Source organism: Leuciscus leuciscus (assembly GCF_965113295.1).
Source record: "Leuciscus leuciscus genome assembly, chromosome: 7".
Lineage (NCBI taxonomy): Eukaryota > Metazoa > Chordata > Actinopteri > Cypriniformes > Leuciscidae > Leuciscus > Leuciscus leuciscus.
This window is the reverse complement of record NC_138731.1, coordinates 3759127-4335842: the sequence shown is the minus strand read 5'-3', so window position 1 is coordinate 4335842 and position 576716 is coordinate 3759127. Positions and strand designations below refer to the sequence as shown.

The 576716-nt window shown below is 40.0% G+C and overlaps 11 protein-coding genes and 7 long non-coding RNA genes across 24 annotated transcripts in view; 11 read left to right on the top strand and 7 right to left on the bottom strand.

The window, feature by feature from the left end:
- LOC309503372 (uncharacterized protein) overlaps positions 1-20067 on the bottom strand; it is a 149730-nt gene extending 129663 nt beyond the window's left edge. The window contains exon 1 of the mRNA XM_082176176.1: positions 18838-20067. The gene's annotated coding sequence lies outside the window, so the exon portion shown is untranslated. The remainder of the gene's footprint in view (positions 1-18837) is intronic.
- LOC309503354 (tripartite motif-containing protein 16-like) lies at positions 12640-34195 on the top strand. The gene is made up of 8 exons (XM_082176152.1): positions 12640-12901; positions 14420-14821; positions 15103-15198; positions 15286-15510; positions 15957-16064; positions 17692-17851; positions 17991-18038; positions 32648-34195. The coding sequence occupies exons 1-8, from the start codon at positions 12731-12733 to the stop codon at positions 33166-33168; spliced, it is 1731 nt and encodes a 576-aa protein (XP_082032278.1). The 5' UTR covers positions 12640-12730; the 3' UTR covers positions 33169-34195.
- Positions 34196-39703: 5508 nt separating this feature from the next.
- LOC309503494 (piezo-type mechanosensitive ion channel component 2) lies at positions 39704-167136 on the bottom strand. Its single transcript, XM_082176334.1, is given in 53 exon segments — positions 39704-40342; positions 40790-41009; positions 41293-41416; positions 41418-41577; positions 41823-41992; positions 42117-42209; positions 42450-42638; positions 43503-43650; positions 48461-48619; positions 50787-51001; positions 51948-52095; positions 60592-60721; positions 61782-61983; positions 70971-71159; positions 73373-73631; positions 74438-74653; positions 74794-74913; positions 78603-78796; positions 84745-84911; positions 87641-87709; positions 89732-89840; positions 91945-92054; positions 92340-92437; positions 92535-92624; positions 92805-92964; positions 93190-93286; positions 94585-94828; positions 111936-112101; positions 112197-112298; positions 122748-122952; positions 124110-124310; positions 124585-124731; positions 126205-126381; positions 126504-126667; positions 130557-130654; positions 131446-131478; positions 131797-131838; positions 132183-132350; positions 132510-132658; positions 135903-136084; positions 139894-139999; positions 140645-140908; positions 141936-142093; positions 142463-142601; positions 144411-144494; positions 145208-145373; positions 146244-146457; positions 146541-146757; positions 147071-147215; positions 151976-152021; positions 152610-152711; positions 156902-156997; positions 167062-167136. Coding segments are annotated over 53 exon segments (7968 nt in total). The 5' UTR covers positions 167126-167136; the 3' UTR covers positions 39704-40089.
- LOC309503588 lies at positions 74578-90934 on the top strand. Its single transcript, XR_014207759.1, has 3 exons — positions 74578-74930; positions 90201-90800; positions 90838-90934. It is a non-coding gene; the product is annotated as an uncharacterized lncRNA (long non-coding RNA).
- Positions 167137-197239: 30103 nt separating the features above from the next.
- Positions 197240-392063, top strand: LOC309503583. The gene is made up of 2 exons (XR_014207754.1): positions 197240-197659; positions 391820-392063. It is a non-coding gene; the product is annotated as an uncharacterized lncRNA (long non-coding RNA).
- On the top strand, positions 220063-307516 carry LOC309503453 (C-type lectin domain family 4 member M-like). 2 transcript variants are annotated; one of them, XM_082176285.1, is made up of 6 exons: positions 220063-220274; positions 220368-220682; positions 220842-220969; positions 221066-221172; positions 221271-221431; positions 306116-307516. In XM_082176285.1, the coding sequence occupies exons 1-5, from the start codon at positions 220127-220129 to the stop codon at positions 221404-221406; spliced, it is 834 nt and encodes a 277-aa protein (XP_082032411.1). In that variant the 5' UTR covers positions 220063-220126; the 3' UTR covers positions 221407-221431; positions 306116-307516. The 2 variants fall into 2 exon arrangements, with proteins under 2 accessions (XP_082032411.1, XP_082032412.1); XM_082176286.1 differs by lacking the exon at positions 220368-220682.
- On the bottom strand, positions 255152-298530 carry LOC309503530. The gene is made up of 3 exons (XR_014207697.1): positions 297807-298530; positions 255835-256636; positions 255152-255587 (listed from the first exon to the last, which is right to left on the bottom strand). It is a non-coding gene; the product is annotated as an uncharacterized lncRNA (long non-coding RNA).
- Positions 303760-307027, top strand: LOC309503447 (uncharacterized protein). The gene is made up of 5 exons (XM_082176279.1): positions 303760-303960; positions 304043-304435; positions 305560-305687; positions 305784-305890; positions 305989-307027. The coding sequence occupies exons 1-5, from the start codon at positions 303813-303815 to the stop codon at positions 306113-306115; spliced, it is 903 nt and encodes a 300-aa protein (XP_082032405.1). The 5' UTR covers positions 303760-303812; the 3' UTR covers positions 306116-307027.
- On the bottom strand, positions 345468-366559 carry stac3 (SH3 and cysteine rich domain 3). Its single transcript, XM_082176271.1, has 13 exons — positions 366388-366559; positions 363302-363356; positions 363143-363221; positions 362921-363077; positions 361997-362094; positions 361859-361919; positions 360744-360841; positions 360584-360650; positions 356756-356802; positions 355122-355213; positions 354936-354987; positions 346130-346267; positions 345468-345749 (listed from the first exon to the last, which is right to left on the bottom strand). Exons 2-13 carry the CDS (start codon positions 363316-363318, stop codon positions 345651-345653), a joined length of 1005 nt encoding a protein of 334 aa, XP_082032397.1. The 5' UTR covers positions 363319-363356; positions 366388-366559; the 3' UTR covers positions 345468-345650.
- LOC309503352 (uncharacterized protein) lies at positions 378174-424373 on the bottom strand. Of its 2 annotated transcripts, XM_082176151.1 has the most exons (4): positions 424331-424373; positions 381679-381813; positions 378719-380155; positions 378174-378564 (listed from the first exon to the last, which is right to left on the bottom strand). In XM_082176151.1, the coding sequence occupies exons 2-4, from the start codon at positions 381761-381763 to the stop codon at positions 378536-378538; spliced, it is 1551 nt and encodes a 516-aa protein (XP_082032277.1). In that variant the 5' UTR covers positions 381764-381813; positions 424331-424373; the 3' UTR covers positions 378174-378535. The 2 variants fall into 2 exon arrangements, with proteins under 2 accessions (XP_082032277.1, XP_082032276.1); XM_082176150.1 differs by having other exon boundaries at positions 378174-380155.
- LOC309503526 lies at positions 397155-448738 on the top strand. The gene is made up of 3 exons (XR_014207692.1): positions 397155-398164; positions 447865-448326; positions 448367-448738. It is a non-coding gene; the product is annotated as an uncharacterized lncRNA (long non-coding RNA).
- LOC309503575 lies at positions 414298-424366 on the top strand. Its single transcript, XR_014207746.1, has 3 exons — positions 414298-414470; positions 419825-423331; positions 423396-424366. It is a non-coding gene; the product is annotated as an uncharacterized lncRNA (long non-coding RNA).
- Positions 441645-461049, bottom strand: LOC309503423 (uncharacterized protein). The gene is made up of 3 exons (XM_082176244.1): positions 460991-461049; positions 460454-460586; positions 441645-443089 (listed from the first exon to the last, which is right to left on the bottom strand). The coding sequence occupies exons 2-3, from the start codon at positions 460536-460538 to the stop codon at positions 442098-442100; spliced, it is 1077 nt and encodes a 358-aa protein (XP_082032370.1). The 5' UTR covers positions 460539-460586; positions 460991-461049; the 3' UTR covers positions 441645-442097.
- On the bottom strand, positions 443100-447967 carry LOC309503572. Its single transcript, XR_014207743.1, has 3 exons — positions 447861-447967; positions 446147-447829; positions 443100-444739 (listed from the first exon to the last, which is right to left on the bottom strand). It is a non-coding gene; the product is annotated as an uncharacterized lncRNA (long non-coding RNA).
- Positions 461050-461506: 457 nt separating the features above from the next.
- On the top strand, positions 461507-471943 carry LOC309503871 (uncharacterized protein). Of its 2 annotated transcripts, none has more exons than XM_082176725.1 (3): positions 461507-461558; positions 462144-462276; positions 467962-471943. In XM_082176725.1, the coding sequence occupies exons 2-3, from the start codon at positions 462192-462194 to the stop codon at positions 469284-469286; spliced, it is 1410 nt and encodes a 469-aa protein (XP_082032851.1). In that variant the 5' UTR covers positions 461507-461558; positions 462144-462191; the 3' UTR covers positions 469287-471943. The 2 variants fall into 2 exon arrangements, with proteins under 2 accessions (XP_082032851.1, XP_082032852.1); XM_082176726.1 differs by lacking the exon at positions 461507-461558 and adding an exon at positions 461606-461701.
- Positions 471944-496273: 24330 nt separating this feature from the next.
- LOC309503335 (uncharacterized protein) lies at positions 496274-524449 on the top strand. 2 transcript variants are annotated; one of them, XM_082176126.1, is made up of 10 exons: positions 496274-497215; positions 498053-498148; positions 498236-498469; positions 512290-512449; positions 512599-512646; positions 514023-514073; positions 516681-516796; positions 519281-519554; positions 520473-520801; positions 523598-524449. In XM_082176126.1, the coding sequence occupies exons 1-10, from the start codon at positions 496637-496639 to the stop codon at positions 523901-523903; spliced, it is 2193 nt and encodes a 730-aa protein (XP_082032252.1). In that variant the 5' UTR covers positions 496274-496636; the 3' UTR covers positions 523904-524449. The 2 variants fall into 2 exon arrangements, with proteins under 2 accessions (XP_082032252.1, XP_082032253.1); XM_082176127.1 differs by lacking the exon at positions 514023-514073 and having other exon boundaries at positions 496277-497215.
- LOC309503518 lies at positions 501238-512279 on the top strand. The gene is made up of 3 exons (XR_014207683.1): positions 501238-501375; positions 501859-511510; positions 511554-512279. It is a non-coding gene; the product is annotated as an uncharacterized lncRNA (long non-coding RNA).
- A 15551-nt stretch (positions 524450-540000) lies between the features above and the next one.
- LOC309503364 (uncharacterized protein) lies at positions 540001-557659 on the top strand. Of its 3 annotated transcripts, none has more exons than XM_082176163.1 (6): positions 540001-540053; positions 544083-544199; positions 546797-547872; positions 547980-548135; positions 556919-557011; positions 557093-557659. In XM_082176163.1, exons 2-6 carry the CDS (start codon positions 544130-544132, stop codon positions 557378-557380), a joined length of 1683 nt encoding a protein of 560 aa, XP_082032289.1. In that variant the 5' UTR covers positions 540001-540053; positions 544083-544129; the 3' UTR covers positions 557381-557659. The 3 variants fall into 3 exon arrangements, with proteins under 3 accessions (XP_082032289.1, XP_082032290.1, XP_082032291.1); XM_082176164.1 differs by lacking the exon at positions 540001-540053 and adding an exon at positions 540068-540212; XM_082176165.1 differs by lacking the exon at positions 540001-540053 and adding an exon at positions 540171-540191.
- Positions 557660-576716: the final 19057 nt, after the last annotated feature.

Below are 576716 nucleotides of genomic sequence, written 5' to 3'. Positions count from 1 at the left end.
CTCTGCAATGTTAATGTTAAAATGTCACGTTTCCTACACATTATAACAACTAACTAATTTAAACAATGAACATATCAAAAATAACACGCATACTTACAAGATCGAAGTATAAATGTTCAGATTTTCACTCAGACCGTTGCTCTCCGACAGCTGCCTCGTGTAAAATAAAATGGCGGAAATGTTTTCGCGAAATTTGGCTAAAGTGATCTAGTCGCGCAATGCCAGTAGTCCCAGTAGACATGTCTCAGTAGTGTTTCGATTGTGCCATCTAGCGGTTGGGAAATGCAATTGCATTTGATTTGATTTTTTATCGTAGATTGTGTATGAATGTTTGACATAAAACATATTAAGCTGTGTGAGCGAAAACATTTAAAAGAGTAATATTCTTATACTAGATCGCTGGTCTGAATCTGGGCTATAGCCAAGCCGTACGTAGACCAGATTGCTTTGATTTCGCCAGGTGGGCTAAAGCAGACCGCATATAGCCGTCCAATTCGGAGCTAAATCGTGACTACAGATCGACCATGTCGTGAAATTACATATTGAACCTTGTAGATATCATACCAATGCGAACATGATGGAATATCAACCATTTCATGCACTGCCTGGCAAAAAAACTGCAATCAGTTTTGACTAAAAGTGGGCTACAATAGCCGGGTCTGAATATGAGCTAAATCGTGGCTACGCACAGCCTATAACATGTAGCCTAAAATAAAGTAAGCCAAACAACTTGTAATCACGGTAGACTTTGCTTACATGATGGAATATCATACATCTCACAAGTTATTTTGGAAAAAAATACATTTATCCAGATTAAATGTTATTTGGGCTAAAAGTGGGTTACACATAGCCGGGTCTGAATACGAGCTAAATCGTGGCTACGCACAGCCTATAACATGTAGCCTAAAATAAAGTAAGCCAAACAACTTGTAATCACGGTAGACTTTGCTTACATGATGGAATATCATACATCTCACAAGTTATTTTGGAAAAAAATACATTTATCCAGATTAAATGTTATTTGGGCTAAAAGTGGGTTACACATAGCCGGACTATATCGGGTCTATATTTAACCCAGACGTTGAAAAGACGGCTATTGCTTGCTGGGATCCATTTTGTATTTTTTGCGTTTTTTTCCGCAAAGGTTTAATAAATACGCATCGGACTCAGTGTGCAAGGTTTCTGTGCGTGACGAATTTTAAGGCTGACGAACACGAAAAAACGCATACGAAAATTTCGGACTCAGTGTGCAATGGCCTTTACTGTAGAAAGAGCTACTGAACATAAATAAAATGTGCAAAAGGGTATTGAAAAAATGTTGAACAAAATGTACATAAAATAAATTATAAAACATAATAACATAATAACCATAGAAGAGTAGAACATAAACATGAGTCTTGAAGATGGTTCATTTCTTTACCCTTGAAAAATATACAAAAGCAGATTCAGCAAAATACACAGTAGCCTACACCAAATGAAAAATGAGAAATACTGTACAAATCATTTTCTTTTACTACTCAGACTCAGAGTCTGAAGCCAGGAGAGCATATTAAGTGTTCATTGTATTTGTGTTTTAACCGAGCAGCTATGGTTGCGCGTTTCACACACCCTCTCCGAACCACGTTGAGTTGTTGACACTGACAGCGGCAAAAGCGAAGTATGCGCTTTTCACTTGTAAAACTCAAGGGTGTATGGGTAATAGTCTCTGCTCTCGTGGGACGAATTAGGAAGCGTGCATTGTGAAGGGCGCTCTGAAAAGCGTCAGCGCAGCCAAAGGATTAAAACAGGTGTGCAAATGAGCGTACCGGTACGCTAAAAGCACGTTCTGGGCGCACGGAGAGGTGGCGGTACGCTCAAGAGCTATATTTGGAAGTGGCGGTACTGAGTACCGGCGCGTACCGGCCCACTTAAAGCACTGTATAGAATGAAAGTCTGTATAGAATGAAAGTCTGAATATATAGAATGAAAGTCTGAATATGTAGAATGAAAGTCTGAATATATAGAATGAAAGTCTGAATATATAGAATGAATGTCTGAATATATAAAATGAAAGTCTGAATATATATAGAATGAATGTCTGAATATATAGAATGAAAGTCTGAATATATATAGAATGAAAGTCTGAATATATATATAGAATGAAAGTCTGAATATATATATAGAATGAAAGTCTGAATATATAAAATGAAAGTCTGAATATATATAGAATGAAAGTCTAAATGTATATGAAAGTGTGAATATGTGAAAAGAAAGTGTACATTTGACAATGCTCACTGAATAATGTGTAGCTTGTTTTAGCCTTTTGAATTGTGATTCATTTAAAAATGTCATTCCCTGAAATTTCCCAATACTTTGGTGAGCTACAAGACTTTTTTGCAACAGTTGGTCATACTCCAAACAATATAAACAATTTGGAGTCTACACTAGTCATCTCGAGGATCATATTTCCATTCTTGCAACATTCTTAGCACTTATGGGCAGTCATGTTCAACAAAATGTTGCTGAAAGAACATTATGCATCATTCTCGAAGGAATTTATGAATCTTATGAATTCACCGCATTCGCTCTTCCGCGATGAAAGAGCGAATTCATTTCTTCATCAGTAGAACGATGTTGAGTACGGTTGCCAGTATTTTGGCCCGTACACGCATTCGCCAGGGTGTTAATTAGATGATCGTTACTTAAAATTGCTGCTACTAAATTTTGTGTGGACTCGCTCATTGTTCAAAATGTGTATAAAAAATAGTAGATGAATAACACAAGATGGCGCTGATAACATCAGATTTTCATTCCATATATTTAGACATTCGTTTTATATATTCAGACTTTCATTCTATATATATTCAGACTTTCATTCTATATATATATTCAGATTTTCATTCCATATATTCAGACATTCATTTTATATATTCAGACTTTCATTTTATATATTCAGACATTCATTCTATATATATATATATATATATATATATATATATATATATATATTTATATTCAGACTTTCATTCTATATATATATTCAGACTTTCATTCTATATATTCAGACATTCATTCTATATATATTCAGACTTTCATTTTATATATTCAGACATTCATTCTATATATATTCAGACTTTAATTCTATATATTCAGATTTTCATTCTATATATGTATAAATTCAGACTTTCATTCTATATATATTCAGACTTTCATTCTATATATATTCAGACTTTCATTCCATATATATTCAGACATTCGTTTTATATATTCAGACTTTCATTATATATATATATATATATAATCAGACTTTCATTTGATATATTCAGACTTCATATTATAAATATAATTATTTCCTGAACGGCTTGCCATAATATATATATATATATATATATATATATATATATATATATATATATATATATATATATATATATATATTATATTATATATATTCGTTTTTTTTTTATCTTTGAAAAAATAAATTTTGGGCGTTTTCACCTTTTATTAGGATAGGAAAGTAGCTAGACTGGAAGTGAGGTGGGAGAGAGAGGAGGGACGGGATCAGGAAAGGTCCTCGAGCCGGGACTCGAACTCTGGTCTCTCGAAGTAAATGTTGGCGCACTTGTCCATGAGGATATCGTGGTGTGATATATTTGAGTAAAAAGTATAGGCTCATTAATACCTTTGGCTTATTCCGAATACTACAAATTGCATACTTTGTCTTCTACGACAAATGTACATTATTAGACAAATAAAACTTAGCTATACTTTGTACACAATACTATTGTATACTATAATGTATTTTGAATGTATATACTTTCAATGCACTGTTACAATGATCATTTCCAATTGTTGGAAACTTTTATTCCTTCATCGAAGCAGAAACCAGGAGACTTGAGATGGATTTTATAAGCAGAAGAGATTTATTCTTCCATGTCTGTAGTTCATCAGGTCTGTAGTTCATCATCATCAAGTCTGACCATAATACAGTATTCACTGTAATTATACTTTTCAAAGAGGGGAGGGATTACATAGAAGTGGAGTCTCTGAACAAAGCATGTAAATTAAGTATGAACACACCCTACTCTGAGAGCGCTACCAATCCAATTGAATCAGCATAACTTATTCAAATGCTGATACTGGCCAGGACCTCTGGTTCCAAGAGCCAATCCCAGAGCCATTAAAGACAAAAGGTGAAAGTCCCCCCTACAGCTAATCCAATCAACCTAACGATTCATCGTCTAGGGCTGGGGCTCGAGCCATTAAAGACAAAAGGTGACTTACAATAGAGAAAAACAGGACTGGCAGAAACTGTTGTTACTATTATCCTAACCTAACCTTAAAATGCTAATTTCAATGTACTCAACTTTTACTGTTGCAACCTAAATTAAACATTTCATAAATTTGTAATACAACACATCACACAGTTAAAATATACCTAAATATATATTTTAATAAAGTGCAAGAAAATACACTTTTAAAAAATTAACAGAATTTTCACGTCAAGTATATTTTTCAAAAAATTTTTTTTGAAAATATACTAAAGTTCAATTATTTTAAAGTGTGTTAAAAGTTGTTTCACAAGTTCACATCTACATATAATTAGTACAATAAGTTTATGCGTATTTGGCGTGCTGTCCGGGGGGAGGGCTCCGAGCTCAGAGTTAGGCCCGAACCCAGAGTACTCCCCCCAGTTGGTAAGTGTAGATGGAACTGGAAGTGAGGAGATGGGGTGGAGGAGGGATGCTGCCAACTTTCAATGAACAGAGATAGGTCTGCTGTGAATTTATACTCTGTCATTGAGTTGATTACTGATTAATCTCCAGCTGTGCATAATTTGGTTAATTATCTGAATCTGCTCCTCCCAAACTTTGTTAATAAAACATCATTTCACGAGTTCACATCTACATATAATTAGTACAATAAGTTTATGCGTATTTGGCGTGCTGTCCGGGGGGAGGGCTCCGAGCTCGGAGTTAGGCCCGAACCCAGAGTACTCCCCCCATAAAAGCCAGGTGAGCACAGGACAGCAATCGTAAAATGATGTGGAATTAATCCCCCCAAAAAGTGCAGGGCGTGAGAAGGTATTTACTAAAAACGAGCTTGACTGTTCGACCGGGAGGGCTCTCGCGACATCCGACGGGAACTTGGATGCTCACGGCATCGGACGGATAAGCCCATTCGGCAGTTGAACTGTCAACTCGATGACGCAAGATTTTTACGAGCATGATTTGAGAAAGAGTTTAGCCATTCAACTGGGAGGGCCCTCGCAGCGTCAAACGGGAACTTGGATGCTCACGGCATCGGATGGGTAGGCCTCGCCAGCGGAAGGGAGGACGCCCGCTGGACTCTGTCGGGGGGCTCGACCGGCGCTTCGAAGGGGGCTGGGACACGGGAACAGAACCCTCGCGGCCCGACGAATGGGGAGCCCACACAGCGACACGAGCGCGGCCGTCCCAAGACGACTAAGACGGGCAGACTCTCACTGCGAGTCGAACGGAAGGGCTCGATCAGCGCTGCGGAAGGGGGACAGAGCCCGGCCCTTGAACGAGGAGCCGTTACGTGTGCGAACGGGGGAGCCTGCCATTGTTTGTAAAAAAAAAAATACGCTGTATTGTAGATGTTTATTGTATCGAGCTTGAACGCAGCGAACCAAATGATACTGGAAGTGGGTTGGAACTTGGTACTGGTACTGAGAGTGACAATTGATGGAGCGCAGCAGGTGATGGAAATGAATGATTTAATTATGGCTTGGTGAGCGTTTTGATGTGGAAGCGGTTGGATCTGATGTAGGTTTTGAACGCTTCTGATGTGGGCCGAGTGGGGATTTGAACATTGAACGTTTATACTGCAGTAAATAAAACGAGTGGTACAGTTGGATGGGGGTTGGCGGATTGAAAATGTAAACGGAGTGACCTTTTTGCTCGATCAGTTTACTAGTTTAATGAAGAAAATATGGTTCCGATATCTACGATCTGTAAATCTGAGATTGAAGGATGGGTTTTTGAGTCGACGTTAGATGTGATAGTCAATTCGGAGCGGTGGAGAAAACCGAAGACAGCTAGGACAGACGTGCTTCCAGTGCGCAGATGGAGTTGGTGGAATGGTATGCGAGACAGTGTTGGAATACATTTGGTGAGTATGTCAATTGCAATAGATTGACTAGTATCCGGACGAGTGGGTTAAGTTCTTGAATCCTTTAATGAGCAGGGATGTTTGAGATTTATTTATGGCAGGGGCAGGCTTACCGTAGACTAATTTATTGAAAACTGAATGCTGGTTAGATAGCTCTATTAGCTTTTTTATGCTTCTGACACCAACGTCCTGAATTTCTGGAAAGAGTAATGGGAGAGAGTCAGCGATTTGATTTTGTGCTCCTGAAACGTGTTTGACAGTTATTACCAACTGATCAAGCGGAGTTCCAGATGAGGCATCTGAGGAGTGGCAATTAACGCGGGTGAGTAAGAACGACTTTTGTTGATGCAGTGCATAGTTTAGTTTGTCGCGATGGACCAGGATTCTGTTAGTTGACCACTTTCCCCCCTGGAAAAGCCGTGACGACGATTGGAAGGAGCTGTCAACAGCTTAAATCGAGGGGGAGAGAGATGTAATCGTAGAAAAAGGTTAAGCCATTCCGCTGATTAGAGTAAGTTATCCATAAACTTAGGGGAGGAGGTGCGTGATGAAAGGGTGGCCTTGCGGAATTGTGTATAGCATGGTTTAGGTGGCCGAGCGGCGAGAAGAATTCGCGTTTAGAATTATTTGGGCAGTCTATGAGGTTGGACGGAAGGACTGCCTCCGCTGTGAGACCGATGCTTGCAGAGAAGAGAAAACAGATGCATGCAGTGTCCGCTGGGAGACCAATGCTCGCTGGACAGAAGAGAAAACTTAGATTCATGCTACAGTACATCCTCTGGGAGACCGAAGCTCGCTGGACGGAGAAAAGCTGAAGCAGAAGACGAGATTAGCCAGAGAAACAGTTCTCCTGCTGGAGCAGACACATCCCTGCTAGCAGTAGAGAAAATGAACTGGAGTAACAAATCCTGTGGGAGCAAAGGAAACCTCACTGCTGTGGCAGTAGAGAATTAGCCAGAGAAACAGAGCTTGCGGGAGCATAGGAGAAATCACTACTGCGGCAGGGGAGAAAGTAGCTAGAGTAACAAATCCTGAGGGAGCAAAAGGAACCTCATTGCTGTGGCAGTAGAGAATTAGCCGGAGAAACAGTTCCTGCAGCCTTGTTACAGCAGTATAGAAAATTAGCCAGAGAAATAGAGTTCCTGCGGGAGCAGAGGAGACATCAGTGCTGTGGCAGTGGAGAAAATAGCCGGAGTAACAGAAAACCTGCAGGAGCAGAGGAGACATCACTGCTGTGGCAGTGGAGAAAATAGCTGAAGTAACAGAAAACCTGTGGGGGCAGAGGAAACATCACTGCTGTGGCAGTGGAGAATTAGCCGGAGTAACAGAAAACCTGCGGGAGCAGAGGAAACATCATTGCTGTGGCAGTGGAGAATTAGCCGGAGTAACAGAAAACCTGTGGGAGCAGAGGAGACATCACTGCTGTGGCAGTGGAGAATTAGCCGGAGTAACAGAAAACCTGCAGGAGCAGAGGAGACGTCACTGCTGTGGCAGTGGAGAATTAGCCTGAGTAACAGAAAACCTGTGGGGGCAGAGGAAACATCACTGCTGTGGCAGTGGAGAATTAGCCGGAGTAACGGAAAACCTGCAGGAGCAGAGGAGACATCACTGCTGTGGCAGTGGAGAATTAGCTGGAGAAACAGTTCCTGCAGGAGCAGAGGAGACATCACAGCTGTGGCAGGGGAGAAAAATAGCAAGAGAAACGGAAATCCTGTGGGAGCAGGGGAGACACTGCAGTGGCAGTAAACAAGATTAGCTAAGGGAACAGAGCTCCTGCGGGAGCAGATGAGACATCACTGTTGCGGCAATGGAGAAAAAGCCGGAGTAAGTTAAAACCTGTGGTAGCAGAAGAAAACATCACTGCTGCAGCAATGGAGCAAATAGCCAGAGTTACAGAGAACCTGTGGGAGCAGAGGAAACATCACTGCTGTGGCAGAGGAGAAAATAGCCAGACCAACATGAAATCAATGAGCTCCTGCAGTGTGTGGATGAGCAAAGGGAGGAGGAGAGTGTGGCTTGGAGAGCCGATGGTCATCTTTTTTGTGCGTTAATCTAAGACGCGATGAAGAGGAGGTTAAAGATGAAATCCTTGCAGGATTATGCATTTCTGTTGTGTAAGTGGCTGAGCACAGATATCAGTTTGCTTAGAACGATATTGACTGTCTGAGAGGTGGACGAGATCAGAAAGTCCTATTTATTTATTTATTTATTTATTCTTTGCCGTGAGGACTGGAGATCAACTGTGTTCAAATTAATGGCCAGGATTTGATGAGGCTGAACCCATGGTTTTAACCTGCGTTTGGAATCCAGAGCTTAGCCAAACTGTGCAGGGCTGAAAGATCAATTATTGAACGTTTGATGATTAACAACGTCAAAGTACACTCTGATTTAGATAACGATTGTTCGTTCATCTGTTGCTGGTTTCTAAGGAGACAGCGTACGTAAAAGACGACGCTTTGCATGAATTTTGTTTAGGCACTTTGTGTTTGTTTAATTTAAGGATCACTAAACTATTGGTGTGAAGCACATTGCTTGTAACCATGTATAAAAACATTTATGCTATAACTAAGTTTCTACGCGATTTATGCAGATAAATTGCAGGACATAGTTAACGATATAAGTTAGGTTAAAGATTCTGAGCGCATGCGTTCAGCACGTAATGCGCGAGGCCGCGAGCTACTGTAGGCCTACTTGTGAGTTTTAGCCACAAGAAAGCAGCGCGTTAATGACAGAAAATAATTTGGACCGACACCATTTAAAACGTGTTCCCCTCGTTATAACTGAACATGATGATGCAGTTTCACTTTGTTTGCATTCTATTCTTCAACATCTGGAGTTAAAATCTACATATGTACGTGTCCTCTTTGTGGACTTTAGCTCTGCGTTCAACACCATCGTTCCTGTGAAGCTGATCAACACTTTACAGGAGCTAGGTGTTAGAACATCACTTTGCAAATGGATTTTCAACTTTCTATGCGATAGGAAGCAGGTGGTTAAAATGGGTGATTACGTCTCACAGTCAAAGTTTTTGAACACTGGCGCCCCTCAGGGCTGCGTCCTTTCCCCACTTCTGTACTCTTTATACACACAATTCTGTCAATCACACACCAGTTCAGTTTTGTTGTTTAAGTTTGCTGACGATACCTCTGTAGTTGGTCTTATTACTAACGGAGATGAGTCTGACTACCGCAGAGAAGTGGAGGGGCTGGTGAAATGGTGCGAAAGCTATAACTTGATTCTTAACATCTCAAAAACCAAGGAACTGGTTGTGGATTTTAGAAGGACCCCTAGTCCCCTCCCTACGCTCTCCATTAATGGGGTGGAGGTGGAGAGGGTCACTTCCTTCCAGTTCTTGGGGACCACAATCCAGGAATCCTTATCATGGGAGCTCAACACTAATTTTAAGATCAGTAAAGCTCACCAGCGACTCCACTTTCTGCGGCAGCTTAAAAAGTTTAGAGTCAGTCGAGTTGCCATGACCCACTTTTATAGGTCAACTATTGAAAGCGTGCTCACTTTTTCCATGCTTGTCTGGTTCGGTCACACAACCGCTCAGGACAAAACTAGGTTGGAAAGAGTAGTACGCAGAGCATCAAAAATTATAGGCTGTAGTCTCCCTTCACTTTCTTCACTTTTCTCCACCAGAATAATCAGAAAGGCTAAAAACATCATAGCGGACCACTCTCACCCTGCTCACCATCTCTTTAATCTCCTTCCATCAGGAAGAAGATATAGGAGCATTAAGACCTCCACATCACGTTTTAGAGACAGCACTTACCCTCTGGCTATCCGACATCTGAACTTGCACTGACTGGTAGCAGCACTCTATCAACTGTATGCACTGTGCACTTTCTCTGCCGAGGGGTATTGTCTTTTTTCTGCGGGGTTTTGGTCTAATGTCCTACTGTTTGCTGGGTATTGTTGCTGAACATTGTCTGTTTTTTTTTTTGTACTTATGATGTTTGTCTTTTAGGTTATTTATGTCTGAGAGTTGTACCAAGACAAATTCCTATCAACTTGTTGACATGGCAATAAATTTATTGAATTGAATTGAATTGAATTGAACAACTGAATGCGATGCGAAATTTAACCACGGAGCGGAGCGCTCGCGGAGTTCAGCCAACGGGGTTGAGAGCGTAGGCCGGCCGACCGGTACTGAATCTGCGGCGCTGCTCTTTGAGGGCCTGCGGCTTCGGCCTAGAGCTGCTGGAGAAGCCCGTTCTTTCGCGTGAAGAGGGCGGCATTGTCCGAAACGCAAGCGTGGTGCTTTGCAGGCCTTATGACCATTCTCCATGGCAGGAAAAAACGTTACTTGAATGATCTGGTTTAGAAAAATAAAAATAAAAAATGCGGAAGAAGATCGCTGGTATTTCGCCCGTGGTGGCAATGACCCGTTTATTTGGCTTGACGCCCGCAATATAACACCCGAGGATTCTGGCAAATATTCCAAAAGGACAGAAAATTCCTTCATCGGATGGGAGCGCTTGATTCAGACATGTTGGGAAGATAGGGCGCAACCAAATGCTGCCAACTTTCAATGAACAGAGATAGGTCTGCTGTGAATTTATACTCTGTCATTGAGTTGATTACTGATTAATCTCCAGCTGTGCATAATTTGGTTAATTTGGTTAATTAAAACATCATATTGTGAAAATAGGTAAAAGCATGATGCTAATATACTTTCAACATATCTAGAGATAGTACAATTTTTGTTAGTATATTTGCAATTTACTATTGAAAAAGGGAATATATTTCAAATACAATAAAGTATACTTTTTTTCACTAGTGTATACTCGCACAAAATTGCATTTTTGAGAGGAAAAAATTTCGCGTATAGCAATAATTGAAAATACCAGTAAATAAAGCAAAATGTTTACAAACATTACAAAAACTATAAAAGTAGGCTATTTTAGTTCCCTTCACTCCATAGCAAATAATCTGAAGTTAACAGTATTCAGCTATATAAACGTCAAGCCACAACCAATTAATACAAATTGAAACTGAAGCCTACCTCTCTCGTTTCGGCACCAATCCAAATGTTTCCATATTCGTGATGTATTTGGATGCTAAACTATTATGTATTAGCTTATGTAAACTAGGCTTTGTATACGTCACTCGCATTATCAACGCTGCACGCCACGTCGATATGGACTATTTAAATTGAGCAGTGTAACTTTCTATTTGTTTGGTAGACTGTATTTTATTTTGATAATGAACAGGCTGCGATGTCAAGTTAGCAATGCTAGAATATGTTGTGTGTGCGCGTGAGGTGCCAGCGTGATCACTTGATTTTTTTTCCTTCTGAGGAACCTGTTACTCCCTTATTTACTCCGTCACTCCTGTTACTCCGTCATTTTCACTGAAATGTAGGCCTAATTCTTGACAGTTGGTGACATATCCTCAAAAAAACTAACGCCAGCTCATTGCCATTGCGACTTACTTATGACTGAGTGACATGATGACTTGACAGCTGAGCGCTGGCATTCCACTCTCATTGGATGGGCTATGCGTCAATGTCAATATCACATTTGTATAGTCCGTACTATGTGAATTTGTGATTGGTTGACTTCCAAATTAAAATATTAAACAGAACGATAAAATAACGTCATTAACCGGTTAATAGTTAAATTTCAAATAAGGCAAGGCAAGTTTATTTGTATAGCACATTTCATACACAATGGCAATTCAAAGTGCTTTACATAGAAGAAATTAAAATAATAAAAAGAATTAAGAATAATTAAAACAGTTTAGAAAAATAAAATAAAATACAGTACTTAAAAAATAAGAGTTTCTGTTCAGAACAATCAAATTTGATTTCGTTTCCGTTTCTGGTTATGGTCCTGTCAAAACTTTGTTCGTTTGCATTTTTGTTTTCGTTCATTGAACCGGTTCGGAGCCCAGGTCAAGAGTTCAACTGATGGAAACACTAATCAGCATAATGGTGATTATAAACTTAAAATTAACCTTTCAACATACGTATAAAATTTAAATATGGTAAAACAGAAGCTCAAGGGCCAATCAACTCAATAGACCTTTATTTATGTAGTGCTTTATACAGTACAAATTGTTTCGACGCAGTTTTACAGTGATAAAACAGTAAAATTATGAATCAGTTATGCAAACAATTCCATTCTGCTGTAAAGAAAAAGAAAAGAGTATAATTCTTTAGCTGAAATCAGTTCAATGTTCATTCAGTTTGGCTCACTAGCTGTTTTAAGTTAATAAATTATGAAATTAGTTAAATTCATCTAAAAACAGTGTAAGTGCAGTCAAATCAATAATATTGCTGAATATTAAATGTCCCCAACTAAGCAAGCCAGACAGTGGCAAGGAATGAACCAATGCAGCACAAGCTTCTTCAAGAACCAATGAAGTTTGTTCAACATAGTTTAGTTCCAACTGTAACTGAACACACCTCAGTCAACTAATAAAACATTAAACATTTACTATTGTAGAATCTGAACTCAGCAGGAATGAGGCTTTATGATGCTTTATAGACCTGATAAACTTGTTTTGTACATGTCACTCAAACACAGAACCAGGAAGAGTTTGAGAAAGAGAAACTGAAGTGTAGTTGAGCTGTTGTGTGTTTGTGTCTCAGTATTCGTGCAGTAAAATGGCAGAAGCCATATTTTCTCAGGATGAGTTCCTGTGTCCAGTGTGTCTGGATCTCCTGAAGGATCCAGTGACCACTTCCTGTGGACACAGTTACTGTATGATCTGTATTACAGGCTGCTGGGATCAGGAGGATCAGATGAGAGTCTACAGCTGCCCTCAGTGCAGACTAGTGTTGTTTTTGGCGGCCTGTTTTAATTTTAGTTTTAGTCTAGTCTTTGTGTCAAGCTGTCGTTTTAGTTTTTATTAGTTTTAGTCACGTTCATACTCTTTTTAGTCTAGTCAAGTTTTAGTCGACGAAAACTGATGACATTTTAGTCTAGTTTTAGTCAACGAAAACTGATGACAGTTTAGTCTAGTTTTAGTCGCAAAAACTGATGACATTTAAGTCTAGTTTTAGTCAATGAAAATTGTATTTTAGTGTCTTTTAGTAATGCAATTCTATTTAACCCAGTCAATATAGAATTTCAAACAAGGTTATCTTATTATATTTAGTATATTTAGGGCTGTGACGGTGGCAGTTTTTTTTTTTTTTTTTTACCACCGCGGTAATGGACCAACTACCGACGGTGGTTGGGGGGTTATTTAAAAAATAAAAAATAAAAAATCGTTTTATATTTCCACACAAAGACGCGTGATATAGCCTATACTCTGCGCTCTGAGAGGGATGTGGGACACGAGCAGGAAAGAAACCATCGATCTCTTCATGATATCTTCGTGTTTTCTACTTGATGTGAATTGGTCTGAAGAGCGAATTTTATCCTCCACAAGGGCGAGATATTTAGGCTATGTTTGAGATTGCGCTGCCAGAGAAAGTGAAACTAAAAATCACCCGCGCGTGTGAAACGCGTTTTACAACTAAACTTGACGCGCCCTGTCTAATATAACAAGCACAAACTGTGTTAAAAAGAATTTGACATGCAAGTACAAATGTAGGCTATCTGTCCTACAGCGTTTTTCTACTTTACCACAGTAAATAATACGAATATAATAGGCCTAATTAAAAGCGAGCCAATGAAGAAACGTTTATAATCCCTTTAGAAAATGGGTGAGACGTGAGTGAAGATTTGGGAAAAGAAACAAGAGATTCCATGCAGGGATGAGTCACGATTTTTGGATATTCGATTAGTTTATTTAATTATAGAACATCGAATAGGTTGTGCGATTATTCTCTAAAATAAAATCTCCATGTTCTGGTGCTGATGCGGCGTTCATGTAACCAGAGACGCTGCCAATAACATACAGCTGTCACAAAGAACCGGCAAAAGTAATGATTATGAATGTGTCAAATATATCAATGAGACATTTTAATAGAATAACTAATGGAGTAATATTGTTAAATTCGCTGATAATCGGGTGACCAGGTCGCAAACCAGAATTTAAACCCGACAAAGCTATGGGTTCACGCACAACTCTCTCATTCGTCGTGACGTTATAACATTTCGTCTCGTCTCGTCTCGTTTTGGTCAACGAAAATGAAGAGACATTTTAGCATAGTTTTTATTTTGTAAACCACATTTAGTCTCGTTTTTATTCGTCAACGATATTGCATTATACATGTATTTTAGTCATCGTCACATGACCAGCATTTACGTCTCGTCTCGTCTCGTTTTCGTCAGGTGATAACGGTTCGTTGACGACAATATTTCGTCATAATTTTCGTTGACGAAAGCAACACTAGTGCAGACAGACCTTCAGTCCAAGACCTGCTTTAGCTAAAAACACCATGCTGGCTGAAGTGGTGGAGAAACTGAAGAAGACTAAACTTCCTGCTGACTGTTACGCTGGAGCTGGACATGTGCAGTGTGACGTCTGTCCTGGAAGAAAACGCAAAGCCGTCAAGTCCTGTTTGCTGTGTCTGGAGTCTTACTGTCAAACTCATTTTGTCCGTCATGAGGATTTTCACTCCCGTAAGCCACATAAAGTGACGGATGCCACTGGACGACTGCAGGAGATGATCTGCCAAACACATGATAAACTCCTTGAGGTTTTCTGTCACACTGACCAGAAGTTTATATGTTTGCTGTGTTTGATGGACGAACATAAAAACCACGACACTGTATCAGCTGCAGCACAGAGGACAGAGAAACAGGTATGAAACTACACACTGATGAAATAATGTTGACACTATTTATATTGGCACCATATGATCAGGAAACATCATTCACACTGCAGACGTCACAGAAGTGAACAGTAGCTGCAAGTGGACTTTCACTGCTGAGCGTATTTGTGCTTCACATTTAACTTCACAGAAAATATGGTGAAAATACACCGTAAACATTTATCAACAAAATTTTTATTTATTTTTTACTCTTCACGTGATGATATAGTGACAGTATAAAGTGCCATCTGTGTTATTGGTTTGTGCTGCAGAAGCAGCTGAAGGAGACGCAGAGGTCGTTCCAGCAGAGGATCCAGCAGAGAGAGAAAGATCTTCAGCAGCTGAGAGAGGCTGTAGAGTCTCATAAGGTGAGTCTGGAGAAGAAGAGAAGTTTGAGAAGTCTCAGTCAGGACTCACTGAAGCTCACTGTGTGATTGTGATGTGTGTCCTAACAGCGCTCTGCACACACAGCAGTGGAGGACAGTGAGAGGATCTTCACTGAGCTCATCCGCTCCATTGAGAGAAGCCGCTCTGAGGCGACACAGCGGATCAGAGATCAGGAAAAGACTGCAGTGAGTCGAGCTGAAGAACGACTGGAGCAGGAGATCAATGATCTGAGGAGGAGAGACGCTGAGCTGGAGCAGCTTTCACACACACAGGATCACATATATTTCCTGCAGGTAACAGAGATTGAGAAGAACAAGATCATAGTGGACTTTAGTGGCAAGAGACTCACAGAGAAACATTTCATGAGAGCAGAATGAGCCGCTGACTGAAGTGTTGATCTGTGTGTTCGGTTATTATATAAACATCAGTCAGACTCTCATCTGATCATCTTTTCAAAGAGACACTTACAAATGCAGTTCAACTTTTTTCTGGAAGATATATTTAGCTGCTAAACTCCATTAGTGCCACCAACAGTTCAAAACTTGCATAACATTTTAAACTTTTTCTTTCCTTTTCATTCTTGATTTCTTTTATCATGGTGAAATTAATGGTACCAATGTTGAGTAATGTTCACCAAAGTTGGTTCAGGGGATCTTTTAAACGTGATGAAATAAATATGCATTTTCATAATTGTTTGAGTGTTCCCTTGAGTATCACATTCATCAGTATCTCCATCTAGATCGCATGGTGCTCTACCCAGATGACTCCCTGTGCGCCTTATATCACGCCGGTCCCAAAGAGCAGACAGAGGCGTGCCTGCCTGGGGATGGCCCTCAAGGGTTATTCTGTGAGTACGTGGAGTTGGTACTCTCCAGCTGTTGTTCCCCCTTCACAGTGGGCAAAGAGGAGCAGGATCCCTAATACTCTGGCCCCGGAGCTAGCACTTATTGAGCTACATATTCTGTAATGGACTCCTACACATGCTTCCACCCTTGAGGTCTCTCCTTTTACACCAGTCCCACTAGCTCTAATGGACTCTCTAGTTCTGAATAGTTTCCTGGCCCTCCTTACTCTGCTGGTTCTGCCCAGCCTCCTGGCTCCTTCATCTCTGCTGGTTCCGGCTAGTCTTCAACCCATCGGCTCCACCATCGTTCCATGCTCCTTCGGCTTCACCGTGGTTCATCATCCCACAGATGCAACCTCCATCTCCACCTTGGTCAGGCATTACCCTGGTTTCACCATGGACTTCTGGACCTCCGGCTACACCTCTGCCCACACCTCTGCCCTCCACCCCTTTGGCTCCACAGGTCTCCTGGTTCCCACCGGTTCCTCCTTCATCCTACCCGATCTGCCTCTGTCTTTCAAGTCCCCATTTGCACCTCAGTCCTGCGAGCCTGTGACTCCGCCTTGACTTTCCAGATCAGTGGTGTTGCTCTAGGTCTTCGCACTTCAGCTCCATCTGGGTCTGCACCTTTCCCAACTCCGTCTCGGCCGTCTCCTGGTTCCACCCTCGCACCTCCCTCCGTCGGCTCAAATGTGGGCTCCTCCTCCAACGGCTCCTCCATGGTCAGCTCCTCCAATGCTGGTGACACTGTGGACTCTTCCTCCACCAGTCTCTCCATGGACTTTTTTGCCTGAGGGTTGTGGTCCCTGTCCCACTACTTTGATGTATTTTTTGCTTACAGCGCCTTCGGGTGGGAGCCGAAGGAACATGGATGGGTCAACAGACTAAGGTGGAGTCGTGGGCTTGGAGGTCAGAATGGGCTTTATGCACAGCTGCACTACTTCCTGAACTTCAGCCAGCTCTTTGTTTCCTGTCTGTCATTATTGGACAAACTGATTAATCCAGGTGTGCCTGACCTCAGTAACAATAATCAGACACACCTGGATTAATCAGTTTGTCCAATAATGACAGACAGGAAACAAAGAGCTGGCTGAAGTTCAGGAAGTAGTGCAGCTGTGCATAAAGCCCATTGGAGCCAGAGAATCTGTAAAACAAATACTAGTTTGGTTTCTGTACCTATGTTTAGTACCTGTGTCATATGCTGCATTTAAATCATCATCTCATACCTTACCTTTAAATGTTCTTAGCACATGGTGAATGTTTGCTAAAAATGCAGTGTCATTATGTTACCATGTTAACAACTCATTGGCGCCCCCTCCAGTTAGAAACGGCCCTGAATGTCAATACCATTGATGTGCTTGATCTGTTACATTTGTTATTGGCAGATGCTTTATCATCCAGATGATTTCATAAAAAGTTCACATATAGTGTAAATGGCCCTAACCCTAAATGCTAGAATTTTTTTGCTCTAATGACCTATAATGAATATGAGAAGAATGAAGCTGATGCTGTGAGAATTGTTGGATTGAGGAGAGTTACTAAAGATCAACAAGAGCCGCACAAATCTGACAGTAGAGCAGGTTATTGATGAAGTGTGGAGGTGATGAGCTTTGATTTCTGTTTTCTCTAGAGTTTCCAGACTCTCTCAGCTCCTCCTGAATCTACAGACGTAAATGACAATCTCTTCAGTTCTCTCTCCTCTTTTGATGGTGTGAGAGAATCTGTCTGTCAGCTGAGAGACAAACTGGAGGATTTCTGCAAAGAGAAGCTGAAGAAGATCTCTGACAAAGGTAAAGTCCTGGAGATTCTGCTCTCAGAAATGATCCTCCATCATCTCATATCATGTAGAATATCATATTAGGAACGGATGCAGGGATCATTTTCTCTTGGCATGATAATCACACTCTTCATGTCTGTTGATTTCCACAGTCACTTTCTCCAACATTGTTCCCAGGACCAGGAACGACTTCCTACAATGTAAGTCACTAAGAAAACAAGCAGAAAAACTCACTGAGTGTGTTCATGTTCTTCCTGGAGAAGTGAAAGAAAACATGACAGAAGAGTTTTATAGTTGATCATGTAAATGATGATTTGCACAGGATATCTTGTAAACTGTACTGAGACACTGATGATAAATTGAACATGAAGAATTCAGCTACACTGAAAAAAATGCTAACATTGATTCAACCAAAAAAATTTGAGGTTATAATTCAAACAAAATATTTTTAACTTGAGTCTCCGTTATTTAAGTAGCTTTTATAAACATGCCTTAGAAAAGAAACACTACTGGTGTGCATCATGAGACAAAACAATATAATAACTAGCAATAGCTTGCTCACATGCTAAAGACAATTATGTTCATTATTATTGTATGTAACATACGGGATGAATGAATGAATGAAGCATTTATATAGCGCTTTCATATGTACTACTGTACACCCAAAGCGCTTTACAATCATATCAGGGAATCTCTCCTCAACCACCACCAGTGTACAGCATCCACTTGGAGGATGTGACTGCAGCCACAGTACAACGGCACCAGTGCGCTCGCCACAAACCATGCTATAGGTGGAGAGGAGAGAGAGTGATAGAGCCAATTCAGTGGATGGGGATTATTAGGAGGCCATGATTGACAAGGGCCAATGGGTGGAATGTAGCCAGGACACCGGGGTTACACCCCTACTCTTTACGAGAAATGCCATGGGATTTTTAATGGCCACTGACCAGAGTCAGGACCTCGGTTTTACGTCTCATCCGAAGGACGGTGCTCTTTGACAGTATAGTGTCCCTGTCACTATACTCGGGCGTTAGGACCCACACAGACCACAGGGTGAGCGCTCCCTACTGGCCTCACTAACACCTCTTCCAGCAGCAACTGGTTTTCCCAGGAGGTCTCCCATCCAGGTACTAACCAGGCTCAGCACTGCTTAGCTTCAGTGGGCAACCAGTCTTGGGCTACAGGGTGATATGGCTGCGGGATGAGCTTGTAAGAAGAGACTAGTTTCAGTACTGGCATGAGTGCAGTTATTTCTCATTAAGTGAAGCAACACACATGATGTCTGTCATGTAGCCTATCAGGGTTGAGGTAAGGGGTGAGGTGAGGACTCAAGGATGCAGAGTTCAGGCTTTTTATTGATAAAAAATGTTTTTAAAAAATGGAGGAAAACATGACTGGAAACAGGATTAGACAGGGCTGGACATGAGAGGTACATACAATGACGCTATGACACTGGACTGCAAACAGAGAGAGAATAAATAGGGAGAAAACAAGGCAGGTAACGAGGGAGGACAGGTGGGGCAAATTAACCAATAATCAGATAATAAGATGGGCGGTGTTAGACAACAGATATGCGAGCACATGGCACAGAGGCTGCATTTACACTTGGCATTAAAATGCGGCGTCTTTAGCCTCTAGTGCATATAAAGGTGCTGCTCACTCAGAAAAGTGAGAAATTAAGCGATGGTACCAACTTGCAAGACCTACAAACCTTTGTACCTCCTTGAGATTCTTAGGTACCGGGAAATCTTGGACTGCTTTGACTTTATAGGCTTCAGTACGGACTCCTTCCTCAGAAACGACATGTCCTAGATACGTGATGGTCTTTTGCATGGAACACTTCTTGAGGTTGAGTGTTAATCCTGAGGCTTCCAGTTTTGCGAAGAGTTGTTTGAGATGTTGGAAGTGGTCTTGAATGCTTTTGGAATAGATCAGTATGTCATAAAGATAAACAAAACAGAACTTCCCTAAATAATCTCTCAGATTGTCGTTCATGAGCCTTTGAAAGGTTGCAGCAGTGTTTTTGAGGCCGAAAGGAAGACAAACAAATTAAATCTGTGACATTGGAAATCCGTCAAGAGGAGTCTTGGAGGGTGAAGAAGTTGTGAAGGTGTGGATTGCATCACATTCTTTTTGCAGTGTATACATTGAGTTTTTAAAATCAAGGAGGATTCCTGAGGTCATCAGAAACTCAAGCCCCAATACAACAGAGAAAGTCAAGTCACAGTCTCTCATACATAACAATAAGCAAGGGGAAATGGCTGTCCTCTACTTGATTGCATTACTTCATGATTTGATGTCAATTGTTGCCAGCATGACTCTTGCACTAATTAATAAGTGCTTCCAGTATCCAGTATTGCTTGATATTGGTGCCCTTTGATGGTGATGCGCAATGTTGATGTTGTTAGCATCGTTGTTAGCATGATGTATTTCCATCGTTCTCTGAAAAGACAGCAATGTGTGGATTGGACTGTTTCCCTCTTGTGAATTTATTGGCTTCAGCAGGCTTAGAGGTGGTTTCTTGCTGCCTTTGCCTCCAGAAAGCTCTCTCCTCACTAATGTTTCTCTCTATTAGCGTTCCTACACGTACCAGCTCATCCACAGTAGTTGCAGTACCTCTTAAAATTATGGCTATTCTTGGATTGCAGTTCCGGAGAGTTGCTTGGAGGATCTCACGTTCCGTCATAGCCGGCTTCAACCTCAGACATAATGCTCTGTACTGGTATGCTAACGTCCTGATGCTTTCATCAGCTCTTTGTTTTCTTTCTCTGATTCTTCTCTCCACTTCAACTTCGTGATCATCAGATAAAAAGGATTGAAGGATAGCAGACTTAAATTGTGACCACGTACTTACTTTCTTCCTCTCTGCCAGCCATCAGTCTTTAGCTGTGTGCGTTAATACAGAAGGAAGCATGGATATAATTTCAGCATCATTCAAAGGCTGCATAGCCAGATATTCATCGCATCGCTCCAGATATATAATGGGATATATAATCTTTTCTGTCTAAACTTCAGAACTTTGGAAACTCTAGTTTGATGGAGGTCTGGCAATGTACAGGTCAAAAATAATTATGAGTTGCTACAGTGTGGTTAAAATCTGGAATAGAAGTGGCTCTCCGAGAAGACTGAATAAGAGATCTCAGTTGGCTTCTCTCCATTTCAGGCAATCCGTAATCGCTTGTCCCAACTCCTGGACTTTAGTTTCCAAGGTGTTTTTTACTTGGCCGCATTCAGCCTTAAGCTTTGCGGATAGTGAGTTTTCTAAACGCTATATCTCTGTGTGATGGTCTTTATGCTGGTTTAACATGTGTTGCAGCTGACTTTCAATGGCAGTCATCTGATTACTTTGCACATTCAACTGGTGTTGCATATTTTTTAAATTAATATCAGAGGAATTTTCCAAACCATCCACTCAACATTCAGTTTTATGCATTCTTGAGGCCATTATCATAGTTAACAAACTTTCATCTTCCTCATTTGGAGGAGTAGGAGGTAACAGGGAGTCATCTAAATCACATTATTGTTCTACATTTTCCTGTTCATAAATTACTGAAAGAATGAACAATGTCTTGGACAGGCTCACGACGTGTAGTGAAAGTTTCTGAAAAATAGTCTGGGCTTAAAGGAGCATCCCTCTCGGTCCCTCTTTGCAAGGAGGACATTTTGCAACTAACCAAACACTTTAAGTAACTTTAGCTTAAAAGACCCAAGTTGATTGCAATGCAGTGACACCTCAAAATATGGTCACAATAAAAACACATATGCAGCATGACTCATTGAAAGTAGAATTTGTGTCTCTCACCAAGTTTCAATTAGGTTTTTCTTTTTCTTCTGTTCGGGTGCCATATTTTATGTAACACCTGCTTTTAAAAACACTTTTGATGCTGCATAAAGAATTAAGGGACCAGAGACTTCCACGTTTCAATGAGCCATGTGTATTACACCACAAATCACCATACAGTCAGTAAACACACATAGTCAGTTCAGTTGCGAGGGAAACATCAAGTAGTTCAGACTTTTTATAGTAGCTCAGTTTTTATAGTAGATGCAAGATGAAACAGTGCTTAAGTGCAATGTTGATGAAGCCACGTCAGCCTGCAAACGAGTTGGTGGCTGTCGATGTTCAATGTGAATGAACTGTAGCTCATGCACAGCAAAAATATGTTGGGAGATTTGTCACCATGGGTGTTAAAATTATCACTTTCCGGGTGAACATACAGGTCCATCTTTGCTAGTGTTAAAACAACACTGACAAAAGTGTTTATTATTCAAACACTGCGTTAGTGTATCATTTAACACTCAAGGTGTTTAGGTAATTTGTTTTATGTTGATTTAATGTAAATAATGTAAATACTTATTTTAAAATGGTAATGCAGATGAAATTTAAAAAATAAACCTGACTATGAATTTATTTGAACATAAACTTTTAATATATTTCAATATATCAAGCATAAAATTGAATAAAACAGCTCTGTTAGTCTCCAATGCAATAGCAAATTAACAATGGTATGAAAATACACATTCATTATGAGAAATATTTCTTAAATATAAATCTCTACTGAGTTTCAATTCAAACAAATTCACTTTTTTTGTAAAAATGTAGAAAAATGAGTCAGCACCATAGGACAGCTGTACATGTTGATATACTATGTCAAATAATCTGCACGGACATTTTCAATAGAAATTGACTCAAAGTTTTTTAACAAGTATACATACACTGCAATAACATCTTTAAATTGAAAATACAACAGCAATTTAACATGTCATCTTTAACTCATCAATGTTAACCATGTCTGGGTTAAAAATATACTATTCCTTTATAGGCTAAATAATCACATAAATCACTGAGTGTTTCAAACAAGTTCATTTTTTGCAATTATGTAGAAAAATGAGTCAGCACCATAGGAGATCTGTGCATCAAACAAAGAAATATTCCTTAAGTTGTCTTTGTTCACTATCCATACATGTTGAGATGCTTTGTCAAATAATCTGTAGGCATGGACCTGTTCAATAAACGTAGACTCATAGTCTTTTAACAACAAGAAAACTTGTTCTCTGAACAATAATATATTTAGTATTTTGCTGAAAACAGGCATTTCGTCAACAATATCAGAACATACGAAAAGGCCAACTCTGTACTCTGCTCCAGAGCATTTTACCCACTTTGTATGTCGAATTTCAGTTTGAGAATCAATGCAAAGATGTTCAGAAATCTCTTCAGAATTATCCAAACACAGAAGTTTATGTACCTTCACTGGTCCTGATTGCAGAGAATTGTAATTCATACATTCCCAGTGATAGGCTACAGCAAATTGGTGTTTTTTTGCCAAAGAAACAGTCAAATTCTTAAAGTTCTTTATGCAGTTCTTAAAGAACTTATGTTTGGCCTCGAACCTCATTGACCAAACATGCAACAATGGACCAATTCTCCGAATACAGCGAGGATAATGCAACATAAAATGATGCTTAGGAATTAAGTTTTTGGATGGGTAGAGCTCCTTAAACAGCTGATGATGGTCTTTAATGAGGTGTTTCAAAAACACAGTCATACCCTCTGTGACTGAGGGGGAGAACACAATGTTGATGACCTGCAAAAGCAACAGTAACAAATACCAATGCAGGTTTCCCTGAGGAATAACGTCACCAAAAATCAACGGTATGTTTGTTATTAAACAAAGAGTCTGTGCAGCATTTAATCCAATGCCATTACCTTCACAGTCCAAGTTTATTTTAGTTGGCCGATTTGCTCTTTCCATGTGGCCATAGTTAAAGGCATAGACTCTGTTCAGCAGGCTTTCTTTTGAAATGAATTTGTTCTTAACCATATAATCAAAGAGAAGTCTCATCTCATACTGACCCACACCCTCTAAAATATCGTGCATTATATCAAAAGCAAAGTTTTCAGATACATTGAAGTATGAGAGTGTATTGAGTATGCTGTTGCGCTTAATTCCATGTGAAGATGTAAGAGTTGGTTCCTTTGAAAGATCAGCATAGTGTTCCTCATTAAGAATCTTTGTTCTCAATATCAGCCGTGGATCATCCTCTGAAAAAACTTCTTGAGACAAAACTTTGTCAATCAAGCATAAGCGGCAGAAATAGTTTGCACTGAAAGACTCCATAAAACCGAGAATTGAGTGAATGCCCAAGTTGTCACCGGTGATTTGTGCAAGCGTACCCTTTACAGGCATCTCGCAGAAAGGGACCTTTATTCCTTCCGTCTCTAAAACTTTCATATCATCCACAAAAGGCTTCAATATTGAATCTATTCCATACTTTTTGGCATCTTGTGAATGGAACAATGACACCAGATGAATGTTCATTAGAGTTAAATTTACTTTTGGTGGAAGGTTACGGAGAATGAAGTACAGACAACCAAGTTTATGAATGCCTTTTTTTGATCCTAAGGGGTTAGCGGCTTCAAAATCGTCGTAATAGAGTTGAATTTGTAGAGCAAATCTGTGACTTGAAAACAAGGGGTGATTTTTAAAGTAAGTTCCATCACAGAAATCTTAAAAAATGTCACTGAGTGCAGTCCTGCATGAAATCACACACATCAGAGTTCTTAAAAATAAATTCTAATGTTTTTAGTATTGGTATATAAATAAATTTATCATTAACTGGGAGTTGCTCATATGCTCCTGTTTGTCTATTTCTCTTGGTGTCATACCTAATGCCTAAAGGCACCTCAACTGGCTGCACTATACCCCACTTTTTATAGAAATACCTTTTCAATTTGTTGTCTGTATTTAGAGCACTGAATGGATTATCAAAACTTTCAAAAACATTCTCTAAACTTTCTCGGCTTGGATTATTTTGTGGAACGATGTTTAGGACTTTTTCCTTGAGGTTACACTTTAAATCATCGATGAAGTCTTCTAGGCTTTCTATTGTTGAAGAAACAACAGTATTTGGTACATTACTTGCCATCAATTTTGAAATAATTGATGCACACATATCCAGACTTTGAAACGAGGTTGTAGGTTGCTGTGGGCTATCAGGTGTCTCATATATATGGTCAACATGTGTCTCTTCAATAGAAGGTAACTCTGGAGCCTGTGTTTGATGGCTGGGAGCTGCATCCGTTTCTGCATTATCCTCATCTTCACAATGGATATAATGTAAATGCTTCCGAAAACCAGAATAGGTGGTAAACTGTAAGTTGCATCCCTCTTGTGCACAAATCAGTCTCAGCTTCTTTCCTGGGTACATGCCATGAGCTAACTTCAGGTGTCGAAACAATTTAATGCTTGTACCCAGCAAAGACTTGCAAATGAAACATCTTCTCATCTTGTACTTTCCATTAAACTGTTTAACAGTTTTGCTCTCAACTCTCGAGTGCGTGATGATTGGCTGGACGTGCTAGGATGGATTTTGTAGACTGTTGTCTGGATAAAGGTGAACATGTTGCTGAGAGATGGGTCATATTGTGCACCAAAGACAAAATGAGCTTTAAAAAGCTCATCAAAAGCTCCAAGTGAAGTACTTGCTTGACAGGGTATGAGATTCTTGTCGACCACAATGTAGAACTTAAGCACATCTGCTTTGGTTTGTCCAGTGGCCAAAAGATAGGGCTGTCTGTCCTCTACCTCTGAGAGATGGTCCTCCAAACTTCTGCAGGACTGATTAATAACAATATAAAAATTACTTAAATGCCATAAATTCTAGCATACATTTAAAATCAGAACATAGTATATTTACCACAAATTTAGACTCTTAAGAGAAAATGACATCTTTGAAACAAAGAAAAACCCTACATGCTTTAGTTATAACAGTTCACTATTCTTATGGTTTGGTTTACAGTTATGATATTTGCTATGTCCAGAACATAAGCTAACCTTTTCAAAATTCAGGAGGCGACCAACAGCATCTCTCACACTAATCTTGGCTGCTCTCTTCCTTCCAGAGGGTTGGGGTGCAAGGAGGTGTAACAGCAAAAGCAGGGAGGCTATGTCACTATCCCATTCTATAATTACATGACACAGAGAGCACATTTCGTTAGCTTTCATAAATACAAATTGTAGCATTTTCTAGGGAACTGTCAAGTACTTTTACCTTCATTACTGTTGTCTCCATTGTTTTTTTCAGCAGATATCAGTAGCTGTAGCAGGAATGCAGATGGATTTAGAGTTTTTGCCTCCTTAATCATATTTAACTTGAAGGAGGTATTCCACTTCTCTAAAAATCTGGATGCTGTTTCCAGGCCAAACATCAAAGCAAAGTCTTGATGGATCTGAAGAAAAAACAGTGTGCTTACAGTACCAAATAATGACATCAGAAATTAGCACTGGTAACATTTTAGCACAAAAAAGTGTAGAGTCAGAAAAACAAAACAAAAACAAATCAGATGTTCATAAATCATGTACTGATCTACACTGATATGGCACTTAAAGAAATGCCCCATTCATAACTGAACAGTGAGTCAATGCTCACTGTAGTTGTGTTAAATATTTTAGTTTAAAGTTGCAGTGAAGTCAACAGATTAAGTCCTGATAAAGGGAAGCCAATCATCAACATGGGCTCGTATTCAGGCTATACTGAAGATTAGAGCAGTACAATACATTGACATTTTCAGAAATGTGCATATTGCACAGGTTTGCAGTGGTTTTAACATTTAAAGTTGTGGTTAGTAAATTATTTAGGTGGATGCAAATATACAAGTGCTGGGCGATTATCGAGTCTGTTTTAAGTAAATCTTTCCTCTTTACTTCCTATTAGACATAGAATTTCTCTGCTGCTGCCTTTCTCGCCAAAGGTGTTGTATTGTAAGTGAGCGGCAGTTTATAACTGCTCATTGGTGCATGCTTCGTTGATTTTTTTTAAACTCAAGGTCACTTGCAAATGTATTAATCGACAATTAATCGATCATCGATTAATTGTTAACATCCATAATTATAAGCAGTCCATATTAGGTGAAGGTTGCAGCAGAGAAGCTAAAATCTAATACTTTGGATTGTTAAGTCAGCTAGCATGAATACTCACCAGACCCTTGGTGTCCCGGAATCGAGGAAAAATGTGAAAGATGGAAGTGGACTTCTTTGGGTCCTTTACAATCTCCTGACGGTACTGAAAAGTTTCTTTCATCTTCCAGAAGATGATATCACGATCAGTGCTGTGTTTAAGCAGTGAGATTGCTTCTTGGCAATCATCACCTGTTAGCTGATCTGTAAGGCAGATATTTTCCTCCATTCTAGGGCCACAAGCTTTCTCATTTGATCGAGAGGGCATTTTACAACTAGTGTTTCTCTGAACCGTCTTTAGGTGATTCATAATAAAACCTGTGCCTCTCTGTGCGTCATAGTATTGTTCCTGTTAAAGAGACAAATTTGGGTAAAACAAACACATTAAAAAAAAGCTAAGATTTTAAGTTTCAAACATCTTGAACAACAAGCAGAGATACTTACATAGCCCGTCTTCCCTTCAGGATCTTTTAGGTTTGGAAAGAGAGTAATAATCCCAAGGGCATACATCTCTCTTGTGGCCTTAAGTGGTATCCTTCTGCAATAATAAATAATATACCATGAAACCAAAACCTAGTCTATCCTGCTCTGTTTACTTGGGGTAAAAACAATAGCATCTATAAAAACTGTTCTTGGTACACTTGGCGTAAAAGCAATATTAATGTTACAAATATTACAAAATTGATGTCTGTTTCTCAGCCCAAACGGATTGGATCACTTTAGAAAACATGGGTTAAGCAACTAGATTATGTATTTATTTAATAATAAATATTATTAAATATTTAATAGTGTTTCACAGGCAGGGTCACATTTGAATAAGTTTGTAAGTACAGTGATCTGAACACATTAAATGAACAAAGCTTACCCTTCTTGTTCAGTCATGTGTGCAACCAATATATTAATCATCTCCTTTCTTTTGGATGTTGACATATTACCAGTGTCTTTATAGTGCTGCATCACTTCTACACCACCAGGTTTGCACTTTAGGATGTCTTCAATGGTCTAAACAGACAACACCAAAATGTACACATTGTCTATAGAACAACATTTTTTGATAAACTGGCGAACATTTTCTTTAAGCTGGGTTAGATCCCTTGTCTTACCAACCTCTTTTGCAAGCTTGGAATCATCCAACCTGGGTCTTTTAGAAGAGAATTCAGACGTTTTGTTGCCTTCATTGCATTCAGTAACGGTTGAAGCCTTGCTGACAGAGTTCCCATCAGTCAGAAGAGGGGACAACTCATGTGCAGAAGTGGAATCTGTATACAGTATATACAAATATTACTAGCAAAAATGTAAACATCACCACAATTTAAAAATAAGACCAGAAAAGTATAAACATAATTACCATCATTAGTATGTAAACTAAAGCACATGCCCCTTTCAGCAACAAGTTCAGGAAATACATCCACGTCCACTTCTGTAGAGGTGTCATCCGTTACCTTAACAGGTGTCTGTTCTCGAATGGCAAATGCTTTTTTTGCTGTAAAACAATAACTTCATTACTAACCAAAAATTTTTTATTTATCATTAAGACATCAAAGTACTTTGTGCATTTACTGTATAATATAGCTTCATTTACAGACTTACCTTCAGTGACAAACTCCAAAAAGCATGGCTCTTTGAGTTTTACATATTTTCTAGTGTCCATGTACTGTGTTCTTGCCTTTACTGTCCAACCTGTAAAAGTTAAGCAAACTTGAATGACATTTTATACAAATGTAACAACATTGGCTATTTGAATCATTCGTCCGTTTGTCCTGAATTAACAAATTCAGACTCTCTGTGTTTTCTAAGCACATTCCTTCCCAAAACGTTCTTTGCTAAGCTTACTAAAGCTTGTAACCTCCTGACTCCCAAATGTATATCATACGTCGGCTCCAGCTAGTCGGCGACAAATGGACTTTTACGACACTAATTGCACCTCAGAGACATTCCAAACCCCCTTCCCCTCTCTGGACCACAGAAAGATAACGAAACTTCCTCCTGCTACGTGACATCACACCCCCACACACACACACCTTTGTATTAGAACTTAGAAATATAATTTTCATATAAGTACAATGCCATTATGCATGTGTGATTAGCTTTGCTTTATAATAGAGGTGTAGTTTTCTAATGTGTAATCTAGAATCAGCATTCAAGATTGTCTGGCAATTGCCTTCCCCCCACTTGGTTTTTATTGCCCTAACGGAATGTCAAGCAAACTGAGATTCCAGGAGAGGAGTAGGAATAAAGTGTTAATCCTACATTTATGTATAACTACTTAAGAAATGTATAAACAAGGATTTGATTTTCCCATATCAAATTTGTGTATCTGCAATGTTATCGTGTATTAATCAAAACTTTAAAATGTTTGTAAGATGCATACAAGTATGTAACTTTGTGTATTCCCATAATCTTTCATATGACATGTTTTATATCATTTTAAATCTTGAGACTTAACGGAGTTGAATCTCGATAATAGATTGCAATGATATGATTATTACTATATGAATCGTCTTACTAGAGTATAAAGGCTCAAATTCTGACAACACCATAACTCCCTCGAATGGGTGTTTCCCCCAGAGACAAAGGAACTTTCCCGCTTCAGATCTCTGGACGTTCATTGGTTGTTCGCGCGAACAGAGGCGTCAACCCATATTTTCCATAAAAGACCGACTCAGGAAATCTTCAAGGAGCACTTTTACGAACCCGCTTCATCAGCGAGAAGACCCATATGGCTCCCGTTTAGGGAGCATTCATTCACCGTTTTCGTGAATGAATTTTTATTTTATTTTCTTGAAGTCTTTTCTTTATTTTCGTCTTCGGACTCTCCCTACGTTCAGCGTAGCAAACGTAGCCGGCAACTTCAACTGTAAAGAGACTTGAACATCCCGCGGCCTGCGCTCATCGAAGCAAGCACTGCTTTCTTAAAGAAACACACGCACGCTGCCCTTGACGATGCACGCACGACTCTGCGTTCTTCAGCAACAAAGAGAACCATTTTGCAAGATAAGTTATTGAACTTTTAATGTAATCTGATTTCTTGTTGGCTCGCAAGGTTACCTTGCCTGTGATTTTGCCATGCTGAGATCATCTCGGTGATCTCTCTCATCCTGAACTTTAGTTTCACTTTCCCCCTTTCCTCCCCTTTCTCTCTCTCTCATCTGTTATCCGTTTAGTCTTGTATTTGTTTACGTGTTTTGCATGTATTTACTCTGTGTGAATCGTAGTTATGTATTCATTAGTTCAATTGTATTAAAACCTATATACTTGATTGATCCTGTCTATAATTCTCACATTACGAGTCCCTGAAATGTTTGATCTAGCTACAAGCTTTACAATTTGATTATGGTTTAGTAACCTAAATTTATAATGACAGGAGAATAGTTTTCATGGCCAGAAAACTGATCTTTCTGGAATTATAAGAAGTGGTAACTTTTATGAGAAGGTGGGTGAGTTAATCTTATGGTCGTTTGCGGGACAAACGACTGTTCGTTAACTACATTAATTTTCCATTAAGGGTTATCTCATAATCGATCTGAAATAGGATTATTGATATATGAATGATGAATTATAATTCGATGTGATTGATTATTCATATATACAAATCGATCTATTTTCAACTTCGAATAATAGAGTTATATTAGCAAAATATTAATCATATTCATGATTAATTATTAAAATTCCCTATAGATCATTTGAGCTAATATTAACATTAATATTAATGTACAACCCATTGTTGTTACACAAACAAAAATGACACAGAAAGATAAAAATACATAAGATACAAATTCAAACAGAAAACTAATAAGAATTTAATTTGTCACCAAATGCATATGACAACATCACAGTGTGGGCACAGTGGGACACTGCCAGTGGGTGCTTGTCCTCCATAGGAAAAAGCTAACTAACAGACTCAATATAATCACTATAGGTCACTTTGTTTTACTACAGATTATGTTTAATACCCACACACAAGAACTACCACTTGCCTATGCCAATTGTCAAAATAATTAAAACTTTATATTCACACATAAGCACTAAATACAACTATAAAGCTAGAACTAAGTTGTACAGAAATACTCTCTAACTTCAGGTCACTCACTAATGCACATCTGCTCAACTAATAATACAAAATAAGACAACAACAAAAAAAAAGCCTCGTCGGCGTCGGGAGAAACAAAACCTGTTTAGCCGGGCTTGAGTTGCTATCTGTCGGCTGATGCAGCGTTTCCCTCCCGTATCGAGCACGTTTTTGAGTGTCTCACGAAGAGACGTTTTGGGGCACTGTACATACGCGTATGTTATCAAAGTACGTTACCACGAGAACGATGCTAGATAGAACATACAGAGCGTTCCGCTCTTAAGATAGTCTATAGGCCTCACACATGCGCAGCGCCGCCGTTTCCTTCAGTGCTCGGCCAAATCCGTTAGTGCTCGAGCCCCGGGGCGCTAAGTTACACAAGAAAATATTATTTCAATAGCAATCAATTCGATTAACGTCTGCTTTCTCGTTTGCATGACATTTCAAAACACCAGAACTAACCCGTAGTTACTGGATGAAAGATATATTCGATCTTATAAAGGTTGGGAACCCTATTAACGATACTTTCGACACATTATAAAAAAAATATATCTAAATCCTGTCAGTTCCAAAATAACGCATAATGTCGGTATCACACAGAAAATGCTAAAGCTGCAGCATTTATTTAACAAAACGATTAAAATTAGCACAAATAAAATGAAGTCACTTACGTCTATCTCCATTGTCCTCCATTAACGAATTTAGTAGTCTCACCGCTTCACTTTCAGTCATGGTGCTGTCCTACGAATTTGGGGGGGATAAAATTACAGAGTCTAATCATTTAAGTTACTATACGTTAAAATGCCCTTTAAAATGGACCAACAATTCTTTACATCTTAGTTTAGACCTAACGTAACGTTACCGTGAAATGGTAAACTCAAGATGAACGGCGGATAAAAAGAGCGCGAAATTAAACTGAGGCAGAAAATGCTGACAGAGTAAAGTCAACCACATAGCTGCTACCTTACTAATTATCAATATTATATTTCAATACTTATTTTAATACTTAAAGACGATTATGCAGTGTCGACTTTGTGTATTTGTGATAAATTAGAAATAACGTTAGGCCTAATCATACCTTTGACTGCCAATATTTGGATAAAATGAGGCAAATAATTAAGTTATTTTTCACACAAACAGTATAAAATTAATTCAGTTTGTTTTAGTGATGATAAGTTCATAAATAAATCACACGTTGATAAGTTAATAATACTATAGGCCTACCTTGCTTGGAACCGTTGTTTGCAGGCAAATCCTTAAAGACGATGTGTAGTCATGGAGACCGAAGAGAACATGATGGGCGGGAGATTGAAAATGCTCTGCACATGCGCAGATGTTGATTATGTGTGAACACCCAAAGGAAACACTGTGCATTATCACTAAACAAGTGATAAAGCATATAATATTTGTAAATTAACACCAGATTTTATCACTAGCTGCCCAACACTAGGTTTTTTATCACTCAGAAATTTGCTGTGTGAGATGAACAATAAATTATGAAAATACAATTATTAAACACTTTATTATGCCATTATAGATATCTATATAATAAGAATAAAGCATTTATAGCTGTCTTTACAAACTGCTTATTAATGTCTATTAATGCTTTATAAATTGTGAATTAACTATTTACTAATGCTTAACTAATGATTCATAGCATGCAGTTATTATAAAGTGTTACCAGTACATTCAACCAGCAGCAAAAGTAATTTTTACAGTGTCCATTAAAAGATCAGACAGATTCATAATTCCTGATTCTGATGTGTTTTATCTCCATCAGATTCCCATCAGCTCACTCTGGATCTGAACACAGTGAATAAATACCTCCGTCTGTCTGAGAGGAACAGAGTGATTACTGACACTTTCCCAGAGCAACCGTATCCTGATCATCCAGACAGATTTGCTGGATATATTTTTCAGGTGTTGTGTAGAGAGAGTGTGTGTGGACGCTGTTACTGGGAGATTGAGTGGAGTACACGAGTGGATATATCAGTGTCATATAAGAGCATCAGCAGGAAGGGATCGGATGAAGAGTGTTTGTTTGGATATAATGATCAGTCCTGGAGTTTGTTCTGCTCTTCCTCCAGTTACTCATTCAGACACAATAACATAGAGACTAAACTCCCTGTAGAGTCCATCAGCCGTAGAATTGGAGTGTATGTGGATCACAGTGCAGGAACTCTGTCCTTCTACAGCGTCTCTCACACAATGAGCCTCATCCACACAGTCCAGACCACATTCACTCAACCGCTCTATCCTGGGTTTTTGGTTTTTATTGGATCATCAGTGAAACTGTGTTGATGAAAAAGGATAGATTGTAGAGCGATTCTACCAATAATACGTTGAGCTGCATGATACATCATAAACACTGAGATGTTATAGAGTCTTTTACTTTCTCTTTATTACATTAATACTACAGCTGAGTGTGGGGCTCATAAAAATATTCCCTGTAATGTTAATGTTAATGTTTAGAGAGAAAGTAACCCCCAGCCTTTTATTTTTATTGTTCACTTGGATAGTTCTTATGTATTCTAAATTCATGATGGGGTTAATGCATGTGTTTAAATAAATGTTGTTGCAAATGCATGAGATCCTGCTTAATTTATAGTGAGTAATGCTGAAGCAGGCATGTTGTTTTAGCCATCCTACAAGAGAGGGCGCCCACGGAAGACAGGTGCGGGCGTGGAGTATAAACAGAAGAACAGTGTTTTTGTGTACTGTGAATAAATGTAAGCAGTGAACAAGATTAAACGAACCCATCAAATTATGTACGTTTGGAAATTCATTCATTTCGACATGCAACAAATGCTTGGAGGCACCACTGGGATTTGTAAGCTGTGCGAGCTGGAGTGCGAGACGAAGTGCGAGCCGGAGTCAGAGACAAAAGGCTTGTTTGAGATGAGCAAAATCTGCGCTATCACCGGTATTCACCACGAGATGCATGCCGGTTAGAAATGTGTCCGAGAGTGGTCCGCCTTGCTCTGATGTCATGCTGACATGTGTCAAAAAACTCTTGCGGGCGGACGGACTTATCGGATTCTGCAGTTGCTCTCCACCGACTGCGCTGATCAAAAGCACGATGGGAAACGACACAGCAAGTTCAAACAACCATGATGTATTTTTCTCTTTTAAAATGTTTATTTTTAAAACTCTTATATCATGTTTTTATGTGTATAAATTATGAGTGAATATTCCCAAACTTTCTGACAGTGTGATCTCTATATGGGTTATGTGATGTCATTTAAAATATATATATATATATATATATATAAACATATGTCTGTATTAAGTAAAAATGATTGATAAACACGTATTTGGAATGGAATTAAAAAACAAGTACTTTGTGTGTCTTGTTCATCATTTATTTTCATATAAAAGCAACAGAACTTTAATTACATCTAGTTATTAGCAACACCGTGCACAAGCGTGAATCCCGCAATTTCCGCCTTTGATCTCACAGGTGTCAGATACACTACGAGAAGAGAGAACTGTCTGGCTTGCCTGCACTTTTTTCTCTCCTCCTCTCACTGCAGCTGCCTACTCTCGACTACATTTCAGGAGAGGCAAGGCGCATCTCAAACAAACCTATTGTGCGAGCCGAAGGGATCACCAGAGGGAACGGCGAGAGCTCGCGAGAGAGCGCAGAGTCTCGGCCGAGCAAGTGGGTGCATACCAGCGCGAGATGGATCTGGAAGCACTAGTCGCACATGTAACAGAGAGACTGTGGCTGTTGCAGCTCGACCAAGTGAAGGAGTAATTGTACTCCAATGTATTTTATTTGATTGTAACAAAATCCCACCGAAAATGTCTCTACTAAACTCTCATTAATCAAGAAGGTTACAGAGTCGATTGATGCCGCGATTGGGGAGGAAGAAGATGTAGCGAAGCATTAGTTGTGTTTAACGTTTTTGTTCATGGAGGCGCAGGGAGAGAGAGAGGAAGAGGAAAATGGCGGCAGCAATAAAAGTGAGACGGACAGCTCACAGATTGAACAGGATGTGATGAATAAGGCGGATTCACAGCAAAATCACTCGATATACGCAGATGAGAGATAAAATGGGGGAAAAAAAAGTGAAAGAGGGTAAAAAAAAAAGAAAAAAAAAAAGATAAAATATAGGCCACCATAACAGCAAGCATTTATTGGCATGGCAACTGAAGTCAGTGTGAGGACGCATTTCAAAGTCTGCGGTCAGATTGGAGAGAGTGGGCAAAAGGATAAACTGCCATTCACTAATTTGATGCACCAGGTGGACAAAGGGCTGAAAAGAGGCTGAAGCAGAAATGATTGAAGCAGTAATAAAAGCTATCAGCTCAGTACTGAGTCTACAATACGCTGGAAATTAAGAGAGGCCTCACTCTTTCACAGCTGAAAACAATATTGAAGGGACATTTCAAGGAGGACAGTTCTACTGACCTGTATTACAAATTGTTGAACATCACTCAAAGTGCGAGCATAAGAACGAGATGATTAGTCTCTCTGCACACCATTGTTCAAAAACTCTCCACTTATGATCATATAAAGAGTGCGTAGAGGCTGCTCTCACACTCTGAATCGTTTTGATCACATTAGGTGGTAACCCAATGGCGTTTAAATTCATCCTCTCAAGGGCCAAGCCCAGAGAGCTATCTTGTGAGGGGCAGGATTAAATATCTCTTCGTTTACCTGAGAGAGAAGGTCTCTGCGCACCGGGAGAGACCAGGGCTGGTCGTATAGAAGTGGGATATCTCCTCTATCCACAACCTCCCCAACCGAAACGGTGCAATCAGAATTAGTGTATGTCTGAATTCCCTCACCCTCTGAAGTGTTGGCCCGATGAGGCTCAGCGGGGGGAATGCGTACAACAGTGCGTTTGGCCATGGGTGGGCTAGAGCATCCACACCCAGCGGTGCATCTTCTCCCACCAGGGAAAAGAACAGAGGGCGCTGCGCGTTTTCGCGCGATGCGAAGAGATCTACGGCAGCCTGTCCATATCTCAGCCATATCTGACTCACCACCTGTGGGTGGAGTGTCCAATCTCGTACATAGGATTTCCTCTGGACAACAGATCTGCCCCTCTGTTCATTATTTCCGGTACATGCATTGCTCATAACGACAGAAACCGAGTGTTGCCCCACACAATTAGTCTCTGCGCTAGACTGTGCAGCTGTCGAGAGCGCACTCCCCCTTGTCCGTTTATGTACACTACCACTGTTGTGTTGTCTGATCTGACCAACACATGATATCCCTGAAGAAACTGAATAAAGTGGCTTAGCGCTAACAACACTGTAAATAGCTCCAAGTAATTTATGTCTTTCTGTTTTTCTGTTATGTGCACTGTTCTGCCCTCGAACACCGCCCCTTAGCCTGTAAGTGATGCATATGTCGTCACCACCTTCCTTAGAGTTATCGGACCTAATGGAGTCCCCTCAGTGAGATATGTGGGAGCTCTCCAGTGACATAACGCTCTCACACACTCTTCTGTGACAATCACTCTATGGCTAGTCGCTGTCCAGTTCTGAAAGTCTCTCATTAGAAACAGTCCCAGGGGAATTACGGCTATTGCAGAGGCCATCAACCCCAATAGCCTCAGACATATCCTGAGGGGAACCGATCTCCTTTTCTGAAAAAGAGAAATGCAATTGCAGAAGAATGCTGATAAGAAAGGTATACACACCACTGAATTCAGTCTGATACGCAGGTCGTTAATCTCTTGTGTGGGGAGAAAACAGCTTTTCTCGTAATTTACTTTGAAACCCAAGTTTTTTAAATGTGAAACCAGCGTCTCTGTGACTCTTTCTGCCTGTTGCTGTGATTGTGCGCAGAGCAGAAGATCGTCTAGATAAGCTGACACTCTTGATTCCCGTTTGACGCAGAGGTGTCAGTTCCACCTCTACATATTTGGTGAAAACTCTTGGCACAAACCAAATGGGATCCTCAAATATTCGTAGGCTTTGCCCTGAAAAGCAAACCTGCGAAATTTCCTGTGAGCAGGAAAAATATCTATATGGAAATAAGCGTCTTTGAGATCTATCGATGTAAAACAATCTCTGTGACGCAAAGTCTGGGACAAGGTTCGTAACCAGAGCATTTTAAACCTGTACCTCTTGAGGTGTTTGTTCAGGGACCGTAAATCTACAATAGGGCGGAGACCTCCCCCTTTCTTTGGAATTGCGTAGTACTGGGAGTAAAAACCCTGATGGCTTTCCTCCCACGGCACTGTTCTTATTACTCCTTTGCTCAAAAGAGAAGAGATTTTAAAATCTGAGCTGATTCACCCTGTGCTGTTGACATAACCACTCCATTGAAATTTGGATTTTGTAACCTCTCTATTGTGGATAAAACCCAAGGAGACACTGCACATGCACACCAGCTCTCTGCTTGCGCAACAAGTGTGCTCTGCTTCTCTTTGCTTACTGCTGGTGCGATGACGCCGATCAGTGGCGAAGATAGGCTTTGCAGTTTCAATGGGTAATTTTTTGGTTTAATTTTTATTGTTGTTTTGACACACTTCCCTGCCCTTGGCTCTTGGCCTGGATGCATGGGAATTTCTTTTATTTCCACACCTCTTTTGCTTGTGGAAACATTCTCTCCTGACCTTATCATTAACGCCATGGGTGGAGGTAGGAGAATAATCGCAGGGGGCACCATGGGAACTTGTGCCACCGTTCCTCTCATAATTGTGTGTGAACCTGCTGAACTGGCCACTGGAACACTTGAACTGGGGCCATTCACACTTGACAACATTCTTCATTTTCCCGGGGGAAGAAGGGAAGGAAGAAAAGTGTTGAACTCTAAGGGGGGTGGAGTAAAAAAACCCTTGGAGCTGCTCTCTGTCCCCCTGTGATAAACTAGGCTCGATCCTAGGTAGGCCGCCTCTTCTTGCCTCCCTGGGGATTGGAAGATAGTGCTTTGCCGTGGCCACGGCGTATGATGGTTCCCTGTGCCGGCTTGGGCTGTGAGTGTGAGGTCACAGCGGTCGGAAGCTGAGGTGGGGGGGTCGATGACCGCGATAGTCTGGGTAGCCCCTCTTTGACTGCGGCTGAAATTCACGCAGACAGGCTGATATGGTTGAGTTGTAGGCTTCCTAGGTAAGCAGGTCTCGAACGCTTCTCCCTCCTTCCTCCTCAAGTCACATAGCTGTTGGTGCATAGCTGTGACAGTAGAGCCAAACATAGCCTTGGGGTCTACGGGGGTGTCCAGAAACTCCACTCTTTCCTTATCAGAAAGGCCTGAGAGACTGAGCCATAACGCTCTCTCCAACTAGCCCCATTCTTCTGCCGCAGCTCTGAACCGCCCCCGTGATGAGCGGAGATTCAGATCTGCTATCACGCAGATCTCCTCCCAGACTGATTACTCAGTGGACGAGGTGAATTAGGAGGGAGGATGCCGTCATCCTTTTCCTCTTCATCGTCGTCTAGAAGATGAGGGGATATTCCTCATCTTCATCATAATCTTCCCCTGCCATACCCGCGAGGGTACTCGCGTTTGCGACGTTACCGCGTTGAGCCATACCAACGTTACAGACGTGGTGTAATTGGTGCTTCCACAGTCGGTCACGTCGGAGGCGTTCCCTTAGTGAGATACCGAACGGATGTTAGAAAGAGAACTGGGACAGCACTTGTTGTTTCTATTGTTCTCCTCATTTGTAAGTCACTTTGGATAAAAGCATCTGCTAAATGATTAAATGTAAATGTTAGAATAATGCAAACATATATAATTAATTTTAAGCAAAATTCAAGTACTATCATACATCAGTTACTATAGACACAGTAGCTACTTCTTTTGAAGATTGCAATATATTCTGCTGATCAGTATTGGCCAGTTACAATCTAATTAGTTGTGTAGTTATCTAACTAAGTAGTGTAGTAAATTACCTTTTTTATATATATTATTACTGCCTTTCAGGCACATTACTTGAATTTCACATTTTTTAAATGTTATGTCCCTTAGATGAGTTTGCTGTTTGGCTAGTGGTAAAGGGAGTATAACATTCAATAAAGATGTGTGTGTTACTCAATATAAAGGCCAGGGAAATAAAAGAAAAGTATCAAGTCAAAACTCCACTCAGAAGTGTTTATTGTACAGTGCCAAAAGTGAAAATAAAATAATATTTACCATATTTACACAGGAACAATTAACAATACAAAAACCAGGTGGGAAAGCAAACTCGAGAGATGCCAAATTAAAGAAAGAAATCAAACAAAAAAAGCTATCTAACTTCTTATACTTTTATAATGGCTAATATTGTTTATTTAAAAAATATTTTTCAATAAATATTATTTGTATATAATTAACATGTCGTATTTAGTATTGAGAAAGGGTCCGTTAGTGATTGTGATTTTGACATCAGTGAAAATTACATTATTACACCATTAGATGGCGGCAAAGACTGTCTTCATGAGTGAGTCAGTAGCAAAGACTTTTATACTGAAGGGACCGAAACAAGGTTGTAAACAAGGATGCTGTTAAGAAACTCCTTATTAGACGCAACTGAAAAAATGCATTGACTAGCGCGGCCATGGAAATATCCCCTTAACTGTTAAAAAAAAGGGCAAAGATATTGCTTTCCTCAGCGGACATTTAAACTGATATTTTATAATGGATTATGGACGTCGACCTGAAGAATGTAAATCTTATTTATTTACACACTTGTGCCGTAGAACTGTTGTATAAATGCAATATCACACTCATAGCAGCGTTGAGCCATATCGCATGCCTACTTGTTTGATATCGCTCATTTATTCCTCCAGACCAAAGATTTTTAAGATAGTCTTAATGTTCAATGAGAACTTTCCAGCTAAGCAACAAGATGCAATACAAATGTAATACAAGTTGTTTTCCACATGCCATGGTTTATTATGTGAATCACTATGCAGCATAATATTACAACATATGAAACAGTCTGAATTAAAAAATATCATTGAAATATTAAAGATGAAATAGTCATGCATTGTATGAATATTGATATAGCAATAGTGAAGTCAATTAAGCATACATTGTTTCATCCAACCTCTATCATTCATGCATATATGCTTTCTTTTACATTGATACTATTTTCAGTTTATGCAGTACATGGCTTCAAAAACACATGGATAGATATAAATGCACATCATATTCCTTAGTACTGCAGTCCGATGTATAAAAGACTTTCTGCTTGGTGCCTTATAGCAGATGCTAGTTTCATACAATATTGTCCTCCTGAGATGTTCAGAGGTTGATATTTTGACAGTCATAAATGAAAGCTACTCGTTCTTTTGGTGGGTCATTTTGATCATGGTCTCAGGTGAGCGGTACAGGAAGATGAGCTTGTCAAACAGTTGCTCTTCCATCTCCATCTCTCCAGCCTCTCGCACAACAAAGATGTCATTGCACAGTTTGAGCACGCGGTCCACACACGGCAGCTCCTCGTACATGATGGATCGAGATATGCCTGTGAAGAATTCCCGCACAAACTTACCAATGACCAGCACCACGGACATGTACATACCCACAATGCTGCAGCACAAGAGGAGAGAAAACAACAAGATGGATAGATTTCATATTTTAAATCACCAGTTCATTGAAATATTCTTTTTTTTTTTTTTTTTTTTATTATTTCTGCAATTGTCATTTCTGTGTAAATTAATTTATGCCACTGCAAAAAGTACTGCACACTGTTGCTGCTAAATACGTGAATTTTAATCTTGCCACAAACACTGTTTTGACTTAAATACTGTTTATTTTATTAAAATATTAAATTACCTTTAGATGTGCATTACATCATACATGTATTAAGCAGATGTTGTTAGATAAAGTGAATCCTCTTTCACTTCATTGCATACTGAAGATGTTCTTAGTATTTTTCCATCTTTTTGATCAGTTAATTACTTTCTTTTAAAGCTGCATGTAACTAAGTTACATACCAGACATGATACAGATATTGTAAAAATGGCTCAAACTCACCCATATCCGGCTAGGAAGCCCACACTGGATGGGCTGACTTTATCATTGAACACCACCATCTCAATACTCTGGCATGTGCTGGCTGGAGGCTCAGGAAAACACTCTTCCACCACCCACCACTGCGACCCCATCCCTGCGGAGCTCCCGTTCCCCCGCTGCAGTTTGACGGACAGAGGACGGAAGAACTGGAGATGACCATCATCCGAGCCTCTGGAACGCTCTGTGGATGATTCTGTTAAAGTCACGAAAACATCCTGCAGATCTGACGTTGTAATGCCATTCATTTACATTTTTTTAATTTAGTAGATGCTTTTATGCAAGGCAACTTGCAGAAAAACAATGTAGAGATTCCTCTTAATAAACATGAGAAGTGCTAAAAATACACAGTTTCAAAGATTGTCTATAAGACTACATGCAAGAACAAGGTAGAAAATCAGAAATAGTGCAATTGTAAGCATTTAAGTCTCTTTTAAATACATTTCAAAATACGGTTGATAACTCACCCACTTGAAGTCGATGTGCCACTTTAGCATTAGGTCCGGAAGTTCCTCTGATATACTTTGGCAGCAGATTTTCCAGCATCCTGACAGGCATCAGAAAGCAGATGGAATGAGAAGTGGCAAAAACAGATGTAGAGAGAATCTACATTTAAATGTTTGAGAAACACATACAGTGGACGGCTGTGTGTCCCTCTGAGCATAGACACCAGTTCATCTCTCAGTACGCTGTCTTCATACTTCACTGTGTGTTCACCAGCCGTCTCAGCATTCATCACCAGCGATGCATTTCTGCTCAAACGAGCAAAATACACAGTGACATATCACACGCACTGTGAAATGTTGATTATGAGATGAGACAGAAGACTACATGAGTGAGAACATACAGCACTGTTTCCCATCATGGTACACATTCACATTCTGACAGGATGTATAGGATTAACTAAAAAGATATTTTGGGCTCAAGAACTTCATTGGGATACATCAAGCCTTTGGCCTGTATAATGTGTGCAGCTGTTGTGCTTGTGAGAGTATACCGTAGTAAAGTCCAGCGCAGAGTGATGTAGAAGTGTGTTGAGTTGCTTAGTTCATTGATCATGGCGTCTCGGCTGGCAGGACTGACGCTCCACAGCAGACTGGCGTCACTTTTGATCTTTGCCAACACTATGTCCTCTGCCATATAGTTCACAATGAACTGCATCGCCGACTAATTGAGGCACAAGGAGGATAGTTTGATCAGACTGACGTCAGAAGGATGCCAGTCTAGCTGTTTAAACTCAAGTTTCAAAGTGTGATTGTAGATAACTACGAGGGACAAATGTAATGTGTACCGGGTAAGTGGCGTAGTGATTGGTCATCCTCTGTAAGGCTGATTGAGAGTATGGGATCAAATTGTTCTCCTGAGCACTCATGCTGAACAATGGCTGTAAACATAGTCTATATTATTCACGGAAAAGAACACATTGTTTTTCCCAGCTCTAATATAGATTTATTCAAATATATTCATATAATAATTATATATATATATATATATATATATATATATATATATATATATATATATATATATATATATATATTAACATATAGACATATTTCACAGATATAAACATACTTGAGCACATATAATAAAGACAACAATGTCACTGTGTTAAATTGCACACCTCGTATCCTAATATGCTCAGCTGGATGGACACATCTAAGGGTTGATTGGTAACTCCTGCTACAGATTTAACCAATGACATGAAGAGAAGAGGAAACCAGACGATGCAGATAAGTGCAAAAATGATGAAGCCGCCCATGGTGTATTTCACCAACTTCTTCTTCCTCTGTCCTCGTTGATGAGGGTATTTCTGTGGCCAGAAAACATTCCGAATACACATGTGATCACTGACACACGTTAGAATCATACAAGTTTCTCAATTTCGATGAGTTGAATCACGTGTGATCTGGGTGAACCACTGCCCTAGAGCATTATAATGTCTTTGCAACACAGCGTTGGTAATTCACCTAGCTATAGCTGTCATGTAAGTGTGACAGACACTTACATTTTAAAAACAATTGTTGATAAAGGTATCAGCTGAAGTTTTCAAATGGCTCAGAGGAAGAAAGATGCAAGTAAAGTACTGTATTTTATTTCTGCGAATTTGGTCTGAGATGGCGGTGGTAAAATCGACTGAACATAGAAACATTCTAATATTTTTTATAGAATTACAGGTACTGAACCACTGACCTACATTGACTGATTATAATCAAGGTATTAATCAATATTTTTCCTTCTAAAGATCAAATGAGTTGAATGACTTCTCTAAGCTTATGAGTTTTTACTTTGTTTTTACCAGTGTGATTACTGAAATGTTCTTTTCATGTATTCTCTAATGTATTCTGTATTTGATATCTGAGAGGTGACTAAGGGGCAGTAACAGTGCTTGCTTATTTAGCTTGGCTTCCAGAAATGAAATATGGACTCGTTTTGTTTGAGAAAGGTCTTCAGCACGTGTTAAAACATATCTATTCTTCCTACAAACTCCTTGTGAACACTGAAGCTGACTTTTGCCTGATGAAACTGCCAACTATCTTCAATTTATTATAATTCTGACTCTTGTCTTAAATTGACTGCACTTCTAACTTCTGGTCTTAATTAATCATATCTGGCCTTTGGGTATTTAACTGTAAATCCCCGAACAATAAAATGTATTTGGATGGCAAGTTTTCACCTTTTCCGCTTCCCTCCAGCACTTGAGGATAAAGATGTTGGCATAGATGTCCTCCACACAGATCCAGTTAGACAGGCTAAGAGTGGTGTCTGTCCACACCCAGTCCATCACGGCCCTCAACTCAGTCAGGAAAGGAACAAATCGGAACCTGTGGAAGAAAGAAAACGTCTCGGTTACATATGTAACCCTCGTTCCCTGAAGGAGGGAACGGAGACGTACCTAAGAGGTGATCCGAGAATTTGGGATCTCGTTTGAGAGACCAATGCAATTTGGGTGTAAACTAAACAAGCCAATGGACATAGCCGGACCTTATGACTTGGCCATACAGCGGAGGTTCAGCAACTGTGCCGCCGGGACATACATCTCCGTTCCCTCCTTCAGGGAACGAGTGTTACATATGTAACCAAGACGTTCCCTTTCGGTCGGTCACTTTCATCGTATGTCTTTCAATGGGTATTCACTTTCAATGGGTATTCTACCAACACGCCACTGTTGCTGGCCCTATCAGCGCTTGAGTCTCCTGGCCTGCCCCCAATGTTGGGGCGGAAGGTAGGTGCTCTCCGCAGAGAAGGTCAGTCACTGCTGTTCCATTAGACCCACTCAGTGTGACTTATTGGATAATGCTGGGAAAGCGTGCCCTTGAAGGAAAGGGGACGCTGCGGAAGCCATATCCTGCCCGTGCAACATATGGCAGTCTCTGGGGTGGTTCCAGCCTAGCTCTAGGGGGTACACCAGCAGAAACAAAGACACGGGATCGTCCACAGAGGAGCCCTACCATGGAAGAATACACATAAGGGGTCGTCACAGGGACCACTACATATGGATACCCAGCCTAACACAGGTTCCACAATGCTTACGAATGTAGGCCTGGCATCAGACGCTCCGCAACGTCTGACTGCCGCAGGTGTGACGGAGGACCTCAACAGGGTTAGCCATTTCTGGGGAACACTACTGGAGCAAATAGACACACATATCTGGCCCAGCATGTGGGAGTGGCGTTGCAGGCCAACATTTAAGAACCAGTACTGTCTTTACAGTCGGCTGAGTTGAAGATTCTGTCACTAAAGGTTCAAAGGGAGGCCTCTGAAGTGCAGTGAGCACCAGAGAGAAAGCTCAAGAGGGTACTGAGGTAGGACAAGGATGATTAAACCTTCTCGCACCTCTGAGGAACCTGACGACCAGGTCATGCTTCCCTATGGACTCACCTTCTTTCACATTGTGATGCGCGGCGATTGGGTAAACATACACTTTGAGGGTGAAGGGTGACAGCCTTTGCTCCCACCCATCTTGATGGAAGGAAAGCAGAACACTGACCTAGCATCTTCGAGGGTCTTCCCAGTGGGAAGAATACCATTCAACATACAGGTTCCACTTCAATGCGTAGAGACACCTCGTAGAGGGGGCTCTAGCGGAATTGATAGTGTCCACCACTGACTGGGGTAGGCCACTTAGAACCTCTGCGTCCCTTCCAGGGACCAAGACATGGAGGTTCTAGAGGTCTGGACATGGGTGCCATAGAGAACCCCATCTCTGAGAAAGCAGGCCCTTCTTCAGAGGAATGGGCCATGGAGGGGCTGTCTCGAGGAGCATGAGTTCTGGGAACCGGGTCTGGTTGGTCCAGTGCGACGCAACTAACAAGACCTGCTCCTCATCCTCCCTGACTTTGCACAGCGTCTGTGCGAGAAGGCTCACTGGGGGAAACACATACTTTCGTAGGTCCCGGGGCCAGCTGTGTGCCAGCACATCCGTGCCGAGGGTCCCCTCGGTCAGGGAATAAAACAACTGGCAATGGGACGAGTCCAGGGAGGCAAAACAAATAATCTACCTGTGCGGCTCCGAAGAAGTCCCATATCAGTTGGACAACCTGGGGATGGAGTTGCCACTCTCCCGGAAGCGCAGGCTGTCGTGAAAGCTTGTCGACTGCACAATTGAGCATGCCAGGGATGTGAATGGCACGAAGCGACCTCAGATGCTTCTGACTCTATAGGAGGAGACTCCCATAGGTGAGTTGTGAAATGCGACGGGAGCATAGACCACCTTGTTGGTTGATGTACGCAACGGTTGCAGTGCTGTTTGCCGTGTAGCGGCCCCTTGAGGCGGCCCAGCGCAAGGCATACTGCGAGCAACTCAAGGCAATTGATGTGCCAATGCAGGGGCCCGTGTACAGATCTGACACTGCATGCCCGTTGTACGTGGCCCCCCAGCCGGCGGTAGAGGCATCCGTGAATACCACAGCATGCCTAGACACTTGTTCTAGGGGAGCTCATGCCTGTAGAAACGAAGGGTCCGACCATGGGCTGTAGGTTTGGTGACAGTGCGCCCGTGAAGCCAGTGCTCGGCCGTGAAGCCAGTGCTGAAGCTGTCTCATATGTAAACGCCGAGCGGCGTTACTGCGGCTGCGGATGTCACATGCTCCAGGAGTCTCTGAAAAAATTTCAGTGGGACAACTCTCCTGCTCTTGATCGAATTCAAGCAGTTCAACACTGACTGGTTGACTGACTGGTTGACTGAGACCAACTCCATACAGAGAAAAGAGATCCTCTGCACAGGGGAGAGTTTGCTCTTTTCCCTATCCTCCCAAAATCCCAACAAGCTGAGGTGACGGAGCACCATGTCCCTGTGTTTGCACAACTGATCCTGAGACTGAGCCAGAATAAGTCAGTCATTGAGACAGTTGAGAATGCGAACGGCGCGTTCTCTGAGCAGAACAATGGCTGCCTCCACGACCTTCAGAAAGACGCGAGGTGACAGGGACAGCCCGAAGGGTAGGACTTTGTACTGATATGCTCAACCTTTGAACGCAAAGCGCAGAAACGGTCTGCGTAAAGGGAGAATCGAGACGTGAAAGTACGCGTCCTTCAGGTCGATCACTGCAAACCAATCCTGGGGATGGATGCATTTGAAAATACGTTTCTGCATTAACATCTTGAACGGGAGGTTGTGCAGGGCAGGTTTCAAGGTTCGCAAATCCAAGATTGCCCATAACCCACCGCCTTTCTTGGGTACAATGAAGTAGGGGCTGTAGAACCCTGTCTTCATATCGCCTGGAAGGAGCGGCTCGATCGCATCCTTAGCCAGTAGGACATCGATCTCTGACCCTGTCTTGCAGGCATCGCTGCTCCTGAACTTGGGTGGGTGCCGGGCAACCTGAAATCGCATAGCCGAGTCTGATGGTACGGATGAGCCAGCAAAACGGGCAGGCTGAGTTGCTGCGGCCGACGACTGGTTGGAGGCAGCAGCTGGTCTTCAGGGCAGGATGTGCCGGATTGCCTCCGTCTGCTTCTGGGTTGCAGAAAACTGCTGGGCAAAGTTTTACACAGTGTTGCTGAAGAGGCCGGCCTGGCAAACTGGGGCATTGAGGAAACGAACCTTGTCGGGCTCACGCATATCTGCCAGGTTCAGCCACAGGTAAGTCAAGTCAAGTCAAGTTTATTTGTATAGCGCTTTTCACAATACAGATTGTATCAAAGCAGCTTCACAGTATTAAATTAAAATAATACAACAAAGTTTGTTTCAAGAGGAATTTATTGATTGATAAAATTAAATTAAATATCCCCAAAATATCCCCAACTGAGCAAGCCAAAGGCAACAGTGGCAAGGAACCGAAAAACTCCATCAAGTGACCTAATGGTGTCCTAAAACTCCATCAGGTGACCTAATGGAGAAAAAAAACCTTGGGAGAACCCAGGCTCAGTCGGGGGCCAGTTCTCCTCTGGCATTTTTGAGCTGTAGGATTATATGAATGCCTGGCTGAAGAGATGCGACTTTAATCTAGTTTTAAACTGGGAGAGCGAGTCTGAGCAACGAACAGTATCAGGAAGACTATTCCAGAGTTTTGGAGCCAAATGTGAAAATGCTCTCCCTCCTTTGGTGGTTCTGGATATCCTAGGTATGACCAAAAGCCTTGAATTTAGTGATCTTAAAGAGCGCGATGGATTATAGGGTGATAGAAGATCCGTTAAATAGACTGGAGCTAAGGCGTTTAGACTGGAGCTAAGGCGTAAGCCTTGCCCGCGAGAACGGATGAGAACTTACAAGCCCGGGAGGGGAGACGCGATTACCCCGCCAAGAGGTAGGCGGAGCATCTGATGCGCGTTCGCATGCCAAGGTCCATTGGCTCGTTTATTTTACACTCAAAATGGATTGGTCTCTCAAGCGATATCCCTATTCGTCGGATCACCTCTGACGTACGTCGAGAGAGACCGGCTGAAAGGGAACTGCCCATTAGTGAGACACACACACACTAACAATGGTCTAAGTACACAAGGCAAATCATCAACGCATCATGCTTCTCTGATTATTTGAGCTGTAGAAATTATCCACACAGAACAATTTTCAGGATTCCCTGGTCAGGATACTAATGGCTAGAAGTTATGCTCCAGGATTCTAGATTTTAGACTTATTAGGCAATCAATAATTACAAAATGAGATTAGCCTCATTAAGAACTATTAACTTACTATGACAAATTGTAATGAATTAACAATCATAATAAATAAATCACAACATTAACATTTGTCCCTGATGTGAGCAACTGTCTTTTTTTACTCTTATCATAGTACTGTATTAACTCTTTCCCCTCCATTGACAAAACTTTCCGGCTATCCATGTTTTTACTGTTATACGGTAAAAGGTGCTATTTTGCAACTTCTGAAAGAGTAGAATTAAAATTAAAACAAAGTATTTTTTCACTTTAAAATAATGGTCCAGATTTAAAAACAAATGTCCTTCACTTGAATAACTTGAAGTGATCTTCAAGAACAACCAGCAATCTGGACCATTATTTTAAAGTATTTCTGAATCCTGAAAGTCCTGAATTCATATTTCATGCATATTTACCTATTAATAATTGACCATTATTCTAAACTGTTACCCTTTTCATTTAGTAGACTATATGACCCTTTGTTTTATTCATTCTGTTGATTATACAGAAACAAATCAGTCATTGTAACTGACTTACCCCTGAAAGAGGAAGAGGTTGAAGTAGTTGTGGTTCTTGGTAAGAAAATTTCCAAGAACACGGTTAGGGTAGCCACATTTGATCTGGTATGCTGAGAGACCAAAATAGATGCACTTGACAAAGTACCACAGTTGAGCAACTCGATTCCGGTTGAACCTCCTGAAATTATAAACATTTGAGAATTTTTTTAAAAAAATGAACAATTCTAACGGCTTTTTCTCTCAGAGACAAATCATTTAAACTTATACTATTCATTTTATACTTTTAAAATACCTTATGTAAAAGAGGAATGCTACTGTGCATAGTCCATCTTGGTTGTATCTCTCTATTAGTGTTACTCAATGTTAGTTCTGTATTTGATACTATCGACCACAACATTCTTTTGAATAGACTCAAAAATTATGTTGGCATTAGTGGAATTGCATTAGCATGGTTTAAATAATACTTATCTGACCGCTATCAGTTTGTAGTAGTAAACGAAGAGATGTCATCTCGATCACAAGTTAAGAATGGAGTACCGCAAGGCTAAGTACTAGTACCATTACTGTTCACTCTGTACATGCTACACTTGGGAGAAGATATCATTGGGCAGCATTAGTTTTCACTGTTGCCGATGATACCCAGCTCTTACCAATTCACAAAATTAACGGAATGCATAGCTGATGACTAGTAATTTCCTACTACTTAATTCTGAAAAAACAGAGTTTCTAATGATTGGACCAAAAACCTCTGCACATAATAACGTAGAATTCTGTCTAAAAATTGATGGCTGCTTTGTCAAGTCTCCGTTATCAGTTAGGAACCTGGGTGTGCTTTTTGATATCAATCTTTCATTTTCACGTTTCTAGCATCTGTAAAACTGCATTCTTCCATCTTAAAAATATATCTAAGTTACAACATATGCTTTCAATGAAAAATGCGGAACAGTTAGTTCATGCGTTCATGACCTCAAGGCTAGATTATTGTAATTCTCTTATGGGTGGTTGCCCTGCACGCTTAATAAACAAACTACAGCTGGTCCAAAACACAGCAGCTAGAGTTCTTACTAGAACCATGTAGTATGACCATATTAGCCCGGTTCTGTCAACACTGCATTGGCTCCCTATTAAACATTGCATACATTTTTAAATAATGCTGATTACTTACAACGCACTAAATGGTTTAGCTCCCCCAGTACTTGAGCGAGCTCTTAGCGCATTATAGTCCTTCATGTCTATTGCGATCTCAAAATTCTGGCCAGTTGATAATACCTAGAATATCAAAATTGACTGCTGGCGGTAGATCCTTTTCCCCATTTAGCACCTAAACTCTGGAACAGTGTTCCTAACATTGTCCGGGAAGCAGACACACTCTGTCAATTTAAATCTAGACTAAAAACACATCTCCTGGCATACACATAGAACATTATACATTCCTATTATTCAAATCAGTTAAATGATTATTAGGCTGCATAAATTAGGTCAGCCGTAACCGGAAACACTTCCTATAACACCCCATGTACTTGTTACATCATAAGAATGGCATCTATGCTAATGTTAGTCTTTCTGTTTATTCTGAGGTTTACTGAAAATCAGCCGGATCCGGGTAGTTCGTTTCATATTTTTTGACACAGTATGAGGTCATAGTGCAATGAAAGACCGCATTTACAGAAAAAAATGGCCTCTTTAGTCCCATCTAGCGATTCACACATGTAGTAGGAGGTAAGTAAATCCGAGAGAGACGCAAACACAGGATTACTATAGCAACAAAACGATAGAGATGCATCCGAGGATTACAAGACGTTGTGCAGTGACAGTCTTTGCATTGCCTTTCTTGTGATCCTAACAATCCCTGCCATGTGAAGCTTGACGGATTAAGAGCTTTGCGTATTGTAATGGACTGAATTAGGATGCAATTCATAGAGTAACTTTAGACTGTGATAATGTGTGTCATTGTACTGTAGAAAGCACATGCCAATGCAGAACTTCAGTGGGTGAGAGAATTTTTTTTTTTTGCATTTGATGAAGAAAAACTTTGGATGAGATGCGAGTACGACAATGATTAGTCTTTTTTTTTCAGAAGCTCATTGATCAAGAGTCCACCCCATCCAACTGCCTCAAGTGTTTTTAAAGAGATTTAAATAAATTCCCTTTTAAAAGTGATTTTTAAGACTATTTCAGCAAGGAGATGGGTCGGTGTGGCTGTTCACACTCCCAGTGTTTTTGCATCAGGTTTGGTGTGAAAGGGTCTAAACTTGTTTTGATCATTACATAATTATACTTCCATTTGTGTAATTTCATAATTCAGATCTTTTTCAGTGATTAATAGTTCTTCAGTTATTCCTCACCTCTCTGTGACACCAGGTAGTATGAAGAACATCCAGAAGTGGATCCCAAACACAAGCACTACCTGGAAAACACACTTCCCAAGGAGAGTTTTACGGAGATAGAGTGCTCTGTCCACAATCATGGTACTGAACTGGATGAGAAGCATGACAAGGAAAGCCTCAGGAACTTGGTCTTCTGACAGTGACTCTGTTATATCGGCGGCTGCGCTGTGCTTCTGTATCAATCATTCAATACATTCATTAATTACCAAATAAACATAAACACAGAAAAACAGATGAGCAAGTTAGAAATGGTGGTGGTCACATCTCAACAATGAAATTCAGTATGCTCAAATGTCCAAATAAGAGTCTTCGACACTTTAGCATGTTGATCTAACAGGCATGGGTCTTTCATGCACAAAACACTGCTAATGTTTTTTTGCATAATGCATCTAGTTAATGATGAAATGTATCTGTTTTGCTATTAATATCTTTATGAAAGTTCAAAATGTTGTTAAAAAAGGAATATAACAGATAAATATTACATATTTTTTGTCAGGTTATTGATTATTAATGATTGTTAATGATCATTAACAACTCAATCTCTATTGCTGCATTTACATCATGTCATAATTATGAGATGACAACTTTTTTTTCAACTTGTACCGGTTGTGTGTTACAAGTCGGTACAAATGTTGGTACACATTTCTACTATAAAGCAGCTCTAAAGTGTGTTTGTGTTTTTACTCGTGGACGTCTGATCTCGATGGACTGAACAGAAGAAATGAACCCATATCTAAGAAGGTGGAGTCACAGCGCCACACCTACCCATTACATAATTGCTACAAACCAATGGTAGCTTGAAGGTATTTACCAGCCTGAGCCAAATTTTCCAGAATGTTGTCTTGGCAAGCTGTTTCAAACTCCCAAAACAAAGTCCAAACCAACTTTGTTTTTGGCCTGATTTTGTTGGAAATAACATCACCTCAGTTTTGTTCTTCAATTTGGCTTTGAAAATATACCGTAAATAGTAGACCATCCAGGGACTTTTGGCAAACTCTTTTAAACATACTATGCTTTCTGCAATTCCTTAAAATTTAAATACTTCGCTAACATAATTAACTTAAATTGAAGAGTGACTAAAAATTATTGTAGGCTTGTGAGAGCACTTCTAATACTTACTCCAAAAGCCCAATATCCAAATATAATGACGATGAAGTTCACCACATCTATCAGAAACATCAGCGCATACACATCACACACAGGGCTGTACTCGGGGTGAATGATGTCATAGAAGAATTGCCTTATCGGTAAGTATATGTGTAGAGCACTGAAAAGAAAAGAAAAGTTTTAAATGAGCAGGAGTATTATTATTGCATTGTTTTAATATAGCAGTATTCCACAGAAATATCTTTATAAAATGCTGTTATTTGGAAGTACAGAATAGACATAAATCGACCCAGATCACATGCAGTGCAGTCAACAATCAATGCAGATGAAATGGCAATTGTGAAAACAAGCGATTGGTGAGCATATGTGCCGTGACTGAGCAACAGAGGGGATTCTGTTTCATTGTTCCTGACCACGAGAGACACTGCTTGGCACTAGATATTCATTAGCTGGATAGAACACATACAAAATTACTCACTGACGTAATCCGAAGTTACGATGTACATAAGTTGCAGTGACTCTTCTCAGCCTCTGTCTCTTTCTTGTTTCATAGAGGTCATGTCAGGTAGATAGTTACTCACATAGTACTATATTTAATTGTGTTGCACTGTTGTTTAACAACATACTGATTGTTAAGCTGATTGGGGACATTTAATATTCAACAATATTATTGATCTGCCTTATTATGGGTGGACGATGATGCAATTTTCTTCTAGAAACAAACTTTGTTGTATTATTTTCATGTTATCAATGTGAAGCTGCTTTGATACAATCTGTATTGTAAAAAGCGCTATATAAATAAAGGTGACTTGACTTGACTGACAAAACGTCTTTCCGGAAAACATTTCAGTAGACACAAAATCAACGCTTTTAAAAGTTGTGAAAATACAGAATGTGCCATTGTAGAGACTGTACGTCTATCCCTCACAACCTCGTTTTCATTTGCATTAAATTCAATATAGCATCTAACCTGACTAAGGTAGATGTCCCAGGCCATGGTCTCAGGCCAATCATTTTTATTTATATAGTACTTTACAAAATGCACATTGTTTCAAAATGACTTTACAGAAACTGTCTAGGTAACTCAGGGGCGTAGCCAGAATTTTATTTTTGGGGGGGCCCATCTTAAAATGAGGGGGCAACTAATATTATATATATATATATATATATATATATATATATATAGTCTAGGCTATAGCAGCCTACGACATAGCTCGGCGATTATTATCTTTTGAGTCTACGAGGGCGATTATAAAAAGTGTCAATGATGTCATCTTACTCAGCAAATATATGAAGAGTTTGGTTCCAAAACGCGATAAACGTTATATAGGCATATATATATATATATATATATATAGTTCCCACAAAAATCTGTATTGTATCTGGTCGGTGTTGAAAAGTCCATTTTTAATTTTACATAAAATGCGATATCCGCCGTGTTATTCTGTCATGTTTTCTCCCTTTCCTTTCCCTTTCTCTGCAGAATGCGATACATCCGCTCAACTAATCACAGAGCAGTGAGCGCACCATTCCACGCTTTGTAAACCGTAACGGCGGCGCTTTGAATAAACCCGGCATCCTAGTTTTCCTTCTACTTTGTGATCCACAAAAAAAATAATTAAAAAAAATAAAATAATTTTGACGGCATTGGTGACCCTGTGGTGGTTTCTGCGGTGGGGAAGAAACATAAGCCATCGAAATCTAATAATTTAGCCAACTTGAGGAGATTAAGATAGGAGGAAAAATGCCGACTGTTGCTTGTTCTCACACGACGACAGCATCAAACTTCTGTCACACTGACACTTTGACCCCAGGGGATCTTTTGAAAAACGTTCAATTGTTTTACTCAAAGTCAACGAAAACCAAGCAGGACCAAGCCATTTTACAGATGATCGCCGTCAAAAAAAGTTCAGGAGGTATTTCTTAGCGATGGTGATTTAATGTCGGCTATTTTTGGTCCAGTGCCTGTAAGTTATATAAGATTAGTATTGACTGAGTTCAGAGGCTGTCATATGTGGATCAACTTACTTTGTTGTGTATTTTCAACAGTTAAAATATGAAAAATAACTTTTATATTGATTCAATGGATTAATTGCATTTTGGGGAAAAAGTGTCATGAATTTATTGCATTTTGGGGGGAAACTAATAATTTTTTATAATAAATATTTGAAAATCAAAATCTGGATTTGAAATTGTTATGTTATTATAACCTAAATATGCTATGTGAAAGTTTGAAACAAAAAATTGTGGTTTTCATCTTTCCACTCTCTTGGTAAAGAAAACACATTATTACTCAAATTAATCATAATGATTCTATCGCGTTTTGAAACCAAACTCTTCATATACAACAGATATAGCCTATACAGGAAATGTGGTCATCACAGGTTGTGAAGGCAGTTCATCAATTGCAAACAAGTCATTGCGCATTGTGCCGATCTGAGTCGAAGTCTCACCGCTATTCCTGAGGCTGTGATGAAATATGTGCGTTTCTGTCTCCTAGCCGCTTCACTCGCTGTAGTCTTGTAGTAAGCTGAAGCAAACTCAGATGTAGATGGCTTATTTTCTCCTTCTCGCTCATCTTTTCGTGCGTAATATTGTACTTTGCACAACGCTGCCATTGTCACCGCATGAACTCTCCCGCGAAGATGACAGCGTAGGTTACGCACAACACGTCAAATCAAGTTTGAAAACAGCCGCATTTTACCACACAGTATTTTGATTGGTCAATCTATCAATTAGACTAACACATCAACAATTTCTTATTTTTGTTATTTTATTTTAAGCAATCAGAAATCTGAGGGGGCCGGACATGTTAATGAGGGGGCCTAGGCCCACCCAGGCCCCCTCGTGGCTACGCCACTGAGGTAACTTATATAACCCCTATTCCCTGAAGGAGGGAACAGTGACATTAATGCCAGTGACTGGCGAATTGGGATCTCGCCTCAGATCTCGCCTAGACCTGGCGTCAGATGCCTCCGCCACATCTGACTGCCGAGGATGTTGGAGGAACTCCTCCAGGGTTCACTGGCCAGGGAACTCACCTGTGGAGCAAAATAAGTGCTCGTATCCCATCATCACAGGGGAAATGGCGCAACAAGCGAGACACCGAGCCATCTTTCCAGCATATCACCTAATTGTAGACAAAACATGGGAAGACACAGGCTCCACTCGGAGATTGTAGAATCTTGCAAATGTGTTCGGTGTTGCCCAGCCCGCAACTCTGCAGATGTCTGCCAAAGAGGCTCCGAGCGCTAACACCCAGAAGGAAGCAACACTCATACTGAGTGAGCTCTCACTCCCAGGGGGCACGGTTCGTCTTGTGATTGGTACGCTAAGATGATGGTGTTCAATATCCAGTGGGCCAGTCTCTGTTTGAAGACAGCCTTTCTACTGGCCTCCATAGCAGACAAAGAGCTGTTGTGAGGTTCTGAAGCTTTGCGTGTGGTCCACGTACTAACGCAAAGCGTGAACAGGATATAGCAACACATGGGATGGGTCTGCCTCCATCAGGGGCAGCGCTTGCAAGTTCACCACCTGGTCCCTGAAAGGAGTGGTGGAACTTTGGGCATGTAACCAGGCCAGGGTCTCAGGATGAGAGTAAGCCAGCCCGATTCCATGCACGCTTCGTCAACCGAGAATGCTTTCAGGTCCCCCACCCTCTTAATGGATGTGAGAGCAGTCAGGAGTGCTGTCTTAAGAGACAGTCTCTACTTACTGCAAGGGCTTACTCTACTTACTGCAAGGGCTCAAAGGGTGCTCTCTGTAAGGCTGTCAGGACCAATGAGAGGTCCCAAGAGGGGATGAGGTATGACCGAGGAGGATTCAACCTCCTGGCTCCTCTCAAGAACCTGATGATCAAGTCGTGTTTCCCCAGAGACTTACCATCTACTACATTGTGGTGTGCGGAAATAGTGGCAACATACACTTTCAGGGTGAAGGGAGACAGCCTTCGCTCCTACCCTTCTTGAAGGAATGATGATGACAGGGCATCTACAGGGATGATGACAGGGCATCTACAGGGATCTTCCCTGCAGGAAGAACACCAATCAAAAAAGAGGTTTCACTTCAAAGCGTAAGCACACCTCGTAGAGGGGGCTCTAGCTGAAGTGATAGTGTCAACTACTGCTGGAGGTAGTAGAGAACACACGTGGAGGTACCAGAGGTAGAAGGTACGTGGGTGGCATGTGGTAACCCCGTCCCTGAGAAAGCAGGTCCTTCCTTAGGGGAATCCATCAGGGAGAGGGTATCGATAGGAGCATGAGTTCTGGGAACCAGGTTTGGGTGGGCCAGTAAGGCGCAACCTACAAGACCTGCTTCTCGTCCTTCCTGACCTTGCAGTGTCTGTGCGAGCAGGCTCACTGGGGGAAATGCATACACACGTAGGCCCTGGAGCCAGCTGTGTGCCAGTGTATCTGTCAAGTGTTTTTCTTCTTAGCTGTGCTTAACCCTCACTTGATAGGGAGGCACCAAACATGAACATTAAACTGGGTTTCACTCAATAACCAGGCCTCTGTTGCATCTTTGTCGTGAACCTCGAGACACCTCCCACAAGCACCAAGTTTCTTAACTGCTTCTTTCTTTTCTGCTACTCTGAGCATTTTAAATTTTTTGCAATAATACAGCTTCCTCCCGTGGGCCCTCTCTCCACAGACAACGCACGATGCTTGGGAGCTTGAGGAGTTGGTGGACCTTGTCCGGGCGTGCTTTTGAGGAATTCTTGCCTCCCTCCTGCTGGGGTCATCATCCCTTAATTGGTCTAATTGCTCGTAAATCTTCTCCTGACTTCTCAGAAACTTAAGGAGCATGTCGAACCTGTCTTCAGGTGATACGGCTTCTTCCCCTTTTGATACGTAGACCAGCAACTCCTTTTTTAAACTCTCTGGTAGCTTGCTCTCCAGGGACTTTGTGACGAGTGGATTTTTCAAGGCGCCCGTATTCCCCAACCCGCTGAGGTCGTACAAGGCTTTTTCCACAACCTGGATCAAGTCCACGATCTTCCTGGGTTGGTGGCTTCTCACCGGTGGCAGCGCCTGCAGCTCTTCAACAATTTCCAGGGCGATTGTGGTTTTATTTCCAAATCGTTTTTCAAGGATACGAAAAATTTCGTATCATTTGACAGACTTACCCTTGCTACCTTTTCCTCAAGGCTATCCAACAGCTGGTATTTCCTCACCTCCTTGGAGCCGGTAGGTTCCCCTTGCTCTTGGAGCGCCTCCCATTCCTTTTTCCAGATGTAGAAATTTCGCTTATTTCCATCAAACTGCGGGAGTGCTGTTGGCGTCAATTGGATAGCAGGTGACCGGTGTGGGGTTTCTTCTGGGGACCCCTCGTTTTCTAACTTCGCTTGTAATAGGGTGGCTTTCCCTGAAATCAAGTCAAGCAGCCAACCTTCCACACGCCTCATGCGCTGCTGAAAGTCAGGCCGCTCTTCATCTGGGACCCAGCGAGTCCATCGGCGAATGGCTTCTTTTGCTACTTTCACTTTCACTCAAGGTTACTAAGAATTAATTCATATACCTCCAATTTCAGGCCAGATTTATTTTTCTCCAGCCGCTTGCACTCCTTTTCAGCTGCCTCCAATACCAGGGACAGTTCAGGGTAGCCAAAACTTTGTCATAGAACCCTCTGGACAGCCCCCTCCACTTCCTCAAGCTTTTGCTCACACTCCTCTGCTGTCTTTTTAACGTCTTGCACTTCGCCCTCTTTGGGGGTGGATGCAAGCTCCACTTCCTCAGTCCAAGCAGTTTCCACCTCCTCATTTGCCTCCATCACCCGGTCAGCCTCCAGCGCGACCTTGCTGAAGGCTTCCACCAGTTCTTCCACCGACATTTTCTTGCAAGACTTCAATACTGAGTTTGCCTTGAGGGGCTGGTGAAAGCAGCAAAAGAAGCCATTCGCCGATGGACTCACTGGGTCCCAGATGAAGAGCATGCCGAGGGTCACTTCGGTCAGGGAATAGAACAACTGGCAGTGGGTTGATTCCAAGGTTGCAAACAGGTCTACCTGAACGACCCCCAAGCATTCCAAAATCAACTGGACTGTCTGGGGGTGGAGTCTCCACTCTTCCCTGGATGTACACTGTCGTGAGAGCTCGTCGGCTACACGACTGATGACCTGAGGCTGCATGACCTGAGTCACTTCTGACTCCATAGGAGTGACATACGACTGGAGCGTAAACCACCCTGGCAGTTGATGTACGCAACAGTCGAAGTGTTGTCTGTCCGGACCAGCACATTGTTGCCCCGCAGCAATGGCAGAAACCGGCGCAGGGCAAGGTGTACTGATAGCAACTCAGGGTGATTGATATGCCATTGCAGGTGGGGTCCTGTCCAGGAGCCCGAGGCTGCATGCCCGTCGCATACAGCACCACAGCACATGCTGGAGGCATCTGTTGAGACAACAACATGCCTGGACACTGGCGACAGACCAGAGTGATTTCCTCTCATTGTGTGCCGCGGTGCTATGCTCATCTTGGGACCTGGTCGTGAAGCCAGCGCTGAAGCGGTCTCATATGAAGCAATCAGAGTGGCGCGACTGCGGCTACGGATGCCAAATGCCCCAGGAGCCTCTGAAATAGCCGCTGTCCCACTCTTCAGCAATTTGTTTGTGAGGCGGGCCGTCATGTCGACCGAGTCCACCTCCATACCAAGAAAAGAGATTCTCTGCACAGGGGAGAGTTTGCAAAGCCCCAAACGGCTGAGGTGCACGAGCACCATGTCCCTGTGTTCATATAACTGATCTTATGACTGGGCCAGTATGAGTCAGTCGTCTAGATAGTTGAGGATCCCAATGCCTGCCTCCTTCAACGGAGTGAGGTCGGCCTCCGCTATCAACAGACGTGCCTGTGGTGGGGTCACATGATCTGATCCTTATTAGCTAATGTTTGGCACAATCACGTCAGATTTTTCTTTCTTCAGTAAAAAGTTTCTTAGCCAAGTGGAATAATTCCCCTTTTGAGTGGCGACCATGGCCTTTACGAAGAGTTTTCCTCCTTGCATGCAGGTTAACATTGGTGATGATATGCATACTATACTGTATGTGTTGCCTGTTTGGTTCACAAGTTCATCAGTGTGGCCGGCAGCTTCGAAGGTGTAGCACATGTTGGTTAACCATTAGGGGTTAACAAACGCGCCGGCGCGTTTTGCTGGTTTTTCTTCACATAGTAGCACAATAGACTTGAATTACTGCGTCATATATGGTCATGCAGAAAAAAGAAATATGAAAAAAGAATCTGTAAGATGTCTACTTTTGTATGTGTCCACTTACAATCAAAACAAAACATTGTGCTTTTGTAAAATAAAGAAAATAAACAGGGTGTGCTTTCTGCCTCTCCTTCTCCATGAACTTTTTATCTGGAGCACGTCTCTAAACTAAAAAAAAACTCAGTGAATACTTGTCACACAGACATGAGCAGTATATCTTTATAAACATTAAAGTGTGTACTTTTATATTATTTAATTCAAAATGAAAACAAATATTCTCTGTTTAAGTAATTTGTATGAAACCAACAAGATGTCTAGTTTCTCAAGCACGTGCTCATTAGCTCTAATGTGAGCACTTATGTGACCGCGCAAAATAAATTCTTGGGCAGAAGCAAGCCTTTAAAACCTTTTAAAGCCTAAAAAACTAAAAAAAAAAAAAAAAAGTTTTCTGTAATGTAAAAATTATTATTGTTATTATTTTATGCAGCCCTACAAGTATATGCCTACAAGGCACAATCAACATGGTGTTCATATATATATATATATATATATATATATATATATATATATATATACACACACACACACACACACACACTGATATCAGCATGTTCACAGTTTTAGTTTTTTTCCAGAAGCCACCGATGAGTCCTGCTGACTTAAACATTCACACGAGACTCCGTACATGAACATGGTAAAATGAAAAAGCAAACTGCTTGGAAATGAAAGGTATGTTAAATGGTAACCATTTTAGGAATGGTACAAAGGTGCATGACTGTTCGAGCCTCTCTGTTAAGATTGTGCTCAATAATGTGGCTTTTTGACCTTTGTTGTCACAGTCCCACCTGATAGGGCCATTTTGGGAGGGTCTTTGTCTTTCTCAGGTGTGAAAAAGATCAATAATCATGATGATTCACGCCTCCTCGCTTAATGCTTTCCTACAAAAAACATGTCTCACAAATTTTGTGGGCAGGATTGTGCTGCCTACGAGTGGGCAGGATGATTTTCACTTAGTTTTGAAGCACAAATTCTAGGCTACGTGATACAATTTCCAAAAGCCTTGTGAACAAATAATCAATGTGGGTTATATGGCCTTATTTCAGTGACTGACTTTTTTTTTTTTTTTTTTTTTTTTTTTACAAACCACGCATAAACATAACTTTCTCAAAACTACAAACTTTTACGTACAGTTCTTTATCACCCAGAATAAGAGAGAAAGAGAACAGAGGCTGAGTGCTGCTGTGTATATATTCATCATCAGCATGGTCTGCATCACTGAGTGACTTTGTTTGTGTATGATATTCCATAATTATATACAGATTATTTTAATTGAAGCAAACAGTAGAAGATTTTTAAATGAATGTTTTTGATTATGTAAAGCTTTCTCGAACAATGCATTTTCAAAGTCTATACAAATGTTAAATTGAACATTTGTCATGCTACTTATCTCTTACAGCTCTATGACAGCAGCTTTGGCCTCCAGCATTCGGTCATTCATATACTTTTTCATACGCTCCTTTCTGCTTAGCGGCACATTCCTCTGCTGCTTCTTCTGTGAATGCCTTTTCCTGCTATGGCTCTCATCTGATGATATAATATTTAAAAAAGGATAATAACACAGATATATAAATACTCATGTATGATGTAGACATGAACAAAACAAAGAGAACAAATTGGCCTGTGCAAAATTTGTCAGTGTATACACATGTATTTTTTAATATACTATATATGTACTGTATATGCGTTATCTCTCTCTGTGTGTGTGTGTGTGTGAGAGAGAGTGAGTGTGTATCGGTGTACGGTCCATATAAGCTGAGAATGCTCTGCATTCCCAAGCCATTTATTTATTTGCCAAACAACGATAATTTTCTTCAAATCTGCCCCTCACTGATAGTTCCAGTTATGCGGATCCACAGCAGCTTTGCCATGTACGCTCTGTTGTTATGTATCGTCATCACTGTCCCGCATTCTCATTGGTTTGCTGGCATATAGGGGATTTAATGCGCAAGGTAAGCTGTCCGTGGATCGCTCGCCCAAGAGGACAAATGTGCTGCTGCTGCCAGATCTTGATCAATGAAAATCATATTGTGTTTGATACAAGACTAACTAGACTAAATCAAGTGAAAAAAAGGTCTTTACGGAAACTATTTTCATAGTATTTTATTTTCTCCATAGGGACATTTATTTTTTACGAAAACGTACTGTTATAGACAGACCTTCTGCAACTATCCGAGGCTGTTAATCGCATTGCGCGTGACTCAACTCAGCAGCTTTTACGGGTGCTTGTGAAGGCACCAACAGGTAAATGTAGGCTACTTTCAATAAATGCTCAAATTTAGGAAACTTTTAGCTGTGTTGCCATGTGTTATGAGAGTAAACAACTGAGCAGCTAACACTGTCTAGAGCGAACGCGCATATATATATATATATATACACACAAACACACAGTAGTCAACATTTGAAGTGGATCAAAACCTTGCATCAAAGTGATACATTGATTAACTTTTTTGATCCACTTCAAATGTTGACAACTAATATATATATATATATATATATATATATATATATATATATATATATGAATTTTTTTTTTTTTTTTTTTTATTCAGAATATTCCTCATGGATTTCCATATGAAGATCTTACCCTGTCCTTCAGGACTCTCTGCTCTCTGTCTCCGGAGGAAAGAAGTGAATGAAGCCTGAAGAGGGATGAAGGGAATTCGTCTGCTTGTGTTTTCTTCTCGTCGTCTTGATCCTCCAGTCATCTTGTTTTTCTCTGTTTTCCTCTTTAGCTTCTTAAAGAAGTCTGGCATCTCCACTTCCTTGTTATCCCATAAACCATGACTCTGAAGGCACCAAAACAAAGGCACAAAAGTCTCACTGGCTCTGTTATAAAACCTCCTGAACCACAAAACGCACTCGGTTACTAACGTAACCTCGGTTCTCTCTAGAAGAGGGAACGAGTACTGCGTAAGATATCTTACGCTAGGGGAAAATCCTTTTTCCGTGAGATATTGAAGCCAAAAATTATCCTTAATTTTGTAATAATGCAAAACGCGTTGCGGCAGCATGCAGACATAGGCGAGGCAGCTTGCGCGCCTATTGGCTGCTCTGCGGCAACTGCAGCAGCCTATCGAGCGAGGCCTGGCGTGACGCCAGACCCAATCAGGGCACTTCGCGCCCGCTGCGTCACGTCCCGCCGAAATGGGCGTGGTCTAGGCCTATAAATACCGCTCGCAGGCAGCTATTATCTGGTTTTTCATCATCGAAGCAACCAGAGCGTGTGCATGCACGGCAAGATACGCAGTACTCGTTCCCTCTTCTAGAGAGAACCGAGGTTACGTTAGTAACCGAGTACGTTCTCTTACGAGAGGTCTCTCGTACTGCGTAAGATATCTTACGCTAGGGGACCCAATGCAAAACGCCGTGCATGCTGAGATCTGACACCAAAGACCCAAGGGCGAAAGCCCGGGGTACATATAGTGCACAATCACTCAGGGAACTCACAGGGAGTCCGGGAAGAGGGAGGGGCGGAGCCGCACTCTTCCACATATGGCAGCGTCGCTTAGACGCGAATTTCATCATACAGACAGGGCGGGGTACGGCCTGAACTGATGGGGAAATGTGGGTCTTACACAGTTTGCCCAGGCACATCTCGTGCTGCTGCTTTTCACTGTCGATCATCGAGCTGTGCTCAGTAGACGCAGCATTCTGAGCTGATAGCATCAGGTCAGATAATACTGGTTAACTTAGACCGACAGCAGCCTGGCCTGCAGGGCGGGAACCTCTAGGTTGTAGAACCTTATAAATGTAGACGGGAAGGCCCAGCCTGCCGCCGTACAAATATCTTGCAAGGCAATCCCACTTGACCAGGCCCACGAAGAGGCCATGCCACTCGTGGAGTGCGCTCTGACACCCAACGGGCACTGCATGCCCTTGGAAGCGTATGTCAGCGCTATAGCATCAACTATCCATCTGGATAGGCTCTGTTTCGACGCGGCTAGTCCCTTAGGACGCCCGCTAAACGAAACAAAGAGCTGCTCCGTTTGTCTGAAAACAGACGAGCGAGACACATAAGCTCGTAATGCCCTGACTGGGCAAAGGAGGCCCGCGTCTCTTTCCTCATCAGGGACCGGTAGGGCTGACAGGGAGATAACCTGCGCCCTAAACGGTGTGTTGAGGGATTTTGGAACATAACCGTGCTTAGGTTTGAGTATAACTTTTCGAGTCATTAGGCCCAAACTCCATGCACGTCGCGCTCACAGAGAGCGCGTGTAAGTCCCCTATGCGCTTCACTGAAGCGAGAGCCATCAGAAACACAGTCTTGAAAGACAGATGTTTCAAATCAATTGACTGTAAAGGCTCGAATGGCGCACCTTTCATGGCTTCCAGAACCGCAGAAAGGTCCCATACGGGGACTGCGGGAGGTCTGGGAGGATTCAGTCTCTTAGCCCCTCTAAGGAAGCGGATGACTAAATCGTTCCTTCCTATTGACTGGCCAAGCGTTGTTCCTGAGAACGCTGCTATAGCCGCCACATAAACTTTGAGCGTGGAGGGGGCCCTGCCCTTGTCCAACAGCTCTTGTAGGAAGGAAAACACCTCCGTCACTCCACAGTCTGTGGGTGACACGCCACGGGCTGTGCACCAGCCCGAAAACACTGACCATTTCGAGGAGTAGAGCCGTCTCGTAGACGGAGCTCTAGCCTGCGTGATCGTGTCTAATACTCCTTTAGGGAGTCCAACATGTACCCGTTGATGGCCCAGACATGAAGGGACCATAATTCCGGGTGAGGATGCCAGATCGAGCCGTGGGCCTGTGAGAGGAGGTCTCTCCTCACTGGTACTGGCCACGGGGCAGTACTTGCTAACTGCAACACGACTGGGAACCAAGGTTGGTTTTCCCAGAACGGTGCTACCAGCAATACTGAGCATCCTTCTTCCCTGATCCGCTCTATCACCTGAGGCAGGAGAGAGACGGGGGAAAAACATAGAGCGGGCGGCGGGGCCACACATGGGCCAGCGCGTCCCTGCTCTTGGAGAAAAATTCCGGACAGTGAGCGTTTTCTTGAGACGCAAACAGGTCTACTTCCGCTCTGCCGAATTTCTTCCACAGCAGTTGGACTGTCTGTGGGTGTAGAGACCATTCGCCTGCCGGAACATTGTTCCTGGACAGTCTGTCTGGTCCTATATTCAGGAGCCCTGGCACGTGCGCTGCTCTGAGCGAGCGCAGGTTGCGCTGAGCCCACACCAGGAGGCGTTCTGCTAGCCTGTACAGGTTCGTGGACCTGAGGCCGCCCTGGCGATTTATGTAGGACATCACAGACACGTTGTCCGAACGGACCAGGACGTGGCGTCCTTTTATTTGGGGACAAAAACGCGCCAGCGCGTTGTTTACTGCCAGCATTTCGAGGCAGTTTATGTGCAGGAGCTTCTCCCGTTCTGACCACTGGCCGAAGAACGGTCTGCCCTCGAGCAGCGCTCCCCATCCCGAGGTGGACGCGTCCGTGGACACCACTTTCACCCTCGAGGAAGTCCCCAGGCTTACACCTGACTGGTACCAGTCGTTCGCTCTCCAAGGTTTCAGAGCTGTGACGCACTTCTGATTGACCCTGAGGCGAAGCAAACCGGGTGCCCACGCTCGGCGTGGGACTCGCGCTTTCAGCCAAACTGCAGCGGGCGCATGCGGAGCAGGCCCAGCTGGAGCACTGATGATGATGCTGAGGCCATGAGACCCAGCATCTTCTGAAACTTCTTGAGCGGGACAGACGCGCCGCAGCGGAACGAGTTCGCTGTGCGTTGAATGTCTACCGCGCGCTGTGGTGATAGTCGCGCTATCATGGACAGCGAGTCCGATTCTGTGCCCAGGAAAGATATCTTCTGACTGGGTGACAGACAGCTCTTCGCCCAATTGACACTGAGACCCCAATTCTCGAGGTGATCGAGTAAAACGGTCGTCTGTTCTATGAGCACTGAGCGAGATTGCGCTAGAATCAGCCAATCGTCCAAATAGTTCAGTACTCGCATGCCTCTCATTCTGAGGGGTGCGAGTGCCGCATCCATGCACTTCGTAAACGTACGGGGTGCCAGGGACAAACCGAACGGGAGGACTGTGTACTGATATGCCTGGCCCTTGAAGGCGAATCTCAAATATCGCCTGTGACGTGACGCTATCTGTATTTGAAAATATGCGTCTTTCAGATCTATTGACACAAACCAATCTCCTTGGCGAATCTGCACGAGGATTTGTCTGGTCGTGAGCATCCTGAACTGTCGCTTCACAAGCACTCTGTTCAGTTGCCTCAGATCTGGTATGGGTCTGAGACCCCCGTCATTTTTCGGTACCAGGAAGTATCTGCTGTATAGCCCTCCTTCGCTCTGAACTTGAGAGAGAGAGAGGCTCTATGGCCCCTTAGTTCAATAGTTTCGCCACCTCGGCTCGAAGTAAATGTGCTACTTCTGCTTTTACCGTGGTCTCGACGCGCGCCGCATAGCGGCGAGGGCGTCGGCGAAACTGTAGCGAATAGCCTCTTTTTATAATGTCCAGCACCCACTTCGAAACCCCGGGCAGCTTTGCCCATGCGTCTGCATGAATAGCTAGGGGTTGAATACGAAGCGCGCTCCGCTCGCTCAGCGATGGAGAGGCTTCGGCGTGCTGTAACACAAGCGTCGCGCTCGTGACATTTGAGGCATGGGGCGCGCTGATAACAGCGGGCAGATTGCCCGCGCTCGACTCCTCTGCGGTGGTCAACCGCGAGGGGGAGGGCTGGGCGGTTCCCGTAGGAACTGTCATGTCTATGTGTGGATGTGGGCGCGGGACAGCGGGCACATTTATCACACTGAAAGCATCGTTCGCTTGAGTGAAGCGAATGCACGTTGGTTTCGTTTTTACAGAAACCGTGAGACATGCATAACGTGGTGTTAGTGGGCACATTCACCATGTTTGAAGCGCAATCGATCTGAGTCGATTCATGTGCGCGAGCCCTGTGTGACGGGCTGTGCTTGTGTGTAGAGATGGGCACTGGGCAGTGGGCATTCTTTCTACACATAAAGCACCATCGGCCGTGGCCGGGACACCAGAAAATTCACACTTATGGGATTTATCTAGGTAGCCGTAAAAACGGCGTTTGTGTGCAGGCAAGCGTGCTGCGTCGCCGACTTGTTTACTGCAGAATACACTGGAACAGTCACATTTACTGGAACTGAACGAGCGAGAAGTTGCCATAGAAACAGAGAGCGTCAACATGCTGGCGTTTATTGCAGGCCTGCGTGCATTACAACAGGCTCGTTCACTGCCATATTGACATTTCCAGTCGCCTGAATTCCAGAGGGGAATGGGAAATGTATAGGAAAAGGAGGTTGGTCCGTCCGCAGCGGGACCAGAAAAACTCCCCTTTTTCCTTACGCCAGTGACGCACGGAACACCATAGAAACGGTGTTTGGGTGCAGGCGAGCGGGTTGTACAACGCGCTCGTTGGCTGCAAAATACACATCTGCAGTCGCCTTTTCAGGGAAATGAAGCTAGCGCAAGTTCTGCTAGGAAGACTCAATCGTTCGCGTCATTAATTACCTCCTCATCTATCCAATCATATCATTTACTGTATCTTAAAAGGGCAGCGCTTACACATGTCTGATTTCGCAGATGCTGTCGCTCCAGTACCTCCATCCTCCCCGCCTCCACCAAGATGAGATCCTTCCTCCAACTCCTCTACTCCACCAAGCTGGGTCCTCCCTCTATCAACCTTTACACCATCAGTCAGGCTATCCCTTCCATCCCGAAGACTTCAGAATGTTCTTTTCCTCCATCCACCCCACCACCACCAGATGGCCCCTTTCCTTACTCCGCCGGGGGTGAGCGGCGCCCCCGCCTTCGTCTTCAGGCGGGACTCGCAGATTCCGTACCCTCCGTATGCGAGTTACGAATGGGGCCTGCGCCAAAGAACCTGATTGCTTGCTGAGCTTCTAAATAAATGTTATCGTTACAGTATTAATTCTCCCGAGTCTTTCTGGTAGAACTGACAGAGCGAGCATTGACGGCATAATTTTATCTGCCGGTAGACCCGGGGATCGAACGCGGGTCTCTCGCGTGCAAAAACCTGAGAGTCTGCCACTGGGCCACAGGGGGAGACACATTGTAACTCAGTTAGCACGAGTATTATAAGAGAGCGTCAACGTGCTGGCGTTTGTTTGCAGGCATGCGTGTATTACAACAGGCTTGCTCACTGCAATACTGACATTTCCAGTCGCCCGAACTTCAGAGGGGAATGAGAAATGTACGAGAAAGAGGAGGTCGGTCCGTCCGCGGGGGGACCAGAAACACTCTTTTCTCCTTTCGCCAGTGACGCACGGAAACCATAGAAACGGTGTTTGGGTGCAGGCGAGCGGGTTGTGCAACGCGCTCGTTGGCTGCAAAATGCACATCTGCAGTCGCTTTTCAGGGAACTGACAGAGCGAAGCATTGGCGGCATAATTTTAACTGCCGCTAGACCGGGATTCGAACATCGGTCTCTCGTGAGGAAAACCAATGATTCCGCCACTGAGCCACAGGGGGGAACACAAAGGCTTTCGGATGCACGAGCATATAAGAGCGTCAACATGTTTTCTTCGGCGTTTGCTTGCAGGCGCGCTTGTATTAAAACAGGCTCGCCTGCTGCAATATTGATATTTCCAGTCGCATGATCAGGGAACTGGGAAATGTATGAGAAATTGAAGGTCAGTCCATCCTCGGAGGGACTAAAAACACTCCTTTCTCCTTTCGCCGGTGAGTGACGCATGAATGGGGCGCAGAGGCAGGGTAGCTTTCTTATAACGTAAAGAAAAACTAACCCCGACCGTCCGCTTCCAGCCTCCCTTGTGAGCGGCACAGTTTGCGCGGCTTGAACAGAGGGAGAGAGAAAGCTAGCCCCGTGACCGCCCGCTCCTGACATCCCCTGTGAGCGGCGCGGTTTGCGCGGCTCGAACAGAGGGAGAACAGGTATCGTCCCCCAAGCAGGCAAGGCAAGCGGGCGAACCGGCAAGCTTTGCGGGTTGGGGGGGGGGCGGAGGAGCAGTCTCGGAGAAGGATGCCAGGTGAGTCCTCAGAGTCACCATAGGCAGTAACTAGCTCGCAGTGAGGGCAGTCGCCGTCAGCGAGTGCGAGAGCTGCGTGATCAGGAAAAGGGGCGTCTTCAAAAAGACGCCCAGCTCTTTTAGTGCAATGGGAGTGTGTGTCGCGGCGGCGAACACACACACATACATAAACACAGTAGCAGAGAAAGGATATAACGCCGGATAGCGCAGCAGGAAGGCAAGGAAGGCGGCGCGGCCAGCGACTTCAGTGACTCGTCCCGCTGAAGGTGCTCTCTTTCAGACGGCGCGGCTTCTTCTCCAGCTCCAGCGATGCGTGTGCTTCGCTTGAATGATGAAAAATCAGATAATAGCTGCCTGCGAGCGGTATTTATTGGCCTAGACCACGCCCATTTCGGCGGGACGGGACGCAGCGGGCGCGAAGTGCCCTGATTGGGTCTGGCGTCACGCCAGGCCTCGCTCGATAGGCTGCTGCAGTTGCCGCAGAGCAGCCAATAGGCGCGCAAGCTGCCTCGCCTATGTCTGCATGCTGCCGCAACGCGTTTTGCATTATTACAAAATTAAGGATAATTTTTGGCTTCAATATCTCGTGGAAAAAGGATTTTCCCCTAGCGTAAGATATTTTACGCAGTACGAGAGACCTCTCGTAAGAGAACCAGGCATCATAGGCACACTCCTGATGCAAAGACTGTGTTACGATTGGTGGTTGCAGCAGAGACGAAACTGGATCTAAGTGCAGCAATCTTTTATTAAACCCAAAAAAAAAAAAAATTAACAATCAATCAAAAACTATAGAAACAAACAGGCAGGAGCGGAGAAAGACAGAACTGAACTAATTAACAGATAAACTAAACACAGACCACAACAGAAATCAAAACAAACTGTGACAGACTGCCTGCAACAATGCTTTTGTTTGGAAAAATGATAAGGCAGCATCGCCTGTATTCTTCAAAGAAAATTAAATCCCAGAACACATTGTACCAAAGTTCAAAGTACAATTCCATCCAAGATGGTGTAAGAATCAAGGAGAACAATCCAGGCTCAGTGGAAAAATGTGCTTCTGGCAACATTCCAGCAAAATGATTTCGCATTTGAAAATAACGTAGCACTTACACTAAATCCAACCCTAAACTTAAGCAATAGTGTTAACAAAAGCAAAAGTGAGTTAAAAACACATACTCGTACTGCTCCACGTTGTAAGTATAATGTTGTACCAGATGAGCTAGAAAACAAATTTCCTATGCCAGAAAAGCCACTGATTGCATGATGCAAACGTCAAAATGTATTAGTTTCATGCACTATGGTAAACGTTTTTGAGGTCATAATACAGTATTGTGCAAGAAAATGTGCAAAAATTAATTTATATAATTGATAATCTGCCTCTGTAATTATAAAAGGTATTTAAAGGAGACATATCATGCTTTTAAATTGTTCCTTTTTACATATAAATCATACATTTGTAGTCTATATAAAGCGGAACTGCAATGCTTGGGTCTGAATTCCTCATTATTATAGCTCCACAGGCCCCTTTTCTACCCCTTTTCTAATGTGCTTCTGAAAGCAACTCGTTTTGGTGCGGTCTCTTTAAATAATATTGAAACACTTCATACCCCGCCCCCTCTCCAGGTTGTAGCGGTGACACTCGGTTCAACTCCACCCCGTTCGGCCATTTTTGTAGTCTGGTAGCAGAGATAGGATTATCTAGCGCACAGAAACTTTTATACACACGTTATTAACAAAATGTCAACAACGGAAGACTTGTCCAGCCAGCCTTACATGTTCGAGCCAGAGCCGGAGCAAGATGAAAATGAAGACGACGAACCTGCAGAACAACGTCTTCATATGGATGTATCGCAATGGTGTGTTACTGTATTTACACATGAAACTTTGGTCTTCCGACCTTTTACCACCGTGTCGATTTATTTTGATTAATATGTCCGAGGGAGAGAGAGCAAGACAGCGTCTAGTTTGGAGACGGTGATGTCTTGTTTACACTTTCGCCTGGCTCTGAAGAGAGAGAGTGAGCGCGCGTGCGACCGGGTCTCTCTCTCTGCTCGTTCTTTCAGTTAAACATGCTCCTGTCACAAGCGCGGCAGTTCATCTAAATTAGACGGTGTAATGAAGCGTGTGGGTTACTACATCCAACAACCGAACATTTTAACTTACCCTCTCGTAACTTCTGCATCCTTTAGCTTGGACTACAAAATTGCAGCGAGAAATAATAATGGCGGATTGCTCGAAGTGTTGGGCCGGAAGTCAATGTCCTTATTTGGCAGTTCCGCTGCAAATACTGTGACGTGATAGTTCAAAAAACGTCATAGATAACAGAAAAATCTGAACCGGTTGAAAAATATGACCAAAACAGAATATAAAGATATCAACGAAGCACCTGAAGAGAATCATTTCATCTTTTCTGTACTTCTAAACACTCCAAATATACAACAAAATGCATTTAAGGGCTAAAAAAGTGCATTTAGCATGATATGTCCCCTTTAAGGAGTCTGTGTTTTACAGCCCCTAGTATTAATTTCAGCGGGAAACTGCATTGAATTGTATGAATAGGTATGGCTTGGAAGTTTTGCAGAAATGTAGGTAGGGCCGCACAAAAAAAGGAAAAATTTTGGTTATAAACAGTTAAAATGAATTAAATATTGATAAAACATTTCTAATTAAAAATTGAATATTTTACCCAATTTAATGTATCCTTGCAATAAAACATACAGATCATAAACTGGAATGTCTTTTGTAGATTTCTGGGAAGGTGAAGTACCTTAAGGATGGAGCGATGGAAGAACAGAGCAATTAACTGGATGAGGTCTACCAGGACGTAGCCATCTTTCTTCTCAACTCCAACTATGTTGGGTAATGCGAATGGACGCTCCGCATTAATGCCACGATATGCTGATGTAGTCCATGGGAAGAAGCCAAACTGGAAAAAGTACTTCACCACAACTGTGAGCTGAGTGGAGAGAGATGAAGAAAGGGGGAAAAAGATGGGAGCTTTGAACATTTCAGGTCTATGTTCTCTGCTCCAGTGTTTCTGCTGGTGTTACCTCTAAAGCTTTTCTGTTTATCTGTTATGGTTTTGTCATTTTATTTCGAGGATCGTGTTTTGTCTTTAATTTAAAAGTGTTTTAAATTCCAGTCTGCATCTGAAATCTAAGGCAGCTGCCCTATTGCCTCACTACAAGTAACAGACTTCCAAAGCAGCATAACATGTTTAATGATCTAATTAGCTTTATTCATAACACAGCGGATATTTAAAGACTACAACACTTCGCTAGAAATGTAAATGGAAAATGATCCTTCAACCTCTGGGCACCAGTCTTCATACATGGATTACTGAGTGATCTAAATCACACCACAATCCTGGATCTCCAAGTTGTTGTCAAAACAGCAGTTCCATAAATGTATTTATTTAAAATGAACATTAGATCGCACCCTTGGAGAGTGGGGAATAGATACAGATCAGTACCATTTATGACAGCTACAGCTGCAATAAAAATAGTCTAATAGATATCTGTTAGATTTTACACTAAACTATAAAAATTCTGTCATAATACCAGTGATCAGATACAAAGTTCTGAGTCTCCGGCCCATGAGGGCAGAGACATGAACAGATACAACCAAGTTTTGAGTTCAGATTCCATGCTCTGAGTTTACAACTTGTGAGGCCGCAACAGAGATGAGCATGTTCTGAGTCTCCAGTCTGTGAGGAAAGAGACATTAACAAAAACTATGTTCAGAGTCTTCGTCCAACAAGACAATAACAGATGCAGCACGTCCTGTGTCTCCATGCCAAAAAGACAAAAGCAGATTGTCCAAGTTCTGAGTCTGTGGCCCAGAGAGGTTTCCTAACTGTGGTTTCCTAATGTCAAAATAAAAGGACAAAGTGACTGCTATCAAATGTTTCATATTATTAGGAAGAGTGGCTTCAGTTATGGGGTATGGAGGCGCCTTGTTGGAGAGCGTGCCTGTGATGACCAGGGCGTTCCTGCTGGGTTTGCGTTCGAATGTTGGTTCTGTTGATCCTGCTTGAAATATTCCTGAGGAATAATTCTGGCCTTCTGAGAGCACACGGGTTCAGAAAAGGAAAATAAGAATCGTGGAGTTTGACACGGATTAAAGAGAGCTCAAAGATTCACCCCACTGACTGAAATACTCGTAAGTATTGTTAGCTCCCTTCGCCACAAACTGGATGAGCTGCAAGCCAATGTGAGTTTCATGCACATAGAAACATTCACATGATGGTGATCATCAAAACTTGTCTGGATGACTCAATTGATGACAACAGTTTACAGATTGAGGGCTTTGGATCAGCCATCTGAATGAACAGAGAGAATCTCACAACAGGGAAAGAACGCGGAGGTGTGTGTTTATAGGACATGTTGTGCAGCACAGCAATAGTTTGGCATACAATTTGTAACTCAGTTATTGAACTCTGTATGTCCTTTTTATCTTCCTTGTGAGTTTCGTAAACTGACTTTCATACACCCTCATGTTAAACTTGACGGAAACGGTGATAGAATATTCTACATTAACTGGGCACTATGGCCTGGTCTCACAGACAGGGTTTAGATTAAGCCAGGATTAGGCCTTAGGTCATTTAAGACATTTAAGTAACTTTTAAAAAACGTGCCTTCGGAAAAAAAAAACCATTACTGGTGTGTATCTTGAGATAAAACAATGCCACTGCTTTCAGTTAAGACTGTTCAAACATTCATTTTAGTCTGGGACTAGGCTTAAGCCTTGTCTTTGAAACCATGAAGTATGCTGAAGCAGAATTACAAAAATAAAGCATATTTTCAGACAACCTTGAAAATACTCCAAATATATTGAAACAGTTCAAGGCCACATGTCCGGCAGTGTATGTGGTAAAACGCTGAATCACTGAATGTCTAAAGTGGACTACTTTGTTCAATAAAGAACAAAAATCACCTGCAATTTAATGTGAACTTATGCTCAAAGTTACTGGTGCTCCTTTCCATAATGGGAGATGGCACACATTCTTTGCACCCTTGTTTTGAGTTGATGCCCCTTGGGTGGTGTTTACAGTAGGAGCAATTAGGTGCTTCACGAATCATTATAAATCTACTAGGCTGTTGTGGCCTAATGATTATGGCTTCGTCAATGATGTTTAACATCAGCTGCAGCGGTTGGAGAGATGCTGACCTGAGTGTAGATGATAGCTGTCATCCAGAAGCGCTTGGTTGGCCGTGGCACTGACAGCATGGCCCACAGGAAGATGAGGATGGGCAGGAACAGTGTTAGCAGAGAGGCGGACACCATGTGATTAAAGATAATCACAAAGTAACAGAACATCTCTGACTGAGACTCCATCAAATTGTAGAGAGCAAAGATGAGACGCACACCAGACGGTAATGAAGAGTAGAATCTCTCAGACTCCTCGATCTCTGGAATATCAAATATTCTGTATAAAGGAAGTGAAAACAGAGAAATTAGAAAACGGCCTTCTGAAAACCACCATATTAAAATGTGTGTCTGGTGTGTGTTTGTGAACTGATGCAGTGTTTCCAAACATGGTCCTGAGTAACCGCAGCACTGCACATTATGAGGTGCACTCTTGTCATAAATGTATCTATTACTGTTCCTACATAATTTGTGACAAAAAAACAGTGCTAAAATATCTATTTAGGAGTCTTAAACCTTTCCAACAATATATAGTTTGTCATGATTATATTAGGATTTAATTTTTTAGATGCCAGGGACTATTTTACTGGCGGAAGGATGGAATTGAATGATTTTACTTGAAAGAAGTAACATATTAATACATATTTTTTTCCGCTTTACTATTTTAGCTGTCATAATAGGTCACCCAAAAATGAAGACTCTTTCATCTTTGGGTGAACTATTCATTTTAAGGAGCACACACATGAGCAGGGTATTAAACGAAGCTGCCTGGCAGTCAAACAGCACATAGATAGTCAAGTGAGTATGTTTAACTGTATAAAATGTAGTATAGTCAAGAACATTGGTGCCTTCGTTATTTTAAACATCACAAGATATAATGTTCAAAAAGGTGATATGTTGTAAAATATTAGTGGAGCCGATTCATCTGAAAGTATCTTACAGGACCAGATCCAAGAACAACCCGCTGACCCTTACTGATAAAGTCCAACTGTGTGTTGGTTTCACTTTTTTACCTATGATACTTGCAGTGATGTCTCCAATCATGTTGTGCGTGCGTGTGTGTGTGCGTGTGTGTGTGTGTCTCACTTGTTAAGCAGCAATTCGCTGGCAGTAAGTGCTCTGGTCTCTTGATTGAGCATCCTGGACTCTTGGATCTCTTCCTTTGGTCCCTCATGCAGATGATTCAGTTCGGGAAATTCTGGCTGCACAATGTTAGGTGTGTTTTCTTCATTTGTCCATTCATCTGTTATCTTTTCAAATCCTTCATCATGATCCTTCGGCTCTTCGTTGTAATCAGGATTTCTTATGAGGAATAAATGAATCAACAACAGAAATGACACACTCTTGTATAAGTGCGTGCTAACAGAGAGTTATTGTACAAGGCACAGAAAGTGGTTATTTTGTTGAGTTAGACAGTGAAAAAAGAAGAAACTGATGTTTACTGGGACAGGACATCTCCACTGTTGCAGTTCTGGACAGCATCCACTTGTGTAAGATCCAGGGCATCCAAGTCTTCTTGAGTTGGCTGGCGTGTTACTAGAAGAGTGTCATCAGTCTGGCAGCTGAAAAACATACAAAGGTAAATTCAACATTATACAGAGTTCGCAAACCGTTTAATTTTCATAATATGACATTCAGAGTGACATTTTACCTTCTAGACACTTATGCTCTACCAATTTGTCATCACGGCTGATATCTGATGGATGTGTAAAACTTGACCACATTTTAAGCATCAGGATGAAAATCTGTTCGATTTTTGAAACTGCTTACTTTGTTTTTTGACAAACTATAACTATAAGTGCTTGGAGAGCTGAATTTTGATCAACGACTTTTTTTATCAACAACTCATATCCCACAAAGGTAGCTGGCGGTCACTGTACAAATGCCCCATTGATAATCAGACTGGTGACTTACAGTGGAGGATTGTACATCCAAATGTAGGGGTGGATGGTCCATTTTGTTCTGAAAATGAAACCATTTTTCATCTTTTTATGCAATGTGTACGTTTGGGTGATTTGTTTTCTTTTTTATCTCAATGGGTGTCATCTTTAGGTGAAGATTTATCTCATCAACTGTTAATTTTTGGGCCAAAATATTATGTTAGTCGTAAAAAAATGTTGGTTTTATTAAATTTTGTGTTTGGAACTGGTAAACTCACTATTTGGAAAACAAGGAAAAATAATATGCTTGGTAAAGATACATTAGATCCTTTGTAGATGTTCAAGGGTTTGGTAGCATCAAAGCTCAGGATAGAAGATGCATATTACAAACTGATAGGGTGCTTACCAATGTTCGAGAATACTTGGGCCATATATGGAGTGTTATGTACAGTTTATCTATTATTTTAACTGTCACCGTCCCGCTAGCGGGACGCCTAAGTTTACTTCATTATATTATAATTAAATCCTAATCTAATCATGACAAACTATATATCGTTGGAAAGGTCTAAGACTCCTAAATAGATATTTTAGCACTGTTTTTAGTTACAAATTATGTAGGAACAGTAATAGCTAAATTTATGACAAGAGTGCACCTCATAAAATCTAAATCATAACAGGAGTTTTGACCTTTATCACAAAAAGTCGACGTACACACTACACATTACACATTAACACACTACACATTAACCCCTTCCTCATCACCCCCAATTTTGGCAAGTGCTGCATACATGAAATGCCCAAAATAAAAAGGTTACTGCTCATAAGTAATTCTGAATAGAAACATAACACACATACATTTAGAAAGCCAACCCTTGAGAGTTTATAGTTCAAGACTCAAAATTAACCAGACTGTTATTAATATTGAGATATATAATCTCAAACATATTTTGAACTAAAATAATCTGGGATCACCAGTGATCCCTGACTTAATAATTGAAACTTTGGTTTTTGTGATAAAAAAAATCATAATAAAACATTTAATCTAGTATTTGTCAATAAAAAATATATAAAATAATATTATCCTCTAAAAAGTATAATATATATATATATATATATATATATATATATATATATATATATATATATATATATTATCCTCTAAAATATAATATTATCGGTTTTTATCGCCTTTTTTTATTACATCACATATTTTAGTAGTTATCATAAATTAGGTATCATTTGAAAGCTTACGAACTCAGAATTCATCCTGTGAAAAAATGGATGTTGCGTTACCATAGAAACGGTACTCTAAATTATTTTATCCAGCTCCTCCCCTTTTGGGCGTAATCAGGTTTCATAATTTATGATCAAAACCTTTTCTAATCTTGACAAAACACATTGTCAGAAAGGTCTGAGTCTCAAGGTTCCATATTTTGTAACAGAAGTGATATTTGGACAGAAATGTATTATCTGTTACGGCAGAATGCATACAATAAATTCAATGGAATGTATGACACCCGGTGGCTATTTTTGGTATTACACCTAAACAAAATCTCATGGGAACTTCAATTTTTGTGATATCAAATTCAAATTTGGAACACAACTTGGTTAGATATATGGGTTTGATTTTATAGTAATTTTATAGTAAACATTTTTTTTTTTTTAGATAATATTATAGATATATATTTAATAAAAAAAAAAAGTACAGTATATTTGATTTACTGTAAATTTAAACTTCCATAACTTTTTCATACTTTCATTCTTTGAAGTGTTTTCACTTCAGTAATAATCTGCTGAGTGTTTTCTTTACCAAACTTAGGTCTATATTCCAAAGCATTCTTGAATTACAACCATTTAAGTTTCAATAGTGCATTTTAATGTCCATTCTCAAAAAGGGGTGTGACAGTTAAGGGGTTAAAAGTATGAACTATTGTAGATTTTTTAAGTTATATTGTGGTTATTATTTTTTTATTCGTAATTGAGACTGTGGAATGTAGGTTTTCAGTGGTAACAGACTGGTTTTACCTATAAAGGTGACTCTACGGTGGCCGAGAGAGCTCAACGCGCTGCAACTGAAGAAAACACATGCAAATAGAAAAACACCTGCAAATTTAGAAAACATCTTCATCAGTTTCACAACACATGTGTGCTCCAAATACTCACAACACAACCAAATACAGAAACGCGCTGCAAAAGTTCACAACACAACCAAATACAGAAACGCACTGCAAATAGGACAGAACACAACGGAAAATGTTTCCGGGGAACCCAATAAGTGACGGACCCGGCTGGGACGTTTTTTATTGCTCTTGAGCATTACCTATGCCCTAACGTTACTCCCTTAAAAGGGGAGACGGCAGAGCCCTTGAAGTGGGCACTTTGGAGGGAGCGGGGCACTTGTGTGCCATTATGTAGCCGTTTGGAACGGACTTGATGAAGGGAGCAACGAAAGCCAATGTAATTGCCTCATTATTTTCACCTGGGATGTTCCCATGACAACGCAGCGCCGTCTCATATTTGGACCTCTTATATACTGTCTATGATTTGGACCCTTCATTCTAACATTTCTAATGAAACTTATTTTAACATAACATGAATGTGTACAATGTAACTGATGTATATATTAATATCTTTCCCTCATGTTCTTTTTCTCTATCTTTTTTTCTTTAATTTATTTTAGTCTTCAGCTTGTTCTTTTCTGATTAGTATTCTTATGACATTGAACATATTATAAATACATTTTGTATATTGTAGGCTATACAAAGTTGTATGTCATAAACGTGTAATCTCTGTATGTTTTGCAACAAATATAAAATAATAAATAAAATGAAATTAAAGTAGACAGCTGTAAGCACGTCCCAGTCGGGTCCGTCACTTATTGGCTTCCCCGGAAACATTTTCCGTTGTGTTCTGTCCTATTTGCAGCGCGTTTCTGATTTGGTTGTGTTGTGAACTTTTGCAGCGCGTTTCTGTATTTGGTTGTGTTGTGAGTATTTGGAGCACACATGTGTTGTGAAACTGATGAAGATGTTTTCTTAATTTGCAGGTGTTTTTCTATTTGCATGTGTTTTCTTCAGTTGCAGCGCGTTGAGCTCTCTCGGCCACCGTATGACTCTCTCTCTCTCTCTCTCTCTCTCTCACCAGCGATTTCAAACCGCGTTTTTGAGACTGCCTTTGGTTCATATTTGTATGTAGTTGTTTTTGTTTTACCAGTTAATTACACCACAGGAGTGTACCCCCTGTTTGTTTTCTACTTCAGTATATTCATCCTGAGGTCACTAGATTCTGTAAGCACTACACAAAAACTTTCTCTGTCACCCCATTCAAGTTTGCATTCTCATACTTATACAAGTATAATGTTATTAGCATACCTGGATAGGCTGCTGCCCCATGAGTGGACACTGTTGAGTTTGACGTAGCCACGTGGGTAACTGCTCATGTCTGGAGGTGTGGAGATTATTTCCTGTATATCCTCTTTAGCCTTGTCCAATGATGCCTCTGTGTCTTGTCTGGAGAGCCAGTTTTTGTAGAACTGGTGAATACTTTCATGAGTGACATCCCTGCCCTAAACAGTAAGAAGTGTCATTTTAACTTCAAATATTTTGCAAAATAAATGATATACCATGAAGAAAAACAGCCAATAATATTTCCTTGACATCACAGCCTGACAAAGCCACATTCGACAGCTTGTCACAGTTGTAATACAATTAAATCTAATAGATTCTCCATTTAGACTTTATATGAAACCTTTACTACAGAAAATAGTCATAATATTTAGTAATGTTATGATGTGTAGGTGCAAACGCATGCGATTTATTCTTGGCACTGGCATTATTTCTTCTGCTCATCAGTGCTGTTTATAATGCAGAGGCTGTTTTTTGCAATGTTTGTCCTCCACTACAGCACTTTCAAATTCAACATTCAGTGAAGAATTCAAATGGATGTAAATCATTTTTAACTCTGTCGATTTGGACATGGGATGTTAGGGGCGTTTTCTCACCAGGTAGTTATAGGAACTCAGTTATAGGAACTATCCACCAGGGTGGTTCCCTGAGAAGGTTGTAGGGCTGAGCAAATATAGGCAGAACTCTTTACTGCCCTAGTACTTCCGAAATCCTTTTAAAGGTATACAGTACATGTGAATTAAACGTGGCACAATGGCCTTCATCATCACAGTATGCTAAAGCCTATCTAGTGCAAGGGTTTCATCAGTATGTGGATCGAGGACTGTTGGGACACTCCAGGCACAGGATGGTTCTGAGTCGTTTGCACCTCACACACACGTCTGTACCATTTGCTTCACAGGACATATGCTTTCAACTACATACTGTTTATTTACTAGTGTGTTCTAATATGTAACTATGCCATGTTTGGTCTCATCTGACAGCTTATACACTGAACTGAACGGTGGTGAACTTAATAGAGATATTAAAGTATCCTAATATACAATATAGGTACTATTGCTTAAACATGCATTGAGGAGAATATGTTAATGTTCTTCTCCCCCTCTTGATCACTACTCATCTGACTCATCTTTTGGTTTCCTGTCGGTCGGTTTCGGTGTTGGTATTCCACTCATGTTTAACACTGCTTTGCTCAGGGTATAAGAAGGAGAGGTAACTGTTGATCAAGGAGAAAGGCTTTAACTCAGGGTTCTCAAGTCTCACGCATTGGCCGTGAGACACGCAATTCAACCAGTTCACACGCTCACACGCCACACCATGTATTTCTCACGCTGAAAAGGCAATGCCAACCAAGTTGTCCTGCAAGCTTTATAACGTTGTGTACGAGGCGCACGCACACAAAGTGTGCACGCACCGTACGTTCGTTACTAGGTAACCAACAACATCGCGCGAACGCGCTGGGTTTGTGCTGGTGTAATGCATTGGTAAAAAAAAGTAGGTTTTTTTTTTCTGACAGACCAGCCCATGAAACATGTAGATCAGCGGCCCATTGGTTCTTTTCTTGATTGACACTGGGCTGGCCCAATCACAACTTTAAACGAGTGAGCGAGCGTGCAGCAGTGTCAGTGTGTATCTGTCAAAATATTCAGCGAGATGGAGAAGAAATGCAAGGAATGTGCAGAGAAATAGCGTGAAACAATAGAAACTGGCCCTTAAAGCAGACACTGTAAACTGTGTCAAAATATACAGTATGTTTTCTGCCCTTCATCAGCTCCTGTGATGATGATGATAGTGAGGAGGATCAGGAGAGAGATGAATAATCCGCGGTAAGCATAACTACTTTCAAAACACTTAGGCCATGTCATGAGTGTAGGAACCCATAACCCAGTTACAGATTATTTCCATATCTGCATATTTGACGATTACCGCAATTCACTAGAAATTTAATGAGAGGCGTTTGTAAACCATGTTTTCCGCCAAAATAAAAGCTTGATGCAGTTTGCGTCAAAATAAAAGATCATGTGCTTATCTCTTTCAAGTATAGAAATAGGTACAAATCTAATTATGAAAGTTTCCTTTATTTTTTAGTGCATTTGTTTTTACAAAATATGGCTATTACGGTCATAGGATTAATATTATAACTATTATTATGTAGTAGGTGTAATGTAAATAGACACTGTAACTAAAAGAGGTTTAAATTTTTCTTTGTTTAATTTGCACACTGAATATAGTTTGGAGCTTTTAATTTTGAACTCTCAAAGTGCACCAGATTGATGGATTTAACATTAAAATGCAAAAAAAATTCTCACGAGGGGCAATTTGTTATATTTTTGTATATTTGTAATTTGAAATATAACATTAAATAGTATATTTGATGTGATGAATTGCTCTGTCATTTATCAGATTTACCAATTGTTATAATTTCAATTTGTGCTGGTTAATTATGAACAATGGGTAAAATTGGGGGGCGGGGACAGGCGGGGGCGGGCCTCCATTAGGGCTCCTCCCCTAACCGCATGTGATCTCACTCCAAGCTTTTGATAAAACTTGAGAACCCTGGCTTTAACCCTTCCATTCCCGCACACCGGTGCGTAACCTCATACTACAAGAAAGGATTTTACGGCCTCTTCTTCTTCTTCTGACTTTTATTTTAACGACGCTGAGAACACCAGAGCCTGAGCTCACAGTGCTCGCATTCTCTGTGTTCATTAGTTTACGATCTGTCTAACAGTCCTGTATAATATACGTTATTAAATAGCAGAGGTGTCAAAAGTATTCACATTCATTACTCAAGTAGAAGTATAGATACTAGGGTTTAAAAAGACTTCTGTAGAAGTTGAAGTATCAACTCAAGCTTTTTACTCAAGTAAAAGTATAAAAGTACTGGTTTCAAAACTACTTAAAGTATAAAAGTAAAAGTAATGTAAGGAAAAAAATGCCATTAAGGACAAAAGCTTAGGCTGCGCCACAGGGGCCTATATAGTGCACTACCCCAGCTCCTCAAAAAAACACATTTTTCTAAAGGCCATATTTGACTATAATTATATTAAAATGTTGATGTTGAAAAATTTGGGATGATGCACTAGGCTACCTGTTTCAGCCATATATATGCCCATAGAAAATTAATTTTCTAAATAAATAAGCTAAATAAGCGGAGGAATCAAGAAATTAATAGGATAATGTATTAAGGTTTTTAGTCTATATTGACCTTAACAATACGTAAATTAATTAATTCTGTAATGTTACAAATAACTAATAAAGACATGGTGGCAGTTTAACAGAGACTTAACTTTACTGCGCTCATAGTGCAATGCAATAGTGCAATACTGTCTTGTTCCTTGCTTTTTGAAGAGGCCAAACACACTGCATCTTTCATTAAAGGGATATAGTTCACCCCAAAATGAAAATCATTTACTCACCCTCAAACTGTTTCAATCCTGTATGAATTTATTTATTCTGCTGAACACAAAAAATAATATATTTTGAAGAATGTCGATAACCAGACAGTGGATGGACCCCATTGACTTCCATAGTAGGAAAAAAAAATACTATGGAAGTCAATGGCTACCATCAACTGTCTGGTTATCGACATTCTTCAAAATATATTATTTTGTGTTCAGAAGAAAGAAACTGGTTTGAAACAACTCGAGAGTGATTAAATGATGACAGAATTTTCATTTTTAACTAAGTGAACTAATCATTTAACAGAAATGAACTGTTGGCATATGTTTCACATCAATACTGTCCAGTTTGTCCTGTTGGACACGACACACACAGCAATACTGTCAAGTGTCACTTGTGACCTCTGAGCCATGTTTTCAGTTTCCTAAGAGCACTGAAACTTCTTTCAGTCCAGCTGATGAGACTGGGATGATTTGATCAACAGGCCTCTCATTTCAACAAGACCAGTCTTCAACAGACCAAGCAATGTTATTTTTTTCATGTTTTATGGGGACTTTCCATAGAATGATTTTTATACTGTACAAACAAACTGTGTATTCTACCCCCCATAAGACTAACCTTACCTATCACAGAAAACTGTCTGCATTTTTACATTTTCAAAAAACAAAAGTCTGATTTATAAGCTGTTTTCTGAAGAAAAAAAAAATCCCCAAAAGGACAAGGATTTCGGATATTGACATCTTTGTGGGGATATTTTGACCCTATAATGTAGAGTTGCACACACACACACACACACACTCTCTCTCTCTCTCTCTCTCTCTCTCTCTCTCTCTGTCTCTCTCTCTCACTCACTCACTCTCACGCACACACACACACTTTCTCTCTCTATCACGCTCACACACACTCTCTCTCTCTCTCTCTCTCTCACACACACACACACACACACACACACACACACACTCTCTCTCTCTCTCTCTCTCTCTCTCTCTCTCACACACACACACACACACACACACACACACACACACACACTAACGATTATGTTAGTGTTATGTTACGATTGTCATTATATTGTAAAAAAAAAACGTTCTCCCTCGCTTACCGCATCTAGGTTTCCTTAGGACTCGGAGGAGTTTTGGCGCTTCGCACAACCGACTACAGCCTCTCACAAGTTAGAAAGAAAACACAAAGCCAATCAGTTTAGCGATGTGTGCTCAGGAGGCGGGACTCAGATCTATTAACCGTTTGTGTAATTGGCCAATTTTTTTTTAACGACGACAAGCCGGAATGAAAACAAGCCAAAATGAACTAGGAGTAACGAGGCTATTTTTAAAATGTAAGGAGTAGAAAGTACAGATAATTGCGTGAAAAGGTAAGGAGTAGAAGTAAAAAGTCGTCTGAAAAATAATTACTCCAGTAAAGTATAGATACCCAAAATTTCTACTTAAAGGGTTAGTTCACCCAAAAATGAAAATTCTGTCAGTAATTACTCACCCTCATGTTGTTCCAATCATGTAAGACTTTCGTTCATCTTCGGATCACAAATTAAGATATTTTTGATTAAATCTGAGAGCTATCTCACTCCTCCATAGGCTTCCAGAGGGACCGAAACTCGCCGGCCCAGAAAGTCAGTGAAGAAAATGTTGAAATAGTCCAAGTGACTACAGTGGCTCTACATTAAGTTTATCATGCGACGACAATACTTTTTGTGCGAAAAAACAACAAAAATAACGACTTTATTCAACTATTAGTGTTCTTCAATGTGGGCCTCTGACGAGAGTTCACGGGAGCGCCACGACGCATGCGCGAGAACTGAGATTACGGCGTTCTTCTTCTACTACTACTTGTTACTGGCTGCTCACTCCTTAGGAGTATTATCGCCATCTACTGTACAAGATGACGTCCCGACATTGCCGGGAGCGCAAAACGGTCTGTTTACAAGCAGATGAAGACGCGCGCTTTATGTAAAACTGTATTCGTAAATATGTCCGCAGATTTCGATGTAGATGAAGATTAGATTTTTTTTTTAACCAACCATACTTATTTGAACCAGAATACACAGACATTGAACTACAAGAGATGGAAGATGCTGCAACACAACCGCAGTCTGCTTCTGAAAGACAGAGAGCATTGGACAGCTGATGGTGTAAATGTAATCAGTGCCAAGCGATGCCTACTGAGGCCATCCTTAAAAATATTTTGGTTTACCGTAACAGCCAAAAAAAAAAAAAAAAAAAAAAAGGGGTCGGTTGGTCGGTCTATATATAGCCTACTATAGAACTAAGAGAAAAAAAATCCTGCTCACTGTTTTACTCTTGTGTCTATATGTTTATACATATTATTAATCAGTAATATTTCAGTAAAAAATTAATATTTTCAGGCATGTTAAACTAAATGCATTGGCCAGTGTGGTAGGTCAGCCAGGCACTCGGTTGTCCAGACGGAAGCAGCCCTTCATAGGGCTGAAGTCATGACATGAAGTCAAGTCTGTTAAGGAAACATGCTTCTGACAAATAGGTGATGAGGTGTCCTGTTGGGACATGGGTTTCATTTTCATCACCACCCCCTTTTTTCCTAGCATCTCATGTTCAGAAATACTCCATATTTTGGGAAATAAAGCCTTAACCCCCTGCTATAATCATCATCGAAACATTCTTTCATTTCAGTGCAATGGAGTAAAATATAACTGGCTGAATGTTAACATCACCTTGTTCTGCTGAATGCTCAGTAGAGTTTTCTCAAGCCGGAGCACCTTAGAGATGTCCAAGCTGTCCTTACAGAGCGACTTCAGACCTGATATTGCATCCTCAGTAAGATAGAGTAGGAAAACCCAGAGAAACTTCACTGTGTCAAGAATTCTCTTAAATATGTGCTCTACAAGAAAAAGAGAGAAAAATGGTTAAAGAAAACAATTAAAATATCAATGATTAAATGCATATGTGCATTAATGATCAAGATATGTGCTAATTTCTATAATCTGAATCTTTTTCTCCAACCTGCTAATTCAATTAAGTTGTGTTTCCAACTTGAATTAATGCAATAATGCAAACCCATCATTTCACCAACAAATGGAAGTTTTATCAAAAAAACTAATCTGAAAGAAATCACTGGAAACTAGCGAGATCGCAAACAAACATTATAAAAGCGACCGTTTGCTGCCATTTTTGTTGTTTAGTTAAAGACTTAAAACCCAAGCATCGATGTTATACCACGTTTACAATAAAAAGTGATACATTGATCATAATGAATTCATTTGTGTCAAGATTGCACATCACACAGAAATAAAGTGGTTTACCGTTATTTCACAAAAGAAAGAGGACACACGTACTAAATTCGCGTCTGTTTCTGTTTATTTGTAGTCACAGGACAGTAGCAATGGCTTAAATCTAAATCACATTTAGAAAGAATTATCATTTCTACAAATATGCCACCAAAAATACGACCTGAGGAGCTTTAGCACTCTCTCCCAATACAGTTATATTTTCAGTCAGAGAAACAGAGGAAGCTCCAGAAAAACCAGAGATGCTTTATTTTATGACACATGCGGAGCTAAATATGAATATCAGACTTTTCTGGAGCTTCCTTTGTATAAAGAGGTGGGACGTACTGACAGATAAACTGGCCCGCTTCGGGCCAAGGTATTCAGAAGCGTCAAGCCCCGGATGTGACAGTGGAAACACGACTGGCCCTGGCCCGCACTAGCAGCTCGCTTTTGGCCCGACAGTAGAAATGTGGCTCATGATGTTGATCATTACATTAACTTAATATTGTATGTAATTTAAATAAAAATTTCTGTGTTAAGTGAATTTTTACAAAACTTGTTGTAACTTAATAAAATTGTCTTGATACCTTTGGAATTTGGGTAGTAGACTGAAGTTTTTGTGGTTACCATTGTCCTGAAGAGTAGATACATGAAGCTGAACACTACATTAACTCTATGGGCCCTATTTTAACGATCTGAAACGCAAGTGTCAAGCGCAAAACGCAAGTAACTTTGTGGGCGGGTCTCGGCGCTGTTGCTATTTTCCCGGCGGGATAAATGACTCTTGCGCCCGGCGTAAATCTAAAATGGGTTGGTCTGAAGTAGCTTCATTATTCATAGGTGTTCGCTTTGGATAAAGGCGTCTGCTAAATGACTAAATGTAAATTTAAATGTAAATGTGTGGTTTGGGCGTAACGTGAAATAAACCAATCAGAGCGTCATCTCACATTCCCTTTAAGAGCAGACGCGCTTGTTCCATGGCGGATTGCTATTGTAACGGCGGATTTGCCAGGCGCACGCCAGGAGCGGTTCACAGCCGAGGAGAGCAACGCTCTCGTCACGGCCGTAAAAGAGAGAAGTTACATTGAAATGGAGAAACCCACCCAAATTAACTTCGGTTAAACAGGCGTATGATAATTTGGGTAAATGTGTAAGCTAGATGTATGCTTTTATAATAAATTGTCTATCTATCTATCTATCTATCTATCTATCTATCTATCGTAATAATGTATGATTTGCAAAAATGAAAACTGCTGCTTCTGTGTAGATGAGAGAATCAAAGTGTATGTGCGTTGTGCACACGCTACATTGATTATGGCCAAGCATGCGCCCTTAAAATAGCATATGAATGACACGCCACTGACTTTAAACTATTTTTTCCTGGTTAGTGGCGCAATTGTTTTCTAAACCTGCAAAATAGCATGAGGGAACGTTTGCGCCGGAACACGCCGCCTCTTTGCGCTGAACCGCCCCCGGGAGCGCAAGTGTATTTCCTAACTTACCGACGTGCTTCTGTGGAGGGAAAAGTCCGTTTTGCGCGGGTGCAAAATAGGAATGATACATATGTCGGTGTACAAAGTCACTTGCGCTGGGTGCAAGATAGGGCCCCATAAGTAAGCTCCATTTAGCATGTGCTATGATAGCTGTGGACTTTAACTGAAATAGATAAGATTAACTGGTTCCAGGTGTACAATGCAAGTAGTTGGAGCACTGAATTTTTTTGAGTAATCTTTTTTTTTTTTTTTTTATGTTACAAGGTATTAAGTACCTTTAACTCAATATAATTTTTTGGTTGAGGATAATTCCATTCCAAGTTCTTATAAAAAAAAAAAATTAAATATTTTTTTTTTTAAATATGCAGACTGTTGTGTCTTTTGACAAAAAGGCATGTTGTACTACAAAAGTACTGAATTCAAGTCTCAGTATTCTCAAAACATCACAGCAGAAAGAGCATCTCTTCAAGCTGCCAAAATGACACTTTTCACACTATGGTTGACATCTTTATCTATCTTTATCTTATTTCTTCCTTAGCCACCAATGTAGTGTTGAGCAGTGAGATAAGGAGGCAAGAGATGCAATGACATTTACTGCAATACCGTACTCACAATGTCAAGCCGCTGTTAATATGTTAAACAGTCTCAGTCAATTTTGTTACGAGTGATTTAGAAGTCAACCCATATTGAACAGAAATCTGGGGGAGCATTTGCAAATGGGAGATTACGTGTTGTACCTCAGGTGTGTTAACTTAGGAGCTGTGGTTACTGTTTAGTAAAAGAAAAGACAAGTTCTCCTTTATAGTCTTTAATTAATATAGAAGGATATTACATTACAGCAGCTTTACCTCTGTCTTCCTCTTCATTTAGACTGAGCTCCTCTTGCTGCTCCTCATCAGACTCCTCTTTCTCCATGGCTGTGATATAACAATAAACACTTCCTTAATATACATTTACATGCTTTCATGGATATTTCCCTTGTATATGTTGGATAAAACCCTTCTCAGCACCCTGTCACTTTGTTAAATATGAAATATATATTAAATATGCTATAAGATAGTATAACAAAGACAGTATATACATAATGCAGCAACTGTACAGGGCTGGACATTGGGGAAGCAGGATTACCAGAAATTAACAAAATATCTATAACATTGCTATAGTGGCAAAGAAGTCCTTTATGGGCAGGTATTTACCTAAACTTTTTCAAAAAACTGACGATGGCATTTATCAAATTTACAAATAATTTATATATCATTTTATATACGGTTAAACAATCCTGTTTTTTAATCCTGGCCGCTCTGGACATTTTGTATGTCTCTCTTGTCTGTCACACTTAGGGTGTGTCCCCGTTCACATGGATTCACGAAAACGACAAAAAATGCTGAATTCTGCTGCCTGGCCAGTCAATGGCAATGTCACTCTGTAAATAAATGATGTGCCTATAGACTGAACATGTAATACGCATGCACATCATCACTATTTTCACATATTCACGTTTCTGTAGTTTACACTGAGACAATAACTGTATCGCTTTCAAAAACTTGCAAATAATCCTATGAATGCATATAAAAATGCAGAATTGAATCATTAATCAAATTGCATCGAATTTTAATGTGAATCGTTCTGGATTTGCAAAATGAAAACCTATGAATCGTGAATTGAATCAATTCGCTGTCTACCCAAAGATTCACAGCCATAATGACCATGCAACCATCAGTTACAGTGTTGGATCGGACATTGCACTATATCCCTGAGGATCAATCCCTGTCATCCTTTTCTACTGAAAAGATGCTTCCAGAAGTCATAGATCCTCTTCTTAATACAAAGTTCTGTCATGAAACTCTAGATGATAGATCTATCCTTTACCCAATCATTCTCTTCATGGTGCCGCTGGTTTCTGTTGCATCAGCAGCCAACTTAAGAATTACTGTAAGATAGGAAGATTCTGTTCTATACTTTTTTCCTATATGTTTTAATTAGTGCAGTCAGTTAAAAGTGTTATTAACGGCGTTAACGCAAACCCATTTTAACGGCGTCAATTTTTTTATCGCGAGATTACGTTCTTTTTGGCCTAGCAAACTTTGTCGTTTTTTTCACATGCTGTTGCAACAACTAGTAACGTTAGAAAAACTACACCACCACACCGGATCTAGCTAGACCGGACACAGAACAACAGGCACGCCGGCCGCACACACTTGTTTGGGCTTGCGAGCCGGCCGAAGAGTAGAAGGTTAGCGTTACAATTGAGTGGATGGCGAGCGTGAGACGCCGAAATGGATGCCAATAAGATCCTGAATGGAAAGTTTACTTTTAAAAAGTTGCCAAATGATTCCATTGACAAGACCAAAGTGATCTGTGTGTTCTGTCGTTGTGAACTGAGCGATCATCGCAGCGCGTCCAGTCTGAAACACCACTGGATGGCCAAGCACAGCTGATGCGAAATTCTCTGATGTGATTATTTGCTCCGAGTGTGAATGTTAGTGTGAAATTGAACACTACAGTATAAGTCAATGTTGTTTTCAATAAAAAAAAAAAAAAGTTTGCCGATCCACTTTTCCATGTTGATAAGAGCATTAAAATGAGAAAAAAAATAATGGGACAAAAAGAAATCAAGGGACATTTAGAATAGATAAAAATGAGCGATTAATTGCGAGTTAACTATGACATTAATGTGATTAATTGCGATTAAATATTTTAATCATTTGACAGCACTAGTTTAAATATAAAATCAGAAAAGATAGACTTTCTTTTATTTAAAAAAGAATCAGAGAGATCAAGTGATATTTAGTGGAAGTGCTGTCTCAAATCATTCCTGAATGAGATCAAACGAGCAGTTGGTTACACAGAAAATTTAAGACACAGAGTAAACCTTGTAATAATTCCACAAGTCAAGCACAAGCTTGGTATTTCATGCAAGCATAGTTCAGAAACTGTACCCTCTTGTCTGTGCAACTGTCTTTTGGCTTTTCTTTGCTCTTCTTCCTCTTGAAGTTCATGGTCTCTCAGGGTCGCCTTGGCACCTGACGTCCAAGCCATGTATGCCAACTGTTGGTGAAAGAGAATATTACCAGTAGCTGTATTTGCTTCCGTATCGGCCCACTATACTGTTATGAGTTAATTATTTAGTTGTTATTATTATCAAATAATATATAATAATTATAAATAATATATTATTATCATCTGTTACATTGTTGATGACATGTAAAGACATCTGTGAGAAACTTAATGGATTCAGGATCACACCCTCACTACAAAAAAATAAAATGAAAATCAGTTTGGTTTGGGATTTGCTGATTGTAATGTTTGAAGGCTTGTTAGACATCTTACACAAATTCAAATGTTACCATACAAATGAATACATGGATGACTATTCATTTTTTTCCCCATTATGTTTGACATTAACAGATACTGAGTGTCCGTCCAGAGTGGTGGAAAGCAATAGAAGATACAAAGTTTGGAGTCTGCGGCACGTCCAGTGAAACATTAACAAATACAAAGTTCTGGTCTCCGGTCTTTCAGGAGAGACATTACAGATTCCCTGCTCTGATTCTACAGCTTGTGAGGCAGCGACAGAGACGGCCACGTTCTGAGTCTCCAGTCTGTGAGGAAAGAGACATTAACAGACACACTACATCCAGAGTCTTAATAACAGATGCCAAGACTGCATGCCAGAGAGACAAAAGCAGACTGACCAAGCTCTGAGTCTCTGGCCCAGGGAGGCAGGAGACATACAGACACATTTGCCACAAGGTTAAGCTCCACTGGCGAGAAAACCTCCACTTTAGAGTACCTTCGTCTGCAGGTTCCAGATTGTCAATGACCTTCTGCACCTTCTTCAGGGCCTCATCTGCACGTTCCAGATTTTTGGGCCCTTTTGTTGCTCCAGTGTTCGTGTTCAAGGTTTCATCGTTACCCAGCACAACCAGTGGAAGACGTCACCACTAGAATTCTTATTTGACCACGTGGAATTACTTAACCAAACCTCTTTCTAGAGACCTTGGCATTGTATATGAACAGAATATGATTTTCTAATTTACATTAGATGTTATATAGATAATACCAGTTGATAACACATAATCTTTCATTTATTTGTTGATGCTTAATAAGGATCTTCCCCTTATTAGTTTCAGAAAATCAACACTTTATCTTTCCAGAAGATACCTTAACTCTGCCATATCCACACCCTAACTTAATCACATGCATTTTCTACATCTTAAGCACTTTATTCATTTATCATGGTGTTGATTTAGTAGTTGTGTTAATTTTATCAAACGTGTTGATGTCCGTGGGAACTATAGTGCTGAATGCGCTGCAGAACCCTCTGCCACAACATGAAATAAAGTTTTGCTTCTCAACATGTTTTTAATTTTCCACCTTTATTCATAAAATTACTCTAAAGATTATTTCATTTTTATATGTTGCCAAATGTGGTTTGTGACAAAGAAATTTATATATTTCAAAAGCCGATTTCGCACGGAGCGAGTGACGTGGCAGCATGTCGCTGAACTCATGTGACACACGCAGACATCGTTGAAAAACTGAATATAGATTAGGGCATTATTCCTGAGCGCCAAACTACATTTGAGGATCATAAGGTAAGATGCAGGTTTTCGTGCTGCCACCATGTAGTGAAATATACAGTTTTTAACATTTATTGAATCATGAGTTCTGAGCATTCTCATGGAAATCCGACTAATGAGTAGTACTACATTAATACTTCAGCTACTACTATTAACTAATATGAAACAAGCTTAACTAATCAGTATGTAATATCGAATTTAGGAGATAGTTCCTTATTAGGTAATCAATAATTACCTAATCACCTATTAACTAATGAAGTAAATAGTAGTAGCTGAAGTGTTAATGTAGTACTAATCATTTGTCCTGTTTTACTTCCTGCATAGTTACTTATTAATAATGGACCATTATTCTAAAGTGTTACTCCTGTAATTAAATAATGAAAGGCTCATCTGACACTCACACTCAACTTAAGTGACATGCGACTAAAACGCAAAACATGTTTTGGTGCCACGTGTGAGAATCCCTACAATGTAGTAAGATTTATTTAATATATGAATCTATTTATCCCTATAAATTGTGTTCTTTGTGAATAGTATTGTGTGAATGCATACTTATGTTCTCTTTATACCTGAAAAGCAGTTTTCTTCTTAGGTAAAATGTTGTCCTGTGTCCTGTCCTTCACCTCCTCTTCCTCTTCCTCACTGTCAGTTTCAAACAGATCATAGCCACAGTCCCCATCTGAACATAAGCAAACACACACACACACACACACACACACACACACACACACACACACACACACACACACACACACACACACAAAGACACGTCAGGACACTCTTTACATTAAAGAGATCATATAATATTTGATCATGTTCATTAAGTTTTATTCAGATTGGTGATGTTGTGATCTGGTCTGGCAGATGAAAGAAGCACCGGTGAGAAGACGATTTATAGTTTATACCAACATGTGGATTTCATCTTAACTATATAATATTAAAATATCTGTTCAAAGTGGGCTACCATTTTGCTTGGGGAAATGTGAGGATTCGGGATGAACAGCAGAGGATGTCTCTTGCTCATGAGGAGCTTTCTTCTGTTTTGACTTGATTTTCTCCATCCTGTGGGACAAGAATGAAACCGGCTTTACACGTATTTACAATGTTAAAGTATTTCATTAATCGGTAACAAAAACATAATAATAAAATGTCTCCATACTGTTTCTTCAGTGTCTCCACAGATTTTATCTCCATCTCCAATCTTGCTGCCACCTGTTTCTTCACTTTGGCTTCAAACAACTCTGCACCTCTTAAAATAAAGAAATATTAGAATAAACCTAGATGGTATATTATGTAAGACTACTCTGTTACTGCTTTTTGACATTTTTTCTATAAATAAATTATTGTGATCATTTTCATACATGTTTTTACATTTCTATTGTTGTTAATAATGTTTACGGGTTAGATGTTGTCAGATGTCCTTGAATACCTTGAAGCAAGGATCTTTGAGGTCTGAAGGTCAGACACGACATAGAGGAAGTAGTAGCTGAGGAAGACTCTCCTCTGAGCCAACAGCACAGTGAAACAGATCGCGTCCCAGACGATACCAGCTTCACCCTCCGGCAGTTCACACTGACTGTCAGGCTTAGCTATACAAACACATATGTTAATCATATAACACATTTAATTGATGTAATGCCTCTGGTCAACTGATTTCCCATTATGCTAAGTTTTATATATTTGAAAATATAAATTAAATATGACATTTCCAGTGGTGTACTAATGATATGATATGTATATACACAGTATAATGATATAATTTGACTAATGATATGATGACTCTACAAGGAATCCTTTTCCATTAGGTTACTCACGTAAACTGTAGCCTTTGATGGTGCAGAACATGCTAAAAGCTTGAATGAGCCAACAGCCGTTCTTCTGTAGACTCTCCAGATAAGCACAAGAGCCAAGCTGATCACACACACACAAACACAAGAAGTACTTACACTTCAGAGGAATAACAAGCTATTTTCAGTATACATGCTGCCTCTTGGTAATATTATTAGAAAACATGGGATTAGATTCCATTGTATGCAGATGATACTCCTGAAAAATATTTCAAGACCAGGTGAAATTTCGAAATTATCCAATTTGACAGATTGTTAAATATTGGATGACCAGTCATTTTCTTCATTTAAATTCGGATAAGATATATAACAGTTGCACTTACAGTTACTTGTACCTACCTAAGAAAGTACTGAGTACTATAAGGTAACGGCAGGGGTTAAGGTTAGGTTTAGTGGTCGGTTCAGTGTTAGTACCTAGTTATAACCCAGTTATTGTAATAATAGTAATAAGTACATAGTGTGAACATGGGAAACAGGACTGTAAAATAAAGTGCTACTGACATTACTTTTTGGGCCAAAAACCTGTACACAGAAGTTTATATATTTACAAGTATATAGTGTATTGTATATTTAATACAATATGCATTTAGAAGGATGTACTGTAACTCCATCCTCTACAGTTAAAGACCTGGGTGTTATAGACAGCAACTTGTCTTCTGATAATCATATTTCATATCTTACAAAAACAGCCTTCTTCCAGCTCAGAAACATCGCTAAGCTCCAGAGCATGCTCTCTGATTCTGATGCAGAAAAGCTAGTTCATGCATTAGTGACCTCTAGACTAGATTAGTGTAATCATCACTAGCTGGTTGTCCTTCATCCTCAATTAACAAGCTACAAGTGATCCAAAATGCAGCTGATAAAGTTTTGTATCAATTATAAAGTATTGCCATTTACTTATAAGGTCCTAAATTGTTTAGCTTCAGTGTATTTATCGTGCTATAATCCAATATGCTTTTCAAACTCACAAAACTCTTGGTGGTACCTAGGATAGCAAACTCTACTGTCATGAACAGCAGCTGCTACACTCATTATTCTCCATTTTCCTTTCTGTTTCTTGGGTAGACTTTTTACATCCACTGTAGGGTTATATGTTTGGGATTTAATAAAACCATATCTATTTATTGATCTGATTTTATCCGTGCATGGCATTTAATCAACATATGAACTCAAAAACTACATCTCTGAACCCTTTGTGCTATCGTTGACCTTATAGAAATTGCCTTTAATTGGCAGAAATGATGTTATTCTCTGGGTGAATTTCCCAGAGTGGCATAGCATGGTTATATTAAATTTTTCGACCTCTATTGGTCACAGTCTCATGCCACAGGGCATGACGAAACACTCAAGAGATGTGCTTACTGAGAGCATGTTCTTGAGGCTGATGACCACACAGGTGTACACTATGAGACCGTCCCACAGTCTGAGCACATACTGCACCGGCTGCAGCAGCAATGTGCCTCCAAACAGCATGAAGTAGAAACAGGCCACCAGATAACCCAGACAAAAGATGTTAATTCTTGTGGTTCCAGTGATGAAGATTAGACATAACACCATCCAGAAAAAATAACTGAACACAAACAGCTTCACCATGTCCAGAAACGACCTGAAGGCACACACACACAAAAGCATAACATATCATAACAATTTACATATGACACAATGTATTTACATCAGCATTTATGCTAAAGGGATAAAATAAATGACACTCTGAACCTTATTACATTTTGCATTATCTGAAATCTTGATTCTTCTTCTTTTTTTTTTTCTTTCTTTTTTTTTTGTAACGTTACATGTTCAAATCAAATCGAAGTTTATTTATAGAGCACTTTTTAAAAACAGAAATTGTTTGCCAAAGTGCTGAACAAGCATAATCAGGATGAAAAAATGTACATCGACGTCTTCTTTGTTTTTAGCGTTTGTCCCACATAGTAGCAGGGTCTGCTTTTCTGGATCGCTGGCGCCATCTGATACGCTCATCGGCTTGATTGGGGTGCAAACCGGTAAGCTTGAGATCGCTGTGCAACGTGTCGAGCTACCGCTGCTTCGGCCGTCCCTTCGGTCGCTTTCCGCTGACTTCCAACTGGAAGCCAATTTTGGCAAGCTTTGTACTGTCAGCGCGCAGGACATGGCCGTACCAACGAAGCTGGGCTTCACGCAGGGGCGTTGCTAGGGTCTTGATACATTGGGGGCTTAGCCCAGTCTCTCTCAATGGACAACACTGCCAGATCATTGATTCTCTGCTGGTCCATGGTGCGCCTCAACCACGTATGTAGTCGGCGGAGAGCACTAAACGATATCTCACAGCTGCAGCTACTGACTGGAATGGTAATGGCCACCTGTAAGATCACCTTCAATGATGGGAACATCATGGGATCAAGGATCTTGAACACACTCAGAATGTCTGGGATGGCTTCTGGCCCTTTCCTGCTCAAAAAGCTTTTTGCCACCAAGACCTCTTCTGGGACTAGTTGGATGTTGTAATGCGAGGCCAGTTTCTCTAGAGACTGCATGCACAGGAAGGTATCAGAGGCTGGGTGACATGCTTGAATGCCAATCATGACCTCTTTCCCAACACTGGAAAAACGATTTCCCAGCTCATATGTCATCCGATCGATGCAAGGATAGAAAAGCCTCTGCTTGAGATGTTCTGAATTACTGAGCAGGTCTGAGCTGGATCCACAGGAGACTTCCACAACAAAGTCTTCCATCCTCTTCTGTTTCCTTCTTTGACCGAAAGAGGGCTCCTGGATGTTGTTCTCCTCACATGTTGTCTTTGTCATGGCATAGATGTCTTCAGCCACTTGTGTAGTTCGCTGGCTGACCAGGGTGTCATGGACAGCATTTTTGCACTGCCTGTGCCAAGTCAATGGTTTCTTTCTGAAGAACCTTGTGAAACCCTTCAGTGATGCCAAGCAACTTTTTGAACACAACCAACAGGTAGACCACAGGGAATTTAGATATTTTTGAAAGCAGACCCAGTGCTGTTGGTGTTTTGATCATCTGGAGGGATTTCATGACGGCAGGAAAATTCTTCAGGAGTGCATTAACAGAGCGCAACTGACATGACCATCGGGTGTTTGATATTTGTGCAAGCTCTCCCTGCTCAATGTGGAGCTCTTTCTGAATGGCAGCAAACTGATCATGGTTGACTATAGACACACTGTAAAAAGAGTAGAGGTTCTCAAGCAGATCAAAAAAATCACTGGCTTCAGGAATGGCCTTGCAAGTATGGCAAAGGATCAGGTTTAGGTCATGTGCATAGCAATGCACATAGACAGCCTCTGGATGCTTTTCCCGGAAACGAGCTTGCACTCCTCGAACAGATCCACTCATCACTGCTGCACCGTCATATGTTTAGGCCACCACTTTCAGTTCAGCAATGTCGTTTGAGACAAGAACTTGCTCGACAGCATTTGTGATTGCTTCTGCACCATAGCCATCCAGTTTCTGCAAGCAAAGAAATCTCTCCTTGATGTCACCTTCAAGTGAAACGTATCGCACACAAACAACAAGTTGCTCTGTGTGCCCATCCTTAGCTTCGTCTGCCATTACCGCATACATCTTTGATTCCTTTACTTCTTTAATTATTTGTGCTGTGACCTCCATGGAGCAGCATCCAATTAATTAATTTTGAGAAGAAGGTGACAGGTATGTAGTATTGGCAGGAGCTTTGTATGCCTGCAGGAAAGGGTCAAACTTTTGCAGCAGCTGCATACATTCAAGGAAGTTCCCTTTGTTAGGGCTGTCATCCGTTTCACTGTGGCCACGAAAGGGAATGCCCTGTTTGCCTAGAAAGGCGGTAACTGAAACAATGCGGCGGGGATACTCCCTTCTTTCGCAAACCTCAGCGACACTAGCAGCTTGTAACTGCTCAGCAACGTCACCATGAATCTTGCTTGCTTTGTAGCTCATCCATGCCACCATGGAGGCCTTGTGTAACACAGTCTTCTCATGGTCCCTAAACGAATCTAAAGCCCTCTTCCAGTTGGTGTAGCCATTAGAGGCCAGACCGTCTTTGTTGAGCCTACCTTCCTGCTTGCTGAACAATCTGCAGCAGAAACAGAAGGTGGAATTTTGGCTCACTGAATATTCAAGCCATTTAAAAGTGTTGTACCAGCTCTTCTGAAAGGACCTTTTCTGAAGTCCAAAATGGTTGGAAGGAAACTGGACATCTTTAACTTGCTTTGGACCTGTGTCTGGGCTTCCTAAATCTGTCTCTTTAGAGCTCTCTCCTGTCTTTCCCTCATCTCTCCTCCCTGGCTCGTCTGTAAAGCAACAGTAAACGACAAGTTCAAGCCCTCTACTTTTATCTATCCACAGCAACTCTATCAACTGTATTCTTCTTCTGTTTTATTGTCCTATATTAGTTTACAATTATTTATTTTGTACTTGTTATGCCATGTGTCTAATTAAATCCTCCTATATACATAAATGTATTTTGATTATTATTGCCACTGCTAGATACAATTTCCATTATTGACTACTAGTATAAAATCTAAATTTCAAAAGGCAATATCACCATTATAACCTAGATCCTGTAAATATTAATGCAACTGAATGTCCTTTCTTACACGGCCATGTTTACTATTTACATATTGTCTGTGTACTTTTTGTTCTGTATTTGAATTTTACCCTTAAATTATATTAGAACTGCCGGGAGCAGTTGTCGTTCTTAAAATTATTATAAGCAGCAGCCCACCTTGCTGCTAGAAATCTCACTTGACATTTCTGCTTATTATTAAAAGTAAAGTATGGTAGACTGGGGCAATCTTAACTGCTTGGTAACCATTGTAATAAGGGTTAGGAACTGATTTAGGAATAAGGCCATTACAGATATTTTCCTAACTTAAGATAGGAAAAGTGTATTACAGAATCTTCCTAACTTTGTAAAATCTTAAATAAACTCTCCTAACTTTAGGAACTGTTAAGCTGTCCTATTTTTTACTTTTCCACCAGATAGTGTTTAATAACTCGTTTACATGGCTGCTCTTTCACCCTCGCCCGCACCCACCTAATCTTGTTTTGATAATAAATGGAGCCAACCTCCAAAAGTGAAACCTGTCCTGTGATTTTTTTTTTTTGTTCTTATACATTAAGTGTTTGTTGTTTTACATTCAAATAATAATCTTTCATATAATCTAGAATATATATGGAATAAATAGCATTCAATACAAAATGAGTATCTCTCATATATTAAAATCGAGTTTTTATGTGAAAGATTTGCTTTGTTGTGCATTAGAACCACACCAGGCATTTTAGTCATATTACAGCCAGACGCTCAATTCGCGCGAACTTGACGTGCGAATGAGGACGCGTCTTTGCATTGAAATCACTCGCGCCTGATGCGCTATTCACTTACGATGCTAGCGATGTTAGGATTACCTAACCTGAAATAAGATAGGATGAAGCAAGATTGGATTCCTAAAGTTATTTAGTATTTGCTTCGGTAATACCAATTGGGGAAAATCCTATCTTAGACTCTTCCTGTAATACGGCCCGTGATATCTAGCTAGCTATCCATCTGAGGGGAATAAAGCGTGTTAATTTACACATCGTGTTTCAGTCGCCAAATCAGATGTATAGGCTACTTCATCTACATTCTTCACGAGAAACGGATTATGGCTCACAAAATGGATTAGCTATAGGCGAAATAGTAAGGTCCCACGTACTTTATATATACAGTACATGTTCTGCATTAATACCACAGTGAGTACAGGGTAAGTTAGACCAGGGTTTGCTAAAGAGCCTTTCCCGACCTGAGCTTAATGATGAGGGAACGGCGCCAGTAGATAACTCTTCTTGCCTCTCATCCGCCTCGTATTGTTCATGACTCCTTATTTTACTTTTTAAAAAGTGTCTAATGTCCATAATAGCTACCACCAGAAGCCACAAACAACAATGCTGCTCAAGCTGTAAGTTAACCGATGGCTCTTTCAGGCTCTCTCCTCTGGTGCGCACTCTAAATACAAGCATGCTGTAACCATAGTAACCATAGTAACTTTGATCTGCTTGAACACATTTTAATCGTCTTTAATACATGATTGATTCCGAAGGATAGATTAAAAGACCCGGTCAATTTTTTAAAATAAATACAAAATTATAAAAAATAAAATAATAATTATCAATAAATTAAATTTTTTGAGATCCGGGGCTATAAAAAAAACTAACTACGCGCATGGCTTCACGTAGCTTGTTAGATATTAAGGCAACACCATACCGTTGCATACCGTTCGTCATCATTACAGATGTGGTCAAAGCGCGTGATGCCGGAGATCCATCGCAGCATTTTTGTTTCCATGTGTCACGAATCTGGTCTGTGGCCTTCCGCCCGATAGCCACCAGAGGTCGCTTCTCCATCATATTGAATCTCACACCACACAGCACACTGGACTGCATTTCCCATCATCCATTGCACGGACAACACACACAGCTGATTACACTAATCACGCTCCCAGCTGAGAACTATCTCACAATCACTATCACCCAATCACACACTCTTTATAAGCCTTGGACATTCTCTCTGTGATCGTCGAGTATTGTATAGCGCATATCCTAGTGACAGCTACTCTACGAAGCCCACTCAGTTGTTTTAGATCTTGCCTTGCCTGTTTTGATATCTGCCTGTGTTTCCTGGATTAACCCTTTGCCTTGCCCTTCGGACTCTGTTTGCCCCTCGTTTGGATCATTGCTTGTGTACCTGGATTATCTCTCTGCCTTGCCCTGTTGGATATTGTTCACCGATCGTAGACCCACGCTTGCCCTAGGATCTCTCTTGTGTCTTGCCCGTACCATACCTGTTTACCGTTGTCTGACCCTTGCCTGTTTACCATGTTTACCATGTGGTGGTGGCGCAATGGATAAGACACATGCCTTTGGTGTGAGAGACCCGGGTTCGAATCCACTGTGAGACACCAATGTGTCCCTGAGCAAGACACTTAACCCCTAGTTGTTCCAGAGGTGTGCGACCTCTGACATATATAGCAATTGTAAGTCGCTTTGGATAAAAGCGTCAGCTAAATGAATAAATGTAAATGTTTATAAATAAAAGCTTGCACATGGATCCGCACGCCTCACGTCTTGTTCGCCCTGTTACAGAATACTCGACCGCACAAGGATCCAGCAACTTTTCAGATGGACATTTGTCAGGTATGGACACTACACGACTATTGTTTGCCCTCAAACAAGGCTCACAATCACTAGAGAACCATATTAGAGAGTTTTTAGCCTTCGCTCATTATTCTGATTTACCGGACATTATCTTGATTGAGATTTTTTGTGATGGCATTAATCAACCATTGCAATCTCAGCTTAGACATGAGGGTCCACGTTCATCACTGAGTGCTTTTTTTGATTTTGCTTTGACTGTTGGCTCACTATTCACTGTGTGTGTCGCGGATGAGGATCACGTCATGCCACCCATCAGGCCCATCACCGGATTGGTCTCTGGACGTCCTAGATTAATGTCCAGCGTGATGGACCCACCGCTCATGTCAGCACGGAGGGCCAAGAAGATCGGCCGAATGGGGTCTCATCCTGCCAAAACCACCGTTCCAGAGTCTCTTTCCGTCGAAGTCCCTGCCGAGCCAGAGCCAGTCGCCTGCCCGCCAGAGCCAGTCGCCTGCCCGCCAGAGCCAGTCGCCTGCCCGCCAGAGCCAGTCGCCTGCCCGCCAGAGTCTGTGAGCGTCGTTCTCCCCGAGCCAGAGTTTTCAAAGCCCTCGTCGCTGGTCCCGTCCAGCACAAAACCCTCGTCACTGGTCCCGCCCAGCTCAAAGCCCTCTTCATCGCTGGTCCCGCCCAGCTCAAAGCCCTCTTCATTGCTGGTCCCGTCCAGCTCAGAGCCCTCTTCGCCGCTGGTCCCGCCCAGCTCAGAGCCCTCTTCGCTGCTGGTTCCGCCCAACTCAGAGCCCTCTCTGCCGCTGGTTCCGCCCAGCTCAGAGCCCTCTTCACTGCTGGTTCCGCCCAGCCCAGAGCCTTCATCGCTGGTCCTGTCCAGCACAGAGCCTGTGTCTTCGGACAGGATGGCCGCCGCTGAGCCTGTTCACGTCACGCCTGCCGAGCCTGGGTCTTCGGACAAGATGGCTGCCGCCGATAGTGTTCACATCACGTCTGCCGAGCCTGTGTCTTCCGACAAGATGGCCGCCGCCGAGCCTGTTCACGTCACGCCTGCCGAGCCTGTGTCTTCGGACAAGATGGCCGCCGCCGAGACTGTTCACGTCACGTCTGCCGAGCCTGTGTCTTCGGAGAAGATGACCGCCGCCGAACCTGTGTCTTCAGACAAGATGGCCACCGCCGAGCCGGTGGTGTCTGTTCCAGTTCCTGAGCCGGTGGTGTCTGTTCCAGTTCCTGAGCCGGTGGTGTCTGTTCCAGTTCCTGAGCCGGTGGTGTCTGTTCCAGTTCCTGAGCCGGTGGTGTCTGTTCCTGTTCCTGAGCCGGTGTCTGTTCCTGTGCCATGGCCGCCCGAGGGGTCGTCTCCGCCGTGGCCGCCCGAGGGAAAGTCTCTGCCCTGGTCGCCCGAGGGAGAGTCTCCGCCCTGGCCGCCTGATGGACTGTCGTTTCAGCCCTGGCCACCTGCACGACCTCCTGGAAAGTCTGCTTCGCCCTGGTCACTCGATGAGTCGTCTGCTTCACCCTGGGCGCCCGATGGACTGTCGTCTCCTCCCTGGCCTCCTGAACCGTCTGCTCCTCCCTGGCCGCCTGAAGGGTCGTCTCCTCCCTGGTCGCCTGCACTGCCTGCTCCTCCCTGGTCGCCTGCACAGCCTGCTCCGTCCTGGCCTACCATCCTGTCGCAATCTCCAGGCCCTCTTCTGCTCCACGGGCCTGGCCCTCCAGCCCGCCCCCGGGTCCGCCTCCGCTCCACCGCCCTCCTGGATTGTATTGGAGCGTCTGGAAGCCGCTCCTTGTGGGGGGCTCTGTCACGAATCTGGTCTGTGGCCTTCCGCCCGATAGCCACCAGAGGTCGCTTCTCCATCATATTGAATCTCACACCACACAGCAGACTGGACTGCATTTCCCATCATCCATTGCACGGACAACACACACAGCTGATTACACTAATCACGCTCCCAGCTGAGAACTATCTCACAATCACTATCACCCAATCACACACTCTTTATAAGCCTTGGACATTCTCTCTGTGATCGTCGAGTATTGTATAGCGCATATCCTAGCGACAGCGACTCTACGAAGCCCACTCAGTTGTTTTAAATCTTGCCTTGCCTGTTTTGATATCTGCCTGTGTTTCCTGGATTAACCCTTTGCCTTGCCCTTCGGACTCTGTTTGCCCCTCGTTTGGATCATTGCTTGTGTACCTGGATTATCTCTCTGCCTTGCCCTGTTGGATATTGTTCACCGATCGTAGACCCACGCTTGCCCTAGGATCTCTCTTGTGTCTTGCCCGTACCATACCTGTTTACCGTTGTCTGACCCTTGCCTGTTTACCATGTTTATAAATAAAAGTTTGCACATGGATCCGCACGCCTCACGTCTTGTTCGCCCTGTTACACCATGACACAGAAACGGTGTTCTACATCTTTCGTCACAGGCCAAACACTCAGCGCCATAAAGAGCAACAGGACGAATGACAGTAAAGTAGATCTTGGACTTGAGACCGGGCGTGCCGCACAAGCTCTGAAAAGTGAAGCCAAAGCGTCTCGATCGCTCCCCCGGTGACTGGTTCTAGTATAGGTCATAAACCCCGCCTCCCCATGTTATTTAACCAACTAAACAATTAAATTACACTTCAAATATCTTTTTTTCCAAAGATGGTTTCTGTCATTTACTGTAGTTTTTATCACACTGATGTAAGTTCAAATGTTTGTTTTTAAAATAAGTTTGTATTTAGTGATGACATGATTGACAGCTGTGATTGACAGGTTCTCTGAGCAAAGTAGTCACTGAAGCACCAACAGACTTTTTTTCGGGATCTTCGGAGGACTGTGGAGATTGGAGCTTTTAATTTAATATCTACATTTCTATAATTAATTTAAAAAAGTGCAGGAGCGTGTGCTTGCGATTGATTCTGCGAGAGTGAGGGCGGGGCCTTGATTTTGCGGCTTTACTTCCTGCTCACTACTGTGCAGATCTGGTCAGGAGATCGCTACTGCGCAGACTCAAACCCCAAGATGTCAGCGCCATATCGGGACACTGGCGGCTTCACTTCTCACCAATGGAAGAGAGCGAAGGGGTGTCATCCATCTTTTTTTACAGTGCTCGTTCGGGTCTGTCTTCATGTACTTTGTCTTTTTAACATTGAGGCATAGGCCGAAAGTTGCCAGCCGATTGCTCCATGCCTGGACATTCTGCTCGAGGCTGGCTTTCTCTTCAGCAGCAAGCATAACGTCGTGTGCATAGAGAAGTGTCCATGGTGCTGGCTGCTGTAGGTCTCACGTGACGACGTCCAACACAAGAATGAATGGGAGTGGTGATAAAGCCAATCCTTGGTGGACACCCACAGTAATATGGAACTCCTTCGATGTTCCGGCATTTGCCTGCACTCGGCTTTTTGGTTCATCGTACAGAAGCTTTACACATTCAAGTGTTCTTCAGGAACTTCATGAGTTCTTAGTGCGTGCCAGATGGCTTCATGGGGAACACGGTCAAAAGTTTTTTCAAGGTTGAGTTTCTCTCGATTCTTCTCAAACAGGAGCCTGGTGGCATGGATTGTGTCAACTGTCCCACAGTTCTTCACGAATCCGGCTTGATTGACTTTGAGGAGAATTAATTCACTTATCCAGGACCCGTTCGAAGATCTTCATGGTGTGTGAGAACAATTTACATAAATGAAAAAAAAAATGAAAAAAAAACATTAAATAATAAGAAAATCTTAAACCAGCTCTCATACTGAGTTAAACGCCAGGGTGTAAAAATTAGTCTTAAGACTGGATTTAAAAATAGAAAGTTTTGGGGCCTGCCTAACATGAAGAGGCAAATTTTTTCCAACGTTTTGGGGCTGCGATTGCAAAAGCACGGCTTTTCAGCCTTGTTCGAAGGACAACCAAGAGTATGATCAGCGGACCCAAGTGCTCTAGATGGAACATGCGGCTGTATTAAATCAGACCGATAACTTGGTGCTAGTCCATTAATGACTTAAATACTAAAACTAGAACCTTAAAATTGATTCTAAAACGAACAGGAAGCCAGTGAAAGGAGGCCCGTATGGGTGTAATATGTGCTTGCCATTTCTTCTTTATTCTGCACATTGCCACCTGCCCTTTAATATCTGTCTTACATACCCATCTATATTCGTTTAATTTCACCCTGTTTACCCATCTTTGCACCAAATGGATTTTTACAATAGTGCCTTTTGATTTATTTTGATTTTATTTTGATTTTTATATTTTATTTTATTTTTATTTTATTTCATTATTTTTATTATTTGATAATTTTTTTTATTTAGTACTGTCCTGAATAAGATATTTTACATAAAATATGTTTCCATATATTCCACAAGACAAAAAAAAAGAAGCTGAATTTACAAAAATGACCCTGTTTAAAAGTTTACATACCCTTGATTCTTAATTCTGTGTGTCGTTGACTGGATAATCCATGACTGTTTTATTTTTTGTGATGTTTGTTCTTGAGTCCCTTGTTTGTCCTGAGCAGTTAAACTGCCAGTTAAATTTGCCAGCTAATTTGAAAATAGGGGTAAAATGTACTTAATTTGTCTTCCGGGAAACATGTAAGCATATGCAATCATTTTTAAGAATGTGCGATTTAAAATTTGACGTGGTAATATATAAACTTTTTGTTTTGTTTATTATGTAATACACAGACAGGTAGCCTAGCACTACCCTGTCACGATTCATGTCTGTGTTCCCCTGTCTCATTCTATGGGTACTTCTCAATATCCCTCCTCGTCTCCTCTCTCCTCCGTCCTCCATCCTCCATCCTATGACCCGGAAACCGATCGAGCACAGCCATCTTGAAGGACATCTCAATTCTCTAATTGCACCGCGAGGAGTCGAGGATCGAGGAGTTAGGAGGCTTCCTGAGGAGTCACGAGCGAGGATACACAGGTGTATCCTATGCGGAAGAGTTCCCTTTCAAGGGAACTCCCGTTGCGTCGAGAATGACGCTATGGGGAACGCTTTGCGTGATGACGTCTTGAAGCACATGTAAAATCAGTCCAATGGTGTGGCGGAACGTCAGAGGCGGGTGACGTCACGTACCAGGAAACTATAAAAGCCGGCCCGAAACAGAAAACGAAAGCTTTCTGAGTCTTCAGTTGCGCTCTGTGTTGAAATCTGTCCTTGTTATTTGGTGTTGTCTGTCTATATATATATATATATTGATTCAGTTATGGCGAGCAAGCAGCAGTATCGAGTGTGTGTCCATCCCTGCCCGCGTTATTTAACGGGAGGTGACACACACACTCTTTGTGTTGTTTGTTTGGGAGAGGAGCATGCCCAGTCAGCACTCGAGGGTGGTGACTGTGTGCATTGCGAGGCGCTTCCATTGCGTACGCTCCGATCCCGTTTGGCTCGGTTCAATCCCGACCACGTTCCCCAGGGCTCGGGTCCCGCCGCGGCTGAGGCTCGGCGGCGATCTCAGACCTGGGGTTCGCAAATGGATCTGTCAGTGGATGTTGAGACGGGCTCTGCCTTATCTCAGCCTCAATCTGACAGATCCAGTGCCTCTCATCAGGGTGTGGAAGCACGCGCTGCGGTTTCTTCCCCCCCGATAGAGGCACCAATACTGCAATTGTCCAGCTCTGAGGAGTTGGATGTTGTGAGTATTGAAGCTGAGTCTGAGGATTCGCCACCTCAGTCTCACGCGTTTGAGGAACTGCTCGATGTTATCACTAGAGCAGTTGACAGACTTTCTATTGAGTGGCCAGAGGATAGGCAGGACGTTCGCTCAAAAAGCAAGCTTGACGAACGCTTCCTGCCATCTCGTGCGCAGCCCCAGCGCAGGAGTCTTCCGTTTTTCCCCGATCTCCACACCGAGGTATCGAGATCGTGGGGGAAACCAGTGTCATATAGAGTATTTTCACCACACACATCCCACTACTATTCCATTTATAAATATAAAGAGCATGGTTATGGGGAGATGCCGAAGGTGGAAGAGACGCTGGCTAGCTATCTCTCTCCAGCAACGGCATCTTCCCTGAAGACTCCTACACTTCCATCTAAACCACTTAAAACAACATCTTCCCTGGTTCATAAATCGTATGCAGCCGCTGGTCAAGCTGCAGCGTGTCTGCATACAATGTCTATTATGCAAGCCTATCAGGCTGAACTGCTGGGTGATTTAGAGGAGGGCGGGGGTATTGGTCCTGACACTGTGGCTGAACTACGCAGAGCCACAGATCTGTCTCTCAGGGCCACCAAGGAGACCGCCAGATCAATTGGGCGGTCTATGGCAGCCCTGGTGGCCACTGAGAGGCATCTGTGGCTCAATCTGAGCGACATTAAAGACAAAGAAAAAAATTTTCTCTTAGATGCTCCGGTCTCCACGGTTGGTTTATTTGGCGATGCAGTTAATAGTGCAGTAGCAAAATCACAAGAAGCTGCCAAACAAGCAGCTGCTCTCCAAAAACTTCTCCCCCGCCGTTCTTTCTATGAGGCTGCTGAGCGGGAGCACTCCTCCTCTAAAAAGAGCGCTGAGCACCGTGCCACTCAGAAACAGAGCGTTTCCTCCCGTGCTCCCCCACAAAAACCTCGGGGACACGGAGGGCGCGCTCAAACCCAGCAGTCTTCGAGGGGTAAAACGGATCTGCGGACCGTTATTACTGCCAAGAAGGCTGCTGGGAAAAAGTCCTGACGTCCGAGGACCCAGGACAAATGAGGGTAGTTCCCCCCGAAGCAGAGCGGTTAACACCTCTTTTTACGGTGCCCGTCTCTCTTCGGTGCCCTCAGGGGACCGTTCTGCCAACCCTGCCACCTCTGGTGTTACAGGGCGCAGCGGTCTCCGGCGAGCACATATCTCAAGGTCCACCCGGAAACGTAGTGGCCTCGGGATGCCCGCCCCCTCCGAGGAGGGTGCTAGAGCAGTCTGTTCGGTCGTTCCCTGCCGGTACGCCGTTACAGGGCGTCGAACCGACTACTCAACAGCAACAAAATCCAGAAACCAGTCTCGAGAGGCTGGTACCTCTAGTAGAATCTTTGACAGCGTGGAAGCTACTGTCAAATGTTTCTCGTTGGGTCCTGCAGACCGTGGAAAAAGGGTATCAGATACAATTCAAGAAACGCCCACCTCGGTTTATGGGGGTCCTGCCCACAGTGGTGGGCCCCGAGCAGGTTCTGGTTATGGAACAGGAAGTGAACACTCTGTTAGAGAAAGGGGCCATAGAATATGTACCTCCCTCCAGCAGGGAAACCGGGTTTTACAGCCGGTACTTCATAGTTCCAAAAAAGGACGGGGGATTGCGTCCCATTTTAGATCTTCGAGTTCTGAACGAGTCAGTCATGCAGCTCAAGTTCAAAATGTTAACATTGAGGCAGATCGTGCCACAGATCAGGTCCGAGGACTGGTTTGTCACGATAGACCTCAAGGACGCATATTTCCATATATCCATCCGTCCGTGTCATTGGAAGTTCCTGAGGTTTGCTTTCGGGGGCAAAGCATACCAATATCGAGTTCTTCCATTCGGCCTAGCTTTATCACCCCGCACTTTCACCAAATGCATGGATGCAGCTCTGGCGCCACTGCGCCTCCAGGGTATTCGCATTATGAACTACATCGACGATTGGTTGATTTTAGCTCATTCGCATCACATGGCGGTTCAACATCGAGATGTTGTTCTCGCCCACATGAAAGAGTTGGGGTTACGGCTGAACGCCAAGAAGAGTGTGCTTTCTCCACTCCAGAGGACCACTTTTCTAGGCGTGGTTTGGGATTCTGTGTCGATGCAGGCGCGCCTGTCACCGCCACGTATAGAGTCCATCCTTGCAGCTGTGAAAAGTGTAAAGCTAGGCCAGCTACTCACTGTCAAACAGTTCCAGAGACTGTTGGGTCTCATGGCAGCAGCTTCCAACGTGATACCTTTTGGACTGCTACACATGAGGCCCCTGCAGTGGTGGCTCAGGACCAGGGGGTTTTCCCCGAGGGGCAACCCATTTCGCACAATCAAGGTCACGCGGCGATGCCTACGTGCCTTGGTTATGTGGAAGAAGCCTTGGTTCCTGTCCCAGGGCCCAGTGTTGGGAGCTCCTTGTCGTCGCAAATTGCTAACGACGGATGCTTCCCTCACGGGCTGGGGAGCGATCCTGGAGGGTCGCTCGGCTCAAGGTCTGTGGGAAGACCATCATCGTTCCTGGCATATCAATCGCCTAGAGATGTTAGCTGTCTTCCGGGCTCTGAGGAGCTTTATCACAGATCTCAGGGGGCACCATGTGCTAGTACATACGGACAACACATCGGTAGTCGCCTATATCAACCACCAAGGGGGTTTGCGCTCGCGCCCGTTATCCAACTTGGCACGCCATATCCTCTTGTGGTCCCAGGGGAAGTTACTGTCACTCAGGGCAGCTTACATCCCCGGGGTCCAGAATATAGGAGCAGACACTCTGTCGAGGCAGAGTGGAGGCTCCACCCCAAGGTGGTGGAGCTGATATGGAGGGAGTTTGGCCAAGCACAAGTGGATCTGTTTGCGTCTCGAGAGACGTCTCACTGTCCACTTTGGTTCTCCCTCACGCATCCAGCTCCTCTGGGACTGGATGCTATGGTACAGACGTGGCCGAGGCTACGTCTGTACGCCTTTCCCCCAGTGGCTCTGCTCCCGGGAGTTCTGGAAAGAGTTCGCAGGGACCGGGTCCATCTACTTCTTATAGCCCCGCGCTGGCCGGGCAGAGTATGGTTTCCCGATCTTGTGTCCCTCCTCGACGGGCATCCTCTGGAGTTACCCGTCAGGAGGGACCTTCTGTCCCAGGCAGAGGGCTCGATATTTCACCCTCGGCCAGAACTGTGGAACCTGTGGGCTTGGCCTCTGAGGGGGCCCAGCTCATAGAGTCAGGTCTCTCAACTGAGGTTGTTGAGACCATTCTACAGTCCAGAGCTCCCTCCACGAGGAAACTTTATGCCCTGAAGTGGAGAGTATTCACTTCTTGGTGTAGTGACCGTCGGTTGGATCCAGTCCACTGCCCAATTGGTACAGTGCTGGAGTTCCTGCAGGAACGGTTCACTGCAGGTCTGACCCCGTCCACTTTAAAGGTCTATGTGGCGGCCATAGGTGCTTACCACATTCCTTTGGGTGGAATGTCTGTGGGGAAAGACCCCTTGGTATCTCGTTTCCTTCGTGGCACTTGGAGGCTGAGGCCTGCAGTTCGCTCTAGGGTGCTACCTTGGGATTTGTCCTTTGTGCTACAAGGCTTATCCCGGGCCCCCTTTGAGCCCATTGAGGAGGTTCCTGAGAAGTTTCTTACTCTGAAAGCTCTTTTCCTTCTGGCTATTTCTTCTCTCAAGAGAATAGGGGATCTTCAAGCATTGTCGGTTGCTCCGTCATGCTTAGAGTTTGCTCCGGGTATGGTTAAAGCGTTCCTTCATCCGAGACCGGGTTATATCCCCAAGGTCCCCACTAATGTGGTCAGACCTGTTGTTCTGCAGGCCTTCTGTCCTCCTCCCTTTCAAAATGCTGACCAGGAGGCTAATAATTTGCTTTGCCCTGTGCGGGCGTTAGACGCTTACGTCCACAGAGCTGCCCTGTAGCGTAAAAGTGATCAATTATTTGTGTGCTTTGGGTCCCCTAACAAAGGGGGCCCGGTGTCTAAGCAAAGGATGAGCAAGTGGGTGGTCGAGGCTATCTCACTTGCTTATGAGGCGGCTGGGCAGCCTTCTCCTTTGGCTATCCGGTCGCACTCGACGAGGAGTATGGCGGCCTCTAAGGCCCTTATTTCAGGAGTTTCATTACAGGACGTCTGTGATGCGGCAGGCTGGTCCTCACCGCACACTTTCGTCAGGTTTTACTCTCTGGATCTAGACTCTGCTCCAGGGTCTCATGTTTTGTCTTCCTAGTGCTGCTCTACGGATTTCACACAGGACAGACATTTGTAGCTATGGAGGCGTTGGTATAGACGTTCCCCATAGCGTCATTCTCGACGCAACGGGAGTTCCCTTGAAAGGGAACGCCTCGGTTACGACTGTAACCTCGGTTCCCTGAAGAGGGAACGAGCGTTGCGTCGCCTTGCCATATCTCCTTCATGCCTGTCAGCTCGACTTCAGACTTTTACGAAGCTTTCGTTTTCTGTTTCGGGCCGGCTTTTATAGTTTCCTGGTACGTGACGTCACCCGCCTCTGACGTTCCGCCACACCATTGGACTGATTTTACATGTGCTTCAAGACGTCATCACGCAAAGCGTTCCCCATAGTGTCATTCTCGACGCAACGCTCGTTCCCTCTTCAGGGAACCGAGGTTACAGTCGTAACCGAGGCGTTTTATGGACTAAAACGTGACGCACGTATAAATTCTCCTCCCCCTTCACATTGGTCACAATAATTTTGATTTATACTTTACCTTTGCAGTTTATATAAACCACACATCTCACATATTTCAACAGGGTATCTTGCTTTATTAATATTTATTATGAATTTCTTAAATAAACAAACTTCAACAACATAAGGGCAGATCCTCTGAGCGCTGCTGATGACGCGGTGAAGTGACGCTTGAATGATCAAGTATTCCAATGTATAAAAAAAGCTTTCATTCGATCCCTCCGTCCTCGCGTCTTTTCCTTGCAGCCTTTTCTCGCATCCTACAGTGGGAGGAGCTGAGACGCGAGGAAAGGAAGCGAGGAAAGGAAACGAGGATGCACAAATAAGAATTGAGAAGCACCCTACGTTTAGCAGTTCCCCGTTATGTTGATTAGTTTTCCCAGGTGTTTTTCATTAGCCACGCCCCCTTGTTATCTTGTTTAGCTGGTCTGTCTGTGTATTTAAGCCCTGTGTCTCGTTTCAGTGTTTGTGGGTTCTTGATGTTGAATGTTGTTCTGTTCCTGAGTCCTGATCTTGAGTCTGTCTGCATCTGTGAAGTTCTGGGTTTATTTAATAAAGTGCTGCATGTGGATTTGGATCCTGCTTCCTCCTTTGATTCTTCCTCAACGTAACATACCCATATAAAACCCGAGTTTGCTGTCTTGTAAACATATCGAAGTTAACTGAAATAACAACTGACATGAGGCTCAAGCTTGTGGAACGGCCGTTACAGGGACTTATCTAATCTATCACGTATTATTTGCGCGTGCGCAGCAGAACGGCAGAACGCTGTTGCTGTTGTATCAGCAGCTGCTGCTTAGAGTCCCTATTATCAGTCACGTACTGTACAAGTGCATGGTACACCGATGATGAAACATGAAAATTAGGAATTCAGGAAATGTAGGAATTAAGTCATCTAAAAATGAAGAGGTCAATAGCTGATTACTTTAAAAAATACCATGTTCTATGTGTTTGAATTCTGAAAGAGCAAGCACTACAAATGTTTGCCATCTTATTTTTCCCGACTGTGTACTGGAATGTGGTCTACTCGGGTGGAATACAGCATAAGTGTTTGTGGTGTGTGGTGTTTTTCATGCTTTGTATGTGATCAGGGCACTTGTGTGTAGAGTTTAAAGAAAATAATCAATATTTTCAGAAATTGTGAGCAAAAATCCCTAAACTGTCAAAAACTGTAAATAATGAGTTATTAACACGTACTTTGCTAAGGACCAAATACAATATACATTGTTTAATATACATTGTTTTGTTCAGGAAATGTACACTAATGGAAAACCAACACATACCGGCAATGAAGGAAGTTGTTGACAGGAGTGTACTGGTTTAGGGTTTGAGGATCCAGGTTTCGGCTGATCTCCACATTCTCTCCTGCCAGGAGTCTCATGCAAGCCTGATTTTCATCCTCAAAGACCTGCCACTGCAGAGACGCTACCAACAACAGCAGGCAGTCATCTGATCGAAAAGAAATTCGAAAATAAGAGTGATACACGCATTTGTCTTGGAATAAATGTTAATTCAATTCAATGTGGTGTGATGGAGTAAGTTACAAAGGATGAAGGTGGCGTTGGGACTCATGGCGTAGTCTGGTAGATACAGCCACTTTATCAGATTAGAGCTCAAAGCCGGAGATGACTTCCTCCAGGGATAATCTAGCACAGAATGGAATTGTTTCATTAGGGCACATGCTTTATGGATTTTGTGCTTTATAGTCTCATTTTTTTGTTATTAAATCCAATTTTCTCTTTTTCTAAATTGTAGGGGAGCGCGGGGCACAACCTAACGCGGGGCTAGTTGTAACACGCTTGTTTTAAATACTTCCGCGCATGCTTGGATGACGAAACTTTGTGTATTTACTAGTTGCCATATCAACACTATATAGAAAAAAAAATTCCGCCAAAATTATTTCTTTTTTTGGAAGATATCCATAGACATTTATTAAACCATAGCAAAAGTAAATTTCTTACTTAAGTTAATTTTTCATCTCTATTTTTTGTGTTTATTTAAAATAAGACAAATCTGATATTATTTTAATCTCCAAGATGTTATTTAACAGTTGAGATAGTTATTTAATGCTTCGCTAACTAGCAGAAGACACTAGCAGGGTTTAAACCCCAGTTGTGCAGGCGGGGGCATGTTGTAACACTGCGTTACAATGTGCCCCTATTAGAAATATGCTATTATATTCTATACTTTTATTAATTTTATTGGGAAAACGTGAGAAAAAGGTGAATAAAGACTGAGAGTCAATGTTCAGAAATTTAGTTGTTTTGAACTATGTTGTATAGCTGTGTTTTCATGTGTTCGTAGTCAAAACTCAAAAATTTGTTTATATTTAATTATAAAAAATTGCCATTATTTTATATGAAAAAGTTTTTTAATTGTATTTTATTTAGAAAATATTTTAGTTTGTTTTGTATATTTTTTTTTATTAGATCAGATAACATTTTAAGCTGTCATATGTTATGTTACAATGTGCCCCACACATGTTACAATGTACCCCACCTATGGGGCATGTTGTCACATTTCACTTCCATTCTTTCGGTGTATGTCAAGAAAAAAGTATATACTGTATTAATAAAACAAAAACACATAATTGTACTAGACATGTGGGAAATTAATGTGGGGAAAAATAAATACTCTGAACCATAAGTAGATTTACACAAACTGAGAAAGTCAAAAAGCGTTAGGTTGTGCCCCGCTCTCCCCTACTTCTGCTCCAGCTTAACCCAACCACTTGAGTTGCACAAGCTGAGATAAAATGAGGAGGGTTGTGTCAAGAATGGCATCAGGTGTAAAACCAGACTTCCATCATAAACCAGACTTCCATACCAGACCGGTCGAGGAACGGGTCACCAATGACCGCCACCAGAACTATTGACCAGCAAGCTGACCAGCACCCACTATGCTAGAGTAGAGCAAAGCAGGAGGAGGAGGAGAGGGGGGAGGTGTGTCCAAAGACAGAGGGAAAAAATAAGGGTACGAGTGTAGAGGTGAGAGTCAAAACATTAAATGTTGGCACTGTGACTAGTAAAGAAAGAGAGCTGGCTGATATTATGGAATGGAGAAAAGACGACGTACTCTGTATACAAAAGACAAGACAGTGAAAGGGGAGTAAGGCCAGAAGATTGGATTCAAATTTTATTTGTTCTAAGATGAATGAATGGGTGGAGAGATTACCTATAAGGAAAAAGAGTGGTGATTGGAGCAGACTTCAATGGGCATGTTGGTGAAGTTAGGTATGGTGTCATGGAAAGTAATGTAAAAGAGAAGATGTTGGTAGATTTAGCAAAAAGTATGGAAATGGCAGTGGTGAATGCATCTTTTAAGGAGTAGGAGAAGCACAGGGTCATGTACTGTATAACATTCGAGGAAGGTGCACACAGGTGGACAACAGTCATGGCCAAAAGTATTGGCAGTGACAAATTTGCAAAGTTTGCTGTTCCTGTATTTGTAGATATTTCTATGGTATACTGGAAAACACTGACAAGAGCATTCAATATATGCAAAGAGTCAATATTTACAGTGTTGACCCTTCTTCATAGCCTCTGCAATTCACTCTGGCATGCTGGATATCTGCTTCATCTTTTGAGGATTGACCACAGATTCTCTATGGGATTAATATTCATGGAGTTGCCTGGCTACAGATCCAAAATTTCATTGTAATGATCCCCAAGCCACTTCATTATTACTCTTGCCTTGTGCTCCATTATGCTGTAAAATGCATTCAGGCAATTGTCCAAAGTTTTGCCACTAACATCCATCTACTGACAATACTGAGCAAGCTCTGCACTGGTGGGGATCTGATTCCATAGCTGACTCCTCAGACCCAAGCAGCAAAAGGGACCTCTGGAACAGCTGATAGAAATAGTGCAGACCACAACTGTACCTGCGAACATCACAGGCAGATAGACGGAAGAGGAACTGATTTCATCTGATCCATTATTGAGTCATGCGGATGCATGACAGGTGCACCTTAGGAGATGTCAACAGCTCGTCAACCAAGCCAAGCTTTGCTGCATTCAAGCAAAAGAGGAAGTGACTACAGTAGGTAAGTGTTTTTTTCCCCCACTTAATTTCAATTTCATTTCATTAGTGCATCACTAATGTGTGCGTTTTATATTTACAGGTGGTTCGGATAACTTTGTGCTTAGCTGTGTGCATTAGAGCTTAGATCGGGCCCAACAAATCAAGCCCGACCCTACCCGAGCCCGAGCCCGTTGTGTCCGAGCCCGGCCCGGCCCGATACGTTCACTATAATTATGAGCCCGAGCCCGATTTAAACCCGACCATTTTTAATATGTGGGCCGTTATAACCAGGGGCGGCGCCAGAATAATATATTTTTTTAATGTGCTATCATTTAGGCTACAGGGGGAGCTGCGCAGTTATATAGGCCTATATTATTATAAAAATACTATTAATAAATGAGCAAAAATTGACCAACACTCAATATTAAATATTCAATTATTTTAATTATCACAATTAAAGCTTTAATTTGATTAAATTGAACAAGCACAACATTCAGCATTCAATCAAATATTCTTAAAGATTAATTATTATTAATAATGTTACTTCAACATATTGTTATTTCAACATAATATGTGTGTGAGCAACTGCAACAGGCAAGATGTGCATTTGTAAATTCGGTGACAGCGCAAGTTTCAAATGGTGTAAGTGACCGCGGCGCGCCGGCGACTCCATGTCATGATTATTTGTCTGCTAAATTGCTTTTTATGTATTAAATCTATAGGCAATTGGTTGATGAAAAATGTATTAAAATTAAAATACAATTTATACTAAACGAAATTCACTTTAAAGAAAAGCTTTCTTCAAAACAAAACTTAACAAACTTGAAACTAAATGCGCTTATTCAATGGCTAAAACACGTAGGCTAGACTTTCTTTTTGAACAAATTGCAGCACATTCATTTAATTCTGAATTTTGCACATGTAAGTTGAAAGGCATTTGTTTGTGCATAGTAAAACATGCTATCTGTAACATTTATCACGTTCATAAGTGTGCGTGCATTTATTAATTATTATCTCAATGAATAATGCGACAAGGAAGAAGCATGTAAACTGCGTTGTTTGTTTATTCAGAAATAATTGAATGGATCGGAAAAGTAACAAAAGAGGACATCGAGGGACTACTATCATAATTTATTTCTGTCATGGCAAGACTGCTTCATGTGTCTGTTCATCGTCGAAGTCCCGTTTTTTTGCTGTCATAGGCGAGCAGCGTGCCGCATTTAATGCACGAGACAAAGCCAACACATATGTTGTCACTCCCCACAACTAGTTTAAAATGTTGCCATACCTCCGATTTTCCTCCAAACTTGCTCAAAGTTAATTCTCCTGTTTTGATTTTTTTTCTTTGCTTCTTCAAGCACTTAAGCTACAGAATAGTACAGCACGCACAGCAGGAGTGATGCGTCACGCGTGCGAGACTGCGAGTGCGAGTGGACGAGACGCTGCCTGCGCATGACACGTGACGTGCTTTATCAAGGGCCCGACCCGACCCGGCCCGAGGACAGTGGCGGGAAATATCGGCCCGGCCCGGCCCGCGGGTTGGGTCGGGTCGAGTCCGGGCTCGGGCTCGGGCAGAGAATCTAAGCTCTAGTGTGCATGCCCAAGTTCTCACTCTTGTTCATGGTGATTTTCTTGTACCAGCACCTTGCACTAATCCTAAAGTTTGTGGATAACTTTTTGTTTGAGGTGATTTTTCCCCATACATTTATATAGTAGTATACAACTGAAGCAGCAATTTCACTGCCAAAACATTTGGCCAGAGCTGAATGTCCTATGCAACATCATGTAAGAGATCAGAGACTGGCAGGGGAGTAGTGGCAGGGGATTGTGGAGTTAGACAGCATCAGATGGTGGTTTATAGAATTACTTTGGAGGTGAAAAGGAGGAAGAGAGTGAGGACTGAACCAAGGATCAAATGTGGAATCTGAAGTTGTGTACTTTTTGGTACTTTTCGAACAGGATAGCCGTATGATTCACTGCTCGACCGGTAAGGCCTCCAGGATGTAGGATCTCTTCGAGGCTGCATAGTATTGTGTGTGGGAGGTGTTCTTTTCTCCACTTTTCATTTATGAGACAGACTTGTTAACCAGTATCATTCACCATACATTTCTCTCTGATCAGAATCAATAACTGTGCATTACGTTTGGTGGACAGCTGATTAGCACTTCTGGATCTGATAAGCTGTAGGTGGCTCTCCTTCTGCTTTGCTGCTTCCCAGGCTTCCAGCTGCTTAATGCTGTCACACAGGAGTTCACATTGATGGTCCGGCCACTGTGATATTGTTGTGTGAGTTGTTACCGCCATACTACCAGCTGAGTGTCCTCTTTCTGTTCTTCCTGCAGGTGGTCCCCTACACCCTCTGGAAAGATGTCCACTTTGCCCACATTTAAAACAATGATCGTATTGGTCACCTCTACTATGCTCCTGACACCCATAGCATCCTCGCTTCCCTTCTCAGGGCTGCGTGGAAGAGTAAGTACTCATGCCTTTCCTCATTTCTCCGATCAGCTGCTTGACAACCTCTTAGAGCTCAGAGTCTTTCTTGTCCATGACCTGTGGGGTTTTCAAAGCTTTTACTTGTGTGTGCGTGGACTGTTCTTTACCTCTGACAGCATGACCCATTCTCTCTTGACTTTGCTGTAGTTTTGCTGGAACCTCCATGACTTTAGTCTTTTTGACGTGAGCATTTTTATTGAACATTTGCTGTCTTTCCCACTCTAGACTTGCAGCTTTGTTCATCGCTGTGATAAGAACTTCCTCTGTGATTGTAGGATCATCAAGGCCAGTTTTAAGCTATTATTTAATGTGATTGTTCGATAACCCCGTTCCTAGCGAGCACAAAAATCTGCACTGTATGAGATTAGGACTGTGCGATTGTTCACCATGTGGTTCTCGAGCAGCAGCTAAAAGTCTTTTTCAACTCAAAAGCTGAAGGAGGAAGACTGTTCAGAGAGGAGGTGAGGAAGTACAGGTAAGCATAAGGAAGAATACAAGGACATGCAGCTCAAGGTGAAGAGATAGGTAGCGAAGGCTAAGAAAATGCGTATACCAAAGTGTATGAAAAGTTAGACACTAAAGAAGGAGAAAATTACTTTTACCAATTGGCCAGACAGACCTAACTGGGAAAGATGTTCTGCAGATTAGGTTGATAATGGATGCAGTTGGAAATGTCCTGCAAGTGGTGAGATTGTGTTAAGAAGGTGGATGGAGTATATCGACGAACTGATGAATGTAGAAAAGGACAGAGAAAGAAGGTGGGATGATGTATACATAAAAAAGTGCAGGGGATTAGTAAGGATGAGGTGAGGGCAGTGGAAAAGCTTTGGTCCAGATGGCATACCAGTGGAGGCATGGAGATGTTTAACCCTCTGAGGTCGGAAAACGCGCCCCCGCGTTTTGCTGGATTTTCTTCACATTGTAGTACAATAAACTTAAATTACTCCGTCATTTATGGTTATACAGAAAAAAGAAATATAAAAAAAGAATCTGTGATATTTCTACTTTTGTATGTGTCCACTTACAATCAAATCAAAACATTGTGCTTTTGTAAAATAAAGAAAATAAACAGGGTGTGCGTTCTGCCTCTCCGTCGCGGTGAACTTTTTTTTCTTGAGCACGTCTATAAACTGAAACAAAACTCAGCGAATACTTGTCACACATTTATGAGCCATATCCCTTTATACACATTTAAGTGTGTACTTTTAAATGATCGGATTCAAACTGAAAACAAATATTCTCTGTTTAAGTAATTTGTATAAAACCAACAGGATGTCCAGTATCTCAAACGCTTGCTAATTACTTTTAATTCGGCCACGCCCACTCGCGCAAAAGAGATTCACATGCAAATCTCCACATGGGACGCGAACGCCCTCGTTACCTCAAACACAAAACACCAAAACACTTCACAAGTCTCTGCTTTTCGTCGAGTTTGGAAGACACGTCTGAGCTTACATTGGATTTACCTCAGAAGAAGAAGAACGCGATTTGAAGACAAGAAAGATGTAAGGTAAGAAATTCTTACTTATTAGTTTATGGTATTGTTGCATAAACTTCACATTGCAGTTGAACTGTTGCTAGATATATGGTGAATATTATACTATTTAGACCCGTGTTTCCTGATAAATACTGTTTGTGGATATCTGCTCAAACATAGATATGTATAACCATAATGTTTAATATTTTGGAGCGCGATGGCGTTTGAATGTTTAATATTTTGGAGCGCGATGGCGTTTGAATGTATCATATTTTGGAGCGCGATCGCGTTTGAATGTTTAATATTTTGGAGCGCGATGGCGTTTGAATGTATCCTATTTTGGAGCGCGATTGCGTTTGAAAGGAAAAATGCACCAAACATTAGGCTTTATGTTTTTACTATTATCCCATTTCATATCATCATAACGAATGGAAACATTTGAAGTAACATATGATAATCAATATATTTTTCTCTAGCATTGTTACTGAAATCTTTTGGAAGATTTATAGGCTGCTTTGTAAAATAAAATTATTTTATGCAGTACTGCACATAGCTTATGCCTACAAGGCACAACAAATATGGTGTTCTTTATATTATATATTGTTGGAAACATTTGTGTGTGTTTGTGTGTGTGTGTGTGTGTGTGTGTGTGTGTGTGTGTGTGTGTGTATTCTGTGAATTTTAAAAAGCAATTTTAACCAGAAAAATCTAAAATGTATTCCCAAAATCGTGCAGGCCTAGTTTCTCTTGATACCAGTATGTTCACTTTTTTCTTTTCTTTCAGGGACCAGATGCCACTGAGTCCTGCTGACTTCAACATTCACATTCTCTGTACATGAACATGGTAAAGTGAAAATCAAACACCTTGGAAATGGTATGTACAATGTTTTTAGGAATGGCACAAAGGTCTCTGTCTTTGGATCATTGTTTTCAATGTGCTCTTTTGTCATTTGTTGTGTATTTTTGGATTATGTTGTGTTGTAAATAAATCCAAACAATCTAAAAGCCATTCTTTTTTAAATCTCCTCATTCTTTGTGCAAGGTTGCTCTGAATGACAGGGCCTGATCGCTCCTAATAGGGCAGTTAGGGGAGTGTCTTTGTCTTTCTCAGGTGTTAAAGGCTTACATATTCGCAGGGGCGTCGTAAAGGGGGGGTAAAGGGTACCGAGTACCCAGGGCCCGAGGCAGGGGGGGGGGCCCTTAGAAGTCAGTTTTCTATACATACATATATATGCACTAACATTTGTATAGCATTTATGTACAAATAAAAAAGTTCCTGTGCAAAACTAAACTGGTTTGGTATAAAAAAAGTCATTTTCATGCTGTGCAAGGCCCCACCACCCCTCTCGAATCAATGTAAATGGTACGACCCGCAGTTCATGTGCTTCTGCTGTGGACCTGCGGTCGGTGAATCAGTTGATGAGACAGGAGCTGGAGTGAGCCGTGATAGGGACTAGGAAGACAGGGGAAGAGTCATGTCTTTCCTTAAGAAAGGAAAATCAGGGGCTCAAAAACGAAAAGAAAAGAAGATTAAAGAGAGAAAGGCAAATGAGGGCAAGCAGTTGCTCACTCAGTTTTTTGAAAAGAAAGGTGAGCTCCAAATGCATCATCGAGCATTGACATTGTTTTAACATAAATATCTACTCCAGGTAGAATAGCATACATTTATGTTCGTACTCTATTTGAATTATATATCAATACTTTATAGTATCACAACCTACATAGCGAGCAAACAATGTTTCTGGGTAAATAACGGAGTGAGAAGCAGACGGAGGCGGAGCTGGGAGCTCAATACACTGCCACTCCAGGCAGCTGCGCAGCTTGTCTCCTCTTCTGCTGCAGTTCTCCCCAGAGTCAGAAGTTTACATGAAAACACTATATATTTCCCTCCATTGTCAAAATCGAACACCCGCGAAAACACAGATCGTTAGCGCCTATTTTACCACAATGTTATGCAAATTAGCTCGCGCACGCTCTTACATTAAGTACAGGATTGTTCTCAGTTTAATGCACATCTTAATGATTGAAAATTACTTATTTTAAAAACGTAATTCAAAGACTGAATGTCTAGTTTGGCGGTTAGTGTACCCTGTGATTCTAGAGTCTGCATTTATTTTAAACAGACAAATAATCATCAATTATCTTGTACTTTTGACAATAAAACAAAAATATATTAATCAGAGTGTGGCTTATTTTGTTTACATTTTAAGTGTTTTTATGATAAAAATGCAATACCCCACCCATTGGTATCACTATGGTATTTGGTACGGGGGCCCAGCAAGATGGTTTGTACCCAGGGCCCAAAATTTGGTGCTACGCCCCTGCATATTCATGAGATGATCACGCCTCTTCGAATATGGCTTTGTCACACAAAACACGTCTTAGAAATTTTAAATCAATATATTGTCTTATCTGAATGAGCAGTCAGGGTGATTTTCACATAGTTTTGGAGCAAATATTCTAGGCTATGTCATACAATTTTCAAAAGTCTTGTAATGAAATAATCAGTATGGGTTTCATGGCCTTATTTCAGTGACAATTTTTTTTTGTATTTTCACAAACCACGCATAAATGTCATTATCTCAAAACTACAAACTTTTACATACATGCTGCTGATATATTATTGTAGCAGAGTTTGTGCTGAATACAGTGTAATTAGACTTTAGCCATGAAAATGTCACAAGTAACAGAAAAAAACACAAATGTCAGAGCATGTCAGAACACCTCCAGGCCCAGAAAACAGCTCAGACCTCAGAGGGTTAAGAGAGATGGCAGTAACGTTTTTAACCAGATTGTTAAATAAAATCTTGCAAAGTGAGAGGATGCCTGAGGCCAGAGCTGCTGTAACTACAGGGGCTTGAAATGTATCCTTCACATCATGAAGTTATGGGACAGAGTAGTGGAAGCTAGACTGAGAGAAGAGGTGATGATCTGTAAGCAGCAATGTGGGTTAATTCCTTGAAAGAACATGAGACATTTGCTTTGTTGATGCCAAGTGTTGGTGCCAAGAGAAGAATTTTGTCACTGAATGAAGAATTCAGGAGTGGCAGAGACGTAAGAGTGGTTCAGGATATGTATAAGGGCAGTGTGACAACAGTGAGGTATGCCGTAGGAATGACAGACTGGTTCAAGGTAAAGTTGGGATTGCATCAATGATCGGCCCTTTTCTTGTTTGCAATGGAGATGGAAAGGCTGACAGAAGAGATAAGACAGAAACCCTATGGCCTGTGATGTTCACAGAGGACATTGTGATCTGCAGTGATCACAAGTGAGAGTATAGAACAGATAGAAATGAGCTTAAAGAGGTGTAGGTACGCACTGGAGAGAAAGGGAGTACATCAGGGTGAATCAGAGATAGGGCTGATTTCTTTTAGAATGAAATAAAGGTTCAATTATTGCACTGTAAAATATCAATTGCAATTATTGCATTGAGTTCACATCTCTGTCTCCTAATATAAAAGAATATAACAAACTAAAAAAATCAAATCAAGAAAGAACCAGCAGGGTCCTTTTTATTGTGACCATTTTCTTGTGTGTGTGTGCGTGCGTGTGTGTGTGCGTGCGTGCGTGCGTGCGTGCGTGCGTGCGTGCGTGCGTGCGTGCGTGCGTGCGTGCGTGCGTGTGTGTGTGTGTGTGTGTGTGTGTGTGTGTGTTCATTGGGTATTTTTCGTGGGTGGTAATATCATCCAAGTGTTTTTTTATTCATAATACCCCTTAGCCAAAGGTTACATCTTCATCAGATTGGTAAATGGAAAGTTTCCTCTTCTCAGGTGTCATTTTGCCCATTTCTCACAGTTACACATTTAACACATCTGACACTTTTATCAGTAAGGAAAATTTAAAATAAGGTAAAACGATGCAAGCAACTAGTTAATATTGGCTGACGTTTGAGTTAAATGAGCAACCCAGCCTGCTGAGTTAAATCAATAACCCAACCTAATGGTTTTGTAGTGAAACAGCTGTTTATACTGTCACAATGTACATTTGTTTATCTGTTAATAAACTCCCTGAACATTAAAATTCTCTGAAACAGACCTGCAAATAAGTGTATCCCTTTCTCACAAGTCAACTTAGCAGTAGTAAATGTTGAGTAACTGACCGATGCAGAGCGCTGGAGGTAGGCCGATGCACAGCAGGTACTGCAGTACCATGAAACTTGCGATGAAGCAGCAGTATTTTGGCCACACTTCTCCTATGGCCTTCCTACGACGACGTGCCAGAACAGCCATTAGAGCGAAAGAGTGCAGAAGCGCACAGACATCCATCCGTTGGCCAATGACATTCACTGCTACCACAATACACACCTGATACATAAAATAATGTGGAAAATGTAGTACATTTTTTTTAGAAGCTAATGCTAGTTTGAAAACCTGCATTCTCAACAGAAGCTGGAACATAACATACTGAATAATTATTTTACTCAAAAAAAAAAAAATGCAAAATAGATATTGAATCTGTAAAGTTTTTTCAACTTTATAACCTTTCTGAATCTCTTCTAAATAAATGCTAAAGGTTTCAAAGGTTTAGGGTACGTTTACACAACAACGGTATACTAAAAACGACAACATTGTCAAAACGATCCCCATTCAAGCAGATCCACAATGGTATTGTGTTGGTACACAAAGCAGAATACACAATGCTGTATTCTGCTGCCAGGCCAGTAGTTAGCAGTATCACTTTGTAAAGAAACATGACGTGCCTATAGACTGAACACATAATAGGCAAGCGCACTTTGTCATCCTTTTCACAAATTTGCGTTTTTGTAGTTTATACGGAAACAATATCATTTTAAAAACCCATTTTCAAGACTCCAAAATGCCGTTGTCGTGTAAATGAAGTTGTAAAGGGTATCTTGTAAACACCCCCTTAGTCCCAAAGTATAAAGGAGACATCCAAAACATTTCTGATGTTCCTCTAAGCTGCTCGCTGTGCAGCCACACTGATCAGTTTAATTAGTTTAATCAGGCGCTTTCAAGTTCAATTATTTGTATATTTTACCTCAGTTAATGTTCATTTTATTTCAAGTAACACATTGTTATTGTAGTCAACTATCATAATCTAAATTTAATTTCAGCCTAAATTTGAGATTTGAGATCCAACTTAAAACACTCAAAGTATGTCAAATTTCACACTATGCTACTTGAAAGAAAAATAGCTTTTTGCTTGAAATGCAGATCATTTTGTCTAAGCAACTGTAAGCTAGTGAATATGTAACGAAGTTAGTGTCTCTATTTTTAGTTGGTTACTCTGACTTATAATTGTTTCAGTTGCAGTGCTGTTTGTAAAACACGAAACAGCAAAGAAGAGTCTGTAGTTTACTGCAAATTAACCCAAAAAACCAAATCATTAGGGGATGCATGAGATGGTAGACATCAAAAGATAAAAAAAGGTTATGTTGTACTCAAACGTAACTAGTCATGTAATATATGCTATTAAAGTATTGTATATTAACTTTACGTACCTCCAAACCAAACTTGTAGAAGAAATAGTTAGCAAAATATCTGAGGCAGGGCAGAATGCCCTGGTCCAGATTATGATGCGTCACACCCTGGAATATGATGCGGCTGTATGTTGCTTTAAGGCCGTACTGAAGTCGGTGATGCAGCTGGTGGCGATGGACAGTCACATCAAACACAAGGAGGCCTAAAATTAACAGGTGATTCTATTGGAATCACCAAAAAATAAAAATAAAAACATTATTCTTCAGTCTGCATTTATAGACAATTTACTTAAAGTCAACATGAAGCTCCATTCATAACAGATTTAAATTCTGTAATGTGACATTTCTGGGTGAAACAGGACATGCTAGGATATAATTCCCCTAGATCAGCAATATGAATCATTCAAAATGGTTATGCTTTTTCATTTGGGGTTTTTGGAAAACGTATTCCAAAAAAAATCATTAATATTATTATAAAAAATGCGTAGCAGAATACCCAGAGACAGGGCAGGATGCGATCCTCACACTTCCTCAGTCCGCCAACCCACATCGCCGGATCTACTGGAGCCACATACAGAACTGAAGTCCTCAATAGCTCTGCTCTGTTACCAGCAGTCCAACTCTCATTAGATGATGACAGGCCCTTTGGAAAGGTCGGACTATTAAAGAATTTCGACATATAAATTTGGACATTTAAAAGGACACAAAATGTGTAGATCATATATTGTTTAACTTTTTATCTTTTGGTTACGGTAATAGATCACTTTTCATGCACACATACAGTGACTGTCTATCCCAAATAATGCCAAGCAAAAAGCCAGAAATGAATACCAGTAGTCAGGGATGAATACTGGGCATTCTTTTCCAAATGAAAATATTGTACATATTAAATGCATTAATCTAATGCACTTTCAGGGCAACACTGAGCTCCAACCTCTCTTTATTGACCAATTTTTAGCAAAATAAACAAGTATTTACATTGACTTGTACCTGGACATTTAAAGGATTCTTTTTTCTTTTTTTTTTATGGTGGTATAAATTATTATATATTTTTTTATTATTATTATTATTATATTATCATACATTAGACAAGAAACACATTTATATTGTAAAACTGCATTGTAAAATAAAATTAATATTTCATTCATATTATCCACCGCTTATCCTGGACTGGGTCACGTGGCAGCAGTCTAAGAGAGTATGCCCATATGTCCTTTTCCCTGGCCACTTCATCCAGCTCATCCTGGAGGATCCCAAAGCAATCACTCCATTATGTTCTGGGTCTGCCTTGGGATCTCTTCCCAGTTGGACATGCCCGGAACACCTCCACAGAGAGATCCTGAGCAGATCCCAAACCAGATCTGGCTCCTTCCCATGCAAAAGAGCAGTGGCTCTTCTCTGAGTCTCTCAAGAAGGTCTGAGTATCGCACTGTCTCTCAGGGTCAGAGGAAACTAATTTTGTACCCACAATCTCATTCTTTCGGTCACTACCTAGAGCTTGTAACCATAGGTGAGGTTTGGAACATAGATCGATTGGTAAATCGAAAGCTTAGCCTTCAGGCCTAGCTCTTTCTTCACCGCAACAGTCCGGTACATGTCCGCATTACTGCTGCCACCACACCTATCCACCTGTCAATCTCATGCTCTGACCTAGCCTCACTCGTGAACAAGACCCTGAGGTGCTTGAACTCCTCTACTTGGGGAAGCAACGCACTCGTTGAAGTCGCCCTGCAGAACTATGGAGTCTCCAGGTGGAACCCCTTCCAGGGCCCCACCCAGGACCTCCACCCAGGACCTCCACCCAGGACCTCCACCCAGGACCTCCACCCAGGACCTCCAAGAAGGCCTGAACTCCGAACTTGTGTGTGCATCAAACAAACCTCACTGGCATGCACAAGTTTCTGTGGTAACAATGTGCATATGTATGTGTGTAAAGCCAAAATTAAACATTGCCATTTCCATGTTTCTGTTCATCATGAAACTGTGGTAAAACAGATTAGACTATGGCGGGCTGCCAGACTGTGTGTGAGTGTGTGTGTGTAAGAATTGCTGGTGCATTAGTAATATAACAGTAAAATGATGTTTCCAAGTCAGCAGTTACATAAATCATACTTACAGCAGTGCAGTTTGAAGAATATTCAGACGGTTTGATACTTTTTAGCTGGTACATCATTTTACACACAACCATCACACAGGCCCAAACAGAAGACACATTGAAGGCCAAAGGCCGCAGTCTCGGATATGGCAGAGCAAATGTCCAAAACACCAAAAACAAAAAGTTCATCAGCGATACCTGAAATACAAATAGCATTTAAGAGTGTAAGTAACAGTGTATAGGTGCTAGTTGAGCTTTACTGCATGTCCAACTAATCTAATGTAAGGTTTGTGTAGGATGTACACTGGTTTATGTCTTACCTCCTTCACGCAAACCCAGATGATGCCTGTGGAGACCAGTTTGAAGCTGTGGAGCTCCAGTATTCTCCAGAACACCTCCTGACCTCTCCAGAACAGCAGAACAGCACGCAGGATCAACTCATGCACCCTGTCCACCACCACCAGCCAGTGGTTCACTGCGTCCACTACAAAACATGCACACATTCTGCTTATTTCAATATAATGCATTGCTTAATTATTATAATGCTTTTTTTCGTATTTGTGATTCGGCGGCTCTAAATTGTCAAAACACCTCTCAAAGTGCTTGCTACAGATGTGAAAAACACAGAAAATCGAACCCAATCCGAATTTTTTTATGACGGACGAAAGTTTCGGAGGCAGTGTGCAAACGTGAGTGACACAACGTGAGGTCATATTAATTTTTTAACCTTTGACGTCTCCAGAGCACAAATACAGACACACTGGGTCGCTTGCCAAATCTGCTATTATTACGGATCGTCCAGGTGATATGTGATTATGAGAGTTTGCGGCCCTGAACATTTTCAGAAATGGAGCCAATCACAAAAACGCCTTGTGGCGGCCATTTTGCGTTCCACCATAACCAAATTATGTATTTTGTATGATATCTCCTGAACCAATGATAACATGGAAACTGTGATGTCTACCCCTATGTTTTGTTGGCCAAGGATCACAATGATACCATATAAAACATCATAAACCATTCAGGTGAATAGTTAATGGTGAATTCAGTGATAATGTGAGGATTTCAATGATATCGCAGTATCTGAGAAGACGCAGAATGAAATTTCAGGCATATTTCAGGTACTCTTAATTTGCTCTCCCTCTCTTGGGCAGAAGTTGTCTATTATGTTAGTGTACACAAGTGGGAAGCATTTATTGCAGCTGATACTTCTCAGTGCAGCCTTCCCTGGAAGATCAACCTGTAGAGCACGATCTACTGGGCAGCCATTCATGTCAATCAGCTGACACCAAAGGAGCTCACCCCTGCAATCTCAGATCTACTTCCCCTATTCCCTGATGACTCCAAATCAGTAGCCATGAATGTCATCAATCAAGCAGTACAGAGGATAAATCCAGGACAAGTACCCGTTGTCACTGCGGACCAGGCTCTGTACAGAATAGCCAAACAAATACAGTGAAGTTGGCCCATTACACATGGAGAAGATCGTTTTGTCATTGTCTTAGGAGGACTGCATATTTAGATGGCAGCTCTCAAGATACTAGGGGACTTGCCAGAAGGTAGTGGTTGGGTGGAAGCCCTTGTCCAAGCCAACATAGCTACCAAAGGAGTTGCAGAGTCCTTCCGGAACGCATCCCATATCACACGGACAAGTTGTGCATATCAAGTAACTGCCAGTAGTCTCCACATCCCGATGACAAAGGCCTACAAACAGTATACTGAATCAAGACTACCAGCTGATCCACTTGTCACCATTGACAACTGGTGTACCATGAGGCAGCAAGAAAGTCCTCAGTCCTCAGATGGAGCTCATTGTCTTGTCATTTGTAAGATCCCATTGCAATGGGGATCATGGAGGACACAAAGGTTTATTCTTGCCTATTTATTGGGAAAATCTTATTAAAACCAAAATAATATTTAACATCCCATTCCAGAGGGCGTTCATGTCCAATTTTTACCTAGGAAACTCATATTTACTAGGCGGCATAAAGCCCTGTGTCTTAGTCACTCCTGGTGGGTTTTAGTTTGCATTTAGTGTGGTTTGCAGTTTTCGTGTGCTTCTACCATTTATTCTCCTGTGATCTCCAGTAAAGTTAAGTATATATATATTTTTATATATATATATATATATATATATATATATATATATATATATATATATATATATATATATTTATTTATATATATATATATATATATATATATATATATATATATATATATATATATATATTAGGGCTGGGCAAGTTAACGCGTTATTATCGCGTTAACGCATTTATTAATTAATGCCGACAATTTTTTTATCGCACGTTAACGCAGTTTATTATTATTTTGAAAGTCCGTTGCTCACCGGCGTTTAGCGGGGATGCTCTGCCATGTGAATTCCCTCCTGTTGATGTCCTGATAACTATTTAGATTCAGGAAACTCACAAACAGCGAGAGTCTCTCTTCCAATGACTTGTGCTGCACGTCGTTTACAAAAAGATCAAGACAATTCAACTTCGGCAGCGGGCGGGCGTGTGCGCACAACCGCGACAGTTTCACGGGAACGCACTCGCTTGTCGCTGCACCTTGTGCTCGACCACTTCTCCTCACTCTACCAAACGCGAATAGAGTGTCTGGCGCGAGTGATTTCAATGTTAAAGTCAATGCAAGGTCCTACGGCGCGAATGAGGCGTTTAGCGCGGTGCGGTGGACGCGAATTCGCCTCATTCGCGCGTCCAGTTCGCGTCAAACTTTTGCTTTTTACGCAGGTCAGTTTCGCTCTGGACGCGCGAATGGATTCAAAATGTTCAAACGTCCAACTAGACGCGGTAGACGCGAATTTGACGCGCTATTCGCGTTTGGTGTGAACGCACAGTAACAGGGAAACTTGCTACTGAACATTGACTGTTTCTGCTGCTCCCTGATGAAAGATACCTGTTCAGAAGAAAAAAAGAAAAAAAAAAAGAAAACAGGACTCTGATGGTAACTTGTTTAACAAGCTAGATAAAAGGTAATGCCCTGGCAGTGGCAAATAGCTTTGGTTTAATATTTTATTTGATTACATTAATGTTTAAGTTGAGATTTACAAGAAATATTTCATTGCTACTGTGTAAAGGGAATACTGCTGGTAAAAAGCACATTAGGCTATTTGTTTAAAGTTTTTGCAAACCACATGTTATTGCACTTTTGTGTATATAGCAGTACATTTAGATCTGCTATATACACTACTTTAGAATTCATTATTACATTTTGCTCGTAACAATGCGATTAATCGCAAGAAAATCATGCGATTAATCGCGATTACAATTTTTAATCGTTGCCCAGCACTAATATATACGGAAGCCCTGAACCGCAACGTAAAAAAAAAAAAAAAATCCGTAAAAAAAAAATATAAAAAAAATCAAAAAAAAAAAAAAAATTATGTAAAAAAAAAAAAAATGCTATCATTTCGAGATTAAAGTCGAAATGTTTCGAGATTAAAATCGAAATGTTTCGAGATTAAAGTCGAAATGTTTCGAGATTAAAGTCGAAATGTTTCGAGATTAAAGTCGAAATGTTTCGAGATTAAAGTCGAAATGTTTCGAGATTAAAGTCGAAATGTTTCGAGATTAAAGTCGAAATGTTTCGAGATTAAAGTCGAAATGTTTCGAGAATAAAGTCTTCCGTAGAAGTTGTGTGTGTGCTTGCCGTTATTTCACATTGCCGCACAGGCATTCATGTGCGTGTGTGTGTGTGTGTGTGTGTGTGTGTGTGTGTGTGTGTGTGTAAACTGGATCTATACAAAATAATAGCTTTTTACTTTTATCTGGGCTTTCAACAAAGGGATATTCTACAACATGACATTAGGCTATAGGACTTTATAAAATATACTGTCAGACTGGATCAAGATATCCAGCTTTATGAATGAATGAATGAATGCATGAATGAGGCATTTATATAGCGCTTTCATATGTCTACTGTAGGCCTACACTTAAAAGCGCTTTACAATCATTTCAGGGAATCTTTCCTCAACCACCAGTGGTTATTATATTTGAGGAAATCACGGGATCCGGCCAAATGATTGGATACAGAATGATGCACTTAAAATGTATCCAGAACGTACGGTGTCTATTATAGACGGCAGTTCGACTTCACAAGCGCATGTATTTACACACACGCACACGCATGAATGCCTGTGCGGCAATGTGACATAACGGCAAGCACACACACAACTTCTACGTAAGACTTTATTCTCGAAACATTTCGACTTTAATCTCGAAACATTTCGACTTTAATCTCGAAACATTTCGACTTTATTTCCATATTTCCTTTCTCACACAGAACGTGTTGTATGGATTACTTGTGTGGTGCATTTTAAACCAAATTGTCCAGGTAGGAATTGTACCTACCATCATCTTCTAATTCTGTTTCATGATGTTTGTCCAAGGAGGAAGATGAAATATGTATTTGATCACCACCTTTTCCTCGGAGCTGCCCTTCCTTCACCCTTTAAGGGAGAAAGACAGAGTCATGCATACTGTACCTCCACGGTGAGATGTGTTGAGAGTTTGAAACAATGCAGTTGAATGAACATTCAGTTGCTTGCTTTATTGGGGAACAGCGCCATCTGGTGTTTTCTAACCCCATTTACTTTTGTAATATGGAAAAGTGCACATGGGTCAAAATGTTTAAAAACAACAAAAAAGTATGGACAGAACAGTGAAAAAAATAATTGCAGCAAGTTAAAACAAAGCATCTTATTCAACAATAAGGGTGAAGGGGGAGATACTAACAAACAGCATTTCTGTGATCTGTAGTCAGTTTACACGTCACTCAGCACGTGGACAAAAATAATACTGAAATGCAATTCAACAGAAAATCAATGTACATTCAGATTCTTTACAATTTATTCAAGTTAAAAAAAATATTTTGTCACTTCCAGCTGTACTTCTATTTCTAAAAAAATCAAAAGCATCTATCGAAAGTCTTTTTCGTAATGGTCATAATTTAAGGGCTGCAACGTTCAATTGTTCCACAGCCGAAAACCAGCTGTGTTTTTCTGGACTGCAACCACTAATAAACATATTCAGAAAGTGTAAGAAGAATCACATCTCTTCATCCAGAAATGTTCCATTCACTATAACCGTTGTGCCCTTGAGTAAGGCACTGAAGCCCAGGCTACACATTAAACCTGAATTTTGTTCTGCAAATGGCTTTAAAGGACCATCTGTTTCTGAGACTTGAATAACTCTCTAATAAACTCTCACCTGAAGCCCTGCAAACCTAAACCTCACTCACCATTTCATCAGTTTCTCAGTGTTGTTCCTTATCCTGCAGTGAATATAACAGAAAAGAAAAAGAAAGTCAGTTTATTACAGGAGTTCTTATAACGCACAAAAGATGAAGGTGCTTTAGAGGGGGAAGATGAGGAATGACTTCAGGATCAAGAAAACTCAGGTTGTATTTAATAAATGCACAAATCACCAGTCACCTCGGCTGAAAGGATGCAGTTATGATTGAGGAAAACAAATAATATATTTGAGCTGTCAATTTATTGTGTTGATTTTGTTCAATTAATTATGGAAAATGTTTTTAATGAAGTAAAAAAAGAAAACTATTTAAAGCCGCTGCAAGAGGTGAAATACTCACATATCAAAAATCCCCTTCAGTGTTTCCTTCAGATCTTCTTCTCTGAAATCATATCTCCAGATATTAATAGACATTAATGCAATGTTGCTTCTCAAGTAAATTCATCTTGTTTTAATTGGAAAATTATACAAAACAATTTATTAAGAATACATTTTGCAGTGTAAAAGGCAGGTGAGTTAGCATTAGCCATTGGAGAATGTGTGTTCAGTTCACTGCTGATGGAACTGATTATCATAGGAAAAAAAAAATCAAATTTAAAGAAAAGTTTGAAGCTATGGAGTATGCAGAGTTTTTATTCTGATGGTATTGAGTTCTCTCACAATTATTTTATTGAGTCCAAAAGACAAAGATGCATTGTGTTTGTGTGTGTGCGTATTTTGACACACCTGTTTGTTCTGTTCTTCGTTGAAACTGTCTGAAGATCGGTTACAGAGAGGAAGTCACAGTTGAAATAATGCAGCTGAAGAATGCAGGCCAGAAGGAAGAAGGCCGGCCGTAAGATTCGTGCAAATAGTTCAACGGTGTCAAACTGTTCTAACCCAAGGTCTCGTAACCTGACAGAGTGAACACACGGATTTCACGTGTATAAGCTGTCTCATAATCATATACATGCTATCAGGAAACTCAGTCATTTTTGGTGGCATTTTTGCCCCAAAGCCCTGTTAATTTCATAAATGATTCTAAGAAATGATTACCTTCATGGCAGTACTTACCTTTCCTCTGTTATGCCTAAGATCTGTTGGAACAGGTTACAGACACTTTTAAACTGGTATACGTAGATCAGCATCAAAACTAGCATAGAGTATCCAACCACAACCGCCCAGAAATTCTTCAGTTGACTCCTCCATACTTCATAATGCACCTGGACAAAACAGTTACATCAATATTCAAGTTAAACAGAATTCACAACCCATTTTATTTAAGTAATGTGACATTTCCAAATGAAATTAAAATCAATGAGAGAACAAAAAAACAAAAACAAAAAGATAGGGAGTCTAATGACTTTATTTTATGCATCTGGAAATGATTGGATGGTGAAAAGTGGGTGTTTCTTTACAGAAATTTAAAATTTCAGTCAAATTTGAAAGCGAGTTTCCTCGCTAATGGCCAGGTCAGCTCCTGCTAGTAGACAGCGTTACGACACTGTGACGAGCTCGAAAGAGCCTCAAGTCTCATTCACGAAGCATGCGTACGCACAAATTTGCACGTGAAATCTGCGTACGATCGTTTTTACAAACAAATCATGGTTAACGAAAAACTTTAGTACATAAATGTATACTAATTTACAGAAAAATGTAGGAACAACTGAAATTAAACGTACGCAAAAAGCACTTTCTCTGTGTGGACTTATAATCTTGTTAAGAAGTTATATATCATCTTAACATGATTATATTATGTTATATTACTTTTATAAAAAAAAAAATTATAAAAAAATAAATCATACAATTTAATTTCATATTGAGTATATTTCATAAGGAAACCTGTGTTATAGTTTCAGCTGCAAGGTTTCTCTGAATAAAGCTGATTTATGTGTATGAGGTCTGCAATCTGGATCTGTATAAAAGATGTGTATTGTGTTTGAACTGGTTTTGAGAATGACACACTTGGCACTGCTTGAGGATCTGACGAGAGTGGCATACGTTTGACGAGACTGACAACAGGTTGTAAAGGAAAGGTTGTGCATAAAACCCTTATATGGAGATGGTTTGGTCGTGTTTCATGCAAATGGCTAACCTCCTGCATGCGGCTGCTCATTTAGAAAACTCGAAATAATAGTGAATAAATTCACTAACATTAGAACAAGATTAAGGGTACGTTTACATGTCAACGATGTACTAAAACTGGAAACGTTCTTTGCTTTTTTCGTGTACAGAAGATAATGTTCTCAAAACGTTCTCACATGGATCAGTGAAAACGACAAAAATCGCTGTGTTCTGCTGCTAGGCCAGTAGATGGCGATGTCACTTTGTAAAGAAACACTACACTACGCGCCTATAGACTAAACACATAATACACATGATGTCACCGTTTTCACAAATGCACATTTTTGTAGTTTACACTGAGACCATGATGGTATCATTTTCAAAAACTTGCACTTTGAAACTGGTTTGCAAATGCTTGTGTTTTCAGGCCCCCAAAATGCATTTTTTAGTTGAAACAGAGTCGTGAAATAAACCAATCAGAGCGCTATCTCACATTCCCTTTAAGAGCAGGCGCGCTTGTTCCATGGCGGCTTGCTATTATAACGGCGGATTTGCCAGACGCACGCCAGGAGCGGTTCACAGCCGAGGAGACCGACGTTCTCGTCAGGGCCGTAAAACACAGAGAAGTGACATTGGGGATGGAGAAACACACCCAAATTAGCTTCGGTTAAACAGGCGTATGATAATTTGGGTAAATGTGTAAGCTAGATTTATGCCTATTTTTTCACATCTTCATGGACACCACAGTGATTTCCCTTGTGTGGAATATTTTTCTTGTAATTATGTATGGTTTGCAAAAATGGAAACTGCTGCGTCTGTGTGTAGATGAGATAAGCAAAATGTATGCGCGTTGTGCACACGCTACATTATGGCCAAGTATGTGCCGTTAAAATAGCATCTGAATAACGTGTTAACGCGCCACTGACTTTAGACTAGGTTTTTCCTGGTCTGTGCCGGAACACGCCTCCTCTTTTCGCTGAACTGCCCCCAGGAGCGCAAGTTCACTCCCTAATTTACCTAATTGGAGGGAAAAGTCTGCTGTGCGCGGGTGCAAAATAGGAATGTTCGTCGGTGTACAAAGTCAATTGCGCTGGGTGCAAGATAAGGCCCAAAATCTCTAACTCTTACATAATTTATATTATATATATATATATATATATATATATATATATATATATATATATATTAGGGGTGTAACGATACGCGTATTCGTATCGAACCGTTCGGTACGAGGCTTTCGGTTCGGTTTTCGGTACGCATTAGCCTTTTTTCTGCCGACCAAAATTTCGTTATTTCAAATGAAGGTGCGTCGCGGGTGGCAAGCGCGCTCATAGAGGCCGGCGCGACCACAACATCAACTGGCAAATGCAATGTAAGGAACGAAACTGAGCTACTCTTATTGTGTTTGTGTGGACCGTTTATCAGTTTTGACCTGTGAAGCGGGACTCGCGAGCCCTATGCGCGAGCCTGATCAAGCAACACCACACAGCGCTAAGAGATCCAGACCAGTAAAGAAAGCATTTGAATTTGCTTTTGAAAATGCTTTTTGAATTCGCCACTGAAGTAATAACATCGCTGCGAGATCTAGTGAGAAACATTCACATTTCTCTGTTATTAACGGATCAAACATCGCTGACGTGGAAACCAGGAAGAAACATCGTGCCATGAATGAACTATCCGGTGTCCACAGATCAGCAACATTCACCGTGGAATAGATTTACTGTAGTAACACTAACTGCAAGTATGGAAGTTTGTCAGGAATAGTGGGCTATAATGCTTTCAAGTAACATTACGTCTGTTTTATTTTGACATTATAAATACAATTGCTGCCCTCAAATGTTAATCTGAACTAAAATAAACCTTTGTTTATAATAGCCTACTACTACAATATTACATTTCATTTTGTCCAAGGAGCTGTTTTGTTTTATATGCTCATAAGAAGAGTCAAGTATAGCTCCATTATTGCTCAGTAAAAAAAAAAAAAAAAAAAAAAAAAAAATCATACTTTATGATGTTAGTTTCATTAAATAAAATAATAATAATAAAAAAAATGTATTCAAGGAAATTTCTCTGGCATTTATTTATTTTTGCTGTAGCCTATGGAAAACGTACCGAACCGAACCGTACCGAACCGTGACACAAGTGTATCGTATCGAACCGCACCCCTAATATATATATATATATATATATATATATATATATATATATATATATATATATATATATATATATATATATATATAGTGAAATTGGTGAGCATGACATTGAGTGTCTGAATTAAGGACAGTTATTTTGAATTGTTAGAGAAAAACAAGCAAATTTTATTAGAGGTTCCTCAGGTTGGCTAATAAATGGATCAGCAAACTCTGGTTGTGAAAAGGTTGATACATGGTCTACACTCACCTCGTACAGAACCACACCGAAAAGGAATAAGCAGATATAGAGAATTTTGTAGACTGCCACTTTGTCTGAGAAACTGACAAAGAAGAACATGAAGCAGCAGCAGAAGATCCAGTACTTCACCAAAACGCCTTTCACTAATCCTCCAAACACTGTCATCATTTGAGAGCTTTGACTGTTGTCACCTGTGATAGAAATATACACACATTTCCACAATATATTGATTATTTTGAGATGTTATATTTTCAAACATGAAAGACATATGACTTAAAGACATATTCATCTACTGTCATTTATAGAAACAGCAGCATTTTCTATCCCTTGACATCAACTGAAATTGATGTAATTGATAAAAATTTGGATTTAAAAAAAACTGTAACTAAAGTCTAAGCTCCTGTTTACACCTGGTATTAAGGAGCATTTTCTTCAATCTGATCACAAGTGGACGACACTAAATACAGGTGTAAATGGGGTCTAAAATGTTTTGAGCTTGTCCACTTCCAGGACTCTACCGGATTGCTATCATAGTTCAGTCAAGAGGTCGAATGTGCTCAAACTGCCACAAAAGAACGCCTACTCTCCGCCTACTCTCCGCCTACTAACCTAATGCGTAAACATTGTGTGTAACACATAGACCCTCCCCTCTAATAAATCAGGACAGAAGTGGTCAAAAGTGGACAAAAAAAGCAAATAACAAGTGGGTTATAACAAGTTTAAACAAAAATTTTAATAATACTCTGCCTGACGGCTCATGCTACCGCTAACACGGACGACGACGTCACTTCAGTGGTTTGGGAAAAGCTCGTAAAAGTCCTGGCAGAAAGCGATGCATAAGGATGTAGTGTAACGACGAATTATTATTTTTTCCAAAGTGTTAACAACTTAGTGTTAACTAATAATTGTTGCAAACTGGTACTACCAACAAAATATTAGTGCATTTCTGGAACTGGGCGTCGTTACACTACATCCTTATGCATCGCTTTCTGCAGGACTTTTACGTGCTTTTCCCAAACCACTGAAGTGACGTTGACATCCGGGTTAGCAGTAGCATTCAGAGTACAGAACCTATTTGTACTACTGTAGAAGTTTGGTACCATTCTGGGCATTATTAGTGGAGTAATTTACGAGATACATCATAGGATCCATTAGCGCCTGCACTAAGCCATCCGGCTGATTTCTCTAAATAAGCTGATTCGGGGCACTTTTCAGTTTGGAAAACTAGCTTGGCTAAGCTATGAGAAGACCTTGAACGAGCTAAGACCATCATAAACAACCGCGGCCACAACTCAGCCCTGAATGTCAGTGAAGACCACGACACTTTGACAGGCCCTAAGGACAGATCTCCTGTGAAGACCTAGTCCACTAGACAGCCCTTGGCACAGACCCTCAGCAAAGACAACAAGAACCAAACAAGTCCTCTGCACAGACCCCTATGGCCAGCTTCTACTGTTCCCACTAAATATAGGAAATGGCATATCAATCTTCAAGCAGAAGGAACTGGAGGAAACATTTGAATCAATCCAGAATCTGACAGCCTGGATTAAATCCCACTATGTGTGTTCCTTTGGCCAGGAGAGAGCTGGTCAACCCCACTGAGCCTTGTTTCTCACAAGGGTTTTCTTCTCCATTTCTGTCAACTACTCTTCAACTGCAATCAACTTTGTTTCATAACTGACCAATTTTGCAACATTGATACTGTTATCGAACTGAATTGAATCAACATTGAAGTCTTCTGTAGCTCTTCTTTACAGCAGTTTGCATCATTACTGTTTGTTCCTTTTTATTACTGTGAAGCTGCTTTGAAATAGTCTGTATTGTATAATTCACTCCACTTGTGCATTAAAATCATGTAATACACACCTAGCCCATATACAGTATTAATTAGGGTCCCACTTTATATTAAGTTGCTATAGGTACTATGTACTTACATTGAAATTAATAATTTGATACAATGGACTTATTGTGTATATACCAGGGTGGGAATTATACCGCGGCCACGCGGCCATAGCCGCCGTTGCCCTACACTTTGGCCTTCATGCCCCGTGAAAAAAAAATCATCGTACGGCCACAGTGGCCTGTGTGCCCTGGCCCTGTCCAAGTTCCATGTATAAAGCGCCAGTACGGCATAGTGGGCTTGCTTTGAATTACAGCGAGCCACCCAAGTAGTCTCTGAACTTCAATTAGTTCGTGGATTCACACAGGTGCAGTGTAGGGCTGGGCGATATATCGATATAAAAAATATATCGATATATTTTTAAATGCAATATGGAATTAGACCATATCGCATATCGATATAGTTCAAATTTGCGCTGATCCTTGCTCCCCGCGCCTCCTTTTCCACTCTGCGTGCGTGTTTAGAGCATGTTATGTTATGAGAGGCGAATCATGACTACTTCAGAAAACCCAGCACAATAGGAACTACCAGGCAGTGACATAAGTGTACGCTGAGATAAAGTTTTTCACCTCAGAAAAACGGACTTTCTTGTCCTGTCAGCCGTTATCCTGTACTCGTAGCGCACACTCTTCAATTGCACGCGCAAATGCGGCGGCGCGCGCGTTGTATCGCCTCACTGATCAAGTGCAAAAGAAACTACGAGCATGCAACGCCGTTATGTTGTAAATTACACGAAATAAAAGTAATGCAGGTATGATTTTCATTCTATTCACCAGGAGCAGTTTCCATGTTTCATTAACAGTTATTGTTAAAATTGTGTATTCACCATGGTAACTGTCCTTTCCATATTAACCCCAAAATGCCACTATTTTTTTCCTTTGTGTTATTTTTTATATTTTTAAATGACTGTAGTGGCTCATACCAACAACAAAAACTAGTTTGGGACTGCTATTTAATAACTTTAGCATAGGCCTAATGTTTATTTATTAGTACTAGTCTTTAGTCATATTCTTACAATTTATGTTATATATATATATATATATATATGTATATGTATATGTATGTATGTATGTATATATAGGCAAATTATAACATGTTTACACAAAATGTGTTTATAGCCTATATTGAATGTAAACTTTGATAATCATAATTAATAACTCACATTCTCACATGATATAGAGGACTGAATTAATATTTTGAATGCTTTTATTGGCATTTGTGTTGTTTCTGAATGCTTTTATTGGCATTTGTGGTGTTTCTGAATGCTTTTATTGGCATTTATGTTGTTTCTATTGTTGTGTGATGGTGTATACCTTCTGGATGTAATGGCGCTCTCTCTCTCTCTCTCTCTCTCATTAAAAAATGTTTTTTTATTAAAAAAGTCATAATCCATGTCTTATTCCAAATTAGGATGTTATGGTATCAATCTGAATGGGAAAACCATCGAATTGTACTCAATGGCCTTTGTGCCCTGTCATATGGCCTTGGTGCCCCTAAAAAAAAAGAAAAGGTGGAGGCCAAATGGCCTTGCCCCTAAAATTACATAATTCCCACCCTGGTATATACATGTTTTTACATTGTACTTATATTTTGAAAATACCTGCATGAAATTACAGCTGTAATTAATGTATGTAATTACATTGTAATTACACTGTTGACCCTTCCCTTACACCTTAACCCACCCTTAAACCACACCTGTCCCTAACCTTACCCATATCACACCTCAATAGCAGCACAAGTGTTTTATAATCCATCATGGACACAGTAAGTACATGTACTTATTTTCTGATGTAAGTACATAGTGCTTAAAGCCACTTAATATAAAGTGGGACCGTTTAGGTTTTAGCATCTGCTTCCTGTGGCCTTTGTTTTGTGGCCTTCAATCATCTTAACACATTTTACATGTATTTTGCAAAAACAGTTGCAGCCCAAATAATGTTTTTATTTTTATTTTAAATCACATATTTATGTTATACCTATAAATCTATAGTGACTTCACCCAGCCCTAATCAGACAATGCAGAACAACCACATGCTGTATATCATGCACAGATTCTGTTAAAAATAATAATTAATGAAAAGATCAAAAAGATATCCATACATGCTTGAACTTTGACTTCCATTAAATCATCTGTGCTCTGTAGCTCCTCTTTTTTTTCCTTCAGCCGTTGCCTAAGTAAAATCCAGAAACTAAACGTAAAAGAAACCTGCAAAGAAATCATTAGAATGTAAAACAGATATGGGACGTCACACATATCTATAACAAATCTTATAAAAATTTGTGCTGTCAATCGATTAAAAAAAACATTTTAAAAAAAATCTGCAATTGATCAAGATTAATAAAACCTAATATTAAAGTTTTAAATATATTGTTATAATGTAATAATTGCACATTTCCATGAGAAGTTCAAGATAAATCTTAATTAAACAATTGAATAATCAAGTAAAAAGGAATTGAAACGTGTATGATGTTATGCTGTAGCCACATTAGATCAGAGGTTTAGAAAATGGATGGATGGATTATTCAGTTGCGGGTGTAGCATGTACATTAGTTGTAAACTTGTTATTGCGGTGCATTGTGGGATTGAATGAGTTCGCTCAATAAAGTCCACTATGGTTTCAGACACCACTACAAATGGCTGTCCCCTCAAATATTGCCCTATTTAAGGGCATATGTGGTGATTTCAGACATATACATAACAACTGCTCTCACTCTTCACTGTGATCATAATAGACGTAGCTAAATTGTTGTCATTCAGGAATAACAACACAATTGAACAATTCATTTAACAATTAATCGTGCAGCTCTATACTGAGAACACTTTGTTAAGCTCTATCACAAATTGTCATACCTTTGCAGCAAGATGCACACAGGGCACTGGATAACCACAGACATCAAAGTCAATCAACACAACCTTCGGTAAAGCAGGGAAAATGTCAATGTGGTTAAGATGGAGTTGGCTGATGAACGTAACCACGAGCAGCAATGTCCCGTAGACAGCAAGAAATGGAGCGCTAAGCATAGCGAACCGCCGCCGATCCTTCAGCATCCAGATCACACATGACCACACCAGTAATATTAACGTGAGCCATGAGTTATAGCTGATGCTCCATACCTGCACACATATACAGAAAAACAAGCATGTAACTTGACAGGCCTCGGTCCAGAAGAAGAGCAAGTGCCCTCAATTTCATGGAACAAGACTTGACACGAGTGGGTGTGTCTTCCAATTTGGGAAGTGTGCAGACCGGGAGAGGGCATACGTTCTAATAATAAAAACATATTAGGACCATTCAACCGGTTACACTAGCAAAGATAATATGGCTGAAGCATGTAGGTTTATTTTTTTATGTTTAGCTGTTTTGCTTCCACAGTTTTTGTGATCTATTTATTATATAAATATATTATATAGAAAACATTCCATTGCAAAAAAATAAATAAAAAATAATTAATGAGTGTAAAAAAAGCATTGCTCAATGTTATATATAGTGTGAAATATGTCATGGTGACTGGATCTGAATGCGTCTGAAGTAAACTAACCCTGGATCATAAGCTGCTCTGTTAATGGCCAGACTCTCCAACATCATTAGTGACATGCACTTCACTTTCATTAACAACTTTGATAATTATCCTAGGTAACAAGGACAGAAATTGCTTGGAACAATGTATTTTCATGAACAGATCATAAAGCATTTTAATATTTGTATTGTGGGGTAACCATTTTATAAAAGCAATGAGGTACTCAAGGAGTGCTGGAGTGATTGCAGCCAGGCAGGGGTTTTGGCTTTATCTGAAGTGCAAGAAATTCCACACACTGTTGTTTTTCGTAAATAAATTAGTTAAATATGTTGGATATTGGTCTAAAATACAGCTTTTGTCACAGCTTCTATATGTCATGTATGCGTTTTGATCAGATGATTGAAAAAAAACCCATCCCAGTTTGAAAACGCCCACTGATTAGCCACCACCCATTCTGAGCAACCTGTAAAGGTGTTATGTTGAAAAATACGGAAAAATAAGAATATGAACAGTTTTTTCCTTCTCTATAATCATCTATAAATATCAAAAGGTCAGAAAATACTCAGATTATACTGCAAGCATGAAGCAACATAGGGCTATTCTGCCCGCAAACACTACGTTACCATCGCGATGATGAGAGCAATTATATAGCTCTGTTTCATGATGAACTGTCCCAGCTGGATCAAGGCACTGGGTCCAGGCCGATCAGTGGAAGGTACAGGGTCCTCGTCATTCAATATGTCATTGCCTCCGTCACTGCTTTCACTCTCCACAGTATATTCTGTACATGCATTTAACACACAATCACACACACAGATTCTAAAATGTGAACAAAATGTGAACAAAATAAACTTAATAAATAGATGTGAACAGAGTGTAAATCTCAAATATTTTAGGAGTTTGACGTTTGCAAGCCATTACCTGTATATGTATCTGTGACTGTTGCAATGACAAAACTATATCTAGCTTAGCAATAGTTCAGATATCAGCACATCAACCCACCTCCTTCCCAGCTCCTCTATGCACTGTTTTATCATCTAGCCTTTAGTCATAGCTGATCTTGTTCTCAAACTCTCTTCTGTCCTGTTGTTTTGTGTGTATTTGGGCAAAATGTACACATGAATAATGTAGACTTTCTATATTTAATTACTTTTTAATGAACAATAAGAGATCTTCTGTGTGTATGGAGATAAAGCCAAGCAATTTGGGTAGTCATCCTCCAGAATCAGGGAATCCACCCCAGAACCTTCGTGGTCTTGCCACGTCCTCTTCCACACCAACACCATAGCCTAAAACATGACAACAACAGCACAGAAAGCAGATGTTTCAATAATGGTACGATGTAGTACTGCAAGTAACTTCTCTAATTATGCTTGAAGATGCATCAATCCTGCTGGAAAATGAAGTCAGCATCTCCATAAAGCTTGTCTGCTGAAGGAAGCATGAAGTGCTCTGGAAATGTCCCGGTAGACGGCTGCGTTGAGTGGACAGCACAGTGGACCAACACCAGCCGATGACATGGCTCCCCAAACCAACACAGACTGTGGAAACTTCACACTGGACTTCAAGCATCTTGGATTGTGTGCCTCTCCATTCTTCCTCCAGACTCTGGGACCTTGGTTTCCAAATGAGATGCAAAATTTGCTCTCATCAGAAAAGAGGACTTTGGTCCACTGTGCTTTATTAAATCCAGAGTCAACGCAGCCGTCTACCAGGACATTTCCAGAGCACTTCATGCTTCCTTCATTTTCCAGCAGGATTTGCACCTGCCCACACTGCCAAAAGAATCAAAACCTGGTTCAATGACCATGGTATCACTGTGTAATTACTGTGTGATTTCATGTAATATTCAAATTTTTTGAAATCCTGTTTTCGTGGGTTTTATGAGCTGGAAGCCCAAATTATGTACAAATAAACAACTAAATACTTGAAATCGTTTAAGTTGTGGGCCCTGAATCTATAATCTATGGAAGTTTAACGTTTGGAATGGAATTATGGAAATAAATAAACTTTTCCATGATATTCAAATTATTTGGAAAGGGTCTATACTATGTTACCTATTAACCACTTAACACCATACATAGACCTAGAGCACAAGGTGCCTCACAAATGGCCTTACGCCACAAAAAAACCCCAGACATACAGTATATATCCTGCCCCCTCCTGTAAGCTCTATGTGATCGATAGCCGTAATCCCACGCAGAACTGCCCTGCAGCCTCATGTAGGCCCAACATGTTTATGTTGTCCTCCAGTCCTCTGCTGAACAATGTCTTCTTTCTTGCTCAACACAGTCCCCACCTGTTCAGTAAGTGGTTGTGTACCCAAAAATTCTGATTAGCTCCATAATATGTTCACAAATTCAGAATTTCGCCTTAGTCCCCTTTAAAACTTTTAAAATGGTGGCATGCTTCGGCTTCTCCACGTCTTTTAATCTGCGTTATTCAGTGCATTCTACAGTCCGCATCTGCAATTCCAGGGAGCGAATCCCTTTGTAGTTTTCTTGTTTATTATTCCCATGATTATTTAAAGCTGTTTCTTGTTTGCCAATTAGTGATTGTCTACTTACAGACCTCATGATTCCTGTCAATTTCCGAGCTTTGTTTGTGTCAGCCTTCTGTCGTTGAGTCTCAGTCTCACAGTTTAGGCAAGCCAAGTCATCATCTGTTTTCTTTTTTCTTTTCTTTTTTCTGTAATAAACTGTTCTTGGTTTCTACTGGACTAGCCTAGAGTTCACTTTTCGTGACAGATTGTTTTATAGATAAAATATGCCTACTTCACAAGCTTGGTGAGGCAGTATAGCACAGACTCCAGAAGGTTATGTCATCACTGACTGCCATGTGGCATGGGAATCACAAAGGCTTAAGAAAGTAACAGACCTTCCCTGTTTTATGAACTATGTAACTAATAAGGGTCTATTGCTCGTGATCATCACCTAATGGCAGTGTTTCCCATCGCTGCTCTTGGAGCCTGTCCTGTGAATATAGTGACGAGTGCGCATTTTGCTGTGTGTGCTCAAAATGGATAGTCTTTACAGAAACTTCATGAGAGCAATTCTATCTATAATAATTTTTATTTATATTGATAAATTATATCTTACCTCTTTTCTTTCAGGGGGGAAATGGTGCATTTTGGAGAAGCTTGATTGGATGCTGCAGTCTTCAGAATAGTTTTCAACATGTTCCTGAGGATGGTATATATTCGGGTCACAAATGCAGATACATAGACAAACATGTACACAATTGCCTTTTTCCCAGTGTTTTCAGCACTACTTTTGGAGTGCAAAATAAAACAGATTTACTCAATTGCATTAAGTAGCAGTAGTGACTGCAGTAATATAATTAAGAGATTCGATTACAGGATTGCCAGGAGTTAAAAACAAGTTAGGTAGTGGCATTTTGGATATGCTAGAGCAGTGGTTCCCAGCCCTGGTCCTGAAGTGCCCCAGCACTGAACACATTAGATGTCTCCCTAATAAAACACACCTGTGTAGCAAACAGCACATTCTAGGGCCCAGTTTAATGATAGGGCTCCCTCTCTGACTGCAACAGTGAAGAAAGGTTTGCTACATTTCGATTAGATTGTCCAACATTATCAGATAAGGATGCTAAGACAACTGACAGACACCTCAAACATTAGATAGGCAGGACTTCTCATTGATCCACAGGCAATTTCTGCCCTGCACCCATATTGAGACTAATCCCTAAGGTTAACACCCAAACAACTATAACAATTCCTTTTAGATGCAGCAGTGGTGGCTGAAAAATGCATATTTCTGATGTTAAACTCTGCAGAAGATGATGGTAGCCCTCCAGGAGCAGATTTGGACACCCGCCACATAGAAACATGTTTTTTTGTAGCCTCATGTCTGTGCGTGTGTGAAGTGCATTACAGTACCTCCTCAACAGATTGATTCCACTTTTGTAGTAGACTCATGACTGAAAAATACAGCAGTAGGAGCATTAGTGGGTTCATTATTGCAGGCCAGCTGCCATCTTCATGCAGAGCCAGGATATACGGTTCTGACATGTTGGTCTGGATGAGCGCTGTCAAACCAAACAACCTGGTAAACAGACATAGATATTAGATGCAAACAGATGCTGAATGTGTTTTAGTAAGGTGTTGGACCAACAGCTTCAATGTGCCTTGACCCTGCAAGACTCCAGGACTCTACTGGTGTCATGTTTTGAGTTCTGTTCATGTTTAGGGGTGCTTTCACACTGGGCTCGTTTGCTGCGGTCCCAGCCCGGGCGCGATTGTTCCCGGCACCCCCCACAACGTTGGTCTAGTTCCACACTCAACTTGATTCTATCGAACTCTGGTGCGTTTGCGTGCATCTTACATCATCGCAAACGTGCACGCCGCATGATAGAAAACCGAATGCGGGACAATATATTGTGTTTTTTATTAATTTGGTGCTATTATGCGTAGCTGAGTAAACAACACAGGTTTACTGTCTGTGTGTGTGAGAAGCATAAGATGGCTTTCTGCTGCTTGCAAATGGACTCTTTTGAGGAGACAGTGGATTTCCATTAATTTGTTGCCCTGATTGCACACGCTATTCCCGAATACACTGCAGACTCACTCTTGCTCGTACCCAAGGTAAAACATCAATACTATATCCCTTACATGTGTTTTATTTAACTAAATACATCATAATCGGCTAAAACACATGCGTAGGATACTTTACTTCCTGAACAAGTGAAGTGATTATGCTTCTTCATAATAAAACACACTTGTACAGCATGCTTGATGTCAATAAAATTGGCTTTTACTGAATGATATTGGTTTACTTAGTAGAGATCTGACCCAGACAGCAACATAGTGTCGGCCCAGATCTGGACCACATCTGGTATACAGTATGTGGATTCCACGCGTGCCAGATGTGGGCCAGATCTGGGCCGACACTGTGTTGCTGTCTGGGGAACTGCACCTGGCAAAGTCATCCTGTGGAGGAATGAGCTGTTGGAAGAGGGGCAGCTGGTAGAAGTAGAGGATAAGGATGTGTCCTCCACTGAAGATGGTCATCATTACACACAAAGAGCTGTAGTGCAGCAGAGAGATGGGGTAGTCCAATACCCAGCACCACACAAGGCCAAGAAACACCATGAAATATAGTGCTGACGTCAGGGAGGGAAATGTTATACCTGTCAAAATATGTAACATCATTGACTGCATCTATAGAACATTTTCCAGAATGCATGCACACGTTCATCTCTATATGCATTACCTGCCAGTCCTAATAGAACAGTAACCAAAACTTTTCCAGCAGTGTTCATTACAGAAGACATGAGGAGTCTCAGACCAGTCATAAATATGATGAGTTTCTGCAGAATGTCGGGAGAGGAGGCAGGAGCGGTGCTCTCAGCAGAGGTGTCTAAAGAGGAACCCTCAGATATTCCACTCTCCCCTTCATATTCTGAGTCTGAAATCTCTTCTTCGGAACCCTGTCAAATAAGGACACAGGACAAAAGCAGCCAACACTAAAAATGGAAATAAAATAAATACAGCAAAAAAAAAAAAAACATTATTCCTTATAATCATTTATGTTACAACACAAAGTAGCCAGTACGTTTTGGATGATTTAATCAATTAACCTTTAGGCAAAGTTAAGTTCCAGCCATGCTTTAATTTTCAAGTAAACCCAGAGTCCTTGATCAACTGGCCCAGGTGTGTTAGATTTGACTCACAGAAAGCTGGACCTGCAGCAGCAGGACTGAGCAGAACCGCTCTACAGTAACAAGACTAGCTGTTCATTACCTCAGTCTCGTAGAGCTGCCGGCTGTTTTCACTGTGATGTGGCTTCTTGGGCTTACACCGGCGAATGATGAACAGTGTAGACAGGAAGACAGCAAAATCTGGCATTAGCAGACGTATTATGTTAAGTGTGTCCACATCGCTAAACCTGGAAAGAGTTTAAAAAAAAAGTTTCACTTACAAAAAGCAAATATACTGGAATCATTGAGAAATTTTAAAGTGCCCCTATTATGCTATTTTAAAGTTCCCTAATGTCTCCTACAACAGCTTTACATGCATCAAAGGTAAAAAAAAAAAAACTGTTTAATTTGCTCATAATATACATTTGCACATCACCACATTTTCAATGATTCTCAAACGACTCGTGAGATGAATCAATCTCTCTAAGGGACTGTTCGTTTTTTACACTCTAAACAAAAATGGTGCTAAATAGCACTAAAAGTGGTTCATTGGCTTGTAATCATAGGGGAACCACTTTAAGTGCCATATAGCACCTACCTTTGTCAAATGGTGCTATGTAGAACCATAAGAGGTGCCATATAGCACCTTAACCACCCCAAAGAACCGCTAAAGAACCGCTGAAGAACCAAACTGGGCTTAACAGGTTCTTTAAATGGTAGTGGTGCTATATAGCACCTTATCCACCACAAAGAACCCCTGAAGAACCGCTGAAGAACCATTTTTTTTTAGTGTGTATTTAAGGGGCCACCGGAGGAGTTTTGAGATCTGTTGTCAAAAAAGACATGACCCTCCCTTCGCCAGCAATACATTTTTCTATGACCCTCCAAATGTTTGTGAAAAAAGGCATGACCCTCCCCGATAATTTATTGATTAGCCTACTTCTGTACTGGTTTGCGCTTGGCAAAGATGTTCAGATAGCCATTGGTTTTTTTGTTTGGTTTTTTTTAAACCATAAACTCTTGCTTTCTCATCTTACTAGGGCTGTAACGATAGACCAAACCTATGATTCGGTTCGTATCACGATTTTTGATTTTAGATTTGAAAAAAATCATGTTTTCGGTGCTGATGCGGTGTGACTCGTTCAACATGTGGGTGGGGCTGCCAATAAAGCATCTAAAAGCTGTCACAAAGAACCAGCAAAAGTAATGATTATTAATATGTCAAATATAGCAAGGAAACACTTTAATTGTTTATTAATAAACAACTGTTTTCTGTGTCGACTGCAAAGATGAAGTTGACGATGTGTCGCGATCTTCTCAGAACGCGCCAGAGAGAAATGCACATTTCATAAGCAGAAAGCAGTCTGTTTTCCTTCGTTTTGAATTGTTCTGTTTAAAAGTAGACATTTCAAGCTTTCTATATATTTCTCAGGTCTGTGAGGCAAGTAGCATAGGCTACCCTACGCTGAGTTTCGGTTCATTTATGAGACAAGAGTCCAGTTCACTCGCCCGCGCCTCCGTGATTATCTATTTTCTACTATATTTACTTCTTATTTATTAAATTCAGATGAAACATTGATTAAAATTAAGATACAATTAATACAAAACGAAATTCACTTTAAAGAAAGGCTTTGTGCTTTCTGTTTGAGGTCTCTGTGAAATTTTTAAAGTCGCTTTCAGAGCAGTCATGTCCGAAATGGAGAACTGTCACGCCCGTAACATTGTTTTTTTTGTTTTTTTACATAAATGCGAACACGAAAAATAAAATAAAAATAATATGTTATGTTCTGTGGAGGCCGATCTTTATTCATCCGGTGGGTATATATCTTTTGGTTTGCACAGTGTAATTTATAGAAGAATTACTAAAACATATTTTGCCACCTAAAAGGTAAAGATTTTTTTCTGTCACGTCACGTCACATGTGTATTTCCCTCATATTAAATATAAAATTTAATGTGTAGACTGATATTTTTCTAATGTCTTGACTCCAAAATATTGGTATTAAATGCATTTTCTGAGAATTTATATTTCAAGTTTTGACTGCAAATGTTACGTCTATAACACTGGAATCGCCCAATTTTAACGAATTTATCCTCAACTAGTTTTTGTGGTGTAGGTCTACGTATTTTATTATGTTAACTTAAATAATACTAATAGTAATTTAAAGATGTGGTAGCCCTACATCTTACACATCGTGGAAATGGGTTTCAAAGTGACTGGGATGTGACTGGCAGATGTTTTCTGATCACAACGCGCACTACCGTTTGCTTTGTCATCCGCAAAAAGAGTGGGAGATCTAAAATGAGTGGATGTCTCCTGCTTGGTGTTTGGAGCACATGAGTGTTTTTGAGCCCAGGAGGGGCTACAAAGTAAAATGTTTTTCACCCTTTTAAGGCTTAGGGGTCAGTTGTTCAAAGGTAAGCTGATCGGATTTTGGTTATCGGATGGGATCAAATCTTGAAAATGGGTTGTTCAAAAGGGAAAGAAGGAATCTGAAATCAGATTAGATCCCGGAATCCAATCCTAGTTTTAAATGTGGATCAAACCTTCAGTTTGTGTTGTTCAAAACTTGTCAGTAGGATTTGGATAACTTTGATCCAAACAACAACAACAACAACAACAACAACAGGGCATGTTCCCCAAAAGAAAAAAAACTTGTGCTTGGTCTGGGCAATCTGGACATCCTTTGGAAGTGAAACAAACTGATTGACCAGGCTAGCCAATGCAATTGACACAGCTTTCACTACATCACTCACAGTTGATTTGTCAACTCCTATATTGTCACCAACAACTTGGTAGAAAATCCCAGATGCATAGAAGCGCAGACCAATAAGGACCTGTTCTTCCACAGACAGACTGTGACTCCTTCGGGTTCTCCGTTGAAGTTTGGCCTGACAAGGTCTGCAATTTACTTAATATCAGCATTCCCAAAGTGAAAGCGAGCATACAGTTCTTCAGTGGTGTATTGCTCCAGTGGTTGTGCACGCTCAACATACACCCTTTGACGGTATCCTCTTCCACCAAAACGGTGCTAGCGATGGACAATACCTGCCATGTCAGTGCCTCTCTCTAAGTCCTCTGAGAAAGGCTGAATATAAGATGGCTGTCAAATACCCACACACCAATTGGCTGACGTGCTGTGGCTTGTGTTCAATTAAATCAATCATGCCCAAGGCCTATAAATACTATGTTCTCTACAACAGATGAGGTGGAACCATGGACTCAAATGGACCAAATTTCACTGTTGCAGAAACCCATGCACTGCTGGAGGGTGTTAAGTGCCATTATGCCTCAATAGTAGGAAGCTCTGTTGTGGGTGGAATGGTGACTAACAAAAGGAAGAAAGACTTTTGGGTTGAAATCACCCAGAATGTGAATGCAATGGGGTCTGGCCAGAAGAGGACCTTGGAGCAAGTGAAATATAGATGGAAGAATCTGAGGGCCAGAGCAACAAAGGACCTTGCTGAAGCAAAAAACACCCAAACAGGCAACAAACCCTTCAAGAAAGGTGAATACACAGATGTGGTTCTGGACACATGGAGGTGAGAACTCTAAAGCTCTGCACGGGATTCAAGGTGTTGTAGGGGATGGTGAGCCTACGACTGTAGAGGAAAGTGGGCCAGTTCCTCCTAATGCAGAGGAAACATTCATTCTGGATCTCAGCCCTATTATTGAAGAACAACCTGGATCCTCACTGGTAGAGCAGTCACAGGAGCTCAGAAAAGAGGCTTGAAGCGTCCTTTGCCAAATAATAATGATGATGCCTATGAATCACTTCTTAAACGAGAAACTGAAAGAGCAGAAGCACAGATACTCCTGGCAGAGGAACAAATCAAGCTGACCAAACTGCAGCAAACCAAAGCGAAACTTCAGATCCGCCTCCTAAAAGCAGGGCTTGGAAATGCTGGTCTCTCATCCTCAGATGAAGAAGAACCCTGAACATTCTTTATTTTGTTAACTATTGGACATTTAGCCATTTTATTTTTTAAGACGTTTTCAAAATATCCACAATGTATTTGTTAATGTATATGTGTTTTTTATTTGTTGTGGCTCAGATGAGGGGTCATAAAAGAAATTATGAATGGAAGTGGATGTTCATGTTATTTTTGTGTTTTGTCTCAAAATAAGAAACACTTACAGTGACCCCATGTTGGCTCTTCTACCTGTTCCGGTAGCCCACATTGTGATATGTTGTCCCATTTAGAGCACTGGTAATCTGGATTTGGTAATCTTGAAAACTATGTATCTGGATCAGGGTGATCCAGTCCAATGTTGCTTTGAAAAACTGGCATAAAAGACGGATTACCTGATCCTGAATAGGAAAAAATGGGATTTCCGAATTCTGATCATTTTGATCCAGATTAAATGTTTTGAACAACTGGCCCTAGAAGGTTACACTACAGGCTTCTCCCATCCACCTTTTAGCTCGGAGGAATCACTCATTTAAACACTCCGTTCTTATGTTTCTAACCTCTATTGTGAATACTTGAAGTGCACTGGATTGTTAACCTGATTCTATGGCAAGTAACTGTTTTTTTTTTGTTGTTGTTGTTGTTTTGGAAAAGCTTGTAAGGATTACAATGTCCCATTCGAATGAGACCCCATTTTACAAGAGTTATAGCTTCCTTCTGGGCAGAATCTCAGGAAATGGTGTTCACTGCCACCTTATATGGACACCACTTGTGCCAAGAAATGTGGGCTCAAACATAACTGGCCAAATGTATGACACAATTGCTGAGTTCAGAACCGCATACTATTTTACTACTCTTTCTACTAATACAATATCTTTTTATGACAGAAACAGTAGTAAAACGCTATTATGTGGTTCTAAATTCACCAATTGCCTTGTTCCCTTCATCTCATGGAACTGAGGTTTCATGCAAAATAAGAGGGGGAAAAATGTTAATATTTTTGCTGGGTTTGAACAATTATATTATACTTAGCACAGTTATTTGGCATTTTGAATAAAATTGAAATTCTCAATTGAAAGAATTCATATGTTTCATACCTGACAATGCCAAGGTGAAAGTAAATGTTGTCCCATGGACCAGTCGCTGATGAATAAAAAGCATGTATTATTATGCATGGATAAGTTAGGGTAAATAGAAAACTTGACAACTTTTCAAAAAGCTGATGAATATGGAAGCCCTTTTCCACTTCAAAGTAAGTAAAGTGATTAGGGAGTTCATGTAATCGTGACTTTACATTCATCAATTCATTCTCCTAACCACTTGTCCTGTGTAAAGGGATAATGACACCTATATGACACCTGCATCGTTTTGAATTTTCTTTTTTTTTTTACCTGAATCCTGGACATTTGATATTTAACAAAAAAAAAAAAAAAAGACTTTTAATGAAGATGATTGTGTGTTAATATCTTAGGGGCTGTTTACACCAGGCCACTGCACGCGTTTTCTGTGATCTGATAGCTATCTGATCGTGAAAAGACCAGGTGTAAATAAAAAAAAATAAAAATAAAAAATACTATATAAATAATACTAAAATAACACTTGGTTGGTCAACTTTTTCACAGTTTGACTTTATCTCCTATCTTAAACTTTCACAATTACTTTTATATGTTTAACTGTGAGATACTTTTAAGCAATAATAACAATACTTGCACAAATAAGAAAATATCTTACCGTCCTTGGGAATATATGTGAAGGTGATTTGCATCCCACACTGCAATGCCAAAAATATTACTCCAGTGGAGCAAAGAGCACGAAGAAAACTGCCAGTTCTCCCTGCATATACAAACAGAAACAATTTTGCAACAGTCAATTCATTGCATTAACATTTTCACATATGATCTTACAAATTCCAGTTGTTAGGTTCCCTTCCATAGGTTAATTCGATGCTGTGTCCATAACAGACACTGTGGGTGCACCCAAAAATTAATTGGCTGATGGCACTAGCATTACCGGAGCCTCAAAATGATGCATCATCACTCCTCAGATTTCTCTTTCAGAAAGCAATTGTATCTGGCCTGTGCTTGATAGTTATAATCAAGGACTAAAATGAAGAGCCAAATGCAAGTAAAAACCGGTGTTGGCAGGTATATGGTGTCACTCGCCGGTGGTATGAATTCTAACATTGCAATAATGTGAAAACATGAATGTGAACGATGCAACAGAGCTGCATTATCAGGAAAGTTTAAGCCTTGACAAATTAAATATTCAAGTGCAAGAAGATGCAAAAGGGAGCTCATTTCATTATTATAGCCCAGAAAATCATTAGTAGAGCCCAGAAAGCTAGGTCTCATACAGTGCATGAATACTAATGAGTAATGAAGCCAATCAGTATATGGGGATGATTAGGGGGCCATGATGGACAGAGGCCACTGGGCAAGTTTGGCCAGGATGCCAGGGTTACACACCTACTCTTTTCCGAAGGACATCATGGGATTTTTAATGACCACAGAGAGTCAGGAACTCGGTTTAACGTCTCATCCGAAGGATGGACATCTTAAAGCCCGGAACACACCAAACCGACGGTCGAACGTCGGGCAGTTTTTGTGCGTCGGCCGAATAAGTTTTCTCACTGTGTTCCGCATCGTCGGCTGAAGTTGTTCCCCATCGGCTTTTTTCGGCCGATTTGACATGTTGAATCGACGTCGGAGCTCATCGGTTAGTCGGGCCATCTGATAATTCTGATTGGCTGTTCAGCTAGTGAACCAGTGCACGAGAAAAAAAAAAACCAGAGGTGACGAAGCAAGTAAACGACGAAGTCAAGAGGGAACACACATAACGCTCTTCTCATTTGCTTTGCATTTCTCATTCCGATACGTGAATATTTTAAAAAGATATGGCTGTCTGGAACGAGGCAAGTGAAGAAGAATTGATCAGTATGATCAAGGAAAGGCCGGCTTTGTATGACAGTACAGAAAAATGTTATGTTAACCATGTGGCAAAAGCTGAACTGGGGCGTGAGATCAAAAATAAACTTGTAAGTCAGGTAAGATTTCCTTTTTTGGCAAATGAGGTCTTTAGAAAACTTTTTTGTTATTTTTCAATAGTCCATAGTAAAAAAAAAAAAAAAAAAAAATCACATTTGTTAGTGTTTTGTGTTGTGTGTATGTGTGTATTTTTAAAATCGGAGGTTTCAGCTAACTTGAGCTCTTGACACCGGTTCGGGAAAGAGTATCCATGGTTTCACCCATTTAGTGCACTTTTGCTTATTTTTCGCCTCCGCTTCTTCCTTTCCTCTTCCACAAGCAAAATACCAAGGGCTGACAACGCCAGTGCCATTTGCAACGTGTCAGATATTTCAAAAATTTCACGAATCCGTCTGTGGTGAACGAGATTCTGATCTGCCATTTAAGGCACCTTAGCTTATGTTTTGTATCCCTGTAGCTCTTCCGGTTTCCCACTTTGAGTAACTAAAACAGACTACTGCCACCTGCTGGTACGGAAAGGTCTTTCCCTTTACGCAGGCGCAGAACGGCCATCGGGTGTCGAGCGTCGGCTTGCTGACGTGAGCCGACCCTGCAGTCTGTGTTTGTCGCCCCTAGTTCGTCGGTGTCGGCTTGGTGTGTTGTGGGCTTAACACCATCTTGGATCCTCCCTCCTCCGACTCCGCCATGGGCTGTGAGCACTGGGGAGCTTTGGGGCTGTGCCATCGGCCAACCACCATCGTCGCCGCCAGGGGATCGTCGTCCTACCATCACCATCCTTTTGTGTTGTCTGCCTGTCGTCTATCTGGCCACTCTACCCGTCATCACCCCCAGAGATGCTCCCTCCATCTGTTCCTTCGTGTAGTCTCTGCCTGTTTCTGCCAGCCCTCTGCCTGCTCCTCCTTTCCAGCCCTTCTCCAGCTCCTCGCCCGCCTCCAAAACCTCCACCCTCCCTCATCTGTTTATATTGTTCTTCTTACGGCGCGAGGTCATGCCTACTCCGAGGGGGCGTTATGTCACTATTATGTTCAGTTTGTTTTCATTAGTCACATGTTTTCCTTTATTCAGTTTTCCCGCCACTCCTTTGTTACCATGGTCACCATCATTATAAGTTAATTTGGTTCAGCTGTGTTCTATTAATCATCCTCATTTGTGTTTGCTATATAAGTTGGTCCCTCACATTCATTCTCTGTCCTATCAACGTTATGTTAAGTTGTGTGTCCTGTCACTTGTCTGCCTGCTTAAGGAATTATTTAACTTTTGAGTGTTTTGATCTTGATCCGTCTTCGTCTTGCTGCCTGAACACGAGTGTGACAGTTACGCTTGGTTAAATACAGTAGGTACTAAAATAACCCGTCACTATTTAAAAAAAAGACCCAATGTTTAAAAAAAAACGAAAGAAAAAACAACGTTTTTTAGACCCACATGGATGAGTTGGGTCTTTCTCGCACAGCAGAAAATCATTTCATGCCAGGTGAGGAAATGAAACAGTTCATGGAAGCAATAGTGCATACTATATTGTCCTTTATACAGTATATGTCACTACTTCATCCTCACAAATGACAAAATCCAACTATAACACATTTAGTGATCTTTCTCTAAAAAGGAACAGAATGCCTTGTGTTCACTATAAAAGTGAAGTTTATTCTGACGTTTACTGCCCTGTATATCCTGCTTCACTACATTCACTTCAATAGTTGACAGGAACACTTACTGTATCTCAACAGTTTATGAACAGATTATGCCAGATCTAGATGGAAAATCAAACAGAGTGGGAAAATAACTCAGCGAAGGGAAGCCAGACACAATTACAAAAGAAACCCATCTTAAACATATCATAAGTAGCATCTATTGCTATTTGCACTTAGTGAAATTAATAAATTAAGACAGACATAACAATATTTGTACTGTAATTTTACTATTGTTCTGTAAAATAAAAGTAATAAATATATATTATAATAAAATCTACTCTAAAACTACATTTAACCTATCCCAGCATCTCGAAGGCAGTGTAATAAATGTAACACTATTGGCACTGTAAAAAATCAATAATAAATGTCTTATCTATATAGTCTGTCTTTTAATGAACAAAACAGCTTTTGCAATAGCTGTAAAGAAAAAAAACATTAAAAACCACAATGTTTTTTATTGTGTTTGATCAAATTTATTGGATTTGTTGGATCTTGAATTTAATGCACTTTAATACATTTTGGACCCCGCTCTGCACTCTCTTTTATTATTTTTTAACACTGCTAATTCTGGCAGTTAATCATTTTATCCTGTGCTTTCCCCCACAGGATATTTAACATCATTAGTCCTTGTAAAAGTATGGGAAATGAGAATGCTGTATCATCTTGGTTGGATAAAGTGTTAGATTTTGATTATTTAGCAATAAATCAATTATATTTGTGAAAACACTTAGCTGATGCAGCAAATGTGTTACTGATTGCCTAATTTTTTTCTAAAAGCTTTGTCATCTTTTTTTTCAGCTGAGACCTTATACAATTATACCATCCTTAACTTACATTTTACAGTAAACACTGTGTGTGTGTGTGTGTGTGTGTGTGTGTGTGTGTGTGTGTGTGTGTGTGTGTGTGTGTGTGTGTGTGTGTGTGTGTGTGTGTGTGTGTGTGTGTGTGTGTAAATTAGTTTAAAGCAAAGACAGAGGAAATATAGGGAAATATGTGAGAAAATGTCTGACAGGATTATATGGATCTATAAAGCACTCAACCAAATGTCCACTTGCAGGTAATCTCTGTAGCTTGACTCTGCTGACAGCACAACTCTCTGGAATTATTGTAATGCATCATTGATGAGATGGCTAGACCTTTAACAATGTTTGCTGAATTGAGAAGAATACCAACCAAAACTAAAAAAAATACACTGTGTGCCACCACACACACACACACACACACACACACACACACACTACTACAGATACTCTTTTTGTCGTATCTATAGGAAAAGCTGTCACAAAATATTACAGTACATTACCTTAAACATTACCTTACTATAGACAAAGCATTACTGATTCTCACTTACCCTTCATAGTAGCCAAGTCTGGACTGGGCAACAGCGGTACGGACAGAAGGAAAAAAAGATACACGACTGACAGCCCATTGTACCTCAGTGATATTGCTGTGGGGAGAAAAGTTTTACAGTATAAGTAAAGGAAAAAGTATAAGAGACATAAGAATACATTATCAGTTGGCATCATTATTCTATGTTTTTTTCTGCTACCATGATATTTAGTGGCAAAATTCCAGAAATAATTTCCCAGATTCAAGTTATTTATCGGCAAGAGCATATTTTAACCAAACAGGAAAGGAAACGGCATGCAATGTGGTATTTTAATAATAGAGTTTCTCTTTGAAAATATTTGTTCAAATTATGAACAAAAAATATATATATATTCTTTCGAAATGTTAAATTAATTCAACTTAAACACTTGAATATTAATATTCCATACATTTATTGTAACACCAAATTCCCTGGTTCAAGATTTTCGATTCAAGTCGATTCATTTGAGGAACATCTTGGCAACGCCATCACACAGCAATGCTTTATAAGGCAATAGAATGCATGTGTAGCTCCTATTTACTTGAATGGGGAAAGACCAAAACCTGATTTAAAGACCAATTATATTTCAGCATTATTGAAATATTTACAACATAAAAAAAAAAAAAAAAAATGGTCTCATAACCGGAAAAAAAATTTCAGACTGGTCCAGTTAATGTGGAATTAACTCTAGAAAAGAGGTTTGATGTCTACTACAAGATGCCTATGGAGTTATTCAGTCAGACATTTTTACTACACACACCGGTTTAGAAAATATGTGAGAAAAAGAATTTCACTAAGTGCTAGAATACACTACATGGCTCCACACTACAAGTCAAGTCACCTTTACTTAGCAAACTGGGCATCATACACTAAATGACTGAGGATTACACATTACCGGATTTTCAAATCGTTCCCAACACAACAAATTTACACAGAAACACGCACCACGTTGCCCAATGAAACAAACATACACTCATGGGCAGAAAAAAATAGGCCAAGCCAAAAATGGCAAAATATGTAATGGTCTTAACCATAATCACAAATCACTGGTCAGTAAATTAGCAAGAGTTATTACACGAATACTGTAGATAAAGTAACTTAGTCTGGAATAGTCTTCCCCAACTTGCAGACAGCTTTTTACAGGAAGAAGAATCAGTGCCGTTCCACTCAGTGCTAGTGGCTTCAAACAGTTCACAAGTAGCTGAAAAATGTCTCCCAGTTTGTTTGAGTTTAATTTAACCGTTATCATTTTGTCTTTTTAAATGGGGAAAAATGTAAGATAATGTCAGTAAATTATGGAGTGCCGCAAGGATCTGTGTTAGGCCCTCTGCTATTTTCAATATATGTGCTGCCACTTGGTAAAATTATAAGAAAACATGGAATTAGTTTCCACTGTTATACCAAAGATACTCGACCAGATTCATCAAGACCAGATGAATTATCTAAATTATACAAGTTGACAGAGTGTGTTAAAGATATAAAATATTGGATGACCAGTAATTTTCTTCTATTAAATAAATATAAGACTGGGGGCCCTATCTTGCACTCAGCGCAATTGACTTTGTACACCGACGCATGTATCATTCCTATTTTGCACCCGCGCAAAGCGGACTTTTCCCTCCTCAGACGCACGTCGGTAAGTTAAGAAATACACTTGCGCTCCCGGGGGCGGTTCAGCGCAAAGAGGCGGCGTGTTCCGGCGCAAACGTTCCTTCATGCTATTTTGCAGGTTTAGAAAACAATTGCGCCACTAACCAGGAAAAAATAGTTTAAAGTCAGTGGCGCGTTGTGCATGTTATTCATATGCTATTTTAAGGGTGAATGCTTGGCCATAATCAATGTAGCGTGTGTACAACGCGCACTTTGATTCTCTCATCTACACAGAAGCAGCAGTTTTCATTTTTGCAAATCATACATTATTACGATAGATAGATAGATAGATAGATAGATAAACAGACAATTTATTATAAAAGCATACATCTAGCTTACACATTTACCCAAATTATCATACGCCTGTTTAACCGAAGTTAATTTGGGTGGGTTTCTCCATCCCCAATGTCCCTGACGAGAACGTTGCTCTCCTCGGCTGTGAACCGCTCCTGGCGCGCGCCTGGCAAATCCGCCGTTATAATAGGAATCCGCTTTAGAACAAACGCGCCTGCTCTTAAAGGGAATGTGAGATGTCGCTCTGATTGGTTTATTTCACGTTACGCCCAAACCACACCTATGAATAATGAAGCTACTTCAGACCAACCCCTTTTAGATTTGCGCCGGGCGCAAGAGGCATTTATCCCGCCGGGAAAATAGCAACAGCGCCGAGACCCGCCCACAAAGTTACTTGCGCTTTGCCTTGACACTTGCGTTTCAGATCGTTAAAATAGGGCCCTGGGTGTTATATTAGACAGCAAAATCATATTTCATATGTTACAAAAACAGCCTTCTTCCACCTCAGAAACATTGCTAAGCTACGGAACATGCTATCTGTTTCTGAATCAGAAAAGTTATGACCTCTACACTAGATCTCCTGCATCCTCAATACACAACTACAGTTAGTCCAAAATGCAGCTGCTAGAGTTCTTACTAGGTCAAGAAAATATGATCACAGAACACCAATTTTATCTACCTGACGTTACCTTCAGTTTTAAGTTCCGAATTGATTACAAAGTATTGCTACTGACCTTTACGGCCCTAAACGGTTTAGCTCCTGTGTATTTAACTAATTTTCTATCGCCTTACAATCCATCTCGCTCTTTAAGGTCACAAAATTCTGGTCTTTTGATAGTAACTAGAATATCTAAGTCCACTAAAGGAGGGAGAGCATTTTCACATTTGGCTCCTAAACTCTGGAATAGCCTTCCTGATAATGTCCGGGGCTCAGACTCGCTCTCCAAGTTTAAATCTAGATTAAATACCCATCTCTTGCATCTCATAACCTTGTAATCCAGTTATATCAGATTAAGGGCAAATTCCAATCAGAAGTGAGCATCCCTATGCCCTACTACTCACACAAGTTCAGAGCCCTTGAAGTGGAGACTTTGGAGGGAGCAGAGCACTTGTGTGTCATAATGAAGTCATTTGGAATGTACTTGGCGAAAGAAACAATGAATACCACATCATTTCCCCATTAGCTTCACATGGAATGTTACAACGACAAAGCTAGGCAGTGACTTGTCACCCTGGATCACATGACCAGAAACAATTAAATTACTTTTTACGCTAACAGACTTATGGAGGGGCACTTCGTGAAGGATTCAGTTGTTCACTTTCGCCCCTACAAATGGCCTCCCCTTCTCGATAGTGCCCTTCAAGGGTGCAAAAACGCAGTTTGGAATTCGCCCCGAATGCAGATGATTATCTTTGCTTAAAGTTATGATCAATTTGATCCGTTTAATGTTTAATGTCTGTAAATACATGATTGACATCATTTCTCTTTTTTTTTTTTTTTTTTTTTTTGCTTCTGATTAAATTACTTTTCCTAATTTAATGGGTACAACTCGGTAAACATAAAATCAACATCATGATATTTTCTGTAGTCCTGCAAACATTTTGTAGCATCTGTGTTCTTTGGAGTCAATTTAAGCCCAAGCACTTTTAGCAGTATAAAACGTAAGAAAAGTCAAAATTTTACACACATTTGTTTTGGTTGTTTTGGATGATATCGAGGTGACTATAACATGCAATACTTTTAGAATATTGACTATACTTTTATATATGCAATATAATATTCAAAAACATTTCCCTCTGTTGTAGGGCTCTAACCTAACATAAGCATACCTGTAGTATTGCGACAACCACTGATATTTCCCATGCCATGGAGGAGGGGAAAACATAATTCTCGGGATTTACCAAACATAGGGGAGGAGCAAACATAAAAGCTTGAACAGAAGCCTTCTAAACCGTTTCTCTTTGTGCTCTGTGGGCTCTCTCTCTCAATTGAAAATGACATCTAAGCAAAGGTTTTCTGTCAATGATATTTTGTCACAGTTTTTTTTTTTTTTTACAGAGAAAGTGACAGAGAAGAATGTGTCTGAGACAGACGATCATATTGAGGAAGACCCTGATTATTAGGTATGCTCATCAGATGAGAAGTGTTGACCCTCATGTTGTCTCTCAACCACCAGCAGACATATTACCTTCCAAAACATCAGGGTAGCCTTAGTTCTGCTAATGTCATCAAAATGGTTCTATGGCCCACCAGATATGCTTTCAGCCATGTCCAAGACCTACAGGTGAGATTTTTCCCCGCAAGCGTTTTTGATCATTTTCACAAAACTTTCATGGCACCCATAATATTTTGTTGTATGAATAACTATCATGCACTATATCAAAAGAAAGAACAGACCCTCTGCTTTTAAACAAAAAATTATAATTATTCTAGCTTCATGCATTCCTTTTTTATCAACACTTGAATGTGGGTAAGTTTCATTTAAAAAAAAAGCAACATTTTGAGCAAAAAGCTGAGAAAAACATGTTTTTGTCAAAGACTACATTCATATGGGATTCGGAACGATGATCAAAACACAGATGGAGTAGATCGAGTTCATCAACACCTCCAAAGCTTCTCAGCCCTATAGCTCGTCCTGGGTCAACATTTCATTCAGTAACATTAGGCAGTTTTGATTTATATGCTGTTTAATAATGTTGATGATCGTGTTACTTTACATATGCATATTTCGTGTTTTGATCAGTCATCTTTTAGAAGATGCGTAACAGCGCCCCCTACTGTATAAAGAATGAAAACACGGAAAGCTGGAAAATTTCGAGTTACATCAGTGACTGACGAATGGGGGTCCTAATTCAATCACGCCACAGAGGCTGTCTTCCAGTGCCCTGCGCAAGTCTGAGCTCCCTGTCGTGAGACTAGCACGGACGAAGGACTCCTACTTAAAACAGGAATACCAAGGTAGGGTGGGAAGCATATCTCAGGGGAAATATGCAACACAATGCCTGCATGAAGGGAGGACTTACAGAATACACATATGACCCAGAAGGGGGCTGCATATGGAGAGCACTGGGGTGTCCAGCCCGCAGGGTGGAATCTTTCAACCCCAGGGGTGGCAAGGTGGCTTGCCAAGGGAAAGACACACGCTCAGAGAGGCTTACAGTGGATATACACATGTGGGGGTCGCCCAAGGGGGCATGGACAACCTTACTGCTGGTATGCCAAAGCAATGGTGTCCACTATCCAGTGAGACAACCTTTGCTTGGAGAAAGCCTTTCCCTTCAGCTTCCCACCGTAACAGACAAAGAGCTGGTCTGAGGTCCTGAAACACTGTGTTCTGTCTATGTAGGCACGGAGGGCGCATACTGGACAGAGCAGTGCCAAGGCTGGGTCTGCCTCCTCCAAGGGCAGTGCTTGCAGGTTCACCACCTGATCTCAAAAGGGAGTGGTGGGAGCCTTGGGCACGTATCCAGGGCACAATTCTAGGCACGCTTCGTCAACTGAAAATGCCTGCAGGTCCCCTACCCTCTTGATGGAGGCCAATGCAACCAGGAGCGCTGTCTTCATAGAGAGGAACTTAAGCTCAACTGATTGCAAAGGCTCAAAGAGAGCTCTATACAGGGCAGATAAGACCACTCCACTGCGAGGTCCCAAGAGGGTACGAGGGGAGCGTGAGGAGGATTTAATCTCCTGGCTCCCTTCAGGAACCCGATGACCAGGTCGTGCTGACCTATTGTTTTCGACTCCAGGAGGACATGGTAGGCTGAGATAGCGGCCTAGTAAACCTTGAGGGTGGAAGGAGACAGCCTTCATTCCAACCCTTCTTGGAGGAAGGAGAGCACGGACCCGATCTGGCATTTTCTGGGGTCTTCCCTTCGCCAGTAGGGTGGCGACCTCCGCATGACAGGGGCATAGCCACCGACCATGATGTAATGGACTCCCCAGAAGCTGGCAGGAGACCGTGCAAAGTGACTCGCATAGCCGAGCCTGATGGTTCTCGCAAGCCAGCGGAACAGATTGGGAAGCTCCAAAAACTGAACCAGCGGGGTCATGTGAACCACAGAAGTACCCACGATTGGGCAGCAAAGTGGAAATGACCAGCCCAGACGTGGGGGGCGGAGTGTCCTAGTGTGGGGGCACGGTCAAATGCCGCGTCCTGACAGAGGAGGCCAAGGAAGGACGAGCATTCCGTGGGGGCCTGCTCTGACGGGTCAGCGACAGAAGGGGACGTCAGTGACGAGGCGGAGTGTCGCACACTGACATCTGCGGCCTCTAGGGGCTCAGAGATGGGAATGTCAGTTCTTTGGAAGAAGAGGTTCTGGCCCTGAGAAGGAGTGGCCCTGCAACCACTCCCTTGAAAGAACTGCAACCCATCTCTGAGCTGCCCGTAACGGGAGCCCCGCATCGCCTGCCATTCGGCAGGCTGTGGGGCTGGTACATGCTGGGGCGCCTTCCTGCGACTACCTGCATGGCGCGGCCCGAGTGAAGGCTGCTGCTGGGGTCGGGCAGGAGGGGTTGAAGTCGCAGGAGGGCGCCCTCTGTGGAGAGCGGACTGAGACGTCTGAGCTGGTGGCTGGGTGGCAGCAGCTGGCAGCAGGGTCAGAACATGTTTGATCGCCTCAGTCTGCTTCTGGGAGACCAAGAACTGTTGGGCAGAGTCCTCGACCGCGCCGCCGAAGAGGCCAGCCTGGGATATGGGGGAGTTGAGGAAGCGGGTTCGCTGAGCCTCGCACATATCAACTAGGTTAACTCTCTGGGGTCAGCTGTCGCGCCGGCGCGATTGTCTCCCTTTTTTTCTTATAAGTGTAAAAGAGACTCAAATAACACATTTTTGTCACACAGGCAAGTGTTATACATCATTCAAAACTGTTAAATGTGTTCTTTTATTTGTGTACACTAATAATGAAAACAAAATGTTGAGTTTTTTGTAAAATAAAGAAAATAAACATGATGCGCGTTCTGCCGTCTCTCCAAATGTGAAGTTCATTCTGAAACGCGACAGAAACTGATCTGTAACTCAGCGAATGCTTGCCATGAAACATATGTCTTTACAAAGCTTGAAGTCTCTTTTTTGAAATGATGTAAATAATGTAATTTTTAAATTGCAATTTTAACCAGAAAAATCTAAAATGAATTCCCAAATTCGTGCAGCCCTATAGATTCTCTTGATCTCAGCATGTTCACAGTTTTGTTTTTATTTTTTTTAATACAGATGCCACTGAAGTCCTGCTGACTTCAACATTCACATGAGACTCTGTACATGACCATGGTAAAATGGACAAATCAAACACCTTGGAAATGACAGGTATGTACTATGTTTCAGGAATGGCACAAAGTATTGTGACTGTTCAAGTCTCTGTCTTCAGATCAATGTGTTCAATAATGTGCTTTTTTTGTCCTTTGTTGTGTATCTTTGGATTATGTTGTGTTGTAAATAAATCCAAACAATCAAAAAGCCATTATTTTTTAAAATCTCCTCATTCTTTGTTTATAGTTCTCTCACAGCCCCACCTGATAGGGCCATTATGGGAGGGTCTTTGTCTTTCTCAGGTGTGAAACACATTACTATTCATGATGATTCACGCCTCCAAGCAGCTCTTCCAAGAGCCCTGGATCAGCCCTACCCTAGTGCATGTCAGTGAGCACCCTGGCCTGGTAGACAATAGGCCTTGGAGGGGTGCTTAGGGTCGCCACGCTGGGTGGAGGCGCTGTGGGGACACAGTTGTGTTGCCACAGAACACTCTACGGGGGGAATCCCAGCGTACCCTTTGGCCGCGGCCTCAGCGAGGGCAGAGAAGGCGGAAGAGGCCACTGAGCAATCGTGAAAAGGAGACCTTGTGATAGTCAGTGAAGATAGACATGATTTCAGTGCTGAAGCGCCCTGGGAGAAACATACACTTGTTGGCAGATCACTGCACAGAAATGAGATCTCGCTGGAACACGGCGTCACACCAACACCCGACAGCTTGCAGTGGAGAGGAGTGAAGAGAACACTCGGCTCCAATGCAAAAACATAATGCAAGATTGCCGCGCTGCTTCCTTTATACCCACGCGGTGGGGCGGAGTTGCGCTATGCAAATTCCACAGACCCATGGCATTGTTTTGCCATTGGCTCGTTTTGTAAGAACTCGAAGATGATAGGCTTCTAAGCGAAACCCCCATTCGTCAGTCTCTGACGTAACTCGGAGAGACTGAACGAAAGGGAACTGAAGTACTTTGCAATGAAATAACTGAAGTAATTTATTTTCAGCAAAATACTCATTTTCCAATACTTTATATTTTTTCAGTACTTGTAATTAAGTGAATTATTTCTTAACTTCAAATTCAATTTTTATTTATATAGCACATTTAAAAACAACTTTTCTGCCAGAAGTGCTTCACAGTCGTTTTAGAAGAAGAGTCTATAAAAAAAGATTTTCATTTTTTAAATGAAAAAAGATAAGAATCCATATAATAAATAAATAAATGCCAACAATTGACATGCTTATACACAAATACCCTATCACATTATCATGTCTACAGTACACACACAATTACTCAAGGTCCCCTTCAAAAACTAGGTTAAAAAGATCTGTTTTCAACTGAGACCTAAAAACCTCTATAGATGGAGCCTGCCGAATACAGATTGGAAGACTGTTCCACAATTTAGGAGCAACTACTGTAAAAGCTCGGTCAACCTTTGACTTCTTCTCTGAACGAGGGACTGCCAACGACATGTCCTAGCCGATGTATAACATCCTAAAAGGTTACTGATATAAATTGGAGACATGTTGTGAAGAGCTTTAAACCCGAAAATAAAATCTTAAAATCAATCCTATACTGAACCGGCAGCCAATGAAGAGAGGATAACACAAGTAATGTGATCTCCTCCTTTTTGTACCGGTCTTTTTGTACCGGTCAGAAGCCTGGCTATGGTGTTCTGTACAAGCTGCAAACCAGATAATTGTTGCTGACTGAATGAACCCTGCACAGAGGGAGTTGCAGTAATCCAGCCTTGAGGTAATAAAAGCATGAACAACAATCTACAAATTTATAAAAGTAAGAAAGAGTTTTAACCTAGAAATCAGTCTAAGTTGATAGCTACTTTTTACAACAGATTTGATCTGTTTATCAAAGCTGAGGGATTATGACACCCAGATTCCTCACACTGTCTTCCACCGTTATTCCTAGGGAAGCAATAGTACTGGCTATATTCTCTTTAACTTTTGGTTGACCAAATATTATTATCTTGGATTTTCTTTCATTAAGCTGAAGAAAATGTTAAGTAGCAATACTTTTACAAGTACAAATTTTCAGTACTCTTTCCACCTCTGAATGTGTCCAAATACCTTTATGTTCTTTAAAATAAGTTAGTTTTATTCAGAATCTAATAAAATGTGCTAGACAAATATGTGCACTTATGCATTAAAACCATATAAAATGTATACATTTGCATACAGTACATTTATTTCCACTAAAAATATACAAGACTAAAACACTTAATATGAAAATCAATGCTTCAGTCTTTGCAACATTTTATCCTCTTAAGTGCATATCCAATATTCATTAATGTACTTACATACTCTTCCATATTTACTTTTTTAGAAATGTATGAATAAATTTGATAGTAATGTCATAAGTTCTTTCCACATCTTTCCAGCCAATGGCCTGAAGTTCATAGCTGAAGTCACACAGTCATTAGAAGAGCCTTCTTTTCTCACTTTCTGCAACCCATATTGGTATGTTTTAAATTATTCATATTCAAAGTTTAAGAAAATCCACCTACAAGTTTTTTTAATGTTTAATAAAACCATTAGAATTGGGATTGATTTTTTGTCAATAGAGCAGCCCTAATGCTTGGTATGCAAAACAAAATGTTACGCACTAATTTACAATTAGTGTAAAATATGGCGGATGCTACATTGTGTAAAAGTGGTAAATACTGTTTGTCTAGAAAATAATACTAGCTTCCAGTTATTGGTCAATACCAAAATGCAGAAGAACTACCATAAAACATTTCTGCTATGCAGAGACATTTTAATCGTTCTACCTGCACATTAACATGAACGTATTCCCTAAGATTTTGTATGGACAGCAGAATATTTGCCTCTACTCCCGTTTGACTAAAAATGGGCTACATTTTTATGAAATTATTACATACCTAAGATTGTTTTAACAAGCCAACTTTTTTCAAACTACCTACAAGTAAGCTTTAACTTACCGGTCAGAAGTAAAACAGGTAGAAGTAAATGAAATAGAGTCCCCACTATGACATCTTGTGGCATTTCACCCAGACTCTGTGCTCTCATGATGGAGTTGTGCTGTGACTGCACTGACAGCACATTAAATCACATCATCTTCAGGAAGTCAACACCCCCCCACACACACACACACGCGCGCGCGCGAGCATTTATAAAAACATGAAAATCACAGTGATAGAAAGCTGTAGATGTGTAACTTAAATGCAGATGCTCATTTACAAGTTAAGTTTTAACCTACATACAACACATATATTTATGACTTATTAATTCTGATGTCACTGTAATCCAGACTGCACAGAATTTTCATGGTCTTGGAGTTTTTCCTCAAGACATTAATATTTTTGTGGTGAAATATTAATGAATCAATAAAAACAGTATGTTCTCCTGTAAAGAGGAACATTAGTGCAAAGGTAAATTTGAAGAGCATATTGTATTCCTGCAAAGATGTAAAGAAGAGGAAAAGTCAGGCAAAGGTGGTCAGGAGGGATATGAGACACTCTTACAATATGTGGTGCCATGTTGACTGTTCAGGTGGAACAATGTATATCTGCCACAACTGTAAAAAAAAAAAAAAAAAAAAAAATCATTCATAAAATCATTATTCTACCGAATTACTTCAAACTGTGGTCTCACAATAAGAAGAACTATTTAAAAACATATGAACTTAGATATTGGATAACATTTGTGTTCTGTTTAGTTTTGTCTTCATTGGACTTGTCAGCCTGTCATCACGTCGTCTTCACTGTCTTAATCAGTTCATCCGTATCACCTGTGTTTAGTTAATCATCCTCATCTGTATCACCTGTGTTCTATTAATCTGTGTCGGTATTTATGTTCCTTCTGTTCAGTCTGACACTAGCTGCATTTCCATTACCCTTCAAATTGCGCAATTTGAAATTGCGGATTGAAAATACGGCCAATGGAAACACGTCAATTTCGCAAAAACTCCCATTTATCGCATTTAAGGTTTTACGCTCTCATGATGAGGTTTTTCAGGCAATTCGAAAAAGAAATATTTCGCAAAACTGCAATGGAAACTGTTTTTGCGCATTTACAGGTCACCTGACGTAGATGAAGCGGTATGTTTGGACATAATACGAGACAGAGTTATTTATTAAATTCATATAAGACAAAAGAATTACAGAAATAATGGATTCTAAACCTCAAATAAATGCCACAATCAAGACCTCGAAGCAGATCTGAGGGAGAAACACACAGAAACCCCTCATATGTGCCGCTCACAAGTATAATAAGGGTTGTTCCTTACCATTAAAGCTTGGAAAACACACATATATCACCTTCGATTAATAATAATGGCCAGTGCAGTGTCTGGGATATAGTACATAAACCTGCCAACGTCCGTTGCCATGTTTTTGGAATGATTTTACTTATCACAAGAGGAAAAAATGAAGTTTTAGTCGTATAACATCAGTTAATGGAAACGGTGCCATTTCGCAATAGTTTTTTGTCGACATTTAGAAAAAAATCGCAAAAGTTTTGCGCAAATCTGTAATGGAAACGTGCCTATTGTCTATTCTCAGTCCTATTTAGTGTGTGTGTTCATTTTGCCTGTCTGTACCTGTTGGAATTATATTGTAAGTAAAAGTTTGTATTGGAGCTTTTGACTCCTCTTCTTCTGCCTACACCACACCGTGACAGAAGAACAGACCGCCCAAATACAGCGTCGCGCCCCGATCCAGAACACTGCCTGACCAGCCTGATCTTCACGTCATGCCTGACTAACCTGTTCTTCTCGTCATACCCGCCATGCCAGAGCCCTCGTCTTCAGCCAAGATGGCCGCCGCCTCACCGCTTGAGCCATCCTCTGCTTGTCAGGGAAGTGTTGGGAGTGTCAGAAAGACATCACAAAATGTATAAAAGGAATGCTAGACTAATTCCAACAACTTAAAAAGGTGGACTAGTTACCCCTTCATGGACAGACGGTGAGTTCAGATCATTGTTAGGACAGCACATGGACTCAATAGTGACAGTCAGTTAAAATACATTCAACAAAGAAATTGGTAAATTGGTAAACTATATATAATAATACATATAATATGTATATATATATAATTACTCAAAGTTGAGGTGGTTTAAATATTCCCCACAAATAGTAATACCAAAAAAAAATTTTTTTTTTTAATGCTTAAAGTTTTCTGTGATGAGTAGGTTTAGAGTTATAGGGGACATAATATACCATTTGTACAATATAACAATGGTTTTGCCTAAGTTCCCATAAAAGATGAAAACACAACGTGTGTGTGTGTGTGTGTGTGTGTGTGTGTGTGTGTGTGTGTGTGTGTGTGTGTGTGTGTGTGTGTGTGTGTGTGTGTTTTGGCCAGGAGGTTCTGAATTTTGGAAGCAGTACAGCTGCAGCGATCAACTCTGGTTCCTTCATGATCTCTCCAAAGCGTTTCAGGATTCCTTCAAGGCCTCAATGAGAGTCTGACAGACTGTACAGGTTGACTTCAGCCTCTTCAGCTTGTCCTGCAGTTGGTAAAGTGATGGCAGCAGAAAACCCATATGGATGGACGATTCTCCTTGCCCTTCATTCCTGCAGTGTACTCAGTCAAAAATCCAATCCAGCCTGCACCATAAAACACAACTGGTTATTAAAGGGTAACTCTCACCAAATTGCAACCTAGGCTATTTTTGTTAATCTACCTGAGTAAAACATTAGTGTAAAAGCATAATTAGAATGGAAAGGCCACTTTTAAGATTGACCGTATTTTCGTTTTCTGTCAAAATGCCTTTTGAATGGGAGTGCTAGGGGCACTACAGTGATAGCATCAAAATGGCTATTTTTCTTCTCCAGGAACAGCTTGAAAGGCATTTCGATGCCTAAAGGAGCGCATTCCTTCTCCTAGACGCCCCAGGACAGTCCTTCACGGTGCACCATCACCTTGTTTTGATCCACATTGCTCTGATCTTGCAGAAATATCGGGTGTTGAGGGTATGTTTTCCTGTCAAACAGCAAAGATACATAAAGCACTCTCTTCTTTGATTTGATTTGCAGCTTGTCCATCATAAAGCTGAAGAAGGCCTGCTTTATTCAGTTTCTCGCCGGCCTCTACTTTTAAGGGCCGAAATGGCTCCAGGATCTTGTCCAGGTCTTCAGAGCTCCACTCAGGTGAACAAGCTGATCTCTTCTCTTTGACTTCAATTGATCAAAATGCCACTTCTTATACATGCAAAATTTGCTTACACGATTGATTGTGCAGAGAGATTCATCTTCCTTCTCATCCTCTGACGACTTCTGGTGAATAAAGAAATATATGTTAGATAGTGAAAGTCTTGTTTTTAGGTTAAATTAGAGGTGGGCGATATGGCAAAAATATCATATGACGATTTTTTCAGGCCGGATATCACGATCCACAATCTTATTTTGATAAATTTTCATATTGGTTTTTCTGAATATTTTGCAGTACAGCCAAACTAATTTGCTTATTTAAAAAAATAAATAAAATGACCTTACAAGGTAACAATAAATTAAAATGACAGACCATTTTGGGCATAGTAGGGGTGGGCAATACGACCAAAAGCTTTAAATCGCTTTATTTTTAATTTCCAGTCACAGTAGTTATATTTTACAGTAGCATTTATGTAAGAAATTGAATGAATACATAGACTTCACTGTATAAATTAAATATACATTGATTCCTATTAAAGCTACTGAAGTTATTCAGTAGAGTAGTGAGTGATCTTCTCTTTGTACTGTGTTGTTTGATTAGGGGCTTTCACACGGAATAGTTATAGGCACTAGCCACCAGGGTGGATCCCCGAGAACTAATGGTTCCCCTAGGGCCGCTTTTCTGGTTGATTTCACAGCGCTGAGCTCACTTTCTGTTTTCATTCGTTTTCGTTTTATTTAAGTTTATTTAGATAGGGACAGATACAAAAAACATAGATAAACTTAAAGAGTCATCTGATGTATGTATCATAGTGATTTTAGCTAAAGCTAATTCACAACACTTTTAGGGCTTTTAGTTAAAAAAAAAAAATACAGACTAACATTATTATAAATGAGATAGAGATAAAATTAAATGAAATGCAATGAAAAGAGGAGAAAAAAGAAATGTCCAGTTGATGTCCAGTGTTGCTAGCTGAGCAGAAATAATCATGTTTCTGTTGGTCCCCTCCAAGTTGCATTGGGTTTTCTCCTTAGCTTAAAGGTTAATAAGCCCATCTATCACTGTTTTCCATGTTCAGGTTTTTGGAAGTTTATGTCCATTTACATAAAAAAAAAAATTTGTTTTTATAAATAAGCCTATAGCCTATGTTACATGATCACATATTCTGCCATATAAACAGCATAGAAACCATAAAATAATTAGACCTCCATATATTTGCATCAAGCTACTCTTTTGGTATTTTTTATAATTAGCATTAATATAATTGTTACATTTAATTTATTTCCACACTTTAATATGTGAATTATATTATCAGAAAACTGAACATTTAGTGTTGTCAGGCTTTTATTTGTGCTTGATAGATAAAACAATGGCGCTGTACACTGGGGTTTATGACTGCTATACATTTAACCTGCCACAAGATGGCGCTGTTTTCAACGCTCATGATGATTCAAATCTTTTCCCAGAACAATCAGGGGAAAGCCTCAGTGCTTCTTGAGGCTTCATTTGCCCATCCCTAGTGTGAGCCTCGAGAGAAAGCTGGTCCTGTCCTGGTCCAGGCAAAGCAATTGCACTGCTGGATCCATCTTCAGTTTGAGTCAGTTCTTCACAGATGGTGGTGCTGAGAAAGGCGCTTGACGAGGAAGAACGTTGGAAGGAAGACTTTATGTTGTCCTTGGTGCTCGAGGTCCGAGGCTATTGGCCCCCCACCCGACAAGTTTTAGCCCTGGCCCGACAGTGGAAAAGCTACTATTGATTCAGATTCATTTACTCGCATTAGTTGTGTGTTAGGGCAAGCTAACACTACAGAACTATGAGACTACATGAATTGCCAAAGACCACTTCTTTACATTTTTAAAATATGTTTCTTGTCAGTTTATTAGTGTAAAATAATTATGATCAAATTGTCGCCTTGCATTCATGTACATGAACTATCATAAGAGCAGTTAACCATGTTGTTTCATTGCTCACACTACAAGATCATGTGGCGATAACATCAAACAGGAAAATATTGCAGCATCAGCGACCTCAACAATCACAGATTTGGCAGCGATCAGGGGGTTTTGTCAAAAAATTCCAGCCAAAAGTTGCATAGTGTCTGTGAGCCTGCCTTTAGTTAACAAATTACTAAATTATTTCACTTCAATTCTGTTATAAGGAGGCTTTTAAAACTGATGCTGGAATCTGGACTGGTCTGACTGACAGTGATGTGGAGAACACATGGAAATGGGTTGATAGCAGCACACTGAACTCTGGGTGAGAAATCAATGAATTCAACTGATTTATCGAATAAATGATTATCAACGCCAGTATCATATCACACAAAAAAACAGTACTGAACATCTAAAGCTGATCTGTAGTTTCAGATTTTGGGCATCTGGAGAGGCAACGAGGAAGACTGTGCTATGCTGTATCCATCAGAGTGAAATGATTATCTAGTTAATGATGTTTTAAATGGATCTGTGAGAGAAAGGCATCTTAAAATAAAATCTGTAATGTGATCACTAATAAGAAGCAGGTAAAAAATAGTCATAATTGCAAAAAAATATAGTTGTACTTTTTTGTAAGCTATACATTGTACTGTAATAAATCATCTTCATTAATGAATCATTAAGCAAATTAATTTGTCTCTCTGTTATATTTTATTGTTTCATGTGTGTAGCTTCTCTGCAGTTTTCTGCCGTTTTAATATGTGTAGGCAAGAAGCGCTTACTAAACATTCACAATAAAACTGTTATACTTCCGATATCTCAGTATCAGTGATGGCAAACTACCAAACGATGAGCTCCAACACACATCAGATCAAGAGCCTCACACAGGAACAACAGACTGATGCTAGCATTAGGCTAAAGGCTAAATCTGGCTAATATTTGCTTCCTAGACAACAAAATGCATTTCCTATGATGTTGAGGATGCAGTAGAAATTTAGATAATGTTCAGTCTATATTTCCACAGAGACAGTGTTTTGCTTAAGTAGCACTTAATATTAAATCTAAAAGGGTAATCTATTAGACTGTGGCTGTCATAAGCTGTTAAATGTGGCTTTGCAGAGCTGAGATGTAAACAAACTCAAACAAACTGAATTTTCAAAAAGGGGAGGGGCTGTTTGATATGCTAAATAATGTTGTGCATTTCAAGGCACTTCAGCTGGCTTTTAAAGTCAGTCATGTGTCCACAACTAAGGAATACTAGCAAAACTCTGCTTATACTCATTTACTGCAGTTCATTATGAAAAGTTACTCTTACTCCTTCACTGGTTTCATTCTTTGTATAACAAACACATTAGTTGAGACTAGTTGCATTGGGTCTCTTGAACAAGCACTTTTCATCCCACTCTTATTTGTTTCAGTTGATGTTTTTCTCTGGTGTTTTTTGCATTTGTTTTTATTTGGAGAATGAGATGATGTCACTGCAAAATGCCACCAAATGTGGAATGGCCTTAGTGCACTGCCACAAGTACACTGAAAAAAATAAGTAAAATTTACTCAATTTTTCTTTGGCAAGTTTTTGCACAAATATTTTTAAAGTAAATTTCACATATGGAATTAAGTAAACTCTACTTAACTAAGTGAAGTAACAAAGAAAACTAGATGCGAAAGTTCGTCGAGACAAACTTTAAGTTGGCTTGAGAAAGTTTGGACCAGAACGTTTTTTGCTAGGCGGTTGCTAGGATGTTATGGGTGGTTGCTATGGTGTTGCTAGGGTATTTTGGGAGGTTGCTAGGGTGTTCTGGGTGGTTGCTAGGTGGTTGCTAGGGTGTCCTGGGTGGTTGCTAGGGTCTTTTGGGTGGTTGCTAGGGTGTTCTGGGTGGTTGCTAGGGTGTTTTGGGTGGTTGCTAGGGTTTTCTGGGTGGTTGCTAGGCGGTTGCTAGGATATTTTGGGTGGTTGCTAGGGTCTTTTGGGTGGTTGCTAGGCGGTTGCTAGGGTGTTCTGGGTGGTTGCTAGGGTGTTTTGGGTGGTTGCTAGGGTATTCTGGGTGGTTGCTATGCGGTTGCTAGGATATTTAGGGTGGTTGCTAGGGTCTTTTGGGTGGTTGCTAGGCGGTTGCTAGGGTATTTTGGGTGGTTGCTAGGGTATTCAGGGTGGTTGCTAGGGTATTTTGGGTGGTTGCTAGGCTATTTTGGGTGGTTGCTAGGGTGTTTTGGGTGGTTGCTAGGGTATTCTGGGTGGTTGCTAGGCGGTTGCTAGGATATTTTGGGTGGTTGCTATGGTGTTTTGGGTGGTTGCTAGGGTGTTCTGGGTGGTTGCTAGGCGGTTGCTAGGGTGTTATGGGTGGTTACTAGGATGTTTTGTGTGGTTGCTATGGTGTTGCTAGGGTATTTTGGGTGGTTGCTAGGGTGTTCTGGGTGGTTGCTAGGGTGTTATGGGTGGTTACCAGGATGTTTTGTGTGGTTGCTAGGGTCTTTTGGGTGGTTGCTAGGCGGTTGCTAGGGTGTTTTGGGTGGTTGCTAGGTGGTTGCTAGGGTGTTCTGGGTGGTTGCTAGGATATTTTGGGTGGTTGCTAGGGTCTTTTGGGTGGTTGCTAGGGTGTTCTGGGTGGTTGCTAGGTGGTTGCTAGGGTGTTCTGGGTGGTTGCTATGGTATTCAGAGCGGTTGATATGGTGTTACTAGGTTGGTTGGTAGTTGTCACAGATGGTTACTATGGAGTTTTTATAGAGTTCTTAACTAATCGCTATTAGCATGTAGCTATTCACTGCTAGCATGTGTAGCATGTTGAAAGTGCTGTTTGCTAGCATGAGTCAAAAGAGCCAAACCTCATCTCTATACGATGTTCTGATACAGAGATATAGGTCTTGCAAAACGGTTGCTAGGGTACTCAAGTTTGGTTGCTATGGCGTTGCTTTGGAGCTGGTATATTTAAATTAAGAAGTTTAAAGTGGTTTGAAGTTTAAAGTAGTTTAAAGTAGTTTGAAGTTTATGATAGATAGATAGATAGATAGATAGATAGATAGATAGATAGATAGATAGATAGATAGATAGATAGATAGATAAGTTAGATTGATAGACAGACAGACACACACACACTAACTCGCTCATACACTCACTCAGACACACACGCACACTCAGAGTTTATGAGTTTAGAGTTTATAAGTATAAATTGATGAGTTTATAAGTTTACGAGTTTTTGAGTTTAGAGATTATAAATTTAAATGAGTTTACAGTTTATAAGTTTGAGTTTAAGAGTTCAGAGTTTATACATTTATGAGTTTAAGAGTTCATAAGTCTATGAATTCATGAGTTTATAAGTTAATTAGTTTATAAGTGTATGAGTTTAGAGTTTATAAGTTTAAATGAAGTAAATTTAGTAGTTTGAAGTTTAATTTAGTTTGAAGTTTAATTTAGTTTGAAGTTTAATTTAGTTTGAAGTAGATAGATAGATGAGTTTATTAGTTTAAATGAAGTAAATTTAGTAGTTTGAAGTTTAAATTAGTTTAAAGTTTAAATTAGTTTGAAGTTTAAAGTTTAATTTAGTTTGAAGTTTAATTTAGTTTGAAGTTTAATTTAGTTTGAAGTTTAATTTAGTTTGAAGTAGATAGATAGATGAGTTTATTAGTTTAAATGAGTCTCAATGGCTCATATAGGCCGTTTCTCAATATGCGTTCTTGTCTGTACTTGTGTTCTTGTGAACTTGTGAAACGTCATCATTCGCTGCCCAAGTACTGTCCCAATACACAAGTTTGCATTTTGGTAAGAACGGTTAAAAATTCCGGAAGTGTTCTTGACACGCCCATTTTACCGAGGATGCATAGGTTGGTAACTTGTGTGAACTTGACGGCAGAAATATCCCAGCATTCATTTCGGCATTCGAGGAAGGAGTTATGTTTGGGTTATTTAAACCCGTTTAAACCGTTATTTAAATCGCGTTGTTTCGGTACTGCAGCTAGACGGCGTCTGTGCGAGGGTATTATTGCGCAATACCAGCAAGAACACATCGTCTCAAACTGTCAGCAGTGTTCTGTGTGCTCGTCACCTTGTGAGTTCATTCTTCCAAGAACAACTAGCAAGAGCGTTCTCCCCAAGAACACAAGTCCGTTCTTTGCATTCTTGGTTTTGAGAAACAGCCATAGTATATAGAACGGCAGTTTGGTTTAGTCTTCAAGGGATTTAGATTTGAATGTTTGTCGGTTGGTCAGTTTGAAAAAGTCAATGGGAGTTTTTCCGAGTTTTGATCGTCATATTTAGGAAAACCGTAAGTCCGATCAGTTAGAAAAGATATAGCATACCGAGTCAGAATAGTCTGAAGGTCTGAGCCGAGTTTGGAGTATGTAGAGTTAAAGCTCTAGGCTGTATTAAAGTTATATTTTTTTAGTCTCAGACGAAGAAGAATAATATTAAGTTTAAGTACAATATCAGTAAGTTGGCTCTCTCAAGCCAACTTAATAAGTAATTTTAACTTACCTGGTAAAAGGTTGAGTGATATTTATTTAGTTAAAGTTTCCTTTGCAATATGTTTCACTCAAACAATATAATATTGGATTAAGTATATGCTCTACTGAAAAATACCTAAGTAATAATATAATAGATATTATGTAAAACAGCATATCTATATATCAGATGTTAAAGGGGTCATATAATGCCATTTTTGTACAAGCTAATATGATTCTTTAGGGTCTAAATTAAAAGTTTGTAATATACTTTAATTAAAAATTCTCATTAGTATTGTAAGAAAACACTAATTTTACCTGGTCAAAAACAGCTCTGTTTTCAGCACGCCGTTTCAGTGCATGTGTCTTTAAATGATAATGAGCTTTGCTCACCCCGCCCCTCTGTTCTGTGGGTACACCGTATTAGACATTCTCTGACCGTATCTAACACAATAACCACGTGTTATTCGTTATAAACGTGGGATTATGAATTATATTGAGAACGTCGTACATAGAAAACATGCCGTAATGTACCCTGAGTGTAAACCTTAGACGCATTCATCGTGAAGCCTGCAGCAAGGTTTGCAAATTTCGCAAAGATTAATATAAATACTAATATAAAGGTTAATAAAACATTACACTCACATCTTCTGGAGGTTCAGCAGGAACACGTTGGTACCGATCCGTTTTTTCTCGTTTGTGAAGCTGTCTGGTGTGAAATGATTTGCGCAAACATGAAAGCACAGACGATCGTGGGGAATCCCCGTGAGGGAATCCCCGCGTCAATCCTTTGGGCATATTGCTTCAAAAACAAAACTCAGCCACTGCTTCTTCAACGGCTCGGATTTAGGAACATCCAAATGACTGCTGTGTTCCTTATTACATCTAAGAACAGAACACCACAATCGCTTAGACGCCATTCTACTCCAGCATATCAACAATGGCGGACTACTATGACGACGGCTGTCACAGCTTGCTCAGGGCGGGTCTTGTGTTGAAACACGGCTGTCAATCACAATAGCGGGAGGGGCGTACGATCTTATGACGTCACAATATCGAATGGCTTGATTTCAGAGATGGTCAAACATATAAGGAGATTAAAACAAAACCACTGGATGGATTTTTATCATGATAGGATGGTTGTGTACAGGCACTGCCAACAGACATTTCAGTGCAATCAACTTGTAAAAGTGCATGTACCATTATATGACCCCTTTAAGCCTCATGTGAACGCAGAAACCTCAATACTTGGTAGACAATACACAACGACGGTAACACTTGATGGATCGTTTTTTTAATGTGTCATTTTGAGTAGAAAATGAACTCCAAATGTCACAAAATGGCACTTTACTAATCCTAACAACAAAAGCAATGATGAAACAGTGTAAATACAGTTTGAAAACAGTGAAAAATCAACCTCATTAATTATTCAAGGCCCAGTGCATGATGGGAATACAAGTATCAGAAAAGTTGAGTAATTTTACTTAATTTTATAACGTTGATATTTACGCTTTCATTTCTACACGCTTGAATTGAGTACTAATATAGAATTTACTTACTTTTGTTTTTAACTATTGCCTGAACTAACTTTTTCATGTAAATTACATTGTTTTTTTCTGTAGTATTTACTTTACCACAAAATCATTTTTATCAGTGTAAAAAAAGGCCATCACATTTATGTATTATGATTTTCTATTAATAATTTCTTATTTGACCCTTAAAGACTGATACAGCCGTAATAAAAATAAATAAATAATAAAAATAACTATTGTTCTTAAATGTTTAATAACTATTGAACTGCTTAGGTTGCTGGAAGGAGTTGAAGAGTTGATAAAACTGATGGAGGTTTGTGATCCAAGTTTTTCTTTTTTCTTTTTTGGACTGTTTTGATTTGTTGTTAAAGACTGGTCTCTCTTTTTAGGGGGTGTGTGTGACGGGTTATTCCTGCTACGACTGGCCACCCAGTGTGTGTGGCTGGGAGACCTCATCAAGTGAACGATGTCCACCAGGGGCCTGTTTCAGAAAGGAGGTTAAGTGAAAACTCTGAGTATGTTAACCCTGAAATGAGGGAAACTCTGGGTTTTCTGTTTCAGAATGGGAGGTATGTTAAACCTGAGAAAGCAGAGTAAGTCAAGCCCGTTTCTGAAAGAGAGGTAACTTATACTCAGAGTCAGTTACCATGGTAACTTACTCTGTGAACTGAACCTGGTCGGGAGCAGGTTTTCTTCGGTAAACCCAGAGTTTCTTTCGGTCTCCTCCCCTTTTTAAAGAGGAAGTGGTGTTTAAACACCTCATTCATTCTTTCAGTACATTTTTATTAATAAAATGAATCTTTTATTAATAAATAAAATATTGCTATTTTTACTGCTGTTTTTTTTTTTTTTTTTTTTTTTTATAAGATGAAGTCTATATAACTCCTTAACTGGCAACTGAAAATACAGTAGTAGATTAGAGTTACATAATGTAGTTCTAAACAATATCTACAGAATTAAACTGTGGCATTTACTGAGAATCACTGAACTGTGTTCATCTGTGCACCAGAAGTTGATGGACTGTCCTCCTGCTGTTCTTCCACACTCTGGGGGCGGGAGGGGGAGAGATAAGAATACCCGTTTATACATAGATTTAAACTTTGATTCTATAGGCTACTCCAGATAAAAATGTGAAATAATCAGAATGTGTAGATTGTTTGATGTGTAGACACATAATATTAACATTACCTCTATAGGCCTCTCTGTGGCAGCAGAAACTCTTTACCCCCATCATCCTGTGAAGATGAGCATTTGATTGAGTATAACTTTATAACACTATTTGTCATAATTTCTCGTGTATTGAGTAGGCGACTTACTTGGCCTGGGGTTCTGTTGGGACAGGAGGCTCCAAAAGACAGATATTACCATCAGAATCTGTTGGGACCAACAAAAATCCTAACCCAAAGTAAAATAAATGGAAATATCAAAAATAGCCTATATAAAAAATAACACATATGTAAACCTCTTACATTTTATGAAGCCCCTTGGATCTTTGGGACTGGCTCTGAAGTCCGTCCAGGAATTCCCTCAGCCAAAAATGCTGCTGCACTGCTAGACACTGGATGCTTTAGTTATTTAATATCTCAAATGTTTGTTAAGTCAGGTAGCCTACACCTATGATATGCTCAAGCCTTACTTGATTGAATTATGTTTTTATATTTCATTTTCAGCTGCTGCCATGTTCTTTTAATGCCTGCAGGATTGCACCTATACATGAAAATTAAAATTAGGTTGAATAACATACTGTTCTTCCAGTTTCACCTCTGATATTATAACAGTTGGGTAAGTTACTTGTATTACTAACTACAAATGACATCTTCAACAGTGTAATTAGATTAATGTAATAATGACTATCTTTAGAAATGATTGGTCTACTTATTACTAATTACTAAATCCCACGTCAACCTTAAACACTTGAACAATACAAGGAGGGACAAGAAACTGCACTTTTAATGCTTTCAAATAAACAAAATACAATTGCATGAATTATTCTTGAATTGACCAAAGTGTGTAGAGGGAGAAGGTTACATTAAAAATATAACTTTTAAAAATGTATGTTAAATAGCCTATACAGAATTGTTCTATAGTCTAAAACAATTACATCAGATTTAACTTTAAATTACAGAAGAATTAAGAGTAATCCCTTTAATTAAATTACAGTATTTATTACTTGGTAATTAATTACACCCATCACTGTATAACAGTAATTAAAATGTAAACTTATAACTTATAAACGAAATAATGTTCGTACTCTCCATATGCTTGCAGAAGCACATCCAGTTCTGCTGGTGAGAAATATGAAGACCTCTTTTTGTCTGCCGCTGTTGCCATGGTGACTCATAATATCTGCGCTCCATTGATAATGGCTTTTTATAGTTGTGGTGCACGCGCTTAACTCAGAGTCAGTCAACTCAGAGTTGATTGAACTAACTAATTTCAGCTGTTCTGAAACCAAAAACTCAGAGTTTCCCATCTCAGGGTAAGTCAACTCAGAGTTCAAGTTTTAACTCAGAGTTGGTTGAACCTCCTTATTGAAACAGGCCCCTGTTCTTCCCACTATTAAGCTTAGGTTTTGTTGGCGTGGTGTGAGCGTGCTCCTGTTACTTTGTTCTTGATTCTGGTATTTGTTTCTTTATTTTGATCTCTGTATTTACTTAAATTTGGTTCTGTCTGTTACTTGGATTGATCATGTGTCTAACAAAAATTGTGTTTGATTGTGTTGACTTTTTGTTCTATATATTCTTTTTATTTATGTCAATAAATCTTGTAAAAATCATACCAACCAGACTGTGTGCTCCATTCATTTGCCACGGCTTTGACCCGGTCGTGATACCAATCTGTATGCTTTAAAAGTCTGGTAGGCTAGTCTCATAAAGAGGAGATTCAAGGCTTTTCTGTGGTATCGGGGTTCCATAGTGAATGTGATTGTGTCATCAAGTTTTGATCAGCATTGATTCGTCAAAGAAACCCATGTGGTTTGTCAAACAGCAATGATTGTTAATGCTTAGTCACACCCCCATGCCCAGATTGGTTGAAACTATCATCTACTCAACCAATAAACATACTTTTTGTTTTTTTGCACCACCGATTAGCATCTTTCTTTGGAAATTTGAACAGAGGCAAAGTGAAAGTATTTGTGCGTGAGTGCATATTTGTGTGCATGAAAACAAACACAAAATAACAGATTTGCATGAGAGCATAACACAATTCAAAAACAAATATAAAACAGCAGTACACGGACCTGTTTCAGAAAGGAGGTTCAACCAACTCTGAGTTGACTTACCCTGAGATGGGAAACTCTGTTTTCGGTTACAGAACAGCTGAAATGAGTTAGTTCAATCAACTCTGAGTTGACTGACTCTGAGTTAAACGCGTGCACCACAACTATAAAAAGCCATTATCAATGGAGCACAGATATTATGAGTCACCATGGCAACAGCACCAGACAAAAAGAGGTCTTCATATTTCTCACCAGTATGAACATTATTACTGTAATTTTACAGTATTAGATCATTAATACTGTAATTTAATTAAAGGGATTACTCTTAATTCTTCTGTAATTTAAAGTAAAATCTGATGTAATTATATTAGACTATAGAACAATTCTGTATATTTAACATACATTTTTAAAAGGTATATTTTTTATGTAACATTCTCCCTCTACACACTTTGGTCAATTCAAGAATAATTCATGCAATTGTATATTGTTTATTTGAAAGCATTAAAAGTGCAGTTTCTTGTCTCTCCTTGTATTGTTCAAATGGTTGAGGTTGATATGGGATTTAGTAATAAGTAGACCAATACTTTTTTTTTGTTGCTTTTTAGATAACATAACTGTAACGCAGCAGGCTGAAACATAGAAGGAAGCAGGATCAAAATGCAGCAGTAGTACTTTTATTACATAAACTAAAGACTAGACAGACTCAAAATCTCAGACATAGGGAACGGAACAGCACAACCAACATCTACAGTAACAACATCATGAACCCACAAACACTGTAACAAGACACAGGGTTTAAATACAGAGACTAACAAGCTAAACAAGATAACAAGAGGGTGTGGTTAATCAGAAACACCTGGGGATACTAATAAACTAGAAAAACTACAAAGGACTACAAAACATGACACAGAACAGGAAATAACTAAAGTCCACACAAAACAAGGGAAACACCAGACAGGAATCATTACATAGCCCCCCACTTAAGGAGTGGATTCCAGACACTCCTCAGAAAACAACAGTCCAGGAGGGTGGTGGGTCGGAGGCGGATCTGGGGGCGGGATGGAGGGCCAGGCCCGTGAAGTGGAAGAGGACCTGGAGACTGCGGCAAGATGGGAGGCCAGGGCGGAGCAGGCAGTGCGGGCGGCCAGGGCGGAGCAGGCAGTGCGGGCGGTCAGGGCGGAGCAGGCAGTGCGCGCGGCCAGGGCGGAGCAGGCAGTGCGGGCGGCCAGGGCTGAGCAGGCAGTGCGGGCGGCCAGGGTGGAGCAGGCAGTGCGGGCGGCCAGGGAGGAGCAGGCAGTGCGGGCGGCCAGGGAGGAGCAGGCAGTGCGGGCGGCCAGGGAGGAGCAGGCAGTGCGGGCGGCCAGGGAGGAGCAGGCAGTGCGGGCGGCCAGGGCGGAGACGACCCTTCGGGCGGCCAGGGCAGAGACGACCCTTCGGGCGGCCAGGGCGGAGAGACGACCCTTCGGGCGGCCAGGGCGGAGACGACCCTTCGGGCGGCCAGGGCGGAGACGACCCTTCGGGCGGCCAGGGCGGAGACGACCCTTCGGGCGGCCAGGGCAGGGCCTTATTGGGGCATCCATGGGATCCGGCTCAGGAACAGACTCCGGCTCAGGAACAGACTCCGGCTCGGGAACAGACTCCGGCTCAGGAACAGACTCCGGCTCAGCGGCAGCCATCTTGTCCGGAGACACTGGCTTGGCGGCGGCCATCTTGTTCGGAGACACTGGCTCGACGTGCGTGACCTGAACGGTCTCTGGATCGGCAGAAGTGACGTGAACAGTCTCTGGATCGGCAGAAGTGACGTGAACAGTCTCTGGATCGGCAGACCTGACATGACAAGGCTACGGAATGAGGGCTAATGTGGGAGTACCACGTTTCTCTTCCGTGATCCCCACAGCATATCCCGAATCACTCAGTTGCAGGGCCAAGCCAATATAAAATCCTAAAGTGCCATGGGGAGGGTGCAGTGGCATAGTTGACCCAAGTGGCTCTGATAATCCCCCTCTAAAAAATATCATGAGGCACAGAGGGTCAATAGGAGTAACATTTGCCAGATCAATAAAATCCTGTACATACTCCTCAATGGGCCGGTCTCCCTGACGGAGACACATAATCCGTGCTACTGGATTCCTGGAGGTCATTGCTGCTGGATCCATATTAGTGGTGGGTTCATCTGTAACGCAGCAGGCTGAAACATAGAAGGAAGCAGGATCCAAATGCAGCAGTAGTACTTTTATTACATAAACTAAAGACAAGACAGACTCAAAATCTCAGACATAGGGAACAGAACAGCACAACCAACATCTAACAACACCATGAACCCACAAACACTGTAACAAGACACACGGTTTAACCCTCTGAGGTCGAGAAACGCGCCGAAGCGTTTTGCTGGATTTTTTTCACATAGCAGCAACATAAACTTAAATTACTCCGTCATTTATGGTTATACAGAAAAAAGAAATATAAAAAAATAATCTGTGATATTTCTACTTTTGTATGTGTCCACTTACAATCAAATCAAAACATTGTGCTTTTGTAAAATAAAGAAAATAAACAGGGTGTGCGTTCTGCCTCTCCGTCGCGGTGAACTTTTTTTTCTTGAGCATATAAACTGAAACAAAACTCAGCGAATACTTGTCACACATTTATGAGCCATATACCTTTATGTACATTTAAGTGTGTACTTTTAAATGATCGGATTCAAACTGAAAACAAATATTCTCTGTTTAAGTAATTTGTATAAAACCAACAGGATGTCCAGTATCTCAAACGCTTGCTAATTACTTTTTAATTCGACACGCCCACTCGCGCAAAAGAGATTCACATGCAAATCTCCACATGGAACGCGAACGCCCTCGTTACCTCAAACACAAAACACCAAAACACTTCACAAGTCTCTGCTTTTCATCGAGTTTGGAAGACACTCTGTGAGCTTACATGGATTTACCTCAGAAGAAGAAGAACGCGATTTGAAGACAAGAAAGATGTAAGGTAAGAAATTCTTACTTATTAGTTTATGGTATTGTTGCATAAACGTACTCGGTTACTAAACGTAACCTCGGTTCTCTCTAGAAGAGGGAACGAGTATTGCGTAAGTTGCTTACGCTACGGGAAAGTCTTCTTTCTTCGAGATCTGAAGCCAAAAATTATCCTTAATTTTGTATTCATTGTCAACGCAGTGCGGCAGCCGGCAGACCATGGCAGGCTGTATAAGCGTGCTCATTGGCTGCCAGGCGGCAACTGCTTAAGCCTATCAGTGAGCCTTGTGTGACCTCACATCCAATGAGGGCGCTTCGCGCCCTCCACACCCCTCTAACCGTCAGGATGGGTGTGGCCAGTGTGTATATAAGCAGGGCTCACAGGCTGAAAAATCTGATTTTCTTGTCTTCAGCGAAGCTCTTCGCATCGCTGGATCTTGAGAGCCGCCGCCGTTGAAACCAGCGACCAGCAAGCCTAGGACAGCGCCTGAAGAAGCCGGCCGCCTTCGCCGCCTTCAGCCATCCGTGCCTGCTACGCTATCCGGCGACATATCCTTTTATTACTGCTGTGTGTGCTCGCCCTGCGACACACACTAACTCTCACTGTTCTAAAACAGCTTCGCGCCCTCCACACCCCTCTAACCGTCAGGATGGGTGTGGCCAGTGTGTATATAAGCAGGGCTCACAGGCTGAAAAATCTGGTTTTCGTAGTCTGAAGCGCAAAAGCTCGTGGCGCGTCACGGCAGGTTACGCAATACTCGTTCCCTCTTCTAGAGAGAACCGAGGTTACGTTTAGTAACCGAGTACGTTCTCTTACGAGAGGTTCTCTCGTATTGCGTAAGTTGCTTACGCTACGGGAACCCCTTGTCAACGCCGTGCGCGCCGAGCATACAGCGCATGAATCCCAGGGAGACCGGGGAAAAACATAACGCTGAAAACATAACGCTGAAAACAGGTGGCCGGTAGGGAAACGGGCCAACACATGTACAAAGCACTTCACTTCGTGAATAGATAGAGCGGCACAGCCGGTCTATTCATATCCATGTAAATAGTGCGGCCGGCGGTGCGGGCCCACACAATACATAAGCACAAGTAAGGGAAATAAATAGAGCAGAACACAGTCTATTTATGGGGAGAATAATCCCCAGCGCGGCAGAGTGCAAGAGGGGCGGCCAGCAGTGCGGGCCAGCACCGGTACACAGCGCGCAATGGGAAATAAGGGACAGAACGGCACAGCCGGTCTGAACACCAAATACTCCTTCCCTTGGTGCCATACCAGAAATATAACCAGTATGTGAGCGTAGTCTGCGCATAAGCGACTGGGCAGAGCATACAGCCCACTTATACTGATAACAGTTTAGCCTGCAAGGCAGGAACTTCCAGGTTATAAAACCTCACGAATGTCGATGGGGAGGCCCAGCCCGCCGCCATACAAATATCGTGAATAGAAATTCCGCTGGACCAGGCCCACGAAGAGGCCATGCCTCTGGTGGAGTGGGCTCTGATACCCAAAGGACACTGCAGGTGTTTGGAGGCGTAAGCTGCTGCAATCGCGTCCACTATCCACCTGGACAGGCTCTGTTTCGAGGCGGCGAGACCCTTGGTGCGCCCGCCAAAAGAAACAAAGAGCTGCTCGGAACGCCTGAAAGCGGCGGAGCGCGTGATGTAAACTCTCAGCGCCCTAACAGGGCATAGGAGGTTATCACTGTCCCCGTTATCGGATGCTGGCAGAGCCGAAAGGGAGATGATTTGTGCCCTAAAGGGGGTTCCAATCGCTTTGGGGATGTAACCGTGTCTCGGTCTGAGGCTGACTTTCGAGTCATTCGGTCCGAACTCAAGACATTCAGGGCTAACAGATAGCGCGTGCAGATCCCCCACGCGTTTTACTGAAGACAGAGCTATCAGAAAAACGGTTTTGAGCGAAAGATACTTAGAATCCACGGATTCAAGTGGTTCAAAGGGAAAAGCCTTCAGGGCCTCCAGGACCAAGGACAGATCCCAAATAGGAACCGAGGGGGGGCCGCGGGGGATTCATCCGTCTGGCTCCTCTGAGGAAACGGATAATAAGCTCGTTCCTTCCTATTGCGCGGCCGAGCGTCGTCTGAGCGAACGCTGCAATAGCCGCCACATATACTTTGAGCGTGGAAGGGGACCTGCCCTTATCCAACAGCTCCTGTAGGAAGGAGAGCACCTGCGGGACCCCACATGTTTGTGGATCCAAGCTCTTAGTAGCGCACCATTTAGAGAACACAGACCATTTGGAGACATAGAGCCGCCTCGTAGAGGGAGCTCTAGACTGCGTGATCGTGTTCACGACCCCCTCTGGCAGGTCAACGTGTATCCGTTGATCACCCATGCATGCAGAGACCATCGCTCCGGATTGGGGATGCCAGATCGATCCCCCGGCTTGAGAGAAGAGATCCTTTCTCAGCGGGATCGGCCATGGGGGTGAGTGCGACAGCCTCACTAGCTCTGGGTACCAGATTTGGTTCTCCCAGCGCGGAGCTATAAGAAGCACTGGGTGGTGCGTTTCCCTGATCCTCGCTATGACCTGTGGTAACAGGGAGATCGGAGGGAAAGCGGGAGGCTGGACCAGGCTTGGGACAGCGCGTCCTCGCTTTTCGAGAAGAATATCGGGCAGTGAGCGTTGTCTTTCGACGCAAAGAGGTCGACTTCCGCTCTGCCGAATAGGCGCCAGAGGAACTGGACTGTCTGAGGGTGCAGGGACCATTCTCCCGGGGGAATGATGTCTCTGGACCGTCTGTCTGGGCCGACATTCAGGTGGCCCGGCACGTGCGCGGCTCTCAGCGAGCGCAACGAGCGGTGAGCCCACACGAGAAGGCGTTCTGTCAGTTTGCACAGGTTCCTGGACCTGACACCGCCTTGTCGGTTCACATAGGACACCACGGACATGTTGTCCGAGCGGACTAGCACGTGGTGATCCTGTATAAATGGGAGAAAGCGCTTGAGCGCGTTCACGACCGCTATCATCTCCAAACAATTTATGTGGAGGCATTTCTCCTGGTCTGACCACAGGCCAAAGACCGGTTTGCCCTCGAAAAGAGCGCCCCAACCTGAGGTGGAAGCGTCTGTCGAGATAACTTTGCGGTGTGAGATGGCTCCCATTGTCACTCCCCGCTGGTACCAGTCGGCCGCTAACCAGGGCTTCAGTGCTGAAACGCAGCTCTGAGTCACTCTGATTCGAATGCCGCCGGAAGCCCAGGCTCTGTGAGGCACTCGGGCATTCAGCCAGCGTTGTAGCGGGCGCATACGCAATAGACCCAGCTGAAGCACTGCTGCAGCTTAAGCCATACAACCCAGCATCCTCTGAAATGTCTTGAGAGGTGCGGTGCTGCCCGGCTGGAAGGACGCGGCCAGGCGTCGAATGCAGCGCGCGCGCTGTGGTGACAGGCGGGCCGTCATTGCCACAGTGTCCAGATTCAAACCCAGAAAGAGGTTGATTGACTGGGCACTAATGAGCTCTTGGTCCAGTTGACCGTGAGCCCCAGGCTTTCCAGGTGGCTGAGAAGCACTGTTTTGTGGGCGATGAGTTCGGCCTCTGACTGTGCTAGAATCAACCAATCGTCCAGATAGTTCAAAATTCGCATACCCTGACCTCTCAGGGGAGCGAGAGCCGCGTCCATGCACTTCGTGAATGTACGGGGTGCCAAAGACAGGCCGAACGGCAGGACGGTGTATTGATATACCTGACCGTCGAAGGCGAATCTCAAGAATGGCCTGTGACGGGGTATTATCTGGATCTGAAAGTATGCGTCCTTTAGATCGAGAGAGATAAACCAGTCCCTCGGGCGAATTTGCGTGAGAATCTGCCTGGTTGTGAGCATTTTGAACGGTCTTCTCATAAGAGCTTTGTTCAAATATCTCAGATCCAAAATCGGTCTGAGAGCTCCATCCTTCTTGGGAACGAGGAAATATCGGCTGTAAAAGCCCGACTCGCTCATAGAAGGGGGAAACCGGTTCTATAACCCCTTTGCACAGAAGTGTGGCTATTTCTGCTCGAAGTAGATGTGCTACTTCCCCATTCACTCTCGTCTCGGTACGTGCTCGAAAGCGCGGGGGGCGGCGAGCGAACTGCAGAGTATAGCCTAGTTTTACTGTGCTTAGCACCCATTCTGATGCGCCTGGAAGAGCTTCCCACGCTCTTGCGTGTGCAGCCAGGGGCAGAATGGCCTCCGGGCTCTGATCGCCGCGCATTGCGGGCTCGAGAGCTCGAAACGGAGGGGCGGGCGCAGCGCGCGCGCTCTCGGTGCTTAGACACGGCGGATCGCACACAGCGATAGCTGGCCGTTTTACACACAGTGTCCCGGTGGCTTTGGACGGGGAACATATAGTGTGAGGCGCGACGCGCAAAGGCGGCGTCGGGGGCGAAATTTTCGTTAGTATGTGTGAGCGCAAGGGAGCGGGCACAACACTTGCATTTAGAACATGACCGGTCGTGAGGGGCCGTGTAACAGAGCGGGCCGTGAGTAGGTGTGGGCACTGTGATGTGGACACGTGACCAACTTTTATCACTCGAGCGGCTCGTGCCCGCTTTATGAGAGTGGGCTCTGTGATAGACACGGGATTTATAGTGCTTGTGTGCAGGGGTGAACACAGAGACGTGGGCACATTCACTGCATTTAAAACACATGCGGCGCGAGCCGTGTAACCAGACATAACGCCCTCTCGAGATTTCTCTGGGTCGCCGTGAGAACGGTGGTTGCGCGCAGGCGAGCGGGTAGATATACCGGTTCGTTGGCTGCGAGGTAAACATCTGCAGTAGCCGTGGCAACGGGGACTGACAGAGCGTGAAGCTTTGACGGTGGTCCAGCCGCAGCGGGACTTAACCGTCTTTTCTTCCCTCGTGTATAGACGCTCATAAATAATCGAGCACCATGTGGTGCGAGAGGCGAGTTCGCTTTCTGTATGTAAGAAAAGCTGGCCGCGAGCTCGGAGAAGCGAACAGAAAAAACATTTATCTGCCGCGAGAGCTGGGCTCGAACTCGGGTTTCTGGCGTTATAGCCTATGATTCTGCCACTGGGCTACAGGGGAGAACACATGAACTTTTGGTTAGCGCGAGCACATAACAGTACGACCTCATGTTTGTTTGCAGTCGTGCGTGTATTAAAAACAGGCTCGTTTACTGCAGTAGTAATATTTCCAGCCGCCTGAACTTAGAGGGGACTGAGAAATGTTTGAGAATTGGCGGTTTTGTCCGGCCACAGCGGGACGAAAACACTCTCTCTCCTCTTTTCGCCGGTGAGTGAGGCGCGCGCGCTGAACGTTGCTCGTGACCGTCCGCTCTGTCATCCCTTGTGAACGGCGCAATCTGCGCGGCCCAACAAGGGGGAGTGCGGGTTCGCTTTCTGTATGTAAGAAAAACTGTCCGCGAGCTTGGAGAAGCGAACAGCATACATTTTTATCTGCCGCGAGAGCCGGGATCGAACCCGGGTCTTCTGGCGCAAAAGCCTAAGATTCTGCCACTGAGCCACAGGGGGAGAATACATTGGCTGTAGGTTAGAGCGAGCATATAACAGCGTCATGTCTTGTGACGGCGTTTGCTTGCAGGCGTGCGTGTATTTATAACAGGCTCGTATACTGCAATATGAACAATTCCAGTCGCCTGAGCTTAAGAGGGGACTGAGAAATGTGCGCTCCAGGACCGTCCGTTTCTGCCATCCCTTGTGAGCGGCGCAGTTTGCGCGGCTCGAACAGAGGGAGAGGAAGCTGGCTCCGAGACCGTCCACTTCTGCCATCCCTTGTGAGCGGCGCAGTAGCGCGGCTCGAACAGAGGGAGGGTGTCCATCTCATTCGCCTCATCCCCTGACGCGGCGGCGGAGAAGCTCGAGGGAGAGGTTCCGGCGAGCTCCTCAGTCATATCAGTCTCCGGTGGTCTCTACGAGCGGCGCTTCTATTGCGCGGCCCGGCAGGGACAGGCGGAGCGACAGCTTGGTCGAAAACTTCAAGTCGAGCCCGCAGGGTCGACATTGAAAGTTCTTCGCACTCGGGGCAGCCGCCCGTAGAGAGTGCGGTGGCGGCGTGCTCGCGGCCCAGGCAGAGAGCGCAGAAGAGGTGGCGGTCTCCGTTGCTGAGCGGGGCGCGGCACGAGCCGCAGGAAAAAAACGAGGCGTTTTGACAAAAACGCCTCGTGCTCTTTTAGAACAGTGAGAGTTAGTGTGTGTCGCAGGGCGAGCACACACAGCAGTAATAAAAGGATATGTCGCCGGATAGCGTAGCAGGCACGGATGGCTGAAGGCGGCGAAGGCGGCCGGCTTCTTCAGGCGCTGTCCTAGGCTTGCTGGTCGCTGGTTTCAACGGCGGCGGCTCTCAAGATCCAGCGATGCGAAGAGCTTCGCTGAAGACAAGAAAATCAGATTTTTCAGCCTGTGAGCCCTGCTTATATACACACTGGCCACACCCATCCTGACGGTTAGAGGGGTGTGGAGGGCGCGAAGCGCCCTCATTGGATGTGAGGTCACACAAGGCTCACTGATAGGCTTAAGCAGTTGCCGCCTGACAGCCAATGAGCACGCTTATACAGCCTGCCATGGTCTGCCGGCTGCCGCACTGCGTTGACAATGAATACAAAATTAAGGATAATTTTTGGCTTCAGATCTCGAAGAAAGAAGACTTTCCCGTAGCGTAAGCAACTTACGCAATACGAGAGAACCTCTCGTAAGAGAACTTCACATTGCAGTTGAACTGTTGCTAGATATATGGTGAATATTAAACTATTTAGACCCGTGTTTACTGTTAAATACTGTTTGTGGATATCTGCTCAAACATAGATATGTATAACCATAATGTTTAATATTTTGGAGCGCGATGGCGTTTGAATGTATCATATTTTGGAGCGCGCTGTGGGTTTGAATGTACAGTATCATATTTTGGAGCGCGATTGCGTTTGAAAGGAAAAATGCACCAAACATTAGGCTTTATGTTTTTACTATTATCTCATTTCATATCATCATAACGAATGGAAACATTTGAAGTAACATATGATAATCAATATATTTTTCTATAGCGTAGTTGTTCTTGAAATCTTTTGGAAGATTTAATTTATTGTTATTATTATTTTATGCAGCACTGCATAGCCTATGCCTACAAGCCACAACAAACCTGGTGTTCATTTTATATTGTTGGAAACGTGTGTGTGTGTATTCTGTGAATTTTAAAAAGAAATTTGAACCAGAAAAATCTAAAATCTATTCCCAAAATCGTGCAGCCCTATAGTTTCTCTTGATATCAGTATGTTCACAGTTTTTCCTTTCAGGGACCAGATGCAACTGAGTCCTGCTGACTTCAACATTCACATGAGTCTCTGTACATGAACATGGTAAAGTGAACAATGGTATGTACAATGTTTTTAGGAATGGCACAAAGGTCTCTGTCTTTGGATCATTGTTTTCAATGTGCTCTTTTGTCATTTGTATTTTTGGATTGTGTTGTGTTGTAAATCCAAACAATCTAAAAGCCATTCTTTTTTAAATCTCCTCATTCTTTGTGCAAGGTTGCTCTGAATGACAGGGCCTGATCGCTCCTAATAGGGCAGTTAGGGGAGTGTCTTTGTCTTTCTCAGGTGTAAAAAGCTTACATATTAATGAGATGATCACGCCTCTTCGCATATGGCTTTGTCACACAAAACACGTCTTAGAAATTTTAAATCAATATATTGTCTTATCTGAATGAGCAGTCAGGGTGATTTTCACATAGTTTTGGAGCAAATATTCTAGGCTATGTCATACAATTTTCAAAAGTCTTGTGAAGAAATAATCAGTATGGGTTTCATGGCCTTATTTCAGTGAGAATTTTTTTTTGTATTTTCACAAACCACGCATAAATGTCATTATCTCAAAACTACAAACTTTTACATACATGCTGCTGATATATTATTGTAGCAGAGTTTGTGCTGAATACAGTGTAATTAGACTTTAGCCATGAAAATGTCACTAGTAACAGAAAAAAACACAAATGTCAGAGCATGTCAGAACACCTCCAGAGCCCAGAAAACAGCTCAGACCTCAGAGGGTTAAGGACATCAAGCAGTGGCTTTCCCAGAATTTCCTTCATTTGAATGAAGGAAAGACTGAGTACATCCTGTTCAGCCCTGACTCACCCAACAGTTCTCTCAGTTTTGGTCCTCTAACACCTCAGTTTGCACCCACTGTGCGTAACTTGGGTGTTATTTTTGACATAAATGTGCAGTATGACAAACAGATTAGTGCAGTTGTTAAGGCGAGCTTTTACCAGCTAAGGCTTCTCAGTAAGGTCAAACCATTCTTGTCCCAAGCTGACCTTGAAAAAGCCATTCATGCCTTTATTAGCTCGAGGATAGACTACTGTAATGCCCTCTACACTGGACTTAATCAATCACTCCTTAATCGGCTTCAACTGGTTCAAAACGCAGCAGCACGTCTCCTCACCAACACCTCAAAACGCTCACACATCACCCCAGTCCTCCGCTCGCTCCACTGGCTCCCGGTGCGGTTTAGGGTGGAGTATAAGGTCCTGCTGTTCGTGTTCAAGGCCATCAATGGTCTGGCCCCGGTCTACCTCGCCGATTTAGTAATGGTCTACCAACCACCCAGAACTCTCCGCTCCTTTGAACACACCTCTCTGGTCATTCCCAAATTCAAATATAAAAAGTTTGGAGGCCGGTCATTTGCCGTCCAGGGCCCTAATCTGTGGAACGCTTTACCAACACTCCTACAAAGCATCACCGTGTTGAGTGTTTTTAAATCGCAGTTAAAAACACATCTGTTCAGACAAGCTTTTAACACGTAACCTCTGACTCGATTGCTATTTTTTACATGTATATTTGTGTTTTATTTTCTGTTGTCTATTGATGCTTTTACTGGAAAGCGCCTTGTGCACCTTTTGGCTGTTGTAAGGCGCTATAAAAATAAAATTAGATTTATTGATTGATGGCAGCAGCTGAAAATTAAATATAAAAACATAATTCAATCAAGTAAGGCTTGAGTGTACATGGGTGTAGGCTACCTGACTTTACAAACATTTGACATATTAAATAACTAAAGCATCCAGTGTCTAGCAGTGCAGCAGCATTTTTGGCTGAGGGACTTCAGAGCCAGTCACTCCCCAAGATTCAAGGGCCTCATAAAATGTAGAGGTTTACATATGTGTTATTTTTGATATTTCCATTTATTTTACTTTGGGTTGGGTTTTTTGTTGGTCCCAACAGATTCTGATGGTAATATCTGTCTTTTGGAGCCTCCTGTCCCAACAGAACCCCAGGCCAAGTAAGTAGCCAACTCAATACACCAGAAATTATGACAAATAGTGTTATAAAGTTATACTCAACCAAATGCTCATCTTCACAGGATGATGGGGGTAAAGAGTTTCTGCTGCCACAGAGAGGCCTATAGAGGTAATGTTAATATTATGTGTCTACACATCACACAATCTACACATTCTGATTATTTCACATTTTTATCTGGAGTAGCCTATAGAATCTAAGTTTAAATCTATGTATAAACGGGTATTCTTATCTCTCCCCCTCCCGCCCCCAGAGTGTGGAAGAACAGCAGGAGGACAGTCCATCAACTTCTGGTGCACAGATGAACACAGTTCAGTGATTTCCAGTAAATGCCACAGTTTAATTCTGTAGAATTTGTTTAGAACTACATTATGTAACTCTAATCTACTACTGTATTTTCAGTTGCCAGTTAAGGAGTTATATAGACTTCATCTTATAAAAAAAAAAAAAAAAAAAAAAAAACAGCAGTAAAAATAGCAATATTTTATTTATTAATAAAAGATTCATTTTATTAATAAAAATGTACTGAAAGAATGAATGAGGTGTTTAAACACCACTTCCTCTTTAAAAAGGGGAGGAGACCGATAGAAACTCTGGGTTTACTGAAGAAAACCTGCTCCCGACCAGGTTCGGTTCACAGAGTAAGTTACCATGGTAACTGACTCTGAGTATAAGTTACCTCTCTTTCAGAAACGGGCTTGACTTACTCTGCTTTCTCAGGTTTAACATACCTCCCATTCTGAAACAGAAAACTCAGAGTTTCCCTCATTTCAGGGTTAACATACTCAGAGTTTTCACTTAACCTCCTTTCTGAAACAGGCCCCACATCAGATGAGGCACTGAAATGTGTGTTTTCAAACCAGTCACTACACAATGTCCCAGTGGAATTGCGTCCGACGGAGATAACTGGCATAGCCAAGAGTACCGTTTCGTATATGTAAATACTATTATAGTTTGTGAAAATAATTTGCACTGTTTGTATTTTTGTTGCACAAGTGTCACACTGGTTCTTAAGACGCTGGAGACAACGGGTATACAAAAATAACAAGAAGATTTATTTCCAACAACGATTGTAATCCAGGACACGAGACAGCATGTGAGACACAAACAGTGTGTAATAACCACAAACAATTACCGACAATTAACATGGACACGAGAGGAACTTAAATACGCTGAAGAACAATGTTGAAACAGCTGAAGACAATGAATGATAACGATGATGACTAGATGACTGGCATGTGCGGGTAATGGAGAAGGACATGCAGGTGTGTGTCAAGGAGGATCATGGGAACTATAGGGCAGACAATGACGATGACAGTGAAGACTGACAGTGACGATGAACGTGATGGTGACAAGACAATTTTCACAATTGTTTACACTACTTGCTGTACTGTTTGTGTTTGTTGTTCATGATCATTTTGAATTGTATATATATATATATATATATATATATATATATATATATGTGTGTGTGTATAGGTGTGTGTGTGTGTAAAGAATAATTGACGACAGGCCGTTGAATTATTAGAAAAATAATGCACACCCGAGGTGGTAATGCGGTCATGACGCGAAGCGGAGTGGCAGTTTGTCACCACCACGTCATCACCTTGTCATGGATTGTCCGCACCTGTGCTCGTTTGTCCCTAATTAGTTTACCTTCTTCACCTGTCTAATTAGTTTCCTTCTGTGTATTTATTCTCCCTGTTCTGTTCAGTCCTTTGTCGGTTCTTGTATGTGTTAAAGGGTTAGTTCACCCAAAAATGAAAATTCTGTCAGTTATTACTCACCCTCATGTTGTTCCAACCCCGTAAGACCTTCGGAACACAAATTAAGATATTTTTGATTAAATCTGAGAGCTGTCTCACTCCTCCATAGGCTTCTAAGACATTATAACTTACTGGCCCAGAAAATGTATTAAAGACATCGTTAATATAGTCCAAGTGACTCCAGTGGCTCAATCTTAAGTTTATAAAGCGACGAGAATACTTTTTGTGCGCAAAAATAACGACTTTATTCCACTATTAATTTCCTTCTCTCTGGGCCTCGAGTGTGTTCACGTAGTATAACTGTGCAGCGCGTCTGTGTTGCACGTCACACGTAGGCTCACTATTAGGACTAATTTCTTACGCATCAATTCCCATGCCTTCGTTGCTAATTCCAAAACGTCATTTAAGAGTTAGTAACGGAGGTTTGAGCCACTGATAGCAGACTAATGCAGTTATTAGTGCAGTTATTAGATAGACAGATAGAGAGACAGAGAGAGGTTGCAATAATGAGACAGAAAAGCATGTGCATCAACATTATTTTATTTATTTATTAATTCATTTGTTTTAATTCATTCATTAATTTTATTTTTCTATGATTAACAGTAGGCTGTAACAAAAACCTGTGCAGCAGGACTATCTATTTATGTATATTCAGTTAAATGTTTTATTGATCATAGATAGGACTATATAATTGATTTATTAAAATTAAACTGCACATTTCCATTGATTGTGATACTTATTTCCTTGGCTTGATTTTCGTTCGTACTTTTGTTTCCTGAGAGGATCAAGCTCCATTTCTTTCTTTCTGTAGCGGAAGGTGCCCAGTAGCTTCTCAGGCTTGTTTCACACTTGTGCCCTGTGACAGACATGATCTGCCTGCTCTCCAGCCCTGCCTCTGACAGCATTTGAACTGCAGTGCTTCTTAATGAATGGTTGGTGTATCTTTTGGATAACCCGACTGCCGCTGATGTGCAGAAGCATGTTTCCAAGATGTTCGTTTTTTCTTGTTATGAATTGTATCCTATTTTCCGTTATTACAGTTGACTACGCGAAGTGATATGGAACTGTAATGTGGTCAAGACCTGCCTGGAACTACTTTAGCCGTGCGTTTCCCTGAAAATAATTGCACACCTTAGAACGTTCGTCAACCAATCAGATACAAGCATTCAACAGCCCTGTAGTATATATATAGAAGAGGTGTTAGTGAGGCCAGCAGGGGGTGCTCAACCTGTGGTCTGTGTGGGTCCTAATGCCCCAGTATAGTGACGGGGACACTATACTGCCAAAAAGAGCACCGTCCTTCGGATGAGACGTTAAACCGAGGTCCTGACTCTCTGTGGTCAGTAAAAATCCCAGGATGTCCTTCGAAAAAGAGTAGGGGTGTAACCCCGGCATCCTGGCCAAATTTGCCCCTTGGCCTCTGTCCATCATGGCCTCCTAATCATCCCCATATACTGATTGGCTTCATCACTGTCTCTCCACCAGTAAGCTGGTGTGTGGTGGGCGTTCTGGCGCAATATGGCTGCCGTCGCATCATCCAAGTGGATGCTGCACATTGGTGGTGGTTGAGGAGATTCCCCCATCTATGTAAAGCGCTTTGAGGTCTCAGAAAAAGCGCTATATAAATGTAACGAATTATTATTATTATTATTATTATTTATATATATATATATATATATATATATATATTAGGGGTGTAACGATACGCGTATTCGTATCGAACCGTTCGGTACGAGGCTTTCGGTTCGGTTTTCGGTACGCATTAGCCTACGTACCGAACTGTTCGTTGGACCATTTTTTTTCTGCCGACCAAAATTTCGTTATTTCAAATGAAGGTGCGTCGCGGGTGGCAAGCGCGCTCATAGAGGCTGGCGCGACCACAACATCAACTGGCAAATGTAATGTAGGGAACGAAACTGAGCTACTCTTATTGTGTTTGTGTGGACCGTTTATCAGTTTTGACCTGTGAAGCGGGACTCGCGAGCCCTATGCGCGAGCCTGATCAAGCAACACCACACAGCGCTAAGAGATCCAGACCAGTAAAAAAAGCATTTGAATTTCAAATGCTTTTTGAATTCGCCACTGAAGTAATAACATCGCTGTGAGATCTAGTGAGAAACATGCACATTTCTCTGTTATTAACGGATCAAACAGCGCTGACGTGGAAACCAGGAAGAAACATCGTGCCATGAATGAACTGGCCGGTGTCCACAGATCAGCAACATTCACCGTGGAATGGATTTACTGTAGTAACACTAACTGCAAGGTATGGAAGTTTGTCAGGAATAGTAGGCTATAATGCTTTCAAGTAACATTACGTCGGTTTTATTTTGACATTATGAATACAATTGCTGCCCTCAAATGTTAATCTGAACTAAAATAAACCTTGTCTATAACTAGCCTACTACTACAATATTACATTTCATTTTGTCCAAGGAGCTGTTTTGTTTTATATGCTCATAAGAAGAGTCAAGTATAGCTCCATTATTGCTCAGTAAAAAAAGCAACAAAAAAAAGAAATAAAAAATCATACTTTATGATGTTTCATTAAATAAAAGAATAATTTAAAAAAATAATAATTCAAGGAAATTTTTCTGGCATTTATTTATTTTTGCTGTAGCCTATGGAAAACGTACCGAACCGAACCGTACCGAACCCTGACACAAGTGTATCGTATCGAACCGAACCGTGAATTTTGTGAACCGTTACATACATATACAGTGGGGAGAACAAGTATTTGATACACTGCCGATTTTGCAGGTTTTCCCACTTACAAAGTGTAACCCAGGTTACTAATAAAACAAGATGAAAGTAAAAAATAAGGAAGAAAGAAACAGAAAGAAATCACTGATTAAATGAGGTGATGGGCTCTTTAAGAGTTAGTAGCAGCAGTGAGCCAAGCCCCGCCTATCTGCTACCGATAGAGAGAGTGAGATGACGCAGTTACACGGAGCGATCTTCAAAACCCCTCCATGTAAGTGATTAATTCAGAAAAAGTGATCAAATGCGACAGAAAAACAGGATTTCTGATCTGATGCTATAATATGAAGGAGCTGATGCCAGAGTAAGAAGCGGATGAGACGGAGGCTTGTGAAACGGATCGATGCAGATATACACGGAACATCAATGTGCCACAAATGAACTTCCTTGTTAAAACATATAAATTCATCGCCTTGGTGAGTTAAAAACTCAAACATTAACTTGACGTTTATGTAAAAAGTGCAGCAAATCTGATAAAGAGTCAATACAGTGTTTATATAGGCCGTGCGAGCCGAAGTGGATAGCACATGGGCTAAAGCTGACGCACGTGTGAGAATGCTAATGAGCTAACGAAGTATGCTATTTAAGTGTTAAAGTGTTATGTTTAATGTGTTATTTGAAGTGCATACATGTGATTTGACGATTAAATTGTTGAATTGAAGACTAATTATTGTTCTGCCTTGTGTTTTACAAGGCTGGGTTTTTTGTAAGATTCAAGTTCTTCTGTGATGAGTTCCTTGATTCGTGCTGGACGCACGAGGTGCAGATTGTATATGGCGAGCCACCCACGGAATCGTTTCTCTGTTGAACTGTGTTTTGAGCCATCAAACTGGTAGGAGAATCTTTTCTTTTATTTTTGGACAATCGGGACTCGGACTCATTGAGATCATCTTGTTTTTCTATTTTTTCCTTTTTGATTCCTCAACAAAAAGACATTGATTGTGATCTTGAATCATTCTAAAAGAATCAACGGTTCTTTGAACCCATCGATTCAATTCATGAACTCTGGTTAACTGAATGATTTGTCAAATCTTGAGTCTCTGATTTACATCGGACAGACTAATAAGTTTTGAGAAGAAAGTGATTCAATTGCAACTGAAAGTGAAAGTTCAGAATCCCATTCTGTGTATTGAATCAAATTGATTGTTCATTTGATTTTGAGGTATTTGAACCATTGATTGCAATACTGTGTGTGAAAGCAATATCTATTGTTTCTTTATTCTTGTTGTGTTACAAGGAATTTGACACAGATTTATTTTATTTATTTTATTATTTTGATCCAATAAGAGTCGAAAGTGTTCGTTACTGCTGTCCAAATCTGAGTCCACGAATCTGAAAGAAATAACAAGAAGAGTGTGAATATTATCATTTATTGTATTTTAATTGTTTACCCTTGTGATTCATACAATTTGAGCAAAAGTACATTTTCTTCCAATACAAAATCAAACTGAACCAGAAGCAAGACTTTGTATTGACTGTTCACTCACCTGTTGTGCCGTCTTCCTCTCTTCAGTAGTCGAATCTACCTTCTGATCAATCGGCCCATATTGAATGTTACGCTAGACACGTGTGACACGCTACACTTTGGCGAGCCAGCCAGGAGAGAGGACGCAGCAGCTGCTGAGGTGAATAATTAATTAAAATAGCACATACAGTGAATCAGACAAAAATGGATGTTGTGGAACGAGAAAATGTCAATGTGCAAAATGCAGTGATTGTCAGTGGCATAACACTAACTGAACTAGATGAAGCTCCTGAGGCTTATCTGCAGAAGTTTGGCTCTATTCGACAAAACTTACTAATTGATGACCCACGGTCTGAGTTTCATCATAATGCAGTAATAGAGTTCTCATGCAATTCTGCCATGTCCAACCTCAAGCCTCAGCTACCTGCAACCATCATAAGTCCCACTGATGCGGATACAGTGTTTCACGTGCGCACCTTGAGTAGCGTATACACTCCTACCGCTAGTAGCGCCACCTCAGGGTATTTGGAGAAATTACAGGCAATAGCGGATGCCAGTGGAGAATCCCTTCAGGATGTGCTCCAACGAGAGTTGAATAAGATAAGTGAGATTAGAACTTCAGTTGATGCGCCGTCCAGAACAGAGCCTGAAATAGAGCACCATCCTTGTAAATCAAGTTTTCTGACACATGCCACTAGCACTCCTCAGCATCCAGTGTGTAAATCACTACCTCTACAGAGAACGGAATTTGCTGCAGAGACATTGACTCACCCTTCGAAGAACGATGAACTCAAAAACCCAGTCAAGGAAGCCATGGGCGCTGCATCACCGCATTGCTCAAGGGACCTCGATGACAGCTCTACTGAGACAGTATCATTGAAATTGCCTATGACTGCTGTACACCCTCCAGGCATCCAGAAGGTGGTGATGGAACACATTATAAGAACAAATGACTCCTTGTCCTCACACAATACCCCGTTTCGCCTAAGAGCTTTTTCTGGAAGGACCCCCCGTCCAATCAATGAGCCTGATTTTGACACCTGGCGAGCAAGTGTTGACTACCTGTTGAATGATCCATCCCTTCCTGAGTCACACAAGACACGAAGAATTCTAGATAGCCTGTTGCCGCCTGCCTCAGATATTATTAAACATGTGAGTCCAGTCGCTCCATCGTCAGAGTGCCTTAAACTACTAGAGTCTGTCTATGGTTCAGTGGAGGATGGAGACGAATTATTGGCTAAGTTCATCAGCACCCTGCAGAATCCCGGTGAAAAATCATCTGCCTACCTCCACAGATTGCACGTGATCCTGAGTGCTACCATTAGACGTGAAGGTGTTGCGGAGGGTGAACGAGATCGTTGTCTGTTAAAGCAGTTCTGCCGTGGCTGTTGGGACAACACCTTGATAGCTGACCTGCAGCTTGAAAAGAGGAAAGTAGACCCACCTCCTTTTGCTGAATTGGCGACGCTCATTCGCACAACTGAGGATAAGCAGGCCTCTAAGGAGGAGAGAATGCGGAAGCATTTGGGTGTGAACAAGTACCCATCAGTTCCCCTCAAACTGAGGACGGCATCGCACCAACAGTCTGTTTACCCATTCAGCACAATTGAAGAGGATGTTGCAGAGACCCCAGACCCTGGAAATGCAGAGCAGAAGGCACCTAAGCAGAAAGGCAAGGTCCAGTGTCCTGACATGTCAGAAGTAGGCATTTTAAGGAAGGAAATTGCTGGCCTTCAAAGGCAAATCGCCGCCATGAAAGCAGACACCAGGAAGAAAGAAGGGGTGTGTACTGAGACAAATGAGTTTGAGGAGTTGAAAAGCCAGATAAAGGAGCTTAAAGTTCAAGTTGCTGCTTCTGGTGCACAGAGAAACCAACCTGCAAGATCCCCTCATCTCAGAAGCAATCTGAGCAGATCAAATTTCAATGAAGTCAGCAGAAAGGAGAACGAAGGACCAAAGTACACTGAGATGAGATCCAATCGTCCTCGGCCATGGTACTGCTTTCGCTGTGGAGACGATGGCCACCTGGCCGCTAATTGTGAGAATGCACCCAATCCATCTAGAGTTGAGGAAAAGAAGCGGAAGTTGAAGGAGAGACAAGCTGAGTGGGATCTTCAAAATGGAGCTACAGCGGTGCCTTTAAATTAAAAGCAGTCTCTGTCGCAGGGCGGATGGGGACTGGAAATAAGAAACAAAGCCCTAAGCAGCAACAAGTGTTTAATGAGCATGTCGGTGCTGGAACTCCTTCGAAGCTACCAGATAGATTAATAGGAATGAGATGCACGGCGCAAGTCGGAGTCAAAGGGAAGGAGGTAAGCTGCCTGTTAGATACAGGATCTCAAGTCACGACAATCCCTCTGTCCTTCTACAACAGTCACCTGTCGCACCATCCCCTGCAGCCATTGAATCGCCTGTTGGAAGTTGAAGGGGCAAATGGCCAGGCTGTTCCTTACCTGGGATATGTTGAATTGGCTCTGAGGTTTCCTCAGGAGTTTTTAGGAGCAGAAGCTGAAGTTCCAACGTTGGCCCTAGTAGTCCCAGACCTGACACATGTGCCCCAGATCCTCATTGGCACTAACACTCTGGATGTCTTGTACGCTGATTACACGCAAGGATCCACACTCAAAGCCAAGTCATGCTATCATGGATATCGGGCTGTGATAAGAGTCCTAGAGGCAAGACAGCGACGAGCTGGTGCGAGTGTCTTGGGCCAAGTAAAAGTGAAAGGAGAAATGCCTGAAGTAGTAGCGGCTGGAAGCACAGTTGTTCTGAACGGCTGTGTCAACATCATCGGGCCACTGTCAAAGACCTGGGTGACCGTAGAGCCATCAGCATCATCATCTTTGCCTGGCGGACTGTTAGTGGCTAGCTGTTTGCATTCCCTGCCTCCGAAGCGCAACATCCAGATACCGGTAGTGTTGAAGAATGAGACCCAAGTTGATTTAGCAATCCCTCCTAGAGCAGTGTTGGCTGAAGTACACACTGTCCAAAGTGTGATTGAGGGCAGAAACCCTGTGAGTGCTCCTGTGCGCAAAGTTGAGAGACCTGCACAAGCAAAGATTGTCCCTGACTTCGGTGACTCTCCCTTATCAAGTGAATGGAGGGAAAGAATAACTGATCTAGTGAGCTCCATGTCAGATGTATTCGCACTACACGATTTGGATTACGGTCGGACTGATAAGGTAAAGCACCACATCAATCTCAGTGACAACACGCCCTTTAAGCAAAGGCCTAGGCCTCTCCATCCCCAAGATGTCGATGCAGTAAGGAGGCATCTCAAAGAACTCCTCGATGCAGGTGTCATTAGAGAATCGGAATCACCCTTTGCCTCTCCGATAGTAGTGGTAAAGAAAAAGAACAATGATGTACGTCTCTGCATTGACTTTAGGAAATTGAATTCACAGACCATTAAAGACGCGTATGCTCTCCCAAATTTGGAAGAAGCCTTCTCAGTTCTATCTGGCTCTAAATGGTTTTCAGTCCTCGACTTAAAATCAGGCTTCTATCAGATTGAAATGGAAGAGGCTGATAAACAGAAAACTGCATTCGTCTGTCCTTTAGGCTTCTATGAATTCAACAGAATGCCACAAGGGGTCACAAATGCGCCGAGTTCGTTTCAAAGGCTTATGGAGCGGTGCATGGGCGATCTCAACAGGAGGGAAGTATTGGTCTTCGTTGACGACCTCATAGTCTTCTCTAAAACTTTAGAGGAGCACGAAGCCAGACTCTTGCAAGTCTTAAAGCGTTTGAGAGAGTATGGACTGAAACTTTCGCCCACGAAATGCAAGTTCTTCCAGACGTCGGTCCGATATCTAGGCCACATAGTATCTCAGAATGGAGTTGAGACGGATCCGACCAAGATTGAAGCTCTGAAGACCTGGCCAAGGCCCAGAAATCTCAAAGAACTCAAATGTTTTCTTGGATTTGCGGGATATTACAGGAGGTTCGTCAAAGACTTCTCTAAGATCACAAGACCGCTTAACGACCTTACCATTGGATATCCCCCTCTGCAGAAAAACCAAAGGCGAGACCCAAAGAAAAGTGCACAGTACCGGGATCCTAAGGAGCAGTTTGGGGACCGGTGGACCCATGAATGCCAGTGGGCGTTTGATAGCATTATAGAGAAGCTGACTTCAGCTCCAGTCCTTGGATTTGCTGATCCCAGACTTCCCTACGTGTTGACCACGGACGCAAGCATAACAGGACTTGGGGCTGCCCTTTATCAAGAGCAGGAGGGTAGAATGAGAGTTATTGCCTTCGCGAGCAGGGGTCTAACCAAAAGCGAAACAAAGTATCCCGCGCACAAATTGGAGTTCCTTGCACTCAAGTGGGCGGTCACTTCAAAATTCAGTGATTATCTGTATGGAGGAGAGTTCATTGTAATAACAGACAGCAACCCACTCACCTACATCTTAACATCTGCGAAGCTTGACGCAACCAGTTATAGGTGGCTGTCCAGCCTGTCAACCTTCAATTTCAAGATCCAATATCGCGCAGGCAAACGAAACCTAGACGCTGATGGACTCTCCAGACGTCCTCATGGCAGGCCCGTGGATGACCTTGCTTCCCAAAAAGAGCGTGAACGAATCAAACAATTCACTCTTCACCATCTGGCAGAATCAGAGCAACCAACAATTCTCCCAGCAGCAGTGAAAGCCCTCTGTGAGAGGCACCAAGTGTATCAGAGCTGTGATGATTCTGACCCGTCATGCTTCCAACCCACTGTGTTTGAGTCACTGTGCATTAATACTAGTGCAGTACCCCTGGAGTTCCAGCAGGAGGATGCCCATGGCCTTCCGATCCTTCCCCACATGTCTGAAGAAGAGCTGAGGGAACGCCAACGAGCTGATCCAGAACTCAAAGAAGTCATTAAGTATCTTGAATGTGGACAGAAACCTGAAGGAAAATTAGAGCCGGTAGAAGTAGCCTTATGGCTGAGAGAATGGAACAGACTGGAATTCAAGAATGGAGTGTTATTTAGAAGGAGACAGGATCAAGGAGGTGTGCTGTATCAGTTAGCATTACCTGTGGATCTGCGGGAGATGGTCTTGACAAGCCTGCACAACGACATGGGCCATCTTGGAATTGAGAGGACCCTGGATCTGGCTAGGTCCCGGTTTTACTGGCCAAAGTTGGCGGTGACTGTAGAGGAGAAGGTAAAGGCCTGTGAGCGTTGTTTGAGACGGAAGACCCCTCCCGAGCGTGCCGCACCCCTGGTGAACATAGTGACCAGCAGACCCCTCGAGTTAGTCTGTATGGACTACTTGTCGCTGGAGCCCGATCGGAGCAATATTAAAGATATTCTAGTGATCACCGATCACTTCACTAGGTATTCTGTGGCAATACCCACCAGGAACCAGAAGGCTCAAACTGTGGCCAAATGCTTGTGGGATAACTTCTTCATCCACTACGGATTTCCTGAGAAACTCCTGAGCGATCAGGGACCCGACTTTGAGTCAAAGTTGATAAAGGAGCTATGTGGTATAGCAGGAATTCGTAAAGTGAGGACGACACCTTATCATCCCCGGGGCAACCCTGTTGAGCGCTTTAACAGGACGCTGCTTCAGATGCTAGGGACCCTGGATGAGAAGGGAAAGACCTGCTGGAAGGACTATGTGAAACCATTAGTCCATGCGTATAATTGCACCCGCAATGACTCGACAGGATTCTCGCCTTACGAGTTAATGTTCGGGAGGCAGCCTCGGCTACCAGTCGATCTGGCCTTCAGTTTACCTGCTAAGTCGTTCCCATCTCATTCAAGTTATGTCAGAAATTTGAAAGATCGCCTGCAGGAGAGCTACAGAGTGGCGAGTGAGAACGCCTCAAAGGTGGCAAGACGTAATAAAAAGAGATTCGACGAGCGAGTGGTCGCTTCATCCCTTGAAATCGGAGATCGGGTCCTGGTAAGGAACGTCAAGCTGAGGGGAAAACATAAGTTGGCAGACAAGTGGGAGAAAGAGGTATACGTTGTGATCAAGAAAGCTGTTGACTTACCAGTCTATACCGTTCAACCAGAGGGCAAGGATGGGCCGCTTCGCACGTTGCACCGAGACTTGCTACTGCCCTGTGGATACTTGCGAGAAAACACACCTGAGGAACCAGTAAGACCAAAGACACCTCGGAAGCCTAGAACTCGAGCAAACCCTGGTACAGAAGATCCCAAAAGTGTGACTGAGGATTCTGAATCAGAAAATGATTGTATGGATTATTACACACCCAGGTACTTGCCAAGTGTTGAAAACAGAATTCTCTCCAATTCCAGACCTCAAAAGCAGTCAGGTGGCGGAGTGACAGCAGAAGTTTCTCCTGAAATGAGAACTGTGATTAATACAGACCCTGAGCAACCTACTCCAGTGAAGTTGCAAGTGAGCTTACCTAACCTACCTGACGCTGGGGAGGGAATTCCACTGGATGAGCCTGAGAGAGAGGATGAGCCTGAGAGAGAGGATGAGCCTGAGAGAGAGGATGAGTGGGTGATGGATCTCGTAAGAGCAGATGTGTTGAGTGACTTACCTGTTGGAGATGACCCAGGACTAGTGGAGCAGAGAGAGGAATCGGATGAACCGGCATCTAAGATCTCTAGTGAGGATGATAGGACTGATGTCCTGCCGCAAAACAGTGTTGTTGATCAGAGAAACCCTCAGAGTGACCAGACAGTGGTTGACCAGTTTGGAGAAGGTGTCCTGAGGCGTTCACAAAGGTGCCATGAGCCACCGAAAAGGCTACAGTACCCTCAATTAGGGAATCCTCTTTCCTTGGTCATACAGTCCTTACTGCAGGGACTCAGTACAGCGTTCACTGCATCACTGGAGGAGTCTGACTGCCTTTGGGAAGCCTCTCCGGAAATGGAAACTGGATCCCCCTCTGCTGTGATTTCACAGCCTGGAAGATGCAGTGGGACCTGCATACCTTCAAGGCGGGGAGAATGTAACCCAGGTTACTAATAAAACAAGATGAAAGTAAAAAATAAGGAAGAAAGAAACAGAAAGAAATCACTGATTAAATGAGGTGATGGGCTCTTTAAGAGTTAGTAGCAGCAGTGAGCCAAGCCCCGCCTATCTGCTACCGATAGAGAGAGTGAGATGACGCAGTTACACGGAGCGATCTTCAAAACCCCTCCATGTAAGTGATTAATTCAGAAAAAGTGATCAAATGCGACAGAAAAACAGGATTTCTGATCTGATGCTATAATATGAAGGAGCTGATGCCAGAGTAAGAAGCGGATGAGACGGAGGCTTGTGAAACGGATCGATGCAGATATACACGGAACATCAATGTGCCACAAATGAACTTCCTTGTTAAAACATATAAATTCATCGCCTTGGTGAGTTAAAAACTCAAACATTAACTTGACGTTTATGTAAAAAGTGCAGCAAATCTGATAAAGAGTCAATACAGTGTTTATATAGGCCGTGCGAGCCGAAGTGGATAGCACATGGGCTAAAGCTGACGCACGTGTGAGAATGCTAATGAGCTAACGAAGTATGCTATTTAAGTGTTAAAGTGTTATGTTTAATGTGTTATTTGAAGTGCATACATGTGATTTGACGATTAAATTGTTGAATTGAAGACTAATTATTGTTCTGCCTTGTGTTTTACAAGGCTGGGTTTTTTGTAAGATTCAAGTTCTTCTGTGATGAGTTCCTTGATTCGTGCTGGACGCACGAGGTGCAGATTGTATATGGCGAGCCACCCACGGAATCGTTTCTCTGTTGAACTGTGTTTTGAGCCATCAAACTGGTAGGAGAATCTTTTCTTTTATTTTTGGACAATCGGGACTCGGACTCATTGAGATCATCTTGTTTTTCTATTTTTTCCTTTTTGATTCCTCAACAAAAAGACATTGATTGTGATCTTGAATCATTCTAAAAGAATCAACGGTTCTTTGAACCCATCGATTCAATTCATGAACTCTGGTTAACTGAATGATTTGTCAAATCTTGAGTCTCTGATTTACATCGGACAGACTAATAAGTTTTGAGAAGAAAGTGATTCAATTGCAACTGAAAGTGAAAGTTCAGAATCCCATTCTGTGTATTGAATCAAATTGATTGTTCATTTGATTTTGAGGTATTTGAACCATTGATTGCAATACTGTGTGTGAAAGCAATATCTATTGTTTCTTTATTCTTGTTGTGTTACAAGGAATTTGACACAGATTTATTTTATTTATTTTATTATTTTGATCCAATAAGAGTCGAAAGTGTTCGTTACTGCTGTCCAAATCTGAGTCCACGAATCTGAAAGAAATAACAAGAAGAGTGTGAATATTATCATTTATTGTATTTTAATTGTTTACCCTTGTGATTCATACAATTTGAGCAAAAGTACATTTTCTTCCAATACAAAATCAAACTGAACCAGAAGCAAGACTTTGTATTGACTGTTCACTCACCTGTTGTGCCGTCTTCCTCTCTTCAGTAGTCGAATCTACCTTCTGATCAATCGGCCCATATTGAATGTTACGCTAGACACGTGTGACACGCTACACAAAGCATGTCTGTAATTTTTATCATAGGTACTCTTCAACTGTGAGTGACAGAATCTAAAACAAAAATCCAGAAAATCACATTAATTTGTATTTTATTGCATGGCATAAGTATTTGATACATCAGAAAAGCAGAACTTAATATCTGGTACAGAAACCTTTGTTTGCAATTACAGAGATCATACGTTTCCTGTAGTTCTTGACCAGGTTTGCACACACTGCAGCAGGGATTTTGGCCCACTCCATACAGACCTTCTCCAGATCCTTCAGGTTTCGGGGCTGTCGCTGGGCAATACGGACTTTCAGCTCCTTCCAAAGATTTTCTATTGGGTTCAATGTCTGGAGACTGTCTAGGCCACTCCAGGACCTTGAGATGCTTCTTACGGAGCCACTCCTTAGTTGCCCTGGCTGTGTGTTTCGGGTCGTTGTCATGCTGGAAGACCCAGCCACGACCAATCTTCAATGCTCTTACTGAAGGGAGGTTGTTGGTCAAGATCTCGCGATACATGGCCCCATCCATCCTCCCCTCAAGACGGTGCAGTCGTCCTGTCCCCTTTGCAGAAAAGCATCCCCAAAGAATGATGTTTCCACCTCCATGCTTCACGGTTGGGATGGTGTTCTTAGGGTTGCACTCGTCCTTCTTCTTCCTCCAAACACGGCGAGTTGAGTTTAGACCAAAAAGCTCTAGTTTTGTCTCATCAGACCACATGGCCTTCTCCCATTCCTCCTCTGGATCATCCAGATGGTCATTGGCAAACTTCAGACGGGCCTGGACATGCGCTGGCTTGAGCAGGGGGACCTTGCGTGCGCTGCAGGATTTTAATCCATGACGGCGTAGTGTGTTACTAATGGTTTTCTTTGAGACTGTGGTCCCAGCTCTCTTCAGGTCATTGACCAGGTGCTGTCGTGTAGTTCTGGGCTGATCCCTCACCTTGCCAGACCGAGGGAGATTGACCGTCATCTTGAACTTCTTCCATTTTCTAATAATTGCGCCGACAGTTGTTGCCTTCTCACCAAGCTGCTTGCCTATTGTCCTGTAGCCCATCCCAGCCTTGTGCAGGTCTACAATTTTATCCCTGATGTCCTTACACAGCTCTCTGGTCTTGGCCATTGTAGAGGGGTTGGAGTCTGTTTGATTGAGTGTGTGGACAGGTGTCTTTTTTCAGGTAACGAGTTCAAACAGGTGCAGTTAACCCCCTGAGGTCGGCGGTATCGCCGGCGATACCAGCTCGCTTTTTTTTTTATCAGTGTAAAAGAAACTCATAAATACTCTGTTGACTTTGATTTTCCATAGGAGTTTCATACATCAATCGATTCTGTTAAATGTGTATTATTTTTATGTATACTCACAATAAAAACAAAGTGTTGTGCTTTTTGCCAAATAAAGAAAAATAAACACGAAGCGAGTTCTGCCTTCTCTCTGCCAGTGAAGTCAATTCTGAAACGCGTCCGAAAATGAACAATAACTCAGCGAATACTCAGTCAAACAGGCATACAGACACACAGGCATGAAGCTTGAATTCTCTTCTTTTAAATGAAGTAATTTATATAAAAAACAAATATTCTCATCTTGTGAAATCTGTATTAAAAGAGAGCGATTCCAGTCGAGCTCATTACAGCTCATTCAAATGTAATGTGACTCCGCCCACGGAGAGCGCGCGCTATTCAAACGCAAATGATTGAGGCAATCCACGCAAACCTGTGAACGCCCCCATATCAGCTCGAGAAAACACAAGTTTATTCAGATCATTACCTGTTTACACCGTCTCACAGCGCTGTGAGGAATAATAATAATGGAAAATGTACCTCAGAAGTGCGGGTATATCGAGGAGCGAGCTGAGGAATACTGTAGTAAGTTTTTTTTCCCTTCTCACGTGAATCGGGTTTCTGTTTATGAATGAATGAACGGCAGAGATGCGCTGTTTACCACAACTCGCAAAAAGACGATTTAAATTTGAATTGCGTTTCTGTGTGTGAATGAATGATCTGCTTTTAGCAAACTATTTTGCTATACTGAGTAAAAATCGACTGAAATATGTTGAAATAAAATGTATTTGTATAAGCAACGTATTAAACTGCAAATTAACATTTATATTCCTTATAATAAAAACGAAAGACCTACAGTATGTTACAGACAAATGAAAGACAACATTTCGTTGATTAGTTTTGGATAGATTACACATTTTTACTGTAAAATATCTGCCACCTCAAATAAGCTTTTGTTTGCCAATTTTTGCTAATATGTTATATATAGTATGTTTTGTCAATGTAGGCTATATTCGAAGTAATGAATCCTTAACTTTGAAATATGTATGATAAAATGTATACTTTAGTTTTTACAAAGAAAGATTACACTTCAATTGTTGTTGTAATTGTAACCTTTTTAATAAAAAAATATATATTTACAAGGTAGATGTAAACAAATTTTAAAAGGGGTGGTGGTGGCGCAATGGATAAGACACATGCCTTTGGTGTGAGAGACCCGGGTTCGAATCCACTGTGAGACACCAATGTGTCCCTGAGCAAGACACTTAACCCCTAGTTGCTCCAGAGGCGTGCGACCTCTGACATATATAGCAATTGTAAGTCGCTTCGGATATAAGCGTCAGCTAAATGAATAAATGTAAATGTAAATGTAAAAGGTAAATATAAGCCTTTTCTTTAAATAATTTTTATTGTGTTTTATTATTGACAAATTTGGGGAGAGGATACATATTCCAAAACTGAAAATACAGTATGAGAATTAACTGCACAATTACTAGACATGTTTTCCTTGGATATTATACAATTTGCAAGCAAAATTTGTAAAAAAAAAAAAAAAAAAAAAATTGACATGCTTCCACCTGTGAACCAATTTGGTAGAATGAATATATATATATATATATATATATATATATATATATACATTGCTCTTGCATTCTTTCTTGTGGCTATAGGTGACACACCTGAATGGATGGCTCATTAGTATGCGGGCCCCATTGTCTCCTCAGGTGTGAACCACTACATATGCATGATGGTGTTGAATGGTTGACACCAGGGTGGGAATTATACCGCGGCCATGGCCACGGTGCCCTACACTTTCGCCTTCATGCCCCGTGAAAAAAAAATCATCGTACGGCCACAGTGGCCTGTGTGCCCTGGCCCTGTCCAAGTTCCATGTATAAAGCGCCAGTGCGGCATAGTGGGCTTGCTTTGAATTACAGCGAGCCACCCAAGTAGTCTCTGAACTTCAATTAGTTTGTGGATTCACACAGGTGCAGTGTAGGGCTGGGCGATATATCGATATAAAAAATATATAGATATATTTTTGAAATGCGATATGGAATTAGACCATATCGCATATCGATATAGTTCAAATTTGCGCTGTGATCCTTGCTCCCCGCGCCTCCTTTTCCACTCTGCGTGCGTGTTTAGAGCATGTTATGTTTTGAGAGGCGAATCATGACTACCGGTACTTCAGAAAACCCAGCACAATAGGAACTACCAGGCAGTGACATAAGTGTACGCTGAGATAAAGTTTTTCACCTCAGAAAAACTGACTTTCTTGTCCTGTCAGCCGTTATCCTGTACTCGTAGCGCACACTCTTCAATTGCACGCGCAAATGCGGCGGCGCGCGTTGTATCGCCTCACTGATCAAGTGCAAAAGAAACTACGAGCATGCAACGCCGTTACGTTGTAAATTATATTAAATAAAAGTAATGCAGGTATGATTTTCATTCTATTCTATTCACCAGGAGCAGTTTCCATGTTTCATTAACAGTTATTGTTAAAATTGTGTATTCACCATGGTAACTGTCCTTTCCATATTAACCCCAAAATGCCACTATTTTTTCTTTGTGTTATTTTTTATATTTTTAAATGACTGTAGTGGCTCATACCAACATTGTATTAACAAAAACTAGTTTGGGACTACTATTTAATAACTTTAGCATAGGCCTAATGTTTATTTATTAGTACTAGTCTTTACTATTAGTCATATTCTTACAATTTATGTTATATATATATATGTATATGTAAGTATGTATATATATATAGGCAAATTATAACATGTTTACACAAAATTTGTTTATAGCCTATATTGAATGTAAACTTTGATAATCATAATTAATAACTCACATTCTCACATGATATAGAGGACTGAATGAATATTTTGAATGCTTTTATTGGCATTTATGTTGTTTCTATTGTTGTGTGAGGGTGTATATCTTCTGGATGTAATGGCGCTCTCTCTCTCTCTCTCTCTCTCTCTCTCTCTCTCTCTCTCATTCAATTTTTTTTTTATTATTAAAAAAGTCATAATCCATGTCTTATTCCAAATTAGGATGTTATGGTATCAATCTGAATGGGAAAACCATCGAATTGTACTCAATGGCCTTTGTGCCCTGTCATATGGCCTTGGTGCCCCTAAAAAAAAAGAAAAGGTGGAGGCCAAATGGCCTTGCCCCTAAAATAACATAATTCCCACCCTGGTTGACACCCCTTGCACATATGGCCTTTACAAACAAAAAGTGTTTTACAAGATTTAAATCAATGTATTGTGTTATGTGAATGATAAGGGCAGGATGATTTTCACATCATTTTGAAGAAAAAACTCTAGGCAACGACATCCATTAGTCAAAAGTCTTATTGACACATATTTAGTATGTGTTTTGTGGCCTTATTTCAGAAACTTTAGTTTTTAGTTTTTTCAATAAACATGCAAAAACATTATTCTCTCAAAAATACAAACATGTACATGCATGTTGCTCACATATTATGGTAGCCCTGTTTGTGCTAAATAGAGTGTAATTATACCTTTGCCATTAATATGTTTGTAAGCAACTGAAAAAAGCACAAATGTCAGGGCATGTCAGAACATCTCAAGGACCCCAAAAAACCCTCAGACCCCAGAGGGTTAATACAGGTAATGAGTGGAGAACAGGAGGGCTTCTTAAAGAAAAACTAACAGGTCTGTGAGAGCCGGAATTCTTACTGGTTGGTAGGTGATCAAATACTTATGGCATGCAATAAAATGCAAATTAATTACTTAAAAATCATACAATGTGATTTTCTAGATTTTTGTTTTAGATTCCGTCTCTCACAGTTGAAGAGTACCTATGATAAAGATTACAGACCTCTACATGCTTTGTAAGTGGGAAAACCTGCAAAATCGGCAGTGTATCAAATACTTGTTCTCCCCACTGTGTGTATATATATATATACAACATAAGTCACTTTTGCTTCAGTGTTCTATTATTATATAACAATGTTTCTATCTACTTTACTTCATGAATTTTTTTTCCAAAAAACACCAGCATTTCACTGAAAATCGACTATAATATTGTAATAACTTGTTATAACTCCGTCTATTTAACGGATCTTCTATCGCCCTATAATCCATCGCGCTCTTTAAGATCACTAAATTCAAGGCTTTTGGTCATACCTAGGATATTCAGAACCACCAAAGGAGGGAGAGCATTTTCACATTTGGCTCCAAAACTCTGGAATAGTCTTCCTGATACTGTTCGTTGCTCAGACTCGCTCTCCCAGTTTAAAACTAGATTAAAGTCGCATCTCTTCAGCCAGGCATTCATATAATCCCACAGTTCAAACTACAATCCGGCCTCTAGCTCATAAATGCCAGAGGAGAACTGGCCCCCGACTGAGCCTGGGTTCTCCCAAGGTTTTTTTTTCTCCATTAGGTCACCTGATGGAGTTTTAGGACACCATTAGGTCACTTGATGGAGTTTTTCGGTTCCTTGCCACTGTTGCCTTTGGCTTGCTCAGTTGGGGATATTTTGGGGATATTTAATTTAATTTTATCAATCAATAAATTCCTCTTGAAACAAACTTTGTTGTATTATTTAAATTGAATACTGTGAAGCTGCTTTGATACAATCTGTATTGTGAAAAGCGCTATACAAATAAACTTGACTTGACTTGACTTGACTTATAACTTGCTTGGGGATAGTTACATGTAGACGAAATTTAATCTGGAAATCTAGAATATCCAAGTATACCTATCTAAAGGAAAAAAAATCCAAACTTCAGGAGGTTTTGTTTGAAAAAAAATCTAAATTCGCTGCTGTTTTTCTCAAATGAATCCATTCTAAGACAAAATAAATGTAAAACTGGGAATTTAAATGAGCTAGATTAAAACTTCAAGTTGTCCTGCTAAAAATGATATATAGCACTTGATGCTGACTGCTATTATGGGTTAGAAAAACAAAGAAAAGAATTGGCAAGTCAGGTGCCCCAAAAATGTTCTAGGGTTAATGCAGAATTTTAATGATCCTGTTTAGGCCAGTTTACGTTGGCAGCTCTGGTCTTTTTCTTATCATCATTATCTATCACATGTTAGCAGAAAACAAAAGGTGATGTGTGAAACATACCATGTGACAAACAATAATAAAAAAAATACATTTACGCTTTACTTCTTTATAGCGAGTGTGTGAATTTGCATGTATGGGTCATACTGACAAATGGGTAGATAATACCAGAGCCCTGAGCAGTTGAAGTAAATAAAAAACTCGGCTCATAACATGGACGCAGTTATTGCATGGACGGAGCAAGAACAATGTAAGTGTCTTAAAACATGGACACAGTTCAATTGAATGGTAAAGCTCGCCCTCTTTAACAATACAGTTAAACTAAATGTATGAAGCAAACTTTGTACAAAGCTGAAAAAACCTCAACAACAGTGAAATAAGATTGCATGATTTATCTGTCAATCGATGCATGTATAAGTGTAGTTTGTTACTATAGTAACAGTGGGCTCCCTCCCAGCACATTTCCGGTAGAATGAAAGAAAAATAGCATACAATTGAACATTTTAACCATACCCCACTTATTTATTTATTTATTTTTTACTGACACTTTTTTATTCATACTGTTGTACACCTCTCTTTTTTTATCAGACCTCTCACTTAACCTTCTTTGCTTTCAATTATGAAATGATTCAAATGAAAACATCCAAATGATCTTACCAGGACTTGCTTTTCCAAATTAGTAATAAAAAATTTGCTCTTGACAACAGGGAAAGCAAGTATGTTTGCTTGACATACCGTATAATACTACAATTTATGAGTTTAATATCATGTTTTGCTTCAAAATCACAATACATGTCTGTCGGGTTTGAAATTACTTCTGTGGTTTCATGTTGCTTCTTAGTGAGAATATAATTTTATTAAATTCTATGATACAGGCTATGTTGATTAGCATTGCATTAAAGGGTTAGTTCACCCAAAAATGAAAATTAGCCCATGATTTACTCACCCTCAAGTCCTCCTAGGTGTATACGACATTCTTCTTTCAGATAAATAGTTCTGTCAGGACCACGACCATCAAATACGATTGACAATTAGCATAGAGTTTGGATTGGCGGTATGGTTCCGTTCTGGGCGAGAACTCCCTATGCAGCCTAGCATGGATAATAGCAATAACCCCCCCTTAGGGTAAACAGAACAGAACCAACATGAATGTTTGCAAATATATTTATTAGGCCTTTATCTCATTTCCTGGTTTCGGAACGTTCAAAATCGCCAGGCAATGTACTCGTACTTCCGGTGGTTACTTAGTTACCTTTAGATGAAAAGTAGGTCAGTAAACTTAAATAAAATCGCGATATAGACCAGTGTCTGTCAATATTAAACCGCATACCGCAACCGCAAGACTATTTAAATAGGAATCATGCATGTTCTGCGTGTCTCTGTGAGACTGTGAATGAATGGCACATGCATCCATACAGAGCTAAGAGCAATAACCCCCCTTAGGGGAAACAGAACAGAACCAACATGGATGTATTGCAGATATCATTAATTCAAGATTTTAAAGTACAACATAATTCGAGAATTGATTCTGATTCAAGGGGAATCAGAATGCCAAATCCTGACTGGGCGACAGGAGGAGCTGGGGATGGAGGAGGGTAATTAGCGCCTGAGAAATGCGATAGCTGCTGATAATACTGAAGGAGTTTATATATTTATACAGTGATAGGTGTCGCATTCCTATAGGTAGACGTGGATCAGCTGAGAGTCACTGATGCGAGCTTGACTACCGTGACCTGCCAGAACTGACGCTACGCTTGATTTATATAAAAAAAAATGTCCTGGCTCTTCTGAGCTTTATAATGGGAGTGAATGGCTGGAAAAAATGTAAAACCCAAAAAAGTGCATCCATAAAAATACTCCACATGGCTCCAGTGGCTTAATAAAGGCCTTCGGAAGCGAAGCCATGGGTTTTTATAAGAAAAATAGCCATATTTATAACTTCATAATCTAAAATAACTAGCTTCCGCCAGACGACCGTACGCATACTATGCAAATTGACTTGTGCCACAAGAATAACCCGTGACACATCGCATCGCATCTCTTCAGCCAGGCATTCATATAATCCCACAGTTCAAACTACAATCCGGCCTCTAGCTCATAAATGCCAGAGGAGAACTGGCCCCCAACTGAGCCTGGGTTCTCCCAAGGTTTTTTTTCTCCATTAGGTCACCTGATGGAGTTTTAGGACACCATTAGGTCACTTGATGGAGTTTTTCGGTTCCTTGCCACTGTTGCCTTTGGCTTGCTCAGTTGGGGATATTTTGGGGATATTTAATTTAATTTTATCAATCAATAAATTCCTCTTGAAACAAACTTTGTTGTATTATTTAAATTTAATACTGTGAAGCTGCTTTGATACAATCTGTATTGTGAAAAGTGCTATACAAATAAACTTGACTTGACTTGACTTGACACATGTATGACGTAGGATGTAGGAGTATCGTCAGCTTAGATGCCTCTCGCGGTTTAAACAAATAGGGCTGTGCAACAAACTGAAGCTCCTCTTTTATTATATAGAAATCCTCCATCATTTTGCAAATTTTTGGCAATTGCTAATTTAAAAAATGGCTAATTCGCGACCAGGGTTTAGTTTAGCTCTTTCCTCTGAGCTTCCACGTTCGTCATTACGTGCGTCGGGTCAGGGGTTAGTATTCCACTGTAAATCGATGCGTACGGCCGTCTGGTGGAAGCTAGTGATTATAGTTAATAAAGTTTTAAATATGGGTATTTTCCTTACACAAACGCATGGATTCACTTCCGAAGGCCTTTATTAACCCCCGGAGTAAAAGTGGAGCAGTTTTATCATGGATGGATGCACTTTTTTGGGCTTCAAATTTTCTTCAGTGCCATTATAAAGCTTGGAAGAGCCAGGACATTTTTTAATATAACTCTGATTGTATTCGTCTGAAAGAAGAATGTCATATACACCTAAGATGGCTTGAGGGTGAGTAAATCAGGGGCTAATTTTACTTTTTGGGTGAACTATCCCTTTAAAGACATACATCATTCTTATGAAAATACCTGGGATAGCTTGATGAACACAGATATTTTATCGCTATCATGTGTTTATCTTCATGTTTCATCAATCAAAATGTCTCTATTTGCATGTTATTATATCCATAAAAGGCATTTCCTGAAACATCATAAGTTTAATACTTCTATGAATCTCACTTGTGGACTTTCTGCGCGAGGTGAATCAGTATGTACTGGGCTTCCAGTATGAATGAAACAGATATGACATGAGATTGTTTAGTGCTACATATCGCTATCATCTCCACAATTTGGGTAAAATTAGAAAAATAATACTAAAGTACTTTGTAACGTAGTTACTTGAGTAGATTTTAAGCAAACTACTTATTTACTCTTACTTGAGTCATATTATTTTTCAGTACTTCTACTTGTAATCAAGTAAAGTATTACTAAAGTAGCAGTACTTTTACTTAAAGGGGAACTGAAATGAACAAAATATAATTCGATAACATGTTGGTTATTAAAATTGTAAACAAATTAATTCAAAAATAATATTAAAAACAAAATATATATGAAGTTTTTCCCAATACTGAAATTTACATTTGTTGTTATCAGAGCGCGGCCGTGTTCGATGACGTCACTGGCATGGTACCACTGTAGGCTACTAATGTTATGTCAGGCTACCCGACTGCTACTCTGACTGAATTGACTGATTTTGACTGTACAATTATTTTTAACTGTACAAGTTAACACTAAAAACAGCATTTAAGTAAGAAATTGAATCATCAAATGAAATAATAAAACTGCATATTCTTCACTGTATGAATGAAATGTATACTGATTCTTACAAAGACTGCTGTCACTTTAAGAATTACAGTAATGCAGGGATCTAGAATATACTGATACACATAGAACCTTGTGTTTTTGACACTTTAAATGCAATAAGAAGATAAAGATAATTAGTTTAGTGCACGCGCTGTGACAGCTGGCTGTCTGTGCGTTGCGTTTAGGCGTTTGCGCTCGTCAAATTTAAACTGGCTAGGTGCGCCGCTGCATCTCTCATACACAGTTTGAAAGCGGCTGAAATCACACTATCAAGTATCTTGCGGGTGTCATCGATGGATATTCCTTATATTGGATAGCATCCTCGATGTTGGATTAATTTAGCAAGGTGATCTACGGTGAAGGTGAACATCACGATAACAACTAAGGGGTGAGTGGAACTTGTTTACAGGACCCGCCGTGGTCACATTTATGCCAGTCATTTTGCAAACAGGTTATTCAGTCCTTGATGGCATCGGAGGTGTTATATTCGCTTGTTGGACAGATCACAATTTTTGCAATGCAATAAGACCCCCCTCTCGATCTGTTATGCTCTTGAGATGCCATTTTGCTGGAGCTGGAGGTAGCCTATCATGCAGTGACGTCACTGACCATTGAAGCTCAAGATGGCTGCGCCCTAGTAACAAAACAACAAACTAACATCACTGTTTCCCCCCCTTGTAACTACTTCAGCAGTTTTAAGTATCCTACCACAAATCAATGATAACACATCTTTTATATCACCTTTACTTCCTATTTCGTTTCAGTTCCCCTTTAAGTAAAATTTTTTTAGTAGGCTACTCTTTCCACCACTGGTCAGTAGGGCCTTATCTGACACATTTTATGTGTTACAGCCGTTCCCACATTTAAAATTACCACACATCTTCCTCCCAAATTTAAAACTCACACCCATAAACAGAATTTTGTACATATATTTATAAGTACTTGTTGAAGTAAAGATATTATTTTTTTTATTTTTTTATTTAATGTTTATTTGACAGGGACAAATGCATAGAACATTGCTTTATAAAAAATACAAAGTAGATGCCATGCATACAGGTTTATAGCCATGACTAATTTGCAACCCCTGTCCCTGGTTAGGCTTGTAAAATTAAAACAGAAATTACAGAGTATTGAATAAAAAATATAACTATTAAAATACATACAATAAATACATCCCATACATGAAATAAGATATGGGCTTAAATCGATGTAGAAATCACTATAAAACAAAATCTAGACACATTTAACAATACAAAAACACAAAAGTATGCATATGTCTGTGCATGCTAACATATGCAACTTTATGTTTATATGCATTTTGTTGTATCCTGCACAGTCAGTGTTCACAAAGTTGTTTCAGTTTTAGCCATTGCTTTAAATGTGTATTAAAAACCTTGAGTTCTGTCAGTGTTTTCATTTCTGATGGTAAGGCGTTCCACAATTTTATGCCTCTTACTGAAAATGATGTCTGACCAAATGTTGTTCTACGTTTTGCGGCTATACAGTTTCCACTTACTGTGCCTCTAGTTCTTATTCCACTCTTTTGCTTGCATATCAAAATGAACGTAAAACAGTCAAGATCCAAATGATTTCAGTTGATCTCTAATTATATGGTGAAATGAGTTCTAGTAGCTGTGCAGGTCTATTAACTTCAGTATGACAACACGCTTTGTCCATGTTAATGAAGTATATGGACAATGTCATTTACATACATATAAACACAAGACATAAATGCACAAGTACAAATAAATAGTTTTTACTGAGAAAAAAAACAAAAAAACAAATGTTGTTAATAGCCCCCCATCTGGATATCACATGACCTTGACCACAGTGGTTGTGTCTGCTGAAAGTAAAGCTCAAAAGCAGAAGTTCAGATCAGTGCAATCCACTTGAAGAAACAACTTCTAATAATCTCACATCTACTTCAGCAGACTGAATATGTCTCACGGCAATATGAACATTCCCAGGAAAGATGGCATGGACAGAGAAGATGAAGAAGAGATGAATATCTATGCTAATGTGGATCCTATAAGCAGTTCTTATGTCAGGACAGAAACAAAGAACTCCCAAACACCTCAACACACAGGTACTGAGATTCATTTCATTATATTTGAGTCATATGAGACACATTTGAGTAATACGAGCAATTAGCGTTGATCTTCATATCTGTGGTGTTCAGGAAGTGATACTGTGAGGAACAGAAGCTCCAGAGCAGTTCTCGTGTGTTTGGCTCTGCTGTGTGTTCTTCTGCTGACTGCGGTCATAGTGCTGTGTGTCTACATCAAGACAAAGAGCACTAACTACACTGAAGAGACACACCAGCTACTAACCAAGATCTCCAACCTCACAGAAGAGAGAGATGAGCTACTTACCAGGAACACGCAATTGACAAAAGAGAGAGATGGATTATCATCAAGTAACCTTGACCTGATTAAACACAGAGACCAGTTAAATAAGGAGAAAAATGAACTGTCAGAAAGTCTTTGTGTAAAGGGTAAACAAAGTAGATTAAAAATTTAACTTGGTTGTTTAGCTTTTACAGGATGCAAAATTAATTAGCAATTAATTATTTAGGTGAAACCGGTTAAAAATAAGTTTGTAGATCAGTGTGATGGGAATAAAGTGCTTAAACCTAAACTGGTTGTGTTTACAGATGGATGGATTTACTATAAATCCAGTCTTTACTTCATTTCCTCTGAGAAGAAGAGCTGGACTGAGAGCAGAAGATACTGTACAGAGAGAGGAGCCGATCTGATCATCATAAACAACAGAGAAGAACAAGTGAGTAAACTCATTTTCTGACTGGATGACAGTTTATAGGAAGAAAATTGTTAATTCTGTTTAATAACTAAATGTGTTATTGTTTCACTTTCTCAGGGTTTTGTTAAGAACATATCTGCTAATGTTATCGTCTGGACTGGTCTGACTGACCGTGATGTGGAGGGCAGATGGAAATGGGTTGATGGCAGCACACTGAACTCTGGGTGAGAAATCACTGAATTCAACTGATTATTGTCTAATAAATGATTCTCACAGTCAGTATCATATCACACAGAAAGCAAATGCTGATCTTTAATTTCAGGCTCTGGGCGTCTGGAGAGCCAGATAGTCGCGGCGGAATTGATGAAGATTGTGCTGTAAATCATGAGCCAGGATTGGCTGATTTTCCATGTAATGATTTTTTTCGGTGGATCTGTGAGGAGGTCATTTTAAAATAAGTCAATCCATAAACTGCAGGTTTAGGTAAAAAAATACATAAAGGTGTTTCCTAGTTCAGTATGTCAGTCCATTCAACTGATGATGAAAGAAATGTGGATCATGGGTGTTTCTTCAACTTCATCCACTTTTTTAAATTGAAACTATTTTATTAAGTCTTTTTGTTATATGAAGGTCACATTAAAACATGGCAACTTTTTGAAATGCCCTTTAATGATCTTCAGCCTTTACAGTATTGATTTTTTTTAAATCTGAACAATTTGACCGGAGGGTCAATTAACAATTTTAAACTTTATTGTATGCAAATATTTTTGTATTATTTTATTTAGTTTTTTTGCATTAATTAAACCACCCCTCAGTTTCATAACTTCCCCCAGATGAACAATTTCGCCCCTAAAAAGTTCTTATTAAAAGTGAACTTGTTTACTAAAGCAAAAAAAGTTAACTGATTAAAATGATGAAATGATATGATCTCTCATGAGATGAAGACTCCAGTCATATCAGTAGCTTAATGTACAGTAGCTTCTTTAGGTCTGTTCAACATGTAAATGCTTATTGTATCAACACAGTATAAAACGTTGTTGCTGAATTGACTTCTCTAAAGCTCACAAAATTATGTAGTTAAAATATAGAGAGAAATTAAAATAATTTATATTGTTATTGCTATATCGCTTCTAGTTGCCATTTAAAGTCAGTCATGTGTCATGTGGTCTCAAATAAGGAAAGACAGCAAAAGTTGTGTTTTCATTGCAGAAATCTTTTCAGTAAAAAAATGTATTTGTACCTAAGTGCATTTTTGTGTTGTGTTGTCCATATATTTGATTAATAAAGACAAAGCATGTTTTCATAATGTAGTTGATCAACTATGAACTGGGATAATCTGGATTTGAATTCTGACTGTTGTATGTTCTGACAGAGAGTTTGAAATCTTTACTTAAAAATCTTAGTTCACAGATATATGCATAGAATTCTGTTTATGAGTGAGTGTTAAGCCTGGGTTAATTAAGAGGAACATGTGACGGTTTCCCTGTTGTTCTGTGTTTTACTGTACGGGGAGGTAACTTGGTGGGAGTTTAAAATTGATTTAGCCTGATCGGCAGTACACTGTAAAACCTAACACTGAAAGTCACTAAACGAAATGAGTTCATTTAACTTTTTTTCTTTTTTTTTTTTTTAAAGTTCATTTCACTTAATAAAAAATGTGATAACTCAAAAACTGCAATGCATTAAGCAGAACTTAAACTGAATAAGTTATGAATAACCTAGTTGTTATTTTAACTCTAAAGATTTAAAGGTCCCATGACATGCTACTTTGTAGGCTTTAATATAGGCCTTAGTGGTCCCTAGTACTGTATCTGAAATCTCTTTCCAAAAATTCAGCCTCGGTGCAGAATTATAGCCACTATAAGCCAGTCCCAGAATGAGCTTCCTTCAGACGGGCCGTTTCGGTGTCTGTAGCTTTAAATGCTAATGAGGAGGAGAAAGGCGGCACAAGGTGGAGGGTGGGTGTGGCCTTGACCATCTTGCGGCAACGTACCATGCATGTTTACATTGGATATATTGCAATGGCACGAAGACACGCAGTCGTTCATTTCTAGTTTAGAGAAGACTGTAATGTGGCTTATTTTTTAATGACAAAGTTCTCCATGTCCTCATATATTGAAGTCATGTTATAATATAATATAATATATATATATATATATATATATATATATATATATATATATATATATATATATATATATATATATATATAACGAACCGAACCGTGACAAGTGTATCGTATCTACAGTTTTAACGGGGAAATGAATCAATTTTTTTTTTCCTTTACAGTTCGACATAGAGAAACGTATGCTGTGCATTTTGCATATTTGACACAAAGGAGACTGAGTCCTTTGTAAAAACGAAAAAGAAAGATATAAATATTCCCTCCTAAGCTTGAATTCAAAATGGGCGATTAAGTTATATAAAGTCTGGAGCTCAGGAAAACACGTAATTGAGGTTAAAATGACAGATTGGTTTGCTAGTGTTAGTTAAAATGACTGACAAAGCTGTGTGCTTGTCATGTTTTCTAATTTGAATTTCTCAAAAACAGATCACTGTCATGCTCTTGAAATGCAAGCTATGCCCATTTGTCTGCTCTGTCAGACAAAGTCTGTTAAAATATTACAGACTTTACCATTTTGTACATTCAACAGTATGTCCGTCCCATACCATGTCTGTATGAAGTTTGCATGTGTACATTCAAATCATACAATTCCCTGAAGATACACTTGACAAGATTTCATCCTGAGAAGCAAAAGACACATGGCTGTGAAAAGTCTACGGAATTTCACTGTCCTTTGTGCACATTGAAGCAGCCATTTGTAGAACAGGACATGTTCTGTCACCTGCGAAGTCATTTGAAAAAATTTGAAATGGTTATAGAAATTGTACTTTCCAGACAAATAATTACTCCACATTCAATTCACACAAATGGAGGGAGCACCACAATGCTTCAGAATATAATGACTTGATGGTAATAAGTTAAGTTATTGAATTTTGTGATATATATATATATATTAGGGGTGTAACGTTCACAAAATTCACGGTTTGGTGCGATACGATACACTTGTGTCACGGTTCGGTTCGTTTTTGATACAGCAAAAAGAAAGAAATGCCAGAGAAATTTCCTTGATTTAATTTTTTTAACATTCAATTCACACAAATGGAGGGAGCACCACAATGCTTCAGAATATAATGACTTGACGGTAATAAGTGAAGTTTCTGAGCAGCAGAACAGTGGATCTGAAGATAACCAAGAGGTATCTGAGAGTCATCCCAGCAAACACAGAACGTTCCCCTAACGTTCCCATATGGTTCCCATTTGGTTATTTTTTTGGGAACCAAATAAGAACGTTCTAGGAACATTCTCTGTAGGTTATTTTTAGGTTTTATTTTTATAACCTAAAGAGAACCTTCCCAGAACGTTCCCTGCTGGTTATTTTTAGGTTTTATTTTTATAACCTAAAGAGAACGTTCTGGGAAGGTTCCCTGCAGGTTGTTATTTAATAACCTAAAGAGAACTTTCCCAGAACGTTTCCTGCAGGTTATTTTTAGGTTTTATTTTTATAACCTAAAGAGAACCTTCACAGAACGTTTCCTTGCAGGTTATTTTTAGGTTTTATTTTTATAACCTAAAGAGAACTTTCCCAGAACGTTTCCTGCAGGTTATTTTTAGGTTTTATAACCTAAAGAGAACCTTCACAGAACGTTTCCTTGCAGGTTATTTTTAGGTTTTATTTTTATAACCTAAAGAGAACGTTCTGGGAACGTTCTCTGCAGGTTATTATTTTAATATCACTTAACAGGCAGATTACCAACTGACAACGTCGTCAGTACGGTCCCCTAAGGTTATAAGATAACCAACAACGTTCAGATCTATTCGCAATAACTTAAATGATATTTTAAATTATGTTATACATTTTAATTCTATATGTTTATTTAAATGCTGCGTGACTTTGAAGTGTTTTAATGCGCCTGCGCGTAATCAAACACTGGAGCGCGCACGTGAGCTGCGCGAGAGCAGATGGAAACCAGAAACGTCATCAACAACTGACAAACAACAAAACTCCCGTCTGTCGCTGTTGGTTTCACTGCTTTCAGGTAAGTTTAGTCAGAGAATGTCTAATATGGCGAGAAGTTTCACTCTCAGTAAACTTCCGGCTTCTGAACTGGTTGCAGTTCCACTCTGATTCCATATGAGGGCGCTCACAGGACGAGTGCAGAATGAATGGAGGTCTATGGAGATATTGCTCTCAAAATCCACTTTTCTCAGGATATAATTTTTTGTCGAGTAATTTGAATGTTGTTTTCGAAAGGGGATGCAAAGAAATTACACATTGCTGGGTGTTAGATTTTTTTGAGTCACTTATTTGCTTTAAAAAGTATTTTAAAGTGTCAATGACGTCATACACATCGTACGACCAGAGATACTGCTTTACGGCGATCCTTCAGTCACTTTGGTGCTTTCGCGCTCTGCACTTTCTTTTCTCTCGAGGCATCGACAACACAGCTGACACAGGGAAATACACGTGCTAGAAGAGTTTTTGTTTTGTTTGTTTCTGGTCCCGCTTCGGATGCCACGATGCCATCAAGCTGTATCTCTGGTCGTAATCAGTCCTTCACTGACCAATCAGCGTTCATTAGCAGAATGCTAGCGTGTTATGGGCAACAACAACTCAACCTGTAAGAAATCGAAAGGACATAAGTACTCGTTCATTCAACTTTCGACCTATAACCCATGTTGAACTTGCAAAACCTACAATCAAATCTGAGATTTCTCAACGGCAATCGGGTGAAAGAGACAAATTTAGCCGTCTAGCCCCATAGGCTCCCATTCATTTTGCACTCATGGCGAGCGCCCCCCAGTGGAACTCTGGTGGAACTACAACCAAAATTCGGTACAATAGGACTTATTAGGGAGTGGGCAGGCTCTCCGTAGACGGGCTCTGGTTTAGTCAACAAAATCTCACAAATAATACACACAAACGTCCCTGACACATTTTTTACGTGTAATTGACACGCTTCTGTTGAATATTTACTTTAAAGAAATGGTTTTGTGTCTTTGAAAAAGTCCGTTAGCATCTAAGCTAACCGGTTTCAGAAGAGAACGTTAGGCCTAAGTTACGTTAAGTTAAGGTCTTATTTATGAAAGTTTGGGTTTTTAAACACATATTTAGTGTAGATAACAGTTTTTTTATAGTTTTGCTGGTAATTTGTCAATGAGTGATTGGAAGTAAGCTAATTTATTTAACCTAAAAGAATGCACTGTATTGTTAACTTAATCAGTGACGTCACTTACCAATATTGCTAAAATGTGATTTCAGAATAGCGAGAGAGAGAAAAAATCCTCTACAACAAGGGGTGAGTTATTGTTTAATCATGATAATAATTCCATATGCATTTATTTCACAATATATTATCTTAAGATTTGTATATATTTATCTTTTCTGCATTTCACCTCTGTTCTAGCTTGGTTCCTTTTATTAAACCAATCCCATGTAATATTGTTGGCTCTGTGACAAATAGCTTGTTATGTTCCTAGATCATCATGCTGTGATGGCCTGCTGCACCCCCTGTCCAAGACAATCTCCATGGCTATGAAACATATGACTAGTAAGCAAAACCACCTCAAACATACAGTGCACTACTGTTCAAAGGTTTGGGGTCTGTAAGATTTATGCTTTTGAAATAGTCTCACATTTTAAAATCATTAACCCCAGGGTTTTTCAGTGAGATTGTCCTTGAGAAGCCTGTAGGCTAAATAATCAGCTAAATAATAGGCGACTAATACAGTATTATAATGGTCATAGATATAATTATAATTCATTTAACTATTATGATAACATGATATCCTGATCATTAGTATATTTTATTTTATTTCTTTAGGTCTCTTTTGAATTATGTTGGCCAATGAGACTGACACCATACTGTCCAACTCAAAGGTATTTATGTATTTGTATGTTTTTTTTTTTATTGATCAATACTGAAATTCTTTGTACTTTTAAATGCTGAATGTGGTTCAGAGGGTCGACAACTTTAGTCAGTTATTTATCACAGATATCTTGGGCAGCTGTGGCTCATACTCTTATGCTGCGTTCACACCGGACGCGAATAGCGCGTCAAATTCGCGCCTGCCGCGTCTAGTTTGACGCTTGACCACTTTGTGTTAATTCGCGTGTCTAACGCGCGTAAAAACTAAAGTTTGAAGCGAGATTTACGCGCGTCAGAGGTGAAAGTTTTGGCGGCCATCTTTTTTAGATGTTTATCGAGCATTAGCATTAGCATTAATCGAGAGAGTCACCGCTCGTATATGCTCTGGAGAGCAGAAACAGCTGCGTAGGGGACATCGTCGCTCTACTCGGGTCCACCAGACCCTCCGGAGGGTTTCAGGAGTTTCACAATTTGCTCCAGGAGCTTGGTTTGGTGGACCTAACGGTGAGGACGCTGACGAGGACAGCGTAGGCCGTAAGGCCTCGGCCTCGAGTGGTCGCTGCCTGACGAGCCCGCGCTCTACAGCCCGGCGCGAGGTTCACCCTCGCCCGCACCCACCTAATCTGTCATTTATTTTTGTTTTGATAATAAATGAAGTCAGCCTCCAAAAGTGAAACCTGTCCTGTGATTTTTGTTTTTATACACTAAATTGTGTTTGTTGTCTTTACATTAGAATAATAATGTTTCATATAATCTAGAATAGATATGGAATAAATAGCATTCAATACAAAATGAGTAACGTTATCTCTCATATATTGAAATCGAGTTTTTATGTGAAAGATTTGCTTTGTTGTGCATTTTAGTCATATTACAAAATAATTTATTGAGGCCAAACATAAAATAACATTGTAAACTGTCACTTCACCACGTGACAGCAGCAAGCAGGCTCCTGATTGGTTAACGCGGCGTGAATTGACGCAGAAGTTCAGATTTTTCAACTCGGGCGGCAGACGCGAATTCGCGTCAAACACGAGAATGCACAAAAAGCACTACATAAAACATTCGCACGTAACACGTCTTCCGCGCCGCGCTCTACGCCTCATTCGCGCCGCAGGAATTTTTTACGCGCGTAACGCGTCTTTGCATTGACTTAACATTGAAATCACTCGCGCCTGACGCGCTATTCGCGTCCGGTGTGAACGCACCATTTAAGCCTTTAAAAATGTTTGAATTGATATCCCCAATGCAATATCAGGGGGTAAATATTCGTTTCGTTAGAGTTCTTAAAGTTATGGCTTTGCTCTTGTTACCAGATGAGATATAATCCCTATTGTTTGGCCCTGTGATTCTTCAGGACAAGACCTTGATGCCATCCACAGTCAGTAGATGAAGAAGGTGAGTTTAGCCGAATTCAGTTCTCTTTCCCTTTCTTTTGAGCTTAAATGGACACGTGCACGCAAAATGAAGTCAAAATGCCCATCTTGGCGAGTTTCCTCGTAAACAGTCTTGTGTGTTTTAAACAGAAAGAAAAGATGCGTGTCATTTATATTAGGTCTGCGCATTCGTCTTAAAGGGACAGTAGCCTAACGTACCCGCAGCTGTTTGTGTCGCCAATGGTGATCAAACATCAAAAGAGAAAATGACTTGTAGCTTTAGCAAAGATACATTTAATTAATTTATAGTTATTTTATTTTTACAGTGAAGACTTATTTTACATTTTGATCATTCAATTTCTGTACCTGATGTTTTCAGATTTAACTGAAAAACATAATGCACTGCTTATTTCAACTGTATTTTTCTTCTATTGTATTTATCTATGCTTGTTATCTATTGTAATTTTCTATGCAGGTTCACTCCTCTACAAAATCCCCCCAATAGGAGTTATGCGGAGCGCCCAGCGGTCGAACCGGAAAGAGGTCTAAGCATTTCTGCTTTTCACTTCTGTACACATCTGCAGCGGTAGGTGATCTCGGTTTACTGTTCATTTTCGCTTATTACACTAAAATTCTTATTTCTGTTTTAATTAAAATGTCACGAATGCTAAAATATCAGAAAAGGGAACATCCGAACAGCAGTTTTTGTTGTGTGCCGATCTGCTCTATGTCGGGGAAAATGAGTAGTACAGAAGTACAAATAGGTTCTGTACTCATAAAGTGACATCAACATTCGCGTCAGCAGTAGCATTCGCCGTCAGGCAAATGTTATTTAAATAAACTCCTGATGTACTTACAAACTTTCCAATGCCTGGTTTAATGAGTACAGAACCTATTTGTACTACTGTAGAAGTTTGGTACCATTCTGGGCATTATTAGTGGGGTAATTTATGAGATACAAACCTGGAGCCGCGCATGCACTAAACCATACGGCTGATATCTCTAAATAAACTCTAAATTTTTCAATATTGTGCAGCACTAATATTGAGCATATCTTAAAGTGAACTTGGAATGATAATTTGTGATACCAGATGAGATGTATGTATGATAGATTTTGAACTGTAATATTTTTTAATTTTATTTCAGGTTTTCTGGGATCCCAGCGGAAGGCATCAAGGCATCAGATGTTGGCCTGGACAGATGTTCCTGTAAACTACACCGACTTTTGCTTTTGCATGGATGGCTGATTATTACCATGTTCTGTGAGGGCATCATTATAGCAAAACTGAGCACCTGTGACAGTGGAATTTGTAGGTGTAAAGTCACAGATAAAAAAATTGATAGTAGTTTCAAACTTTTTTTCTCTTTCTCTCTCATAAACAACACAGCAGTTACAGGTTTTCAAATTCTTCATTGGAGGTGAGACTTATACGTTATATGTAGAGCGAATTCGCAGGTCAGAGTTCACTAGACTTGAATATTATTTTCTCTGTTTTTTATTTGACTTCAGAGTCGAAAGTGGGCTTAAAGGGTACATAGGCTTAATGGATATCCTTACCCTAAAACATTCCTTTTTTGATTTGTAGTCTGAAATAATAAATAGTGCAATATAAATAAATGCAATGTAGTGTTTTCAAATATATACATTTTTCTATACACATTGATGCTGAAATATCTGAATAAATACACGATACCAGCAGCGCTCGTGCTCTCATATCTCCGACAGCTTGTGACACACAATCCCACCTCACTCTTTTCATTTGCTCAGGATGAATATTAATGCCATTACAGGGCTTGAATTTTGGCATGGGATTGTGTGTCCATGTAACGCGTTGTCTTTTTATTTTCTTGTTAAATTTGCAGATGGTTTTGGGAGTTTAAATGTTTTGAGCGGAGTGAAGATTGGCACATTCATGTATATTGTATATAAATGAAGACTTTTTCAATTTTGTTCTAAGTTATAGGCTACAGTTTGCAAAAAGATAGTTTTAATTAAAATGTTTGTGCAGTTTTATTTATTGAAATATTTTCATGTTTGAAATATTAAATGTAAATTACTGTTCCTGAATACATTTTGCTAACTCTGTTTTTGATGACTTATTTTAGGTTGATAATTAAACAATGAATCAACAAAAACATAGATTGTGTGCTGATTTATTTATTTAATAAAAACTGATTGATTTACTTATTAATGATAGTTTCTGTAAATTCAATTTATTGTAATAATATATTCATAGGATTCTTAAGTGTTTGAACAATAAACAATGTAGAATATGTTGTTTGTAGACCTATAATTTGTGTACAGGCATATCAGGATGTGTAGACCTTCCGGGAACGTTCCGGGAACCTTTCGGCAACGTTCCGGGAACGTTCCCCTAACCTATAGGGAACGTTCTATTAACGTGAAGAAAACTTTCCTGGCTAACCAATAGGGAACGTTCTTGGGAACATTCCGGGAACGTTCTGGGAACCAAAAACTAATGTTCCCAGAACGTTCCCAGAACATAAAATTGTTAGCTGGGATTCTGTCTTGGAGGCTACTGTGTTAGACAATGGTCAATTATTTGACCAGCTTCAGCACAATTTGGCTACTTTTTTCCTCAAAATGCAAACAATATTACATGTCTCTGAAAAAGCTGTTCAAGAAATTGTTGAACAATTAGATCAGCTGTTTCAGTTATCAAAGCCCTTGATCAAAGCTGCTGTCAGTAAAGTACTTACTGAAAACCAGTGCTGCGTCCCTGAATTAGTTGTAGATGAAATTGTTGAGGTGGTGTCAGAGAATAATGTACTTCACAGATCCACAATTAAACATGCAGTTCTTTCAACTGCTAAAAGGAGGAAGACATATATTGAGCACAAATTTCCATTTATGAAGCCTGTTGAGTACTTGATTGAATCCAATCACACCTGTGTGTATGTGCCAATTCTCTCCAGTTTGCAGGAGTTGTTGAGAAAAACAGATGTACAAGATGGACCTTCACAAGATGGACGTTATTCAACTTTTTGGGATGGCACTTATTGTGAAGAAAATCCCCTCTTCTCAGATGACAAACTAAAGTTTGCTCTCATACTTTACATTGATGATTTTGAGGTTTCAAATCCTCTGGGTACTTCTCGTAAAATTCACAAAGTGTGTGCAGTGTATTGGGCATTAGCTAACATTCCAGCTAAATTTCGCTCAGCACTTCACACATTTCGGCTATTCTAGGATTCTTGAACCCTTACTAAATGATCTCAAGACTCTTGAAGTGGAAGGTGTTTATATTGAGTCTCTTGGTGACTCTGTAAGGGGTTCGGGTTTTGCTGTGGTGGTAGACAATCTTGCTGCGCATGGCTTGGCTGGCTTTAAAGAGAGTTTCAATTCCTCATACGTTTGCCGATTTTGCCTCAGTCCCAAAACAGACATTCAGACTTCAGAAGTGACCACTGGTAACTGTGAGTTAAGGACAAGAGTGTCACGTTAACTAAAGAAAACTAAGGGAGGACTCAAATGCAAAATTAAAATGATTTATTTAACAAAAGAAACATACCAAAGGGTCACGGGAGAACAGGAGATGTACACAAGACAAAGACTGCAAACACAAAGGAGCTTATAAAAGGGACAAATCAGGCAGATAATGAGGGAACAGGTGGGACAAATGAAACCAATAATGAGATAACAAGGAGGGTGGGGTCAAAACAGAGACAGGAACACAAACACCACATGTGCTACACGAGACAGGACAGGCATGTGACAAAGAGAAAACCATGACACCATTGTCCAAGCACTTCAAACGGATGGAGATTATATTGATTATGGGGTAAAGAGTTCTTGTGCCCTGTCAGATTGCCTTGCTTATTTCCATCTCATCACAGGATTTCCACCTGATCTATTACATGATTTGCTTGAAGGTGTTGTACCTGTTGAAATTGCACTTTGCTTAAAAGCATTGATTTCCAAGAAATATTTTTCTTTGGATGACAATTGTGGCAATTGTGCAATTGTGTCCTTCCCTTTTGAACATTCTGACAAGACCGACCGTCCACATCCAATTCCCAAAAGTTTTTCAACCCGGGGCACTATAGGTGGAAATGGTCACGAGAACCACACTTTGCTGAGATTATTGCCTGTTCTAATTGGACATTCTGTCCCAGAGGGTGAAAAATGTTGGGGAATTTTGATGGATTTAAAAGACATAGTTGATTTATCACTATGTAATTCGTTTGATGATGCGACACTACAGTACTTTGCTTGCAAAATTTCTGATCACAGACAACTATTACAGGAAGTGTTCCCTAACTTTGTGCTTCGCCCTAAACACCATTACATTGAGCACTATTCTCACCTAATTAAGTGCTTTGGTCCTTTGGTACATTTATGGACCATGAGATTTGAAGGGAAGCACAAAGTGTTCAAGAAAATTGTGCATGACGCGAACAACTTCAAAAACATTTTGAAAATGCTTGCAGAACGACACCAAAAGCAGATGGCTTACTATCTGTCCTCTCCAGCCTTTTTTAAGCCTGAAATCCAAACCACAAACATGAAATCTGTCTTAGTAGCCACATTGCCAGAAGATGCACAGGCATTTATATCCAGTATCACTGACAGCAACACCATTTACTCTGCTGATCAAGTTATCATTGACGGTACCCTTTTCAGACAGGGCATGTTTGTTTGCACAGGGCTACATGGAGGGTTGCATCAGTTTCATGAGATATGTCACACTTTACTGTTTAATGACAGTGTTTACTTTGTGCTGAAGAAATTTGAATCAAACTATGTAGAGCACTTGCGTAGTTATGAGTTAGATGCAGACTGTGGAGGAAAGGTCTTTGTGAGATCACCATATGAATTGCATGACAGTATTCCTGACTGCTTACAGGGTAAAAGGCCAAAAAATCCTTACCACAAAAAGGTTCATCTTACTCTTGGATCTACAGTAGCCTGCTGCTGCATTGCTGATCACTACACTCGAGGGTCAACTGTACTGATACAATTTACAGCTTCAAGGCATACCCAAGTGATAATGAGTTTGCTCAAGCAGCTGAAGCCCTGGTGAACAAACACCCCTGTTTGAAGGAAAATGGCTCAAGAACCGGTCATGATGGATGGAAAGTGTCCTTGAAGTTCAAAATGGGTAACTATAGAAGCAAACTTCGGAGATCAGGAATGCAAGAAGTTGCCATCAATGGGTGCAAAAGAAGCAGGAGCAATCCAGATGCAGAACATAGTCGTGCAAATATTAAACGCCCTAGACGAGCAGAAGTCAACTTTCTCCCCAACTTTCCTCATGGGTCAGATTAACTTTCTTTGGAAGATTTACGTCTAAATATGGTGGATGAACTTAAAAAGAAGGACCAAGATGTCATGATGATAAATCGACACATGCAACAAACATTTGCACTGAGACGAATAGAAATTGTGCAGTCCAGTCCATCAGTTAAGGAAATGATGTCAAGATGGCCAGCTTTGTTTCGGGAAGCCCAAGTAAGTGATGTTATAATAAATTGTTTTTCTGTCTACTTCTCAAAAAGAAACGGTTGGTATATTCCAATTAATTTTGTTTTAATGCTGTCTTTTAAAAAATTTGTTCACTCAAAATATTGACTTATTTCATTCAGGTTTGCATAAACATGAAGTTGATTAAATGATGAAATAAGTTAAATTTTTTGTGTGAACTTTATTTATGCACGTCTTTGCACCCTCTAGTGTTCAAAGATTACTTGCAGTGTAGGAAAGCATTGTGATGTTGTTTTCAAATTCATAACAGCCTTTTCATCTGACATTTTTTTCTATTTATTGTTGCAGGTACTTGCAGAGTTTCACAGAATCACAAATCAAAATCTGCAGCAGACATTCTACTCCTCCCTGCATAAACATACTCCACAGCTTCTGAATCTTTTCAGAGCTAAGGCAGCAAAGGGTGGTGTCAGTGGCAACAAGATGGCTGCCATACTAAGAGACTACGATGAACAAGTAAGTAGAATTGAACTTATTGAAGGGCTGTACAGGATGAGAACGTTGGTGTAAAAGTTATCCCTGCTACAAATGTTAAAGATGTTAAAGAGTTAGTTCACCCAGAAATGAAAATTTTGTCATCAGTTACTCAACCTCAAGTCATTCTAAACCTGTAAGACTTTTATTCATCTTCAGAACATAGTTGAAGATCTTTTAAATGAAATCGTGGAGCTTTCTGTCCCTCCATTGACAGCCTACACAACTACAGTACCACTATCAAGGTTCAGAAAGATAGTAAATCCATGTGACTCTATTTGATTATCCACAAACAAAGCATATCTGTAACTTCATAAACGGAGATTAAACCACTGGAGTCAATGGGATTACTGTAGTGAGGTCTATCCTACCTTTCTAGACCTTGAAAGTGCTAGTTGTGTAAGCTGTCAGTGGAGGGAGAGAAAGCTCTCTGATTTGATTAAAAAGATCTTCAACTGTATCCCAAAAATGAGCGAAAGACTTACGGGTTTGGAACGCCATGAGGGTGGGTAATTAAAGGGTTTGTTCACCCAGAAATGAAAATTCTGTCAGTAATTACCAGTGTTGTTTTTGGCAGCCCTTTTAGTTTTAGTCTTAGTTTTAGTCTTTTGGACGAAAATGCTTTTTAGTTTTAGTCAAGTTTTAGTCGACGAAAACGCAAAAAGGTTTTAGTCAAGTTTTAGTCAATTTTAGTAAAAAAACAAAAAAAAAACAAAAAGTAAGTCTTTAAAAAATGTATTTAGGTTAAAAAGTATTGGACATGGGCTTAGGTTTGACAGGTTGTAGCAAGTGTTGCAATTCATAACATTTTTTTTTTGTTGAAAAATAACCCCTGAAATGATGACTTCTGGTGAATATTGTGGAAACTAATTGATACATTTAGATAAATATATTTCATACCTTATAGCATATTATAATACAACTTATTAGGCCTAGCCTATATATTTATAGAATAGCAAAGTAACGTTAGGCCTAATCAATATAAGTTACAAGAGTGAACCACATAGATGTGAAATATAAAGGCTATCATGATCATTTTGCCAACAATGAACCATGGATTTGTTTAGTTTATAATACGTTTTATTTTTAACTTAAACAAATACAACATATAACATTCAAAACTCACCGGCTTAGACTGCATTTGAAGAAAAATAAACACAACAGTTTTCTGTAGCCTTGTGTGCGAACTTATTCAATAGAATCATTAGATTATCTCCTGATGTGTGCTGCTTAATATCCAAGGCATTCTCATCGCGACGGCATATGGTACAATTGGCCTTGTATTCATTGTCCCTCACGCATTCCAGCCACGGGTAGTCATTTTCCCATTCAATTTTACATTTCTGTGCTCTTTTCTTTTTCGCCGGCTGCTCGGAGGTAACGTTAGTCATTTTTACATTTCCCGCTGTTGTCACTTGTCGTCATCGTTGCTACGATACGTGACTCACAATGCGAAACGACCAATTAAAAGGGCATTCTCTGATGATGTTCCAAGATGTTAAAAACGCTATGCTGATCATAGACAAACAGGGGGAGAAATTAGCATCTACCGCACCGTCGGGTTTTTTTTCTCATAGCCTACAAATGTCTTAGTTCATAGTCTGACATATTAGAAGCTATGTGTCTGTCATGGATTTGCACTGAATTGATTCTCAAAAATACGGAACAAAGTGCGTTCCGTATCAGTTCAATATGGAACAAGACTTTATTGTGTCAAATACGGACGATTCCGTATTATACAGAACGGTTGGCAACCCTAATTTGAACGTCAGACTTATAATCATTTTCGTTCCGTCTCGTCTCGTCAACGAAAACTCGAAAACGTCTCGTCATGTTTTAGTCACCTTAGAGACATTTTTAGCTAGTCATCGTCGCGTTATCGTCATAAAAAAAAGGTGCGTCAACGAAATCATTTCGTTATCGTCATCGTTGACGAAAACAACAGTGGTAATTACACACCTTCATGTTGTTCCAACCCCGTAAGACTTTCGTTCATCTTCAAAACACAAATTAAGATATTTTTGATTAAATCTGAGAGCTGTCTCACTCCTCCATAGCCCTATCTGTAATTGAAACTTGCCAGCCCAGAAAGTTAGTAAAGACAATGTTTAAAATAGTCCAAGTGATAACAGTGGCTCAACCATAAGTTTATCAAGCGACGAGAATACTTTTTGTGCGCAAAAACAAACAAAAATAACGACTTTATTCAACTATTAATTTTCTTTTGTGTGGGCCTCAGAGTGAGATCATGTAGTGTAACTGCACAGCGCTTCTGGGTTGTACGTCAGAACGTAGGGTTTCTATTGGCCGACGCTGGTCATGTTTGTGATGTTGGCCAATAGTGAGCTTACGTTCTGACGTACAACCCAGAAGCGCTGTGCAGTTACACTACATGATCTCACTCTGAGGCCCACACAAAAGAAAATTAATAGTTGAATAAAGTCATTATTTTTGAGGGGGGTTTTTTGCGCACAAAAAGTATTCTCGTCGCTTGATAAACTTATGGTTGAGCCACTGTTGTCACTTGGACTATTTTAAACATTGTCTTTACTAACTTTCTAGGCCGGCAAGTTTCAATTACCTAGCAGCCTATGAAGGAGTGAGACAGCTCTCAGATAGATTTCATCAAAAATATATTTTATTTGTTTTCCGAAGATGAACGAAAGTCTTACGGGGTTGGAACAACATGAGGGTGAGTAATTACTGACAGAATTTTCATTTTTGGATGAACTAACCCTTTAAAGGTTGTATCAGTGATTTCAGACCCAAAAAAGGGCCAAACATAAATGATCACATTCATCTAATCTTTCCTAACGATCCGCTAGCTGCCCGCCCCATAAGCAGGCCGTCAAAAAAACGTGTCTCTGTAGGCAGCCTAGGCTCTGAGATCTGCACACAAAAACAATTAGTTTCACCAACCACTCAAAACCAAAATAAATAGTGTTCCAACCGACAGGGGTGGGTGTTGTGAGGTTTTGCGCTCGTGTTCTCCGACTTCGCATGCAGCCGTGCACGAGCGCAAAACCTCACAACACTAGTGAAACTAATTGTTTTTGTGTGCAGATCTCAGAGCCTAGGCTGCCTACAGAGACGCGTTTTTTTGACGGCCTGCTTATGGGGCGGGCAGCTAGCGGATCGTTAGGAAAGATTAGATGAATGTGATCATTTATGTTTGGCCCTTTTTTGGGCCTGAAATCGCTGATACAACCTTTAATGACAAAATTTACATTCTTTGGGCAAACTAAAGTCTTTTGAAGCAATAAAATCAATTTGTTTAATAATTTGACTGAAAATTAATATAATCAACTGTTTAAAATAGACAAAATGTAAAAAAAAATAAAAAAAATAACTCCTCCATACACAGCCTAGGGAAAAATGGTAATATGGCAGCACAAACCTCAAACTGTGATTTGGTTCTCACACATCATATTGCAAACATCATGACATACTAGAATCATTGAGGTTTTATGTAATGTTGAGTGCCACCATTTTTTTCAGGCTGATAGGCAGAGTAAATCATTTTAGTTTGTTCATCATTCAAAGTGACTCGCTTCAGAGAAATACCTGTCAAGACTTGAAAGCTCTGGTCATCATTGAGTTTCCTTAAAGGAACACTCCACCGTTTTTTGAAATAGGGCTTATTCACCTTCTTTCCTACATTTAGATAGGTGGGCAAATGCATTTTTGTCTCAGTGCATGCATTGTTTTAGTTTGACAGGGTGAAACTAAAATGAGTAGATGAATGAATGGAATCCTTTGTTGCCAGCTAGCATGTCCTGAGTAAAAGTGATATAAAAAATTTAAAAAACCTACCTAATTACTTCTTGTGGCCTGCGTATTCACAACAAGTACAAATAGCGATGCAGATTAACACTAGACGATTTCCTATGCAGATATTGACTTGGGACTATATTAGGGGGAAGCACAGGCGAAGCACTGCTACTTGGGCGCAGAGATATCACGCCCAAGTAGCAGTGCTTCATCTGTGCTTCCCCCTAATATAGTCCTTAATATATAAGTCAATATCTGCCTAGGAAATCGCCTAGTGTTAATCTGCATCACTATTTGTACTTGTTGTGAATACGCAGGCCACAAGAAGTAATTAGGTGGGTTTTAAAAAAAAATTATATCACTTTTACTCAGGACATGCTAGCTGGCAACAAAGGATTCCATTCATTGTGCTAAGCTAAGCTAGCGCAGACCCTGTCAAACTAAAACAATGCATGCACTGAGACAAAAATGCATTTGCCCACCTATCTAAATGTAGGAAAGAAAGTGAATAAGCCGGAATAATGCAGGTTTAAGGCCCGTTCACACCAAGCACGATAACTATAAAGATAACGATAAAGATATAATTCTAAAAATCGTTCTCCATATTAAAGAATAACAGAGTTCACACCACAACTATAACGATAAAGATATGAGGAACGATATCGTTGGGATCACTTTCAGAACGTTTTTTTTTTTCAGCTGTCGAACGATAAAACACTGACAGCCAATCAGAATCCATTCTAATTTAAAGGTCTCGCGCATTTAAAATGGAAGATGACATTGCAGAGAAGTTAATCGTCGAGGTACAAAAAAATCCTCCACTGTTTGACAAGACAAACCCCCTTTTCAAGGATACGTTAAAAAAGATGGATATATGGAAAGCAATCGGTCGTATCCTGGGAATAAATGGTGAGAAGTATTAACGATGAGATATTATGCAGTTTAGCATAGTGTAACAAAATTACCTCAGGTAGGCTATTCAGCGCTAGTTTTGACAACACTGCTGAAGTTGCAGTGAAAAAGGCGTTGTATACATAAACTAGGCGATGTTTTTATCCCATCATTGACTTCGTCAGCTAAATTCAATGTTAGATTAGATCGATTACACTAGACTTGCTAGATTCACTGTTTAGATGCGCTCGGAACATAGCATGCTGGCTGAGGACATCTGCTGGCAAAGACGTGTAAATGCAATAAGAACAGCAAAAACATATTCAATGACATGTTGTAAACAACAATTATAATAAAATGTAATCTATAACATCAGTCAATATCATTAAAGCTATTGTAGTACGTTTTTCTCATTTTATGTTCAAAATGTGTGTGTGTGTGTGTGTGTGTGTGTGTGTGTGTGTGTGTGTGTGTGTGTGTGTGTGTGTGTGTGTGTGTGTGTGTGTATCTTATTTATTTATAGGGGATAGTGCTAGGAAGAAGTGGATTAACATCCGAGATGCCTATCACCTAAGTAGAAAAAAAGCAGCCACCAAAAGTGGAGACCCAGCTAAATTTCAGAAGCCGTACAAATATGCAGGGATCCTGGAATTTATGATTCCACACCTTCAGTTCAGGGAGTAAGTTAATTATCAATAATCAGAACTTTACTTTTGCTTTACACTCATAATGAGTTAATTTATTATCTAACTATTTTAAAATCTCATATGAATTCTAATGCAGGCCACATTAAATTGTTTTAATAGAACATCCAGTAATCTACCAGATGAAGCAGAGGAGAGAAGTATGCAGATGAGAGACAGCTCGAGTCGAAAGGGCAGAAGAGGGCAGAACCAGGGAATAAATCCAATTCTGCACCCAAAAGAAGTGGCTTTTGTGCTCCATCTGCAGTTGATGCTGCAATAATGGAGTATTTGGGTAGCAGGAAACAGCATCAGGAGGATGAGCTAGATGCATTTTTTAAGTCAATGGCTACCTCCATGAGAAAGATGCCAGATCACACAAAAGCTAAGCTAAAATTTAAGATTCATGAGCTAGTCCATATGGCAGAAATGGAGTCAATGTATGAAGCTAGTGGATCCTCTTCAGCCAGTGAACTCGAGTACACATATTTATAGTCTTCCGCATACTGTTACAACGTAACTTTAAAATGTGCAGATAAAATGTCTTTAAATGTTGTGATTAAGGAATAAATGAGTCAATTTATGTGGTAAGCTTTTTTTAGTCATTCTAGTCAAATAATATTGTAGTGTTGAGTACATTGTGTTTTTAAATTACTTCATAAATATCATGAACAAAATAGAATGACATAGTTGTGCTACTGCTAACTGCAGTTCAATTCCCTATTGAGACACTCCAAAGCAAGCATTCTGCTGCCATGGGACTGCTCCAGTAGTGGACATAAAATAGTCCTTGTAGGCCTCCCTTATCAGAAATGCTTCCTTTGATGGATGATTTCCACACTGCTGTAGATTCTGTACAGCTCCACTGCTACTGGATTCTGCCAAACACTCTGGTGCTTGGTGTTGATTTGATGGGTCTGTGGTTTTGATTATGTAGTTATGCAGGACACAAGTGGCCTTTATAACTTTGTCCACATTTTGGGGCTGCAGCTTGATCCTCCTTTGGTACACCTCCCACTTGGATGCAAGGATTCCGAATGAGTTCTCCACCACCCTCCTGGCCCTTGATAGCCTATAATTATAAATTTGTCTAGCCTCGTCTAGGTCCTTTCCAGGGAAGGGGTGCATTACATTCTGTGACAGTGGGAAGGCTGCATCAGCCACAATCACATGGGGTATTGGTTGTGAGAATCCAGGCAGTGGTCTTGGTTGAGGGATTGCCAAGTTGTCACTTTTTATTGCTTTCCCTAAAGCACTTTGAGCAAAGATGCCCCCATCACTGTTGGAGCCATGGCCACCAACATCTATTATAGTAAAGCAATACCTGTGGTCAACCAGGGCCATCAAAACAATAGAGAAACCACCTTTGTAATTATAAAAGGTGGATACAGAGTTTGATGGTGCCTGGATGACCACATGCTTTCCATCCAGAGCTCCAATGCAGTTTGGGAACTGCCATCTCTCCTGAAATCCATCTGCAATTTTTGTCCAAGCATCTTCATTTGGTATGGGCATGTACTGAGGCTGCAGTTTTTGCCAAATTGTGTCACACACCTCCAGGATTATTGTTGCTACAGTTGATTTTCCAAGACGATAGTTTAGGTATATTGTTTTGTATGAATCTCCTGTAGCTAAGTATCTAAAAAACAAAACAAAAACAATGGCAATTTATGAACTAAAGTTGTTGGTCAAATGTTTACATACACCTTAAATAATCTGCAAAATATTAATAATTTTAGCAAAATGAGAGGATAATACATTTTGCATTTTATTTACTACTCTGGTGAAACTGTTTCACACAACATATAGTCCACAACACAAAATTATAGCTTTTTTTCAAAGCATCAGTGAACGTTTTCACCCTTTGCAATTGTATGGGTCCCATATAATATATATATAAACATCTGTTATGTAAAACAGTTTAATCAGACTGGTGCTAAAAACTTTATATTTTAATATTTCTTATTATTTTGCTAAAATTACTAACATTTTGCACATTCTGAAAGGTGTATGTAAACTATATGAACTTCATAGCCTACTACTGCTTTTAATATAAGGCTGCTATTATTATTATTATTATTAATACTATTATTATCATCCTTTAAACTACTATGTGCAAATAGCATTTCTGTAGCCAACATGTTGCTCCTTTGTCTCATCTTTCTTTCTTTTTTTTGTAGCCTAACTTATGAAATTTATCCAAAAGTTTGTTGGATAGCATTTCCTAATTACTCAGTGGCTATATACTATAGGGCAGGCTATGTATATTACCTAAGACATACTGCCAAACGGTCTCTGGCGCTGATCGGATTTCTGAAATGTGTTTGGCTCTTGCTGATGTCCTCTTTCACGATGTCCAGGATGCCTTGAAACTGTTGTTGATTCATTCGAAAATATGAATAAAATTTGTCTTCAAAAGACGACAACTCTCTAATCAGAGTGACGGATTCTCCCAACTCAAAATTATTTCCCTGTTATGCAGGTTTTTATGGAAGAGTCACATGATTACTAATACTATTGCATGGAATTAAGGTTGCAATGCTTGAAAGTTTTCTTATCACGAGTTATGAAAATAATTCATCCATAAATGTTGTTTAATTGTGAATTAAATGATGCTATGTTTTGTGTTTTGTCTTTAAGGACAAAAATGACATTCACATCAGACGAACTACTGCTCTGGCGGGTTTACCAGTTTATCTAAAAGAAGACTCTGCAGATGTTTTCAAGACACACAAGGTATGAAATGTTATATAGAAACAATTTAACCTTTTAGTTAAAATAATGTTTAAAATCTAGCTGAGCATTCAGGTTGTCTTAAAGGAGAACTCCGGTCAATTTTAACATTGAGCTAATTTTTTTGTAAATGTGGAGTGCTGTCAGTACAGAGAACAATGACAAAAATCGGTGTTGCCTACATCGTGTTATCCTCTTTTTAAAATTTGCACCCTGTTGACTTAAATGGGGCAAGTTTTAAACCTGCTTTTAGCCTCTTAACATCCTTGATGTGTCATTACAAGTGCACATGTGAGTGATTCCTTCAGAGTGAACGCGGTGAATCTGACTGCAGTAGATGTGAAAGATATGAATAAAAGTGATGTTAATTCAGCCAGCGCACATACCTGTATTTACTTCCTTTTTTCGGTAGAAGTCCACAGTAGTCGATTGTCGAGTTCTCCACTGTTGCTTAGTTACCTATGATCACGCACGTGAACTCGACAATCGACTACTGTGGACTTCGACCGAAAAAAGGAAGTAAATACAGGTATGTGTGTGATTTTGTCAATGATTTGGCCATCTGAGACAAATTTTGCAAATCCTAAAAGATTCCTCTGATCCTACACTAAAATCTGAACTCTTTGATCGTTAGTTTGACATGTTCACCGACAGCCGATTAATGACCGTTGCAATAAAATTTTACCTCAGATGAAATTCTGGCAGTGTCAGAAGATTAGACTCACAGTCCTGCAGTGTGACTTCACCTATGACGACTGTCAAATAACCAAAATTAACGTTAGAGTTTTCTTTGTAGCCACCATTTCAATCTGGTGTGTTATTCAGCTCACATCACCAAACTTGTCATTGATGAATGATGCCACTATTTTTAATGTGTCTTGACTGTCGTACAGTCTGACATTAATGACATCTGAGATCTTACAGTGTGACATGACTTGCAGCAAGGATCATGTTCGTACAGTCTGACAAGAAACAGTCGCTAAGGACTATTATAAATTGCATATTGTGCACCCCGCGTTAAAGGGATAGTTCATCCAAAAATGAAAATTGTCAATATACTCACCCAGTCCCAAGCCCATTAAGACCTGTTCATCTTTGGGACAAAAAGGTTTTTAAAATGTTCATATTCATATTTTGTCTGTCCATCTAAGGTCTTGGGTCTTTTTTTTAGCACATAAACATTTATCAGTGCACATGCATAAAGCATATCAAGTTAATTCAACTGAAGTTCAAACACACTTGTTTGACACAAACCTGCTTGAGCTTTCAAGACCTTTGATGCACTTTACACATGCGTTGATCAAGGTTTATGTTTCATTAATAAACAGATTAATTTTCTGCTTTAAAAGCTTCATCAGAAGACTGATTAAACTACTTTATTCATAAGTATTACTTGTACGATGTCTTAACATGCTTCCATACTTTTTAAGCCTGGAAATATGGATTGCCTAGACTTTCAATGGATGGACAAAAATTAAAAGAGAATGTTATTTATTCTGAAGGTGAATAATACTCTTCTGGGTTTCGCATGACATGAAGGCAAGTAATGACAATTTTCATTCTTGGCTGAAGTATCCCTTTAAACACCACCTTTTAGTAACAAAGAAACTTATTTATTCTACATTAAATTTGATTTCTAAATAAAAATGAAGGCTGTGATAGATGTTAATTTTAAAGGATTAGTTCACTTTAAAATTAAAATTAGCCCATGATTTACTCTCAAGCCATTCAAGGTATATATGGCTTTCTTTTTTCAGACGAATACAATCGGAGTTAAAATATATCCTGGCTTTTCCAAGTTTTATAATGGCAGTGGATTGCAACCAACGGATTGAAGCTCAAAAACGTGCATCCATCCACCATAAACGAATTTCAAGCGGCTCCAGGGGATTAATAAAGGCCTTCTGAAGCAAAGCAATGAGTTTGTGTAAAAAAATATTAATATTTGAAACTTTATCATTTAAAATAACTAGCTTCCGGCCATACAAACATACGGATTCCACTTAAGTGTAAAACGCAACTTACAAAAAATGCGATGTACTGCTGATATTTACGCTACGCCATGATGCACTATGCTAATTCTGACGTCATAAGTTGCGCTTTAGGGGCAAGTAGATTGCGTTTGTCCGGAAGCTAGAATTTTATTTTGTAACATGTTAAATATATTTGATTACAAACTCATCGTTTTGCTTCAGAAGACCTTTATTAACCTCCCGGAGCCTCATGAAGTTTGTTTATGACAGATGGATGCATGTTTTTGAGCTTCAAACTGATGGTTGCAATATACTACCATTATAAAGCTTAGAAGAGCCAGGATTTTTTTTTTATATAACTCCGATTTTATTTGTCTAAAAGAAGAAAGTCATATACACCTAGGATGACTTAAGGGTGAGTAAATCATGGGCTAATCTGTTCTACAGGTTGTATATCTTTTTACTTTACTCGTTATCTTTAACTTTTAACTATCTTTAATGTTTTTTTTACTTTTCCTTTTGATTTTTTTCAAGAACATTTAGCTGATACACCTAGTATTAGTACCTAGTAAAGTTCTAGTATTTGTCCAAATAAAATCTTGCTAATTAACAATTTTGTTAAATGTATTGTTACAATTAGCATTACATTTTTGTAAATATTAGTCAATTGAACTGCATAACCATTTTTCAAGGCTTTGTTGTAATTTATGAACATTTTGTTATGGTGTCTGCCCTGACTATGGCCTGTTTGTTTTGTAGATTTGTAAAGACATGCATTAACAAAGATTTATTTCAATCCATTTAGAGAGAGGATCTTGACCAGGCACAAAAGGCAGCAGTTGCCATCATTGCTGTCGAGGAAGAGGTTGAAAAGTTGCCTTTCAACCCACAGGATCTACTTATTGTCCTTTGAAGATGAGGTGGTAATGTCTGCAAAGTCCTGGGTTAGTGCACTGGTGCTGATTTTTGGGCTACTGTATGCCCTTCACATAAGCTACCCAAAGAAGCTGACCGTTTTTTTTTTTTTTTTTTGTTCATACAGAAAGTACTGCTAAATCTCGAAGATGGGAAGGCCAGGCCAAAGTTGCTTTCACTTAAAAATGAACTTCTGATTGACTAAAATGGAATCCATGCTGTTTCTGGTACCATAAGGTAATTGAGTTTGCTGTTTTTTTCATTTTAAACAGCAGTTTTTGATTGTTTTTTTTGTTTTGTTTTTTTTACAGTTCCCCATTTTTGCTGTCTGTTAAAGTTTTAATAGTTGATTGTGAATATTTCATGGGAAAAGTGTGTCTGATGAGATTGTTTTAATGTTATTTGGACACTGATTTAGTTTTTAAAATGTCCCTGTTTGGGCAGACTGTTAAAGTCTTAAATGAATAGTAGATGTAATGGTTAAAGTGTACATTTAATGAAATTGTTTTAATGTTATTTGCACACTGATATAGTTTTTAAAATATCCCTGTTTGGGCAGTCTGTTAAAGTCTTAAAGGGGAAATGAAGCAGTCAATCAAGTACAAAATGGATTTCCACTATAATCAACAATAAGAAACATGATAAATGTAAACATATAAAAGAAAAAAACGTAATATCTTTCGCGGCCAGGGCGCCGCCATTGTGCAGTATTCTAACATGTGACGTCACGGGGTTGGTTGGCTTTAAAGGCTCTGGGCTGAGTTCAGTAAAACGCAGTGAAAGACATAAAACTTAACATTAAACTACGCATAAAAAGCGTTCATCTGCTATCATATTATCATGTCAAACCTCTCATACATGTTTGCATCACACTGGCTCGTTAACAAGATGCATGTGCTGGTCGAACCAGCGAACAACTAACGTTAGGTACAGTCATTGTTAGCTAACAGCTGTAAGCATGAACTAGCTAAATAACGCTAACTTAGTACCAGACAAAAAGACGACGTCTAACGTTATGTTAACAAACTGCACATGCACACTGTAGATGTTTGTGAAATAATTTTTTATTCAATATAATGTTTTACATTTTACAGACGTTACTATTTACAGGCTATTTGCTAACGTTATAGCTTGTGTGTGTGTGTGTGTGTGTGTGTGTGTGTGGACTACTCTTCAATCCTACTCTTCAATAAAAAAAAGCCATCTTCCTGCTTCATTCTGTAACATACAGATCTGTATTATGCTATTGTTTTTGATTCTGTAACATACAGATCTGTATTATGCTATTGTTTTTGATAGTGTTATAAATTTCTTACAGATAATCACGGTGATCATTGCGTTTGTCTTACCGAATGTGGTATCTTCCTGTCAGCAATTACAGTTTTTCTATAAGCTTTTTTTTAATAATGCCGACAGTAAAATGTTGCCAGATATTGCTACGAAAAACAAGCAACAATTATAAATTTTTTTATAATAATCCGAAATAAGTTCAAAGCTTGTGTTTTGGAAATAAGATTAATATATCACGAACCCTAACATTCAACTTTCCACTTTAATAACTTCTTAAAGTGTGACATTAAATCAGAAAAACAAGTCCAGAAGACTACTGTCACCTTTCCATTAGATGGATCTGGCAACACTGGATCGCACCCGCGCCCTCACAACGCGCTCTCAAGCCCCGTTCACTGCGCTAGATTCTCGCAGCAAAATGAATTGCAAACACTCATATGAGGTTTAAACGGCTAATTAATCATTCAGAGAGCTTGACATTTTATTTTTGAATGTAAAAATATGACCGAGGTCTGGACCTCGGTGACACGGCTACGGCCATGTATCACCGGCTGTTCGACATAGCGACGTACCACTGCTCTGTTCCCACGCCGTATCGACTCAAATGCATAAGCAATGGGACACACGGGCTCAACAGGTCTTTCAAGTTCGTCTTCCTCCATTTCAAATCAATTGCGTATTCAGTCCGGTCCAGTAACGCTTCACTCTCTTCACTCACCAGCGGAACCAACCAACCCCGTTACGTAGGCTGTGACGTCACTCCAAAATGGCGACTCGCTAGCTAGAAATTACGAAAATAATTTTGTCATATCTGTGGTTTTAACAACTTTTTAAAAGAAAATTTTTTGGCAAGGTGATTTTTCTAATATATGTAGCTACTACCAGTGCCAAAACATGGACGTTTCATTTCCCCTTTAAATGACAGTACCTAATGGTGATTTATTTGTTTTTTTATCAGACTATAATGACAATACTGGATATTGGAATGTTCTGATGAGTACTGCTGGATCTCAATACAGTTAATAGAAGAAATTACATCTCCTCATCTTTATTCCTGTGTCCTGACCGATACACCATCCTGTTTACTGGCTGAAAACCTTGATGAACTAGCCCTGCTAGAATACCTCACTAACACGATCCCTTCCTGCTGATGCTCTTATATGACACTGATATATCCACTCGTTTACTCCACTCAATCTCCCAGTAACAGCGTCCACACACACTCTCTCTACACAACACCTGAAAAATATATCCAGCAAATCTGTCTGGATGATCAGGATACGGTTGCTCTGGGAAAGTGTCAGTAATCACTCTGTTCCTCTCAGACAGACGGAGGTATATATTCACTGTGTTCAGATCCAGAGTGAGCTGATGGGAATCTGATGGAGATAAAACACATCAGAATCAGGAATTATGAATCTGTCTGATCTTTTAATGGACACTGTAAAAACGACTTTTGCTGCTGGTTGAATGTACTGGTAACACTTTATAATAACTGCATGCTATGAATCATTAGTTAACCCATCCAAGTTAGTGTACACACATTAGGAGTAGTGAGCACACACACACACACACACACACACACACACACACACACACACACACACACACACACACACACACACACACACACACACACACTGCAAACTTTGAAACTGTGGACACACGCACACATTGAGAGTTAGGTGTCTTGCTCAAAGGCACCTCAGTCATTTCCTGCTGGTACTGAGAATTGAACCCACAACCTTCAAGTTACAAGTCCAACTCACTAGATAGTCGATGTATTTTATCAATTAAAATTTGGTGTGTACAGATTGTATACATTTAATGTATACAGTATTCCATCAGCTATACTTTCCAAGATGCACTTATTTGTAACAATCCTATCGCATGTTCCTTTGAAATAATTGTTATTTTGCTCTTCTTATTTTAGATGGTGTAAGAGCAATTTTCAGAGATTAATAAAAACAGCATCAAAGGTGTAAGAAACTTTCAAGAGGCAAAACTGTTTTGAAGAGAAAAGGTTTATTCTTTGAGGATTCTTTTCACAACCGCAGCCACCCAGCTGTGAAACAGAATGACCTAGTGGACTCAATAAACACAGACATTTTATACAGGTTTCTGACATTCTTGACTCCTCCTTTCCCAGTTTCTGTAAATTTCCTTAAAGACATCTTATATCTCAAGCCAGTATGGACTGGTTTCCTTCATTTACAATCTAAATGACCTCCTGCTTCCCTCAGGAGGGGGTCTGGGACCCTATTATACTAAAACTCTTTCTCGTGCCCCAGGTGTCCGTTATCTTCCTGGCCCGTCTGGCGTTATTGTGTTTGTTCTTTCATGTCCCTTCAGCTGTTAGAAATCCTCACAGAAACACATGACTAAATGAAATGAACAGTTTGGAAACGATGAATATAAGTAATACTGAATTTTCCATAACAATGGCGAATAATTGTCCATGGAGGAATTGATGGGATAGCAGGAAAATCATGTATCTTCAAGAAAATACTAACAACAAAGCCTCAACGGTGCTTCAGTGTTTTTTGGAGGCTGTACAGAGTCATGGATTGCCTGTTCGTGTCCGAAGTGACAAGGGTGGTGAAAATGTTGATGTTGCTCATTTCATGTTGGAACATCCCTTAAGGGGACCAGGTATTTTAACTTTCAATACTTATTTATTTTTCAACTTACAATCTCATCCCCTGTACTTAACAGGTGCATGCTGTAAGATATGGAATGAGATGTTGATATTCATGATGTTGTTGTTTTTCCTACATTACGAATACAACCAACATTGTACCTTTAATTCTTCCTTTTTACTTGGCAGAAAAAAGGAGCATGATCACAGGCAGAAGTGCACACAATCAACGAATTGAGCGATTATGGCGTGACTTGTGGTGCTCAGTTCTCAGCAACTATTATGCAGCCTTCCGTCATCTTGAGGACTCTGGCTTTCTAGATCCCAACAATGACCTGCACATCTTATGTCAACAATTTGTCATGATTCCCAGGATAAATGCACACCTTAATATTTTCAGAAGCACATGGGACCGACACCCTCTTTTTTCACAAATCTCCTCAGCAACTGTGGATTTCAGGACATATTTCAAGCACAGAAACATTGTGTGATCAGGTGGAGTAAGCCTTGATAGCTGGGTATTTCTGTATTTAAAAAATAAATAAATTATTAAATATTTTTTCAGAAAATCCTTATAATTTTTGATCCTGTTATTTCAGTTGGGATCTGATCAGTTGAGCATTGACTGGGATCGACCGGTCGTGACCGAGATTGTTGAAGAATCAACAGTTTCTATTCCAGAACCCCCTTCCTTACTTAGGGAGCTGGTTGTGGCCAAATTACAAGACAGTGTTGACCCTTTCATGCACAGTTACACATTTGGCATGGAGGTTTACAAGGAACCTGTTAGAGTTCCCTCTGCTTGCACATTTGATTGATTTTGTTTAATTGTTTGATGTATTATAGCAAGTAACTGTAATTACTTTGTGCTGTAAATAATGTGTATAGAAACAGATGTATGATTACTGTTTTATTCCCAGCTGCTTAAGAGCCATATAGAGAAGCAACCCCTTTACAGTGGTGATGACAGTCAGAATAACATTTTGTTTTCACTGCTTAAAAAACAAACAATCAAAAAAACACGATCATTACCTGTAACTGTTTGTAATGTCTGGCATTAGCAACGACTATATACTATATTATATACTATATACTATATTAGCAACTAAATAAAAATAAAAATTAAATCTTGAATGTGTCATAATCATTTATAAAATAAGTTTTCTATAACTTTAATTAAAATGGGTGGTTTTTTTTTTGTTTTGGTTTTTTTTACAAAGGGTAATTTACCAATTAGAAGCCTGAAAATGGTTGACGTTGTACGCGCATCTCAGGGCAGCCCGCCAAATTTGATCAGAGCTGCGCACCTCATTTCAGCGGTACAATGCAGAGAGGTCGATTTCCGTAAGTTGCAGTTATTCCGTGAAGTTGATCATGTATTTACGACTTTTTAATGTTTAAAAGCAGACAATATAATTGTTTGCTGGGTCTAGGCTACAAGCTCATTATAGTCTACCATAACTAATTTCTGCGGCAGCAACAGAAGGAGGTGGTCTTGTATAAAAACCTGTTAAGATGCCAATTTTTAAGAATAAAATTATGTAATTTTTTTAAATTATTATTATCTGTAAGTTCTGCAAGTAAATCACAAGGTTTATTAAAAGTCTTGTTCATCATCAAATGGTGATAAGGTTAAATACAGGTATAACAAAATTCTTAATGATCATTTCAATTCTGAAATTTGTGGACAAAATAAACAGTCACGATACAGCCTATTGTGATGATTAAACTTTAAGAGGCTATGACATAAACGTGAGCGCTGCAAATTTCAAAATAAAGAGAAAAAAAAACCTATTGGACCACATCTCGCGGTTTCACCCATATGAAAAAAACCTGCATGGTTCATATATGGCAACCATATATCTTCCTTACTTAAATCAGCCAGAATTACCTTCTGTGTTTCATATAAGGCCAATATATGTCATATACAAAATCAGACCGATTATGGCCCATTTCATACTAAATAGCACACATATAACTTAGGGGATTTTTGCGTCATATATGAATACTGTTAAAAGACTTATATGAGTTTTACATGAAAAAAGTATGCAAATGTGTATGGTATTAGTAGAAATATATAAAATTCATATATAAATCATTTAAAGTTCTTATATTGAATCATATGCTATTCAAATTAAAGTCATATAGAATTTATACACATTTTGTGTCATTTGTTTATGTGTTTCATACAGATTTCATGTTTTGATGACCAACATCTGATTCACTTATATGCAGTTGGCACATTTTTAAAGGGATACTCCACTTTAAAATGAGAATTTTGTCATCATATACTCACCCTCATGTTGTTTCAATCCTGTATGAATTTCTTTCTTCTGCTGAACAGAAAGGAAGATATTTAGAAGAATGTCAGTAACCAGACAGTTTCTGGTCTCATTGACTTCCATAGTATATTTTTTTCCTAATATGGAAGTCAATGGGACCAGAAACTGTCTGGTTACTGACATTCTTCTAAATATCTTCCTTTCTGTTCAGCAGAAGAAAGAAATTCATACAGGTTTGAAACAACATGAGGGTGAATATATTATGACAAACCTTTATGAAGACTGTTCATTTTCCTACAGGATTTGAAAGAGCAGTTATAAAGCAATGACATTGTAAGACCGTGTATTTACATTATTTGTGAACTGTCTGGGCCTGTTGTTTGTGAACAAATCATAACATATTATTGCAAATGAACAAAGTTGAGTCAAATATGTTTCTAGAACAGTGATTAAAATGTTGAAAATTGGCTGGAATATGTTTTTGTATATGTGACATGAACTCTGGTGGTGATGCACTCTAAAAACTTTTAATATGATTTACTCAATTTTTTGGTTAAACATTTTTACACTTAGAATTGATTAGATTTGTAAGCAGTGAAATCAATTACATACACTGTATTAACTGAGTAAATGTAAGTGAAACAAATTAAATAGATCTGAGTAACTGCATTTGGTACATTAACAAATAAAATTGAATAGAAATAATTGGGGGGGGAAACTAGGGCTGGGCGATAATTCGATCTCGATACGGGATCGCGATACATTTTTTAACGATTTCGATAATATGCTTGGGACATATTATTCGATATATCACATGAAAAAGTAAGCGCAACAACAACAGTATCAGTCTGCCGGCTGCCGTATATAATTAATGCGATATGGCTCAGGTTTCCGTTGTCAGGTAATGCCGTAATGCCAAAATGAATTTGAGAATAAGCCTAAAATGTATAAAGCAAAAATACACCGACCTTTGGCTATGTTATAAAGGAACAGGCTCTACCGTTTGAAAGTTATTAAACAACATCGCATGCTGCATTTCAAATAAAGCGCACGCCTAAAACGGCTGTAATATAGACCTAAACAACGAACGAATGAGTGAGACGTTTCAAATATGGCCAGGCCCAGGCAGACTAGCCGCCTGTAAAAGCTTTTTTCAGAGGCCAGACGCGACGGACGATGGTGAATCAGGAACGCCTGAAGCCTCAGATGTCCAGACAGCTCCACCACCACCGGAGAAAAAGCAGAATCGGATCAAGACGAAGCAGCGAAGTCGCCTTGCGGAGGACAAGGTTACGCGGCTTATGCGCATTGCAAGTTGTGGAGAGACACTAGCCGCGTTTCCATTAGGCGACCCTTCAAATTGCGCAAATTGAAATTGCGAATTAAAAATACGCACAATGGAAGCACGTCAATTTCGCAAAAACTCCCGTTTATCGCAAAAAAGTTTTTATGCTCGCATGAGGAGGTTTTTCAGGCAATTCGAAAAAGGAATATTTCGCAAAACTGATATGGAAACAGTTTTTTGCGCATTTACAGTCACCTGACTTAGAAGACGCGGTGTGTGTGAGGTCCATGTATAGCTACGCAAATAATAATAATTTTATATAATTTTATTATATTATAACATTTAATAGGCTATATTTAGAAGACGCTTTTATGCAAAAAAGGAACAAAGCTGAGTGTGGAGCGCGCACTGCATGGCACGGAGGCGCGGGCGTGACCACTTGCAATAACAGTGGAAACAACTTAAAATACTCTATCATTTCTGGTCATACAGAAAATAATAATACATTATTTTCAACTACTTTTATTTGTGTAAACTCACAATAACAAGAAAACGTTGTGCTTTTGTAAAATAAAATAAAACAATCAGACGCACTTTCATGATCTCCGTAAACTGGAGCGCGAGAACTGAAACAAAATATAGCCTATTTAGGCTAAAGCTTGAAATGTCCACTTTAAAACGAACAAATTCGAATCGAAAGTTAATACCTTCTGATTATGCAATCCATATGAAAGGTGCATTTCTCTCTAAAAGCGCATCTGCTTAACAGTGGTGGAGATGGAAATGTGATTTTAGCCGACACTTAGAAAACAATAGTTTATTAATAATATTAATGACTCTTCTCATTCAGCACTGCGGGAAAAACATCAATTTCAGGTTCTAATTTGGCCTTAGAAAACCAGTAAAATCGACATGTTTTCCATATTAATTTGTGAATATTTTAAATGTTTAATAAAGGGGCAAAAAGTCATAAACAAAAATCTGAAAATTCGTCGGTATTTACTTTTTTTGCGCAGCAGTTTGTGTAGCCAGTTCAAATAAAAATTTTGGTGTTCAACTTTGCGTTTTAAAAAGACAACAACCGTTCATTTTTCGTTTTTCAATTACGGGTTAAAAAAGGAAAAACGAATGGACACAAAAGTAGCCTACATGGATCGTTTGGACAGAATACGAGACAGAGTTCTTTATTAAATTCATAAAAGAAACAATAATTAGCCTATAGGAATACTGGATTCTAAATCTTAAATAAATGGCACAATCAAAACCTCGGAGCAGAAATGAGGGCGAAACACCCAGAAACTCCTTATATGTGTCGTTCGCAGTATAAGGGTCTTTCCCTGCCATTAATGCTCGGATAACACGCCACGTCAGAGGAAAAAAAGGACGTTTTAGTCGCCTAACAAGTAATGCATTAAGTAGCATTAATGGAAACGCCGTCATTTCGCAATAGTTTTTTTTTATCGATATTTAGATAATAGCGCAAAACATTTGCGCAAATCTGTAATGGAAACGCGGCAACAGGGACGTTTTGATTTTAAGTCGGCAGCTGCACAATTCAGCACTGCAAAACAGCGTAAAAAGTAGCCTAAAATGACGCGAGACAATGTTATAGGCCTAGTCATTTGTTTGTTTCAGTTCATTTGACAAGGAGTCATTTCACGGTGGCCAATTTAAATGTTACCAGCTAAATGAGACATAGCCTACTGAGAGAGTATAATTAAGTTCGCTTGAGTAAAAACAATAGGCTACTATTCAGATATTTTATGTGGGGAAGGGGGATTGGTTTGTTAAACTATGAATGTGAAACCATAGTAAAAACAATTGGCGTTGATTGACGCCAATCGGACGTTCATGTTTTTTTCCGTCTATTTGAAAGTTAGGCTAATAAACATGTTGCATTCTATACGGCCTGATTATGTCATTTTTTAAGTTACATAGCCTGCCTCCAGTTTTCCTCAACTTGACTAATTAAGAGGCGATATTTGACCGGCAAATCATCAAAATGTCCGGAAAACGAAACCTCTGCCGGTCAAAATCAAAAAATGTAAAATATATTGAAAAGTGACCACTGACCAGTCACTTACTAGTTTGCACTTGTTTGAAAGCATATACAACTCTGTATGGGCGAAAGAGCGCTGAATTTTCTTTTGCCAGTTGTGGGCCCTGCTGCTCTCTTGACCAATGGAAAGATTCCTACAATGTGGGAGTGTAATATGAATCCTTTGTCTGCATGAAGACCTTAACAAAAATATTTTGTGCTCATTATTGGAAGGCATATTGTTTAATTTTTCATGTTATTAAACTTTATTCTAAAGTTTCAGTGAATCTCTTGTTTCTTCAAGCTTCAGGATGTCCCTTACACTGGCAGCATCTGCAAAAACTACATATCGTGATAAGAATCGAGATCGATCAATATGGAAAAACATATCGTGATAAAAAAAAAATCCATATCGCCCAGCCCTAGGGGAAACATTTAAAAACAAATATTTATGAGTAATATTAACTGTGTTTATATGCCAGTAATATTAACTTTTTTTATTTCCTCTAAACCTTTGTAAAAATATTCCATACAACCACCGGTATAACTACATGACATAGGCATTTATTGTCGATGAGTAGCCTATAGCAATACAGCATATTTTATACTATTTTAAACACATATACAATATTGCCTACATTTAAACTCATGTAAGAAACATTTTCTAAGTAAAAATTAAACATTTAGGCCTAAACATTCAAGTGTAATCAACCGGTCTGTTATCCAGTATCCACCGGATCAGCGCTGGTTCCTATGCCGGAGATGGGCTCGCCTCTGCGGGGTATCCTCTAACTTTACACCGCCGTCCTGCGTCACTCACAGCCGAAAGATGCTGCGACGCGACTGACTCCATCACCTGCCAATAAACACACAGTGCACAGTTCTGAGGACAGTTTATCATCCAAATTAGTTATATTCATTATCTTTAGGAATATAGTCGTGTGTTTTTTATGCAAGGCGTTACAATCATGCGAAAAGGCAGACGCGAATCGACACTCGTTTAACTCGTGAGTAACATTGTGTCTCTGTATGTTCTTTCGCATTAAATAAAATGATTTGAAGCACATTAATGATTATACAGATAAAATAAAACATACACACACCTGAATTTCACAGAGGAAATGCACCAATTCTGCGCCGCTGAGAAGAGAAGAGGAGAACTGTTGCTTTGGAGACTGAAGAGAGTTCATACAGCGCGCGCTCACTCAACCGTTGAGCTGTCGTCGTCACGTCAGAGGGTGGGGGAGGGGTGCATTGTTTTAATTGAGTAAACTTAATCAATTTCTTATGCGTGTTAAATATTAATAATATTGATTTTATTTAAGTAATATTTGTGGTTCTTGAAACAGATCAGTTTAATTATCCATTCTCAAATATGGTGATGGAAATTTCACAAATATATTAGCTCAGTGTATTTTAAATAAATAATTGGTTAGTCAAATACTAAATTATTTTAGTGAAAAACTTATTTTTACTAACTGTAAATTTCAGACAAAATTAATTGTTGGAGTTTTAGTCAATTATTTCGGTATGTTCAACTCAAACTATCAAGTAAATGATATTCAGAGATTTTATTAAGTGAATAAAGTTAATTATTGCTGTGATATTTACTAAGCCACTGAATTATTTTTTTTTGATTTTTTAGAATTTATTTTTTATTTTACCCATAAGAATCACTTCGACATTTAGGAAAGTTTTATGTTTGTAGGTTAAGAATAGAACTGCCTGTTGTATACCATAGTAGTACTGTGATAAAGTTTAGAGAAATTGTCACAAATGAAAATGAAAACAGGTGATGCAGGATTTAAAATGAAAACTATTTATATGTGAAATATGCAACTGTATCTTGTAGAACACACTCTAATAAATGTGTGCTTGTGTGTGTAGTTTAAATGTTGTGTAACACTCCCCTAAGAACTAAGTGGAGTTTACACTATAAAGGGAGAACAGTCGTCCCGTTGGAATAAATCAAAAAGAATGGAGGAGTTTTAAACACAAAATAAGACAAATAGAATAGCAAAAAAGCCTAAAGTGTATTTATAAGACAACAGTATAAACCCAGTAAACAATTGCACACTCGTGAATAAAGGTTCGTGTGTGTGTGTGTGTGTACAAGTCTCTCAGTCCAGCGTGTATTATTTGCAAAGTCAGATCAGCCTCACCGGCAAGGATGGTAAATCCGTGAGCAGAATCTGTGGTGTCTCCAGCTGTTTCAAGTTCCCCGGATAAGTAATCCACACTCCAATGAAAGGTTATACTCCACAAAGGATCGGCAGTCGATGCTCCAAAAACAGCCAGGCAAAAAAAGACAGGTAATCCACTACGATCGTGTCCGTATCGTAAATGAATGAGCGCGCTCCCGATTGCCGGTATGCCGGTCCCAGAGCCATAGAGAGAGAGAGTTGCGACACTCCCATAGACCTCCGTTGTAAATAATGGCGGCGCTTTTAACCGCCTACTTCCGGGATATGAAGATCGGAATAGTTCCAAACACTGTCATTTGGGCGTTGGACACCATTCACTTACATTGCTGCGCGTCGAGTTGTTCCAGAGTTAAGTTGCCGAAATATCGACCTCTTTTGAATTGTCAACTGTCTATATTGTATCAGAGGCCCTTTGCGATGCTTATACTGGTCTTCATTTGTACATGCACAGCGTAATTATTTATATTTTATGTTGGTTGTTTCAACCAATTTCCAAGCACTGCCTGCTAGCTAACGTTAGTTAGCTAGCGCGACTTCGTCAGCTAAGATTTCGGTAATGAATCGCTACCACCTTTATAGCAACTTTTATTTAATTAAATTTTTGGGGATATACTAACTTTTCATTATGTTATTATTGTCTTGAGTGAAGCGGCTTGTGAGAACAATGCTGGACCTTTAGGATTGTTATGGCCATCACCAGTCCTGTCTGTTTCATGGATCACCTGCCCCTGGTTTTTGTTTTTCTTGTTCACACACACAAGCACACATTTTTGTTGTCTGTCATTGTTTAATAAAAAATATTTTATTTGAAAACCTTCATTTGTATCAGACATGCTTAAATTCGTTTTTAATCTGTTATAGTTTTTATAATGTGTATGGCCTTAATCTTAAAATAATATTCTTAGTCTTAACATGATGATGTTTCACGTTGTGGTCCTGGGGGTGGCCACTTTCATCAGAAGAAGTGAGCTAGCTTCTAAGCGAATTCTGAACGGACCGCCACGGCAGACCTCTTTGCGTGATCACGAAGGTAGGCTAATGGCTGAATCAAAATTTATAAGCAAAATCACGGGAATCAATAGCCTAATACAGCCCAGTTGTGCTAAAATAAATATCATGAGACGTCCATCATCAGATGAATGATATGGAAAAGTTAAGTTAGAGCCGCTAAAGCCAGTGCTACTACCCATGCGAACATGAACACTAAGCTTTTCCCTCCAAAAATATAGCTTAAAACTTATCTCAAAATGCAAAACTGACATTAACAAAATGCAATAATGCAATAACAGCTGAAAAAGTACTTGGGTGTGTGTTTTATTTTATATTTACCGTTCAATAATGCAATCGCTGCTGTCTGTCCCATAGAAGAACATGACAGCCAGCGTACGTTTTGGAACTATTGGGGCTTACATGAACCACGTGACAGCCATAGCGGCGACATCAAAGAGTGTCGCAACTCTCTCTCTCTATGGCTCTGGCCGGTCCTATATATTTAAAAACACCCTCTCAGTTCCTGTTTGGGTGACGTGTAATCACGTGACACCCCGTCTCGCCCGGAACGCATCTCGCGAGACGGGAGATGCAGCCCAACAACACAAACATAGGGACAGATACAGGAGAAAGCATATAAAACAAAATGATCAACCAAACACTCCTATTAGTCGATCTACTATAAATATACTTCCCCTTATGTGGCCACGCTACAGTTGTGTTTCATCTAAGGCTGATTATACAGTATATACAGTAACCATGATTGACTACAGGCATAGGGCTCGACTTAGGACAAGATAAGAACAAGCATGAGTGAAGTAAAGCCTTATACTGATTGGTAAACTGCACTGTGTTTTATACACGTCCATGCTGGACATTCATATTAAATTAGCATTATTTTCCTATGTTTTTACATCATGAAAATCTATATGGAATCTCTATGCTTCATTTGTATGTAGGACATATATGACATAATATGATTAAAAATATACTAATATTATACAATTTATATATGTGGTTTTTGCAGCATATATGTCCCTTACAATATTCTGTTGGAACATATAAGAATCACGGGAGTTTTTAGCAAACCTTTTCCATATGGGCAGTGCATTTTGCGATCAATGATTATAGCGTATGTTTATGCCAATGCCAAGCGATTGCATAATCTACTGTTGATGTATTTTTGTAATTATCAGTGCTCGAATTGAATCAAGTGTTATGGGGGTCCCCACCATATTTTTATTTTTTATTTTGGGGGGAGGGGTTGGGGTCCCAAAAAGTGATCTTGCTAAAGGGGGTTGAGGGCATGATGTTCCACCGTGAAAATGTAGATTTTTCTGATTTAAGTTACATGTGCATTTGTTTGAAGGCCAAAAATCTGATAATAATAGCTTTAAATCCATGTCAGTGGGCAGTGGCATACATTATTTGTCAAGCAGATAGGAGGATCAAAGATCGGTGTCAGCAACTTGTTTCTTTCCTGAATGTTTTTGGACTTATTAGTCCAATTAATGGTTCAATTTCTCACTCATAATCATCAAGATGAGCAAACACAGACAAGCGTAGGCCTATAAGATACAAACGATGATTCACTGAATTCTGAATTCCCAGTGCTGATTCTGGTGAAACATTCGAACACATTCGAGGACCATACAAATACACTATTATTATTATTATAATACTAATATATTTAATAGGTGCTTGTGTTGTTAAATTGAGCTTATATTTTCTGTAATTAGCTAAGAACGTGTTAAATAGGAACACAATACTTGTGAGGATACTCACCAAAAAAGGGGTATTTTTATATAATTGTGTGTTTTTGTCGGTTGAAAGACGATAAGATTCAAAAGAGAACGCAATACTGGCGCACAGTCTAAAATAGGGGGTGGGGTACTTTCTGTAAACACCGATTTGAGTTTTCAATAGCGTTCTATAGCACTATTTTTCTCCTATTTATTTATGCATTTATTTATTTGCATTTGTTCCCTCAAACTGTTGTGTTATATTTTCAAGCTGAATAAATCATTATGTTGTTATGTGTTTTGTCAGATTAGCATTTATTTCTAACTTGACTCTTATTTCCTATATTACAGAGCAGAACGTGAGCGATTACAAGCTTCTGAAATGCTCATCAGACTTGATCAGAAACATAACATCGTCATCCACATTCATCCCGACTCAGTCTCATCCCCACACAAATCCCCTCACCTTAAATCCCCAGCAACACCATCCATCAACTGCCGTTCTCACACGGACATCCACACTGCGTTCCAATCCAGTCATCCAATCATCTTCAATGTCTGGACTGTTGGACACAAATACACTGTCACAAAACCTTTTGCAAAACGGTCCAACATATGCCATTCTGACCCCCTCACAATCTAATTTTGTATCATACATTCCAACGCCAAAGTTTTCAACCAACTTCGATTCCAACAAAACTGCATACAAATACACCGTACATGTCACAAAACAACTTGCAAAACAATGCAACACCAGCTACTCTGACACCTCTGTCTTCAGTGACATATATGCCTAGACAATCTCACACATTTACCAGAAGGAGAACACAGACGGAGACTGTTTTAAGGGGTGTTTTCAGCCCTTACAAAAAAGCCCAGACTAGAAGTTCTTTTCAGTACACACAGACTGTTGTCTGGCTGAAGTGAACTGTAACCTGCCTCCTTCCCAGAAAGAACGCCAGATTTTGGCTTTATCTGGCCTAGGCTTGAAAAGGGTGATTCTGGTGTGCACAACAGGCACATTTGAGGAATTAAACACCCATCTAACCAATGCGGGTAACTCTACTCAAAAGTGCACACGGCTTTAAAATACTGCGATGCACTCAAAGCCAAAACTTAATTGGCATACCGATACCAAATTCTGGTTATACCATACCTTATCTGAAGGGTCAGCGTGGCTTAAATAAAGCCACAGCCTACATTGCACCACTACAAAACAACCTTCCTTTGCAATCCATAATGACAGAAACATCAACAGAAGATATGGTAAGATTAATGTTTTAAGTGAAAATTCAATACACCTATATTAAGTAGGAATACATTCTGAAATAATAGTAGTATAATTATAAATTAATAATTAATAATTGTTTTTATAATAAATGTTTAACATAATTATTCTTGTATAATATGTGTTGTTGTTGTGTGTTATTTTTGTTTGTTTGAATGAAGTCTGCCAGGAGTGCTCTGGAGTTTTTCCTCTTTTTGAGCTGGAGAAACACATTCAACAGTGCAAAAGGTAAACTTCCTTTCTTGCACACATGTTATTTTTGTCTCCTTTAGCAGACCAAACTCTTTTTTCATCATCTTTTAAGATTTTCATTCAGATAAAATAATGAAGATAATTATCAAAATGAATTTGTTTAAAACTTTGTTATATACTTTGCTTATTCGTTGGATGAAGGTGATCTGAATTAGCGTCAGTGTAATGATCCATTACAAACTACATTTCAACTTATTCTAACCGTAACCCTACCTGTCATGATTGTGTTCAGTTCATTTCAATTTTCATGGACTTTCAATTTATATTCTTAAGTGACAAGTTGCCTTTGTTCTAGTTTCCCGCCAGTCATTAGTTATCATGAACACTCACTCACTCATTACAGCTGTTCATTTAGTTCTTCACCATATTGTGTGTAGGAGGCCGTTTAATGTTGTTTTCTTGTGTTGATCAAACTTATTTAATCCAGAAACTTGTTTAGATGCAATAAAAAAATGATGTTTTGCTTTTTTCAGGTCCAAAGGGCAAGATCACCAAACAGAAATGCACCAAACAGAACCAAACCAAACATTTTTTACATTTTTATTATGTGGATTCATTTACAACACTATGCTTTGTATTATATTACCTTTGTATCAAATTACAAAAAAACTAGTTAACGCTGCTGTGAGGGTGTTTCTAATACACTGTGGGAGTAACGGTAAAATTGTCAAACGCTATTGTGGAGTTTTTCACTGGCACACAGCTGGCCGATGGATCTCCGCAAGTATGCGTTTCCCCCGGTGAGCCTAATTCCACAGTTACTGTGCAGAGTCAGGGAGGAAGAGGAGCAGGTCTTGCTAGTTGCCCCTTATTGGCCCAACCGGACCTGGTTCTCTGAACTCATACTCCTCTCTTCAGCCCCTCCCTGGCCCTTCCCCCTGAGGGAGGACCTTCTCTCTCAGGGGCAGGGCACCATTTGGCACCCACGTCCAGACCTGTGGAGACTCAAGGTCTGGTCCCTGGACGGGAAGTGGAGGTTCTGAGGGTCTACCACAAGCTGTCGTAGACACTATCACCTCTGCTAGAGCCCCTCCACGAGACTGGCTTATGCATCGAGGTGGAACCTGTTCGTCGATTGGTGTTCTTCTCACGGAGAAAACCCCCGAGTATGTTCGGTCTGATTGGTGCTTTCTTTCCTGCAAGAGGGGTTGGAGCGAGGGCTGTCTCCCTCCACCCTCAAAGTGTATGTTGCCTCTATTGCCGCACATCACGATGCAGTTGGTGAGAAATCCCTGGGGAAGCACAATCTGATCGGCAGGTTTCTTAAGGGAGCAAGGAGGTTGAACCCTCCTCGCATCTCTTCCATACCCTCTTGGGACCTATCTCTGGTGTTAACAGCACTTCAGAGACCTCCCTTTGAGCCCCTGCGGACAGTGGAGTTAAAAATTCTGTCTCTCAAGACAGTTCTCTTGCTTGCACTGGCTTCTATCAAGAGGGTAGGGGACCTGCACGCTTTCTCGGTAGACGATTCGTGCCTGGAATTCGGGCCGGCTGACTCTCAGGTGACACTGAGACCTCGGCCCCGGATATGTGCCGAAAGTTTCCACTACTCCCTTTCGAGATCAAGTGGTGAACTTGCAAGCGCTGCCCCTGGAGGAGGCAGACTCAACCCTAGCTTTTCTCTGTCCAGTCCGCGCCTTACGGACTCATCTGGACAGAACGCAAAGCTTTAGAACCTCAGATCAGCTCTTCATCTGTTTCGGAGGCCTGCAGAAAGGGAAGGCAGTCTCTAAGCAGAGGCTGGCCCACTGGATGTCATCATCTTGGCGTACGATACCCAAGGTGTACCCAGATGGTGGACAACCAGAATGCCTATTACCGCCGCGCCAGCTGCCGCGGCGAAATCACCGCGGCAAAAATAAACCAGCCGCATTTCAAAGTCGTTCCCGAAATGACCGCCAGGTGGCGCAAAGGGACATTGTGCAAAACAGCAGCAATTGCCGTATTTTAAAATTTAAGTGGGTTAAATTTAAAACTCTAAGCCTAATAGGCATATTGTTCATATATATAAATAGGCCTATTAGGCTACAACAGAATAGAACCAAAGATAGAATCAATTTTAGAACTGAAAAAATAGAATCAAAAGTTAAAAATAGAGACAATATTAGGAGCAATGACGCTGAATATTTTTACTATTCTATTGAGGAATTAGATAAATGAAGAGCTCTCGTGAGCGATACAATTGCATAGTAATTTATAGTGATTTCAAAAGCAGTCCTTAAAAAAAAATACATGGAGTAGTGTGGCATAATTTTTGAGAGATTACGCGGAACGCGTTTTAGTTAAGATCCTGGTTTCAATGCCCTTATATAGGCTAGGCTACTGCTTAAAAAAATGTCACAACGCGTTTTGAGATTGTTTTGAATTAAAAATTGAAGTTTAAAATGTAGTGTTTTGGCACACCAGGTCGAGTGGCGTTACGCATTGTTCAAAAATCAGGTTTTATTCTGGCATGTTGAATTGGCGATAGAATTTTTTTTAGATTTTAGATTTCGTTAGATTTTTTTTCTCATAACAGCTAAAATAACTTAATATATGCCTTGTCTTAATATGACCTACTTAATATAGGCAATAGGCATATAATAGCCTATATAATAAATTAGCAAAACTTGGCCACTAAATATTTAATTTTCAATTATTTTAATTATCACAATTAAAGTTTTAATTTTATTAAATTGAACAAGCAGCATTTAATCAAATATTCTAAAAGATGTATTATTAATAATAATGTTATTTCAACATAATATTTCGTTTTTTCGACATAATATGTGCGTGCAACAAGCAAGATGTGTATTTGTAAATCCGGTGATGCGTGCATAGATTTTTATCAATAAACTAGTGTTTTCTGACAGTGTCGATTGCAAAGATGAAGTTGACGATCGCCATATTTGTAGTGAACGCACCTAGAGAGAAATGCACGTAAAGACATAATCAGAGAGTAGCCTTTTTCTTTTCGTTTTGAATTATTTCGTTTGAAGGGTTTGGAGGGTTTCAGTGGAACTCTGATAGCGTGCTGGAGGACTAGATTACATCAAGCTTTGTGTATTTGATGTATTTATCATGTCTGTGTGAGGCATACGCTGAGTTTCGTTAAGTTAGGAGGATGAGATGCGCTCCAGCTGACGTGCAATGCAAGTGACCGCGCGGGCGCCTCCATGATTAGTGTCTGTTATATTTGCTTCTCTTACTTATCTCTTAAATCCAGCAATTGGTTGATGAAAAATTGATTAAAATTAAGATACAATTTATAGAAAACGAAATTCACTTTAAAGAAAGGTTTTCTACTAAACAAAACTTAATGAAGTGGTCAAAATCATGTCTGACCCACTCCATATCCATCTCTCGATATAATGCATCCTATCTTACTCGTGCTGTTCACTTTTCATATTCAACATAGATGGAAAAAAATAACATTAGAATATTTTAACAAATATGATACTAAATGAGATTATTTAATGGCTACAACAGTATAGTAGGCCTATAGACTCTATTTGTACAAATTGCTGAACATTAATTTAATTAAATGAAACCTTGTAACGAATTCACACTGTAGGGTAGACTGTACAGTTGAGACACCTTAAATAACTTGCGTTCGCAGCATCTAACTTGCGTTCTTTTGAATGAAGAGCGCTTCTCGCTCGTGTGAGCGAACACACACTGGAACGTTAGGCCATGTTGCAACGAGTGAATCGTGGCCGAGTGGTTGAACTTACGTTACGATCATTTAGATGACACGGGTTCGAAACCCGAACTAACTTAGACTACTGATATTTTTATATTAGCCTATTAATGCATTGTATAGTCTATTGTTGATGCAGAGAGATTTGTCTATAGTTCTAAAACATAGTTTTTTGCTTATAGCCTATTTACAAAATAAAATCACCATGCATTTCCATTTTACACCAAGGAACAAATATTATACAATGACTTTACTTCTGTAACCTATAATAATTCCAATCGTAATTTCAAAAGCAGTTCTGTTAAAAAAACATATATATATATATATATATGACGTTTAAACGACAAACAATAAAATCAGAACCAGTATTCTGTTGCGTTCATGGTTCCAGTGGCAGTAATGCATCCACGGCTTTTCAAAATGTCACAAAGCGTTTTGAGATTGTTTTGAATGAAATATTGAAGTTTATAATTAAGTGTTTTGGCACACCACGACGAGTGGCAAACTCTTTGTTTTGTTTTGCAAACTCAGCTAGCCTGTGGGGGGTTTGGAGAAGGCAATAGTTGCTTTATCGTGGGGGTGCAGGACAGAGGTGTTAATGTTCCGTCTTTCATATGGAGAGTGTCGGAGCCAGCCTGAGCCTGATGAGCAGGCAAAGGCAAAATTCTAAGGATTAATCTCAAAATCTCCAAAAGTCCATAGCCTATGTACAGTAGGCCCTATATCTTATTAAATTTTATATTGTAGTTTTATTGATTGTATTTAAAGGTTTTCCACAAACAATTTCAATTTAGCAGCTCTTTAATTCGCGACCCACCTCGTTTTATTGTGAGGTGAATTCAGCAAGGCATGTTGTATCTTTGAAGGAACAAAAGCTATTTGTTACAGTTTTTTCTTCGTGATTTGTGTGGATGACACACAGCGACATATACAGTATTATCAGCTGTTTGGTGTTTTTTTACGCTGAAATGCTTAATTTCGAGAAAGACCCGCCGCGCGCAGTGAGGGAGACCAAACGTACTAAAAAAATATCCAGCCCGAGAGAGGCAAAGAAAAACGCCTGTTCTTAATTTATGTTGCTTTGAACTTTTTTCGTTTTGTACCGTTTTAATTTTTTAATTTAGCTGCAATTTCTTTGACAATAGAAATTTAAAATGTTGCAAGAATAAGATTCTGTGTTTCTTATTTTGCATCACAAAGGGAATAAACTATCGATGCAACCCTGTTTAAATAAATAAACTGTCCCGACACTTTATTCATACCTTGAAATGTGCGATGGGTTTTCAAACTTAATTAATTTTCTTTTACATTTTCATTGTTTATTTTTTAATTGAAAGCAATACTGTATTGAAAGTATTTTTCTGATTTGTTCGATCTGTTTTGAAAAATGTCTTCCGTTGCTATGGCCGGGTATAACTGTCAGTCATCTCAATCTCGTGAATGATTCACACACACACAAAAAAATAATTTAGCAGATTTATATTTTTACATATTCAATCAGTCTCATTTTTGTTCAAATAATGAATATATATATATATATATATATATATATATATATATATATATATATATATATATATATATATATATATATATATATATATATATATATATTATAAACAGATAGGAAACTTACCTTTTAAAATGCTGCTGTTTTGCCCTGTCACTTGCGCCACCCGGTATAGCCTATAGTCATTTCGCGAACGACTTTGAAATTCGACTGGTTTATTTTTTCTGCGGCAGTAATAGGCATTGTGGTTGATTATTTATTAAAGAATTCAATTGATAATCATAACAACAAGTAAGCCTATTTAATTCTGAATATAACAAAGAATGCTTAAACCGACTAACATCGGTTAGTAGCCTAACTGCAAGTCCTGAAAATGTTTTAATTTTACGGTAAATTATTTTAATTTATTTCACTGTTATGTTTCAGTTAATAAATCTACAAACACATTAAAATAACACGAAGTAAATGACAAGTAACCTATTGACATAGCCTTTCTAAATTATAGAAAACTGGGCACACAATGTTAACGTGTGTCTACTTTTTTTTAATTTAATGAATTTGAATTCGTTTAACCACAAGATTTATCTTGAATTTATCTGTGACCTCAGCTCAGATTACTGCCGCGGCAGATTACGTCATTAAGAGAATAAACTGACACTTTTCAAAGTCTGTGATTACAGCGCCACTCAGCGGTAAAAGGCAGCAAATACACATCCCAATTTTGCCGCCGCGGGAACGGCGGCGGTAAAAGTCTCATTCTGGTTGTCCACCATCTGTACCTTGTCCCCCAGGGTTGCATGCCCACTCCACCCGGAGTGTTGCTGCTTCCTGGGCGCTGGCGCAGGATGCCTCACTGGCAAATGTTTGTCGAGCTGCGGTCTGGGTGACACCTAATACGTTTGCTAGGTTTTATAGCTTACGTGTTGAGCCAGTAGCTTCTCAGGTGCTCACTTCAAATAGAGAGCACCCTTGAGTCAAGCACGCTCATGTCGGCTTGCTACGTTTTTCCCTTGGCAACAGCAGTTGCCGCTCATGGTTCCCCCGTTAGCCGGAACTATTCTTGTCCATATGTTGTCCTGCCCGTATTCGCGTGGGCCGGTTGTGAGTTCCGTAGCGTCCCTCCTTCCTTCGTAGGGGACGCTTTCCCAGTGTTATACCAAAGGTTACTAGCAGGGGTGGAACAGCAGTAACTTCCCAGGTTTTAGCCCTATCTTCTTCGCCCCAGAACTGCTGCAAAAAGATTAGGAGGCTTTCTTCTGGGCACTGGATGGTGGCAGTAATAGTGGCGTGTTAGAGGATCCCATCAGTCGGTACGATCGACTAAGTCAAACGTTACCCGACTGAAAGGGAACATCTCGGTTACCAATGTAACCCTCGTTCCCTGAAGGAGGGAATGGAGACTTAGTCCCCTTGCCACTATTACTGGACCACTGCTGACCGGGTTCCGCTCGGCTCCTCAGCGAAAAAATTGAATGGTGGGTGCATCCACTTCCCTGTTATACCCGCGCTGCAGGGCGGGGCGTGTATTGTGCACCCGCCAAAGCTCATTTGGCTTGATTTGTCTACTATATCGAAGACATCTGGCTCCCTGGCGTGATCCCATCAGTCGATACGATCGACTAAGGGCCTGTCCCAATACCTCCCCTTACCCTAGATTTCTGCCCTAACCCTTGTTTTTGCACGTTCTCGTGTAGGGGTAGGGTGTCCCAATACTCTAAAGAACAAGGGGGAGTGCTATTCTCCCCTTAAAATCAACCCTCAAAACATAGTGCGGTCCGATGCAGGCTTAAAACGAAGTGGAAGATGAAATTACCCAGGATACCTTACGGACTCAGCAAGCCGGTAATTGTTTTTTAAACAAGATGGCGGATACCGCTGGAAAGGAACAATTTAATTTTAAGTATATTTTCGCAAATAAGCATGTTAAAATTTCTAAATATGTTGGAATATGTTAGTTTGATGCACATCCAATGGACTGTTAAGTTTTGAACACTAATGTTAGAAAATATTTTTGTAATATTGAAGTAAACGGTGTTTGCGCACCTCCCAAAATTCGGAAATAGCGTTTACCCACCTCCAAAGTGCGTTTATCCACCTTTAAATTGCGTTTATCCACCTCTAAATAGCCTATAATTCCTAAGCCATTTTAAATTAAGCTTATGTCGTTTTAGTTTCATATTGTTCATTATTAGTTTCATAGGTTGTTCAACCTAAGACGAAGTCTTTCATATTGCGCTGCATTACTGTCAGTGTTGACCAATCTCTTACGGTGTTGCCAGCAGGAAGCAGCAGACTGCATCAAGATTCATCAGTCACTAGCCCAAACTAGCCTACATGTCGTTTACCCACCTCTTTTTTTACCACTACACCTCTGTGTGTGTGTATATATATATATGTTAACACTAACTGAAGCATTTACTATGGTATAATTTTTTTTCAGTCATTGGTTTTCTGTGCTGTCTTGCACCCTAAGCTAAAGGAAGGTCTAATCACTTTGGAGGTCCACACAGTGTTCATTGAATCTGTTGTGCCTTTAACATCAACCGACATGGTCAATCTTTTTAAACCAATTTTCTCACCAATTGGAAGCAACAGGAAGAGGTCTGAGAACAGAACTCTTGCTTTCTGGAGAGATTGGCTACTGGAGGGGGAAGGTAAGTTAAATGTTGAGGCTGTATCTGAGTGTTTTAAAAGCAAATGTATGTCAGTGTTTCCCAAACATCTTCCTGGAGGCACTTACATGATCCATTCATTTCAGGGATTGGGCTTCATCTGAAATCGCATACTCTAAGTGGGTTCTTCTTTTGAATTAGTATTTACTTAGCAGCCATTAAAAAAATAATGTTTTATACAGTGTTGGGTAAGTTTCTCTTAAAAAGTAATTAAGTACTAGTTACTAATTTCATCGCTTAATAGTGTAATTAGATTACTGTACAAAGTACTCTCTCCAAAATGAGTTATTATTAAGTACTTTCTAAATCCTATAACAACCTCGACTAGTGATTCAAGGATAGACATGAAACTGCTCTTGTAATTAATTCAAATAAATAATATAAAACTACATAAATTATTCTTATTAACCCTAAGTGACCAAAGTATTATAAATGTGGATACATAAAAACATTTTAAAGTTAGACTTCAAATTTTAATATTAATTCCACTAATGTATTATATTAGCCTGGCTAACGTCAGACCTCTTTCTCTTTGGCTACGTTCACACTGCAGGCTGAAACGACCCAATTCCGATCTTTTCAAATGCGACCCAGGCCACTTGGGTATGTGGTCCCAAATCCGATACATATCCGATCTTTTCAAATGCGACTTCAGTCTGAACGGCCAGGTCGCATTTATCCGACCCGCACGTCATTGATACGCGAAAAACGTCATAATCCTGCGTTGAAGTAGTCGTCGGTTTGAAAACGGACTGCATATTCGTCGAGCTGAGGTAAACGGGCTCTTGTGTAACGGTCGCTGCGCGCGCTTGTGTGTGTGTGTGTGTGTGTGTGTGAGAGAATCACAGTTAAAGTTTAGCTACTTCCGCAAACAACAAGTGACGTCGTTGACCGTTGAGTCCTCTTCTGCGCACGCGGGTCACTTCTGGGTCATTTCACGTTCACACAGGAGATCACAAAAGGTCGCATTTAATTGGAAATGTGAACGGCCTTGCAAAAAAAATCTTTTTTTTTTCAAAAAATCGGAATTGAGCATTAAGCCCTGCAGTGTGAACGTAGCCTTTGAGACGTGGTCTGGGAACCACATGTTCATTTTCTCGTATTTGAGGCGTGGTTTACGAATGCCCAGAGCCGTTTATTGGGCGCTACAAATGTCTATCAAATGCGCCTGTACGTAGCTCATAGCCAATCGTTTCAATTATACCAGATGACGTATGTAGAGCAACAGATATTCAACGAAGAAGACGACGATGGGTCAGTGATTTATGTGTACACCAGAGTCCTGCACGGGTCCGATTTTGTAAATCCGCACCCGCAGTGCTTAAAACCGCACCCGACCCGTTTTCCGACAGCAGCACTAATTAAAATCTGCACCCGACCCGCACCCGAAATAAAATCAGTTTAGACTATCACATTATAGACACACTTACAAAAATGTTTATTGCCAGGTCATACAGAAGTTATTACACGACAATTAACACAAGGACAACTTCAGCCGAAGCTGTCAAAAGGCCGATTCATGAAGAACATGGCTAACGTTACCACAAAACTGAGTAGCCTTATAACATTTTACCAATCGAACAGTCGCGGCTACAACAGTATATGCCACGCAATTTCGTCTAGCCTACATCTGACCATTATGGGTTCAAACACGCCCTGCACACCACACATACTTAACAGTGTTAAATATGAAAAATACCGTTCGATAGAACTGCTTTGTTACCACAGTTTCTGCGTGCTTCCTCAGGGATGAAGTTCCACATTTGCAGCTATCCAACACAAAAATGTTTGCAGCAAAGCCTTTCACAATATTTTCTTCAGATAACTCCAAATTACTCCCACACACTGGACTTGATTTTTGATGACGTATTGTCGACAACTTTACAATCTCCACTAGCTATTCTTTTCTTCAACTCCTCAGCATCCATCTAGACGACTGCAAGCAGATCGCGCGCGCGGTTATGATGAATTTTTAAAAGTGAAAGTAGCCTAGGTAACGTTATAGATATTTGAGACTTTGTCACTGTTGCTTATTATAATTTGTAATTGTGTCTGCCTTTGAAAATTGTTAATTAATATTGTTTGTTCAATACCTATTTTGTCTGTAAATTTGAATTCAATATTTTTTTTTTACATTTAAAAAAAAAAAAGGTAACGTTATAGATCCTGGGAGGGCGTGGCGCGTCGGCACAAATAAACTGATGTGGATTTTAAATTATTTTATCAACTTGAAATACAGGCATATTTTTGTAGATGTGTTCCTAAAAATATGCATATATTTTTACGTCTGTCATGTTGGATCCATAGATATAAACAAACTGCTTCGGTGTGTCGCATAGATGTCGTCATCGTCTTGCTGCTCCCTCCCCGTTCTGTGATTGGTTCCCTAGCTGAGGCGAAAATCTGGTCCATGGAATCCATGCTGACTAGCAGCGTGAATAAAATCGCGCTGCGCTCAAGGCAGCATGGGGAAACCCAGGCTAGTATTATATATAATTGTTCTACAGTCTGTATAGTATTTACTAACATTAGATTAGAAGTAAAATAAAATTACAGGAAAAAAAAAGTAATCCCTTACTTTAATTTTTCAAGGGAAAAGTGATTCAATAATAGTAACTAATTACTTAGTAACTAGTTACACCCAACACAGGTTCTAAATATGCATGTGTGTACTATGAGCTCCTCAGCAAAGTGGATGCACACTTCAAAATCTTGCCAGAAGTAGTTAGTCATTCTGGTGCTTCATTCCGACTGTTTTATGAATACTATGAATTCAGACATACTGTTTTATTAGTATAATGTTTTCCACATACTACATAGTAGGGAAGTACGTGATTATGAATGCAGCCTTGGAGTGTCTACTAATGAGCTAATGAGTTGAATCAGATGTGTCTGAAAATGTGCACTGTTGCCTCCAGGAACAGATTTGAAAACACTGATGTTATCTGAGAAGTGAGTGTCTGGCACATGTCAGTGAGTGTTTACTTATTTAGCCTGGCTTCAAGAGTCAAGTCAAGTCAAGTATATTTGTATAGCGCTTTTCACAATACAGATTGTATCAAAGCAGCTTCACAGTATTAAATTAAAATAATACAACAAAGTTTGTTTCAAGAGGAATTTATTGATTGATAAAATTAAATTAAATATCCCCAAAATATCCCCAAGAGCAGACATGTGCATGGCCTTATATGTTCATTTCTTTTTAAATCATATTTTTATCACATTTTCTAAGGTTGTTAAGCAATTAAAATATTTAATCTAATTAAATCACATGATGTGCTGATTAATTACTGTAATTAATCCCACACCAAATTTGTCATTAAAGTCATTGGGCCCTATTTTAACGATCTGAAACGCAAGTGTCAAGCGCAAAGCAAAAGTAACTTTGTGGGCGGGTCTCGGCGCTGTTGCTATTTTCCCGGCGGGATAAATGACTCTTGCGCCCGGCGCAAATCTAAAATGGGTTGGTCTGAAGTAGCTTCATTATTCATAGGTGTAGTTTGGGCGTAACGTGAAATAAACCAATCAGAGCGTCATCTCACATTCCCTTTAAGAGCAGACGCGCTTTTTCCATAGCGGATTGCTATTGTAACGGCGGATTTGCCAGGCGCACGCCAGGAGCGGTTCACAGTCGAGGAGAGCAACGCTCTCGTCACGGCCGTAAAAGAGAGAAGTTACATTGAAATGGAGAAACCCACCCAAATTAACTTCGGTTAAACAGGCGTATGATAATTTGGGTAAATGTGTAAGCTAGATGTATGCTTTTATAATAAATTGTGTAGATGAGAGAATCAAAGTGTATGCGCGTTGTGCACTATACATTGATTATGGCCAAGCAAAATAGCATGAAGGAACGTTTGCGCCGGAACACGCCTCCTCTTTGCGCTGAACCGACCCCGGGAGCGCAAGTTCATTTCCTATCTTACCGACGTGCGTCTGTGGAGGGAAAAGTCCGCTGTGCGCGGGTGCAAAATAGGAGTGATACATGCGTCGGTGTACAAAGTCACTTGCGCTGGGTGCAAGATAGGGCCCATTGTGTTAAATGAGAACAGCCTCAAATAGACATTACAAAAGAAGCTTTAGAAATACATTTGATTTGATTCAATATAAAATGTATCGCATATAAACTTTTATGCTACAACGGCCATGATTGTTTTCTCAGTAGCTACATCTGAATTTAGATTTAGAACTGATTAGAACTGACCAAAACAGTTTGTTTACCAACATTCTTCAAAATATATTTGTTCATCAAGAAAAATAAAATAATAAATTGTTATTTAATTAAAGCAGGCGATTGTTTTACTTACTCAGATCTATTTAAGGATCGGTGTAATAAAATCTAACCAGAAAAGGGTTAGATTTATCATTTTTATCCTTAACACAAATATCAATTATTTTATTATTTTGTTTCAAACAATCTCATTATCTTAAAATTAACTCATTATCTTAAAATTATCTTAAAATTAGCTCTTGCCATGAGAATAGCCTTAGCTGCTGACATGACATTTAATCTTTACTTACTTATCTTCCCACCATCTTATTTTCCCAGAATTAACTGATGGACATCACATGTCCTGCCTCTATTTTTTGGCAATGCGGAATAGTTCATAGATCCATTGATCCAGATCATTAAATCTGTAACTTCATTGTGAATTAAGAACGTTTTTCAGAATTTTTCTTTATAGTTTAAATTTAACATGTTTGGGTCACATTATTCTTGGTCTTCATTAAAACATTAAAATCTTTAGTAATAAGTTGGAAATTTGGTTATGCTATAACGCTCTTCAACTTAATTATAATTCAGAAATTAAATGTTTAATTTCAATCAATCTCCTAAAATCAATCCTAAAATCAATCTCCTTTTAAAGTTTTTCTTTTGCTATTTTAGCAAATGGAAACACCTAAAATATATTCACTGTAGTCATTCATTCATCACTATAGAAGTTTACCCAATTATCTATTCGGACCTAGTCCGGCAAAGTAACTTATCACCCATTATCTCTTATTAGAGAACAACTATTGCCACTATTCATTTTTTTAGCATCTATGATCATTAGGGTTTTAAAACCCTCAAGTTTCTTCAAAAATAGTTTATTTATTATTTTTACAGTAATGTACCTAGTTAGAGTCCCTATACTCTACATAATTAAGAGATTTTCCTCTTCTCAATTTACGAGTAACTGAAATATTTTCAAATTAATCAGTAATTGTTCAGATCATGAGATCTAAATACTCAGTCCTACAGTATAGTTTGAACCAAATAAAACATCAATAAACATCACACAAAATTAATTATTATGCTAAGCTTAAACCATTAGTTGGTCCACATCTTCCTCCAGATGTGTGGATCATCTCGTTGCCTCATGGACGTTCCATCTTCACCAGGGTGACTCTTTGCGAACCGTTGCAATGGGCTTTCCCTCGTTGGCAAGGGAGGTATGTTACTAGCACGTCCTTGATCCCAGGTGAAAAAAAAGTTCACTAAAATACATTTTATTTAAGTGCACTTAGTACACTTCCATAATGTACTTCCATAATGCACTTAAAGTGCTCTATTTTCGCGCACTTATTTTGTACTTAATATACTAAAAGCTTATCTTTAGTACTTCTTAAGATAAACTTAAGATCATCTTAGTGTACTCAACTGTGCTATTTTGAGACACACTGAAGATGAACTAAAGTGTATTTTTAATATACTATTTCAGCTTTAAAAAATTTTATTTTGTTACCACTTTTAGTAAAACTGAAACCATCTTTAATGCATTTTAAATACAATAATAGATTATTTAAAATATAATAATAATATATAATAAATATATACAAATTATACTTATAATGTATTCCTAGGTTAGAAAAAAAGTGCACTAAAATACATTTTATTAAAGTACACTTTCATAATGTACTTAAAGTGCTCCATTTTCGCACACTAATTTTGTACTTAATATATGTAGCCAGTGGGACTTTAGGACCCAGGAGCGAGTAGCAAGGGCTTAAATGCAGAGGTGTCCATAAGGGCGGGTTCTTGCGTTTTGTCGGCCGCTTGGACAGGAAACGGAGGGGAGTGGAACCACGATTATAGGTGAGCGTAGGCAGCCAGGTGTTGGCGTCCCGCATGTTGAAGTGTGTGTGCATGTGCAGTCACCAGTAACTGAATCGCGGAAGCGTTTCGGAGTTTAACGCCGGTAAGTATGCTTCCCTTAAAGAGTGTGGTTTTGATGTGAGCCGTGAGATGCTGTGGTGTGATTTTATTGTGGTCTATTTTGTAGAATGGGCGGGTAAACAGAACGAAGTTTGATATTCGCGGGGAACTCTCTCTCTCTCGTGGCCAGGTGCGTATAGTCAACAAGGCATTGAGACGGTCCCCTGCTCTACGTGCCGAGTATATTTATATCCCATGCTTTTTAACAGACTGTGCTGGTGTTACAGGGTGTTTGCGTAATTGCTGCCGTGTGTTGGTGTGGGTGGCCTAGCTCAAAGTAGGTATCTGTTAGCCTGATATCCAATTAATTGTTAGACTTTGGCCTTGCAAAGACTCACGTTTGTTTTATGTGTAGCTCGTCATTATACCAGGTCCTGTGCGTTCCTTCATCCGTGCGCACTGGCTTGTGCGCCCTCCGGCGTTTGTGTGCTTCAATGCACACAGGGTCATTAGGAGCCTTTTGTGAATGAACATCGTCTCTTGTGAGTGTTCGAAGGTTTACAAGTGCTTTCAATGTATATCATCAGTAGGGTGCATGGGTTATGGGGATAAATAAATAAGTGTGTTTCTGTTTTTTTTAGGTCTTTGCAGTTTGTGTACTCTGTTTGGACATCCAGCCACTGTTTTCTCATGTATGACATTTTTGTATGTTTTTATCACTCAGTTATATCATGCCCGTGAACTTCTATGATTAAGGTCACGTTCTTCTGATTATTGATATTTTACCATTGAGACGAATTGTTGTATTTGGGCAGTGTGCAATACTAAAGATTGGGACGGGGAAGTGTCAGTGGTATGTGCAATTTGGGTAGCTTCCTATACAGCTGATCATAGTAGTACTTTCTGCACTTTACTTGTTCTTAGACTGAAGCGAGCATTGCGTTCTCGCAGTTAGTGGGCAGGGCTCAATACTCAATGTATTAAGGTGACCACCCGTGTGGTGTGATTAGAATTGGTGTGTACTAACAAAGCACTTTATGGTTGATGCAGTGTAACCTCGGTTGCTGTTTTTGGTGTGCTGAACCCTTTTGGAGCCTTGTGCTCATGGTGAATTAAACGTGGATCCCTGTCAACATTGAGCACTGTGGTCCGGCCCAACATTATTTAGTGTAGTTTTTCGTATAGTTATATATTTGTCTGCGAGAATTCATGTAAGTGCCTCTGATGTATTACTGTCATTAATGGTTGTTTTCATGTAAAGCAAGTATTTTAACCACTTTGATTGAAGATCACAAATAAATAATGTCTATATTGCTTTTGTTACATCAGCCTTCAATTGTTTCATTCACTTGAATATTATTAGCGTGGGGTACATCTTTATTTTGGAGTACTAGTTGGGTCTCCCATCCCAATCCAATAAATGGGAGTGGCGTAGTTAGACTATATTTGGGGTATACTATTTTGGGTTTTTACTCCCAAAGGCCACATATACTAAAAGTTTTTCTTTAGTACTTCTTAAGATAAACTTAAGAACTTAGTGTACTCAACTGTGCTATTTTTAGACACACTGAAGATGAACTAAAATATGCTTTTAACATACTATTTCAGCTTTATTTTTAATTTTTTTTGTTACCCCTTTTAGTACAATTGAACCCATCTTTAATGCATTTTTAAATACACTTATAAATTATTTAAAATATAAGAATATATAATATATACAAATCATATTTATGTATTGCTCACATATTTTTTATATAGTAAATTTATTTCAAATATATTTGAACTATGTTAACAGTACCTTTATAAAACAATTAAATATGTAAATGGTGTATTTGTGTTATCAGTAGCATTTTCTGCCTCATTTATGCAAAAATTATGAAAATAATTAGTGCTGTGCAACGATTAATTTTTAATCGCGATTAATCGCATGATTTTCTTGCGATTAATCGTGATTAATCGCATTGTTAGCAAAATTTAAGAATGAATTCTAAAGTAGTGTATATAGCAGATCTAAATGTACTGCTATATACACAAAAGTGCAATAACATGTGGTTTGCAAAAACTTTAAACAAATAGCCTAATGTGCTTTTTACCAGCAGTATTCCCTTTACACAGTAGCAATAAAATATTTCTTGTAAATCTCAACTTAAACATTAATGTAATCAAATCAAATATTAAACCAAAGCTATTTGCCACTGCCAGGGCATTACCTTTTATCTAGCTTGTTAAACAAGTTACCATCAGAGTCCTGTTTTCTTGGTTTTTATTTTATTTTTCTGGATAGAGAGAATATTCTGAATTTTCTGAATATTTTTCTGAGAGACCGGTGTTTGGCTCTTGAAACATCACGCGCCTTTGCACACAAATCAGTGTTTAACGTTACTAACCCGCTGACTCCGACCACGTCTACTCCGTGCGTTCCTCAGCATCGGTCGCAATCAGCCATGGTCTCGTTCACTCCGGCTCCAACACGCCACCACGAAGCCTGGGTGGTTCCGCAGCGGAAGACGCGAGTCAGGTTTAGACCAAGACTTTCTCCGACCCTCCCGGTTTTCGAGTTATCCACACAAAACCGCTTCTCCCCTCTACGCGAAACAGAACGCGATGCTGTGATCATCGGCGATTCCATCGTTCGGCACGTACACGCTACGTTAGGTAAAAGTAAGGTGCACAGTCACTGCTTTCCTGGTGCTCGTGTTTCTGAAATCGCTGCTCGCGTTCCCGAGATCCTGAACGGTGACGAGCGCGTCGGAACTGTGGTCCTGCACGCGGGAGTGAACGACATCAGGCTGCGCCAGACGGAGATTCTGAAGAAAGACTTCAGGAATCTAATCGATACGGTACGCAGCACATCGCCTGAAACAACGATCATTGTGTCAGGACCGCTTCCCACGTACCGATTAGGGCATGAAAAGTTCAGCAGATCATTTGCTCTAAATGAATGGTTAATGTCATGGTGCAATGAGCAGAAACTGCTCTTTGTAAATAATTGGAATCTGTTTTGGGAGCGTCCTAGGCTTTTCCGTGCTGATGGCTTACACCCAAGCAGATTCGGAGCGGATCTTCTGTCAGATAACATCTCCAAAATGTTAAATACCCTTTGACTAGTAACCAAAAGTCCAAATCATAGTCTCTGCTGCACCAATTTAACAAATACTAGTGTAGAACATTGCATAGAAACCGTGTCTATTCCTCGTTTAGTGAGATCAAATAATAAATCTACTGCAGGATCTAGGAAAAATCTAATTGTTATTAAAACAGAAAATGTTGCTATTAGTAAACAAAAACTATTTCTAAAGCTAGGTCTTCTAAACATTAGATCACTCACACCTAAGGCAGTTATTGTAAATGAAATAGTCACAGATAATAGCTTCGATGTACTTTGCCTTACTGAAACCTGGCTTAACCCTCTGAGGTCTGAGGGGTTTTTGGGGTCCTTGAGATGTTCTGACATGCCCTGACATTTGTGCTTTTTTCAGTTGCTTATAAACATATTAATGGCAAAGGTATAATTACACTCTATTTAGCACAAACAGGGCTACCATAATATGTGAGCAACATGCATGTACATGTTTGTATTTTTGAGAGAATAATGTTTATGCATGGTTATTGAAAAAACAAAAAACTAAAGTTTCTGAAATAAGGCCACAAAACTAAATACGTGTCAATAAGACTTTTGACTAATTGATGTCTTTGCCTAGAGTTTTTTCTTCAAAATGATGTGAAAATCATCCTGCCCTTATCATTCACATAACACAATACATTGATTTAAATCTTGTAAAACACTTTTTGTTTGTAAAGGCAATATGCGCAAGGGGCGTCAACGATTCAACAGCATCATGCATATGTAGTGGTTCACACCTCAGGAGACAATGGGGCCCGCATACTTAATGAGCCATTCATTCAGGTGTGTCACCTATAGCCACAAGAAAGAATGCAACAGCAATATATATACAGTATATATATATATATATATATATATATATATATATATATTCTACCAAATTGGTTCACAGTTGGAAGCATGTCAATTATTTTTTTTTTTCATACATTTTGCTTGCAAATTGTATAATATCCAAGGAAAACATGTCTATTAATTGTGCAGTTAATTCTCATACTGTATTTTCAGTTTTGGAATATGTATCCTCTCCCCAAATTTGTCAATAATAAAACACAATAAAAATTATTTAAAGAAAATGCTTATATTTACCTTTTAAAATTTGTTTACATCTACCTTGTAAATATATATTTTTTTATTAAAAAGGTTACAATTACAACAACAATTGAAGTGTAATCTTTCTTTGTAAAAACTAAAGTATACATTTTATCATACATATTTCAAACTTCGAATATAGCCTACATTGACAAAACATACTATATTTAACATATTAGCAAAAATTGGCAAACAAAAGCTTATTTGAGGTGGCAGATATTTTACAGTAAAAATGTGTAATCTATCCAAAACTAATCAACGAAATGTTGTCTTTCATATGTCTGTAACATAGGTCTTTCGTTTTTATTATAAGGAATATAAATGTTAATTTGCAGTTTAATACGTTGCTTATACAAATACATTTTATTTCAACATATTTCAATCGATTTTACTCAGTATAGCAAAATAGTTTGCTAAAAGCAGATCATTTATTCACACACAGAAACGCAATTCAAATTTAAAACGTCTTTTTGCGAGTTGTGGTAAACAGCGCATCTCTGCGTTCATTCATTCACACAGAAACGCGATTTACTTGAGAATGAAAAAAAAAAACTTACTACATTATTCCATCCGTTGCTCCTCGAAATACCAGCACTTCTGAGGTAAGTTTTCCATTATTATTATTCCTCACAGCGCTGCGAGACAGTGTAGACAACTACACTTATCTGAATAAACTTGATGTGTTTTCTCGAGCTGATATGTGGGCGTTCACAGTTTGTATGGGATCGTCTCAGTCATTTGCGTTTGAATAGCGCGCGCTCTCCGTGGGCGGGGCCGATTATAACGTAATGAGATGAGATGAGCTCGACTGGAATCGCTCTCTTTTAATACAGATTTCACAAGATGAAAATATTTGTTTTTTATATAAATTACTTCATTTAAAAGAAGAGAATTCAAGCTTCATGCCTGTGTCTCTGTATGCCTGTTTGACTGAGTATTCGCTCAGTTATTGTTCATTTTCGGACGCGTTTCAGAATGGACTTCACTGACAGAGAGGAGGCAGAACTCGCTTCGTGTTTATTTTTCTTTATTTGGCAAAAAGCACAACACTTTGTTTTTATTGTGAGTATACACAAAAATAATACACATTTAACAGAATCGATTGATGTATGAAACTCCTATGGAAAATCAAAGTCAACAGAGTATTTATGAGTTTCTTTTACATTGATAAAAAAAAAGCGAGCTGGTATCGCCGGCGATACCGTAGACCTCAGGGGGTTAAACCAAATTATTATTTCGGTATTAATGAGTCTACTCCTCCTGGATACTGTTATAAGCATGAGCCCCGTCTGATTGGTCATGGCGGAGGTGTTGCAACCATTTATAGAGATATTCTAAATGTTACTCAGAAAACGGGTTATAAGTTTATTTCATTTGAAGTACTTATACTAAATGTTACGCTCTTAGATGTTAGAAAAACATCCCTATTATCTCTAGCCTTGGCTACCGTATATAGACCGCCAGGGCCTTACGCTGATTTCCTAAAAGAGTTTGCAGATTTTCTCTCAGACCTATTAGTCAATGTCGATAAAGCATTAATTGTTGGAGATTTTAACATGCACGTAGATAATCCAAATGATGCGTTAGGAGCTGCGTTTACAGATTTATTAATTTCATTTGGGGTCAAGCAAAACGTCACCGGACCAACACATCGTCTTAATCATACACTCAATTTAATTATATCACATGGAACCGATCCAACCGATATAGATATCATTCCACAAAGTGATGAAGTCACTGATCACTACATGGTAACTTGCATATTACGTACTGCTGTAATATGTCATGCGGCGTCGCGTTATCAACCAGGCAGAACAATCCTCCCATCCACCATAGATAATTTCTCAAATTGCTTATCTAATCTGTCTCAGCTGCTGCCTGAACCCAAACAAACAGATGAACTAGAAGAACTAACTAGCACTATGAGCACCATTCTCTCTAGAACATTGGATGTGGTTGCACCTATTAAATTAAAAAAGGTCAGAGAGAAAAATAAAGCACCATGGTATAACAATACTACGCATGTTTTAAAGAGAGAAACCCGTATTTTAGAGCGTAAATGGAAACAAACTAATTTAGAGGTCTTTAGAATCGCGTGGAAAGACAGTATGTCACGTTATAAAAAGGCCCTAAAAGCGGCCAGGGCTGAGCACCTCCGCAAACTAATAGAAAACAACCAAAACAATCCAAGGTTTTTATTTTACACCGTGGCTAGACTAACAAATAAACAGACGTCACCCGAACAAAATATCCCGTTACAGTTCAGTAGTAATGATTTCATGAACTTCTTCACTGAGAAAATAGAAAGCATCAGAACCACAATTGTAAACGTTCAATCTTCAATCGCGCCTTATAATTCAGCTTCAATTATCACCCCGCAAGAACAATTACAGTGCTTTACAACTATAGAACAAAAAGAGTTAAATAAACTTATCACTTCATCTAAAACAACAACATGTTTATTAGATCCTATACCAACTAAACTACTGAAAGAAGTGTTACCTGTAGTGGAAGAGCCTCTCCTCAATATTATTAACTCGTCTTTATCTTTAGGTCATGTTCCAAGAACATTTAAACTAGCAGTTATAAAACCTCTCATTAAGAAACCACAATTAGATCATAATAATCTAGCAAATTATAGACCCATTTCAAATCTTCCATTTATGTCTAAAATATTAGAAAAAGTGGTGTCCGCTCAACTGGGCTCTTTCTTGCAACAAAATGATATCTATGAAAAGTTTCAGTCTGGATTCAGACCGCATCATAGCACTGAAACTGCGCTCGTTAAAATCACAAATGATTTACTTTTAGCTTCTGACCAAGGCTGTATCTCAATACTAGTTTTACTTGATCTTAGTGCTGCGTTCGATACTATAGATCACACATTACTCTTAGATCGACTACAAAATTATACTGGTGTTCAAGGACAAGCACTAAGCTGGTTCAAATCATACCTATCTGACCGCTACCATTTTGTCTATTTAAATGGAGAAAAATCGATCATAACTGCAGTAAACTATGGAGTGCCGCAGGGATCTGTATTAGGCCCTCTGTTATTTTCCATATATATGATGCCACTTGGAAATATTATAAGGAAACATGGAATTAGTTTCCATTGTTATGCTGATGACACTCAAATATATATTTCATCACGGCCGGATGAAAACGCTAAATTTTCCAAATTGACAGAGTGTGTTAAAGATATAAAAGATTGGATGACGCGTAATTTTCTTTTATTAAATACAGACAAGACAGAGGTAATACTTATCGGTTCAAAAAACCGCCCACAAAACCTCGCACAATACAACTTTAACATCATAGGATGTCCTGTTACTTTATCATCTACAGTAAAAGACCTGGGTGTTATACTCAATTGCAACCTGTCTTTTGAAAATCATATTTCATATGTTACAAAAACAGCCTTTTTCCACCTTAGAAACATTGCTAAGCTACGTAATATGCTATCAGTTTCTGATGCAGAAAAGTTAGTTCATGCATTCATGACCTCGAGACTGGATTACTGTAATGCTTTATTAGCTGGTTGTCCTGCATCCTCAATAAACAAGCTACAGTTAGTCCAAAATGCCGCCGCTAGAGTTCTTACGAGATCAAGAAAATATGATCATATAACACCGATTTTATCATCACTGCATTGGTTACCTATAAAGTTCCGTATTAATTACAAGGTATTGCTACTGACTTATAAAGCCCTAAACGGCTTAGCTCCAGTCTATTTAACGGATCTTCTATCGCCCTATAATCAATTTCAACTTCAACTTTATTTGTCCCCGAGGGGCAATTAGTTTGCTGCAGTAGCAAAAGTAGTACACAAACAATACATCACAACAAACATCAACATCATTAAAAATTAAAAATACAAATCTGTCAAATAGATATTAATACCACTACCATGTAAATTTAAAGTTTAGTGCAAAAGTTACCTCTTTTTCCAGAATTTATCAAAGAGATAGCAGAGGGTACAAAGGAGAATTTATATCTATTTGTTTTGGCGTATGGCTGACTAAGGCGGGAACCAGAAGGCAGCATCTTAAATTCCGCATGCAGGGGGTGAGAACTACAAGACATAATGGATTCCGCCTTTTTCAGTACATGTCTATTGTACAGTTAATTTAATTTTACCAGTTGAGTCCCAATAATTTTGCTGCTAACTTTATTTACCCTTACTAATGTGTTCTTTTGTTTTAAACTAAGAGAAGCATACCAGCAAATGCATGAAAAAGTGAAAACAGACTCAATAAAAGATTTATAAAACAATGACATCAGGGATCTGTCTACTTGAAACTTATCTAATTTTCTCAGACAGAAGAGACGTTGCTGACATTTCTTATTCAGCATGTCCGTATTCAGGTCAAAGGTCAACTTGTTATCAATAATGATTCCCAAGTACTTGTACGACTCAACGATTTCAACCTCTTTACCATCTATAATTGTCTTTTCAAGAGTAGGATGGTGACGTCTAAAATCAATGCACATTTCCTTTGTCTTAGTAATATTTAAGTCTAAAAAAAGCTTCTTTACACCAGGTTAAAAAATAAGGTAATACCGGGCCGTAAGTTGTTTCATTGTTGTCCATTAGACCTACTATGACTGTATCATCTGCAAACTTTAAAATATAGTTATTAATTAGTTCACTCCGACAATCATTTGTGTACATAATGTACAGAAGAGGAGAGAGAACACAGCCTTGAGGGGAGCCGGTTGATATCACTGAAATTTCAGACAGATGCCCATTTACTCTCACTCTCTGTGTCCTGTTTGTAAGAAAGTCCAGAATCCAGCCCACCAAGTTGTCATTTAGCCCAAAGTTTTTTATGAGCTTCTGCACCAATAAGTGGGGCTGGATAGTGTTAAAAGCAGATGAGAAATCCGCAAAAAGCAGTCTAACATGGTTTTTATTTCCCTCCAAGTGCTTGTATATGAGGTTAAGCAGAGTTATAGTCGCATCCTGTACCCCCCTATTGGCTCTATAAGCAAACTGCAAGGGGTCGAGTAGGTGTTCAATTTTTTCCAGCAGTTCTTTCTTTATAATTTTTTCAAAAGACTTCATAACTAATGAAGTTAGAGCCACCGGTCTATAGTCATTTAGAATTTTTGGATGTAAGCTTTTTGCAATTGGAATAATTATTGATTGTTTCCATAAATTAGGGACTCTGTGTTGACACAAAGATAAATTAAAAATATAATAAAAAATAAAACCTAGTTGATCTGCACAGAGAGTCAACATGCGGCTACTAATATTGTCGGGGCCAGCGCTTTTGCTAGCCTTACTATATTTTAAAGTATTCACAACCTTTCGTTCCGAAAAAAATAGAGTAGGAAGGGCCGAGTTGATTAGACTGTCCTTTAAATCACCCATTTCTTTACTAAAATAGTGAACCTAGAATAAAACTTGTTAAACTCCTGTGCCAGGGTAGAGTCTGCCGTAAAACCTTCTAAAAAAATATTTTTCCTTGATTTGTCATTTAGTCCAACAATATTCTTGACACTGTCCCAAGCTGAGCCCAAATTATTTTTACTTAGTTGTCTTTCTAATTTATCTTTATAGCCTAATTTGCACCATTTTATTTCACTTTTTATCTCTTTTTGTATAAGGTTAAGTTCAATAATACTGCCCTGTTTGAAAGCATATTTTTTCTTATTTAACAGTGTTTTAAGATGTTTGCTCACCCAAGGTTTACTGTTTGGGTAGATTTTTACCTCTCTCTCTGGAATAACAATATCTTCACAATATGAGATCCAGGAACTGACAACATCTGTGAGCTCATCCAGGTCCCTAGATGATGTTATGAACTCTTCCCACACTGTACAGTCCAGGCAACCTTGAAGTTCTAGTACAGCCTCCTCAGACCAGAGTTTCACCTTTTTGGTGAGAACTTTTCCCCTCTGTAGGCATGTACGATACGCAGGAATAAGATGTACACAATTATGGTCTGCTGTACCTAGTGGAGGGAGCGGTATCGATTTATAGGCCCCTTTAATCGATCCATAACATTGGTCAAGTGTCTTTCCATATCTGGTAGGGCACATTATATATTTATAAAAACCTTTTAAGATTTTGTTTAGTGAACAATGATTAAAATCTCCCAAGATTATATTAGGGGCATCAGGAGACAGACACTGTAACCTCTGTACAGTCTGCAGAATCAATTCTAAGGCGGAGCTCTCATTTGCCTTTGGATGAATATACAGCACCGTAACAAAAATCTGTGGGAATTCCCGTGGTAAATAGGGTGGGCGCAAAGATACAGAGAGCAATTCTATGTCCTTGGTGCATACGGACGCTCTCACTATAATGTTTTTGCACCAGCGTTCATTGACGTACAAACACACACCCCCACCTCGCGACTTGCCGGTGATTGCAGCCTCTCGGTCCGTACGCAGCGGCGCGCCAAACCCGTCTATTGCCATCTCGCTGTCCAGGTCCTTCTCCCCAAACCATGTCTCCGTCAGCGCCAGGATGCAAGCTTCCTTAAACTCGTGCTGATAACGGACATGGGCCTGGAGTTCGTCGATCTTGTTGCGGAGGGAACGGGCATTGGCCAGAATGATGGAAGGCAGGGCGATGCGAGCCAGGGGTTGCTGTCTCGCTCGAACCCGAATTCCTCCCCTCCGGCCCCGCTTCCTCGCTGTGTGTAGAGATGCGCCAGCGTGATCTCTCTTCCCCGAACCTCGATCAAACTCCTCCAGATTAAGGAACACCAAGTCAGGAGGTGGCTCGATGTTTGTAGGGTTGTTAAATACAAGCAGAAAGTCTCTGGTATACTGGATCTTACTTATTGGAGATTCGCCGTCCCAACCTTGAACCAGGTAGGACACCGACAGTAACAACACGAGTGCCAACCACTCCATGCCAATCGTAAGTAGCATGATTTCGGTGGTTTGTGGAAACCAGTCCACCAAATGTGACAAAAAGTGCCGGTCTGCTTAAACATAAACTGTAGAACTAAGGCTACTGAAGCAAACAGAAAAACAAACAATCAACAAATATCGCGCTACTGCTGCCGGTCGCTGCGTGCGCATGCGCCCAAGTCCATCCAAGTCCATCGCGCTCTTTAAGATCACTAAATTCAAGGCTTTTGGTCATACCTAGGATATCCAGAACCACCAAAGGAGGGAGAGCATTTTCACATTTGGCTCCAAAACTCTGGAATAGTCTTCCTGATACTGTTCGTTGCTCAGACTCGCTCTCCCAGTTTAAAACTAGATTAAAGTCGCATCTCTTCAGCCAGGCATTCATATAATCCTACAGTTCAAACTACAATCCGGCCTCTAGCTCATAAATGCCAGAGGAGAACTGGCCCCCGACTGAGCCTGGGTTCTCCCAAGGTTTTTTTTCTCCATTAGGTCACCTGATGGAGTTTTAGGACACCATTAGGTCACTTGATGGAGTTTTTCGGTTCCTTGCCACTGTTGCCTTTGGCTTGCTCAGTTGGGGATATTTTGGGGATATTTAACTTAATTTTATCAATCAATAAATTCCTCTTGAAACAAACTTTGTTGTATTATTTTAATTTAATACTGTGAAGCTGCTTTGATACAATCTGTATTGTGAAAAGCGCTATACAAATAAACTTGACTTGACTTGAATAGGTATCAACAGGTATCTTTCATCAGGGAGCAGCAGTAACAGTCAGTGTTCAGTAGCAAGTTTCCCTGTGCGTTCACACCAAACGCGAATAGCGCGTCAAATTCGCGTCTACCGCGTCTAGTTGGACGTTTGAACATTTTGAATCCATTCGCGCGTCCAGAGCGAAATTGACCCGCGTAAAAAGCAAAGTTTTGACGCGAACTGGACGCGCGTCCACCGCGCCGCGCTAAACGCCTCATTCGCGCCGCAGGACCTTGCATTGACTTTAACATTGAAATCACTCGCGCCAGACACTCTATTCGCGTTTGGTAGAGTGAGGAGAAGTGGTCGAGCACAAGGTGCAGCGACAAGCGAGTGCGTTCCCGTGAAACTGTCGCGGTTGTGCGCACACGCCCGCCCGCTGCCGAAGTTGAATTGTCTTGATCTTTTTGTAAACGACGTGCAGCACAAATCATTGGAAGAGAGTACTGATCCTCGCTGTTTGTGAGTTTCCTGAATCTAAATAGTTATCAGGACATCAACAGGGGGGAATTCACATGGCAGAGCATCCCCGCTAAACGCCGGTGAGCAACGGACTTTCAAAATAATAATAAACTGCGTTAACGTGCGTTAAAAAAAATTGTCGGCGTTAATTAATAAATGCGTTAACGCGATAATAACTTGCCCAGCCCTAAAAATAATATATTTTAATGTATTACAAATACACTGGAAAAATTATCATTCAATAAAACACAGTACAAAATATTTGTATAAAACACACACACACACACACACACTTTGAAAGCTAGTAAACTTTAATGTACTACACCCAGTGTATATCAGTACAGCAGCATATGTAAACTGTAAAAAAAAAAAACATTAACATACATATAAATAAACCTAACTACAGTCAATAAAGTGCAGTCATTAATAGCTGCAAACAGTTACAGTACTGTTACAACTCAAACCATCTTCATCCTTCAAGTGAATTGGAGTGATTGGTCTTTGAGTTTGCCTCATTGTTGCATTTCCTTCGAATCAGTGCTCACACCTCAGACATGTTGGAAATTGTTTGATCACAGTGTCTGTGAAAGGGGAAAAAGAGGAGTTTATTTTTATATTAAAGCAAAATTAACCTCTGTTAAAAAAGTTACTGTTCCCTTTCAAAAGGGAACTGGCACTGCTTGGAGTCGCACTAGTCGTGTCACAGGCTGTCGCCAGTCAAATTCTATTGCTGTGATTGTACAGCTTTTCAAACACCGGTTCACATGGAGGGTGTTCCCCATGGCGTCATCAATGCAGTGTCTCATTCCCTGTTCTCAGGGAACAGAGGTCGTAACCTAGACGTTTTTTATTACAACACAGTATGATGTTTTGACATTTCCCTATGTTGTACAAGGTGAAAAAGACGTACTGTTAAATGTATTAGGGTGTAAATATTAATCGATTCGTATCGATGCATCGATTATACAGCCGACGATTCGATGCATCGATGCGTCCGCAAGAGTATCGATTCATGTGTTTATTTTGCCGCCTGTCTATTTTCAGCGATCTGCTCCGAAAAATGCGTACAACCTATAAGCTGCGGGTGGCGCTAACCTCATTATTGTCTTCTACTTCACACGCTTCACACGCGTTACTTACGTTTCACAGTCTATCTATGTTCACACACATTGTTGAGTCTGACTTTCAAGAGCGATGGATCCTTCAGAGCGAGCTGGCAATGACAGTGAAATGTTACACACTCCAGTCGGCGTCAAGTCATGGGTGTGGATGTATTTTGGCTTCAGGAAAACAGATGGAGCAGTGGTAAGAGATGTTGCCGTTTGTCTGATTGCGCCCGTTTCACACATACTCCGTTTGCAGTGCGTATGCGGTGCGTATTGTTTTCAGTACCCATGTTAACAGGTCAGAGCTTTCACACTGCACGCGGTTGCGGTCCGTTTATCCGTTCCAGTTGCGGTGCGTATACAGCAGTGCAGAGATCGTTTCCACACCGAGTCTATTTATGCTGTGCTGCACGCGCTGATTTAAAGTGACAGCGCATGTTTTGTGGTCAAAATGAACACAGATTGACATGAAAATGTAGTAATTTCACCATAAATGAGTTTAATTAAATAAATTGTAGTAATCTCACCATAAATGTATTTAATTTAATTCTACTATTTTTCACAGTCATCTTTTTTACTTTAAGACCGGGGTAAAGCAAGGAAAACTACAATATACCTCAACAAGGCGACATAATGAACAACATTCATTTGTGGAGGTGGAAAAACAATTTCTTTGTGACATGCAATTGTATTCTGTATACTCAATAAAAGGCAAATTATATATTATTTTTGTTGATTTATTTGAAACTTAATAGATATCATGTAAAAATCGAGTATTGAATCGTATCGCGGGGAATTCTGAAGTATCGAAAATAATCGAATCGTTGGCTTAAGAAATCGGTATCGTATCGAATCGTCATGTAGGCTCCGATTTACACCCCTAAAATGTATTATAAATGCATTAAAGTACATTTGTTTTGTACTAAAAACATACTTAAGTACATATTTAATACACTTAATAGTAAGTCTTTTTCACCTGGTAAAAATGGAATTCTTTAACATGGCATGTAATGCTTAGTTCATATATTTTAACAGTAGACATTCAATATAAAATGTCAATGTAATTCAGAAAAGGAGTTAATAAAATATCTCTTGAACAACTGTGAAGTCTACATGGTATGTCACTGTATCACAGCAAAAAAGGGCAATTTAACGGTTTAACTGAAAAAGTATACCCAGCCAACAAGAATAATAATTATAATGTACAACAAATGCTAATTTTTATTTTTAGCATTAATGTTTTAGTCAGCTTCCTTTGACTTTGAGAGCAAAAAAAAAAAGAAAAAAAGTGATGTACAGAAACACATACACTCTCCACCTCTGTTAAAAAAGATTTAAGGAAATTAGAAGTAGTGCAAAATATTGTAAGCCAGGACAAGTGACTTGCAGCTGTCCCAAAAACCAATTAAATAGATTTTTACATGAATGAACACAAATTAGACTAGGAAACTAGAAAAAAATGTTGGGAACAAAAATGTTGCAAAAAACTAAACAGTGAGCTATTTATTTATGCAAACAGCAACTAAAACTTTCTGATAGCAGTATCTTCATCTCTTCGAGTCTGATTCGACTTCGACTTGAAAAGCTTGGCTCTGATTGGTCAAATTGAATGTAGCTGAACTGAAAAAGACGTGCTGTTACACTGAGTCAAAAATACGACTGGCAAAGTAAACGTAAATGTAAAACAAATCTTACCTAGAAACATAATGAGGTTCCAAATGTCACACGTCATGCAAACTTGAAGATGGGGAAAAAATAAAAACAACACTTAACTAACGTTTTCTATTTAACTTATATCCCTCTGATGAACGATTCACCAAAACTGTTCACGTTTGAAAAAGTTAATCGCAAAAAAACATTATGATGGATCCATATGAATCGCGTGGTTTCCTCCAAGTCCTCTAAAGAAACACGATCGCTCCAGTTTAAATTTAGATTTCTAATCTAAATTATTAGAAATCTAATCACATTCAAGGAACCCACAGCAAGTTCTGAGTGAGGTGTGAGCTCATTATTATCACAAGACCCAATCACAGCCGTTCAACGGCTCTGGAACCAATCAGGATTAGTCACGTGTGTTATTCATATTTTTCAAATTTAAACAAGTACAACATATTTTTGGACAACATTTAAACGTCTTTGGAAAATGTATCTATGATGCATTTAAAATAATATGATGTTGATATCCTTGTGGGAATTTCAGTAGTAAAAACATGTAATGGACAACAGCCTAGCCCTTTACAATAGCCTACAAATAAGTAAAAGTGAACAACTTTAATTTTAAGTGCTTATTGAAATGCTTAATAATAGTTGACAAATGTTTATAATACATTAGAAGTTGGTACATTATACAAAAATCTAAAATATTAAAATCATAAATATTACAAATATATTTGCACTAGGCCTAAGTGTTTAAAGTACTTTAAACACACTAAAAGCTTAATAATTTTGCTATGTTCTTACACAAGTTACACAAATGTACTTTAAGTAAGAGCAACATAAGTATGTTTTCTTTTAATACACTAAAACTTCACACAAATTGTATGATTGTGTTTGGCATATTTCTTAAAAATTTAACTAAGCATATATTTATTACCAATGTACTTATTGTGCACTTTTTAGAAATATATTAAAAGTATGCTTGTGTTTAGCATATTTCTTAAAAGTGTAATTAAGCATATATTTATTACCAAAGTACTTCTAGTGCATTTGTTAGAAATATATAAAAATTATGCTTGTGTTTAGCATATTTATTTAAAGTATAATTAAGCATTTATTTATTACCAATGTACTTCTAGTATACTTTTAAATATATTAAAATGCAATTCGATGTATTTTTAATGCACTTCAAATAAGCATGTTGGTAATACAAATGTATTATAAACATACTATTTGTATTTCAAGTATATTTTTAATACATTTAATACTACGTCTTTTTCACCTGGGATCCCCCACTTTATGCTTCGCGTTGCCGTTGGCGTGTGGGGTTTGCTCAGGCTGGTTGGTGTAGTTTAAGGTGAGAGGTTTGGACGGAGGTGTCACACTCTTGCTGATAGTTGCAAGATTTTTCCTCAGATCACAACCGCACTCCACTGGACCTTGTTTGTGGAGTGAACCACAAGAACAACCTGTGAATGGAGACCTTAAGTATTTTTTGTTAGTGACACATGTATTAACTCATCTGCTTGTCTGGCCTTTTTTGATGAGACCTGTGAAATTTCATGTTAAACAGTAACAAGACAATATTTTATACATTTGGAATCCATTACATTATTTTGGAATACATTCTGTTCATTGGGATCCATCATGACATCCTGCAAAAGGAAAAAGTTAATGTGGGGTGGACAGGGCAAGCTTGCTTGCTCTCTGCCTTCCCAAAGTTAAACGCTGTGCAGGTGTGGCACTGTTTCTTTCTGTCACAATAATAACCCAGCTCAGGATAGTTAGCCAAATTCATCCATGGTTGTTATTTTATGGGGTATATTTTACCCCAATTTAGATACAGCTGTTTTGATTAACATAATTAACATAAAGTGTCTTAGAACACCATATTTCACACACTCGCTTTCACACACTTTCACACACCCCTCTCTGGTCAGAGATTCATACCTTTTGTGTGCCTTAGCAGTTTATGAACTGAATGGGGAACATATATATTTATTATGTGTGGAATACCACCAAATCTGAACGGTAACAACTTCGCCAACGACAGAAACTACTGAACGTAGACACACTGTGGCATTCCCCTTGCGACAGTGTCTAAACATTAGGATATCAATTTTCAATTTTCCGATGCAGTCGCCATGTGTTTGAGTTTACACAGTGGACGTAAACCTAACTTTTCAAAATCAAACAGATTTAAACACTTTAAAATAATAATCGTATACACCTTCAGTTGCAGTTGAGAGAGTCCGTTTTAATTTCTCAAAAGTAATTTGTCATTCTTTGCACAATTTCAATTTTCTAACTTTTTGTTGCTGCTCATAAGCAATTGAAAAGAAGACTTGAAGATCTTCACACAATCTTGGATCCATGGACAAAAAGAAAAAATAACATTTCCATCTCGTACCCCTGGTGATGACAGCATGTGATTTCAAAAGTTTATAATTAGAAACATTGTTTTTATTGAATCTAGAAAATTACCTTTAAATGAAATGGAGTGACCAATATTGTTGCATTTCTATTCATAATCATTCTCTCACTTCCGCTATTGAACGTCCTGCAGTAGGGCTGTTACAGGTATCTACTGAAAGCAGGTTCAAAGTGTTAGTTGAAGAAATATGAAGAATTGCTGAAACCAGTGGATAATCAAAAACAATCAAGTTAAATAATAACTAAATTTGAAACGGTCTCTGTAGTGATCATTGAAAACGCAGCACCTAGCCCACAAGGCTTATTGTCTTTCTGTGTGGATTGTCATTCAGTTGAACTTCAGGCTGATGCATTGGATCATCAGGCTGTGATGGCTCTCTCCTCGGTCTGGCTTTTGATCCACCCTGCCACAAAATGTCATAATGCATGGTAAAATTGTCTTTAGAAAAAGTCTCAAGTGAAATGTCACTTTTACACTCTCTCAGTCTCCCCATGTTGACCCCTCTCAGAATTTCTCTCTCTGCAGTCATTCCACTTATCAAGGCAGCTGTCTGAAATCTTGAACACTCAGAGAACCGCAAAAATCAGAAGTCTATTCTGGTTGTCAACACACAGCAGTTCTTCATTTTATTAAAAAGCTTAGTACTTCATTGCAGAAAAAAGCAAGCATTCTTCATTGCAAAACGCAGGAAAAAGCAAGAAAACTGTGTATAATGTAAACAAAAATAATTCTTTGTCTTTTCTCTTTTTGACAAGAAACCAAAATAAAATGACTCTAAGATGTCTGTTATGTGCCCGTTCAAATCACAATTTATATTTAAATTTGGTCACCCAATCTCATTGTGAAGTTAAACACATTTAGTTTAAGCATTATTGGGGACGACTGAAGAAAAGAGATTTGTATGCCGAACTGATTATCATAGGTGTTACGGAAAGCCACGAAGAGCGTCGTCATCTAGATCAGGGGTTCCCAAACTTTTCCATGACAAGGCCCCCCAAATACTACTAGGTTCTGGCCAAGGCCCCCCTTTTGCAGGATGTGTTATCGAACCCATCGACAATACTGCGGCAAATGTAGAAATAAATAAATAAAACATCTAGGTGAACATCAGATTATGTGATGGTGTTTGATACCAGCCAATCAGAAAGATTATAGAGATGAACCGATTACAATTTTCAAGACCGATTCCGATTTGTCATTGAGTTTGCAGATACAGATTTTAGCCGATTCTGATTTCATTTTTTCTAACCACTTTACAGCACACACAAATATTTATTTTCTATAAATATATTTTTTATAAAACACCACTTTTACCCAAACTGATTAATAAAAACAAGTTTAAATGGGTACATTTTCTATAAATATTTTTGAGTCTTCATTTTCTTTTCTGACATAGCCTACTCCAGTTCTTGTTAAAACACACTATACATGCAAATTATGTGCATTTTTGGTACTTTTTGTGTGAAATCATATTTATTTTGTCCATCAAAAGTGTGCTTTCGCTTTAATTGAGCGTGAGCAGCGCAGCAAAAATAGACGGCGCCGAAACCCTCCGCTGCTCACGGCACGCGACGCTCCTGCTTGACGCTCACGCGCTGCTCCTGCTCGCAGTGTGAACGCACTCACGGAACATGCACGCCGAAAAAAAATTTGCGCTACTCACGCGCCGCTCGCGGTCTGAAACGGCCGTAATTCACAAGGTTTCCTACATGTGCGTTCTGTGTGCACGTGTGATGCTGATGTTAAGCGATGTTAATCATGCGGCGCCCGAGTGCATTTGAATCGGCATATGTCAGACTGAAAATCGCCCGAAAATCGGCAAATTCTGGTCACCAGCCGATCAATCAGTTCATCTCTAAAAGATTAGCATTAAAAGTATAATGTTCAGATAGGCTATGCAACAAATTATTATAATGTTATTTCATAACAATACTCATATTAACACTTTTTTTTTTTGCCGTTTTTTTACTTTTTTTCCGCTTTTTTTTTTCAACTTGCTGCGGCCCCCCTGGCGCCCCCTGGCGGCCCCCAGTTTGAAAACCCCTGATCTAGATGACGTCATCCGTTATCCGTCGGAAAAAGCCGAACTCAACTCATGATCTCTATCAGGTGCGCTTGTAATTAGAGCACATAAAACGCCAAACACGGGCAGAAACAATCGTCAATATTTTGTCTAAGGCTAGACAACTCATTGATAGAATATTTAAAAAAATATTTTTTTTTTTTTATTTTTTTTTTTTTTGGTAGCTTGCAGGTTACATTATTTCCAAAGATGTAAGCCATAGTGATGATCAGGCACAATTTATCTGGAGGGTGGTGGTAGAGCGCTAAGTTAGTCCGCATCCGCCGTTAAGCAACCAAAGAAGAAGAAGAAGAAACAATCGTCAGTGAGAGCGCTTGTCCTGCAGTTTTATCCAGTTTGTCTCCTTTTGAGGAAAAAACTTTGTGACTGGAAGAAGTTATGAGGTAGCCTATGAGTGAAAGAGTACAACAGAAATTGGATGCGCATCAGTGATTAATCAACCCGAGACGCTGCTGGTAGGATGACTGTTTGATGCTCAATTAATTTATATTCAGATAAATGCCATCTTGTGCATGCATAGATTGTCAAGTGTCTGATTGTAATTAGGAATTGTATTATTTTTTCTTTCTTCTTTAAAGGTTATCAACCTAATTTGAGCTTGAGCTTTTCTACAAAAGGAATGAATGTTTCAAGACTAATCTAACTGCAAACAAAGTTCATCTGTTCCAATCTATTGTGATATGAATTAAATCAACAGACTGCAAATCAAGATTGGAACAACTTTATTGAAGAGAAAGTAAAAGCCATTTTTTTAGATGATTCCTGTGTCCGTGGTTGACTAAGCCCTTTTTCAAGTTAGAGGCAGAATTGATGTGTGAAATCCAAAGAGTAACTTGACAGTTGATAACACAGCTGACAGCCACAGCTTGTAAACACAGTTTGACGATCAGCATAACAGCAGTGGACTTCTCATTTGGGGCAGTGCAGAATGGCCAAGCTCAGACGGTGCGTCATTGGAGCAAGAAGGTGAAGGACAGGAAGGGTGTTGTTGCTGTCGGAGTGTTAAGTGGATAAATTGAAAATGGCTGAAGAAGCAGTGGGGAAACCAATTGAGCAGCTTAAAAAAGAAAGGACTGCTGCAAAAATAAGTTTCACGAGACAAGTCAACTTCCTTAGCAGAGAAGCTCACAGGCTAATGGAAGAGGAGCTCAAGGAAGAGTTCAAGAAGCTCTCACTCGTCACACGGAGGGTTTTCGAGACGAACGATGATTGCTGATATGGAGGGCTGATGAGAGCAAAGATGAAGAGCCAGTGGCGGTTCTGGGGGGGGGCCAGTGCCCCCGTGTCACCAAGCTTGGCCCCCCCTCTGGCCCCCCTAAATTTGGAATCGTAAAATCACACCAAACAACTGCGCATTTTATCAGTTGCGGCGCCTTCATCTATAGGCTACACTGCAGCAATTAATTAAAATCTGCTTATCATATGCGTGTATATTAGACGCGTCGCGTGCAGTTCTTACAGAGACAGTAGCCCTAATAATAAACATGCTGCTGCTTGTCCTTAAAGAGATAGTTCACCCAAAACCAAACAGTTGCTGGTCCCCATTGACTTCCATACATAGTAGGAAAAAAATATACTATGGAAGTCACAGGGGTACATCAACTGTTGTGGTTACTCACATTCTTTCAAATAACGTTTATTTTCAACAGAAGAAAGAAACTTATTCAGGTTTAAAACAACTTAAAAGAGTAAATTATGACTTTTTTGGGGGAGAACTATCCCTTTAATGTTAATAAAACAACAAAACACAGAGGAAATCATTCACTGCTCTTGACTGAGAACTTTAAGTCTGTTGTGTTTTATTTTCATATTTGTTCATTTAATTACTTTCTTCAATTCTACTGTTAAATACACCTATAGCTGAAAAAATAAAGCACTGTTTATTTCATTTGTATATTAAGTTGTGTATGTGTAATATGTATCTCTGTTCTTAATTTTTAATAACAAAGAAAATAGTGACAAAGATTTTTATCTTCGCCACTTTGGCCAAAATGTCTGCCATTCTTTTTTATTTTATATTTTGTTACCTATATTTTGTTACCTATAAGGCTTTGCTTTTAGAATAGGGACATTAGTTTGGCTGTAATGCTCAGTCTCATGCAAAATAGTAAAACCAACGTGAAAAAAGAATCGTGATAAAATCGTGATTTTCCTGAAAAAATAAATAAAATCGTGATATGATATTATTGCCATATCGCCCACCCCAGGTGTAAAAAAGTGCCTAGATGTGCTTAGATGCTAAAAATGTGTTATTATTGATCATTATATCACACTACAATTAAACATAATGAAACATTCATTTGAATTGAAATTGTTTTATTAGCTTAGCTAATATAATTTATTAGCTTTTTCTAGAGATTGCAGTCATGCATGACATGGTGAAAAATGACTTGAAATAATACTGAAAATAGGTTAAGATGAATGTTAAAGGTGTGCCCCCTAAAAGCACAAGTGGCCCCTGCCTGGCCCCCCCATTTACTGTGGTCTAGAACCGCCACTGAGTGCAGCAGGAAGCTGACATTAAGAAGACTGCAAGTGAGTGCGATTTGAAGTTTAATGAAGTTGAGAGAATTGTTCGAAATAATCTCTGGTCAAGATATGGATTGCACGAACTGACTGGTGCAATATCTGCACCGGAGAAAACCTGTGATCGAGTAGCAAGCATGGCTATTGACAGCAGTGAGTATGAAAACTATGAAGTGCAACTTGACTTTCTTGGAAAACTTGTTAAAGAGGCACTAAGAGCTTTGTCAAGCTGGGAGACAAAGTTCATCTGTTCCAATCTATTGTGATATGAATGAAATCAACAGACTGCAAATCAAGATTGTAACAACTTTATTGAAGATAAAGTAAAAGCCATTTTTTTAGATGATTCCTGTGTCCGTGGTTGACTAAGCCCTTTTTCAAGTTAGAGGCAGAACTGATGTGTGAAATCCAAAGAGTAACTTGACACTCATTCTCAAGCAATACACAATGCACAAAAATTATCTTAGTTAACTTAAAACCATTGACTCTTAAGGCCCGTACACACCGGGACGAATTTCGCACGCGATATTCGCCGACGTTTAACGCCTCGTGACTAAACAAAGGGCGCCAATGTGAGTGTGCACACCGACGCGAAAAACGCCACGCGTAAAAGCGTAATTTTTTTTTAAACGCCTCGGGTTCGTTTTTTTGGTTTGACGCGCCGCGTCAAAAACTATCCGACCAATGAGATTGGCGCTTTTGCTCACGTGTCTGGAGCTTCTGAAGTTACAGTAAAACACAACTTGGGGGCGCTCAAACACAAAACGGTCTTGCCGAGCACACATACGTAACAGCGAAGAAGATAGACGCCAAGTAGCGTCTACACTGCCCATAGACAGACACTGCCGGGAAGAAATGACAAGGAAGATGCAAGGCAAGATGAATGTAGAGCTGGTCTCGTTGGTGTCGGAATAAAGAACTCTATGACAAACGCGACAGCGACTACAAAAATCTTGTTAAAAGAGAACTGTTATGGAGTGGTATTGCAGAGTATAGACTGTTATGGAGTGGTATTGCAGAGTATAGACTGTTATGGAGTGGTATTGTATTTCTGTTTTACATTAAGCGCCATCTAATGTCAGGGAATGAATTTGCATGTTCACTCGGCTCATCGTCAGCGAAAAACGCTTGGGTGTGAACACAAAAAACGCGTTGAAAAACGCTGGCGAATAACGCGCGCCGATATTCGTCCCGGTGTGTACGGGCATTTAGAATCTCTGCAATGGATCAGTTTTTTTTTCTTCACACTGTCTCCCACAAGGGATAACGGGATACAAATTCTAGACACCTTCAGAAAGAAAGTATAATATTTAAACACGTGCAGTATATGTAATATAATATACCATTTATTCATCTTTAAGAGCACCTATTGCTCGGTTTTATATCTCTCATATACATAAATAAATCAAAGTCTAGTTTCTTCCTGACTCAAAATGTCCTAATTATCTCAGAATGCATATTCCTATTATTATGATTTATCATTTTTAAATTTCAGATTTTGTTTTATTATCTATTGATCTTGTTTCAACATTTCAACATTTCTCTCTTTATCTTTTTTTATATTCAATCAGAATTAAAGTCTTATTCAAACAAAAAGCAAGTTTCATTACTACAGCATCTCTGGGTATTTTCCCTCCCGAATCTGGTTTCCAGCATGACTAGTTGCTATTTATTGCAAGAACAAATAGTTTAATTAACAGCTTTCTGTGCGCACTCTCAAACACAACAAATAAAATACTCAACATATACTAATTTGATTGAATTTAACCATAATCATTGCCCTTATTAGCAAAGGTAAAAAAAAAAAAAAAAAAAAAAAAATTTAATCCTTAAATCTTCAATTTAAGATTTAAGATTCCTCAAATCTGATTACCAGTTAAACCTTTTAATTAATTTAGAAGCATTTTAAAGGAAAAATGTGAAGTCTGTCATCCTACCTACCTTAATACTTTAAGTCTGAGTCTAACCCTACTCTACAGTCGACGGCGGCTGAGTCTAACCCTATACTCTAGCGCGTCTACAGTCGACGGCGGCTGAGTCTAACCCTATACTCTAGCGCGTCTACAGTCGACGGCGGCTGAGTCTAACCCTATACTCTAGCGCGTCTACACATCGACGACGGCTGAGTCTAACCCTACTCTACAGTCGACGACGGCTGAGTCTAACCCTATACTCTAGTGCGTCTACACGTCGACGACGGCTGAGTCTAACCCTATACTCTAGCGCGTCTACACATCGACGGCGGCTGAGTCTAACCGCTATACTCTAGCGCGTCTACAGTCGACGGCGGCTGAGTCTAACCCTATACTCTAGCGCGTCTACACATCGACGGCGGCTGAGTCTAACCCTATACTCTAGCGCGTCTACACATCGACGGCGGCTGAGTCTAATCGCTATACTCTAGCGCGTCTACACATCGACGGCGGCTGAGTCTAACCCTATACTCTAGCGCGTCTACACATCGACGGCGGCTGAGTCTAACCCTATACTCTAGCACGTCTACAGTCGACGGCGGCTGAGTCTAACCCTATACTCTAGCGCGTCTACACATCGACGGCGGCTGAGTCTAATCGCTATACTCTAGCGCGTCTACACATCGACGGCGGCTGAGTCTAACCCTATACTCTAGCGCGTCTACACATCGACGGCGGCTGAGTCTAACCCTATACTCTAGCACGTCTACAGTCGACGGCGGCTGAGTCTAACCCTATACTCTAGCGCGTCTACACATCGACGGCGGCTGAGTCTAACCCTATACTCTAGCGCGTCTACACATCGACGGCGGCTGAGTCTAACCGCTATACTCTAGCGCGTCTACAGTCGACGGCGGCTGAGTCTAACCCTATACTCTAGCGCGTCTACAGTCGACGGCGGCGGATATTAACATGCCTAAGACTTTTGCACAGTACTGTATATATAGTCACTTTTGCTTCAATGTTCTTGTGGCCGTGTAAATGTGCACACTATATAAAACTCAAACACAACCAAACATCTAAAAAAAAGGGGTTCTTTATTTTCGACTGCGTATGAGAAAGACGCAGCGTTAATGTCTGGAGTTTCCGCTTGGGGTCAGGAATATAACCAAAAATGTATACAACGAGTTACAATAGGAAAATAACAAACATAAAAACTTTCAAACAGAGCTCGCCACGTACAGTGTGAATTACAATGTTCCACAAATGTACAAAGATACAACCCAAAATAAAGGATAATAGTTACACTTCCATATTTTTCCTCAGTAAGTTCTCTTTCACAATACTCAATTTGTGTTAATTTTCCCTTTTTAGCTTTTTGCAAATAATTGTATATTCCCAAAAATAAAACAGAATACACAAAACGGTTTGTGAGCACTTATACCCTAAATAAACAACGGTAGTGGCTTTTTATGTTTTCTGAATAAAGAACAAAACATAAACATGATTAGAGACACATTATCATACAGTAAGCCACTGACACACTTGTAAGACAGAAATAAACATACTTAACACTCTACAATTAACATTACTATACTCATTCTCATCTCTTACAGATTATCAATAAACTTTGACATTACAAACGGTGCAGAGCTAGCCAGATACTTTCTTTGAGTGAATATAAGCATTTACAATAAAATAATGAAATAAAATGACACTCACTCTGTGACGCGATGCACCGCACTAGAAAGCCCGCGCAACGGTCACCTCACGTGCACTAACGTCTCTTCGTTCTCCCCTCTGACATTATTTTATCACAGAAACAGAAGTATTGTTTATATTTCTCCTCAATAATAACATGAGCTGTAATAATGAGTTCAAATAACATGTTACATTTCTATTAAACAAACACTCACGCTCAATCGCCGTCACTGTGGAATGTATATGCTCGTTTCACACAGAAATCTCTGGCACTCAGGAGAAACAAAGATTCCGTGCGATGAATCACTGCTCCAACCGTTCAACAAACAGAACACCAAATTGGGGGTTTCCCCTTTTCGCTTTCGTATAAGCAAATGGTATAAGTTGGTGTTGTTAATTTCTAACGCGCCTCAGCTCACGCGTTCTCTGAAGGTCAAGGTCTATAAAAAGGCAAAACCGAAACTTCTTGTTCTTTCCGTTACTGCACTACTCATGTGCACCAGAGTGCCCTCTAGAGGCGGGAAGCAAGACTACAGGCTATTTTTGCCCTGGTTACATTCTATTATTATATAACAATGTTTCTATTTACTTTACTTCTTGAACTTTTTCAAAAAACACCAGCTTTTCACTGAAAATCGCAGATACTATTGTAATAAATTGCTATAACTTGCTTGGGGATTGTTACATGTAGACACAATTTAATCTGGAAATCTAGAATATCCAAGTATAACTTTCTAATGGAACAAATCCAAACTTCAGGAGTTTTTTTTGAGTTGAGTAAAAAAGTACAAAAAAAACATTTGCTGCTGTTTTTCTTAAATCTGGTAAATTAATCCATTCTAAGACAAAATTTAAATTAGCTAGATTGAAACTTCAAGTTCTCCTGGTTAAAATGATATATAGCACTTGATGCTGACTGCTATAATGGGTTAGAAAAACAAAGAAAAGAATTGGCGAGTCATGTGCCCCAAAAATGTTCTAGGTCTTTAAGGGTTAATGCAGAATTTTAATGTTCCTGTTTAGGCCAGTTTAAGTTGGCAGCTCTGTTTTTTTTCTTATCTTATCATCATCTATCACATGTTAGAAGAAAACACAATTTAAAAAAACATTCACACTTTACTTCTTTGGCGAGTGTGTGAATTTGCATGTATGTGGCAGTAGGGCCTCATCTGACACGTTTTATGTGTTGCAGCTATTCCCTCATTTAAAAATACCACAAATCTTCCTCCCAAACTTAAAGGAACACGCCGACTTTTAGGGACTTTAGCTTATTCACCGTATCCCCCAGAGTTAGATAAGTCCACATACCCTTCTCATCTCCATGCGTGCCGTAACTCTGTCTGACGCACCCACCGCTAGCCTAGCTTAGCACAAAGACTGGAGGTAAACGGCTCCAGCTAGCATACTGCTCCCAATAAGTGACAAAATAACACCAACATTTTCCGATAGTTCCGATAGATAGTTAATAACGCGTTAACGCAAAATCATATTAACGGCACTAATTTTTTTAACGCGCGATTAACGCAGCGCGTATTTTCTGTTTGACCCGTGGCCCAACCTCTAGTTGGAGAAATGGCGATACACAGTGTTGCCAACTTAGCGACATTGCAGACCCTTTTAGCGATTTTTTTCCCTTCAACAAAGCGCCCAAACCTTATTTAGTTTCTGAGAATCTACCGGTACTGCTCTCTCAGCACGCGCGCTCGCTCTCTCGCTCTCTCGCTCTCTCTCTCTCTCTCTCTGCGTCTCGCGCGGAGGAGCAGCGCTTTAATTCAGTAAAGCACAGATATTATGTTGCTTCACTAATTTTACAAGTATAGCCGAAATCAGAGCACAGATATTGTCTTTATCTTATGTGAATTTGATTTCACCAGACGACGGCTCGATTATCAGAATTGTTGTGCAGATTAACTTAACATCTTGGAAGGGAGAGCTGGTTATGTCTTAATGGGTCGCGTTTCAGTCACCATTTCAAATTCATTCCGTTGTTTGACAACAGAAACAGTAAAATATACCAATGAAAACAGTTTTATTAAGAATTTAGCTTCATCAAAATGGGCACAGAGAGAGACAAACTACAATGTAATAATAAATAATAAATGTACATTTAGCATTTTCAGAAGAGCTGCCCTGTCATGCAAAATCTAAACATGTTTGTGTTAGTAAATTGCTCAGTGCAAAGAAAGAGAAGTAATGGTAACCTGGCATTTTTTTTGTTCTTTCTACATGTGTCTAATAGACATGAACAAGTTCTTTGAAAAACATCTATGACCTTTGAAACATGTCTCGTCCTTCTGCTCTATATTGACTATGGTTTCAATAATAAACATACATTTGCATAAAGCATCTATATTTATCCATGCCCACGTTGATTAGAGTATTACAAACTTGAAAAGTATTAATTGAAGGTACATTTAGAACAAATAAAAAAATGTGTAACTAAATGTGATTAATCGCGAGTTAACTCATGACAATCATGCGATTAATCGCGATTAAACATTTTAATCGATTGACAGCCCTAGTATGGACTTATCTATGAAACGAGTTCTAGTAGCTGTGCAGGTCTATTAACTTAAGTATGATAACAGGCTTTGTCCATGTTAATGAAGTATATGGACAATGTCATATACATTCATCTAAACACAAGACATAAATGCACAAGTACAAATAAATAGTTTTTACAGAGAAAAAAAAAGAAGAAGTTTTTGTCAATAGTCAGCAAAGAGGTTTTTTTAGCCCCCCATCTGGATATCACATGACCTTGACCACAGTGGTTGTGTCTGCTGAAAGTAAAGCTCAAAAGCAGAAGTTCAGATCAGTGCAATCCACTTGAAGAAACAACTTCTAATAATCTCACATCTACTTCAGCAGACTGAATATGTCTTACGGCAATATGAACATTCCCAGGAAAGATGGCATGGACAGAGAAGATGAAGAAGAGATGAATATTTATGCTAATGTGGATCCTATAAACGGTTCTGATGTAAGGACAGAAACAAAGAACTCCCAAACACCTCAAGACACAGGTACTGAGATTCATTTCATTATAACTCACATATTTGAGTAATACGAGCAATTAGCGTTGATCTTCATATCTGTGGTGTTCAGGAAGTGATACTGTGAGGAACAGAAGCTCCAGAGCAACTCCGGTGTGTTTGGCTCTGCTGTGTGTTCTTCTGCTGACTGCAGTCATAGTGCTGTGTGTCCACATCAAGACAAAGAGCACTAACTACACTGAAGAGACACACCAGCTACTAACCAAGATCTCCAACCTCACTGAAGAGACACACCAGCAACAAACCAAGATCTCCAACCTCACTGAAGAGACACACCAGCAACAAACCAAGATCTCCAGCCTCACAGTAGAGAGAGATGAGCTACTTACCAGGAACACGCAATTGACAAAAGAGAGAGATGGATTATCATCAAGTAACCTTGACCTGATTAAACACAGAGACCAGTTAAATAAGGAGAAAAATGAACTGTCAGTTCGTGTAAAGGGTAAACAAAGTATATTTAAAACTAAACTTGGTTGTTTCGTTTTTACAGGATGCATTCAGAGCAGCCAACTCTCACGCATTCACCGCGAGACTCACGCGATTGACACTTCTCACACGCCCTCACGCCACACATCCATTTTCTCACGCACAGAAAAATCGAGAAGCAAAGAGGACACGGAGACCGACAGACTAGACAGAGCAGTTACTTATGATATAAAAAAAAAAAACTAAGCTCTCAGATTCTGTCAATTTTATTACGAAATTCAAACAATAAATACCGTTTTGGCGCTTGTACATGTGACGTGACAGATCCCTAGTGCACGTGACCCGATCATCTCTAGTACTAGCTAATAGTAAATAAACACGAACACTGTTAAAAGATACAGTACAACTTACCAAAATGTATATTCCTAATACATGATATAGATCAATCAGTGTTTTTCATCCACGGAAAGGGGTCAATAAAACAGCTGGAGAACAATTATGTCACATTACATTTACCTCAGGAAAGCCATTTAATGACCATAATATGGGCTATAGCCAATGATCATTATATATACATCAGTTTCTATAGCACGTTAGTTGGCTAGAAAAAAAGAGCTATAGAGTATTTAGCTAAATATGTGTACTATATTACATATTTATTAAATTTTTACTTCACATATTTTATTTGACTTTTACTAAAATTGTTCCAGCTGGTAAAAAACCAGCTGATAGGGCTCTCTGTATGTTTACAGCATTAGGTGAGATTTTTTTTTTTTTCTTGAGAAAAATTAACGCCTATCTTGTGTACCTAATATTTATCCAAATGAGTCAATATTAAATCAATATTAAATTAAATTTAATTGAAATTGTGAAATTTGTGTCAAGCAATAATAATAAAAAAACATTGCTTACCAGAAATTGTACCATGTAAACATTGAAACATGTTGTCACTAAACCTAATAAAATTCAGTTTAGTTACTAAAATGTTTTGACAATCACAATACACCCCCCCCCCCCCCCCCCCCCCCCCCCCCCCCATGCTATGTGCATTACTAATCACCTTATTTAGGTTAACCTGGTTAAAAATAAGTTTTGTTGATGGGAATAAAGTGCTTAAACCTAAACTGGTTATGTTTACAGATGGATGGATTTACTATAAATCCAGTCTTTACTTCATTTCCTCTGAGAAGAAGAGCTGGACTGAGAGCAGAAGATACTGTACAGAGAGAGGAGCCGATCTGATCATCATAAACAACAGAGAAGAACAAGTGAGTAAACTCATTTTCTGACTGGATGACAGTTTATAGGAAGAAAATTGTTAATTCTCTTTAATAACTAAATGTGTTATTGTTTCACTTTCTCAGGGTTTTGTTAAGAAAATATCTGCTAATGTTATCGTCTGGACTGGTCTGACTGACCGTGATGTGGAGGGCAGATGGAAATGGGTTGATGGCAGCACACCGACCTCTGGGTGAGAAATCACTGAATTCAACTGATTATTGTCTAATAAATGATCCTCACAGTCAGTATCATATCACACAGAAAGCAAATGCTGATCTTTAATTTCAGGCTCTGGGCGTCTGGAGAGCCAAATGGCGGAAATTATGAAGATTGTGCTGTAAATTATGAGCCAGGATTGGCTGATTATCCATGTAATGATGTTTTTCAGTGGATCTGTGAGAAACTGCAGGTTTAGCTAAAAAATACATAAAGGTGTTTCCTAGTCAGGGATGGGTAGTATTTCAGATACATGTATTTAAAATACGTATTTGAAATACAAAATACTATTTTGTATTTTGTATTTTAAAGCCTTTGGAAAAAATCTAATGTAATTTGTATTTAAATACATTTAAGATGAGTATTTTCGTATTCTCAAAATACATAAAATACTTTTTGCCAGTCAACCTCTTTATCAGGGTATTGATTTTGTGCATCAACTAGTTCAGACATTCACTAGCTCAGCATTGGGTCAGCATTTTTTTCTTTTCTTTTTTTTTTATAAGGTGAGAATGTCATGATCAATTCTACTTGTTGATTAAAATTAAATAGTGCATTATTCACTTCAGTTAACATGAGAGAATAAAAGAGCACAGACAAGTGGGAAAATAGCGTAAGCCAATCAGTCTTGACTGGTTGTTGATTTTTATCAACTAGCTTGTCAAATGTGTTTAAAGCATCACTGCACGTTAGGGCTGGGTGATATGACACTATCATAGTGATGATATAAACTGTGAATTGATGGAACTTTTTCTAAATCGTTTACATAGATGGGCCTATTTGTGGGGTAAGCAAATTTATCCGTGCAGCTTTTAGTGGGCAGGAATTACTGGAACGTTGGAGTGAAAAAAAAAAACACTGATGAATGATACACCGCAAACATCTTCAGCTTTTAGTTTTATTGTACATAAAAGATAATAATCAAAAAGGGGTAAATAGTGTCAAATGAATCTAAATTAATTATAATTTTAAATTTTAGATACACTTTCTAATTTTAATAAACTTATAGAAACAAATAAACTTTACATAGAATAAACATACAATTACATTAAAAAACAAAGCCTTGGACTACCTGCAAAAAAAAAGAAAGAAAAAAAAAAAGAAAGAAAAACACTCAAAAGAGTTTGAAATTCAGTTTATGCTGTGGAATCAAACCTGATATTGAGAATTGTGAAACCATGATATTGTAACTCTGAAGTAAAATTTAGATTTTGGTCATATCGCCCATCCATATTCTTTGCTAGATAGCAGAAAAGGTTCCCACAGTTTTACATACAGTATGAATTTTTTCAGTATGAATAGTGTTCACCACAAGTAACAGACTACATTGTAACCAGAAATAAGTAGCCTATATGAAGAGCTGCTATTTTGCATAAGTTTATTTGTAATTGCCAGAAAGAAAGAAAGAAAGAAAGAAAGAAAGAAAGAAAGAAAGAAAGAAAGAAAGAAAGAAAGAAAGAAAGAAAGAAAGACAGAGAGGGCAGAGATGAGGTTAGGAATGATAAGTCAGTAGGCCTATGTAGTTTCTTCATTCACTGTGACCTGTACCTGCACTGGATGGCCAATGTATTTGTATTTAAATAAAAATTTTCACACAGTATTTTGTATTTGTATTTTAAATACATTTCCATGTATTTATGCCCATCTCTATTCCTAGTTCAGTATGTCAGTCCATTCAACTGATGATGAAAGAAATGTGGAACATGGGTGTTTCTTCAGCTTCATCCACTTTTCTCCACCAAAGTCTTTTTGTTATATGAAGGTCACATTAAAACATGGCAACTTTTTGAAATGCCCTTTAATGATCTTCAGCCTTTACAGTATTGATTTTTTTAATCTGAAAATATGAACAAACATCATAAATGTTATTACATCTTTTTAAACTGAGTGAAATACAGTAAACAAACATTTTATTTAAAATATTTACAATTTTAAACTTTATTGTATGCAAATATTTTTGTATTAATATTATTATTTTTTGCATTAATTAAACCACCCCTCAGTTTCATAACTTCCCCCAGATTAACCATTTTGCCCCTAAAAAGTTCTTATTAAAAGTGAACTTGTTTACTAAAGCAAAAAAAGTTAACTGATTAAAATAAATGATGTGATCTCTCATGAGATGAAGACTCCAGTCATATCAGTAGCTTAATGTACAGTAGCTTCTTTAGGTCTGTTCAACATGTAAATGCTTGTTGCTGAGTGTAACGATCACCAGCTGGAGTGCCCTTGAGAGCCACCAGAGGGCACTCCACATAAGACTCTCCTATTCACTCACAAACTACAGTTCCCATAACTCACTGCCTGGACTCATCACTTATCACTGATCACATTCACCTGTACCTCATTCACTGATTGCATTCACCTGTCTCATCCTGTTAGTCTGTCTATTTATACCATGTTCATTCATTCACTCACTGCGAAGTCTTGTTGTACTGTTAGTCTGCATTTCCGAGCATTTTCCCTGGTTTCTTGTCTGGTTTTTGAATATCTCGCCCTGGTCCCTGGATTACTCTCTTGCCTCTGGTCCCTGCCTGTTTTGTTAGTTTGTTTCTTTATTTGTTTGTTTGGACTGCCTACCTGTGTTTTGACCTTTTGCCTGTACTTTGGATTACGCCTTTGGATTACCCCTTCAATAAAAGCTGCACTTGGATCTTAACCTTCGTGTCTCGGAGCAGTTCATGACACTGAGTTGACGTCTCTAAAGCTCACAAAATTATGTAGTTCATTTACACTTTTAGGCTGATAATATCAGTTGTAATAAGCCTTTCATTCTTTGAAAAATAGAAAAAACAAAACAAAAAAAACAATGGAAAATATAGCTGCGAGCAGCGATTGCGGGCCCAAGCCGGTGGCACCGCCACCCTGGTGCCTTTAGTTACACTAAAGGCACCGGGGTGGCGGTGTCACCGGCTTGGGCCCTCCATCGCTGCTCGCAGCTATATTTATGTATATATATATATATATATATACACATATATATATATATATATATATATATATATATATATATATATATATATATATATACACACACACACACACACACACACACACACACATATATATATATATAATAAAGATGGGAAATTTTACTTGTCTTACCTTATTCTGATTTTATGATACACTCAAAATATTTCACAACAAATCCTTTAAATTTTATGTAAAAATAAAAACTAAAGTAAGTGTTGGGCTCACGTAACCCTTTCATTAGAATCAAAACGTTTCAACAGTTGTGATGTATTTGGATGCTAAACTATTCTTTATTATAGGCTTTATACTTCACTCGTGTTCCAATATCGACGGAAAAAATCATCCTCTTCACACGCGCAAAAATGTGCTTGGAAAAATCACAGTGGAGCAGTGCTTACTGTGAATGTACGAATTGTACTACTGACTATTTAAACAGAGCAGTGTGTATATGTTAGGTTTACTATTTTATTATATTTTATTAAGGCTATAATGAACAGGCTGCGATGTCAAGTTTGCAATGCTGGAATGTGTGTGTGATTTAACAGTAGACACATAAAAACATAATTGGCACACAATTTTGTTCATACAGGACATCATTCAAACTGCAAAGTGTTTGCTTATATTTATATACACTCGCAATAAAACACAACATTGTGCTTTTGTAAAATAAATTCAAGCAATCCACCCCCCGAAATGGCGTTCATTTTAAAATTAAACTAAAAGCTCTTGGCTAAACAGGCATTCATAACTGTGAGCGCCCACGGCGAGGAACGAGCAGAACAGAGTGAACGTTTTTTAGTTAATTCCTACTTCCATAGGAATTCATTGAAAATGCTCGCTCTACTCAGCACCATTATTAAAGTCTGTGCAGACATCTGTATTTTACTTTAAGTTAGCGATTTAAAAGCCCCCAGCGGTGTCACACGTCGATTAACCGACATCCCTAATATATTTATATATACAATAGGCCTACCTAATTTGGCTTGCCCGACCAGAGTAGCCTGATTTGAACGTCAATGACAAAAAATAACTTGGGAATCACTAAAACGAGAGATTATTCTAATTTTATTACATTCATTTTAAGTTGCAATCAACAGTTGATAATAAATGTATTACTGATCAATGGTAACAAGGTTGCGCTGCTGAGGCTCGTGCAGCTTCTCCAGGAGAAACGTAAACAAATGAGCGCAGCACACAAAAAAGAAACCCAGTTAACAACATACTGACTATAAAAATTACAAATATGGAGTTTTTATATATTTTATAACCTATGATAGAGTTAAGCAACCTCACTTGACGAGTAGGCTACCGTTTCCTGAATACAATCACGATTGAAACTGTGACATTGATTTCATACAACAGGTTAATAAACAGTTATAATTAAGTCACTTACATTTTAGATGCAATATTGACTGTTTTTGTTCTGTTTCAGTAGCAAAAGTAGTTAAACAAAGATCACAGCAGAACCGTCGCGCATCTCACGGCAACTTGTTTTCTCATTACTGAATGATTCAGCATTTTGAACGAATCGGTTGACTCAAAGATTCAATGATCAATCCATAAACATCTGTCTCAATCATGAATGACTCAGTCATTCGAACGAATCGTTTGAACGAATGAATCAATGACTCGCTCATTAAGACGGTCGCCTGGCGACACCTAATGGCGGTTTAGTGTTATGTTTAAAAGTATCATTCTTTCCAACGTGTGTGCACCATTATCAATGTCCGTGCGGACGTCCGAATTTTACTTTCACTTTTATCTTAGCGATTTAAAAGCACCCGCTCGTGTCACACGTCGATTAACCGATGGGAAAATATCCTCACAGTCATATACCTAATACATTTATATTTAAATACAATATAGGCCTACCTAGTAAAAAGTTTAATATACTATTTGTATATCCTTTTGGACACAAGAGGGCAGAATAGCCCTATGTTTGCTTTTGTGTTGAACCAAATAGCACTAAATAGCCTGTTTTTAACTTTTTTTATACTTCTTGAATTGCAAAAACAGAATAAAATGGGTTTAGTTCTAATATTTGTATAATTTTATATAAAAATAAACGGTGTATAATTACATTTGTAGAAGATATGAGATGTTTTCTGATTCCTTTTTTGACATTACTTTAATCCCTCGCCATATCAAAACCGTTTGAGATATTCAATATCCGTTCACAATTTAGCATCTTTAATGTATTTTCATCATGTTGAAAAAGTTTGGTGTGAATAAAATAAACCACTTAGCAGGACTGGGTAAAAATTCAGAGGCTGATTTTGCAAAGAAATCCACATTCAAACCAAAATATCTGACTTCCTGATGGCCGGAGCTAATGAATGTAAATTAGAAAGTTGTCCGGCTTGATGAGTACAATATACAAACTATTTTTTTTTTACTGTAGTTAAAACTAACCCGCCCACTTTTGTCAAAAGCATGTTGAAAGTGACACACTTCCTGCTGCCAGTTGGTGGCGCTATAACTTTGACTCACAATAGTTACATCCATCTGATCGGCCTCTTACCACGAACACACTGCTGAAGTTTCATCAAGTTCAGTTAATGTATGCAGAAGTTATTCCACTTCGTGTTTCTCTTTTCTCGCCATAAATTCGTTTCCTCGCCACGGCCAAACCGTTCGAGATATCAAAAATCCGTCCGCAATTTAGAATCCTCAATGTCTTGACTTCATGCACACCGAGTTTGGTGGGGATTGGATGAATTCTCTAGGAGGAGTACTTCGCATTCCACAGCAAGCGTTTTCCAAACAACCCATAATAGCCGACTTCCTGTTGGGCTGGCGTAAAACTTGACCGGGGGAAAGTTGTTCGGCCCGATGAGATCTATATGTGTACCGAGTTTCAAATTAATTCATGCAAGCGTGTTTGATCTATGGACCAAGTTTTGGGACCCCGTTCAAGGGGGCGCTGTTGAGCCCCCCTGCCACGCCCGGGTACCAGCTTCAGCCCGGCCCTGATGGCAGGGGGTTCCGACTTGTATGTAAAGTTTCAAGAGTTTTTGAGCACGTTAAGGACCCCAAAAGCCCCTGAAACCTTGATTAACAATATAAAAGCAATAGTCAAATCCCCCCTCCCCTCACACACACAGAGACACAGAGAGAGGGAGAGAAAATTCTTCAGAAAATCCACATTCAAACCAAAATATCTCTCTTCCTGTTGGTCGGAGATCGTTAATGTAAATTAGAAAGTTGTCCGTCTTGATGAGAACAATACACATACCAAGTTTTGTTGCTGTTGATACAACTAACCCCCCCACTTATGACTAAAGGTGGCGCTACTGAGCCCCTCACCACGCCCGTTTCTGAAACTTTGCACATGTCTACTGGCTAATAAATGTGATGTGTCTGTCGAGTTTCATGCAATTTCAAGTATGTTAAGAGTCTCAAAAGCATCAAAAAAGAATATTAAAGTTTGATGCGTTGCCACGGCAACAGTATCTAAGATATCAATAATCCTTTCACAGGTCTACATCATCCGTGTGTTTACATTATACACATAAAGTTTGAAGCAAATCTGGTAAAAATAAGAGGGTGATTTCAAAGCATTTTGAAAGTGACACACTTCCTGCTGCCAGTTGGTGGCGCTATAACTTTGACTCACAATAGTCACATCCATGTGATCGGCCTCTTACAACGAACACACTGCTGAAGTTTCATCAAGATCATTTAATGTATGCAGAAGTTATAACACACTTCCTGTGTCCCTTATTCGCCATAAATTCGTTTCCTCGCCACGGCCAAACCGTTTGAGATATCAAAAATCCGTCCGCAATTTAGCATCCTCAATGTCTTGACTTCATGCACACTGAGTTTGGAGGCGAATGGATCAATTCACTAGGAGGAGTAGATCAAATTCCACAGCATGCGTTTCCAAACAACCCATAATAGCCGACTTCCTGTTGGGCTGGCGTAAAACTTAGAGCACGAAAGTTGTTCGGCCCGATGAGATCTATATGTGTACCGAGTTTCATATTATTACATGCAAGTGTGTTTGATTTATGGACAAGTGTTCGGATCCCGTTCCAGGGGGCGCTGTCGAGCCCCCCTGCCACGCCCGGGTACCAGCTTCAGCCCGGCCCTGATGGCCGCAGGTTCTGACCCGTGTGCAAAGTTTCAAGAGTTTTCGAGCATGTTAAGGGCCCCAAAAGTGCCCGAAAGGTTGACAAAATAATAATAATAATAATAATAATAATAATAAATATAGCTGCGAGCAGCGATTGCGGGCCCAAGCCGGTGGCACCGCCACCCTGGTGCCAAAGGCACCGGGGTGGCGGTGTCACCGGCTTTGGCCCTCCATCGCTGCTCGCAGCTATATTTATATATATATATATATATATATATATAACAACAAAAACAAAAACAATATATATATATATATATATATATATATATATTAATTTTTTTAAGTGTGTTTATATATATATATATATATATATATATATATATATATATATATATATATATATATTTTGTTATATATATATATATATATATATATATATATATTACATTTTTTGGATGCTAAACATTTGTTTATTATAGGCTTTGTACTTCACTCACGTTCCACTATTGAAGGGAAAAATTATCCTCTTCACATGCGCAAATATGTGCTTGGAAACATCACAGTTTAGCGGTGATTACTGTGTTTAAATAGTCAGTACAATTCATACTATTCAGAGCAGTGTAATTTTTATATGTTAGGTTGACTATTTTTATATTATATTTTATAAAGGCTATAATGAACAGACTGCGATATCAAGATTGCAATGCGCTCGCTCTGCACCATTATCAATGTCCGTGCGGACGAACATATTTTACTTTCGTTTTTAAGTTACCGATTCAAAAGCCCCCAGCGGTGTCACACATCGATTAACCAGTGGGAAAATTTTCCCACAGTCACATCCCTAATATATTTATATATAAATACAATAGGCCAACCTGAAAGAGAATTTTACTTGCCCGACCAGAGTAGCCTGATTAGAACGTCAATGACAAAAAAATAACTTGGGAATCACTAAAACGAGAGATTATTCTAATTTTATTACATTCATTTTAAGTTGCAATCAACAGTTGTTAATAAATGGATTACCAGTAATCAGTTGATCAATGGTAACAAGGTTGCGCTGCTGAGGCTCATGCAGCTTCTCCAGGAGAAATGTAAACAAATGAGATCAGCACACAAAAAACAAACTCAGTTAACAACTTACTGACTATAAAAATGATAAATATGGAGTTTTGATATATTTTATAACAGTTAAGCAACCTCACTTGACGAGAAGGCTGTTTCCTGAATACAATCACGATTGAAACTGTGACATTGATTTCATACAACAGGTTAAAAAACAGTTACAATCAAGTCACTTACATTTTAGATGCAATATTGACTGTTTTTGTTCTGTTTCAGCAGCGAAAATAGTTAAACAAAAAGATCACAGCAGAATCATCACGCGCATCTCTCAGCAATGTGTTTTCTCATTTCTGAATGTTTCAGCATTTTGAACGAATCGGTTGACTCAAAGATTGAATGATCAATCCATAAACATATGTCTTAATCATGAATGACTCAGTCATTCAAACGAATCGTTTGAACGAATGAATCAATGACTCACTCATTAAGACGGTCGCCTGGCGACACTTAATGGCGGTTTAGTGTTATGTTTAAAAGTATCATTCTTTCCAACGTGTGTGTGATTTGTGTGTGCAACATTATCAATGTCCGTGCGGACGTCCGTATTTTTACTTTCACTTTTATATTAGCGATTTAAAAGCACCCGCTCGTGTCACACGTCGATTAACCGTTGGGAAAATATCCTCACAGTCATATACCTAATACATTTATATTTAAATACAATATAGGCCTACCTAGTAAAAAGTTTTATATACTATATGTATATCCTTTTGGACACAAGAGGGCAGTATAGCCCTATATTTGCTTTTTTTGTTGAAACAAATAGCACTAAATAGCCTGTTTTTAACTTTTTTATACTTCTTGAATTGCAAAAACAGAATAAAATGGGTTTAGTTCTAATATTTGTATAATTTTATATAAAAATAAACGGTGTATAATTACATTTGTAGAAGATATGAGATGTTTTCTGATTCCTTTTTTGACATTACTTTAATCCCTCGCCATATCAAAACCGTTTGAGATATTCAATATCCGTTCACAATTTAGCATCTTTAATGTATTTTCATCATGTTGAAAAAGTTTGGTGGGAATAAAATAAATAGTTTAAGAGGAGTGGCTAAAAATTCAGAGGCTGATTTTGCAAAAAAATCCACATTCAGACCAAAATATCTGACTTCCTGATGGCCGGAGCTAATGAATGCAAATTAGAAAGTTGTCCGGCTTGATGAGTACAATATACAAACTATTTTTTTTTTACTCTAGTTAAAACTAACCCGCCCACTTTTGTCAAAAGCATGTTGAAAGTGACACACTTCCTGCTGCCAGTTGGTGGCGCTATAACTTTGACTCACAATAGTTACATCCATCTGATCGGCCTCTTACCACGAACACACTGCTGAAGTTTCATCAAGATCAGTTAATGTATGCAGAAGTTATTCCACTTCGTGTTTCTCTTTTCTCGCCCTAAATTCGTTTCCTCGCCACGGCCAAACCGTTCGAGATATCAAAAATCCGTCCGCAATTTAGAATCCTCAATGTCTTGACTTCATGCACACCGAGTTTGGTGGGGATTGGATGAATTCTCTAGGAGGAGTACTTCGCATTCCACAGCAAGCATTTTCCAAACAACCCATAATAGCCGACTTCCTGTTGGGCTGGCGTAAAACTTAGAGCACGAAAGTTGTTCGGCCCGATGAGATCTATATGTGTACCGAGTTTCATATCATTACATGCAAGTGTGTTTGATTTATGGACAAGTGTTCGGATCCCGTTCCAGGGGGCGCTGTTGAGCCCCCCTGCCACGCCCGGGTACCAGCTTCAGCCCGGCCCTGATGGCCGCACGTTCTGACCTGTGTGCAAAGTTTCAAGAGTTTTCGAGCACGTTTAAGGCCCCAAGAGCCCCTGAAACCTTTTTTTTTTTTTTTTTTTTGTGTACTCAGTTTTTATTGTCTTGTTGGATAACAATATCAAAGAGGTATTGTGACAATACAGAGATACATAGCAATACATTCACCACCCTCCCTCCCACCCACCCACCCACCCCTACCGCATGGGATACAACATAACTATTAGTGTAGCACAGTCAGTGTTATAGAACAGTCCATTTAGTGCCTTTCTAGTAAAATGTCCTGAACTCTGGCAATTCCATTGCTCCATGTTTGTATAGTCCGAGGTGTAGCGCCGTTGATCTTGGCAGAAGAAAGTTCAAGAAAAAGAATCTCTAAAAAAGTATTCAGCCAATGCTTATGGGCTAAGTTGTGGGGTGGAACCCAAACTTGAACAATGATTTTCTTGGCTGCTGTAAGACCAGCTAGCCAAATTTTCCTAGATCTTTCATTCATGTCTTCAAGTTTAGAGTCATCATTGAGAAGGTGTAAAACAGGGTCCATAGGGAGCTGAATATCAATCAGATCAGACAATGATTGTAACACCTTGTTCCAAAAATCAGAAATCTTAGGGCAGTCCCACATTATATGCATAAAAGTTCCCAAAGCATTTTGTGAGCACAAAGTACAGAATGGATGAGGAGCATGACCAATTAAGTGTCTGATTCTAGGAGTAAGATACGCCCTATGAGATATCTTCATATGAATAAACTGATGATTTGGATTATGAGAGGAGCTACATATATTATCCCAGCTTGTGTTCCAGTCTATTTCTCTACTTCTGAGTGCCATTGAACGATCCCAAGCTAGCGTGCTAGGTTTAGGAGATAGATATGATAGAAATTTGGCATACAGAAAAGAGACGACACTTTTTGGGGCGACCTGTATCCAGCCGACTACTGGATGTTCCTTCATCTCTGAGCCTCATACAACTTTGTGTGCTTTGAGAGCTGACCTAAGTCTGAAGTAAAAGAATAAGGAATGTCTAGGGATACCATAACGTGAAACCAAGTCATTAAAGCTTAGTAAAGAGTCTTCACCATTCAAGTCTCCAATGACCCATATACCCTTCTCTGCCCATACATCATGAATGAATGGCTTGTTTCCAGATAGTAACTTGTTATTACGCCATACAGGGGATGATTTATGCCATTTTGACGTAAGACCCACTAATCTCTCAGCTTGTCTAATGATCTGAAGCATGTATGTCAACACTGGGCCATACCTCAAAGTACAATGGTTAATGGAGAGACCAGAAAAAAGAAAATCCCTAAGCCTAATGGGAGCAACTATGTCTTGTTCTATTGTCTTACATGGTGATATACAGTTTGGATCCAACCACTGCTTTATTGGACGCAAGATAAATGACCAATGATAGTATTTAAAGTTGGGGAGTGCCCAGCCTCCTTCTAGTCTGTTATGCTGTAGTGTGGTCCGTTTAATACGTGGTCGCCTTCCACTCCATATGTATTTTGTGAGTAGAGAGTCAACCTTGGACCAGTAATCCTTCGGCGGAGATAGTGGTAGCATAGAGGAGATAAAATTAATGCGTGGTAATATATTCATTTTCACCACTGCTATGCGAGACGGGACAGATGCAGGGAGAGCAGACCATCTTTTTGTATCCTCCTCGACCTTCCTCAAAACATTTGTGTAGTTTAATTTAGTTAAGGCTGTAATAGATGTTTGAATTAACACTCCTAGATATTTGACCTCTTTGGTAATTGCAATATTAGTAGGTAAAACTAACTGACTTCTATCCCTGTTAACTAACATCAAAGCAGATTTAGAGAGATTAATTTTAAAACCGGATAGTGTACCAAACATATTTAATGTTTTAATAGTGTTGGGAAGAGAATTCTGTACATCTGACATATAGATTAATGTATCATCTGCATACATTGACACTTTGTGAGTAGAAGTGCCAATGTGAATAGGAGAAATAGTTATACTGTTACGAATATATTGCGCTAGAGGTTCTATGGAAAGATTAAAGATCAAAGGGGACACAGGACAGCCCTGTCTTGTACCACGGTTTATAGTAAACAAATTTGAAATGACACCTCCTATACAGACTCTAGCAGAAGGGTTCGCGTACAGCACCTGAATCATTTTAATAAACTTAGGACCAAACTTGAATTCTTTAAGGACACGCCATAAGTACTGCCACTCAAGCCTATCAAAGGCCTTCTCTGCGTCAAGAAAGAGAAGGCCACAAGAAGAGGGGATTTTCTGCGCTTCACCTAAAATGTGAATTAGTCGCCTAATATTGTCTGCAGCCAAACGGCCCTTCATAAATCCTGTTTGGTCAGGATGTATTAAATCTGGCAATACTGACTCTAGCCTGCGAGCTAATACACGGGAATAAATTTTTAGGTCAGCATTAATAAGTGATATTGGCCGGTAACTTGCACAATCAGAGGGGTCTTTGTCCGCTTTGTGGATAACTGATATAAGAGCAGTGTTAAGGTCTTTGTGGAAATGCCCTTGTTCGATAGCGAAGTTTATAGAATCCAGCCAGAAAGGACCTAAAAATTCCCACAAAACTGAATAAAGCTCAACCGGCAAACCATCGAGGCCTGGGGAGCGCCCTCTCTTCATACTTTTTAGCGCTAATTGTAATTCCTCTAATGAGATAGGTGAGTCAAGATGTTCTGCATCCTCTATGGAAAGAGTAGGAAGATTCAAGTTGGAAAAGAAATGTGTATAATCGTTCTCAGAGGGCTGACAATCGCTAGAGTATAGTTTTGCAAAAAAGGATGTGAATGCCTCATTTATATCTAGAGTAGTTGTCACCGTTTCTCCTTGATCTTTTTTGATGTACGCTATTGATCGGCTCTTCTCCTGACGTTTCAGAGTAAGGGCAAGAAGATGACTTGGACGGCTACCTTGCGAATAATATTTGTGCTTAGTAACGTGCATTAAATACTCTACTCTATGTCGTAACAGATTGTTCAGTTCAGCTTGATGTGTCTTCAATTGAGATTCCATGTCTTTACTATAATTCCTTTTAAGTTGACTTTCTAATCGTTCGCATTTTTTCTCTAAATCTGAAATCTGACGTAGTCTATTATGCTTATTGTGACATGAAAATTTGATTGCATTGTTCCTGAGGAATCCCTTTATGGAGGCCCATAAGAACATTGGGTTTTCTACACTGCCCTTATTAATGTCTATGAATTCGCTAAGTTCAAGTTTTAGTTGATTAAGGAAGCTTTCATTCTGTAGTAATGAGGAATTAAACCTCCACCTAGAAGACTTATTGTTTCTGATATCTCCAAAACTAAATGTTGCTTCAATAGGGTTATGATCTGAGATGTGTCTAGAAAGAAGATTTATTGAAGAAGATGTAGAAATCAATTCACTAGAAATAAGTAGGTAATCTATCCTAGAAAAAGACTTATGGCTTGAAGAGTAGAATGTGTAATCTCTAGATGAAGGATTATGTAGTCTCCAAAGATCCACCAAATTAAGGTCCTTTGCTAAATCTCCTAAAGCCTTAGAAGAGGTCTGAAACCTTGAAAAACAGGAATTTTAAACAAATCTCACTCAAAAGACAAATCCCCCCACCCCTCACACACACAGAGACACAGAGGCAGAGAGAGAGAGGGAGAGAATTCTCCAAAAAATCACATTCAAACCAAAATATCTCACTTCCTGTTGGTCACAGCTTATGACTATAAATTAGAAAGTTGTCCGGCTTGATGAGAACAATATACATAACGATTTTTGTGACTCTACTTAAAACTAAGCCCCCACTTATGACTAAAGGTGGCGCTACTGAGCCCCTCTCCACGCCCGTTTCTGAAACTTTGCACATGTCTACGGGCTAATAAATGTGATGTGTCTGTCGAGTTTCATCCAATTTCAAGTATGTTAAGAGTCTCAAAAGCATCAAAAAAGAATATTAAAGTTTGAAGCGTTGCCATGGCAACAGTATTAAAGATATCAAAAATCCTTTCACAGGTCTACATCTGCCGTGTGTTTACATTATACACATAAAGTTTGAAGCAAATCGGGTAAAAATAAGAGGGTGATTTCAAAGCATTTTGAAAGGGACACACTTCCTACTGCCAGTTGGTGGCGCTATAACTTTGACTCACAATAGTCACATCCATGTGATCGGCCTCTTACAACGAACACACTGCTGAAGTTTAATCAAGATCAGTTAATGTATGCAGAAGTTATAACACACTTCCTGTTTCCATTATTCGCCATCAATTCGTGACCTCGCCACGGCCAAACCGTTCGAGATATCAAAAATCTGTCCGCAATTTAGCGTCCTCAATGTCTTGACTTCATGCACACCGAGTTTGGTGGGGATCGGATGAATTCTCTAGGAGGAGTATTTCAATTCCAGAGCGTACGTTTTTCAAACAACCCATAATAGCCGACTTCCTGTTGGGCTTGCGTAAAACTTAGAGCACGAAAGTTGTTCGGCCCGATGAGATCTTTATGTGTACCGAGTTTCATATTATTACATGCAAGCGTGTTTGATTTAAGGACCAAGTTTTCGGACCCCGTTCCAGGGGGCGCTGTCGAGCCCCCCTGCCACGCCCGGGTACCAGCTTCAGCCCGGCCCTGATGGCCGCGGGTTCTGACCCGTGTGCAAAGTTTCAAGAGTTTTTGAGCATGTTAAGGGCCCCAAAAGTGCCTGAATAGTCGTAAGAAAAATAATAATAAATATAGCTGCGAGCAGCGATTGCGGGCCCAAGCCGGTGGCACCGCCACCCTGGTGCCTTTAGTTACACTAAAGCCACCGGGGTGGCGGTGTCACCGGCTTGGGCCCTCCATCGCTGCTCGCAGCTATATTTATATATATATATATATAAATAAATGTAACAAAAAATATATACATTATATATATGTAACAATAAATAAATAAATAAATAAATAAATAAATAAATAAATAAATATATATATATATATATATATATATATATATACTGTATATATGGTGTGCATCCACGGCGAGGAACGGGCAGAGAAGAGCGAACGTTTTTTAGTTCATTCCTACTTCCATAGGAATTAATTGAAAACGCTCGCTCTGCACCATTATCCATGTCAGTGCGGACAAACATATTTTACTTTCATTTTTAAGTTAGCAATTCAAAAGCCCCCAGCAGTGTCACACGTTGATTAACCGATGGTAAAATATTCCTCACCGTCACATACCGGTACCTAGTATATTTTATATAGATACAATAGGCCTACCTGACTTTGAACACAAGAGGGCAGTATAGCACTATGAATGACATATTTTAAAAAGAAAATTTGGACAAAAAAAACATTCTGGATGTTTTTAAACTTAAACAATTATTAAATAGAAAAAAAAAAGAATAAAATGGGTTTAGTTCTGATATTTGTATAATTTTATATAGAAATACATGGTGTATAATTACATTTTTAGAAGATAGGAGGTTTTTAGTGTTTCCTTTTTTGACATTACTTTAATCCCTCGCCATAGCAAAACCGTTTGAGATATTTATTATGCGTTTACAATTTAGCATCTTTAATGTATTTTCATCATGTTGAAAAAGTGTTGTGGGAATAAAATAAACCACTTAAGAGGACTGGGTAAAAATTCAGAGGCTGATTTTGCAAAGAAATCCACATTCAAACCAAAATATCTGACTTCCTGTTGGTCTGAGCTAATGACTGTAAATTAGAAAGTTGTCCGGCTTGATGAGACCAATATACGTACTGATTTTTATAACTGTGGGTAAAACTAACCCCCCCACTTTTGTCAAAAGCATTTTGAAAGTGACACACTTCCTGCTACCAATTGGTGGCGCTATAACTTTGACTCACAATAGTTACATCCATCTGATCGGCCTCTTACCACGAACACACTGCTGAAGTTTCATCAAGATCAGTTAATGTGTGCAGAAGTTATAACACTTCGTGTTTCTCTTTTCTCGCCATAAATTCGTTTCCTCGCCACGGCCAAACCGTTCGAGATATCAAAAATCCGTCCGCAATTTAGCATCCTCAATGTCTTGACTTCATGCTGACCGAGTTTTGTGGGGATTGGACGAATTCTCTAGGAGGAGTATTTCACATTCCACAGCAAGCGTTTTCCAAACAACCCATAATAGCCGACTTCCTGTTGGGCTGGCGCAAAACTTAGAGCACGAAAGTTGTTCGGCCCGATGAGATCTATATGTGTGCTGAGTTTCATATTAATTCATGCAAGCTAGTTTGATCTATGGACCAAGTTTTCGGACCCCATTCCAGGGGGCGCTGTTGAGCCCCCCTGCCACGCCCGGGTACCAGCTTCAACCCGTCCCTGATGGCAGGGGGTTCCGACTTGTATGTAAAGTTTCAAGAGTTTTTGAGCACGTTAAGGACCCCAAAAGCCCCTGAAACCTTGATTTAACAATATAAAAGCAATAGTCAAATCCCCCCTCCCCTCACACACACAGAGACACAGAGAGAGGTAGAGAAAATTCTTCAGAAAATCCACATTCAAACCAAAATATCTCTCTTCCTGTTGGTCGGAGATCGTTAATGTAAATTAGAAAGTTGTCCGTCTTGATGAGAACAATACACATACCAAGTTTTGTTGCTGTTGATAAAACTAACCCCCCCACTTATGACTAAAGGTGGCGCTACTGAGCCCCTCACCACGCCCGTTTCTGAAACTTTGCACATGTCTACGGGCTAATAAATGTGATGTGTCTGTCGAGTTTCATCCAATTTCAAGTATGTTAAGAGTCTCAAAAGCATCAAAAAAGAATATTAAAGTTTGAAGCGTTGCCATGGCAACAGTATTAAAGATATCAAAAATCCTTTCACAGGTCTACATCTGCCGTGTGTTTACATTATACACATAAACTTTGAAGCAAATTGGGTAAAAATAAGAGGGTGATTTCAAAGCATTTTGAAAGGGACACACTTCCTGCTGCCAGTTGGTGGCGCTATAACTTTGACTCACAATAGTCACATCCATGTGATCGGCCTCTTACAACGAACACACTGCTGAAGTTTAATCAAGATCAGTTAATGTATGCAGAAGTTATAACACACTTCCTGTTTCCATTATTCGCCATCAATTCGTGTCCTCGCCACGGCCAAACCGTTCGAGATATCAAAAATCTGTCCGCAATTTAGCATCCTCAATGTCTTGACTTTATGCTGACTGAGTTTGGAGGCGAATGGATGAATTCCCTAGGAGGAGTACATTAAATTCCACAGCATGCGTTTCCAAACAACCCATAATAGCCGACTTCCTGTTGGGCTGGCGTAAAAAGTAAAAGTACGAAAGTTGTTCGGCCCGATGAGATCTATATGTGTACCGAGTTTCATATTATTACATGCAAGCGTGTCTGAATTATGGACCAAGTTTTCGGACCCCGTTCAAGGGGGCGCTGTCGAGCCCCCCTGCCACGCCCGGGTACCAGCTTCAGCCCGGCCCTGATGGCCGCGGGTTCTGACCCGTGTGCAAAGTTTCAAGAGTTTTCGAGCACGTTAAGGGTCTCAAAAGTGCCCGAAAGGTTGACAGAAAAATAAGAATAAATAAATATATATATATATATATATATATATATATATATAAATAAATATAGCTGCGAGCAGCGATTGCGGGCCCAAGCCGGTGGCACCGCCACCCTGGTGCCTTTAGTTACACTAAAGGCACCGGGGTGGCGGTGTCACCGGCTTGGGCCCTCCATCGCTGCTCGCAGCTATATTTATTTATATATATATATATATATATATATATATATATATAAATGTAACAAAAAATATATATATATACATTATATATATGTAACAAAAAAAAATAATTATATATATATATATATATATATATATGGTGTGCGTCCACGGCGAGGAACGGGCAGAGAAGAGCAAACGTTTTTTAGTTAATTCCTACTTCCATAGGAATTCATTGAAAACGCTCGCTCTGCACCATTATCCATTACAGTGCGGACGAACATATTTTACTTTTGTTTTTAAGTAAGCAATTCAAAAGTCCCCAGTGGTGTCACACGTTGAATAACCGGTGGTAAAATATTCCTCACCGTCACATACGGGTACCTAGTATATTTTATATTTTACATAGATACAATAGGCCTACCTGACTTTGAACACAAGAGGGCAGTATAGCACTATGAATGACATATATATATATATTTATTTTTATTTTTTTTGGACTAAAAAAACATTCTGGATGTTTTTAAACTTAAACAATTATTAAATTGAAAAAACAGAATAAAATGGGTTTAGATCTGATATTTGTATAATTATATATAGAAATAAATGGAGTATAATTACATTTTTAGAAGATAGGTTTTAGGCGTTTCCTTTTTTGACATTACTTTAATCCCTTGCCATAGCAAAACCGTTTGAGATATTTATTATCTGTTTACAATTTAGCTTCTTTAAAGTATTTTCATCATTTTGAAAAAGTTTCGTGGGAATTAAATAAACCACTTAAGAGGAGTGGGTAAAAAATCAGAGGCTGATTTTGCCAAAAGTCCACATTCAGAGCAAAATATCTGACTTCCTGTTGATCCAAGCTAATGACTGTTTTTTTGTTTTTTTTAATGGTAGTATTATTTTATACAAAAATGTATAATTCTGATGAGAATAAAGTTAGTGTTGATTAAAATTTTAAGGAAAACATATATATTGATCTAATATATATAGCACATTAATTTTAAATTCATTCAGCTTGAATCACCAAACATACAATATTAATTTTATTTAAAGCAAACAATACATTTAAAAGATATGTTCTATGCATATTTTGTCATTTTAAAAATATCCATAAAGTGCTATGCAAAAAGACAAGACCTTAGATATTTCTTTATCCTTTTAATGCAGGACTAATTTTAAACAAACTAAGTGCACGGCTGCATGGTCATTTCATGACGGTGCGCGTCCACGGCGAGGAGCGAGCAGAACAAAGCGAACGTTTTTTAGTTCATTACTTCCATAGCAAATAATGGAAAACCCTCGCCCTGCTCCGAAGCATTATCAATGTCGGTGCGGACGGGAGTATTTTACTTTCATATTAGCGATTTAAAAGCCCTCGCCGGTGTCACACATCGATTAACCGGTGGGAAAATATCCTCAGTCACATACCTAATATATATTTATATATACATATCATTTTTATATATAAATATTTTATATACAAAAAAGCAAGGCCTTAGAGAATTATTTATCATTTAATGCAGAACAAATGAATGAAATAGTTAAGCTCTTTTCACTGTAACAGACAGACAGCCACACACACACAAACACAGAGAGAGTGAGACCCCCTCCTCCTCCTTGCCACACACACACAGACACCCCCCTCCCCTCCCCACACAGACACACACACACACACAGAATGGCAGAGGGCATTCTCTCTGTCAGAGAAAATCCACATTCAAACCAAAATATCTGACTTTCTGTTGATCCGAGCTAATAACTGTAAATTAGAAAGTTGTCCGGCTCGACGAGAACAATATATGTGGCGAGTTTTATAACTGTAAGTAAAACGGACTAAGTTATAACACACATTTTGTTTCTCTTTTCTCGCCATAAATTCATTTCCTCGCCACGGCCAAACCGTTCGAGATATCAAAAATCCGCTGGCAATTTATCATCCTCAATGTCTTGACTTCATGCTGACCGAGTTTGGTGGCAATCCGATCAATTCCCAAGGAGAAGTATATCGAAATCCAGGGGCATGCGTTTCCAAACAACCCATAATAGCCGACTACCTGTTGGGCTGGCGTAAAACTTAGAGCACGAAAGTTGTTCAAGCCGATGAGATCTATATGTGTACCGAGTTTCATATTATTACATGCAAGCGTGTTTGATTTATGGACAAGTGTTCGAATCCCATTCCAGGGGGCGCTGTCGAGCCCCCCTGCCACGCCCGGGTACCAGCTTCAGCCCGGCCCTAATGGCTGCGGGTTCTGACCTGTGTGCAAAGTTTCAAGAGTTTCCGAGCATGTTAAGGGCCCCAAAAGCCCCTGAAACCATGAAAACCAATAATTAAAAGTATTCTCACTCAAAGAAAAATCTCTCCCCCCCCTCTCCCTCTCCCTCTCACAGAGAGAGAGAAAATTCTTCGAAACATCCACATTCAAACCAAAATATCTGACTTCCTGTTGGTCGGAGGTAATGAATGTAAATTAGAAAGTTGTCCGGCTCGACGAGAACAATATACGTACTGAGTTTTATCATTGTAGATAAAAGTATAGACCTAACTCCCCCTCTTTTGTCAAAAGGTGGCGCTGCTGAGCCCCTGCACCACGCCCGTTTCTGAAACTTTGCACATGTCTACTGGCTAATAAATGTCATGTGTCTGTCGAGTTTCATGCAATTTCAAGTATGTTAAGAGTCTCAAAAGCATCAAAAAAGAATATTAAAGTTTGATGCGTTGCCACGGCAACAGTATCTAAGATATCAATAATCCTTTCACAGGTCTACATCTGCCGTGTGTCTACATTATACACATAAAGTTTGAAGCAAATCGGTTAAAAATAAGAGGGTGATTTCAAAGCATTTTGAAAGTGACACACGTCCTGCTGCCAGTTGGTGGCGCTATAACTTTGACTCACAATAGTCACATCCATGTGATCGGCCTCTTACAACGAACACACTGTGGAAGTTTCATCAAGATCAGTTAATGTATGCTGAAGTTATAATACACTTCCTGTGACCCTTTATTCGCCATAAATTCGTTTCCTCGCCACAGCCAAACCGTTCGAGATATCAAAAATCCCCTGGCAATTTTTCATCCTCAATGTCTTGACTTCATGCACACCGAGTTTGGAGGCAATTGGATCAATTCTCTAGGAGGAGTAGATCACATTCCACAGCATGCGTTTCCAAACAACCCATAATAGCCGACTTCCTGTTGGGCTGGCGTAAAAAGTAAAAGTAGGAAAGTTGTTCGGCCCGATGAGATCTATATGTGTACCGAGTTTCATATCATTACATGCAAGTGTGTTTGATTTATGGACAAGTGTTCGGATCCCGTTCCAGGGGGCGCTGTTGAGCCCCCCTGCCACGCCCGGGTACCAGCTTCAGCCCGGCCCTGTTGGCCGCACGTTCTGACCTGTGTGCAAAGTTTCAAGAGTTTTCGAGCACGTTTAAGGCCCCAAAAGCCCCTGAAACCTTGAAAAACAGGAATTTTAAACAAATCTCACTCAAAAGACAAATCCCCCCACCCCTCACACACACAGAGACGCAGAGGCAGAGAGAGAGAGGGAGAGAATTCTCCAAAAAATCACATTCAAACCAAAATATCTCACTTCCTGTTGGTCACAGCTTATGACTATAAATTAGAAAGTTGTCCGGCTTGATGAGAACAATATACATAACGATTTTTGTGACTCTTCTTAAAACTAAGCCCCCACTTATGACTAAAGGTGGCGCTACTGAGCCCCTCACCACGCCCGTTTCTGAAACTTTGCACATGTCTACGGGCTAATAAATGTGATGTGTCTGTCGAGTTTCATCCAATTTCAAGTATGTTAAGAGTCTCAAAAGCATCAAAAAAGAATATTAAAGTTTGAAGCGTTGCCATGGCAACAGTATTAAAGATATCAAAAATCCTTTCACAGGTCTACATCTGCTGTGTGTTTACATTATACACATACAGTTTGAAGCAAATCGGGTAAAAATAAGAGGGTGATTTCAAAGCATTTTGAAAGGGACACACTTCCTGCTGCCAGTTGGTGGCGCTATAACTTTGACTCACAATAGTCACATCCATGTGATCGGCCTCTTACAACGAACACACTGCTGAAGTTTAATCAAGATCAGTTAATGTATGCAGAAGTTATAACACACTTCCTGTTTCCATTATTCGCCATCAATTCGTGTCCTCGCCACGGCCAAACCGTTCGAGATATCAAAAATCTGTCCGCAATTTTGCATCCTCAATGTCTTGACTTCATGCTGACTGAGTTTGGAGGCGAATGGATGAATTCCCTAGGAGGAGTACATTAAATTCCACAGCATGCGTTTCCAAACAACCCATAATAGCCGACTTCCTGTTGGGCTGGCGTAAAAAGTAAAAGTACGAAAGTTGTTCGGCCCGATGAGATCTATATGTGTACCAAGTTTCATATTATTACATGCAAGCGTGTCTGAATTATGGACCAAGTTTTCGGACCCCGTTCAAGGGGGCGCTGTCGAGCCCCCCTGCCACGCCCGGGTACCAGCTTCAGCCCGGCCCTGATGGCCGCGGGTTCTGACCAGTGTGCAAAGTTTCAAGAGTTTTCGAGCACGTTAAGGGTCTCAAAAGTGCCCGAAAGGTTGACAGAAAAATAAGAATAAGAAGAATAATAATAATAAAATATAGCTGCGAGCAGCGATTGCGGGCCCAAGCCGGTGGCACCGCAACCCCGGTGCCTTTAGTTACCTAAAGGCACCGGGCTGGCGGTGCCGCCGGCTTTGGCCCTCCATCGCTGCTCGCAGCTATATTTATATATATATATATATATATATATATATATATATATATATATATATATATATATATATATATATATATATATTTATGTATGTATATATATATATATATATATACATATATATATATATATATATATATATATATATATATATATATATATATATATATACACACACACACACACACACACATATATATTTATATATATATATATATATATATATATAAATATCTATCTATCTATATCTATATCTCTCTATATATATATATACACACACACACACACACGAAAAACGAAAGTAAGTGTTGGGCTCACGTAACCCTATCATTAGAATCAAAACGTTTCAACAGTTGTGATGTATTTGGATGCTAAACTATTCTTTATTATAGGCTTTGTACTTCACTCGTGTTCCAATATCGATGGAAAAAATCATCCTCTTCACACGCGCAAAAATGTGCTTGGAAACATCACAGTGGAGCTCTGCTTACTGTGAATGGTACAAATTGTACTACTTACTATTTAAACAGAGCAGTGTAATTCGTATATGTTATGTTGACTATTTTTATTATTATATTGTATTAGGGCTATAATGAACAGGCTGCGATGACAAGATTGCAATTCTGGAATGTGTGTGTGTGTGTGTGACGCGGTTGCAGTTGAACAGTGGACACATAAAAACATAAAAAAAATGTATTAGTTTATTCCTACTTCCATAGGTGGGAAAATGTTATCACAGTCACATCCCTAATATATTTATATATAAATACAATAGGCCTACCTGAAAGAGAATTGTACTTGCCCGACCAGAGTATAGCCTGATTAGAACGTCAAGAACAAAAAAAAATAACTTGGGAATCACTAAAACGAGAGATTATTCTAATTTCATTACATTCATTTTAAGTTCCAATCAGCAGTTAATAATAAAATGTATTACTGATCAATGGTAACAAGGTTGCCCTGCTGAGGCTCATGCAGCTTCTCCAGGAGAAATGTAAACAAATGTGCGCAGCACACAAAAAAGCAACCCAGTTAACAACATACTGACTATAAAAATTACAAATATGGAGTTTTTATATATTTTATAACAGAGTTAAGCAACCTCACTTGACGAGTAGGCTAATATTTCCTGAATACAATCACGATTGAAACTGTGACATTGATTTCATACAACAGGTTAATAAACAGTTACAATTAAGTCACTTACATTTTAGATGCAATATTGACTGTTTTTGTTCTGTTTCAGCAGCATAAATAGTTAAACAAAGATCACAGCCGAACCATCGCGCATCTCACAGCAACTTGTTTTCTCATTACTGAATGATTCAGCATTTTGAAACGAATCGGTTGACTCAAAGATTCAATGGTCAATCCATAAACATCTGTCTCAATCATGAATGACTCAGTCATTCGAATGAATCGTTTGAACGAATGAATCAATGACTCGCTCATTAAGATGGTCGCCTGGCGACACCTAATGGCGGTTTAGTGTTATGTTTAAAAGTATCATTCTTTCCAACGTGCACCATTATCAATGTCAGTGCGGACGTCCGTTTTTTACTTTCACTTTTATATTAGCGATTTAAAAGCACCCGCTCGTGTCACACGTCGATTAACCGATGGGAAAATATCCTCACAGTCATATACCTAATACATTTATATTTAAATACAATAGGCCTACCTAGTAAAACGTTTTATATACTATTTTGATATCATTTTGGACACAAGAGGGCAGTATAGCCCTATGTTTGCTTTTTTGTTGAACCAAATAGCACTAAATAGCCTGTTTTTAACTTTTTTTATACTTCTTGAATTGCAAAACAGAATAACAGAATAAAATGGGTTTAGTTCTAATATTTGTATAATTTGATATAAAAATAAACGGTGTATAATTACATTTGTAGAAGATATGAGATGTTTTCTGATTCCTTTTTTGACATTACTTTAATCCCTCGCCATATCAAAACCGTTTGAGATATTCAATATCCGTTCATAATTTAGAATCTTTAAGGTATTTTCATCATGTTGAAAAAGTTTGGTGGGAATAAAATAAATAGTTTAAGAGGAGTGGCTAAAAATTCAGAGGATGATTTTGCAAAAAAATCCACATTCAGACCAAAATATCTGACTTCCTGATGGCCGGAGCTAATGAATGTAAATTAGAAAGTTGTCCGGCTTGATGAGTACAATATACAAACAATTTTTTTTTTACTGTAGTTAAAACTAACCCGCCCACTTTTGTCAAAAGCATGTTGAAAGTGACACACTTCCTGCTGCCAGTTGGTGGCGCTATAACTTTGACTCACAATAGTTACATCCATCTGATCGGCCTCTTACCACGAACACACTGCTGAAGTTTCATCAAGATCAGTTAATGTATGCAGAAGTTATTCCACTTCGTGTTTCTCTTTTCTCGCCATAAATTCGTTTCCTCGCCACGGCCAAACCGTTCGAGATATCAAAAATCCGTCCGCAATTTAGAATCCTCAATGTCTTGACTTCATGCACACCGAGTTTGGTGGGGATTGGATGAATTCTCTAGGAGGAGTACTTCGCATTCCACAGCAAGCGTTTTCCAAACAACCCATAATAGCCGACTTCCTGTTGGGCTGGCGTAAAACTTAGAGCACGAAAGTTGTTCGGCCCGATGAGATCTATATGTGTACCGAGTTTCATATAATTACATGCAAGTGTGTTTGATTTATGGACAAGTGTTCGGATCCCGTTCCAGGGGGCGCTGTTGAGCCCCCCTGCCACGCCCGGGTACCAGCTTCAGCCCGGCCCTGATGGCCGCACGTTCTTACCTGAGTGCAAAGTTTCAAGAGTTTTCGAGCACGTTTAAGGCCCCAAAAGCCCCTGAAACCTTGAAAAACAGGAATTTTAAACAAATCTCACTCAAAAGACAAATCCCCCCACCCCTCACACACACAGAGACGCAGAGGCAGAGAGAGAGAGGGAGAGAATTCTCCAAAAAATCACATTCAAACCAAAATATCTCACTTCCTGTTGGTCACAGCTTATGACTATAAATTAGAAAGTTGTCCGGCTTGATGAGAACAATATACATAACGATTTTTGTGACTCTACTTAAAACTAAGCCCCCACTTATGACTAAAGGTGGCGCTACTGAGCCCCTCACCACGCCCGTTTCTGAAACTTTGCACATGTCTACGGGCTAATAAATGTGATGTGTCTGTCGAGTTTCATCCAATTTCAAGTATGTTAAGAGTCTCAAAAGCATCAAAAAAGAATATTAAAGTTTGAAGCGTTGCCATGGCAACAGTATTAAAGATATCAAAAATCCTTTCACAGGTCTACATCTGCCGTGTGTTTACATTATACACATAAAGTTTGAAGCAAATCGGGTAAAAGTAAGAGGGTGATTTCAAAGCATTTTGAAAGGGACACACTTCCTACTGCCAGTTGGTGGCGCTATAACTTTGACTCACAATAGTCACATCCATGTGATCGGCCTCTTACAACGAACACACTGCTGAAGTTTAATCAAGATCAGTTAATGTATGCAGAAGTTATAACACACTTCCTGTTTCCATTATTCGCCATAAATTTGCTTCCTCGCCACAGCCAAACCGTTTGAGATATCAAAAATCCGTCCGCAATTTATCATCCTCAATGTCTTGACTTCATGCTGACCGAGTTTGGAGGCGAATGGATGAATTCCCTAGGAGGAGTACATTAAATTCCACAGCATGCGTTTCCAAACAACCCATAATAGCCGACTTCCTGTTGGGCTGGCGTAAAAAGTAAAAGTACGAAAGTTGTTCGGCCCGATGAGATCTATATGTGTACCGAGTTTCATATTATTACATGCAAGCGTGTCTGATGTATTGACCAAGTTTTCGGACCCCGTTCAAGGGGGCGCTGTCGAGCCCCCCTGCCACGCCCGGGTACCAGCTTCAGCCCGGCCCTGATGGCCGCGGGTTCTGACCCGTGTGCAAAGTTTCAAGAGTTTTCGAGCACGTTAAGGGTCTCAAAAGTGCCCGAAAGGTTGACAGAAAAATAAGAATAAGAAGAATAATAATAATAAATAATCCTACCGAAAACAATAGGGCCTTCGCCCTTTCAGGGCTTGGGCCCTAATAATCCTACCGAAAACAATAGGGCCTTCGCCCTTTCAGGGCTTGGGCCCTAATAATAAATAATTCTACCGAAAACAATAGGGCCTTCGCCCTTTCAGGGCTTGGGCCCTAATAATAATAATCCTAACGAAAACAATAGGGCCTTCGCCCTTTCAGGGCTTGGGCCCTAATAATAATAATAATAAAATATAGCTGCGAGCAGCGATTGCGGGCCCAAGCCGGTGGCACCGCCACCCTGGTGCCTTTAGTTACACTAAAGGCACCGTGGTGGCGGTGTCACCGGCTTGGGCCCTCCATCGCTGCTCGCAGCTATATATATATATATATATATATATATATATATATATATATATATATATATATATATATATACACTCACATATATATATATATATATTTTATATATATATATTTATATATGTGTGTGTATATATATATATATATATACATGTATAAATGTAACAATACATATATATATATATTCATTCCTACTTCCATAGGAATTCATTGAAAACGCTTGCTCTGCTCCGCACCATTATCAATGTCTGTGCGGACGATCATATTTTACTTTCGTTTTTAAGTTAGCGATTCAAAAGCCCCCAGCGGTGTCACACATTGATTAACCGGTGGGGAAATATTCTCACCGTCACAAACCTAGTATATTTTCATATAGATACAATAGGCCTACCTGATTTTGAACACAAGAGGGCAGTATAGCACTATGAATTACATAAAAAAACATTCTGGATGTTTTTAAACTTAAACAATTATTAAATAGTTTTTAAACTTAAACAATTATTAAATAGAAAAAAAAAAAGAATAAAATGGGTTTAGTTCTGATATTTGCATAATTTTATATAGAAATACATGGTGTATAATTACATTTTTAGACGATAGGAGGTTTTTAGTGTTTCCTTTTTTGACATTACTTTAATCCCTCGCCATAGCAAAACCGTTTGAGATATTTATTATTCGTTTACAATTTAGCATCTTTAATGTATTTTCATCATGTTGAAAAAGTTTTGTGGGAATAAAATAAACCACTTAAGAGGACTGGGTAAAAATTCAGAGGCTGATTTTGCAAAGAAATCCACATTCAAACCAAAATATCTGACTTCCTGTTGGTCTGAGCTAATGACTGTAAATTAGAAAGTTGTCCGGCTTGATGAGACCAATATACGTAATGATTTTTATAACTGTGGGTAAAACTAACCCCCCCACTTTTGTCAAAAGCATGTTGAAAGTGACACACTTCCTGCTACCAGTTGGTGGCGCTATAACTTTGACTCACAATAGTTACATCCATCTGATCGGCCTCTTACCACGAACACACTGCTGAAGTTTCATCAAGATCAGTTAATGTGTGCAGAAGTTATAACACTTCGTATTTCTCTTTTCTCGCCATAAATTCGTTTCCTCACCACGGCCAAACCGTTCGAGATATCAAAAATCCGTCCGCAATTTAGCATCCTCAATGTCTTGACTTCATGCTGACCGAGTTTTGTGGGGATTGGACGAATTCTCTAGGAGGAGTATTTCACATTCCACAGCAAGCGTTTCCAAACAACCCATAATAGCCGACTTCCTGTTGGGCTGGCGCAAAACTTAGAGCACGAAAGTTGTTCGGCCCGATGAGATCTATATGTGTGCTGAGTTTCATATTAATTCATGCAAGCTAGTTTGATCTATGGACCAAGTTTTCGGACCCCATTCCAGGGGGCGCTGTTGAGCCCCCCTGCCACGCCCGGGTACCAGCTTCAACCCGTCCCTGATGGCAGGGGGTTCCGACTTGTATGTAAAGTTTCAAGAGTTTTTGAGCACGTTAAGGACCCCAAAAGCCCCTGAAACCTTGATTAACAATATAAAAGCAATAGTCAAATCCCCCCTCCCCTCACACACACAGAGACACAGAGAGAGGGAGAGAAAATTCTTCAGAAAATCCACATTCAAACCAAAATATCTCTCTTCCTGTTGGTCGGAGATCGTTAATGTAAATTAGAAAGTTGTCCGTCTTGATGAGAACAATACACATACCAAGTTTTGTTGCTGTTGATAAAACTAACCCCCCCACTTATGACTAAAGGTGGCGCTACTGAGCCCCTCACCACGCCCGTTTCTGAAACTTTGCACATGTCTACGGGCTAATAAATGTGATGTGTCTGTCGAGTTTCATCCAATTTCAAGTATGTTAAGAGTCTCAAAAGCATCAAAAAAGAATATTAAAGTTTGAAGCGTTGCCACGGCAACAGTATTAAAGATATCAAAAATCCTTTCACAGGTCTACATCTGCCGTGTGTTTACATTATACACATAAACTTTGAAGCAAATCGGGTAAAAATAAGAGGGTGATTTCAAAGCATTTTGAAAGGGACACACTTCCTGCTGCCAGTTGGTGGCGCTATAACTTTGACTCACAATAGTCACATCCATGTGATCGGCCTCTTACAACGAACACACTGCTGAAGTTTAATCAAGATCAGTTAATGTATGCAGAAGTTATAACACACTTCCTGTTTCCATTATTCGCCATCAATTCGTGTCCTCGCCACGGCCAAACCGTTCGAGATATCAAAAATCTGTTCGCAATTTAGCATCCTCAATGTCTTGACTTCATGCTGACTGAGTTTGGAGGCGAATGGATGAATTCCCTAGGAGGAGTACATTCAATTCCACAGCATGCGTTTCCAAACAACCCATAATAGCCGACTTCCTGTTGGGCTGGCGTAAAAAGTAAAAGTACGAAAGTTGTTTGGCCCGATGAGATCTATATGTGTATTGAGTTTCATATTATTACATGCAAGCGTGTCTGATTTATGGACCAAACTTTCGGACCCCGTTCAAGGGGGCGCTGTTGAGCCCCCCTGCCACGCCCGGGTACCAGCTTCAGCCCGGCCCTGATGGCCGCAGGTTCTGACCTGTGTGCAAAATTTCAAGAGTTTTCGAGCATGTTAAAGGCCCCAAAAATGCCCGAAAGGTTGACAGAAAAATAAGAATAATAATAATAATAATAATAATAATAAATAATCCTACCGGAAACAATAGGGCCTTCGCCCTTTCAGGGCTTGGGCCCTAATAATCCTACCGAAAACAATAGGGCCTTCGCCCTTTCAGGGCTTGGGCCCTAATTACTTTCTTCCAACTTTTATTAATATGGAGAGAGAGAGAGAGAGAGAGAGAGAGAGAGAGAGAAATTAAAATAATTTATATTGTTATTGCTATATCGCTTCTAGTTGCCATTTAAAGTCAGTCATGTGTCATGTGGTCTCAAATAAAGAAAGACAACAAAAGTTCTGTTCCCTTTCGAGGGAACTCGCGATGCGTCAATTACGCTTTGGGAACGCTCCTGCGTGATTGCGTCTGAAGCACCTATGTCAACTAGTCCAATGGCGAGAGTGGGCGTCACGGGCGGGTGACGTGACGACCAGGAAAGGATAAAGGGCATCCGGTTTAGAACCGCGCTAGCTTCTGTGCCTCCGCATGCGCTCTGTGTTATACTGTCTGTCCTATTTATTGTTGTCTGTCACTATATCAGTCACAAGCAAATAGATATTATGGCGAACAAACAACCTTAGATCGTGTGTTCCTCCCTGCCCTCTTTCTTTATGGGTGGGGATACACACGATGTACTGTATGTGTTGTTTGTTTGGAACGAAGCATGATCTGTCAGCACTCGAGGGCGCTGACTACGAGCATTGCGAGTTATTATCGCTTTACTCGCTCTGTTCCCGCTTGTCACTCTTTGAGGGGGGTGTTCAGGCTCGCGTTCCTCGCAGTACCGGCCGGTATTGTGCTGGTATTGTGGGGTTCGCAAATGGATCTCGCGGAGGGGTTAAGCGGTCTCCAGCGAGCACATGGCTCAGTGTCACCACGACACTGTGTCAAACTCGCACCCTATGAGGGGGGTTCAAAAAGAGTCAGTTCGGTTGTTTCCTGCCAGGATGCTTCAGGTCACCGAAGTGGCTGTTACAATAACACCAGAGGCCAGTCTCGAGAGACTGGTACCCTTAGTAGATTTTCTGAGTGGAAGAATCTACCGAATATATCTCCATGGGTCCTGCAGATAATAGAGAGAGGTTACAGAATCCAGTTTTGTTCTCCTCCACCTCGTTACAACGGGGTGCTACTCGCGAGCAGGCTCTGGTAATGGAGCAAGTAGTAGAGTCTCTATTAGCGAAGGGAGCTATAGAGCAGGTGTACTCGCCCGACAGAGAATCAGGGTTTTACAGCCGCTACTTTATTGTTCCGAAAAAGGATGGGGGGTTGCATTCCCATTTTAGATCTACGTCTGTTGTATCGTGCAGTCATGAAACTCAAGTTCAAGATGCTCACACTCAAACATATCGTGACTCATATCAGATCCGAGGACTGGATTGTCACGATAGATTTAAAAGGCGCTTACTTCCATCCTCCCTCAACAAAGGAAGTTCCTGAGGTTTTCTTTTGGGGGCAAAGAATATCATTATCGGGTGCTTCCATTCGGTCTAACTCTATCACCCTGCACGTTCATGAAGTGCGTAGATGCAGCTCTGGCCCCGCCAGGCTGCAGGGCTACGCATTCTGAACTACATCGATGACTGACTGATTCTGGCGGAATCAGAGCAGTTAGCGGTTCGGCATTGAGATGTCGTCCTCGCTCAGATGAAGAAATTGGGGTGAGACTCAATGCCAAGAAGAGTGTGCTTTCTCCAGTACAGAGAACCACTTTCCTTGGTGTGGTATGGGATTCAGTCACGATGCGAACCACACATCGCCCGTTCGTGTAGCTGTTATCCTCACAGCCACAAAAGAGTTGAAGCTAGGCCAGTCACGCACTGTGAAACAGTTCGAGAAACTGTTGGGCCTCATGGCAGCAGCGTCCAATGTGATAACCTTTGGCCTACTGTATATGAGACCCTTGCAGTGGTGGCTCAGAACCAGAGGGTTCTCCCCGAGGGGAAACCCACTTTGTATGATCAAGATAACGTGGCGGTGTCTCCGCGCCTTGGTTATATGGAGGAAATACTGGTTCCTATCTCACATGAGCAGTCACGCATTGTGAAACAGTTCGAGAAACTGTTGGGCCTCATGGCAGCAGCGTCCAATGTGATACCCTTTGGCCTACTGTACATGAGACTCTTGCAGTGGTGGCTCAGAACCAGAGGGTTCTCCCCGAGGGGAAACCCACTTCGTACAATCAAGATCACGCGGCGGTGTCTCCGCACCTTGGTTATATGGAGGAAATACTCCATTTCCCAGGTTCCGGTGTTGGGAGCTCTTTGCCATCGAGTTGCTATCTCGACAGATGCTTCCCTCACCGGCTGGGGAGCGGTAATGGGAGGCCGCTCATCCCAGGGTCTGTGGAGGAGTCATCATCTTTTTGGCACATAAATTGCCTGGAGATGATGGCAGTCTTCAATGCGTTGAGACATTCCTCCCAGACCTGAGGGACCATCATGTGCTTGTCCGTACAGACAACACATCAGTGGTCTCTTACATAAATATGTAGGAGCAGACATCCTGTTGAGGCAGGGGCTGAGGCCCGGAGAATGGAGGCTCCACGCCGAGGTGGTGGAGCACATTTGGGGGGTTTATGGCCAGGCACAAGTGGATCTCTTCACATCTCAGGATACAATGCACGGTCCACTTTGGTTCTCCCTCACACACCCAGCTCCCTTGGGGCTGGACGTTGTGGTGTGGTATGGACATGGCCGAGGCTACGTCTGTAAATCTTTCCCCGATTACTCTGCTCCCAGGAGTTCTGGAGAAGGTCCGCCGGGACGGAATAAGTCTACTACTAGTAGAACCGTACTGGCCGGGCTGACTGGTTCTCAGACCTGGTGTCTCTCTTCGATGGCTCTCCCTTGGAGATTCCAGCCAGGAGGGACCTTCGGTTTTAAGTGGGAGGGGTGACCCTTCACCCCAGCCCAGAGATTTGGAACCTGTGGGTTTGGCCTCTGAGGGGGCCCAACTCATTGACTTTGGTCTCTCAACTGAGGTTGTGGAGATCATATTTCACTCCAGAGCTCCCTCCACGAGGAAACTCTATGTATTTAGTGATATGTTTTCCCTTCATATTGCGGGTCTGCGGACAGTGGGGCCCAGTTACTGCCCGAATGGTACAGTGCTGGAGTTACTGCTGGTTTGTTTTTCCGCAGGATTATCCCCTTCCACACTGAAGGTGTACGTGGCGGCCTTAGTGCCTACATGTCCCTTTTGGTGGTATTTCCCTGAGGGGGGGGGGGGGGGGGGGAACCTTTGGTTGTTTCCTCTGCGGTGCTTTTAGACCAGGACAGGAGTATGGCGGCTTAGAAGCCTTATTTTATGTAGATATCCCTGTAGGATGTGGTATGCGGCAGGCTGGTCCTCTCCGCTCACATTCGTAAGGTTTTGCAACTTCGACCTGGGCTCTTCCCCAGGTTCTCAAGTGCTTTTGTCTTAGTTGTGCAGTATTGACACAGACAGGTTCTGGTTCGTATGGCGTGTTGGGCATTCTCGTTCCCAAAGCGTCGTTGACGCATCGCGAGTTCCCTCGAAAGGGAACATCTCAGGTTACGACTGTAACCCTGGTTCCCTGAGAAGGGAACGAGACGATGCGTCACTTTGCCATACTTCCTACATCCCTGTGATCGACTTGCTTCGGCCCTTTTCGAAACTAGCGCGGTTCTAAACCAGATGTCCTTTATCCTTTCCTGGTCGTCACGTCACCCGCCCGTGATGCCCACTCTCGCCATTGGACTAGTTGATATAGGTGCTTCAGACGCAATCACGCAGGAGCGTTCCCAAAGCGTCATTGACGCATCGTCTCGTTCCCTTCTCAGGGAACCAGGGTTACAGTCGTAACCTGAGATGTTTTCAATGAAGAAATCAAAACAATTTATTTGTACTTAAGTGCATTTTTGTGTTGTGTTGTCCATATATTTGATTAATAAAGACAAAGCATGTTTTCATAATGTAGTTGATAAACTATGAACTGGAATAATCTGGATTTGAATTCTGACTGTTGTATGTTCTGACAGAGAGTTTGAAATCTTTACTTAAAAATCTTAGTTCACAGATATATGCATAAAATTCTGTTTATGAGTGAGTGTTAAGCCTGCGTTAATTAAGAGGAACATGTGACGTTTTCCCTGTTGTTCTGTGTTTTACTGTGTGCTGCATTGCTTGTACGGGGAGGTAACTTGGTGGGAGTTTAAAATGGATTTAGCCTGATCGGCAGTAGATTCAATCTGGCTTGCTATTGTAAGGGTGGATTTCCTGCAAGGGTTCAGGCTGCAAGACTGCCGAATGACTGAAGAAACGTTATCAGCAAGATGGTAGAAAACTGTACATTTCTTGTCTATTGCCACCCACTACTACTTATACCAACGATGGAAATAAGCGCTTAATATTACAATAGCTTAATATGTGGGAGAGCGTTGCTATAGAGTGACAATATTGAATTGCAATTGGTAGCACTTCACAGTCAATACCAAATTAAAACTAGTTAGCACATCATTTGCTATTGAACGGATTTAATGACAATATGGTTATGGTTACACTTAAAATAGTTACAAAATAGATGTATGAGATGATAAAAACTTATACCATTACTTGTACCCAGCATATATGTGAAATGTTACCTTAGAGGTAGGGAGAGAGAGAGAAAGAGTGTAGAGAGTAAGAGACAGAGCAACTGTTACAATCTTCTTTTATCCCTTCCTTGACCATGTGACCGAAACCCAAATGTTAGACTTTCAAACTGACCAATCAGATACAACTTCCCCCATCGTACTAAAGGTGTGACGATTAGAAGACACCCATGCTGCGTCTCAGTTCGCCTACTTATACTACGCCCTAAGAGTATGTACTCTTTTTGTGAAGAAAAAGTAGATCATTTTGAGTGTGTAGTAAAAAGTAGATCAGCTTTGGGACATACTATCACGTCATACAATTGAATTGCGTCTTTAACTGTTGCTCTCTGTCGCATTCTGTCACACAGTAAACTGACCTGTCAATCATCTTGTCACAGTTAAAATCCTCCACATTTCGAATTCATTTCATTTCCTACCGTATCGGAGAGAAATGCAGAAACACGTTGATTTGCAGTCCAGGGTCTTTCAACTCTCCTCATATTAATGCATTATTAATGATGCATTTAAAATTTGAGGGCCAAACGGATCTTTATAAAAGCCCACATTGTTCCTTTACCAAACCTTTATCTAAACCTCTCACCGTCGGTCACGCATATCCGCCATGTTTTGTCGTTTTTTAACACTTACTCATGTTTGTAGTTCCTGGATTGTGGGCAATATTAGCTGTTATAGTGAGCATGGATCCACACTTCAATAGTCCACCGGAAATAGTAGACCATCCAGGGAATTCTGGCATACTCTTTTCAACATACTATGCATTGGGACACACTTATTTTAATCTCACATACTGTTTAGGATGGATAGTATGGACATTGAGACGCAGGGCCAATGTCCAGATATCTTGGCCTACGGGTCTCGAGCCCTATCGGCACCTCTTTGTCTTTAGGAATTCCCAATGGTCCTTGGGGTAAGAAAGAGGGGACTTCAAATATCTTTGATTATTTTCAATCTTACACTATTGTAACACCTCTAATCTTACATTATAATACCTCTGTCCAGTGTAAGACCAGTTTCTAGTTAAAGTCTCTCACATACTCATAGGGTAATCACATTCTCTACTCACTGACCGCCAGTGTTGGGTGTAACTATTTACTTAGTAATTAGTTACAGTAATTTAATATTTTTTTTAAATGAGTAACTACAACAAGCTCTCGCAAATTAACAACGTAGGTTGAATACTGGTAAAGTGGGACAATGGATAAGAGATGGGTTTTACCAAGATGGGTAAAAGACATTTAAGATTCTCAATTTATATCTTTACATATGCTTTAATTACTAAAATAACTAAATCAACACTGAGCTCATCATAAGCATGTATGTGATCAAAAAAATTATAATAATGGTTTTGTGGCTATGACATCACTTCCGGGGGTGTGGCACACCATATTCAACCTTGCAGTGAACCGTGATTGTCAGTAAAATGACATAGCATTCTGAGGTGAATAATGTTGAGGTTATAAAAATAAAAAAACTCATGGATCGTTTATGATTGTTATATATTTTGTTATAGGATGTGTAAAAGTGTTTTTTACGCGATTTTGACACTGTCCCAGTTTGCTAATAGTGTATTGTTAAACTGGGACAGGGTATTACTGGCAAACTGGGACAACCATTCAAGTCATTCTAATGGGGGAATTGAGTTCCCTTGTGTCTCTCATAAATTTAGTTAGCTAGGTAGATATTAAAGATAAACTTAAACTGTTTATATTGAGCAAGCTTGCAATGCTAATCACTAGCTAGCTAGTTTGCATAAAAAAAGCTAGTTAGCATAATTTGTTTGCCAATTATGATGATAATAATCATGTAGGCCCTATTTAAGAATCCAATGGCAGAAAAGAGGACAGGGAGGAAGGAGATAAGGGAAAAAAAAAAGAAGAATAGGCCAGGGCAGAAGCCAGGGCAAAAGTTGAGCCAATGGAGTGAGAATAGGATGAAGGGTGTGATAATGGAGTATAGGAAGCAGGTGGAGGCAGGGCAGGCTCCACAACTTTGCATGGTTGCACATGCATGGAACGTGCCAAAAAGCATTCTCCAGCGGAGAGTCAAGAATAACGTACAAGGCTACAAGCATGCTTTGAGAATGAGGCAGAGCTGGCTAAGCTGTTCAAAACCCTTTCCAAGAGAGGTTTCCCACTTTAGAAGAAATGAGATCCAGTCGCTTTTCTACCAGTACACATAGGCAAACAACAAAAAGAGGAGGGGAGGAGTGGGCTGAGCAGTACTGGTTCATTTTCAAAGCCAAGTGGCTTAATAACATTACCCCCAACAACAGTGGTGAAGGTGTCTGATAACGGCTGGGTAACAACTGAGCTATTTTTGGATTGGGAGATGCAGGTCGTGGACATGCTCCCTAAGGATGACCTCAGACCACATGTGCTGCTGCTGGATGGCCACACCAGCCATGTATTCAACATCAAATTCCTGAGGCTCATTCAGTCACACGGTACATGTGGTGGGCTATTCTTCCCCCCACACCACCCACTGTCTGCAACCAGTGGACAAGTCCCTCTTCAAGTCCCTGAAACAAGTTTGGTATTTTACACTTAAAGCCCTGTTTACAGATCGTTTCTGATGAAATAGAACGGTTAAGATTGAAATTTGGACACATGCTGCTGTCCCGAGAATTTTAGGTTTCTTTCGCTTTCCCCCCACCTCCAGAATGGCTGCATATGTGCACTGGAACAATCCTTCCTAAAACGCATTAAACTTTCGTTTACAAAGACATGAAACTCACCGAGTGGTCAGGGGTGTTCACTGATATGCTCACACAAAAATCGCTGCAAAAGATGCTTTCCAACAGGTTTTATCGTAGTTCAACTCCATTGACTTGTATTGGATGTGCTGTGAGGTACGGTATTACTCCGCCGCCGGGCTGGAGTGTCTATTATTCAAGCTCTCAACGGAAGAATGTACGGGTGTGAGGCGTTTGGAAAAATAGGTCCACAGTTTTACAACGAATGGTAAAACACCTGTTGGAAAGCATCTTTTGCAGCGATTGAACAGGACAATCTCCACTCAGTAAGAGCAATACGTTTGCCGAGCTCCATGAACACGAGAGCAGATATTCTGTCCCAGAACGGACTGCCTCGAGGGGAATGGAGACTACACCCCCAGACGGTCCGCATCATTTGGAGCATTTTCAGCCAGGTGGAAGAAAATCTTTTTTGCTTCGAAAGAGAACACCCCCACCGCCCATTATTTTTGAGGGAAAAGGAAGCATTAGCCCACGTTTGGGATCAATGTGTGTTTGAGGAAGAGTCATCCATCCAGTGTTTAATGTTTCTTTCTTTTTTATTCTGTATAGTATAATAGAGCTTGCACTAAGAGCAAAGGTGTTGCATTGGAAAAGATATACTCAATTGTTTTTAATGACATATGTGTGTAAGTGTGTGCGCATAAAGGGGTGTTAGAATAAGTGTGATAGGTTTTCTGTAGATAAGCTGGGCAAAAAGGAGAAGTCAGCGCGCTTCTCATATCAGACTCTGACTGATGTGTGAACGGCCTTTCTTGCAAGAAATAAAGATCTCATTAACTTTTGAAATTTCCAGCTGTCTTCCAATTATTGTTTAAAGTCTAGAAAGAATTTCCACGACACAGGTTAACCATGGAAAGACAGGAAAAAACTCAGGAAGGCACATTAGCAACAGCCATCTTAATGACCAACGATAGCGAAAAAATTCCTAATCTTCGTCATCAATTTGTGGTTTCTGTCAGGAGTTAATAAAGCACACTTCATCCATCTTGTTTACTCATCACTTCAATGGTTCTGACTTCCTCTTTGAAAAGAGTAGTCAATAATAAAATCCTACCCACAAACACAACAAAAGACCTGATTTTTTACCTCATACAGTAGTTGTCTGGGTCATAACATGTTAAAGCATATCAAAAATACATTTTTGTAAGCTTGTATACTGCTGCAATAAGTTATGTATTAGAATGTTAAAAAACAACAGCAACAAAAAAACATTTCTTTAACTTTGTATGTCACATGTTCACACTTCCTGTTTTCATTTAACTGGTGTGTAAAAACCAAACAAAACTGGGGTTCCTACACAAAATATATTTAAGGGATTTTCTGGGATTACTATTGCTGAGTCCCAATTCGCATACTATCCGTCCTAAATAGTATGTGAAACTAGAATTAGTACGTCCCAAATCGTAGTAATGTTGAAATGAGTATTCCAAAGATACCCGGATGATCTACTATTTCCGGTTAGAATTCGAAGTGCAGATCAATGCACACTCCAACGGCTAATATTGCCCACAACCCATTGCGTCCGGGAGGGAGGAGCTTTGCGGTGATGATGGTGATGTAAACATGGCAGTCGGATGCAGCAGTCGGAGATGCACCCTCAGTTTTTAAGTGTAAGAATTCAAATGTTTAACCCTAATTAAAGTTATATTTTATTGTCTCGTAATATTAATTGGTTTATGTTGTGCCAAAAAAGTACCGTGTTTATCTTGTAGGGTCCGATGAAGATACTGAGCGCCTCATTGGGGTTATCAGGCTACAAAACAATAAATAAAAAGGTAGCTAGTACAGTGTCATGCAAGTGTCTTTTTTTATGTATTTCTTTTGATGTTTCTGTCTTAGATTTATACCTTACTATAAACCCTTATGAAAATAAACACCTTTTACTACACTAACCATAGTTTAACCACACTGACTTATTTGTAGTAATACTGTGGCTGTACAAATGTTAACTTTATCAGTCCAACCAAAGAAACATGGTTACTACACTTTTACTATAGTAAAAGCATGGTTCATTTTCATCAGGGTATTTTTGAGTATTATACATAAGTATATAATTAAGTATAAAATACGTTAAACAATAGTTATACTATAAACTTTAAATATTTTAACTCAGAAAATAAGTAGCTTTTGTTACACACATTGCACATGAACGTCAGAACCAGCGGCCTCACAAACGACCTGCGTTTGGTTGATCTACGACGACGCCCTGCTTCACTCCTCAGTTTGGTAAAACACATTGTTAATGTATTGTGGAAAAAAATATGGGAATAGTAAATAAAATTATATTGGACATATAAGAATGAATGAAATGTAAAATGTTTTGTTAACAGTCGCGGTAACTCGTTCACGTTGCATGCCGTCATCGAAGTATGTCCCAGAACGTGCATACTCGTTTGCTACACACTCAAAAGTATGTACTTTTTCCTCACAAAAAAAGTACATACTTTTAGGTCGTAGTATAAGTAGGCGAATTGGGACTCAGCCTTTGTGTTTTAGTTCTTTGACCTAGTTTTCAGTTTGTTGCTATGGTTTCTCTTTGATTTGGTTATGTGTTACACCTGTTTTTAATGTGAGTAATGTATGTGTCACCACAAAGAGTTTTAGTTTAGACAATACAAACTTATTTTTGCAGTTCCTAATAAAATTACTGGCCAACTAATGAGAAACTTTATTTTTATTTTCTCAGCAAATATTTTTATTCATATTCAGTGCTTGGTAAAAGTTAAATTTAGACCCTGTGTATATGAGGTCAAATTTTGTCATTTCTCTCCTTCTGTCTCATTTATTTCTCTGTCCATTCTTGAGCTTCACATATTTTCTTCATTGATTAAATCTCCATCATTCAGAGCTCTAGTAGTAGGTCAGCAGGGAAGAAGCCCAGTTTACGGCCAGTGCTTACTTTCAGATATCCATTCACCTCTTCTCCTTTCTTCACCACAATCTACAAAGCAGAACACAGTTATAAATCTGAAAAATCAATTGGTGATCAGTCAATAAACTGCCTCTTAAATATATTTTGATTCGGTTCCTTTACGCTTAAATACAAACATTAAATAGGCAGACCAGATTTTTAGATTATCATACGGGACATAGAGGTATTCCAGTTGAATTATTCAGGGGAGGGGAGAGGAGCGTACACAAACACATTTGCCATTTCTCACGTTTAGCTCGCTATATAATTTGAGAAGCTGTTAGCAGTAAGACCTCAACAGCAGAGAGCTGTTGAGTGTGTTAACTCTCCCCAACACTTTATTAATAATAGTGATCCACATGGCAATCACTCATCCCTCTTCAGTCCTCACCACACAGACACACACTGACCTGATCTTTCTTCAGGGTAATCTGGCCCATCTCTCTGTTTCCCACGAAGGAGCGTTTCACTTTATATACCCTCTCGCCTGCTCGCACCCTGATGATGTAATTCATGGGCAAGTAGCCTGTCTTCTCACCAATCTTACCCTTTGAGACACACATAGACACAGTTTACACAACTAGTGGGCTAGTGTTTACTTTAAAGCCTAGGTCTGAAGCCCTGCTCACACACCCCTTTTCCACCAAGGCAGTGCTGGTGCTGGTTCGGAGCCAGAGCCTAGGTTCAAATCGGTTCTTTGTTTTTCGACACCCAAAGCACCAGCTCTGAACCAGTAAAAGTGGATATTAAGTAGCACCAAAACATTGCTGGGCTAGAAGTAAGAACCGCTTGCGTCAAGGGCTGGGGGCGGGGTTACCGTGACCAACAAGACGAAAAGAAACTTGTGACCGCCATTTTTTAAATAGCAGCTAATCGAGCTAATAGCAGCTCTATTGTAATCTCTGTCTATGCAAGTTACGGCGAGCTGCACAAACGCGTTGGATTCGCCGTGTTTGAATGCCGATGTAGGTTCGCAAAGCCATGAGCATCAATAGTAACGCAACGACCGCCATTGTTGATGGAAGGCTTGTTTGAGATGCATCTGAGCGGCGCGGACCGTTCGGAGCTGCGGGAGTGTTTGGAGAGCATACGACTCCTTGTGCTTTTGGATTACTTTTGCAGTGCTTTGATGTCATGTGCCGATCAGTCTGCGAGAAGCCGAACCATCTCGAACAAGCCTGATGTGTTTGTGTGTGCAACATGAGATGTATACAGTAAGATCTGGCTCTCTGGCCTGTGGAAAGGCAAACCGGTTCTTAGAGAGCTCGTCAGTTGAACCAACTCTGAACTGGCAATAGCTCTGGCTCTGAACTAGCACCCGGTTCTTGCTGGTGGAAAAGGGGTAATAGAGACCCAAATGTACTGCAGAGTTTAGTTCCAACCCTATTCAAAAACACACCTGAATCAGCTAATCAAGCTCTTCGGGATCAACTGAAAAATCACAGGTTGGTGAGCTGAAGCAGGTTGAAAACAAACTTTGCAGGAGTGAGTTTCCCGAAAGCATCATTAGCCAACTATGGTTGCAAGTTCCATCGTTATCAGCATAGTTCAACAAGTCTGTGTTTACCGACACCTTTTCCATTGCAAATTTCAGCATTGCAAAGTTGTGTGGTTGGGATGACAGCTCTCGACCTGTGGTTGGAAGCGTAGTTTCTTGTTTGCATGACATGTGGACTTAAATCATTATCTTGAGCAAAATAAGCAAGCTGACATTCAGTACAATCTATATCTTTTATTTTGAATACATATATAATTAGCGTTTTTATATTGTAAAAATATTTAAAGCACCGTTTTGGATGAGAGCGCATGTGCGCACGTGCTCTAGTACGCAAGAACAAGCCTATGACTGAATCTGGAAATAAAGCAAAATAACAGATACAATTTTTAAATTGTCCTCAGATGCCATGTCCATAATTAATAGCAAAACATCTAGCATTAATTCGATCTCAGAGAAGTTATTACTCCAAAACCTGCGTGACATCATTACCCAGGGTTTCCGCGGAGTCATAAAAAGTCATAAAACGTCTTAAATTTAAAAATCAGAATTTTAGGCCATAAAAAGTCATAAAAACGTCCGGATTTTCCATACAAGGTCATAAATTTCATTTAGCCACGTCTTAAATTGATATGCTCGTTCATTCGTTGGTTCTACCATTGCTTTTTCCCCCTGAAAATGCGCTGGCGGCATAATGTTAAATGCACAGGTTAAATGCGCCAAAAGCGGAACGCTCATTTGAAACGCGCGCCACACGAACCATTTACCCGCTCGGCTCCAAGTCCAAACGGCAGCGCAGCGCGAGCTCAATAGAACTGATGCGTTTACTCTGATCGGTCTCGGTCACAAGATCCAGTGAGAAGTGCTTGAATTCAGCGAAGAACACACTGTCTCAGTGATTTAAACCAGTTTAAAGGCAGATTGAACAGCGCTGACCAACAGGAGAAACTCTGCACAACGATACAGTCTGAAGGCTTTTCCGTCTACAATCTCCCATCATTTATCATGGATTTACTGTAACGTTAGCCTAGTAATATTAACTGCACCATGTGGGATATACATATTGAATTTTATTATATTATTAGTGCTGATAATGTATTAAAGGACTATGGAATATTTACAGTATTTAATAATGTATTTAGGCTACTGTTTTTCATACATTTCCTGAAGATATGTGCCATCAAAGTTAGGCAACACAAACCTGTTTCAAGACTTGGCCCCTATTAGCACGTGCAGAAACTAAGTAATTATTTTCCCAATAAAGATATTTATTTTGTTAAGGACAAATGACAAATGTTTGAATGTCCTACCTCAGATTTGTGAAATGTTCACCTGTTTTAGCAAGTGTTTGTCATTATATTTTCTGACAATAAAGAGTAAAGTTAGTTTAAAACCACAATTAAAGCTCTGGTTTCTACAACTTTCACTTAGAAGCAACAGTCTGCCTTTAAACTTGAAAGAAATAAAGATTTGACATTTATCGTGATAATTATCGATATTGACTAATATAAAACAATTATCGTGATAATTGTTTTTGGCCATATTGCCCAGCCCTAACTGAAATCTCCCGGTCTATCACAATGGGAAAGTGTACATTTAACGAGCCATGGCTCAAAGATGGTGTGTTTAGTAGTTGGCTCAAGCCTGTGGCAAATAATCAGTATCAAGCATATTGCACACTGGGTAAGAAGGCGTTGGAGCTGTCTTTAGGCATTTAAATAATACATCTTGTTACTTTCAATGAAAGTCAATTAAAAAAAAAACTTTTGAAAGGAATTTTAATGATTTTTCGTAATTCGTGTAGGTCATAAATTTCAATCATAATGGTCATAAAAAGGTCTTAAAAAGTCTTAAATTTGACTGACCAAACCCTGCAGAAACCCTGTCATTACCAATGTGGTTGAACGACAAATTTGCGACAATATACAGTTTCGGGAAACAAGCGAGACTAGCTAGTTGATTTCTTCAACAATGCATTGTACTATGGTAGTTAAGCAGCGGGCTACGTCATTGTACGGGAAACGCACCCCAGGACAGTGGTCACCAGGAGCAGGGTTGAAGACCTAGGCTTTAAAGCTAAAGTGTGTTAGTGTTTCTCCATTAAAATAATTTCTCCTTTCTCAGCTTAATGTGCAAACACTTTAGGAAGATATACATTCTGATTTCCACTGAAATCACGTTCTAACCTGGGGTGCGTTTCCCAAAGCCAACCATGGTTGCAAGTTCTATCGTTACCAACACAATTCAGTGTAAATGTTTTGACCATAGTTGCTAACGATGCTTTTGGGAAACGCACCCCTGGGCGGTATCAAAGAAAGTAGGTTTTACAAGTACTTTAGTTCTGGTTAACCAGGCAAGTTAACACAGAACCGCTAATATCGGCATGGAATGGAAGTTGTGTTAGTCTTTTCTTCCCAACTGTGATGTATATACAAGTGGAATGGCTTCTTGACCAAAAAAAAAAAAAAGTAGGGCAGGATTTGATTTTGTCTATCGGGAATTAATTGGATCGTTAGATCATTGTGGTTTGCTGCTGCTATGATCTCATGTGAGTGACAGTTTGCCCCGACCTAGCGCCAGTAAACACTTCATTAGAGAAGTCATTCCAAGAGGGAGGGAAAGTTATTTTGATTGAAGATTACAAGGGAACATGATTTTTTGGACAATTATGTTCACGGATAAATCATTTATAAAACAAAATACTGCAGTATTTCAACAACAATAGTCAATTTTGATTTCATGATGATTTTAAAAGGTTTCAAAAGCTTTAGGTTACTTGCGTAACCTTGGTTATCTGATAACATGAGTGAGGTATCTCAATGGGTGAAATGCCTCTGGTATGACGAATCATAACAAACCATCATGACAACACGATTACATGTTTCTAGACTGATGCCAACACGATTACATGTTTCTAGCACATTTTTACCTGTTTTATCATGTTTTAACCCTAAGCTAATTGCTATTAGCATTCACTGCTAACATGTGTCACATGTTGGAAGTCCTGTTTGTTAGCATGCGTCAAAAGAGCCAAACTTCATCTCTATTGTCTATGACAAATTCATCAGAATCAGACAGAACTTTATTCATTTTTCTACAAAACACATTTAATGAAAAAATAAATAAATAAGGACAGTAAGGTTGTGTCAGAATAAACATTTACATATTATGAACATATGTACAGTATTATGGATAATATGAATAAATAGGAGTGAATTTACAAGACTAAACAGTGGGAGTATTGCACTAAGAGAGGCATTGGGAGGCATTTAACTGTTGAAAGAGGAGATTGCCTGTAGGAAGAAGCTGCTCCTGTGCCTAGATCAGGGTTCTCCAACCTACAGAACGGTAGTTCTCCAGGAGCAGATTTAGAGACCCTTTGCCTAAATGTTCTAGTGTCCAGTGTTTTAAGACCTTGGCTGGACGGCAACAGGGTCAGGGTGAGTGGATTCTGTGATGATTTTACCTGCCCACTTTCTCGCTCTGGAAGAGCAGAGTTTAATAGGAGCACCAATAATCCTCTCAGCAGTCTGGCCTGTCCGTTGTAGCATTCTTCTGGTTCATCTACAAAATTAGACATCAGATTTGGTAGCTGAACCAAACCAGACAGTTATTCAAGTGCAAAGAGCCAACTCTGTGACGACTGAGTAGAACTGGGTCAGCATATCCCGTGGCAGGTTGAACTTCTTCAGCTGGCGAAGGAAGTACAACCTCTGCTGGGCTTTTTTCACAATGTAGTCTATGTGGAACTCCAACTTCAGGTCCTGTGTAATGCATATGATAAAAGCCCTTTACCATCATACAGATCTCTCTCTGTTCCTCTGCCCGCCTGCTGTGATGGCCAGTCAATGGAGAGTTTTGCTGCTGCACTCCAGCACATATCAAGTGGGTTGAGCTCTACCTGAACGGGGAAGGGGACCCTTTGCTCAATGCGCTGCCCGACTGGGAGGGATCATGTCATCTTCATTTTCCTTGAGCTTCCTCATCAACTCCTCCTTACTTTTGCTTTATTTAGATTCAAAATGGGGAGGCAGTTACAGCAGGAAATCGATTAAGCCAGTCAACGGCCATTTTCTTTTCTCTCTTTCCTTTCCCGTCCTTCTCCCTGTCCATGAATCTCCCTCCTTCTTTGTATTCCTTTCTTTGTCCCCCCTTTTTTATATAATAAATGATATCAATAACATCATACTTTCAATGCTTTACACTGTTACACATTCTGAATCTGGAGATATACAATGTGTGGGTTTAACCCCTGGCTCGTTTTTTTTCAGATCAGTGCAAAAGAGACTCAAAATACTCTGATGATTTTGATCTTACATGCTTATGTTGTACATCAATAAAAACAGTTAAATGTCTTCTTTTATTTGTGTACACTCATAATAAAAACAAAATGTTGTGTTTTTCGTAAAACAAAGAAAATAAACATGTTGCGCGTTCTGCTGTCTCTCTCAATGTGAAACTCATTCTGAAACGCGACAGAAAATGACCTGTAACAGTAACTCAGCGAATGTTTGTCACATAGACTTGAAACGCATGTCTATACAACGCTTGGAGTCTCTATTTTTAAAGTATGTAAATTATTTAAAAAACACATATTCTCTGTTTAAGTAATCCGTATGAAAGCAGCGGCATGTACAGTTTCTCAAACGCGTCCTAATTAACTCTAATGTGACCACGCCCAAGCGCGCACGAGCGATTGACATGCTAATGATCCACGCGACGAACGCAAACCTGTAAACGCCCTCATTACCTCAAAACAAAGAACCAGAGACTTCGGGAACTTACTCCTCTGCTTTTCATCGAGTTTGGAAGACTGTGTTTGTGCTGTGCTCTGCTGTTTCACTTGGATTTACCTCAGAAGAATTAGAAGAACGCGATTTGAAGACAAGAAAGATGTAAGGTAAGAAATTCTTAATTATTAGTTTATGTTATTGTTGCATAAACTTCACATTGCAGTTGAACTGTTGCTAGATATAAGGTGAATATTATAATATTTAGACCCGTGTTTACTATACTGCGTTTGTGGATATGTATCATATGTATCAATGTATCATATTTTGGAGCGCGCTGTGGGTTTGAAAAGCAAAACGCACCAAACAAAGGCTTCATGTTACTCTAATCTCATTTCATATCATCATAACGAATGGAAACATTTGAAGTAACATATGATAATCAATATATTTTTCTCTAACGAAGTTGTTACTGAAATCTTCTGGAAGATTTATAGGCTGCTTAGGCTATTGTTATTATTATTTTATGCAGCACTGCACGTAGCCTATGCCTACAAGGCACAACAAACCTGGTGTTCATTATACATTATTGGAAACATTTGTGTGTGTATTCTGTGATTTGTAAAAAGCAATTTTAACCAGAAAAATATAAAATCTATTCTCAAAATTGTGCAGCCCTATAGTTTCTCTTGATAGCAGTATGTTCACAGGGAAAAAATTTTTTGTTGTTGTTGTTTTTTTTTTTTACAGGGACCCGAGGCGTGGATGAGTCCTGCTGACTTCAACATTCACATGAGTCTCTGTATATGAACATGGTAAAGTGAAAATCAAACACCTTGGAAATGAAAGGTATGTAAAATGTTTTTAGGAATGGCACAAAGGTCTCTGTCTTTGGATCATTGTTTTCAATAATGTGCTTTTTTGTCATTTGTTGTGTATCTTTGGATTATGTTGTGTTGTAAATAAATCCCAAACAATCTAAAAGCCATTCTTTTTTAAATCTCCTCATTCTTTGTGCAAGGTTGCTCAGAATGATAGGGCCTGATAGCTCCTAATAGGACCATTAGGGGAGTGTATTTGTCTTTCTCAGGTGTGAAAGCCATACATTTTAATGACGTGATCACGCCTCTTCACATAAAGCTTTCTTACACAAAACAAGTCTTACAAATTTTAAATCAATATATTGTCTTATCTGAATGAGCAGTCAGGATGATTTTCACATAGTTTTGGAGCAAATATTTTAGGCTACGTGATACAATATTCAAAAGTCTTGTGAAGAAATAATCAGTATGGGTTTCATGGCCTTATATATATATATATATATATATATATATATTTTTTTTTTTTACAAACCACACATAAATTTCATTATCTCAAAACTACAAACTTTAACATACATGCTGCTGATATATTATTGTAGCAGAGTTTGTGCTAAATACAGTGTAATCAGACTTTAGCCATGAAAATGTCACAAGTAACAGAAATAAGCACAAATGTCAGAGCATGTCAGAACACCTCCAGGGCCAGAAAACAGCTCAGACCCCAGAGGGTTAAGTACAAAGCCACTGACCCGGAGAGAGTTGTCATGCAACAGCTTCACAAACAATCTTTTCAACCTCATAGTATCATTATTTCTGTGATACAATAGTTCAAATTATCATAGAATTACTGAGATAAAAGTTTAAAGTTTGAATATAAACACTGATGTCTACAGTAGCGATAAAATCAGAGTAAATCAGCTTTTGATAGAAACTTGGCACTTAAAATAACGCATTTATCGATTACATTGTTTCGCCACTAGGTGGCGACAAGTGACTGTTAAAAAATGTATTTGTTATTGAATCATTTATTAAAGAGAATGTAGAACTGTATGATGCTTCTGAAATAAAACTCAGAAAGATGTGATGAATTGTTTTTGTAAATATGACTCATCTTATACATCATGTACAGTCTGTATAAGTGTATGATTTAACTTTTCCCCATGGTCTAGTGTTTAAAAAAAAAAAAGTCGCAATATATTGCAATATCGAATCGCAATACTTGTAGAATTGCAATTCTTAAAACAATCGCAATACATATCGTATTGGCACCCAAGTATCGTGATAGTATCGAATCGGGAGATAGGTGTATCATCCCAGCCCTAATACATATGTTCATCTATATTGCTTTTATGCTGTTTTTATGTTTTATTCTTCGTTTGTTCATTTGTCTACTCTCATATTATGCATCTTTTCTTGTTTTTCGTAAACTAGCTTATTTGTCTGATACTTGCATTTTCAAGATCTATATTTGCCTATATATGTTTTGTTGTGTCCGTACTTATCTGTGTTGCTTTGTTTGCTTAATACAGAAAATAATAATAATGTGCACTCCATGTGCGTGAAAAGACCGGGGACTCCTTTATTCGTTCCCGTTCTCTTGTAAACTGCGTAACATGGTTTTATCCATTCAATCATATTTGTGTGAGACACTTGTGAGACACAAAAATTATGTAGTATGAGAAGAAATTAAAAGGGGAGGGTCTGAACGAAATCGAACACAAGTGATCACAGGAGATGAATTTGAAACCTTAGTAGTAATAATAATATGAACCAATAATGTTCTAGCACTGCATGTTTCTTTGATAAGGCTCTAAGAAACATTGTACTATGTGTTGAGGAGACTTCTGCTTAGAAATCCCCCAGTCATTACACCAGTATTGGGCAACTCTGGCCCTCAAGATCCATTTTCCTGCAGAGTTCAGCTCCAGAGTTCAGCTCTAATCAAACCCACCTGAACAAGCTAATCAAGGTCTTCAGGACTACTAGAAAGCTACAGGCAGGTGATTTTGATCATGGTTGGAGTTGAACTCTGCAGGAAAGTGGATCTCGAGGACCAAAGTTGCCCAGCCCTGCATTAAATGTATGGAAGAGAAAAACTGTCCTCCTGACTCACTCATGTACTCCTGTACTAACCTTAACTTCTGATAGCAATCCACCACAATGAACTCACCCTCCACCACTCCTCATTAGAGTCATCCAGCACTGTGATGCGATCTCCTGGACTGAAACACAAACACACACAACACACCTGATCAGGTTTAGAAATTAAACCAATTAATGAAGCATTTATGATGGTTTTGACAATGCATGAATGCTATCACTAAATTGAAATATTAATAAATGTGAATAGACTCACTGGAAGTCTAGGTCATCTTTCTCGATGGCTTTGAAGCGATACAGAGCCATATAATAGTGAGACTGACTGAACGTCTGCTGCTGCTTCTTGTTCTGTGAATCAAACACAGTCTGTTAGAGGGTTTTATTTGCCTCTTTCATGAACAGCGACAGAGAAGTGGGGGTGAGATCAGGAACCAGATTCAGATTCGGTTGCAACCTGTTAAAGAGTGTGCACTACATGCCAGAGCAACTGTCCCACAAAATCTCTTGCACAAATTTAATTGGATTTTTCCCCCAATGGAACTAAAAAATTAGGTTTCAGGAAATCGGTAAAGTATTTTTGACAGTGAGATGAGCGTCTACTGTTTATACACAATGCTGTCAAACGTAACTGACCTATCAAAATATGCATTTAGCTGTTTTAATTAATTATGCAGGAAACATTAAAGACATTTCCAAATACAACAGTCTTGTGTTATTATTTCTCTGCATTGTGGTCAATAGAAGTCTGGTTATGACATGGTTGTCACACTGATAACAGTGTGGGAAAAAATTAAACTCCACTTAAACTGTTCAGTGAAAATGTGCATAATTTGTCTCAGATCATCTTTAGACCATGAAAACAGGCCAAAGTAATCAAGTCTTTGACCACTAGGTGGTGTTGGTCCCAAGCTTCTCAGTTTCCTCCAGGACATGATGGCCATGTAACAGAGAAAGTTTTCTAATAATATGTGTTTTATGGCAAAATACAGGATTTTAGAAATCAAAATGATCTATTAGAGACGCTAAAGGGTTTGAGAGATATGTTCTATGTTCTCTATCAGTCTGCCTTATTTCAATGATTGACACACAAATTACATTTGGTAAACAATAGAAGCTTATGCACAAGAACAAAGAGGTTTGTTGAGTGAGGAACAATCTTCTGTGATTACCATATGTGATGTCCTATGTGTGAATAAAAACCTGTTCATCATATAAAGTGATCATATATCTTTGCAAGACTTATTTTAGATCAAACTACTCGATCCATTTGGATTTGTTTTACAATTCCTTTATAACCTTTTTGGATCTGGTAGGTTTTGCTTAGCTAGATTTTCAAAGCCTCTCAGGTTTCATTACAAAAACTTTTATTTGCGTTTCGAAGATTAACCAGAGTCTAATGGGTTTGGAACAACATGTTGACAGAATTTTCATTTTTGGGTAAATTATCCCTTTAAGTCACTATGAAATTCTGGTCTCTAGATATGGCTCAGGTTTATAGGATTTTTAGTCTTTTAGAAAAGAAATAGCACACCTCTCCTCAACAAGCCACACAATTTGAGGTACAAATCATGCCCATAGCACAAATGTTGTAGTATGAGTTATGCACTATAGTTTAGTACTAGGGGTGTCTTCAAATCCTTAACCCATCATAACCAATAGTATTAGTGATACATGCTTTAACATGCACCACTATTGACAACTAAAACTACCCAACAAACACCATATAACAGGACAATCTGAAGGGCACACACATATACGCCCAAACTCATGAGGGAATCATAAGCTGGAACTAGAAACTTTGAAAATGCTGCATAAAGTTGACAAACCAGTCCATGCAACCTTTGCTCCTGTCCTTGCAACTTTTTTGACATTAGTACAGCGGTAGTTTACCTTGTCATCTGCTGCTGTTTTGTCTTTCTTGTCTCCATCTTGCTTTCCTAACAATAAAGGATAAAGTGTGCCCATTCAACATGTATGTTTTGGAGTTAATGGATAAAGAGCCAATATACTGTAGATTGATTCAAACTGCCTTTGTTTCCCACAAAAGAAAAAATCAGAATTAACAGGCCAATCTTACAGTGTGTCTCAAGTTAAGTCTTATGAATTTAGAACGACATCAGGATGAGAAAATGGTGACTTGTCATTTTTTGGTAAACTATCGCTTTAATAATTAACAGAAAAGAGGGATCATATAAAATTGCATGTTGCTTTGGTAACACTTTATTTTGATGGTCCCTTTTTTAACATTCTGTTGACTATAAGCAACTACATGTCAACTAACTCTCATTAGAGTATTAGAAGACTGTCTGCTTAATCTCTGCAAACTATTAATTGTGACGATCCTCAAACAGACATTTACATTTTACATTTATGCATTTGGCAGACGCTTTTATCCAAAGCGACTTACATTGCATTCAAGGTACACATTTTACATTTTGTCAGTTCTTGCTTTCCCTGGGAATCGAACCCATGACCTTGGCGTTGCTAGCGCCAACGCTCTACTGTTTGAGCTACAGCAAGACATTCAATTGACTATTCATGTCAACTTATTCTAACCATAACCCTACCAGTCTACTAATATTCAACTAATACTCTAATGAGAGTTAGTTGACGTGTTAAAGGGACCATCAAAATAAAGTGAAACCGTTGCTTTTTATTTAGTACTGCCCGAATAAGTTATTTTACATAACAGATGTTTACATACAGTTCACAAGACCAACAACTAAAAAAAATTACAAAAAATAATGACCCCGTTCAAAAGTTTATATTCACTTGATTCCTAATACTGTGTCTTTGCAAGGATAAAGTACTGCTCATCTGTGGAAACGACGGAAGGACGACTCAGTACCGAACTCATGTACAGACAGAGCACAAATTAAGCAAAGCAATGCCAGAGCTTTTGGAGAAAAAAAACATGGAGTCTAAAAGAAAGTTCTAGAATTGAATAGCAAAGCATTTATGTTCCTTATATGGTCACACACCGAACCTTGTTATTGGTTGATGCAGATAAGTCATCTGAGACATCTGTCAGCTTCTTTGGTCTGTTACAGCAACTTTACACTGTTCAGCTCCATTGGACCATTCTCACAGAATATATCAAGACGTTTACAGTGAAGGTATTGCCAACAACCAGGTGAGAGAGTAGTGTTGAAGCTGTTAAAGCTAAAGGTATTGCCAACAACCAGGTGGGAGAGTAGTGTTGAAGCTGTTAAAGCTGAAGGTATTGCCAACAACCAGGTGGGAGAGTAGTGTTGAAGCTGTTAAAGCTGAAGGTATTGCCAACAACCAGGTGGGAGAGTAGTGTTGAAGCTGTTAAAGCTAAAGGTATTGCCAACAACCAGGTGAGAGAGTAGTGTTGAAGCTGTTAAAGCTAAAGGTATTGCCAACAACCAGGTGGGAGAGCAGTGTTGAAGCTGTTAAAGCTGAAGGTATTGCCAACAACCAGGTGGGAGAGTAGTGTTGAAGCTGTTAAAGCTAAAGGTATTGCCAACAACCAGGTGGGAGAGTAGTGTTGAAGCTGTTAAAGCTAAAGGTATTGCCAACAACCAGGTGAGAGAGTAGTGTTGAAGCTGTTAAAGCTAAAGGTATTGCCAACAACCAGGTGAGAGAGTAGTGTTGAAGCTGTTAAAGCTAAAGGTATTGCCAACAACCAGGTGGGAGAGTAGTGTTGAAGCTGTTAAAGCTGAAGGTATTGCCAACAACCAGGTGGGAGAGTAGTGTTGAAGCTGTTAAAGCTAAAGGTATTGCCAACAACCAGGTGGGAGAGTAGTGTTGAAGCTGTTAAAGCTAAAGGTATTGCCAACAACCAGGTGGGAGAGTAGTGTTGAAGCTGTTAAAGCTGAAGGTATTGACTGCTATGAAGAAGCATTTCAGAGAAATGGGATGCAGATTTGGGAGAAGAATTGGAAGGATCTGCCAGTAGCTGCAGAGATGGCCTTTTGTGGTAAGTACCATTGATCCTGAAGAGTCCCAAATATTTAGGAAAGAAATTAGGACCGTGTCAGAATTCCCTCAGGAATGTCAAAATGATAGATTCAAAGGAGCTTTCGCACCGGAGGAGCATTTTCATGGTTCCTAGAATTATTGGCGTAAGTATCCGGATTTTGGCGTGTTCGCGCTGCAGGAACTAGGAACGGTTTTAGTTCTAAGAACTCCTTTTGGAGGAAATAAATGAGCTCCTACTTCAGAGTCTGGTCTAAACCAGCACTATAGGAACTACAGTGACATTAGTGTTTGCTGATTGGCCGAACGCACGCGAAACACCAGCACCCGCCATTTTTTACTCCGGAAACTAACTCTACGAACATGGAAAACAGTGATAGACGAGCCTCTCAACCTTTACACTGAGGAGAAAATCCAACCCAACTTTGGACCAAGCAAAACATGTATTTCTTCTCTGATAGCAAGATTGGAAATGGTAGCTAGTTCCTATAACTGAGTTCCTATAACTACCCGGTGCAAAAGCCCCTCATCTCAGGGAAATAGCAGAGAGGCTTGAGGTGGAGATGAGCTGGCCAGAGGGGCATCAGAGAAGAACACTTGGACCGTTTGAGGATGAAGAAACACTGAGAGAGCACTTTCAGTCAACTGAAAAGAGATGTTTCCTGCCCTGGTCACATTGGATTCTCACACATGGAAACCTATGTGCTGAATGGATTCCTCTACTCTAGGTACTAAGTTTTGTGCCTGAATGTTTCTTTTTGATCTGAATGGTATTTGGAAAACACTTTTTCCCACAGATTTGTCCCACCGTCATATTAAGTGTGCTATTTGGCACAGGGCCTAAGTTTTAGCCTGACTGCAATCCTCTCTTGCCCAGGGACTAACACCCTCTGACCTCATCATGGACCCTATAGACTATACTTACTTACAGACCACATATATTCCCACAATACATCCTGAAAACTTCAGTTTCAGCTTGATTGCCTTTTATCTATGGCCCTTTCCCAAATGGCACACTTCATATGCACTTTGTTCTAGTGGACTTACAACGTGTGTCCATTAAGTCCACAAGAGCGTAGGGTGACCCATTTGTAATTTTAGTTTTCAGAAGAGCGCCCCCCTTTGCGGTCAATATGCGAATCCCTCGATGCGCACTTTTGCCGAGCTTCTTCCCGACAGTCGAAGCGGCATTACATCACGAAAGTGTGTACTCGTAGGAAGACCGCGAGTGTTTGGGGTGCCATTTGGGACAGGGCCCTTGTACTCAAGGACCAGTGCTGTGACTGTTTTGAAAGAACAAGAACATTTGTGTCTGTCGTTTTAAGAAAATCATTTATATTATTTGTATGAAATTAAGAGAAAATGAATCTGTTTAGGAAAATCTGACGTGTTGAGGAGGCATTACTTGTTTTGAGAGAACTTTCCCCAGTCTCTGGAGAAATGTGTAAAGAAAACTACACAAAAAATAGTAAACTCCCCTTCGCAAACAATATTACCATTCTCAAGGAAGATATATAGAGTATACCAGCATATCAATTCTACAATGTAAAAGCCACAAAACAAAATTGATTTCATTTGCCACCTAGAGACAGCAGTTTCAGCAGTTATTTAAATTAGTTATTATCCTAAATTACTGTTGCAAGCTTGATGCGAAAATCACATGTACAGTAATTCGCAGTCTCGTGGATTCCTAATAAGATGACTGCATTTCAAGTTTCAACCACGGAATTTCGCTGTAAAGGTAACAAACAATAAGCAACTCCTGGTTTAACTTACCCTCACCAACCTCTTCATCCTCTTTCGGTTGTTGAGCTTCCTCTTCCTCCATCATCATCATCATCATCTAATGAAAGGAAGGATGTTCATTACATTCTACATAGAAGTGAGGGCTCAGGCATATGCTGGATTATTCTTAAAAGCAGAACACATCACTTACGTTCTTTTTGTCTTCTGACCCTTTCTTCCTCTCTTTGTTGGCCATGATCACACCCACTCTCAGTGTGTCAAACACCGGATCAGTGCGGTTCTGCTGACCTACACGTGCAATTTAAATTAGGTAAGTATCGTTTCTATGTGTTCAGTTTATTTTTATAGATTTCATCATACAGTCATTTTAACAGAAATTACCTTGCTTTTTTATAGCTGTTTTTTATTTTATTTTATTTTTTTACACTTTATTGACATTGTTATTTACTGTTATTTTTTGTTTTAATATTGTTACTGTTGCTACTTGTTGTATGGTGACTTGAGTGGTTTGAAAGGCGCCTTAAATAAAATGTATTATTATTATTATTATTATTACCTTCACAATAATTTTCAAACATTGTAAAATATAGACATAAGTTATTTTATCAGACATTCAAAGATTTAATTCTGTTATGTGTACCAAATAGTTACAGAAACATTTTAGACTTTCTGACTAGCACATAATTGTGCTAATGTAGGTTGTTATACAATGTTTATGTGTTATATATGCATGCATTTGAGAGCACTAATGAAACCGCTAGCTCTGTTCCCTAGCTAATAAAATTATGTTCTAAAAAAATGTTGGCCTATGTTCCCATTAAGTTTTGAAATAGTTTTATCTGAATGTTCTCTGAACGTTTGAAACTTACCGTTTTTTTTTTAAAATACCTTTTTTCTTGGTTATGCAAACTTTAAGAAAATTAAAGTATTCAATTTGAGTATTCTTTAAACATTTTGGGAACATTACTTTTAAATGTTCTATAAACATTCTGAAACAAGTAGCAACATTTAAAAAATGTTAGCTGAACGATGTTTCAGAAAAAAATTATTTTAACAAATGTCTGAACAAACTTTCCGAACAAACTCCGGCACTGATCAGTCACTGAAAGAACATCTGTTCATAACTATTTCGAGAACGTTCCCGTTAGCTGGGTCAGTTCTGTGTTCAGCACATGCTTGAAATTCCCAAAATACTTTGATTGGATTATTTGTTTCTCTTCTTTGTTTAAACTCTGCTTGTTTAATTAATTATCACCAAGAGTATTTTCATGTCAAAAAATAACTTTCATTATACATTATACTCACCGGGGTTATTGATCTCTTGATCGTAGAGAGGAGAACTATATGCCCGTCTGAATCCAGGAGGCTGACAGGAGGAGAGATATTAATGAAAAGATGAAGCTGACAATGTGATTGTATATTAGAAAGCATATGTCATCTCACTATTTTTCCAAAGCATCTCTGGAACTGCACATATGACTGGCACGAGTGGTGAATGTTGGTCTTGCAGTTTTTGCAGCGCAAGGCAAATTTATTATTGACTGAAAGAAGAGGAACAGGAATCAGTTAGATCAGTAATTATATCACAATAATATCGTATTGCGAGTTCAGTATCGAAATCTTGACATGATGGTATCGTTACACCCCTAGTTTCACTCATACCCGCTTCCTCTCACTCACTCCGGCTGAATAATGTTGGTGTTTATGTCCTGAATTTCAGCGCGGGGTTGCGAGTATTGTGCATAATTTCAGTCATTCCCTTTTTTCGCTCACACCAAAAGCATGCGCACCGCTGATCTATATAAGTGGCGCGCACATAAAGCTGCTTCTCAAACAGCTCAAGGTTTCAAGGTATCGAAGTATTGTGACAAGCCTATAGGCATTACATTAAAAGTGGAAAATTGCGTGCATATTTAAAATAATATTTCTTTTTATATTTTTTTAGTATTTAAAAATTATTTGCAAATGGAGATGAATACATCAGCTAAGACTGCCTGCACAAATACCTTCCAAAGTATCTCAATCTAAGGAAAATGGTTTTACATTAACTTAGTGAATGTCTCCGGAAGTGTGGATTCTTTGGTAAACCAGTTTCAATTTGACATTTGACATTTGACAGGCTTTGCAAACAGATGTTAACGGTAAGATACGGACCAGCTAGTAATGCCATAAAGTATAAGTAAGCATGTTAACATACGTGTCCTTTATCCCATTGGATAAAGACACGACTGCTTTACTGACTCCAGTGGAAACAGAATATACAAGAAATAGAAATCACTATACGGATATTACACACATAAAATTTCTTCTTGTTTTTGGAGAATATTTCAATTTTATTAGCTATGATGGAGTGAACTGTGAACTTACGAACAATCATTCGTGCGCAGACGTCACAGAACTTGGGTTTCTTGCAGTAGTGGTCCTTAAATTTGTGCGGTTTGTCATTGATCTGGATCACTGGCTCAGGCGTTGGAGGAGGAGGAGCCTCTTCTTCCTCCACCTCTTCATCATAGACAAAATACACCTGAGGAGGACAGAACGTGAGATGTGTGTCACGTGACACACACAAAGAGAAACTCACACACGTACAGTGTTGTCGTCCTCCTTTACGACATTGTCTGGCGCCGGAGGATTATCATGAATATCCAGTGAATCTTTATCCTCGAGTCTGAAACACAATCAGGATTTAGATAGTTGCACACTTATATAATGTTCCTGAAAAACGGTATAATCTGTGGAAACACTCACTGGTCATATTGAGCCATAAATACAGCGTCTTCAGTCCGTCAGCAGAGCTCAGCACCTACACAACCATGACACATTAGCTGGATTATGAATAAAACTTTCAAAAGTGATGATATTAATAGTCAAACTCAGTGGTGGAGAGCAATAAAGTATTTTAACTTTGTTACTGACTGTAAATTTTTACGTTAAAACTTTCACTTATCTACATAACAAAGTAAAATATCATAATTTTTACTCGACTAAAAGACGTTCTTAACGTAAGTTTGGGAGGAGCCTAATCATTCAGTCCTGTCAATCAAAAAAGAGAAAAACACTGAAAACACATTAACATCTCACTGAATGAACCACTTTATTGAGCTTCATGACATAGGCTCACTTCTGGTTTGCTCACTATTTTCACAAGATGCCCTTTTCACAAGATGTAAAATAAGTATTTGATGTCCCCAGAGAGTGTATTTGAAGATTTAGCTCAAAATACCCCACAGATATTATATATTTTTATATAGCATGTTAAAATTGTCTGAGCAAGGCTGAGCAAAAATGCACCGTTTTGTGTCTGTTCCTTTAAATGCAAATGAGCTGCTGCTCCCGGCCCCCTTCTAAGAAGAGGGCGGAGCTTCAAGAGTTAGCAGCTCCGATTACCTCACACAGACACACACTGAAAATGTCAGAAACTGTTTCAGCCTTATGTTCAAACCAGATTCAGACAATGATGGAGAGACTCAAGAAGTGACAATGTAGAAGCAACAGAACATTTCTGAATGGTTAGTTGATGAATTTAGGTAGCTAATGTGTTTTTATCTTCTAGTCATTGATTAGCATATTCTGTCTTGATAATTTATAAATCGTGTTCTGGGGGCGGGGTTTATGTTAATTTTAGGGTTGGTGATGTCACTAACCCGGGAGGGATGCGGTGTAGTCTCTACCAGCCGTTTGTTGTAGTCCTTAAAAAGCAATTTCTTTAAAAGCAAAAATCTCCCTTTGCTTTGAACTTTGAGCGTTGTAACTTTGCAGATGTTGTTTAAGCTCAAACAGCAACATTACACACTAACTAAAGTTAGACAAGTGAAATCATAATCAACCACCCCTTTAATACTCCAATATTCTATCTTAAAAATACAGTGGATTAAAAGTTTTAAAACTTTAATTCAGACCAAGCCAATCCGAGAAAGCAATGGATGGTTAACACTGTAACTGCATTTCACCATTACTCTTCATAACGGATGTCTTTAGCAAACATTTAATCGCAGATCATAAAATCACAGAAGGGTCAAAGCTATGAAGTGTGTCAATGAAACAACTACACACTTTAAACACTGCAATGTTAAAGAGAGGATTGAGAGATCTGACGAACACACACATCACCCTTTCGTATGATTTATTAAATGGATGTTTGAATCTCTATTTTGTCTATTTGTTTCATTGACAAGGTTTTTTTTTTTTTTTTTTTTTGCTATATGTAAAATGTAGATGCAATGCTGCCAATGATAACAGGGTGGTTTGAAATTAATGAAATATGTTTAGCAGCATTAAATACATTTTAGCACAATTTACGTCTCTTCTTCCAATTTGTAATTTTTATCACCTGCTTCATTTTCAATGTGATTTAGTCAGAATAAAAGCACGGCTAACTTGTTAATAAATTTAAGCAATATTAGACATTTAATAATAGAAAAGTCATTGCAATTGTATGGTAGAATTTTGTTGAAGCTCAACAGGCATTAAATATCATAATTGAATAAAGCATGTTTATATTGCCATTTAGAGGCAAATTTAAAATCAGTCATGTTAACATCAAAAAGTTTATTGTTTTAATCCACTGACCTAAAAAGTAAAGCTTAATTAATAAACCTCTGCTTGTAGATGTGCTGGACGTTGTTACCGCCTGTTATGACACAATAATTCAATCAAATTCAATTCAATAAACTTTATTAATCCAGAGGGGAAATGTACACGTCACAGCAGCACATACCACACAGTAATTATAATACATAAAAATTATTCACAAAAACAACCATTATTTTCCAGTATCAGTTCAGCAAGGCATTATGATTATATACAACCAAAAATCCAGTGTCATGTTCAGTGTATAGGCTATTTTAGCATTAAAAAATATATATATATATATATATATATATTATTTATACTATATGTATGTTGTCACCACATGTTTACACAAATTTGTATTTTTTAAGACATTGTATGGTATATTTTGTTATTTTTACTTGTTGCACATCTGAATTATCAGTAACTTTTATATTTTAGATATCTATCAGAGGAAAACAGTGTAAAGTTACAAAGAGATGTAACTTTACTGTCTAACAGCAAACTAAAGTCTGGCTTACAAGTATCAGTTATTTATATATTTATTCACGGCTTTCAGTTGAACTTTTAGTGTCCATTTCTCACTATTAACAATGACTTCTGCCTCAATAAACCCCTTATTACTGCTTATTAATAGTTAGTAAGGTAGTTGTTAAGTTTAGGTATTGGGTGTATTATGGGATGTATAATGTGGTCATGTAGAATAAGGCATTAATATGTGCTTTAAAAGTACTAATAAACAGCCATTATACTAGTAATATCCATGCTAATAAGAAATCTGTCAATAGTGAGAATTGGATGAATTGTTACTGAACTTTTCTTTTATTGTAATTGCATTCCTGGTCATTAAATGTGTGGTAATTGTTAGTTGGTAAACATTACATTTTGTGACATTATTTTGCAATAAAAAGTGGTTTTCCCTCACAGGTTCCTATGCTCTTCCCTAACTGTATAGACAACAAACAAGTACAGCGTATTGCAGAAGTTTATGTATCATAATATAATGAAATATTTGTCCAATCAAATACACTAACTAAGCATTTTAATTTTACACACACACTCACAGTTTCTATTTCTGGGCTGGAAACACTATCTGAGTCCAACAAAATTAGTATCTCACTAGGCAGAGTTACAGAGGAAAATATGACGGATGTTTTTTAGATTGCATATAGCAAATATATTTCAATAGTCACACTTAAATGCACACATTCTCAAAAGAGGAGTGAAGCATGTGACCTCAACTATAGATGATTAAATATACATACCTGTTAATGATGATTTGCTTTACTATAATCTGATGTCTTCAATGAGTTTTCAATCAATGAGATGTTGTCCTACAGCATGTTGGCATTAGATTCATAAGTTAATCTGAACTCACTAATAACCAAACTGGTCTGAGCTGAGGAACAAACACTTGTGCATGTACGTGTGTGTGTCACTGTGAGTGTTTTAAACAGATGGCAGATGACGAAGAGTAATAAGACCCTCTCTCTCTCTCTCTCTCTCTCTCTCTCTCTCTCTCTCTCTCTCTCTGACAGACATGCACAAATGTAGTCAGTTCAAGTCATTCACAGATTCACTGCAGGCCTGTGAGTTTGTATGCATAACCGGAGCTGTAACAGAGAGGCCAGAACAATAACAGAGAATGTGTTATATATATTTAAAATAAAATAAAAGTGCTCATAGATCAAATCATAGGTTTTATTTTAAATAAACTAATTACAAAAGTCTCTAATTTTGTTACAAGCAATTAAATAAAAGTATTATTTTAGTATTTTAGTTCTATTTTGGTATGTTGATGCCTTCATTGGACAGGACAGTCAGGAAAGCTCGGGGTGGACGGAGGGGGGAACTCGGGTCGCCTGAGGCACAGCTGCGCTATATTTGTCAGAGAGCACTAACTTTTTTAGCTTATACTTTCTACAGAATCAGAAATGTAGCATCATTTGTAATTATACCTTCATCAATACACTGTAAAATTTGTTAAATGTTAAAATTACTGTAAAATAACGGCAGCTGTGGTTGCCAGAAATTTACCGTAAAAAATACAGTAGCAACATTTTACGCTTTATAGATTTAACTTAAAAAAACATATTGAATTATCTGATATAATGTTAACTTCACAACCTTTGAAGTACTGCTATCTGTTTTGTACCTTTGTAATACACTGACAACCAGCAAACATATATAGTATATAGTACGGAAACTTTCTTTTAATCAATTAACTGTTTTGTTTTGTTTTTTTACCATAGCATTATTACCTTTAACATCACGATAAATGTTCTTTACACTCAAGCCAAAATGTTACATAATTTAAATCAATATAGTTATGTTTTTGACATTTCACCATAAAGACAGCTTTATTAGATATATGACAGAACAATTTTCAAAACATACAACTATAACTTATCATTTAGGTGTCACATGGTGGTTGCAAGGTAAGTACCAAATGCAGCAGTAAAAGGTGTATCAACAATGAACTCAGGAAAACACGAACACGGAAGAGAACAACCATCCAAACGCAGCGATAACAGACAGCCAAACTGAACCAAACACAGGGCTTAAATACACAGGGACTAATCAAGGAACGGGTGACATTCATATATACACTACCGTTCAAAAGTTTGGGGTCAGTAAGATTTTTTAATGTTTTTAAAAGAAGTCTCTTCTGCTCACCAAGGCTGCATTTATTTGATAAAAAAAAATACAAAAAACAGTAATATTGTGAAATATTATGACAATTTAAAATAATATATTTTAAACTGTAATTTATTCCTGTGATCAAAGCTGAATCATCAGCATCATTACTCCAGTCTTCAGTGTCACATGATCCTTCAGAAATCATTCTGATATGATTTGATGCTCAAGAAACATTCATTATTATTATCAGTGTTGGAAACTGTTGTGTAAAAATTGTTTTCAAAATTCTTTGATGAATAGAAAGTTCAAAAGAACAGCATTTATTTAAAATAGAATATTTTCTAACATTATAAATGTATTTACTGTAACGTTTGATCAGTTTAACTCATCCTTGATGAATAAAAGTATTGATTTATTTTATTTATTTCCCCAAAAAATTAAATTAAAATTCTTACTGACCCCAAACTTTTGAACGGTAGTGTTTAATGTTACAAAAGCTTTAGATTTCAGATAAATGCTGTTCTTTTGAACTTTCTATTCATCATAGCATCATGAAATAAAAATGTAAATAACTGTTTTCAACACTGATAATAATCATAAATGTTTCTTGAGCATCAAATCATCAAATTAGAATGATTTGTGAAGGATCATGTGACACTGAAGACTGGAGTAATGCTGCTGGAAATTCAGCTTTGATCACAGGAATAAATTACAGTTTAAAATATATTAAAATAGAAAACAGCTGATTTACATAGAAATAATATTTCACAATATTACTGTTTTTGTTTGTATTTTTAATCAAATAAATGCAGCCTTGGTGAGCAGAAGATACTTCTTTTAAAAACATTAAAAATCTTACTGACCCCAAACTTTTGAACGGTAGTGTATGTATGGGCAAAATGTAGGCCTAGACATTCCTGGTCCATCACCACATTTCCCTTGTCCAGCGAGTCCAGACTTGCTCTCGATGTAAAAGACCAACAGCCTGGTGTTCTCGTTCACAATAATCAGTCATGAAATCATTTGGATTCCAGGCATCCTTCTATTTTTTTATTAAAGACAAGGCCTTAGAGATCGCCACGGTGGACTCATTTTCACAGATGAACTCTGCAACAGGTTTGTAACCAACATTTGTCCCGACAACAACTAAAAAAGTGGCAAGGCATATTTTGATGTTTGGTATGTGGCATCCAGGAGAACCATGTCTCCATGACGTTTAATAAGTCTCTGCTGTTCTTGTGACAGATGTACAAATAAAAATGTGTTCTGCATGGTGGACTCATTTTCTTCACTTTTCACACAATAACCATCTTGGGATATTTTTTTATTGTCTATGATTTGGGCCTTTTCTGAAATAAAAATGTGCAGTCGGGTCATTATCTTTCCATTTCTGTAGCTTTATTTCCAGATTAAGCTGATCAAGACCAGAGTACCTTCCCGCTGCTAACGACAAATGCACATGGTTTTGAATGGTATGGCTAGTTGGAAAGTAGCACTGATCATGTGACTTTGGGAAGCTGAGAGTTCAGTGTTCACAAACTGCCAAAGCACCTTTTAAAGGAAAGGCACGCATGTAACTCCTAATAACACATTCTCTGAAGAATTTCTTTCTTCTTAAAGAGGGAGGATATATCTTGTGTATCTGCTTTCTGCTGGAATATTGTGGTGTTGGTGAGGGTCTCAAGTGGTAAGCTGATGTGAATTATAACAAATTTCTGTAGAGCCATTTTCAGAGTGTTCATAATGATTTGTTTCCACACTTTTGAAGCTCCCTTTTCAACTCTGAATTTGTCAAATCTGGAAAAAAGTTAATAAATGTTTTGTAGGAACATAATTAATTGCAACAGTTGCTAAACAAACAGAAAATCCTAGTTGCAGTTATTGAAGGCTGGATATTAGGGACCGTGGAGGAGATAAAAGATCATTGAGGGAGTTTTTCCTTTCTTCGCATCATCTTAAAAATAGACATTTTTCAATGCCAGCAACCATCACTAAAGAAAAAAAGAAATAACATTAGGCTTGAGATAGGCATTGAAAAAGCAATTCTGCACTTGTACATGTCTACTTAATGCATGATTCAACAATGATGATTCAAACTCCACTCCGTGTCAACTCCTGGCTCTCCCAGGAAGGAGATTTTCAAGGGATTGACAGGGCTTTCTGTTTTTTTGACGTTTCCACAGCTCCAGACCTCTCTCAACCATGTTGTCTCGTGACACACCGATTTCAAATGTCTTTGTGGTGTTTATCTGTGCTTCTGCATGATGATCACATCCTCTTCACTGTAATAAAAAAATATATATTTTATGACCTTTCAAAGCGATGAACATAGTCAGGTAGGTTACCATGATATAGGTGCATCTCAAAAAAATTTAAAAACGTGGAAAAGTAAAACATGTTTTGTAATTGAATTCAAAAAGTAAAACTTTCATATATTTTTGATACATTAGGCAAAGTAAAACATATAAAGCCTTTTTTTTTTTTAACCTTTTTTTTTATGATTATGGCTTCCAGCTTATGAAAATAAAAATCCAGTATCTCAAATTATTAGAATATTTCCTAAGATGAATCAAAAAAGGATTTACAATACAAAAAAAAGCACTGCTGAGGTGTTGTTGAAGCCCAGGTTGCTTTGATAGCAGCTTTCGGCTCATCTGTATTGTTGGGTCGGGTGTTTCTCATCTTCCTCTTGACAATGATTCTCTATGGGGTTTAGGTCAGGCAAGTTGGCTGGCCAATCAATCACGCACAGTAAATGCACATGGCGAGCAAACCAGTTTGTAGTAGTTTTGGCAGTGTGGGCAGGTGCTAAATCCTGCTGGAAAGGGACATCGGCATCTCCATAAAGCTTGTCAGCAGATGGAAACATGAAGTGCTCTAAAATCTCCTGGTAAACGACTGCGTTGACTTTGGACTTGATGAAACACAGTGGACCAACACCAGCAGATGACATGGCAGCCCAAATCATTACTGACTGTGGAAACTTCACACTGGACTTCAAGCAAGTTGGATTCTGTGCTTCTCCACTCTTCCTCCAGACTCTGGGACCTTGATTTCCAAATGAAATGCAAAATTTACCAAGTTCTTGAATCGGCTTCGCTTGACAATCCTCTCAAGGCGGCGGCCATCCCTGTTGCTTGTGCACCTTTTCCTGCCACACTTTTTCCTTCCAGTCAACTTCCCATTAATATGCTTCAATACAGCGCTCTGCGAACAGCCAGCCCTTTCAGCGGTGATCTTTTGTGGCTTATTGAGGGTGTCAATGATTGTCTTCTGGACAACTGTCAAGTCAGCTTACTTCCCCATGGTTGTGGTTGAGAGTACTGAAGTTGACCGAGAGATACACGCTATTTATACTGTATGAATGGTAATTTAATCAAGTTTGAAATTAAATATTCTAATATTTTGAGATGTGTTTTTTTTTTTTTTTTTTTTTTTTTGCTGTAGGTCGTAATTATCGACATTAACATATAAATAGGTTTGAAACATTTTAGTTTACATGTTTTTAGTCTAGTATATATTACATTTTCACTTTCTTAAAAAAATGATAAAAAATGTGCACCCTTTCCAAGATATTCCGATTTTTTGAGACGCACCTGTATGATCCAAATATGAGCACAGTAGTTTTTTCTGGCACTCCATCTGGGCTAAGGTTTAGAAAAGCAAAACGATATTAATTCATGTATACAGTATACTCCGGGTTTTAACACATTAGTTTACTGAAACACTTAAGCAATAGTGTAAACAAAGGTTAAAGAAATATTACACCCAAAAACAGTCACTCAACCTCATGCCATTCCAGACCCAGAGAAACACAAGTATTATTATATTGTATTATTAAACACAAATATTATATTTTGGCCTGTTCTTAAACCAGTGATCATGTCACTTTTAGGTGTTTTATAAGCTTTAATGTGAGTCACTATTGCATGCAATTCTAATTCTGAAACTGGAAATGTTCCTGTGCGTGCATTTTGGGCACGGGGCCTCAAATGACTACAATTTTGTAAAACTGATAATTGACAATGTTCAATTTAGCTTTAGCTTGTGTACTATCTTAGAGTGATGCTTAACATTGGATGATGTTGCATTAGTGTAAGATCTAAGGTTTTGCCTTGAAGATGTTGCCTCCTCTATCAACACCAAGGGCCCTATTTTAACGATCTGAAACACAAGTATCAAACGCGAAACGCAAGTAACTTTGTGGGCGGATCGGGATAAATGACTCTTGCGCCTGACACAAATCTAAAATGGGTTGGTCTGAAGTAGCTTCATTATTCATAGGTGTGGTTTGGGCGTAATGTGAAATAAACCAATTCCTTACATTCCCTTTAAGAGCAGGCGCGCTTGTTACATGGGAACATTTTCCATGGATTGCTATTATAATGGTGGATTCGCCAGGCGCATGCCAGGAGCGGTTCACAGCCGAGGAGACCGTGTAAGAGGTGTAAGACGTTCTCGTCAGGGCCGTCAAAGACAGAGAAGTGACACTGTATGGGGAGAACCCACCCAAATTAGCTTCGGTTAAACAGGCGTATATTAATTTAGGTAAATGTGTAAGCTAGATTGATCTTCATGGACACCACAATGATTTCCCTCGTGTGGAATATTTTTCCTTGTAATTATTTATGGTTTGAATGGTACAAAATGGGAACTGCTGCGTCTGTGTAGATCATTGGTTCCCAACAGGGGGGTCGCGGCCCACAAGGGGGCCTCAGCGAGCTCTGTGGGGGGTCGCGTCGTATTTTGAATAGTTTTGAGCAATGAGCATTAAATAAAAGTCCTTAACTTTTTTCTGTTCAAAATTTACAAAATGTATATAATGAGCGAGTTCATCATGAATCCATTTTCCAATCCGTGTTTTTGTCTTATCCTGAACCACTATGGTACACCTATAATAAGTGTTTACATTGGGACTATTTCACACTGGTTCGGATCGCTGCCGCTGCGGAGTAGCCCAGTACCTGCGTGACTCGTCATAGACGTACACAGAGAGAAGTAGTTCCGGCTACAATGTTCTTCCGAAAGACGCATTATTCTGTTAATAAACGCAAGTTTACTATCGCTCGCTATAGCGCCAAAAGCCTCAAAAATAAAGCCTCACATTGATAAAGCCTCACAAATAACATGCAAGTATTGAGGTCCCAGACAGCAGTCATTTAGTAATAGCCTATATACTTTTTTTTTTTTTTTTTATCTACACACCAGTGTGAATATTTTTGTTATTGCATTTTTAAAATAGGGCCAATTTATAGGCTACTCCTAGGCTTACGTTTTTAAATTACAAAGGGCCTACTAATGTTTTTGTTATTGTATTTTCAATATTATAGGCTATTATTTGTGCATAAACATATCTGGTTATAGTAAACATACCATTTGCTTGAAAACAACATATTCTGTCATCCTTGCTGCAAGCTTACAAGAGCGATAATATCATTAAATGTGAAGGGGGGCCCTAAAATATTTTCTTGGGAAAAAGGGGGTCTCAGACAAAAAGAGGTTGGGAACCACTGGTGTAGATGAGAGAAGCAAAGTGTATGCGCGTTGTGCACACGCTACATTATGGCCAAGCATGCGCCCTTAAAATAGCATCTGAATAACGCGCCACTGACTTTAGACTAGGTTTTCCTGGTCAGTGGCGGAATTGTTTTCTGGAACTGGAAAATAGCACCAGGGAACGTTTGAGCCGGAACACTCCTCCTCTTTGCGCTGAACCGCCCCCAGGAGCGCAAGATAATTTCCTAATTTACAGACGTGCGTCTGTGGAGGGAAAAGTCCGCTGTGCGTCGGGTGCAAAATAGGAATGATACATGCGTCGGTGTACAAAGGCAATTGCGCTGGGTGCAAGATAGGGCCCATAATCTTCTTCCTGCAAACAGAAAATAAAAATGTGAAGTTCTACTGATACAATTCTATTGCTGTTGGGAGTATTCACACATAAAAAACACCCCATAGAAGTTAGGGAAATATTGAAATGTGAAAGTTAGTTGATTAACATGTCTTCAAAGCAAAGTTCCTGCAAGGCTACAGTAGTACTGGCTGAATTGTCTTTATTATTCATTACAAATAATAAGTTTACAATTGAAGTAATAACCAGTTTTGCTATTGTCAGTGCACAGTTCTTTAAAGATAGTAACCTAAAGGCTAATTTCAACATAGTTTTACCTCAATTTACCTCAGTTTTACGATCATCACAGTTACATTTTTTACTCTCACGCCTATTTCGCCCGCCATGTAAAAACATTAACCCTGCTTTCTGTCGGCTTATTCTTCCCTCTATAACAGCTTGGGCTGTGTTAGTGTTGTGAGAGCTTGCTCCTGGTTCTTTTGTGTTTGATTTTGGCTTTTGTTATTTGTTTTGGAGTATTTTGTTTTCTATGTTTGATACACTAGCATTCATACAAAAGACAGAAATGACATATGACCATGATGTTGTCTTAGTTTATATATTTTTCTATTTATGTTAAATAAATGTACATTCTTGCAACCAACTTCACCATGTCTTCCATTAATTTGACACGGATTTGAGCCAGTGTGTGATATGTGACAAACACATCCTTACTGTGGATTTAAACGCATCCAGACAGAGCGAGCGTTTTGCAGTTAGGGAAGAGGAAATATATTGCAAACTCAGAATCTTTCTTGAGCCCAAAAAATTATAAATCTCATGCAGAAGAAGTGGCTCAATCAAAATGCTGCATCTGTAACTGCACAAGAGGATAATATATGAGCCCTCAAGTTTCCCGCTGACATGTTGCAATACTCTTTTTTTTGGTTTTTAATGCTTTATTTAACATCATAACTGACATAAATCAAATACTCAAAGTAAGATACACAAATTATTACGTTTTGATATTACTACCGGGAAATAACCTGATTTATTAATAAAGTCTTGTAAACGCAGTTTACTTACACTGTCGGGTTTATTGGTGTGCATGTAAACCCGGACAACCAAATATTTCACTAAGCTGATTTTTGTGAGTTATCAACGTACCGGTGTGCATGTAAACTTGCTCTGACACTCCTCTTCTAGCATTGGTCACATGACTTTCATTTTACATGGCTCCTACAGGACAGGACTGATGCTCAGGTACCTCAGCCATCTGGAACTTTGAGTCAACTGGGAAAAGAGCAAGCTCTTCCTCGTGCAGAGCATCTCTTTTCTCTGTGTGGAGTTGGACTCGGTCAGTATGACAGCCCGTCTCACCAGCTAACACGCACAGTCGATGCTGAACTGCCTGAATATATACAGGCGGAAGACAGCAGTTTCGCTGAAACAATTTTAGAGGCTTCTGGGTCATATGGCATCTGCAGCCACAGTAACGCCACTCAGATTGATGCATATGAGACCAGTTCAGCACTGGCTATACGGCTGATTCCCAAGATGGGCATGGTGCAGCGGCACACTCCCTGTGGCCATCACACTGAGCTGTCACCAAAAATTCAGCCCTTGGTCAGACCTTGCCTTACCTACGCAAGTATGCGTTTTACCCAGTGAGCCTGCTCGCACAGACACCGTGCAAGGTCAGGGAGAAAGAGGAGTAGGTCTTGATGGATGCACCTTACTGGACCACCAGGATCTGGTTCTCAGAACTGATGCCCCCCTGCAACAGCCCCTCCCTGGCGGACACTATCACTCAAGCTAGGGCCCCCTCTACCGGGCACACTTATGCTTTGAAGTGGAGTCTGTTCGCTGAGTGGTGTTCTTCCCAAAGGGAAGATCCCCGGAAATGCCTGATCAGCTCTGTGATGGCAGGTCACTTGGGAAGCACAACCTGATCAACATTTACCTGAGAGGCGCTAGGAGGTTAAATCCTCCCAGACCACACCTCATCCCCTCCCGGGACCGCTCTGTGGTCCTTTCCACAGAGCGTTGGGGATAGTTGGGGATATTTTGGGGATATTTAATTTAATTTTATCAATCAATAAATTCTACTAGAAACAAACCTTGTTGTATTATTTTAATTTAATACTGTGAAGCTGCTTTGATACAATCTGTATTGTGAAAAGCGCTATACAAATATACTTGACTTGACTTTCCGTTCAACAGAGAGCCCTCTTCTAGCTGCTTTTGTCAGTCATGCTTACGATCCTGTCTCTAAAGACAGTGCTCCTGACCGCTCTTCGCTTTCTTCAAGAGGGTGGGGGACCTGAAGGCATTTTTGGTCAGTGAATCGTGCCTTGAGTTTCAACTGGCCCCGTCTCCCGACCGCATGCAGAGCTTCAGAAGTTCAGAGCAGCTCGGTATCTGTTTGGGAGATCAGCAGAAGGAAAAGGCCGTCTCCAAAAAGAGGTTGGCCCACCGGATAGTGGAAGCCGTGCCCCGAGGTGTAAGCTCACTCCACTTGCGGCCTTTCTTCCTCCACGGCGCCTCTTTTGCAGACATCTGCGGATCTGCAGGGCTGAGCAACACCTAACACATTCACGAGATTCTACAATCTCCAAGTGGAGCCGGTTTCTTTCCGTGATGCCCATTTTCTGCGATTTCCCCTTGGTAATCCCATATGTGTACTGTCCACAATAAGGTTTCCCTGTCGGTGAACCCGTGTCTTTCACTGGGCAGTCTTTCTGCTCTGCCCCATATCTGCATTGGTAGTAGCTCCCCCTGGCTAGGCAGGACCTACCGCAGAGATCTTACATATGAAGCACTGCCCCACGGGTCAGTCCATACTGTATGTGTATACGTTACCTCCCTTTAGGCAGGGTGTGGCGTCTGTAGCGTCCCATTCTGTTGGACTGGTCACGCTTTCCCAGCATTAACACTGGTCATGGCTGAAAAGCATGGGAATTGAGGTCTGAAGCACTCTTCCCTGTAAAATGTCACGATTGAGGAACAATAACGACGACTATCCCAAGTCCATTCTATTGCTTTGGTATGGAGGACAACTGTCCTTGGGCTTATACAGGGTGCTGGGTAGGTCACGCTACAGCTTGCCAGCATCTGTGTCTCCGACACTTGTAACAGTTCAGTGGTTATGGTGCTTTTCATAGGGACTCCAATACATCAGTTATCTCACTGGCCAATGTCCATTGGCTCGTTTATTTACCACTTGGAGGTGATTGGGCTCACAGGCGAGACCCCATTACATTTATTGCCATAACAGTATCGACGTAACGTCTCTTTCAGGGAACAGGGGTTACATTAGTAACCTAGACATTCAGCTGCTCTTATAAACAGTCAACTTATTTTGAGATCATCAGTTCAACAAACTCTGTAAACACTGGTCACAGACATAGAGATGTACCGTTAATTTCACCAAGCTGATTGCTCACTTAAACCACGTACACATTCATCATGTTTTTATAAAGATTTTAAGTTTGATTTTGCCGTGACAAAGCAATTATATCGAAGTGGCTGAGTTTTTTTTACTTTTTAATAAGTCTTATTAAAACCATAATTTTGTTCATTCAGAACAATGAACACAAATTGACATTGCAAACACGCACATTCATACATATATACAGTATATACATACATACATACATATACATATATCTATATATATATATATATATATATATATCTATATATATATATATACATACATACATACATATATACATATATACAGTATATACATACATACATACATATACATATATATATATATATATATATATATATACATACACACACACACACATCAAAAGTCTATAATTTTAAAAGTCTATAATTTTCTCTAATTAATTGGAAGCATCTTAATTTATTTGCTTTGATATTTTGCTTCACTAAAATCATTTAATCAAGGCTTTTGGTGCAAAATAGCTGGACAAAAATTAATCATCACAAATTTACGAACAATGACGCTTCCAGGTAGTCTAAAATGAACCACAGCGCCATGGGAGACAGCAGTTTCCAAACAGAAGTTATGGCAGATCTGACCATCACCTATAGACAGATTACCTAAGCCTCAATCTAAGGTATCTGCAGCTGTATACTATTGGGGGCTCTGGCAGCTAGCTATACTGTTGGCTAATCAAATCTATTCAGTGGTATCACTAACTACAGACTGGTTTAGATGGGAGAGCATAGTAGGAGAGAATAAATCAGTTAACTTTTAACTGAGTTTATGATATTAAATTAGTTCTTAGCCAGTAAATGACCTGTTGCTCGCCATCGCTTGCTCTTCTCTCAGACTTGTGGCGGCCGTAGCGGAAAAATGTAGTGGGTGTGACAGGTCATTTTGAAATTCCTTTTTCATCTTGGAGGGTAGAGGCCCAATGACAGGCAACTCACAAACAAAACTTTTCAACGCGCAAGCAAAAGATTTAGACCCGCAAAAAAAAAAAACACAAAAAAACCCCCCCAGCAGAACAGAGCAAAATTTGTGGGTTAGTGATGAAAAGAGTTTGAAGTGCACAAAGAAAAATAAAGATTTTCAAAGATTACACACACTGCAAATAATTTGATCAACTTCTTTATTTTTGAGCCTTAATAATGTTTGGGGGTTTTTTTTGCATTTTTTTTGTTACAAAATAATTATTTTTCAAACACAGTATGTTGGATTGAATAAAAAAAAAAACACAAAGGAAACTCCATATGTCAGCTCTGTCTGAATTAATCCTTGCTGGAGTATGGACACACACATTCATATGTACATGACAAAAAATAAGTGAAGGTTGCAACTAAAATAATTATACATTGACAAATCACTTGTGATGAACATGGAGTCTTGTAGGAATGTCACCTGTTCAGACGAGGATCTGACATTGGCCACATTTAACTGCGGTGTGAACGCATCTTCGATTTCACACAGATTTTCTGGTGCCATTTTAAACTGCTGGGCCATTTAAAACTCTTTCTACAAAGAGAACAAAAATATGGTCTCACATTTGCATGACTTTTCATGTGTATATGCAAGTGTGATAACAAAAGAAAATTTTGATTGCACTGATCACAATTAAATCGCCTTCCTCTAGAGGGTTTGAAATTGCTCTTTTTCATTAACTTCTTACCACACTCAGAACCTTGTAATTTCTTTCCAGAATGAGTTTGCAAATGACATTTCAGGTCTCTATGATATGTGAAACTCAAGTCACATTGATGACACTTGTAAGGCTTCGCTCCGGTGTGAAGCCTAATGTGAACCTCAAGGTTTCCTTTAGTTGCGACACTTTTTCCACACTGAGGGCAGGTGAAGGGCTTCTCTCCAGTGTGAACTCTCATGTGAATCACAAGGTTTGCGTTTGTTTTGCAAGTCTTTCCACAATGAAGGCACATGTGAGGCTTCTCTCCAATGTGAATTTTTACATGATTTTTAAGATGTGTCCTGTCTGTGAAACTCTTTCCACACTGATGGCATATAAAACAGTTCTCTCTTGAGTGAATCCTCATGTGCGTTCTAAGAGTTTCTTTACTTCTGAAACTCCTTCCACACTTATCACATGTGAACGGCTTCTCTCCAGTGTGAATTCTCATATGAATCTGAAGGTTTTCTTTTCGAGAGAAGCTCTTTCCACACAGATTGCAGGTGAAAGATTTATCTCCAGCATGAATTCTCATGTGGGTATTAAGGTTTCCTTTTTGAGTGAAACTCTTTCCACACTGATGGCAGGTGAAAGGGTTTTCTCCAGTGTGAACTCTAATGTGGACTTCAAGCTTTGCTTTTTGATCGAAACCTTTCCCACACCGTTGGCATGTGTAGGGCTTCTCTCCAGTGTGAACTCTCATGTGAACCTCAAGGTTTTCTTTGTTTTTGCAAGTCTTTCCACAGTGAAGGCAAATGTGAGGCTTCTCTCCGATGTGAATTTTTACATGATTCTTAAGATGTGTCCTGTCTGTGAAACTCTTTCCACACTGACCACATACGAATGGCTTCTCTTCACTGTGAATTTCCATGTGGCTTTTAAGGCTTCCTTTTTGACGAAAACTTTTTCCACACTCTTGGCAGGTGAATGGACTCTCTCCAGTGTGAACTCTCAAGTGGACTGTCAGGTTTCCTTTTAGATTGAACCTTTTACCACATTGTTGGCAGATGAAAGGCTTCTCTCCAGTGTGAATTCTCATGTGGACATTAAGGTTTCTGTTTTGAATGAAAGTCTTTCCACACTGTTGGCATGTGAAAGGCTTCTCTCCAGTGTGAACTCTCATGTGGGCTTTAAGACTTGGTTTTTGAGTGAAACACTTTCCACACTGTTGGCAAGTGAATGGCTTCTCTCCAGAATGAATTCTCATGTGGACATTAAGGTTTCTGTTTTGATTGAAAGTCTTTCCGCACTGTTGGCATGTGAAATGATTTTTAGTCTTTTGAGCTCTTCTTCGTGATAAAGTATTTTCAGTCTGTGAGCAACTGAAAGGTTTTTCTTCAGCTATGAAATCTGGATGTTTCTTAATCTGGTATTTTTCTTCTGTTTCATTCAGTTCTTGACTCTCTTCTTTCAGTGCCTTCAGGTCTAATGCAAAAAAAGACAAACAACCCCAGTTCAATGGCACAAAGCAACAAACATAAAAACCAATGTGTATGCTAGATCCTACACGCATTTAGCCAGAATCACTTCTTTTCAATATTGTTAACCCTTGGCTTTCTTTAGGACTTGAAATCACAGATATCACAGAAAAGGAGCTTATTGAAGTTACAAATTACCTGCTTTTGGCATATGATCATGGCTACATCTCTTATAGTGCTATTAGATTTTCAACAACACCAAGGGATGGGCACCATCAGTCCTGGAGGGCCACTGTCCTATAGAGTTTAGTTCCATCATTAACCAAACACACCTGTTAGTAATTTTCAAACAATCCTGAAGAATTAAGTTAGATTTGTGGATCTAACCATCTGATTTGGACAGTTGCCCTCCAGGAAGGTATTCCAGAAACTAGAATATTTTCAGCTTTCCAAGTTTTCACTGTTATATGGTAGGGGCCGCTATACGCATCTTCTGAAAGATTAATGAATCTCCTGATCAAAACACGTGAAGAAGCAGAAACAAGCGAAACAAATATACCAAAAACATATTTTGCTCAATTTTTTTTTTTTTTTTAATGAAACTTACCCACATTCAAGTATTGATAATAAAAAAAAAAGAAATCATGAAGCTAGAATAAAACTATTTGTATTTTTATTAAAAGCAGAGGCACTGTTCTTTCTTTTGATATATTGCATGATCAGATAGTCATACAACAAAATATTCTAGAAGCCATGCAAATTTTGTGAAAATGATCAAAAACGCCGGTGGTGGCTGGCAACTTTTTAAAAACGCTGGCGGGGAAAGAGTTAATGATATCAAAGATGGGATAGCTAGCAGTTTTTATATTAAATTCTGACTAGACAAAGATATTAATCATAAGACCAAAACATTCACACACAAGATTCTAGATCTCCATGGATGTACTGTTACATAGTTTTCTACAGTTAAAAACCTAAAGGAATAGAACAAGACATCTGTTTATTGTCGGTGCCTCGTTGCACTGCAGCACATTCAGTGTAGACAGTATCAATGATTATAATGGGTTCTATTGTTGTTTTGTAGTTTCTGACCAATTTCTGAACATTTAAATAGTGAAAATAGTGAAAGTGACATGTGAAGGCCAAGTATGGTAACCCATACTCACTCAATAGGAGCAGTGAGTAGTGAACACACACACACGGTGTTACAGGCGTTCGGTCAATTTTGACACTAATCACTAAGGTGTAAAAACAGTGTTGAATGGCCCGCAGAACTTTTCATATAAAGATTTATACACAAAAGGAAAGGAATTGGAGGCAATTTTATCGTCTGTTGGTGTGAATGGCAAGTTAATGGCAAGTTTTGCTTTTGCCACAACACGTCTTATGTGAAAGCACAGTGCTGCTCCTGCACACGAACCACAACACATACTGAAATCGGATCGTGTGTGAAACAGGCGTTAGTGTGAAGAATATCCCATACGTGTGCTATAAGGATCAAATGAGTTCAGCTTTGAGAATGAAACTAACCTGTTTGTTCCTCAGTTTCTTCATGTTTCACGCTGAACACTTCTTCAATCTTTATGTCTTCATTCTCCACTTTAATAAACGCCATCTTTATAATAGTGTGTCACGTGGATCTCAGATGTTTCTCCAGGAGTTTTCCTGTGTGTTTGGACAAAGTCATGTTTAGGAAGAGAATAATTAAGAAAAATAAATGTGTAATGCTGTTCATTTGATTTGGCATGATAACAAATATGTTTTAGATACAGCTAAAAAAGGCCTTTAATAGGGTCGAATGGTCCTATCTTTTTAGAAAGATTTGGAAGTGGAAATGATTTCATAAAATGGGTTACGGTAATGTACGGTAAATTCGACTGCAGAATATTTCAAAACCAATAAAAATCAGTAAAGGATACCGACAAGAGCTTTGTTGTTCACACCAGCAACTGAACCTCATAAATAAATTCATCAACTAACCATTCAGAAATGTCTTGTTGTCCACCTTCTGTGCCGGGAGCAGCAGCTCATTTGCATTTAAAGGGACACACACAAAAAGGAGTGTTTTTTGCTCGCCCTCAAAAAGCAACAATTTTAATGTGCTATAAAAAAATATATATCTGTGGGGTATTTTGAGCTAAAACTTCACATACAGACTCTGGGGACATCGGAGAGTTTTTTTTACAACTTGAAAAGGGCATTATACCACCCCTTTAACCCTCTGAGGTCGGCAAACGCGCCCCCGCATTTTGCTGGATTTTCTTCACATTGTAGCACAATAAACTTAAATTACTCCGTCATTTATGGTCATACAGAAAAAAGAAATATAAAAAAAGAATCTGTGATATTTCTACTTTTGTATGTGTCCACTTACAATCAAATCAAAACATTGTACTTTTGTAAAATAAAGAAAATAACAGGGTGAGCGTTCTGACTCTCCATCGCGGTAAACTTTTTTTTTCTTGAGCACGTCTATAAACTGAAACAAAACTCAGCGAATACTTGTCACACATTTATGAGCCATATACCTTTATACACATTTAAGTGTGTACTTTTAAATGATCGGATTCAAACTGAAAACAAATATTCTCTGTTTAAGTAATTTGTATAAAACCAACAGGATGTCCAGTATCTCAAACGCTTGCTAATTACTTTTAATTTGACCACGCCCACTCGCGCAAAAGTGATTCACATGCAAATCGTCCACATGGGACGCGAACGCCCTCGTTACCTCAAACACAAAACACCAAAAAACTCTCTGCTTTTCGTCGAGTTTGGAAGACACGTCTGAGCTTATATTGGATTTACCTCAGAAGAAGAAGAACGCGATTTGAAGACAAGAAAGATGTAAGGTAAGAAATTCTTACTTATTAGTTTATGGTATTGTTGCATAAACTTCACATTGCAGTTGAACTGTTGCTAGATATATGGTGAATATTATACTATTTAGACCCGTGTTTACTGTTAAATACTGTTTGTGGATATTGTTTCATTCTATTCTTTAGAATGGACGGTTAACGCCAATATAGTTGCGTACACTTGAGTTTATTGAACAACCATAAACCCGCATGTGTGCTCAAAATGTAAACAACGGAAGTTCCAGGTGTTACACTTAATACAGTCTGTACTGCAACAACAACCATCCCAACAGATATCTGCTCAAACACAGATATGTATAACCATAATGTTTAATATTTTGGAGCGCGATGGCGTTTGAATGTATCATATTTTGGAGCGCGATCGCGTTTGAATGTATCATATTTTGGAGCGCGATCGCATTTGAAAGGAAAAATGCACCAAACATTAGGCTTTATGTTTTTACTATTATCTCATTTCATATCATCATACCGAATGGAAACATTTGAAGTAACATAAGATAATCAATATATTTTTCTCTAGCATTGTTACTGAAATCTTTTGGAAGATTTATAGGCTGCTATAGGTTATTGTTATTATTATTTTATGCAGTACTGCACAGCTTGTGCCTACAAGGCACAACAAACATGGTGTTCATTATATTATATATTGTTGGAAACATTTGTGTGTGTGTGTGTGTGTGTGTATTCTGTGAATTTTAAAAAGCAATTTTAACCAGAAAAATCAAAAATGTATTCCCAAAATCGTGCAGGCCTAGTTTCTCTTGATACCAGTATGTTCACTTTTTTTCTTTTCTTTCAGGGACCAGATGCCACTGAGTCCTGCTGACTTCAACATTCACATGAGTCTCTGTACATGAACATGGTAAAGTGAAAATCAAACACCTTGGAAATGAAAGGTATGTACAATGTTTTTAGGAATGGCACAAAGGTCTCTGTCTTTGGATCATTGTTTTCAATGTGCTCTTTTGTCATTTGTTGTGTATCTTTGGATTGTGTTGTGTTGTAAATAAATCCAAACAATCTAAAAGCCATTATTTTTTAAATCTCCTCATTCTTTGTGCAAGGTTGCTCTGAATGACAGGGCCTGATCGCTCCTAATAGGGCAGTTAGGGGAGTGTCTTTGTCTTTCTCAGGTGTTAAAGCCATACATATTAATGAGATGATCACACCTCTTCGCATAAGGCTTTTTCACACAAAACACGTCTTAGAAATTTTAAATCAATATATTGTCTTATCTGAATGAGCGGTCAGGGTGATTTTCACATAGTTTTGGAGAAAATATTCTAGGCTACGTGATACAATTTTCAAAAGTCTTGTGAAGAAATAATCAGTATGGGTTTCATGGCCTTATTTTTTTTATTTTCACAAACCACGCATAAATGTCATTATCTCAAAACTACAAACTTTTACACACATGCTGCTGATATATTATTGTAGCAGAGTTTGTGCTAAATACAGTGTAATAAGACTTTAGCCATGACAATGTCACAAGTAACAGAAATAAGCACAAATGTCAGAGCATGTCAGAACACCTCCATGGCCAGAAAACAGCTCAGACCCCAGAGGGTTAATTTTTAAGAGATGGGGTTTGGGGCTGGGTCTGTGGGACTGTTTCTGGGGGACGAGTCTGAGGGAAGAACAGGAGACAATGGTAAGGAGAATGCAGAAGACAAAAGGTAGGCAAAATAAAAAGTGAATCCCCAGAAACAGTCCCACAGACCCAGACCCCAAACCCCATCTCTTAAAAATGAATAAAGGCTGGTTTCTAAATTACTTCTTCCTGCCTCTATGTATTAATGCTCATGGGTAGCCGTAATGGGTTCCATTCAGACCTTAATATTAAGTATTTTACTGTTATGTGTCAACAAGATTCAACAAGACATTTTCACCTGGCTATACCCAATGTTTAGATCTGTTGTGGTATTTGTGCAAATTAGCACATACATAATTAGATTATGCACCGTTTGTCCATGTTAACAATCAATTGCAAAAAACTTGTAATACATTTTTTGTTTGACTTGATGTAAGTAATCAACTCAGTAATTTTCATGGTGATATCTTAAGGTTAAATTTTTACAATTTTTACCCTATTCACGTAAGAAAAATAATGAATAGGCGTATGAATAGGCTATATTTGGGTCTTTTTCGAAACTTCCTCCTAATGGGATTCTTCTGGGCTTTTTTTTATTCCTTACTCAGGACATATTGAGGATACAAAATCAGTTGAGTTTGCTTCTGTTGCAGTTTGTTCAACCTTTTTTCATAAAATGACTGGACTACTACTATTGTAAACAGTTCCGCAGAATCCGCACATGTTCTGACTAGGGGGCGTTAATAATTTATGCATAAGCACTGCCGTTAGCCAATTATAACAGTGGGCGTTAACACTGAACTCTTAAAGGGGAAACACCCCCAAAACAGACTGGCTGAGTCCCAATTCGCCTACTTATACTACGACCTAAAAGTATGTACTTTTTTTGTGATGAAAAAGTACATACTTTTGAGTGTGTAGCAAAAGAGTATGCACGTTCTGGGACATACTTCGATGACGTCATGCAACGTAAACGGGAACATGATTGCCTAGTTACGCACACCGCGACTGTTAACAAAACATTTTACATTTCATTAATTCTTATATATCCAATATCATTTTATTTACTATTCCCATCTTTTTTTCCACAATACATTTACAATGTGTTTTACCAAACTGAGGAGTGAAGCAGGGCGTCGTCGTAGATCAACCAAACGCAGGTCGTTTGTGAGGCGGCTGGTTCCGACGTTCATGTGCAAATGTGTGTAACGAAAGCTACTTATTTTCTGAGTTAAAATATTTAAAGTTTATAGTGTAACTATTGTTTAACGTATTTTATACTTAATCTTATACTTATGTATAATACTTAAAAATACCCAGATGAAAATGAACCATGCTTTTACTATAGTAAAAGTGTAGTAACCCTGTTTCTTTGGTTGGACTGATAAAGTTAACATTTGTACAGCCACAGTATTACTACAAATAAGTCAGACATAAACATCAAAAGAAATACATAAAAAAGACACTTGCATGACACTGTACTAGAGCCTTTTTATTTATTGTTTTGTAGCCTGAGGCGTTCAGTATCTTCATCGGACCCAACAAGATAAACACGGTACTTTTTTGGCACAACATAAACCCATTAATATTACGAGACAATAAAATATAACTTTAATTAGGGTTAAACATTTGAATTCTTACACTTAAAAACTGAGGGCGCATCTCCGCTGCTGCATCCGACTGTCATGTCTACATCACAGCAAAGCTCCTCCCTCCCGCACGCAATGGGTTGTGGGCAATATTAGCCGTTAGAGTGTGCATTGATCTGCACTTCGAATTCTAACCGGAAATAGTAGACCATCCGGGTATCTTTGGAATACTCATTTCAACATACTACGATTTGGGATGTACTAATTCTAGTTTCGCATACTATTTAGGACTCAGCAACTGTTTGAATCAGAGGATGAGAAACAGGGTGGGAAGAGGTCATAAATCACTAAAATATTAACGTTTTTTGTCCAAAAAACTATAGTAATACTTTAATTGCATCTGATGGAACATAATAAAACAAAAACAAAAACCATGTCATGACTCCTTTAATCTAGAGCTCCAAAGAAATTAAAATATTTGCATTATATCCGGTGTCTGAAGATCAAGATCCCAGTCATTCAAAATTGATGTGTCGTGTCTGAAGAAAGTAAGATTCCTGTCTAATGGGGACAGTGGTAATACACCACTTCATCCTCTGGGTTAGCATCATAATTTTGTTTATGGAAAAGTTGCTCAACTCCCTGCAAAATGAGAAAGGAGAAGTATTATACTAGTCTAACAATACAAACTGCACATAACAAATTGAAGACAAACTATTAATTTCAAACTAATTAATGTATCGATTAGCCTTTTTGAAAAGGATTTTCAGGCTACTAAATAAAACTAGATAAAAGTTATTCAAATGTCACACATGATAAGAATTATATTATTAATTACTGAACCTCCTTATGTTCTTAGGTTTTGTACCTATGAAAAAGCAAACATTATGTAATCGAAGAAAGACTGTAATTGTATGCCGATAAGATTGTGTAATGATTGGGCTAAATAAAGACAACACTGCTGTATAATGTTGTGGGCTCTCAATGAGCTCTAACATATCTCTCCACCTTTTTAATAAAAACAAATTACTGACTTACCGCGAGTCTACAGCATCTCCATTATCCTGATAATGATGATTGGTGATGATGATATTTGTCTGTGCTATTTCTATGAACTCATCTCAACCATGTAGTGTAGCAGTAGATAAATACAGATAAAAAAACTTTAAACTTTATATCACTAAAATTAAATAGGAAGCCGCTTACAGACGCTCACATGTAAACACAACACTGACGTCTTCACTTCCAGATCAAGAATCTGTCTATCAAAAACTCAGTAGCCAATGAGAACACATCGCTGTTAGCCCCGCCCCCACGAGAGTTATGTGCCTGAATGGCGAATGAAAACTCAGGGAGCGTAAACGAAAACTTCAGAAGCGTAAATGAAACCTATGGAAGTGCATTTATAAGTACAGATCAGCGAAAGAAAAAAAGAGAAAACAGTTAGTAAAACATGCAGTGTATGTTTCAGTAGAATGATTTACTCTGAAACCAAACTGCATACGATGTAAACCAGACTTAACTGTGTTAAGATTGGATGTCAGTTGTTCAAAAACGACCTTCTCTGTAACCTTTGACCTTTACTGGCAGAATGCTTATGGGTCTATAATTACTAACTTCATAATGATCTCCAGATGTAAATATAGTATTAACAATGGCTTGTTTCCACGCATCAGGAAAAGCACTAAATTCAATGACAAATTAATTAAATGAGTAATGACAGGAGTTAAAATATCTTTTGCAAAAAATTGTATCATGTCCGCTTTGCCATGCTCCTTTTCTATAAAAACTGTTTTATTCTTTTTGCTGGTGGGATTCTCTCTGAAATTGGTCTGAGATCCTCCAGCCGTGATTAAAGCATATCTAAAGGCATTTTCTGGAGTCTGTCTAGTTATTGCTGCGCAGCAATAGTGAAACACTAGAGATCTTATTCCCAAGTGATAGTGTTCATAAAGGAACGAGACGTCGTTCGACTCAGTGTGAGACTCTTAGGTGGGGTTGGATTGTGGTCAGGTAACTATAATTCTTAGGCATTTTATGCGGTCAGAATTCTTAGATGTCAACCAACGCGGTCAGAGGTGAAGTCACCCGAGTATTATTTTGCAGGTGTCAGGGACACTTGGTTAAACTTAAAGGGATACTTCAGGATTTAGCATTAAGCTTTGTATTAGTAGAAAACCTGTAGTATTTTCGAATTACCGTGCTTTCCACCCTCATATCCCCCTGAGACGAGAGATTTATGTATTTTTTGTCTGGACAAAATCCTCCGATGACGCAAAAATCGTCATTTTGCATCATCGGAGGATTTTCTGGCCAGAGGCTAAAGACTACAGCCAGTAGGAGGAGCTGTCCCGCATGTTTTCAGCCCGCCCATAGAGGGATCTCACTCACAGAATGTACACATAGGCCCTGTCCCAAATGGCACACTTCATGTGCACTTTCGGTCTTGTGGACTTACAATGGCCGCCGCGTGCGCGTGTCCGTTAAGTCCGTGAGACCGTAGGGTGTCCCATTTCTAATTTTTAGGTCTCAGAAGGGTGCTCGCGAGCGCCCCCATGTGGTCGATTTGCGCCCTTGATGCGCACTTTTGCCGAGCCCGCGCTGATGCGGACTCCGCAGCAGACTTCTTCCCGACAGTCAAAGCGGCATTACGTCACGAATGTGCGGACTCAGAGGAAGACTGCGAGTGCTTAGGGTTCCATTTGGGACAGGGCAACATAGTTTCAGCCATCTTTCTTTGGAAGCTAAGCTAGCAGGCTCTTGTTCTGTGGAGAAAGCTGAGTAGTAGAAGAAAGCTGAGTAGTAGGGGTTACCATCCTCTTTTTCCCGGACTTGTCTGGCCGTCGAGATCGTCCAAAATGTCCGGGATTCGGCTTTTGGTTTCTGCAGTCGCCATTCATTGTTTACATGCACACCTTTTGTTTCAATCTAACTGAATTCATTCCGATTGGTGAATCTGAATGTAGTGTTTACATGAACGCTAAACAAGTGATCGGCTGATGTGCGTTTTAACATTGCTAAGAAAATTCCCGCTCCTCCGTGAGAGATACGAGACCGGTGCGTCTCAGTAATGACGCCACCGGCCTCGCGCCGTTCTCCCACGCCCCTCAGTCTAGAAAGCTCCAAATTCAAAAATGTCTTCACATTTCTTCTACATAAATTACCTATTTTAAATACACATTCATCTTTCCAGAGGTGAAGTAAGTCAGGTGCGTAGGGGAAAACTTACCACATGCCCAAATAAAGTACCTCAAAACTGCAATCAATTGAAGTGCCTAGAATCTTTTCTAATATACTGTGTACATCTCTCCAAAAACATCTAATGTTAGGACAATCCCAAAATATGTGAAATAGGTTGTAATCCTGAGAGCCACACTGTCTCCAACAGTTTGTGCTACCTACATTTTTTTTTTTTTCTGTTTAGGACTAATAAAAAAGTTTTTCCAGCAAAATTCTTTCCAGTATAAGAACCGTCCCAATCCTAAGTTGTTTTTACCAAACTGCTTTCCTTGAGAAGAATCTCCTCATAAATCTGTCAATGCTTTATATAATTTAGCAATAGTCTTCACCATTGGTTGAGCATAAGCTCACTCATTTCTACTATAATTTTTTTCTCTGGGTATAAGCGCAACAGAAAAAGCTTAGGGTCCAGTAAAATATGTTTTGAAATCTTCTCAATTATAACTCTTACCTCTTAGTTAAGGAAAGTTAGGCATTTTTTTGGCCAAAAAAAAACAAAACAAAACAAAACAAAAAAAAACTTACCAATAGCTTTTTCTTTACCATGTGTTCCTATAGGTGTCTAGTAACACCTCCCAATTTATCCACGGCCAAATCAAAGTTGGGGTACTCAGACGGCCGGGTAAAAATAATGATTAAAAAAAAAAAAAAAATTAACCATTATTATCTTTTGAGATGTCTAACTAGGATTTTTTAGGGGTGCTGAATCTATCCCAGCCATTAGTTTTGAGTAAAAATGACTCCAAGTCAATACAAAAATCCATAAAAAGTGTTTTTATTGAACAATTACAATACAAAACTTACTAAATCAGTTTAAAATGTAACAAACCTCATCCAACTCCCCTGCATCTCCCTCACTCCTGTTATCATCTGGCTGGTTGATGTTCTGGCAAGAGTTACCATGACAGTTCCCACAAACAGAAATACGCTTGACGCCTTGCTTTTTACAGCAGCACCTGAGAGTGTCACAGTCCCCTGCACAGTTGCAGCTTCAGAAGGTAGTCCAGTGCAACGGGTTCTGTTGTAGGGACTGGTGCATAACCTTGTTCTCCTTGTTTCCAACCATACTCAAGGACATCCAGTGATGGACTTTGTAGCAGTAGCCGATCTCTGGTCTTGAGATATGCCCGCAGAGAGTGCTCAAAATATCCTTTATCAAAGATGAATGTGGGGGTCTAGTAAGGGCATTACCTTGATTTGCTTAAACCCTCTGGGGTCTGAGGGGTTTTTGGGGTCCTTGAGATGTTCTGACATGCCCTGACATTTGTGCTTTTCTCAGTTGCTTATAAACCTATTAATGGCAAAGGTATAATTACACTCTATTTAGCACAAACAGGGCTATCATAATATGTGAGCAACATGCATGTACATGTTTGTATTTTTGAGAGAATAATGTTTATGCATGGTTATTGAAAAAACTAAAAACTAAAGTTTCTGAAATAAGGCCACAAAACACATACTAAATATGTGTCAATAAGACTTTTGACTAATGGATGTCGTTGCCTAGAGTTTTTTCTTCAAAATGATGTGAAAATTATCCTACCTAATCATTCACATTACACAATACATTGATTTAAATCTTGTAAAACACTTTTTGTTTGTAAAGGCCATATGTGCAAGGGGCGTCAACGATTTCAACACCATCATGCATATGTAGTGATTCACACCTGAGGAGACAATGGGGCCCGCATACTTAATGAGCCATTCATTCAGGTGTGTCACCTATAGCCACAAGAAAGAATGCAAGAGCAATATATATATATATATATATATATATATATATATATATATATATATATATTTATTAGGGGTGTAACAATACGCGTATTCGTATCGAACCGTTCGGTACGAGGCTTTCGGTTCGGTTTTCGGTACGCATTACGTACCGAACGGTTCGCTGGACCATTTTTTCTGCCTACCAAAATTTCGTTATTTCAAATGAAGGCGCGTCGCGGGTGGCAAGCGCGCTCATAGAGGCTGGCGCGACCACAACATCAACTGGCAAACGCAATGTAAGGAACGAAACTGAGCTACTCTTATTGTGTTTGTGTGGACCGTTTATCAGTTTTGACCTGTGAAGCGGGACTCGCGAGCCCTATGCGCGAGCCTGATCAAGCAACACCACACAGCGCTAAGAGATCCAGACCAGTAAAGAAAGCACTGAAGCAATTCGCCACTGAAGTAATAACATCGCTGCGAGATCTAGTGAGAAACATTCACATTTCTCTGTTATTAACGGATCAAACATCGCTGACGTGGAAACCAGGAAGAAACATCGTGCCATGAATGAACTGGCTCCACAGATCAGCAACATTCACCGTGGAATGGATTTACTGTAGTAACACTAACTGCAAGGTATGGAAGTTTGTCAGGAATAGTGGGCTATAATGCTTTCAAGTAACATTACGTCGGTTTTATTTTGACATTATGAATACAATTGCTGCCCTCAAATGTTAATCTGAACTAAAATAAACCTTTGTTTATAACTAGCCTACTACTACAATATTACATTTCATTTTGTCCAAGGAGCTGTTTTGTTTTATATGCTCATAAGAAGAGTCAAGTATAGCTCCATTATTGCTCAGTTAAAAAAAAAAAAAAAAAAATCATACTTTATGATGTTAGTTTTAATAAATAAAACAATAATAAAAAAAATTAATTCAAGGAAATTTCTCTGGCATTTATTTATTTTTGCTGTATGGAAAACGAACCGAACTGTACCGAACCGTGACACAAGTGTATCGTATTGAACCGAACCGTGAATTTTGTGAACCGTTACACCCCTAATATATATATATATATTAGGGGTGTAACGGTTCACAAAATTCACGGTTCGGTGAATATATATCTATATATATATATATATATATATATATATATATATATATATATATACAGGTCCTTCTCAATAAATTAGCATATTGTGATAAAGTTCATTATTTTCCATAATGTAATGATAAAAATTAAACTTTCATATATTTTAGATTCATTGCACACCAACTGAAATATTTCAGGTCTTTTATTGTTTTAATACTGATGATTTTGGCATACAGCTCATGAAAACCCAAAATTCCTGTCTCAATAAATTAGCATATCATGAAAAGGTTCACTAAACGAGCTATTAACCTAATCATCTGAATCAACTAATTACCTCTAAACACCTGCAAAAGATTCCTGAGGCTTTTAAAAACTCCCAGCCTGGTTCATTATTCAAAACCGCAATCATGGGTAAGACTGCTGACCAGAAGGCCATCACTGACACCCTCAAGCAAGAGGGTAAGACACAGAAAGAAATTTCTGAACGAATAGGCTGTTCCCAGAGTGCTGTATCAAGGCACCTCAGTGGGAAGTCTGTGGGAAGGAAAAAGTGTGGCAAAAAACGCTGCACAACGAGAAGAGGTGACCTGACCCTGAGGAAGATTGTGGAGAAGGACCGATTCCAGACCTTGGGGGACCTGCGGAAGCAGTGGACTGAGTCTGGAGTAGAAACATCCAGAGCCACCGTGCACAGGCGTGTGCAGGAAATGGGCTACAGGTGCCGCATTCCCAAGGTCAAGCCACTTTTGAACCAGAAACAGCGGCAGAAGCGCCTGACCTGGGCTACAGAGAAGCAGCACTGGACTGTTGCTCAGTGGTTGCTCAAATTTTGCATGTCATTCGGAAATCAAGGTGCCAGAGTCTGGAGGAAGACTGGGGAGAAGGAAATGCCAAAATGCCTGAAGTCCAGTGTCAAGTACCCACAGTCAGTGATGGTCTGGGGTGCCATGTCAGCTGCTGGTGTTGGTCCACTGTGTTTTATCAAGGGCAGGGTCAATGCAGCTAGCTATCAGGAGATTTTGGAGCACTCCATGCTTCCATCTGCTGAAAAGCTTTATGGAGATGAAGATTTCATTCTTCAGCATGACCTGGCACCTGCTCACAGTGCCAAAACCACTGGTAAATGGTTTACTGACCATGGTATTACTGTGCTCAATTGGCCTGCCAACTCTTCTGACCTGAACCCCATAGAGAATCTGTGGGATATTGTGAAGAGAAAGTTGAGAGACGCAAGACCCAACACTCTGGATGAGCTTAAGGCCGCTATCGAAGCATCCTGGGCCTCCATAACACCTCAGCAGTGCCACAGGCTGATTACGGCCATGCCACGCCGCATTGAAGCAGTCATTTCTGCAAAAAGGATTCCCGACCAAGTATTGAGTGCATAACTGAACATAATTATTTGAAGGTTGACTTTTTTTGTATTAAAAACACTTTTCTTTTATTGGTCGGATGAAATATGCTAATTTATTGAGACAGGAATTTTGGGTTTTCATGAGCTGTATGCCAAAATCATCAGTATTAAAACAATAAAAGACCTGAAATATTTCAGTTGGTGTGCAATGAATCTAAAATATATGAAAGTTTAATTTTTATCATTACATTAGGGAAAATAATGAACTTTATCACAATATGCTAATTTATTGAGAAGGACCTGTATATATATATATTCTACCAAATTGGTTCACAGTTGGAAGCATGTCAATTTTTTTTTTTTTTTTTTTTTTTTTACAAATTGTGCTAGCAAATTGTATAATATCCAAGGAAAACATGTCTAGTAATTGTGCAGTTAAGTCTCATACTGTATTTTCAGTTTTGGAATATGTATCCTCTCCCCAAATTTGTCAATAATAAAACACATAAAAAATTATTTAAAGAAAAGGCTTATATTTACCTTTTAAAATTTGTTTACATCTACCTTGTAAATATAATTGTTTTATTAAAAAGGTTACAATTACAACAACAATTGAAGTGTAATCTTTCTTTGTAAAAACTCAAGTATACATTTTATCGTACATATTTCAAAGTTAAGGATTCATTACTTCGAATATAGCCTACATTGACAAAACATACTATATTTTAGAGGTCGACCGATTTGGTTTTTTTCAGGCCGAGGCCGATGCCGATCTTTTGAAATCCAGGTCGGCCGATGGCCGATAAATGCTGCCGATTTATTTTGGCCGATATTTGGCCGATTATGTGCTTGTTTTTAACCTCTATTTGAAAGATTAAATATAACACAAATAATTACTTAAGATCGACAAGATTTCTCAACAAAAACATTTATTGAACACTTGACCAATCTGCACTTGTGACCTTGAGATATGTTTGGTAATTGTTCCTTAATGAATTAAATAAATTTGCTACATTTCAGATTAATATATTTGTTTTCCTTAAAATTTTAATTAACAGTAACTTAAAGGTATAGCGGAGGATCTTTCCAAATTTTAGATAAGACCCGCCCTCTCCACTTTTTGAAAAGTTTGATTGATTCACCAGAATGATTGACAATTAGGAGGACCACTAGTTTAGACTACCCACCAGGAAGTAAAACATCCTCTGCTATACCTTTAAACACTTTGCAGTTTGAATGATGTCTTGTATAAACAAAATGACGGAGTATGTTTTTATGTTTCCACTGTTCGATCGCATCCGCACCTCTCTCTCACACACACACACACACATATAAGTAAACACTTTGCGACTTTAAACACACGCGACTTTTCGATCGCGCCCGCGCCCCTCTCTCCCTCTCCCGAGTCTCCCTCTCCCACACACACACACCATATTCCAGCATTGCAATCTTTACATCGCAGCCTGCTTCAGAGCTAAGGCGGAGCTACAGATTAGGTGTCCCCAAAGAACCCGCGTATCTAACAGTAGTTCCGCATTACATTAATTAATTTGCACGCGAGTTTTATTTATTTTTATACCATGTATTCTCCGTGTAAATTTATACACCGAACCGTGACGCCCGTACCGTTTCGGTTCAATACGAATACATGTACAGTTCCACCCCTAGTCTACAGTGAAATACAGTCACACATTACACTGTTTGGCCAGCATTTTAACCGTGTTTAATCCAGCTACTAGCTAACAGTATGCTAAAGTTAACTGCTGACTAGCGTCACGTTTCTAACGTCCTTTTTCAGAGCATCCAAGAGAAGCACAGGCATAACAGTAGCACCGAAATGAAGCACAGAAATCCGCATTGATATTCGGTCCGGTAAATAACGGTCGTTAAGGCACCAGTGCCGTATTAGCACCGGGTCTGTCTGTAGCTACCCAACCCTAGCGACGACGCTAGCAAAGCAAAGCCAGCCCTTCACTAACCTATGATTCACTTTTTTATTACTTATTTCTCTGCATTGAGTGACAACCCTCTCAAATATAAGACACACATAACAGAACAAATAAAAGTATCAGATTCTCTGTCTGTAATTGCAAAATTCTTGCTTACTTATTGTGACATGATAGCAACCCTTCTGCTGTGCTAATGCAACCTCAACTACGCTATCAATATCCAAAGTAGCCGAACGTCATGTCGCATATTTTTCCTCAAAGTTGGCAGTAACATATCAAAAGGTTTTAATTAAATATAAAGGAGTTTTCTCCAAGGAACTTAGCTCCTTCCTTAGGCTCACTGCTCATTCTGCTGGAGAATGACTCTAGGCACAGCGTGCGTCGAACACGTGTTCCACAACAACAACAACACTAGGCTGCCCACAGATGCGCCCGCCTAATAATCGGCTTGATATACTGGATATTGGCCGATGCCGATTATGTTAAAAAATGCAAAAAACTATATTTAACATATTAGCAAAAATTGGCAAACAAAGGCTTATTTGAGATGGCAGATATTTTACAGTAAAAATGTGTAATCTATCCAAAACTAATCAACGAAATGTCTTTCATTTGTCTGTAACATAGATCTTTCGTTTTTATTATAAGGAATATAAATGTTAATTTGCAGTTTAATACGTTGCTTATACAAATACATTTTATTTCAACATATTTCAGTCGATTTTTACTCAGTATAGCAAAATAGTTTGCTAAAAGCGGATCATTCATTCACACACAGAAACGCAATTCAAATTTAAACCTCTTTTTGCGAGTTGTGGTAAACAGCGCATCTCTGCCGTTCATTCATTCACACAGAAACGCGATTTACTTGAGAATGAAAAAAAACTTACTACAGTATTCCATCCGTTGCTCCTCGAAATACCAGCCCTTCTGAGGTACGTTTTCCATTATTATTATTCCTCACAGCGCTGCGAGACAGTGTAAACAAGTACACTGATCTGAATAAACTTGATGTGTTTTCTCGAGCTGATATGTGGGCGTTCACAGGTTGCACGGATCGTCTCAGTCATTTGCGTTTGAATAGCGCGCGCTCTCCGTGGGCGGAGTCACATTAAAAATACGATGAGATGAGAACGACTGACATCTCGCTCTTTTCTTACAGATTACATGAACTGAGAATATTTGTTTTTTATATAAATTACTTCATTTAAAAGAAGAGAATTCAAGCTTCATGCCTGTGTGTCTGTATGCCTGTTTGACTGATTATTCGCTGAGTTATTGTTCATTTTCGGACGCGTTTCAGAATGGACTTCACTGACAGAGAGGAGGCAGAACTCGCTTCGTGTTTATTTTTCTTTATTTGGCAAAAAGCAAAACACTTTGTTTTTATTGTGAGTATACACAAAAATAATACACATTTAACAGAATCGATTGATGTATGAAACGTGTTTGTAATATCGAAGTCAACAGAGCAAAATTAATCTCTTTTGAACTGATAAAAAAAAAAGCGAGCTGGGGGTTAAACATGTCCCTGATTTGGAAATATTGTACCCTTGATACATCAGCGAGTAGCACTGCAAATTGTAATATTTGCAAAGCCAACGTTTCAAGAAGGGGAAGTAGTGTTTCGAATTACAATACTACAAATGTAATCAAGCATCTTCTAATGCATCACGCAAAAGAACACGAGGAGTTTGCGCAAATCAAACGGAAAAAGGATGAGTCAAAGCAGCTGACCTTGACAGATGCGTTTCAGAGGCAAGAAAAACTTCCAAATCAGAATCCTAAAGCTGTAAAAATAACAGAAAAGGTACTTGAATTCATTGTTCTAGATGATCAGCCCCTCTCGGTTGTCGAAAACACTGGTTTCCTCATGGAACATCTGGAACCACGATGTAGTTTGCCATCTAGAACATACATTTCTGAGACCGCTTTGCCTGAGCTGTATTCCAGAGTTTCCTCACACGTTGCAGACCAATTAAAAGATGTGCAGTCCTTCAGCTTCACTACAGATATTTGGAGCTCCGACGTGTGCCCCATGTCCCTTCTAAGTTTAAAGGAACCGTATGTAAGATTGTGGCCAAAACTGGTACTGCAATCACTTTCAAATGACTGTAGAGCGGTGTATCCCCTCCCCCTCCCCCCTGACTCCAGGTTGCCAGATAGGCTGCAGGATCCAGCAGGAACGTTGGCTGCTACAAGGAGCTTCCAATGACAAGTGACGAGTCCTACACAGTAAGTTTTTTTTCGGATTTCGGATTCATAACGAGATATTTTAGGTTTCGTAACGTTAGACATTTTTTATCCGACACGTTTGTAGCTGCAGCTGTGGTAACTAGAGCAGAGCTGGCAACCCGGATGCCGAAACACTACTGACTTCGTGATTGGTAGATAGGTGGAGGGTGGAGCTTCAGGCCAAAACACAACATGACAACATCAACATCAGTTGAGGGCTGCAACTTCACTTTTAAATGACAATATCCTGGCCGGACTACTGTTGTCAGTGATATAAGTATTTGAAATGAACATGATTTCTTAATGTCTAGTGACATATCAGGGCCATTTTATGATTAATTGAAATACATTTCTTACATACGGTTCCTTTAACGGCACATTGGTTGAATGATAGTTATGATTTGCAGAGTGCTGTGCTACACATATAGGAAATGAGAGGGTCACACACCAGCAGGGCGATTTCAGATTCAATCAAAGAAATGCTTGATGGGTGGAAAATCCCTATATCCAAAGTGCATGTACTTTTGAGGGACAATGCCAGCAATATGAAGAAAGTGATGGATGATTTGGGAGTCCCTAGTTTGGGCTGTGTCGCGCACTCATTACAGCTCGCTGTTAACGAGGGACTTTTGTCCCAACGAAGCTTGATTGACGCAATTGCGAGTGCCAGAAAAATTGTGGGGCACTTCAAACATTCTCCATTAGCATACTCGCGGTTGGGGGACATTCAGCGTGAATTTCAAATGCCCTTGAAACGTCTTCAGCAAGACGTCAAAACCAGATGGAACAGTATTATATGATTCAGAGCATCCTCGAACAGAAGCGAACCTTATGCGCCTTTGCTGCCGACCATGAGCTGCCTGCAATGCTGACTGTAAACCACTGGACATTACTGGAAAAAACAATGATCGTACTGTCACCATTTGAAGAACTGACGCGAACCATAAGCTCATCCAGTTCAACCACAGCGGATGTCATTCCAACAGTTTCACTTCTGAAACGTTTGCTGTCTCAGGAGAGAGACACAGACACAGGGATTAAAACAATGCAAAGTACACTACTACAAGCAGTCAACACACGATTTGGTTACATCGAGGATGAACGACTTTACTCCGTTGCCACTTTACTTGACCCACGGTACAAAGACAGGTAAGCTAAAAGTCTATGCATACACATAAAATGTCATAAAATATATTTTCCATTATACAACTTTGACGATGACAAAGTTCTTGTTTTGTTGTAAATAATATTAATATTATTAGGCTATTATTACTATTATGTAATAGTATAGATACTATAGATAAAAAACATATTTTCAAGTTTATATCAGTTTCGTTTAATTCATTTGAAAGTTTTAGTCATTAACTCTGTCATTAACTTTTTATGCTAAAATAACGGCTAGAAATGCTTTCCATATTCTGCAGATTTATGTTCGTTTTAATGTGAAGCCGTAATGTAAAGCATTATGCATTAGTCACATTAGAACAATCACATTATATATAATTTGTTTTTTCATTCTGAAGATTATAATTATTATTTTTTTTATTTTTTTTTAAGTGACTGGATGACAAATAACAACCACTTATAATTGTATTACAGTGCCCTCCACAATTATTGAACCCCCTGGTAAATATGATCAAAATTGGCTGTAAAAAATAAATCTGCATCGATTATCCTTGTGATTTTTCATTCAAAAAATGTGCAAAATTCTAACCTTTCATTGAAGTAAAAGAATTGAAAGTGGGGGGAAATCACATTATGAAATAAATGTTTTTCTCCAAAACATGTTGGCCACAATTATTGAAACCCCTAGAATTTTTTACGAGTAAAATATCTCTGAAGTATATTCCCATTAATATTTACCTTTTTTAGTACACCAGGGGGACTAGGAACATGAAACTGTCCAGCTATGACTTCGTGTTTCACAGGAGTTTAAATATGAGGAAACACAAAGGCCAAATCCCCTTAATCATCCATCACAATGAGTAAAACCAAAGAATATAGTTCTGATGCGTAGCAAAAGATTGTTGAGCATCACAAACTAGAAAGTGGCTGTAAGACAATAGCTAAAGAATTGAAAATCCCCATTTTGACCATCAGGGCAATAATTAAGAAGTTATAACCAACTAAAGATGTTATGAATCTGCCAGGAAAAGGACGTGTGTCTATACTGTCTTAATGCACGGCGAGTATGAAAGTTTGAGTGGCCAAAGACTCTCCAAGGATCACAGATGGAGAATTGCAGAGATTAGTTGAGTCTTGGGGGTCAGAAAGCCTAAAAAAAAAATTATCAAACAACCCCTACATCCCCACATGTTGTTTGGGAGGGTTTTAAAAAAAACCTCCTCGCTCATCCAAAAACAAATTCCAGCAAATTTAATTGTCAGACACGACTGGATCTTCAAACAACACAGGGTTCTGTGGTCAGATGAGACTAAAACAGAGCTTTTTGGCAGCAAACACACTAGATGGGTTTGGTGAACACAAGGATAAAAAGTACCCCATGTGTACAATTTAATATACCAGTGGATCTTTAATGTTGTGGGCATATTTTTCTGCTGGAGGTCCTGGACTTCTTGTTCAGATACATGGCATTGTGGATTCTATCAAATATCAACAGATAAAAAATCTAAACCTGACGCCTTCTGCTAGAAATCTTATAATGGGCCGTGGTTGGATCTTCCATCAGGACAACGATCCAAAACAAACATCAAAATCAAAACAAAAATTTGTTGTGGAGCACAAAATGAAGCTTCTGCCATGACCGTCTCAGTCCCCTGACCTGATGAGTGGGCTGAACTGAAGAGGAGAAGCACCAACATGGATCTGGGAATCTGAAGGATCTGGAGAGATTCTGTGTGGAGGAATGGTCTCTGATCTCTTGTCAGTTATTCTCCAAACTCATCAGGCATTATAGGAGAAGACTCAGAGCTGTTATCTTGGCAAAAGGAGATTGCAAAAAGTATTTAATAAAAGGGTTTCAATAATTGTGGCCAACGTGTTTTGGAGAAAAACATTTATTTCATAATGTGATTTTCCCCCCACTTTCAATTCTTTTACTTCAATGAAAGGTTAGATTTTTGCACATTTTTTGAATGAAAGATCACAAGGATAATCGATGCAGATTTATTTTTTACAGCCAATTTTGATCATATTTACCAGGGGGTTCAATAATTGTGGAGGGCACTGTATATATTATCAAATTTGGCCTTTATATAAAATTATTTATTTTAGTAGCATGTTTGTAATTTTGTATTCTCTTCGTTATATCTGACCAATATATGAAAATTGTCTGTGGTTTTGCTTTATTTATTCAGAAAAATAAGTAATTATTTTGTTAACCAATAAAAAGAAAAGTAATTACACTGCTGCTTGGAATTTTATCAGAATGCATCTGTAAATCATTTCATTGACAGTTGCACTTTCATCGCAAAACAAAATAAATACATTCATTTTTAATTAGTTTAAGAAACAATTCCAAAAATTAAAAAATAAATAAATAAAAAAGGATAAAGATAAATGATGTTTGATGGGTATGATGATAGATAGGTTTTCTTATTTTCATTACAAGATGACAACTGGCAACTTTGATATACCTGTATAATGACCATGTAACGTTTGTATAAAATAGACTATTTATTCTGCAGACGCTGCCAGGCATGCAAAAAATGCCCTGATACAAGAGGTCGAGAAGATGGAAGATGCACTGAAGAGAAGGACAACTAACTGCTACAGCAGATCCAGCAGAGAAGGTTTCTCATGCAGAGGCAAGCAGGTCAAGCGGACACACAAGCAAGAGCACCTTCATGATGATGTTCGATGAAGTCCTCAAGAAGCCAGAAGAACCTGGAGGAGTAATCACGAGTGCTCTTCTTCAAATACAAACGTATATGACAGAGCAAATTATCCCTCGGTCTGAAAACCCATTCCATTACTGGGCAGTGAACAAGCTTTGTTTCCCTGCCCTCGCTGCTTCTGCATCAGCCTTTCTCTCTGCCCCCCTGTACCACAGTTGAGAGTGAAAGACTGTTTAGCACTGCCTCCAACATTCTAGATGAAAGAAGGAACCGACTAAAAGCAGAGAGAGCAGAAATGCTAATATTCCTAAAAAAAAAATTTTTTTTAAACTGCCAATGATGATCAAGTGAATCTTGAAGCAGGGTTATGATACTGGTAAAGTCTATACTTGTCTTGAGTTGTTATATTAGTGTTTGTTTTCTACTATTTTTCACGAGTGTAAGGTATACTTTATAATAAGCACTGTGTTGCAGCTTCTGATTTAAGATTCACTAGATTTAGAATATTACTTTTTGGATTTTCTTCAGAAAATAATTTAATTTGATAATTGCAGTAAATATTGTTAAGATTGTTTGTGATACAACTAGTAAGTGTTGAAATTACTGTTAATTTTGCTTCTGCATCATTCAGTTTTCTTAATAAAGTTGTCAGCCATACATTTTTTCCCCTTTTTCATCAAGTAATGTTCAGTCAGATTTGGTATTCCTTTCTTTACCTAATATAAATAAATCTTAATGACCAAGTGAATTGTATACATTCTTTAGTTTTGAAGGTAAAAACCCCCCCACTGATATCAGATTGGTATCGGTTTCGGCCGATACTCAGAATTTTGGGATCGGATCGGATCGGTTTTGAAAAAAACGGTATCGTTGCATCCCTAATTCTCATAAGTCTACGCTGACCTTGGATTAACACACCGACAGCATATGAACGTTAAGGGGATAGTCCACCCAAAAATAATAATTCTCTCATCTTTTACCCACCCTCATGCCATCCCAGATGCATATGACTTTCTTTCTTCAGATAGACACGAATGAAAAGAATGAAAACTCATCCAGTGAGTTTATATAATGCAAATTAATGGGTATTTAAAAGTTGACACTTTTAAAACCCCACACAGTGACTGTAAAGGGTTATTAATACAACACCAGTGGGGATCAATCAATGTCTTCTGAAGTAAAACAATAGATAATAAAAATACTAATAATTTAAACTGTTCCAACCATCGCTTCTGACCAGCTGTTATACGCACATGGGCTACAGTCGACCTGTGTATGGATTCACGGAGGTGGAATATTTTCTGAAATCTCTTTGTTTGTGTTAATGTGAAGAAAGAAAGTCATCTGGTTCATCTGGGATGGCATGAAGGAGAGTAAAGGATGAGACAATTTTCATTTTTTGGTTGGAGGATCTGTTTAGACTTGTGTATACTATATAAATGTAATGAATTATTATTATTATACTTCATTACAATGTACTCAGTCACTGCTTTGTTACATTTACTGTAACAAAAACTGTTCATATGATCATTGCATAATTTAAAATATATATGAATTTTACACAAATATTGTATATTATGTATTATATGTGTATTATGAGAATACTGAGGTCGGACTGTCACAACATCCAAGACTTTCAATTTCATACTTATGTATAATGACAATAAAGAATATAATGAAATATCCTGGAAGCTCTGTACCATCTGACAGCAAGACACCATCTGACAGCAAGACACCATCTGACAGCAAGACACCATCTGACAGCAAGACACCATCTGAAAGCAAGACACCATCTGACAGCAAGACACCATCTGACAGCAAGACACCATCTGACAGCAAGACACCATCTGACAGCAAGACACCATCTGAAAGCAAGACACCATCTGACAGCAAGACACCATCTGACAGCAAGACACCATCTGACAGCAAGACACCATCTGAAAGCAAGACACCATCTGACAGCAAGACACCATCTGACAGCAAGACACCATCTGACAGCAAGACACCATCTGAAAGCAAGACACCATCTGACAGCAAGACACCATCTGACAGCAAGACACCATCTGACAGCAAGACACCATCTGACAGCAAGACACCATCTGAAAGCAAGACACCATCTGACAGCAAGACACCATCTGAAAGCAAGACACCATCTGACAGCAAGACACCATCTGACAGCAAGACACCATCTGATAGCAAGACACCATCTGAAAGCAAGACACCATCTGAAAGCAAGACACCATCTGAAAGCAAGACACCATCTGACAGGAAGACACCATCTGAAAGCAAGACACCATCTGAAAGCAAGACACCATCTGACAGCAAGACACCATCTGAAAGCAAGACACCATCTGACAGCAAGACACCATCTGAAAGCAAGACACCATCTGAAAGCAAGACACCATCTGACAGCAAGACACCATCTGAAAGCAAGACACCATCTGGCTGCAATTTTCATATTGTTTGAATTCTTCAGAATTAAGTGATCATTGATTGTGATGGTGTAAGTGCATGTGCTAACAATGGGTAGCGTGATGGCCAGGGTTGCTAACTTTGATTATCAGGTTAGAGCAGGGACGTCGTTAGGCCTATTTTAGGGGGGCTGAAGCTACCCCAAAATATTCCTAAGCCCCCCTAAATGATAATAAGAACAACAATAACAATTCGATTGATCAATAACCGTATCCTCATTCATATTTAGACGCAACAAATGATATCCAGCTACAAAAAATTGCCGAAAAATCGGAAGTTGGAAAGTAGTACAAGAGCTCCCAACTCTCACGCATTCACCGTGAAACACACGCGATTTACACTTTACACACACTCTCACGCCACACATCCCTTTTCTTACGCACAGAAAAATGGCGAAGCAAAGAGGACGGAGACCGACAGACTAGACAGAGCAGGTTACTTTATGATATAAAAGAATCTCAACTCTCAGATTCTGTCCATTTTATTACGAAATTCAAACAATAAACACCGTTTTGGCGTTTGTAAATGTGACGTGACAGATCCCTAGCAGCACGTGAACCGATCATCTCTACTAGCTAATAGTAAAAAAACACGAACACTGTTGAAAGATACAGTAGTAGGCTACAACTTACCGAAATGTACATTCCTCATACATATCTCGATCAATCAGTGTTTTTTTTATCAGCGTGAAGAGGTCAATAACATAGCTGGAGAACAATTATGTCACATTTACCTCAAGAAAGCCATTTAATGAACATAATATAGGCCAGGGGTCGGCAAGTAACTTTGGCCGCGGGCCAATATTTTTTTTAGCCAGTAGATGGCGGGCCAGCTACACGGAGTAGGCCTATGGATACAAATTAAATACTCTTATATAGGCCTATAATTGTGGAATATGATGTGTCCGTCACCGTCCGTGGATCATTCATTCAATCTTTTTTTTTTAATTTTTTTTTATTAAAACCAAAAATAAAAAGATGAAAAACGACTTGTTTTTCCATTATTTATTTCCTGAACTGAAATGAAAAAGAAGAAAAAAACGAATAAGGACGGGTTTTCTGATTGTGCTCAGATCAAAAATAGAAAAAATTTATTAGACAAATTTTAATTTTGATTTTTAATTTAACACCTTATGCATATATCAAGGAAATCATTTTAAACAGATCAAGTACTATTGTGGTAACAGATTACAGCCATTTTAATAAAGGTGTGAATAGCAATCATGCCTCATTCCGTACAGTCCGACTTTTGAACTTTATTCCTTTTTTTTATTATTATTTATTCGGGGACACACACATACACACCTAAGGTTTAAGGAGGTCTGCGCGGGACTGTTTTTTTTTTCCCGTCCCGCTCCCACAAGGTTCTATTCAGCAACCGCTTAAAATATACTCGGTGTTACCCCCGCTTTATTTCCCGACCTGACGGGTCCACAAAATTTAGATCTCGTTTCCATAATCTCACATTCAAATGTCTCTAACGGAAAGAAGGAGATTAAGTAGCCTATAATAATTATAAATGCTATACAAAAATTGTGTTCGTGTCAATATAAATAGTAGGCTATTTTAACATTGTACTGTCAGCAGAGAAAAAAAATGCCACAGAAAAAAAGAAAGAAATATAAATAACATAAATTAAATAGGACAAAGCCTATCACTCAAATTTCTAAGCAACATAAACGAAAATCATATTGCCCTACTGACGAAATGAAGTAGGCTATTTTCTGCCGAACTATTTCAAACATCCTTGCAAAAAAATAATGTTGTTGACTGACAATGGTTTCAGTACCAAACAGCTCCTCAGAGCAGGTGTACAGTAGGCTACAGGTGGTCAGAATTAAGTGCGGATACGCTGTCAAAAGATGTCGGGAGTGCGAGTGGGCTATTGTCAGTCAGACCGCCCGCTCCGTCCAAAGTACACCAGAGTTCTGACCGCTACCGTCTTTTGACGCGCGAACGGACACAAAGTGGTCAAGCGTATTACTAGACGCGGCAGGCGCGAATTTGACGCGCTATTCGCGTCCGGTGTGAACGCCAGTTATACTTTAAAATGTAATCCCGCGCCGCATGATTCCCTATGGGCGTTTCACACAGTATGCGGCGGTGAAATCGCCGCGCGACTACGGCTTTTCTCAAGTAGTGGAAGAGTTTTGTGCAGCATTTAGGACTACCAAAATAATCCGGCGGGCCAGAAAATATTGCTGGCGGGCCAGTTTTGGCCCGTGGGCCGCCAGTTGCCGTTCCCTGATATAGGCTATAGCACGTTGGCAAGAAAAAAAAGAGCTATAGAGAGTATTTTGCTAAATATGTGTCCTACATATTTATTATATTTTTACTTATATCATTAAATAAAGTTGTTATTATAAAAAAAAAAAAAACGCATTATATTTAATTTGAGTTATTTTTAACCTTAAAGGTATAGCGGAGGATCTTTCCAAATTTTAGATAAGACCGCCCTCTCCACTTTTTGAAAAGTTTGATTCACCAGAATGATTGACAATTAGGAGGACCAATAGGCCTTTTTCACGTAAGTTAGAACGCACATCCGGTTCAGCGTTTGTTGTGTAAAGCGACTTCCGGTGAAAAAGAGTCAGACCAGAGAATGTCTAATATGGCGAGAAGTTTCACTCTCACTACACTTCCGGCTTTTGAACTGGTTGCAGTTCCACTCTGATTCCATATGAGGGCGCTCACAGGACGAGTGCAGAATGAATGGAGGTCAATGGCGGTATACCCCTCAAAATCCACTTTTCTCAGGATATAATTTTTTGTCTAGTAATTTGAATGTTGTATTCGAAAGGAGATGCAAAGAAATTACACATTGCTGGGTGTTAGATTTTTTAGAGTCACTTATTTGCTTTAAAAAAGTCTTTCAAAATGTCAGTGACGTCAGAATGCTGACGTCATTAGCAGAATGCTAGCGTGTTATGGGCAACAACAACTCAACCTGTAAGAAATCAAAACGACATAAGTACTCGTTCATTCAACTTTCGACCTAAAACCCATGTTGAACTTGCAAAATCTACAATCACATCTGAGATTTCTCAACGGCAATCGGGTGAAAGAGACAAATTTAGCCATCTAGCCCCATTGACTCCCATTCATTTTGCACTCATGGCAAGCGCCCCCAGTGGAACTCTGGTGGTACTACAACCAAAATTCGGTACAATAGGGCTTAATAGGGAGTGGACAGGCTCTCCGTAGACGGGCTCTGGTCAGACGCGCTAACGTTACTCTTCAGACAACTTCCCTGAAGAATCTACTGTTGCTACGTCCGACAAACAAATGGTCAAACACGACCAGCGCGACAGATTGCCATGACGGAAAAAGGTATACCCGTGCGTGTCAGTGACCTTTTTTGGAGCAATACCTCCGCGATATCCTCCAGATCGAGGCAAAAGTATGAGGATATCGAGGTTACAGTATGCAGTGGAGGGATATATTATAATATAAAAATACGCAATGAAGGAGACACGACTACTATCTACGTCTCTATCGAGGCTAATGCTTACCGGTGTTCATACACATCATTTGTGATTATGACAAAGAACGAGGAAACAAGTGTTCAAAAGCATTGTAAGACACTTTACACTGTTGTGTTTTTGTGTGAAAGAAAAAACTGTCTCTGAAAATAAAAGTGCTGTCAGCAATAATTTCTTATGTGTGTTTTTTCGCATAACACGACTAAAATTTTAAATGCAGCAAAACACATGGGAGTTATATTCCCGATGCTGTAGTTTATTTGATCAGTCACAGTATATCATTAATCAAGCTTAATTTGACTTTTCAACTACAATTAGGCAGGTGAACTGAAAGCTTTTACAATCTTTTAGCTATAACTTAGGCCTATATCATTGACAAAAATATGTGGTGCATTTTCTTCCAAAAATGATTTTCTTTCTCAAATTCATGCTTCAAGTTGACAAAGCACAATAAACGAAATCACACAATAACTGTTTAACCAGACATAGCCTTAATTTGCATCTAACGTTAAATAACTTTCATTGATTGTCTTTTCATAATTCACTTACCATAATATTTATTAGGGGGACAACAGATCACAAAAATCGCGGTTGAGACCATAATATTTATTAGTGGGGCAACGGATCATAAAACTCGCGGTTCAGACAATATTATGTTTTTTGAGTTACAGATAGGATCGTTTTTCAGATCAGAAAAACAAAACAAAAAAAACTTTAAGTAGCCATCGATACCACAGCCAGCAGACGTATTTATGCTTCGTAATGTTCGACACATTTAACTGGGAGTGGGGCCGTCCACACTGTTTTATCCATTGTAGGCACCGCTCACGTTGTGTTTTAGGCGTTGGGAATGGAAAGAACACAACTCCTCCAGACAATCTCTCGGGGTATGTAATGTAGTGTCCGATTTACAAACGCCATGGGCGCACGCTTCACAATCATAGACAGTATAAGAAGTGGACAGAGCCCTCTCATTGGAACTCAATTGAGACAAGTGAAGCCCATTTTCAGCGATTTCTTAGGACTTCCGTTCCTGACGCGCAGACTCAAACAGAGCTTGACGACGTAGATGTGACGTGAGCAACCCGTCTGTCTTCTAGTTGCTGTGCCGAGAGAAATCTGAATCATTCCCTTCCGAATCTTGCAGAGACGGAGAGTGTGAGTAGGAGGTGTCCATGAGCTAGAAGCAGGAGAAACTTTTGCTAAGTATTCTGATGAATTACTTTGTCATTTTGCCTCTACGTCCCCCCGATTGCCCGCGAGCTTCTCCTCCTGTCCATACGGTAATCTCTCTACTGTGCGACAGAGAGTCGCGTGGTTATGACGCAATCGTTAGCCTACTTTACAAAAACTGCTTCTACGGGGCCATAACGTAAGATACAAGGTAATGGAGCATTTTATACATTGTCGTGTTTCTTTAGAAATAAATAATGGACAAATGGAGTCTTCAAACGCCTCAGATGTAAAGTTATTCGCTGTCAAAGTGACGCCAAAATGAATGGGAGTCAATGGGATGCTAACAGCAGGTGAAGTTCTGCTACAAGATGGTGGCACGCGGCCGGCTTCAACTTCCGGTCGACTTCCTTCCCGCTTGTTCACAATCTTGCTAATGTTTGTCGGACCTGCTCACATAGTAACGGTTGCTATGTGTGATTGGACAATGGCCGTTTTGGGGGAGGGGCCGGCGAAAGGTCAATTACATCAGCGGATGTTTTTTGACTTGTCGAGCTTCTCCGCACTCAAAACAAAACAAATCTTTATTGTAATAGTCATTTTAGATAATTTTAAGACTTTGTTTATCTTAATTTTATTACTGCAGTTGTGGCAGCTTATTTGGAGAAATAAAGTATGGTGATATCTTCCTGGAACAGTAGCCTAATTTAATTTGTGTCAACATTAACTAAAATGATATTATGACTTGAAAGTGAAAGGACATAAATGTAAAGGCTTCAATAATAGATTTAATAAAATATGACGGGAAAGTAGCTTCGTAATTTGTTTTCAGAAATGCATAAACATACCTGGAAGAGGAGACTGCATATAGTCATGATCTGCTCCAGCGCTGTTACCTCACTAACTATTTTGTCGTCTTGGGTGTCGTCAGAGTAGGCTACGGTGCCACATATTATTTCCGCTATTGATATAGGCTATATCAATTTTATGTAGCCTACAAAATATGCCTTTATCCACATAAAATTGATATAGCCTAAGCCTTTCATGTCTATCATACATCTACGTTCAAAAAGCTGATATAGCAGCCCCCTAATGGACATGTTAAAAGATCAAATTCTGTACACACCTTATTAATAAACCATACTATCCAACAGAAAAGCAGATGAGTCCAGAATATGAACGCAACGCACACGTTAAGCGTTTTCCTCCCATATAAACCCTTTATTATAAAGAAAAATCTTAACGTGGCTTTATGGGAGGATGGAATTGCAGTGCACAACAAATCCTTTAAATGGTATTCAATGCAAAACAAAAAATGAAAATATATAAGTAGCCTATAAAATAAACAAATAATTGTGGCATTAATTAGCCCACAAACAATATTTATTTTAAAGCCTAAACGAATTTATTTAAAGAAAAACACCAGCTTTCTCTAGTGTTGTGTTTCAGCCGCCCACTGGCACAGCGCTTACTCGCCGTAGAAAATGTATGATTTAATTTGTTAAACATGAAGAGGACTTATCCGTCTGGCATGGCCGCTCGCTCTAACGTTAACCTATAAATGTTCGCTATTATTAAGCACATATCCAGGTGTTTGTGTGGAGTGTGGAGCGCGCACTGCATGACATGGACGCGCCGGTGCCATCACTCGCATTTTCCTATCAACAGTGGAAACAACTTAAAATACTCCATAATTTCTGGTCATACAGAAAATAATAATACATCAGTCGCAACTACTTTTATTTGTGTAAACTCACAACAACAAGAAAACGTTGTGCATTTGTAAAAAAAAAGAAACAGGACGCGCTTTCATGATCTCTGTGAATTGGAGCGTATCTCAAAAATGAACTGAAAAAACAGCGTATCACTATAGCCTCACAGACATGAGAAATATATCTATAAAGCTTGAAATGTTCACCAACGAAAAAAATCCAATCGAAAGCCAATACGTACGGTACTAGCCTATCTGATGATGTAATCCTGTCCGATGAAAGGTGCATCTACTTTACAGCGGAGATGTATGGAGATGTTTGCAGTCGACACTGATTTAGAAAACACTCGTTTATTAATAAACAATTAAAATGTTTTGTTATTTTTTCAGACAAATTTATTTTCATTAGCCTACTTTTGCCGGTGCTTTGCGGCAAGTTTTATGTATGCGCTTGAGCGCGGAATATATAGGCTATAGCCTATACCAAGGATTGAATATAAATGTGCGATTAGTAATTGCTTAAATGAATGACTACTAGTCTAGAAAAAATCTTTAGTCTATGGCAACTCTTATCAGTAGCCTACATTTAATAGTTGACATTAATTAGTAATATAGTATCCAGCTCTTTACATACATTAGTTGAGTTGGCATAGTTAATGAACTAATAAAATAAAGTTTAAATTAAGATGCTAACCATATATTTCAATATAGCATTGCTTATTCCACCACAATTCCAAAGGATTGTTTATAAGGTGACAATCCGTTATACATTTGAAGATTGTAGGCTGTATAGGCTATCTTGAAGATTTTTGTGTCGTCTCTTATAAAGACGAAAATTGACATTTCGTTAATAAAAAATAAGAACACAATGTAAAAAATAAACATTGTTCTGTTAGATGTGTTTTGACTAGGCTACTTGTTTAATTTAACTTGTTTAATACTTATTAATTAATTAGTAAATATTAATTTAATTATATCTCTAGGTAATGAAGATAAAAAAATAAATCTTATAGTATATTATATATAAAAAAAAATGTGTACTGCCAGTAGCGGCAGTGTAATTAGCGTCGGCTACAAACAAATGTGATACTTATAGGGATCTTAAACGTCGGGACTTCTACGTGTCAAATAGCATGCATCCACTTCTTTGTCAGACAGTCATTGCTTGGAAAAGCATTAACTCAAATATGGTTGTCACTGCTTATTATTTGTGCAATGAGGGATGCTACAGTGACACCTCGATGTTGCTTCAGCCATTGTTGTTTCGACCGGAAGTCGCTTTACACAACAAACGCTGAACCGGATGTGCGTTCTAACTTCCGTGAAAAAGGCCTATAGCAGAGAATGTCTAATATGGCGAGAAGTTTCACTCTCACTACACTTCCGGCTTTTGAACTGGTTGCAGTTCCACTCTGATTCCATATGAGGGCGCTCACAGGACGAGTGCAGAATGAATGGAGGTCAATGGCGGTATACCCCTCAAAATCCACTTTTCTCAGGATATAATTTTTTGTCTAGTAATTTGAATGTTGTATTCGAAAGGAGATGCAAAGAAATTACACATTGCTGGGTGTTAGATTTTTTAGAGTCACTTATTTGCTTTAAAAAAGTCTTTCAAAATGTCAGTGACGTCAGAATGCTGACGTCATTAGCAGAATGCTAGCGTGTTATGGGCAACAACAACTCAACCTGTAAGAAATCAAAACGACATAAGTACTCGTTCATTCAACTTTCGACCTAAAACCCATGTTGAACTTGCAAAATCTACAATCACATCTGAGATTTCTCAACGGCAATCGGGTGAAAGAGACAAATTTAGCCGTCTAGCCCCATTGACTCCCATTCATTTTGCACTCATGGCAAGCGCCCCCAGTGGAACTCTGGTGGTACTACAACCAAAATTCGGTACAATAGGGCTTAATAGGGAGTGGACAGGCTCTCCGTAGACGGGCTCTGCCTATAGTATAGGTTACCCACCAGGAAGTAAAACATCCTCCGCTATACCTTTAAATAATACTAGGCTACCAGCTGATAGGGCAGAGCTGTATGTTTACAGCATTAGGTGAGATTTTTTTCTTGAGAAACATTAACGCCCATCTTGTGTAGCCTACCTAATATTTATCCAAATGAGTGAATATTAAATCAAATCACAAGAATTGAATTGAATTGAAATAATAAAAAAAAGCGTAGCTTACTAGAAATTGTACCATGCACCATAAAATGTACATATAATTTTACACTTATGCTACTAAAGCCTGAAATGGGCACTTTTTGTGACAGCAATCCCATCATTTTTGATCAAAGATGTGGCTTAACTTCAGAATTTGAACTAAAATCAGTATTCTTATGATTGCTCTGAACATTTCTGACTAAGTTCAACAAACATTAAATTACTTATTCATAAACTAAAAAAAAAAAAAAAAAAAAAAAATGTAGGTGTGACGGGGTTGAAGAGACAAATACTAAACATATACATAGTTGTTTTTTACTCAAATTCACTGTAAGATTTTCTATAAACGCATGTTACAAATACCCTGGAGGCTAAGCCCCCCCTGTCTTCCAATCCTAGTGACGTCCATGGGTTAGAGTGAGACTTTCTTGACGGCTGAAAATATCCCACACATGTATATGACACTAGAATTCTCTTTAAATTGTTACATCACAATCTAATCAAAGCATAAAAAAAATAACATTTAACATTATCAGGAACAAACAAATATTCTCAGAAAGAATTGGACATTATTCATTATACGGTATTTTAATGTAGCCTCTAGACATTCATTCTCTCTCGCGCAGACAAATACTGCTCCTGAAAGCTTATGCTGACATAGTAGCAGTAGAGGATAAAAAACAAAGCTCCTAACTTTATATCACTAAAATTAAATAGGAAGCCGATTACAGACGCTCACATGTAAACACAACACTGGCGTCTTCACTTCCAGGTCAAGAATCTGTCTATCAAAAACTCAGTAGCCAATGAGAACACATCACTGTTAGCCCCGCCCCCACGAGAGTTAGGCCAGAGCCCGTCTACGGAGAGCCTTGGCACTTCCTATTAGCCCCATTGTATCGATCTTGGTTGCAGTTCCATTAGAATTCCACTGGAGGTGATCGCGGGCGAGTGCAGACTGAATGGGAGTCTATGGGGCTAGACGGCTAAATGTGTCTCTTTCACCCGATTGCCGTTGAGAAATCTCAAATTTTATTGTAGGTTTTGCAAGTTCAACATGGGTTATAGGTCGAAAGTTGAATGAACGAGTACTTATGTCCTTTCGATTTCTTACAGGTTGAGTTGTTGTTGCCCGTAACACGCTAGCATTCTGCTAATGAACGCTGATTGGTCAGTGAAGGACTGATTACAACCAGAGATACCGCTTGATGGCATCGTCGCATCCGAAGCGGGACCAGAAACAAACAAAACAAAAACTCTTCTAGCACGTGTATTTACCTGTGTCAGCTGTGTTATCGATGCCTCGAGAGAAAAGAAAGTGCAGAGCACGAAAGCACCAAAGTGACTGAAGGATTGCCGTAAAGCAGTATCTCTGGTCGTACGATGTGTATGACGTCATTGACATTTTAAAAGACTTTTTAAAGCAAATAAGTGACTCTAAAAAATCTAACACCCAGCAATGTGTAATTTCTTTGCATCTCCTTTCGAATACAACATTCAAATCACTAGACAAAAAATTATATCCTGTGAAAAGTGGATTTTGATGGGTATACCGCCATTGACCTCCATTCATTCTGCACTCGCCTGCGAGCGCCCCCGCATGGACAGAGACGTGTTACTGCAGCCAGTCCAGAAACCGGAAGTAAGCAGAGAGTGCCAATTCTCTTCCTATTAGACATTCTCTGGTTAGGCCTATGTGCCTGAATGGCGAATGAAAACTCAGGGAATGTAAACGAAAACTTCAGAAGCGTAAATTAAAACTCTGAAAGCGCATTTGTAAATACAGATCAGCAAAAGAAAAAAAGAGAAAGCAATTAGTAAAACATGCAGTGTATTAACCCTTTAGAACCTGAAGCTAAAATAGGTGTTCCCTTTCAAGGGAACTCCCGTTGCGTCGAGAAAATGACGCTGTGGGAACGCTTTGCGTGATGACGTCTTGAAGCACATGTAAAATCAGTCCAATGGTGTGGCGGAACGTCAGAGGCGGGTGACGTCACGTACCAGGAAGCTATAAAAGCCGGCCCGAAACAGAAAACGAAAGCTTTTTGAGTCTTCAGTTGCGCTCTGTGTTGAAATCTGTCCTGGTTATTTGGTGTTGTCTGTCTCTATATATATATATTGATTCAGTTATGGCGAGCAAGCAGCAGTATCGAGTGTGTGTCCATCCCTGCCCGCGTTATTTAACGGGAGGTGACACACACACTCTTTGTGTTGTTTGTTTGGGAGAGGAGCATGCCCAGTCAGCACTCGAGGGTGGTGACTGTGAGCATTGCTGTGCGCTTCCATTGCGTACGCTCCGATCCCGTTTGGCTCGGTTCAATCCCGACCACGTTCCCCAGGGCTCGGGTCCCGCCGCGGCTGAGGCTCGGCGGCGATCTCAGACCTGGGGTTCGCAAATGGATCTGTCAGTGGATGTTGAGACGGGCTCTGCCTTATCTCAGCATCAATCTGACAGATCCAGTGCCTCTCATCAGGGTGCGGAAGCACGCGCTGCGGTTTCTTCCCCCCTGATAGAGGCACCAATGCTGCAATTGTCCAGCTCTGAGGAGTTGGATGTTGTGAGTGTTGAAGCTGAGTCTGAGGATTCGCCACCTCAGTCTCACGCGTTTGAGGAACTGCTCGATGTTATTACTAGAGCAGTTGACAGACTTTCCATTGAGTGGCCAGAGGATAGGCAGGACGTTCGCTCAAAAAGCAAGCTTGACGAACGCTTCCTGCCATCTCGTGCGCAGCCCCAGCGCAGGAGTCTTCCGTTTTTCCCCGATCTCCACACCGAGGTGTCGAGATCGTGGGAAAAACCAGTGTCGTACAGAGTATTTTCACCACACACATCCCACTACTCTTCCATTTATAAATATAAAGAGCATGGTTATGGGGAGATGCCGAAGGTGGAAGAGACGCTTGCGAGCTATCTCTCTCCAGCAACGGCATCTTCCCTGAAGACTCCTACACTTCCATCTAAGCCAGTAAAAATAACATCTTCCCTGGTTCATAAATCGTATGCAGCCGCTGGTCAGGCAGCAGCGTGTCTGCATACGATGTCTATTATGCAAGCCTATCAGGCTGAACTGCTGGGTGATTTAGAGGAGGGCGGGGGTATTGGTCCCGACACTGTGGCTGAACTACGCAGAGCCACAGATTTGTCTCTCAGGGCCACCAAGGAGACCGCCAGATCAATTGGGCGGTCTATGGCAGCCCTGGTGGCCACTGAGAGGCATCTGTGGCTCAATCTGAGCGACATTAAAGATAAAGAAAAAAATGTTCTCTTAGATGCTCCGGTCTCCACGGTTGGTCTATTTGGCGATGCAGTTAATAGTGCAGTAGCAAAATCACAGGAAGCTGCCAAACAAGCAGCTGCTCTCCAAAGACTTCTCCCCCGCCGTTCTTTCTATGAGGCTGCTGAGCGGGAGCAGCCTCACTCCTCTAAAAAGAGCGCTGAGCACCGTGCCACTCAGAAACAGAGCGTTTCCTCCCGTGCTCCCCCACAAAAACCTCGGGGACACGGAGGGCGCGCTCAAACCCAGCAGTCTTCGAGGGGTAGAACGGATCTGCGGACCGTTCTTACCGCCAAGAAGGCTGCTGGGAAAAAGTCCTGACGTCCGAGGACCCAGGACAAATGAGGGTAGTCCCCCCCGAAGCAGAGCGGTTAACACCTCATTTTACGGTGCCCGTCTCTCTTCGGTACCCTCAGGGGACCGTTCTGCCAACCCTGCCGCCTCCGGTGTTACAGGGCGCAGCGGTCTCCGGCGAGCACATATCTCAAGGTCCACCCGGAAACGTAGTGGCCTCGGGATGCCCGCCCCCTCTGAGGAGGGTGCTAGAGCAGTCTGTTCGGTCGTTCCCTGCCGGTTCGCCGTTACAGGGCGTCGAACAGGCTACTCAACAGCAACAAAATCCAGAAACCAGTCTCGAGAGGCTGGTACCTCTAGTAGAATCTTTGACAGCGTGGAAGCTACTGTCAAATGTTTCTCGTTGGGTCCTGCAGACCGTGGAAAAAGGGTATCAGATACAATTCAAGAAACGCCCACCTCGGTTTATGGGGGTCCTGCCCACAGTGGTGGGCCCCGAGCAGGTTCTGGTTATGGAACAGGAAGTAAACACTCTGTTAGAGAAAGGGGCCATAGAATATGTACCTCCCTCCAGCAGGGAAACCGGGTTTTACAGCCGGTACTTCATAGTTCCAAAAAAGGACGGGGGATTGCGTCCCATTTTAGATCTTCGAGTTCTGAACGAGTCAGTCATGCAGCTCAAGTTCAAAATGTTAACATTGAGGCAGATCGTGCCACAGATCAGGTCCGAGGACTGGTTTGTCACGATAGACCTCAAGGACGCATATTTCCATATATCCATCCGTCCGTGTCATTGGAAGTTCCTGAGGTTTGCTTTCGGGGGCAAAGCATACCAATATCGAGTTCTTCCATTCGGCCTAGCTTTATCACCCCGCACTTTCACCAAATGCATGGATGCAGCTCTGGCGCCACTGCGCCTCCAGGGTATTCGCATTATGAACTACATCGACGATTGGTTGATTTTAGCTCATTCGCATCAGATGGCGGTTCAACATCGAGATGTTGTTCTCGCCCACATGAAAGAGTTGGGGTTACGGCTGAACGCCAAGAAGAGTGTGCTTTCTCCACTACAGAGGACCACTTTTCTAGGCGTGGTTTGGGATTCTGTGTCGATGCAGGCGCGCCTGTCACCGCCACGGATAGATTCCATCCTTGCAGCTGTGAAAAGTGTAAAGCTAGGTCAGCTACTCACTGTCAAACAGTTCCAGAGACTGTTGGGTCTCATGGCAGCAGCTTCCAACGTGATACCTTTTGGACTGCTACACATGAGGCCCCTGCAGTGGTGGCTCAGGACCAGGGGGTTTTCCCCGAGGGGCAACCCATTTCGCACAATCAAGGTCACGCGGCGATGCCTACGTGCCTTGGTTATGTGGAAGAAGCCTTGGTTCCTGTCCCAGGGCCCAGTGTTGGGAGCTCCTTGTCGTCGCAAATTGCTAACGACGGATGCTTCCCTCACGGGCTGGGGAGCGATCCTGGAGGGTCGCTCGGCTCAAGGTCTGTGGGAAGACCATCATCGTTCCTGGCATATCAATCGCCTAGAGATGTTAGCTGTCTTCCGGGCTCTGAGGAGCTTTATCACAGATCTCAGGGGGCACCATGTGCTAGTACATACGGACAACACATCGGTAGTCGCCTATATCAACCACCAAGGGGGTTTGCGCTCGCGCCCGTTATCCAACTTGGCACGCCATATCCTCTTGTGGTCCCAGGGGAAGTTACTGTCACTCAGGGCAGCTTACATCCCCGGGGTACAGAATATAGGAGCAGACACTCTGTCGAGGCAGGGGCCGAGGCCCGGGGAATGGAGGCTCCACCCCGAGGTGGTGGAGCTGATATGGAGGGAGTTTGGCCAAGCACAAGTGGATCTGTTTGCGTCTCGAGAGACGTCTCACTGTCCACTTTGGTTCTCCCTCACGCATCCAGCTCCTCTGGGACTGGATGCTATGGTACAGACGTGGCCGAGGCTACGTCTGTACGCCTTTCCCCCAGTTGCTCTGCTCCCGGGAGTTCTGGAAAGAGTTCGCAGGGACCGGGTCCATCTACTTCTTATAGCCCCGCGCTGGCCGGGCAGAGTATGGTTTCCCGATCTTGTGTCCCTCCTCGACGGGCATCCTCTGGAGTTACCCGTCAGGAGGGACCTTCTGTCCCAGGCAGAGGGCTCGATATTTCACCCTCGGCCAGAACTGTGGAACCTGTGGGCTTGGCCTCTGAGGGGGCCCAGCTCATAGAGTCAGGTCTCTCAACCGAGGTTGTTGAGACCATTCTACAGTCCAGAGCTCCCTCCACGAGGAAACTTTATGCCCTGAAGTGGAGAGTTTTCACTTCCTGGTGTAGTGACCGTCGGTTGGACCCAGTCCACTGCCCAATTGGTACAGTGCTGGAGTTCCTGCAGGACCGGTTCACTGCAGGTCTGACCCCGTCCACTTTAAAGGTTTATGTGGCGGCCATAGGTGCTTACCACATTCCTTTGGGTGGAATGTCTGTGGGGAAAGACCCTCTGGTATCTCGTTTCCTTCGTGGCACTTGGAGGCTGAGGCCTGCAGTTCGCTCTAGGGTGCCACCTTGGGATTTGTCCTTTGTGCTACAAGGCTTATCCCAGGCCCCCTTTGAGCCCATTGAGGAGGTTCCTGAGAAGTTTCTTACTCTGAAAGCTCTTTTCCTTCTGGCTATTTCTTCTCTTAAGAGAATAGGGGATCTTCAAGCATTGTCGGTGGCTCCGTCATGCTTAGAGTTTGCTCCGGGTATGGTTAAAGCGTTCCTTCATCCGAGACCGGGTTATATCCCCAAGGTCCCCACTAATGTGGCTAGACCTATTGTTCTGCAGGCCTTCTGTCCTCCTCCCTTTCAAAATGCTGACCAGGAGGCTAATAATTTGCTTTGCCCTGTGCGGGCGTTAGACGCTTACGTCCACAGAGCTGCCCTGTGGCGTAAAAGTGATCAATTATTTGTGTGCTTTGGGTCCCCTAACAAAGGGGGCCCGGTGTCTAAGCAAAGGATGAGCAAGTGGGTGGTCGAGGCTATCTCACTTGCTTATGAGGCGGCTGGGCAGCCTTCTCCTTTGGCTGTCCGGTCGCACTCGACGAGGAGTATGGCGGCCTCTAAGGCCCTTATTTCAGGAGTTTCTTTACAGGACGTCTGTGATGCGGCAGGCTGGTCCTCACCGCACACTTTCGTCAGGTTTTACTCTCTGGATCTAGACTCTGCTCCAGGGTCTCATGTTTTGTCTTCCTAGTGCTGCTCTACGGATTTCACACAGGACAGACATTTGTAGCTATGGAGGCGTTGGTATAGACGTTCCCACAGCGTCATTTTCTCGACGCAACGGGAGTTCCCTTGAAAGGGAACGCCTCGGTTACGACTGTAACCTCGGTTCCCTGAAGAGGGAACGAGCGTTGCGTCGCCCTGCCATATCTCCTTCATGCCTGTCAGCTCGACTTCAGACTTTTACGAAGCTTTCGTTTTCTGTTTCGGGCCGGCTTTTATAGCTTCCTGGTACGTGACGTCACCCGCCTCTGACGTTCCGCCACACCATTGGACTGATTTTACATGTGCTTCAAGACGTCATCACGCAAAGCGTTCCCACAGCGTCATTTTCTCGACGCAACGCTCGTTCCCTCTTCAGGGAACCGAGGTTACAGTCGTAACCGAGGCGTTTTTCACATATTTTGATTTTTGGACTGTAAAATGCTAAAAGAATGTGCTATCTTCATGTGCAAGGTGTCGTCTTTTTCATAAAAAGATAAGCTTTCAACAAATTACAGTTATTGACCATTATTGTGTGTGGTGAGTTTGTAAATAAAAAAAAAAATAGACAAAAAAAAAAAAAAAAAAAAGAGTATAAATTTACTGATTTTTATTTAGAAAATAACAGAAAAAAATCATGAACGAAAGAAACTAACACTTTAAAGTTCAAAAATGAACTATAATACAAACAAGTCTTTTTTTGTGACATTGGGTTGCACAGTTTTCATTCAGGACACTTTTTTTTCATACACGCACACGTACAAATGCACGCATTCACAGACACGCACACATCCACATGCATCTACATGCTTAGAGACGTGAAAGAGTAACGGCCATCCGCCTCCCAAGTTTCATTAAAAATCATCCCAATCCCCTCTTCTGCTGTCTAACACTTCTTTCGCCATGTATTTGTTCGTTTGTTTTATTATTTTATGTAATCCAAAACACTCTAATCTGCCGCGCTTCATATCTCTCTGTTCAAATCCTTCCTTCCCGCTCTGCCAGAAAGTTTGCAGATGGAAAGCATGAAATTACCATAATAAGCTGTATATTGCCGAAAAACGCATGTTGTCTACTGTCAGGGGCAATTTGAATGGTCTTGATAGTGCAAACGGTTGAAGAGTTACGGTAAAATGAATACAGCTTGCTGGTATCTGTCGGCGACGACACAGCCGGTTCTAAAGGGGTAAAAACAGAGTCAAAAAATTTGCCTGCGATTTATTTTTTTCCGGTTTCAAAGACATTTTTATTAAGTTTCAGTTTATATTTTCATTAATTTCTTGAAAAGTTTGTTCAATTTTAAAGGCACAATAATAATCCCATAGATATCCTCATATGTATCAAATAGAGAACAATGTGTAAAATTAAAGGGGTTAAGTCCTGTAATTTACAATATACAATGGGTGTACCCCAAGGATCAGTGTTAGGTCCCTTATTATTTAGTCTGTATATTAATGATCTCCCGCAACAGGGATACAAGTACAAATGTATGCTAATTGAGACTGTTATTTTTACACATGTGAGAACAGCTGAGTGAGCAGCTGAGAAGTTAAAAGCTGCTATGGAAAGGATTACACAGTGGCTGGAGCAATCATGTCTTAGCCTGAACATTGGTCAAACTAAAGGAATTTTCTTTAAAAAACAAACAAACAAACAAACAAAAAATCTCCTAATGTTGATATTTTTATTAATGGTGAATAGACAGAAATAGTTAATGAGTTCAATTATCTTGGCGTAATATTGGACTCAAATCTTAGTTTTTTAAAAACATGTAAAGAAAATGCTGAGGAATATTAGGCCTAACTTTTAAAGATTTTTTTTAAGTGGCAAATTTTAGACAAATTAGACAGTCTCTCTGCTGATGATTGTAGACTTTTATGCGTCCTACTGTGACATGTTGGGGTCAAGCTGGTGAAACTGATTAAACCCTTAAAATCCCTATATAAACAGACTTTAATTTTTTTGATAAAAAACAAACCATTTTCATCATTGTAGGATCGTAGTGAATTTTTTGTTTTGTTTTTTTTTGTTGACAATTTTAGCCTTTTTTTTCAAATTTGTGTATGCTTTATAAAATCTTAAATGGCTTGGCTCCTTCTGTACTATGTGCTTTTGTTCATTTTCGTTCTGAAAACTCTTTGAGATCTACCAGATTATAGTCCATGACGAGTAATTGTCTTGTTCCCTTTCCTCATTCTGCTTTTGGACTCATCTTTCACAGTGAAAGCCATTAATCATTGTAATGCCAGAGGATATAAAAGGGTGTAAAGCTTTTGAAAAATGGCGGGAAAAGGTTTGCTGACGAAAACCCTCTCAGTTGGTGGCAAAAATCATGCAACTTGACCATTTTACACTGGTCAGAGCTGAGCGTGTGTTCATCAGCTGGAAACACCGTCAACAAAGAGCGCTCAGCACTCGCTCAGATCAAGCTGAGTGTCTGGTGTTTTTGAAGACCAATATGTAGATGTAGTGAGTAGAGGTGGAGTGTTTCTGAATGGCAGTTTGCTATTTTGTGTTCATGTAACATTAGTATATTAAGCCGAATGTTGGAGCGTATTTTCTCAGGTTACTGATGCACTTACATAGTTGTTTTAACCTAATTTTCCTTCCATGCACATTAAGGAAATTATATTTTATTTTAAGAACAATTGTTTCAAAAGTTAATGCACTTTAAAATGTGAATGTCATTTCATTTCAATAAAAGATGCAGTGCTTGATTTGGTTTATATTTGCTTATTGCGCTCGCTTGCGCCCTCTTATGGGCATAAGGAGACGATACAGCACTGTTATCCTCCATTGCCTTTAGAATTTGAATATAATTTGAATTTGCTAATATTTAAGAAAGAAATTCAAATTGATTTTTTCAGCCATTTTGACAGCCCTGATGTGTGTGTATGTATGTTCTTATTGTACGTATAGAGGGTATTATCTGTGTAATTTTAATTTAGTGTTGACCTGCCTCGGGACTACGAATCCGGTACAATGAATGAAATGGAAAACATTTATGTTAAAAAATTGACATGGTCCCTTTATAAATAAATAAATAAATAAATAAAATAAAAATATACATTACATAATTTCTCTACAATTTGATTGGTTCTTCTTCATTTGCAAACCCTTCTGTTACTAGGAAGAAGCAAACTCTGTTTTCTTCATTACTTCACTTTGTTAATCAAAGTCATGAGTTTATAAATTTAGATATCCGTCTAGTTTAATTTCCTCTTTTGTTATATCCGGACATGATTCACTAACACACACACACACACACACACACACACACACACACACACACACACACACACACACACACACACACACACACACACACACACACACACACACTCAGTCACGAGTTTTTGACCAAAGGGTTTGGAAACATGTAGGATACAAAAGCATATGAATATTATTCCAGCAAGAAAAATAAATGTTAGTTATTATTTATTTTAAAAATCCATCACAGTCATTATGCCGTTGGTTTCATGGGAAAGGAGGAACAAATAAATGTTTACAGTAATTCTTGCATCTAGCAGAAAAAGCCATAATTAGATGCTGGTATATATATATAAACCCCCACTAATAAAGGATTGGATTGATGTCTTAAAAAGTATTTTCAATATAGAGAAAATTACATTTTATGTGAACTTTCAGAAGGATTTGTTTGTTGATTTCTGGTCCAAATGGATTGAGTATATCTACTACTGAACCAAATACCTTTTTGATATAGATTTATTGTATGTTTGTTGTTGTTGTTGTTTTATAGTGATGCGACTACCTCCCCCTTCTTGTGTAAACAGTTTCTGTGTTGAAACTGAGGATAACTTAAAGAGATCCACTGAGGTGTTTTGTGTCATTGTCCATGGAGGTGAGAACGACTCGACATGCTTCCACAGAAATACACAAGACGGCCACACTAGTGAAAGTTGCGAGCAATATCAGTGCATTATTCGGGATAACTACTGTGGAAACTGGTCAAATAGCGTCAAGTTAAACGTGCATCACACTGTCAGACATGACCGACTGTCTCTGGATGCACCAAAGGACAAAAGACCAAACATAGGCAAATATGTCCATGGAAAAAGTAGACTTGGTGATGCCACTCTTTTCCTCTTTTGCATTTATTATCATTATTTATTTTTTATTTATTTTTGTTCCAACTTATATATAGTTAGAGTGAATGAGAATGTGAAGCATTTATTCCCTTATATACACAGAAAGTTTGATTCCTCTGCAAAACTCCAGCATACAGAAGCTGCTATTTTTAGTTTGACAAATGCAAGATTAACATGAAGTGGAAAACTTTATAGGAGGACGTGTTTTCTCTTAGACAAATAGTCAAGTTAAAATTAAAGGACTGTGTTAAAGCTGATGTAAAGTAAACTATTATTAAACCTACCGTATGTTGCCAAGGCATGAGAGTTAGGTATTAATATTTAATAAAGAGATTAACTATCATTATGACAAATGGCTTAAAACAATCCACTGTAACAATTCACACAATTACGACTCTCTGACTTCAATACAGAACAATCATAAAGCTGTTAAAGACATCTCAGCTGTTAAAAAAGGATAATTGCTGTATTAGATGTATGATTTTTTATTTTTTTATGCAAGATGCAGAATTGCGAATTTTTATAGATTCAAGTGTTTTGTATGACTCTGCATTCCCCTATTGTTATTGCTATAAAAATTATATATCTCACACAAAACCACACCTGCCACATTTTGACCCTATTTCATAGTGACAAAGTTGGCAACCCTACAAGATGCAACTTTTCTGTTACTCACAAAATACCACTCATTAATGTTAGACAAAGAATTATAATGTTACATTCAATAACAACGTATCCATCTTGCAGGTATTGTAAAAAAAACATAAAATAGACAGAAACTTTAAATGTGTAAAAACACAAACCTGTCTTAACTTCAGCCGAATGACAGCAGACGCAGGAGCGCGGCGCAGCTTTAGGACGTCATATCGCCAGACCAAAATAAAAGTCCTGTTCACACTCCTAAAAATCACAAACGTTTTCATAAAAATAGTAAAATAGATGTCAGAGGAATTCAGAGTTTATTTCTTGGTGAATTTCAAATGAAAATGTTAAGAACTACTAATGAAAGAATGTAAAAAAAATCTTTCGAAAGGCAAAACGGCAATGCTTGGGCACAGAACCATTTATATATAAAAAAAATAATAAGAAAAAATAATTTGCTGCCTTAAACTTGTCTGTATAAGTCATATCAACTTAAATTATATTAAACTCACTTTTAAAAAAAGATGAAAATTGCCTAACTTATTTTGATGAGTTAAAGTAGTGTAAAAACATGTTGTCACTCATGACCTATTGATCATATATGATGGGTCTGCAGACCTGGAGCAGATCTTCCACCTGTTTTTCCTGATGTGTCCAGTCGAGGTATGAGGAAACACGGCAAAATAACATCATTAAATCGACGCTCGAAAATTACACATTAATAATCGCCCCATCCATAGACGTTGACTTATTAAGTGGTTTTTGTGAATTTAAATATTTAACGTTACAGTAATATCTGATAGACAGTGTCATGATCTGCACTACGGATTAAAATATCCGTAGATATTCCCTGTTGGTCTTCATACATGGTCTACAGGAGTTTTTGCAAAAAAAAAAAAAAAGTGTAATACACATAGTTGGACAATAATGATATGATCTACTGTAGAATATATTCACCGTGCACTCTAAAAACTCCTGGGTCAAAAATAACCCATAATGGGTTATTTTTGACCCAACTCCTGGGTTAAAAAAGGGACCAACTAATTTATGGGTTATTTCAACTCAGAAAATTGGGTTATGCTTTTTGACCCAAATTCTGGGTTAAATACCTGACCCAAATGTTGGGTTTAAAAAACCCAACATCTGGGTAGAAATAACCCAAAAATTAGTTGATCCTTTTTTAACCCAGGAGTTGGGTCAAAAATAACCTAACTTGGGTCACTATCCCAGTATGCCTTATTTCAGAAAATAAAACTTTGTTTTACATTATATTACACACTTCAAGCACTTTTACATTTTTATTGCATTAAATAAAAATCTATAAGAAAAAACACACACTTGGACATGTTTATGTTCATATTTATTTTAGGTCACACTGTAATAACAATATTAGAAATAAAAAATTGAAAAATAAACAACAATTCTCAGAAGAGCCTCAGGAATTTAAGCCAGGGGCCAACTTTGGGGACAAGATTTTTGATAGTGTCCTCATCAAAGAGAAGAAATGCCTCCTCATCTATCTGAAAGACAAAAAACAAGACAACATGAGTATTGTTAATAAGTCGAGACAATTGTGAACCACTCACCAGACACTCTTTCATTATCAAGCTAACAAATAATCACTTTTAAGGGAATGCAGTGGCTTTTTTTTTTTTCTTTTTTTTTTTACGTGGCCCAAATTGCTAGTTAACTAATGTGGTTCTTTTGCAGCATTAACATTACCCATTTTGTGTGAATGACATATTTTCTTTCATTAAAAAGTGTAATGACAGCCCATTCTTATGCATAACAGCTTAAAGACAAGGCACAATAATCTTTTAGGGTTGTACATACCCCACTGTCGAAGAAGTTGTGACTTTCACAAAATCTTGCACTGACACATTTAAGTCTTATTAAAAAAAATGTAGGTATAGAGAGATGATATAAGGGCAATAAGAGTAAAATGCTCACCTCTAAAATTCTCTGTCAGCTCAGACAGCTGCCACTCAGTTAGCTTATCAGCGACAAAACTGTCCATTCAAAATGACCTGGAGAAAACATAGCAATATAGAGGTTAGTAACAATTTGAAGACTTGACCCGCTTCTTTAACTCTCACTACTTCAGCCAGTAGAGCACTGTATAATATGCTAAGCATGGCACAGCTGGTAAACATAACTCAACTATTGTGTTGCCTCGTCGCTCTGTAGCCGCGGCTATGGGGCTCGCACACCGGACGAGAAGCGCCGCGTCGCGTCTAGGACAACTCGAGGTATCGCTCACCGGACGAGAAGCGCCGCGTCGCGTCTAGGACAACTCGAGGTATCGCTCACCGGACGTGCACTCTCTCAAGGGGCTCGCACACCGGACGCGCAAGCGCAGCGCCGCGTCTTTAAAATTCGAACACATTATTCTCTATCAGTGTAGCAGCTAACGTTAGCCTACACACACCGGCGGTCTGTCCGCGGCACCCAGCAACGGCTCAGGACCGTGTTCAAAATCGCGTCCGGTGTGCGATAACATTACCTCGAGTTGTCCTGATGTTGTCGTGATGATGCTAACGCTAGTCTCAACGTAGCAACGTATTTTTTTTTTTTTTTTTTGGCAAATGGTGCTAAACTTACGGAAGCCCTGAACCGCAACGTAAAAAAAAAAAAAAAATGTAAAAAAAAAAAAAATGTAAAAAAAAAAAAAAAAATGTAAAAAAAAAATGCTATCATTTCGAGATTAAAGTCGAAATGTTTCGAGATTAAACTCGAAATGTTTCGAGATTAAAGTCGAAATGTTTCGAGATTAAAGTCGAAATGTTTCGAGATTAAAATCGAAATGTTTCGAGATTAAAGTCGAAATCTTTCGAGATTAAAGTCGAAATCTTTCGAGAATAAAGTCTTCCGTAGAAGTTGTGTGTGTGCTTGCCGTTATTTCACATTGCCGCACAGGCATTCATGCGTGTGCGTGCGTGTGTGTGTGTGTGTGTGTGTGTGTGTGTAAACTGGATCTATACAAAATAATAGCTTTTTACTTTTATCTGGGCTTTCAACAAAGGGATATTCTACAACATGACATTAGGCTATAGGACTTTATAAAATATACTGTCAGACTGGATCAAGATATCCAGCTTTATGAATGAATGAATGAATGCATGAATGAGGCATTTATATAGCGCTTTCATATGTCTACTGTAGGCCTACACTTAAAAGCGCTTTACAATCATTTCAGGGAATCTTTCCTCAACCACCAGTGGTTATTATATTTGAGGAAATCACGGGATCCGGCCAAATGATTGGATACAGAATGATGCACTTAAAATGTATCCAGAACGTACGGTGTCTATTATAGACGGCAGTTCGACTTCACAAGCGCATGTATTTACACACACGCACACGCATGAATGCCTGTGCGGCAATGTGAAATAACGGCAAGCACACACACAACTTCTACGGAAGACTTTATTCTCGAAAGATTTCGACTTTAATCTCGAAACATTTCGACTTTAATCTCGAAAGATTTCGACTTTAATCTCGAAAGATTTCGACTTTAATCTCGAAACATTTCGACTTTAATCTCGAAACATTTCGACTTTAATCTCGAAACATTTCGACTTTAATCTCGAAACATTTCGACTTTAATCTCGAAATGATAGCATTTTTTTTTTTTACGTTGCGGTTCAGGGCTTCCGTAAAACTAGCAACAGGGACATGGACACAGAAAAGTTAACATTACATCAACACTGAAAATACTCTCTTACCTTGAATAGATGAAGTTGCACCGATGAAGCACAGGCCAAAACGGATCGAGCGCGAAGCGACGGTTATTTCAAACGACTGTTGTGAGAAAATTCCAGAACAACTGCGAGAGAGAGAGAGAGAGAGAGAGAGAGAGAGAAAGCCAACCCTATAACCCAGAACATGGGTTACTCTTTGAAAAATAACCCAGAAACCCAAACAACCCATGAATTGGGTCAAAATATTAGCCCTATAACCCAGAAAATGGTTACTCTCTGAAAAAAATAACCCATAATTTTAACCCAACACAAATAACCCAGAAAATGGGTTGAAGAAATAACCCAGGAGTTTTTAGAGTGTGGGTTTACATATACAGGAGATTTAGTGATATACATGATGTTGTGAATTTATATATAAAGTAACATTCATTAACCATATTTATTTACCCTTCAGACATACAGTGTAATCATATGGACCCTCGATGAAATATCTGCTGTAGTGTTCACTATTGGTCATACAGCTACAGAACAGTCTCATACATGAAGACAAACACAATTCATCCCCTTCTAAAACTCCCGAGGGCCATTTAGCCATCGCAGGAGAAACAGACCACTTTTTTGTGAAGAAAAATATTATTAACACAATTTATTAAAAACATAAAATAGGATGAGTCCCTTATGGCTTGTCACACTTCTTTAAATTTTGTTGAATCCTTCTGTCAAAATTCTCCCGCTCACTGAAAAAAAAAAGAAAAAAAAAAGAAAAAGTTGGATAGTGGAGAAAATGGTTATTTGTAAATAATGTAATGTTTGACCATTCTTTTCCTCTTTTCGTACACTCTGTCATGATCCCGGTATTCTCTCCTGTCTCTGTCTCCCCCTTGTGGCTTTCTTTCCTTGATTCATTCATCATTACACTGACACACCCACCACTCACACACACGCTCTCCCTTCATTCTCACACACCTCGCCCGGACACACCCACTTACTATTACGCTCATTCATTCTCCGCCAACTGTTTTCCATCATTCTTCTCATTACTCTATCTATCTTCTCACCTGCTACTACTTTGTTCTAATTAGCATTCCTTCTTCTGGTACCCCCTTTTCCCCCTTTCCTCTGCCAGATTATTGCCAATGATAACGAACGTTACGGAGCTTACCTGCTCGAGTTCTTGTCCTGTCTAGTTTTGGTTCATGTGTGTCTGGAAGCTACTCGCTGCCTGTGCTGTTTAATGCTGAAGCTTTTCTCTGCCCAGCTTCTCTGCATCTGACGACGAGAGACGGACCCCGAGCCCAGTATTGATTCGCTGCTGCTGTATGCTGAGTACCTTTGCGGGAACCTTTCCTCAGTTTGATTATAAAGAGACTTTTTCTGTTCAACTGATTATCTGCAACAAGAGACTTTCTGTTTGTCAACTCAACGCAGCTTGCTTTATTTCCATTAAAGAACTGTTTATCCTGAATTGCACTTGGGTCCTAATTCCAGAACGTGTTCCGTGACACACTCTGCTTATTACACACGCGCAGCAGCACACACGTGTCAAATATAAAAAATAAAAGGATTACAATGTAAAAGATGAATATTGTGTACATAAAGATATGGTGGAATCCGGCTTGTCCCGTAGATGATCCGCGCTTTAACCCCACACACACACACACACACGAGCAGATCCGTTTGCACTCTGGAGACGTGATCAGTCTTTCCGCTTGCAAATTCCTCCATGTAAACAGCGAATCCGACATGGCGCGAGCGCAACTAGCTTTTAAAGGGAATGGGAGATGAGACTCTGGTTGGTTTATGGCACGTTACGTCCAAAACACACTCATTAAGAGAGTAGGAACAACCCTTGTCCCATCGTTAAACTAGCAAAAGTGGATTCGGACATGCCCTAAGTGCACTTGCACCATGCGCTTTAGACCATGTGCTTAGATCGTTAAAGGTGCATTGTGTAATAATCTGTTGACAGAAATACATTATAATATACATAACTATATTTTCAGTGGTGTAGATACCTTACTGTCACAGTCACAAGCTCAGTGATCCATCAGTACTACATTTCCCAGCATCCCTCCTGGTCCCCACCTGCACTCACTCAGCCATCACCACACCTCCTGCAGATCATCACCAGTATTCTGATTCCCTGCACCTGCACTCCCTCATCTACACACACTAGCTGTGTCCCAATTCAGGGGCTGCATCTTTTGAAGGCCGCAGCCGAAGCGGTTTTCAAAGGACGCACCGAGACTCGTTTAAAAGGCAAAGTATAGCCGACTGCGTCATTGCGGCGCATCAAAGGCTGTCCCAATTTGAAGGTGCTTTGAAGGCTCCTTAAAAATGCAACCTGCAAATGCGTCCTTCTTTTCCCGTGAATGCAGGAGACATCAGAAGGATCCTCCACAGCCTTGCCTACCCCAGAATTCATTGCGCGCCGGAGACGAAATTGCCAGATTACACTTTTAAATGTAACTATTGGATTTCAATTTAATCCGAGTAATCTTATGTGTCTAATGATAAAAATGAAAGAAAAATATATAATAAAGGTTAAAATGTTGACTTATATGTTACCAGCATGTGATTTTATATAGGCTGGTTTATACTCTTTAGACTTTACTATGTAGCCTACATATACTGACCATGGTGAACATTTTTAGATTTCGATTTTAGGCAGTCCAGTACAAATGTTACTGCCGCTCGTCACAACTGCTGTCACCAGTTGCTAGGCAACAAAAACAAGACCAAAAAAATATGTACAGTATATAAAAGAAACACTAAAAATATGTCTTCTAGTTCAGGGATAGGCAACGCTGCTGAGTTTAGCTCATAGGACAGTTTGCATGTGAGTATGTGAGATAATTTAATTTATTCTTCCCCCTTTCTGAGAACAGTGATTGGCAGCCCACGCCTGAGTCAGCCCTGCAAACCTGTTGGTGGACAGTGTAAATATGCACTGATGCCAGATGACGTCCCGCCGGCAGTGGCTTCACCAGGGTCTCTATTGTTGCACCCCTCTCGGTCCAGCAGCACCACCAGAATCTCCTTACTCAGCTCAATACAAGACAATTTTTTCCTTCATATCTGTTTTATGTATACTGTTAATTTAAATTTGTATTTTGTTTTTCTTATCTAAATGTAACTTATCTTGCAAACATGTAGCCTAGAGAACTTTTTTTTTTCATTTACAAATTAATTTACATGACAAAAATAAATGTAGCCTTTAGAATAATTAATTTATTACATTTGCAAGTTATAACTTGCATTACAAAAATGTAAAAATGCAAAGAAATATTTTTTTTGTTTCATTTAAAAAATATAACTTTTAAAAGTAATGTACTGTTTCATTTACAAATTTTAATTCACCAGAAGTTTATTTCTCTACCAATCTGTCCATTCTCTCCCTGCTGTCTCTCTGAAACTTCATGTCCTCCTCATGATCTCGATCAGCTCATGGCCATCCTGCAGGTCCATTAGGCAAAAGCTCTCAAAGAGCTGCACAAGGGTAGTTTTGAGCCAGGGCTGTTACAGGAACAGCGCGCGGCAAAAAAAAAAGTTATGACGCAGACCCTCGACCAGGCGATGTCCACCTTGGTGGTCCAGGAACGTGATCTCTGTTTGGACCTAGCTGAGATGAAGGACGACGACAAAGTTCGCTTTCTCAACGCTCCCACTCCCAGGCCGGCTTCTTTGGCGACACTGTCGAGGACTTCGCCCAGCAGTTCTCGGCAGTCCAGAAGCAGACTGAGGCTATAAAGCACATCCTGCCCCAGCGTGACACCTCTGCCACCAGGCCACCGTGGGCTGGACCTCAGTCTGCTCGTCGCCAAGGGTGTCCCCCTGCTGCATCTACACCACCGGAGTCATCCCGTTCACCCAGTCAAGCCATCCGCGGGAAGGGGACGCAGCCCGTCTAGGCCCATAAGCCTTCAAAGAGTACATTAAAGTGGCCCAGATATGGGTGACCCAGAAATGGAGGGAGCTGTTCTAAACCAGGAGATGGTGAACGCACCACTCCTTCCCCCGGAGGACCAAACTGACCTGAAGGAAAATGTTAATATGTATCTAGCCATCCTAGATCTATATGACTTTCTTCTCTCAGCCAAACACAATCAGAATTTAAAAAAGGATCTAGGATGGCTTGAGGGTGAGTAAAGTATGGGATCATTTTAATTTTTGGGTGAACTAACCCTTTAATGAGATTAATACAGAAAGAGAGCAATTACACAGTAGGTTCTATACTGTTTTAGTATTTTATACTCCATGTCTTGCTTATGTGACACTTACCCAGCAGTATCAGTCGTGGGCTGGCAGGGAGGGTCAGGGTGGCTGGCAGGGAGGGTCTGCAGAAAAGAAAAATGGTATGTAGTGAAATGAAAATATGTGTAGAGTCATAGCAGGCATGAAGTAAATATTAAACAAATGGAATAATACTAAGCAAAACTTACATCAGCACGGAGTATCAGTCCCTCGATTCTTTCATCAAAGTAGGCCATCAGCATCTGGATGAGAGTCAACTCCCCATCTTCACCCTGGACGATGACATCTTTGTTCTTTGCTTTGGTCATCAAGTACTTCACTATTCCTTGTCCACATTCTTTAATGGATAGTTCCATGGTACGTAACACGTTATTGTCAGTTAGTAACTCGAAGTGAGAGAAGATACCCCTTTGGGTAAAAAGGTAAGGCCACTGGATTCTCAAATCTTCAATGGAAGGTGCTGGAATCTGATTGATTAGTTTACGCTGAAGACAGAATGTTGTTTTCATAAGGTTTATCACTTCAGCCTTCTCACCACTGTGAATACATTCCTGTTTGTAGATTGTCTCCAGCTGCTGCCGCTTTTGCTCCAGTGTATCATTTGTTTCTTCTGATGGCAGTTCCGGGTTAAATTGTGTGCATCTGTAAGAATCACTTGGCCTCTGCAGTGTTGATGTTCGGTGTCGTTTAAATGTCCCTGCACGGTTCATGTTCTCAATTCTTGTTTTTACTTGAGTAAGGAGTGAAGTAAATCCACCACCGATGATGACACCTCCTGGTGTCATATCTGCAAAACTACTGGGGTACTGTTTAATAATGTTACGGCAGATGATGACACATTCATTGCGTGTGGGGTTAACCTCATGCTTTCTTATTTCATCTACCAGGATGCGTATCATCTGGCGTCGCTTGTCAGGAGCAGGTCGCTTGCCATTGGCAATGGCTAACTGCACTTCCTCAGGAATTTTATTCCAAGGAATCTCAAAGGTTTCATGCCATTTACTGGATATGTTGGCTGATTGGCTTACCCTGCTTAAAGTACAAGGTGATGATGGTGAAGAGCTTGACAGTGAAGATGAAGATGAACAAGGCAGTGGACTGGAGACTGAAGACAGACTTGTATGTGTTGAATAAACTGGCAAGATTTCGAGATCAAGTGTGACTTTTGTAGTTTCTGAAAAACATGAAAATAAAATCTAACATATACATCAATTAGGGGTGACCCCGAATAGTCGAAGATTCGATGCTTCGATTGGAGGAGCCTGATTCGACTACCGATCTCACGGTCGAATCTTCGCAGAGGTGTTATGAAACGAGGATATGGCACTTTGGCTATATGAGGGCGCTCAATGTCTGATTTCACATAGAACTACCGGTTTTCTGTCAATACGTTAATATTCAGCCTATTATGATAATGCTGTATAAAAAAATGTGCAAAGAAAGAAGCTTTTAATAAATATTTTTTTAACGTGCGTGAATAAATCCAAACACCCCGTGACAGATTTAAGTTTCACTTTCAATCCGTGACCGACAGAGGAACGTCTTGGCGGCAAGGATTTAAATCTTTAACAATGTCTGGGATAAGAAAATCTAATGTGTGGATGTACACCATCAGAAAGGATATTCTCCAAGGCTGGATTTAGCATCAGGAAAACCATGATCGCACTTCTGCCGGCCAAAAGTTAACAAGTTGGTTTTCCACGGGACATTCTAAAATGCTTAACGTGAAAAAAGCTTTTACAACGCTTAAAAGGCACTTTAATGTGGCTTAATGTATGTACACAGTACACACTTTATTAAGAAACCATACTATGCGCAGATAAGCAGATGAACCCAGAATATGAATGCAATGCGTTTTCATATTTTAATTTAACTATTTTAGGAGATTATGTCGTTAAACATTTTTCACATTGAGTGTTTTAGAATGTATTTTATCCGCACGCACAATTTGAAAAGACTCCAACGGACACAGAGTGAAAAACTGGATTTGTTCTCTCGATCAGGTATCGGGTACAAGTGATTTAAAAACTTTTCAGCCGGTTCTAATTTGATTTTTGGATGCTGTGAACATTTTTAGCTAAAAAGACTGCCACTCCAGTTTAGCATTTATTGTTTCTGCAGTTAAAAAGACAGTTGAAAATTCTGGCTACTATCGTTATTTTAATAATTTATTTATTTTAATTGTATTTATTGATCTGTCAGGGTTATCTAATCTAACTATTTGTGGCTTGTGTTTTGAATATATGTTCCCCTGCACTTTAGGCATTTTGCACACATTTTCTCCTCATCTTGTGACTTATTCTGATTTATTTCGTTTTGTATTTTTATTTATTAGAAAGGTATATTCTGTTCTAATTTAATTTAGTAAATTAATTGTTTATTTTTTCGGTGCATGATGCATCGATGTTGTGCTGTACTTAGAGCCTGCTTGCACAGGTAATTTAGCCGATTTAATTTGATTTGCATGTGATATGTAAATCCTGTCTGCAGTGTGGCCTTTCTGGAGTTATTTATGTTATTTCTTAGTTTTATTGATCCAAAATGCATGTCTATATCGTTGTGTGATTTTCTGTACATAGCGGCTTTGAAATGTTAAAGCCCGCCCCCATACACATGATTCGACTATTAGTCGACTATAGGCAAGACTTGACGATTCTGATTCGACTATGAAAATCCATAGTCGGGGACACCCCTAACATCAATATTTTCACAAAATGTGTATCATATGCATGCAAATCATTATCATAAACACTAGAGATTTTTAATCTGGAAGGCAATTCAATTTATTGTTTTCTATAGACTTTTAGCATTAATAATTGAAACGGCCTTTCACTGTGTAAAGCCTGTGGCTGGCCCAAATACAGCTGAATGTAACAGTCTGGTTTTTAATAATTCCTGTTACTTTAACTTGACAGGACAACTACTAACACTAAATTAATAATAATAATTACCCATTCTGAATGCCTCCAGAAGTTTCCTTTGCTGTATAACAGGCAAGAGGTCTCTGAGATCATCCTGCTGTACATACTTGAGGTCTTCTATTGATTCCACACCTGAGCTTTCAAGTGTAGTGATAATCTGTTTTTGAATATCCTTAGACAGGCTGGGCAAAGTCTTGAGGATGATGACCTTTATTTCATCCCTGGTGGATGACATAACTCTAAAAAGTAGGAACAGAATGATGAAGAGTTAGCAAAGACATGCCACAAAATGAATATTTAGGCAGTGGATAATAATCAAGCAGCTCTGCTTGATTGACACAGTAGTAGGCCTCCTGCACTGGTGTAATGACATAAGCATTAATGCAAGGTTGACGAACAGCCTGATATACCTCAGTGATAAAGTACACTGCTGAATTCTTATGAATGACAGCCTTTTTGATTTGTCCTACTACAAGGCCATCATCTTTAGGGTCTATCACAACAAACAAGTTGCTCTTATATGCTGTCCCTTTTACGGTCACATCATGACTAATAAGGGTATCTAGAGGGTCAAAGTTAAGATGAGCAACTGACTGTCCAATCTTATCATTGTAGTCTCCTACAATAAATTCAGTTCCCTTCTCTACCACAACAGATGGTGGGAATAGGGTCCCAGCACTCAGAAAAGATTGCAACAGTTGGTGTCTTTCAGCAAGGGTTAAGCAGAGGTTTTTAAAGTTATGGAGCTTTCTTGCACATTGCTTGAAGTAACCATGCTTACTTTCATATCTTAATGTCCATAGACGGATGAGTGGCCCAAAGTGACCAATGAGTTCCGGATAATGATTTAGGTAGTGGTGCTTAGGCTTAAGCATATGATCCCCAAAAGTCTGCATTCTGATATGCAAATATTCATCTATCAGAACTCTTAAATATGCTACCTGGCCTGTGGAAATGGTTGGCGCACAAACAAGCTCAACAATCTCTCTCAGCTGTAAGATAAGCTGCCATACCTCACTCTCTCCAGGGCTTTTTATTTTATCACCAATCAATATTGGCAACATTCGCAGGAAACACCAATTCTGAACTGCATGTCCAGAGAGTATTCCAGTCCCTGGGTTCACCTCACAAGGTTTGTTGTTAGCATCATTACCCAGATATTTAAATTGGTCTATACGCTGATTCAATTCAACATAAGTGAATGCTTTCTCTTTTGAAACAAGGTGGCTGAGGTATAATGCCAAATCGGTTGAGACAATACCCTCAAAAAGGTCATGTCCAAGTCAAGGAGGTAATCCAGGCTGGCATACATGAAAATATGTGAACTCATTGAAAATGGAGTTAAATTTAATGCCTCCACAGTCCCTTGATTCCACATTACGACTCAGAGCCTCAATGTGTTTCTGATATGACTGTGGTGTGCGGTCAGGTCCCTTAGCCAAAGGATCGTCCAGAAATGTTTTACGATCAATTTCACAGTCTCTGCAAAAATATGAGCTCTTGCTAAAATTTTCAGTGAAGCCCCCAATGTTGTGTGAACCCAAATTGTCACCTGCTATGGCATACTAAGGGCATGTTCCCTTGCAGACCTGGCCATCTGGCAAAGTTACTCCATTCAGCTCAAGATCTTTTAAATCATTAACAAGAGTGCCAAACACTAGATCCTGTCCAAAATGCTTATAGTCTTGTTCTCGACAAAGCATCACAAGCTGCATCTGATCAATACTCGATCTATTGTGTGGCAAAATATTTGCAAGGGTCAGATACATGGCCAAAATCTTGTGCTTTTTCCTCCCTGACCCTAGGGGGTTTACGACTTCAAACGAATCCTGATACAGGATTATGCCTATTGAAGAGGCTGTGTGCTTAAGCAGCAAGTTGTTTTTAATATTTGCACCATCCCACAAATCCTGAAAAACATCATCAGGCTCGACTCTAGTTCTTATTTGCTGCAATTGACCTTTCGCCGAGCCCCGCCCCCCTTAGTTACTGTTGCTACGTCCGACAAACAAATGGTCAAACACGACCAGCGCGACAGATTGCCATGACGGAAAGAGGTATACCCGTGCGTGTCAGTGACCATTTTTGGAGCAATACCTCCGCGATATCCTCCAGATCGAGGCAAAAGGGGTTACAGAGTGCAGTGGAGGGATATATTCAAAATATAAAAATACGCAATGAAGGAGACACGACTACTATCTAACGTTACGTCTCTATCGAGGCTAATGCTTACCGGTGTTCACACATCATTTGTGATATGACAAAGAACGAGGAATCAAGTGTTTAAAAGTATTGAAAGACACTTACTGTTGTGTTTTTGTGTGAAAGAAAAAACTCTCTGAAAATAAAAGTGCTGTCAGCAATAATTTCGTATGTGTGTTTTTTCGCATAACACAATGACTGAAATTTTAAATGCTGCAAAACACATGGGAGTTATATTCCCGATGCTGTAGTTTATTTGATCAGTCACTATATCATTAATCAAGCTTAATTTGACTTTTCAACTACAATTAGGCAGGGAGAACTGTATGGAGTCAATTTAGGGCCATATATATCTGCAAAATAAAACAATGTTTTGCAAACAAAAAATATGTTTTGCAAAAAAAAAAAAATGTTTTGCAAATAAAAATAAGAGTATTGAGAATTTCTTTTGCTTTTTTGCAAGTAAAAAAAAAATTATTGCAAAAGAAAAGTTAACCACTGAGAGAAAAAATTAAGTTTAGCAAAGTAAAACTTCAGCAGCATTGACTTTGCAACACATATTTCCCTTTGCGCCGCAGAGGCACAGATGACTGAAACGCGGATTTAAAGGAGCGGCGCAAAGGGAAATATGTGTTGCAAAGTCAATGCTGCTGAAGTTTTACTTTGCTAAACTTTATTTTTTCTCTCAGTGGTTAACTTTTCTTTTGCAATAATTTTTTTTTTACTTGCAAAAAAGCAAAAAAAATTCTCAATACTCTTATTTTTATTTGCAAAACATTTTTTTTTTTGCAAAACATATTTTTTGTTTGCAAAACATTGTTTTATTTTGCAGATATATATGGCCCTATATTGACTCCATAGAACTGAAAGCTTTTACAATCTTTTAGCTATAACTTATATCATTGACAAAAGTATGTGGTGCATTTTCTTCCAAAAATTATTTTCTTTCTCAAATTCATGCTTCAAGTTGACAAAGCACAATAAACGAAATCACACAATAACTGTTTAACCAGACATAGCCTTAATTTGCATCTAAATAACTTTCCTTGATTGTCTTTCATAATGCACTTACCATAATATTTATTAGGGGGGCAACGGATCACAAAAATCGCGGTTGAGACCATAATATTTATTAGTGGGGCAACGGATCATAAAAATCGCGGTTCAGACAATATTATGTTTTTTTGAGTTACAGATAGGATAGTTTTTCAGATCAGAAAAAAATAAAATAAAAATTAAGTAACGTTAGCCATCGATACCACAGCCAGCAGACGTATTTATGCTTCGTAATGTTAAACACATTTAACTGGGAGTGGGGCCGTCCACACTGTTTGTGTTTTCGGCTTTGGGAATGGAAAGAACACAACTCCTCCAGACAATCTCTCGGGGTATCTAGTGTCCGATTTACAAACACCATGGGCGCACGCTTCACCATCTTGATAATGTTTGTCGGACCTGCTCACATAGTAACGGTTGCTATGATGTGTGATTGGACAATGGCCGTTTTGGGGGAGGGGCCGGCGAAAGGTCAATTGCTCCCTTACTGACTCTGAGGACAAGAGAGAAGCTATTGTCTTTTTTATCGGCACATATTGTGCAAAACATTCTTTACCTGACTAATTTTTACCGAGACAAATGGGCACTGGCTCCACATAATTGAAGTTACTTTTAAAAAACATTTTTCTCTTATGGTCAGTTTTGAGTTTGTGGTTATTGCAAGCCCTGTGGAGATCCTCTCTTTTCATGGTATCCATCACAGTGTTTATGTCAGCTTCAGGAAGTCCAAGTGATTTAAATTTTTCTTGTAGTTTGGAAATTAGGTGTGACTGATTTATGTCATGTATTTCCTGACAGTCTTCAATAATTGTTTGAATTGTAGATGATGGAAGGAGCAATTTAGCTTGTAGTTTCAGATAAAACAATGCTACATTTTTGAGAAATTGTCCTTCGTCTGCTTTTTCTGGGTAGATCTCCATTTCTTCATAACTGGCCTCACTGGGACCGCCAAGTTGCATATCACTCTCATTATTATAATCAGTGCTGATTGCATTTGCAATTGAGTCAACTAGACTTTCTTTAGAGCAGTCTTTATGCTTTCTTGACACATGCGCTGTGAATGTAGACTTCACTGTACATTTTTTGTCACATTGTTTGAAAGGGCACGTAACGGTCTTGCCTTCGGTAAAATGACTTTTCACATGTAAAAGAAGACCACGGATATCCTCACACTTATAGCTACACAAGTCAATATGACATGTTAAATCACCTAGACTATCTAGTTTAGTCCATATTTTCCATATTTATGGCCGTAAGTGTGACACTTGAAGGCTGAAAACGTAGAAAACGTTCTTGTGCATTCAGGGAAACCACACTTAAATGATGCATTCGGCAAAAAACTATGAGCTCGCATGTGCCTGACATAGGCAAATGTGTTGCTGCATGTTTTAGCACAAATGTTGCAAGTAAACATTTTTATACTACAATCCACAGACATCCACTGCAAAATAATCTTACCATTTTAACTCTCAATCTTTAAAGACAATCTTTAAGCTATACTCTCTCTCTAGGAATAGTAAAAGTGTTTTGCGTAAAACAGAGGCAGAAAGTTAAGTAACGTTAACTGTTAGCATCATTAATTTAGTGCACATTTCAATAAACCCTAAAAAAAACGGTAAAATAATGCCCAATCCCTGACGTAGATTTGGTAAGTCAATATCACAGGGTAACACTTTTATCAGTTTGCACTTACCTTGATAAACTGACGGAAGAGAAAAGCTGAGGGTAATATTAATCCTTTTGCAGCACGCCTGTTGAAGGGAATTGATGAGTCGTCGTGATTTTCCTGTGAGTTGTGAGCGCGCGGGCTCAAGCACGTGAGTAGACGAAAAAATACTGTATTATCCCGTAAAACTGAACAGTAGATTGATGTTATTATTTTGCTTGTAAAATTCAGCGTCATTGACAGTATACAACTGTATTTATGAATAACGGTAAATTACTGTACTAAATTTCCCGTATTTTTACAGGATTTTTTTAGTGTACGTATAACAGATCGGTTTACAGCATATTGATGTGAAAACTAAATACAGAAAGCAGCTCTCATACAAAAAATACTAAATGGGTCACAATAAAATTGCCAATTTTCCATACGTTAGCTTTTAACGAAGAGGGTGCCGTTAGAATTTGGCGCTCAACCATCATGCGTCTCTGTTATGTGCCACAGACTGTCCGCGCACTGCACGTCTGCTTTAGAGTTGTTGTTTTTTTAATCGATTTTTTACATTTGTGAATCGATTCAGAATCGTCCACGTCCGCATCACGATGCATCTAAGAATCGATTTTTCCCCCCACCCCTACTTAGAACAAGTGTTCAGACATGTTGTTACAACACATGCCTCCAGAACGGGTTGGGGCTCTAAGTGCAATGGCCGTGCAGCTCCTGGTCGGGACCTTGACTGCACTGACATACCAAGTGCCTGGAGTTGCTGGCAGTGTTGTCCACCCTGTGCCGGTTTCGACTGTTGCTTCAGGGCAAGCACTTGTTAGTCCGCACGGACAACATTGCGATTGTTGTGTACATCAACCGCCAAGGTGGTGTACGCTCACATCTCGTAAGAACTCAGGCGCCATCTCCTCCTGTGTAGTCAGCAGTGGCTGAAGTCGCTGCGCGCCATTCACATTCCAGTGAGCTCAAACGTTCGGCCAATGCACTCCATCCCCCGGTGGTCCAGCTGATCTGGGAGTTGATTCAGAGATGCACATAGGATCGTGAGATCCAAAAGTTCCAAAGTGGGCTTCTTAAGAAGAGGTTGAACAACTGCTTGCTTAAAACATGATGGAAAAATACCTGTAGAAAAACTACTGTTCACAATCAATGTAATACTCGTTCCGATAAAATCAGCCATCTCTCCAAGCAAACCGGAGGGCAATACATCCCAACTAGAAGCTGAGTGTTTCAAACAAGCAATAATATAACTTATATCAGTGGACGAAGCCAAATCAAACTCATCAAAAGTTTTAACACTAAAAGAGTCATCCCCTACCCTTCCATCCAACACACAAAACCCTGACCTAATGTCTTTAGTATTTCTGGTAAAAGCACTTAAAAACATCTCACAGCATTCTGAAGATGGAGGTATAGTGACAGCAGTGGGCTTAAGAAAGCATTCTTAAAACCTAAGAAGTGAAGCCCGTAAAATCTGATGTAAGACCAGCGATTTATTTATCTTTCCAAGTCCGTTCTGCCTTCCTACATTGCAGTCTACAAAGACAAGTATGTTAATTTAACCAAGGCTGATGATTTGCCTAACAACACTTAATCATATAAGGAGTACAAGGGAACAAGAATATGGTCTCACATTTGCATGAATTTTTATGTGTATCTGTAAGTAAATCGCCTTCCTCCAGAGAGTTTAAAATGTATCTTTTTCATTAAATCCATACCACACTCAGAACCTTTAATTTCTTTCCAGAATGAGTTTGCGAATGACATTTCAGGTCTCTAAGATATGTGAATCTCTTTTCACACTGAAGGCACATGTGAGGCTTTGCTCCGGTGTGAAGCCTAATGTGAAACTCAAGGTTTCCTTTCAGTGCAAAACCCTTTCCACACTGAAGGTGTTGAGGAAAATTGTCTTCTATTAATTTATGTTGCAGGGAATTGTCTTCTCTTTCTTGCAAAATAAGCTCAGGAGTCAAGAGTTCCAGAAATCAGAATTAGACTTTATTGATCAGTCACATAGGCCATAAGGCCTTACAAACACATTTGGCTTTTATTGTATTCAAACTAATTCTACAGTTGTTTTCTATAGAATAGAGAAAATATTTCAACAAGGACAGGTGAAGGGCTTCTATCCAGTGTGAAATCTCATGTGAGCCTCAACGTTTGCTTTTCGAGAGAAGCTCTTCCCACACAGATTGCAGGTGAAAGATTTCTCTCCAGTGTGAAGTTTCATGTGGACATTAAAGTTTCCTTTTTGAGTGAAACTTTTCCCACACTGTTCGCAGGTGAAAGGCTTCTCTACAGAGTGAATTCTCATGTGAACCTCAATGTATGCTTTGGTTTTGCAAGTCTTTCCACAATGGAGGCACATGTGAGGTTTCTCTCCAATGTGAATTTGTACATGATCCTTAAGATGTGTCCTGTCTGTGAAACTCTTCCCACAATGATGACATATAAAGCTGTTCTCTCTTGAGTGTATCCTCATGTGGTGATTAAGGCTTACAGTAAATCTGAAACTCTTTCCACACTGACCACATACGTACGGCTTCTCTCCAGTGTGAATTCTCATGTGGGCATTAAGGGTTGATTTATGTTTAAAACTCTTTTCACATTGCAGGCAGGTAAAAGGCTTCTCTCCAGTGTGAATTCTCACGTGGACTTTAAGCCTTACTTTTTCAGTGAAACTTTTCCCACAGTGTTGGCAGATGAAAGGCTTCTCTCCAGAGTGAATTCTCATGTGGAGTTTAAGGCTTCTTTTTTGAGTGAAACTATTTCCGCACTGTTGGCAGGTGAATGGACTCGCTCCAGTGTGAACTCTCAAGTGGTCTGTCAGGTTTCCTTTTCGACTGAACCTTTTTCCACACTGTTGGCAAGTGAATGGCTTCTCTCCAGTGTGAATTATCATGTGGACATTAAGGTTTCTATTTTGATTGAAAGTCTTTCCGCACTGCTGGCATGTGAAATTACCTTTAGTCTTTTGAGTCATTTGTGGTAAAGTCTTTTCAGTCTGTGAGGAACTGAAAGGTGGTTCTTCAGATGTGAAATCATGATGTTTCTTAATCTGGTATTTTTCTTCTGTTTCATTCAGTTCTTGACTCTCTTCTTTCAGTGTCTTCTGGTCTAAGGTGAAAAAAGACAAATAACCCCAGTTTAATTGCACAAACCAACAGAAATCAAAACGTTTAGACATGTAAAGCATCAAAACTAATGTGTATGCTAGATCCTTCACGCATGTAGCTAGTATCACACCTTTTTCTCAATATTGTTAACCCCTTGGCTTTCTTTGGGACCAAAATACCTTTAAGCTAGCCATTATCAAAATCCTTATCAAAAAAACTATCATATCACAGAAACTGTGCTTTTTGAAGTTACAAATGACCTGCTTTTGGCATATGATCATGGCAAAAAAAAAATGGTAGCCTATTAAAGTCCCCCTGTGGTTAAAATCAAGCTTTTAAATGTTGTTTATATGACTATTTGGTGTTTTTAATATGCTTTAAGACAAACCATGTATACATGCATAAGTCAACTCCATTGCTGAGTATTTTCCCCTTAAATCTGCAGTGAACCAAATTTATATTTATAAAGCATTATTATTATAACAACAAACCAATGTTTATTTTGTCACATCTTAAAACCAATATTTTCTCATCACACACATCATTGATTGATACTGGACATATTCTGTATAATATAAATTCTGAATTCACAATAGCTCAATAGGTGGTGATATGCACTAAGACGAGCATTGGCATGGTTTATGTCTCATCTATCAGACTACTACCACTTTGTTTGTGTGAATGAAGACACAACCCATTAAGCACAAGTATGGAGTGCCACAGGGCTCAGTACTAGGTCCTTTGTTTTTTAGGTCTTCTGCTTCTCTGCCAAAGATATATATATTCCTCACAACCTGAAGAAATGGCAGAACTCTCCAACTTTCCCCGCCATTAATGGAAATTTTACGTATTACATAATGCCGTAGTTTTGCGTTGCAATTGCGTAATATATACATACATAGCATTTGTAAAAGTAATATAAACAACACTTTCTCATGATCAGTTTATTTTTATTTTTTAAATACAACATTGATATTGAACAGTTAAACACTTTTGAAGAATTACATTTTATGTAGGCTATTTTCTTATTAACCAGTGAAACTACACATGAACTGAACAATTAAATCACTGTGGTAGTTCATATGCTACCTAAATGATCAACAATTATACAAGCTAATAACAAGGTGTATCCAGGGGCGAATCTACTGGGGTGGCACGGGGTGGCAGCTGCCAACCCTAGTAAAGGTCTTGCCACCCCAGCTGCCACCCCATTGATGTCAGCCAGGCCGGCTGAAAATAAAACGACATTTATGGTAAAAACCTTTGTTTCCTGGGCGCCCCTAAACGCATCATGACTTGAGTAGAGCCTCTCCCGCCGGCGCCTCCCTCCCTCCCTATGACATGCGCAGTCCAGCCAAGCAGTCTTTTCAACTTTTCTCGACAAGTTTCAAGTGAGGCTAACGTGGACACACGACGAAACACGGTAAGAAGAACACGCTTTTATACATCATATTTTCAAAAATGGCTTACATGCAACTCTATCAGAAGGGTTGATAATGTTATAATGGGACCCGCCTCGCTAATGTTGAACCAAAAAAGTATTCTTGTTTTTAATGCGAACGCGGTGAATCCAAATGGCGGACAGCGGTGGCAGTGCTTTCGGTAGTTTCGAATAAGGAAAGGCACGGGAAGACTAAACTGTTTGACTAAACTGTGTCAGTCATTTGACTCTTTTCATGATTTGAAGCTGGTTCAAATCATACCTATCTGACCGCTACCATTTTGTCTATTTAAATGGAGAAAAATCGATCATAACTCCAGTAAACTATGGAGTGCCGCAGGGATCTGTGTTAGGCCCTCTGTTATTTTCAATATATATGATGCCACTTGGAAATATTATAAGGAAACATGGAATTAGTTTGCATTGTTATGCTGATGACACTCAAATATATATTTCATCAAGGCCGGATGAAAACGCTAAATTTTCCAAATTGACAGAGTGTGTTAAAGATATAAAAGATTGGATGACGCGTAATTTTCTTTTATTAAATCCAGACAAGACAGAGGTAATACTTATCGGTTCAAAAAACCGCCCACAAAACCTCGCACAATACAACTTTAACATCATAGGATGTCCTGTTACTTTATCCGCTACAGTAAAAGACCTGGGTGTTATACTCGATTGTAACCTGTCTTTTGAAAATCATATTTCATATGTTACAAAAACAGCCTTTTTCCACCTTAGAAACATTGCTAAGCTACGTAATATGCTATCAGTTTCTGATGCAGAAAAGTTAGTTCATGCATTCATGACCTCGAGACTGGATTACTGTAATGCCTTATTAGCTGGTTGTCCTGCATCCTCAATAAACAAGCTACAGTTAGTCCAAAATGCCGCCGCTAGAGTTCTTACGAGATCAAGAAAATATGATCATATAACACCGATTTTATCATCACTGCATTGGTTACCTATAAAGTTCCGTATTAATTACAAGGTATTGCTACTGACTTATAAAGCCCTAAACGGCTTAGCTCCAGTCTATTTAACAGATCTTCTATCGCCCTATAATCCATCGCGCTCTTTAAGATCACTAAATTCAAGGCTTTTGGTCATACCTAGGATATTCAGAACCACCAAAGGAGGGAAAGCATTTTCACATTTGGCTCCAAAACTCTGGAATAGTCTTCCTGATACTGTTCGTTGCTCAGACTCGCTCTCCCAGTTTAAAACTAGATTAAAGTCGCATCTCTTCAGCCAGGCATTCATATAATCCCACAGTTCAAACTACAATCCGGCCTCTACCTCATAAATGCCAGAGGAGAACTGGCCCCCGACTGAGCCTGGGTTCTCCCAAGGTTTTTTTTTCTCCATTAGGTCACCTGATGGAGTTTTAGGACACCATTAGGTCACTTGATGGAGTTTTTCGGTTCCTTGCCACTGTTGCCTTTGGCTTGCTCAGTTGGGGATATTTTGGGGATATTTAATTTAATTTTATCAATCAATAAATTCCTCTTGAAATAAACTTTGTTGTATTATTTAAATTGAATACTGTGAAGCTGCTTTGATACAATCTGTATTGTGAAAAGCGCTATACAAATAAACTTGACTTGACTTGACTTGACTCTGCTTGCCTACAAATTACAGACCGCAAAGTACCGGGTTTAAGCAGGGACCAACATGAGTTTTAGTTGGTTAGCAGCTAACAGCTAAGTTTTCGGAGCAGTCAGCTACATTTACATGGACACAATCGGAATGAAATCAATACGATTGATGAATCCGAACAAGGTGTTTACATGATTGATAAATAAAGTAATCGGGTTGATGTGCGCGTTTATATGTCACAAGTTTCAAATCGGATCTGATGTTTTGACATGCGCACACTGCACGAATATACAGAGTTTCCCGCTTTTCCCGCATAAATATTCTCCTCTATTGGTTCTTTATTTGTTTTAAACAGCAGACGTAATATTAATTCGTCTCTGGTCATAATTTAGAGCATATATTAACCGTTTTGCCGTGCTGCTTATTGATCACGCAGTAAAAATGCCCCTCCCCGCGGCCAAAACCAGACGTCTGTGGATGAGAATCCAAAACAAGGACTGGTGGGACGTTGTCCTGCTTCACTTCACAGACGCTGAGTGAAATGAGAATTTTAGAATGACGGGAAACTTATTAATATGACACTTTATTCAACAGGAAGAACAGCTCGTTCCGCGCGTCATACGTCATTACGCTATGTAACGTCATCGCACATGCGCAGTCCTTTCAGTTTCGGTTTTCAATCCGATCAAGTGTTTACATGTTCTCTCGATCGGATTACAAAAGGGATAAACCACCCCTTTCAATCCGAACGAAATTTCATTCAGATCGAGCTCAATCGGATCGATTAAGGTGTTTACATGAAGGTTTTTTAGTCCGATTGAGCCGCCAATCCGATTATAAGTGTCCATGTAAACGCCTCGTTCTACTAAAGTATTAAGTTGCTCCCATACCCAACTTTGTCCTAATTCGATCAGTTGCATCATGATAGGAAAATAATGAGAATATCATGACGGCGTCATCATTTTATTTTCCTTTTAATTGCAGGTCGTTTAGTAAGGCATTATTTCAATCTCAGTGTGGTACTTTACTGTCATATAAATAAAATGTATATCGTTTAATCATTTAAAAAAAAAACGTAATTATTGACACTTAAGATGTGTTCATGTATCAAAACGAAACAGATCTTAAATCAAATGCATGCATAAATATGTCCAGTATGTCAAACATAGTTTACTTGACCCCACAATACTGTTTAATGGCCAAAGACTAACTGTTTCTCTTTTCTTTTTCTATAGATGATGATGACCTAATGAATGGGAGAGGAGAGGGTTGGTCCTGATCTCCCATTGTGGCAGTAAGTAAAGTATTTTTGAGACATTGGATAATATGAAATATTTATTTTAATTGAGTATTTTATTACATGAATCACTTGTAGCCTAAAAATGAAGCGGAAAAGCATAGACCAGTTTTTTCAACCAAAGAAGACGCTTAAAGAACAGGAGAGTGAACATGTGAAGGAACAGACAGACAGACTGAGTGAGGAAGATGTAGAAGTTGACAAAGGGACAGATGAGGACTGTGAAGTTGCAGTGGAAGAAGAGATGAGTGACAGCAACAATAAAGAAACTGAAAGGGAGCTGGGCGATGTTAGGCTATCGTCTCAAGAACAACTTGGTATGATTTATGAATTTCCGTGTCAAACAGGGACGTGCACAGGAATTTTGAGGGGCAGTTGCTCTGACCAAAAAAAAAAACACACTCACGGGCTATATGAAGGACTGAGAATAACAGAGTCTTTATTAAAATATATATACACAAAGAAGTAAAAAACTGAAATACAGCACTCAATCACCTTAACTACTACTACTAATAACACAGAAAAACATGACTTGAGTCATGAAAATCCCTACATCAATATCCCTATCAATATCCTATCTCACACTCCAGTAATATTTCTGTGAATTGAATTAATCTTGCACTTGTTCATAGTTTTTGTATTATGTCTGAATATATTCAGTTGAATTTTGCCCATACAAATTGCCTTATCTGACCGTGTTTATGTCCAAACTCAATGCCTCATATTATGGTCTTATTATTATTTATAAAGATTGCAAAACATCAGAGATGGCAGGTTTATGATATACAACTTTGTAAACAGTATACAAAATGTATTAAACAATATGTTAAATGTCACCAAAATACACATGAGAAAAAGAGTTCCTCATATTATATTATTGTTTTTTGTTTTTTATTTTGTTTTTTGTTGTTGTTTTTTATTGTTTTAAATGTTAAAAGAAATAATCTGGATTGAACTGACAGATGGGGAAAAACTCGCTTCTAATAAAAAAAATAAAAATAAAAAAAAACGGGAAAAAATTTCGGGAAAAAATACAATCCTTTTTTAACCTTTTGGCTTCCCGTACATTCAGTTGTGCTTCTTGCTCGTATTCAGTTCTGATGGTACGTATGGTACCTGGGCCAACTACGCATGATTTGTAGTATGATTGCGTACTACACCGGTCGCGTGCAGCCACGTAAACAGAGTTTGCCCTTCCCCTTCTGACTTTCACTTTTAGTGACCGAATGGAAGTGAATGAGGCTTTGCGATTTTTTATTTTTTAATTTTTTTTATCTAGGCCTACGTGAAATTCTGCATCCATTGTACGATTTATTTATTTTTTATTTTCAAGACTACACACGGAGGAGCAAAAAGAAGCTTTCACGCTGAGTGGTACAAGACATTCACATGGCTTGAGTACTCTGCAAGAAAAGATGCAGCTTACTGCTTTGCTTGTAGACATTTTTCTTTACCAGATGCCGCTAAAAGTGTGTTCACGTCCACGGAGGGTTACAGAAACTGGAAAAAGGCGAGCTTTAAAGACAATGGCTTTAGCTCACATGACAAATCTGAGAACCACCAAAATGCAATGTGTGCATGGGCAGAGAACAAAAAAAAGACAAGACAGTAACACTTCACTTGTTGCAATAATGGACGAAAAAAATAAGAAACAACTGACTGAAAACCAAAACTATGTGAAAGTATTAGCTGAAATTTTTATCGTGACTGCAACTGAAAACACTGCTCAGCGTGGCCATAGGGAAACTACAGACTCTAAGAGAAAAGGTGTTCCTGTCAATGTTGGAATTACTTGCCAAACATGACCCAATGATCAGAAAGAGATTACAAAACCAGCCCAAAAATGCAATGTACACAAGTAAAACGATACAAAATGAAATACTTAAATGCTTAGCAGGAATGGTAAAAGACAATATTATCAAAGAGGTTAAAGAAAGTCAACAATTCTCCATAATTGTTGATGAGACAAAAGATATTCAGAAAAAAGAACAGATTTAATTTGTTCTGAGATACTTTTATGAGGGTGCTGTTCATGAAAGCTTTATTGAATTTTCTGAGGCAGATCAACTAGATGCAGGTGCTCTCTCTGAAAAGATCATTTGGTTTTTTGAAAAACATGGGTTGGAGTACAAAAAAAATCTGGTTGGTCAGGGTTACGATGGTGCTGCTGTCATGAGTGGAGTACGTGCAGGGGTACAGGGCAAAGTGAGAGAGGGTGCAAAGCATGCATTTTATGTTCACTGCAGTGCTCACTGCTTAAACTTGGTCATTGTGGACAGTGTCAAAAATGTCTCAGATGCAGGAACTTTCTTTTCATTATTAGAGCACTTGTATGTATTTCTTTCAGGATCATATGTACACACCAAATGGCTGAAAGTGCAGCAGGAAATGTTTGATGGTGCCCCTAGAGAACTCCAGCGTCTTAGTGACACCCGGTGGGCTTGTCGGCAGGCAGCGTGTCGCAATGTTTTAGACCGGTTGCCTGCTATTATACGCGTCTTGGAGGAGATAGCTTCTGAAATGCACCCACAAAGAGCTGTTGAAGCTAGAGGGATACTTGGACAACTTGATCTGAATTTTGTTGGGTACCTTGTGGCTTTTAAAACGATCTTAAGTGAGTCAAAAATTCTCTCAGATCACCTTCAATCAAAAAACATTGACTTCAGCAAGGCAGTTAATCTGATCAATGCTTTTAAAGATACTCTGGATGATTATCGCAGTGAGGACACTTTTGGTGAACTGTGGAATAACATTGTTGACAGAACACAGAACAAATCCAAAAGGGTCAGACAAACAACAGAAGCGCTTCAGGACTCCATCATCGCCTCAACATTGGGACAACACGTTTCACCAGACGGAAAGACAAGTTTTCGGGACAAAGTGTACTATCCAGTCATAGATCACATGAAGGGAGAAGTGGAGCGGCGTTTTTCAAAAACTAATTGTGACATAATGAATGGACTCCAGGCTCTGAATCCTTCCAGTCGTTCCTTCTTGGGTGATGATGTTATGCTGTTGGCAAAGGCATATGGATCAAACGCTGATGACCTAAAACATGAAATTCATCAGTGCAAAAGAGTACTTGAAAGACTTAAAAATGAAGAAAAAGACTCACCAGCTACCTTAATGGATTACACACAATTTATGGAACAATACAAGGATGTGTTCTATGAGTTGTACAGATTATGCAAAATAGCTGTTGTGATCCCTGTAAGTAGTGCAAGTTGTGAGCGGAGTTTTTCAACTCTGAGAATAATAAAGAACTATCTACGCTCCACTATGACCGAGAGTAGGTTGTCAAACTTAGCATTGAAAATAAACGCACTAAAGCTTTAGATCTTGATACATTTGTAAGGTGATTTGCTGAACAACATGGCAACAGACGCCTTCAGCTCCTGTGAGCTGTTTAATTCATCTGCTTTGTTTGATAAAACCGAGTAGCAGAGTCAAGTTTCAGTTAGTTAGTCTTCTGCGTTTATTTGTAAAAGGTTATCAAAATGTTATTCTAAGACAATTGCTCCTAACTTGAATATTTTACAAGAGGCAATATAAAATTAAAGTCAGACTTTTGTTTTGTTGGTGCCCATTTATGATCAGACAACCAGATATTTGTTTCTTCCATCCTACTTGAGTTTTAGTTCCACGTGCATTTTCCAATGCACTTAAATGCACTTCCACTTGCAAATGAAATTATTTGGAAGATATTATTTTGTACTGGAGTGATGGCATTACCTGCTGTATTGTTTTTTATAGTGACTATACATTTTTGCACTGCTGTTCAATGTTCAACTAACATTATTTTACAGATGTAAAATATATTCTGAAAACCAGATTTGCACTAATTGCACAATGATTTTTTTAATCTACTTTTTGAAGGATATTGTGCTGTTCACACTGGATACAATAAAACAAAGGATAAAAGGGACATTTTGGGGGGGTTTTATTCATTTTTTTTAAGGAAAAACATGTGAAACAATGTTAAACACATAAATACAGTGCACCAGCAGCATATAACCTTACATTGTCAAAGTGGTTCAACAGTTACAATACACAGGAAAAAGGCAAACCGTGTGGTTATAGACCTATTCACATGGGATTACAATTACCTAGGGACCTCAAGTTAAAAAGTGCTTCTAGTCCTGTGTGAATCTACATGTCGGAGTTTGGAAAGTGTTTAAACAGCGTAATGAAATGTATTTTTACCTGTATATATATATATGTCCGCAATTAAGCTAAATGTCATGCTATCAAAGCATTACTCCGACCAAAATTTTTTTTTTTTAATCCATTTAAAAAGTATAAAAGAGAAAATTACAGCGTTACAGACATGAACCGGACGTACAATCTCGTTGTCATGGTAACGTTAGACAACCAACATGGCGGCTCTGAGGGAAAGTTTGGATGCATTTGGTGCAAAGTTTAGACGAAGGAGGCTGTTTCAGAGCGAACGGATTAAAGGAGAAAGGAAAGTGTTGTTTTATGATTACAGCAAAATCCCACAGACCTGACGCTGATGTCGTCGTAGCGTGCGATATGAAACATAGCTTTTCTTGCTAAAGCAAAGCTCACATAAACCTGAGAGTTAGCGCTCGCATCACGAAGGAATAAAGGCTTGTCATCATTCAGTGTCATTATCTATCCAAATTAGTGAATTACTGACATCACTGTTCCCTTGCACTAGTCCTGTTTGATTATTTAGTCCCAGATTAGACCTAGTGGTGCATTCCATGTTTAGTCCTGGTTTGGAAAAGTCTTCCAGGTTTTGTCCCTGAGATGACCATCAATAGAACTGTCTAAATTCTAGTGTAGTCATCAACCTGGCACTTTATACATGCATTGTTTCAAGGACTAGTTGCAATCCAGATCTTCAAAGCCTGATTCATTTAATAGTTTTTTTTGGTGTGTATAACAAATGTGATGTCTCACATCTGCTCTAGAAGCTACTTGGGTGCTTACAGAGGCTCACTCGTTAGTACTTTTTTTACAGGACAAAGAATTATAATAACTTTATAGCTAAATAAGGAGCCAGGTGCCAACTCCTGTGGCTCCCAAGATGATTTTTTTTTTTTTTTTAAGTTTGAATTTTATCTGAGTTAGAAACCCCCTACTTATAATATGGACAATGCTACTATTTCTATATAATTTTGGGAGGCTCAGCCTGCATCTAAACGGAGAAATTGCCTTGCGATCAAGCAAAACTTGCGTACCCCCGCTATAAACATTCGCCACCCCAGAAATTATCCCTGACCCCGCTTGCCACCCCGTGATTTTTTTTCTAGATCCGCCCCTGGGTGTATCAGTAAATTAACAATTGGGCTATATTGAACAATTGCAGCTAGCATCTTAACTTAAATGTGTTTGTCTATTGCTAGGCACCTCTTTCCAACTCTCTCCATAGAATGGTCGCTGCTGCTGGGCTGGTTAGCAGTGGTTTCCTCCATTGCTTTTCTCATTCACAGGGCAGTGTACACTGCCACCATCATGGGCAGTGATGGGGTGGTGGCGCAATGGATAAGACACATGCCTTTGGTGTGAGAGACCCGGGTTCGAATCCACTGTGAGACACCAATGTGTCCCTGAGCAAGACACTTAACCCCTAGTTGCTCCAGAGGCGTGCGACCTCTGACATATATAGCAATTGTAAGTCGCTTTGGATAAAAGCGTCAGCTAAATGAATAAATGTAAATGTAAATCAGCCTTGATTCCCCCAGTTCCGCAAAATCCATTCCTTGATGAATCATAGATTTACAAGCAAATCATGTTCATCTTCACTGTCCAATGAGCTGGTATCAGCAGAAAAGGATGGCATGGCTTTAAAGCTGTATGCTGCTGTGGTGCCAAACTGTTGCAGAACTTCACTGGGTAGTTTATGCTGGTAACAAGCATCACCAGCCAGCTTCAGTCCATACCAAACAAGGAGTATGGAGTTGAGAGTGTGCAGTGACAGTCTATTTCTTAACTTTGACTTGACCACACTCATTTGTTAAACAGCCGTTCAGCCTCTGCATTTGAGTGTGGCAAGGAGAGGGCAGCCAGTGCAGCTTTGCACAGTTCTTCGAATGGTTTTAACCCTGAAGCGTCTGTGTAGTTATACACTTCGCTCCAAAACTCAATGGTATTTTCAGTTGATTCCCACCTCAATAAATGGATATTTCTCCATTGGGAAACAATTTTGTCAATTGACTGTGACTGGTACCCCAGTAGCTCAGCTACTTTAATAATTTCATTGGTGCATTTATTGTGTTTTAGTGTTTCCTTAACACTGAACAGGGCCATGTTTCGTAAGGTTTCAAGATGGTCTGGGAGCCTTCCTTGCAGCTCCTTGCTTAGAGCAACAACATAGTTGATGCATCGTCTCCGAATGACTTTTTCTTTCCTCTTGCGCAAGGCTGAGTTGGGACATTGTGCTTTCGAAAAAGTACCGATATGGTGCTGGACTGAGATGACCATCAATGGCATCCTTCAGGACATTAATGTTTGCCATAGGGTTGACTACTCTGCTACAAATTGATGATATGAGGTGTACCAGATTGTCTAAAAGCTTGATAGGATCTGTATGTTCTTCCTCAAATGACTTCACTGCAACTTGAACTTCAGACAGAATTGATTTTAAGAATGTAAGGTAGACATAGTTCATGTACGTGGCATGGAGCACATCTGCCATGTAGTAATGCTCACTGGCCTTGATCAACTCAAAGTGGCGTTTCAGTTCTTCCCAACTGGTCCAATATACGAGTTACTGCAGGCTCAATCGATAGCCAACGTGTGGCACACACTTTGGTGATCTGCAGGGGTTTCTGACCACAATTAATGGTGGCATACACTGCTTTGTATGCCTCTCGCCGTTTTGGGGAAATCGAAAAGTTGTAGGTTTCCCTGATTAAGTATTCAACACTTCTAGGGATGGTTTCTTTGGATACTGCACTGACAGCCAATTGTAAAGAATGGCACACACAGCGGATGAGTACCAAACTGGGCAAAGCACATTCTTCCTTTAAAATCTTGTGTACACCATTGTGCACCCCAGTCATCACAAACGCATTATCAGTGCCAATACCCTGAAGATTCTCCTTTTTAAGACTACACTTTTCAAGAAACTCAAGTATTGCCTTTGCTATTAATCTGGCATCGCCCGCCTCCAATTCAACCAGCCCAAGAAATGTGGACACAATTGTTCTTTTTTTAGCACTAAAGTACCGAATCACCACACCCAGGTATTTTGAGACACTGACATCAGTGGACTCATCCAAAAGGAGACTGGACCTCTCATCCCCCACATCTGATGTTATTCTTTTCAGAAAATAAGGAGCCAATACTCCCTTAATCATTTCTGTGCACTTGGTACGGTGCATTTGGAAGTTTGTTGCTGCCACAGAATCTGAAAAGGCAGCTTTGCAAGCCATACCTAAACGGCCACATGCTAGCAGTGAACAGTGTTGCGCATTGAACATATATATAGAAGCCATAGTAGCTTCTGCACTTTTGCAGATATCCACTTTCTTAACTAGCTGCGGTAATGTACACTGCTCTGCGGGGTTATATGGTTCTGATTTATTTATATGCTTTACTGTAGCACATTTTTGCAAGCATATCTGATTTGCAATATGCACAGTATGCTCGACAGTCATCCCCAACTACTGACTTCAACCACCCTTTAAAGCTACACTGTGTAATTTTTTAAGTTGATTCTTAGCAAAAAAACACTTTGTTCTTTCAAAAATATATGTGCTCATTAAAGTGTAATTACTTGTACCAACTAATCAAGTATTCTCGTAAGCGTAGAATCTGCCATTTAGAATACATACGAGCGAGTCGCTCGAATGGCGGCAGCCATGTTGCGCCTCCATCTTGAAAATACATTAGCCAAAGAGGGACATACCTGGAAATTCAAGCTTTGCCTTTCACGTTTTTACACTCAGTGGCACCGTGACGAATGTGAGGGGGAGATTACTCGGTACTGCCGGCAGATTTGAAATAATACGGCCACCGTAGGAGTTAAAACGCCCTCGGAATGTGAGGGGCTAGAAAGTAATATTCAGTTGGTAGTCATAAACAATTTCACCGCTAGATGGGAGAAAATCCTACACAGTGTAGCTTTAAATTCAGGTAAAGACTCCCACTCTTTTCTGTACTTGATTGAGACATGTTGATGGATGCACGATGAACATTTTTGTGATACATACCGGTAGCTGAAAGCAAACCGCACTCAAACCACCAGGGTCTGAGATCTTTGGAGTGCTCCACATATAGGAAGAAGGCATGAAGATAATGGAGGCGAGCGGCAATGGGTGTGTTTTTGGGACAAGGCTGTGTAAATCATCATTGGGTAAGAGCAAAGACTCGTTCAAGGAAATTGCTCACTTGGCAGCCATATTTGCAGCGTCACTGGGCATCTATTTCAGGCATCCAAGTCAAGAGGTCATGCCACGACGTATCCATCTTCTACAATCGCTATTTTAAAATGAAATAGGCCTACTGCTTTAATTGGAAATAATAATAATAATAATACAGTTGGAAAAATGTATTATTTTCAATAGGGAAAAAATGATAAGAATTCATGCATAAATATTAATAAGTACCATAAAATTGTCTAAAAAAAAATAAAAATAAAAAATAAATAAACATTTTACTGGGGAAAAAGTTAAATTTCAGGCGTTTGGTCCCTTTTGACACTTGTCTAATCATTGAGGTTGAAAAACAAAGTGTTGCGAGACCGCAGAACTTTTCATATAAAGATTTATACACAAAAGGAAAGGAATTGGAGGATATTTCATCGTCTGTTGGTGTGAATGGCAAGTTAAAATTAGTTTATGAAACTAAAGTTTCACATAATAGTGCAGCAGATTAATGGCAAATTTCAAGAGAATCGTTCAAATTGGTATAAAAGCATGAAATTTGGCACAGATACTCTCTAAGGGTCACTTTTTGGGAAAAAGGCGTTGGCCACCGAAAAACTCAACATGGCGGCCATTTTTTCAAGATGGCCGCTATTTCTGTAATATACTCATTATGTCAATTGTTCAAACAGTGATGTAGGCATAACATTTTGTGAAAATACTCTCTTCAGAATGTTTTTTTGGAAAAAGGTGCTTGTTCCTCAAAAATTCAAGATGGCTACCAGTTTTCAAGATGGCCGCCATTTCTCTTGAATCCTTACATCTTTTTTTTCAAATGGTGCTGCTATCATGAAATTTGGTACAAATATTCTTCAAGGAACATTATCATGGAAAAAGGTGTGTGCCGCTCAAATTCAAGATGGTGACCATTTTCAAGATGACCACCATTTCTGTCAGAGCTCAATTTAATGTGTTAAGGAAGGTTTTGTTTAATAGAGTGAACGTCATTACACAACCAGGGCACACTGGTGACTTCACTGCTGTGGAACTCAGCATGGGGTTCAGTGTCAGCTGATCTAGTTTTACTTGCACTGTAGTTCTTGACTAGTAGTAATAGTATAGCTAAGTTTAGTGTCCCAAATGCTGTCTACCAGCCCCTCATCATTTAGCTAGTAATAGATGTAGTTAGATAGCCGCACCTGAATTGACAGGTTGTGCCAGCGTGGGAGAGCCGAGCCAAGGGTAAGCGGGGCAATACATGACTTGTTCATGTATGCTTACCTGGAAGGTGTACAGATCACACGGGACTTAAATGGCACTGGATGAATGATCGGGCTAGGTGTAGGTGACCCGTACCTAGTTGTATCCCATACCTGAATGTGTACTATGTCTATGATTGAGGTGGTAAAAGGATAACCCCTCGGCCTTAATCAGACAACAAACCCCCAAAATGGCAAATGAAAATCCCATGTCAGCCAAGAGGCCAACTGATTGGAAGAAATGTTGTCTTTGTCAGACAGACACAAAGGAACCCCTCCAATCACCACCTACCCATCATGTTTCTCAACATGATGGCTATAAAATGATTGCCACCAACATTCCACTCTTACACAAGATGAACAAAATGCCAATGACCCTGGACCTGGAACGACTGGATGAAGGTGGTGGTATAGAAGCTTTGAGAAGGAACCAAGCTCTATCACTACAATTGTCGACTTCGGTTCAACAACACAAATTTACTTCGTGCCCAGAAGCAACAATCCGATGCTCAATGTAGTGAGATAGATGAAGGCCAAACAAAGCATCGCAGAACCACGATGCAGAAAAGTCTAGATGATCAGGTTTGCTTTCTTTGTGATAACATATCTCCTGAATCTGACCTACGTCAGGTAATGACACTGCAACTGAATGACAGACTACATGAATGTGCACAAACACTGAATGATGCTAAATTATTGTCTCAACTAAGTGGTGCTGATGCCATTACACAGGAGCTGAAATACCATCATTTGCGTCTCATTCATCTTTACAACAGAGAGAAACCTCAGAAGGCTTGAGAAAGAGTCACAGAGTGAAACGATTCAACCAGCCATCTTTCCTATGGCTCTTTCTGAACTGGTCACCTATATTGTTGAAACCAGTCTCAATTCTGATGGTCCTTCCATCTCGCAGATACAGTGGGGAGAATAAGTATTTGATACACTGCTGATTTTGCAGGTTTTCCCACTTACAAAGCATGTAGAAGTCTGTAATTTTTATCATATGTACTCTTCAACTGTGAGTGACGGAATCTAAAACAAAAATCCAGAAAATCACATTGTATGGTTTTTAAGTAATTAATTTGCATTTTATTGCAAGACATAAGTATTTGATACATCAGAAAAGCAGAACTTAATATTTGGTACAGAAACCTTTGTTTGCAATTACAGAGATCATTCGTTTCCTGTAGTTCTTGACCAGGTTTGCACACGCTGCAGCAGGGATTTTGGCTCACTCCATACAGACCTTCTCCAGATCCTTCAGGTTTCGGGGCTGTCGCTGGGCAATACAGACTTTCAGCTCCCTCCAAAGATTTTTTATTGGGTTCAGGTCTGGAGACTGGCTAGGCCACTCCAGGACCTTGAGATGCTTCTTACAGAGGCACTCCTTAGTTGCCCTGGCTGTGTGTTTCAGGTCATTGTCATGCTGGAAGACCCAGCCACAACCCATCTTCAATGCTCTTACTGAGGGAAGGAGGTTGTTGGCCAAGATCTCGCGATACATGGCCCCATCCATCCTCCCCTCAATACGGTGCAGTCGTCCTGTCCCCTTTGCAGAAAAGCATCCCCAAAGAATGATGTTTCCACCTCCATGCTTCACGGTTGGGATGGTGTTCTTGGGGTTGTACTCATCCTCCTTCTTCCTCCAAACACGGCAAGTGGAGTTTAGACCAAAAAGCTCTATTTTTGTCTCATCAGACCACATGACCTTCTCCCATTCCTCCTCTGGATCATCCAGATGGTCATTGGCAAACTTCAGATGGGCCTGGACATGCACTGGCTTGAGCAGGGGGACCTTGCGTGCGCTGTAGGATTTAATCCATGATGGCGTAGTGTGTTACTAATGGTTTTCTTTGAGACTGTGGTCCCAGCTCTCTTCAGGTCATTGACCTGCAGTGTAGTTCTGGGCTGATCCCTCACCTTCCTCATGATCATTGATGCCCCACGAGGTGAGATCTTGCATGGTGCCCCAGACCGAGGGAGATTGACCGTCATCTTGAACTTCTTCCATTTTCTAATAATTGTGCCAACAGTTGTTGCCTTCTCACCAAGCTGCTTGCCTATTGTCCTGTAGCCCATTACACAGCTCTCTGGTCTTGGCCATTGTGGAGAGGTTGGAGTCTGTTTGATTGAGTGTGTGGACAGGTGTCTTTTATACAGGTAACAAGTTCAAACAGGTGCAGTTAATACAGATAATGAGTGGAGAACAGGGGTACTTCTAAAAACTAACAGGTCTGTGAGAGCCGGAATTCTTACTGGTTGGTAGGTGATCAAATACTTATGTCATGCAATAAAATGCAAATTAATTATTTAAAAATCATACAATGTGATTTTCTGGATTTTTGTTTTAGATTCCGTCACTCACAGTTGAAGAGTACATATGATAAAAATTACAGACTTCTACATGCTTTGTAAGTGGGAAAACCTGCAAAATCAGCAGTGTATCAAATACTTATTCTCCCCACTGTATCTGCGAGATGGAAGGACCATCAGAATTGAGACTGGTTTCAACAATATAGGTGACCAGTTCAGAAAGAGCCTATTTGACTATTTGACAGAAATGGTGGCCATCTTGAAAATGGTGTCCATCCTGAATTTTTGAGTGGCACATACCTTTTTCCAAAAGAGTGTTCCTTGAAGAGTATTTCTGCCTAATTTTATGCTTGCATCACCATTTGAACACTTGAAATAATTAATATTCGACAGGAACGGTGGCCATCTTTAAAAATGGCGGCCATCTTGAATTTTTGAGGGACAAGCATCTTTTTCTATTAACAGTGATCCAAGCATAAAATTTTATACAAATACTCTCTAAAGGACATGTTTGAATAATTGATATAATAAGCATTGAATAGCAATTCAATGTTCACTTTGGTATAGAAGCGGCCATATTGAAAAATGGCCGCCATATTGAATTTTTGAGTGGCCAACGCCTTTTTCCAAAATAGTGGCCCTTAGAGAGTATCTGTGCCAAATTTCATGCTTCTATACCAAAGTGAACGATTTTTTTACTAATCTGCTGCACTATAAGAGAAGTATCACGTTTAACTGTTTTGCTTTTGCCACAACACGTCTTATGTGAAAGCACAGTGCTGCTCCTGCACTGCATACGAACCACAACACACACTGCAAACGGATCGTGTGTGAAACAGGCGTTAGTGTGAAGAATATCCCACACGTGTGCTATATGTTGATATGTTGTTCAAAAATATGTTGTTGTCATTATTTATTCAAATAAATTAGCGATAAAGTAAAATGCGATCAGACTAAAAGTAGTAAAATGCAATAGGGGGCCCCAGCTGTCAGTCAATATCTTCCAGTCATCTTCCTGATTGGTCCGGGCCCGTAAGCAACCGCGTACCCTGCTTACCGATAGTTACGCCTGTGGCTATAGCAATCAAATGAGTTCAGCTTTGAGAATGAAACTAACCTGTTTGTTCCTCAGTTTCTTCATGTTTCACGCTGAACACTTCTTCAATCTTTATGTCTTCACTCTCCTGTTTAATAAATGCCATCTTTATAATAGTGTCACGTGGATCTCAGATGTTTCTCCAGGAGTTTTCCTGTGTGTTTGGACAAAATCATGTTTAAGAAGAGAATAATTAAGACTAAGTCAATCTTTAGTACCTTTAAACTTTAGTTTGTAGTCAGAGAACTGGAAAGTGAGTCAGTCAAATTGAAAGTTAATTGTATGATCAGGCAAAAAAAATAAATAAATAAAAAAAATAAAAAAAATCCTGAAAACTAGTGGTACAAATTAATTAACTTATAACATATATTAAAGTTTTCATTATTAATGTTTGTGATCTCGTTGCAGTTACACTGTTGCATTGAACAGCAGCACCGAGCGCTTTACTACAATTTCACGTTCAACAACAGCTTATTAATTTTACAGTTATTGTAAAAACTATAAAATAGACAGAACGGTTTGAATCGAATTAGACACTTTAAATGTTAAAACTCAAACCTTTCCTCAGCCGAATCACAGCAGGCGCAGGAGCGCGGCGCAACTTCATGATGTCATATCGCCAGACCAAAATAAAAGTTCCCGCTGCTGTGTCTAAAATTCATTGAGGTTGTGCATAGACATTTACTGTAAAAAAATAAAAATAAAAATATTATCAATAAGCCATGACAAAAATGTTTTTACAATGCTTTAACTCGTAAAAATAAGTTCCGAAATGTTCAACTTTTTTAAAGTCAGTTTAATATAATTTAAGTTAAAATCACTTACACAGTGATATTTTTATTTTATTTATTTTTTATTTTTACTGTGTAAGTGTGTATAAATGGTTTCTGTACCTAAACATTACAGTTTTGCCTTTTAGAAATAATCTCACATTCTTTCATTAGGCAGTAAACTCTGAAACTGATAAATAAACTCTGAATTCCTCTGACAACTATTTTACTATTTGTTTGTACATTTCTATGCTCTTTTGTGAGTTTAGACACAGCAGCGTGAACCTTTATTTTGGTCTGGCGATATGACGTCATAAAGCTGCGCCGCGCTCCTGCTGTGACTCTCCTGAAGAGAGGTTTGTGTTTTCACACATTTAAAGTGTCTAAATAGATACAAACCGATCTGTCTATTTTATAGTGTTTACAGTACTGTAAAACAGTACCATAAAACGAAGCTGTTATTGTACCACTGTAATGCTTTGTCTAACAGTAATGAGCGGTAGGTTCTTTATCACTAAAGCGCGTCCGCGCATGAATAACAGAAAAGTTGCGTCTCGTTTCGCTCCATGTATTGTTAATCAGTTTATGGTAAACACGAACTCGGTCTCTGACAGTATTAATGTCAGAAACGGATATTTTTTAAACAAACTGCGAGACAGTTTAACCGATTGTTTCGCAAAATGATTAACTATTTTGAAGCGCTCGACAACAGCTGTAACGAGAACACAGACATGAACAATTATAACTTTAACAAAACAAATGTTATAAATCAATTAATTTGTACCACTAGTTTTCAGTTATTTTTGCCTAATCAGGCCATTAACTATCAATCTGACTGACTCCCTTTCCAGTTCTCTGACTACAAACTACTAAAGTTTTTTTATTCTCTACTAAACTTAATTATTCTCTTCTTAAACATGACAAATTGTTCAAACACACAGGAAAACTCCTGGAGAAACATCTGAGATCCACGTGACACTATTATACAGATGGCGTTGATTAAACAGGAGAGTGAAGACATAAAGATTGAAGAAGTGTTCAGCGTGAAACATGAAGAAACTGAGGAACAAACAGGTTAGTTTCATTCTCAAAGCTGAACTCATCTGATCCCTATAGCACACGTGTGGGATATTCTTCACACACACGATCCGTTTGCAGTGAGTGTTGTGGTTCGTATGCAGTGCAGGAGCTCATTGTGATGAGACATGTTTGCAGTGTGTGCTACTGATCCGCACCATTAAATATAAACAGCGTAATTAGGAATGCATGATATATCGGCCACCATATCGGTACCGGACGATAAATGGTCATTTTAAATGTTATCGTAATTGTTCCATTAGGAAAATTAAAGCTTATAAATAATGTATTATTTCCTTCAGCTGAGACACTTCAGATGTGCTCTATTCGCCATGATGGTTTTGAATTGCTTGAAATATGATTGGAATCACTATGAAAAGAAAAGTACAGTAAAGTGAAACATGTGCAGCGCAAATCTGTCATAGGCTTCATAACATTATGTGAAAACACGACTGTAAAATTATGTTGTGAATTCCTTGTTCGCCCGTGTATTCGGAGGTTAGGTTAATAAGTTTGTGAATTATTTGTGTTTAGTTGCCGTGTTTATGGGAAGAGCTCACAACAGGAGTGTTTGGGACATGGCTTTTATAGTGAGCCTTTTGTTTTTTGTTATCCGGCTCTCAAAGTACAATTTTAGATTTAGATTTATCAGGCAATATATTGGTTATCAGCTTTCAATTCTAAAGATCTATCGGTTAACGCATTTATCTATTTACAATTTTAATTGGGCAAGAAAATTACTGAAATATCCATTTGCTAAACAAATTAAGTCAACTAATTTGATTAATAGTTTATCTACCCAATGTTTAAAAAAATTACAAATGCAATGAATACACAGGTATCGGTTCTCAGTGCCGGCAATTACCAAAGGTTAAAGTATCAGTATTAGTAGTATTATATTCTGGAAAAAAGTGGTATTGGTGCATCCCTACACATTACACATTACCAGATGGAGCAGTGTTTACTGAGCCATACATCAATGACAAACTGCGCATAAAAAAATAAATAAAGAATCGCAGCCTTTGCGATTTTAGAATCGCGATAAGCCATCTCGATTCAAGTGCGATTACATGTAAATTGCGATTAATCGTGCAGCCCTAACACATATACACTCTTTAATAGACGTATGCACGTTTAAACACAATTTAAAACAACGTAGGCCTATTGTTCATGCATTACTTCTAGGGCTGTCGCGATAACCGCAATATTGTAAAAACGCGCTACTGACAAGCCAACCGCAGAGGAATGCAAGTAACCACAGCAACCGCGATATTCGCATGTTTTCTTTTTTCATAAGGCTATACCCTTCTTGTTTTGAACTTTGTGCATGTGTATTGAATGTTAAATAAGTTAATGATAAAAGGTCATTTGTACAGGGTCTTCATGGATTTGCACTTAAGCCTAAACAGACAGTGAAATGAGAGAGAGAGGGAGATCGACTGAGCGCGTGTGATTACCTGGGTCTGTCTTTGAGGTCAAGTCATATTCGTGAAAAGGTTGGTGTGTCCAAGGAAAGCGAAATATGTCGTGTCATCCTTTTAACGTTTAAGGGTATTTACCATGAATGGCATCAGCGACAGCACTGGTCAGCATCCACAGCGCGAGGAAGCCGCGGGAAACAAAAATCAGCGAGTCACGCATTGAATCGCATCAGCTTCAGCGTTACCCATGCGACGCATTACTGGTCAGCTGAGCCTTGAAAAGTGGAGCTCCAAGTTAAAAATAATTAACACGTTGTTTCATTACGTCTATCTTTTAATGAATCAGCGTTTTTGAACGTGTTCGTTGAATGAACGGTTATAATGACTCATTCAAAGACAGTCTGTTCCCATTGTAAAGGCCCGTACACACCGGGACGAATATCGGCGCGCGTTTTTCAACTCGTTTTTTGTGTTCACACCCAAGCGATTTTCGCTGACGATGAGCCGAGTGAACATGCAAATTCATTCCCTGACATTAGATTGCGCTTAATGTAAAACAGAAATACAATACCACTCCATAACAGTCTATACTCTGCAATACCACTCCATAACAGTCTATACTCTGCAATACCACTCCATAACAGTTCTCTTTTAACAAGATTTTTGTAGTCGCTGTCGCGTTTGTCATATAGTTCTTTATTCCGACACCAACGAGACCAGCTCTACATTCATCTTGCCTTGCATCTTCCTCGTCATTTCTTCCCGGCAGTGTCTGTCTATGGGCAGTGTAGACGCTATCTTCTTCGCTGTTACGTATGTGTGCTCGGCAAGACCGTTTTGTGTTTGAGCGCCCCCAAGTTGTGTTTTACTGTAACTTCAGAAGCTCCAGACACGTGAGCAAAAGCGCCAATCTCATTGGTCGGATAGATTTTGACGCGGCGCGTCAAACCAAAAAAACGAACCCGAGGCGTTTAAAAAAAAATTACGCTTTTACGCGTGGCGTTTTTCGCGTCGGTGTGCACACTCACATTGGCGCCCTTTGTTTAGTCACGAGGCGTTAAACGTCGGCGAATATCGCGCGCGAAATTCGTCCCGGTGTGTACGGGCCTTAACTGCACGCTGAGTGACAGCCTTTCAATGCGCAGAGACGCTGTTTAGTTTCGGTTACTGAAAATGTACTCGTTTTTGTGCATGCTGACCACATCGTAACACTTATTTATATAGCAACAAATAAATATAAATAAATCAACCATAAATAAATGTCGATAAAACCGCATATCGCTCTATTGAGCCACTCAAAATTACCGCAAGGGAAAATCCTTCACCGCGACAGCCCTAATTACTTCTTATATTAAGTTCCTCAAGCAAGTGGTGAAATATTTAACCATGTACTTATTAAATCGCAAACATTTTAAATTAAAACTTAAAATTTACAAAAACAGCCGACTCTCATGCCTTTTATTTTGCATTTAAATTTTAATACAATAAATCTTGCGTGTCACAAAGAACGAGTGTTGTTCATTATTTCGCCTTGTTGAGGTAAATTGTAGTTTTCCTTGCTTTACCCCGGTCTTTAAAGTAAAAAAGATGACTGTGGAAAAAAACGCATTTATGGTGAAATTACTAAATTTTCAGGTCAATCTGTGTTCATTTGACCACGAACCATGCGCTTGCAGCACAGCAGAAATAGACTCTGTGCGGAAACGATCTCTGCACTGCTGTGTACGCACCGCTCCTGGAACGGATCGCCGGACCGCATCCCCGTGCAGTGTGAAAGCTCTAACCAGTTAACGTGGGTACGTAAAAAAAATACGCACCGCATACGCACTGCAAGCAGAGTATTTGTGAAACGGCCGTAATTCGTCAAATAAACTGACCCCTAAACGGCAAAAAAAAAGAAAGACATTTTGTAGCTTTAAAGGGGTCATGAACTGAGAATTAAAATTGTCCCTGATCTTTTGACAGTTAAGAGGTCGTTATACTATAAAATATATAGTATAAAATATATATATAGAGGGGCGTGCAGCGAAGCCAATATTTGCATCTATACAGTAGCAATAGCAGAATTATTTGTATCTCTATCTGTATTCGGATAAAACCAAATGTGGGTGGGACAAACCGCTTGTCTAAACGACAATTTCCTTCATCATTTGCACATAACAAATAGGCTATGCCTTGGATAATTCATATCAAATATTTATTTCTTGTTTATTACAACATTTTAATCAATTTAAAAACAACTTATTATTGTGTTATATATTTGACACATTTTGATAATGAAACAATAATACTAAATGTTACATAAAAGTAAATAGTTTTAGTAGAGTACGATTGTCTGTTTTCCAAAGAAACTGGATTGCTCTCCCTTCATCAATCATATTGCTTTTATAAGACATCGCCCCTATTGGTCCGAAACTACAAAACAACAAGAGAACCCATTATAATCATTGATGCTGTCTACACTGAATGTGCCACAGTGCGACAAGTGACCGACAATAAGCGGATAAACTTCCCGTTCTATTCCTTTCATGCTTTCAGTGCAGACAGTCTCAAGCTGTTGCCACGCGCTGTACAGCACGAATTCATTCATGCTGTACACAATATATCACACGCCTTCTCACTGCCACGGAGTGAGACAGACAAGCATCAAATTGTATTTCTCTTGCAATAAAAAAAAAAAAAAAAAAAAAGCCTTCAAATGGTAGGAATTGTGTCTGATACAGTATCTTAGTCGATGTTGCTCTTGACTTATAAACATTGCTGTAAAGCTGTATCTTCCAGGCTATCTTCAACAACTCTTCTCCAATCAGGACATGCCAACAATCAGGGATCAGTTCAGACACCTGAATGCAATCAGCCCTGTCACAAGAAGAGGAAGAACAAACATATAATAAAAGAGACACAGGCAGACAATAGCAACAAACAACATTAATATGTCCTAGGACGTAAGAACAATTAGAAAATTGTTAATACAAATAAAAACAAGACATGAAAACATGAACATATGACTGGAAAAAATAACAATGCCAGATTATGATGTATCAATGTTTTAAAAAAAAGATACTGACCATCTCAATGAACCCAGTCAATAATATCGGCATTGCATTTGATCTGAAACTGAAATAAACAACACCCTGCAGCGATTTGCTAGAGGGTTAGTAAACTCAACCAAATGCATCCTATATTAGATTAACCAGATGTACTTATTTCAACTTATGCACAAAAGGACGCGACTGCGCATGTGAACTTCGCGTACCATCGTGGATTCGCTTCCCGTTGTGCATTCGCTCTTCCCTTAACAACAACACTGATACACGGGCACGTAAACTTGACTCTGCTGATGTTCTCAATATAGTGTTATGTATATGACAGATCGGCGCTGCACATCTTGCACTTACTGTATTTCATGATCTCAAAATGCCACAATTTCCAATCAGAAAAATAGACAAATGTATATTTTAAAAGTCAGGGCAATCATCTTTTTCATGATCGATCATCGCTGTCATGTCCAAGTACTTGAGAACTTGTGCCCATCCCTAATTTATATGCTGTTTAATGTTGGTGATCACGTTATTTTACACATCTGCTTGAATATATTGCTTGTTCCTAAGAGTCAACACACTCTGATAGTTTGGAGAGTTTTGCAGTTTCTTCAGGTTGTCAGGAATTAAATCATTGGCAGAGAAAAAGCAGTAATAAAACCTAAAAAGCAAAGGACCTAGTACTGAGCCCTGTGGCACTCCATACTTTGTGTTTAATGAGGTGTCTTCATTCAGATAAAGTGGTAGTAGTCTGATAGATTATTAAGACATAAACCATACTAATGCTGGTCTGCATATCACCACCTGTTGAGCTATTGTGAATTCAGAATTTATACATAAAATGTCCAGTAGCAAAAAAGGACAACCTTTTAAGATCAATGATGTAGAAAATGTTAGTTTTGAGATGTGACCAAATAAACATTGGTTTGTTGTAATAATGCTTTATAATTCTAAATTGCATACGTTTATAATATTGTGTTTTGCATACTCTGTGCTGTCGTGCCCACTGGAGCCTCATCAAAAGGGTACGAAAACTTCTGAAGCTGAGAGACATGTGAACTTGTCCTTATATACCCTGAAAATTACAGTTTTTGATTCTAGCTAAATGCGTCTAGGATCTAGCATACACATTAGCTTTGATGCTTTACATGTCTAAAAGTTTTGATGTCTGTTGCTTTGTGCCATTAAACTGGGGTTATTTGTCTTTTTTTTCACCTTAGACCTGAAGACACTGAAAGAAGAGAGTCAAGAACTGAATGAAACGGAAGAAAAATACCAGATTAAGAAACATCATGATTTCACATCTGAAGAACCACCTTTCAGTTCCTCACAGACTTTATCACAAAAAAAAGCTCAAAAGACTAAAGGTAATTTCACATGCCAACAGTGCGGAAAGACTTTCAATCAAAACAGAAACCTTAAAGTCCACATGAGAATTCACACTGGAGAAAAGCCATTTACTTGCCAACAGTGTGGAAAGTGTTTCACTCAAAAACCAAGTCTTAATGCCCACATGAGAGTTCACACTGGAGAAAACCCTTTCATCTGCCAACAATGTGGGAAAAGGTTCAATCGAAAAGGAAACCTGACAGTCCACTTGAGAGTTCACACTGGAGAGAGTCCATTCAACTGCCAACAGTGTGGAAAAACTTTCACTCAAAAGGGAAGCCTTAAAGTCCACATGAGAATTCACTCTGGAGAGAAGCCTTTCACCTGCCAACAATGTGGAAATGGTTTTATTCGAATAGCAAGCCTTAAAAGCCATATGAAAATTCACACTGGAGAGAAGCCTTTTACCTGCCCTCAATGTGAAAAGAGTTTTAAACATAAATCAACCCTTAATGCCCACATGAGAATTCACACTGGAGAGAAGCCGTTCATATGTGGTCAGTGTGGAAAGAGTTTCAGATTTACTGTAACCCTTAATCACCACATGAGGATACACTCAAGAGAGAACTGTTTTATATGCCATCATTGTGGGAAAAGTTTCACAGACAGGACACATCTTAAGAATCATGTAAAAATTCACATTGGAGAGAAGCCTCACATGTGCCTTCATTGTGGAAAGACTTGCAAAAACAAAGCAAACATTGAGGTTCACATGAGAGTTCACACTGGAGAGAAGCCCTACACATGCCAACAGTGTGGAAAGAGTTTCGCACTGAAAGGAAACCTTGAGGTTCACATTAGGCTTCACACCGGAGCGAAGCCTTACAAGTGTCTTCAGTGTGAAAAGAGTTTCACATATCATAGAGACCTGAAATGTCATTCGCAAACTCATTCTGGAAATATATTACAAGGTTCTCAGAGTGGTAAGAATTTAATCAAAGAGAGCAATTTCAAATCCTCTGGAGGAAAGCTATGTAATTATGATCAGAGTAATAAAAAAATTATGTTATCACACTTACAGATACACATGAAAATTCATGCAGGTGTGAGACCATATTCTTGTTCTCTTTGTAGAAAGAGTTTTAAATGGCCCAGCAGTTTAAAATGGCACCAGAAAATCTGTGTGAAATCAAAGATCCGTTCACACCGCAGTTGAATGTGGCCAAAATTATATAGATGTATATTTTTAGGCTTACCTTTTAAATGTGGCTCATGTCAGATCATCGTCTGATCAGGTGACATTCCTACAAGACTCCATGTTCATCACAAGTGATTTATCCTTGTTCAGTTATTTTAGTTGCAACATCCTCTTTTTCTTGCCATGTAGAGTGCATTCACAGTGAGAGTATTCACAGTGCTACATTTTCACATTTTGTTATGTTACAGCCTTATTCCAAAATGGATTAAAATTAATTTATTTTCCTCAATTACACAAACAATACCCCATAATGACAACGGGAAAGAAATTTGTTTGAAATCTTTGAAAGTGTATTAAACATAAAAAATTTAAAAAATCATATACATAAGTATTCGCAGCCTTTGCTCATTACTTTGTTGAAGCACCTTTGGCACCAATTACAGCCTCAAGTCTTTTTGAGTATGATGCTATAAGCTTGGCACACCTATTTTTGGGCAGTTTCTCCCATTCTTCTTTGCAGAACCTATAAAGCTCCATCAGGTTGTATGAGGAGCGTCGGTGAACAGCCATTTCCAGATCTCTCCAGAGATGTTTAATCAGGTTCAAGTCTGGGCTCTGGCTGGGCCACTCAAGGACATTCACAGAGTTGTCCCGTCACCCCAGTCTGAGGTCCACAGCACTCTGGAGCAGGTTTTCATCAAGGATATGTCCCTGTACATTGCTGCATTCATCTTTCCCTCTGTCCTGACTAGTCTTCCATTTCCTGCCGCTGAAAAACATCCCCACAGCTGATGCTGCCACCACCAAGCTTCACTGTAGGGATGGTATTGGGCAGGTGCTGAGCGGTGCCTGGTTTCCTCCAGACATGACGCTTGCCATTCAGGCCAAAGAGTTCAATCTTTGTTTGTCATGGTCTGAGAGTCCTTCAGGTGCCTTTTGGCAAACTCCAGGTGGGCTGTCATGTGCCCTTTACTGAGGATTGACGTCTGGCCACTCTACCATACAGCCCTGATTGGTGGAGAGCTGCAGAGATGAGTGTTCTTCTGGAAGGTTCTCCTCTCTCCAAAGAGAAACGCTGGAGCTCTGTCAGAGTGACCATTGGGTTCTTGGTCACCTCTCTGACTAAGGCCCTTCTCCCCCGATCGCTCAGTTTGGCCAGGCGGCCAGCTCTAGGAAGAGTCCTGGTGCTTCCAAACTTCTTCCATTTACGGATGATGGAGGCCACAGTGCTCATTGGGACCTTCAATGCTGCAGACATTTGTCTGTACCCTTCCCCAGATCTGTGCCTCGGTACAATCCTGTCTCGGCGGTCTACAGACAATTCCTTGGACTTCATGGATTGGTTTATGCTCTGACATGCACTGCTAACTGTGGGACCTTATATAGACAGGTGTGTGCCTTTCCAAATCATGTCCAATCAACTGAATTTACCACAGGTGGACTCCAATCTAGTTGTAGAAACATCTCAAGGATGATCAGTGGAAACAGGATGCACCTGAGCTCAATTTTGAGTGTCATGGAAAAGGCGGTGAATACTTGTGTACATGTGATATTTTTTTGTTTTGTTTTGTTTTTTTTTATAAAAAAAGAACAAACTAACTTCTTTCACGTTGTCATTTTGGGGTATTGTTTGTAGAGTTTTGAGGAAAATAATTAATTTAATCCATTCAGGAATAAGGATGTAACACAACAAAATGTGGAAAAAGTGAAGCGCTGTGAATACTTTACGGATGCACTGCACACATGAATGTGTGTGGCCATACTCCAGCATGGACTAATTCACACAGGGCTGACATGGAAGGAGGAGCTTGTATTTGGTATTTTAATCCATCTCTTACGTCCATTTTCAACCACTTCTGTCCTGATTTCTTCGAGGGGAGGGTCTATGGTTGGGTAAATGTATTGGCATTTTTCAATCTCTCAACTTAATGGAAAAAATAAGCTTGCGCAATTAAAGGTATAGTGGAGGATCTTTCCGAATTTTAGATAAGACCCGCCCTCTCCACTTTTTGAATAAGTTTGATTGATTCACCAGAATGATTGACAATTAGGAGGACCAATAGTATAGGTGATCCACCCGGAAGTAAAAAATCCTCCGCTATACCTTTAACATATGAACACGGCCAGAGACGATGGAAAAAACACGACGAACAGCAGCTTTCGTTTCTGCTCTGTTGATGCTGAATGCTGTGAGTGTATGTTAGTAACAAGGGATGTTGAGAGAACATTGTGCTTGGTAACTTTTTTTTTCTCTCTCTTCAAACCAAACTTGGGTCTTCAGACGAAAAAGTTTAAATCCGTTCTGGCTAGCGGTCTTCCCATAATATTTACGCATTAGGTCAGTAGGCAGTCTTTAGTGGCTGTTTGAACACATCTGACCACATGAGCGTTTATAATACGAAAGCAATCCGATCTAATGCGATTTCAACTATCTCTAGAAATGGTTGAAAATGGAAAAGATCTAAATGTTTTAGACTCCATTTACACCTGTACCAAAACACATCTTGCTACCAGGTAAAAACCCGGGTGGCTTAGTGAATGCGTGTGTCAGACTGAATTGATTACTCTTAGAATTATTCTACGAGTAATTATGTATTTCTGAATTGGCCTCTAATTGTGTTATTGGCATGATAAATGTTTCCTGACTATTAATAAATTGTTACATTTGAATTTAATTCTGTCTTACTCTGAAATTATTAACTTAAGTAGATTGTGTTACCGCAAATCTGCATCAGTTTAGTAACATACTGAAGTCCAGTTTTGAGTGGAGTGAGTTCCTGCTAACACTTGGCACTGTTTAAGTGTACTTAGACTGTAAAGGCTAAAAAGGGGAATCTCTATTTAGGACAACTGAATGCTGAGTAATGTAATGTAACTCTAGCTAAGTGTACGTGGGAAACCATGGCATGACCAAACCAAAGCTGCTATCCGACAAAGTAATTGGTTGGCTTATATCTGTAGCAGTGATCATGACCTCTTACCTTCTTACCTTGAAAGAATTACCTTCTAAATAGTGTAGTCAATAATCTGTCTAGTGATCAAGACTGATGATGGGATAGTTGGGATAGTTTGTGACTATGGGATCCGCGTAAGAACAGCAAACGCGAGACCCTAAACAATATTGGTATCCAAATGAATGAGTACAATAAGAGTGAAAAGGTAAATAGAATAATCAAATATCTAAAAATGTATGCATAATCAATATTTATGATTATTTCCTAGTTAGTAACACAATCTAAATGTAATAATTATTCAAGGGAAAAAATTATTTTTTTTAATGCTGAAAAGACACGCATTATACCTTCGCCCACGCCGTTAACTTCCGTCATTGGGCCGACGAGTGGTTCCTCATGTGTGACGGTGTGTGTTTTCAGACTTTTTAATGTTTTATGCCGCTTTACCTCGACCTTTATTCTTGTTCCTTAGAGAATTCAGTGTGATTTCAGGGTGTCCAATCTTGCTGAGTTTAGAGCGAAAATTAGTCCTCTTAATCTTTAGGTAGTGTTTCCATTCTTCATGGCCAGTGTGAGTTCCTTTTTCCCTTAAGCAAGGGTGGGCATTTATCAAGGCTTCAGCTGCCTGATCAAGCTGACTATCAGTGGGGTATGCTGCATACCTAAAGATATACTCAGCCATGCCTGTAAGAATGTCCAATCTTCGTTTTGGTGGTGGAATAAGTAGCACTCCACTGTTGCTGAACTCTGTGTCAGCTTTCTGAAGCTAAATTTCAGCAGAAAATGAAAAATGAGGGACTACAAAAACGTGAATCCAAGAACTGGTTCTTTACTCAGGAGACAAGAAAAGGAATGAAGTAGTAATTCAGATTTAGAAAGAGAAGCGATAGATGATGTGCAAGAATTTGCTGGTGAACATGATACAGGAGCTACTGCGGGAGAGTTACGAGAAGGAGATGCAAGAGAAGAAAGCCAGTATAGAATTGCTGGTATAGATCCGGAAAATGTAATTGAGACCGGAGCCCCTGCAGTGGAGTTACCTCCATAAGCCAGCATGGAACTGCTGCAAATAAAGAGGATGTTATTACAAAACTAGTGGTTTTGAATTGTCAGAATCAGAATAATTTTTATTTGTCATTGTAAAAACATTGTAAAACATTGTCACAATGAAATTTAAAGTGCTACTCCTGGTGCATAGAATAATACATTCAAACATTCACTCACATCATACTCTCACACAGAACCATACCGTCAGGTTACACAGAACTGAAAAGTGCAAATGCAGTGCAAAAGAGGCAAGATAATCATCATTCATCATGATAAAGTTCTATTTCTGCAAGTGAGTGTTTAGAGTTGTGAAGGCTCTCGGGAAAAAGCTGTCCCTGAATCTGGATGTGCGGGTTCTGACAGACCTATAACGCCTTCCTGAACAGAGTAACTGAAAGTGTTCGTGGCCTGGGTGAGAGGAGTCCTTAATTATGTTTGTTTTTTTGCTCTACTGAGGTAACGAGAGGAGACAATGCTGTCAAGTGTGGGCAAAGAGCAGCCAATGTTTTTTTCCACAGAGTGGATGCCCCTCTGCATTGAATTATTTATTTATTTTTAAATTAAAAAAAAAACCTTGCATACCACACTGTGATGCAGTACATCAGTATGCTCTCTATGACAGATCGATAAAAGGCCACCAGCAGCGTCTCCCTTAAGTTGTTTCTCTTTAGCAGTCTCAGAAAGTAGAGATGCTGTTGTGCCCTTTTGATGATGGTGTTGGTGTTAACAGTCCAGGACAGGTCATTAGCAATATGGACCCCCAGGAATTTGAAGGTGTGGACCCTCTCGACACTAGCCCCTCCTATGAGGAGTGGGGGTGGGTCCATAAAGTCCAGGATCAGCTCTTTGGTCTTTGATGTTTTGAGCTCGAGGTTGTTGTTATGGCACCATGCTGTCAGCCTCTCAATCTCAGCCCTATATAGTATAGCAGAGGGCTGAGAACACACCCTTGAGTGAATTGTCCTACAGATCCCGCCCACGTGCAGACATTCAATATTAATTATAGTGACAGATATATTGAAATGTGTGAGAAAGTCGGACCTTGCCAGCCTGTTATTACATATAACACTGACGGCCTTTCCTGAAGAGATGGTACACGGATCGCCCATGGTTGGAGTATTCACCCAAAAAGTATGCCATGTACTGCTTTAGCTGTCGCATTTTTCTAAGAGAAGAAAATTTCAAGAACAAAACAGCCTAGAAGACAGTAGGCATAGATACATGAAGGAGTGCTATTGGAAAAATTAAAGAGAATGCCAGCACAGAGGCCCATATGATGAGTATGGTGAGATGAAACATATACTCCAAAAAGCTCTACAAGCTGCTTTTGATACATCAGATATTCAGGGGAAAGAAACAAGAGAGAGAAAGACAAAGGAACAGGGAAATCCTAACACGTTTGATTGATATAACCTTGTATCTGGCATGACAGGGGCAAGCTTTTAGAGGAGATGAGTCAAGCTCAAGTGCCAACCAGGGCAACTTCCTTGAACTTGTGAAAACATTGGCCGTGTATGATAGCGTAATGAAGCTGCATTTGGATGCTATCCAGGAAAAACAAGCCTCCATGAAAAGACCCTAAGTGTCCCTTCTCTCAAACAGGAGCCAGAATGACATAATAAAGTCCTTCGGTACGTTCATTAGGAGGGAAATACAGAATGAAATCAAAGATGCTCAAATCTTCTCTCTTCTTCAGGAAAATTGACTTGACTTGAAGAAGAGGGGCCAAGGATATGATGGGGCTGCAAACATGAGTGGAATGTTCAAAGGTCTACAGTCCCGGATATGAACACACAATGAAACACACAAGGCTCTTTATGTTCATTGCCAGGCACACAGGCTTGAATCTGGTCCTGGTTGAGAGTGCAAAGTCCAATATTCACTTTTTCTCCTTGGTGGAGAAACTTGGTGGCACACAGTATTTTTTTTTAAATGCCAGCAGTCCTTGTATCCTGGTCAGCGTGTTGTTGAGTGGCAGAAGTTGACTGACACTCGGTGAGCCTGCCGAGAAAGATCCCTGACAGCACTCAAAGTTATGAAAGCTTTTAATCTCCTTGTTTGCTAAGAAATCACCACTTCCAGGTAACTGGAGTGGCCTCTGATGCCCTGCAACAAAAATATCTGGATCTCTACACTGCCTAAACAGTAACTGATGGTGTGCTGGACACGTAAAGAATCCGAGGTCTGAGTAGGAATTTAAAACCATATTCCAGAAAGCCATTGAAAAGGCAGAAGATGCAGGTATCGACATTCCCACAGTACCTCCTGGCCAGGGAAAGGAAAAGGAAAAGGAAAGTGCCAGCACGATACCTGCATATGCCACAGCTGCTCAAGACAGCCATACTTTTTTTCTGCAGCCGAGGCAGAAGACCTGCCTGTCGCGGACGAGGAGCCCGGACTGGCTCGAGCTGGGGCGGACTGGTGGTGCCTTTCTTATACCAACGTGGCATGTACACAATTTGTTCAAACATTATCACAAAGTTATTCCCGGTTAATACGTAACGTCAGCCAGCTGAGCTGAAGTTACTTCCTTTACTGCACAAACAGTTTACAGTTCCATTGCTTACTATTGTGGCACGCTAATCACAAAGACCATACATCGCTAACTGTGTGCTCAATGTCTTGTAGACAATATCGCCTAACAGCCTACCGACACTTTCTCGAATGGGTCCTGCAAGGTGAGAGATTGGGTAGAGGCCGTCATGTCGTTCTACCCGCTTGCATCGTGCAGGCAATCCGACTGAAATATCCAGCTCCAGATGGCCAGTACTGCGGGCACCAAGAAGTTGAGGACGCTCAGAAGGAACTATAACTTTTGTTAACATTATTATTTTTGTTGTTGTTGATATAATTATTTAAAGGTGCTCTAAGTAACTTTTTTACCTTAACTGAACAGCTTCGGAGTCAGTGGAATGGTTATATTACTTATTTCGGGTTGAACGGTTTCGCGCCCCCCTGGTGCCCGAGAGCGGAAAAAACTCACTTGCAACTTTGGGCCGGCGGGGCGCCGGCCTCGCAGTCAGGAAGTATCGCGTGATATCAGGTCTCGCGATGTAACGAATTGCTTGACGGCACTGTACACGTACACACCCCCATTCAAGCACAGGCTAGCTATAAGCAAGGGGCAACGATAGATTGAGTTATGGCTGAGCCTGTAAAAAAGAAGCAGAAAGCTAGGAAATCTGTGTCGGAGGACCAACGAAAGAGGAAACGGGAGACTGACCGAGCAAGAAGTCAGACTCGAGTAAATATCGGACCGGCTTTTTCAGAATGGGGAGAACTGAGAGAAACAGAAGCCTGCAAAACGGATGCTGACCTGGCCTTCTTGCTGTTGCACTTGTAAGTATCTTTGGAATAAACTGTGTTTAATATTTAAATTTCAAGTAATTGTGACCTCAGGATGTTTGCTATTGTCTGTAAAGGTTTTTATTATGATCGCTGTCTGTTACGGGCTTACTACGCTAGATACTATAACTTTGATGTTAGCATTGTCATTAGCAAACACGTTTGATTTCTGTAGTTGTTTGGCCGTTCCTCTGTCGGTTTTATTTGTGTAACTTACACTTTTATTTTATGTCACTAAGTCAACGCGTCTGATAATAGGCAATAAACACGTTGCACATATCATGATCGAGCTAGAAAAAACGTTCTGATGTTTTCTTAGACAAGCAAAGGTAAACCGTCATTCTACCAGATGAACTTATAGACCTTGCTAATATAACTAGACAAATATTAGTCCCCGATATATATTTTTTTATTCTCATGCCCACTCTCCCCAAAAAAACCCCCAAAAAACACGAAAGCAGTAGTTCGCCTCGTTCGCCTCGTTCATATCGTTCGTTCCCGGTAAAAATACTAGTATGCATGACAACAAAAAAAAATAAAAAATCGCCATCAGTTGGAAAGAAAATATTGCTTTACTTGCCTCGGTAGACATAACTGGTTTTGAAATAGCTGGTTCCTCTGCTCAGCTTGGTTGACAGCTGATCAGCTGGGTTGCTCGTGGTGAGGGACAACAATTCGTTTTTACAACAGAGTGTTTGAAAGCATTTACTACCAGACACTAGGGGGAGCTTCGTAGAGAAAAAACACTCAGGCTTGCCTGGTGTCCCTTTAAATAAATGGATCACATTCACGTTGTTGTTGTCCTTAATAGTGTTGTTCCAAATTTATGTTTGATAAATAGTTAGGCTATTGGACGACCAACATTTAATAAGTGGAACTAGTAACCAACTGTTGCTGTTTGCAAGTCTAAATTGCATTATAAGTTATTTGCTAAATCAGTTTCCTCCCAAGTTTATAATGTTGAACTTTAGTGTAGACCGATAGAATTGTGTCATGGGTAGAAAAGAAATTAAAATAACAAGGGCATACTTATAAAAACTAAACAAGATAATATCTAATTTAGCTAAAGCTAATCATTTATATATACATCCAGTATTTGCAGAATATAGAAAGGCACAGATGGTGTTGTCCCAGAACAGTAGTGAGAGAGATGGAGATTGAGTTGGGTGCTATGTGAAGAGGTCTCAGAAGCGGCTTTTGAACAATGCTTTGGCAGTCTCTTTTTGATGGTTTTGCTAAAGGGACAATGTTGGGTGGCAAATCAGGTTGTGGCAGGGCGAGTGAGGAGGTTGGGTTTTGGAACTTGATGTTCAGATTGCGTCTACTTTCCAGGACTCTCTCGATTAGATCTCACACAAACTTCGTTGTGTGTGGCGTGAAGATTTTTTTCAATATCCATTGCTTAGACATCTTCCAGTATACTTGATTGAACTGTGCTTCTCCTGTAAATGACAAGGAGTATAATAACTCAGAAAATATAAGATTTGACTGTAGTAGAGTTCTCTCCCCAATGAATATATTTGGATATATTATACATATATTATATTATATTTTTTATATATATATATATATATATATATATATATATATATATATATATATATATATATATATAACTTTCTTTTTTATATTTTTATATATATATATATATATATATATATATATAATAATATTATACACTTTCTAGAAAAAGTATGCCAATTCAGTTAGCTGTTAACATTCTAATTTTTGTTATTATACTATTCGAAGAGCGTACATGGTAACAAACCTGTCACTGTGGTGGCTTGTTTCCTTTTTACAATGTTTTCATTTTGGTCGAGGATGGCGAGGTGGGACCTCTCCCTCATTCCATGGTATGAGAAGGCCTGCCGCTTGGGGAGGTATTTCAGCATAGCACTATGAAAGTTCTCCAGTGGCCCTGTGTGCAATTACAAAATGGAAAAGAGGATTGATAGGACTAATTAAAACATGTTGATTAGGATATAGAAAAATATTCAAGAGTAAAAGCGCATCTATTCTCACCAGTATGTTTGAAGAGTGCCATATGGTCGAGGTCTTTCAAGAGCCTTTTGTTTAGGACCAGCGACGACTGGGCCTTAAATGCCACTGAGTCTTTGTCAATCCACATCCGCATCCTCTGGTCCTGGGCGGTAAGTGGAGGATGGTCACACCGATGCCGTTTTCCGTCATCATCTTTCCACTCGTGTTCTTTGCAAACATGGTGTGTAATGAATTTCCACCGGTTTTTCAGTGCCTGTGTGAAAGAAAAGATTTTAAATAATACTAACGCTAAAAAAGAAACAAATCAGATATAAATGTTATTGCAGCTTATGATACCTTACCTCTGTGTTCCCCTTACTTGTGGCACATGTATACCACATGTGGTTTACGACAGACCTGTGAAAGATATGGAAATTAGTAATTTTAAACCTTTTAAACCAATGGAACTTCTGCAAGATTACAAACCAACACTGACCTGGACTATGCAAGAAAGATTCCATTGTCTTTTTTTTCCCCCTTCGTCAGCATTTTATTCCGGAAACCTGTGTTCGTAAATGCAGCACAATTTTGGTCAAACACCAACATTTTCCATTTATTTATGCATTGTCCACATTCACCCTCTCCACCTTTTAGTTTAGGTTTATTTAGCTATTATTTATTTACTTTTGTTCAACTATGTATATGATAATTGAGTTAACCTCTCACCTTTCACACCTCACCTGGCGCCAAAGCTTTGCTGCCCTTAGCCAGTGTAGACGTGTGGTTTGTTTGTTGTTGTGGTTAAATAAAAAACAAATCACACCTCTACAATGGCTGAGTTCAGCAAGGCTGCACAGATCTGGGAGGGGGTGAGGAGTGACACAATGAGGTGTCCTGAGAAGTGTGGAGAATTGTGTGCATGTGTTTACAAGAATGGTAAAAAAAAAACCAACAACATAACTGTGGCTGTGTGCCAGATGTCAAATTCGTGCTGGATATTAGGATATTGTTCCCTCATTGTCTTCCGTATTGATGCGGAGCGGTCCGTGGTCATCACCTCCACGTCAAGGCCCAAGTCCAGAAGCTCTGTCATTCCCCTTCTAAAACCCAGTGGCTCCATGGCTCCAGAGCTAGTGGCCTCTGTAGACTAAAGATTTAAGTTTGATAAGTTTGATGTTGTCAAAGTTTTCAACATAGCAGCAGTAATTTTCCATTATTGTTATTCTGCATCCATTTATATGTATGTTACCTGCACCAGTTCTGTGTAGTATCTCCTTTGTATCGTCTAACATAAACTTGTAGTGACAGTATTTCGCATTGAAACCTGGCGAGTCACATCGGCCATCACCCGCCAAGTGTGGCCGCTTCCCATCCTCCTGTTCCAAATAAACTCTTGCCAAGATTTCTGTTCTTCTTTCTTCATACAAGTTCTCAATAGCAGGGTGCAAATATGTGTTCTGGATGGCATAAAATGTAGTTTGTCCAATCATTTGGACACCCATGGTTTTGCACCAGTCTGAAAGTTCTGTGTATGTTCCACCCTCGAACAGAACAGCTGCCGCAGAAAGGAGATTCACCTCCGGCATTCCTCTAACATCAGATGAAGATGTCCAAGTCCCCGAATGGCCCCCAAGACAAATCCATTTCACCTTCCTCTGTGCCCCAGTATCAAAGATGACCTTTGAAGAAATTGGTTTCCCGCACATCTGGCAGAATTTGAATAGTGACATGAGACTGGATTCATTGACAATGATCTTCTTTTCACGCCAGTCCTTTACACCTTCTTCTTCTGATGATGACGATGATGTGGGAGGGATGGTTGACTCAAGCTGATAGCTTTCGTCGGTTGGGCAAACTTCAATGCTGCTGGCACTCGTATTGAGGCCTCAAGGTGTACTTGGGCATGGTGACTGTAAAATCAAAAAGAGGTTTCTTTTCAGTGTTAAATTCCACTAATTTCAACCATACATTAGTTTAAGAATTCCGTTAGAGACAATATGCTGTACAAACTTACAAACTGTGCTGCTTGGATAGGGGTAGGTTTCTTGACTGGTGTTGACTCGACGACACCAAAGCAGCAGCAGACACTGTTGGCAGAGGCGAACCAACATTGAGTGGGGACCCCATTCAAAATTAATCAATGAGGCCCTTCTAAAATAGTTTTTTGTAAATATATCTTTGTTACCTAGAGATATAATTATACAACATACAAAAAGTAGTCAAAACACATCTAACAGAACATAAATTGTTTATTGTTTACAACATTAAAGTACTTATGTTTTATCAAGATACAGTACATAAATATTCATTCTCAAGATACAGTACATAAATATTCATATTTATAATCTATTGTCACCTTAAAAACGCTGCTTACGAGCCTTAACTATGGCAAATGCTGTCACTATGTCCTTCATATCCAAAGACCTTCGAATGTCCCGTTCAATGGAAATTAGTGCAAGTGCTGAGAGCCTCTCTTGGTTCATTGTTGACCTGAGGTATGATTTAATCAGCTTTAAAGCTAAAAAACTTGTCTCACCAGAGGCAACGGTGACAGGAAGAGTTAGAAGCAGACGAAGAGCAATGTTCAAGTTTCCATACAAATCTAGAAGTTGCTCCTTGAAGATGTAATCTAACATGTCACTTGGTGAAGTAGATTAATGATCAGGAAAGGTATGGACAGCAGCCCTGACCTCCATAACCAAATCCTCTGAATGTATGTCATGTAAGGCTCTTTCCAATTTTTTGCAGTTGTCTTCGAGTTGTCCACTATGCATTGCTTCTCTCATGTTTTCTTTTGAGGACAGAAAAGTATACATGGCATAAACATCCTCCATCTTACAGGATCGGTCATTGAGACTTCCAATGGCTGTGTCAACCAAGGGCAGAAAAAAATCTCTTCTGAAAGACTCTTCTGGTGTGGATTGTGTCTGATCTCTGCCCTCATATAGGAATTGCCGTGATGTTTTGAGTTGTCTTTTCTCAGGCAATGTCATGTCAATATCTAGAGCTTCTGCTATCTCTCTTGCATCCGTTTGACAAGCAGCAAGTCCACTTTCCCTGAAATTATTCAAGTATGTTTGCACTCCCTGAGTTTACTTTTTAAGTGTTTCTAGAGAAACACTTGGGCTCTGAAGAATTTTGCTCACATGGTTAATCTGATACAAGACATTGTACCAGATTACCACACACAGGACAAAACGCCAGGTCATTAGCTCATGAATGCTGTTTGCTATGGACATTGTCTCTGAGTCTTTCTTCTCCACAGCAAATTTCTGGAGGGCAGACAAGGCTTCCACAATCTCTGGCAGCTGGTAACGTACCACCTTGCAACCGTCTACTACAGTATCGCATCAGGCAGTGCATTGCAGTGTCCCTAAGGAAAAATTTGATTCATTCATTGCTATAGAAGAGGAAGAATTCGTTAAACTCGTTAAATCATCTAAATCGACAACATGTATGTTAGACCCTATACCAACTAAGCTACTGAAAGAGATGCTTCCAGAGGTCATAGATCCTCTTCTTAATATCATTAATTCATCTTTGTCATTAGGATACGTACCCGCAACTTGATCGTACAGAATTAGTCAATTACAGGCCGATCTCGAATCTACCTTTTCTGTCAAAGATACTAGAAAAGGTGGTATCCTCACAACTATGTTCCTTTTTAGAAAGAAATGATATCTGTGAGGATTTCCAGTCAGGATTTAGACCGTACCATAGTACCGAGACTGCTCTCATTAGAGTCACAAATGATTTGCTCCTATCATCCGATCGTGGTTGTATCTCGCTATTAGTGTTACTTGATCTTAGTGCTGCATTTGGTACTATATAACATTCTTTTAAATAGACTCGAAAATTATGTTGGCATTAGTGGAATCGCAATAGCATGGTTTAAATCATACTTATCTGACCATTATCAGTTTGTATCAGTAAATGAAGAGATGTCTCATCGATCACAAGTTCAGTATGGTGTACCACAAGGCTAGGTACTAGGACTGTTGCTTTTCACTCTGTACATGCTACCCTTGAGAGATATCACTAGGAAGCATGGAATTAGTTTTCACTGTTATGACGATGATACTCAGCTCTATATTTCTTTACGCCCTGACGAAACTTACAAATTCACAAAATTAACGGAATGTATAGGTGATATAAAAAATTGGATGACTAGTAATTTCCTACAACTTAATTCTGAAAAAACAGAGATTCTAATTATTGGACAAAAAACGTCCTCACGTAATAATCTACAATACTGTCTAACACTTAATGGCTGCTCTGTCAAGTCTTCGTCGTCGGTTAGAAACCTGGGTGTGCTCTTTGATACTCAATCATTGACAAATGCAGAACAATTAGTCCATGCGTTCATGACATCAAGGCTAGACTATTGTAATGCTATTATGGGTGGTTGCCCTGCATGCTTAAAAAACTAATTGCAGCTGGTCCAAAACGCAGCAGCTTGAGATCTTACCAGAACTAGGAAGTATGACCATATTAGCCCAGTTCTGTCAACACAGCATTGGCTCCCTATTAAACATGGTATTCATTTTAAAATATTGCTGATTATTTACAAAGCACTAAATGGTTTAGCTTGATAATAGCTAAACCATATTATTTGATAATACCTAGAATATCAAATCGACTGCTGGCGGTAGATCCTTTTCCCCTTTAGCACCAAAACTTTGGAACAGTCTTCCTAACATTGTCCGGGAAGCAGACACACTCTGTCAGTTCAAAGCTAGACTAAAAACACATCTCTTTGACCTAGCATACACATAACACATTATAGACTTTTATAATTCAATGTTAGGCTGCATAGATTAGGTCGGCCGGAACCGGGAACACTTCCCATAAATCCTGATGTACTCATTACATCATAAGAAGAATGGCGTCTATGCTAATATTAGTTTCTCTGTTTATCCTGAGGTTTACCGCAGTCCGCCGGATCCAGGCTGTATACAGATCTGATGAAGGACCTGTGCCTGGACGCGACGACAGCGCAGTCCTGAAATGTCAACTAGTTTCTTCCCTGTGAAGGCCTCCCTCCCCTCCCTTTACCTCTGTACAGATGAAGCGTTGTCGGGATAATTTCGGTTTGCGTGGCTACGTGGAAGCGATAAAAAATCGGTATTATTAATTTTAAGGCCAGACACGCCTGTGCACATATATTCAAACGCACATACCTATAGACTGAACTCGTAATTCGCATGTGCACGCCATCGGCATTCTAACTGGTTCGCGTTTTTGAAGTTTGCGCAGAAAGAACTTAAGAGTTTTCTGTTGAAACGGTGTCGTGTTAGCGGCCCCTAAGTTAATAACTAATGATCGTTGCGATGGAAGTGAATCAATCAAAATTAACTTTAGCAGGACAATAACTTTATTCTAGAGCTGCTATAAAGCCAAAACACTTTACTTTAATTTCCTATTATCAATGTAAAGCTGCTTTGGAACAATCTACATTGTTAAAAGCGCTATCTAAATGAAGATGACTTGACTTGACTTGACTTCAGAGGTAGAGGCATCCACCAATAGCTGTGAAGAGTTCTTGGAAGTTTTTCACTGAGAAAATTGACCACATAAGAACACAGTTCACTCCCATTGTATCTGAAACACCACAACATTTCCCCATTGCTACAGCAACTTTTGACCAATTCCAAGCAGTGTCCTACACTGAACTATGGGACATTGTAAAGCACATGAAACCATCAACAGCTCCACATGATCCTATCCCTTCACATATTATCAAAGATGCTTTTGACGCTATTGGTCCCTCCATTCAAATTATTCTTAACTCCTGCCTTGTCATATTTCAAGCAAGCGGTTGTCCAGCCTATTCTAAAGAAACATAATCTGGATGCAAAATGTCCTAATCATTTCCGGCCTATCTCTAAACTGCCATTTATCTCAAAAATGTTGGAGAAGGTGGTTTTAACACAGTTGCTTCCATACCTCAACTTAACAGAGATCCTAGAGCCATTTCAATCTAGGTTCAAAGCCCATCACAGCACTGAGACAGCCCTGTTAAAGGTGACAAATGACCTGTTGCTCACTCTTGACTCGAATGGTGATAATGCCATTCTGGTCCTGTTGGATCTTAGTGCTGCATTTGACAATGTAGACCATGGTATATTACTGGAGCATCTCAAACAATGGGTTGGCATTAAGGGTATAGCTCTTAACTTGTTTCACTCCTACCTCCACTAAAGATCTTGTTCAGTATCCATAGGCCAGTATTCTTCATCCTCTGCCCCTGTTTCTTATGGTGTCCCCCAGGGATCCATTCTGGGTCTAGTACTTTTCTGCCTTTACATGCCCCCTAGGTAACATCATCAAAATTAAATATGTCATTCCATTTCTATGCAGATGACTCCCAACAGTACATCCCACTTAAATCCGGCAACTCTATGCAGCCTCTTGTAGACTGTTTGAAAGAAATTAAAATCTGGATGGCTAACAATTTCCTTCAGTTAAATGATGATATAACTGAAGTTATTGTTTTTGGCCCTTCAAAATAAAAAAATTCCATCCCTGCCAACCTTGATCCCCTTGCCCCCTATGTTACATCCCATGCACGTAACCTGGGTGTTATTTTAGACTCCCATTTTAACCTGCTCAAACAAATATCATCTGTTGTAAAGACTAGTTTTTTTATCAATTAAGAATAATTTCCAAACTCAAGTCTGTTTTGTCATAGAATGATCTGGAAAAAGTCATCCATGCCTTCATAACCTCCCGCCTAGATTATTGTAACTCTCTCTACTTTGGTCTTCCGTTGACACTGGTGGCACGGCTTCAGATTGTCCAAAATGCAGCGCCTAGGCTGCTCACAAATACAAAAAAGCGTGAACACATTACACCTGTTCTAGCCTCCTTGCACTGGCTTCCAGTCCAGTCTAGGATACAATTTAAAATACTGCTGATGGTTTTTAAAGCTCTTCACGCCCTGGCCCCCAGCAAAATAGCTGGTATTATTCATCCGCATGTAGCCCCCAGGTCCCTCAGATCTTCCAGCCAAGGTCTCCTCCATGTCCCACGGTCCCGGCTTAAGCAAAAAGGTGACACAGCCTTTTCTATTGCTGGCCCTCAGCTGTGGATCCAACTGCCACCTGACATCAGAAATGCCTCTTCAATTACAATTTTCAAAACCAGGCTCAAAACCCACCTATTTACATTGGCCTTCCCTGTGTTTTAACTGTCTTACCTTGTTATGTCTGTAATTAACTGTTTTTCTCTTGATGTCATCTTAACTTACATTACTGATTTGTAAGTGTATTTATTTTATTTTATTTTATTTTGTATTATTCTGTGGCTATTGCACTATGTACAGCACTTTGGTCAGCGTGAGCTGTGTTTAAATGTGCTATAAAAATAAATTTTACTTAATTACTTAGTTAAAGAGGGCAATCTTTACCATTAAACTAATCTAACTGTGCGCATGCATTTTAGACACTTACATTGTTCTTGCTCCATCCATGCAATTTCTGCATCCTTTACTTCAACTGCTCAGTGCTCTGGTAATATCAATAGTATGACCCATTTCAGGGGCGACCAAAATTATGATTTAAAATCAGAATATGAGCATAGCTCACTTATATTCACTTAAATATTGAAACGTTAGTTATACTGATTCAAAAAGCAAGCGCCAGTGATTGAACGTCAAAGTGTGGTTTGAACGCCCCGCCCCCCAGCTGAACTGGAAGTTCTGATTGCTTTTGCACCCGAGTCAAATCTGTCTGCTGCTGGCTGAAGCTCTTCAGACCTGTCAGTTATTGGCTGAAGCGTTTCAGACCTGTCTGTAATTGGCTGAAGCGTTTCAGACCTGTCAGTTATTGGCTGAAGCGCTTCAGACCTGTCAGTTATTGGCTGAAGCGCTTCAGACCTGTCAGTTATTGGCTGAAGCGCTTCAGATCTGTCAGTTATTGGCTGAAGTGCTTCAGATCTGTCAGTTATTGGCTGAAGCTCAGGGATCCACCGCAGTAATTTGAAAAGGCCCAGCTCACCATTGCCCGGTCTGCACTTTTTTCAAAGTACTTTGTACTTCTGGTGAAAAATAAATGTAGTGGGAGATCACGTGACCCTCCGGTAGCAATGGCTGTGTAGTTTCGACTGCTCCCTGACTCGGTATCCTTAATCTATCTGTTCTCAGTAAAATTATCAACGCTTGGTCAGTCTTGGCTGCTCTGATAACGGTGCAACAAATGAAGATGGCAAAACGTCAATTAACGTTGGCTTCCCCGGAGAAAAAACTAGTTAAAGACCCTAATTGTGTTCCTGAGGGGGAACTTCGCACCATTGTTGCTGATGAGTTAAAGATGCACCTTAGCTTCGTCAGGGAAATGTTTAAGGAAGAATTCATCCCAATCGCGGATAGACTTGGAGTCCTGGAAGAGGACGTTCGACTGATACGAAATAATTTTGACAACATGCAGGCAGCTCTTCGCAGCGCAAAGAAAGACACTGTGGAAGTGAAGCTAGCTGTGGACTCCCTTCAGGAAAAGTTGGCGAGAATCGAAGACAAAAGCCGTCAGTCCAATGTCCGTCTAGTGGGACTAAAAGAGGGTGTAGAAGGAGATGACCCTCTGCGATTTATACAGAATAATCTTCCTAAATGGATCCCCTCTCTTGTTGGCAAAGTACTGGAGGTTGAAAGAGCGCACCGTATATACAGCGGTGAGCGCGCAAAATCTACCCCTCGTATGTTCATCTTTAAGATGCTGCAGTATCAAGATCGGAATGCGATCCTGAATGGAGCCTGTGCCGCTGGACAAATTCTCCATAATGGATCTCCACTGCTTTTCTTCCCAGACTACAGCACTCACACTGCATCTAAGAGGAGAGCGATGGCATTGGCGAGGAAGAAGCTAACTCAGTCGGGAATTACGTATTTTTTGCTCTATCCCGCGGTAGTTAAAGTTACTCACCGAGGGAAGATTTTACTGCTTGAGACACCGGCGGAGGTTGAAAAGTTCGTCCTCAATATGAATCCCATCGCAAAATCTTCCCGGAAGGGAGCAGAGGCGTTCATGTCACAAGAATCCGAAGAGAAGGAGCATGAATCGGCAGTTCCCATGGAGGACCTTACTGAGACGGATTGATTTTTCTTTTTGTTCATCCGGAAAATGACCGGGTCAGGTCAGGTGTCGACGGACGAGCCGGACTGCTAGTTGGCCGCGTATCCAAAGACTGTTACGTTAAGGGCAGGTAGAAGAGTGTGTTTAACTCTTTGCTTGCTGCCCGTTCTTTTACTGTTCTTGTTTATGTTTTTCTGTTCCATGCCCAAGTCCGTCCACATAAGTTTAACTTGTTTTATGCATACATTTATATGTGTAGTATTTATATGCATACATTTATATGTGTAGTATTTATATGCATTCATGTGTGTATTACATATATGATTGCTGCCCACTATCTTTCCTGGGGACTACTTTTTGGTCCTCCCAGCTCGTTCTGTTTGGTCTGCATAGCTATTACTCTTTAAATTATGGCTATACATATATTGTCATGGAACGTTACTGGGTTAAATAGCCCCATCAAGCGGACCAAATGCTTAGATTATCTAAGATGTAAAAAGGTCTCTTTTGCCCTTATACAAGAGTTTCATCTGAAGTCAGCTGACGTGAATCGCTTTCAAAATAGATACTTTAAAATGATTTCCTCCTCTTCGGCCGTTAATAAATCTAAAGGGGTGCTGATATTGTCTAGGCGTTCTACAAATTTTTCTGTTATACGTTCTGGTGGGGATAAAGAAGGCCGAATTACCTATGTTGTTGGTTCTCTAAATAATACTAAATACGCTTTTGTGTCTGTTTATGCACCCAACGAGGGTGATCCGTTATTTTTTCAAGAATTACTACGTTTAGTGATGAGTTTGGAGGACTGCCTCGTGGTGTTAGGGGGCGATTTTAATGCTGTGTTAGAACCTCAGCTAGATAGATCTCATGCTTCTAAAGCTGATTCAAGGATTTCTGGTTGTTTTAACTCATTTTTGCGACATTCTAACATATGTGATGTTTGGCGTTTACAAAATGATGGTTCCAGGGATTATACATTCTTTTCAGCTCGTCATAAGAGCTACTCAAGGATTGACTATTTACTTATGTCTCCTTCTCTAATTCCCTATATTAGTAAAGTGGATATTCTGCCACTTCTTTTATCTGATCATTCCCCAATAATTTCTACTTTAACTCCTGTATCATTGGGCTCCAGACACAATCGCTGGAGATTTAATACTTCCTTGTTAAAGGACTGTACATTTGTGGCTGAATTACGCAACTCTGCAGATTAACAGGGATTCCGCTTCTAACCCCCAAGTATTGTGGGAAACCACTAAATGTTTTGTTAGGGGTAAATGTATAAGTTATTCATCGTTCAGTAAAAAGCGTAGAGAGAGTCGTAAAATTGAATTAGAAAAACAAATTGATCTACTAGAGAAGGAACTAAAAGGTACATTTTGTGAGACCAAAGCCAAAGAAGTTAACATCCTTAAATCAGAATTAAAATCAATATATTTGCACAGAGCTGAATTTCTCATACACTGTACTAGACAGTCCTATTATTTCAATGGAGAACGTCCATCTAAGCTTTTGGCTTTGAGGTTGAAGGACAGTGAATTTAAGGCCAGCATATCTGCTATTAGGCATGAGGGTTCAGTGTATACTCAACCTAAGGATGTAAATAGAATATTTGAATCCTATTACAAACATTTGTACACGTCAGAATCCAGCACTGACCCAACAAATTTGGATTTATTCCTTAAATATTTAGAATCTTCCCAAATTAAATGATTCTCAGCGCGATATATTGGACAGCCCTTTGACAATTGAAGAATTGAAGTCTGCCCTGGACTCCATGACCAGTAATAAAGCCCCTGGGTTAGATGGGATTCCCCCGGAGCTATTGAAGGCATTATGGGACATAGTGGCTCCCTTGATACTTAACTCTTTTAATTCTGCTTTAGAAAAAGGGGCTCTGCACAGGGACCAAAACACAGCTTTAATAACTTTGCTTTTGTAGAAAGGGAAGGATTCACTTGAGTGCTCTAGCTATGGGCCAATTAGCCTTCTATCCACAGATTCAAAGCTGTTAGCAAAAGTCTTGGCCTTAAGATTGGATCGGTGTGTTGGAGACTTGAAGCATGATCAGTCAGGTTTTTTAAAGGGATAGTTCACTTTGAAATTAATTTTTGGTATGTTTTAGCTTACCTCAAGAGCATCCAAGATGTAGGTGTCTTTTTTTCCGCAGTAGTTTCAATTTTGATATTTTTAGGTCAAACCGTTCTTGTCTGTCAGTCATATAATGCAGGTCTATGGTCACTGTCTCAAAGAGCATGCACAGAGTCCAAATTAAAACAATTCCCCGTCGTCCAAATTAAACAATTCCCCATCGTAAGAACACATTGATGGCCTTAGACACGAAACGAGTGGTTTGTGTGAGAAAACGAACAGTATTTATATCGTTTTTACCGCTTATACACAGCCATGTCCAAGTGATCTGATCTGACGTGTGCGCAGACTGGTGCATAGACTGGTGCAACGGTTTGACCTAAAAATATCAAAATTGAAACTATTGCGGAAAAAAAGACACCTACATCTTGGATGCCCTTGAGGTAAGCTAAAACATACCAAAAATGTATTTCAAAGTCAAGTCAAGTTTATTTGTATAGCGCTTTTCACAATACAGATTGTATCAAAGCAGCTTCACAGTATTAAATTAAAATAGTACAACAAAGTTTGTTTCAAGAGGAATTTATTGATTGATAAAATTAAATTAAATATCCCCAAAATATCCCCAACTGAGCAAGCCAAAGGCAACAGTGGCAAGGAACCGAAAAACTCCATCAAGTGACCTAATGGTGTCCTAAAACTCCATCAGGTGACCTAATGGAGAAAAAAACCTTGGGAGAACCCAGGCTCAGTCGGGGGCCAGTTCTCCTCTGGCATTTATGAGCTAGAGGCCGGATTGTAGTTTGAACTGTAGGATTATATGAATGCCTGGCTGAAGAGATGCGACTTTAATCTAGTTTTAAACTGGGAGAGCGAGTCTGAGCAACGAACAGTATCAGGAAGACTATTCCAGAGTTTTGGAGCCAAATGTGAAAATGCTCTCCCTCCTTTGGTGGTTCTGGATATCCTAGGTATGACCAAAAGCCTTGAATTTAGTGATCTTAAAGAGCGCGATGGATTATAGGGTGATAGAAGATCCGTTAAATAGACTGGAGCTAAGCCGTTTAGGGCTTTATAAGTCAGTAGCAATATCTTATAATTAATACGGAGCTTTATAGGTAACCAATGCAGTGATGATAAAATCGGTGTTATATGATCATATTTTCTTGATCTCGTAAGAACTCTTGCGGCGGCATTTTGGACTAACTGTAGCTTGTTTATTGAGGATGCAGGACAACCAGCTAATAAAGCATTACAGTAATCCAGTCTCGAGGTCATGAATGCATGAACTAACTTTTCTGCATCAGAAACTGATAGCATATTACGTAGCTTAGCAATGTTTCTAAGGTGGAAAAAGGCTGTTTTTGTAACATATGAAATATGATTTTCAAAAGACAGGTTGCAATCGAGTATAACACCCAGGTCTTTTACTGTAGAGGATAAAGTAACAGGACATCCTATGATGTTAAAGTTGTATTGTGCGAGGTTTTGTGGGCGGTTTTTTGAACCGATAAGTATTACCTCTGTCTTGTCTGGATTTAATAAAAGAAAATTATGCGTCATCCAATCTTTTATATCTTTAACACACTCTGTCAATTTGGAAAATTTTGCGTTTTCATCCGGCCGTGATGGAATATATATTTGAGTGTCATCAGCATAACAATGGAAACTAATTCCATGTTTCCTTATAATATTTCCAAGTGGCATCATATATATTGAGAATAACAGAGGGCCCAACACAGATCCCTGCGGCACTCCATAGTTTACTGGAGTTATGATCGATTTTTCTCCATTTAAATAGACAAAATGGTAGCGGTCAGATAGGTATGATTTGAACCAGCTTAGTGCTTGTCCTTGAACACCAGTATAATTTTGTAGTCGATCTAAGAGTAATGTATGATCTATAGTATCGAACGCAGCACTAAGATCAAGTAAAACTAGTATTGAGATACAGCCTTGGTCAGAAGCTAAAAGTAAATCATTTTGAACAAAGTGAACTATCCCTTTAAGGGGGAGATTTGCTGCGGACAATATACGTAGGCTTCTTCATATTATTCAACTAGCAGACACCTATACAGCTTCCTCTGCAGTCCTTTCTCTGGATGCAGAGAAAGCATTCGACAGAATTGAATGGAATTTTTTGTGGTCTGTCCTGGAGCGTTTCGGGTTTGGTTCTTTTTTCGTGCAAGCTGTCAAAACGATCTATTTTGATTGTTCAGCCGGAGTTCCTTTCGTCTTGGCAGGGGCACTCGCCAAGGATGTCCCCTGTCACCTTTGCTTTTTAATTTATCATTAGAGCCTTTGGCCCAAGCGATTAGACAATGCTCTGCAATAGTCCCTATAAGCTGTATGAATACGTCTCATAAGATTTCACTCTATGCTGACGACATTCTGTTGTATCTATCAAATATCACAGATTCGGTTAAAGAATGCTTAAAATTGTCTGATACATTTGGTAAACTGTCCGGTTATAAAATTAACTGGAGCAAATCCATACTTTTACCCCTTAACTTAGCAGCTAAATCAGAGATTCAGGCCTTACCCACTATGGTTCCAGTCAGCGACCAGTTTAATTATCTTGGGATTAGAGTTTTTTGTTCACTATCTCGCATTTCTAAGTTGAACTACCAGTCTCTTCTGGATAAGATTTCAAGCAATCTTCTGTGTTGGTCTCCACTCTGCTTGGCTCTTCATGGTAGGATGGCAACTATTACAGTTTTTTTCGATTGCTAAACGACAGTGGGCACAACTGGAGTCACATGTGCAAAACTCTGACTACAGTCTGCACAGCAGCAGTTCATGTGGACCAAACTCTAGTTCGTTTTTCATTGCTTGAACACAGTTTTCAAAACTCTACACACTTATGCCATGACTTTAACCACAACCTGCACAACACTGTGGATTTACAGCACTTTGTTCAAATGCTAACACACTGTTGTCAAAACTGTGAACCACACATTCAAAACAGAATAGATTTCAGCCTTGGGCCTTTCAAACACTGCTGACTGCAATTTCAGATGAAAGGCTAAGCCAGGGGTCTTGTTTTAGACTTGTTAGTGAACACACACACACACACACACACACACACATATATATATATTAGGGGTGGCACGGTTCACAAAACCCACGGTTCGGTTCGTATCACGGTTTTAGGGTCACGGTTTTCGGTTCTGTACGGTTCTTGTTGTTGTTTTTTCTTTTAATCTTTAACACTCCAAAAATTTACTTCAGCATATGATATATAGCTGAATTATCTAATTATTAATTAATTTATTTCATAAATGGGGTGTGTTTGCAAAACGCAGCTTCTCATTTCCCGTGGGCTGTGTCGGACAGTTATTTGTCACCACTTTTTGCCAGGGTTGATATTATGTCCCAGCACGGATGTACCAATACAAATAAATAAAACATTTCCAGTTAACTAGCAAAGTATTCGTTTCGTTCGTTTGTTAAATAAGAAGCAATCTAGCGCTGAAATGTGTTTTTTTTAATCAAGTGATCAAAGTGCTCGTTGCCGTTGCGATCAGTGGCGCTGATACAGTGTTCTCGTGGCTCGCGCACACACCGCAGCGGCCGCACATTCTTCACTCAGACGCGCGCTTCAGTCCGTTGAGGAGACTCTAGGCTACTCTATTCGTTCCGATGAAATCACAAAACAAAATTCATACAAATCTGTCCCTGCTTGATATACAACCGCTGATAAACATAATCGGTTTTGATGAAAAAGAAAAATATATACGAGTGCAGATTAGAACTCAGAACCTTTGACACGCTTGGCAAGTTCTGCCACTGGACCATTAAAGTACATACCGGTACGTGGAACAGTCGATCTATGTAGCCTATTTATTCACGTGAAAAAAACAACATATAGCCTAGTGGAGTTGATCTCATTAAATGTCTAAGTAAACCCAGTGTACTATTTAAATCGATTGCTGGACATTGTAATGTTATTCTACATTTGTCTGATTTATGATTTAGCATTGTATTAGCAGTAGCACGGGCACAAGGCTACATTGCGCATGCGTCGAACCGTGCGAACCGCGCGACGCACACACGCACCGAACCGAGACAAGCGAACCGAACGGTTCGGATGTTTTTTCATGTACCGTGCCACCCCTAATATATATATATATAGGTAGAGCTCAGAAAGACTAATTTTGGAAATGGACCAAGGGTGGCAGGGAGAGGGCGGATGCGTGCCGGATGTGAGGACACGAGTCCAGAGGACTGCCAGGGATGGATAAGGCACTCCAGAAGGTTCTTCCCCAGGTGCATGGCAAGAGAGAACATTAGATGTGATGTTGATGAAAACCTGTGGCCTGATGCTAGAGAGAGGCAGGATTAGCCCCTCAATTATTTGTTCGAATTACAGTATGTACTTTTAGTTTCTACCTTTTTTTTCTCATTACTGTAATTCCGTAAATTACTACAGACTATTGAAGCAAACTGCTAATTTTCATTTACCTTAAAGAATTGTTATGTTCTAAAAATTTTAATAAATCATGTGAAAGAATGTCACTCTTTTCTTTGAAGAAAATATTACTTTGTATGAAGTCACTGAAATTGTTCAAACTGTAAAGATGAAAAGTTAGTATTTTCTGTATTGGTGTTTGATGCTAGTGTTTTTCCTCTCAGTGTGTTCTGAGTGACAGTGTGTGTTATCTCAGTGAGGGTTGTGTATAGTGTTTGGCTGCACTGAGCCTGTTTTGAGCCATGTGTTAAGAGTTGTGTTGCTTGTAGTGTGTTTTGCAGGAGATGTGAACTGTTTAGCTCAGGTGACTGTTGGTAGTGCAGACTGTAGTTAGAGTTTTGCACATGTAGCTCCAGTTGTGCTCACTGTCGTTTAGCAATCGAAAAAAACTGTAAGATGCATACACTTCTGAGGCTGAGCTTTTTATTTTCAACTTTACCTCTGGCACCACCTACTGGTTATTTTAAAGAGCTTCGTACAGCAGTAACACAATTTTTATGGAATTATAAACGGCCTAGAATTCGACTCAAATCGATGCACAGGCTAAAACCTCATGGAGGCTTATTGCTACTGGATTTTTGGTCCTATTATTTAGCATACCAAATGAGATCACTTAGGACATGGATGGATGTTGACTCCCCTGTGCCATGGCGGGCCTTAGAGACTAATATTATTTACCCATTGCGTCTACAGGATTTACCTTTTACCGGAATACCTAAGAAAGCTCTGGAAAAGTTTGGTCCAATTATATGCCATTCTGTCAAAACATGGAGAGTGGCAGAAAAGATCATGGGAGCTTCAGATTCCTACTGTGACTCTACCCCCATTTGGCATAATAGTAATCTCTGTACGGGTAATAAACCCTTTGTTTCCAAATGCTGGGTTAATTGTGGGGTTTATACCCTGAAAGACTTGTATAGTGATTATGGACTTAAGTCCTTTCAGATTTTAAAGGATGAATTCTCTCTTCCAGGATTTTCATTCTTTCTGTATCTAAGATTGAGATCTGCGATAAAAGCATATGGAGTACCCTCGTCGAATAAAATATCTTCTCATCCTATGATAGACTGGATAGATTCCAGTATGGCTTCTAAGGGTATTGTTAGCATAATTTATGAATCGCTTGTGGTAAGACAGTACTCGAACATTCCGACTGAGGACTTCTGGGAGAGTCAACTTAACACTGTGATCGATTGGGACACTGTCTGGGGGAATTGTTTTGCTACCTCAAAAAATCCGGCACACCAAATTATACATTATAAGTTCATTTATAAGGCATATGCCACACCCTGTTTACTATATAAAATGAAAAGAAAATCTGATCCTTTTTGTCTCTTGTGTAATAGTGAAAATTTAGGTACATATATGCATATGTTCTGGGACTGTTCTCAAATTGTGTCAATTTGGTCCTCAGTCCAGGACTTACTAACAGATCTTCTGAAGATTCCAATCCAAAAGGACCCTCTGATTTTTCTTCTGCTGGATGATTCTTCGCTGTCACTGTCTGTCAATCAAAGGAGGATTCTGTCCGTTGACCTTACTGCTGCTAAAAAGGTTATCTTAAAACTGTGGTTGGAACCAACTACCCCAGCTATGTCTATCTGGATGTCATATCTACTGGACATTGCCCTTCTGGAGTGTACCACAGCTAAAGTGCTCGGAGCCAATAGAAAGACAATACAATTTTGGTTGGACCTTATTGAGACTTTATCAAGAAGTTTTTGAGATCCTTCTAAGTTTTGGGCAATCTTATTTTAATTTCTTGTCATATTTATCTATTCTATGTATTTAGAATAGGGCTTTGTTGATCTTGGGCTTTGTTGTAAATAGTTAAATACACAAAATGTTTAATAAATAAAGAATCACAAAAAAATAAAAATGTAGCGAAGTTAAAATCTTTATTTTTATTCAACTCAAGTAAAAGTTAAAGTACCACAATTTAATTATTTGAAAGTATTTGTAATTACTTACTTTCCGACTCTGGAACTGGACACACTTTTAATGCCGTACAAGTGTAGTAATTATGATGCAGTCTTCCTGATTCTCAATCATTTTTGTGTGACTGTCTGAGACTGACATCTATTGGATGTTTTATGATCTGTGACTTTACAGCAGGTTTCTTCTTTCTATTCCTGGAGAGACACAACAGGGTTTCGTTTCAGCTGTTACTGAACAAACATGAATCAACTAAGAAAGGTTTTTGCATTTAAAATAACATCCAGGTGTGTGGGAGTACGGTTGAAACTGAACTCTACAGGAATAAGGCTGTCCAGGACCAGGAATGAGTCATCTTTTTTACAGACTGTTTTGCACACGTCACTCAAACACAGAAACAGGAAGCAGGAAGAGTTTGTGAAAGAGAAACTGAAGTGTAGTTGAGCTGTTGTGTGTCTGTGTGTCTCATGCAGTAAAATGGCAGAAGCCAGAATTTCAGTGGATCAGAATAAGTTCCTGTGTCCAGTGTGTCTGGATCTCCTGAAGGATCCAGTGACCACTCCCTGTGGACACAGTTACTGTAAGATCTGTATTACAGGCTGCTGGGATCAGGAGGATCAGAAGAGAGTCTACAGCTGCCCTCAGTGCAGACAGACCTTCAGTCCAAGACCTGCTTTAGCTAAAAACACCATGCTGGCTGAACTGGTGGAGAAACTGAACAAGACTAATCTTCCTGCTGACTGTTACGCTGGAGCTGGAGATGTGCAGTGTGACGTCTGTACTGGAAGAAAACACAAAGCCGTCAAGTCCTGTCTGGTGTGTCTGGAGTCTTACTGTCAAACTCATTTTGACCGTCATGAGGAATATTTCTCCCGTAAGCCACATAAAGTGACTGATGCCACTGGACGACTGCAGGAGATGATCTGCCAAACACATGATAAACTCCTTGAGGTTTTCTGTCGCACTGACCAGAAGTTTATATGCTTAATGTGTTTGATGGACGAACATAAAAACCACGACACTGTCTCAGCTGCAGCACAGAGGACAGAGAAACAGGTATGAAACTACACACTGATGAAATAATGTTGACACTGTTTATATTGGCACCATATGATCAGGAAACATCATTCACACTGCAGACGTCACAGAAGTGAACAGCAGCTGTAAGTGGACTTTAACTTTAACTTTAACTTAACAGAAAATATGGTGAAAATACACCGTAAACATTGATCAACACAAAATTTTGTAAAACAGGCTTTAATGAAGCAACATAAAATAATGGAAAATATTTTGCAGGGGTGACCACGCTTTCTTAATAGCTTCCCCCAGACTGTGGAATGCTCTGCCGTTTTGTATTAGAGCTGCATGATCATTATCTTTTTTTAAATCTAAGGTAAAACAATTTTTTTGAGTTGGCGTATAATTAATGAGGAAGTTTTATTGCATTGTGTTTTTATTTATTAAATTGTATTGTCTTATTGTTATGTTTTTATTGTGCAGCACATTGGTCAACCTAGGTTGTGCTTAACGTTGCTATATATAAAAAAATTGACATTGACAAAATTGACATTGTTCAGTAAATCTGACTCCATTTGAGCCGCAGGGGCTGTCATTGTGATGCTTTACATCTGTGTCAGTTTCACTTTTATGAAACTGATGCTTGCAGTGTGAAACAGGACTTAATTGAACTCATTTACATATAAATTGAACAATAAACACTATGCATTATGCTTCATGTAAATTCATGTACAATGGTGGTAAAACTGATCAATCATCCCTTCAGGAGTTTGAACCTCCAGCCATTGGTCATTAATTCTACTGTTACTGGATTCAACTCTTCACATGATGATATAGTGACAGTAGTGCCATCTGTGTTATTGGTTTGTGCTGCAGAAGCAGCTGAAGGAGACGCAGAGGTCGTTCCAGCAGAGGATCCAGCAGAGAGAGAAAGATCTTCAGCAGCTGAGAGAGGCTGTAGAGTCTCATAAGGTGAGTCTGGAGAAGAAGAGAAGTTTGAGAAGTCTCAGTCAGGACTCACTGAAGCTCACTGTGTGATTGTGATGTGTGTCCTAACAGCGCTCTGCACACACAGCAGTGGAGGACAGTGAGAGGATCTTCACTGAGCTCATCCGCTCCATTGAGAGAAGCCGCTCTGAGGCGACACAGCGGATCAGAGATCAGGAAAAGACTGCAGTGAGTCGAGCTGAAGAACGACTGGAGCGACTGGAGCAGGAGATCAATGATCTGAGGAGGAGAGACGCTGAGCTGGAGCAGCTTTCACACACACAGGATCACATACATTTCCTGCAGGTAACAGAGATCGAGAAGAACAGGATCATAGTGGACTTGAGCAAGAGACTCACAGAGAAACATTTCATGAGAGCAGAATGAGCCGCTGACTGAAGTGTTGATCTGTGTGTTCGGTTATTATAGAATCATCAGTCAGACTCTCATCTGATCATCTTTTCAAAGAGACACTTATCAGTGTCATCTCATCTCTTAGGAAACAATTTTTGGAGCTCTCTCTTGTGGTTGGGGTTTGAGGGCAAAAAGGGTGCTTATCTTAATGAATTATAATAAATTAACAAGACTGTACCATTTACACTCTGACTACGCCACCCACGGAATTTAACCTAAAGAATTAGAATGAGCCCCTGCAAAAGGCATACACAGGTTTGTATCACCGATAAGAGTCAGAGACATGGGTCATCGTACAAAAATAAACTTTATTGACAATTCTTAAAAAAAGAACAATGTTAAAATAAATATGGAGCACTTTGTTCCAACCCAACAGGCCACTAAGGGTTTAGGACAATGTCAAGGCCAGGGACGAGGGCTTACCAACAGAGACAGAAAGTTAGACCATGCCACCCGCAGATGAAGGATCACTGCAATTCACTGTACACACACACACACACACACACACACACAGGTGTTAACACAACACATGGTGACGAAGATACCATCACCCAAATAAGCTAGTCCTCTACCCCTGGTGCTCAGGCCCTGCCAACACACACAAAAAGATGCACATCAAATAAATCATCACTTTGAGAGCTGGGTTGATTATCAAGCTCAATCAAAACACAAAGTAACCAAAATCAATGCAACTAATGAGACAATAAACAGTTGCTGAAACAAAACCACAATGCCAACAAAATATATTCACATAAAGAAATCAACAAAGGAAACAAAATACCAACTTCAATCAAACTTATGAATCAAACAAAGTCTGCAACTGAAGGAAGCAGGTAAAACAAAATTAAAGAAAAACCCCAAAATATAATTAGATTCAAGATGAAGTAGACTGTTCAAACTTTAGAAAAAGAAAAAGCAAATACAACTGAAGAGAGCAAACAAAACAAAATTAAAGAATCAAATAAATTGGAATGAAAGAAAAAAAACAAAAATCACAATTCAGACTCTAGCACTAATCTTGTAATATCAAATCAAAAGAAACTAGAAACAATATAAAGGAGCCAAAGAGAACAAAAAATATTAGCTGAAGCCCCAAATTTTAAACAGGATAGCACTGCAGCCGTGAATGAACGCGAAGCACCCCGACTGGAATGCAGTTATGGGCCGTCACAAACCTATAAACAAAATTAGACTGTTACTCTGCTAGATTCATTCTCTCCTAACCTAATGTATGTACACGTAAAACTAATACATACCGATCGTCGAGAGAATGAGTCAATGCTTTATCAAGAGACAGCGAAACCGTAGCTTTCTCTGGCGAGGACCAGAGCAGAGAAACAACAGCAATCCAGTTACTGCATCAAGTTCACAACTGAGAAAGGAAATAGATTAGGCAACGTTCTTAAACACAGAACAGTGCTTCCACTAAGAATGATTAGTGAGAGATTAACAACAAATTCTCCCTACCTTCTCCAGTGTCCACATCCAGTTCATGCAAACAGCGATTACACAGTAACAAGCTTGTACAGCAGAAGACGGAAGCATGCTGTCCAAAACTAATCAGCGTCTCTAAAATGTACATTAGACAGAACGCACTTCTCTTAACCCAATACACTTCATGACATACACACAACTAGCAGTATATTCTCCTTACCAGCTCAGGTGCTCGCATCCGGTTCCCAGGAAGTGATGACTGAAGCGTGTTAACGATGCAGCAGTTCACAAAAAGTGACGCATAACAGGCACATACGTTCCTGTTTTTATAGCCCAGGGGTGCAGATAATAGGCTAGAATGACAAATAACAATGACGAAAGCAAAATCGCCATTCCTGCCACATTCTGGAAGATATATTTAGCTGCTAATTTCCACTAGTGCCACCAACAATTCAAAACTTCCATAACATGTAAACTTTGTTATGATTTTTAAACGATTTCTTATATCAGTGGTGTACCTGATTAGCCTGGCAAGCCAGACCTACATCAAGATGTTAGGTCTGGCAACTCACCATTGGCACGGCTCAATCCGAGGGGCGGGATAAACGGTTTGTCTCTCAAAATCCCTCTGCACGCAATAGGATAGCGCTACAACCGTAGTCGTAGCAAGTAGTCAGAGCAACGGAAATGAGTCGATGGGGAAGTGTTTCACGGAAAAGTTTGATGGAGAGATTCCTGTAAGCTACCAAATGTTATGGTAATGGAGCATAATGACTGTTGCCGTTTTTGTGAAAAAAATATGAGAATTGCGGGTGTGCTTGTACATTCATCAACCATCTTTGAAAAACAGAAGAAACTATTAAGTATTGCCGAGAGACTACTGCATGTTGGAGTGGCGGTAGTTAAAACTTCGGCAAAAAGTTTGATGGAGAGATTCCTGTAAGCTACCAAATGTTATGGTAATGGAGCATAATGACTGTTGCCGTTTTTGTGAAAAAAATATGAGAATTGCGGGTGTGCTTGTACATTCATCAACCATCTTTGAAAAACAGAAGAAACTATTAAGTATTGCCGAGAGACTACTGCATGTTGGAGTGGCGGTAGTTAAAACATCGGCAAAGTCGAACAGGATTTGTCAGCAGTGTCTCAATCTTTTATCGAGACTTGAACGTGACTTGCCGGTGTACTGGAGATGGGTGGAGGATGAAAAGAACGAGGAAGCCTCTGCAGTAGAAACGATTACAGGTCGTTCAGATAAAAGAGAACGTGAGCCTACTCCTTCGAAGACGCCCAGGGCCTTGAAAAAGTTCTGCCATAAACCTGCAAGTTCTGGAAGAGATAATATTCGACGCAGCATCACCGAGGTATGTTAGTTGTATTGTTACATATGTTTTAACATCCAGTAATAGTGCAGAACAGCCTGATTTTCATTACAGATATGTTGCCCACCAGTTACTCTGGGACCAACATCAGTTATTGATATGTTTACTTGTACTAGCCCTGTTTTCAACCGCTGTAACTAAAGCTGTTGATGTCCTCGTGTCCATCAGATGTCTATATCAAGGGCTTTGGTTTTAAAAATTCTATGTCATGCCATGAGTAGCAGACTGAGATAACTTGTGAACTTTGTAGGCTATTCGAAGTACAGATGTTGCATGGTCTTGATAGCTTATATAGATCTTGACTGTAAAAGTAATGATATGCTGCAAAGTTACTCTACACTTCATAGACCATTAACAAACTTGTCAACATAGTTGTGAATGTAGCCATCGACTGCGTTACTCTACATTGTAGATTATTACCACAATAAATAATTTTCACATTAGAACTTCTTTGACTTCTTTCAGGTCATCATCAAATGCCCTAAACAAAAGATGTGTCAGGCTGAGGATGCTTTGATGGTGAAACACATAAACAACAAAAAATGGAAAGCGGCGGTCAAATTAATCATGAAGCATGAGGAGCTTCTACAGGAAGTGAAGGTCATCATCCTTACAGTCATTGCAAGTGAATGCAAAACACTTTGCGACCCCAGCCAGAATTTCATGTTGTGGAGGTCTTCACCAGAAGATTTGAGATCTTTCTCTATTAGCAGCCTTGAGTCAGACCTCCAGCGTCTTTCACCACTCCTCTTGTCTGTCTTTTCAACCATCACAAACCACTCCCGTCCTGTCACCTGTGCTGCTGCTGCGATTGCACTGAGAGGTAGAGAAACCCGTCTCTCAGCTTACCCGTCTCTCAGACCATGACTGGTCTCTGCAAAGCTTCTGTGACATCGACAGAGACAAAGCATTACCCTTGTCAAGCACAGGGCTGTCAACAGGTATACGCATATCTCAAAGCCAGAGACAACCACAAGCTTAAAAAGCACAACTTGGATGTTCCTTCTGAAACGTTGTCTGGGAATACGTCACTGACCAAACGAGACCACAAACAAGAACACACCTTGGCAAGGCTTAGTTTTAGCTTTTTGATTTTGGACATGCTTGATGCGATAAAAGAGGGTGATGGTGAGAGACTAATGAGGTTGTACAAAGTTGCCATGCTGTATTATGAAGCCTATGGGCACAGCCACTATGCTTACAGTACTTTACTCATGACACTGCAGGTGAATGCGTGAAATTGGAATAACTTAAATTGTTAAGGAACAATTTCCTTAAGTCTTTCCTGAAGGGTCTGGGTCCAAACCTTTCTGAAAATTCAGCACGCCGGGTCAGCCAGTCCATTGGTGTTTTGAAGGAAATGATGGATAAGGTGGATGGCGAATTGGGTATCAACACTCCAACTGGCTCCCATTGTGCCGAGCAGCAGACACAAGATGTTATTACTCTGATAGATGTTTTCAAGGCGGGTCAACTGTTTACAGAAATACCTGGCAGGGAATTTCGGGCCTACCCTAATTTTGACAAGAATCTACTGCGCAAAATCAAATACAAAGATATGTGGCAGTGGATGAGGCTCAAAATGACGGAGTGGAGAAAACTCAAAAAGTAAATCACACACATTTGTGGTTTCCTATCTTGTCTATAGACCCATTGTGAATAATCTGTAGTTACATATACTTTCATTGTTAGGCAAGGTACATGTTCAAAATCAACAATCTGTTCCAAAAGAACTTTGACAATGGATAAGAGTAAAATAGATTGGAGAAATGTGAAAGAAAATGACACTTTTCCTTTGTTTGTTAAGCTTGTATACAGACCCTTTGAAAATAATCTGTACATTGTTAAACCTACTTTATTTGCTCGGCAAGTTACATATTTACATGTAAAACAAATTGCATACACAACATTTTCAGCTTGTTTGTTACTTTCATTTTCACCCCTTTTTTCTGTTGGATGTAAATGTGAAATAAAGACTTTGACAATAACTGCAAATATATCAATCTCAAACTTTATTTATATGCAGTCATATGACATAAGTTTGGAGAGCATTCATGGAGTACTTTCAAATACGGGTCGGTGGTCATATGTACAACTATATACAAATGTTTCAATATTGCTTTTAGGCATCAGTCTGAACTCCTCAGATGTGTAAACCCAGATTCAAAGCTGCTACATAGTGATATGGTGTCTGGCTCAGAGTCATCATCAAAGTAACCTGTGTAATCTTGGTCAGGCACCACAATGTCCTCCGCAGCCAGATCAACGTCAGTGTATTCAAAATCTCCAAAGAAATAAAAAAATACCCTGAGAATTTTCTGTCCGTGCCTTTTACTAAACACGGGTCGGTTGTCCATTATGAAAGTAAGATCAAATATTTCTGCGCTACGCTCAAGAACACAGTCGATCAGCTTGTTACTAAAACCAGTGCAATCTGTGCTGTTAGTGTACAGATGTATGTGCTGGACTAAGCTGAGCTTGTACCTGTACAAAAGATCTCTAATCAACTCTTTGTGATCCTCTGTAACTTCCCTGCTTTTGACTGTGGCATGAACGTCTTGTTGAGACAGTTCGTATTCAGGTATTGCCAAGTCACAACCTGCAGAGCTGCACAAACAAACTGAGTGGCAGTATGAGCAGCACAAATGTCCTGGTAGAACACTTTCAGTGTGGTGCTCGAAGTGTGAGTATAACGCCTTCCTAAGGCAGCTAGTGGTGCCCTTTTTTAACAGTGTTTTTACACCCTCATCCAATCTTATATCCTGCTTTACATTGTAAATAATGGCATGTGATGGAGACCCATCTCGCCCAGCCCTGCCAACCTCCTGTACAATGGCCTCCACATCCTCAGGTGAGCCATACATTATGACATGGGATATGTTGCGAAAGTTCAGGCCCATTCGAGAGCTGTCATGGCTACAACCACTCTGCATGCACCATCGCCATCTAATGAAGCAAGTACTCTACTCTTGTGATGGGGAAGTGTTTGGCTATGAAACATACTGATAAGTAAGTTTACTACCCTGTGTTCTGGATCCCTATCAACCCAGCCGTCATCACCAAGTTCCTCTTTTAGGTGACAGAACACCTTTCCGCAAGTCGTCAGTGTATGGCAGTAGATGATTACTGGCGACATTCTTGGGTCGTTATCTTTCAGTTTCCTCACAACCCAGTTCAGACAGTCCATAGTATCTGAAGACAAATGCCAAGTAGTCAGGCCAAGCCTAATATTTGTTCTGTTTGGGCTTATGGTGACGTGAGTGGCATTCTTCAATGGCAACTGTCATTTGATAATTGCTCGGGAATCCAGGTCCGCTGTTGCTGTCAAGGCCATAATAGGTGTACCTGAAGGACAAAGGCAAGTGCATCAACACTTAATTGTATAATGTATAATTACAATACATTATCATTATAGATTTCTGTTTAGAAAAGCGTTCAGTAATATAACAAAACTGATTTTAGCCATTATCAGTGAGGAATGTAGTTAATTTCAGCATGGCGGCAAGTGTTTATCAGAGAAGGGCAGGTAAACAAGCTAGAGGCTTTCTTGAGAAAAGAGGTGATACTGATAACCAATCAGTCTTCAGTGGCTACTGCACCAGGCACATAAAAGCCTTGGTCAGACCTTGGTCAGACATTACCCTGGTTTCACCACGGACTTCCGGACCACCACCCCTTTGACTCCACATGGCTCCTGCTTCCCTCCGGCTCCTCCTTCATCATTGTTCCCACTGGATCTGCCTCGCTCTTTCAAGCCCCCAGTTTCACCTCAGTCCCGTGAGCCTGTGGCTCCTTCTTGAACTTCCAGGTACAGCCCTGCACGGCCCAAAAAAATCCAGCCCTGGATTTTTCCCAGAGCCCAACCCGGCCCTGGTCCGTGGTGTTCAAGCCCTAACCCGGCCCCAGCCTGACAACGTCTGCAATTTTTTAGCCCGAACCCGACCCGACCCAAGACCAACATCAATATCACTTCACGCTCTCTGATTCGTGCTGTCTCTGCTATACGCACACACACACGCTACTAAGAGGTAAACTTTTATTATAGGCCTCAAACATAACTACCACCACCGACAATCATGCCCACAAATATTAATACAGACTGTCCATTAAAGAGAACCATAAGCATGCAGTAGAGAATTATATAGCCAAATGTGATCCAGCTGTAAATAAAGATTTACGGTGGCACGGCCTACCTTTTTTTGATGTTAAGTAACTTTACTGAGCTTCCTGCTCAGCTCAGCTACCGTTCGGACGCTCTTGCTTACTGCTCCGCGCTTTGCTCTATCGCTTTTATATTTTATCTTCTATATTTTTATATTTTAGCTCCTTTTATCACCTAATTTTAACTTCAGCAAATCAGCACAGTGCTCAAACGACAAAGTTTGGATTACCACAAAAACGCAGAATTCTTCTACCCGACCAGCTTACATTCCGGGGAAAGGAAAACACAACTGCCTACAAGGATAAGAGAGAAAATGCCTCTTCTGGAATCTACTTGCTGCACTAACTGCCACAGACTTTTACAAAGGATTGCAGTTCTTGAAACAAAGTTATTTACGGGACCACCAAACCAGACGGAACACACAACAGAGCTTCGTCATGGACACCCTCAGCATATAGCCGGTGAGTCCCATGAAACTAGTGCTCCTCGACAGGTAGAGAAACAAGCCGATCGACTCACAAATCGATGGCACAAACAGGGAGCGAGACCCAAAGGCACTCGAGACATCAGATTGTCACGAGCCCCACATATTGCCGCAGTAGCATCCTCTACCCCAGATACAGCTCTGACAAGGATGGCAAACACTGGTCTCCCACCAACACCTATACATCTTGAGAACAGATTTGAAGTACTAATGAATGTAAATGAGGAATCCCCAAACGTGATGAATGTGATCGAACACAGACTGTATCAGCCAGTAGCTAACACTGATGCTAACTGGCGCTCAAGGTCGAGCAGACAGCGGCACTCAGCTCAGAGCTCAGCCGAGCCCAGGACTCTGATAGTGGGAGACTCCATAATCAGAAACATTAGCAGCAGGGATACAACTACATGCTGCCTTCCAAAAGCAACAACTTCTGATATAAACAGGGAACTTCAGAACATTCTGATGAAACATAAGACTGCAAATCGACTCATAATTCATGTGGGGAAGAATGATATTCATAAAGAGCAGTCAGAACTCCTTAAGAAGGATTTCAATGAACTTTTTGAAACACTTAAAAGACTGAAAGTTCAAACATTCATCAGTGGACCACTCCCAGCAAGAGGAACAAACAGGTTTTCTCGGCTGCTTGGGATTAATACATGGCTGCAAAAAACCTGCAATATAAAAGGAGTAAACTTCATTGACAACTTCAATCTTTTCTGGAGTCAGAGACAACTATTTCATCGGGATGGCCATCACCCAAACAAACTTGGTTCAAGAGTGTTAAAGGACAATATCGACTTCTCCCTCAATCATCCTTCTGCAGTGTGTGTCAATCTGAACGACACACACACACCTGGAAACAGTATGAATGAACACGGGACTTCACTTCAGCAACAAGATGGACATGCGGTTGACATATCACACAAGGACAATGATAACACCACTGAGCCACAACAACCTCTGCTCACGGACACAATCTCAGCTGAGCCATGCCCACAGAGCTCATCACAGACAGACATATTAGAACTGCTCCAAGATTCAGCACCCAAGGACGACTTCCTGGAAAACAGCCAGGGAAGCCAGGACAGCATATCACAGCCTCCTATAACACCTGAGAAACAGCCCCTTTCACCAGATACTTTCTCACTCTCGCCAGCGACTCCACTCCTGTGCTTCTCACAGAGAATGGAAGAACTGGTGCATGCTGGAACCAGACTATCCCACTCTTTTGCTGCAAGCCCCCAGATACCAACCAAAAATCGTCAGGCACCTCAAACACCGAAGCCTGCGCGCCGAGCTCGCCCGCCCCCTCCTCCTGTGAGAGCTCTTCGGCCTCTTCGGCCAAAACGCCAGGGCCCACACCCTCCTCCATCTGCTCGAGGTGAACCAAAAACAACTGATACCAGCTCTCAGTGATGTGTTTTGGGTTCCTGTTATGATAACAGTAACTTTCTCAAATGTTTACAGAACAAGCGGGAACCCAGTGTGCCTGTATCTTTCACTATTGCTGTTCTATTACAAGATAGAAAGTCTAAGGCCTTCAATAGCCGTACAGCAAACCCAACTAATCTGGTGCCTATTACATGTCAAACTAAGATTGCTGTGGGGACAAAAAGTAAGACTGTTAAGTTAGCACTTTTAAACATTCGCTCACTTAAAAATAAATCACTTCTAGTCAACGACTTAATAACCACAAACAACCTGGACTTTATGTTTCTAAATGAAACCTGGCTAGAAGACAGCTGCAGTGCAACAATCCTCAATGAAACAGCCCCTCCTAACTTTACTTTTATGAGTGTCTGCAGAGCTGTTAAGAGAGGTGGGGGTCTAGCTGCTCTTTTTAAAGATATCTATCAATGTAAGCAAATATCATTTGGGAATTACCCGTCTTTCGAATATCTGGGTACTGTGTTAAAAGGTGCTCCTCGCATTTTACTTATCATTATTTACAGGCCTCCAAAATATTCTCCAGCCTTTGCTGAGGACTTTACAGAACTGTTATCAACAATTACCTCAGAGTTTGACTGTTTTGCCATTGCTGGAGATTTTAACATTCACATAGATAATGCAGAAAACAATATGGCAAAAGAAATCAAAACTGTTTTAAAAACTTTTGATCTGACTCAGCATGTACATGGACCCACACACAATCATGGACACACTCTAGATTTACTTATCAGTAAGGGTCTAAACATTTCATCGATTTTTATTAAGGATGTAGCCCTGTCTGATCATTTCTGTATTTTCTTTGATATATTGATCTCTCCTGCCACTGAAGCTAGATCTGTGTCTGTCAAGAAGAGATGCTTAAATGAGAACACTAGTGTACTATTTATGAAGGCTATATCCTTAACACCAAGCATATCTGCTGACTCTGTTGATTTTCTCCTTGATTCTTTTAACTCAAAAGTTAAAAATATAATTGATGATATTGCTCCTGTTAAAGTCAGGAAGAAGAGTGGCAGACAAAAAGCACCTTGGAGAAACTCAACAGCAGTGCAACATATGAAAAGACAATGCAGAAAAGCAGAGCGCATGTGGCGGAAGACAAAACTTGTAGTCCATTATAACATCTACAAAGACAGCCTGCATGCTTTCAATATGGAACTAGGCAAAGCTAGACAGACTTTCTTCTCAAATATTATAAACAGCAATTTAAACAACACACGCACTCTTTTTGCTACTGTAGAGAGACTGACAAACCCCCCAAGCCAGATTCCTAGTGAAATGCTCTCCAACAGCAAGTGCAGTGAGTTTGCTTCTTTCTTCTCTGAGAAAATCAATAATATCAGAAAGGTGATCAGCACATCCTTGAGTTGCACTGGGGTCAGACAGATCAGACCACCTGAGAAAGTAGTTACTATGTCTGACTTCAAAGAAATTGATGGCAAAATTTTGGAAGAAACCGTACAACACCTTAAAACATCAACATGCGCCCTTGACACACTTCCCACATCTTTCTTCAAAATTGTGCTAAACAGTTTAGAAGCAGATCTTCTAGAAGTGGTAAATGCCTCACTTCTCTCTGGGAGTTTTCCAAACTCCCTGAAAACTGCAGTTGTCAAGCCCCTCCTGAAAAAGAGCAATCTGGATAAGACCATATTAAGCAACTATAGACCGATCTCAAATCTTCCTTTCATAGGCAAGATCATTGAAAAAGTTGTCTTCAATCAGCTGAACAAATTCTTAAGCTCGAATGGATACTTTGACAATTTTCAATCTGGTTTCCGACCGCACCACAGCACAGAGACAGCGCTCATAAAGATAATAAACGATATTCGCTTAAATACTGATTCAGGAAAATTATCAGTGCTGGTACTACTCGACCTCAGTGCTGCATTTGACACTGTCGATCACAACATACTTCTTGACAGGCTGGAAAACTGGGTGGGGCTTTCTGGGATAGTCCTAAAATGGTTCAGGTCATACTTAGATGGGAGAGGTTATTATGTGAGTATAGGAGACCATAAGTCTGAGTGGACATCCATGACATGCGGAGTCCCTCAAGGCTCAATTCTTGCGCCACTCCTGTTCAACCTGTATATGCTCCCAATGAGCCAAATAATGAGAAATAACCAAATTGCTTACCACAGCTATGCAGACGACACACAGCTGTACTTAGCCCTATCGCCTAACGATTACAGCCCCATTGACTCCCTGTGCCGATGCATTGACGAAGTCAACAGTTGGATGTGTCAAAACTTTCTTCAATTAAACAAAGACAAAACTGAAGTTATTGCGTTTGGAAACAAAGATGAAGTTCTCAAAGTGAACGCATACCTTCACTCTAGGGGTAAAACAACTAAACATCAAGTCAGGAATCTTGGTGTGACACTAGAGTCAGACCTTAGTTTCAGTAGTCATGTCAAAGCAATAACTAAATCAGCATACTATCATCTGAAAAATATTGCAAGAATTAGATGCTTTGTTTCCAGACAAGACTTAGAGAAACTTGTGCATGCTTTCATCACCAGCAGGGTGGATTATTGTAATGGACTCCTCACTGGCCTTCCCAAAAAGACCATAAGACAGTTGCAGCTCATACAGAACGCTGCCGCCAGGATTCTGAGCAGAACCAGAAAATATGAACATATCACACCAGTCCTCAGGTCTTTACACTGGCTCCCAGTTAGATTTAGGATTGATTTTAAAGTATTATTACTGGTATATAAATCATTCAATGGCCTAGGACCTCAATACATTGCAGATATGCTCACTGAATATAAACCCAACAGATCACTCAGATCATTAGGATCATATCAGCTAGAAATACCAAGGGTTCATTCTAAACATGGTGAGTCTGCTTTTAGCTATTATGCCAGCCACAGCTGGAACCAGCTTCCAGAAGAGATCAGAGGTGCTCCTACAGTGGTCACATTCAAATCCAGACTCAAAACACTTCTGTTTAGCTGTGCATTTACTGAATGAGCACTGTGCCGCTGTTCGTCCGACTGTTTGTACTGTACTGTATTTTACTCTATTTTTCTAAACTGTTTTAATTATTCTTATTTCTTTTAATTATTTTAATTTCTCCTATGTCAGCAGGGCATTTAGCCCGAAACTGTAAATGCCCACTCAGAAGGTGATAATGTGAAAGTGATTAATGTGGGTTTGAAAGTAGAACAGTATTTAAATGACGATATTAAAGTTTTCGTCTGAGAAAGAATGTGAACGCAGTGCTAAAGTGCTAAAGAAAGTGAAAACAACGTGTGAGTAAATGAGGGAGAAAAGAAAGTTAAAGGAAAGTTGATAGATGGAAGTCGTAAGAAGATTGAAGGTTAAAAGAAGGTTGAAAGATTTAAGTCTTAAGGGAATCCTTTGAAAGAAAGATCTATAATAAATATTCTTTTTTATTTTTTAAAAGTACTGTATTTTATTTTATTTTTCTAAACTGTTTTAATTATTCTTATTTCTTTTCATTATTTTAATTTCTTCTATGTAAAGCACTTTGAATTGCCATTGTGTATGAAATGTGCTATATAAATAAACTTGCCTTGCCTTGCCTTGCCTTGAAGAACAACGTTTCAAAGAACTCTTCGCCAACTGGCTAACATTAAATAATAATAAATAAAAATAAACAAAAAAAAAAAATCTGTTGAACTGAGTAGGCTACATGTACGTTGGTCATCATTCATTTCGCGATTGTTGTGAAGAAAAAGAATAGCATCCACTGGTGAAGGCTTCAGGCTCATTGTTTGTTGTGGTAATCAAATCAAAACTCTTTCAAAATGCAGCTTTTCCTGAAGCATTGGGAACTTTTAGTAACTCCCCACGCTCCAACTTCTCCCTGATGCTCTGCATGGTTAACTGTCACCTAATGCATTGTACGCGTCATGTTACTCACGTAATCGCGTATTGCATTGCCTATTTATAATATTATCAATATAACAATATTTCATACAGTAGCCTGTGTTCTGCGTGTATAGTATGGGCACGATGAAAGGAGAGAAGCTAAATGAGCCTGAGTCCGTCCCGAGCCCCGATCTGTAAAAAAAAAAAAAGAGAAAGGCCTGAGCCCGGCCCGAATGGACTCAGCGTGTCGGGCTTTGTCGGGACCCTACGGGCTTGCAGACCTCTAGTTCCAGGTCAGTGGTATTGCCCTAGGTCTTTGCACTTCGGCTCGTTTGGTTCCTGGTCACACCCAGGCTCCAATGTGGCTCTTCCTCCAACCGTGGACTCCTCCTCCACCAGTCACTCAATGGACTTTTTTGCCAGAGGGTTGTGGCCCCCGTCCCACTACTTACTGAAGGAGCATAGAGCTAAGATGGAGCCGATGGGTCAACAGGCCAAGGTGGAGTAGTGGGCTTGGAGGTCAGAGGTGGAGTACCTGTGTCATATGCTGCAATTAGATCATCATCTCATTCCTTACCTAATTTTTTGCAAAAATTCACCATGTAATGTTTTTGCTAAAAATGTAGTGTCATTATTACCATGTTAACAACTAACTGGCGCCCCCTCCAGTTAGAAACGGCCCTGAATGTCAGCATCATTGATGTGCTTGATCTGTTACATTTACAATATGTTATTGGCAGATGCTTTTTCATCCAAATGATTTCATAAAAAGTTCACATATAGTGTAAATGGCAAACACTAGTATGTGTAGCTCTAATGACATATAATGAATATGAGAAGTGCTGGATTGAGGAGAGTTACTAAAGATCAGCAAGAGCCGCACAAATCTGACAGTAGAGCAGGTTATTGATGAAGTGTGGAGGTGATGAGCTTTGATTTCTGATTTCTCTAGAGTTTCCAGTCTCTCTCAGCTCCTCCTGAATCTACAGACGTAAATGACAATCTCTTCAGTTCTCTCTCCTCTTTTGATGGCGTGAGAGAATCTTTCCGTCAGCTGAGAGAAAAACTGGAGGATTTGTGCAAAGAGGAGCTGAAGAAGATCTCTGACAGAGGTAAAGTCCTGGAGATTCTGCTCTCAGAAATTATCCTCCATCATCTCAGATCATGTAGAAGATCATATTAGAAATGTCTTAGAATGGATGCAGGGATCATTTTCTCTTGACATGATAATCACACTCTTCATGTCTGTTGATTTCCACAGTCACTTTCTCCAACACTGTTCCCAGGACCAGGAACGACTTCCTACAATGTAAGTCACTGAGAAAACAAGCAGAAAAACTCACTGAGTGTGTTCATGTTCTTACTGTAGAAGAGAAAGAAAACATGACACAAGAGGTTTATAGTTGATCATGTAAATGATGATTTGCACAGGATATCTGGTAAACTGTACTCAGATTGAACATGAAGAATTCAGTTACACTGAAAAAAGTTATAACATTGATTCAACCTGAAAAATTTGAGGTAATAATTCACACAAAATATTTTTAACTTGAGTCACCATAAATTAGTAAATTTGGTTGAACTTGTAATTTTCCTGGCTAAGGAATATACTGTGTATACATTTTTAAACAGTTGGAGCCAGCTATTCAAAGTATTTTTTAGATGTCATCATTTGAAATTATTCTGTACCACTCAAAAACAAGATTGTTCAATTTAATTAAATTAAGGGCAACTTTTCCACACAATTAGTTTAGGTCTGTACAACAAGAATACAACAAGACTAGTTTTGATGAACCAACCTAATAGATTAAGGTTCCTGTGTTATATAATAACTAGCAAAAGCTTGCCCGCATGTTAAAGACAGTTATGTTTATTATTATTTAAAGTGTATTATTAATGTGAGTCATTATTGTTTCACAGAAAGGGTTTAGATTAAGCCAGGATTAGGGCTAAATTCAATTAGGGTATTTAAGTAGCTTTTTATAAACATGCTTTAGAAAAAAAAAAACCTTACTGTTGTGCATCTTGGGACAAAACAATGGCACTGACATATTTTAAGATATTTCAATGCAAGTTCCTTTCGGTTAAAACAGCTCAAACATGCATTTTAGTCTGGGACTATCTTAAGCCTTGTCTGTGAAACTGAGGGTATATGTAACATACGGTATGAGCACGTAAGTAGAGACTAGTCACAGGGTACACAACAACAATAAACTTAAAATGGAAAAGTATTTCCATTGTGTTTTTCACGTACAGATGACGACATTGACAAAAAAATCCCCATTCACAAGGATCAGTGAAAACGACTAAAAACACTGTATTATTCATGCCAGGCCAGAAGATGGCGATGTCGCTTTGTAAAGAAAACGAATCGCTTATAGACTGAACATGTTATATGCATGTGCATGATGTCACTGTTTTCAAAAAATATTTTTTTTGTAGTTTACATGGAGACTATAACAGTATTGTTTTCAAAACCTGGCACTTTTCAAAAGATTGCATTTTCAGGCCCCCAAAACTCAATTATAGTGTAAATGAACGGCCAACATGCATAGGAAGTTTTTAGCTAAAAATGGTGTTGTGTGACAAAATATTTTTGAGAGGTCATCATTTGAAATGATTGTGTATATTCTAAATAGTATGTTCAATGAACTTAATTAAAGGACAACTTTTCCATTAGTTTAGATCTGGGGTGTATTCCGGAAAGCAAGTTATGTGACATAACCGGGTATGCAAGTAAGTGAATAACCTCAACTTTTGGTTCCAAAAACAGAAGTAACTTTCAGGGTATGTAAGTAGCCACACGTAGTAACCTACTCTCTGAACTCTCTGGAGCAGATTCTGTTCCAGGGTTAGTTTACTTCAGAGGTGTTCAGGGTTAGTTTACTTCAGATGAATTCAGAGTTAGTTTACTTCGGAAGTGTTCAGGGTTAGTTTACTTCAGAGGAGTTCAGGGTTAATTTACCTCAAGAGGAGTTCAGGGTTAGTTTACTTCAGAGGAGTTCAGAGTTAGTTTACTTCGGAAGTGTTCAGGGTTAGTTTACTTCAGAGGTGTTCAGGGTTAGTTTACTTCAGAGGAGTTCAGGGTTAGTTTACCTCAAGAGGAGTTCAGGGTTTGTTTACTTCAGAGGAGTTCAGGGTTAGTTTGCCTCAAGAGGAGTTCAGGGTTAGTTTACTTCAGAGGAGTTCAGGGTTAGTTTACTTCAGAGGAGTTCAGAGTTAGTTTACTTCGGAAGTGTTCAGGGTTAGTTTACTTCAGAGGTGTTCATCAGGGTTAGTTTACTTCAGAGGTGTTCAGAGTTAGTTTTACTTCAGATGAGTTCAGGGTTAGTTTACTTCAGAGGTGTTCATCAGGGTTAGTTTACTTCAGAGGTGTTCATCAGGGTTAGTTTGCTTCAGAGGAGTTCAGAGTTAGTTTTCTTCAGAGGTGTTAATCAGGGTTAGTTTACTTCAGAGGTGTTCATCAGGGTTAGTTTACTTCAGAGGTGTTCAGGATTAGTTTACTTCAGATGTGTTCATCAGGGTTAGTTTTACTTCAGAAGTGTTCAGGGTTAGTTTACTTCGGAAGTGTTCAGGGTTAGTTTACTTCAGAGGGGTTCAGGGTTAGTTTACTTCGGAAGTGTTCAGGGTTAGTTTACTTCAGAGGGGTTCAGGGTTAGTTTACTTCGGAAGTGTTCAGGGTTAGTTTACTTCAGATGAGTTCAGGGTTAGTTTACCTCAAGAGGAGTTCAGAGTTAGTTTACTTCTGAGGTGTTCAGGGTTAGTTTACTTCAGAGGTGTTCATCAGGGTTAGTTTACTTCAGAGGTGTTCATCAGGGTTAGTTTACTTCAGAGGTGTTCAGAGTTAGTTTACTTCAGAGGTGTCCATCAGGGTTAGTTTACTTCAGAGGTGTTCAGAGTTAGTTTACTTCAGAGGTGTTCAGGGTTAGTTTACTTCAGAGGTGTTCAGGGTTAGTTTACCTCAAGAGGAGTTCAGAGTTAGTTTACCTCAAGAGGAGTTCAGAGTTAGTTTACTTCTGAGGTGTTCAGGGTTAGTTTACTTCAGAGGTGTTCATCAGGGTTAGTTTACTTCAGAGGTGTTCAGAGTTAGTTTACTTCAGAGGTGTTCATCAGGGTTAGTTTACTTCAGAGGTGTTCAGAGTTAGTTTACTTCAGAGGTGTTCAGGGTTAGTTTACTTCAGAGGTGTTCATCAGGGTTAGTTTACTTCAGAAGTGTTCAGGGTTAGTTTACTTCAGAGGTGTTCAGGGTTAGTTTACTTAAGAGGTTTTTCAGGGTTAGTTTACTTCAGAGGTGTTCATCAGGGTTAGTTTACTTCAGAGGTGTTCAGGGTTAGTTTACTTAAGAGGTTTTCAGGGTTAGTTTACTTCAGAGGTGTTCATCAGGGTTAGTTTACTTCAGAGGTGTTCAGCGTTAGTTTACTTCAGAGGTGTTCATCAGGGTTAGTTTACTTCAGAGGAGTTCAGGGTTAGTTTACCTCAAGAGGAGTTCAGGGTTAGTTTACTTCAGAGGAGTTCAGGGTTAGTTTACTTCAGAGGTGTTCATCAGGGTTAGTTACGACCACATGGGTTCAGCCAAATGTCTCAGCCCAATGTCTCAGCTCTATGTCTCAGCCCTATGTCTCAGCTCAATGTCTCAGCCAAATGTCTCAGCCCTATGTCTCAGCTCAATGTCTCAGCCAAATGTCTCAGCTCAATGTCTCAGCCCAATGTCTCAGGTCAATGTCTCAGCCCAATGTCTCAGCCCAATGTGTCAGCCCAATGTCTCAGCCCAATGTGTCAGCTCAGCTGGGAATTCCTGATGGAAGGGGTTATAATGGGAGTGATTTCAGATCGCAAGGTGGTCACCACAGACAGGTCCTCTCAGGGTTTGGGAGTGATAATGGTTTGTGCGTCTGTGCTACTGCACTCTCAATCCACTCCTCATGTTTTGCTTATCAGCTCACACACAGCAGCTATGTATGCATATTTTAATTTGTTTAATATTCTACTAAATAGATACATTGACTTTATAGACATCCTTGTCTGTTTGCTCTTTTGTCAGTTTGACACAACTCTGTACACACTCTGCGAGGTATCGGTTTTATGTATCGAAGCATTGTAATGAGTGCGAGTACACGAGCGCAGTTTCGGGCTCAATACGATACTGCTATTGAGTCATTACAACTTCCCCCAAACGACCCCCAAAGTACACACATCTTGGCCTACAGGACTTGGTCACTATCAACCGCTCTGTGCCTTTGGGAACTCCAAATGGTCCTTGTAGTAGACAGAGGGGGTGGAAAACTCCTCTCTTAAAAAGTCTTTGTTCATTTCAAATATCTTTGATTATTTTCAATCCTACAGCACCAGTGCGAAATGAAGGAGGGGAAGCACACAATGAAGGAGAAGAGGAGGGCAATGATGACGAATCTCCCCTTAATGAGGAGATCCACTTTGAGCCGATCGTGTCCTTGCCAGAGGTGAGTGTGTGTGAGGTTAATCCAGGGCTGCACGATTAACCGGAATTAAACCTGAGTGCAATTATGAAATCACAGAGTTTTATATGCGCAGTGTGTTTCATGATGAAGCGCAGCACTGAGATCAGAGCGGATCCATCAGTTTGCAGTGAATGCTGCTCCATCTCAGCAAGCGCTGAGAGTTTGAGTCACTCATAACCTGCATCTTTCCAAACTTGTAATGAGAAACATTTACAAACCTGTTGTCCAACAAATGAGAACATTTAATGACATGTTTTTACTCACTTCACTTCATAACGTCAGTCGAGTGTTTGAAAAAAACGTCCTTTTGAGGTCTAACATGGCTTCATTTCTTAGATTGAGGCAGAATTATATAACTTTATTGTATTTTAAAGGCCATATAGATTAGCATTCCATTATAAATATACTTTAAAATACCCCAGATGGCTTGAACACAGATGAACCATATATTGTCGCAATCGTGCTTGTTTTCATGTTTCGTCAGTCAACAGATCTCTCTCTGCATTTTATTCTGCTACAGCGATAGCTCGATGCCTTTGCCCATGTAAGAGATTTATTTAGATTTATTGGATTTTCAGCAGGAGGGCCCATCTGGCTACGAGTATGAATGAAATAGGTTTTACATTACATGTGTGTACTCACTAATGCTCACAACACGCTATTCTGGGTAAAAAAAAAAAAAGGAAAAATAATACTTCTCTATAATGAAATTTGAAGTGAACATGAGGGTTTTTTTCCCCTTAGTGGATGCATTAGATTTCTTGACAGAAAGTTTTTATCATAATAATTTAATATTTTATAATTAAACCTTAGTTCTTTCTAATGATTTATAGCTATAGCTTGTTAACAGGTCCGTGGGTCCTTAGAAAATACTTGTATTTTAAAAATGGTATCAAATTTAAGGCCATAAAAAGTCTTAAATATCTAAAATGAGATATTAAAAGTCTTAATTATAATTTCAAGAGGTCTTATATTTTGGGACAGATAAAACAGGAATTGCAAAATTGCTTAATGTTATTGCTTCTTAAACTTCAACGGCTATGATTTAAATGTGAGCGCTGCACGTTTCACAGTAAAAACATTATGATGTTGCGCCTTTTACAGGCCCAGACTTTCACAGTTATATGATGTATGGGGGGATATTAATACCTAAGTAAAATAAATAAATAGCCAAAGCTATAACATTCATGTAACATGTGGGTGGCACTGCCAATAAAGCACCTAAAAGCTGTCACAAAGAACTGGCAAAAGTTATGAAAAAATATGTAAAATATAGCAAGGAGACATTTTAATTGTTTATTAATAAACAAGTTTTTTCTGTGTCGGCTGCAAAGATGAAGTTGACGATGCTGACTCGCGATCTTCCTAGTAGTGAACGCGCCAGAGAGAAATGCACATTTCATACGGACTACATAGTTTTGTTTCGTTTTGAATTGTTCTGTTTAAAAGTTGAGATTTCAAGCTTTCTGTAGACAATAGATATATTTCTCAGGTCTGTGAGGCAAGTATGCTGAGTTTCGGTTCATTTATGAGACGAGCTCCAGTTCACACGCTGGCGCCTCAGTGTCATGATTATCTATTGTCTGCTATATTTATTTATTATAATTTTTTAATTAATCTTAATTAATCTTATTTATTAAATCCAGGCAATTGGTTGATGAAACTTAAATTAAGATACAATTAATACAAAATGAAATTCACTTTAAAGAAAGGCTTTGTGCTTTCTGTTTGAGGTCTCTGTGAAAGTTTTAAAGCAGTCTTGTAGTGCCGCTTTCAGAGCGCTCACGTCCATAATGGAGAACTGTCACGACCGTAACATTGTTTTTTCCTCATAAATGTGAACATAAATGTGAATATATTATGTTCTGTGGAGAGCCAACCCTTCTTCATCCGGTGGGTAGTATTAATTTTGATTTGCGCTAATATTCACAGAATTGCTCAAATATATTTTGCCACCTAAAAGTAAAAAGTGTCACGTCCGTAACGCATGTGTATTTCCCTCATTTTACATATAAAATACATGACTTATATTTTTCTAATGTCTGGACTCCTTTATTAAGGGAGTATGGATATATAAACAGAAGTTTCAATATATTGGTATAAAATGCATTTTCTGAGAATTTCTATTTCAAGTTTTGAATGCAAATGTCACGTCCATAATGTTGGAATTGCCCAATTTTGAATAATTTATCCTCAACTAGTTTTGTGGTGTAGGTCTACGTATTATCTACGTATTATAATGTTAACTTCAAATAATACTAATAGTAATTTGAAGATGTGGTAGCATTAGATCTGGACGGGAAGAATAACTCTGTGGGTTGGAAGGAGTGTGTCGTGATTCTGCCTTCTCACACTGCGACAGGTTCGTGGCTCTGAGTATCGCGATTTCGGTTTTATATTGCGTATCGTTACAGCCCTAGTATTGATACAGGTAGCTGACTTGACGTGTTGACGTGACTCCTGCAGGTGGAGGTGAAGTCTGGCGAGGAGGACGAGGAGATCCTGTTCAAAGGAAGAACAAAACTCTTCCGCTGGGACAGCGAGCTCAACCAGTGGAAGGAGCGCGGCGTGGGAGACATCAAGATCCTGTTCCACCCCGTTAAGAAGTGTTACCGTGTGCTGATGAGACGCGAGCAGATGCTGAAGGTCTGTGCTAACCACACCATCAGCCAGAGCATCGAGCTCAAGCCCATGAACACCTCGGCCAACGCGCTGGTGTGGACCGCCACCGACTACTCAGGTACAGCCCTCGCACCGCATCCGCTGGAAACTAGGGCTGTCAAAATGTCTGAAAAGCTAAATTCGAATTTTTTTCTTAAATATTGGCAAAATTCGAATTATATTCGAATTCTTTACGCAAAACTTAATGTGACAGGGGAAAAAGTACTGTATTATCTCCTATGCCCACAAGAGGGCGCAAGCCCAAATCATATAAAATATAAATATATTTATAAACAAAATCAAGCATCGCATCTTTTGAAATGAAATGAAAATTAACTTTTTAAAGTGCATTATATTTTATTTAAGAACAATTGTTTCGAAAGTTCATTTCCTTAATGTGCATGCAAGGAAAATTAGGTTATAATAGTGCATAAAACTGTGTTTGTGCATCAGTAACCTGAGAAAAGACGCTTCAACAGACGCATAATGAACTACATAAACACAAAATAGCGGCCATTCAGAAACACTCCACATCTACTCACTACATCTACATATTGTTGGTCAAAAACACCAGATGGTCATCTTGATCTGAGCGAGTGCTGAGCGCTTTCTGTTGACAATGTTTCCAGCTGATGAAAACACACACTCAGCTCTGACCGATGTGCAGGTTTGGTCAAGAAAGTCATTGCCCGATTTTTGCCTCCAACTGAGTGGGTTGTCGTCAGCAGGAAGCCTTTTCCCGCCATGTTTCAAATTAACAATGCAGCCTCACCGCGCTGTATACTGGATAAGCTAACAAACACAAACTGCGTCAGCTACGCCATCATCATGTCTCGTGGGCCTCTCGACACACCAAAATTTGAATGCACGGTTTTTGCATTCGAATGTGCTTTTTTTTTGTATCCTACAAATATTCGAAATTTTAATTTTAATTTGACAGCCCTGCTGGAAACTGTGCTGGACAGTGTTGTTCACATGTGTGTTTTCCCACAAACAGAGGGAGACGGGAAGGTCGAGCAGCTCGCGGCCAAGTTCAAGACTCTAGAGCTGGCCGAGTCCTTCAGACGAGCGTTCATCGACTGCCAGAGCCTCATGTCACGGGCCGACTGCGCTCAGGTGTTCGTGGCGCATTCTCGAGACTCCAACCCTGTGGTGTTCTTCAACATGGCTGTCGATGGCGAGCCAGCTGGGAGAATTGTCATGGAGCTGTTCGCTCACATCGTTCCCAAAACGGCGGAGAACTTCCGGGCTCTGTGCACGGGTGAGAAGGGCTTCGGTTTCCAGAGCTCCGTCTTCCACCGGATCATCCCTGACTTCATGTGTCAGGTGAGGCCGCACCATCTGAAAACACAGCATGTCTCCTTAAAAACTCATAACATTTAAGGTTTTTTATGGCCTTAAATATGTTCGCACTAAATGTAAAAGAAAAGTCTTAGTTATCATTTCAAGAGGTCTTAAATTTGGTGACGAAAAAACAGGAATCATGATGCTCTGTTTACTGGGGTAACCGCTGTATTTCTGCTGTTTCATAAGCGCCATCTACTGTCAGAGAGTGAGTCTGCATTATCATTTATTGCGTTATTTGAACTGTGACTTTGTTGAAATTATGTTTTTCCTGTCATTTTATTGTTTTTTCTTAAATTCTTAAAAAAGCCTTCAATTTGATTTTAAAGGGGACCTATTATGCCCCTTATTACAAGATGTAATATAAGAATCAGGTGTCCTCAGAACATGTCTGTGGAGTTTTAGCTCTAAATACCCCACAGATCATTTATTATTAATTTCCAATTTGCTCCTATTTGGGTGTGAAAAAAACATGGTGTTTTCGTGTGTCCCTTTAAATGCAAATGAGCTGCTGCTCCCTGCCCCCTTTCCAGAAGAGGGCGGAGCCTGTACAGCTCAGCTCATGCTTCGGATACTCAACAACAAAACTGGAGAATCTCACGCAGCCAAAATGTCAAACTTGTCAGTAGCAACATTCAGCGTTACATGTTGGAACCCAACCGGGGTCACTGATGGAGAGACTTAAAACTTTTAGAATTTATGTAGTTTTTGTGGAGTTAACTTTATTCCACTTATGGATTGGCATGTTCCGTCATGATCATCTGTAAATTGTTGTACAGGTGCTCATGTGGGATCCTTAGTGGGATGTTGGTATCGATCATGCTTTCAGAATCGACTTCTGTGCAAATCCAGAGTTGAACTGACCCTCGTTTGCGAAGCAGTCCGGCGTAAAATGATTTTCACAAACATAAGACTTTACCTAATTTCTTCGGCACATTTCCTTAATAAATTAAATGAATCCCCGGTGTCTTCAGTGGCTCAGATGCCTCAGTGGTGTTAATTTAAAAACAGAACATTTGTAATGTTAGTGGCGTGGAAATTATATGAGTAGGTGTTATAGCGAGGATATAAATATATATGCTAATAGGTTAGACCGTCACCAGTCATGGGCGGGAAATCCGCATATTTAGACACTGCTTCTGATTTATGGAGAATATAACAAAAGGAGTAGGTGGATTTCCCCCATTATAGGCTGGTTGTTCACACACATCCTACACCACAAAACTAGTTGAGGATAAATTCTTTAAAATTGGCCAAATTCCAGCATTATGGACGTGACATTTGCAGTAAAAACTTGAAATATAAATTCTCGGAAAATGCATTAATACCAATATATAGAAACGTCTGTTTATATATCCATTCTCCCTTAATAAAGGAGTCCAGACATTAGAAAAATATCAGTATACACATGTGTTTTATATTTAATATGAGGGAAATACACATACACAACACACACGGACATGACACAAAAAAATCTTCAACTTTTAGGTGGCAAAATATTTTTTTGTAATTCTGTGAAATACACTGCACAAACCAAAATGAATACTACCCACCGGATGAAGAAGGGTTGGCTCTCCACAGAACATAAAATATTTATTTTATTTTATTTTTCGTGTTCGCATTTATGAGGAAAAAACAATGTTACTGACGTGACAGTTCTCCGTTATGGAGAAGACACTAAAAGCACTAAAAGACTGCTTTAAAACGAACAGAAAGCACAAAACCTTTCTTTAAAGTGAATTTCGTTTTGTATTAATTGTATCTTAATTTTAATCAATGTTTCATCAACCAATTGCCTGGATTTAATAAATAATATGTAAATATAGCAGACAATAGATAATCACGACACGGAGGCGCCGGCGCGTGAACTGGAGCTTGTCTCATAAATGAACCGAAACTCAGCGTATAAGGTAGCCTACTTGCCTCACAGACCTGAGACATATATCTATAGAAAGCTTGAAATGTCTAAAAAGAACAATTCAAAACGAAAGAAAACAGACTGCTCTCTGCTTATGTAATCCGTATGAAATGTGCATTTCTCTCTGGCGCATTCACTATTGCGAAGATCACGAGTCAGCATCGTCAACTTCATCTTTGCAGCCGACTCTGACACAGAAAACACTTGTTTATTAATAAACAATTAAAATGTCTCCTTGCTATATGTAATGAAACAATCCACTGGAGGCAAGATGTAGAGAACCCAAATGCACTTTAATTATCAACACAATCCAAAAACAAGATCAAGCAGAAAACAAAAGCATGGAGTGGCATTAAACTAGAAACAAGAACATAGACTAGACACATACAATACTCGACAAAGACACATGAGGGCTTAAATACACAGACTAATTACTAGACAAGGGACACCCGTGAAAAATGAACCAAACGATTAACCAATGACAAGACACATGGCAGGATCACATGGCAAACAGGGAATCACATGACAAGAAACAGAAACATGACAATGACAAAAAAAAAAAAAAAAAAAAACCTGACACTATAAATTGACATATTCATAATCATTACTTTTGCCGTTTTTTTGTGACAGCTATAAGGTGCTTCATTGGCAGCGCCACCCTTACATGTTACATCACCGCACCCCGCATTTTTTTAAATATCCATTTATCGGCCATTATAAATGCCAATACCTATAGTTTGGAAAATGCCTAATATCGGCAGATAATATCGGCCCGCCGATATATCGGTCGGGCTCTATTGTTAACACACATCAGTGTTCAAACACCAGTAAAGGTGATTGTTTGGTCTGTTGTCTCTCAGGGAGGCGACATCACCAGCGGGGACGGGACGGGAGGGAGGTCCATCTACGGAGGGAAGTTTGAGGATGAGAACTTCGAGGTGAGGCACACGGGCCCGGGACTGCTGTCCATGGCCAACCGCGGCAGAGACACCAACAGCTCGCAGTTCTTCATCACTCTCAAGAAAGCAGAACACCTGGACTTCAAGCACGTGGCTTTCGGCTTCGTCAAAGAAGGCATGGATGTGGTGAAGAGAATAGCAAAGCTGGGCACTAAGGACGGCAAACCCACTAAAACCATCACCGTCTCAGACTGTGGACAGTTGTAAACTTTTCTAAACAAGAAAATGTATGCTTTGCAAAAAAGAAGTTACTTTTATTATGTAGCGTCTGGATCAAATCACGATGACTTGTCATTTTAAGATTCAGAAAGCTTTTAACCTATTTGACTCATTTCATGTAAATCACAGCTTAGCGCCGATGAGTCTGGACTGAATTGCTCCTTCTGACACGTTTGTGACTTTGTAGAAATTGAATAGGAACACCTCCGAAGCTTGTCGTGGGCTTCAAATAGATCACTATTAATTTCAAACCCCCCTCTCACGGTACTCCAAGTCCAGGTGGTCAAGAAAAGCCCTCTCTGAGATGCCCAATACACACACAAGAAATAAGAAATAAAGATTAGTTCAGTGCCGGCCCGAGCCTTTTGGGGGCCCTAAGCAGAATTTGATTTGGGGGCCCCCTCCCAACACGCGGAGTCCCCTGTGCTCGAAGATTATTGACAAATGTCACGCTATAATGTTATATTATAAATTAATACAGTGAGGTTATGTATTAATACAAAATAAATACTTAATAAAAAATGTATACTTAAAGTACTTTACTCTTTTATTAACTGAATACAAACCATCACAAAACATATTAAATAAATTATTTGCAGATGTGCAAATGCAAATGTGCATTAAATGTGCAATCTTCAACTACAAAATAAAACCAAAATAGACAAACATTAATATAATCAAAAATAGAATGTTACAAAAAAATAGATACTTAAATAATGAAAGTGCATCAGTATTCCTCTTTTGTTTTTAAAACGTTTAACTTTTACTTTACTCTTTTACTAACTCTTTGAAACTTCTTCTAAAAACAAACTGTCTTAAAACATATCAAATAAATTATTAGCTAAAATAATGACAAAACTGAGAAATCAGAAACATAATGGGCCCGATTTTAACGATCTGAAACGCAAGTATCAAACGCGAAACACAAGTAACTTTGTGGGCGGATCTTGGGCGCTGTTGCTATTATACCGGCGGGATAAATGACTCTTGCGCCCGACACAAATCTAAAAACATTACTCATAGGTGTGGTTTGGGCGTAACGTGAAATAAACCAATCAGAGCGTCATCTCACATTCCCTTTAAGAGCAGGCGCGCTTGTTCCATGGCGGATTGCTATTATAACGGCAGATTTGCCAGGCGCACGCCAGGAGTGGTTCACAGCCGAGGAGACCGACGTTCTCGTCAGGGCCGTAAAACACAGAGAAGTGACATTGGGGATGGAGAAACACACCCAAATTAGCTTCGGTTAAACAAGCGTATAATAATTTGGGTAAATGTGTAAGCTAGATTTATGCCTATTTTTTCACATCTTCATGGACACAACAATGATTTCCCTCGTGTGTTAATATTAGCATGCGCCCTTAAAATAGCATCTGAAACCGCCACTGAAAACCTTTAGACTAGGTTTTTCCTGGTCTGTGGCGGAATTATTTTCTGGAACTGCAAAATAGCACCAGGGAACGTTTGCGCCGGAACACGCCTCCTCTTTTCGCTGAACTGCCCCCGGGAGCTTTCACTGAAGTTCATTCCCTAATTTACAGATGTGCGTCTGTGGAGAGAAAATTCCGCTGTGCGTTGGATGCAAAATAGGAATGATACATGCGTCGGTGTACAAAGTCAATTGCGCTGGGTGCAAGATAGGGCCCAACAACTGCAAGGGTTCAATAATGACAATTGTCCTCAAAATCGTTCCTTCCTAGCTTTTCTGGAGGCAAAGTCACTGATGACATCATTGTACGGTATTGCTTGGCCAACTTTGTTATTAATACTAATAACTGCAAGTCCATTTAGTCTTTCATGAGCCATTGATGATCTCAAGTATGTTTTAATCAATTTGAGCTTGGAAAAGCTCCTCTCTGCTGAGGCAACTGTCACAGGCAGTGCAGGCTATCCTGAGAGCTACCCAAAGATTTGGGTAAAGCTCACACATCTCATTTTGTGAGAGGTATGTGAGAAGCTCAAGGGCGGTCATTATAGTTTGGGGAAGTTCAGGAAGACTCTCAATCTCTACAGCCAGTGCGCTACCATCAATATCAGCCTCCTCTCCACAAGAGAGTTTTTCTCCAAGAAGCTCACATTGTTCCCTTCGGACCTTTTCGATCTAGCTCCCTTAAAGTTTCCTTTAACCTCACTTAGAGCGAAATCACAGAAGCCTGTTTTTCGGTAACTGATGAGTTCTTTTGAACAAGGTTAACAGCTACATCAAGTTGCATGTTGGTTGACTGTAGAAGCTTGCTAGTGATGTTAATTTTAGACAAAATGTCAAAGCAGACAACACAACAAATCTGAAATCTAAATGAACCTATTTCTTCAGCAAGGGAGTTGGCTTCAACAGCCACTACAGGGTCAGTCGCTTTATTTCTAACTTCTAGCAGGGCTTCCCTCAGCTTCTCTGCCTGGTAGCGCAAAGCTTCAATGCTTTTAATCCGGCTTTCCCAGCGCCTCTCACTCCAGGACTTGAGGGTGAGGTCAACAAATTTCCGTAAGATTGCCCACCTTTGAGTGGACCCAGCGAACAAATTGTACACCTTCTCCACATTTCCAAAAAAACCAAGAAGCATCCGTTGATGCTTTAGCATCTGAGACTGTCAGATTTAGGGTATGAGAACTGCAAGGCACATAAAAAGCTCTTGGATTTTTAACCAATAGTCTCGCCTGCACACCTTTGTTTTTTCCCTTCATATTAGCCCCATTGTCATAGGCCTGCCCCCGACAATCCTAAAAAGGGATGTTCAATTCCTCAAGCCTGTTAAGGATTAGATTGGACAAACCCATGCCAGTGGATTCTGGAGCTATCAGAAATCCTAAAAAGTGCTCTTTTATTTCTGGTGTTTTGCCCAGAGTGACTGTGCGCACCACAACAGACATTTGTTCACGGTGACAAACATCAGGTGTACAGTCTAAAATAATTGAATAATATTTGCAGTCCTTGATTTCTGCCACCATTACCTCAATTATTTTGTCACTGACACACTCTATCAGCTCATTCTGGATAGTCTTACCCAGGTACGTGTTGTGCTGCATTCCACTATCAATTCGTCTGATGTGGTCTTTTAACACCTACGGTGTACATTTTAGGACATCCTCAGACCTCAGACATATGAAGACAAGGCATCATGCCTCAGACTAAAAGGCTTCAGTCATTGGACAAAACGGCATCGCGCCTCAGACTGAAAAGCTTCAGGTCTCAGGAAAAACAATGTCAGGTGTCAGGTCTCGTACAATTAGGCATCAGACGAAACAGCCTCAGACAAAAAGGCATCAGACATAAAGGCATCAGACAAAAAGGCATCAGACTAAAAGGCATCGGACGAAAAGGCATCAGACAAAAAGGCATCAGACGAAACGGACTCAGACTAAAAGGCATCAGACAAAACGGACTCAGACTAAAAGGCATCAGACGAAACGGACTCAGACTAAAAGGCATCAGACATAAAGGCATCAGACATAAAGGCATCGGACGAAACGGACTCAGACCAAAAGGCATCAGACGAAACGGACTCAGAGGGAGTTTGGAGATTCGTATTGCCCCGCCCCATATGACGTCACATGTACGCGGTTCATAGCTCGAAAGAATGCTTTAACTCCATGATAGTTTGCCAACATACAAACTAGCTAGTTGAAATATGGCATCTAAGTTTTTAAGTGTGCAAATAAAACTTGCGAAATGCATGTTCTCTTCTGTAAACAACTTAATTAGTGTAACATTTCAATAAAGCAGGGATTTTAAGCAGTGATTTTAACACTGTTTTAACATTTAATTAAAGCATATAATATATACATAGCATACATATATATATATATATATATATATATATATATATATATATACAGGCCAAAGATTTTTAAACATATACATTTTTTTTTCTTTTTTTCTGGGGATATATGATACATGCTAGGACAGAGAGAATGTTTTTGAAAGAAGTTTCTTCTGCTCATCAAGCCTGCATTTATTTGATCAAAAATACAGAAACAAAATGTAATATTGTGATATATTATTACAATTTAAAATAATTGGTTTTCAATTTATTATACTTTAAATTATCATTTATTTCTGTGATGCAAAGCTGAATTTTCAGGATCATTACTCCAGTCTGTCACATGATCCTTTAGAAATCATTCTAATATGATGATTCATTATCAAAGTTGGAAACAGTTCTGCTGCTAAATATTTTTTCATAACCTGTGATACTTTTTTAGGATACTTTGATGAATAAAACGTAAAAAAAAAAAAAAAAAAAAGAAGCAAATATTTTAAAAATATAAATCTTTTGTAACAACAATATACACTGGTCAGTAATTTGGGGTGAGTAATTTTTTTTCTTTCTTTTTTTGAAATAAATCAATACTTTTATTCAGCAAGGATGTGTTAAATTGATCAAAAGTGATAGTAAAGAAGCAGGGGCGGATCACCCCAGTTGGCAGCAAGGAATTAAAAGTTATGGCCAATTTAACTGTGATTAAATTCAGTATATATACGTCTGCCATATGTTGCCACCCCTCAAAAATTCCTGCACCCCTCTCGCCACACCATAAATATTTTTCTAGATCCGCCCCTGTTCAGAAGATTTATATTATTCGATTTTTTTTTATTTTTTTTTTATAAATGCAGTTCTTTTTAACCTTTTATTCATCAAATATATTAGGCAGCAGAACTGTTTCCAACACTCATAATAAATCAGAATATTAGAATGATTTCTAAAGGATCATGTGATGGACTGGATGTCACATGTGACACTGAAGACTGGAGTAATAATGCTGAAAATTCAGCTTTGCATCACAGAAATAAATGATAATTTAAAGTATAATAAATTTAAAACCAATTATTTTAAATTGTAATAATATATCACAATATTACATTTTGATCAAATAAATGCAGGCTTGATGAGCAGAAGAAACGTCTCGGGTTACGACTGTAACCCTTGTTCCCCGAGAAGGGAACGAGACACTGCGTCGTCGTCGTGACGACACTTTGGGGAACGCCCTCAGCGTAACGCATCTGAAGTATGAATGAAATCTGTCCAATCCTGATTGGTGCTGCGTCATGACGTAGTAGATGACGGCATACCCGGAAGATACAAAGGGACGCCGGCACACACACACATTAGCTATTTGCGATGAAGCACGCGCTCTGCCCGTGATAGGTGTGGCGACGAGACGCAGTGTCTCGTTCCCTTCTCGGGGAACAAGGGTTACAGTCGTAACCCGAGACGTTCCCCTTCGAGGGAACTCGCACTGCGTCGTCGTCGTGACGACACTTTGGGGAACGTAATACCCACTATGCCACACCGTAATCACACCCGCCCTAGTATGAAGCTGTAAAACAGGCACACTTAGGACGCGAGCACTCTGGCGCCAGGCGTCACAGGGAGTTGCAGACTGTAGAACCGTATGAAGGTGTGCGGAGTGGCCCACCCAGCCGCTTCGCAAATATCCTGAAGCGAGACTCCAGAAAGGAGGGCTACCGAGGAGGCCATGCTCCTGGTAGAATGAGCCCTCACGGCCATAGGTGAAGGCAGATTGCGCACCTGATAAGCCGTGGCTATAGCCTGGACAATCCAATTACTGATTGTCTGCTTGGATGCAGGCAGCCCTTTCTTGGGTGAACCAAAGCACACCAACAACTGGTCTGACTTCCTCCACTGAGAAGACCTCTCAAGGTACACTCTCAGGGCTCTGACTGGGCAGAGCAGGTGAAGTCTCCCCTCTTCCGCCGTCACGTGAGGTGGAGGATGGAAGGCCTGAAGAACCACTGACCGTGCCACATTAGATGGCACCTTGGGCACATAGCCCGGTCTAGGATGTAAGATGGCCTTAACTCCGCCAGGAGCAAACTCCAGGCAAGTTGGCGTTATAGCCAAGGCCTGGAGATCCCCCACTCTCCTCAGAGAAGTGATAGCTAGGAGAAAGGCCACCTTAAGGGTCAGGTTCTTTGCCTCAGCCGACTCCAGTGGCTCGAAGGGGGCCTCAGCCAACCCTTCAAGTACCACCGCCAGGTCCCAGGTTGGGACTCTGGAGCGAGCCGCAGGCCTCATCCTCCGAGCCCCACGGAGGAAACGTACAACCAGATGGTGCTTCCCCAAAGGCCCATCACCTATAGGCGAGTGGAAAGCCGCAATGGCAGCCACATACACCTTAAGTGTGGACGGGGTAAGACCGGCGGAGAAACGATCTTGGAGGAACTCCAGCACTGAAGCCACTGGGCAGTTAACTGGGTCCACCTCACGCTCTCTACACCAAGTGGAAAACACATTCCACTTCAGGCTGTACAGTCTCCTGGTAGAAGGAGCCCTGGAGCTGAGTAGGGTCTCGACAACATCTGCTGACAGGCCAGCCTCTAGGTACCGAGCCCCCTCAGGGGCCAGACCCAGAGGTTCCACAGCTCTGGCCGGGGGTGAAATATTGTGCCCCCTGCCTGCGACAGCAGATCCCTCCTCAGAGGAACCTGCCACGGAAGGCCGTCCAGCAGTGCTACAATGTCCGAGAACCATACTCGGGTCGGCCAGCGGGGTGCTACTAAAAGTAGGCTGATCCCCTCCCGGCGGACTCGCTCCAAGACTCCCGGGAGCAGAACGATCGGGGGAAATGCGTACAGACGCAGCCTTGGCCACGTCTGCATCATGGCGTCCAGCCCCAGCGGAGCTGGATGCCTGAGAGAGAACCACAGTGGACAGTGGGACGTCTCTTGAGACGCGAACAGATCCACTTCCACTGGGCCGAATCTCACGCACATGGCTTCCACCACCTCTGGGTGGAGTCGCCACTCCCCGGGCCTCAGCCCCCGCCTCGACAGGACGTCTGCTCCCTGATTTTGGTCCCCGGGGACGTACATCGCTCTGAGAGACGACAGTTTCCCCTGGGACCACAGAAGGATCTGGTGTGCCAGTCTGCATAGAGGGCGCGACCTCAGACCCCCCTGATGATTCAGATACGCGACTACAGAAGTGTTGTCCGAGCGTATCAGGACATGGTGGCCGCGGAGGTCTGGGAAAAAGCTCCTCAGAGCTTTGTAGACCGCCAGCATTTCCAGGCAGTTGATGTGCCAGGAAGAATGCCGGGTCTCCCACAGACCTCTCGCAAAGCGGCCGTCCATGACCGCGCCCCAACCAGTGAGGGAGGCATCTGTTGAAACGGTTTTCCGGCAACAAGATGCTCCCAGCACTGGTCCCTGGGACAGGAACCAAGGTTTCCTCCATATGACGAGAGAACGAAGGCATCTGCGCGTTACTCTGATCATACGGAACGGATTTCCCCTCGGGGAAAACCCCTTGGCTCTCAACCACCACTGTAGGGGTCTCATGTGTAGCAGGCCAAAAGGTATGATGTTGGACGCTGCTGCCATGTGCCCCAGCAGTATTTGAAACTGCTTCACAGTGAGGTTGTGGCCTAGCTTCACTCTGGAGACCAACGCCTGTATGGAACCCACCCGAGCAGGAGACATTTGTGCCCGCATCGTCGTGGAATCCCATACCACTCCCAGGAACGTAGTCCTCTGGGAGGGCGTCAACACGCTTTTCTTCGTGTTGAGTCTCAGCCCCAAGCACCTGATATGAGCGAGAACGACATCTCGATGTCGAACTGCCATATCGTACGACTTGGCTAATATTAGCCAGTCGTCGATGTAATTGAGTACACGAATGCCCTGGAGTCTCAGCGGAGCCAGCGCTGCATCCATGCACTTGGTGAAGGTGCGAGGGGAAAGAGCTAGGCCAAAGGGAAGAACCCGATATTGGTACGCTTCGCCCCCGAAAGCGAACCTCAGGAACTTCCTGTGACACGGAAGGATGGAGATATGGAAGTATGCGTCCTTCAGATCTATCGTGACGAACCAGTCCTCGAACTGGATCTGACTCACGATGGCTGGAATTGTGAGCATCTTGAACCTGAATCTCCTCAGAGAACGATTCAAGTGCCTGAGATCTATTATTGGACGCAACCCCCCATCCTTCTTGGGAACTATGAAGTACCGGCTGTAGAACCCGGACTCCCTGTGTGGCAGAGGAACACGTTCTATGGCCTCTTTTACCAACAGGGACTGAACTTCCTGTTCCATAACCCGAACCTGCTCTGGGCCGACCACAGTCCAGACCACCCCGTTGAACTTCGGTGGAGGGGAGCTGAACTGCAGCCTGTAACCCAGCTCTACAGTACGCAGGGCCCACGCAGATATATTCGGAAGGCATGACCATGCGCCGAGATAATCTACTAAGGGAACCAGCCTCTCGAGGCTGGCCTCGGGTATTAACCGAGACTCGTTCCCGACCCCCTGAAGCGGCTGACCGGCAGGGAGTAGTCGAGAATGATTTTCGGTGTGCATACGCGTTCGCTGCCCAGCCACAGGTCTTTTTAGAGGTGGCTGGAGCGGCGTGCGTACGCGGGAAATCAGTGTGGCCCGAAACGTACTGGACGGCGGGAGCACAGCACTGATTCCCCGAGAGCTCCGGGAAGGAAGCGACCTCGATCGCTCCATCCCGGGGGGGACAGCTCTCAGCGGTCCGGTCGCAACTAGGACCGCTTAGAGGAAGCCTTCTTCGCCTGAAGGACGGTCCTTAGATCGACCTTCGGCTCCGAAGGCTTACCTCGAGAGCGTCGCCTCCTTTGCCAGGCTCCCTCGGGAGGGGCGCGGGAGGCAACACTCTCCTTTTGCACCCGACGGTGCGAGGAGCTGGCAGACGGCTGAGGCTGCCCCTTAGAGGCAGCCTTCCTAGAGGAGCTGGAGCGACGGGGGAGGTATTGCTGGAAGGCTGCTGACTGCTTTTTCACCTCCTGAAACCTTCCAACAACGGTATCGACCGCGCCACCAAAAAGGCCAAAAGGCGAGATCGGGGAATCCAGGAGAAAATGTTTTTCCTTCTCCTTCATCCCTGATAGATTTAACCATAGGTGTCTCTCAACGCACACCAAACCAGCCATGGAGCGGCCGATGGCACGGGCCGTCTCCTTTGTGATGCGGAGAGACAAATCAGTGGCCTTTCTGAGCTCCAAAATATCCTCTGGAGATGGCCCTTGGCCTTCATCCAGCTCCTTAAGGAGGTCGGCCTGGTAGGCTTGCAACACTGCCATCGTGTGCAAACAGCCACCAGCTCGCCCAGCCGCCATATATGCCCTGCCCACCAGCGCTGATGTATCTCGGCACGGCTTAGTGGGCAGTACCGGGGCCTTAAGGGACGATGCGGCCTCGGGGGAGAGATAGCTCGCGAGAGCCTCCTCAACCCGAGGTAATCTCCCATAACCAGATTCAGCCGCCCCCACAACATTTGCAAAATCAAGGACTGGGGGATTAGAGAGCCTGGCTGAAAATGGTTTGTCCCACGACTTACACAACTCGTTGTGCAAGTCAGGGAAAAAAGGCAGACCCCGGCGTGGAGGTCGAGATCTGCGCCTGAAAAACCTCTCATCCAGCTTACTGGGCGGCTGGATTTGAGGTTCCTCCTGTGGCCAGTCGATATTAAGTTTGGCCACAGCGCGTGTCAGAACCTCCACAAGCTCCTCTTGGGCGGGTGGATGCGCTGGCGTTTGAATTTCTAACGTCGCATCACCCGCCTCGATGTTTAAATCATCTGACTCCTCAGAGCCAGACAATTGCAACATCTGGTCCTCCGCCTCGCGGGAAGAAGCCGCCTCGCGAGCTTCCACACGGGGCGGGAGAACGTCTGAATCTTCAGACGAAGACTGGGAAGATGCCGTAGCAGTCCCATGTCCCGCTGACAGATCCATTTGTGAGCCCCACGATCTGCGACGCCGCTCTGCCTCGGCAATAGCGGGCCCAGAACCGCGAGGCTCGCGAGCCTGGCCGTGCTGGTCAAACACAGCGAGCCGTGAGCGCAATGTTCTCAGCGGCAGCTTATCGCACTCGCTACAAGCGGCTCCCTCGAGAGCCGCCCTAGCGTGCTGCACGCCGAGACAAAGCACACACAGCTGGTGTGTGTCCGAGCCCGAAATATAACGTGGGCACGGATGCACACACTTCTTAAACTGCTCGCTCATATTGATGCTTGTGGCTAGAATAGGACAGACAACAATAAATAGGACTGACAAAACACAGAGCGCTTCAAGCTGAAGAGCAAAAAGCTAATGTGTGTGTGTGCCGGCGTCCCTTTGTATCTTCCGGGTATGCCGTCATCTACTACGTCATGACGCAGCACCAATCAGGATTGGACAGATTTCATTCATACTTCAGATGCGTTACGCTGAGGGCGTTCCCCAAAGTGTCGTCACGACGACGACGCAGTGCGAGTTCCCTCGAAGGGGAACTTCTTTCAAAAACATTAAAAATAGTAATGTTTCCAAACTTTTGGCCTGTACTGTATATATTATGTTGAAGAGAACATGCATTTCGCGAGTGCATGTTTTAACATTTAATTAAAGCATATATATATAGCCTATATATATATGCTTTAATTAAATGTTACACTAATTCTGCTGTATGCAGAAGAGAACATGCATTTCACGAGTTTTATTTGCACGTTTAAAAAGTTAGATGACATATTTCAACTATAGCTTGTATGTTGGCAAACTATCGTAAAGCGTTTTTTTTTTTTTTTTACTTTTATTGAATATGTATAAGATAACAAGCGGATATAAAGGACATATAACTTCTACAGGAATTAAATTATATCAAGTATATGTAAAGCTTCACATTATATAAAATACATAAATAAATAAAAGACATACACAGAGGAAACATTATCACATTGTCACTTTTCTTGTTTTTAATCAACCTTAGAGACTTTAGAAATGTATCAAGTAAAGCGTTCTTTCGAGCTATGAACCGCGTACATGTGATGTCACATGGGGCGGGGCAATGCGAATCTCCAAACTCCATCTGAGTCCGTTTCGTCCGAGGCCTTTATGTCTGATGCCTTTTAGTCTGAGTCCGTTTCGTCTGATGCCTTTTAGTCTGAGTCCGTTTCGTCTGATGCCTTTTAGTCTGAGTCCGTTTCGTCTGATGCTTTTTAGTCTGAGTCCTTTTCGTCCGATGCCTTTTAGTCTGATGCCTTTTTGTCTGATGCCTTTTAGTCTGATGCCTTTTAGTCTGATGCCTTTTTGTCTGAGGCTGTTTCGTCTGATGCCTAATTGTACGAGACCTGACACCTGACATTGTTTTTCCTGAGACCTGAAGCTTTTCAGTCTGAGGCGCGATGCCGTTTTGTCCAATGACTGAAGCCTTTTAGTCTGAGGCATGATGCCTTGTCTTCATATGTCTGAGGTCTGAGGATGTCCTAAAATGTACACCGTACACCGGGTCAAATTTTGCCATCAGTTCCACCTTTTTAAGGAAGTTCCCATTGTTGGCCTGATGCAAAGTATCGACAGACCCCCTACAAGATTCCTCTCTGCCAAAGACTGAATGTTGCTAATCAAACGGATCTGAACATCTCTCCAACTATTTTTTTTCTGCCTCCAAAAGGGCCGTTTCTGTTGCATCAATAGTCTTCTGCTTAGAAAGACGGAGGGCAAAGTCTCTCCACTTCACCATATTATTGCAATTATCTGAACAATTCTCATGCTGTTTCAGCAAAGCATTTACCCAATCACGCTGTCCCTCTATTGACAGTTTTGTGGACTTTGCAAAATTTGCAAAAGAAGCAGTAAAACGCATAATTTTTCTTTGAATAAATTAGCCAGCTTCGCTTGATTTTTTTTCCCCCATTAACTAATTGTCTGTATGTATAGTGGTAGTGAAAGCTTCCTCCATCTGATTTCTTGGGGAAGGCGAAGGTGTCACTTATTGGCACTGGCCCTCTTCTTACCAGATCAGTCCTTTCTGAGTCAGACAGGAACGCTGACCATTCAACTGGGTCAACTGGAGGAGCTGTTGATCTATCTTGATAGAAGGAGCTTGTTGAGGGAGTGGATGGGATATATATAGCAGTGGGTGCAGATGTAGAAGGACCTGTAGGGACATTAGATAAAATAAAATAAAATTGAATTATAACACAACACAGGATATTTTACAGTAAAGCAAACACAAAACAAAAACTGTTAGATTAACTGACCTGTCATGCCGGCTGAGGTTGAAACCGATGTATCAGTGAATGTAAGTGCTTGCAATAAAAATAAATAAATAAATAAAAAGCTATGTTAAATGTGTCATGTCATATTAAAGGGATAGTTCACTTTGAAATTAATTTTTGGTATGTTTTAGCTTACCTCAAGGGCATGCAAGATGTAGGTGTCTTTTTTTCCGCAGTAGTTTCAATTTTGATATTTTTAGGTCAAACCGTTCTTGTCTGTCAGTCATATAATGCAGGTCTATGGTCACCGCCTGAAAGAGCATGCACAGAGTCCAAATTAAAACAATTCCCCGTCGTCCAAATTAAACAATTCCCCATCGTAAGTACACATTGATGGCCTAAGACACGAAACGAGCGGTTTGTGTGAGAAAACGAACAGTATTTATATCGTTTTTACCTCTTATACACAGCCATGTCCAAGTGATCTGATCTGACGTGTACGCAGACTGGAATTGTTTTAATTTGGACTCTGTGCATGCTCTTTGAGACAGTGACCATAGACCTGCATTATATGACTGACAGACAAGAACGGTTTGACCCAGGGGCGTAATTTGTGGGGGGGTTGGGGGGGAGATAACCCCCCCAATATTTAAATCTATGCATTACAACCCCCCAATATTTATACCATGATCACATGAAAAATATGCAGAATAATTTTTCGACCCCCCCAATGTTCAAACCAAATCTACGCCCTTGGTTTGACCTAAAAATATCAAAATTGAAACTACTGCGGAAAAAAAGACACCTACATCTTGGATGCCCTTGAGGTAAGCTAAAACATACCAAAAATGTATTTCAAAGTGAACTATCCCTTTAACAGGCTATGTAACCATTTGCCATCAAGAAAAACCTCACCTGCTGTATCATCAGCTGTGGAGGCACTGACACTCGATGAAAGATCAGGGATGGGTAGAGTTGGTTGTGCTCCAAAGTACTTCAACAGAGTTTCTGAAAAGAAGTGCATAGTTGATCGAGCAGAATGAGTTTATTTTGCCATCATTACTTACACTCATCAACAAGCAATTCCACACCTAACAATGCATATTCTATTGGCAAATGAGGCACCATATTAATAAAATTGAAGTCTATTTTCATCACAAGTAGGGTTCATCACAAGTTTCATTGCTAGGGTACTCTGGGTGGTTGCTATACTGTTGCTAGGGTACTCTGGGTGGTTGCTATGGTGTTGCTATATGGTTGCTAGGGTGTTCGGGGTGGTTGCTAGGGTGTTGCTATGCGGTTGCTAGGGTAATCTGGGTGGTTGCTAGGGTGTTGCTATGTGGTTGCTAGGGTGTTCGGGGTGGTTGCTAAGATACTTGGGGTGGTTGCTAGGGTGTTGCTATGCGGTTGCTAGGGTACTTTGGGTGGTTGCTAGGGTGTTTAGCCAGTCTGGGGAAGTTTGTCTTCAGTGTCACTCATAAACAACACACACACACACACACACACACACACACACACACACACACACACACACACACACACACACACACACACACACACACACACACACACACACACACACACACACACACACACACACACACACGTACTATACAAACTGTATTTGTTTTTGGTTTGGTTAACAATTTGGTTAAAAATGGGCATAAATTCTGTTGAATATTTTTCTGCTTCTGGTTTTGAATTAAATGCTCAAGTTCTTAATATTTGTCACCTCATTCTTTGTAACTATAGCATCTGTGCCAACCAACCAACCCATTGCATGTGCCAACTAACCCCCATACTGACATCAGAGGGTACCAACTAACCACGCCCTTGCCTGCAGAGAGATACGTCACAGATGCAAGCCCCCTCTCCACTGGGCTCTGCCTACTTTTCCAGCATTTTTCAAATATTGCCAGTGGGTGGAGTCAGGCTCTGACCAGGGGTTTAGTTACCCTTTAAATGTATCTGTTGATTAGCTGAGATCTTAACCTTTCAGTTGTTACTGGTTAGACTATTTTAACATACAACATGACTGAGAAATATGACAGAGAGTGAAAAAGAGTGTCCCAAGACTCCCAACCAACCCCGCTCTCGCGTCTGCGCTCTCCTCTTTGCGTCCGTCTTCAGCGTGTCCCGTCTCTGGTCTGTGTTAACGTCCTGTTAACAGACTTCCTAGTTTTTTTCACACAAATGACATTTCGAGAAACAATTACAATGCAGTTTGTGTGCAAGTCTGGAATAGAGATCAGACTAAATTAAATTAAACTAAAAACCGTCCAGTTACCGATCTTGTGTTTGTAGCACAACCGGCCGTTTCCGATTTAATTAATAAATTGAGGTAGCACAGATTCAATTTTGGGAGCATATTCGACCAAAATGGTCACAATTTCGAGCCTTGATAATGTTTTTTAGTTTTTTTTGAAGGCCTACTTGCCCTGTAGACAGTGATAAAGATTGCGATCGACGGGTTGGCGACCACTACACAATGAAGATTTATTTGAACAGTTAATAACAGTATTATAGTTTACCGACCATCTCATCGTCTATTTGGCCGCACGAGTTTCTAGAGCTTATTATTCTGGCCTTTTTAGCACCGCCTTGAGCCTAGGCTACTATTATCCATTTTCTTATCTCTTATTTTTTGTTCACACATCTCTGACATCTGACTTTTGTTTTGTTTTGTTTTGTGGGGCTGCGAGAAAATAATAAAAAATAGTGGGGCTGAGCTTTGACTGCAGCCTAAAGGGAAAGCATTCAACAAAGTGCCATGACAACACCAGCCCTTGTGGCCAAGAACACAGACCGGCCCACTGGGAATTCTCCCTGTGCTCCCGATTAGCCAATCCGGGCCTGTAGATTTGCATAGATGGACGTGCAGAGCTGAAGAGTTGTTATATAGGCTAATCAACTTTTCTATTGAAAACACATTCCATAATAGACTGGTGTCAGGCACTCTTTGCTTAAGGGGATCTTGTCCAAAGTCATTTCCAATTCCTTTTTGAACGACTAGGTGGAAAGAACGGCAGATCATAGCAGCTCTATAAACAGCAACATACATGAAAGTTAAGAAATGTGGATGTACTGTAGCCTACATTGATTAAAAACATAAAAATTACATCAGAAAACTACTAACCTGCTGAAATTTCCATTTGATCTTATAACTTCATATCATTCTCAAACCAATTATGACAACAATAAAACATCGTTTTGCGCTAAACTAGTCATAATCTCATTGTAGATTTCTTAATTCCAATTACGACAGGTCAAAATTGCAGATTAGATATAGTCAAAACTAAATTACAGACAAGAGCATTATCTTGGCATAGCCATGTAAATCTATTTATGCGATCTCCTAATGCTATCAGAAACTTTACTTTTTTTTTATCGTTTTGTTTCTGTATTTTTAAAATGAACATTTTAAAGTATATTTATTGTACAAAAATGAATTCCTTTATTTATCAAAATAAACAGAAATGAGTACAAACTTTGCTAAGGTGATTGTTTTGTCTTAACTTAGACATTATTAAAAACACATTATTTTTATCTGAAGTATTTGCATTGATACAAATTATTAAAAGAAGACAAAAAAAATAAAGACAAAAAAATGATCAAACAAAGAGACACAGTATTGATCAATACGGTGTGTCTTTTGCCCCAGTGCTGGTTTTCTTTTTTTTATATTATACCCCTGGTATAATAAAACCCTATTTAAAACCAATAGTTTCATCTGTATGTCAAATTACTATTTTCAGACACACAGTGTTCATGAAAAAATGTGTACGTCCTTTGAAATGCCAACATAACAACATTAAACACAAGCAGATCTATGCCTTTATTAATCAGATGCCAAAACATTTAATTTCAGCATTTACTCTCCTCTCAGAGACTGAAGCAAAGCATGCTGGGAACTACAAATCTGCTGCAACTGATTCAGTTTGAGTTCTGCTGAACATTATTGAGTTCCCATAACTTTTTTCTAATAAGTGCAATGAACTTTCAATAATATTCGAGTGAAATGAACTCATTTCATGTAATAAATGTATGCATGCGTTTTTGTATGTAAATTTCAATCCATGTTTGTGTTTTTTAATGTGTGAACAGGGCTTTTATTTTGGTGTAGGTATGTGACATCATAACTATGCGCCATGCTCCTCCATCAGTGATTTGGCTGAAGAAAGGTTTGTGTTTGCATGCGTTTTAAGAGTTCAAATTGATACAAAGTCTTTTTCATAGCGTTTACAATAAATGTTAATAAATTAATTGTAACCGAATGCAACACAGTAATGCTTCATCTAACATTAATGAACGTTATTTCTGTGAGTAAAGCACATCCACACGTGAGTAACAGAAAAGATGCGTCTCATTTCGCGACCTATAGTGTTTATGGTAAACATGAATTCGGTCTCTGGTAACGTTAAACTGGGACGGGAGAAACGGAGCTTTTCGAAACTCCGAGTCAATTGAGTCAGATGCTCTGCAATCGCTAAACGATTCCCTGTTTAGAGCCGTTAGAGTCACCGCGCGCGTGTAGCTTTTACTAAACAGTTGCAAATGTTTTCATGAAAGTGAATGTTAAATAACTACAAAGCATTAAATATAATTCGTATTTAATGAAATGCCTATATAATTCGTATTCTCTGTTACTCTTGAATTCATTTGAAGTCTTGTTTTAAGTGTTGCAAGTCAGGAAAGTTAGCGACTACTGCCTTCACGTGCTATCAGAAATGTCCCCACAAAATTACCCATGGATTTATTAAAGTAAAAGTGGAGTAATAATGTTTTTTTTTGTTTTTTTTGGCCAATTGGTTACCAGTTGTATAAGTTTTACCACAAATTACCATGGTTAAAGGTTAGAGTAGCAAAACCATGGGTAATTTGTGGTAACCATGGTTTAACATAACCATGTTTTTTTTTTTCTTGTTTTTTTTAACCTTGGTTAATTTTCGTGGTTAAAGTGGTTTGTTGTTGGAATGAATAGCAATCAGGGCGGATGCCATGTTCATTCTTGCCTAATTTGTGTGGAAACCGCATTAAAAGGCAAATTGTTTTGAGGATACATTAGTTCAGGGCTCTTCAACTCCATTCCTGGACAAACGATGTCCTGCTGACTCCAAATTAAACACCCCAAAATATGCAAATCACTATATATGTTCAGAATTAAGTTCTAGTCAATATCCAAGAGGTTTTTTTTCGAGTAAATTGTACCATCCCATTCGTTGCCAACATTATCCAAGCTTTTTTATACATTCACCACTCCATGTGCTTTTCTATCGCAAGCTGTTTTGACATTTAATTCTTCAAACTTACTAATATCTATTTTCATGATTCTAGTACTCCCTTTTTTTTATTTTTTTTAAGCTACTAGTACTAGTTCTTATTTTGTTTAGACCTATTTTTTACAGTCTATGGTTTAGACACTGGTAATTATTCCAACAGTGACTAGTAGAATCAAGACCACTTGAAGATCAAGACCCAGCTGAACACTGAGTAGTGTTGAAGTTAGTGAGTTAGTAATGTTCACTCTTGCACGTTGTTGTTTAACTAATATGTTGTAAATAGGGCTGGGTGATATGGCCAAAATAAAATTATCACAATAATGTATTTATTTTTTGTCAGAACATGACAAACACTTGCCAAACAGGTGAACATTTCACAAATCTAAGGTAGAACATTCAAAACATTTTTGACTTATTTACACTTTTTCAGTAATTGTTCCTAACAAAATGATTGTCTTAATTAAGTTTTCTTAGAAATGCACATTTTACATTAGTAGAGGCTCGAGTTTGGATGCAGATATATATTTGTTCATGAACAAAAACATTAACATCTGTAAAAAATGATATGGTAAAATGTAAATATTCTGACTGTTTTGAGTTTTATTGAAATGAACCATAGGTCATCCATAGTAGCATACATTAGATCATGATAACCACACATACAGCACATCAACACCATGGTAAAATCAGTGTAACTATATGGTTTCTGTGGTATTTGTATGGAAAAACAGTAGCCTAATAAGGCTACATTAAGTATAAATGCACAAACGCTATAGTTTAATCACAAGAAATACTGTAATTATATTCTATTACTCATTTAATGCATGTTTAAATTAGTGATATGAATATCCCACATTTCTGCCACAATACCACGGTGCAGTCAGTGTTACTACAGTAAATCCACGGTAAATGATGGGGATTTATGATTCGTTCCACTTTTGTCGCATAAACATTGTTGAACATTTATCAAACTCTTTATCAATATTATCACGGTTTTGTTAGAATGAGCTGAAAATGTTAAAAAAGAAATGATGCACTGAAAACATTTCAACAAGCTTTATATTTGAAAATCTACAAACAACTAATAAAATTAGCAGCTCTTATGCACTTTTTGTAAAGCAAGATTCTCTTATTGCATCATTCAAGAATGTTCTTGAACATTTCCTTCCTCAAAATGACAGTCGTCAATAGCAACGCATTAGCCTATAACAGTGCACACCTGTCTCTTGTATCTCCGCAGACGCGCTCTCTCGTTTCATTCAAATTGCGTCTCAGTTTTTTTTATTGTATTGAAGATGAAATCAGAGGACTTTAGTATCCATACTACTATAATATTTTTGTAGTGATCATCTTGTCTGGACGATTGTTTTGTAAACTGTAAAAAATGGATTTATAAACGGGTACGATTTTAAAACATTAAACGCAATTCAATATTTCACATCCTCGTAATTATTTATGTGGTAAAAAAAAGTGTAATAAGTGTACAGTGTGTAAGTGTCTTGTTTAAACTTGTTCGTTCGTCTTGGCTCAAAGCCACTTGCTGCGAACATTTCTTTGTGGAAGCTTCGCGTTAATTACAAGTGAGATAATAAAAAATGTAAACTCAAAAATATTTTGTGTCCAATTATTTCCCCAACTTAGTTTTGATATTGAGGTCAAAGTTAACATGCCTTGTCCGCCGTGTCTTCTCTGCGTCTGGGTCGTGCTGGCTGGACAGGATTTACCGCGTGTTTGCAAAATCACCATAATCAAACACGGCTTTAATGATAATTATAGTACATTTGAAAACGATAATACTAACCGCCAGGACATTTTATTGTGAAACCGGTTATCGGTTCATCCCTACTTTTTTTTATTTTTTTTTTATCCTTGTGCCTTGCTTTACTCCTGGAGATATCTGGGGATGTGATGAAATCAGTCAGATTACAGAGAGTTTCTCTAAACTCCGGGGCAGTTCTAGGCTAAAAAACTCAAATGTGGGGCTTGAGCCCATCTTCACTCAGTGTGTTTAGAGACGGATGCCTTGATGTGTTTGAATTGTCCGTATCTCATGGAAATCAAAGAGTCTGAGGTTCTTCCAGCCTTACAATATTATCTCCCAATCATAAACATGATTCGAGAGGCCGCTCTTGTTCAGTTTCCAACTATGAAACTGGTATTTGGCAAGCGGGAAGGAAGTCGACCGGAAGTTGAAGCCGGCCGCGTACCACCATCTTGTAGCAGAACTTCACCTGCTGTTAGCATCCCATTGACTCCCATTCATTTTGGCGTCACTTTGACAGCGAATAACTTTACATCTGAGGCGTTTGAAGACTCCATTTGTCCATTATTTATTTCTAAAGAAACACGACAATGTATAAAATGCTCCATTACCTTGTATCTTACGTTATGGCCCCGTAGAAGCAGTTTTTGTAAAAGTAGGCTAACGATTGCGTCATAACCACGCGACTCTCTGTCGCACAGTAGAGAGATTAGCGTATGGACGGGAGGAGAAGCTCGCGGGCAATCGGGGAGACGTGGAGGCAAAATGACAAAATAATGAATCAGAATACCTAGCAAAAGTTTCTCCTGCTCCTAGCTCATGGACAGCTCCTACTCACGCTACAAGATTCGTAAGGGAATGATTCAGATTTCTCTCGGCACAGCAACTAGAAGACAGACGGGTTGCTCACGTCACATCTACGTCGTCAAGCTCGGTTTGGGTCTGCGCGTCAGGAACGGAAGTCCTAAGAAATCGCTGAAAATGGGCTTCACTTGTCTCAATTGAGTTCCAATGAGATGGCTCTGTCCACTTCTTATACTGTCTATGGTATTTGCACTAGTTCTGATAGCACATAAAGGCAGCATGAGATGCTCCCAGCTAATTAGGATCTGTTTTTCTTTCTGTTCATTATTCTGATCTTAAACATGACAAATTGTCCAAACACGCAGGAAAACTCCTGGCTCAGCTGAGATCCACGTGACGTACTCGTATAAAGATGGCGTTGGTGAAAGAGGAGAGTGAAGATGTGGTGATTGTGAAACACGAAGATGCTGTGGAGCAAACAGGTTGGTTATATATTAAAATCCTGACCTCTACACAAATGAATGATATTTCTTAATGCCACACAGGCTGTGTTCGATATATCTATATTTCATACTCCTTCCCGATACGAGTATTGATACAGCTGCTTCTGTTGCGTTTCTGCAGCACATGCTTACGTTGAATATGTGATATTTTGAAGAACTTGGAACAGGGTAAAGCCTAGACTGTGGTTGTGATCCGTATCATATCGTGAATTTGTTGAGATACTCCTCTGATATGCTACAGCGTCCATTTTGCTGGCTTATATGTCTATCTTCAATTTCTTCAATATTTTTACTGTTTAGAATGTAAATCTATAATGTTGAATGAGGGCTGTGCGATTAATCAAAATTGTAACAAAATTGCGATGTGAGCATGTGCGGTTTCTAAACCACAGAAAGCTCGATTTTTCCGCCAGACAGATCATTTTTTCCATTCCACTGCTTTACTTTCCCTCTGTTTCTCAATGAAAACATGTGAGATGGCTATCATTAACTGATGCAGTCTCGCTTTTCGACGTTCTTGTTTGTGGACTCAGTGTGCAATTTCAATGCGAGATGAATTCAGGGCAGGATAAAAAAATAATAATAAAAAAATACCCATGGTTTGGTAATATTCGGGATACAGGAGAGATAAAGTATCATAGAGCCAGGTATTTTGCAAGACCTGTCAAATAATCATTGCGGCAAAACAGAGTAGCGGTCATTCAGACAGAATGTGTTTTTGCGGTTAGAAACACAGGCCTAGAGATGCATTTTTATTGGTAATGACATTTTTTCCAGGCTTCTGATTGGCCAGCATGGCTTTACGGTTAGGGTTGTATCGCCACCTGTTGGTTTGGGCATGTTCTTGACAGCATGTCATAGTGTGTTTTTGCTTTTTCATGTGGACGCAAATCTTTTTTTAAACGAAGGAGGAAAAACTCTGTTTATGAAAATACTCGTGTACATGTGGACTAGGCCTTAGTGTCTTCCTCTGCCAGAAGCCTGGAGTGGCTTTTGAACTCTGACCTGATTCTCACTGCAAGATGAGATGAGGCTCTTGATGACTCTGCCTGGCAATAAAGTAATCTGAATAGAAGTCGTAAAAATGAGCTTCAGCTATTTAGTTATATCTTTTTGTCACAGCTTTTTTTAAAGACCATGTTACTTTAAGCCACTTTTCTCTTTTCTACTTTAAGAATTTCTCATTCTTTGTATTTTTAATTACATTGCAAAACATTTGTCAAAATATAAAACATGAAGGCTGATTTTAAAGATGTTATTTGCAATAACTGCAGGGTATCAGTTCTGCGAGGAGGAGCCAATCCACACTCCTTTAACAAAACAAATCTAATAGCTCATCTTAAAAATCGCCATCGTGATCTTTGAACTATTCATGAAGAAAAAAGAAAAGAAAAAATGCTCCAACGTAAACTCGTCAGAAGAATATCATTCAGTCATTAGAAAAGGCAAAGAAATTCAGCTAAACCCACCCAAAGATAAAAGCTGTGAACAGAAAAATAATCTAAATGTTTGCTCGTGATAATCAACCTTTTAGCGACTGATTAACTGCTTAGAGCCATGGTATGCCATGCCTATATATGCCTTACATATGGATTACTTTTACGATCTCTTTATGATCAAGTGTCAAAGTGATAGTTGCTTAGTTGTCATTGGAGGTACAGAAATCGTTCAGGGGTTCGTTTCCCGTACAAAGACGTAACTCGCTGCTTAACTACCATACGATGCATCATTGAAGAAATCCACTAGCTAGTCACGACTGTTTCCCGAAACCATATTGTCGTAAATTGGTCATTAAACAACGTTAATGTTAATGATGTCACGCAGGTGTTGTAGTAATAACTACTTTTAATGAATCTGTTTGAGATCGAGTTAATGCTAGATGTTTTGCTATAAATTATGGACATGGCATCTGAAGACTTTTTCTCACTTTTTTATTTAGTTTTTTTTCCAGATTGAATCATAGGCTCGTTCTTACGCACTAGAGCTCGTTCACACATGCGCACTCTTAAAAAATGACGCTTTAAATCTCTTGACAAACTAAAAGACGTAAATTACATTTGTATGTATTCTAAATAAAAGACACAGGTTGTACTGAACATCAGCTTGCTTATTTTGCTCAAGATAAGGATTTATTGAGTCCACATGTCATGCAAAAAAGAAACTGCTTCTAACCCCAGGTCGAGAGCGGTCGTTCAAACACACAACTTTGTGATGCTGTTTGCGAGGAAACACCGACTCGTCGAACTATGCTGATAACGACGGAACATGCGACCATAGTTGGCTAACGAAGCTTTTAGGAAACGCATTAATAATGTCTTAATTTGTGTTCCAAAGATGAATAAAAGTCTTGCGAGTTTTGAACGACATGATGGTGAGTAAATGATGACAGAATTTTCATTTTTGGGTGAACTATCGATTTAATGCTTTGAAAAGCATTAGAATGATCAGAATATGGACTAGTTATGCACACACTGCATTTACAGGTCATTATGAGTGTTAATATTCCTCTCTGATATTGCATGTTTAAGGGATGTTGTGCTGTAACTCAGACTCGAGTGATGTGGTCTTTCTTACAGATGCTCCAGTGTCTCATCCAGCCAAACTTCGTATCATTCTTCAGGAACATGACATTCGCAAACTGGACTTGCCTCATGGAATCCCTGGGAGTGTAAATGAACTCGAGCATATTGTGAGGAAGACATTTGGCCTCATTGGGAACTTCACTTTGCATTATAAGGATCCTGATTTCGGGGAGGAATATTTCTCTGTTACCTCAACAAGTGACATCAAGGACAAGGACACACTTAAGGTGATTCACATTGTTGAACCTCCTACACTTACTCTGACCTTTACCAATGTGGATAATTCCGTTAAAAGTGCATCAAAGACCTCAGTCCAAACCTCAGCATCCTCGGTCTACACTTCAGTGACCTCCGTCCGTCCTTCTAACAGCAGTTCCTCTCCTGGATCACAGGATACATCGACTCTTTCGTCACCCGAACACAAGACTCAGCGTTCACAGCGTTGGCCTACTGAATTCCCAGTACCTCGCTTTGCATATGATACAGAACTTGTGCTTGCTTCAGGAGATGAAGCTTTCAAGAAGGATGGATTTCAACTCAACTTCACCTCAATCCTTCCAGACATCCTGGAGAAACTGGCCGAAACCATCTTTCAGTATGTGGCCTATCCAACAAGCGCACAATTGTCTGATGTCATCGAGGCGCTGATTCAGAAACATCCTTGCCTCAGAGAACCGGGCTCATATAATGGATGCTACCAATGGCGACAAAGACTAAAATATAAAATGGGCAACTATAGATCGAAACTGAGAGGTCTTGGATGCCCTGAGCTCGACGTGAACTCTCTCAAAAAGAAGCGAGCACATGAAAAAGCACCAGCGAAGAATATCAAGAAGCCAAGAAAGGCGGAGGTGAACTTTTTGCCCCCTCACCCACAAGGAGAAACTGAAGAAAGCTTGGAACGTGAACGGGTGGCGCTCCTTAATGAAGTAAAGATGAGGAGCAACTATCAGATCATCTGTGATAAAATGGCAAAGACATTCTCCTTTCGCAGGCAGGAAGTTGTCAGTCACGCACTATCAGTCACTGATTTAAAAAACAGATGGCCTGCTCTTTTTTGTGCAGATCAGGTAAATATGTTTTTTAATAACATTGTTCACAATATGTGCTATATTAAAGCCAATTTTCTACATTAAAATTTGTTTTGCCTTTTTTCATTGTGCCTTGTTTTCTGCAGATAAACAAAGAATTCACAAGGATCACTACTGTCAACCTGGAGGAAACTTTCATTGCTAAACTGGACCAATACTTCTCAAAAATAATATCCTTGGTGTTGACAAGAAGAGGGCCTGCAACAATGAGTATTCAGCGTATCAGGAACATGCTGCTAGAGGTATGCATACATCAGTGAATTAGATATTTATATAGTGCTTTACTATGTACTACTGTACACTCGGCTATAGGTGGAGAGGAGAGAGAGGCAATATATGAAGTGTCAGAATAATGTCAAGTCACTATTTACAGAGTCTTTATTTATAGAGTGCTTTATACAATACAGATTGTTTCAAAGCAGCTTCACAGTAATAAACAGGAAAATGACAGAGTCAGACTTCATCAAATATGAGACGACTTCAAATGCTGCCGTGAAGCAGCTCTACAGAAGACAATAGTGTCATTATTCAGCTCAAGTCAGTTCAGTTCATAAATGTATAACATGGCTACAAATATAAACTTAAAGTAGGTGATGTTGGGTTAGATGGGTGGTGCTGTGTTGGTGGGCGTGATCACTTGCATTTTTTCCTGATAACAGTGGAAACAAAAATACACAAAAAATACTCTGTCATTTTTGCTCATACAGATAAGAGTAACCTCTGTATCATCAAACTGTAAAGGGTCTACTTTTATTTGTGTAAATTCACAAAAGCATGAAAAAGTTGTGCCTTTGTAAAATAAAGAAAACGAACAGAATGCGCTTTCTGCTGTCTCGGTCTCTGTGAACAGCTATTCTCATAACTCTGGCTGGCGTGTTTGAGAGCGCTTCGGCACTGTGGCAGTACGGAAAAAACGTAAGCTGCGTGACTGGATGGAGGAGGGAAATCAATTATCTGGAAGTGAGGAAATGAGTATATAAGGTGGAGTTGTAGGAGAGGAATCAGGGGGGAAAAGGAACGGGTTACCTGAGACGAAAGCAGTCAGTGAGACGTGAGACGCTGTGTTTGGGCTCGGGTAGATCGCTAGAGTGAGCGCAAGTTGCCGTGGTGATTGACACTGAGTGTGAGCGTGAGTTGCCGTGGCGATTGACACTAAGTGTGCGCTGCACCTCTGGACACCGGCTGCACAGCGAAGCTTTTCTTTTTTTTGTGTAAGCAAGTTCTCCGGAGATACTTCTACCTCAGCACCAACTTTCACAGTTATTTAGTTTTTCTTTATTTATTGTTGAACCGAAACCCCCCCCCCCCCCCCCCCCCCCCCAAAAAATGGCGGAAAGACTGTATTTTGAACTTGAGCCAAAGTTTTTTCTTTTTTGTGTCATTTTTTGAAAATATATCTGAAACTGAGGTTTTGTCTGATTTCTGTGAAAATAATGAAAATACAACTGTGAAACTGAACTTTCTTTGTGTGATTCTGATTCAGTTTTGTTTGTAACCAGTGGCTTAAAGAGCTATTCTGGGTAAAAAACATTATTTGACAAGATTAAGCTTGTCTGGCGCCCGAACTAAGTCTATCAGTTTAATTTATATATATATATATATATCTTTTTAATTTGCTGCTTTAAATTCTATTTGGGGCCTGCCACCGTTACAACACAGCTTTTTTGATTTGACGTCATCTGTCACTAGTTCAACCGTTCAATGAACACAATTTAAACGCAATAGATTTTAATGCTGCAAAAAATGGCAAACAAATTATAGGCTACTAGATATTTTACACAAACTAAACGAAGCATACAAAAACGGCAACAAAATTCTAAATGATTTCAATTGAATAAGATTAAATAGGCTTCACCAAATATGCCTTCTCCGTGGTTTTACCGTGGCAGACAGTAGTTAGAATAAAAAACAAGTTTAAATATCAATGTTTCTGGCCAGCAAAATACTAACATGTTCACCTTTTATGGCTTTAATAAGCTGCGAAGTGCAATAACGCCACCCGCTGTGCTGAACACACGTTCAGATGGAGCACTGGTAGCACATATACACAAATATTTACGTACAATGTTGACAATGAGAGGGAACCGTTAGCTTTTGTGGGTTTTCTTCTCCATCAATTTCCTGTAGGTACATGGACATCTCTGCTTCAGCTTTTTCATCAGCGGTGAGCATGGCTGCTTCTCTATTCCCAAGAAGGCTGCCCAGTGAACCCTTTTTCTTCTTGGGCTCTGCGCCAGCACCTGATTCCTCTTTCTCTTCCTCTTCTCTCACTTGTGCGGGACCAGGTGTCGGACTTGTTGCTGCTGCCGCCACCATCTCTTCTACCAGTTTAGTTTTTGTGGCACTTAGCTCGGGTGGCTTCATGTGGTGATCTCTGTATCTTGGGTCAAGCAAGGATGCTTTTGCGTATTTACAAAGCACACATTTACGCTTCTCTAACCACGGCTGACAAAAAAGGTACAAAGTCTCCAATGTGGTGATCACACAATGTCAAATCAGCTTAACATAAAAGCTTAGTTATGCAAAATCCTTGTATCATTCGCTCAATTAATTTTCAATTAAGAATCCACAAATCGGAAAATGAAAAACAACTTAATTCATTATTGCTTTACGAAACCAAATAAAATAAATAAATGACGACTTGATGTTCATAATTTTGTTTCTGTGCACAAATAAAAAATGGTGAATAAGAACAATGACTATGAAATATCAAAATCAAATTCAAATTTTTATTCCCCATTTTTAATTTGTGTATAGAAACAAAATTATGAATATCAAGTCATTATTTATTTATTTTATTTGGTTTCGTAAAGAAATTATGAAATATGTTGTTGTTTTTCTGATTTTGGATTCTTAATTTAAAATTAAGACGAATGATACATGGATTCTGCAAGTCATTTATGTTTGTCTGTTCGCACGCTTGCACTGGTAAAGGCTAATAGACAATTGTGTCATTTAAATAGCTTCATTTGCGGAGCTATCTAGTAGGTCTATATACGCATTTATGGTTTTACATGTAGGAACACTTATTCAATTATTGCCATTTGGTAATAGGTATTGGCCCACACTTTCAAAAATTACTGTGATCAAGGAGTGCTGAGGGAGTTTCATCTTCTCTTGTGCTTTGCTAAGCTTGCGTCTCCTCCAGGGATGGAAATTAGCACCCGCCACCAGCCAAATGCGGGTGATTTTGTGTTGTGGCGGGTAAATTCGCTTCACCTACCGGCCACCGTGGCGGGTAAATAAAAATATACTGTTTCACACAGACGGCGGACACTTTTAGAGGACATAAGTGTACGCTGAAATAAAGTCTTTCACCTCAGAAAAACGGACTTTCTTGTCCTGTCTCGTCAGCCGTTATCCTGTTCTCGTAGCGCACACTCTTCAAATGCACGCGCAAATGCGGCGGCGCGCGCTGTGTATCGCCTCACTGTATATAAAGTGCAAAATAAACTACGAGCATGCAACGCCGTTACGTTGTAAATTACACAAAATAAAAGTAATGCAGGGATGATTTTCATACTATTCACCAGGAGCAGTTTCCATGGTTCATTAACAGTTATTGTTAATATTGTGTATTCACCATGGTAACTGTCGTTTCCATATTAACCCCAAAATGCCACTTTATTTTTCTTTGTGTTATTTTTTATATTTTTAAATGACTCTAGTGGCTCATACCAACATTGTATTAACAAAAACTAGTTTGGAACTGCTATTTAATAGCTTTAGCATAGGCCTAATGTTTATTTATTAGTACTAGTCTTTACTATTAGTCATATTCTTACAATTTATGTTAAGTAAAGGGGGACAGTACTTGTGCATGTGGAAATAGCCGGTTTCAATAAAACTACTTGTGACATGTCATATTTGGCTTTGACTTTGACTGAACATTTGCTCTCACTTTGCGTAAAAAATATCTGGATATATATCGTATATCGATATTCAGCCTAAATAATCGGGATATGACTTTTGGTCCATATCGCCCAGCCCTAGTTTCATTATTGGGACTAAAAACCTAAAACTGGAAGCCATAAAAGACCACGAATCATTCAAATGCCACATCCAGGTAAAAAAGAGAAATATATATAAGAGAGAAAGAGAAAATGTCAGTATTTCATTGAGACTTGAGATTAAATAAACTGCTTAAGTATTGTAGATCTTGTAGTATTAATTTTCACATGCAGTTACACATTGTCGGTTAAAAACAAGAAAGTGGCTGGTAAAAACATTGAGTGGCTGGTAGATTTTGAAATCCACCAGCCACAGTGGCCGGTGGACAAAAAAGTTAATTTCCATCCCTGGTCTCCTCCACCAGCTGTGGGATAAAGCAGTATTGACTCTCCGGCAAACACCGAATGCCCGATCAGTGCTGGCCTTCTACTGCCTATGTGAGTTGTTTATTGCAATGACCTAAACGACTTACCCATGGCCATTTTAATTGTCTGATGGCGCAACAATATTGGCCCCATTATCAGTAGTTATGCAGAAATGTTTCTTTCTTCTGTTTTCCACTCATGTATACTCTCCCGCCATTCACGGCACCAGAATTGTTTCTCTGCCGGTGCTAGACCAATATGTGCTAAGAAAATAATCGATATTCATGACGTCAGAGTTACTTTATAAAGAAATTGTCGTTTTTTTTAAATAAAAGCAGCTATGGTACACACCGCATTCAACAGAAGTGTAGTTTTAAATTATATTTGGCCAAAGAATAGGCATATTCAACAAAATATATAAGCTTAATACGAGTGACCACAAGACAACAACAAAAACCTTTTACATACAAAGGTGAAAGACTTGAGCACTGGACAGCACCCATGCACTCAGCATTAACAACACAATACATATGTATGCATAATCAGAACTCTGCATACTTAAATCTAAAATTAAACATTAAAACGAACACCACATCACAACCTTAGTGACTATGTAATGGATTACATGTAGCCTACAGAAGGACGATACGTATGTTTCCGTGGTTTAGCGCAAATTATTCTGTGATCTTCTGAACATCCAGGGCCTTGGTTCTCTCTGCGTGTATGGACAGGCATGGAAGGTTGCTGAGTTGAGGTTTTGCGATTCTGTTTCTCAGGTAGGTTTTTACACACCGCATGCAGGAAAGACTGAGCTGACATGACACAGAGGTTACTGGCCGTGTGACCGATATGCATAAAAGTTTATAAATGTCCGTGAAGGAGTCTTTGTAAGGTTTAAGCATGGATAGGGACTGCTAACTGTGTCACCCTTTACTTTTTTTCTTTCAAAAAGGAGACTAGGCTATGCCAGCACTGTCACAAACAGCCAATTTATAGTTTCCATTTTCTTTTTGAACACTATGAACACAATGCTTTCTTTAGTCAAAACCTCTATAAGCAACAGCAAAAAAAAACATTTAGGCTCTGTATTTCTTACATCCCTAGTTTTTGGGGCTTTTGTGCCAGTCCTGGAAACAGTTCCTGCTGGGCACAAAGCAAAGTGCCACGTTACACTTTGTGCAGGAAACTGGTGTTTTATTGTGGCACCTCACACACCTTTTTCGTCCCCGAGTGCTGTCTTGTACATATGCAGGCATGCACATTTGTGAAGGCTGTTGTGGAGTTGTGTCTGGTTGGGTTGTTTCAAGAAGCTCCTTCATGAGCTTCTCCCGGACTGCTTTCTGGGTCAGTGGCAGTAAACACTTGGCCTTCATTTGCTCCTTATGCAGGATGAATGCATTCACATTGGCAATGTCCAAGAGATGCTGAAACAGCTTCTTGTACCACTTCCGGGTCTTATGTAGCACATTATAGTACCCGATCAGTGCATCAGATTGATCGACTCCTCCCATGTACTTGTTGTACTCGAGCACAGACACAGAAATGGGTATGGTCTTCCTCGTCCACTGACACTGGTCCACCTTCACTCACTTGTTGACTGTGTCTCCTTCATATGCCGTGTTCATTGAGGAACACATGACCACCTACCGTGTGTCCATCCATTTAACAAAAAGAAGGCCATCTTTCCTTAGCCATCTGATGGTTCCCCTTTCAGCTTTTTTGGGCATGTCATTTTTCTCTTGTCTTTGGAAAGCCTTTCCTGCTTGTTCGGATCGTGCCACATGCACCCGTCTGTGGTCTTTGAAAAGATCTGGACTTGCATAAATATTGTCCACATACAGTTTGTATCCAGTGCCTAGCAGGGGAAAGTCTAACAGGGACGTGACATAATGACTGAGCCCTTTGTCGCTGTGTGTGGAGCTTTTCCATCCTCTCATCAATTGAAAGATGCTGATTTGGTTGGTAAAATGTCTTGCAGGCAGTGATGAGGTCTGTGTAGAGAGGCTTTATTTTGTATAGGGGGTCGTATTCTTCAGTTCCCTTTTTCTGCTGGTTTTCTTCGTCCCCCTTCAGATCGCAAAAATGCAGGGTCCATGAAATGGACAAAAATCAATCCTGTGACATCACTGAGGGTGGGAAACAAAAATTGTAACCCAGCTTTTTGGACCAGTAATCACTCAGTTCTTTGACTTTCACGAGGCCCATGTAAATGGTCAGAGACAAGTAACTGTTAAATTCATTCAAGGTGAGTTTGCCATTTGTATTTCTTCCCAGAGTTGGACAATTTTTCTGCGTGTGCATTTGTATTTGCTGTGAGCCCCAAGACCACACTTTTGCGGAAAAACAACTGAAATAACTGGATTGGAGAATACAGCTCATCAGTAATGATCTGTGGTCCAGGAGGCCGTTTAGGTGCAAAGCTGGGCATTGGTGGTGGTGCCTCATCTTCGTCAGAAAGATTGTGCCACATGTCCATTTGTTCTTCTTAACGGACAGCAGATCTTGACTTTTTTTGTGTGGCTTTTCTTAGTTTGGAGGCATGTTTTTGTTTTTCATCAGAGGACTCTCTAAAAAGTTATCAATGAAAAAATCAGTAACTGTCTCTAAAACATTAGCAATAAAAATCAGTAATACTTTCTAAAATGTAATCAATAAAAAAATCTGTAACAGTCTCTAAAAAGTTAGCGATTAAAAATATCAGTAATACTCTCTGAAAAGTTATTGCTGAATATTATCAGTAAACTTTGTAATCAGTCAAAAAGTTATCACTGAAAACTTACTAAACTGTAAAAATGTTGTAGTTTTGTGATAAACTTTGTAATAAATCTATCTATTTGATTTGATAAAATAATGGTAATTATTACTTACTTTTCAGCAACAGGATCAATTCTCTTTATAGGAGTCAGCACTGCTCTCTGTGTCTGAATCACGGTCCTCTTCTTGATCGTCCTGGTCTAGATCTAGATTTTCCAAAACTTGTTCCAAAGTAAACCTCTTCTGATAAGCCATGTTCTGACTGAATAAAATATTGCTAGTAATGAATAACCATTGCTTGTCCACTGAGTGGCAGTGCGCTCCCACTGGATTGCGTCCCCTCTGTATGTGCTTCGGGGCAAAACGCTCTGCATAAACGCGTCGCGACTCGCGTATCTATGCACGGTGTGATTGGCTTCCCCCATCGTTGTTTTCATCTCAACTCCAACATCCACTGGTTCTCAACCTTTTTCAAGATCAAAGAGCAGCGCATCTGTGCGCACCACCCGATTAGTTTGTCATCTTGCCCAAATATTGAGATGGGTCTGACGTTGCGAGGCCTGACTTGTAACATACAGTTGGCAGAGCTTCCAAAATATTTGCAATGACATTGGAAAACAGTAATGGACGGTTCCGGTAACATTGGATAACACGATTGCATCCCGGTCTTTAGCCAAGTAGCATGTAACATCACTCCGTGAGGAATATCTCGTGATCGACATGGATTATGTTGATTTTTGTCTCTTTTTAATCGTGAGAGTCTGCTGTATGTAAATAAGGATGTGCCATTTTCAATGATCGGAGCATGTTTCTTAAAGTTACAAGCGTAAACGCCACTTTAAAGTGTAAGGGTCAAACAGGTAAATTTAGCTCAAAGGGAATTATTAATTAATCTATAGGGAATCTTGAAAAATAATCACTTACATGGCCGAGCAAATGACTCGTCCAGCGTTTCGGAACTATCAGCTCTGCAGCGGATATAAATATCCAACCTATAGTGAAAACTTTATTTATTAGCAATTTCTATTTTATAACAAGTATCCAATTCCTGACCTCAAGTATTGAATCGATTTTCGATTCCCAACCCTAGGCAACTGCTATACTGACATACGTAAACGCCGCCCCTGATAGAAAGTTATACATTTTAACGTTAATTAGGCTCCAAAAAATATAAAAATATTAAAAGTGAACTTAAAACAATCTTCACATAAACCCATAATAAATGTCATATTTAGCCAAACTGTGCCTGTAACTTCAAGCCTGAAAGAGAACGTGATACTGGTGCGCGTATTTGTGTGTGTGTGTGTGTGTGTGTGTGTGTGTGTGTGTGTGTGTGTGTGTGTGTGTGTGTGTGATAAACAGGACATCACAGCACGTTCTCTTGTCTCGTCGTGTTTGAATGATTTAAAAGCATTTGCATTAATAAAAGCGTGATCATACAATGCTAGTCAACGGATGACAGAAAAAAAACGGATGCTGCGTTAATTGCGTTAAATATTTGTAAAAATTGCCGTGGTGAACAAGTGATAAAACTGGTGTTGCGACTGAAAACCGATAACACCGACTATCGCAGCAAGCCTAGTGTGTAGGGTCACAGGGGTCTATATACTGTGGCATTAAACAGTAATATTAAGTACAATAACCTCGAAATAATTACATCTAAGTCCTGACCTCTGGCTAACAGAACATTACTGTAAATTGCAGAAACACCTATATCAGTTGTTTGTTAAATGACACATTTGTTGTTCTTTCTGTCACCAGGAGGACAGCAATGCATTCAAATGATGATTTATTTATTTTTATTTTTATTTTATTTTTAATTGTCAATTTATTTGATTTTAATTTAACTGGGTAATTGGTACAGTCATAAACCTCATCTTTCTTTTTTCAGCTTGATGTATTTATTAAAAACCCATCCTCATGGATAAGTGGTTTAACATTTTTTTTCTTTACAGGATTATTCTTTGGAAAGAAGGAGAGAGGCTGTTATCCGTTCCATAATGGTGCATCTCAGAGATAAGGAAGATGATCTCTTTAAAGAGCGCTTGGTAAGACACACTGTGCTTTGTGTCAATCTGATTTTTAAATATGTTAACTTAAAACACTGACATTGATTCTGATCTACTTAGGATGATGGGGATAATACCAATGAAAGGATGAAGATTATTATAGCTAGAGGAGCCACAACGTCTGACCCAACCAACGCCAGAATTGTGATCGAGGGAACAGAGCTCCAGGAAGACCTGGACGTTCCCCGGGCCTGTGCATTGCTAATGGGGCTGATATACGCACTCAACCTCAGCTACCCAAAAGAACTGAAAAATACTTTTGAGGCATTTCAAAAGATTCTCCTTGAGCTGGATGACCTGAAACCTAGCCTGAAGGTTATGTCTCTAAAAAACAAACTGTTGTACTAAAACACTGTAGGATTAGGCTGCTGTCATCAAATTCAAATGTTGGACTGTGCTGCAAATGTAAAAGTTTTCTTGTGCATAACATTACATTAATAAAATATATGCAGTTTAAAACAAAAGCCCCAAGCAAAACTGTTTAAAAAAAACTACTTTAGTTTTAGTAAGGTGGATTCTATAAACTGGCAATTGAGTGTATATTGTTCAAAAACCAATTGTGTTTCTCTTCTCTTTTTTTCTTTTTTCCTTTTTTGGAAATAAATCTACATATCTACTTACAAAGCAGCTTGGAAACCATTCTTTAGACTATTTTCTAAGGTAAAACACTGGATTCAGTTCAGTCCTCCTTTGAACATGCTGTGTTTCATTTTGTTTAAGGAAAAATGCCTGGTAATTGCCTGCAAATTGCTAAGGCTGCGTTCACATTGTCAATCAGTCGGATTATTTGTGTATCCGATTGGAATTTGATCTAAAATTATTGACATCCACATTGTGTATCACAACTGTTCAAATCCGATTTGTTAGTCCATGCTGCTCTTTCGTTTTCCGGGAATATCTGCTTTGACTTCTGGCAATGACGTTGCGTTGATAGGCGTACACCAAAAACAACAACAGCAGCAGCCACAATACAGATGTTGTCCTATTTACAACACAATAGCCTAGCTGATGCTCTGGACGACTGCGTCTACGAGGCAGTGGCAGAACCGCAGGAGGCTGGTATGAACAAAACTGGTTCATACTAGCTAAATCTGATTTCAATTGGACATGCTCATAAATCAGATTTGGACTGACCGTCTGAAGATAGACAAAGATGTCCCTGATTATTAAACTATTTAGAAAACAAGTTGACTGGTTTTATAATAAACAGGTTATAAAACTGGAATTGGAATAAAGTATTTATTTGCTCTTATTGAAGTGAAATAAGCTACTAATACCAATCATACTAATGAAATAAGTTACTAATCATGCTGCTATGCCACCCTTGCCTTGACTGGCCATTTGCAGATCTGTGGAAGAGCCGCATCTAAAAATTACAAATGCACTACAGTAATAACATTTATAAGTTTTGCAATCCAGTTTAAACACATTGGGTGGGTTGCACCAATGAGGATTAAATTAAGATAATTAAGTTTAGAGCTAATCAAGGATTTGTTGATCTGGGTTTTATTGTTGCACCATATAATTGTAAACTCACATGAACAAATCAGGGATAAGAATTCTATCCTGTGATTAAAACCTCTATTTATATGATCGGCAACAATGTTAAGGGGGATGTCTACTGCTATTTCATGCATTCTGACTTAATTACACTGTTAAAGAGTTGGATTCTCATGCTAAACATGGCCAAAGTTTCCAAAAAAATATTTCTGTGCCAAATACACTCCAGAATTCGTTGCGGAAAGTATTTATATATATATATTTTTTTTTTTTGAGTATGGCCCTGTATGACGTCATAAAGGGCGGGATTCCTTGTATGGACAATTCTCCTGGGGCCTGTACCATGAAGCCGGTTTAGGTGGCTAGCCAGCTATGTTTCAGTTTAGTTTCCGCCAACCCTGGGTTTTAGGTACTATGAAAGTAGCTTGGATTTAATCGGAGTTCGTTGCCATGGTATCTTACGCTGCATTTTTTATTATTATTCTGTTAATCTTATGATAGGATTCCCTAGAGTCATTGCAACATGTATGCAGTCTATTGCTCCAGTCTCCACTGCTCTAGGGGAACATGAGGCAGATTATGTGGTAACACTTTATAATAACTGCACGCTATTAATCATTAGTTAAGCATTAGTAAACAGTTAATTCATCATTTATAAAGCATTAATAGACATTAACAAGCAGTTTATAAATACAGTTATAAATGCAGTATTCTTAATTTATAAGCATATCTATAATGTGTTTAATAATTGTGTTTTCATACTTAATTAATGATCAATTTATCATTTCTAAATGAAGTATTTCATTATTTACAAACCGGTTATTTAGGAGTTGTCAGTGGTTCATAAGATCACTTAGAAAGTGTAAGTAAATTATTAATAAACTGTTTAAATACATATTATTATTCAGACATATAGTAATAGTTACTTAGTGTGTTAATAAATGGTTTATTAACATGTATTTCTACTGTAATTCAGGGTTAATTCGGGTAGTTATAAAGCATTTAGTAGTGGTCAGTTCACTATGTTTGTGAGCTAATCTAAAGTGAGGACTAGTTATGCTTTGTAAAGCGTTTATAAAGAAGATTTAAAGGCTGTTAATATTTTTATGTTCTGTATCGCTGTGTTGTATTTGTTTACTTTTTCTCTTTAGAAGAAAACTGAGTCTTTAAATCTCCTTTATAAATGCTTTACAAAGCATAACTAGTCCTCACTTTAGATTAGCTCACAAACATAGTTAACTGACCACTACTAAATGCTTTATAACTACCTGAATCTACTACATTTACTTACACTTTCTAAGTGATCTTATTAGCCACTGACAACTCCTAAATAACCGGTTTGTAAATAATGCAATACTTCATTTAAAAATGATAAAGTGATCATTAATAAATTAAGAAAATACAATTATTAAACACATTATAGACATGCTTATAAATCAAGAATACAGCATTTATAACTGTATTTATAAACTGCTTATTAATGTATATTAATGCTTTATAAATGATGAATTAACTGTTTACTAATGCTTAACTAATGATTAATAGCGTGCAGTTATTATAAAGTGTTACCGATTATGTTAATAGGAAGTCCTATCACAGCCTTAATGTTCAGGTAGAGATGATGTGAATATGTGAGATGATTATTTTCTGTGATATGAATCTTTAAATTAATAGTAACATAACAGATTTAACAATGATCTACTAAACATTTCATCTGCAGACGACTTGTGGTCATGAACGTATGATCACAGGTTTGGATGCCAAATGGCCTGGCTCCAGTGCTTGACTCAATTTTCCGTGAGTCTTCGTTGTGTCAGCGCTTTGAGGAAAGCAAGTTAAATTTGGTACAGTACAAAACACTTAATTTGAACTGAGATAGAAAAACCTACACAATAACCCCCTATCATGACCCTCAGACAGGGCCACAGCACCGCTTCAATGTGGCCCTCAGTAAAACCAGAGTGAAGATAGACATGACCTTCGACATCCTAAAGACACATTTCAACTGTGTTCGGCGCTTAAGAGTCACCAGAGCGGACCACTCAGCTGGTGCAGATGTAGATGCAATCACCATACAATATTACACTTAATAAAAGCACATTGAAACTGCAGATAGGTCTCAAACTGTTTTACTGGTTTTGTGGGATGGGAGGGAGAAAGAGAGCAAGACAAAGTTGCATTAATAAATATTCATACTAAAGTGTTACTTGGTTAAATAAGTTCACATACTGAGATCAGTTTTATCCAGCTGTTTGATCTCCAATTTAAAAAAATAAAAATAATTTTGGAGCCTCCTCAGCTCAGTCCAGCTCCTTAAGTGAACAGTAGTTCAAGTCTCCTTTAGTGAGCAGTCTAGTTCAAGTCTCCTTTAGTGAGCAGTCTAGTTCAAGACTCCTTTAGTGTGCAGTCTAGTTCAAGTCTCCTTTAGTGTGCAGTCTAGTTCAAGACTCCTTTAGTGTGCAGTCTAGTTCAAGACTCCTTTAGTGTGCAGTCTAGTTCAAGACTCCTTTAGTGTGCAGTCTAGTTCAAGTCTCCTTTAGTGTGCAGTCTAGTTCAAGACTCCTTTTGTACAGGGCCCGGACTGAGTCTGTTTCCACCTGAAACATAATTCCACCACAAACATGATCATTACAAGTTTTCTGGAGGCTCATCAAATCACAAAAAGTTCCTTGACTTCCTACAAACACAGGACTGACTGTAATTTATGTCAAGGGTTTTAAATCCTTACACATTTCTTCTGAAGCCCATTGAGGTAGAGGCCTCAGTTTCTAGGGCAGGTTGTGAAAAATCCTACAATAAAAGAGATGTGTAAGGGCCAGTCCCTTTTTTATGCCACACATTCAAATGTTTGCCATAATAAAAAGCCCAGTGCATTCACATCAGCAACTGTCTGAGAACACACAGACAGAGTGTATTCATTTCCTCCACCCTAATAAATAATAGACTGTGTGTATGTGTGCTGGCTTTAACAGGGACACTGTATTTCCCTCTTCTGCAGAACATACAGTCAGCCATATTTAAAACTTAAAAAAGTAGTAATGTATTGCACATACTTACTTGCTTAGAGGAGCCAGCACCAGGGTCAGATTGTACAGCACCTGTAATCACATCCATAATCGGCCGTTCCTTATTGCCTACTCAGAGCCAACTCCTCCACCACAGTGTATTCTGGTTTACTGAATTTAACTCTTTATTTCTGTTTGCTGCAAACAAGTGTTTGTGATAAAATGTTCACAAAAGTAATAAAAGGTTGTTGTAAATATCACCACTTTGAATTACATTTTTATATTTTGTCTTTATCTGCTGCCAAGAACATTTGGATTTGGGGTTGCATCTAAAAATCAAAAAAATTAATGAATATTAACACATATAGGCTACACACACACACACACACACACACACACACACACACACACACACATATATATATATATACATAATTTTACATAAATATAGAACGTATTTGTTTAACTTACACATTAACAATCAGCAATCTTTCTCCAACAGTCTTCTCTTGCTTTGGCAGCAGAGACCGTATTGTTTTGAGCTTGAATACATATTTAAATTCATCGTAATTATGAATGATTATCTCTTGCTCCTCCGCGGAAAAATATATCGCTCTCGCTCTACCCGCGATTGGTTGTTCAGCGTCGACGTCACTCTTTTATGTGCACGCGCGCGTGGAGTAATCATAGCTTGAGGATCAAAGCCTGAGTTGACAGAGAAAGTTGATGAGCTGCATCATGGAACCAATAAAGCCTGATTGCATCGGTTTGGTTTTGTCAACTCAAAACCAATCCTGTAACCACGAGTTTGATCAGCTACCTTCATGGTACAGGCCCCTGGAAGAGCGCGTACACACATCAACGAGCGCAAGAGCAACGCCCATCAACGTGCTTCGTTCGGGTCGCTGTCGCCGTCGGCTGCGCTGTCATTTTCTTTTTAGACCATGAAATCAGTGTGTTTTTGGTTGTGAGGGAAAGATAACCTTGTTCAGCTTCCCAAAGAACCCAGTGTTAGGGGAACAGTGGATGCAGTCAGTTTTTAGGGGCAGCAACGGAGTTGTGCAAGTGTGTTTCATTCTTCCCGGTATTTCGGTGACAAATGTTTTATAAACAAGTCCCAGTTCAACGCTGGATTTGCAGATCGTTCGAAACTGAAAGATGGAGCGTTTTCAGCGATAAAATTATAGAAACATTTATTTTGTATCATTTACAAATTAATTGACATAAAAACAAAAAATCAACAGATTCATTTAATGCACATACGTTATTTTTTGTTTAATTTGCAAATTATAACTTGCATAAAAATAATGTATACGACTGTTTCATTTACACATTTTAATTCACATAACCAAAAGTATTGGTATTTCTCTACCAATCTGTCAAGAAGAGAATAATCTGTCCATTCTCTCACTGCTCTGTCTGTGATCTCTCCTCTGTCTCTCTCTGAAATTTCATGTCCTCTCTAAATATCTCGATCAGCTCTGGTTTTCTATTGGCTGCTGCTGGTTCCTCGTTCTGTCTTTCGTGGGCGGTAGGCAGGGTTGCCAGGTCCGTGCAACAAAAGTAGCCCAAAAATCCCATCGGCTTTTCTCCATCGGGCAGCCGAATTCTCCACTGGTTTAGTGAGTCTGAGGGATGTTTTTGGGGTGTTGGAGCACAGAAATCCTACTTAAGGGGGTGGAAATCAACCTGCGGAATTTTTTTTTAGGCTTTACAGGCTTTACCCTACACAATAAGATCTGTGACAGAATAAGAGCTGTGAAAGAGACCAAATTACATTTTTACTGATAACATAAATGTAAATAAGCCTTAAAGGGCACCTATAATGTCCCTTTTTACTAGATGTAAAATAAGTCTCTGATGTCCCTAGTGTGTGAAGTTTTAACTGAAAATTCCCCACAGATAATTTTGCCACTTTTTGTGTGTGTCCCTTTAATTACAAATGTGCTGCTGCTCTCGGCACAGAGGACGGAGCTTCAAGAGCTAATTCTTCAGTGTCAGGACAATCTCATCTCACAGAATGAAAATGTCAGAACAGAAACTGTATAAGCATAATGCTTACAGAGCCAGAGAATACAGTATATGCTGTATGGAGATAAAACAGGTATAGTTTAGTTTAATTATTATGGTAGCAGACCGCGTCCGAATGATGGGCAAAAATGTACTGATGAGTTTTATGAAGTTTATTGTACTTCACACAAAAGGTGAAGCATTTGAATTAGTCCAGAAAATCACTGTAAGGGATTAGTACAGTACAAGAAGTGCACATTAAAGTCTTATTCATAAACTCTCTCTTCCTTGCATTATCATCAACATACACAGCGAATTAGACAAAACACTCGTTACAACTAACAGTAAACAAATATATACAGACCTTTTCAGTGGGTGCTTAATAAACTGGTCAACTTTATAACCGTAAAACGACTTAGATGAACTGTAATAAAGTGCAATCTCTCCCTTTCATTACTACCGTGACCAGGATCGCTCTGTAGACCGTAAGCTTTATCACGAACAGTTGGTACTGATCCATCCTCGAGTAACAACTTAGCAAGCCTGCTTTGTACTTACCCTTGTTCACAAAGAAGTCTGGTGTAAAATGATTTTCCCGAACATAAACGCATTTAGGTAAATTGGGGGTCGCATTCCCTTCAAAAACAAAAGTAATCCATTGCGTCTTCAGCAGCTCAGATGTCGGAAGTAAACACAGAGACTGCTATGTTCAATCTTACATCCAACAACAGAACACCTCAATCGCTTACAAGACCTTCTTATACAGCTGCTCCGGCATCGAAAAAATGGCGGACTGTGGACAGCTCACTCTGGGCGGGTCTATACTAAAACTGCAGTGTCAGTCAACAGTCGTGGGCAGGGCTTGTGCAACAGTACGTCACATTGCCCTGAATTATGGGATTTTTAAAAAAGCACAGGGTGGATTTTGATCATTATAAGGTGGTTGTGCACACACACTGCCAACACACATTTATGTTCAAACACCATGTAAAAGGGAATTTTGCCCTTTATATTGTGTAGGTGCCCTTTAACAGAATATGGATACAAACAGTAACATAAAGGTTCCAAACTGAACAAACACAAAATAAAGTATGCAGATGTAACTTGCATTGAAAGTGTTAATGCATAACGTCTCGGTTACTTGCGTAACCTCGGTTCCCTGAGATAACGAGAATGAGTATTGCGTCTTTGCTAGATGCTATGGGAAATCTCCTTTTCTCCGAAATTTGAAGTCTTTAATTAAAAAACACAGTGCCAATGCACAGCCATAACAGTGCAGCGATCTGAGCGCAGCTATTGGCTGGTCAGTGGGAACTGCATGAATCTATGGCAAGGTAGCATGTCTGCGCGACCCATTCGCGGCGCATCCCGGGGCATCTGCCTATAAAAGCAGCTCATATTCTCCATAGGAATCAGGTTTTATTTGACTGAAGCGACGGACACCAGTCGTGTAGCGACATAGCACAGCCGTCTACGCAATACTCGTTCCTGTTATCTCATGGAACCGAGCTTACATAAGTAACCAAGTAACCCTTTCCAAATGTTTCAAAACCCTTTCTGAGTAAGCAAGTAACCCTTTAAAAATGTTTACTCATATATTGTGACTTTGCTAGACGCTATGGGGAACCAATCCAATCACGCCATGCTATGTAAACAGAACGACATGTTCTGTGGCCCTAGCCTGGGACGTTTGGATAAGGGCCCCTGGGCGATAGTTATGCCCAACAAAAGAGGGGCTAAGTTTGTGGTCTGAGTCTCCGGAGAGGTAATAGTGGATTGAGCTCCCTCTGAGGTCAACTCCAACTACACAGAGAGGATTTGTGCCTGCAGCGTAGGGACCTCCAAGTTGTAAAATCTGGAGAAGGTGGACGGCGAGGACCAGCCAGCCGCCACACAGATGTCGCAAATAGACACACCACTGGACCACACCCAGGAAGAGGTCACTCTGATGCCAATGGGGCATTGAAGGCCCACCGAAGCATAAGCCAATGCGATAGTGTCCACTATCCAGTGGGATAGTCTCTGCTTCGTGACCGGAAGTCATTTGGTGCAGCCACCGAAGCATAAAAAGAGCTGCTCTGACTGTCTGAATGGACAGAGCGCTGTATGTGTACTCTTAAGGCCCGAAAAGGGCAGAGTAAGTGAAGTTGACGCTCATCTTCCGAATCGGGAAAAGCGGACAGCATATTAACTTGCTCTGAGTGGAGTAGAGAGTACTTTGGGCAAGAAGTCCAAAAGCATAAATGGGCCATTCGTGGGCCAGTACAAACATATTCTTTGTAAAGAATTTAGGGCATTGAGAGTAGACCTCTGCTTTGCTGAAGATGCTCTAGATTGTTTAAACTGTCTGGGGATGGAGTGACCATTCCCCTGGGAACACATTGCCCCGGGACAGCATGTCTGCTCCCCGATTCAGTCTGCCCGGCACATGCACCATTCTCAGAGAGCGCAGGTTGCATTGACAGGCCATGAGGCCTAGCATCTTCTGAAAAGGTCTGAGAGGGGAAAAGGCCCCTACTCTGAACGAAATGGCGAGTCGCGTAACAGTCTAAGCGCGTTTGTGGGTTGGCCTAGAACTGCTCCCAGGAAAGAGATTTTCTGGCTGGGACGGGGGAACTGTTTCCTCAGCTCCCTTCGCCCGTAAGTGTGGGTGTGGAGGCCGTGTGCCCCGTCGCTCCTTACTGAAGTATTGACTATGCCCGCAAAGCGGGGTGGTCTGCGAAGGAATTGGAGCAAGTAACCTTGTGTCACCGGGTACAGTACCTATTTTGACACACCAGGGATGGCTTTCCACACCTCAGCCTGGGTGGCTAGGAGCTGAATTTTTTCGGGAGACAGTTCGCTGCATCTGGGCAGGGAGCAGAGCATGTGAGCGAAGCGGAGCGGAGCGGTGTGATGCCAGTGAATATTCTCAATATTTTGCTCTATGCACGTGCGCTCCGTTTAGACGCTCACGGCCCAAGCAAACGTTCCACTCACAAAACGCTCACGCTCACCGGTAAAACAAATCCCGCTCAGGTCCCGCTCCAACATAAAATTTCTCTGTAGTAAGCTAATTGATTTCTGTTTGTATTGGATTTCTTGAAATAATGTATCAATAGTAGGATTATAAATAGCAGTTATGATATGACATTCTGTGACAGTCTGTACTTTTTATTAATTTAAATGCATTCAATTAACTCAATTAAAAAACATGACATTGCCCTTCAGCAAACTTGAAATGCAATAACTGAAAAAGCATATTAGATTTTCGTTATTTTATTTCCGTGAACATAACTGCCGTTGCAAAACAGGCACATAAAAAATTTATAAAACCAAGATGAAAGGCATAAAGAATTCCACAAAACACATCTGGATTATCATGCCCATAAAAAGCACTCACAGATGACATGCACTTGACAAAAAGCTTATCAAAGCACACGTTATTAACGGATGTCTGCCGTTAATAAAAGAAACATGCATTCTCAAATTTAATTAGACCAAAACTGCGGAGAAATGCGGTCTATTAAAAATATGTCTCCAACTTTACATTACTTTAGAATTTACTTTAAAGGGGTGGTATAATGCCCTTTTCACAAGATGTTAAATAAGTCTTTGATGTCCCCAGAGTGTGTATGTGAAGTTTTAGCTCAAAATACCCCACAGATATTTTGATATAGCATGTTAAAGTTGTCACTTTTTGAGGGTGAGCAAAAACGCACCGTTTTTGTGTCTGTCCCTTTAAATGCAAATTAGCTGCTGCTCCCGGCACAGAGGGTGGAGCTACAACAGTTTGTGTCCTTTTACCTCAAACGAACATGCACTGGAAATTTCAAAAACCTTTAGCCTTTTATGTTCAAACCGAAGTCAGAAAGTAATCAGAAGTCAGTGGAGAGACTCAAGAAGTAACAACATGTAGACAACATTTCTGAATGGTTAGTTGATGAATTTATGTAGCTTATATGTTTAGTTATCTTCTAGTCATTGATTAGCATATTCTGTCTTGATAATCTATAAATCGCGTTCCGGGGGTGGGTTTATGTCAATTTTAGGGTTAGTGATGTCACTAACCCGGGAGGAATGTCGTGTAGTCCCTACCAGCCGTTTGTTGTAGTCCTTAAAAAGCTATTTCTTTAAAAGAAAATATCTCCCTTTGCTTTGAACTTTGAGCGTTGTAACTTTGCCGATGTTGTTTATGCTCAAACAGCAACATTACACACTAAATAAAGTTAGAAAAGTGAAATCATATTCAACCACCCCTTTAAGAAACATTAGCTTGGACAAAGTATTAGGTTTAAGGCTTGTGCGGTGTGCCCGGGACAGTAATCCAGCAGCGGAAAACACGTGCTCAGCACTGGAAGAACCAATGGGGATGCTGAAGATTTTACGAACGACCCTGGCTAGTCGTGGGAGGGATCCAGCATTGGTTTTCCAAAATCCTAGGATGTCTTCCTATGGACCTTTTCTCATTGAGCCCAGGTACTCATCCATCTCACCTCTGGCACTGTCAACTACATTTGAGTTGCTCTCATATGAGCTGAAAATGCAGGTTTTCTTGGGAACGCTTCTAGCCTCAGTCACTGTGTCCACAGTCACTGTGTCTTCACCAACATTTCGAAAATCTCTGCGAGTTGATTACTCACTGCACCATCCCTAATGATCCATTCAGTTTTAAAACGTGGAAACAATAAAGCTGCCAACACAAGATGCTTGTCAGAATAGAACAAAATGCACAAATGGTTAGGGTGCGGTTCACAGGCACACTGGACAAAAGCTGTTTGATTTCCATTACAGCTGGAAGAATCATGCCAATGTTTCCGAGCTCTTTTTGCATACCAGTTGTAAGTTCTGCCAGAGACAATAGCACCGCAGTCAGGGCTTGGAGATGAAGAACGTCATTCATGGTTAGCTTACTGTGCTCAGGAATTTTTATTTTGAAATTGCGGGTCTCTTTCAAACATTTTCAGACCTGATTCCATCATGCGCAGTTGATGTATGTGGCGCTCATGTTTTCCATGATCAGTGCAAAATCTGGCTGGAAAGGTGAGAGTGGACCTTCCACTCTGTCATCTTCCTAAATTACCTCTTCCTCACCCTCCTCTTCAGTTGCACGTTCATCCAACCCAGGGAGGTCGAAGGCCTTTACCATGTTACTACCTGTAACAGTCATCAGCTGGAGTGCCCTTGAGAGCCACCAGAGGGCACTCCACAACAGACTATTGTCATTCCCTCACAAACTACATCTCCCATAATTCTCTACCTGGACTCATCAGCACTCATTGTTTTCACCTGTGTCTCATCTTCTTGTTTGCTCACCCTATAAAAGCTTGGGGTGCTTCTCAATATCCCTCCTCGTCTCCTCGCTCCTCCGTCCTCCATCCTTTGACCCGGAAACCGATTGAGCTCAGCCATCTTGAAGGACATCTCAATTCTCTAATTGCACCACGAGGAGTCGATGATCGAGGAGTGAGGAGGCTTCCAGAGGATTCATGAGCGAGGATGCACAGGTGTATCCTATGCGGAAGTGTTTTATCAACTAAACGTGACGCACATATAAATTCTCCTCCCCCTTCACATCGGTCACAATCATTTTAATTTATACTTTACCTTTGCAGTTTATATAAACCACACATCTCACATATTTCAACAGGGTATCTTGGTTTATTATTATTTATTATGAATTTCTTAAATAAACAAACTTCAACAACATAAGGGCAGATCGTTTGAACGCAGCTGATGACATTATGAAGTGACGCTCGAGTGATCAAGTATTCCAATGTATAAAATAAGCTTTCATTCGATTCCTCCGTCCTCATTTTCTTTCCTTGCAGCCTTCCCTCGCATCCTACAGGGGGTGGAGCTGAGACGTGAGGAAAGGAAGCGAGGAAAGGTAACGAGGATGCACAAATAAGAATTGAGAAGCACCCCTGGTTCTTTCTGTCATTCCTTGCGAAGTCTTGTTTAGTGTCACACTGCAATTCCAAGCATTCTCCTGGTTTTCTTGATCTTGGTTTTCGATCTTCTGTCCGGTTTTCTTGGTTTCCGCTGTTTTTGCCTGTGCCCTTATGACCCTGTTATTGTTTGGACTGATAACCCGGTGTTTATGACCTTTGCCTGCTCCTACTCCTCTTCTGAAACTCTGCCATTCAGTTATCTCTGCACCTGTCTCTCACTTCATCAATGCATCTCTTACCTCTGCTTCATTCCCTCTGCCACACAAAACTGCTGCTGTTACCACTGTTCTCAAGAAACTCAGTTTTATCTAAATATCGTCCTATTTCAAATCTACCCTTTAAAACAAAATTATTGGAAAGTACTGTTGCCTCCCAGTTTCAGTCTTTTCTAGTTGAAAATAATCTCTTTGATCCCTTTCAATCTGGTTTTCGCCCACTTCATAGTCCTTAAACTGCACATGTCAAGGTATTGAATGATCTACTTCTTTCTGGTGACTCTGGTTCTCTGTCTATACTCCTGCTGCTAGCCCTCAGCTCTGCCTTTGATACTGTCTCCCATGAACTACTCATTTCTCGCTTTCGGTTGTGGGTATTTCTGGTGCTGCTCTTTCTTGGTTCTCTTCCTGTCTCTCTGACAGACAATTCTACATTTCAATGCAAGATTTTCGCTCACCTACTGTCCCCCTGAAGCAAGGTGTCCCACAGGGATCCGTTCTCTGGCCATTATTATTCATAATTTACATAATACCTCTTGGTCAGATCTTCCACTGTCATGGTTTTAATTAACATTTTTACGCTGATGACATCCAATTATATACCATCTGTACATCGGCCCTATCTGTCAAAACCGAAAAATCTCTGCTTGTATGCATGAAATAAAAGATTGGCTTCATTCAAATTTTCTAAAACTTAACATTAACAAAACTGAGATCATTTTTACTGGAACTCCGTCACTCACTTGCAAAATTCCTACCAATTGAGATTGCTGGCTCTCACATCAAACCCACTAGTACTGTTAAAATCTAGGTGTAATCTAACCCGACTCCTCTCTCTCTTTCCAGGCTCATGTTAATTCTATCACCAAATCAGCATTCTTTCATCTATGTCACAAAGCTCCGTCCCTTCATCAGTATGAAAGATGCTGAAACTGTCATCCATGCATTTGTCACATCACGTCTTCGTTATTGTAATGCCCTTTTCATTGGAATATCTGCTAACCCTATTTCCAGATTGCAATACATTCAAAACTCTACTGCTAAAATACTTACCCTACTAATTCTCCATCTCATTCAGGTGGCTTAATCAACAAGGAGTTAAAATAGGACATACAAACCCTAACCCTAACCCACTCTGCTGTAATCCACCCCAGACGGGACTCAAACCCACAATCCCTGTTTTAGGAGGCCAGTGCCTTATCCATTAGGCCACTGGGGCTGATAAAAACCTGTGCTCATGTGCCCCCATTACTTTGGCTTCAGTGACAACAACAGCATCGGCATTTAAACAAGGCCAGCACACAAAGTAATCCGGATGAACGACTACTTCGACAGGCCAATGGGGCATGACTCGCTTGCCCTACTAATTCTCCATCTCATTCAGGTGGCTTAGTCAATGAGGCGTTTGAATAGGGCATACACACAGATTTTCTGAACGAACAAGCAGGATGTGGAAGTTGCTCTTTATTTGGGATAAAACATGTATATAAGTGAAGAAGCCTTAGCAGAGGATGGTTTCGATCCATCGACCTCTGGGTTATGGGCCCAGCACACTTCCGCTGCGCTACTCTGCTCGCCATAGGGGAGCTCCAATTCACAGGTGTTTTCAAAAGGTCTTGTGTTTAGGCACACATGAAGAGAACATTTGTGAGCTCTTCTTCAAGTAAGAACAGAGCATGTTTATAAGTGAAGCAGTCTTAGCAGAGGATGGTTTCGATCCATCGACCTCTGGGTTATGGGCCCAGCACGCTTCCGCTGCGCCACTCTGCTCGCCATAGAAGAACTCCAATTCACAGGTGTTTTCTAAAGGACTTGTGTTTAGGCACACATGAGGAGCACATGTGTGAGCTTTTCTTCAAGTAAGAACAGAGCGTGTTTATAAGTGAAGCAGTCTTAGCAGAGGATGGTTTCGATCCATCGACCTCTGGGTTATGGGCCCAGCACGCTTCCGCTGCGCCACTCTGCTCCTGATCACAAAACTGCCATACCCACAACTTTTCAAAAGGACTTGCGTTTAGGCACATTTGAAGTGCTCCCGTCATAAATTAGATCAGGAGAAAAATACAGAGCGTTTTAGCATAGAGTTGAGGCAACTTTTCTTCAAGTAGGAGCAGAGCATGTATTTAAGTAAAAAAGGTTTAGCAGAGGATGGTTTCGATCCATCGACCTCTGGGTTATGGGCCCAGCACGCTTCCGCTGCGCCACTCTGCTCCTGATCGCAAAATTGCCATACCCTACTGTTTTCAAAAGGACTTGCGTTTAGGCTCACTTGAAGTGCTCTTCTGTCATCTATTAGAACATGTGAAAACTACAGAGGGTTTTAGCACACAGCTGAGGCAACTTTTCTCCAAGTAGGAACAGAGCATGTACATAAGTAGAGCAGTCTTAGCAGAGGATGGTTTCGATCCATCGACCTCTGGGTTATGGGCCCAGCACGCTTCCGCTGCGCCACTCTGCTGTAAACCACCCCAGATGGGACTCGAACCCACAATCCCTGGCTTAGGAGGCCAGTGCCTTATCCATTAGGCCACTGGGGCTGATAAAAACCTGTGCTCATGTGCCCCCATTACTTTGGCTACAGTGACAACAACAGCATCGGCATTTAAACAAGGCCAGCACACAAAGTAATCCGGATGAACGACTACTTCGACAGGCCACTGGGGCATGACTCGCTTGCCCTACTAATTCTCCATCTCATTCAGGTGGCTTAGTCAATGAGGCGTTTGAATAGGGCATACACACAGATTTTCTGAACGAACAAGCGGGATGTGGAAGTTGCTCTTTATTTGGGATAAAACATGTATATAAGTGAAGCAGCCTTAGCAGAGGATGGTTTCGATCCATCGACCTCTGGGTTATGGGCCCAGCACGCTTCCGCTGCGCCACTCTGCTCGCCATAGAAGAGCTCCAATTCACAGGTGTTTTCAAAAGGACTTGTGTTTAGGCACACATGAAGAGCACATGTGTGAGCTCTTCTTCAAGTAAGAACAGAGCATGTTTATAAGTGAAGCAGTCTTAGCAGAGGATGGTTTCGATCTATCGACCTCTGGGTTATGGGCCCAGCACGCTTCCGCTGCGCCACTCTGCTCCTGATCACAAAATTGCCATACCCTACTGTTTTCAAAAGGACTTGCGTTTAGGCTCACTTGAAGTGCTCTTCTGTCATCTATTAGAACATGTGAAAACTACAGAGGGTTTTAGCACACAGCTGAGGCAAGTTTTCTCCAAGTAGGAAAAGAGCATGTACATAAGTAGAGCAATCTTAGCAGAGGATGGTTTCGATCCATCGACCTCTGGGTTATTGGCCCAGCACGCTTCCGCTGCGCCACTCTGCTCGCCATAGAAGAACTCCAAATCACAGGTGTTTTCTAAAGGACTTGTGTTTAGGCACACATGAGGAGCACATGTGTGAGCTTTTCTTCAAGTAAGAACAGAGCGTGTTTATAAGTGAAGCAGTCTTAGCAGAGGATGGTTTCGATCCATCGACCTCTGGGTTATGGGCCCAACACGCTTCCGCTGCGCCATTCTGCTCCTGATCACAAAACTGCCATACCCACAACTTTTCAAAAGGACTTGCGTTTAGGCACATTTGAAGTGCTCCCGTCATAAATTAGATCAGGAGAAAAATACAGAGCGTTTTAGCATAGAGTTGAGGCAACTTTTCTTCAAGTAGGAGCAGAGCATGTATTTAAGTAAAAAAGGTTTAGCAGAGGATGGTTTCGATCCATCGACCTCTGGGTTATGGGCCCAGCACGCTTCCGCTGCGCCACTCTGCTCCTGATCACAAAATTGCCATTCCCTACTGTTTTCAAAAGGACTTGCGTTTAGGCTCACTTGAAGTGCTCTTCTGTCATCTATTAGAACATGTGAAAACTACAGAGGGTTTTAGCACACAGCTGAGGCAACTTTTCTCCAAGTAGGAACAGAGCATGTACATAAGTAGAGCAGTCTTAGCAGAGGATGGTTTCGATCCATCGACCTCTGGGTTATGGGCCCAGCACGCTTCCGCTGCGCCACTCTGCTGTAAACCACCCCAGATGGGACTCGAACCCACAATCCCTGGCTTAGGAGGCCAGTGCCTTATCCATTAGGCCACTGGGGCTGAAAAAAACCTGTGCTCATGTGCCCCCATTACTTTGGCTACAGTGACAACAACAGCATCGGCATTTAAACAAGGCCAGCACACAAAGTAATCCGGATGAACGACTACTTCGACAGGCCACTGGGGCGTGACTCGCTTGCCCTACTAATTCTCCATCTCATTCAGGTGGCTTAGTCAATGAGGCGTTTGAATAGGGCATACACACAGATTTTCTGAACGAACAAGCGGGATGTGGAAGTTGCTCTTTATTTGGGATAAAACATGTATATAAGTGAAGCAGCCTTAGCAGAGGATGGTTTCGATCCATCGACCTCTGGGTTATGGGCCCAGCACGCTTCCGCTGCGCCACTCTGCTCGCCATAGGGGAGCTCCAATTCACAGGTGTTTTCAAAAGGACTTGTGTTTAGGCACACATGAGGAGCACATGTGTGAGCTTTTCTTCAAGTAAGAACAGAGCATGTTTATAAGTGAAGCAGTCTTAGCAGAGGATGGTTTCGATCCATCGACCTCTGGGTTATGGGCCCAGCACGCTTCCGCTGCGCCACTCTGCTCGCCATAGAAGAGCTCCAATTCACAGGTGTTTTCAAAAGGACTTGTGTTTAGGCACACATGAAGAGCACATGTGTGAGCTCTTCTTCAAGTAAGAACAGAGCATGTTTATAAGTGAAGCAGTCTTAGCAGAGGATGGTTTCGATCCATCGACCTCTGGGTTATGGGCCCAGCACGCTTCCGCTGCGCCACTCTGCTCCTGATCACAAAATTGCCATACCCTACTGTTTTCAAAAGGACTTGCGTTTAGGCTCACTTGAAGTGCTCTTCTGTCGTCTATTAGAACATGTGAAAACTACAGAGGGTTTTAGGACACAGCTGAGGCAAGTTTTCTCCAAGTAGGAAAAGAGCATGTACATAAGTAGAGCGGTCTTAGCAGAGGATGGTTTCGATCCATCGACCTCTGGGTTATGGGCCCAGCACGCTTCCGCTGCGCCACTCTGCTCGCCATAGAAGAACTCCAATTCACAGGTGTTTTCTAAAGGACTTGTGTTTAGGCACACATGAGGAGCACATGTGTGAGCTTTTCTTCAAGTAAGAACAGAGCGTGTTTATAAGTGAAGCAGTCTTAGCAGAGGATGGTTTCGATCCATCGACCTCTGGGTTATGGGCCCAGCACGCTTCCGCTGCGCCACTCTGCTCCTGATCACAAAACTGCCATACCCACAACTTTTCAAAAGGACTTGCGTTTAGGCACATTTGAAGTGCTCCCGTCATAAATTAGATCAGGAGAAAAATACAGAGCGTTTTAGCATAGAGTTGAGGCAACTTTTCTTCAGGTAGGAGCAGAGCATGTATTTAAGTAAAAAAGGTTTAGCAGAGGATGGTTTCGATCCATCGACCTCTGGGTTATGGGCCCAGCACGCTTCCGCTGCGCCACTCTGCTCCTGATCGCAAAATTGCCATACCCTACTGTTTTCAAAAGGACTTGCGTTTAGGCTCACTTGAAGTGCTCTTCTGTCATCTATTAGAACATGTGAAAACTACAGAGGGTTTTAGCACACAGCTGAGGCAACTTTTCTCCAAGTAGGAACAGAGCATGTACATAAGTAGAGCAGTCTTAGCAGAGGATGGTTTCGATCCATCGACCTCTGGGTTATGGGCCCAGCACGCTTCCGCTGCGCCACTCTGCTGTAAACCACCCCAGATGGGACTCGAACCCACAATCCCTGGCTTAGGAGGCCAGTGCCTTATCCATTAGGCCACTGGGGCTGATAAAAAGCTGTGCTCATGTGCCCCCATTACTTTGGCTACAGTGACAACAACAGCATCGGCATTTAAACAAGGCCAGCACACAAAGTAATCCGGATGAACGACTACTTCGACAGGCCACTGGGGCATGACTCGCTTGCCCTACTAATTCTCCATCTCATTCAGGTGGCTTAGTCAATGAGGCGTTTGAATAGGGCATACACACAGATTTTCTGAACGAACAAGCGGGATGTGGAAGTTGCTCTTTATTTGGGATAAAACATGTATATAAGTGAAGCAGCCTTAGCAGAGGATGGTTTCGATCCATCGACCTCTGGGTTATGGGCCCAGCACGCTTCCGCTGCGCCACTCTGCTCGCCATAGGGGAGCTCCAATTCACAGGTGTTTTCAAAAGGACTTGTGTTTAGGCACACATGTGAGCTTTTCTTCAAGTAAGAACAGAGCATGTTTATAAGTGAAGCAGTCTTAGCAGAGGATGGTTTCGATCCATCGACCTCTGGGTTATGGACCCAGCACGCTTCCGCTGCGCCACTCTGCTCGCCATAGAAGAGCTCCAATTCACAGGTGTTTTCAAAAGGACTTGTGTTTAGGCACACATGAAGAGCACATGTGTGCGCTCTTCTTCAAGTAAGAACAGAGCATGTTTATAAGTGAAGCAGTCTTAGCAGAGGATGGTTTCTATCCATCGACCTCTGGGTTATGGGCCCAGCACGCTTCCGCTGCGCCACTCTGCTCCTGATCACAAAATTGCCATACCCTACTGTTTTCAAAAGGACTTGCGTTTAGGCTCACTTGAAGTGCTCTTCTGTCATCTATTAGAACATGTGAAAACTACAGAGGGTTTTAGGACACAGCTGAGGCAAGTTTTCTCCAAGTAGGAAAAGAGCATGTACATAAGTAGAGCGGTCTTAGCAGAGGATGGTTTCGATCCATCGACCTCTGGGTTATGGGCCCAGCACGCTTCCGCTGCGCCACTCTGCTCGCCATAGAAGAACTCCAATTCACAGGTGTTTTCTAAAGGACTTGTGTTTAGGCACACATGAGGAGCACATGTGTGAGCTTTTCTTCAAGTAAGAACAGAGCGTGTTTATAAGTGAAGCAGTCTTAGCAGAGGATGGTTTCGATCCATCGACCTCTGGGTTATGGGCCCAGCACGCT

Excerpts from the sequence above, each read along its gene's own strand:
- LOC309503354 (XM_082176152.1), top strand. The coding sequence starts at position 12,731 with ATGGCAGAAGCCATATTTTCTCAGGATGAGTTCCTGTGTCCAGTGTGT. Across the intron at positions 12,902-14,419 it reads GCTGCCCTCAGTGCAGACTA|ACCTTCAGTCCAAGACCTGC; the intron begins GTGTTGTTTTTG and ends TAGTGCAGACAG. Across the intron at positions 18,039-32,647 it reads CAGGAACGACTTCCTACAAT|ATTCCCATCAGCTCACTCTG; the intron begins GTAAGTCACTAA and ends TATCTCCATCAG.
- LOC309503453 (XM_082176285.1), top strand. The coding sequence starts at position 220,127 with ATGTCTCACGGCAATATGAACATTCCCAGGAAAGATGGCATGGACAGA. Across the intron at positions 220,275-220,367 it reads CCAAACACCTCAACACACAG|GAAGTGATACTGTGAGGAAC; the intron begins GTACTGAGATTC and ends TGTGGTGTTCAG. Across the intron at positions 220,970-221,065 it reads TAAACAACAGAGAAGAACAA|GGTTTTGTTAAGAACATATC; the intron begins GTGAGTAAACTC and ends TCACTTTCTCAG.
- LOC309503447 (XM_082176279.1), top strand. The coding sequence starts at position 303,813 with ATGTCTTACGGCAATATGAACATTCCCAGGAAAGATGGCATGGACAGA. Across the intron at positions 304,436-305,559 it reads ACTGTCAGTTCGTGTAAAGG|ATGGATGGATTTACTATAAA; the intron begins GTAAACAAAGTA and ends TTATGTTTACAG. Across the intron at positions 305,891-305,988 it reads GGCAGCACACCGACCTCTGG|GCTCTGGGCGTCTGGAGAGC; the intron begins GTGAGAAATCAC and ends CTTTAATTTCAG.
- stac3 (XM_082176271.1), bottom strand. Across the intron at positions 363,078-363,142 it reads TAAAGGAGGACGACAACACT|GTGTATTTTGTCTATGATGA; the intron begins GTACGTGTGTGA and ends TGTCCTCCTCAG. Across the intron at positions 356,803-360,583 it reads GGATGAAGAGGTTGGTGAGG|GAAAGCAAGATGGAGACAAG; the intron begins GTAAGTTAAACC and ends CTTTATTGTTAG.
- LOC309503352 (XM_082176150.1), bottom strand. The coding sequence starts at position 381,763 with ATGGCGTTTATTAAAGTGGAGAATGAAGACATAAAGATTGAAGAAGTG. Across the intron at positions 380,156-381,678 it reads AGAAACTGAGGAACAAACAG|ACCTGAAGGCACTGAAAGAA; the intron begins GTTAGTTTCATT and ends TTTTTGCATTAG.
- LOC309503423 (XM_082176244.1), bottom strand. The coding sequence starts at position 460,538 with ATGGCATTTATTAAACAGGAGAGTGAAGACATAAAGATTGAAGAAGTG. Across the intron at positions 443,090-460,453 it reads AGAAACTGAGGAACAAACAG|ACCAGAAGACACTGAAAGAA; the intron begins GTTAGTTTCATT and ends TTTTCACCTTAG.
- LOC309503871 (XM_082176725.1), top strand. The coding sequence starts at position 462,192 with ATGGCGTTGATTAAACAGGAGAGTGAAGACATAAAGATTGAAGAAGTG. Across the intron at positions 462,277-467,961 it reads AGAAACTGAGGAACAAACAG|ACCTGAAGACACTGAAAGAA; the intron begins GTTAGTTTCATT and ends TTTTCACCTTAG.
- LOC309503335 (XM_082176126.1), top strand. The coding sequence starts at position 496,637 with ATGGCAGAAGCCAGAATTTCAGTGGATCAGAATAAGTTCCTGTGTCCA. Across the intron at positions 498,470-512,289 it reads ATCACATACATTTCCTGCAG|AGTTTCCAGTCTCTCTCAGC; the intron begins GTAACAGAGATC and ends TGATTTCTCTAG. Across the intron at positions 512,450-512,598 it reads GAAGAAGATCTCTGACAGAG|TCACTTTCTCCAACACTGTT; the intron begins GTAAAGTCCTGG and ends TGATTTCCACAG.
- LOC309503364 (XM_082176163.1), top strand. The coding sequence starts at position 544,130 with ATGGCGTTGGTGAAAGAGGAGAGTGAAGATGTGGTGATTGTGAAACAC. Across the intron at positions 544,200-546,796 it reads AGATGCTGTGGAGCAAACAG|ATGCTCCAGTGTCTCATCCA; the intron begins GTTGGTTATATA and ends TCTTTCTTACAG. Across the intron at positions 548,136-556,918 it reads TCAGGAACATGCTGCTAGAG|GATTATTCTTTGGAAAGAAG; the intron begins GTATGCATACAT and ends TTTTCTTTACAG.